The sequence below is a fragment of the Leguminivora glycinivorella genome, chromosome 13 (assembly GCF_023078275.1).
Source record: "Leguminivora glycinivorella isolate SPB_JAAS2020 chromosome 13, LegGlyc_1.1, whole genome shotgun sequence".
Taxonomy (NCBI): Eukaryota; Metazoa; Arthropoda; class Insecta; order Lepidoptera; family Tortricidae; genus Leguminivora; species Leguminivora glycinivorella.
In genome coordinates this window covers 3,100,504-3,677,219 of record NC_062983.1, presented here as the reverse complement: position 1 = coordinate 3,677,219, position 576,716 = coordinate 3,100,504, and the positions used below count along the sequence as shown (strand labels likewise).

The window sequence follows — 576,716 nt, the reverse complement described above, 5'->3', positions numbered from 1 at the left end:
GGGTATATTTTTTTCGATGAAGGAAAACATCGTATAATAATGCCATATGCCAATGCTAATGATGCCAATCTGGCTGGCAGGGGCTAATTAAAAAAAAAGGACATATTACAGTTACCCTTCGCGTTGGAAGGTCAAATGGCAGTCGTTTTTATATTAAAGGAAAAAATGGAAAAATTTTCGCTTCTCAATATAACTTGAGACTCCAGTGCCGTTACAAGATGTAATAGTCTGTCGGTAGATGGCGCTAGACGTCACCCCAAGACGTGTGTACATAAGGAAAGGCATGGAAAGATTTGCGATGTCCGGCGTGGCTTCCGTAGCTCAATTGGTTAAGAGCCTTGCACGGATTGCAAATGATGCGGGTTCAAATCCCGCCGGAAGCGAAAATTTTTCCATTTTTTCCTTTAATATAAAAATGTTTAGAATCGTTAGCAGACGTTTCTGCTTGTTAAAAATAAATGGCAGTCGCTTTCGTAAAACTAGTGTCTACGTCCAATCTTGGGGTTGATTGTCAAGGCCCGTGCTCCCACGAGCTGTGGAGAATGCCGGGTAACGCAAGGAGGATAATGATACAAGTTTATTAAGAAATATAACGCTCGTCTACCCAAAAACCTCTCTTTTTTAGATACTTTTTAAAACACCGGATAAAAATTTCCAATATTCATCGGAAACATTCCTGCATTTAAGTCAAGTTTTTAAGCGAAAATAAATAAAATTAAATCGAATTCCACGAAAAACACCAGCTCTTTAACCAACAGGAAAATCAGGACTTTCCCATGAATTTGTTCTACATGAAGAAACGGGTTTACTCATTAAGCATTATTTCATGGACGGCGTTCAACTCCACCTTAATTTCAACCGTGAAAAAAAGGAAATAATTCACACTTAATTAAACTTAATAAAAATTCGAGTAATTAGTCTTACGCGGACTTAGTAACAAAGATATAGAATTTTACTATAAATAGGACAAAGTGACAACATCGTAGTATCACCCCTTTCAAATCAATATGTGTGAGAAAACGGAACGACATTACGATGTTGCCACTTTTTAATTTCTAGTACTTCTACTCTTTTTGGTCAAACTGTACGCGTGCATCCAGTAAGGGACAGGACTTATTATGGTAACTCCTCTCTCTATCTCTCTTTTGTTATCATTTTCCATTTTTTTGTAGGCCTCCTTAAAGTTTACTCTGTTTACCCCGAGTGACGGGTTAAGAATTTCACCACCCCCTTTCTTTCCGTGACTGTCGTAGAAGTCGATTGTTGGATATGAGCGATGGGCTGGCGACCTGTCACAACAATATTTATATATTATAACAATTTCCTTTCGATCACATAATTTCCAAGAGTGAAACTTAAGCAGTCTCATGTGCTCCGTCTATCCCTTTTAGGAAATAAAGGCGTGATTTTACGAGTATGTATATAAAGTTTAGGCAGGAATGAAATCTTGTGTGGCCTAAGTGGACGCTGGGAGCGGAGCGTTCGGTGGGGCGTGCAGCGGGCGCAAGCGCGGATCCAGCTTCGTGCCCAGGGGGGGTCACGTGGTAAAGGTCCGCGGCCCCAGGGCGGGATCACGTGGTCTATTTGTATGGCCAACTTAGGCCCCCTGGATCCGCGCATGAGCGGGCGAGCGTGCGTCCAGCCTAGGGTTGCAAAAAAATGGTTTTTTTTCTGGCTTGAAAAAAAACATGAAAAAAAACCGTGAAAAAAAACAGTTTTTTTTCTGGAGTATGTTTTTTTTCTAAAGTACGAAATCTCAAAATTTGCAAAGTAGTTAATACTTTTATAAGGTTTTTTAGACTTAATGTTAACTATTAAACGAATTTAAAGAAATAACTTTAATTTCTGGTCTTATAAAAGTAAGTTTTACGAAATTTGTAGTTGGTAGTTATCACTATTTACTGTTGGCAACACCACCGCCTCTCCACGCTACACGCAGCATCGGGGAATCCCAATAAACCTTTTTATACTGAATGTTCATTAAATGTACGTTATTGTTATTGAAACACGTTACAACTCACGAAAAACCGTTATTGTCGTATTATTTGTTCATCTGAAAAAAAACCATATTTAGAAAAAAAACCATGGTGCTCGGTTTTTTTTCATGTTTTTTTTCACAATTCTGACATTTGGTTTTTTTTCTATTTACAACCCTAGTCCAGCCTATACAGCGTCGACTCAGGACCTACTTTTGAGCTTCAATTGTTTGACACGCACGTCGCATGCCCCGCGCTGCTCATACTTCCATATCGATAAGGTTTGATTTAGTATGCGTCGCATCGCCGTCGCGCGACCATCGCGCGACCGTCGCCCACGCAAGCCACGGCGTTATGTACACTTCTCTGAATAATGTTCAACTTATCCAGCGATCCTATATCCTTTGTAAAATGTAAAGTAACTGGATACCTTCCAATTTTTCTCATCAACAACTTTAAGGATGGAGCAATTAGTCGGAGGTTCAATGGCTTTCACCTTAATGGGGCGCTTCAAATAATTAGAATTACTGAGGTCTTTTAGAAACACTGGCTTCCAACACGTCATTAGAGTCCTTCGTAGCAAAAAGAAGTTTCCAAAATTCTAAAAACTCATGGAAAGTTCTAGGTATTGTTCTTACGACATAGTTTAGTTTGTTAGTATGTAAGTCTATATTTATAAAGTACCTATATACCTACTAAAATACAATGCCATAAAGCATTAAGCCATTTGTACACTTTATAAAATGCAAAAAGCTTAAATAAAAAATATTACATACAAACATGAACTCAACACTCTAGTTTTGGGAAGTCGTTTAAAAATTGGATTTTCATATGTGCATAGGCGGATGAGTGAATTTCTGAGAGGCATTTTATACCTTTTCATGAAATGTTCTGTAAATATCACAAGACTCGAACAAGCCAAACAATATTTCACCGAAATGGTTGAAAGAGGACTTATTTTGAATGGGAAATGAAAAACCTGGAGGCATGAAGGCGAGATAATAACGGTTGCTTTACTCACCTACGTATTATTATTTAGAGTCATAAGGAATTGTATTTACGGGTACTATACGGGTTCGGATCCCGGTAAAGGCATTTAATTTAGTAATCAACACAGGTATTTATTTTGTTCCTAAGTCATGGATATTATGGTCACTTGTTTAGTATTTTCAAAAGAAATTTTAGTCCGTTTGACTTGAAATTTGTCTGTTTTAAAGGTAAATAATTGTACGAAACGTATCTCGAGCTTTCAAGTACACCGCTAGATGTCGCTTACCCTACTAGCAAACTAGCTAACGACATGTTTATATAAATTATATTAGGCTCAAAATTGATTTCGATTGTTTGAGAAGGACATTGTGTGGAGAGTTATTAGTAGAATAAATATACGTCTGTTGATTATTTAACACGGTATTTTTTCTTTGCTATTCCCTTCGAGACCAGGGGCCCGTTTCTCAAAAGGACGCTCTCCGTTTCTGTATTACAAGTGCGCGAACTGTCAAATTGTATGGGTTGTCATGGAAACACACTTGTAATACAAGGCTTGTACCTTTCGAGAAACGGGCCACTGGTAGTTTATACAATAATTATATAAAAATAAGATGTTTTAACTAAAACAAGTAAGTGAATAAGTTCAAGCGTTGACCTTGCCGGTGACTGGCTGGCAGTGGCGGCTCGTCGATACAACTCGATTCCCTACGGGTTCCCTAAAATTCTCCAGTATCTGTAGAAGTTCATACAAAACAGATCCCGAAAACCTCTCCGGCTTCATCAACAAAACATTTTCACGCCACGCCACTGCTGGCTGGTAACTTATGTTTTTTTCTTACGCCGTGTCTTGCGTGGGCGACGGTCGCGCGATGGTCGCGCGACGGCGATGCGACGCGCACGAAATCAAACCTTATCGATATGGAAAGCAGACGATGCGATGAGACACGGCGTAAGACTGCATATTTTGATTTTTACGGAGTTATATCGTCTTTGCTTTATTACATAACCTGATTTCCAATTCAATTTGCTAGTAAATTGCACACAATCGGCTCCAAAAGATAAGGCTATCAAGTGTAGAGCCGCAATACACTGCGCGCCGGTTAATTTAAATGTAAAGTCTCAGACCTGTCCGTTCACGGTCCGCAGTCTGCCGTATTTTAATTAAAACCTCTTTGTGCGGGGCTGTATCGCGAACGGTTTTAGGATCGCTAGTGTATTTATTTTTTATAAACCCACATCCCCTAGCGATCCAACACCCAAAAAATGCCAATCAAAGAATCAATGGTACTAGAAAACGGGACTAATTTCTTTTGTTTGAAAATCGAACGAATCAAACAAAACAAAAGAAGCTCAATTCCATTTACGTAAATTCAAATTACGTAGTCCATTTACGTAGTTATTTTGTCCTAGTATTAGGACATTGAACCCCAGGAGGATAAGATGATTGTGACAACCCGCTGCCGCTGCCGTCAATAGAGATACGCACAAGCTGTTAAGTCCTTTAAAATACTTCATGTGAACATTTCTTCAAATAAGATAGACATGGCAAATGACTTTTAAAATTGACAATACATAATATACATGATCAATTTAGATCATATTAAAGTCACTCACAGGTCGAACGCGATTAATAAACGTTATTTTGCCTTCGACCTGTGAGTCACTTTAATCATCCTTTAATGGGAAAATGTGTGTGTCTGTTTGTTTGTCCGTCCACGGCAAAACGGAGCGACAAAATGTTGTGATTTTTTTTTGAGTGATAGTTGAAGGGATGGAGAGTGACATAGGCTACTTTTTGTCTCTTTCTAACGCGAGCGAAGCCGCGGGCAAAAGCTAGTATGTATATAAACCACTAGAACTTAAAGAGTCAAAAATTCAGATCAAATTTAATGATACTTTCAGTAATACGCCTCAGAAGCGTTTACCACGCCCCAACAATTTGAAGTTCAAATTGTTGGGGCGTGGGAAACGCTTGGGAAACCCGGCGCGGGCGAGGAACAAGCTGCGACTTGCACATATTCGCATCTGCAAAACATTCGCATCGTTTGAAGCGAATGCAAATGTCAATGCAAATGTTTAAAAGAATACGAATCTTTCGCATATGCGAATGCGAATGCAAATATTCGTAACATCCCTAATTTGAAGTACCTATTTGGTATCGCTGTCTCCCTCCCGCAAATATTATATCACTCGCCTAGCGGTCCTGTCACACAAACACCGCCGCCGCTCGAGGTTCTTTCACACGTACCTAATTTAATTTGGCTCGATTGTATGGTGCGAATGTATTACCCTAGTTACTATCTTACGTATAGTTAGGGAAAGGGGATGGTTGATTCTTCACACAAAGGTAGACCTCATTTTCCTCTCTGGAAATGAACGTTATGGAAAATATTTTATTCATCAAAATGTATTTTAGCTATGCCTCAATATTAGTTTATTATTATTATTTTGATTACTTTGAGAATTACCTAATTGCCGCTTAAATACGACATTTGCTCGTGTGTTTATATTAATAACGTTTTAGAGTGCCCTTATGCTTAAGCGACACTGTGGAAGCTCTTACTAAAGAACGGCACATTTGTATGATATTTATTTAAACTTTATTGCACAAATTATCAATAAAAAGTACAAATGGCGGACTTAACGCCTTAAGGCATTCTCTACCAGTCAACCATTGGGCAAAATAGAGATAGTTAGTTTGGTGCACAAGATTATAAAGCCAGTATGAGATTGTAACGATATATCAGTTTTTATCAGTTTTTAGCTCTTAATTCTTATAATAATTTAAAATTATAAAAGAAAATAACGTAATGTTTTAATGTTTATTTGGGAACAAACGGTACATGTTTCTTATAACTAGTATATAGAGTAAATACATAATTTATGAACGAATACAGTTGCCACCACTCAATATATCATTAAAGACTAACTAAATACGGAAAAACTAAATTTAAAATTATCAACAAACTATAAACTAACTATTTCTACACACTACTTAAGTACATAATAAAAGTTACAAAGGGTAATTAAGGGTAAACGGTAATTATAGGCATAGTTATCAAAAAATACATTAAATTACAGTCTGTTATAGACATTAATAGCAAATATAAAAATGTAGGCGGATATCTTTATTATCCCATAGAAAATTAGAGTCTATTGACAAGTCTTTCTTTGTCTATCTGTCGTTATCCAAGGAGGAAAACGAGGACATGTTTTGTATGGAAACCCGGTTCCGTTTCCCCTTTAGTCTTAATACTTCTGCACTACTGAAAGATCCCAAGTTAAATTAGATTGCTCATACACACGCTTATTATGTTTAAAATGATACACATGCAAATTTATAAGGCTCTAAATGTAATTAGAATTTTGGTTTAAAACTGTTTTGAAGGTGTTGGATGCAGTTAATTTTGTAGAAACTGTTTTTGTTCGTTTTGGTAGAGGAATGAGTAAGGTCGGATTTAGAGTTTTTTTTTTGTGTTTTGCATATCTGATTAATTTAATCTGAATATTTTAATTTGACCGGTCTGGCTCAGTCGGTAGTGACCCCGCCTGCTAAGCCGTGGTCCTGGTTTCGAATCCCGGTAAGGGCATTTATTGGTATGATGAGCACAGATATTTGTTCCTGAGTCATGGATGTTTTCTATGTATAGTATGCATTTATCTATTTAAGTATGTATATATCGTCACTTAGCTCCCATAGTAGCTTTGCTTAGTTTTGGGCTAAGTTGAAATGTGTAAGGTATCCCCAATATTTATTTATTTATTTATTTTTAGACCATACATACTTAGAATAGATCGTAATCACTGCCATATACAAAGACGCGTGCTTCTACTCGTCAAGCACAGGCTTAGATGGACGGTTGTCTATCATTTGTCACCTTGTCTGTCACGTTCTATCAAGTATGTAAGTGCGAAAGTGATGCATGATATGACAATTGACACAAATACGACCAAGATATGGCCACTAATGTAGGAAGGAAGGAGATCGGGCATACCCTGTGATTTTTATTGAATGCATTTGTAGCAATTTTTTGAGCCTACACACACTTGTCTTGTAGATGGACGCTCTTATTAAAAAAAAAATTAAATTGTTTATTTCTATAAATAATTACAAAATAAAAGGTTTTTTCTTAACTACTAATCTAAACTAATAAAGATTTTTTGAGTTAAGGAGTCCTATCTTTTATGGCTAAGTAATTACTAATGATTGCATGCATTTTTACATAATTTATTGGGCTATTGCGTAATACACGCGTATAATTTCCACTTATTTTTTTTTTTAACTGTATTTTTTTGGATTCAGAATATTAAACATAACGTTCTACGTAACGTCTAGATTTAATAATAGGTTAACAAGAAGAGACCCGTGAGGTGACGGGCTAAGAATTTCACCACCCCCTTTCTTCCTGTGGGTGTCGTAGAAGTCGAATGTGGTATATGGGTTAAATTGTGGCGTAGGCGAGAGCCTGGCATGTCACTGCAATGTCACGATTTGGATTTCACAATTTCGATTTCTTTCAACCCCTTTTTGCCAAGAGTTGCACTGAAACTTAGTATTCATGTGCTCTGCCTACCCCTTTATGGGATACAGGCGTGATTATATGTATGTATGTAGGAAGAGATTTATTTGATATCTAATATTTTTCTATTGGTCCTGGTTTTCTTTAGATACTACACGGTTATATGGCGCAGTCAAAAGGATTCCTAATATTACCTTGCCAGTTGTAATAGTGGATAATGGTAGCCATATTAATATTATAATCCATTCATTAAACTAATCGGTTACGATAAGGAATTCCCTTGAGCGAGATTGTAATGAGATTGGTAACATAATAACTAATGTAATCTAGGTAATTTACATTGTGTGTAGTATCTAAACGCATCGACTGGTCTGACCTACACTGAGAGAAATTTGCATTGTGAATTTAACAAGTTCGACTTGTTGCGGTTTATCCGTTTGAATCAGCCAAATGTATGTTTAAAACAATATGTGTCAGGTTGTTTTTATAAAATCGACTTGTTGATTCAAATATATTGCCGATTCAAATGACAAGTAGCTTGTTGTTTAAACCAAAGAGCACGTAGGCGCTATTTTAACCAAAAAACTTGTTGAACGAACATGAAAACTGTTTGTTTTTTCTCTCAGTGTAGCGCGTAGTCACTACGTCCCGGCCTGCTAAGCCGTGCTTCTGGGTTCGAATTCCGGTGAAAGCATTTATTTGTGTGATTAGCACAAAATTTGTTCCTGAGTCATGTTTTCTATGTATATAAGTATGTATTTATCTATTTAAGTTTGTACATCGTGCTTAGCACCCATAGTACAAGCTTTGCTTAGTTTGGGGCTAAGTTGATCTGTGTAAGGTGTCCCCAAATATTCATTATTTTATTTATTTGTTTATTTGTGTGATGGGCACAGATATCTATTTGTTTCTGAGTCATGGATGTTTTCTATGTATATAAGTATTTGTATATTGTATATATCGTTGTCTGAGTACCCACAACCAAAGCCTTTTTGAGCTTACCGTGGCACTCAGTAAATCTGCGTAAGAAATAATGTCCTATAATATTAAATAAAAAACACATGTAAAAGTGGTCTCAGAGATTTTTTTTTTCAAAATAGTTTTGGATTTTAAAAATTACCTACAAGCCTAAAGCTTCCAAAATCTACGACGACCATGTTACCATCAAGGGCCGTATGCTTATTTATTTGTCACCATGTATCCGGGAATAAATGCCGCGCGATAAATGATAAAACATCTGGCCGTCCCTATCGCACTTACTAATAGTGCGATATGGACGGCCTGATATTTTATCGTCTATCGCGCGACCATGCTTCCCGTGCAGGTATCCATATAAATGTGCGTTTAGTAGAGAAAAATATTTACTTCAGTACTATTGTTAGTTGACCGTCATAATGTTGACTGGTAGAGAATGCCTCATGGCATTAAGTTCGCCTTTTGTACATTAAGTTTGTCTTTTGTGCAATAAAGTTTAAATAAATAAATACATATACATAATTATGTACGTTTCACTGTCGAAAAACTGTCCGTCCAGTCTCCTGCCGCGTCTATCTGTGTGTCTGTTTGTATGTTCGCGATAGATTAAGAAAGTGCTGAAAAGATTTTTGTGTGAATTAATTGAAATGCGAAGATATTTCGATATTTAGGTAGTAAATCAAGTCGAAAAAAACACACTAAGAGAGCTTAAAAGGTAAAATCTGTCCAAACCGTATAAGATATAACAACACAAATTACGGTGAAATTGTCTTCTTTCGTATGTTTACAAAAAACCATCGGCATCGCGCGTGCTCTATTCGACATTCGACAAGTTTACGTGAGTTACCCGATTCTACATGTTTAATTATGTCTACAAAAAGTTCACGGTTGCATACATATCTTTCAAGGGTAACCAGCTATACCCATTTTTGTAGTCGGGGCGGGTCGCTAGTCACCACAAAAAATAGGTAGACTTAATTCACTCAGACTTAAAACAAATCCGAGCAACTGTACGGTTACGCGAACAACCGCCATTATTTATTTGTCAGAGCTTAAAGAGAGCAAGTAAGACATGAATAATTTCTGGAAGTGCATGCTCTTCGCGCCTTGAACAATAGCACAGATTGTGTAGAAAAAGAAAAGGCTGTGAGCCTTTTTGAAAAGTTTCTGTGAATCCGTATCAATAATTGACTCTTTATCACAATCATTATCATCATATTAGCCGTTTATTACCTACTGCTGCGCATAGACATGTCTTCTAGAACGCCACTTGTCCCGGTCCTGAGCTAGTCATTGTGACCTGCAATTTTCTAGATGCCCTCGTTCTAACGTGCTCGTGTTCTTAAATCTGTAAAGTCACTTGCACCATCGAAAATAGACAGTCCACTAACCTTGTGTTAAGCGGGTTGTGCAAGTGGCAATAAATGGCCCCCATTTCATTCAAATTTTAGTCCACCTGTCACTCTGCATAACATTTTAGTTTGGTAATGACAAAACCCAGTTTTGTCTTGGTGTGTTTTGTCAAAAAATAGAATATGTCCAAGATACACGTATTGCATTTCGTTCTCCACCATAACGGTTAGGATTGATTTACAAGAAATGTTCGTCATAACTTTAGTCTTTACTTAACGTCATTGGACATAGGTATTAGGTATTCATCTTAAGACCTATCTTTGACCCTTAATAGGGCAGGGGGCATATATTTACCACCATAGTTTAGACACTTTATTTGACAATTTGACAGAATTCTAATTTTGACTAATTTCCGTAATTCTTCTGCCACATTAAGGGTTACAGAAGCATGGTAAGGATTTCGACCACTGACTATTTCACTACCTACCGCAAACGAATCACTATATTTTTCTCTATATTTTTTATTGTTCTTGCACTGCCTGTTAACTTTTGTTTCTGTTCCGTTTTTCCAGCTACCCTAAGGTTGTCTGGAAGAGATCGCTTGTTAGCGATAAGACCGCCTGTTGTTACCTAGTTATACTCTCACTCAATATTCTGTATATTTATAACATGTAAAATGGTGCAATAAAGAATATTTACTTACTTACTTACTTATATTTGTTTGAGAATTAGGCCTACTTATTTTATACTTAGTAAATATTCGCACCAAAACAGTAATCAGGTACCACGTTTTAAAACAGAAAGATTTGCATTACTTATTGCTTTGACAAACGACATCTTTCTGAAACATAATCTGTTTCGTTAAATCCAGCGTCTTTTGTTTCCCACAATTGAATTAACAGCCGTAGTAATTATTCGTGGTTTTAATTAGTTTCTGCGAAGCGCTGTAAATACAAGGAGTAAATAAGTAAGTGTTCTCAAGTTGTAGCAAGTGTTGTCAGAAACGTGAGAGAACTTAGCCAGTTACCATAAATTCAGAATACGTTTACTAAGATAGCGATAAGGTTTCGTAAAATGTATGGAAAAGCGAACTATATTTCGAAACAGAAGGTATTTCATATTATCATTTAAAATGTATTTCCACCTGTAACAACAAAAGGGTAAGCAGCGCACATGAAACTTGGTCACATGGGCGCCAGTTTTACAACAGTTCTTAACTATGTGCCTTCTGAGTCTGAACAAGGAGTCCGAATTAACTAAAAAAATATTACATACTATTCATACATAAACTCACACCAGTATTCCTAATGGAGGTTGACAGATCACAATAAAATCTCAAGTTCTCAAGTGTTCTCAAGTTGTAGCTAGTATTGTCAGAAACGTGAGAGAACTTAGCTACCACGAGTTCTGAATACGTTTACTAGAAATCGAAAAGGTTTCGAAAAGTTTATGGCGAAAGCGCACAGTTCCCTAAACAGTTATAGGGACAGTCAAGGTATTAAATATAGACGTAAGCAAAGAGCTAAAAGTATGCACAGGACAGGTACACGAGTTTGTTACTTATAGGTTAAGGTCGTGGATACAAATATTTTTGACACTTTGTCCGCATCTATATTTAAAACCTTGACTGTACTGCACAATAATGTAATTACTGCTACGATACTTGCCAGGGTCAAAATTTACATATATTATCCACCATTATCCCTAAAAGGAGTAGGCAGCTTATATGAAATAATAGTCCTACGTTGGGCGCCAGTTTTACAACTGTTACTTAGTGCCTTTTGGGTCTAAGGTAAGGAGAAAGATACTGAGAAATAATACGTACCTACATAGGTACAAAGACTCACCTTTATTCCTAAAAGGGATAGGCAGAATAGAAACTGTCTATGTGCAAGTTTCAGTACCACTATTAGCGATAAAAGGGGAATTGAAAGAAAATCTCAAGTTATCAAGTTTAGTGTTTTCAAGTTGTAGTATTGTCAGAAACGTGGGAGAACTTAGCTACCATGAATTCAGAATATATTTACTAGATCGCGAGAATGTTTCTAAAAATGTAAGAAGGCGAACAGCACTCAAAAAAGATTACTTGCTAGAACCAAAATTTACGTACATTTTTAACCTACATGTACAAAAGGGGTAGGTACCCCGCGCATATAAAAAAATAAAATAAAAATAAAAATCATTTATTCATGTACCAAAAATAGCAGTTATAAACAGGTCATAAATTATATTAACACAAAATAGGCTTCAACATGTCCGTGCCTGAACTAGGGAGATCCTGTATCTTAGGCAGAAATATAACTTAGAAACTAAAACAGGGAAATATTTGTTATCATGTGCATAGGTATTCAACTAAAAAATTATCACTGTGTGTCTTCTAGATCCTAAGGAAAAGAAATACTAAGAAATATTACATACCCACATATACATACCTCATCATCATTATCTTATGCCTGTATGCCTAATAAGGGTTAGCCAGAGCACTGTTCACGTTTCTGTACCACTCTTAGCAATAAGGGGATTGAAAGAAAATGAAATATTTATATTGCAGTGACAGACTAGTCCATCGCCCTCTATTGAAACCTTATCCCAAAGTCGACTTCTACGACACCAACAGGAGGGGGATGCTAAAATGAATAAAGAAATAACTTTATTGTACATAAAAGAACACGGTACACAATAACAGAGAACTATACATGGGATTTGTACAAAGATGTCAGCGTATAGTGGTCAAACTTTAACCCCTAAACTAGATTAGTACCGGATTCGAGTAGCGAATTCTGACATTATTGCAGCTTATTGTTGTTGTCTGAAAGCATGGTGCATTTGACAATCCGAAAGGCATCGTAAGTAACTCAAATCCAAAATTTTCCGATCAAATTAAAGTCCAAACAAGGGTACTTACTATTAGTCGGCAAATGCAAAGTTAGCATTATCTTGAAATCGAGGCGTGTAAGGTTAATGAACTGTAAATAGCCATTAATAACCCGCTGTCTTGAGCAGCTCCTTCGCGCAATTACCTCCGTGTGTGCAAAAACTGGGGCTAATTAGTACAGAGTGAATGTATGAAGCACGATCTAGAGCTGTGTGGATACCTTGGCTACAGAATAAATAATAGAGTCGGCCCAAAATAAGTTGGCAACGATTTTGACAGCCCTTGCTCTGCAAGAGTAATATTTAGTTTCACAATGACATCGAATTTGACGCTTAAAATAATATTAGCATTGGCGAGGTCAATATCAAAACTCAAATTATTGAAATTTAATAACGGGAAGCGAGTATAAAAATTTGATTCGAACATTACTATATAGGCTATACTTTAGTCTCAAGCAGGGTCAGCACATGACTAGGTTATATCGCCGCGACAAATACTACCCGTCTTTATGTCAACACAATTTGTAATCTACGAGTATGTCGTGTATCCATATATGATTGGCGCGACAATATCTCCATATAGTCGCGCCAACCATGTGCTAGCCCTGAAAATGACAAAAAATATACACGCCCTTATTTATGGGAAAAGGGTCGCTATTAAATACCTTGCCGGTACAAACAAACATCGCAACATAAATAAAAACTTTTAAACAACACCAAAACTAAACCGTTACTCACACAAAATCAGAACTAGCCCCCAGTTTGACAAACCTATAATTAAATTTATAAAACGACTAATTAAGGCCGGGTCGGATTAATTGAACTAAATTAATTAAATCCAAGTTCGAGTGGTCACGTCGCCATAATTGATTGTTACGGCCCTTGAATAGTTCAGGGTTTATGGCTCTTGGTTAGATCTCGTAGCCAAATGCCACTTTTACGATAATAAATCGTTATCTAGCTATCTTGAGATAGAGTACCGTCTCCGTCTGCGTACCGTGAGTTGCGATCGGCGTCTAGCGTTAAAGATTGTTATTTCGGCCAGGCTGGCTAAGTACCAAGATAACATTACCTACAATTTCTTCTCTTCCCATCGCTCTTATGTAGTGGCGCGACAGAGCCAGACTGCGTTACGATCGCCACTTAGCGTCTACGATTATCAATTCGGTTAATGCTGCTTAGGCCCTATCATCAGTTTTTGGCGCCCAACGCGGGGCCACGTTTTATGAGCTCTGTCTATACTTTTTGGGAATACGTTCGGAAAATGTATGACTGCTTTACAGTATTATATCGGCTCTTACTGTTATTATCATCTTAAACTTGACCTACCAAATTCAATCGATCAATATACCCCCTAGCCTTTATCAATGAAATATAAAATGGGAAAAAGTACTGCACTTTATGAAATGAAAAACCTACATACCGACCCAATTTACTTACAGAAATGTGAATGCAAGTATCATCAATAATTCAAAATGGTGGCAATCTCACCGCGCAACGCATCGACAACCTCACAAAGTAATATCAAAAATATATCAACTCCTCACACATTTATATTAAAATTTAAACCTTATACGTGTAGAGAAAAGTTTTATATTACCAATGACAAGTTATAAGGATAGGACCTTTTTGTATTAAACTCGTAAACTTTTAATTTTCGTGTTTACGCATAATTGGTCGGTATAATGCGCTTAAAACGCTATAAATCTGCCCGATTCGTTATTTATTCGCATTGTACGTAGCGATAATAGCGCTTGGACTTAAATGTAGCTTAATATATAATGTGATAATATAATGAGCAGCAACAGCAATAATAAAATATAATACAAAACTAAAGATATTTGATTAGATTTTTTTTTTGTGGATAACTCTGTAGATGGTTCAAAACGTCGGGATGTTTTTAACCCGATGCCACTAAAGATCGTGACTTCAAGTCCTGTCAAATGTACGGACTATCTAACATTTTCTTAAAAGAAAAATAGTGAAATACTTCCAAAACTCAAATAGCAAAGCCGTCAAAGTTATTATATTACGCAAAAGGGTTGTGACAAAGGCTGTAACTCAATATTATTCCAGCATTTTCTTATAATCTAGCTTTATTCTCTAGTATGACTAATGTAACAAATATATTTTCTCGGAAAGCGTCAAATTTCGGGCCGCTGTGCTGAACAAATTTGCAGCTTCCCGGCTCTGTCGAACAGAAAAATTATATACAAGCCTTGGGCAGTAAATAAGAAAGTCTCAGATTACATGTTCGTTGACCTCGGCGCATCTAAGACATCTTTTTTTTCTGGCATATGTAAACAATCTCCTATTGATAAAACAAGTAAAGCACAGAGGGACTATTTTGAATGGCTCATTTCTACTCAAATGAAGAGTGGGTCGGCCTTCTAGGCGAGCTCGCTCCATCGTAGGCCATTCTGTGACCATAAAGTAAGCATTATAAGTAGCATACATAGGTACATACAATCACGCCTGTTTCCCAGAGGGGTAGGCAGAGATCACGGATTTCCATTTACTACGATCCTGACAAATCACTTTCGCTTCACACACTTTCATAACGTTTCTCATACACGCTCGTCGGTTTCGAGTACTTCTGACCTGGCCTTTTTGCAATATTTCCCCGATTTGAACAAGAAAAGTTCGCCTAGGTCATTATAAGTAATAAATAAAGAAATTAAAATAAAAAGCCTGTTTATTCCGAACCAAAAACCTTAAAACAAAAAAAAAATACTTAAAAACGAAATTGGTTTGGACCCCTTTCGGGTAAAGGCCTCCTCCAGCTCTAGCCATCTGTCTCTGGTTTTTGCCTCAGTTGGCCAATCGGTAGTTATTTTGCATAGGTCGTCCGACCATCTTGTGTTGGGTCTGCCATCTCTCCTCTTGCCACTAGAGCCCTTCCACATGGTAGCGATTCTTGTCCACCTATCTGCGTGCATCCTGGCTACATGACCCGCCCACTACCATTTTGATTTTAAACTATAACTAAAGCATTATAACTGTGTAAACAAAACTCCGAGTCTGTTCTAAAAGAAGCGTCGAGGAGTGTATGGGGACATAAAATTATACAATATACAATACACATAAGTGACTTCTTTCCGCTCAGACTCTATACATTAATTTCATGTTTATTTACTTGTTTTTACCAAACCTCAGTCTCCACGGCATCCCACCGTTTATTACCTAGTTCGCTCCCCCAAAATCTCGCAAAATAGATAATTTGATTTCAATTACGACAAAAACTCCATTTCCTGTCAAAAAACGTGTAACAAGGAAAATCTTGAACGTGTACGTCTTTGAGCGTGTTTGACCGTATCTTAGATATACAATTCTCAACCTTTTTGTAAAGAAATAAGGTGGAAATTACGCGGATGTTTATGACCTTGACAGTGTACTTATCCGGCAGCCATTATCCGACAAACAACCGACAAAAAATTTAAACATTTTAACAACGCGGTGGTTTAGTGATGGGATGAGGACGAAATATCGGTATTAAAACTAAAGACTACTGACTATCGGTATAAAAAATTAAAACAAACCATTTCCGTCCCTATATAAAAGCAGCAAACTTTAAAAATATTTTCAATGATTCACGGTTAGTTTTGTTAGACTTTTATTGACCGGGATATAGATCGTGCTTACCGTTTTTTGACATTTTTGTCGAGCTCCCGATATTTCGACATAGTTACATGCATCATGATCACGGAAAACTGAAGATGGCGGGTGGATGTCAAAGTTGTGTAGACTGCGCGCGATCTACATTCACTTTAAAAATGTTGATGTGAATGTTTATCATCCCATTTTTCTCGTTTCAAATTTGCTTATAGATTGGGGAATCTCATATCATAATTTCCTATAATTCTTTTATTTAATTAGAAGGAAAAAATCCATTGGCACATGTACTTATATAAAAAACATACAAATTTATTCGTCATTCAATGAATCTTAGGATTAGCTGAAGACTAGTGAAAAAGTCACCATCAGATCTAATCTCTCAGTATCCCGTTATTATATTTTTATTTAGATTATGTAATCATTAATTTCATTGACTTAATTAACTTAATTAAATCATTATTTTAACTGACCTAATTTGGTCAGAGAAGCTGGACCTGGCTCCAGGAGATCATAGGTTCGAGTTCTGCCGGAGGTGTGAATTTCCCATTTTTCCTTTACTTATAAATATAATAGTATCGCTCGCAAAAGTTTCTGCTTGTCAAAAAAATTGTTTATTTATCAGCTCACAAAAGAATTCGGAATTTTAGAATAAAGTTAATAAGTAGGTAAAACAATACGTTAAAAATCCTTTGTGAGAGACTAGTAGGCCTAGCACATGATGGCCGCGAGAGTATGTCGCCGCGAGATAGATGACACGTCTTCTTCTAACTGTATTAATGACATAAGGACGGGTAGTCTATCTCTCGGCGACATAATCTCGCGGCAATCATGTGCTAACCCTGCAGAGTCTGATCTAGATTTAGTAAAATAATTCAGTATACAAACAAACTAAATTTACACATTTTCTGTATGAAAAATATAAGGCACGAAATAATGTTTTCAGTACAGATGTTGTTTTTTTTACGCACTAGTGCGAGAAGTGGTTCATTATATGCCAGGTCCCTTCGGTCGTGTTTTAATCTATCGCCACTCGTTTCGAACTTCCTTTTTTACGCACTTGTATCGTAATGTTACTATTAAACTGCATTAAAACTTCAGTAAAGCACCATCACTTTGATGCGACAATAATGCAATATCCGCCAAATATTGACATTCACTTCAAAGTAAAACTGATCAAAGGAAGGTCAGTTCCTGTACGGAAGAGTGAGCAGCCAATTTCCCATAATTTGCAAAGACATGGCTTCAGAAACACGCTTGACCCATTAAGATTGTTTAAGATGTCCGAAACAGGTTCTGTTTTTGTAATTCGAAATTATGGGCTTCTTGTTTTGATGTCTCATGTGAGCAATGAGATGTTAAAAATCAGGGGCTGGAACAGCAGCAGAAAGTTAGTTGTCAGTAATGTTACTGCTCCAACAAAACAGTCGGCAGAATTAATACTGTATTACATCACTTCGAAACTGTTGCCGATTATCAGAAATGTAAACATCAGATTTTGTTCTTAATACTGACGTCATCTAATTACCATGTCTAAGCAAATAGTTTTTTCTATTTCTATTTCTGCAAACTTTCGAAGAATAATACTGAGTAATAATAAAATAAGTCCAAATATGCTTCCTTGTGGCACCCAAAAAAGGAACTGTATGTGATATGTTATTTTATTGTATTTATAATCATAATCAACCATATTCCTCACGTTTTGTGAGATAAGATTCAGTTAATAATATTCTTTATCGTAACGACTTAGTATGACAAACATAACGGTATGATCTACTTGATCAAATGCCTTACACAGATCAATAGTTAAACGATGTCGATAACACTTTGACTTTAAGTATTCATAGATATGACTTTTCATTTGTTTTATGAAATTTAAAAAGTCACGATTCCCCGCCCTACATGGGAAAGGGAATGCTTAACTGCAGCACTCTTTGATGTAGAGCTGTTTCTTTGTATTCCCTAATGGAGTCACGCGTCGACTTAAATGTCTCGATTACGGCTGATCGCGTTACGTATCGAATCGATGACACGTTCGGAGCTCGATAGCTGTTGACTCTTTGTGTTTCAAGTTTGGGCCATATTGGATTGTGAGGGGTATGTCTTGAGTTTGCCTTTATGGAGCGCTTGTATATTTTATAAATAAGTAGTGATCGGGGATTTGGTTGCAACTCGGGTGAAATTGGTCACCTAAATTTTATTTAACTGTTCTATATTTAATTATGTATAAAATCCGATCACTGGTGATAAACATAGCTACTTATGTAACAACTAGCTTTTGCCCGCGGCTTCACTCGCGTTAGAAAGAGACAAAAAGTAGCCTATGTCACTCGCCAGCACTTCAACTATCTCCACTTAAAAAATCACGTCAATTCGTCGCTCCGTTTTGCCGTGAAAGAGGGACAAACAAACAGACACACACACTTTCCCATTTATAATATTAATATGGATATCTTCCTATCGTTGAGTGCAATGAGTTTTGCCGGTTAAACTTTGATTTTTTTTAATACCACGTCGGTGGTAAACAAGCATACGGTCCGCCTGATGGAAAGCGTAATCATAAGCTATGGACGCCTGCAACTCAAGGGGTGTCACATGCGCGTTGCCGACCCATTAGAAACTTGTGCACTCCTTGACAATAATTACCAAAATTTTGTAAGGAGGCTACTTTGACTTTGGTCTACTGTTAACTTATTTACATATACATTGTATATGTATATTATAGATTTAATTAGATAGTAACAGAAATCGCAGTTAATTTAGTATACATAGATTCTTAGAACAAATCAAATTATTCTCATTTGAAAACCATACCAGCTCGGAACACTTGGAGGCCTTGGTCACTTTTTCTTTGTATATGACATTTATTTAATGTTTATACATAGATTCGTTGGAGTCGCAGACTCGCAGTTACATACTAAAAGTTATAGATCTGATATAAATATGTTTTCAAGGAAGTATGCTGTAGGCCTAGCGTGGGTTCAAGTAATACCCTCTAATTGAATAAGACGACAGAATCTATACTTATACATATTGACAATGTGCGTGACAGTGGCACTGATAGTTACAGCCGATGGAACTAATTTGACAACATACAATTTAATACGGTTAGAGCCGACAGAATGAGGGCAGCACTAGTCGTGCACGTAGCGAATATATCGCCATACAAGGTTTTCATACACTATATAGGCTACTAGACTCATTTCGAATTTGGCACAATATTGACATAAAAAAAAACAATATTTATAGATTTTGGGTATTAAAAGTGTATGATGACTACGTATTTTCGATTAAAAATGTGTGTAATTTTTTTATTTATTTTGGCCACCGAAAACGCTGTCAGCGATGTAGTGACGTCATCGAATTCGAACCTTACTGCTTGTCAAAACAATCACTGAAATATTCAACTTTATGCCTTCATACTTAAAAAGTCAAAAAATTTTGTTTTCGAATAGAATGACCTGATGCATAGATAATTTATAGATTAACATGACTGTGTTGTTTTCGCCTGATTACGTAAAAGTATACTTTAAAAATATTTTTTGCTGTTTAAGTCATAATAAAATTGGTAATATTTTATTTCGGTTGATTGGACAGTAGTGACAGTACTTAATCATATAAGACAGACTTTAAAAAAGGGTCAAGTAGCCTATTAAGATACTTTATGAGAAAGAGTTAAAGGTTCATCATTTCCCAGCATAAACAAGAACCCTTCATAAACCCTGTCATCTAAACTCTCGTTATAAGCACGACAAGGGGAAGATATGCAAAACGTCGAACGATAAATCAAGAGGTACTGACGGCAAAAAAATCAATGATACAGCGGGAGACATAACACGCGCGCATGAGGCGCATGCTAATATGCCTGTGATTGATTAGGTACCGTCGGCAGCGGGTAGAGTTGTGCCTGCTCGTTCACTGAAAAGATCGCTCTCAACTAGTACGATCTACGAAGTGTACTAGTTCGTTCTTTTAGTACCTACATTTAGTCAGCAATTCCCGAAAAGTTTTTACATTTGGATAACCTCCCCGATTTTGATAAAAATTGGTAGGCTGATCAAGATCCACTAGGTTTCCCAAAATGTTCCTTCTTTGTACCGAAAATGTATAGAGATCTGGTAACAAAACGAGAAGGTTTCATACAAACTACCTGGGTCATTTTGCTAGACCTAGTGGATCTTGCTCATCATCATGGACTCTATCAGCCTATCGGAGACGTGATCGAAATGTAAAAACTTTTCGGGAATTGCTCTAGTACCTACACCGAGAGAGCGAGAGACAAATTGGGCATAAGGCGTGCCAGTAACGCTCGATCGTACTAGCCGAGAGCTGATTGACCGTATTCGCGCGCTCTCGGTTCGAGTCAGTCGGTTATAGTTCTGTTGCGGCCAGATCACACGGATTTTGCTGTCATTCTCACTCCTTGGCTCTTCGCTCTTTCGCTCCGATTCTGTTGCGCGTGTGTGAGTGTACTAAATGTACTAAAGAGCAGAATCATTTGGGAATCGTTCGGTTTAGTACAGTGGAGGGAATCGTGTCTTTGTACTATTAGTACATGTACTACACACGTCTAGCAGCGGGATGTTGAATGTTTTATGAGGACGTCTAATAGTTTGCTGGTTGAAAAACGAAATGCTTAGAAATTCAAGGCATTCGTATTCGGAGCACATGAATAGTTTAACCGAAATGTTGTACCTTGAGAACTTAATTATTACTGCACTGCAACAATCATCTGCTAAGATGTCGTGGCCAATGATGATGATGAAACTATAACTGGATTACTACGAAAACTATTACGGGAACTTGGTACTTGGTGCAAGCGCTTAGTTACCGTCGCTTCAAATGCTTTCTTTTACTAGATATACAGTCAATATTCTTAATTTAATCCCAGATTTAATGGAAATACATTTTAAAACATTGCAACAATTTCCAAAGATACCGTAGGAATATTATTTTTATATACATTGCCTAAAATTTCATCACCGAATCAACTTCGTAACCCGTAATGGTGAAAAAGTTCCCTAAACCTAGAAGCACAGCCCACGAATACAAACTTAGTGGGCGCATTAGGCAGTCCAAATGGCATACGCAAAAACTCGTATTTGCCTTGGCACGTTTGCAAAAGCGGTTTTGCATTTTCTGTGGTATCGCTGTGCACGTGACACGCATCCATCCCTTTGTCCAGGCGAGTTTAATATGAATCCAAAACAAATTATGTCACCAGCTAATTTGGAGCTCGGGTAATGAGATTTTGGCTTGCATGCTTCGTTTTTGTAAATTCGCTAGGAATTTGATTAGGTTTAAAATGTGTAAATGCGAGTATGTTTATTGGAATGAAGTTGGAAAAGGGCAATATACAGTCAAAGTCTTGTGCTCTTTATGCGTATGAAGTAGTTTTACGCTTCAATTTAATACAACCTTTGTAATCAACAATTTATATGTTACATTACATAATGTTATATAGATATCATATTGGTTCTTTTCAAGTGTCGATTAAGATTTGAGGTCTCTTCAGAAAACTCAAATTTTCACTTTCGAACGACAGTTTTGGAATGTGTTGAATTTTTTTTGCAAGACTAATAAAATTGTTTAAGGTTAACTATAAGTACTTACAAGAGTTCCGATAACCCTTTCACTCAAAATTTGACTGATTCTTAAAGACTTCGGTTCCTAACTTTACAACCATGTGTTTTGATCACAAATTAACTTAAAACTGTATAGTGTTACCGTTAAACAGGGATTTGTTACCCACAAATAGAACCCTAACATAAGTATTAACAGATTCGCGTAGCTCGTTAGCCGCTACGTGATTAGCTGTGAATGGAAGCGTGGATTATTTTATACACGTATTTTATGAACGAACTAATGATGATGGATTGCGAATAAATTTACTACTAATGACCCTAGTCTTTATAACTTTTATAAGTATTCTCTACGGCTTCTTAACCTCGTCGGTAGTTACTCTATTGACTAACCTAGGTCCGGGGTTCAACATTGGCAAAGGCATTTATATTTATAGTTTAAATATTAACTGCAACCTGTCACTACAATGTCACAATTTCGTTTTCTTTCAACCCCTTATTTGCCAAGAAAGGCACTGAAACTTGAGTAGTTTCATGTGTTCTGCCTACCCCTTCATGGGATACAGGCGTGTTTGTATGTATGTATGTATGTAAATATTAACGGAATGGTGGCCGCTTACAGATGTAAGAAGCGCTTGGCATCCATTAGCTCGTTGGGTGGACGACATCCGCAAAATTGCGGGCCACAACTGGATGAGACTAGCTCAGGAAGGGATACATGGCGTACTAGAAGAGAAGGCTATGTTCAGCAGTGAGCTATAAAGGGCTGACAAGATGATCCCAGGCTCCCAGGAGCAATGGCAAATGTTGGCGTAACGCAAGGAGGATGATGATGACTGAACAATGTTTACTTATATTTAGGACCAAACCACGAAAGCGTGAAATTGCATGATTCATACATTTGATCTCTTTGACCTTGACCTCTCCTATGGGAAATCAAATCTGAATCCTGGAAGCATTTGTTTTGTTTTTGAATTTGGAACCTTTTGTTGCATTGGGGTAATTTCGAAGCACAGAAATGCTTGGGTAATTTCGAAAGGAACTCAATAAAAGTTAAAAAAAATGAATTGTACGACGATTAAGTAGTAGTAGTAATCACTTTATTGTGTAGATTTATATACAGTTTACAGGAATAGAGGTACAAAGGCGAACTTATCCCTATAAGGGATCTCTTCCAACTAACCTCAGATTAGATGAGAGGCCAGGATGATTAAGGAGGCCAGTTAAAGTGATTTTTGTTTTGTCTATCTCGAGATAGTAGCGACGAGTGTGAAATATTTAAATATTTGCCTAAAAATCATTATAAATTATCAGGTGATAAAATAAACACCCTGTATGATTTGGCTACTAAGATCCTTCCTCTCTTCTCTTCCCAAGAGTACCTAAAAATTTCATCGAGCCAAATTGTGGATCCGATTCATATCCAATTACAATTTCCCGCCATTCTTGCGTTTTCAACGACTTTTTTCTGACTAAGAGCCCTGAGCCGCCAGACCTTCTTCATTTTCTCAAGGATGAAACATTGGGATAATATACAGTTCGTATCGACGTTTAATGTCTGCATATTACCTAGTTCGGCCTTTCGGCACTTTTTTCTTGTTAAGTATAAGGTGTGTTAAATTGTGGCGTAGGCGAGAGGCTGGCAACCTGTCACTCCAATGTCACGGTTTCGTTTTCAACCCCTTATTTGCCAAAAGTGGTACTGAAACTTGAGTGGTTCCATGTGCTCTGCCTACCCCTTCGTGGGATACAGGCGTGATTGTATGTTGTTGTATGTTGTATGTTGTATAAGGTTTTTTTTAGACTCTAACTTTTTTTTTACTTTATTGCACAGTAAAAAAAGTACAAATGACGGACTTAACTATCAGTCAACCATATGGCAAAACAGAAATTCGCGAATGTGGGTGCAGTAAGAAAAAATAATTTAGAGAGCATGACAACTAGGTATTTTTGAAAAACTAACCTTCCTTAAATTTTCAAGGCTGATTTCTAATGGCCGGCGGAAATGGTCTGGAAATAATGATCAAATTCCCATCAGTATTTTTAACACATATATAAAAATCAGTCTAGAGAATTTAAGAAAAGTAACTGTTTTAAAAAAAACCTTACACCAAAAAAATGGAAAACGAGCCGAACTAGGTAAAATATGCAGACATTAAACGTCGATACGAACTTTGCATTATGCTAAAGTTTAATAATGAGAAAATGAGGAGGGTTTGGCGGCTCTGGGCTCTCAGTTCATTCGTAGCTTTCATTTTGCAGGCACTTGGCCAGGAAATAATGTTAGTTTTAATTGAGGATTCTATGAGTTTATGGTTTTCCTATTTTTATGTAACTTTTAGGTTTTTTTTTCTTTTTGCTTGGTGAAAAGTTAACTTTAAATTGTAAGGTGGCGTGAGGTGAGGTTTGTACTTTTTTTTTGACTGTAACTGTCATATTTTTGTCATGCAATTTAATACTGTGTTTAATTTATATGATTTTTCTCAATACCTATAAAAATATTTTTATTGATATTTACTCTGATCAATAAAGAGCGGATTTCAGGTACCGATTTAAACATTAATATGGATATGACTCGCATATTTTTTTTTACATGAAAAAAAAATGTATCGTAACATAAAAGTAAAACCACAGAATTAGATTTAGATAGAAGAAACGAGTTCATTTATTTGTATGGCGGCCGAGCGTGTCATATTTTGTACTGAAGTTGTTACTTGCCTGTGATTTTAAATATGTCTCAGGCCCTTGAGTGTTGATAAGTTTTATGTTGTTGCAATTAAATATCATGTAACGAGGCATTTTTAATGTTTTTGTTGACTTCAACTTACAAAAATTGACGCCCGAAAGCTGCAAGCTGCGATTAAAGACGGACAACTCAGTGGATTTCACTGAGTTCATTTCACACGCTAAGTAGATACGTTTGCTTGATCTATGGTTTATATGACATCTGTGAGTAAAATGATGAATATAATAAATAAATAAATGTTTTAATTATTTAAATATTTCTTTTGCGCATTGCACAGTAAAAACTTCTATTACAAACCACATGACATTTAAAAAATTGCACTAGTCATATCCATAATAATATATAAATCGCTACTTGGAATCCGCTCTCTACTGATCAGGCACCGGAATTTATTCACACTTCCCATACTCGGCCTTCTTTAATTGAGACAATGGTGTGCAAGTGAGACAATGGTACTTGTCTGCATATATCTGTCTCTCTCACACCAACACGTGTAGTATAACCAAATGCTTTGTAACATCAACGGGTTGCCTATTAATAATAGGCGTATCGAGAACAAATGTGTATGACATTGTTTGATTGTGCCCCTCCTCTTCTATTGTTATCAATCGATGTGAATTCGTCTTCGATATGGGTTAAGTACGTGTCAGGAAAGAACACGGAACGGTTATAGATGATTTCTGATACTGGGAAGTACATCGTAATTGATTGTAGTATTTATAAATTTATTTGTAAGTAATTATTTGCAGGGTTCATTATTATCTGGCAGAAACTTATTACGCATATATTTGATTCGTATAATAGTTCTTGGCAGAAGTCAAGTTTAGCAGAAACACCTTACGCAGAATATGCTTTGGCACAAATCATTTCGCAGATTTTTGTAATACCGAATCGTCTGTTGTCATAATGTTGATGAGCATAATAGTCTTCTAGTCGAACAATACATTTGCAGATAATATTTGTGCATAATATTTAGGCAGCATAAAGTTGTAATTTGCTATTTTTGATAGCGAGTTGGATGTGTTGGGGATGCAAGATACCTAACACTCCTCCTCGCTTCGCTCGTCGTCGTACCTAACGGCGACTCTGGGGCAGTTTTTCTTTTCTGATAGCGAGTAATAATTCTGCTAATGTAATATTATGCTATAAGATTATTATGGTACATACAATTATGCTAAACCAAAGTCGACCAAAGTAATGTTCTGTAAAACAATATTCTGCCAAATGTATTCTATGCGCGGTAGTAATAATGCCAACTAAGTTTTCTGCAAAGTTACCATTCGGCCGAAAGTGTTTCTGCGAAACATGTTATGCGAAGTGTGTTTCGGACTAAAATTATTCTGCCAGATGAGGGTAACCCTATTTGTCTACATACGTAGATGCAATATACATTTTCTTATGTACATAAAGAAAGTCCATGACAGGAAATATATGTCCTGGGGGCTGATTTTTGAATCTCGGCCATTCGACTTCGTGAAATTCGTTCAATAGTATTTCCACTACTAGCGATTTAAATTCTACTAACAGAATCGAAAAACGAGTGGTCATTACCACTAGTTTTAAAATTAAACTAGCCGTCTTTTTTCAAAAATAGCATTTCGTCGTTTTCCACAGATTTTAGAACGGCGAATTCGTGCGTTCGAAATGAAAAAATCGATCCCCTGATCCAACAAATAAATACCCTAACCGGGATTTGAACCCACGAGTGTGGGTTAGCAGGTAGGGTCACAAACCAATAGGCCAGAATAGTCGTCCCAATGTAGGGTCGAATGTTAATAGTCCCAGTACTTAAATTTGAATTTCGCATCTTTTTTTAGTGACCAAATTTGCTTGACCGTCTATAACTTCCATTTAGGTGTATAACCTAACCAATTTTTAAATATAATAGCAGTCACTACAGCGACAGTTTGAAAGGATTGAAAGGTTAGTATTTTTTGTAATACTTAATAAAACAGTAACAAAAAGAAATATTTTGCGCAATCGTAATTTAATTCTAAATTAAACCACCGAATAATGGCCGCTGACAGGTGTCAGCGACGTGGAACAAAACAACCGACCAAAACAACAGGTGAAATTAACCGAACGAGCAAAAATCATAATTCACTGCAAATTGCAACCTTGGGCGTCGATTTGACGCGTCGTAGGCGTTGTGTCGTAGGCCAGAGGCTGGCAACCTGTGTCATATTTCGTTTTCTTTCAACCCCTTTTTGCCAATGAGTGGCACTGAAAGTTAAGTAGTTCATGAGCTCTGCCTAACCCTTTACAGGCCTTATTTTATGATGTAAAATTTGATTTGAATTTGGCTCCTGTGTGGTGACGGGTTAAGAATTTCACCACCCCCTTTCTTCCCGTGGGTGTCGTAGAAGGCGACTATGGGATATGGGTTAAATTGTGGCGTAGGCGAGAGGCTGGCAACCTGTCACTGCAATGCCACAGTTTGGTTTTCTTTTAACCCCTTATTTGCCAAGAGTGGCCCTGAAACTTAAGTAGTTTCATGTGCTCTGCCTACCCCTTTATGGGATACAGGCGTGATTGTATGTATGTATGTATGTATGTAAAATTTGATTTAGGATTACAGAAAAATCAAACAATTTAAAAAGTGTGAGCACTCTTCAAACAACCTGGTCAAAAAGTATACAAAATTGTACCAAACTTTCCAAAGCTGCATTTAGTACTTAGATACATTCATTGAAAAATGTCATTTGATATTTGCCAGTCGCTTTTCGGTGAAAGAAAATATCGTGACGAATAAGGCCTAGTTATTCTACGGGTTGGAAGGTCAGATGGTAGTCGCTTTCGTAAAAACTAGTTTCTTCGCCTAATCTTGGGAATTGCTTGTCAAAGCGGATCCCAGGCTCACACCAGCCGTGGCAAATGCCGGGATAATGCAAGGAGGATGATGACTTGTATAGTAGTTTACGTATTAGATCCGAAGAATGACGGAAACAAATCAACGAAAGACGCAGATCGAGCGTAGTGTGTAAGTATGTTCCAACCATTTTATTTTCTCGTTTTCGTAACGAGATTCACGAGCCCTGGCGAATGCCGGGATAACGCAAGGAGGAGAATTCTAGAAACACGTGGAAAACGCAACGAAGTGTCTTGATTATTAACCGCCACGTACGTAACGCTGACAGACGCCAGCGAAACAAAATAAAATAACTTTTCAGATGTAATTAGTCGGACGAGCATGAATCATAATTCAATTTGTGGCGACCTTGTGATGTTTCATTAACGCCAGGGTGGCTAGCCGAATGGCACAATCGCTCACGAAACGCTCACGAAACGAAGCGCTAGTAGATATCTATCTCTATCGCGCTTGCGTATTGGCGCGACAGAGCCAGCGGCGTATCGCTTTCGTTTGGCGTCGGAGAAATGCCATTCGGCTACGGGGCCAGGAAAGAAAACGCCACGTGTAACTTGATCGTGTTTGGCCCTAGATGTATAACTTCGGAAATGATTAATAAAGTTTGAGAAAGTACAGTCAACCAATTGGAACCCTAGGCCACTGTAGTTGTAGAACTATGTCGAAATGACAAGCAGTAAGAGACTTCTGACAATCTGATTTATAACGTCACTATGACATAGTTCTACAGTGGCCTAGGGTTCAAATTTGTTGACTGTACCTTGCAGAACAGAAGACATCAAGAAAAAATATGTTCAGATGGCGTCTCGCTTTTGAAACTCGATTGATACTCTGTTAAACGGCAACTAATATATATTTAACAATTTTAATAACAATTTTAACAATATATTTGGTGTTTGCAGTTGCTCATTGTCAAATTGTCAAAATTGAAGTTCTAAAAGTTCTATTCCTGTGTCGAGAGATGACTATACTGCATTATCTTTACTTTATTGTCAATATTGTCATGTCTATCCTCCTTATAACAGGACTGAACTTGCTTCGAATTTTTTTGTGCGTCGAATAAAAAAACGTGGGTAATAATATTTTTTTAGTGGAATGTGTGTGAGTTTCTTTGTATTTCGTCACATATCTGTAACTACTACTAAAAATCAAAGACTATTCAAAAAAGTAAAAAAAGAAACACAAATCAAATCAATTTTAACCACTACTACTGGTAAAAAAATAAAAAACCAAACACGATTGAAAAAAGTAAAAAAATCATAAAAAGAACACCGCTAACCGCATTATACCCGCGACCAATCCGCGGCTCGAAACTCGATAAAATCAAATCTCGGGGCTAATCCGCCGGCAGATCGGGTAATTCTCTCGAATTTTCCAGTCTTCCCGAACTTTCGTCGGCAGTACGGCAATTAGGGACTTTAGCGATTCCGAGATCCGATTTGGCGGGAAAATAATGTTCTGATTTTAAATCTTATGGAAATACGGTGGGGCGTTCTAGGGATTTAATCAGTAATAATGGCGGATATCCAGTGATAATATGAATTTAAAAGTTGTATTCTTTGATTTTTTCTATATTTGTTTTGTTCCGTTCCGGTTTATGAACAACATTTACTTTTATGTGAAAATAGTGGTAAGAGCACGCGACTTTCAATCCGAAGGTCGCGGGTTCGAACCCCAGCTCGTACCAATGAGAGAGGATAATAATAATATACATAACATTCGAAAATGAGTAAAAAATATAAAAAAAAATTTTTCGCTGAATTTCCTCATTTGTATATAACATTTTTTCATTATTTTGACTTCAGAAATGCGTGGGTAAAAATATTCCGGTGCCTCATGGGCACCTTGTATAAATGGCTTCTGAGTTCAGCGAATATTGTTAAACTAAAGCAGTTAAAGTGCGGTTTGTTAGGCGCTCGCCGTCTGGAAGTGCACTCAAGCTGTTTTCAGATTAAGTTTCTTGGAGTCATGTCCTACACAAATCTTATATTTTTACCCCCTTATTCATAAACGTACTCTAAAGTTATCAAGCCGATAAAGTTCGTTTGTCCCTTTCTATTACACCAGTACGTCGGAAAGAGACAAACGAACTTTATCGGCTTGATAACTTTAGAGTACGTTTATGAATAAGGGGGTTAATATATTTTGACCTTTTGTAAGATTGTTGTAGTCGAAGGATTGTCGCAAGCAGGCAATGTTTTGAATCTGTGGAATAAATTCGGTTTAAAATGTTTTTACAAGCTTTTATTTAACTCGTCTTGTTAGTATGTTACAAATACTTTGGGTCAAAACGTAAAAACTAAATTTGACCCACTTCCCGGTTTTTCACTGATCTGAAATTTTTTACACATAAATATAAATTACGTGACAGTGCAATATTATGGTATCACGGAGATGATCTGATGATGGAACAGAAAGGTGGTCATAGGAACTCTATTATGAAACCTCGTATCCACATCGAGTAAGGGGTTTTTAGAAACGCCTCGGAAAGCAGCAGATGACTGTTGAAAGAAAGGTACAGTAAGCGACAAAAGCTTGTTCCAAAAATGAAACTTATTTCTCAATTTATTGTGTCAGATACTCTCTGCGAGCGATAGGTACTCGTACTACGAATGTTTACTTTGAGACAAACATTTAAAAAAAATGTCTTGTTCTATGTTTGGCGTGACGTCTGGTTTGTAACCCCTGACGCAAAAACGACGGGGTGTTATAAGTTTAACGTGTCTGTCTGTCGGTGTGTGTGTGTGTGTGCGTGTGTGCGTGTGTGCGTGTGTGCGTGTGTGCGTGTGTGCGTGTGTGCGTGTGTGCGTGTGTGCGTGTGTGCGTGTGTGCGTGTGTGCGTGTGTGCGTGTGTGCGTGTGTGCGTGTGTGTGTGTGTGTGTGTGTGTGTGTGTGTGTGTGTGTGTGTGTGTGTGTGTGTCGAAAACACGTTCGCAATACTCGTGCGAGTTCTAGTATCATGTAAATGGGCCCTTATTCCTGGCAGCTTCTTCGCATTCCATCATTTTTAGGCAAAATGGACGCTCTGTAGTGTGTGTACCACACCTTACCCACACATGTGCATAGCTTAGTATATATTGGCATGTACTTGTTATTTAAGACACATTAAACGTATACTCCATACGAAGTAGTTATCATTTACGCTCCACATCACATGGCGACCCTGCCAGTGCGGCCTTGCGCCGCACTGGCGGCGCGCTGCGCCAGCCAGTCTAGTAAATAAGTAATACTTTTTTGTGCAATACTTTGACATTTTCGAGCGGTGAAAGTGATTCAATCGACAGGACGATAAATTTTGATTAAAAAGTGATCGATGAAGTTATGGTGAAAACGCGGAACTTTAAAAATAAATGTGCTCCGTCAAACAATGTAAATAGACATTCGCAGTTCCTTACATAAAATATAAAAGTACATGGGAAATAAAGTGCGTACCTAAGTACTGACATTCAGCGGTGAATAAAAACATTATAATTGGTGGACAGTTGTAAGTGACATGTATACAACTTATTAAAAATGGATAATTCTAAATGAATTCTCAAAGTGATGACAATAATATATGTAGTAAGTACTTCAAAGAACTGAAAGGTGTTGTGTCCTTGATACTATGAGGCCTGCGTCATCTACGTGTGTTTGGTTCATGGGGGATCATTCCGGCAGTAAGGAGCAGCAGTTGATAATTCAGTGTTTTCGATTCTTTCCAATATTTCACATTGCGGCTTTTTCGTACATACGAGTATTCCTTGTTTTGTTTTTATTTTTACTGTGTTTTTTGCTACTTCTGTAATGTAAAATAATAAGTAGGTACTAATATTAATTCGTAATAGGTGATAAAAATGTGGAAAATTATTTTGAGAATTGTTATTTTTAAGACTTAATATGCTGCTTGATGACGAAATAGTAGTTACGTAATATGGTTAAAAGCATGGCACATGTTAATTCATTTTTTTACCTCAATAGTAATAATTAATTGTATCATTTAATCTCAACTTTGCATTCTGTAATTCAAATTGTAAACTTAACAACATTATTTCTGCACTTGGATACAACATTCGTCATAAGGTACAGGTGGGCCGCGTCATCCGCGACACGTGTTCACATATAAGGGATCGGTATGTAGCTTCTGTTATTACGTCTCGAATTTCAATTTCAACATAATGCATTATTAATAGTATTGTGCAATCATTTAGATTACTTCAAATTTATCGTATTTAACTTGGCAATTGCATATAATTATAATCTTACCGACTTTTGACCATATTAAACTGAAAATTAGTATTTAGAACTAGATTGTTAAGAAATAATAATGTACTTGAATGTTTCAGATTTTTTTTCTCGGAATCGACTATAATATGTTTTACGGATTTAACAATGTGTGGAAAATAAATATATTTGAGATCTAATAAGAGATAAAAAGTTGGATTATTTTTAAATTGGTGTAAAATGGATATGGAATTTGTTGGTATATGAAATGTTTTTGTTATTTAGGTATAGGAGTGTTCAAGTTTTGTTTTATTTTGCGACGGAGTTATGGCTAGAGGTTTTATTAATGTAAAGGGTGGAATAGAAAAGAATGGTTTGTTTTTTGAAATTAGGTATGTGTGCGAGATTTTGGAAGTCGAGTAAACTGAAGCAGGTATGTTTTTCAAAGAGCGACTGGTCTGATCAACCAAGGGTTGTTGAAATTCTTCTTTGTTGAAGTTTTATGGTGTTGGTTTAATTGTGGTTGGTAATTGAATGTTTTTGGTACTGAATTGTTGGTACTGAATCGATATACTTATAAATATGCCTATCGTATCATCGGCAGCCCGAGAGGGGTCATGAGCGATATGGTATAGCAAGGGTACGCCAGGGTACAAGGCAGGTAGGGAATCCTTGGAGATCTGATCATGATTTGATCGAGCATCAATCGTGAAGACTCCTTGGACACATGGAAGGTTATTATGTAAGGACGTGTTAAAAGAACTGCCTGTGTGAGTAAATATATTGTATGTGTGCGCGCTTAAAAATAAATATCCTTGTATCCTGAGCAAATAAATAAATAAATATATAGTAAGGTCGGCCGACCAGGTAAGTAAATGCGTTGTGTACCCTTGCCATAAAAAAAGAGAAGCACGCTTTAGATGCACAACTATATACAATGTTATTATTATAATAAACAAAATGAAGACGTCTATCAATTAAAAATAATACTTGCAAGTCAGTAAATTATGAAATAAGAAATATGATTGTTCCCAGGTACCCAGGGTTGGAATTATATACTCTTAACGTACGTTGAATTTGGATTTAAAATGTATCGACGGATACTTATTTCACTGTGGATTTTTTTTTTATTTACTTAGTGTAGTTTTAAGTTTTGTGTTAAGTCTTTGATGTTGTTTACATTTTGTATTCTGGTTATTTTTATACAAATATGTATAATTGTTTATTAAACGATTCGTCATCAAAGCAAGCATAGATAACTAAGTGTATAAGTTGTATAATAACCTTTATAAAAATACATGGGTACCCACCCATGGTAATAACTATTGTATGGTGCCCTTAGCGTATAATGGAAATTTGTGTTTATTTTAGACAAATTTTATAAGTAAAACTTATAATTTTCATTTACCTATTGTATAAGTATCTCTTTAAAATTATTTTTTTTTTATTCGTCAAATATTTTTTCTTTGAACTTCAAAGTATTTTTACTGTATGCCTAATACCTATATGTGTAAAAAAAAATGATTTAATTTTGTATAAGATATATATTTCCTGAGAGTTTTTGCTTACAAAAGATACCTTTCCTTACTTTTTTTTAATTTGTGTAATTCTTTTTTTTGATATTTAAAAAAAAATATTCCGCATAGTATAGGACAATATTTTTTTTTTCTCTGAGGGGGAAGGTGTAGTGTGTGTACCACACCTTACCCACACATGTGCATAGCTTAGTATATATTGGCATGTACTTGTTATTTAAGACACATTAAACGTATACTCCATACGAAGTAGTTATCATTTACGCTCCACATCACAGCTCAAGGAAACACATCAAAATGACTATAAGCGTGTGGTAGGCATTTCTATTCCGCAAAATATACTACAGCCAAAGTACTCGGGAAAAGAAATGGCCCATTAAACCTAGCTATACGTCTTCCCTCGAACACCGCTTGTAAAGACCGTTATGAAAATAAAATTATACGCAGACAGAATCGAGTCAATTACATCCCTCGCTGTACAGGCCTCATTACACAGAATATATTCCGACGAATTCAAGTACCCCATTTCGCACTGGAAGCCACTTCACATTTATGTCTCTTTTTATATTTTTAATCTACGAATTTAATATGACGCGCGTAAAAACTGCGGCGCGAATCATACGGTGGGATATAACCGCTATTTATTTGAGGAACACTCATTTTGACTATTTATTTCATTAACCTCCAAACTTGAGTGGCTATAATCAAAATTCTACCATACAAATATTCTATCAAGGCTCAGTTTTGTAACTAAGATATTACGAGATAAGATCTCTTAAAAATACGCGCGTGTTTTAATTTTTGAATGTCGAATGCTGTCAATGGTTAACTCACTTTTTACGCGTGCTAACCATATTCTACATCTTACTTCGTTGCATTAGGTTACATTTTAGAAGTTTACAACGGGAAAGTTTAACGTTTTATTCACGCTGGTGAGTCGACCGTCAAGCGACTGTCATCGCGACGCAACGCCAGCATAAAATGATCTCCAGCCAGTATTTTTATAGGTTATGAGTAAGTTCTGGCAAAACTGGTGTGCGCGGATTATAATTTTTGATCCTGGAAGTGTACTGCACCATATACGGGGCTCATTAGGTCTTGATCTCTGGCTTAACGAGGCGAGTCTAATTGCGGGCAGGCTCCGGCAAAAATGGAGGCGGCAAAATGTATTAACGTAATTCGAAATTTATGTTTCACACTCTTTTAAACTTTTTTGGGAGTTGGATCTCAGGGGGTGGTGAAAAATCGGGGATTGCGAATGCATAAATATACACAGACTTGCCAAGTTGCATTAAAATGGTGTAATTAATTAAATGTTTTTGGGATGGAAATCATTTGTTTGCTCGTTGTGTGGAGTGTTTTGTTTTAGCGAGCACTCGTATTTTAATGGCAGTGAATTAGAGGACAAAACGTATGTTTTTGGAGAATTTGAGGCAACTACTGATAGAGGATCGGAATACGAGTATAATTGAAGTAAATTAATTGAAGTTAAACACGAAAATAAATAGACAAATATTGTAGGACAATGGTGTAATTTGGCTATTAGTTAGGTCTCTCAAACCAATATCAATTCCAGTTATAATACAAATTCTAGGTAACGAACTTTCTGTTTTTTCTCGAGCAGTCATAAAAGTTTAGGCAGGGGTTTTAAATTTCTTCTTTAGTTTTCAATGCCATGGACTGAGGATTATGTCATATTGTCCTTTTGTTGAACATCTGACGATCTCTAGTGAACCACGTTCCGTCACAATAACCAAAGAGGATCGAGTAATATAGAGTTACTGTCAAAGTAAAATGTTTAATCACAGTGCATAGACTGCCATCTCTCGACACAAGCTTAAAACTTTTGAATCTCAATTTTGACGATTTGGCCCATATTCTTAGCTTGATATGTGTTAAAATGTCAAATATTAATATTAGAGCCATCTAGCCCCGCGTTCCCCGAAGGTGTAACGCCATCTAGGCCACCGTATCTTTTTTTCTAGGGTTCTAAAGTACGTTTTTTTCTTAGAGTTAGACTTTATCCGTCTATACGGAGTTACATATGTCTTTGCAATAACGTACTAATTTAAAAGTGCAACAGAGGCAATTTATGTCGAACGGTTTTCGTGGTAGGCCCCCAAGTTTCACGATTTTTTTTAGTCCTCGCTAAGTGTTTGAGCTATTTAAACTAAAGGGCCTGAGATATTATAGTAAATATAATAAAATATAAGTAAATATCTATTTATTACGTTGCCTAATTAATAGAACCTGTTTTAATCGATTTTCGTTAAGTTTATGGGAAGGTTCTTTAGGTCAAATACAATTAAATTCTCTTAAAAACGAGTGTCTTATCTCTGACTCAGAGTGAACCACCACTCGGTCGTGAAACACGAGAAGGGTTGGAATTGCGTTGCCGGCCTTTAAAGCGTCCTCCTTCTTCAGTATCAAGCGTACCTTTTGGCAAAGAACGACACACATGACGTCCAGAATTTTCCATTCTTTCCGCTCTTAAAGCGAATGTAAATTCCTAATTATGTTGTAAAAAGTAAGTACTTTGTTCTGGAGCGCCCGGGGCTAGTAGTTTTATCTAATTTGGAACGGGCACCTGAAATTCAGTGCATAAAGAACTTAAACCTAGTGCAGTATTTGCTTATAAGAAGGCTGTTATCTACTAGAGTGAGGGAATATTTTACTGCTTACATAGTAGTATATTTAGATCTATTGTACTTACTATTACATACCTTCATGGTAGACTTGGTTCGTTAGAAATAAGGAGGCAAAAATAGATTTGAAATAAATATCATATTCGAAAGAAAAACTGATCAATGCCTCTGGGCTCTGGAGGCCTCCTAGACTATGTATACATTGAGCTGGGTTTCCAAGCAAATGCAGAATATGCTGATCTGAATGTGGCCTTGATATGGCCACTGAGCACTGAAAGTTCCAGGGAGAATTTAGGAGTGATATCTATCCAAAAACGGACTCCACAACATCATATGGATTTATAGGCCGAGGCAGGCCTGTGTAGTCGCGTAGCATGTACCTACTATTCTTTTGTATTTTACGTAGTAACTTATTAGATTTAGCTAAATAAGGCGTAGGTATTTGTCCTTTTGCGGGGAAGTGAAGGATCTGTTACGTTAGTAACTTATTAATAATCAGTGGCCGAGGGGATGAAAAACCTCTCCCATACTTTACACCAGTAATCGGTATTACTGGTGTCAAATGCAAACTTTTGAAGAATCCTAAGATGCCTATTTCTATTTTCGTATTTTACATAGCTAATCGTATTTCATTCAACAGAAAACAGTCGATTTCCTGCGTCGGTTTGAGAATGCATCACTGTCACAGCGGCGGTGTGGCGCCTGCAATAGTTCCGCACAATGTACACAGTCCGGGTTCAGGAGGTTAGTTCCGACTGGTTTATTCTGAAGCTATCACACAGTAAGAGAGGTTAGTAGGTAATCCAATCCGATATCGGATGCAGGACCAATTTCCTATATTATGACTATTAAAGGCGCGATCTTGGATTTTTGCCTATGACAATCGATATCGGATGTGAAAACGCTCTCATACAAGATGTACCAGATGTATGTAGTGTGAAATGTTTTTTCTTTGCATTTTACACGAAACTTACAAGATTTCAAGTTTATACAAACAAAATATCATCAGGTTTGGTCCCATAGACGAGAAATTCAATATATATATGTCAGGTTGTACAAAGTTGTTATACCCTTGTTTGCTCTATTTGTCAAATATAGCGTCATAAATCGTATCTTAAACCACATTTTGGTCATTCTCCGACATATATTTTTTATTATAATTGGGCTTACTCTTGACCACAGACTAGCCAAAGGCAAAGTCGTGGCCTACGATGGAGTGAGCTCGCCCAGAAGATGCCTGTTCACCCTTGATTTATTTTGGGTTATATGCGCTCGGAAATATGGCCGCCCGGAAATAGTGTAAATCGACTAAATTAAGGAACGTAGGCTTACTTCTTTACTTGGAACAATCTCATTTTTAGGGTTCCGCACATAAAGGGTAAAACACATAAGGGGCTATTACGACTCCGCTGTCCGTCTGTCTGTCTGTCCGTCTATCTGTCTATCCGTCTGTCTGTCTGTCTTTCTGTTTATCCGTCTGTCTGTCTGTCTGTCCGTCTGTGTGTCTATCCATCTGTCGATCAGTGCGTCGGTCTGTCACAGGGTCGTGAACCGTGGTTGTTAAACATTTGAAATGTCCACAGATGCTGTATTTTTGTTGCTTCTATAACAAAATACTAAAATAAGAATTTTTATGTCATTTTTATAGGTAGTAGTGGTACGGAACCCGACTTGCGCAAATCGCACTTGGGTGTTTTTTTGTGATACTGTTTGTAAACATGTGTTCGAAGTATTTTATTCTTCGACGAAAAGAAATAGAAAGCATCAAAACAAAACGAAATACACTTAATTTAATGTTAATCTTTTGTACGCTAAGGTACTTACATAATTAATTAATTACATAATTTAAAGACGGTTAACCAAAATATTTCGTTGTAAATGTCTTAAAAATTTAAAATTTGTATAAAATATCCTTAAACACATCTTAATGTATTATTTATCTTCGTCTGCTTCTTTGTTAGAGGCTACGTAGTCAGTCAGTCAGTCAATCAGGAGTATCAGGACTTTGCCGTTTATATATATAGAGAGACATATAGATTATTATTAAATTACTACGTTACATACATACATAATGCACAAATATTTCAACTGCTTCTATTTTTAACCCCCGACGCAAAAACGACGGGGTGTTATAAGTTTGACGTATCTGTCTGTTTGTCTGTCTGCCTGCTGTCTGTCTGTCTGTCTCTCTGTCTGTCTGTTTGTCTGTATATGTGTGTGTCTGTCTGTGGCATCGTAGCTCCCGTACGGATGAACCGATTTCGATTTAGTTTTTTTGTTTGAAAGCTGAGTTATTTTATCTTAAATCAGAATACGGTGTCCAGTAATTGACAAGATAGATAGCTCGAAACGTCGAGAGTATAGAGCGTTTGCCACCGACCGCTTCCTTGACTGCTCTATAACAGTTCCCAGTTTCCTGTTCTATGGAAATTGCTTCAAACCGCTTTTCATTGTAAAACCAGGTTCACTATTATCTGGCAGAAACTTTTTACGCATATATTTGATTCGTATAATAGTTCTTGGCAGAAGTCAAGTTTGGCAGAAACACCTTACGCAGAATATGCTTTGGCACAAATCATTTCGCAGATTTTTGTAATACCGAATCGTCTGTTGTCATAATGTTGATGAGCATAATAGTCTTCTAGTCGAACAATACATTTGCAGATAATATTTGTGCATAATATTTAGGCGGCATAAAGTTGTAATTTGCTATTTGATAGCGAATTGGATGTGTTGGGGATGCAAGATACCTAACACTCCTCCTCGCTTCGCTCGTCGTCGTACGTAATGGTGACTCTGGGGCAGTTTTTGTTTTCTGATAGCGAGTAATAACTCTGCTAATGTAATATAATGCTATAAGATTATTATGGTACATACAATTATGCTAAACCAAATTCGACCAAAGTAATGTTCTGTAAAACAATATTCTGCCAAATGTATCTTATGCGTGGTAGTATTAATGCCAACAAAGTTTTCTGCAAAATTACCATTCGACCGAAAGTGTTTCTGCGAAACATGTTATGCGATTTCGGACTAAAATTATTCTGCCAGATGAGGGTAACCCAAGTACTTATTATACGAATTTAAAGATAGATAAATGTATATTTGTGAGTAATTATATGTAAATAATACCTAGCAAATTATCCATACTTAGAATAGAATAGAATAGAAGTGTTTATTTGCTAGAATACGTCACAATATAGGTCTTAAAAAATAGATACAGAATCAGTATTCAGTCGACATATAGCCAACATGCAAAGTGTTTACATTGTATATTACATTCCGTTACATTACTTCCATACTAATATTATAAATGGGAAAGTGTGTGTGTCTGTTTGTTTGTCCGTCTTTCACGGCAAAACAGAGCGACCAATTGAGGTGATTTTTTAAGTGGAGATAGTTGAAGGGATGGAGAGTGACATAGGCTATTTGTCTCTTTCTAACGCGAGCCAAGCGGCTAGAAAAAGCTAGTACCTACTAGATAAAATAATGTTTTGTTTGATTTATAAAAAAATATTTTGGGCTAGAACTTCCAATGCCCCGGTTAAATTAATATGTCTGGACTATAATACAGTAATTTTATAGTGATTGAATGATTGTTTTAAAACATCGGAATCAATCAATCAATCAATAAGGGTACGTAATAGATGGGAAGTACATTTTCGTTTTCAATCTTTACTAACCGACTTCAAAAAAAGGTGTGTACTGTACATATATTCGGACTGATACATATAATATCAATAGGAACCACTAAAAAACAACAAATAAATAAACTTTTTAATAAAAAATAAAACCGCCTTCAAAAATAAGCGCGTTACAAAACACGGAAAACTTAAAAGCAAAAAATAATAAACCTTTGAATTCAGGATTCTTATCGGATTTCAATAATCTAAACATCCAAATTATAAACAAATCAATTATTTTTAGAGTCGGGGCCAGCCTGCGTATAGTTGGGTGGGGCAAACAGGAAATAGCAAGGCGACGAACAGGTCTGGTACCGACCACAAAAATAATTGATTTGTTTAGAATTTGGATGTTTAGATTGTTGCAATCCGATAAGAAATCTGAATTCAAAGGTTTATTATTTTTTTCTTTTTAGTTTTCCGCTTTTTAGTTTTTTTTTTACCATAGTTTGGCGTACAAATATTAAATTATTAAAGCTAATTTAGCTTTTATACACCTCAGAATAATAGCATCTAGGTACAGTATAGTCCAATGACTATACAAGAGAGATGACACAAAACGTTGAAACCTTCCTCATTTTCTCAAGGATGAAACTTTGGAATAATGTCGAGTTCGTATCGACGTTTGTCTGCATATAATTACCAAAGACATATATAACTCCGTATAGACAGATAAAGTCTAAGAAAAAAACGTACCTCAGTACCATACAGAAAAAGGTACGGTGGCCTAGATGGCATTACACCTTTGGGGTACGCTCAGCTAGATGGCGCTAATATTAATATTTGACATTTTAACACAATCAAGCTAAGAATATGGGCCAAATTGTCAAAACTGAGGTTCGAAAGTTTTAAACCTGTGTCAAGAGATGGCAGTCTATGCACTGTGATTACACATTTTACTTCGACAGTAACTCTCTATAATACTCGATCCTCTTTGATATTATCTAGTTCCGCCCGTCGGCCATTTTTTTGCTATGAGGTTTTTTAAACACAAAATTCCTTAAATTCTCAATGCTGATTCTCTCCCAATGGCAGTGTCACAGGCTTACAGCGTTCGTTCTAAGGCAGTCTGTAGCTGCCTTCAGTAACAAACATTAAAAAAACATTACAATTCACCCTCTGCACCCCCTCCCCCTTTCCTACCCCCATGTAAATCCCAAACAGGCGATAATCGCCCGCTAAGCACTTCGCAAGTAAAACAAAGCCTGCAACTAAGTCAAACGTTTTTCTCTTACATTTCTTTGCACTTTGCTGTATTTGCGTAGGGGGTGACAGCCTGTGCACATGTGAAAATTGCTGTAGGCATGGTACTTTAGAATAGGTATGATTTTTTGAATACACTGTGTTTTTTTTTGTTTTCCGTTAAATTCGACACGTCGTTAGGTTCATTATCAGGAACCATTATCACTTTTAGTTAAATTAGAAAAAAATGTTTTGCCAATGAGTGACTTTAAATAAGGTCATCGAATATCATATTGGTTATCTGTATACTTGAATGCTCTTGTGATATAGTTTTAATTAAAAAAACAGTCCGTGTAGTCCCTCCGCGCGAAAGAAGTGAAACTTCATAATTTTAAGAACAAAACGGGACTTAATCGCGTAAACACTTACATTTATATTAGGCCCGACGTTTCGAACATCACATTATGTTCGTGGTCACGGGTAGACTGGCGAGGAATTGCATCAACATCTTCTAGCCGCGCGAGTTTCTCGAACTACCCGCACTTGTTCTTGATTATTCACTTTTGCGCTAGGGTTGTCACTTTGCCTACACACAACACTCACGACATCAGCCGGTGTGTCCCTCGGTGTTTTTTCACGCTTACATTTGCTAATCACTGGATTCCACGAAGAAGAAATTCCCTGTCCCTCATTTTGGTTGAAATTTCGATGCTTCCTAATTTCAATCGCTTCACGTACTTTTCTGCTGTAGAACAGACGTTCCGTTGATAGAATTTTGGGACTATGGAGCTCGATCCAGTGGTTTGGTCCCGACTGTAGCAGATGTTCAGCTACCGCAGACTTATTAATTTGGCGGTTTTTGACAGCCGCGATATGCTCCTTGACCCTTACCGCTATTGTGCGTTTGGTTTCTCCAATATAGGAACTACCACAGCTGCAATCTATCTTGTACACACCTGGTGTCTGATACGGGATAACATCCTTTGCTGACCTAAGTTGCCCTGACACTTTGGACATCGGTAAGTACACGGTACGTATAGAATACTTCCCTAGTACCGTCCCGACCTTGTCCGTCACACCTCTGACGTAGGGCATAAAAGCTGGTCGCCTTGGAACATCTGGATGCTTCCCCCTCGGCTTTCGTCTAGGCTGTCTACTGTGTAATCTGTACCCATTCTCTCTAAGAACCCCCTGAACGTGTGACAACTCACTCTCAAGAAATTCCGGGTCACACAAGTCACGCGCCCTGTTCTTTAAGGAGTTCACGACGGACAGCAGGTGACGGGGGTGGTGATGAGACAGAGCGTTAACATATCTGTCTGTGTGTGTAGGCTTCCTGTAGACAGTGTACGCCAGAGTACCATCCATCCGACCTACCACTAGATATCTGTCTGTGTGTGTAGGAAGCCTACACACACAGACAGATATCTTAACGCTCTGTCTCATCACCACCCCCGTCACCTGCTGTCCGTCGTGAACTCCTTAAAGAACAGGGCGCGTGACTTGTGTGACCCGGAATTTCTTGAGATTGGGTTGTCACACGTTCAGGGGGTTCTTAGAAAGAATGGGTACAGATTACACAGTAGACAGCCTAGACGAAAGCCGAGGGGGAAGCATCCAGATGTTCCAAGGCGACCAGCTTTTATGCCCTACGTCAGAGGTGTGACGGACAAGGTCGGGACGGTACTAGGGAAGTATTCTATACGTACCGTGTACTTACCGATGTCCAAAGTGTCAGGGCAACTAAGAAGTGAACTTCCTAACATAACATCGAAATTTCAACCAAAAACAGGGAATTTTTGTCAGTGATTAGCAAATGTAAGCGTGAAAAAACACCGAGGGACCATCTGACGTGTTTTTAGGCGTTTAGCGCAAAAGTGAATAATCAAGAACAAGTGCGGGTAGTTCGAGTCCATCCTCGCCAGTTTGACCACGAACTGTTTTAAATATTTTACATTACGCGATTATTTGTTCTCAAATTATTTAGTTAAACTTCTTAACGTAACACAAACATAAGTGACTCACGTTTTTGCGTTTTTACGTCATCCTTTTCTGTTTTAAATATTTTACAATATAAATTACACAAACATAAACTCATTCACTCAACACACATTCCAATTCCAAACCATTCTAGGCATTCTGTTCTGTCACTGACAGAGTGAATAAGTGAATGAATGGAATGAGTGAGTCTCGTTGAGACAGAATGTTACGCGCTGAGTGAGCGGCATTTCACGCAAGTAACAATTACTGAGTGTTACGCGCTGTCAGTAGAAGGAAGCGCGGAAGAAGTGAAACTTCCTAACATAACCTCAAAAACATTTCGTCAAGTGACCATCACGTTTAGTACGTCCATCATTAGAAGTTTCACTTCAATAAAAAACCAGTGCATTCTGTGTCCTCCGCGCGAATAAGAAGTGAAACTTCCTAACATAACCTCAAAAACATTTTGTCAAGTGTGAACCATCACGTTTGACTGCGTTTAGTTACGTCCATCTTTTTACTGTTTTAAATATTTTACATTGCTATTTACTTAATATTATATTAAAACAATACTTAAAACTAAATGTCACGCACGTAGGCATCAACTATATAAACTACAACCATTCCAAATAATTTCAAACCATTCTGGAAGCAAGAGCATTCACTCCTGTCACTGACACGAGTGAATAAGTGAATGAATGGAATGAGTGAGTCGTTGTGTTTCGATACTTGGTTCATTACTGCGCTGAGTGAGTATTATTTCACCACTCCTCAATGACTGAGAACGCTCTGAAACGGTATCACCTAGCTACTACGTCGCCCCAGCCGACCATGCGTACCAAGTCACCCCAGCCACGCTAAGCTTCGCCGCTCCAGCAGCCAGCTCCACTGGCCCATGAAGAAGATCAAGTGCCAATCGGTAGCAATGTGCCAGTTCACCGCAGCATCGTCTACCCGCCACTCCGCACCGCAGCACCATGTCGCGCACCGCAGCACAACACAACCCGCCCCAGCCCAGCGCGCAATCAGCTAACCATGGTATAATATAAAACCTATTATTATTTAGCCAGTGTACTATTAACATTAGTGTTTTTTTTCCTTAATATGTTTCTAATCTATTTTTTTAATACTTTAAAGTTCTAAGTAAGTGTCATTTAAGTATATCTAGCTTTTCAGTTACATTTTTTAAAGAAAACTTATTTAATTTTAAAACTCTTTGTGTAATTTCAATGAGATGTGTACATCGGATAAGTCGTTCAATAATTACTATAAATATTACGGAAAATCTTTTTTAAGATAAAATATAGTATTGTTCAGAATTGTTTTAAATTGGAATTTATGTCTTGTTATTTTGTTTAATTGGATGGCATTATATTACTAAACAAAAACATATAGGATTTTAAAGAACGCTTAGCTTGATCAACTTCAAAGTTCTCAAGTTCCTGAAATCTTGTATACTTAAAGATATTTTTGTATTAGGTATTTGTTTGGGAAAGGTAATTATGAAGCAAAATAACTAAAAATAGTTATGTCTATCGCATCTTCAGTAGCACATATGGCATAGCCAGGGTACGCCAGGATACAAGCAGGTATATACGATATCCTTGACGGCTGACCATGATTTAGATCGAGAATCAATCGTGGAGACCCTTGGACACACGAAATAGTGTGATTCGTTTAAAGCAATGCCTGAATTTATGAAATACATATACTAGAGTATATTGTAATCGCCAGCTGTGAGCGATATTTTTTTTCTTGTATCCTGAGCAAATAAATATGATTAGACCATTATGTCACGCACGTAGGCATCAACTATATAAGCCTAACCATCTTCGCATTCATTCTTGTTTCATACTTGGCATTTTGGAAGCAAAGTTTCACTCCTACCGCCGACCATTATAGTGTTAAAAACTTATAAAAAAAAACTTGGAATACTATTATTTGCCTGCAGCAAAGTAGACGTATTTTTCGCAAGACAAGTTTCTGTTACCTTTAATATTTTTCGCACTTTACACTTTATTCCTCCTGAAACGCATTTTCCCTGTATTTATGTTAAGCGCTAGTTTAATTTTCTACTAATTACTTTCTCAATTAATCGCGGAGCCCCGAGTTTTTTTCCAATTCGTTCTTAAGAGTCCTCAGCGCGCTCAAAATCCACCTTCCCATACAAACGTTTCGTTCTCATTTTTAAACTAATAATAAATAAATACTTTATCTACATCCATATCATGACGACCGGTCTGGCCTAGCGAGTAGTGACCCTGCCTGCTAAGCTGCGGTCCTGGGTTCGAATCCCGGTAAGGGCATTTATTTGTGTGATGAGCACGGATGTTTTGTTCCCGAGTCATGGATGTTTTCTCAAAATATTTGTGCTCATCACACATATAAATGCCCTTATTAGGATTTGAACCCGGGACCGCGGCGTAACAGGCAGGGTCACTACGCCCTAGGCCAGACATTTGTATGGTGACCTGAGTTTGCTGCGTACTTTTAAATAGTTTTTTAGTCATTTCGGCGCACTTAGCTTTAAGACGTTTATCTTAATAATGTAGTGGAAATTAAAGTAAACTTAAACGTTTTATAATGATTTTTAAAGTTTTAATTAATAAATATTTTGCTGTAACTGAACAAGATGAAAGTAAGGAATATTTAACTTGGTTTTATTCATTAACGGCCCAGCCACGACATAGGTCTAAGCGCGGCAGCGGTGAGCGGCAGCCATACGTGCGAATGAAAAGTCCCATCGCTGTATCTCGCTCCAATGTATGGCCGCCGCTCACCGCTGTCGCGCTTAGACCAATATCGTGGCTGAGCCGTAAAGTTATCAAGTTATCCTTTGAAATGCTTATTTTTTATAATTTGAAAAATCGTTAAGGGCCGAACTTTTCACAGAATAGTTTGGTAGGTATAAAAATAACGAAAGTTAATGATAATGGGTATAATACTCGTATGTCCCAATAACATAGTGATACTAAGGTGTTATTTGACTAAATATGCTGCATAAGAAAAGGCGTGATTTTCAGAACTGATATTTTTATAGATGCTATAGTATAACATTGTGTGAAAGGGACAGCGCGGTGGCATTGACATTAAGCTGTCCTTTTCACACAGTGTTACAAAAAACATTTGTAACTGTCAATGAGGGCACCAGCAAATGTCCGACACAGGTTATTTCATTATATTAAATAATGCCCTAATCAAAACAGAAGATCATTTCAAATTTCAGTTTCGGTCCAGTTGCGTCTTAACCCATTGTCATAAAATAATTAACTTTGACATATTTTTTTAAAGTCCAACGTCATAGTTAGGCTCCTTATCAAACACAGACGAAGGGAAGTTCGTAGCAGAGTCCGCTCACCATGTTTGCTTGTGCCTTACGGCCCAGCCATAACATTGGTCTAAGCGCGGCAGCGGTGAGCTGTATAATATGTTTATATTTTATTAATATAGTTCTATAAACGTATTAAATAAGGAATTTGTTAAATATCATTGACATGCTTGTGTGTTTGTTACCTCCTCCTCCTAAACGGCTGAACCGATGGGGATGAAATTTTGTGTGCTTATTATAGTTCCTATCAAGTAACAATTTCTGGTCCTATAGTGGTCGAGGACACCAAATTAAATCACAATAAATGGTCCTTTATTATAGTCTTTATTGGTACTGTAGAGCCGATTTGGCGCAATTGTGCAGCCATTTAGTGATATAATAGGCCTATAGCAGTATCATCCGTGACGTTTAAGGTCTATAATGGTGATGTAATGATGACTATTGTGCTAATTTGTTGACATAGAGGACACAGTAACGCTATTATAGTATCAATTTATGCTATAGTAGCATTTGAGATTCCGTTATACAGGTTATTTTGTTCTATAATAGCAGTTGCCGTCCCTTTTAATGCGAAATTTCTAAAATAATTTAATGTGTGTAATATTTAACAAAAACTGTTCTAAACGAGGAACTTAATGAAAAGTGGCGTGTGAACTTGTGAAGTTTAGTGTCAATTAACATAATTTGGATTTCGTATACTTCCATCATTACTGCAAAAAGGTATGCGATGGAAATTTTACCGTTAAAAGAATATTAGTTTAATGGAGTATTTTAAATGCGCCCTCGATTTATACATGTTTTGAATAAAATAAATAAATATAATTTAATACAATAAAATTATTGGCACCACAGTTTCTACTGTGGATCCAAGAAGTAAAACATACGCTTTTATAGTTCGACTATATCACATATCATACGCATTCACTGCCATAAGCCCGCCATCGTGGATTCAATTAGGGTTGCATGAGAATTTAACTATGATCCAGTTTAACTTATAAGTTCTTTATATAGAAAACAATACTTGTTTTCAATGTTTTACTATAGAAAGATCTTTTAAACAGTATTAATAAATGTTGTTTTCTTTTTATTATGACAAATCTAAACTACAATTGGTCGCTATGTGTATTTTTAAAGTTAATTTCTAGAAAAACACTGTGCGGAACCAGATACCGCATCTTTGTCCTGATTTCATAATTACCATGTATAAACACCATAAATCAGCATTTTAAGGTCAAAATTATCATTTAAAAGTAATCGTTTTCTACTCTTATATATCTGATTTGGTTTATAAAACATATAGTAAACTCAGCTATAACGCTATTGTGTTTTAAAAGAGATACCGAACCCATTATTCAACAGGTCTGTGATATAAAAGAGTCTTTGTGGCGTATACGGCGATGAGATATAAAAGGCGTTAGAAAACGACTATAACCTTTTCAAAGCTATATAAACGTATCCTGAAAACTTCATTATACAGCAAAATAGCTCTATAATGGTATTTATATCACTACTACAGTGTTAAATACTATAGCAGTGTTTTCCAAAGCCACTATATCCCAAAATAGTGGTACCTATAGTTAGGTTTTAAATCTGTTAAAACACAACTACTAAAAATACTATAAGCGGCTTGTTGGGAACCTTAATAGCGCAAATTGATAGCATAACAGTGATTCCTAACACTATTATACAATAATATTGTTCTTTAGTAGGTTATTTGATCCTGTTATAGACCAGGCCAATAGCGGCTCTATAAAATGGTGATATAAACGTTTATATCACTTCCTAATAACACCTTTTAGCTGTATAATACAACAACTATAGCGGCTTGTCGGGAACCTTAATAGCGCAAATTGATTGCATAACAGTGATTTCAAACACCATTATACAGTAATATTGTTCTATAATAGTCATATTTGATCCTGTTATAGACCAGGCCTATAGCGGCTCTATAAAATGGTGATATAAATGTTTACATCACTTCCTAATAACACCTTTTAGCTGTATAACTCAACAACTATAGCGGCTTGTCGGGAACCTTAATAGCGCAAATTGATTGCATAGCAGTGATTCCTAACACTATTATACAATAATATAGACCTAAAGTAGTCATATTTGATCCTGTTTATAGACCAGGCCTATAGCGGCTCTATACAATGGTGATATAAACGTTTACATCACTTCCTAATAACACCTTTTAGCGGTATAAGCTTATAGAGCTAAAAGGTGTTACTGGAGGCTTTTATACGACAGGCGGTCACGCCGAAAACCTTTATACGACATCTATAGTAGCTTTTAGCGTCGAAAACAAAAATTATAGCACTAAAATATTACTTGGGACGTTTGTTTGGAAAAGCCTACTATCTAGCCGAAGTCCAGTATCTAGCCGAAGTCACATAGAAGGCATTATTATAGTCCGAATTCAAAGCAAGTGTTAATTAAAATCACACATGGACGTGGCGCTTGTTTAGCTAAGTACAAACTAAAGTATAAGTATCCCATAAATAAAAATAAAAAAAGTAAGTAACTGACCCGTCAAGTGACTTATTGCACCCTTTCAATACGGATGCACCTACCTGGCGTTCTGCAAAGCTGTGACCTCATTGGCTAATGAATTTGCATTTGTCTGTCCACCGTGTTTAAGTTACGTAAGTTATTTGAATACTTAGTGGGCCTAAAACATCTGGGGAATACAACTTTTTAATTGAATGTGGTAAATTACACATGATATATTGGAATATTTGGAATTTCTGTTAACATTTTAATATTAGTTAGTCAAATATATATATTCATTTTAGTAGAAAAATATATTTCAGTCATGTAAATTAAGAATAATCTTTAATTTCATAGATTATTTTTTATACCCGCTCATTTGGGTAGATACGGGTAAATACCGGGTAGATTGGGTAGATATGGGTATTTTCCCGGTATTTACCCGTCAGCGCCCATCTCTACTCACCGCTGTCGCGCTTAGACCAATGTCGTGGCCGGGCCGTTGGGCAGACTTGAGGTCAGTGTATCGTAGCACGTAGCTAAGTGTGCTACGAATTAGCTGTAGCACTTGGAGTCGTAGCTACGAGCTGGCGTAGCTAACGATGCTTGATACGGAGGCATATTCGGGTACGTAGCCGAATGGTACAAACTATATCTATCTCTATCGCACTTGCGTATTAGCGCGACTGAGCCAGTTTTACGGCGTTTCGTTTTCGTTTCGCGTCGCAGAAATCCTGCAACCACGGCACCTGGAGGGCGATTTTTGAATCTCGCAAACGGGATTTTGTCACTAAAATACCGGTTGAAAACGGTGACTTGCTTATTATTTTCAGTGGCAATTTTCTGAATCCGAACGCGTGAGACTCAAAAATCGTTCCGCTGGTTCGAGAAATAAGGTGATTTGCAATTTAAAACCCGGATGTTTTCGCAATATCTTTTAACTGACTTCTAGTAACACCAATATATTTAACTAAAATTTCCAAATTGAAAGAGGGGCTCCTTTCCATTTTATCATTTTCGCTTCTGTTGCCTCTTAATGTACGACTAATATTTAGGTCAAGGTACTGTGTAGATTACAAATTAAACGAGGGTTTACTGGTGACACCCGATATATCGAGATAATTTGTCCTTGAAATAACAACATTGTAGAAATTGCACATAGTTCGAATTTAAAAAAACCAGTTTGCTCAACTTATTGTGTTTCACCCATTGAGGTATATGTACTACGTACTAGAGGCGACGTTGCCAAGCGAAAACTCTGCACATGCTGACAAATGCGCGGGGTGCGGGGAGCGGTTATTTACGCGTAGAGTAGGTCTACCACCAGATGTGACACATTATTATATTCTGCCTAACGGGAATTTTACATTATATGTAGTTGAATAAAATACGGATATTCTAGTCAAACTTATTTATTTATTTACAACTTAAACAATACAAATTAATACAAAATAATTTTGCTGTATTTATCTTCTTCTTTAAAATATTAATACAAAATAATTGTGTTGTATTTATCTTCTTCTTCTAATACACATAATGAACACTTATAGTGGTCAGTTGGTAACCAAGTTTCCTCAGCACGATTTTTTTGGACAAAGCGTATCAATTGTTCCCTTTTTTCATGACCAGGCCGAAGAAAACTGCAAAAAGTGAGCGTGCTAAAAATACAATTTTACTCAAAAACTATTAACTATATATACTCGTATTAAACAAATAAACTTTTTTTATATTTTAGTAACATAATTAATGAAATAGTAAGTAGTTACTTAATAATTTTCCAAATAGAAATATTTATATTTCGCAACTCTATTAGAGGTGAAACACACTAGTAGGAACAGTGTAAATGGCACATCTGCGCGGTTAACTTTTTATAGTCTATAATTGCGTCACCAAAATGGCGGCAGTGTCGCTCCCGCTCGCGAGTTTGTAGAATATTCAATCTTAAAATATTATAGACGAGTTTTTTGTTTAATTTACCGATGAAATGTCACACCTTGGCTTTTATTTGATTTCCTCGAGTGATTAGTACAATTTTTAAGCACACAAGAAGGCATTATTCACGTGGAAAGTATGTGCATCACAGCACGTCACTGCACCGCAAGGACCTGGTAAGGACTGACAACGTTGCGGTCCATTGGACCGCAGTGGGGTGTGTAAAAATTCTCTTAGCAACGTCGCCTCTAGTACGTAGTACATATACCTCAATGGTTTCACCAGTAAACCCTCAATTATCGTCTTTCTCAATTTTGACTCAACTCCGATTTCACTAAAGCTCTGATTTTCTAGGATAGCAGTGCTATCTTATAGCAGCCGTCTCCATACTTTACTAGTACAAACCTAACCGCAAAATCAAAATTCTGAAAAAACCCTCGACCGCGACATAGCAGACCGATTTTCATGAGACATGGCTAAGAACACTCCCGACTAACTCAGCTTTCAGACAAAAAAACTAAATCTAAATCGGTTCATCCGTTCGGGAGCTACGATGCCACAGACAGACACGCACACAGACAGACAGACAAACAGACAGACAGACACGTCAAACTTATAATTTAAATTTAAATAAATTTAAATAATATTTTAAGCGGGTTACTCACGTATTAAGTCGATATAGCGTTCGACATGTTTCGGTTCAATTTTGTCGAGAGCGCGACGCATACTTTAAATATGTACGCGATTTTTAAATATGTATGAGTCTCACGGGAGTGTTAAAATTTAAATAAATTTAAAAAAAATTAGATAAAATTTAAAAAAAATACTTATGGACGAAATACTGTGGTTTCGACGACCGATCTGGCTCAGTCGGTAGTGACCCTGCCTGCTAAGCCGCGGTCCTGAGTTCGAATCCCGGTAAGGGCATTTATTTGTGTGATGAGCACAGATTTTTGTTCCTGAGTCATGGATGTTTTCTATGTATATAAGTTTGTATATCGTCGCTTAGCACCCGTAGTACAAACTTTGCTTAGTTTGGGGCTAAGTTGATCTGTGTAAGATATCCCCAATATACTTATTCATTTTATTGAATCTCATCTTAGGAAACCAAAGCTTTTACGTCATATTTTTTATCGAAATTTGTATTATGAAATATATTTTAATAAAGCTTTATAGGTAAAACTCTTTTTAAATGAACATAAACCGTAATGAAATAATCTCGAAATCCACAAAATCGCGTCAAAGCAATCGTGGCGTTATGAGCGTGACATAAATAAGTATTTAAATCTAAATTCACTTTCATCGTTAAGCTTTTTTGTAAACCCTAAAAGTATTTTTTTTTAAGTTCTTTATTTAAAAATAAATACAATATATCTCTAGCAGACAAAATATAAATGTATTGATTTAGACTAACACGATTTGCACTCATAATTTTAGAACAAAACGGGACTTAATCGCGTAAACACTAACATTTACGAGTATATTAGGCCCGAGGCTTTTTTTTTTAAATTAAAAATATAAATGGTTAAGATGTTGTACAACAAAAAAAAGGGATCCCGTCACTATGCCACGTTCAGTACCTATGCCATAATTACAATGCATACCATAAATTTAGACAGTTTTAAAGTCTATAAAGCTATCAAACAACCCTGTAAAAAAATGTTAGTGGTCTGTTCTAATCCATACTAATATTATAAATGGGAAAGTGTGTGTGTCTGTTTGTTTGTCCGTCCTTCACGGCAAAACGGAACGACGAATTGTCGTGATTTTTTAAATGGAGATAGTTGAAGGGATGGAGAGTGACATAGGCTACTTTTTGTCTCTTTCTAACGCGAGCGAAGCCGCGGGCATAAGCTAGTACTATAAAAAAAATAGACACTTACAAAACACAATAATTAAATTTTACTTTATCAGGCTAGTCGCCCATAAAAGTTCAGGAACTTGCTACAGGCGCATTCAATGGCCTGGTATATCTGTGTCTCTTTTCTATATCTATGGATTTTTTTATAATATACCCTCTCAGAATTATGAGTTTTTTCGGATTTCAGAGAAGAAACGAGTCCCACTATGTTCTGAGAGAGACAGAACTATAATCATCATCCTCCTTGCTTTATCCCGGCATTTGCCACGACTCATGGGAGCCTAGGGTCCGCTTGGGATTAGTTGTCACTAATCCCAAGATTTGGCGCAGGCACTAGTTTTTACGAAAGCGACTGCCATCTGACCTTCCAACCTTAAGGGATCAATATTGGGGCCTTTCCTGTTCCTTATCTACATTAATGACCTGCCATATCTTGTAAAGACCCACCATGATATAGTATTGTTTGCAGATGATACTTCCCTTATTTTCAAAGTCAAACGTCAGCAACAAACTTGTGAAAATGTAAACAATGCTATTTCCGAAGTAGTTAATTGGTTTAGTGTTAATAACTTATTGTTAAATGAGAAAAAGACTAAATGTATTAAGTTTGTAACGAGTAATGCTAAAAATGAACAAGCAAGTGTCGTTGTGAAGGATGAGGAATTGGAACTGGTAGATAGTACAGTTTTTCTTGGCATAACTTTAGATTCTAAACTTCAGTGGGGTCCCCATATTGCTACCCTCTCGAATAGACTGAGCTCTGCAGCATTTGCAGTGAGCAAGATCCGTCAGTTAACAGACGTGGAAACAGCTCGATTAGTTTATTTTAGTTACTTTCACAGCATTATGTCATATGGTATTTTACTATGGGGCAGTGCTTCAGAGATAAATACCATATTTGTTCTGCAGAAGAGGGCTATTCGAGCAATATACAAAATGAACCATAGAGACTCACTTAGAGATAAGTTTAAGGACATTAATATAATGACAGTGCATTGTCAATATATTTATGAGAATATTGTGTATGTACATAAAAACATTTATAAATTTAAGAAAAACTGTGATGTACATAATATAAACACTAGAAATAAGCATAAGCTTGCAGTGCCCTTCACTCGGCTCCATAAAATTAAAAAATCATTCATGGGTAATTGTGTAAGATTTTATAACAAACTTCCTAATGCCATCACTGAACTGTCTTTTAATCGATTTAAACATTATGTAAAGCGTATACTGATCTCTAAAGCCTACTACAGCACACAAGACTACATGAATGATGAAACACCGTGGGATACAAGTATTGTTGAAAACCATTAATTATATAGCTTATTAATGATGATAATTATTGATAATTCAATGTATTTTTATACAATTTTTTTGACATTTAGAATTTATTCTAGAAGTTTTTATACTAGTATTTTTTTATACAATTTAGATTGATATCATTTTATTAAATCAATGTAGTTTTAAAACAATATTGTTTATTGCACCAATAAATTGCTCTGATATTTAGAATAAGATGAATATTGTACACTGTTGACAATTTAAAAGTGCTTATTGTAAGCCTATTTGAATAAAGAATATTTTGATTGATTGATTGATTGATTGATTGTAACTAAGCCTTATTGGAATTAGTCCGGTTTCCTCACGATGTTTTCCTTCACCGAAAAGCGACTGGCAAATATCAAATGACATTTCAAATATAAGTTCAGAAAAACTCATTGGTACGAGCCGGGTTCGAACCCACGACCTCCGGATCGAAAGTTACCGCTCTCTTACCGCTAAGCCACCAGCGCTTAGACACCAGAGACAGAACATATTATTCATAATAGCGATGTACCGATAAGCGATATAGCGATAAGCGTCCCTCACTCATTCTACCTCTCAAAGAATTAAAATATTAATTGAATCAAAAACTGTCTAAGTCAAACAGAAAACTTAAGACGTCGATGGAAAATTGAAAAATGATTTCCGAAGTTAAAGTTACTTATAATATGAACTCAATCTTTAAAAGTTACAGACTACTTCTAATAAACTTCGCATTGTATGTAGAAATTAAAAATATCGCGGTAGTCAATCTTATTCCCCCCGACGACGGTCTCAACAAAATCACCCTTAAACTGATTATTATTGTATTCTTTCTACTGCAGATTTTTTGTATAGATATGTGATGTTCTTCAATTTGTGATGGGAGGCATACAATAAAGTTACGAGCAGCAGTCAAAAATGGAGAATGGTTTATAAACAAATTTTCAAGCCGACTTTCCTGCGATTTTGCCAACGCCAGGACTCGCAAAATTTAGCTCATATGGCGCCAACTGAAGATGAAGAAAGCCCAAAAGCACGACACTAGCGCCAAAGTTTCACCTACACGTCACCACTACTATAAATAACGGGAAATAGATCGCTCACCATCTTTAATTCTAACCACAGGACACATTAAAAGACCTGTACTAATTAAATATTATAAAAACCATTAATATGTTAATTAGAATAATAATAATATTTATTTGTATACCATAGGTGTTAATAGGTACATAGCGAGCCTCTGTTCTACCTATGTGCGAACAAAATGTGCATATCCTAAGCTAACTTAAAACTAGTCAAGGTACCTAAGGTAACGGACCCAATCATGGACAGTTTAAGAAAAAAATTCGCCTGTTTTTGATATTTCACTGATAAATGTAAAAATTCTACCGCTAAGCGTATTAAATCTTGATCATCAACTCTTTTAGCAACATTACTAAGAATTCGTCTTGATATTTTTTTCAGTAAACTGGTGAATTTTACCTTGCCGCCATATCCTTCAGAAATAACCAAATTAATTGAAACTTTAAAATTAAACAGCTCTACAACTCTAGTTTATAGTACATTGCCGTCAGTTTTTAGAAACTAATTTTAGATACTTATTTTTAAGGATTTGTGTTTTTTTGTCCATAATGGCATCACCGTCCATTATAGGGTATTTTACATTACATTTTTTTTTTTTAATTTATTGCTAAGTAAAAACAAAACACTTAAGAGGGCTTTCGTGTTAAAAATAGTGAAATCGCAACCGAGCGCTCGATCATACCGTGTGTGGTATTAAATTAAAGGGCTTTGCGAGTAGTTTATAAATATATATCACATTATAGGACTTTTTCTACTTGGTCTAACAAAATATGAGAAAATGTCCAAAAGTGGTAATAATTGTACCGGTGAAGGCTCGTTTTCAAAAAATTGGCAAAAATCAATAATAGCAATTTATAATGACTAAGGCATAACAGCAATTTAAGTAAACGTTGCAGATTAATTTAGTACAAAACTTACTTCTATGTGATGTAGATTTTCAAAGAAATTGTCACTTAATTTTGGGTAATTTCTGAAAAAAATTGAATTCGCCTTAGGCTAGTTTACTCTTTTTCAAAAACTTAAAATAAAAATCTAGTCTGAAATGATTGTGGTACAGGATATACGAATTATAAATTTACCCGTTTTAATATTCAAAATTGTCCAAATTTTACAAATAAGATCGACTGATTCAGCTCTATACGTGCGTTTTTCTAAACGTGCATTAGAGAAAAATTCATAATTAATTTAGTGAGTTAGTTTTCAAAAATCCAGTCTTATAAAAATCGAGATAATAAGATGCTCTAACTGGAACTTGAATTCAATAAATCTATTGGATAACGGAAAGTGTAGTATTTCACCGACTAAAACTATCAATTTCACATTCTTTTGACGTTTTTTTTGAAAGCAGCCTTAAATCTTACAATAACTTCGCCAAACTGCGGAACAGTTTGTTGGCGAATGAAAAAACATCCGGACTTATATGTACTTACTACTAGCTTATCTAACTTAATTGCTATACAATTTAATTCTTAGTTTAATCTATGTTTTATTCAATAAAAGACAAAATCGTCCTACTTAACACCATTTAAAATTTTATATTTAGCAAATTTGTTAGAGAGCTTACTGTCCTCAAATAGCATTTTATATAATCTCTCTAAAAGAAGGTGATCTATGTTCAAAGTTAAACTCTGAGTCTGTATTAAAGCGTTGTAACTTTTTTATGGAGTCCGGATTTTAATAGGTACTTTGTCTATTGACTTTTTATTTTTAATTTCTAGGTAGAATTGTCCTTTACACAATATAAAAAGTTTTGTAAAAAAAATTCATTGTTGGTCGAAGCTTTTTATATCTTTCCGATAATACCTTATTTAGGAATATTTTAAAATATTCTCAGCATTATTTATAAAGTACTTATAATGTTATTCATGAAAAATTCGAATAATATACGACTTTGTGGAATTAATCAGTCAGTTCTGCATTCCCCTTTTATAGAAAACAAAAGACTATCACCACCATACCGAATTAGTCTGCGTCGGGGTATTCATTGAAAATGCTCCTTGTTACGGAGCGAAACATGTCGAGCGACTTTCGACCACTTACTTGGGTGACCCGTGGGCACAATAGTGACAATTGTCGCCCGACAGTGACAGTTCGCCGTTCATTGCCTGTTCTACAAGGAAATATTGACGCTGAGAAACAATGTTACTTATCAAGCCAGAAATAGGCACATATTTTTTTTTATTGTCAGTGTCAAGTATCAACCTCACTGCGGTGAAATAGGTCACCGGTTTTATATGTTTAATATTTAATGATCTTTATAACAAAGCAGGATATAATAGTTCTAAAATGTTACGTTTAGAAGATATCTTCAATAGCCGCACTTGCCTCACCAGACGCAAACCCCGGTTGACCTTCGATATATTTTCAAAATTTAAATTCGGACCATTGTTCGTGTATCGCTCGGCTGCCAACCTGATGGTATGTAAAAAGTTCGCTAAATTAAAAGACTGCGCAATGCTACCAACCTGTAAGCAGAGATCTAAAAGTAATAAGGACTGTCAATGGTTCTAAACTAATAACGGCGGTCAATATTAAACATTAAATAAATGTCATATACAAAGAAAAAGTGACCAAGGCCTCCAGTGTTCCGAGCTGGAATCGAACCAGCGTAACCGCTAACCGGGCGAATGCCTGAAAACCACTCGGCCATCGGTGCACGAAAGCAAGGGTCGAAATTTCCAAGTATATGACATTCCCGAAGGCTCGTGGCGCCCTCTGCCATCCCTGAGGTAGAACAGTGTGGTTCGACCTCCTAGCTGAATCAACTCAGGTGATTACAAGCTAGCGAAGAGAGATGGCGCTTTTCTTTGTATATGACATTTATTTAATGTTTATAACATAATAGTAGTGTTACTACTTAAAAAATACAAGTTAAAATATTTTCTATGAAAATAATTTAATTTGTTCTTAGAGCGGTCAATATTCATAAGCGACAATTTTCAAGAGAAAAACGAGTAAAAGGTAAAGGGCCCATACATATCGCGCAAACTGGTATTCAATTTTAATTACATTGCAACCTGTTTGAGGTTCAGCCATCCAATGAGGAGGCACACTCAAAGGTTATGACAGATGGCGCCATCCTATTAGTACATTGCACTTGCATTGCACAGATAAAGAATTTCATACGTGAGAGCGAGAAGATGATATCTTTTTTCTCTCTCTCACATATGAATGACAGTGACATGCCTAGACACTTGCACAGGCGCCCCCTGGTTGGATAAAATGTCAGTGTGCCTCCTCATTCAGCCGGCCGATCAAAATTTAGAATCGTAGTGAAACTCGCATACAAGATCTCGTACTGTGTAAACCAGCCCTGGTATTAATAATGAATGGAAGGTGGAAGGTTCTGTCACTGACTGAATGAATAAGTGAATGAATGGAATGAGTATGTCGCGTTCAGCGCAACGACACTGGCAGAATGTTACCCGCTGAGTGAGTCGGCATTTCACGCAACACTGTTACGCGCTGTCAGAAGTCGCATTAGAAGTTTCACTTCAAAAATACATGCAATACAATAAGGTGCTGTTACGGCTCAGCCACGACATTGGTCTAAGCGCGACAGCGGTGAGCGGCGGCTATACATTGGAGCGAGACACAGCGATGGGACTTTTCATTCGCACGTATGGCTGCCGCTCACCGCTGTCGCGCTTAGACCAATAAACTGGCCAGTGATTGACCTGACCAACACGCACCAACTAACTATGGAGCAAACGCGGAAATGGTATATGAATTGCTGGCAATTGTGTTGCCTGTGTAATAGTACCTTTACAATACATATCAATCTATCGCCTTTGGTTCCATTGTATGAAAAATATCGAATACCTACTTTTTCTTAAATAAGTCTATGTCAACTTGTCATCTGTTGACAGCGCCGTCTATGATTACTTTTACATACTAGTCCGAATCCTAGATGGCTTACCTCAAGGATCGCATATTCCCAGTCGATATATGTCATTAAGTAATTAGGTTATGTAGTTCCCAATACCGCCGATAGATGGCGGTATTATCATTAGTAATAACGTCATGCAAATCCCTTAAAACTGTATAACTAGAATAAGTACGTTCACTTTTAATATAGACCTGAACAAAACAGCATCGGTTTTTTCTCTCCTATTACCTGCCCAAGACCCTCCTACCCCCAGACACGTGGCAACAGTCTATATTCAAAACTAGTCTCTGTTGCATCCTAGCGAACATTAACCCTAGTAACTTACAGAAGCTCGTAACAGAGTTCCACCGTTGCTTACTATTTGAACGTTAAAACAAGGATTGCAAGTTTTATAATATCAAAGCAGATTTTGGTTTGGAAAGATTTTATAAGTATTGTGCGATGTTTAAGGTTTTTAATTAAAAAGAGTCCCATTATTTTCGCGTTTACCAGCAGGATTAAGGTGGCATTACAAGGTACAATTGTATAAATAATAAATATTATAGGACATTCTTACACAGATTGACCGAGGCCCACTGTAAGCTCAAGAAGGCTTGTGTTGTGGGTACTCAGGGTATATAACCGATGTTTTGCAAATACTTTATGACACTCTTCATATTTTTTCGTTTTTCCGACCGAGATTTAATATTGTTTGCAAAATGTGACTGCGTATTTTGAGATAACAAAGCATAATAATGTAACCTAGCTTCTAAAAATTGTAGAATTCTCCATAGAAAATTCCACCCCCCCCTATTAGGGAAGTGGGGAATTAGAAAGAGACAAAAAGCAGCCTATGTGACTCTATACTCACTCTATACCTTCAACTGTCTCCACTTAAAAAATCACGCCAATTCGTCGCTTCGTTTTGTCGTGAAAGACGGACAAACAAACAGATACACACACTTTCCCATTTATAATATTAGTATGGATTAGTCGCAGCGTAGAAGTGTAATGTTGTCGGCAAAAAGATCCAGAATTTCAATAATATCGTGAATACTAAGAAGCACAAGTCAGAAATCTCAGATCACATTACAGATTTGACAACAACTTGTTACGTTCACGTAGATTTTTAACCCCCGACGCAAAAACGACGGGGTGTTATGAGTTTGACGTGTTTGTCTGTCTGTCTGTCTGTGTATCGTAGCTCCCGAACCAATGAACTGATTTGGATTTAGTTTTTATTTGTTTGAAAGCTGAATTAGTTTATTAGTTTGATGAAAATTGGACACTTTTTTTTTAATACCACGTCGGTGGCAAACAGGTATACGGTCCCCTTGATGGAAAGCGGTCACCGTAACCTATGGAAGACTGCAACTCAATCAGTGTCACATGCGCGTTGACACCCTATTAGAAACTTGTACATTCCCTTTTGCAGTGTTAAGTACACATCAAAAAGGAGTGTACAAGTTCTAAGGAGGGTCCGGGTTGCCGACGACTCAAAGGACAATAGACGGAACAAGTTAGTTCCGTAAGTCCTCCCGCCATCAGCACACCGCACCCTCGTTGAGCTCTGGCAGCCTTACTCACCGGCAGGAACACCACTATGAGTAGGGTCTAAATTTTGTATCGCGGTGATTGATTCACATAATATATGTCGCACGCGAAACCAAAATCTTTTCTGACCTCGAAAATGCGAAAATTAGTAAGTTTTAATTTAGTTAGGTATAATTTACTGGAAGAAATCGATTGAATTTGTTACTTTTGCTGACTACTTTTGTTACTTTTACATATGCAGGTGGGTAATAGAGAAAAATACGTATGCACTTATTTTCAATAGGCTCATTATTCAACTAAACTGATATACAACTAGACACTATATATAACAGTACAATCACCTATTTTGTACTGCAATAGACGTCAGATAACGAATATACACAACCCCGAATACAACTGAGTCGGTGGTAACTTTATTCCCTTTTACTACAGAGAACGGGCGAATAGTACCTTATAAATATGGCACTATTAAATAATATGTGTGCTTAGGATACATTTTAAAAGTGGAATTGTCTACCTTGGGTAAAACACGAACTCACGGCCTCTGGATCGATACTCCAGCGATCGATACTTCAACCAAGACAGCGAAATTCTCCACCACAGCACAGTATAATAAAGAGTACATACTATCGTACAGTATGGCCACTCCCGCTCCCCGCTGACAGCCCCGCCCACCCGCTCTCGGTTACCTCACAGTTACCGCCTGTCAAACGCGAACAGTCGACCTGTCATATTTCACTCATACACGAGCTTAGACTGTGTGCTAGGAACGCACCTCTTTCATATATTTGATCGCCAGTGTCCGAGGTGTGACCACAGTTCAATGGGACCTGTATAGCGGCATCTACTGTAAGAGTATCAAACATCAGACTTTCCCATTTATAATATTATATTATATGTATGAACAGCAAAACTGGTTTTTGCTCACCATCACTCTCTCGACATCAGAAACAACGCGCTTGTGCAAATTGTACATAAATATACGCGATACTCATCTCTCTGAATTACGAGTTTCTCCGCCGAATGAGAACAGCTCCGAACAATTCAATACGATAGAAGCCGTGAATTCGCATTTATTATTTGTCTGTGCCTCGCTTGGATGTAATGAGGTAAGTGCAATGCAAGTAACTTGATAAAGTACCTTGTCTATTTTAGAAAAAATGAGGATTCAAAAGTAATAATTTAGACAATTTCCTCGATGAATGCTGTCAAAATCAATATGTGGGAGTGTGGGAGAAAGTGGAGAAAACGGGACGATACTACGATGTTGCCACTTTTTAATTTCTAATCTTTGGTCAGACTGCGTCAGGTTCAAACCCGGTAATCATATAAGTTATTCGACAAAATGTGTGACTACCTAAATTATTCGAAACATGCTAACCACAACCATAAATTGTCGCTAAGCACCTATTAACATTGGCAGAATAGTTCTGTCATAATCATCAATAACCACCATACAACCCCAATAAAACTCAATGTACGTACAAGCGATAACCGATATCCATTCAAACTCCATCAGCGCATCAATAAAACTTGAAAAATAGTTCGCAAACATTTGCACGTGCGTTGAACGGGATATCTAGCAATTGTTGCCGCGAAAATGTTTCCCGCGCATAAATCAGGTTGTCAGTGTTGCCGTTATAAATTCGCGGCTCGCCGCCGCGAAACGCACCTGCCGCTGGCAACATTACCTTGATTGCGAGCGGTGCGCTGCATTTGCCTTCGGTCCACGTTTTTGAACGTACTACCTCGCGCAAAACAATACCAACTATAAAAGACCTCACGCGGTCCTAACACGACTAGGTGGAAAAGCTCAAGATCTTTTGGACGCATTCGCCAGTCATACTTCACCGAAGTTTCTTGCTTTAGGTTCTTTATGCCTAGCTCTTTGTTTCACAGTTCGTACAGTAATGAGTCGGAACTTTCTTGAAATTAGACTCGTAGGGAACGCTTTTCGGTGTCGAGACACTCAGAGTTCTAATACGAAAGTTATGATATGAATGTATGAATATATAGGGGTTGTTTGGGGAACTAGTGAAGTCTTAGTGAACCTTTTATATAGTTTGCGCGTTAGTTCTCGTTAAAAGTTGGCCGGGTACCTTGGAGCTAAATTATGTTATTACATAGTTTGGTTTGATGTTCATTGCGTAGTGTATGTTATATTTATAGCTTTGTTTTGCCTACCTATACGAATCTAACTTAAACTATTCGATTTTACAATCAGTAAATTCTGCGAGCGATAATACAAATCATGAAATTAAAGGAAAATTAAAAAAAAATCATACCTCCGACTAGTCACAAGACTCGACCCTATTTTTAGGTCATTCGTCATTGGACCGATGTTCTTAAATAAAATGTCCTGCCGATCAATTAACTATGCGATTATTGTAACCCCTTGATCAATGTTATCAAGGGATGCCACATTTTTGGTTGGACTCTCACGTTCAGGCGATTCTGGAATCGTTCGGCGCATATTGCTGCGTAGCAATTACTAGGGCTGGTAATAACTTGACATCTCTTTGAGTGCGCTACCATTACATTTTTCTTGATAACCCTAATTAGTCACAAATAATAGTTCTATACATTAGAAAAGGACAACACGACTCGACCGTAACTGCTGTCAAACTTCAGTTTTGTAGGAAGCGTCTTTTGGGTATTACCTAAGGCACTGGTCTCACCGCGAGCTAGTGAGCTATCGGCTATAAAAACGAACAAAAGATAATCACTCCCGTGCAAATAAAAGAGACACTGCGATGTTTATAGTTACTCGCCCAGCGGTGAGCTATTAAAATCGCCGTGTCCCTTTTCTTTGCACGGGGCTGCTTATCTTTTGTTCGTTTTTATAGCCGATAGCTCACAGCTTATAGATAGATTCACTAAAGCTGGCACGAATGGATTGAATGAGTGAATGATAATATTTATGTGTGCGTCACAAAATGATTACATACAGGTTGATACAAAAATTGATTATTGAAAACGTATTTGTAGATAAATTATACCGTATGACAGCCCAAATACATCAGTATAAAGAATACTACAAAAACTGAGTACCTACTGTCAAGGAAATTGATTTGTATACCATTTCGTACCTTGTCACAGAGACAATCAATATGAAACCCGGTAGATGTTATACGGTAAGACTTTAGGCAAGCTATGGAGTCGACATTTGCCATAAATCTAAAGCCTTATTCATATGAAGCCTTATTCTTATTCTTATGTTGTCTGAGTACCCACAACACAAGCCTTCTTGAGCTTACCGTGGGGCTCAGTCAATCTGTGTAAGAATGTCCTATAATATTAATATTAATATATATATTATATATATATTCATACTCATTTGTTGATTTTATGTTAAAATGCCTTTATAGCGATAGAGTATGATAAAACAATAAATTTATTTGGACTTAGTTGAAATGAGAACAAAAGCATTATTTCGGCAAAAGATTAATTCGGTTGAAATTTCCATGTGTATGCTGTGTTATGTACATCATCCTTTTCATAATTACAATTAAACAGAAAATTAACAAAGACATTAAGTTACACATTTATAATCTAACATAAAAACAATCTTTATATCATTTTACTATGCTTTTTATCACGACCGCAGAAAAGGCATTTGAAGATATTATTTAGTAAATCAGTATGTATGAATAAGATTTTAGATTTATGGAAAATGGCGACTCTATGGCTTGCCATTAGTCTTATCGTGCGACGGAAGCTCCAATGCCTAGTGATTAGGTCCAAATTGGTACGCAAATCAATTTCCTTAACGGACGACTTGTACGTTTTTGAATCAGGGTCTTAAAAAACGCTAAATCTGGATGTTTTATCTTTATATTTAAGTACAATGCGTTCTTTTTTACATTTTATACAACTAGAGTAAAAATGTTACTCGGACACTTCTTCACTTGAACTGGATGTTGAAGATTCTTCATCCTCGCTGGCATTTATATTAATAATAAAACCATCAGTAAGATCGTCTATCTGGTACTCCATATTTTCATTTTCATTCGTGCGCGGTCGGTCACACGTCACTGTTGATCACTCCCCGTAAATATTGTTAATCAAGCAAAAATGGTGGATATAAACAGTGAAACCTTACAAAACCTAATCGCACACGCACCTGCGCCTAGGAAGCGGCGCGCCTCTGCCGTGCGTACGAAAGAGAGGCTGGCGGCGCAAGCAAAAAAACCGTCGAAATTCAAAAAACTTGACCAGCTAACAACCGAAAACGACCCCTCACCATCTCCACCGCCGACCGCCACGACAGCACAAAAACAAATCGAAACTGTCGACCGCTCAACAAACAAGGTTATTGACAAGAAAAATGTAAACAATGATACCTCAGAAACGAACCACAAGCTGCAAATAAGTACCGCGCACGAAGTAACCGAACGATCGGACGCAGATAACTGGGAGGTTGCAAAAAACCGTAAACATCGCCACCGCAAGCACAACGTCGCTATTATGTCTATAAAAGGTTCCGCCAAAAATACACAAATTAGTGGAGTTGAAATCCGCAAGTACTTGCACGGATGCTATTTTAGTAACGACTCAACACCAGACAGTATAATTCGCCATCTAAACGGCATATGCGACGCGCACGGCTACTTGTATACAGTAGAACAAATCCCATCAAAAAGAAATACCTACAAATCGTTTAAAATAGGTATTCCAATGACCGTATATGATGACTTCCTAAAAACAACGGCCTGGCCAATAAACACCTGCATAACGCAATGGCGGCCCTTTCTGCGACCCAGGGAGACCGGGTCTCCCAACACCAAGTCAGCCAGTACTGTACAGTGAAAATAAGGACATCCAAACCTCCCAAAACCCCGTTAAAATAAGTATAGTACACCAAAACATAAATAGACTTGCGAATAAGACCTATAAAATTGAAGCCGAGCTCCAGCTACGAGACCAGGTTGAAGTGCTTTGCTTGACGGAACACTGGCTACAATCCAACCAGATAGTATCTACCAACATACGAGACTACCAGCTGCGTGCTCACTGCTGCCGATCGTCCCGGGCGGGAGGAGGAAGCTGCATCTACGTGAGGCCGGACATCCCATGCATAGAACGGAAGGAAATAACGGACCTGTCAGTTGAATCCCAGTTCGAGGTATGCGCAATTGAGTGTATAGGACTTGAATTAATCATCGTATGTATATACAGACCGCCCAGCGGCGACATATCGTTATACCTAAATATGTTAAATAATTTGCTTAGTTTAAATTTAATACAAAATTGTAATGTAATAATAATTGGTGACATTAATATTGACCTTATGAATAAATGTAATACAAATAATTCCAAATATTTATTAAACACATTGAAACAGTTTGGTTTTAGACAGTTAGTTAATGGACCTACTAGAATAACGAATAACAGTAAGACTTGTATTGATCACGCCTATTCAAATGTAATCAAATCGAATGTAAAATCTATATCTTGTTATGATATGCATGTCTCTGACCACCTATGTACAAATATTACTGTTGACATTCAAAATAAAGCCTTACTGCAAAAATCCCACATCTTAAAAAGAACTTTTACCGAACAACGGAAGTCTGACTTTGTCGAGTGCTTAGATTCATATCAATGGGATAAAACATTGAATAAAACAACATGTCCAAGCAAAACTATTGAACTAGTTATGAATGTAATCAAACATCACTTTGATATTTATTTTCCCTTAAGGAAACCTCTAGTAAAAAAACCTGTAAGTAAGTGGGTCAACGACACTATACGGAAATTGCGTAAGAAAATAATAACATTAAAACACAAGTTAACGACACATACCGACAGCGTCGAGTCTCGTGCTGACCTGCAACGCCTGGAAACTGACTACTGGGCACAGTTACGGCAGGTGCGTAGCAATTTTATTAACGGCTACATATCAAACTCTAAGGATGATATGAGTCGAAGTGTATGGCGTGTTATTACAGCGGAAACGTGTAAAAGTAGCAAGGGAAACGCCATCGATGTATTAATTAGTAAGTCGGCGGGCGACAGCGTCGGCGCTCGCGCCGCCGCCGCCGCCGCGCTATTAAACCGGTATTACATCGACGCGAACATAAACAACGCTACGCCGTGCACCCGAACCGCATTAGCTTATCTCTCGCAATACCTACAAGATCCGTGTCCGGCTTTTATTTAATAAATGTGTACACTATGGGATTTATCCGGAAGCTTTTAAACAAATAAAAGTGCAGCCTATATACAAGGGGAAGGGTGAAATGCACTTACCCAAGCACTACCGTCCTATTTCACTTATACCGGTTGTATCTAAAATCTTCGAATGTTTACTAAGTTATCGACTAATGAAACACATTACATCAAATGGTCTCCTAAATAGTCAGCAATATGCGTACCAGCCGGGACGGTCCACCGTGGACGCAGCGCGCGACGTCGTGACGCGAGTGATGGCGCACCTCGAGGGCGGGCGGCAGGTCGCCGCCATCTTCTGTGATCTGTCGCGCGCCTTCGAGATGATTGACCACGAGCTTCTCCTTGCTAAACTCTCTCTTTATGGCATTTCGGGAAGTTTCCATGACGTCATCGCCTCCTTCCTGAGTGGCCGCAAACAAAGCACATATGTCCTCGACACTAAGTCTGACCTTGAGCAGATAGGAAGTTGTGCAGTACCGCAGGGCTCGGTAATGGGAAATAACCTATTCTTATTATTGGTAAATGATATTACTACTGCCTGTGTTGACCCTGAGTTTGTGATGTTCGCCGACGACACTTGTCTCATAGTGAACGCGGCTAGTATTGACGCCTTGAAATTGAAGCTAGGGCATGTAATGGGCCAGATTACTAAGTGGTCTTCGACAAATGGGATGCTGCTTAATGTTGAAAAGACTAATATAGTACATTTCAGGTTAAAAAAAAGTAACATTCCACTAAACATAGTAGTAAATAGCTGTACCGTCCCTCAGGTTGACGCAACCAGGTACCTGGGCTTTGTAATCGACGCCGGGCTGACGTGGTCTCCCCACACTGACTACGCGTGCGGCAGGCTGTCCTCGGCGTGCTATGCCCTCTCGAGACTGGCACCAACGTTATCAACTGAAAACTTAAAGAAAGCCTATTTTGGCTATTTTCACTCCATTTTGATACAAGGTGTAGATCTCTGGGCGGCATCCGCTGGCCGGGACAGGCTGTTCATTTTACAAAAAAATAAAGCTTTACGCATTATAGATCGAAAACCAACAGATCACCCGGCTCAGGACCTATTCAGGAAACATAAAGTGCTGACTTTGCCCTGTATCTTTATTCTATCAGCTTGCAAATATGTCCGGTCTAACCTAAATGACTACAAAACATACGGTGAATCAAGTCAAAGATTGTCACGCAGACATAACCTCCTAGTACCACCGCGACGCAGACTAGCAAAGGCCCGCAAGATGCTCGATGTTGTCGGACCTAACCTATATAACTGTGTACCCACTGACATTAAGAATGCTCCGAGTGATGCTATATTTACTAAAAAACTTAAAAACATGCTTATTGAATTAGCATGCTACAATATAAACGAATTTCTGAATAGGGGTCGTTGCACTCACTGAAATCATGTACTAAGTAGTTTGAATATGCCTATATGTACCTGTATGTAAAATATATTTCTGTAAAATAACACGTTTTAGTTATAAGATATCTGACATGTAAACTTTATTGAATGTTTATAAATAAAATATCTGAATCTGAATCTGAATCATACGAACACTCTGTTTCTCGGATTTTTCTCCAAATATCTTCAAATATTTCTTTTTTTACGGCATCAACCTCCTCGATGAATAGTTTTTGAACGTCGTTCATATTAAAAGTTACGTTCCTCGTCCCTACTTTACCTTTTATTATCCCCCACAACATCTCAATCGGGTTGAATTCCGGGTGGTAAGGTGGTAGGCGTAACACAGAATGACCGTGTTCTTGGAGTATTTGATACGTAAGTTGTTTTTCTTGTATCTTTATGTTTTTTTATTATTATGTACAGAACAATTTTCGTATTTTTTTTGGGTATGGTATATTATTTTTATCTAACCAAGCCAACATTTCTTTTTTAATCGTTTTTTTAACTGGAGCCCGATCCACTTGAACGTTATGATAAGAAGCATTATCTACAACAAGGACGCTTCTGGGTTTTAAGTTTGGTAACAAATATTCGTTCACCCATTTCCGATAATTTGCAGCATTCATGTTACTATGGTAATCTCCGGACTTCTGGTTGGATTTGAATGTCAGCAAAGCATTTTTTACGAAACCTTCCTCTGTACATGCGTTCACGCTATCAACCTTTGACCTTTTGATATAGGAACTCTAACACCGCTATTGCTGTTGTCGGCCCATGCGTTTGGTGTGATGTGAGTGCTATGGACGTACGTCTCATCGGTATAAACAATGGGCCGGTTTTCGTTTCTATATTCCTGTAATTTTTGTAAATATATAAACCTTTTGTAACGAATATCGTCTTTTTCAATGAGCCGCATCCTGTTGTTCTGAATCTTCTTCCACCTAAATCCCATTTTATGTACGAGACGAAGTAAAGAAGTTTTACTACCAGGAAAACCTATCGATTCCTTTAAAACGTTGTGTATTTTTTTAATAGTTGGCAACGTTTTGTGTACCAAGTGAAAATTATAAATACACCTTCTACTAACATTTAAATCGAAATTGTCCACATCTGATTTTGGTGACAAACGTGGTCGTTTTTTACCGGGTGTTACAAACACATTTGAAGCCGATGCCGCTGTCGCATTTTTGCAGAAGCTATTCTTGATCCGCTGAACACTCCGTATTGATGTACCAGTTGCCGCAGAAGTCATTTCATACAACTTTTCAATGTTCAGAAAACCACCTTCAGGGTTTTTATTATTTAGTTTTAAATAATTAAATACATTAAAATAAAACAGGACATAAAAAAATCATGTTAACCATGGACTCCTTAGTCTGCCATAGTTTTAGACCTTTTTAGTCATCCGTCACCTATTAATTCTTGACATTAACCCTTTACGGTCGTGAAGACAAGAAGAAAATGTAATAACCTGTGTGCGTCATCTCATACAAAATATCATCAAAATGACGTAAGTGCGATCGGAAAAATTTATTAGGTCAGGCACATAGTATATCGTTTACATGAATGACATGACAAAGCAACATATTAGGCAACTGTCTCACATGTACAAACTCATACGAGACAATTGGATCGAATAGTGTCATCTCACATCCTAATTCTGGTCATACACAGATTGCATGAATATTAATTATTTCGGACATAATATTTTACCTGTTTAGTCTAAATAGGTATTATACCTAATAGCATAATTTTTATTTTTCTTGAATAACAAATCCCATTTTGTTGTTGTTTACAAAATATTAGGAGCCACCTGTATAAGAACGGCACTCACACTAACACTCGAAGTGACAGGTGACATAACTTTCATTCAATCCATTCGTGCTAGCTTTAGTGAATCTATCTATACTACGAGTAGCTCGCGGTTAGACCTGCCTAAGTACTATTATTTTATTCTGTGGTGTGGTGTGTGTGGTTTGTGTGTGCATTATTGATCTGGCATTGCTGACAACGATATTGCATCCAAACTTCACCTAGAATTCACAATATTCTCATTACTAAATTAGGCTCTTCGACAAAATGCAACGTAGCTGTTCGCAATAACACGAACGTAGCGCGAACTCCGTGCACTAAACTTGTGAGGCGTCTCTACCTGGCGTACCGAGCTACGAATATTGGAGATTCCTTGGACTCCTTCCAGAGTCTTTGGTAAATGCAAGGATTATTTATATAGGATTTACATACTTCATACTAAGAATCGTATCTCGATTTTTTAGTGATCGTAACTACACTGATGATGATGCCTACAATTTTTTTTTTCAAAACGTGTATTGACGTGATATCATGATTTTAAAATAAAGAAATATTTCATTTGTTCTTATAATATTTGGGGAAAATATGATTATGGCCACTTTCAGGCTGCGAAACAGCGCCATCTAGTTTTAAGCCATAAAGGCCCATACATTTCAGGGGTACGCTTTTTTGTATGGGCTCTGTCGGTGCAGTATTAAATCATTCTTGGTAGAAGTGATAGAATCTTGTTCATTTACTTATAACTCCTGGAAGATCCGAGCTACTGGTCCACGAAGGAGCTTATGAAATGACACGTTCCACTTTCACAAGCGAAAACTCGTCGACATGTGTATATTGTGTATACTGCCCGTTCTAACCTACGGTCACAGAATACATAATTATGAACATACGGAAAAAAAAAGTTGTTTTTTTTTTCTTTATTAAGGAAAACAAACAGCATTATATAGTACATCTGTAAATCGTACATTTAGGTGGATGATAAGCCAATGAAGTTTTCACTAATAGGTAACACTTATGTATAAAAGTATGCACAAAGTTATACTAGAGTAACATAAGTTACTTAAGTACAAAACGTTACAAAATTATTTTTTTTGATACAAATGCATGCAAAAACTTAATTATAAAGTACTTCTAATCGTGTTTACATAACTAGTATACTTTTGATGAAAGATATCGGTATGGCTATGTATAGCCATACCGATATCTTTTATCAAAAGTACTATAATACTATGTATAGTATTATGGGTTATTATATGGGTAGTATGGGTTATTATAAGTAGGAGTTCTTCGATTGATATATTATAGGCACCTATCGGAGTGAATTCCACAGTGTCTCCAAATTTCGTAGCTCTCGCACCATCGATATCGGTTAATTTGGACCACGGCCCGAGGCCCGACTAAGCTGGAAAGTTCTAGAATGCCATGTAGACGTATACTCGTAGTAAGTACGAGTACTAGGTACTTTGGGTATTATGGAGATGACTTTATTGAATGCCGTAAATCTTCGGTGTTATGGCAGTTATTTTTATTAACCCCCGACGCAAAAACGACGGGGTGTTATAAGTTTGACGTGTCTGTCTGTCTGTTTGTCAGTCTGTCTGTATGTGGCATCGTAGCTCCCGAACGGATGAACCGACTTAGATTTAGATTTTTGTCTGAAAGCTGAGTTAGTCGGGAGTGTTCTTAGCCATGTTTCATGAAAATCGGTCCACTATGTCACGGTCAGGGGTTTTTTCAAATTTTTAATTTTGTGGTTATTAACCAACCGGTCGTGGTGAAAAAAATCTGTTGCAGCCGGCGGCAAAGCTTACGTGTTTTGAAACCATCGCAGCGATCAAGATTCCACATTATAAACCAGTCGCAACGCTTCAATATTGGAATCTTTCGCTTGCTCGGGTATTGGCACGTGCGCTTAAAATAACAACTTCGCCCAGTTTGCTTCCTTGGAAAACAAATAACTACTGTTCTCAGGGTAAAAACTGTAGAGGGAATTCAAATACATATATTATAGTATATTCTTCTAAGTACCAGTTATTTATTGAATATTTGCATTACCATTGAACTGTATTAATAAACCCATACATATCACCGTCAGCGCACTATTGATCCCCGAGCTCTCTATTCATCACTCCAAGTCTCCCCACAATACATATTATACACAAAGGGTTAGTTTGATGAGTTTACCCAATATCCCGGTAGATGGCGCTGTTACAACCGGAGAATATCCTACATCGCGCTAACGTTTGTGCATCGTAGATTCTATAAGATGTTAAACTTAGAATTTGATGAGTTTATAAAGTATCCTGGTAGATGGCGCTGTTACAACCGGAGAATATCCTACATCGCGCTAACGTTTGTGCATCGTAGAAACTATAAGACGTTCAAAATTGTTTTACTTTGATGAGTTTACGCAATTTCCTGGTAGATGGCGCTGTTACAACCGGAGAATATCCTACATCGCGCTAACGTTTGTGCATTGTAGAATCTATATATGATGTTAAAATTGTATTTTAATGGGTTTACCCAATATCCTGGTAGATGGCGCTGTTACAACCGGATAATATCCTACATCGCGCTAACGTTTGTAGATCGTAGAATCTATAAGATATTAAACTTACTTAATTTGATGAGTTTATGAAGTATCCTGTTAGATAGCGCTGTTCGAACTGGAGAATATTCTACATCGCGCTAACGTTTGTGCATCGTAGAAACTATAAGATATTCAAAATTGATTTACTTTGATGAGTTTACCCAATTTCCTGGTAGATGGCGCTGTTACAACCGGAGAATATCCTACATCGCGCTAACGTTTGTGCATCGTAGAATCTATAAGATGTCAAACTTGTTAAAGGAACAAGATCGGATTTGTTAGGACAGCAATTCCCGATAAGTTTGTACATTTGGATCACGTCTTCGATTTGGATAAAAATTGGTAGGCTGATAGAGTCCATGATGCTGAGCAAGATCCACTAGGTTTCCCAAAATGTCCTAGGTTGATTGTATGAAACTTTCCTTTTTTGTTACCGAAAATGTATAGAAATCTGGTAACAAAAAAGGAAGGTTTCATACAAATTACATAGGACATTTTGGGAAACTTAGTGGGTCTTGCTCAGCATCACGAACTCTAATCAGCCTACCAATTTTTACCAAAATCGGAGACGGATCCAAATGTACAAACTTTTCGGGAATTGCACAGGTGTGTTTAGTAAATGTTTGAGTTCTCATGAAGATTGTAGAGTGCAGTAGATAATATTGTATTTTTACGAGCCGACTCCGTTAATTGTTGTATATTTGCATATTGAACCATAATTATAAAGCCATACATATCACCATTAGCACTATCGATCCTGGAGCTCTCTATTCATCACTCCAAGTTTCCGCTCACAATTCATCAACTGCCCGTTCGGTTATGAAATACAAATTAATTAACACTGACTGGCTTGGTGTACGCTTTACTGCTTACGAGACGGGCCCGACACGACCAGACAGTTATTGCCAGGGCACGTAGCCAAATGCACAAACGGTCACGTTAATATCGATTTAGTAGCTGGAGCATTTCCTTTTTTTATGCCAATTTTATTATTTTAATTTTTTTAGGGAATTTTAGGTCAATTGTACTCACGAGTCAATCTCACTGGGAGACAAAAAGTGTCCCAGAATTTCCATACATTTTTGTTACCCCACACGAAATGTATGGAAAATGGGAACAAAATAAGAAAAAATAGTATGGGACAATTTTTTTAACTACTAGGATTGAAAAAGCTAGTGATTCTGAGTAGAAATGGACGTAGTTACGCAATAACGTTCCAATCCATCTGAAATTGTCATTGAAATGAAAGACTTTTGTTTTTCATACAAGGTCTAAAACTTAATGACAATTTCATGTGGATTGGAACGTTATTGCGTAACTACGTCCATTAATAGCATAATTTTTTTCAAAATAATAGCATTTCATAAAAGTGGCAAAAAAAAAAGAAATGCTCAGCTAGCTATCTCTATCGCTCATCTATACTGGCGCGATTCCTTATGAGTTATGATGTTTTCCTGTACCAATAAGCGATTGGAACATAGTCATGATTATGTTTTATAAGAGATGAATAGTTATGATTATGTTTTACAAGAGGGAATAGTACATTGTGCAACAAGGGGAGGAAGTTGAATATTACTAAAGAGAGTAAGTTAAATAGCGACGGCTTGCCGGAGCGATTTAAATACTCGAGTTTGTAATATTCATACTCCTCGAGTTTACACACTCGGAATGTAGTAAATAGATGTAAAAAAAAAGTACGGTACAAGAAATTTCATTATTCCCTTGGGAGAACGATTTTTCTATGACTCACGCTCCGCTTGCGTGCAATAGCACATTTAAAGTGCGGGTGTGATGAAAAAGCTGTTGTTTAACCGCAAGAGCCAATATTTTCAAAACACAAAAGTTAAACAAACTTTGCTATCAAGTCAAACACTTTTTGCGATAGGAAGCAAAATAGGCAGACACAAGATCACTGCCACGCCGCCTGCCACCCGAAACTTCAGAACGGTTAAAGGTCCGTTGCCGGCCTTTAAGGGGCTGACAACACCCAATAGCGTAAAATTGATGTTACTTGCGCAGTTTTTAAGACAAACTATTAGTCTTAGTAAGGCAAGTTAATTATATGTTATTATTCATTATATTTCAAAGAACATAGCCGTACTCGATACACGATTTAATTAAATCGGCTCGATAGAAAAAAATTGCAAAGATTGGTCTCGAGTTCGTCATTAAACGGTTGTGTTGTGTGTCCTTCAATTATTTACCTAGTTGTCTTTAGTTAATATTATAATAACAAATATATACATATCTAAAACACTAACGAAACATTTTGCACAAATAATGCATCTTTCTATTTTATTTTAATATTTTTCTGCACTTTTCGTAGCTATCCCTCTTTTAGTAACATCGCGCTCTCACTTATCGCTCTCATACGATTAGACAGTGTACGCCAGCGTCAAGGCCATTGGGTGCTGTCAGCGTCTTAAGATAGGAGTAGGTGTATTTTCTTTCCTTCAAGGTCGTATCGGTCCACACCAGCCCCTCTAGCACAACTTGGCTTGTCGCGCGCGAGTCAATTGAGGAATACCGCAGGGGGGTGATTTTTGAATCTCGCATACGGGATTTTGTCACTAAAATACCGGTTGAAAACGGTGACTTCCTTATTATTTTTGCAGTGATAATTGTCTGAAATCGAACGCGTGAGACTCAAAAATTGGCCCCCGCGACAGTATATTCCACACATTTTAGTATTTTAGCAATAGACAACCTTCAAAGTCGTACTGTATAAACGCGGTCACAAGTCGGTACAGTGCAATCAATCTTGCCACAGAACCGTCTAAAAACAAAGGCTTTACGTATCGAAGTTTTGTCAGGCTCGACAAAACGATTAGACGACAAAATTATAATGTTAATCGCGATTTGGTTGAGCAATTAGCATGGGCTAGAGTAGAGCAAGTCTTACACAAGTTTGTTGAGAAAAAAATGAGCTGAAATTGTGATATCCATACTTATACTTACTAATATTATAAATGGCAATGTATGTATGTCTGTTTGTTTGTCCGTCTTTCACGGCAAAACGGAGCGACGAATTGACGTGATTTTTTAAGTGGAGATAGTTGAAGGGGTAAAAAGTGACATAGGCTACGTTTTGTCTCTTTCTAACCCCCCACTTCCCTAAAATGGGGAGTGGAAGTTTGTATGGAGCGTCCGCAATTTTCGAATTTAACGCGAGCGAAGCCGCGGGCACAAGCTAGTAGGGTGCATTGGGGTAATTTCTAAGGTCACATAAAATCACCATTATTTCTATCATATAGATTCCCCTTTCGAAATTACCCGAGAAATTCTGTGCTTCGAAATTACCCCAATACACTTACAACAGTATTAAAGCACATGTTGTCGTTAAACATAGGGGTATCGTATCACTTACCTACATTCGCAATATCCAATGGGCGTAATATTATACTGTTGAGTTGAGTTACAGTTCTCCAAATTATAGGTAGGCAAAGGTTTGAGATTTGAACTACGATCGAGTTCGCAGTAGCTCACTTTGATGTTCAAAAAGGCCACCTTTCGTAATTCTTACCCACTTTAACAAACGGACCGCACGCGAGCAGCCAAGTTCTATTGCTCCGCGCGAAAGGGTGTCACCACTGAACGGGCCGCGAATGCGCTGTAGCCGGCATGTATTTGTAGCTCCGCGAAAGAATCGCGGAGCGAGGTCCATCATAGGCCTAGCAAATGATGGCTGCGAGAGTATGTCGCCGATGTCGCCGCGAGATAGGTGACATGTCATTAATACAGTTAGAAGAAAACGTAAGGACGGGTAGTCTATCTCGCGGCAACATACACTCGCGGAAATCATGTGCTAACCCTGCTGTCCATATAAGCATTGTAGTCTACAAAATTTGACTTAAATCTTTCTTGTCAGCTTCTTGTCAGTGTATTTCTAATGTCTTGCCAGTATTGATGAGTATTGAAGACTCATGTCGTCATGTCAGTATTAAAAAGTATGGAGATTAGAGGTACCTCTATTCTCTATGATTAAGGTGCGACCACACCACAAAAAACGGTGACGTGCCCCATACGTAAGCCACTGCGTTTCCGTACCGTCTGCATATTTTGAGCAGCGGTGTGGGGAGCATGCGGTAAAAACGGTACGGATACGATGCGTCACTGCGATTCCGTACCGTCACCGTTTTTAAGCAGCGTTGTGGTCGCACCTTTAAAAACTATTCTGACCAATTCTGACTATGAACGAGTATCTTATTCAAAGAGTTTACCTGCTCTATTTTCCTTCTACATCATAATATTAGCATACAGGGTGTATCGCACTCTTACAACCTCATTATGCTATTGTTATGCTAATGCGCGTAAACTTTATACAGCTTACTTGGATTAGCTACGTTTAATTAAATGTAGTTTAACATTTCGATTATGTTGTTCAAGTGAATTGTCTATTTATTTTAATAATAATAATATAGTGCATACAGGGATAAGCGTCGGTTGGTGTCACATCACCTTTTAGATTAGTAAATTGTCTTAAAGGGCCTCTGCGCTGTTGGTTTCGGCCCCACGCACGCCTTCCAAATGTCCGGGACCCCATGGTCCCGAGATAAACGAAAGACATACAAATAATAATAATAAATCCGTTTATTTCAGACAACATATGGTCCAAACAGTACAATTAATAGTTATTTGTTATACAAGGGGGCAAAGTTGTTTTTTAACACACGAGAAGTAAAATACATTTGCACCCGAGTGTAACACAAAACTTTTCCCCTCACTATAGCGAGGAAACTACAACGCAAAAAATGCGTTTATCACTGATTCCAGTAGTTCCACAGGTGGTAAATCATCTTTATTACTAGATTCACCTACTTTAATCAATTTTAAAGCAGTTAATTTGACTTTATTCAAGGTCAAATTACTTTACCCACTAGTGGATAAAATGCGTTTTTACCCGCTGGTATTAAAGGACAAAACACGTGTTTCCGAGCTAGTGAGGGAAAAAATAAATAAATCACAGTTCAAAAATACATAATTTAGCAGCAATTTCAAAAATTATAATTTATATTTGCGACAATACTGAATTTTTTTTTCTGTTTATCTTCGATCGATTTTAGCTTACCTATTATCATTATTTCGGTTGTCAAAGCGGACCCCAGGATCCCATCAAATGCCGGGATAACGCAAGGAGGATGATGATTGTCATTATTCAGGTTACTTAGACTTACAGCTAGGTGAATCCACGTAAATGTAACGTGAGTCACGACTTCATTGAGTATTTATTTGAACTACAGCTGCAAATGAAAGGAGCTATGCATATATCGGGAAAGTAACACTTATTTAGAGATAGATTATCACTTTAACTTGCATAGTGAATAAATGGAACATGCCATAAAATTGTGACTGATGTCACTCTTGTGGCGTATTGACCCAGCTTGTAGTTTACCCCGTGTGATGACGGGTTAAGAATTTCACCACCCCCTTTCCTCCCGTGGTTGTAGTAGAAGTCGATTGTGGGATATGGTTTCAATTGTGTTAACTATAACACAAGTGTAAGTACTAACTTACAATGGTATAGCAACCAGTCATTATACATCACGTTACCTGTCGATACACATAAGCAGTGCCGGCCCGTGCGCTCGATCAGAGTAGAGCGAGTTTGAGTTTCGGCGCTCTTGGTAAAAGTTTTTCCGTACAGGAAAAAAAATCGCGAGCTCAGCGAGCCCGAATTTTTTTCCTTAGGCAGTAATTTCGGTGTTTTGTCACTGCATGTATGCCCTTCGCTTCGGTTTCCAAGTGCTTTGAAGTTCTCTCATCGTCACGCTTACGCTCCTTTGACTCATACAAATTGCGCCTCTCTTTACGATTTTGGCGCCCCTTTAGGCTTTACCATTTGGCGCCTCGAGCGGCCGCTCCACTCGCTCTACCCTTAATCCGGCCCTGTACATAAGACCACTGAGACCACCTTAAATTTGGCTAAAAGTGGCCTGAAACTTGAGCAGTTTCATGCGCTCTGCCTACCGCTTTGAGGAAAGTAGTATCATACTATCGTAGTAGTATGATATAATACTTATAATTTATAGGAACAGATTCAGATTCAGATCTTTATTCATAAAACACAATATTTTACATGTCAATAATATACATAGCAATTTATAAATTAACTTAGTATTATGTAAGCAAGCGACATACAGTTTGGTATACTTAATGTTATTAATTACATATTATTTTTGTTTAGGTATTATTATACAATACATTTCGTGCACTCGTCACTTTTACATTTAATCTAATTTAAAGTGTTAGGTTTAGGTACCTACACGAGTCGACAAACTCTTCGATTGTATAACAAGCGAGGTTTAATAATAAAGTTTTAAGGCGATTGTTAAAAACAATGTCGCTTTCTATTTGTTTTATCTCCACGGGTAGTGAGTTATACAATCTTGCACCCACGATAGCGAGTGACTTCCGGGTCTTTGCGTATCTGCAACGTGGAACTACTAATAGATCACTTCTACGAGTACTGGAATGAGTGGTGTATGTGCTCAAGTTTGCTCTCACATATTTACAGGCGTTTAGGATATATACACTCGGGAGTGTTAAAATTTTAGAATCCTTAAAAAGTTCTTTAGATGGATAGTCGTATGTCTTTTTCATTATGATTCGAATGGCTCGTTTCTGCATGATGAAGGCCCTGTCCCGATCGGCCGCGGTGGCCCAAAAGTCAACGCCTTGAATTAGTAACGAATGGAAATATCCATAGTATGCTTTTTTAATATTTTGAAACGACAAACTTGGTGCGAGTCTCGATAGTGCGTAGCATGCCGACGATAATTTATCGCATAAGGAATCAATGTGAGGGGACCATGTTAGTCCAGAATCAATAGTGTATCCTAGGTATTTTACCGCGTTAACTTCAGGTACCTTGATGTTATTGAGCATGATGTCGAACTGACTATTATTCTGTCTTAGCTGAAAATGTACTATGTTGGTTTTTTCAGGATTTAACATCATTCCATTCGCGGTGAACCACTGATATATTTGATACATTGAGTTATTTACTTTCGCTTTTAAAGTTTCAAAGTTATCGGCACTTACCAGTAGGCACGTGTCATCCGCAAATGTCACGAATTCTATATCCTGACAGGCAGTCGAGACGTCGTTAACTAAAATTAAAAACAAGCAATTACCCATTGTTGAGCCTTGAGGGACAGAAGAATCGCCTATTTGTTCCAGGTCGCACTTTGAATTTATGATATGCGTACTTTGCTTCCTATTTTTCAAGAATGACCCTATAGTGTCTAGGAAAGGTCCTTTAACACCATACCGAGTCAATTTTTCTAATAGCAGCATGTGGTCGATCATCTCGAAGGCGCGCGACAAGTCGCAGAATATCGCTGCTACCTGTCGCCCGGCCTCGAGGTGCGTCAGCGTTCTCGCCATGACGTCACGCGCCGCGTCAGCTGTTGACCGCCCGGGCTGATAGGCATACTGTTGCTTGTTAAGTAATTTGTTCTTGTTGAAATAATTCATCAACGACGAACACATGAGACTCTCGAATACCTTCGAGATGATAGGTATTAGGGAAATAGGCCGATAACTTTTTCCTGTTCCATGTCGCCTTTGCCTTTATAGATAGGTTGTATTTTAATTAATTTCAGAGCGTCGGGGTATGTACCGTTATATATACATTCATTGAATAAGACAAGAAGGATAGATATAACCACTGGTGGTAGATAATCAAGTAGATAGGTGGACATATCGTTTATATCTTGTGATTGTTTCCTCTTGATCTTTTTCAATGCCTGCATGATGTCGCTAAGGGAGTAGGGTTCAAATTTAAAAGTAGGTATTAGTGAGGGTAAGTACTTGTCTAAATACTCGAGTGCAGTACGAGCGCACGGTTTAACGTTGTTTTTGTTAGCATTTATATAATACCGGTTTAGCCGGCGAGCGGCATCGGCGGCCCGCGCGTCATTGGAATCGCCAGCTGACTTAGAGATAAGAACGTTTATTGCACTATTTTTGTTATTTCGGTTTTTACACGTTTCGGATGCAATCACACGCCATATGCTGCGACACATATCAGTATTTGAGTTTTCTATTTGATTATTTAAGTAGTTGCTACGTGAGTCTCTTAAAGAGTTCCAATATAATGTTTCGTTTTTTAATAATTTTGAACGTGATTCGCTATCGTGAGGGTCGCGTGATATATTTTGTTTGAGTTTACGAATGTTAAATCGTAATTGTCGAATCGTGTCAGTAACCCAAGCACAACTGTTGTTTTTTATCAACGTTTTCCTGAGCGGGAAACAAATATTAAAGTAATGTTTTAATACGTTAATAACTAGTTCTATTTTTTTGCTAGGACATATACATTTATCACAAATGTGATTCCAGTTATATAGTTCAAGGTTATTTACAAAGTTATATATACTAGAATTCGTAAAATTTCTCTTCAAAATATGCTTATTTGATAATCCTTGTTTGAGTATTTTAACGGTAACATTAATGCTTAAGTGGTCAGATAGGTTTAATTCATCAGAAAACACATTTTGAATATTACACATCGATATATTTGTAAATGCGTGATCAATACATGTGCTAGATAGATTATTTATTCTGGTAGGTATTTTGATTAACTGTCTGAATCCAAATTGGGTAATAGTATTATTCAGGTTTTTATTAAGATTACATTTCACCATTAAGTCGATATTTATATCACCAATTAGTAACACATTATAATTTTTGATTGCATGCATACTCAATAATTCGGATAGTTTTGATAAATATAATTGTACATCACCGTTAGGAGGTCTGTATATGCACACTATGATAAGATCTGCACCGATACACTCGATGGCACATAGTTCGATGTTCATTTCCACGGATAGTGCAGATATTTCCTTCCTCTCCATTGTTACCAGGTCAGTTTTGGCGTAGATACAAGTACCTCCTCCTTGTCGCGATGTCCTGCAGTACTGGCCCCGTAGCCGAATGGCATTTCTCCGACGCCAAACGAAAGCGATACGCCGCTGGCTCTGTCGCGCCAATACGCAAGCGCGATAGAGATAGATATCTACTAGCGCTTCGTTTCGTGAGCGTTTCGTGAGCGATTGTGCCATTCGGCTAGCCACCCTGGGCACGTAAACTGTAGTTTTGTATGTTTACAGATGATATTTGATTGTCCTCGAGCCAGTGCTCGGTCAGGCATAGAACATCTACAGCTGGATCACGTAATTGAAGTTCGCACTCAAGTCTGTAGGTTTTATTCTGGAGACGGTTTATGTTTTGGTGCATCACACTTATCTGAGCGTTTGTTGTCATGTCAGGCGCTTTATTGACTGGGGGCCTTGTTTGCCCTAGGTCGTAGAAAGGGCTGCCATTTGGATATTCTGGTGTTAAGTGGCCATACAGACGATTCACTGAACTTGTCAAATACTGTTGTGGGGATACCAATTTTAAATGATTTGTACGACTCATGTTTTGAGGTAATTTGTTCAACACTGTATTCATATTGATCACAGATGGATTTTAGGTGATGTATCAATTTTTCCGGGGTTGTTTCTTTTCAAAATAACAGCCATGTAGAAATTTGAAGGCTTCAACTCCATGAAGGGTCGTGTTAGTGGCGGAACCCTTTATGATACGACTGGATATATTGCTACGACGGCGATGTTTACGACTCTGGGCAGTTTCCCAGTCATTTTTTCCTGACAGGCTCGTATCATTTTCGATATTTGAATCGTTGATGTCAGTATTCGATTGAGGCTGATCACTGGTTGTTTGTTGTTGTTGGTTCATAATTTCCGTTGTCACATCGTTCGTTGATGGTTTTATGTAGTCTTTTGCAGTCGAACACTTTCGAAACCGGGCTCTACGCGGCGCTACGACATTTTCGCTACATACGGGGAAACCCATGTAATCGGCTACGCTTCTACGAGCGGTGTACCCGACAGTCGGGTTCTTGGTAGCGAAAGTGTTAATGGATCATTTTGTAGACTTTGTAGATTTGTCACGGGGGCGGTCGTCTTATTTTTAATTTGAGCGGTGTCATGTTTCGCTGGTTTAAGCGATTGCTTTGTCCTGGCGGCTACAGCTAGCTTCTCTTTCGCGCGCATTGCAGTGGTTCGTTGAGTGCGCACAGGCGCATGCGCTAGAGGGGGATGGCTATTAGGTGTCGACGCGTTGCTCGAGATGCTTCCGATTGGTGTTGACGGAGCGCTTGTGTTCTTACACGTTTCAACCACTTTAGCTTGGCCGTTAACTTTTGGCATCGATATAACGGATTTTATTTGGTTTAATTCAATCATAATTTCGTCTAATTTACGAACAACATCACAAATTTTAATTTCTAATGGCTTTAGCGTACTTGTTAAAAGGGTTTTAACACTGTCACTTTCACTTGAATGCATTTTTGCCACGATTTTTGTATTTTAAATGACGAGTGACCCTCAGTGATGGGAGGCTGCCCGCGCGCGACTTTGGACACTTTGGAACTACCTGCTTTGATTTATTTTATACTAGCACAGAATATATAATAGTACAAGTACAGAAGGCTCACTCCTTTGATGTTCACAAAACGCCGCCATTCTAAATTCTTACCTACATTAACAAACGGACCGCACGCGTGCAGACGACATTGAATTCTATTGCGCCGCGCGAAGGTCGTCGCCAGTGAATGGGCCGCGAACTCGCGGCCGCCGGCATGTACTTGTAGCGCGGTGAAAGGATCGCGGAGTGAGCCGCCCCTGATACTAGCTTTTGCCCGCGGTTTCTCTCGCGTTAGAAAGAGACAAAAAGTAGCCTAGGTATGTCACTCTCCATCCCTTTAACTATCTCCACTTAAAAAATCACGTCAATTCGTCACTCCGTTTTGCCGTGAAAGATGGACAAACAAACAGACACACACGCTTTCCCATTTATAATATTAAGTGTGTATTTATTAGACTACCTACTACTGACGAACAGACAAACAACTGAAACAACCTACTCTATTTTACTGTTGTTTGTTACATATGTAGTACCAAGAACGATTTAATACCTACTGGACTGACAGAGCCCATACACAAAAGCGTACCCCTGAAATGTATGGGCCTTTTAGGCTTAAAACTAGATGGCGCTGTTTCGCAGCCTGAAAGTGACCAGAATTATATTTCCCCCAAATATTTTTGCGTGTTTTAATTTTTTGTAAGAACAAATGACATATTTCTTTATTTTAAAATCATGATATCACGTCAATACACAAAAAAAAAATTAAAAAAATTATAGGCATCATCAGTGTAGTTATGATAGTATTTAATAGATGGCGCTAAACAATCGAGGTACGATTCTTAGTATGAAGTATGTAAATCCTATATAAATAATCCTTGGTAGTACCTACCCACTGAGCATGAAACTTACAATAACTTGCAGTAAGTTTACATACCTCACATTTGTAAGTTTAGAATGTAAGGTCGGAGAAATATGACAACAACATTCAACTTATTGGTAATTTGAAACTTTCAGAAAATTAGTAGTGCTATATTATTGTAACATGACAAATGAAAACTAATATTATAATATTGCAAGGATGTTTTGATTACAAGTTATTTAAATGTTCATTTATTACATTGCTGCAACAAGGTATTAGCTATATTACATATGCAACGTTACAGCAACATTAACTTTTAAACATCAAGTTTTTAATGTTACTTCAATGTCTAAACTTAAAGTTTCCCAAATGTTCAAAATCAATATTACTGCAACTGACCACTTGAAATATTGGTTTTATGCAGTTGCTGCAATATCACAAATTAAGATTTACTTCAATAAAACCTTTTGATATAACCGGTATATTTTTTTTGTAACATTACAGATAATTATAAATACAATGTCACAGCAATTGCTTTTTTTAAAGAATTCATTTCTCAATGTTGCACCAATTTGTAATATTTACGTTTATTGAACATTTCACATCAACATTACAGTCATTGACCGTTTTAAATATACGTTTGATAATTTTGCTGCGATATCACAAAATTAGCACTCTTTCAATGAGTCTATTTATAAGGGCATAACATTACGGTAAATTATAAACAGTGTAAATGTTTAAGCTAGATTTTTTTACATTGTTTTTCTACTCCTCTTTTGGAGATTTCACATTCGGTTATTCTCGAGAAAATTCAAAATTGTTATTTCTTGATTAAACTATAGTCTGTCAAACAAGTCTGTCAATAAATAAGAACAAAGTAAACTATATGCATCCTATTCTTTAGGTGCGGTCGCTAGACGGCGGACGCAGATCTGGACAATGAATATACACTTAACCGTGCAAATTATCGGTCGACGGTCGCAGACGTGGCCTTGAGCGCATGGACGTCCGATCGAAATCTGGCTCGCTGGATGTTTTGGTCAGCCGAAGCCACGTCCCGAAGACCGTGCACACTGATCGGTCGCGGTCGCGGTCGCTCGACGGCGGACGTCCGCGTAGTATGTTCCTAGCTGTAATAGTTTTCTGTTCTGAGATTAAAGCTAGGAACATACTACGCGGACGTCCGTCGTCGCGCGACCGTGGACGCGGATCTGGATAATGAATATACACTTAACCGTGCAAACTATCGGTCGAAGGTCGTGGACGTGGCCTTGAGCGCATGGACGTTCGATCGAAATCGGGCTCGCTGGATGTTTTCATCAGCCGAAGCCACGGCGTGATACTCTGCAGCCGTACCACCTCGCTTTATTGTGCTCAGATTACCATGGTGGAATGTACCTCTGACGTACCTCTTGTACCTCGTCGGAAATTAAATGTACTGTACATGTAGTTTACCAGAAATATGGGTTTAAAAGGGGTCCGACTGGGGAGTACTACTCCCCAACTTGAAGTTAGGTTCTGTAGACCCTGATGAATAGGTCAGATGGAAAAGGCGGTATTCCTAGGCATGGCACACATGTACCCTTGTTTCGCCGATAAACTTTTCATCGACAACAAATCATCGAAAATTTAGTTCGAGTAATTTTGTTTCAACTACTATTTATTTGAAATTTTCTTAGGTATTATTAGGTACCTACGAGTATAACGTGCGCATCCCGTACGTAGCGGCGTGTGCATCAGTGGGGTTCGAGCCAAACCACAGACCACATTAATATTATATATATTGTGGAACTGGTAAAGGGTGTGATGGTGTTCCCTTTACTGAGCGCAGACTATTTAGCTTGAGGTTCCCAATAAGTTGGCACTCTTAAAAGACGGTGAAGGGTTCAGGCCTGGCTAATTAGAACAACAGCAATAGGATTCATTAGTAGGTACTATCTAACACTAATACCGTAAGTGGTATATCTGTACACTGTCTTTGCTTACACTGAACTGCACTTTGACTATGGCCGCGACGGCAGCGGGTGGACTGAAAAGGGTCCGATATCGGAGGCAAGACCGATATCGCATACATTACAGGCGCCATCTTGGATTGTTTTCATCGAAATCCTTCCGACATCCGATATCGGATCGGATAATGTGAAAACGGACTTACTAGGAAAGATACAACGTGTGATCGGAATTGCGACCTTACGCCATAGGTACGCTATTAACTAACTGGATCTTATCTTGGGTAGTTAAGAAGCCTTTCCAAGCAAGCGTAACACACGTTTTTGTATGGGATACAATTCATGTAAAGATGGCAAACAGACAATAAAATTTATCAACGTAGCTACTCATAAACTCATTCAACATTAAGTGACTCATAAACTAAAAGAAAATACTTACCTCATAAACTATTTCAGAAGACGTCGCGTCGCGTCGTTCATAAATGTTGGAGATAAGGTAATATAATAGGTGGAAACTTGAATTCGATCTTTTACTTAGAATACATACGATTATATTTAATTTTACACAATAGGATCTACCGAACTACAGATTATTATAAAAATGCACTGCTTTAAAATGATCACAAAATAAATAATCTAAAATCGGTGCTGCTGCTTTTTTTCCGAATCAGTCTTTACACTGGCTCTAAGACCCCTAACCCTCCATAACTGACTCGAGAAAATTTAAATTTCTTAAACTGTTTTACAGTATTCAACTATGGGACTGACAAGAAACTCGCCATACGTATTTCTTTTACATCTTAACACGTTCGCCCCGGTACTGTTTTACTGAATTGCCTATACTATGCCAGTAAACATTATCTTAATCACACATTACAATACATGCTACTGGTATTCTACGAAATTCATAGTCCTATGCCACTAGCATTAAGGCTGGTTTTAGTGTCACGCGGACGGTCCGCGCGACTAATTTGTATGAAGTTGATGTTGTCGTCCGCGCCACTTTATAATGCTCCCTGAACTTCATACATACATATTACATACATACGTACGAGAACTCGCATACGAGTTTTATTACATTGCTGTATTTGATGGCTGTGCATAATTGTATGTAACATCAACAGCCCGCAATGTGATTAAAATCGCATGCGAGTTCGCACGCCGTCTAAATCAGGCCTAACGATAAACTATTTGTTGCTTATTTGGTTTCTATCACTTTCATCATTCGATATCCGTTATCTTATAATATCCATATTACATATAGATTCTAGGATTATTGTCATAAATAAGTAATGTAGTAACCGAAGACAGTATTATAGAGATTATTTGTTGAATTCATTTAGACACAATAAAACTATGGAAACGGATTATATCGCGTATAATGAATTTACCATTCATCCCGACGTTTCGAACACTTTACAGCATTTGTGGTCAACTGAGGAAAAATTACAATGTGCAAAAGCTACCCACATACAAGAAATATTAATGAAGACACAGTTAATAAAGCTAGTTATACAATATTTAACAAATTTTACATTACTAGGTATGTAAAAACAATTAATTAGTTAATCTACACAAAATTTGCAAAACCAAATGGCGAATGTCCAACACCATACATTCTGGGTAGATACCGCTTCTCCTTAGCAAGAAACAGCTTATCAAACTTTATAGCGTGATTGACTTTATCCATGACATGTTCAGAGACTGCAGACCTTTGCCAACGGTGCTTGACATCCGCTATGTGTTCCTTCACCCATGTGGAAATACTTCGTTTCGTCTGCCCTACATATGACAGGCCGCACTCACAGTCTAACCTGTACCCTCCTGCATTTTGTAGAGGAGTTTGACACTTCATAGACCTCAGGAATTGTGACATCTTCTTCATGGGCTTCAAATAAGTTTTAATGAAAGTCCGTTTCAAGATGTGACTGATCCTATATGTGACCCCTCTAAGAAAAGGCAAAATAGCAAGCTGGCGCTCGACTGTAGGGATCTTCAAACAGGCCTTCTGCTTGACATGCAGTATCTTGAGCTTTTTCGTCAACAGCGCCTGCCTGGCATGTCGAAGCTCCGCGGCCAAATTCTGGTTGTCACATATTCTCTGAGCTCCCTGAAACAAAGATTTGCCCATAGTAGCTAGTTGACAGGGATGGTGGTGAGATTGGCCATTTATGTACCTATCAGTATGAGTAGGTTTTCTATACACAGTGCAACCTAAGCTATTATCAGGATTCCTCAAAATGAGAACATTCATGAAGGGACGAGAACAGTCTTTATCCATAGTAAATTGTATCGTATGACCATTTAAATTCTATCCATAGTGAACTATGAAGAAAGTTGAAACACTACTTTTAGGAAGCATAGTAAAAGTGCCATCTACATATCTTTTGAATATCTTCGGCTGGACGGCAGCCAATGAGAGTGCTGTCTCTTCGAAGTCCTCCATAAAGATGTCGGCAACTACTGAAGACACAGGAGACCCCATTGTCACGCCATCCACTTGAAGGTAGAATTCATCATTCCATAGCAAGTAGCCCATATGTTCTGCTCTCGCACCCTCTTCTTGACAATTTCATTGCAGTCTTTTACATTCTTGGGGCCTTTGGTTTACTTATTTAGTCTTCACTTCTTCAATGTCATAATTTGGATTTCTTTCCACCCCTTTTTGCCAAGAGTGGCACAGAAACTTAGTAGTTCATGTGCTCTGCCTACCTCTTTATGGGATAGAGGCGTGATATCTTTTTCTAAGGCCCATATTTCCCTCTTGTGCCGTCTTCTCTTCTTCAATGGCCCATTGTAGTTATTCAGTACAATATTTTTCTTCTAAAATTTGCTTCTGGACTTTTCCAACCTGCCTTGGTTTATCTATAACAAAGTAATGTTTCAGAATAGAATTGCATAAAAACAATGGGAAAAAAATTGATAGTATATAAAATAAATATTACTAGCTTTTGCCCGAGGCTTCGCATAAGTCACTCTCTGTCTCTTCCACTATTTCCACTTAAAAAATCACATCAATTTGTCACTCCATTTTGCTGTGAAGGACGGACAAACAAACAGATACACACACTTTCCCATTAGTATGGATGGGCCGGACAATGTCTGTCTCATGCACACACAGAGTTGCCACAATGCGACGAGTCAGAGATTGCTCAAGACCGTGACAAATGGAGATCCATGGGTGAGGCCTTTTCCCAGCAGTGGGACACTATGTAGTCTATTAATATAGCCCGAAGCTTTAAGCAGGGTCACTACACTGGCCAGACATGTCATATTAACATATAATAACTTACATAAAGCGGGATTTCGTCTTGTTCACAATGAGGCCGACTTCCTTTGAGACCATATATTATTTTCATCATCTCAGAACTAACTTCCCTCAATTATCCTGTGGACTGCAAAATACTTAGATGTAGTTTATATTATTAGACCTGAAGTTTAGAATTTTTAGCAGTATGTTTATGATTCATAAGTTAAACTAAAATTATTTTCTTTCTTTGACATTTGCATTACGTTTCATCTTCATCCACATAAAATTTCTTAAAAAAGTTGTATCATTGAACAATGTTGTAGGAAGAATATACATTTAAAGTAATCAATATTAAATACATAATCATGTATAAAATCAATAAAATGTGCAAAATTTCAAAAGGCGTTATAATATGGACCACGTATTCCGTAAATCGAAACGTGAGAAACGTCAATATACAATGTTGCCAGCTGTAACTTACAATTAACGTAGTATCTTCTTAGTAGTTTGTGCAATTAACAAATTGACAATTTTTATTTGGTAAAATAATTTATTGATTAGCTATACTTTAGTAAGACATTGTTAAACAGACCCTAAATATTTTTAACATCGTCAAAAGATTTTAACAGTGTATTCCTGACCACTTTTAGAGACTATAATGTTATGTACTTATACTTTTCTGGATATTGCCTAGTTTCAGAGTTATTACCAATTGAAAAAAGATGTTATTGTTAGTCAGTAAAAAGATCCTTTACGGGAGTTGATGCCACTATGGAGATTATGGTCTCATCGCATCGTCTACTTCCATATCGATAAGATTTGATTTCGTATGCGTCGCATCGCCGTCGCGCGACCATCGCCCACGCAAGCCACGGCGTCACTATCCTCATTGATAAATGTCAAAAAGTAAAAAGTAAAATCTTTCAAGAATGAAGTTTTTAGAAAAAAAAAGTTAAAACTCGTTTCAAGTGCTAGTTTTATGAAAAACATTTACTTTTTACGTGAAAATACATTCAGAAACAAAATTCATGTAATATCTTTTTTTTGATTTACACAAAAAATGGGTGGTTAAATAGTATATTTCGGCTTATTCACTCCCACGGTGTATAAAGGGAATTAAGATATACAAGAAGCAAGGCCTTTGACACTGTCTCAGTTACCTTACCATCCTACTCAAAAAGCTAGAACATTGGGGGATTCGGGGGTCGCATTGGATTGGCTTGCTAGCTTACAGGGCGCACACAAATTGGATCACCGATCCTAAAAACCGGCCAAGAGCGTGTCGGGTCACGCTCAGTATAGGGTTCCGTAGTTTCCCGTATATTTTTTTCAAAACCTGTTTAACCTATCAAGTTGAAAATAATTATACTAGAAAGACTTTTTCAAGTTGTTGTTCAAAAGTTAGAGGGGGCACACTTATTTTTTTCTTTTTAGAGCCATTATTTATGAAAATATTAAAAATATTTTTATATTAAAGGAAAAAATGGAAAAATTTACGCTTCCGGCGGGACTTGAACCCGCACCATTAAAAAAAAAAAAAATGTTTAGAATCGTTAGCAGACGTTTCTGCTTAATAAAAATTAATTTAATATTAAAAATGTCAAAAAAAATATTTTTGTAAACCCCTATTCATTTTTAAATACTTATCGAACAATATATCACACGTTAGGATTGAAATGAAAAAAAAAAATTCACTCCCCACTTTACATGTACGGGAGGGTATTCTAATATAATTATATTTTTTTTCACTTTTAATTTTACTACATTGTCGGCGTGATTGATATACATATTGGTACCACATTTCAGGTCTCTACTGATAACTTCTCTCGTCTTTAATTTTTTGAGGCCCAAAAAAGGTGTTTGAGGCAACGTGAAAGTAGAGTTCCTCAGAAGTCGCATAGTATTTATTCTAGATCATTTGGCCGGGTCCTTCACCGTGCCAGAACAGTGCAAAGTGGTAAAAAAATAATCCAAAAAAGGTTCTTGAGGCAATTTGTCATTTTTACCAGTAAAAGATGAGGGTCTAAATAGCCATGGAAAAATAATGCCATGACATGAGGTGGGGTCCATACCCAGCCATTCGATCTTGAAAGTCAATTTTTTAGTTTTCCGTAAATAACTCGTAAACGGTGGCCCACAGCAAAAAAATATGGTAAACAGAAAATATCTACATTAAATTGTCTACAAGAAAGGTTATGTACGTTTTTTCGATAGGAACTATATATTAGTGGATAATTTAGTAAGAAAGTTTTTTTTAATCGATTACATGCTCCGTTTTTCGTCAATACCTCGTAAACGGTGGCACACAGCAAAAAACTTTGTTAAACAGAAAATATCTACATAAAATTTCCTATAAGAAAGGTTATTATAAGGGGTTACCCTCATCTGGCAGAATAATTTTAGTCCGAAACACACTTCGCATAACATGTTTCGCAGTAACACTTTCAGTCGAATTGTTTGTTTGTTACAATACAGTAAAACGGAGCTATTTTGCTCCCCCATGGGTAACTTTGCACCACCTTTAAATATGGTTTGATTGCCTCAAGGATCAAAATGTATGGTTGATTAGATGAATTATTCAAATCCACCCTCATACACATATCATAAAAGGGTTACCCTCATCTGGCAGAATAATTTTGGCCAAAAACACACTTAGCATAACATGTTTCGCAGAAAAAACATTCGGTCGAATGGTAATTTCGCAGAAAACTTAGTTGGCATTATTACTACCACGCATAAGATACATTTGGCAGAATATTGTTTTACAGAACATTACTTTGGTCAAATTTGATTTAGCGTGATTGTATGTACCATAATAATCTTATAGCATAATATTACAATAGCAGAATTATTACACGCTATCAAAAAAGAAAAACTGCCCCAGAGTCACTATTAGGTACGACGACGAGCGAAGCGAGGAGGAGTGTTAGGTATCTTGCATCCCAAACACATCCAACTCGCTATCAAATAGCGAATTGCAACTTTATGCCTCCTACATATTATGCACAAATGTTATCTATTTCATGTAATCTATTTCAAAAAACTTACCTACTAAAACATTGATCCTAGCGAAAAATCTTATAGAACCTTTCTTGTAGGAAATATTATGTTGATTAATTCTGTGTAACATCATTTTTGGCTGTGTGCCACCGTTTTTGAGTTATCAACAAAAAACTGCCCATGTAGTCTATTTAAAAATACTTTCCAACTAAAAAATTGATCCTAGCGAAAAAACTAATATAGGTTCACTATTCTCTGGCAGAAACTTTTTACTCATTTGATTCGTATAATAGTTCTTGGCAGAAGTCACGTTTGGCAGAAACACCTTACGCAGAATATGCTTTGGCATAAATCATTTCGCAGATTTTTGTAATACCGAATTGTTTCTTGTCATAATGTTGATGAGCATAATAGTCTTCTAGTCAAACAATACTTTTGCAGATAACATTTTTTTTTAATGTTTTTATCTCTTTATTTACATGAACATATTTACATAATTATATAAGAAACTAAGACTAAACTTAAAAGCTAGCTAATGTCTAAAATAGGCCCTTGAGGCATTGTACCAAGGATACTGGCGACATTAAATGGGCCGCTTTTTGTTGATCGATTTTGAGATTTGAGTTGAAACTCCTAAATTTGCACTTCAGAAAGAATTATAAGACAAACTTTCCTACTAAAATATTGATCCCAGCGAAAATTCTTATATATCCTTTCTAGTAGGCAATATTATATAGATTATTTCCGGTTATGAGCCACCGTTTTCGAATTATTTACAAAAAGCGGCCCATGTAATCTATTTAAAAATACTTTCCAACTAAAAAATTGATCCTAGCGAAAAAACGTATAGAACCTTTCTTATAGAAAATTTTATTTAAATTTTTTCTCGTGAACATTTTATTTAGCTGTGGGCCACCGTTTACGAGGTATTTACAAAAACGGCCAATGAAATCTATTTAAAAATAATTTCCAACTAATATTGATCCTAGCGAAAACTCTTATAAAACCTTTCTTGTAGGAAATATTATGTAGATTATTTCTGTATACCATTATTTTGGGCTGTGAGCCACCGTTTTTGAGTTATCAACAAAAAACTTCCCATGCAATCTATTTAAAAATACTTTCAACTAAAATATGTGAGTGTGGACGTGAAAACGTCCCACTTTGTCGATTGCTATAAAGCCACTTTGTCAGTTTAAATGCATAAAAGATACAAGTAAATCTCGCCTTAATGGTAACCGACAAACACACTCACACATTGATCCTAGCGAAAAAATGTATAGGACCTTTCTTGTAGGAAATTTTATGAAGATATTTTCTTGTGAACATTTTATTTAGCTGTGAGCCACCGTTTACGAGGTATTTACAAAAAACGGCCCATGAAATCTATTTAAAAATACTTTCTAACTAAAATATTGATCCTAGCGAAAAATGTTATAGAAACTTTCTTGTAGGAAATATTAATAATAATAATAATAACCCCCCAAAGGGATCACCTTGTCGTGGTGGGCGGGCTTACGGGTTGGTGATACTATACACGAGAGGTCTAAACACCTAAGACCACACCCCAGTATGGGAGATACAGACATATGTGCCAATACTAACTAGGCTTACCCTTCCCAAACTAAGATTCCAACTATCCTATCGTTTCTTCTTTTTCCCTCCTTTCCACCTCTCTTCTCCCTACTCTAGGTTAAAAATGCAGTTGAGATCAAGAGCTTTACGTCAGGGGCCGCTACCCGAGGGCAATCGTCGGGGCGCATCTGGAGCCGTTGCTGGATGCCACAGCATGCGATCCAACGGCGATGCGGAGTTGAGCAGGCGGGCTCCCATCGAAAAATTTGTTACAGCCGCAAATGGGTCGCTACCCGAGGGCGATCGTCGGGGCGCACCTGGAGCCGCTGCTGGGTGCCACAGCATGCGAGCCAGCGGCGATGAGGAGCTGAGCAGGCGGGCTTCCATCGCAAATTCTACTACAGCCGATAACTCTGGACGTCTTCCTTCTTCCCGCAAGTATAACCTCCGCCCACGGAGCGGAGATAGCTCTGCAAATAATTTTTCAGATGACGACCAATCCCTTTTTTCGTCGATCCCTTCAACCAGACCCTCATACATGTCTAAGAAATCTCCTTCTTTATCTTCTGCTAGCACGCACGATGGTGTTGTACAAGATGTCATCCCAGACATTGAGCTTGTACCCACCTCGGAAGCTCCAAAATCGCGCAAACGATGGACGAGTGAAATGAATACGTTCATAATGCGCACTTACCTTTATCTTACTGCATTGGATACTGACACCAAAACATATCTCGAACCACTCCACCTCAAATTCATTGAAAAATTTCCAAACATGTCAGTTAGCCGACAAAGAGTCGGCGATCAAAGAAGGGCGATAATCCGTAGTAAGTTGCTACCACAAGAAACACTGGATAGGATTTATGATGAAGTAAAAAATGATCTAAATAGCCTACAATGCACATACACATCAACTAATTTAAATGACCAACGGTTTAATAGCACACAAACACGTTTAAGATGGACAGATGAACAGAATGAATATATCATGCTATCATATTACAGGATTACAGAATTAGAAACAAACAGAACCTCTTACCGAAAACCGTTACATGACGCATTCATAAATAATTTCCCTTCACTTGCACATCTTAGTGAGCAAAGGATAGCTGACCAACGAAGAGCTATAATCAGTAATAAATACTTTAGTGAGACTAAGTTAAATGACTTAAAACAACAGGTAGCTGACGAACTTTCAATAAATATTCAAAATTTAAGCAATAATACAGAAATAACTACAACAGTTGACTTAAACCAACAATACGACCTTGAAACGCCATTTTTACAGAGTATACAGTTGAATATCCCTGAAGACAGAGATAGTGACGACAGCCCACATCACCCTCAAAGAGACCTTTTAATAGATGACACCTTTAGAGAGACATTAGAGCATTTCAAAGATACTGACCCGACATGTAGGTCATACATCCCCAAACAAAAAACATCCAAAAAACTAGCAAACATAGTGTACTACCTTAATAACGTAACACTTCCGGAACATGTTAACAGCGATACAGATTTCAACACCCTTCAAACTGCAATATATTGTGCAGCCTGGACAGCGGCCAAAGTAAATGGGGCAAAAATATCATTGCAAACCACAGGTAACCCTAGATCTCGTCCTGCAAATAAAGACAGAAGACCGCAATGGCAGAGAAGACTAGAGAGAAGATTACAGGATATTCGAACGAAAATAGGCAGACTGACACAATTCATGAGCGGGACTAGAAGCAGAAACATCGAAAAACACGTAAGTGACATAATAGAACAATACAAAATTCATTCTGTCCATGAAGAACCAAATACACAACTCACACACACACTAGATACTCTCAAACAAAAACTTGCACTCATATCAGGACGGTTAAATAGATATAAAACTTGTACTCTACGAAAACAGCAAAACAACCAATTTCATAATAATGAAAAACAGTTTTATAGAAATATTAGACAGTCTACAACAAATACTACAGAAAACATAAGCACTAATATAGGTAGCAGCTCTCCAGACCCGGAAGATTTACAAAATTTTTGGGCAGAAATATGGGAGAAACCAGTTCATCATAACGCTGAAGCAGACTGGATACAAACAGAAACTACTAGAAACAACAATTATACAACAGAAATGACTTTTGAGTATATTCCCCTAGACATATTTAAGAAAGTTCTTAGTAACCTCCATAACTGGAAAGCACCTGGATCAGACTACATACATAACTACTGGTACAAAAAGTTTACAAATATTCAACCCTATTTACACAGTTATCTCAATAAGTTTACTGACGATCCTACCACAATGCCGCCATACATTACCACAGGAACTACATTTATGATACCAAAAGACCAAAGTGACCTCACCAATCCAGCTAAATATAGACCAATCACATGTTTGCAAACCATTTATAAGATTTTGACTTCCTGCATTTCTGAACTAATATACAAACACGTAGATGACAATAACATCTTGGCTGAACAGCAAAAGGGCTGCCGTAAGTTTAGCCAGGGATGTAAGGAACAACTTACCATAGATTCAGTAATTCTTAGACATGTTAATAAAACCAAATCCGACTTATACTCAATGTACATTGATTACAAAAAAGCATACGATTCTGTCCCTCACTCGTGGCTGATTCAAGTCTTAGAAATATATAAAATACACCCCAAGATAATTAACCTTTTAAAGACAACCATGACAACCTGGACAACACGACTCAAACTCAACTCCCCAACGGTAAGTTTAGAAACAAATCCTATTAGAATACAGAGAGGTATATTCCAAGGTGATGCACTGAGCCCACTGTGGTTTTGCTTAGCTTTAAATCCCCTCTCCAAGATATTAAATTCAACTTCAGCCGGATACCCTTTACATTACACAGACAGCGATAAACATACTGAGTACATAAACCACTTATTTTATATGGATGACATAAAACTTTACGCGGACAATGAGACTGACCTATATCTACTGACTAACTTGACAGAACAATTTACAAATGACATAAAAATGGAATTCGGGATTGATAAGTGCAAAATAAACTCAATGAAAGGTGGACAGCTCTACCAACATAATTACTTGTTAGGATCTGGGGACCAAATTGAATCTCTTGACGAACAGGATACCTACAAATATTTAGGATACAATCAATCTCGACAAATACAGTATAAAGACACAAAACAAAAACTAAAACAACAGTTCCGACATAGACTTAATACAATTCTGAAATCACATCTTTATGCACGCAATACAATAAAAGCCATAAACACATTTGCTATACCCGTTCTCACTTATTCTTTCGGAGTAATCAACTGGACTAAATCAGATCTCAAAGATTTACAACGTACCATCCACACCACAATGACTAAATGTCGTAAACACCACCCAAGATCATGCGTTCAGAGGCTGACACTACCGAGAAAAGAAGGTGGGAGAGGACTAATCGACATAACAAACCTACACAACCGACAGATAACAACATTAAGACATTACTTTTTTAATAAAGCAGGACGTTCCACACTACACAAAGCCACAGTAGAGAATGATCGCAAGTTTACACCATTGAACCTACAAGATAGTACAACACAAAAAAATGAAAACCTTACAGACGATAAGACAAAAATCGCCGAGTGGACTAAGAAGTCTCTCCATGGTAGACATCGTCATGACCTTTGCCAACCTAATGTCGACAAGGAGGCGTCGAACGCGTGGCTGAGGCGTGGTGAACTGTTCCCGGAGACTGAAGGGTTCATGTTGGCGATACAAGACCAAGTAATACCAAAAACAACTTGAAAAACCTTGAAAAACTATCAGCGATATATTACAAAAACCCTGACCAACGACACGTGCAGGAAGTGCAATAGCTGCCCAGAAACTATCCAGCATATTACAGGTGCGTGTAAAACAATAGCCCAGACTGACTATAAACACAGACATGACCAAGTGACAAATATTATTCACCAAAAACTCGCACACCAATACAACTTCATTACAGACATAGAACCGTATTATAAGTATAAACCAGACAGTGTACTAGACAACTCCTCAACTAAACTTTACTTTGATAGAACCATCCTCACTGACCGAACTACTCACCATAACAGACCCGACATCACGCTGATAGACAAAACAACTAAAACCGGATTCCTCATTGACATAGCTGTTCCTAATACACACAATCTGCAGAGCACTATCTCTGAAAAACTATCAAAATACATTGAACTGAAAGACGAGATAATGCGTATCTGGCGTTTACAGAAAGTTACAATAGTACCGATTGTCCTATCCACAACAGGCGTGATACCAAAGCAACTCCATCAGTCTTTAAAAACCCTAAAACTACCAGCTCATACATACAACCTCCTCCAAAAAGCAGTTATTCTTAATACATGCAGTTTAGTAAGGAAATTCTTGCAAACTGACCAACCAATCCCTGCCCCTATGGCACCACCTGCACAGGCCATCTCACGCCCAACCACACATGAAACTTCAAATACTTTTACTACTGCACAACCAGCTACACAACGTATAAATGAAGATGTAACATAAAGTTACCTGAAATGCACTTGGCTTCGGCCCGTGCATAGCAGTACGCCGGTGAAAACCGAGAAAAAAAAAAAAGAAATAAATAATAATAATAATAATATAAAAGGTTAAAGGTACGGTCGACATTTGTCGGGCATGCCGCCGTCCCGGAGAGTCACTCAGGCATATTATTTCCGGTTGTTCTCATCTTGCTAACGGCGAGTACTTGCACAGACATAATCTCGTAGCCAGGATTATTCACCAGCAACTTGCTCTTCAATACGGCCTTGTGGACTGCGAAGTACCGTACTACAAGTACTTACCTGCGCCAGTTCTCGAAAATGGTCGTGCCACGCTCTATTGGGATCGATCTATTATCACTGACAGGACTATTGTAGCCAATAAACCTGACATTGTGATAGTAGATCGACTGCAACGCCGGGCAGTGCTCGTTGACATCACCATCCCCCATGATGAGAATCTCGTGAAAGCCGAGAAGGACAAGTCCAGTAAGTACCTAGACTTGGCTCACGAGATAACCGCCATGTGGGATGTTGAATCAACGATCATTGTTCCGATAGTCGTTTCAGCGAACGGTCTCATAGCGAAGAGTCTCGACCAACATCTTAAGAGACTCCCGCTAGGTGGCTGGATCAAGGGCCAGATGCAGAAGGCGGTGATCTTGGACACAGCACGGATAGTTCGACGGTTCCTCTCTCTGCAGCCCTAACCACCGGCAGCTTGGGCCCTGCCCCGCTGCTGGCGGCACCCTAGGTTAGGTTTTTTATAATGTGTTTATATGTGTTTTATATTGTTTTGTATGTGTTTTTGTATTTTACTTTTATATTCATATTATAAACAGCCTAGCCTAAGAAAGAAAATAAATAAAGAGAATAATAATATATACTTTATTGTGCACCACTTATTAAAAGGAGATTACATTAATAAAACGATTAAAACTAGGTAACAACAGGCGGTCTTATCGCTTAAAAGCGATATATAGAATATTATGAAGATTAATTATGTATAACATTATTTTTGGCTGTGAGCCTCCGATTTCGAGTTATTAACAAAAAACGTCCTACGTAAGCTATTTAAAAATACTTTCCAACTAAAATTAATCTATTTAAAAAAACTTACCTACTAAAATATTGATCCTAGCGAAAAATCTTATAGAACCTTTCTTGTAGGAAATATTATGTAGATTAATTCCGTGTAACATTATTTTTTTTTAGCTGTGAGCCACCGTTTTTAAGTTATCAACAAAAAACGGCCCATGTAATCTATTTAAAAATACATTCCAACTAAAAAAATGATCCTAGCGAAAAATCTTATATAACCTTTTTTATAGGAAATTTTATGTAGATATTTTCTGTTTAACATAGTTATTTGCTGTGGGCCACCGTTTACGAGGTATGGACGAAAAACGGAGCATTTAATCGATTAAAAAAACTTTCTTACTAAATTATCCTTTTCTATATTGATCCTATCGAAAAAATGTATATAACCTTTCTTGTAGAAAATTTTATGTACATATTTTCTGTTTGACATATTTTTTTGCTGTGGGCTACCGTTTACGAGTTATTTACGAAAAACTAAAAAAAATACTTTCAAGATCGAATGGCAGGGTACAGACCCCACCTCATGTCATGGCATTATTTTTCGATGGCTATTTAGACCCTCATATTTTACTGGTAAAAATGACAGATTGCCGCAAGAACCTTTTTTGGAATTCTTTTTTTACCACTTTGCACTGTTCTGGCTCGGTGAAGGACCCGGCCAAATGATCTGGCATAAATACTATGCGACATCTGAGGAACTCTACTTTCACTTTTTAATAATTCCAGGTTGCCTCAAACACCTTTTATGGGCCCCAAAAAATTAAATCTTTAATAATTCATAGCTCGATAAAGCCCCACTCCCCAGCTGCCAGACTTGCAGACCTGATGTTGGTTAGAGTCTGGCTAATGAAAGTTGAACCCAGTATTTTTTTAAAACAGCAACTCTGGATGTCATATCATCGATTGTCATCTGTCAGTGTGACTGTCACTTTAACGAATTTCGGTAAAAGTTAACAGCGAAATCTATAAATAATAATGAATAACACCATAAAAATGAGTAAAGTAAGTGCTGTAAATTAATTAGATTTAATAAAAAAGAAACCATGTTATCAATGTGTTGCCAGCTCCAATTTTTTTGAAATTGCCACGTTTTTTCGGGCTCAACTTTCATTAGCCAGACTCTATGATCAGAGAAGCATCTGAGCACCTTTACAGGTTGCCTCAAGTACCTACTCCAAAATCCTGCCAGCTCTTGGAAGTCTTGGACCATTAATTGATCATTTCACGTAAATTAATATTTTCTTCTTTAAATACTTATAAATTATATGCCAGAGACTAATTACTAAGAGGGGCCGTTTCTTATCAAATACAACTTATTATACTGTTCGCCCGTATTAGGTTTACACCCTGTATATACCCGTCCTAGCGAAATCACGATATGCATTTTCGCCACTGACGGTAACGGAACTAAATAATATTAAATATAATTTTCCCTCGGTTTCTGAACACGGTTTTAGAGTTGGCAACCCCGGACCGCGACGCGACGCCATCTTTTATTTATTCTATCGTGGTGCGCGTCCTTCTGTGAGTTAGCTGACGGAAATATGGTGAGATTTGCTATTTAATTACCAATTTACAGCCTATGTGGCAGTTAACTGTTAGATAGTTTATTGTGGGACTAGGTTGGTTTGTGTAATATATCATATTACAGAAAAACGGCTCGTCACGTCGCGGGTAGCGCTTACGCCGCCTTCGCGCCCCACTTGAATCGACGACCTACATGTCGCATCCGCGAATTATTTTTAACATTATAAATCAATATATTTTTATACTGTGTTCAGGTTCAGGGTTGTTTTTGCCCATGCCCCATCATCTGCCGCGATCCTGGACAGAGTTGGCGATCAACAACAGGATCCGGCCTGCGTGCAATGGCCAGTGAAGTCTATCCCAGTGCCTGTATTATTATCAAGTCATCACGCTGTCGTCGTCGGACTCGTCGGTTACAAATGACGCGGCAGATCTCTCTTAAGCTTAGAAAGGTATGTAGTTGCGCGTTCCATTTATACGTCTACTTTGATTTCCTTTTTGACTTGTGAATATTGTCGTGAGTTCGTGGCATAATAATTAGTGTTACTTAGTATTATCAAAGCTTGTAAAATCGTAAGTGACATACAGTTAATCTAGTACAGTTGTCGGTACGTAATTGCAAAGGTTGTATTTGGTTCTAATTTATCAACACAGAGTTGTTTTCAAGTTTCCAAGTAACTTGTTATTTACATGCATATAAATTTAAAGATAAACTGAATGTTTATGAAAAAAAAATAGTGTTTCTTTGTTCAGTGTCTGCTACTTTATAAAGTTGTAGTTATCCACCTACGTAAATACGTACAGATACAGAATCAGATTTATCGAATCTTTAGTGCCTCCGTCAGACATTTAGGGCCCAGTTAAGCATAAATTCATTTAGGGCCACTTGTACCAACTGCTTAACTCAAGGTTAGTGGGCTATCAACTGTCAAATTCCATATGAAATGGTGGGTTAGCCTCGGGTCAACCCTCCATTTTCGGTGGTGCAAGTGACCCTTAGGTATGTAGTCAGTTGTGATTGCCTGATATTACAACTTGACAATATAAAGCCGTCGAGGGTACAATATTTGTATCTTGTCTACAACATTTATTTTGTGTTTCATTGTGTACCAAGTATAAAAACGTCACGTCACGTAAATAGTCCCACATGACCCTTTGATAGTCCAAGCTCAGTTTAATTGACCCAAGAGATTTGTGTAAATTAAGCATTTGGGTTCATTTAATTGCTAATTATTTGTGTGTGTTCATAAATATTCCTGGGTTTTCTTATTAACTGTTTCTGCACCTCATTAACTAACACTGCATATTTGCTTCTCCCTGTTATTTTCACTTGCTTAGCTCACGCACCGGACATTTCAGATGGTTGTGGCGCAGTGCTCTGCTACTTCGTGCCACAGGCCATTCTCCAACTGCAGATCTACGTGTCAGCGCGACAGTGCACTCACTCACCTTGTTTGGCCCGGTGGAATTTGGTTAGCTTGCACATTTTACCCTTCTCTTCATTAATTTATTTCTGTATTTTCATTCAGTAAATACAAAATGTCAACAATGACAGTAGTGATAACAAGAGCGAGGATATTGACGAAGCAAAACTTAAATAGAAATTTCCTTTAAAAATAATCTGCCATATTTTTAAACCCAATTTCTATTTAAATCTCATTGAAATTTATAATGATCATAGGAGTTGACCGTGACGTCAGTCGACACGTTTTCGTTTAATTTCCATATCAGCAAATCATTCAAATTCGTTTTGAGAGTTCTTAAAAAGAAACTGATTTTACTAGAAGGAAAGTAGCCTATAATAAAAATGTATTGATAAATAATCATCTCAATCTCACATCATTTTTAGAATTCTATAGTCAACTAGCAACCCTTATAGTTTCGCCATGTCTGTCTGTCTGTCTGTCTGTCTGTCTGTCCGTCCGTCCGTCCGTCCGTCCGTCCGCGGATAATCTCAGTAACCGTTAGCACTAGAAAGCTGAAATTTGGTGCCAATATGTAATTATGTATATCAATTACGCCGACAAAGTGGTAAAATAAGAAGCGGAAAAAAATGTTTTGTTAGGGTAAAGTGGGGACTGATTTTTTTCATTCCAATCCCAACATGTGATATATTGTTGGATAGGTATTTAAAAATCAATACGGGTTTACTAAAATCGTTTTCTGATAATATCAATATTTTCGGAAATAATCGCTCCTAAAGGAAAAAAAGTGTGTCCCCTCTAACTTTTGAACCATATGTTTAAAAAAAAAAATACAAATGTAGAACTTCACTCTAAGACCAAATTCAATTATTTCATAGGAAATATAGAATGCCTTGGTCATTTTTTCTTTGTATATGACATTTATTTCAGTTTATAATGTAGAACTTTATAAAGACTTTCTAGGAAAATTGTTTTGAAGTTGATAGGTTCAGTTGTTTTTAATAAAAAATACGGAAAACTACGGAACCCTACACTGAGCGTGGCCCGACACGCTCTAGGCCGGTTATTTTTACACTTTACTATGAATAACAAATCTCATAAGTCGATTAAATTTATTGTAGACTAGGGTGGTCCAAAAAAAAATGTTTTTTATTGTTTGAGCTCCACATGGTTATTTCTACACGAAAACCTATTAAAATCATGTCAACCAATTTTGAGAACAATCAGACTTTATTTAGAGGTCGCTCAAAATAAAGCAATAATGCCATACTGAAATGTATGAAATGAACTTGACTAAAGAAAAAATCTTACATGGAGGTATTTTAATGGTTTAATTATATTTTTCCCTATTTCATTAGAGCTAAATAAAACATGAACCGGGCAGTTTGCAATGTTTTAATTATTTCGGTTTTTATTTTATTATAGGAGATATCCAATTTTAAATGTATCTTGAGCGACCTGTAAATAATGAGCAAATGGGTTAAAATTTGGTACATAAACTACTAATTCATAATAGAACAAAGGGAACCATGTGGAGAAAGGATTAGTCATATTTATTTTTCTTCCATACAAATGTGGACCACCCTATTGTAGACCATGTTTCAACAAATTTGAGAGCCTTGAATTCGCTTAGGGAACGCACTGACCTGTGGGTCACTCTTATAATATATATAGTTGTCCAAAAACTGGACAGTGTAACTAACGCCGTGTCTTGCGTGGGCGATGCGACGTATACGAAATCAAACCTTATCGATATGGAAGTGTGAGACGCGACGGCGACCGTCGCCCTCGCAAGACACGGCGTCACTAGCAATACTAGCATTAAGTGGAAAGAATAGTCTACTTTCCTTTTAGTCAATTCAGCGTGTGCTACTCTGCGGCGCGGCGGCGGCGGCGGCGCCTTCATAATGAACTTCAACTAACTATATGGTAAAATGATGTACGTAATTACGGATAACGTACAATATGTACGTATGATGTTTATGACTGCACCTATAGGGAGAAACGAAATAATGGGCTTTGATTGTATCAGTACTCATAGATAGAATCTACATTATTTACTTTTTTCTTATGGAAATTGATGTACAAATGTCGTTTATTATGTACGTATTGAAAAAATCATTACTTTCAGTAATTCCGCATTACACCTGAACCTTATGAGCTATTATGCCAGGTGTACAGGTAAGTGAGACGCAGATTTGTTCCTTCCACGCTCAAAGCCCATTATTTCGTTTCCCCCTATACTTAGGAGGCCTAAGCCGAAAAGCGCTATCTCAAACGAAAATCCATAATTAACTTATAAAGTATCTATAGGTATCTGTGGAATAGGTATCGAGACAAACCTTATTGGTTTAACGATACTGGGTCAAACAGATTTTAATGTATGGGTAATTGGTTATATCTCTCCTGTGGACATTACAAAAGTTAAGAAAATCTAGTGCTAATTTTTAGACGACATTCTAATGACGGGAAACATTTTTTTAGTTCTTGACACTCAAATAGGAAAAACGGGATACGAATGTACCAGAGTCGTTAACTTTTATAATATTGTTCACAGAAGTGACGTTTTTACTAAATCTTTTTGACCCTACTATGTAAATTAATTAGAGATTTATGTTTGTGATTACCTAAATAAATAATAATATCACTGACGTTTACGTTTCCAAAATCATTTGGTTTTGAGACAGCGCCACTCGGCTTAGCAGGGCAGTATAGGTATAGTCATAAACATCATACGTACATATGCCGCCGCCGCAGAGTAGCACACAAATCAGCTTCTTTTTAAGTTTGCTAATTATGGAAATAGTACGACTTTCGTGTTTAGTGACGTCAACTCATTTAGGGTGCGTTGGGGCAATTTCGAACCACAGAAATGCTCTGGTAATTTCGAAAGGGGAACATTGATATGATGGAAATAATGGTGATTTTTCTGTGACTTTCGAAATTACCCCAATGTACGCTATCAGACATATTCAATAGAAATTTGATTTAAAAATAACTTTTGCCAATGTGTTTCTTATAATTATCTAATGCTTCATTTGTAATTTTGTATGGTATAAAATATTTTAAGTACAGGAAAATTCCATGTACAAAACCACACTGCAAAGTCTCCTCTTGAAGACTTATCAGTTTCTAAGAAATCGTGCAGACGTATTGGAGACTGTGCAGGATGAGAGCAGGCAAATAATAATAATTGGCTAGTCACCGCCTGCCTATTTTTTCATGTTTTTATAACATAATATGATCAAGGCAGGTGCCATAGCCTCCCATAGTACCGGTTACAAGTCCACCAGCAATTCAACCTAATAGCCCGGTTTCTTTTATTTACCTTTTTCTATCAATAGTTCTACACTAACCGGCGCTTGTCCTTGGGTGCATTACTATAGTGCGGACAGGGATAATCGCCGGGTAGTGTCACATTACATTTAGAGTAAATTGTCTAGAAAGCACAGCCGAAGCCAACAGCACAGAGGCCGTGCTGTTGGCTTCGGCCCCACACATGCCTCCCAAATGTCCGGGACCCCATGGTCCCGAGTACTGGAAAGGACAAACAAATAATCAATAAGTTAAATCATACAAAATAATTATCATAAATCCTTCAGCGGCAAACTCATGTTTCATGTGTACAATCAGAATTATAGATTGAATGAATTTATTTTTTTGCAGGTATGTCACTTGAGGCGAGGAGGACTTGAGAAGGTGCGTCTGCGAACGGCCTTAGTGACGCCTCTTCAGCGCGACGGGTGGTCTCCTCAAATATGAGAAGGAGCTCGGGTCCTGCGGGCTCTTAACCGTCGTAGTATTCACGCAGTGTTTTAAAATAGTGTTTGTGTGTATTATGATAACATTTATGTTCAATTCAAATGTCTAACTCTACATAAGTATTCATATCATTTTTCATTAGTATGGTGCTGTTTTTGCGGTCTGAAGAAAAAACTTTAAATAAAATAATTATGTTGTCTGTATATCCATGTTTTTGTTTTACAATCAATGATTTTTGTGTGAGGTATTTTTTAAGTTTGACTTTTTCGTTTATAGTTATTTTGATCATACATAATCATTAAAATTATGCTGGGTAGTATCTGTAAGCTGCGCACGGATCCGAACCTGTCGAGCGTACTCGCGCGCTAGCCTTTGGCTGTCGGCTTTTGGAGAGAATCTAGCTTGTTTCAATAGAATCGCGATCGAATCAAGCGAGTTCTCTTTGAACCGGCAGCTGGCAGCCGCACGAGGCTCGCTCAGGCTCACGCAGCTTGCAGAGCACCTTGCGGGCAGTTATATTTGTGACGTCCTACCAACCACAAAAATCACGTTCCCTGAAATATCCCTATGAAATATTGTGTGAACGGTTCACAAGTAACTTTCACAAAAGTTACCAGTGATTTGTTGACACAACATACCAAATATAATCATTTCCAGAAGTTTCAAATGAAACATTATGAGAGCTACTTTTAGGTACATTACATGCGTAACTTGCAAGGAACTTCATTAGAGTTATTAAAGCAATGTTATATTTGTAACGCATTGAAAGGTATCGGTGAAAAGTCAATACAATATACAACATCAAACTTTTTGGTGTATTATGAATGTAACATTGCCGCAATGAATAGCATGTATGTTACGGACAAGTTGCATAATGTGCTATTGATGCAATGTACAAAAATGAACTTCTTAAAAGTTTTCGTCATAACTTTCTAGTAAGTTTATATTTCAATGTATCAGCAACATTGCTATTCAAAGTTATAGAAAGTTGTAAAAATCCGATCTGGGAAACTTACAGGGTTTATCTACAGCGCGGCCGAAAGCGTTTAACATCAATATGGCTCAAACGTTGCTCAAACGTTTCAAGCTTGCAATTGTAAGTTTCAAGCTCCCAGATGTAGCATTGAGCAATGTTACCGCAAGTTCTGCTTGCTTAACGGGTACAGTCTGTTCGGAAGGAGTTGTAGATTGTATGGGGCCCCATACTTTCTGACACTTTCTCTTGACATTGACACCGACCGCAATATAAACCATCCTGTATGATTAATAGACATAGACATAGACAAATAGACATAGACATAATTTATTGGTCTACATATCTTCACAGAATTATAATAACCAGAATGAGTTGTTGGCCAAAAAGTGTGTCCACATGAGAGGTTAAAGTTGGGGCTGGTGTCCCTCTCGCACTTATTACCACTATCAAAATCATTTGAATGACGTCATCACTGTCATCATTTGGGGATACCAGTCAATATTCAAAGTTACTAATACCAAATCTACTAATACCCAATTAAAGGTTTTTAATAATTGCGCAATTTTTTGGTTTTATGGCTTCATAATAATGACTTACCAATTCGTTACAAGGTATTAATACCCTTGCCTCGATATAATACGAAAATAATTGAGGAAGTTTATAAACTTAGTTATCATACAGGTAAAAATACTACTACTATAGTAATTTTTTAACACTGGTCACACGTGCGAGAGGGACACCAGCCCCAACTTTGACCCTCTCATGTGGACACACTTTTGCTAGTCTGTCAAGAACGCCTTTATGCGCAGGTGATAAGGTTCAATTTAGTATGGCAAAAAAAGTGTGAGCTCAGTCCCTATTGTAGGTCGATGCATATCTTAAACTTAATAAACTTGGCTGCTGCACGAAGATCCCATATAAACTTTAGTTGTTTGTGGTCCAATGAGTGAAATACAGAAGATTATACAAAAATGACACTGACGTATTGTTTATAGAACACCAGAAAATTCTGTTGCTCAGATAACAATAAATAAGCAAAGCTTTCGCGATCCTCCGAAAATCTTTCTTTTTCCCAATACTCTAATAAAGAAACGTCTTGTTGGGATTGGGACTATACAAAGAATATTTTGAAACGTATTAGCAGGAAATGTACGGTAAGTAGGTTTTAAACTCTTCTTTGGAATGCCGGGCGATTTGTATTGAATATCCGCTTGAAGTTCTTGAACTCACTCACACACACACACACACACACTCGTGTCGCTCCTATTGAGCTAGCGCCATACACGCAATTGTGCTTACTGTGAACGACGCACGCACACAACAACATGCTTTGTTTTTTTTTTTTGAATATTTATGACCACCTTTAAGCCAACATGCTCTGAGCTAACAACTGCGACAGAGTTGTGCCTGCTCGTTCACTGAAAAGATCGCTCTCAACTAGTACGATCTCCGAAGTGTACAAGTTCGTTTCTTTAGGACATTTAGTACAGTAGTACACCGAGAGAGCGAGAGACAAATTGTGCATATGGCGTACAGTAACGCTCGCTCGCACTAGCCGAGAGCTGATCGGCCGTTTCCGCGCGCTGTCGGTCCTAGTTCGGTTGCGGTTGGATCACTCGCTTTGCTGTCATTGTCACTTCTCGGCTCTTCGCTCCCATTCTGTTGCGCGCGTGTGTGTGTACTAAATGTACTAAAGAGCAGAATCATTTGGGAGTAGTTCGGTCTAGTACAGTGCAGGGAATCGTGTCTTTTGTACTATTAGTACATGATACATGTAGGTACATACTACACAAGCCTACTCTACTGCGACACGCCCTGTCCGCCGGCGCCGGTGGCTTGTCCGCTCTCTTGTATTATATACTCTTATGTTCTGAGGTAGGTTAGATTCATAACACTTACCTAGTTCATCCCTTAATGTTTAGTTCTTCTTCCCACATCCTTGTCACTTTTCCAGTTTAAGTACAAAATCAGGAAACTCGTATTCAGTTATATGGAGTTTTTCACGATGTTTCAGATGGAACCTCCGTGGTGGGCCTACAGCATAATGAGCGTTTTTGGCTTTGTGGGCCTCATTATTTTGAACTTGATCGTGAACAAAATAAATGGTATGAATTCAATACCTATATACCTACCAATTTAAGCTCTAGATTTTTTTTCGAATTAAGGCCCTTAGCCCTTATTAGTGCGTTTTCATATTATCCGATCCGATATCGGATGTCGGACCGATATCCCATACATTACAGACATCCGATATCATGTAGGTATTATGTAGGTTGATATTGTGGCGATGTGTGAGAACAATTAAACCGCCGTTTGCTTATTTCCAGCGGCTCGAATCGAAGAAAGATTTGAAATTATGATGGCAAAGGCAGGTAAGCCTAATATAAATATACCTACTTCGCTATTTTCTATGTATGTATGTACCTATCTATAAGCTTTATTGTACATAAAGGAAACAAAAGAGACACAGTTACAGAGTCAGTAATATACAATGTAGGCGGACTTATCCCTAGACTTTTCTCTGTAACGGTGTTTAACTGACTCAAAAAATACTCGTGGCGTCTTTATTAACAATTTTCGGCTTCGCCTCAAATTGTTACTCACGCCACTCGTCTTTTTTGACCTCACTTAAACGCCAGTTGCATTAAATACTATTATATAGGAGTTTTTCTAACCTACTAATACTTCCCTTCAAAGGTACCAACTATCCCGATCAAGACAAAGACAAAAATCCACCCCGCACAGACAAGCTCAAAGCCATAGACAGCACATCGTCCAATGACTTCGCTGTCAGCGGACCTAGTGAAGTCAACGAGTACAAAACTATAGATGGGACTAAAGTCAACGTGACTGTGATGAATGAGGAGTCTAAGGAGATATCTATCATTGGTAGAAATGTTAACCTGGAGAGTGGGACTACGGATTGTAGAACTTTGGATTGTGGTAAAGTTGAGGGCTGTAGCGTAGAGGGTAATAGAAGCACGGGTAATGTGGTACCTGGGACACATGGGAAAAATATGGAGACGCAAAACAAATGACTGTCTTCTAACTCAAAGAGATGCTGTAAAAGTATTCTTGAAGTTGGTTTATAGACTGGACTCTGTTATAATGATGTTGGTCATGTTAAATGATAAGTAAAGTCGCCGTCAATAGAATTTGTGAACAATGTAATCAAACGTAGTCAAAATGTCTTTAATTTCCATTCTAACTCATCAGATACTGGCTAAATCCATGTGTTTAATCAATTCATATCGCATTATGATCTCTAACCTTTAATATAATAAAATTGTGCAAGAATATTGATGTTTTATAGGATGGTTTGTTTACATTGTTGACAGTTTCTATTGTCGGCGACTTTACCTAAAGTCTGCTTCTTTTGTTGTTATTTGTTATGATTAAATGTTACTTTTGTTTATTTCTGTTTATTTGTATAATCAATGCAAAATATGCTCTTAACCTTAACCAGTCTAAGAAATAAGACAGATCTTCGTGCAACTGCGTACAGGCTGTGACACAAGCGCGCTTGATGAAAAATTCCAAGTGGTAGTTAGGTACGCCACGCGATATTACGACCACAGAACTTAATTTAGATAGAAGAAACAAATTCATATATTTGTATAGGGGCCGAGCGTGTCAAATTTTGTACTGAAGTTGATTCTGGCCTGTAATTTTAAATGTCTCAGGCTCTTGATTGTTCATAATTTTTGTGTTGTTGCAATTGAATATCACGTAACGAGGCATTTTTTATGTTTTGGTTGACTTCAACTTACAAAAATTGACGCCCGAAAGCTGCAAGCAGACGGGCAACTCAGTGGATTTCACTGAGTTCATTTGACACGCTAAGTAGATACGTTTGCTTGATCTATGGTATAATATAACATCTGTGATTACGACCAAGGACCATCCCTGCACGGGAAGCATGGTCGCGCGATAGACGATAAAATAGCAGGCCGTCCCTATCGCACTATTTGTAAGTGCGATAGGGACGGCCTGATATTTTATCGTCTATCGCGCGACCATGCTTCCCGTGCTGGTGTAAAAATAAAAAGACGAATTGAGAACCTTCTCCTTTTATTGAAGTAATTAGGTTCAAAATGAGTTGGTACCTAGGTACTTTATTTCCTCTTTACTTTGCCTTCAGAGTGTTAACCCTTCGTATGTGTTTGATAAGGATCCTAGCATAAGGCGTTGGATTTAAAAAAATGTACCAAAATTAATTGTTTTATGACAATTTTTTGACAGACAGACGAAGGGTTAAGGGAATAAATTAAACATTTAAAATTAAACAATTTATTCTTAACCAATATTAAATTTCTCACAGTTACACGATAGCGAACTGTTCGTACAACAGCTCCCGTACTTTATAATACTCTTCTGAAAGAACACCCTCCAGTGCCACGCGGCCGTTCTCCAACTGAAAATAAATAGGACAATGTTATGTGTGTAATCATAAATTAAATATAACAAGATCATACCATCCCATACATTAAAATGCGACCGCCTACGAACGCGCTTACACTCCACCACACATAGATGGCGTAACAAAAAAATGCCTTGTTGCCACCGATTATTTGTAGATTGGCTTCAAGTGTCAATTCCGAGCCGTAAATCTATGTCAAAAGTGACACTTAACGCCATCTACAAGTATAAATGAAAGCTACAAGACATTTTTTTTGTGTCGCCATCTATGTGTGGTGGAGTGTAAGCGAGGTCTTAGGCGGTCGCATTTTAATGTATGGGATGGTATGATCTTGTTATATTTAATTTATGGTGTAATACAAGACCAAAAGCGAGTAATCAGTAAGCTATGATGGTTATAAAAATTAAAATTTTGAAAAAACCCCTGACCGTGACATAGTAGACCGATTTTCATGAAACTTGGCTAAGAACACTCCCGACTAACTCAGCTTTCAGACAAAAAAACTAAATCTAAATCTGTTCATCTGTTCGGGAGCTACGATGCCACAGACAGACAGACAGACACGTCAAACTTATAACACCCCGTCGTTTTTGCGTCGGGGGTTAAAAACGAACAAATGACAGTCGCTTCCGTGTGAATAAGAGACGCGATGATAGCGCGGGCGAGTTACGGCTCAGTCACGACATTGGTCGAAGCGCGACAGCGGTGAGCGGCGGCCATATATTGGAGCGAGACACAGTGATGGGACTTTTTCATTCGTACGTATGGCTGCCGCTCACCGCTGTCGCGCTTAGACCAATGTCGTGGCTGGGCCGTTATAGTTTGACGCCGAGCTATGAACTACAAATCGCTCGCTCTCTCTTTTATTTACACGGGACCAGAACCTTAGGCGAGACAGTCAAGCAAATATATTGCACAAATAATATAGGTATCTATCTCATTGTATAAATTTGTTTCAAGTTAAAAATACAGCCCTCGCCCCGTTGAAGGTTTTGCCTTATGATATTTTTCCTGTGTATTTTCCTCTGAAATGTGATTAAAACATTGTGTCACTCAAAATGTAAGGATATTGAAAACTGTCTATAATTTACTCCAGCCGGCGGCTGTCGCGAATTATAACACTCATTATCAATATCCCTCTTACCTCCCTTGTTGCACATGTATTTTTTTTTCAAGGTCACCTACCCGTCTGATAGCTAGTCCCATTACAACACTCCAACGCTCCGTGAGAGAACTCAGCAGCTAACCCTATCCTAGCTAAAGCAGCACGCAGCTTGGACAAACGGACGGCGACTTCATTATTATCATCTTCTATAACACACTTACCTTGGATCTTTAAGAGCAATATCTACTGTATCTATATACTATTTTACCGACCCAAATCTGGTCTGTCACTTTTTTTTTATTTCAAGGTCACTCACCCTTCTTATAGCGAGTGTCCCATTACAACACTCCGTGAGAGAACTCAGCGGCCCTTTCCTAGCTAAAGCTTTGATGTAGCCAGGCGGACGGTGTTGATGTAGGCGGCACAGTACACCGTATCCTAGAGATGCTGTATCACAAGTCATCCCTAACAGCATTACTATTCTCTTTTCGCATGTGGCGCGACACAAATCAAGTTTCTCATTGCTTTTTTCTCCAAGGTCACCATTTAGACACATTTTTCACTCACCCTCCTTATAGCGAGTGTGCCATTACAACACTCCAAAGCTCCGTGAGAGAACTCAGCGGCTAATCCTCTCCTAGCTAAAGCAGCGCGCAGTTCTGACAGACGCACAGCGTTGATGTAGGCCGCGCAGTGCGCCGCGCCTTCGCCGCCGGGCTCGAGAGACATCACTACGTCCTGTGATGGTTCTTCTTCTGTAAAAATGAATTAAAACAATCAGGCAGGCAAGCACGGTCGCGTCATAAATGATATAACGTCAGGCCGTCCTTTTCGCACTAATTGTAAGTGCGATAGGGACGCACCGATGCGATGTTTATCCCACTAGTGTGCTACGCCCGCAGGTAACATTTCAAATCATCATATTTACGAAACCGAGTGGCAGTGGCGCCCCTATTTTTTTTTATACTACGTCAGTGGCAAACAAGCGTACGGCCCGCCTGATGGAAAGCGGTCACCGTAACCTATGGACGCCTGCAACTCAAAGAGTGTGCATACACGTACATGCGCGTTGCCACCCCATTAGAAACTTGTACATTCCCTTTTGCTGTGTTAAATACACAGTAAAAAGGAGTGTAAAAGTTCCAAGGAGGGTTCGTGTTGCCGACGACTCAAAGGACAATAGACGGAATAAGTCAGTTCCGTAAGTCCTCCCGTCATCAGCACACCGCACCCTCAGATTGCAGATGACTGTATGATGTTATGATTAATGATCTCTGCCTACCCCTCTGTGAAACAGGCGTGAGTAATATGTATGTATGTTGAAAGTTACCGGGCGCTCCAGGTTCCCTCGGTCGAGCGCGCGGCTGTAACACGCCAGACAGCCACGCTAACTCTGCACCTCCAGCTTGCTTCCATGACAATGAGCTCATCACAGCGTCTGTTAGTTTAACCTGCAAAAATAACCATAATTTTTATATCACCAACCTCTCCATTTCAACCTGGGCAAAAATACCTTCGCATGTCCGCGAGAAATCTCAATCTTAGCTAATTTTCGTGTAATTTTGTGAATACAACACATTAAAAAAAATCCCGTGTGGTGACGGGTTAAGAATTTCACCACCCCCTTTCTTCCCGTGGGTGTCGTAGAAGTCGACTGTGGGATATGGGTTAAATTGTGGCGTAGGCGAGAGGCTGGCAACCTGTCACTGCAATGTCACAATTTGGATTTCTTTCAACCCCTTTTTGCCAAGAGTGGCACTGAAACTTAGTAGTTCATGTGCTCTGCCTACCCCTTCATGGGATACTTCAGGCGTGATTATATGTTATGTTATGTTTATTAAACAAAATCAGTCGAGAACCAAGTTTTCCAAATTCAAAGATCTTGTCAACTAGTTTAATCTAGCTTTTGAAAATCTTTAAAAATTGCGGTGCTAAGTATCGACTCTTTAATAATTTTGCTTTTTATATCTCAGATATCGGCACTACTTTGAAAAAAAAAAAACTTGTATTTTTTTTGTAAATGAAGAGAAAAATGTATTATGTATGTATGGAATGCATTATGTATTTTAACATCTAGATGTGTTGTATTTATCTGTCTTATATTTGTCCAAACTGATGTTAAATAAAAAATATTCTATTCTATTCTATTCTATATAGACTTACCTACTACGTTTTGTCTTTGAGGAGCAGTGTGAGATACGAGATTTTTCAAAGTAGTGACGATATGTAATAGCGTACCTGGTAGATATGAGACTCTGTGGTGGCGTCAACAGTTTCGCCGCGTTCCGGTGTGAATATTTTCTCTATGCCTTCAGTTTCGCAATATTTCCTGCAAAATTATAAAATAAAGAAATAAATAAATATTGGGGGACACCTTACACACATATCAACTTAGCCCCAAACTAAGCAAAGGTTATGGGTGCTAAGCGACGATATACATATTTAAATAGATAAATACATACTAATATACATAGAAAACATCCATGACTCAGGAACAAATATCTGTGCTCATCACACAAATAAATGCCCTTACTGGGATTCTAACCAAGGACCGCGGCTCAGCAGGCAGTGTCACTACTGGGCGTTTCTCAAACTACAATTGACAAGTACTTGTTTCTAAGCTTCAATTATTTTCACACCTCCATCTCACTCGACCAGGCTCTCAGAAGTCAAAGGAGTCAAAGCTAATCAAGTGATACATCACGCCCGCAAGTACCAGGCACTGTGACTGAGCCAGACCGGTCGTAATTATCAATTAAATTTGCTTCGGTGGCTGCCTCATCCCACCATTCATAGCCGCTGCACGACACCATCGCGAGCGCAGACTTCTGTGGCCCGTTTCTCGAATAGAACAAGCCTTGTATTACAAGTGTGTTTCCATGACAACCCATACGATTTGACAGTTCGCGCACAAGGCCTGTACCTTTCGAGAAACGGGGCCCTGGCCGAAGGGTGTAGTCTTTCGGCGGTTCCGGGGCAACCTACCGAATTCTACGCCCGGACAGACGACGCAACGAAGCCTCGACGTTACGTTGTCACCTAAATCTAGTTAATTTGTGTTGTATTTATTCTTTCTTACTTTTGTATTTTTATGCTTTTGTGTATTTTTGGTTACACGTTGCTTTGGTTTTTACTGTCGTGCTGTGTGTAAGGTATTTAAAATAAATTTATAAATAAAATGTATGAACTCTACATGTATAATATAAAAACAAGTGACAATAACAACTAATAGTATTTTATGCAACAGATGTTTAAAGGAGGCCAAAAAAGACGAGTGGCGTGGGTAACAATTTGAGGCGAAGCCGAAAATTGTTATTAAGACGCTACGAGTATTTTTTTACTCAGTTAAACACTGTTGCATACAATACTTTTTCTACGCATATTACAAATACATGCACTTAGGGCCGGTTGCATCAAACCGTGTGTCACCGTAAAAGCGTTCGTTAAATTTTATTGCATGGGAAGTTCCATAGACGTCTGCTGCGTGACGATGATGTGTCTGTCAAATGTGGTTGATGCAACTGGTCCTTAGTTTTTAATGGTTTTCTTGTATAACTTTCGTAAAATTCACACTGTTTCCTGAATTTTGACGCAAAGGTTTGCACTGTCAGCTCAGCTGCTCAAAGCCTTCCCGCGCGCGCGCGCAGTATCGTTATAACAAAGCGTTGCCATGGTTACAGAGCCAAACAATGCGTTTTCAGTTTTTTCGATACTGCGCGCATGCGCGAAAAGCCGGCGGAGGCTGGCTTTGGGGAATAGACTTTATGTAGGGTTTTAAAGATCTATGCACGACCCTGTAAATGACGAATAACAGTTTGGGAGTAGAAAAAATACTATAATTATAGTGGTTACCTAAGAGTTTGTAGAGCAGTGTGGTTAGCCCGTAAACCTACTATAGCCCGCGGCTTCGCCTGTGCCACTACTCGGAGTAGCGATTCGCCGTCGCACCGGCCTTCTAGCTCTATGTATTGGATGGACGCCTTTATAGGAACTTGCCGGACTGTCGTTAGGCATTTGCTGGGGATTTCCATTTCTTCTTCTGTAAAATAATATTATAATTAATTATAAAGGTTGGTTGGTACGGTAAGGTACGGTGGCCTAGATGGCGTTACACCTTTGGGGAACGCTCGGCTAGATGGCGCTAATATTAAAATTAGTCATTTTAACACTATCAAGCTAACAATATGGGCCAAATTGTCTAAACTGAGGTTCAAAAGTTTTGAGCGTGTGTCGAGAGATGGCAGTCTATGCACTGTGATTACAAATTTTACTTTGACAGTAACTCTCTCCCCCCGTGCCCGTGTGGTGACTGGTTAAGAATTTCACCACTCCCTTTCTTCCCGTGGGTGTCGTAGAAGGCGACTGAGGGATATGGGTTAAATTGTGGCGTAGGCGAGAGGCTGGCAACCTGTCACTTTAATGTCACAGTTTCATTTTCTTTCAACCCCTTATTTGCCAAAAGTGGCACTGAAACTTGAGTAGTTTCATGTGCTCTGCCTACCCCTTCATGGGATAAAGGCGTGATTGTATGTATGTATGTATGTATGTAGTAACTCTCTATAATACTAGATCCTCTTTGATTCAAAGTAAAATGTGTAACCACAGTGCATCTCTCGACACAGGCTTTTGTATCTCATTTTTGACAATTTGGCCAATATTATAATTAATCGCGTTCGACCTGTGTGTGACTTTAAATATGTGTACAAAGCGCGAGAACTTAAAGTGTTAAATCTTTTCATGTAACTTTTTTGATTTCATTTTCCTAACAAAAAAATTAATTATAATTTCGTATAAAAAAATCATCATGTGCATTATCACATGTCACAATAACACTGTCTGTCATGTCAACAATTGTTTGTTGTAAATGTCGTAAAGGTTCGGCGGGAAAACTGCACATGTCATTGAAGTGGCCAGTTACAGTTAAGTGGTACGTAAAAGAGGTACTAGAATCTGTTCAATGAGTTTTCACTTAATAATCACATAAACAGGGTGTTTTTACGTAGCAAATTTGTTTTTCCGTTTTCTCCAAAAAAACATTGTAAAAGCTATAATTTTTCACGGTTTAATATACTCCAGAGACCGAGTACTATCAGCTGTAAAAATATCTGCATCTAATAAATTAGGACCTTATATACATAGACATGTGTCACAGCTGATCGCCGGTCAGTGACCCAGCGGGTAGGTTAAGATTTTTATAAACATGTTTATTGTCAATTTGGAGGTAGTTGTAGATTTAATTTCGAAATACATCTTAATTACAAACGGACGTGCGTTTGCCTTTTTAACCCCCGACGCAAAAACGACGGGGTGTTATAAGTTTGACGTGTCTGTCTGTCTGTCTGTGTGTGTGTCTGTCTGTGGCACCGTAGCTCCCGAACGGATGAACCGATTTAGATTTTTTTGTCTGAAAGCTGAGTTAGTCGGGAGTGTTCTTAGCCATGTTTCATCAAAATCGGTCTACTATGTCGCGGACGGGGTTTTTTTTTAAATTTTAATTTTGTGGTTAGGTTATTAATTAGATATCCTAGTGTTCCTCGTCATATACTTCACATTCGTGCAGATTCGCGCGTGGTCCTTAAGGTATAAAATGGTATACCTTCTGGTTCTTGCAGCGGCGGCGGCTGCGGCGCCACATCGCGTACTTCTCCCTCTGCGTCCACCACTTCTGCTAGCCGGTAGTCTTCGGGCTGCAGACCAAAACAGTATCACGTTTAATTAAACATCATCAAAAACTAAGGTAAAATCTAGGAATTTTTGGGCTTATGATACTTTACAGCGTTTTCGATCTGATAAGACTTTTAAAAAGAAGTCCCATAATGACGTTCCAATCAATGAATCAATCAATCAATCAAGTTCCATTGCCTACAGTCAACCAATTAGAATCCTAGGCCACTCTAGAACCGTGTCGTATTGACACCGTGCTCTATTTGCTATAGAAGTCAGTTTGACTTTTACTGTGTAAGGGTTATACAGTGGCCTAGGATTCTGACTGGTTGACTACATGACGATTTAGCAAGAAAAATACTTGTACCAAAGACATATGTAACTCCGTATAGACAGATAAAGTCTAAGAAAAAACGTAACTCAAAACCATACTGAAAAAGGTACGGCGAGCTAGATGGCGATACACCTTTGGGGTACGCTCGGCTAGATGGCGCTAATATTAATATTTGACATTTTAACACATATCAAGCTAAGAATATGGTCCAAATTGTCAAAACTGAGGTTCAAAAGTTTTATGTCTGTGTCGAGAGATGGCAGTCTATGCACTGTGATTACACATTTTACTTTGACAGTCTATAATACTCGATCCTCTTTGCTTGTACCTACTCGTAACTTAATAGGTAATGGAAACTAAAATGTCCATACAGAGCTATTTGTAGAATGATGCCTTATGTTACTCTTGGAGCAGCCTTTCAACGATTGTCGTGCGGGAACAGCTTGTAATTATCTACGACCGGTCGAGACCCACATTTCTCTTCACATCATCATCCTCCTTGCGTTATCCCGGCATTCGCCACGGCTCATGGGAGCCTGGGGTCCGCTTTGACAACTGATCCCAAGATTTAGCATAAGCACTAGTTTTACGAAAGCGACTGCCACCTGACCTTCCAACCCGAAGGGTAACTAGGCCTTATTAGAATTAGTCCGGTTTCCTCACGATGTTTTCCTTAACCGAAAAGCGACTGGAAAATATCAAATGACATTTTGCACATAAGTTCCGAAAAACTCATCGGTACGAGCCGGGGTTCGAACTCGCTACCTCCGGATTGAAAGTCTTACCGCTGGGCCACCAGGTGTAGGAACTATGTTGTCTCGTGGTCTTACCGAAGTCGTGTCAGACCTCTGTCGTGTCAGATACATACCCGTATAACTTCTCCATAGTCATCCGCCCTTGCCCTATCTTCATGACACGGATACATAGCATGGTGTCGCTTATTACTCTTGAGACTGAGCTTCGTGCAGGACCGGGAAAAGTTTTTCGCGATTTGTGACTTTTCTAGCCGGAATTTTTTTTTGGTCCCATACAAGCTTTTGATCCTTGATAGGGACCGATTCGCATAAAAAAAAAGTTTGTCAAAAATGCCCTTTTTCTCGCATCCTGTATGTTTTTTCCAAAATCTGTATGCCATTTTTCATTTGAAATCGATGGATGGTCCCCTTAGACCATTTTCACGTAGGACTACGGCATCTCATAGTTGCCCTGACTGACCCTCTATCAAAATACACCCTGTATGTATTGTACTCACCCGTATAACTTCTCCATAGTCATCAGCCCGTGCTCTATCTTCATGACACGGATACATAGCATGGTGGCGCTTGTTACTCTTGAAACAGCCGGTCGTCCGAGCTTCGTGCCGGACCGGGATGTCGTGTCGCCCGGTCACGACCCACATTTCTAGGTCGCCATCGGAATCGGAGTCTGATGATATGCCGGCTACTTCTTCTCTGTTGACATAGACAAGCTTATGAATTATGATAAAATAATGTATACCGTATGTAAACTAACGAAAACCATTTACTGTAACCCGTAAATGTCCAGGTGATACTGAGAAACTTTTACTATGGGATCAACCCCGAAATCACGAAAATATCTTCTGACAGTTTCATAGGTAGTTTTATTTTATAGTAAGTATTTCCTATGGGAGAGTACATTTTTATTTCGCGTTTTGGGTGTTGGTCCCATAGTAAAAGTTGCTCTGTGTAACTTAAATATTAACAGGCTTCAGTAAATGGTTTTCGTTGGTTTACATACTGTATAAATTAGCCGTGCCGCCGGTCACGAGTGCAAGGCCCATTCAGTGATGACAACCTTAGTGCGGCGCATCAGAACTCAATGGCGGCTGCTCACGTGCGGTCCGTTTGTTAATGTAGGTAACAATTTAGAATAGGCTGCTTGACCCCTTTTTTAATCCCCGACGCAAAAACGACGGGGTGTTATAAGTTTGACGTGTCTGTCTGTCTGTGCTTTTAAATGATACCAATACTGACAGGGTATAATACATACGATAAGAGCTATATTCGATTGAAACAAAAATCCAAGGGTGTGCGATTTCCGTGACGCCGAGTGTAGTTGTTCGGGTTGCCACTATAACCAAAAAAATCTTCCGGTTGGGATGTCACTTGAGTTTTACTGTGACACTTATCACGCGTGATACTCTGCAGCCGGACCACCACGCTTTATTGTGCTCAGATTACCATGGTGGAATGTACCTCTGACATACCCCTTGTAACCTCGTCGGAAATTGCATGTACCTCAGTAGTTTGCCAGAAATATGCATTTAAAAGGGGTCCGGCTGGGGAGTAGTACTCCCCAGCCGGACCACGGCTGTACCCGCTCATATCACTGACTTCAAGATATAATTTAACTATCACAAGAATGTACCTGTTACATACCCGTGAATAAGTTGTTTATTCCTTTTAAAAAGTGGCCTTATACATTATTTTTCACACATTACAATTTTTGGTTATCGCGGTTAGTACGCGATTTCGTTAGCGCCTGAAATATGTGAATAGCAATGTTTTGCGTTTATATGAAATTGCGGAAAAATCTCATAAGGTATTACATCGACTTAAATTCAATTGTATATTTAGTATACATAATATATGTAATATTTATTACAGTATAATCTTTGTGTTATAACTTTCACATCATAAATATGTATATTATAATTCCGAAAAACTCATCGGTACGAGCCGGGGTTTGAACCCGAGACCTCCGTATTGAAAGCCTATGGCTGCATTTTGTGAACATTAAAGGAGGGGAAATTATATCTTCTGCGAACTTACTTGACAGAGTTGTTGACTTTGGCGCGCTGTTGCATGAATTCTTCTAACTCCGCGCCTTCGAGCCTGACTCTTCGTCGCACTACTAACTCTAACGTTCTGTCTCCGCCGTTGTCTATGAGATCTCGGGCTAAAGTTCCCGGCGAGGATCTGGAAAAAATAATCTTTTCTCAAACATGCAATGAAATATTGTCTTTACGTTCCTTAAAATGGGCTGTGAAATATCGCTTTTTGGGCGCAACAACTCGAGAAGTCTGTAAAGGGATTTCATATTATTTTTTAGGCCTAGGCCTGCAAAGTAACTTTTTTTTTATAAAATATTGTCCTTTAGAGCATTTTTTTTTATTTCATTGTATGTTTGAGAAAAGCACTATACATGCCTCGGCATGAAAACGGATTCCCGGCCTCGTATCCCTATCCGGCCTCGCTCGCACGCTCGCTCGGCCGTATATACCCACTTGGCCGGAAATCCTCATTTTCCCGGCCTCTGATGTAATGTACTATTACTTAACCACATCATACAAGGTGCCATGAGGAAAGGGAAATAATTAAACCACGCATTCCTGGGGCCAAAAGAATTCCAAATGACCATTCCAAAATGACGGAAGCATCGACCGTGACGTGAAAAATGGAATGGATGGATGAAATGGCGACAGGTCTCAGGGACAACATGCGATCGACGGATGCCCCTTAAACTTAAGGGGAAAATCTACAAAACGATTGTGAGGCCTGTTGTATTGTATGGATCTGAATGCTGGGCGACAAAGGTGGAGGATGGAAGGAGAGTGCACGTAGCGGAAATGAGAATGTTGAGATGGATGTGTGGACTGTGGAGTGACCAGAATGGATCGGATCAAGAATGAGTATATTAGGGGAAATTTGATAGTTGGCTATAACGGAAAAGATGAGGAGTGGCAGGTTGGCGTGGTACGGTCATGTAATGAGGAGGGATGAATGTTGGAGGGGAAGGTTGATGGATGGAGAGGGAGGGGTAAACCCAAACAACGAGGGATGGATTGTGTGAAAGAGGATATGAGAAACAAAGAAGTGAGTGTTGAGATTACGAAAGATAGAGGAGAATGGAAGAGGAAGACGTGTTGTACCGACCCCACGTAACGTGGGATAAGGGTAGGAGGAAGAAGACGTATTTGAAATAAAATAAAATCTCTTGGGTGAATCCACGTTAAAGTAACGTGAGTCACTTCATTGATTGTTTATTTGGACTACAGCTGCAAATGAAAGGATCTATGCATATATCGGAAAAGTAACACCTATTTAGAGATAGATTATCACTTGAACTTGCATAGTGAATAAATGGAACATGCCATAAAATCGTAACTCATGTTGCTATTGCCGCGGATTGACCCTTTTGTTCATTTTTGAACTTCTCCTTTAGTGGTATAACAGTTGTTGCATGTCCTAAGGCACCCCATAGGTGCATAGGGCCTCCACAAGATCCTTCCACGCCTTTCTATCTTGAGCCACCGCCTTGGCCTCGTTCCAGCTCAGTCCATATTCCCTCAGCTCGTTCTCAACGCTCCGCCTCCAGGTGTGTACGGGGCGTTTGCGGGCCCTCTTTCCTCCTTGAGGCCGCCACTCAAACGCGATACTGGCGCTGTTGGTAGCTCCTCTTCGAAGGGTATAACAGTGCCTGTGTAAAAATTAAATCATACCTGTGTGTGAGTATGATGGAGTTCTGAGGGTTGGGAGCCCACTGCAGGAACAGGTCTCTGGCGAAACCGCACTCCAGGTCGGGGAAGGAAGCCAGCACCACTTTCGGCCCTGGAGTTCGGGTCACCTGAAGAGATTCAATAATATTGAAACAGTAATTTCATGTTTCAATACAATTCGTCAATTAAAATACATGTACCTACCTAGCCGCAGTTTAAAAGTGAAACGAGGAGGTAATAGAGAGGCAGATAAACAGAGTTACTTTCATAAACTAGAACAATCCTTTGCCAATCCGCGAATAGATAACGTGAAAGTCAATCAGTGCCAAACTTGTTTTTTTTTATCATACAGAAACGTCTGCGAGCGATATTACATATTTTTAAATTAAAGGAAAAATGGAAAAATTCACACCTCCGGCAGGACGAACCTGCGACATTTGGCCTTGCCGAATTGAGGGAAGGCATGGATAAATTCGCACACATCCAGCAGGCCTCCGTGGCGCAGTTGGGAGTTAACCGTTATACTTACTTACGTATTTTATACATGCAATTAATTTTCCCACCCTCCCATCGCAAAAATAAATACAACACAGAGTTACTTTGGCATTACCGTAGACTGTACTGTTCTTGAAAAGTCTTCTAGAAATCGATTTTCGCTCATGTTGTTTTAGAGTTGGTAACGTAGTTTTCTTTATACTGCTGATTTTATGACGTCACAGCTCCTTTTTTTTTTAGAGGGGAAATGCATTACGCATACCACCCTGGCGCGGGGACAGGCCTGGGATGGTTATGTGGGACTCTCTAGGCTGATGAGACCTGGTTTACCCACTAATAGTACGTTGCTTCTGGAAAGTTATGTATGAAAATATTGGCATAATTAATGGAAGATTTTTTTTGGTTGGGATATGTACATTATAGGCCGAAGTTATTTTTTATCAACCCTCCCCATCTCTCCCCCCTCTGCGTCACCCCTCTTTCCCCCCTTAAATAGCCGAAAATGTGGTTTTTCGCGATTTCTGACAAAACCGTTGAAGATACAGAAAAAGCGTGTAGGAACAAAGTAGGTAATCCTTAACACTTTCGCTACCAAGAACCCGACTGTCGGGTACACCGCTCGTAGAAGCGTAGCCGATTACATGGGTTTCCCCGTATGTAGCGAAAATGTCGTAGCGCCGCGTAGAGCCCGGTTTCGAAAGTGTTAATAAATTTACTACAAATCATTCATTAACACTTTGGTTCTAGCACTTATAGCTTTCGCGTGGTCCATCACGAAAGTTGGTCCTTTGCTGCAATTTTCTTTAGTGAATGTTAAGTTTTCTCCCAAATTGCTTACGAAATCTGTTTGATATTACTAAAATATTATAAACTGAAAATGAATTTCAGGGGGAAAAATCACTACATGGGTGGAACTTGAACTCACGGCTTCTGGATTGAAACTCTAGGGTTCTACCAACAGCTACCAAAAGCTCATCCCCAGTCATCGATATACTATATGGATCAATGGTACTCCTAGCGACTACTACCGTGAAAATATTACGTCTTAAATAGTTACTGGAATTCCAAGACATATTGGAAATTCCACCCATGGTAGTGATTTTTCTCCCTTAATTTGATTTTAGTCATGGGTTACAATTTTTTAGTCATATCAGACGAATTTCGACGATTTCGTAAGCATTTTGGGCGAAAACTTAACATTCATTAAAGAAAATTGCAGCAAAGGACCAACTTTCGTGACGGATCACGCGAAGACTATAAGTGCTAGAACCAAAGTGTTAATGAATGATTTGTAGTAAATTTATTAAGGATTACTTCGTTCCTACGCGCTTTTTCTGTATCTTCAACGGTTTTGTCAGAAATCGAGAAAAACCGCATTTTCGGCACTTTAAGGGAGAGTAGAGGTGACGCAGAGGGGGGAGGAGTGGGGAGGGTTGATGAAAAATAACTTCAGTCTATAACGTACATATTTCAATTAAAAAAAACCTTCCATTAATTATGCCGTAATTTTAGCTAATTTCCCCCTACTATAAAACCCCTCTGTCGCGCCGTCGCCTTGCTATACGGCGAGGTCCCAGGCACTCCGAAGTACTTGTCCGCAACCCAGCTCCTACCCCAACCATTTTCGAACTAGTTATCTCATACTGAATGTATTGATAATATTTACATTAATACTAGCTTTAGCCCGCGGCTTCGCTCGCTATAAATTCGAAAATTGCGGAATGCACCATACACATTTCACGTCAATTCGTCGCTCCATTTTGCCATGAAAGACGGACAAACAAACTGACACACACACTTTCCCATTTATAATATTAGTATGGATATCCAAAATGACATGAATGGAGAACAGAAAGTAACCTAAAATTTGTTTTTACGACCCACTATTATAAGTAAAAGAACAAAGACAGTGTTTTATACCTCAATCACAGAATGGCAGAGTTGCAGATGACGAAGAAGGAATGGGTTGCTCCGCGCCCCTTCGAAGGCGCGAGTCAGTTTGTCGCTCATCCATTCTATCTGTAAGCAAAATATATTTTCATTAAGAGAAACAGACTTTACTCAAAGTGATCTTAGTTCATCAAATCATCATTTGCGATTCAATTTATCAAAATTTTTTCGCCTTTTCAGAATCTTCAGACCCTAGTTTTTTTTTTGTAATTTACTTGTTTTAGTAGTAACTTACGTATTTCGGTAAGCGTCCACAGGCCCTCACACCGCACGCATCAAACGCATCGCATTTAGCATTCTTTTTTTATACATAGAAAACTGAACAGCAACAGAGTCCAACATTAGTTCTGTAACAGAACTAATGTTGGATAGCAATTGGGTGTCTCAACTTTTCTTTGCCAGCAAAATTTCGCATACTTCGACTACATGTGGTCAGAAAATTTAATTGGGATTTAGTCTAATTAATGTATACTTATTATATTAAAGACAAATATACTAGCTACGCAATACAACATGTTATTATAGGATTTCCTATTTTATAACTTTGTTTCGAGCAGTGACCCAGTGGACATAGCTGTCCCTCACTTTTGTATGAAAAAAGTGTATCTTCCACTGGGTCACATATTGTTTTAATTAAAAATGAATCGTTTTTAAATTTTTCCCTAATTGGTATACGTGAAATAAGGATCTTTATTCACGATGGTAAGGTTAAAAATCACAAAAGTAGACCTAATAATAAGTAAGGGTAATTCTTGCAAAAAGCAAGAAAAAGTTGATTCACCCAATTAGCAATGGCAACCAATCCGGAGTCCTTATTTTGCCACAGCTGGTCTAACATAATATACCATCCATTTTATTAACCCCCGACGCAAAAACGACGGGGTGTTACAAGTTTGACGTGTCTGTCTGTCTGTCCGTCTGCCTGTCTGTTTGTCTGTCTGTGTGTCTGTCTGTGGCACCGTAACTCCCGAACGGATGAACCGATTTAGATTTAGTTTTTTTTTTTTTATCTGAAAGCTGAGTTAGTCGGGAGTGTTCTTAGCCATGATTCATGAAAATCGGTCTACTATGTCGCGGTCGGGGATTTTTTCAAAATGTTAATTTTGTGGTTAGGTTAGGTTTTTCTTAAAATATTATTCAGAACAGAACCAAAAATATAATGATTTACAACTGACCTGAGACTTAGCAAACTCCACAACGTTATAACTAACATTGGAGAGTAGTAGTAAAGTGTATGCAACCAATCCGGAGTCCTTATTTCGCCACAGCAGATCTAGCATATGAGCCAGTTTTATAAAGAGTAGAGTAAAGCTGTGACGTGGCTAAGATTGACGCTTTTGAGATGTGGTGCTGGCGAAGACTGCTACGTATACCTTGGACAGCTAGAAGAACGAACATCTCTATTTTGGAAGAACTTAATATCACCACACGCCTCTCCAAAATATGCCAGGAGCGAACCCTTAGATTTTTCGGTCACATCATGAGATCACCAATGCATAATATGGAGAAGTGTATCATCTTGGGGCGAATGAATGGTAAACGCGCTTGGGGTGGGGCTCGTAAGAGATGGTCTGACTGTGTGAAGAAGTCGACTGGCGGCAGCCTACATCGTGCAGTCCACATGGCTTATGACCGCGTTCAATGGAGACACGCTACTTGTGGTCGCGATCCTCAGCATTGAGGGAACGAGGAAGAAGAAGATAAAGAGTACACCCCATTATAGGACAGAACGGAACAAAAAATATCATAAAGAACTTACCTGTGACTTAGCAAACTCAACAACGTTGTAACTGACGTTGGAGCGCAGTAGTAAAGTGTATGCGACCAATCCGGAGTCCTTATTTCGCCACAGCAGATCTATCATATAAAGCCTATAAAGCCTGTTAAGCTGGAAGCCGATTTCGGAACGCATCATGTTAGCGCGTTTTGACTCTAGAGCCCGTAAGATCAGCGTCGTACAGTGTTACGCTCCAACGAATGAAGCCACAGACGAGTCAAAAACCGCCTTCTATGACCAACTTGAGACCACACTCAGAAGTGTTCGCAAGCGGGACATCGTGATCTTGATGGGCGACTTCAACGCGAAGTTAGGCAGCGACAATGATGGCAGAGAACATTACATGGGTATACATGGAGCCACCGGAAACATGAACGAGAACGGAGAACTTTTCGGCGAGTTGTGTTCCGCTAGAAGCCTCGTAGTGGGTGGTACACTATTTAAACACAAGGAGTGCCATAAGACTACTTGGAATTCCCCCAACGGTGTAACGCGTAACCAAATTGACCATGTTGCGATCAGCCGTACCTGGAGGTCCTCATTACTGGACGTGCGGAACCGGCGTGGAGCCGATGTGGACAGCGATCACCATCTTGTTGTTGCTGAAGTGCGGCTAAAATTGGCGGTCCCCCGCCGCAAGTCCGAGAAGATCTCTAGAAGTTTCGATGTACGCAAACTCCGGAACCCTGAATCGCGGGAGAAATTTCGCCTATGTCTCAGGAATCAGTACGAACTTCTAGAGGAACTTGAAGATGAGCAGTTGGACGAAACTTGGAGCCGCATCCGCACCGCCTATACGAGAGCCGGTGAAGAGGTGCTCGGGTACACGAAGCCGATCAGGGAGAGCTGGATGTCAGCAGATCTATGGCAGCTTATAGAAGATAGGCACCAAATTAATCTCCTGCTGCAATCTTCTACAGAGCCAGAAACGTCCAGTCTCCGAGAACGGTACAGCGCCCTCCGTTCGAGGATCAGGAAATTCGCGCGCAGAGACCGCCGCCGAGCCGCAGACGAGCTGGCAGAGCGCGCAAATACCGCCGCACGCCGCAGCGACATGCGCGAGCTGTACGACGTAACGCGCCGCCTCAGCGGCCGTCGGGCACGTACAGCAAAGAAACCGCTGAAAGGTAAAGACGGCAGTCTCCTGTGCACCTCAAGCGAGCAGCTGCAAAGGTGGACCGAACACTTCTCGAGCCTGCTGGAGCAAGCCCAATCCCCTGACACCCAGCATACCAGTAATGATCTCCCAGACGAGCTACTGGGTGTGCCAACGGCTCCACCGTCCTTTGCAGAAGTTTTGGTGGCGGTGAAGTCCCTGAAACCGGGGAGAGCGCCGGGCATTGATAGCATCCACGTGGACATGTTGAAGGTCGATCCTGGGACATCTGCAACTCTACTGTATCCTCTACTGACCCGTATCTGGGAAGCTGGACGAGTACCCGATGAGTGGAAGCAGGGACTCTTGGTGAAAGTCCCAAAGAAGGGTGATCTATCGCAATGCGACAACTGGCGCGGCATAACACTCCTGCCCACAGCCGCAAAAGTTTTAGCAAAGATACTGCTCAATCGCATTGCTCCAAGAGTGGCAGAGACGCTGAGGGACGAGCAAGCAGGTTTTCGCCCTGGTCGCTCCTGCACAGACCACACCAATACTCTACGCATCCTGATCGAACAGAGTGTCGAATGGCAGTCGGAGTTGTTCCTCGCCTTTGTGGACTTTGAAAAAGCCTTCGATACCGTGAAGTGGAGCGCGCTGTGGTCCAGCCTTCGTCGCAGGGGCATACCCGAGTGTGTCATCCGCATCATCCGCTCCTTGTACGAGGGGAGCACATGTAGGGTGATACACGAAAAGGAAATGGGAGCGCCTATACAAATAAGTGCCGGTGTGAAGCAGGGATGCCTCCTGTCTCCACTGCTATTTATAATTCTGCTCGACGACGTCATGAGAAGATGTAACATGTCAGAAACTTGCTTCCATGTTTCATCATATGCAAGCATAATAATTATATTTTTTGTTTAGTTGATTAAATTCCTGTTTCGGTCTCACGATAATTAAAATTTTGTTTGTCTCAAGTAGATCGTATTTTAGAAATACGAGATGGAGAGCTTGGAGATTTATAGTGAACCAAAATATTTAGATGCTTATTTGTAGCCCAATTTGAGTCTTGTTTCAAAGTCATAAAGGTTTTGCAGTAGGGATTTTAAGAAATGCTGCCTGGTCAAATTCAAATCAACAAGAAGATGTGTCAAATTTCAAACTGTACAATTAAATGATACTAGCCAATAAAAACAAATTTGAGCCATATTGAACCATATTACAAAGGGCGTTGATTGAGACAATTTTTAAAGCATGTGCAAATGGAAAAAAGTCTAGTGGGCCAATCCTGTGTCCAAACATGTGGAAAAAAACTTAGTTCGGCCACGCCCTATGAGTAGATCAAATTGGACCTTATTCTGATCAAGAGATAAAGCATGTTTTGTTTAAATATTGTATGAAATTATGAATTTCAGCGTTGGTTGAGAAATACCAATCAGGAGTGAGGAAGTGGGAGCTAGTGGGGATTTCGGAGTCTTGGAAGGGATGTTTGAAATGGGATGCAAGGCATTGCATGGGATTCATTCATTGGCATTCGGGGATTAGAGAGCCTTCCGCTCGACCATCAGACTGGTTCTATTTAGGTTTATTTGGGTAAATCTAGATTACCTATATTATGCCCTAGCCTAGATTTTGCTAGTATTTCATGATACTGGTATAGTTTGGGTTGGAGGATAATATAGAGTTTTGTGTTAAAAGCGTATATTTCAGTGTTTAATTGGTGTAAATTTAAGTGTTCTAATTGTTATTGTTTTGGAGCTCGATCACTGCTAGTATTATAAAGTGTACTAGTAGAGTTTAGAGTTGTAGAACAATAGTATTGCTAAAGTTTTAAAGTTTTGTTACATTTGTGAGTGATTCTTATTAGTTAAAGAGTTAATTGTGTTTTAATGTGTGAAATGTTTTAGCTTGGATTGTTTTAGTGTTATTTTACGCTAGAATAATCTTTGTTGAAGGATTTCATATATTATTTAGTTTGTTAGTTAATTAATTATTTTCTGTGAATAATAATTGGGGTAGATTATTTTAGTAGGATGAACTGGTCTGATATTTTGCAGTTCTTTGGAGGGATAGGGCGGGTAACCTAACGGTGTTCAACTACAGCCCTAGTCAACCAAGGGACATTTCTTGGGTTATTTTAGTAGAGTCCAAGTGAGCTCTTGGCAGTTTCCTGCGTTTATTAAGACAGGATTTTGCTCCTGGAATCTGGACGATTTGAGTTGTTATCTAAACTTCTTAAATTTACCAGGTTCTTGTCCAACTTTCCTATTTTATTTTACCCGTCTGGCTGACTTCTTGCTGTCCCAATCCCTAGTGTGAGAACCAGCCCACGTGAAGAAATAGGGTGTCAGTGTCAGCTCTAAGGGTTATTCTTCGCCCGTCTTAGTTAGCTTTAGCTAGAGATTTTCCATTGCACTTTCGGAAAATCACGCGAGTAAATTAAATGTGCGATTCGGATCGCTAGTTTGCTAATATGTCGGTAGAGTAGATGGTTAGTTTAGCTGTTAGGGCTAGGATTTTGTTTGGTATAGGAAATATTAGAATTAAAATTGTTTTCTCCTTTTCAAGTCTTTATTCATTTTCTAGAAAGTTCAATTATACATTTTTAACACGGGATTTGGTTACTTAATATGTTAGACTTTAACTGTGTGAGTGAATTTATAAATAAATAAATAAATGAATGTTGTACATTTGTACATAGATTGAGTGAATCCCATGGTAGGTTCAGGAAGGCTTACATTTAATGATATTCAATTATTGAATTGGGATTAGTAGGGTTTATAGGAATTTTTTAATACTATGTTTATTTATGACAAAATGACAAACTTGACATATACATTTATGACTTTATATATATTTTTGATCCCTTGTATACCTACTGGTAGTAAATAAATGTATTGTGAGGAAATTAAAATAAATAGCTCACAATATAATGTAAGATTGTAAATTCATTTTGTTTTTAAAATAAAAATGTTTATTTTTAATTAGCTTGTCCCTCAGCAGTTTGCCTGTCTATTCTGTTATCTATGAGTTTGTAATTTTTACATACCTAATGGCTTTCAAATATAAAGTCATATTATTCCAAATACTTATCATAAGTGAATTGTCTAGACTGGATCGAGGCAGAAAGTTGCAAGATCGTGGTTTATTTTGGTCCGAAAGGTGATACAAAATGACTACATTAACAGTTTGGATAATATTATTTTGATAAATACCTACAAAAAACAATGATGTACAAAATTACAGAATTCTGGAGAATTGGAGTGGTCAGATACACTGCTCTACTACCAGTATTTGATATTTTAAAGTGTCCTTTTGAAAATCCTCTCTGTGGTGATGAAAGTGTCACAACATAATGGCTCGGGCAAATGAAAGTAGTCCTGTCATTATGAAAAGATGTCCCTTCAGGACCACAAAATAGTTCCTTCAGAACTGGGGCAGGGGTCTGACCCGTAACTGGATGATGGCCATGGACTGTCGCGGAGGCGGAGCGACATCTATAACCCCAAAAATAAAATATTTTAAAATATATTATATTTACTATTGACTTTCTTTATTATAATATGGTGACATTTTAGATTATTTACTGACAAACATTAGTTATTTTAATTTTGACATAATTATGCTCATTTGTTTATTTGTTTTATTTAACTAAAACATTCTGATTGTATTTGATTAAACCCCATCTTTTAATTACAATTTATTATTCACTGTGATTTATGCTGTGGACTTAATCCATGTATTTTGGTTATTGACATTTTAGGGTTATTAGGCGTAATAGGGCATTACTGTTTCATAATATGCGAAAAGGACTGGTTACTATTTGCGGTTACAACAATGGGTTCTACATAGACACTAAACGATCACTAGGTCAAAATACTGATCCAATATAAGGTATTAACTTAATTGATTGATTTCGTTTCATGGTAATTAATTTTATTTAATAAATTTTAGAGTTTCCATTTTTGTATGGTTATATAGGTTAACTAAATAGGTGATTGATGTTAGTTAGGTATTTATAGGGTCAGAATATTACAATTGGTGTGCGTGACCAGGATATATATGTATATATATATTTTATTTACTGTCGTGACTCGGGATGTACATAATAGTACAATTGGCGCTAGCGTGCCAGGAAATACATATATATATTTTATTTGGTACCATAGGAAATCAGGATGTACATATAGTATATTTGACGCCAGCGTGACTACGATAAATAGATTTTGATTAAAATGGTTAGTCTTTTATAATTAATTAAATATATAAATCTTAGATTTCATTTACATTGGTATTCATTATTTATAATTTTTTATTTTGGGTTTTATAGTACTGAGTTATATATCTTGTATTGGATCAAAGCTGTTGTTATAGTTGATTCGTGCAGTCGATTTATTATAGCAACACAATTGTTGTTGTGAAGACGGATAGCATATTATGAAATAGGTACTTAATTTTATTATTGTAAATTTTATTCATACGTCTATTTAGTAGGTATACCGTCAATTGTAATTCATTCATACTCATATTGTAATTTGTATCAGATATTGTTCAAGTTTAAGTAAAGTTTCCTACATGGGGAGGCGTACATAGAATTGTTTTAAATAGTTTATTACGTTACGTTCATACTAGGGTATGCAAACCGGTTAACCGGTTAACCGAAAAACCGGTTAACCGAGACTTTTTAGCCTCGGTTAAAAACCGGTTTTCATGGTCTCTAACCGGTTAATAACCGAAACTATATTTATGTCCCAAAATTACCAAATTAGGCATAAAAAAGGGTCAAAAGTACGTAATTATTCAATGTTTTGTAACAATAAAGATTTATTTATCACTTTTCATTGACAACATTACGCACCTGCACTGAATTTCTTAAAGAAGTCACAGTATAATCATGATTTTATAATCTAACTAAACGTGAAGATTAAACAATAGTCCCGAGTCCATTCAAATATACATTTTATACAGTAGAGTCTGGTTAGTATTACGACTCAGCATATACCTAACGTCCAACCGCTTACAATAACCGACTAACGGAAGCACAGGTATTTTTTTGGTTTTCATATGTGATATTATGAAAGTACATCCGTTAATTACGACTCCGGTTTTAACGACCAACCGCATTTTACGACGTAATTTTACGCAAAATCCGTCCGTCAAGTCCGGTTACAACGACGAGTGACAACGTTTTTACTAGTAAATTGAGGAAACAAAGCTATTTCCGCCCCAAGCATGGCCCCCTGTCTTGCCTACAAGTAGCGAGATGTGATTGTGGCCATGTGACAATTGGTTCGCCTCGGGTCTAATCTATAAGCTAAACAGAACCCACTTTTTATTTTTCGATTGCGTATAAACTATAGTTTTACTTAATAAAAAAATCGATTGTCATATTAATTACGTAAATCTAGGTTCAAGGAATGCGACTATTTATTATTACGATATACGACAGTAATTTGCCGGTGATGAACAAGCACGCATACTAAAAAATTACATATCTTTAAACCGAAATGAAACTCGTTTTGTACGGCGTCCAGTTAGTACGACCAAAGACATATGAAACTCCGTATAGACGGATAAAGTCTAAGAAAAAACCGTACCTCAAAGCCCTAGAGAAAAAGGTACGGTGGCCTAGATGGCGTTACACCTTTGGGGAACGCTCGGCTAGATAGTGCTAATATTAATATTTGACATTTTAACCAGGGACCGGCCCGCTATCCCTTATACGGGGTTTTGTATGGGTATTTCGTTAGGCTTAACTTACCCTACCCTTTTGACGCGATACCCTTTCATTTTGCTTTTAAAGCCCTAACGAAAGCGCTTACCTAAAATAGCCCAATACCCTTTCAAAACCCTTATCATCGGCTCAGCCTAACGCCATAAGGGTAAGCCTTATACTGGGTTTTATTTGCTTTCCCTTATAGCATATCGTGCGAGTTTAAATCCTGTACCTCGCTCATAAAGCACACATTACTCCGAACGAAATAACATACGATCGTAACCTACGGTGGCACTGTGTGTGATATTTGCGCGTTTCTGTTTGATGGAAACGGCTGTAGATAAAATAAGGTTCAATTTTCAATACCAAATACTTATAGTTATGATAGGCTCCTTCTTTGCTCAGGTGTAACACAGGCAAACGCTGCTTTTTAGGGTTCCGTAGTCAATTAGGAACCCTTATAGTTTCGCCATGTCTGTCTGTCCGTCCGTCCGTAGAACTTTGTAAAGACTTTCTAGGAAAATTGTTTTGAACTTGATAGGTTCAGTAGTTTTTGAGAAACATATGGAAAACTTCGGAACCCTACACTGAGCGTGGCCCGACACGCTCTTGGCCGGTTTTTTTTATCGGACTTGTCTTGATGAGTACCCGATGTCTAGCTGATGCTGAACCCTGGCTGCACCTAGGGGAACTCGGGTTTAGTGTAATACAGGCAAACGCTGATTTCGTCATCGGACTTGTCTTGATGAGTACTCGAGTGAGCAGTACCCGAAGTCCAGCTGATGCTGAACCCTGGCTGTACCTAGGGGAACTCGGGTTTAGTGTAACACAGGTAAACGCTGGTTTCGACATCGGACTTGTCTTGATGAGTACTCGAGTGAGCAGTACCCGAAGTCCAGCTGATGCTGAACCCTGGCTGCACCTAGGGGAACTCGGGTTTAGTGTAACACAGGCAAACGCTGTTTTCGTCATCGGACTTGTCTTGATGAGTACTCGAGTGAGCAGTACCCGAAGTCCAGCTGATGCTGAACCTTGGCTGCACCTAGGGGAACTCGGGTTTAGTGAAACACAGGCAAACGCTGTTTTCGTCATCGGACTTGTCTTGATGAGTACTCGAGTGAGCAGTACCCGAAGTCCAGCTGATGCTGAACCCTGGCTGCATCTAGGGGAACTCGGGTTTAGTGTAACACAGGCAAACGCTGTTTTCGTCATCGGACTTGTCTTGATGAGTACTCGAGTGAGCAGTACCCGAAGTCCAGCTGATGCTGAACCCTGGCTGCATCTAGGGGAACTCGGGTTTAGTGTAACACAGGCAAACGCTGTTTTCGTCATCGGACTTGTCTTGATGAGTACTCGAGTGAGCAGTACCCGAAGTCCAGCTGCTGCTGAACCCTGGCTGCATCTAGGGGAACTCGGGTTTAGTGTAACACAGGCAAACGCTGTTTTCGTCATCGGACTTGTCTTGATGAGTACTCGAGTGAGCAGTACCCGAAGTCCAGCTGATGCTGAACCCTGGCTGCATCGAGGGGAACTCGGGTTTAGTGTAACACAGGCAAACGCTGTTTTCGTCATCGGACTTGTCTTGATGAGTACTCGAGTGAGCAGTACCCAAAGTCCAGCTGATGCTGAACCCTGGCTGCACCTATGGGAACTCGGGTTTAGTGTAACGCAGGCAAACGCTGTTTTCGTCATCGGACTTGTCTTGATGAGTACTCGAGTGAGCAGTACCCGAAGTCCAGTTGATGCTGAACCCTGGCTGCATCTAGGGGAACTCGGGTTTAGTGTAACACAGGCAAACGCTGTTTTCGTCATCGGACTTGTCTTGATGAGTACTCGAGTGAGCAGTACCCGAAGTCCAGCTGATGCTGAACCCTGGCTGCATCGAGGGGAACTCGGGTTTAGTGTAACACAGGCAAACGCTGTTTTCGTCATCGGACTTGTCTTGATGAGTACTCGAGTGAGCAGTACCCAAAGTCCAGCTGATGCTGAACCCTGGCTGCACCTATGGGAACTCGGGTTTAGTGTAACGCAGGCAAACGCTGTTTTCGTCATCGGACTTGTCTTGATGAGTACTCGAGTGAGCAGTACCCGAAGTCCAGTTGATGCTGAACCCTGGCTGCACCTAGGGGAAATCGGGTTTAGTGTAACACAGGCAAACGCTGTTTTCGTCATCGGACTTGTCTTGATCAGTACTCGAGTGAGCAATACCCAAAGTCCAGCTGATGCAGAACCCTGGCTGCACCTAGGGGAACTCGGGTTTAGTGTAACACAGGCAAACGCTGTTTTCGTCATCGGACTTGTCTTGATGACTACTCAAGTGAGCAATACCCAAAGTCCAGCTGATGCTGAACCCTGGCTGCACCTAGGGGAACTCGGGTTTAGTGTAACACAGGCAAACGCTGTTTTCGTCATCGGACTTGTCTTGATGAGTACTTGAGTGAGCAGTACCCGAAGTGTAGCTGATGCTGAACTCTGTTTGCACCTAGGGGAACTCGGGTTTAGTGTAACACAGGCAAACGCTGTTTTCGTCATTGGACTTGTCTTAATGAGTATTTGGGTGAGCTGTACCCGAGATAGAGCTGATGCTGAAACCTGGCTGTACCTAGGGGAACTCGGGTTTGGTGTAACATAGGCAAACTCTGTTTGCGTCATCGGACTTGTCTTGACGAGGACTTGGGTGCGCAATAGCCAAGACAGCGTTGTAGCTGAGCCCTGGCGGTATCTAGGGCAACTCTGGTTTCGGTGCATTATAATATAGAAATATTTCATGCAATGTCAAGTTAGGCATAAAACATAATATTAACTGAACAAAAATCCTACCAGAAGTGAATATTAACATCAAGTAGTTAGAACAAATTTATTAATTTGCCATACATAAAACACTTTATTTATGTCTAAAAAAATACGTATGTATATCCATTTGAATATCAAAATTAAGTACAATCGATTTCACTAATAGTAACACAGGGAATAAAGAGAATACTGGAGTTCCAAGCGTCCATAGACTGCGGTAACTATTTACTATCAGACGGGCTGTATGCTTGATTGCCACCAGAAAAGTATTTCTGTTTCAAACGATCTTCATAGAATTCACAACAATCAACAGAAATAGTTTGACAGATTCTATGGTACTACTCAACTCAACCAAGTACCAGTCATAAAGACGAGTCTAAGATATTTCACACGAAACATACTATGAACAGAAAACAGCGTTTATTTATATTGCACCGGTACCACCAGGTCTCAGCTACAGCACTGGCTTGGGTACTGCGCACCCAAGTCCTCATAAAGGCAGGGCCTATAACGGAAACCGGGTTTGTCTATGTTGCACCAAACCTAAGTTCCCCTAGGTACAGCCAGAGTTCAATATCAGCTTTACCAGTACTCATCAAGACAAGTCCGCTGACAAAAACAGCGTTTACCTATGTTGCACGAAACCCGAGTTCCCCTAGGAATAGCCAGGGTTCAGCATCAGCTCTACCTTGGTTACTGCTGACTCAAGTACTCATCAAGACAAATCCGATGACGAAAACAGCGTTTGCCTATGTTGCACGAAACCCGAGTTCCCCTAGGAATAGCCAGGGTTCAGCATCAGCTCTACCCTGGTTACTGCTCACTCAAGTACTCATCAAAACAAGTCCGATGACGAAAACAGCGCTTGCCTATGTTACACCAAACCCGCGTTCCCCTGGGAAAAGCCAGGGTTCAGCATCAGCTCTACCTTGGTTACTGCTCACTCAAGTACTCATCAAGACCAGTCCGATGACGAAAACAGCGTTTGCCTATGTTGCACGAAACCCGAGTTCCCTTAGGAATAGCCAGGGTTCAGCATCAGCTCTACCTTGGTTACTGCTCACTCAAGTACTCATCAAGACAAGTTCGATGACGAAAACAGCGCTTGCCTATGTTACTCCAAACCCGCGTTCCCCTGGGAAAAGCCAGGGTTCAGCATCAGCTCTACCTTGGTTACTGCTCACTCAAGTACTCACCAAGACAAGTCCGGTGAAGAAAACAGCGCTTGCCTATGTTACTCCAAACCCGCGTTCCCCTGGGAAAAGCCAGGGTTCAGCATCAGCTCTACCTTGGTTACTGCTCACTCAAGTACTCATCGATACAAGTCCGATGAAGAAAACAGCGTTTGCCTATGTTGCACGAAACCCGAGTTCCCTTAGGAGTAGCCAGGGTTCAGCATCAGCTCTACCTTGGTTACTGCTCACACAAGTAGTCATCAAAACAAGTCCGATGACGAAAACAGCGCTTGCCTATGTTACACCAAACCCGCGTTCCCCTGGGAAAAGCCAGGGTTCAGCATCAGCTCTACCTTGGTTACTGCTCACTCAAGTACTCATCAAGACCAGTCCGATGTCGAAAACAGCGTTTGCCTATGTTGCACGAAACCCGAGTTCCCTTAGGAATAGCCAGGGTTCAGCATCAGCTCTACCTTGGTTACTGCTCACTCAAGTACTCATCAAGACAAGTTCGATGACGAAAACAGCGCTTGCCTATGTTACTCCAAACCCGCGTTCCCCTAGGAATAGCCAGGGTTCAGCATCAGCTCTACCTTGGTTACTGCTCACACAAGTACTCACCAAGACAAGTCCAGTGAAGAAAACAGCGCTTGCCTATGTTACTCCAAACCCGCGTTCCCCTGGGAAAAGCCAGGGTTCAGCATCAGCTCTACCTTGGTTACTGCTCACTCAAGTACTCACCAAGACAAGTCCGGTGAAGAAAACAGCGCTTGCCTATGTTACTCCAAACCCGCGTTCCCCTGGGAAAAGCCAGGGTTCAGCATCAGCTCTACCTTGGTTACTGCTCACTCAAGTACTCATCAATACAAGTCCGATGAAGAAAACAGCGTTTGCTATGTTGCACGAAACCCGAGTTCCCTTAGGAGTAGCCAGGGTTCAGCATCAGCTCTACCTTGGTTACTGCTCACACAAGTACTCATCAAGACAAGTCCGATGACGAAAACAGCGCTTGCCTATGTTACTCCAAACCCGCGTTCCCCTAGGAATAGCCAGGGTTCAGCATCAGCTCTACCTTGGTTACTGCTCACTCAAGTACTCATCAAAACAAGTCCGATGACGAAAACAGCGCTTGCCTATGTTAAACCAAACCCGCGTTCCCCTGGGAAAAGCCAGGGTTCAGCATCAGCTCTATCTTAGGAACTGCTCACCCAATTAACTCATCAAGGCGAGTTGGATGACGAAAACGGCTTGTTTTTATGTTGGCAATTAACGTTTTCAATGTGTAATGTTAATGGTTAATTGTATTGATTTTCGCCCAACACTGTATATTTACATGCATACTGTATATTTACATAATTATATTCATACATACATACCTACATACATTCATACATACCTACATTCATACGTACGAACGTACATACTGATCTATGGGCGACGATGATCATTTACCATCAGGCGATCCATCACTTCCTTGTCTCCCAGTTCATTAAAAATAATTTCTAGCCGTGTTCTACTTTTATCCAACGAAAACATGTTTCGTTGCAAAATTAAAAATGGGGCGCATAGTGCGGAGTGGCAACAGCGCATTTTCCTTCCTGTTCTTACAATAGCTTAGATTCATAATCCTGTCTCTTTTACGCAAGGCTCGACTACGCTTTAACAAAAGGGAAAGCCTTATAAATAGCGCTTAAAAGCCGTATCGGATAGCGCTAAGCCAATGCACAGGGCTAGCTTTATTGTTTTGCTTAGTTTTTTGTAAGGGCTAGTCAAATGAATGGGCTTGCAGTTCGAAAGGGAGAGTCTCTCGATTGGGTCGTCCTTACGTTAGGGATTCCCAATGAAAGGCTTGTAGCGCGGAAGGGGTTGTCCGGTCCCTGATTTTAACACATATCAAGCTAACAATATGGGCCAAATTGTCAAAACTGAGGTTCAAAAGTTTTAAGCTTGGGTCCATTATCTGTGATTACACATTTTACTTTGACAGTAACTCTCTATAATACTCGATCCTCTTTGGTACGATGTAATATCAGCGGTCCCTTGGGCGTCGTTATAACCGGACTCTACTGTATATTTCAAATTATATATTTAAAATAAAGGGAAAATGAAGATCTTGGTTTTCTTACGTTAATTCCTTGTATTACTAGTGTCTCTGGGAGCTATAGACCTCCGCGACATGCTTAGAAAACGCAGTACAACAAACACAGTAAAGTCACGACAGTTTTAAGCGCCATATACACTATTGGCACTCAAGTCCTTTATGGCAACTTCTGCATTTTACAAAATTTCCAAAAACTGGATAAAAACGATCTTCAATATCTTCATCGTGCAAGTAATACCTGCTACGATATCATAAACAACAGAATTCTTGAAGGTAATGGTAATATTATTGCGTAGTACGGTAATTTACTAAAAATCCGCAAAACCGGTTAAAAACCGGTTAACCGGTTTTGAAGGTATAGGTTCGGTTATTAACCGGTTTTTAAAGTTAACCGGTTTTTGCAAACCCTAGTTCATACATAGAAGTGTTTTAATAGTTTATTACATTTCGTTCGTACATAAAAGTGTTTTAAATAGTTTATTACGTTATGGACGTACTTACATTGAAGCGGTTTAAATAGGATACTACGCGACGTATATTTTAGTATATTTGCGTGTGAAATTATCATTTTGAAGTAGTCTAAAATGAAAGTTACCATTCTGAATTGTTATTTATGGCATCTTTGTTGGCGTCACTTAAATTCTTGAGAACACTTAAAGTTCGACTAGACGTGTTACAATCTAAGTCCCTTTGTTTTTGTAATCTAACAAAAAGTTGTCGCGCCAACCACTTGACCATTTGTCGACGATAGAACAAGTGTTAATTATGGGTTTTGCATAAAAACGTTAGCGTTTGTTAGTTAGCTTGATTATTTTCGAGTAGGGAATATTATTTTTTATGTTTTATAGTTGTTCTTACATGTTTAAATTTCGTTATACCTATTGATTACTTTGTAGATACTCAATATATAACTAAATTCAGTATGTTATTTTGGACAGCGGGATACCAATTTTTAATATAGTATTTTTTAGGGTTCCGTAGCCAACTGGGAGCCCTTATAGTTTCGCCATGTCTATCTGTCCGTCTGTTCGTCCGTCCGTCCGTCCGTCCGTCCGTCCGTCCGTCCGTCCGTCCGTCCGTCCGCGGATGATCTCGGTGACCGTGGGCACTGGAGGGCTGAAGTTTGGTGCCAATATGTATATCAATCACGCCGACAAGGTGGCCGGTTTTTTTATATACTACGTCTGTGGCAAGCAAGCATACGGTCCGCCTGTTTTATGTTGAAAGAAAATAATTGTAATAATAGTTGCAGTTATAGTAATAATAGTAGTTGCGTTTAGTTTAAACGAATGTTTTATTTCAGTTTCTGAAGTAAAGATAAAGGGAAGGTTATATTTAGTTGATTAGTAACACTTTGTGTTTCATGTAATGAAGTAAATATGCTCGATTACATAATTTACAGTACCTAAAGATATAAAACAATTGAAAACATTTTAGGCTCATGAACTTTTATCGACGGTTTATAATTAGTTGTAGTAGGAAATATATATAATTCAATACTTATATTATTTGAATTATTAACAAAAAAAATGATTTTTGGAATTAGGGTAGTATTCAACAGCATGCATTTTACGAAGTAAAAGTTAAATTTATTAACGTAATACAATTACATCACCCTGATTTTAGTAAAGAATTTTATTTGCAAACTGACAGTTCTGCTATAGGTTTAGCTAGGGGTTTGTACCAATTAGACGACCAGGGGGAATTTAAAATATTAGATTTTTATAGCTAAGCATTGGGTGACTCAAGTGTAGTTTTGATAATTATATATTATATTTCAAGCCAGATAAATCACAAGAAAATGTCATCTATTTTTCAGAAGTTTTAGTAATAGATTTATTGAGCAGATACATAAAATAATGAGTCACCAAGGCATGTACAAAGTTATTAAGTATATAAGAGATCGTTTTTACTGGAAAGGTATAACACCATTTTAGTAAAACGAGTTATCCTTGCGTGTCATGACTGTCAGTTAGTTAAAAGCGACGTCGATTAAAAAAAAAAGTAGGATCTTGCCAATCTATAGTTAGGTACTCATATATTGAAAATATGGTAATAGTAGATTTATAAGGATCTTTGCTTACTGGTCAATTTGGTACTAGTGGTACAGTATTCGTATAGTAAATTTGTTAAATTTTATGAATTAAGGAAAGCTACTTATTCGGGTTAGAAGTTCATAATTGTGACCATAAAACATATACGTTTTATGTAAATAGATTTTGTTTCTTTAAATCATATATACTTTTGTAAATGTCCTTTGCTATTTGAGGTAGTTAAAATGCTATTGTTTTGTGCAAGGTCCTTTGCTTATGTGGGTTATACATAATATATTAACGTTTATTTTTAATTGAGAAAGTTATTCAAGAACTCTATATTCAATAGTGTGTATTAACTGTTTTTGGAGGGGTTGTGAGGCGGCTTAATTCTATCTTTAAATTCAATTATATTTTAAGTTATTAAGATATAATATATCAAAAATAAATACACATATTCATAACTGAGTTTTAATGCTAATACATAATTAGTAATGAATTTATTATACAGATTGTATGGCAGCACATTATTTCTTCAACACGCAGATTATTAAAATATTTATTTTATTTAAAAACAGTATGTTAAAAATATTAATATTCAAATTAGACAAAACACATTCCTAATTAAAAAAAAACTGTTTTACTATTTTAAAAATAATTTAAACGAAAAAATATATTTCTCTGAATTTTTAAACTATATTTAGCAATTTCTTTTACAAAGGTTTATTGCTATTGAACTGGGCTCTCCATATTTTTTTTTTCTTCCTTCTTCTTCTTGATTTTAAATAGATCTTTTTGGGGAACATTTTCCAATAGATATGGAAAAAAAAATAGTTGTTTTTTTTTTAGTATATCTCTATTATAAATATATTAGGTATATGTTTGCTAATGGTAGATTTTCTTAATAATAAAATAATTGTAATTTTTATTTTAGTTTCAATTCTTTAAAAGGGAAAAGTTTTGGTACATTTTCGGGGATGCGTGAAAATGAGAATGTAGATGAATGAATGAGATGGTTGTCAGAAAACATGTTAAATTGCATGAAAAAAAAAATGATTTTATTTATGCAGGGCCCTGAAATAATAACAAAACTAAACAACGATATTTCTTTTGATATTCTGACCGGAACACACACACACACATACACAAAAGAGGTAATACGGTAGTTTGGAGTTAGGTTAGGCTCGCTAAAAAAAAAAAGAGCATATTAGCAGGTTTAAGCTGCCGCCGTGTTATCTCTATACTACACACAACATCAGAACAGGAAACACTACACACCCATCAGTAACGAGATGTTTAGTACTCTCTCATATGGAAAAGCATAATCATGAAGTGAGCTTAGTATTTTCTTATAATATTCAGTAATTTAGCTCGTTTCGAAAGATTCGATTTGCAATCTAGTTGTGCTTTTTTATTGGTTAGTACTATTATTTGTTTAGTAGTTGTATAACAAAATGCTTATTTATCGATTTATTTGTCATTTCATTTGGAAATCAAAAGTTTAAGCATAGCATAGCTTAAACTTTTATAATTGACATCCCGTTATTGATGAACATGCTCCAGACTAGGAAAGGCTTTTTGGGGAAATAAGTCATCAGACACGGTGTTGGAATTAAATCTTTTAAAGATAGTAACCCCTCGAGTGGCATAGAATGCTCCTTGGTAAAAGGTTCAATTTTGTCTTAAAAAGAGATACCGTTTGATTCCTTTCTTGGTCGCTAAAATATAGACTCAAGTCGGAAACTCTCGTATGTATCAGTCGGATCGGTAGAAGGGTAGGCCATTGGCATACACAGCACAACTTCTATTCTTTTGTTGAGGCAAAATTAACTGGCTGCATTTTTAATTGTTTATTTCTAACATGAATGGCCCTGTAAACTTATTCCTTCAGAAATGTTCATTCTTCAGTTTGGTATAAACACACACTACACACACACAGCCGCAACAAAAAAAAAAGGCTTACACGAAGGGAAGAATGTTAAAAGAGATTTTTATTAATAGTTTTACTTGCAGTAATTTATCATTTTTGTTCAGAATTTTGTATACTTTTGTTCGAAAATTTACTTCTGCAAATATATATCCTTAATATATTTAAGCTACAGTAAATTTTGGGAGGCGATTGTAACATGTCAGAAACTTGCTTCCATGTTTCATCATATGCAAGCATAATAATTATATTTTTTGTTTAGTTGATTAAATTCCTGTTTCGGTCTCACGATAATTAAAATTTTGTTTGTCTCAAGTAGATCGTATTTTAGAAATACGAGATGGAGAGCTTGGAGATTTATAGTGAACCAAAATATTTAGATGCTTATTTGTAGCCCAATTTGAGTCTTGTTTCAAAGTCATAAAGGTTTTGCAGTAGGGATTTTAAGAAATGCTGCCTGGTCAAATTCAAATCAACAAGAAGATGTGTCAAATTTCAAACTGTACAATTAAATGATACTAGCCAATAAAAACAAATTTGAGCCATATTGAACCATATTACAAAGGGCGTTGATTGAGACAATTTTTAAAGCATGTGCAAATGGAAAAAAGTCTAGTGGGCCAATCCTGTGTCCAAACATGTGGAAAAAAACTTAGTTCGGCCACGCCCTATGAGTAGATCAAATTGGACCTTATTCTGATCAAGAGATAAAGCATGTTTTGTTTAAATATTGTATGAAATTATGAATTTCAGCGTTGGTTGAGAAATACCAATCAGGAGTGAGGAAGTGGGAGCTAGTGGGGATTTCGGAGTCTTGGAAGGGATGTTTGAAATGGGATGCAAGGCATTGCATGGGATTCATTCATTGGCATTCGGGGATTAGAGAGCCTTCCGCTCGACCATCAGACTGGTTCTATTTAGGTTTATTTGGGTAAATCTAGATTACCTATATTATGCCCTAGCCTAGATTTTGCTAGTATTTCATGATACTGGTATAGTTTGGGTTGGAGGATAATATAGAGTTTTGTGTTAAAAGCGTATATTTCAGTGTTTAATTGGTGTAAATTTAAGTGTTCTAATTGTTATTGTTTTGGAGCTCGATCACTGCTAGTATTATAAAGTGTACTAGTAGAGTTTAGAGTTGTAGAACAATAGTATTGCTAAAGTTTTAAAGTTTTGTTACATTTGTGAGTGATTCTTATTAGTTAAAGAGTTAATTGTGTTTTAATGTGTGAAATGTTTTAGCTTGGATTGTTTTAGTGTTATTTTACGCTAGAATAATCTTTGTTGAAGGATTTCATATATTATTTAGTTTGTTAGTTAATTAATTATTTTCTGTGAATAATAATTGGGGTAGATTATTTTAGTAGGATGAACTGGTCTGATATTTTGCAGTTCTTTGGAGGGATAGGGCGGGTAACCTAACGGTGTTCAACTACAGCCCTAGTCAACCAAGGGACATTTCTTGGGTTATTTTAGTAGAGTCCAAGTGAGCTCTTGGCAGTTTCCTGCGTTTATTAAGACAGGATTTTGCTCCTGGAATCTGGACGATTTGAGTTGTTATCTAAACTTCTTAAATTTACCAGGTTCTTGTCCAACTTTCCTATTTTATTTTACCCGTCTGGCTGACTTCTTGCTGTCCCAATCCCTAGTGTGAGAACCAGCCCACGTGAAGAAATAGGGTGTCAGTGTCAGCTCTAAGGGTTATTCTTCGCCCGTCTTAGTTAGCTTTAGCTAGAGATTTTCCATTGCACTTTCGGAAAATCACGCGAGTAAATTAAATGTGCGATTCGGATCGCTAGTTTGCTAATATGTCGGTAGAGTAGATGGTTAGTTTAGCTGTTAGGGCTAGGATTTTGTTTGGTATAGGAAATATTAGAATTAAAATTGTTTTCTCCTTTTCAAGTCTTTATTCATTTTCTAGAAAGTTCAATTATACATTTTTAACACGGGATTTGGTTACTTAATATGTTAGACTTTAACTGTGTGAGTGAATTTATAAATAAATAAATAAATGAATGTTGTACATTTGTACATAGATTGAGTGAATCCCATGGTAGGTTCAGGAAGGCTTACATTTAATGATATTCAATTATTGAATTGGGATTAGTAGGGTTTATAGGAATTTTTTAATACTATGTTTATTTATGACAAAATGACAAACTTGACATATACATTTATGACTTTATATATATTTTTGATCCCTTGTATACCTACTGGTAGTAAATACAAATACAAATACAAATAATTTATTAATAAAAACATAATTGTACAGTGATTGTTCTTAAAGACTAAGAATTGTTATACATATAAGAGATGTTTTATACAAATGCCTGAGCTAGGATAGTTCCTGTGTTTCAGGCAGAGGAAGGACTAAATTAGTGATTTATTTTTAATTATTCACTAAAATAAAACTTATAAGAAAATAAACACAAGACTTATTTTCGTAGATTCCGAACTATTACATTACATATATATTCATTGTATATTCAATAGGTAATTATTTTACAACCATAAGTAACTTTTCTGTATCATCGTACGTCATATTTTGCAGGCCTCGTCGTAGAGCACTTTTACAACAAACATAGCTAAGTGGATATAAGTCTAATTTTGCATTTAACCTGTTGTACAGAAATGGCCCCAGAAAGACGAAATAAATGTATTGTGAGGAAATTAAAATAAATAGCTCACAATATAATGTAAGATTGTAAATTCATTTTGTTTTTAAAATAAAAATGTTTATTTTTAATTAGCTTGTCCCTCAGCAGTTTGCCTGTCTATTCTGTTATCTATGAGTTTGTAATTTTTACATACCTAATGGCTTTCAAATATAAAGTCATATTATTCCAAATACTTATCATAAGTGAATTGTCTAGACTGGATCGAGGCAGAAAGTTGCAAGATCGTGGTTTATTTTGGTCCGAAAGGTGATACAAAATGACTACATTAACAGTTTGGATAATATTATTTTGATAAATACCTACAAAAAACAATGATGTACAAAATTACAGAATTCTGGAGAATTGGAGTGGTCAGATACACTGCTCTACTACCAGTATTTGATATTTTAAAGTGTCCTTTTGAAAATCCTCTCTGTGGTGATGAAAGTGTCACAACATAATGGCTCGGGCAAATGAAAGTAGTCCTGTCATTATGAAAAGATGTCCCTTCAGGACCACAAAATAGTTCCTTCAGAACTGGGGCAGGGGTCTGACCCGTAACTGGATGATGGCCATGGACTGTCGCGGAGGCGGAGCGACATCTATAACCCCAAAAATAAAATATTTTAAAATATATTATATTTACTATTGACTTTCTTTATTATAATATGGTGACATTTTAGATTATTTACTGACAAACATTAGTTATTTTAATTTTGACATAATTATGCTCATTTGTTTATTTGTTTTATTTAACTAAAACATTCTGATTGTATTTGATTAAACCCCATCTTTTAATTACAATTTATTATTCACTGTGATTTATGCTGTGGACTTAATCCATGTATTTTGGTTATTGACATTTTAGGGTTATTAGGCGTAATAGGGCATTACTGTTTCATAATATGCGAAAAGGACTGGTTACTATTTGCGGTTACAACAATGGGTTCTACATAGACACTAAACGATCACTAGGTCAAAATACTGATCCAATATAAGGTATTAACTTAATTGATTGATTTCGTTTCATGGTAATTAATTTTATTTAATAAATTTTAGAGTTTCAATTTTTGTATGGTTATATAGGTTAACTAAATAGGTGATTGATGTTAGTTAGGTATTTATAGGGTCAGAATATTACAAAGAGTGGTCAAAACGCCAAGAGGCATTTCCTGGCATACAAAGGTACTGGAAGATCTTGATTACGCCGATGACATCGTGCTGATTTCGGCATCTTTAGCCCATCTAAAAGCAAAACTTGAGAGTCTTCAAGAGGAAGCTGAAGCCATGGGCCTGCGAATCAACCGACGGAAGGCTGTCCATATGCGAGTACAATCAGCTTGTAAGGAACCTTTGTTGCTCAAAAACGACCGCCTTGAATCAGTCTCCAAGTTTGTGTACCTCGGCAGTACACTGTCGTGTCAGGGAGGTGCAGACGATGACGTCGAGAGCAGAATTAAGAAGGCAAAAGCTGCATTTGCTCAACTCAAGCCTGTTTGGGATTCAAACTTGCTTACTCGCCGCGTGAAAATCTCCCTCTTCGAATCCATTGTCAAGACCGTGCTTCTCTTCGGCTGTGAGACATGGAGAGTGACAAAGGGGCTGACCCACAAACTTCAAGTGTTTGTCAATAAGTCCCTCCGGTCGATCCTCCGTATCTTCTGGCCGAAAACTATAAGAAATGAGGATCTGTGGAGTATGTGCCGACAACCTCCGATTGCCCAGGAAGTGGCTCTGCGGAAATGGAGATGGATCGGTCATACCCTTCGAAGAGGAGCTACCAACAGCGCCAGTATCGCGTTTGAGTGGCGGCCTCAAGGAGGAAAGAGGGCCCGCAAACGCCCCGTACACACCTGGAGACGGAGCGTTGAGAACGAGCTGAGGGAATATGGGCTGAGCTGGAACGAGGCCAAGGTGGTGGCTCAAGATAGAAAAGCGTGGAAGGATCTTGTGGAGGCCCTATGCACCTATGGGGTGCCTTAGGACATACTACAACAGATCTATCATATGAACTAGTTTTACACCCTATTATACGACAGAACGGAATAAAAAGTATCATAAAGAACTTACCTGTGACTTAGCAAACTCAACAACGTTGTAACTGACGTTGGAGCGCAGTAGTGAAGTGTAAGCGACCAATCCGGAGTCCTTATTTTGCCATAGCAGATCTAGCATATGAACTAGTTTTACACCCTATTATAGGACAGAACGGAATAAAAAGTATCATAAAGAACTTACCTGTGACTTAGCAAACTCAACAACGTTGTAACTGACGTTGGAGCGCAGTAGTAAAGTGTATGCGACCAATCCGGAGTCCTTATTTCGCCACAGCAGATCTAGCATATGAACTAGTTTTACACCCCATTATAGGACAGAACGGAATAAAAAGTATCATAAAGAACTCACCTGTGACTTAGCAAACTCAACAACATTGTAACTGACGTTGGAGCGCACTAGTAAAGCGTATGCGACCAATCCGGAGTCCTTATTTTGCCACAGCAGATCTAGCATATGAGCTAGTTTTATAAAGATACACCCCATTATAGGACAGAACGGAACAAAAAGTATCATAAAGAACTTACCTGTGACTTAGCAAACTCAACAACGTTGTAACTGACGTTGGAAAGTAGTAGTAAAGTGTATGCGACCAATCCGGAGTCCTTATTTCGCCAGAGCTGGTCTAGCATGTGAGCTAGTTCGAGCACTCTGCCCGCTGTGTCTGTGCAGACTAGCACGCTGCCGCCGCCGCGGAGGGTGCTTAAAATTGTTGCTGTATTGAAAAAAAGTTATATAAGGTACAGCGGGCCAATAGGGAACTTGACTGTAGTAAAAATAAAATATTTTATACCATGCACGAAATAAAGCATCAGATAATTATAAGAAAAACTTGGACAGAAGTTATTTTTAAATCCAATTTCTATTTAATAAGTCAGGTAGAAATATATAAAGTAACTGAATTGACCGTGACGTCACTCAATTCGATTTCATATAAATTCCATATTAACAAGTCGTTTAAATTCGTTTTGACAGTTCTTAAAAAGAAGCTGATTTGACTAGAAGGCAAGTAGCCTATATCAACTGGGGGGCAACTGCAACTGATCCATTTTTTCATGTTTTACAATGTTTGCATTATTAAAGACTGTATCGTTAAGTATGAGGACAACTTTGAGTAGCCGTATTTATTTGCTATTATATTTTTTTCTTAAAACAAGTCATAGGCTTAATAAGGCACATAATAAGGTTCACATTTTGTCCTAGAAACTCGACGTAAAGCAAGTGGTTTAGACAGTATTGACTTAATCCTCCCGAGTAACAATTACGATTCCGGACAAATGCTACTAGAAAATTCACAAAGTGCGTAAAAAACGATACGATTGCGAAAAAAAATTGTACTGTGTGAACCTCAACGACATATGATCCACAAAGCAGAATATCTGGACATAGTCCAGCCATAGTTATTTTTAAGAAATAAAGTTCAGGATCTGTGTGTATGGCGGCCATTTAGAGAATGTGGCATGGTGCTTCCTCTAACTCCGACTTTAATGTCGAATTTAACTATCATACACTGTTTATATCGATTTGGTTTAGGCACTGTTCAAACACCGTGAATGTCAGTTAGACCTTGGCCTATGGCAAATTTTTTTATCTGTTTCTCTCATCCTGCTTGCATCAAAAATTTACGACAATCCGGAACGTTGCTCAAAATAGCGTTTTTTTTAATTATATAAATTCACCGCATTTATTCTGCAAGTACCCAATTGAAAAACCATGAAGAGGACTCTTAAAGAATATATTTTGGCAGCATATTAACCTTTGTTTGTTGAAATCGTACAAACAGTCATTGAAATATTCTCAAATTAAGCCAGATAGGGGTTGTCCGAAATTTATTTGCTAGACCTTAATGAAAGTACCATAAAGTCTCTAAAATAAAAAAAAATTAGACCTTATATTAAATAGTGCTTACCAATACCTTCAGATCATACTCTCGGAACATAATAATATAAAATTATGCACATGTCAACATTTAGACGAGGTTTGTTTTGTCCTTATACTTATCGATACAGTCCTTAAATAGAGTGTCCACCGGTTATATACGGCACGCGTGTTTAGTGGATACATGTGGAGCTCAACTTAATAGTGTTATAATGGAAAATATGGATCAGTTACAATTGCCTGCTGTACCTTACAGAAAATGTTGTAACCCCCTGGGTTTTATTGAATCAAAGGTTTTATGAGAATTTATAAAAAGAGTTATAACTACATATTAGGATTCTAATGCAAGACAATAACCGTTTTGAACTAATAGTGAAAATCAGCAGTTATAGTTAGACTCTTAGAACCCCCTGTACACTTCTTATGCTCTAGAACAAAATGCACTTGACTGAAGAGACTGGGGTTGGTAAAGCAGTTTTAACTTCTAGTACAAAAACACAAAGACTACTACTCATAGTGTTGTGTTCCTGTCGGTGAGTAAGGTTGCCAGAGCTCAACGAGGGTGCGGTGTGCTGATGACGGGAGGTCTTACGGAACTAACTTGTTCCGTTTATTGTCCTTTGAGTCGTCGGCAACCCGAACCCTCCTTGGAACTTGTACACTCCTTTTTGCTGTGTACTTAACACAACATACAACAACAACAAGTTTCAAGTGTGTACAAGTTTCTAATGGGGTGGCAACGCGCATGTGACACTGTTTGAGTTGCAGGCGTCCATAGGTTACGGTGACCGCTTTACATCAGGCGGGCCGTATACTTGTTTGCCACCGACGTAGTATTAAAAAAAAAAAAAATTAGAATGAATTATTAAATGAAATGCACTATTTTCTTTATTCCTCAATGTTCAGTAAAAACAAAATTGTAGGCTGCTCTAAGAAAACTTACTCATGAGCTTCTCATCTCTTAGCCTCCGTCTCGGTTGCACATAGTCCGCATTCATAGCCCCGAGCAACAGTAACGAAGGTCGCATAATCCTCTCTATCTCACACCCGTTGAGATGCCGCTCCTTCTTGTGGTTGAAATCTGGAGCGTACACTATGTCTTCTTCGCCAGGGGCAGCTATGCGCCAGATTGTGCCACCGAGGGAATGACCGGCTGGTAGGGGCGTGATGCGAAGACCTAAACCTTTGCCTGAAAGTACAATACATAATTACATACATCATCCTCCTTGAGTTATCCCGTCATTTGCCACGACTCATGGGGACCTGGGGTCCGCTGTGATAACTAATCCCAAGATGTGGCGTAGGCACTAGGTTTTACGAAAGCGACTGCCATCTGACCTTCCAACCTTAATAAACTAGACCTTATTGGAATTAGTCCAGTTTCCTCGCAATATTTTCCTTCAACGAAAAGCGACTAGCAAATATCAAATAACATTTCACACATAAATTTCGAAAAACTCATTGGTGCTAGCCGGGGTTCGAACCCGCGACCTCCAGATATGTGTTACAATAAAAAATTTAGAGACAAGAGCACTAACCTTTCATATCAACACTCTGATTATACTTCAACTGCACAATACTATCAAACGCAGCATCCACATCGTCAAGCGTAAACAAATCAAAGTCCGACACATTCTTGTGTGCCTGGAACAGGTCGTACATGAACATCTGCCCCATCTTGTACACCGGCAGTGTGGCGTAGATGGGGCAGTTCAGACCCAGTTTACCCACTGCGTATGGTAGGGCTCCGAGGTGCAGTGGGTCGGAATGTGAAAGGAGGACTGCGTCTATGTTATTTATGTGTCTGAAATGATAATAACAAAGTTTAGAACATATTCTTCTTCTTCTTGGTTAGGCTTCATAACGCCTTATGTATCACTGCAACCATTTCTGATCTATTGTGATCGCCACCTACTACAACTCTCCATCAAGTCCTAGAAATCTGAAGATTGGTAGTATCTTTTTGGGGATATGCCATAATCATGTTACGTGTACGCATTAGAGAGGGACACTGCCAGGATGTGCAGGATGTGTGGTTCACATCTGGAAAGGGCCCTTGTTCCTTGTAGATAACCAAGTTTGGTTTTGTATGAGGAAAAATAATTCTTCCTAGCTAACTGGGTTATGAAATAATTTTTTTTTTTCTTTGTAGAAAACCATTATTTTTTGCAGTTTTGTATGAAGAATTTTTTTTCTTCTTTGCTTACCCTGTTATGAAATGGGATTTTTTTTCCTTGTAGAAAACCATTTTTCGCAATTTTCTTTGAAGATTTTTTTTCTTCTTGGCTTACCCGGTTTTGAAATGGGATTTCCTCAAAGGAAACCATTATTTTATGCATTTTTCTATGAAGATTTCTTTTTCTTGAAGATTTTTTTTTCTTCTAAGTTTACCCGGTTATGAAGTGGGTTTGTTATCAAACTTAGTTATCTACGAGGAAGAAGGGGGAAAGGGAGTGATGTTGCCAAAAAGAACAAGGGCAAAATGTCTGCAGAGAGAGACTGGAAGTAATAATTATAATTCACTCAACTGCTGTTTCTGTAAAGTACTGTGTCAAACTTAAGGCAAAACCTGATTTAAAGGCACTAATGAAAAAATTACCATTTTTTTCCACACCTATCATGTTGATTCTTTATCTCAATATATTTTTAGACTATTGTGCTCCCCTCTTTCCATCAGAAAGAGGTCTCTCTTACTTGATTAACTTCCGATAGTTTAGGAAATAATGGTGGCTTATCAAACTACCTTGCTCATTCATCAATAATAAGCAATACGTTTCTGGCATTTTTTAAATAGTTAAGGAACGGAAAGTCGTTAGCATCACATCATCACAAGGTCTTGATTATTAGTATAACTTTTATATTAGGTCACAGGTATCTGTGATGGGCTTTGTCTTCCAACTAAAATGTATTCTCAATCCGTCTAGTATAAATCAAGGGATGATGAAGGGTAACTAGTACTGAATACGAAGACTGAGAAAATTATGAAATTTAAAAGGTTTTCAGTCGAATAAACGTACAAAAACATAACCTCAAACTTACCTCTTGAGCTCTTTTATGAACTCCATATCGAACTTCTCGTCCCATCCACAGTCCAGCAGAAACTTGAACTCATCAACCTGAAGTACATAGCACGGCGGAGTCTCATCTCCATCTCCGGAGAGGCAGTGTAACTTGATGATTGAAGTCATGACGCCGGCAGAATTAACACCGAATAGGTATACAGAGCTTCTACTTTTATATCATAATTTTACGATAAGAATGTAAGTCGGCTATTTGAGAAAATGTAAAACAATTCAATGGAATCCGATAATATCTTACTTTCTATTTATTTTCAACAAGGTAAGCAGCGGCAAACACTCTTGCTTGTCTTGTATTTTTTTTTTAAGTTTGGCACAAATGGCACAGACCACTGCACAGACTGCACAATAGTTCTGTTCTAACGCTAGGAACATACTACGCCGACGTCCGTCGTCGGACGCGGACGCGGATCTGGACAATGAATATACACTTAGGCTCCCCACAGACAGTCTTAAAAATTCATAATCTTAAAAAAAACTTGTATGCAATCTGACAGTTCAGATCTGTCAGTGTCTTGTCAGTGTCAGTTTGAACTGTCAGATTGCATACAAGTTTTTTTTAAGATTATGAATTTTTAAGACTGTCTGTGGGGAGCCTTAACCGTGCAAGCTATCGATCGACGGTCGTGGACGTGGGCTTGAGTGCATGGACGTCCGATTGAAATCTGGCTCGCTGGATGTTTTGGTCATCCGAAGCCTCGTCCCGAAGACCATGCATACTGATCGGTCGCGGTCGCGGATGAAGCTAGGAACATACTACGCGGACGTCCGTCGTAAAACGACCGCGACCGCGACCTATCAGTGTGCACGGAACAAAACATCCAGAGAGCCAGATTTCGATCGGACGTCCGTGCGCTCAAGGCCACGTCCACGTCCGTCGACCGATAGTTTGCACGGTTATGTGTAATTTCATTGTCCAGATTCCCGTCCGCGGTCGATTTACGACGGACGTCCGCGTAGTGTGTTCCTAGCTTGAGTCGCGGTCGCTCGACAGCGGACGTCCGCGTAGTATGTTCCTAGCTTAAGCCGTTCTGAAACTTTTAATTCGTTTTATTACATTTCATTTAAATTTAACTTATATAACAAGAAAAATAAATATTATTTCAGATATTTATCAGAGTCATTTACTCATCTTAAAGGAAGTCTATTTATAAATGTTTCAAATTCATAAAACTTTACTTGATTTCTCAGACACAATTTGGTAACTTACAAATATTATAGTTGTAGAACGTACCAGACATACAAAAAAAAGTTTGTGTCAATTTGTCAAAATTGTCAAACACCAACGGTCCCTGATTTGGAGGGATTTTGTGTTTTGTATGCTTTTCTCATAATTGTAAAACATTACGCTGAATTTCGTGCAACGCATAGTTCAATGTATGTAATATTAGCAAGATGTACATCAAATCTATCGTGCTGGATGGATTTAAGTCCTACGGGAACCGTGTTGAGATCACCGGGTTTGACCCTGAATTCAACGCTATCACGGGCCTAAATGGTACCGGGAAATCAAATATCTTAGATTCTATTTGTTTTGTGCTCGGAATAACTAATTTATCCAATGTAAGTAAGCATTCTGACACGATTTTGATAATTTACTTTGTGTTTGTATTGGGAACTCCCGCCATCTGCGTTCTTTTTAGCTATAACAAAAGATTGTTGTGTTTTTGGTAAATATTTAAAGAGCGTAACATTAAACTGTAATGACCTTATTAAAATTAAATTCTTAACATCTGTCGATTCACTCCACATTCATATTCATATTCTTTATTTGTATTAATCATACATTGTCATGGTTTCATACATTCATAGTACTTAGGTATTAAATAAACAATAATAATTAGTATAAGTACCAAACAAAATAAATTTAAATACAAATTTTTGCATACTTTTCTCACTTTTATGGTGCTTAGGTGCGTGCTGGAAGTCTTCAAGAGTTGATCTACAAGCATGGACAAGCAGGCATCACCAAGGCCACTGTTAGCATCACATTTGACAACCGAGACAGGAACCAGTGCCCCATTGGCTATGAGAACCATGATGAAATTACTGTTACTCGGCAGGTTAGTACTGTTTTTCTTTTGGCTGTTTCAAAACATAAAGTAACTGTTGTAGGAGTTCAATATTGCATTTGGTTTCTCATTATTAAATTTGATTAACAACCACATTCAATACCACACAGGGCATATCTAAAGTTGATTTTAATATTCACATTTATCAGTATTATGATTTCTAGATGTAGAGTCAATACAAGTTTCCTCAACTTATCGGGTTACCACCAACTCCTCACAATATCAGGCCTGTCCCACTCGCGCGTGTAGGTATTGAACTGTATTACCCCTCGTGAGGGGCAAATTAGTAGGCCCTCACGGGCGGGCGGTGCGCACGCGTGAGAGTTGTTTGTCGCATACCTACGTACTGACTCAACCGCTGTCACAGAATTTATATTTTATTTATCTTTATTTAGTGATTGTACTATTCGAAACCTCATTTTATATTATATTATATTATTTGATACACTAGCAGCTGATAGCTGATGTGTGTATATCACTGCACTTGTTGTTCTATAGTTAATGTTTATATTTTAGTTTTAAATGTTTATCAAGTCTGTTTTTGAAACTGTTCACTGAGGGAGCACTTATCACTGTTTCTGGTAGTTTATTCCACTCGCGTACGACACGGTTTGATAGGAAGTGCTTCCTAGGATTTGTTTACAAAAATAACTAATTTTTACAAGGCCTTTGAGTAGGTAATATCATGCCTGTTTTAAGTAAGGTACTTACTTATTTATTTAATTAACTTTATTGCACAAATTATCACTAAAAAGTACAAATGGCGGACTTAACGCCTTAAGGTATTCTCTACCAGTCAACCATTGGGCAAGTCATAGATAGTTAGTTTGGTGCACAAGATTATAAAGCCAGTATGAGATTGAAATGATTAAATACAAGTCGATGCCTACTATTATATAATAAACATCCACAAATACAATTAATAAACCTACATACATATTAGAACCTATATACATACTTATCTAAGTACGCCTTCGTTACACGCGAATTTATTAGAATTAAACCTACAGAAGAGAACCTAAGACATATATTAGGGTTTTTCGAGCTAAAGTAGAGCAATATAAAAAGGTAATTAAATGTTAAAATTGTATTGTTTTTTAAAAGGAGACAACCCTATATCGTCCGAAAAGGTACGAGTTACGCGATAGAAGGAGAGCGCACTTCTACTTTAATATAATTGTAGGCATTTAGCGTTGCGCGGTCGGAATTTGAACTTAATAGTATCGTGGCATGAGTCGTCATTTCTTTAAGAGGGCTTTCGTGTAAAAAACAGTGAAATCGCAACCGAGCGCTTGATAATACCGTGTGTGGTATCAAATTAAAGGGCTTTGCGAGTAGTTTACAAATATATATCACATTATAGGACTTTTTCTACTTGGTCTAACAAAATATGAGAAAATGTCCAAAAGTGGTAATAATTGTACCGGTGAAGGCTCGTTTTCAAAAAATTGCCAAAAATAAATAATAGCAATTTATAATCACTAAGGCATAATAGCAATTAAAGTAAACGTTGCAGATTAATTAACTATAAAAATTATTTCGATGTGATGTAGATTTTCAAAGAAATTGTCACTTAATTTTAGGTAATTTCTGAAAAAAAATGATTTCGTCTTAGCCTCGTTTACTCTTTTTTAAAACCTTATAATAAAAATGTAGTCTGAGAAGTTTGTAGTACAGGGTATACGAATTATAAATTTACCTGTTTTAGTATTCAAAATTGTCCAAATTTTACAAATAAGATCGACTAATTCAGGTCTATACGTGAGTTTTTATAAACGTGCATTAGAGAAAAATTCATAATTAATTTAGTGACTTGGTTTTCAAAAATCCAGTCTTATAAAAATCAAGATAATAAGATGCTCTAACTGAAATTTGAATTAAATAAATCTATTGGATAACGGAAAGTGTAGTATTTCACCGACTAAAACTATCAATTTTACATTATTTTGACGTTTTTTTTGAAAGCAGCCTTAAACAGGTTTTTGGAGAGGGCTTTCTGTACTTGTACTAATATGTATTCTGTGGCAATATATAGTATGGATGTGTAATCTTGTAAAAACTTGTTCCCTTCCAGGTTGTCATGGGCGGCAAGAATAAGTACCTGATAAACGGCATCAACGTTCAGAACAAGCGAGTCAGTGACCTCTTCTGCTCCGTGCAGCTCAATGTGAACAACCCGCACTTCCTGATCATGCAGGGCCGCATCACTAAAGTGCTCAACATGAAACCTCCTGAGGTATAACCCTAACTTTTTAATGGAGACATTGCATAGTTACAGATTACACATAAATTATGCTGGTTCTCAATTTTACGACTACTTTTTTTACTACAAAAATGGTAAATAGGCGGGTCCACAAAGAGAGCGAAGTAAGTCGCGAGGCAATGTGCTTGCGTGACCAATATTTAATGTACAGTTGCCTCGAGCAAGGCAGCACCCACTTTTTTTTTTTATTCTTAGGCTAGGTTTTTTTATAATATGATTATAAAAGTAAAATACAAAACCACATACAAAACAATACAAAATATATAAACACATTATAAAAAACCTAACCTAGGGTGCCGCCAGCAGCGGGGCAGGGCCCAAGCTGCCGGTGGTTAGGACTCCAGAGAGAGGAACCGTCGGACTATCCGCGCCGTGTCCAAGATCACCGCCTTCTGCATCTGACCCTTGATCCAACCACCTAGCGAGAGTCTCGAGATGTTGGTCGAGACTCTTTGCTATATGAGACCGTTTGCTGAAACGACTATCGGGACAATGATCGTCGAATCAACATCCCACATGGCGGTTATCTTGTAAGCCAAGTCTAGGTACTTACTGGACTTGTCCTCGGCTTTCACGAGATTCTCATCACGGGGGATGGTGATGTCGACGAGCACGACCCGGCGTTGCGACCGATCTATTATGACAATGTCAGGCTTATTGGCTACAATAGTCCTGTCAGTGATAATAGATCGATCCCAATAGAGCGTGGCACGACCATTTTCGAGAACTGGCGCAGGTATGTACTTGTAGTACGGTACAGTCAAGTGCAAAAATACGTATCGATTTTATCCGCTCAAAAATATGTACCGAGACCTTATTCCGCCGACATAAAGTGCTATGGGACATATTTTTGATAAGTTGTACGCACCCATATTTTTACACTTGACTGTACTTCGCGGTCCACAAGGCCGTATTATTATTATAAATGGGCTTACTCTTGGCCAAGACGTGGCCTACGATGGAGCGAGCTCGCCCAGAAGTTGCCTGTTCACTCTTGATTTGAAGGTTGCCAGGTTATATGAGCTCGGAAATATAGCCGCCGGCAAGGAATTCCACTCCTTGGCAGTGCGCATAAGAAAAGAAGAAGCAAAGCGCTTCGTCCGAATTCGCGGAATATCTACCAAGTATGGATGGGAACCGGCCGTGCGTCTAAGAGACCGAGAGAGAGTTGCTCGGCCTACCAATCTGAATCAGCTATCATTTCTGTATTGAACATTTGCCGCTCAAGTACATTTCCTCGCCCTGTGTGGACCGGCTAATAATGTACAAATTACATCCTTCCTGTTAGATTTATGCAGATTTAGGGACCCTTGCTCTAGTACGATCAAACCCACTCCAAGGCTGATAATTCTGGACTTTATTTCTATTTTTAACCTCCGACGCAAAAACGACGGGGTGTTATAAGTTTGACGTGTTGTCTGTCTGTCTGTGCGTGTGTGTGTATCTGTCTGAGGCATCGTAGCTCCCGAACGGATGAACCGATTTTGGTTTAATTTTTAGGGTTCCGTACCTCAAAAGGAAAAAACGGAACCCTTATAGGATCACTTTGTTGTCCGTCTGTCCGTCCGTCTGTCAAGACCCTTTTTCTCAGGAACGCGTGGAGGTATGAAGCTGAAATTTATATCAATTACTCAGGTCTACTGTCCCTTGAAGCTGTGAAAAAATCAAACTTCTAAGCCAACGCAATCAAAAGATACAGCCGTTTATGCCGCAAATTTTCGACACTTGCAAGGGAATCAAAACCTACAGGGTGCTTCCCGTGAACTCAGAATCTTGAAATTTGGTACGAAGCAACGTCTTATAGCATAGATAAAGGAAAAATTACGAAAACCATAAATTTTTAGTTACATCACATAATATATTTTTTTTTAATAATTGTAAACCTTGCAGGTTTGTACGGAACCCTCGGTGCGCGAGTCCGACTCGCACTTGGCCGGTTTTTTGTTGGAAAGCTGAATTAGTTGGGAATGTTCTTAGCCATGTTTCATAAAAATAGGTCCACTGTGGGGGGTTCTTTCAAAATTTTAATTTTGTGGTTAGGTTATGACTTTATTTCTATATTTAGTTTAGTTTTGTTTGTATATTTACAGATCCTATCGATGGTCGAGGAAGCAGCCGGCACTCGCATGTATGAAGCCAAGAAGCAAGCCGCCCAGAAGACCATTGAGAAGAAGGATGCTAAACTAAGGGAGCTCAATGATGTAAGTACATTTTCAAAGATTAACCTAACCCCCTTATTCATAAATGCTCAAAGGTTAACTGGAAGAGATTCCTTAAAGGGATAAGTTCGCCTTTGTACCGAAACTCGGCACTTTTTATTTGTTTTATGTGTTGTATTCTTTCTTGTACAATAAAGTGTTTATTTAGGTACTTACGTTCACTAAAGTTATCAAGCCGGTAATACTTATTTGTTATACAAGGTACTGGGGACGCTATTGCACAACACCCTGCATTTTATGATTAAGCACTGAGACTTGGCACAGGTTGTTCCTTGGGTGGCCCTGAGTAGATAAAGATCGGGAGGCATTGAGAGCCCCCCTTAATTTAGGAGGGAAGAGGGGGAAGGCTGGCGCCGCCGCGCTTCCTTTGAAACCATATTTCTCTAAAACTATACAAAATAGGACATGCGATATATCATTTTCGGATAAATGAAGGACGAGGAATTCATTTTTGGAACAAAAAAAATGTATTTTAGAACAAAAATACAAAATAAAATGGGAAAATCTGAAAACGAGATTTTTTTTTATACATATTATTGCACATTTTATGAAAACTGTAATGGTTTTTTCTAAATAAAAAATATTATTTAATAGCTACATTTATCTAGTTTTAGAAAATGTATAATTTGTTATAGAAATATATTATAGGACGAGTGATAAAAAATAATTTACATTGCCCGATAGGGTGATTTGAATGCTCATTTCAATAAGTTTTGTCAATGATTTCAAGTATAATCACTATTTTTAACACACGAAAGCCGTAATCATTGTAGTTTATGGCTATTTTAGTGATTAATGTACTTAAAAAAAAAAAAATACAAAATTTTTAAAAAATATTAAAAATGTGATATTTTTTTTTAACATTATCCTATTTTGTTCTTTCTACACAATATATATCTAAAAGCAATAAATATCAATAAAAAGCCACATTTATACAGTTTATAAAAATATATAGTTTGTTATATAAATATATTACGAAACGCGAGATAAAAAATAATGAAAATGAAAATTTTAATGTACATCTTACGTTGCATTATTCGATGAGGTGAGGTAAAGGTACTACCCGCTATGCAGTGGAGTTCGTCTAGTAATACAGAAATATACTTATTCTAATAACGTTTACACATGTAGGTATATCACGACCCAGTACAGAAAATTGTAAAAGTCCTATAATATAGTTTATTTTGATTGTAAAATAAAATTGCATGTGACTTATATTGCAAAAAAATGTCTTAATCACGTTCTCCTCTCCTAAAGCAGTTCTGCATGCATAGGCTTGAAGATTTTTTAGTTTACTAGCAGAATTTAGTTACTTCCTTTGGGCCCCCTTAAATCGGTTTTACCCATCCATAAAAGATAAAATAAAAATCGTCATATTCTTCCTTTCAGTATCAATGATAGTTAGTTATTGCGCAATAGTGCCATAAAAAATAAACTAGATTCGTATTAGCATTAAACATTAATGATTTTTGAACTAAGACATTGCTTTTGTACAAAGGAGAACCTCAAAAAATGGTCTGACTAGACAAAAACATGTGTATCGGGGCTAGTACTCAAGGCTCTCAAAAAGTGTAGCTATTTTGAGTAATTCAAATAAAACAACATGAATAGTCTGAATTTAATTATGTATATATCACAACATCCACTGCATAAGCACATCAGCTCCGAACATTTAATTTAAAAAGTATTTTTTTACGGTTGCACCTTACGCGGCACTGTTTTTTATTACACCTGCATCCGACAATTTCGAGGCATGTTTCTGCAGCAACAGGCAACGTTGCGGGCAAATCCCAATCCCAATTGTTACAGACTTTCGTCCAGCCACAAGTAGAAAATAATGGCAAATTTTGAATTGGGTTTAGTTGACCCCATACATGGACACCTTGATATACCTATAACTATAACCCTTACAAAAATGGTGCAAGGCAGCTTTTGTCGGTGAAATGCTGTTAATTTGGCGGTCTTTTTTGGTTAATAACTATTTTCGGCACTCGTTAACCAAAGTACAGGACGCAGATCTGGAATAATAAATATGTCAAGTAAGAATTATCCATAAATTATGCAAATCATATAGATAACTACTATTTCACAAGATGTATGTATTAGGATCAGATGTATATATCTGACCTATCATATCAATCGATCATTTCATGTAATATAAATAGTTAAATTCAGACTATATAGGAGTATGTTGTTTAATTTGAAGTACTCTAAATAACTACACTTTTTGAGAGCTTTGAGTACCTTTACCTCACCTCATCGAATCATACAAGCTGACCCGTACCGTACATCAAGATCGCCCTGCCACGTCACTTTCATTATTTTTTATCTCGCGTTTCGTAATATATTTATATAACAAACTATATATTTTTATAAACTGTATAAATGTGGCTTTTTATTGATATTTATTGCTTTTAGATATATATTGTGTAGAAAGAACAAAATAGGATAATGTTAAAAAAAATTATCACATTTTTAATATTTTTTAAAATTTTTGTATTTTTTTTTATTTTAAGTACATTAATCACTAAAATAGCCATAAACTACAATAATTACGGCTTTCGTGTGTTAAAAATAGTGATTATACCTGAAATCATTGACAAAACTTATTGAAATGAGAATTCAAATCACCCTATCGGGCGATGTAAATTATTTTTTATCACTCATCCTATAATATATTTCTATAACAAATTATACATTTTCTAAAACTAGATAAATGTAGCTATTAAATAATATTTTTTATTTAGAAAAAACCATTACAGTTTTCATAAAATGTGCAATAATATGTATAAAAAAAAATCTCGTTTTCAGATTTTTCCAGTTTATTTAGTATTTTTGTTCTAAAATACATTTTTTTTGTTCCAAAAATGAATTCCTCGTCCTTCATTTATCCGAAAATGATATATTGCATGCCATATTTTGTATAGTTTTAGAGAAATATGGTTTCAAAGGAAGCGCGGAGGCGCCAGCCTTCCCCCCCTCCTCCCTCCTAAATTAAGGGGGGCTCTCGATGCCTCCCGATCTTTATCTACTCAGGGCCACCCAATGAACAACTGTGCCAAGTCTCAGTGCTTAATCATAAAATGCAGGGTTCCCATACAAGACATAGCAATAGCGTCCCCAGTAAGGGGGCAAAGTTGTATTTTAACGCCGAGTGTGGAATTGAAAAACGAGCAAGTAAGGAGTCTATAGTTGAACCACGAGCTAAGCGAGTGGTTCGAGAATAGAATCCTGAACTTGCGTGTTTTTTAACACACGAGAAGTAAAATACATTTGCAGCCGAGTGTATAACACAAAACTTTTCCCCTCACTATAGCGAGGAAACTACAACGCAAAAAATGCGTTTATCACTGCTTCCAGTAGTTCCACAGGTGGTAAATCATCTTTATTACTAGATTCACCTACTTTTATCAATTTTAAAGCAGTTAATTTGACTTTATTCAAGGTCAAGTTACTTTAACCACTAGTGGATAAAATGCGTTTTTACCCACTGGTATTAAAGGACAAAACACGTGTTTCCGAGCTAGTGAGGGGAAGAGTTAGTTTGTCCCTTTCCGACGTATTGGCGTGATAGTAAGGGACAAACGAACTATATCGGCTTGATAACTTTAGTGGACGTGTTTGAATAAGGGGGTAAATCTATAATCTCTCGCTTTTGGCCACGGCTTCTCTCGTGTTAAATTCGAAAATTTTAGAAGCTCCCCATTTTAGTAAAGTTGGGGGTGACAATGAGACAAAAAGTAGCCCTCCATCACTCTCCATCCCTTCAGCTATACTCCTCTTAAAAAAAACACGTCAATTCATCTCTCCGTTTGGCCGTAAAAGACGGACAAACAAACATACACAAACTTTCCCATTTATAATATGGATAGTTTGGGACTTGGGACCCTATGCTAGATCTATAAGACAATTAATACTGTATTTAATTTGTCTTCTTCCTCAGATCATCCGAGAAGACATCGCGCCTAAGCTTCAAAAGCTACAGGACGAGCGTTCGCAGTTCCAAGAATACCAGAAAGTCGTTAGAGAACTGGAAAACGTTAGCAGGCTCTATGTTGCTTACAGGTCTGTTAAATAGCGCATAACCACGATTTTTTAAATTTAAATTTTGAAAAAAAAAAAACCCCTACTATTTTCATCAAGCATGGCTGAGAACACTCAACTAATTCAGCTTTCAAACAAAAAAATCGAAATCAGTTCATCTGTTCGAAAGCTAAATAGGTATCTCATAGGTAAGCATGCTCCACCTTTGACCGCATCATCACTTACCTTCAGGGGCCCATCTCTCGATTCTCTCGAAACTACAAGTTACAATTTACAAGAGGTAGTCAATGGGGTCTATTTATGACAAGTTGGAAAGGTGAGATCAAGGTGTGATGAAACGTCTACCTATTCAAACTTCAAAAAAAAGCTACGATGCCACAAACAGATACACACATAGACAGACAGACAGACACGTTAAACTTAACTTTCTTCTTATCACTATATCAGCCTGTAAGCCCTTTTTTCCCGGCATCTCACGTAAGGCACTGGTCCCACCACGAGCTAGTAAACTATGAGCTATCGGCTATAAAAACGAACAAAATATAATCACTCCCGTGTAAATAAAAGAGACACGGCGATGTTTATAGTTACTCGCCCAGCGGTGAGCTATCAATATCGCCGGGTCCCTTTTATTTGCACGGGAGTGCTTATCTTTTGTTCGTTTTTATAGCCGATAGCTCATAGTCTCTCCCCATGGTCGCCATTCAAGTAGTCTTTTTTATTACAAAACGAGTCTTGGAATAAAATACTACTTGAATGGCGACCATGGGGAGAAGAGCGTCGTCAAAAAAGACCGCAGATGCGTTGGGCGGACGATATCAAAAGGACTCCTGGGAGGAAGTGGCTCCAGATCGCACACAACCGTGACGAGTGGCGCATGTTGAAGGAGGCCTACACCCGAAGGGTAGAATCAGGCTAAAGAGAGAGAGAATTCATAGTTTACTAGCTCGCAGTGGGACCAGTGCCTAATGTACTATTATATTTCCAGATACGTAACAGCGGAAAAGAATCTCAAGGAAGCTCAGGACAAAGTGACGGAAGTGCAAGACGAAATACAAGCCAAGAAAGATGAGATCGCTGGCAATAAGGAAACAGCCAAGGATCTGGAGAAACAGATGAACGAGTTGCATAAGAAACTGGAAGATGTAAGTTTCTACAAGCTTTTATTCAACTTTCCTTGTTAGTATGTTAGTGTGCATCAAAACGTAGAATAGCTTCCCAAATTTGACCCACTTCCTGGTTTCCGATTAAGCTGAAATTTTGCACACATGTGTAAATCACGTGACAATACCATATGAATGTACAAGTTTCTAATGGGGTGGCAACGCGCATGTGACACTGTTTGCGTTGCATGCGTTCATAGGTTACGGTGACCGCTTTCCATCAGGCGGACCGTATGCTTGTTTGCCACCGACGTAGTATAAAAAAAAAAAAATATATTATGGTATCATGGAGCTGATCTGATGATGGGGCAGAAACGTGGTCATAGGAACTCTGTCATGAAACGTCGTATCCCCATCGAGTAAGGGGTTGTTAGAAAAGTCTCGGAGAGCACTAGATGACTGTTGAAAAGAAGGTAGAGTCGGTGATAAAAAATACATTTTTGCAAAAAACTTATTAAACTTTTTACTTTACTTCAAGTTGATAAATTATACTACACTGAAATTATACCATAAATTAAGATTTGATATTTATACAAGTTTTTAGAAAAGCCTAGAGTTTAAATGTCAGTTGCATCAACCACATTCGACAGACACGTCATCGTCACGCAGCAGACGTCTATGGAACTTCCTATACAATAAAATTTAACGGACGCTTTAACGGTGACTAACGGTTTGATGCAACCGGCCCTTAGATGAAAAACTGATGGGTTATAACTGGGCATAAATGGGTTATAACCATGACATGATAAATGATATTTCATGGTTATAATTAAGGCTATTAAAATGTATTAGAATTGAAATTCATATCCATAAAATTGAGTCTTTCTTAAATATTTATAGTTGTATACACATGACTACAGGTCTAGGTCTATATTAATTTCATGATTATTCTTGATTTCACGCTGCTTGGAATCAAGTATTTCAATGTAGGTAATGCTTATTGGTAAAGTACAAACAATGATTACGCATTTGATTAATATTCATGTAGTTTATTAACGTTTTATATTAAATTCTATAGCAAACTGGCAACAACCTGAAAGCCCTAGAAAAAGAGTTGGCAGGCGTGGAGAAGACTGAAGCCAGCGCGTCAGCGGCTCATAAGGCTGCCAAAGAAGCGGTCAGCACACAGACCAAACAGGCTAGGATCATGGAACGGTCGTTGAAGGATGATGAGAAGGCACTTAATGACAAAAGGAAGATATTAAGCGAGGTATGTGTTGATATATTCATATGGAGATCTAGTCTAGTTACTAAAGATTCAAGGCAAGCGGCGTTTGGTCCAAATATGTCAAGACTGAAGCCACATAACCTACTTCTATACATAAGTATACGCACATAAGCGTCAGCACACATGCCAAACAGTCTAGGATCATGGAACGGTCTTGGAAGGATGATGAGAAAGCACTTAATGATAAAGGGAAGATATTGAATGAGGTAAGTACTGACATTTATACACTTTTTACACAGTCTATCTGAGTTTAGGATTGCCTAGTTAATAAAGAAGCTGATAGTATATAGATCAAACAGGGTAAGACTGAAGCCAGCGCGTCAGCAGCATATTAGGCTGCCAAAGAAGCGGTCAGCACACAGACCAAACAGGCTAGGATCATGGAACAGTCATTGAAGGATGATGAGAAAGCTCTTAACCCATTAACGGCTGATTTTTTTTCATGTCGCCGATTTTGATAATTTTTAAATATATTACTATATTTCTCTCCAGGATCAGAGACCGAAAGTTAAAATTTAAATCGGACCAATAGTTTTGGAGAAAAATACTGATGCCATATGGCACCTCTAGCCTTGTACCGTGTCAACAATTACAAGTTGTTATTTTTTAAATATTTATGTAACTTGTAAGTTTTACGTACATTAAGGATAAAGGCCTAAATCGTACTGGCAACTACGTTATCTGGATTGTTTTTTACACTATTATAAGACCCATCTAGGAGGTACACCCTCAGCGCATGGTACCAGAAAATGACTGATTGTTTAGGTAGATTCCAGACATAGCCAACTGCTTTATATTGATCTCACTAATTTTGTTCTAAACCGTTTGTGAAACAGTCTGAATATATCTGTATATTATTAGTAACCACTAAGTGACCAAAATCTTCATCACAATGTAGCATTGACATCCTAATTGTTCTATAATGGCTAAAAACGAGGTATATGAAGCTCCGGTGTAAGGTTATACTATATGAAGCTTTTAATTAAATTGATACAGGTATTGAGATTTCTTAGCTGTAAAAAGCATCATCCTACCACGCCATCTATCTTAATCTCAACCAGTGTTGTTAGAAATTAATTTATAACCAAGTGGGTTAAACCTTGATATACTGTATGAGAAAGAGGACCAACATAGATGTTATAACTCAAAACCTTACTTTTCTTGAAGCAATTTCACTAGATATGTTGAAATAGGACAATAATAGTCTAAAACTAATCAAAACGCTAAAACATAAGAGGAATTAAAACATAATACACGTAATATTATATCATTTGAAAAGACAACATACTCGGCTACTGATGCCGTACGGCATCGGCAAATTTTGCCGTGCTATACACGGAAAGTGAAATTAAAATTTAATAGTTTTTGAGTACCATCGGATCAATAATATATACCAAAATAGAATAAAATGCATTTAATTTATACTTTACTAGAAATAAAACCATTTTTGACCATTTTCCTCAGACCGAACATGAAGAATTTGCCCATTTTTAGATACTATATTTTTGGGTACTCGAAATTAGTAGATATAATCCAAATTGCTACAACATACATATGTTGTAGCAATTTGGATTATATCTACTAATTTCGAGTACCCAAAAATATAGTATCTAAAAATGGTTATAGTGATAACTGGTACCCTTAGGTATTTAATTCATCAAAAATCTGTTTAGTTTTTCAATAATTGTAACCTTAGACAGCGAAATACTAAGCACAGGAAAAGCGATGCCGTATGGCACCGCTAGCCGTTAATGGGTTAATGATAAAAGGAAGATATTGAGTGAGGTAGGTGTTATGTTCTAGTGTCTAAAGAAGCAGTCAGCACACAGTTATTAGTTTATTTATTTTATTTATTTTATTTATTTAAGGGATAACAAACAATTGTACAAGGGATATTACAACAACTGTTACATTAAGTGTTATTATATGTACAATCAACAACATTATCCACAAAGTACTATGCAACTGTTGAAGGTTGTCAGACACGAGACTGATGTCACTGATGTTCATAATAACTTAAATAACAAAAAAAAAAAAAGTATGTAAGTATAGTAGTTTGTTATTAGCTTGGTTTTTGAGGTAAGTATTAAGGAGCGCATAGTTTTCGTGCTATATATCTGAGAACTCTAGTTGCTGAATGGGCCAGCAGCATTTGAGCCCAGACTACAGCAACATGGCTGCCAAAAAAGCGGTCAGCACACAGACCAAACAAGCTCGGAGAATGGAACGGACTTTGATAAGATTAATATATTTAGGTAGGTAAATATTATATTACATTAGTTAGGGTAGGTATGGACTAGTTTACTACTTGTGATCTCGACGAAACCTGTATCAAAACGTTGGTAGATCAATTTATTCACTTGCAAACACTAATCCCCTTATTCATAAACGTTAAAGTTATCAAGCCGATAAAATTCGTTTGTCCCTTTTCGACGTATTGGCGTGATAGAAAAGGACAAACGAACTTTATCGGCTTGATAACTTTAGAGTACGCTAATGAATAAGGGGGTAATAATGGACTCAAAACACGAAAAATTTGAATGTTACGTGACTAACATTGTGTTCTCACTTATATACAAGGTGCTCGCGAGGAACCCATATAACTTTAACGGCATATTCTTGGTCACATTTTAAGACTAAAATGTCATATAAACTTTTCTAGATTTCGTCTAGTTTCAGAGTTCTTGCCAATTAAAAAAAACATTTCCGTATTGTTACTCAGTAGAAAAGGTCTTCTTAACGGCGCTGTTTTCAGGCGTCGTCAACCTTCGAAGGCCTACGAGCCGCGAGCGAATCAGCAGAGGCAGCGTTAGCGGCCGCACAAGCAACGTTCATATCGGTCAGCACGGGCAATGAGGGGGCTTCTGAGTCTCTACAGGACCAACTCATGGGTCAGTGTACATAATAGTAGTTAGATTTCTAAGAGTCAGTTGCACCAAACCATTCATTACCGACTTTAGCGTTCGCTACATTTTTTGTATGGGAATTTCCAGACTTCTGCTGCGTGACGTTGATGTTGTTCACTATGGTTTATGCAAAGGGGAGATGTAGAACATCCCTAATTGACACTTAAAATTGTTCTACTGCGATGAGTTTATCCAATATCCTGGTAGATGGCGCTGTTACAAACTGAGAATATCCTACATCGCGCTAACGTTTGTGCATCGTAGAATCTATAAGATGTAAAAATTGGTGTACTTTGATGAGTTTACCCAATACCCTGGTAGATGGCGCTGTTACAACCGGAGAATATCCTACATCGCGCTAACGTTTGTGCATAGTAGAATCTATAAGACGTTATAATTATTGTTGTACTTTGATGAGTTTACCCAATATCCTGGTAGATGGCGCTGTTACAAACTGAGAATATCCTACATCGCGCTAACGTTTGCATCGTAGAATCTATAAAATGTTAAAATTGTTGTACTTTGATGAGTTTACCCAATACCCTGGTAGATGGCGCTGTTACAACCTGAGAATATCCTACATCGCGCTAACTTTTGGGGGCCGTAGAATCTATAGGATTTTAAACTTGTACTTTGATGAGTTTATAAAATATCCTGATAGATGGCGCTGTTACAACCGGAGAGTATCCTACATCGCGCTAATGTTTGTGCATCGTATAGTATATAAAGTAAGTTATGTTCTTTAGTTTTACTTGGCTCTCTCCTGTAGGTGACAGGTCGACTGTTCGCGTTTTTGACAGGCGGTAACTGAGAGGATGGGCGGCACTTTCAGCCAGGAGCGGGAGTGGCCATACTGTACTACTAATAAAGATAATATTATACTGTGACATCATGGCCGTTCGGAGAACTGAACGTAAAAAGAATTCCAACAGTGGTCTATCGGGGAAATGGTCGGTCGAGGAAACGGCCGAACAAAGAAATGGCCCATATAGGAATTTGCATGGTGTTCGTTCGGGGAAGTGACCGTAGGTGACCGGATCCCACATCATCCATAATGACCAGTTCTACTTAATCTCCATTCAACTCTCCAATTTCATCACATCTCAAGACGACCTTGCCAGGATATTGTCTAATGGTGACTGTATAGTCAACCAATTGGAACCCTAGGCCACTCTAAAACCATGTCAAAGTGACAAGCAGTAAGAGATTTCTTACAATCTGATTTATGACGTCACTATGACATAGTTCTAGAGTGGCCTAGGGTTTGAATTGCTTGACTATACTAAGATATTTTTCAAGCATGTGTAATCAAATTTACATTTCTACTTCACAGCGGCCAAGGCTGAGGCTTCTGAAGCATCAACATCCATGTCCCAAGCTCAAATGGAGAAGAGACATGCAGAAGACAGACTCAAGACTTTGGAGAAAGAGTTCAAAGCGAGCAGCGCACAGTTTACTAAAGACCAGGATAACATAGGGAGGCAGCAGGCTCAGTTGGATAAACTACAGGTAATACTATCTATCTATTAAGCCCCTCTTTTCTGAATTAGAGAATGTCTCTTAGTTCAGTGTGCCGCTTGGCAAAGGCCTCCTCTAGCTCTTTCCATTGACGTCTATCCTGGGCCACTCTTCTCCACTTCGAGCCTACTGTAAGCTTCAGTTCGTCCTCCCATCTCATTCGGGGTTTTTTCTGGCCCCTAGTACAACCTCTAGGGTACCAATTTGTTATGATTTGGCTCCATTTCTCCTGCTTGTCTCGGAGCATATAGCCGGTCCATCTCCACTTCTAATAATACTACCACTTCTTTAATTCCTGTTACCCTCTGCTGCGGTGTAGGGCTCAAATCATATTCCTCCATTGACTCCGATCTTGGGCAGCTTAGGTAATGATTTGTTAGGTTCACGAAACCTCACACTCGTTTTTCTAAACTATTTGTTCTGTTTTCTTGCAACTACCTTTATTCATCACTCTGCAAAACTAAATGATTAGTTAGGATATGATCTCATTTAGATTTTGAAAAATATTTTTTATATATTTATTTATTTCCAATATAGGTATGCAAAATATACACTCAGGTCCGTCAGGTTTTCCCTATAACTAAAACAACTGTTATTACTTACTAATAACTACTACACTTATTACTAATACACTAATGCCTATTTATTCTAAAGTTACTCCTTCTTATAGTCTTAGTCCTTCAAATAGTCTGACACATTATAGTGAGATCTTAATAAAAATACTAGTAAAATCGTAATAAAAAGACTTTTTACAAGCTACTTAAGTAAAGAACGTTTTATTCACAGGCCGAACTCTCAAGCATGAACTTCAGCGAAGCTCGCAACACAGAGCTAAAGGGTCTCATTCGGCAGATTCAATCAGAAACAGTCGGCAAGAGAGACTCGCTAGACCGGCTCAGCTCGCGGTTGCAACGTTGCCAGTTTCAATATCAAGCGCCAACGAGGGATTTCGATCATTCTAAAGTACATGGTAAGAAATTTCAGCAGAAACGGTAACAGAGATGCGTTAGACCACGGTCTCAGCAATCTTTTTTGTCTGCGTTCTGTCTGTCTAAGTGCATTCTCGCATTATGCGATCCGATATCGGATGAATGTGAAGGCAGATATTAAAGATGGCGCTTTTAATACATAGGATACCGGTCCTAAATCCGATATCGGATCGATAATAGACGCTCTAACGGCCCACCTTAGACCGTCTCAGTACTTGACTCCATCCCCAATGGTCGTTAAATTAATCTTGTTAACTTTTTGTAGTTTTTGTATGTGCAAGCGACCAAAAATTGTGAGTCCTACCCTCGATCGTGTCAAGCGAAGCTCAAAATTCTAATTATGTCATATTAGAATTTTGAGATTTTAATTATGTCACCCGGAGTGTGATTTGTTCGCTAGTGCAATTGGACGATTGATGATGGAATGTAAGAAGGTGATTGAGAGAGATGCCTGTAAGTAGTATCACTATTAATTAAGCGCACTTTGTAAAATATACTTTTATACATGATGTATAAGTATTATCGATACCAATTTGTGCCGCTGTGGCCTTAGCTGTTAAGGTACAATTGTAAACTGGGAATAAATAAATAAATAAATGTCACTCATACACTCGTCTGTACGTGAGGTGAGATTTCAACTTCTATCGTTGCTAGTTCCTGTCTTACAACCCACTTATTCCCTTCATAATGAATGATCTGATATTGTCTAGGTATCGTGGCGAGACTGATAAACGTCAGTGATCCAGTGTACTGTACTGCGCTAGAAACTGCTGCGGGCGGCAAAGTAAGTATTTCAAGTTTATATAATTTGAAGCAATAAGTAAATAAACAAGCAAGTAAACATGCATATAATATATTTGTAAGCTTAACCACGAAATTTAAATTGTGAAAAAAAAAGAACACTGACATAGTGGACCGATTTCTATCAAACATATGGCTAAGAACACTCCTGACTAATTCAACCTTCAAACAAAAAAAATCTAAATCGGTCCATCCGTTCGTTAGCTACGACGCCACAGACAGACACACACACATAGAAAAACAGGCAGACACGTCAAACTAATAAAATCGATCGGTCACCATTATCAATTATTATATTCCACAGCTATATAACGTAGTGGTGGACACAGACGCTACAGTGGACCTGCTTCTCAAGAAGGGCAACATACAGACTCGAACCACCATGATACCGCTCAACAAAATCACCGCCTACACAATCGATGATCAAACGCTAAGGCTGGCGCAGCAAATCGTGAGTCATTTTACATTTATTAGCATACTAAGCTTTTGCCCGCGGCTTTGCTCGCGTTAGAAAGAGACAAAAAGTAGCCTATGTCACTCTCCATCCCTTCAACTATCTCCACTTAAAAAATCACGTCAATCATCGCTCCGTTTTGCCGTGAAAGACGGACGACATACAAACGGGCGTTTATAACGTCCGGTTTTTGACGTAGTACGCCATTTTTTGTCTGGTGTCACAACCCTAGTTATTCTTCCTGCCCTCGATATTGGAACTATAGTACCATTTCCATGGTCAAAATTATCACTATAGTTTCACTCAGGAAACCAGCGAACATAATTTTTACAATATCAAATGATTGTATTAATTGCAAATTTAAATAAAACAATGAAAATAAATTATTTCCTTATAAGAAACGCTTTTCCACGTCCAGAGTTTTCCATTATTTTTCTCCCCTTCCTTTGTTCTTCCAATATTCAAATTCCCCACCATAGAGGTAACTAGCCAGAAAGATCTTAATAAGCTAGGTGAACAAAGCCTGAAATAGACTGAAAGTATAGGAATTAAATTTTGTTAATTTAACTATAATTTATTTATTAGAAAAATTAAATAAATCATAAAAGTACATAATCACTACATAGTATAAAACAAAGTCGCTTTCTCTGTCCCTATGTCCCTGTGTATGCTTAAATCTTTAAAACTACGTAACGGATTTTGATGCGGTTTTTTTTAAAAGATAGAGTGATTCTAGAGGAAGGTTTACATGTAGGTATAGTACCCGTGCGACGCCGGGGCGGGTCGCTAGTAAATCATAAAAGTACATAAATATATACCACGTAGTAACACTGATACTCACTAGGTGTCGCTACGTTACACTGGTGGTGAATGTGTATTATTTAGCTAATAATTCATATAATATTTCCTCAGGGCGGCGGTCCACAGAACGTGCAACGCGCCGTCGACCTCATCTCCTTCCCACCGGCGCTCCGGCCAGCCATGGGCTTCGTCTTCGGCGGGACCTTCGTCTGCAAAGACGCCGACACCGCCAACAAAGTCACTTTCCACCCGCAGATTAGGAAGCGATGCGTTACTGTGGAGGGGGACGTGTATGACCCGGCGGGCACGTTGTCAGGAGGAGCTAGAGTTAAGGTAACTTAATACTATAGGAGGCGCTATTGGCCTTAATACCTCGGGATATGAGCTCCGTTTTCGGCGAGACTTTCGTCTGAAAATACGCTGATATGGACAGAAAAGTGACATTCCACATGTGTATGACCCGGCGGGCACGTTGTCAGGAGGCGCTAGAGTTAAGGTAACTTATAATATTATGGGAAGCGCTATTGGCCTTAATACCTTAGGATATGGGTCCGGCGAGACTTAGGCCTGATTTAGACGGCGTACGAACTCGCATGCGATTTTAGTTACATTGCGGGCTGTTGAGGTCACATACAAGGCAGCCCAGCCATCAAATACCGCAATGTAATAAAACTCGAATGCGAGTTCTCGTACCGTCTAAATGGGCCCTTACGTCTGAAAATACGCTTATATGGACAGAAAAGTGACCTTTCACCCGCAGATTAGGAAGCATGCATGGGTCATTGACCTTGATACCTCGGGATAAAATTTTCGACTACAGACGCTGATAGGGCCAGAAAGTGATGCGGATCAGGAAGCGATGCGTTACTGTAGAAGGGGATGTCTATGAACCGGCTGGGACTTTGTCAGGAGGCGCTACAGTTAGGCCGTTTTCACATTATCCGATCCGATATCGGGTGTCGGACCGACATCCTACACCCGATAAACGCTTCCGATAATGTCGGATGTCGGTCCGATAAAACGCATTGTTCCAAATCAATGAAGTATGATTTTGTATCAAAAAATACTTTTAAAAAGTTTTATATTTAATAATTATAAGCACTATATTTCAAATATTTTATTGTAAAATTAAAATAACGAGCATAAAAATACTCAAGTGTGTGCAGGTAAAATAAATAATTTTACATTTAACTATATCTACTAAAACATGAAAAAATTAGTATCCGCAATTCGGACCGATGAATTACAATATTTTTTTCTCAACAGAAATTCATCATTAACAGCTGTTTAATAGACGCCATTTTTGTCACGCACACTACTACAAACGTATACCTACATTATATACGCACACATACAAATATTACCGGCCGACAGCTGGCGGGGGGTCCGGCATGCCAAAAATGTCGGAAGCGTCCTGCCGATATCGGCAGTTCGATGGTGCCTCGGACAAAAACTGCATTAAATCCGCAAGTTTTGCGTTTTATATAGTTTTTTAGTAATAATGATCTATCAAATACATAAAGAACTGGAAGCGCATAAATATTACATTTTACATCCTTCCTACATCCGATATCGGATCGGATAATGTGAAAACGGCCTTAAGGTATCTATTTATAATGCTACATTATTGAAGTTTAAAAGCTACCTACCGTTAATACTTTGGTCTATGGGCAGTATGAACCGGAAATTTCGTCTACTAAGAATCTGGTAAGGCCAGACACTGTATATTTCTGTGTAAATTTGACATACTTTCTTTCTTGCAGGGAGGTTCCGTGCTAGTACAAATCCAGCAACTCAAGCAGTTGGAGCAGGAGTTGGGCCAAGCTGATATGCAGTTACAGCAGTACCAGTCAGAGCTAAATGCCATGCAGGCGGCCGCGGAGGCGTACAGCAGTAAACAACAAAGGTAAGAAAATACAGCAGTTGCAGAAGTTGACAACTGCAGCAGTGCAAGAGCTCTTGGACTCCAGCAGTTGCTATGCAGGCAATAAACAACAAAGCTAAGGTTTATAGAACATCGTCTACGTTTAACTACGTCTCTGCCGCGTCGTGTAGTCGCATCCAATGGGTAAATTGCTGTTGTCCAATATAACTTGTCACTATAGTAATTGAACATTCAATTCAATTCAATTCAAAATATCTTTATTCATGTAGGCCTAGTTACAAGCTCTTATGAATAGTTCATTACATATATATTATGATCTTAATCTAACCTAATTATCAGAGCAATTTATTGTTGTAATTATTGTTCATAATAATATTGAGTCTATAATATACAATTTCATATAAAAATAATCGTTAAACAAAAAATATATAATTAGGTATATGTATATATAAAAATACATGTCTAGAATATTTCTAGGAAAAATCCAATGTCCAAAAAAATACAATATTAATTTCATCAACAATAATAATAATAATAAACGTAAAAATAAGAAACCATTTCGAATAACAATTAATCCCACGTTGTTTTATCATTCATGTAGTCTTGTGTTGTATAATAAGCTTTGGAAATGAGTACACGCTTTACATGATTCTTAAATTTATTAATTGACAAGTCAGTAATATGATTCGGAAGTTTATTATAAAATCGAACACAATTACCCATGAATGATTTTTTAATTTTACAGAGCCGTGTGAAGGGCACCGCGAGTTTATGTTTATTTCTAGTATTTATATTATGTACATCACAGTTTTTCTTAAAATTACAAATGTTTTTATGTACATACATAATATTCTCATAAATATATTGACAATGCACTGTCATTATATTAATGTCCTTAAATTTATCTCTAAGTGAGTCTCTATGGTTCATTTTATATATTGCTCGAATAGCCCTCTTCTGCAGAATAAATATGGTATTTATCTCTGAAGCACTGCCCCAAAGTAAAATACCATATGACATAATGCTGTGAAAGTAACTAAAATAAACTAATCGAGCTGTTTTCACGTCTGTTAACTGACGGATCTTGCTCACTGCAAAAGCTGCAGAACTAAGTCTATTCGAGAGGTTAACAATATGGGGACCCCACTGAAGTTTAGAATCTAAAGTTACACCAAGAAAAACTGTACTATCTACCAGTTCTAATTCCTCATCCTTCACAACGACACTTGTTTGCTCATTCCTTACGTTACTATTAGTGACAAACTTAATACATTTAGTCTTTTTTTCATTTAATAATAAATTATTAGCATTGAACCAGTTCACTACTTTAGAGATAGCATTGTTTACATCACTGTGAGCTTGTTGCTGTCGTTTGAGTTTGAAAATAAGTGAGGTGTCGTCTGCAAACAATACTATATCATGGTGGGTCTTTACAAGGAATGGCAAGTCATTTATGTAGATAAGGAACAGGAAAGGCCCCAATATTGATCCCTGTGGTACACCCATAGAGACCAATGACCCAGTTGATCTCTGTCCATTGACATCTACCCTTTGTATTCTACCATTTAAGTAGGACTTGAGTAAATCTAGTGCTGATCCTCTGACTCCATAATAATGTAGTTTCCTGATCAATGTTTCATGACAAACACAGTCGAAGGCCTTAGATAAATCACAAAAGATACCTAAAGCATCTTGTGACTCCTCCCAGGCATCGAAAATATGCTTAATTAGCTCAACACCAGCATCGGTTGTCGAGCGACCCCGTGTGAAGCCAAATTGCTTATTATGCATTAAATTATTAACGTTAAAATGTCGTACTAATTGAGAAAGAACTAATTTTTCAAATATTTTACTGAAAGTTGGCAGCACAGATATTGGTCTAAAGTTAGTGGGGTCAGAGTGGCTGCCGGATTTAAATAAAGGAGTTATTTTGCTATGTTTCATTAGATCAGGAAACTCGCCGCAGTCAACACTGTTGTTGAATATAACTGCTAAGTCAGGCGCTACAATCTCAACTAAGGATTTTACGGCATGGACGGAGACCCCCCAGAGGTCACTAGTTTTTTTGACATTAATTGATTTAAATGCCTTTACTATATCTGAGGTACAAACATGTTCAAAATAAAGGTCTCTACAACACTCAGGAACGTTTTCCTCTAATAATGTGACGGCAGATAAGGGTGATGAATTTAAATCCTTAGTTGTGAATGCTGGTATCTCAGTGAAAAATTTTTCGAACTCTGTTGCTACTTCAAAATTGGAATCTATAATTTTGTTAATTTTGACCATTTATGACCAAGGAGGTTTTTATCATACGAAACAATGAAGAATATTTATATAAAATATTTTAGTAAATATCAAAAAATATCTTATTTGAATCTATACTGATAAAAAGCATTAAGTTCTTTGTAATATGAGTAGGAACCAAGGCTCGGAACCGGTTTATTTTTTACCGGTTAAAACCGGTTTATTTCGATTTTACTCCGAACTTTCTAAAGAACGCGAACGTTATGGGAACTTTATTTTAACCGAAATAAACCGGTTTATTCGACGAGCGGCAAGACGCACCGGCGCCGCTTAAATACCTACGTTCACGCAGCGACTTTTTTTGTTTGGTTAGAACAGTATTACCTATCATACTGCGGAATAAACCGGTTTATTTTGTTCTAAACCGGTTAATCGAACGAAACCTTTATGAAAGCGTTCCCTTAAAAACCCGTTTAATAAAAATAGCGGTTTTTCAGCGAAAAGGAAATTAAGGTTTTGCCGCAAGTACACGATAACGGTTTGACAATTTAACCGGTATCCGAGCCCTGGTAGGAACACTAGGAACGTTAAACAATTGGCCTATATTAAGAAATCTGTGCATTTTAATTTATACTTTACGATATCGGCAACAGACACATTACATTTACATTATAGATTATCTGTTATAGAAAAATAATCATATGTGCGATGATGGAATTCATCGACCAGTCATTTGTTTCGTTTCAAACTGTTTCTTCAATGCAGTATGAGTCTTCATGATTTACAATTTCGCTGTATATTCGCACACATCAACCACATACCCATCAGCAGAGGGCGGAATTGCTCATGGCAAAAATCAAACGTCAATCGAGTTGGAACGTTAAATTTTATCGACTATCGATTGAACTGAAATTATCAGTATATTGAGTTGTTTTCGTGGTAAGTAAGACGAGGATACTTCTTTATCCATTTGTTGACTGTTTTTCGTTTTAGATTAACCATTTTTTTTCAAACGTTTTTGCAAGAGGACTAGTGACAAAAATGGTAATCAAATGTTATACAATTTACTTTTAATCTAGTCAAAGAGGTCAAAATCAAATGGTCGAATAGCTAATCAGAGGTCAAATAAAGGCAGAAATTTAAAAGGTGACTGTTTTTATCGAAAGCTGAAAATGTCGATAAAATTTATCGTTCCAACTCTATTGACGTTTGATTTTTGCCATGAGCAATTCCGCCCTCTGCCCATCAGCATTAAAATAACACCAAACCATTATTCCAGATTTGACATGATGTCCCACGAGCTAGAAGTGGTGAAGGCTCGCCTCGCGACAACCTCGCACGCGCAAACACACGCTGAGATAGAATCACTACGTGCGAGAGTGACAGAGCTAGTGAAACAGCTGGAAGAAAATAAAGCGAGACAACAGGCTGCTGCGGCGAGAGCTAAGGAGTTGGAGGCCAAGGTCAAGGACATTAAAGGTCATAGAGAAAGGTGAGGTTACGAATGTAGAAACAAACTTAAGTATATACACCCCCTTATTCATAATCGTACTCTAAAGTTATTCAGCCGATAAAGTTCGTTTCTCCTTTTCTATCACACCAATACGTCGGAAAGGGACAGACGAACTTTATCGGCTTGATAACTTTAGAATACGTTTATGAATAAGGGGGATAGAATCTCTGTGTTAGAGAGACACTAGTAGAATGAGATAAGACAATATAGAACTAGAGGTAATGTCAAGGTCATTGAAGGTCACAAAAAAGTGTATTGTAATGTTGGTAACTCGATGTCAATAAGTACAAACTCAAGTAAAGATAGAATCATTACGTGCGAGAGTGACAGAGCTAGTGAAACAGTTGGAAGAAAATAAAGTGAGGCAGCAGGCTACTGCGGCACGGGCTAAAGAGTTAGAGGCCAAGGTCAAGGACATTAAAGGTCATAGAGAAAGGTAAGGATATGTAGAAACAAACATATGTAAATATAGAATCTTATATGCGACTGTTTGAGGAGATTAAAGCTATAAAGGGCTAAAGTTACACAACCTTAATATACTGTTGTACTTGCGTTATTATATCGCGACTGTTGCGACACGTTTCGGGTCGTTTAGGAGACTCGTCTTCAGGTATATATACTCTATCAAACAAGTCTGTCAGTAAATAAGAACAAAGAAAACTATATGCATCCTTTTCTTTAGGGTGCTAGAGAAAAGGATACCTATAGTTTACTTTGTTCTTATTTACTGACAGACTTGTTTGACAGAGATTAGGAGTGCTCTCGGCGGCTACACTCCGTTACATACATTTCTGTGTAGGGCTTTATTTGACGCTCATAAGCTCGTTCTAATATACCTATGTGAAATATCTATCTTTGATTTTCAACAGGGAGTTCAAAAAGGCGGAAGAAGCTCTCAAAAAGGCTAAGAAAGAAGCAGAACATCACAGCAGCAACTGGAAACAACGAGAGCAGGAATTCTCCACTTTACAACTAGAGGTATTTATCTATTACTCTTATTCTTCATAATTGTTTACAATTATATGTACATATATTGACATCGAATGAATATAATTATATGCTTCTTCATAAAATACTATGGGCACTAGGCGCTGATACATATAAAGATAATAACTCATATCTAGCTAAGCATATAGGCCAAATTGTCAAAACTGAGGTTCAAAAGTTTTAAGCCTGTGTCGAGAGATGGCAGCCTATGCACTGTCATTACACATTTTACTTTGACAGTAACTCTCTATGATACTTGATCCTCTTTGACTCTCACTCAACATCCTGTATAATTTTACATGTAAAATGGTGCGATATTTACTTACATAAAAGACTAAGAAATAAATAAAAGTGATCATCATATGAATAAAATGCCCTTACCGGGATTTGAACCCAGGACCGCCGCTTAGCAGGCATGGTATCAACTATTTAGGTCAGACTGGTCATACTCTAAAACTTTTTTTTCATTTCAGGTAGCGGAATTAGAAAAGGGTGTGACCACAAGCACGACGCAATTAGCGGAGACAAAGGCGGCAGCGGAAAGACTAGCGGAGGCGCTACAGACGGCTAAAGACGAACATACCGCTGCTGAGGTTAGTGACAAATTCTTAAATTAAGACTCTACAGGAGCGAAAATGGAAAAAGATTTTTTCGCAGTATCTTTTAGCTGAGTTGTTCCGAATGGACAATTTTTTTCGATAAATATACACATATAGTTTTTTTTTTCGATAAATCTAGTTTATAACACTAGTATATTTAACTTTCTTTTCTTTTTAAAGTTCTTTATTTCAACATAAATACAAAATATACATGGTAAGATGCTGTACAATAAAACCAGACATTTACAAAACACAATAATTAAATTTTACTTTATCAGGCTAGTAGCCCATAAAAGTTTATGGCATATATATATTTTAATATACTTTTCTAACATGAGGTATTGATACAAAATAACTATCTTCAATATTAACGGCATGAACTCATTAGTAGTAAGTTCATTTATAGCATTACTAACTATTAATAAAGGATTTATGCAAGATAAAGCAATACAATAATCATTCTAAAATTCACTGACGGTTAGCGAACAAAAATGCACGTTCCATTCGACCGAACTAATATAAAATGAGCTCCCTCAAGTACCGTGGTCCTTGGCACACAGCCGCTGAGAGAGGGGTCTTATTGCACTGGACGTTGCCCGCCAACCGCATCACCACCGCAGTCGTTATCAGGTGGGAAGAGAGAATAGTGATGGGGCAATCGGTAAGTACCATACCTATCGACATACGGCAAATCAGTAACACGTGACATCCCAATACCCGAAATTAAGCGGTTTCGGTGTTTATTATGTTTCGGGCTTCTAAAAAACTTTAAAGCCAACCTAATTATATAAGGACGAATGGGAAATAATCCTATATCGACATGTAATTTATGCAAATTGGTCCGAAATGGTGTGTTAAAAGCAATTTTGACTGCCTTGTTTTGAATAGTTTGCAGGACTTTATAGTTACTTAGGCATGTGCTATTCCATGCTGGACATGCATAAGTGAGACTTATTAATTAATTTGGTCACAGGGCTAAGCTTGCATTTTCTATTCATAACAGGATGTAAGGCCCCTAGCGCTTGGGCGCCTTTAACACGAAGGTTCATTATGTGTTTTGTCCAGTTGATTTTGCTATCAATAGTAACACCAAGATAACGCACAGACTTACTCCAAGGTATTGCATGGCCGGCAATATTGAGAAGTCTATGTGGTAATTTACGTTTACGCGTAAATAAGATAGCCTCAGTTTTGGCTTCATTGAGCTTGAGTTTCCATTTTGTAAAGAATTCGTGTAAGCATTCTATTGATAGTTGTAATCTACTTATAATGAGATCAATATCATCAGATGATGTAAACGATGCTGTGTCATCTGCAAAACATGCCAAGCTTGTACGTGTTTGTATTGGAATATCGTTTACGTATAGAAGGAACAGCAAGGGGCCTAAAATCGATCCTTGGGGGACACCAGCCAGAACTGGGTGAAGAGCAGATTTAGACTCTCCTATATGAACAGCAAACCATCTCTCACTCAAATAAGACTTTATAATTTTAACTAAGTGTAATGGTATTCCCAAAATCATTAGTTTGTGAATGAGCCCATCATGCCAGACTGAATCAAATGCTTTCTCTATGTCAAGTAAGAACATGCCAGTTGATTGGTTTAAGTTTAGGTTATGGGCTATATGCTCGGTTAGTCTAGTTAACTGTAAACTTGTTGAGTGTTGTGAACGAAATCCAAATTGTTCATTTATGATTTTGTCATTAGTAAATAAATGCAGACGAGAAGCTAAGATTCGCTCAAATAATTTACCAAGCGCTGATAATAAGCTAATCGGTCGATAACTCACAGGTACAGTGGCATCTTTGCCTGGTTTTTTGAGAGCAATGACCTTGGCAGTTTTCCAGGCCCTAGGAAAATATCCAATATAAAGACAGCCGTTAAATATTTTGGTGATATAGACAATAGCTTTTTGTGAGAGATTTTTAAGCACAATGTTTAGTAGTCCATCATCTCCTGGGGCCTTCCGTGGTTTCATTTTTCTTAGGGCCTTACAAACTTCATGTGGTCGTACCGGATTAAATAGTTTTGGGATCTGATATTTATTTAATTCCAGTACAGACTTATTTACCACATCTTCTAGAGACAAATTTTTCCAATGCAAAGTAAGGCTCATGTTTGCCTCAAAAGCCTTTGCCAAGGCCTCGCACTGTTCAGATGTATTATTAGTTAAGGCACCATCGTCTCGTTTTAATTGAGGAATATGGATATTAGTCCGCTTTAAGGATTTAACTACGCGCCAGATATCATTTGTTGGGTTGTCAACTTTAGCTAGTTTGTGGTTCCATATCGATTCTAGATACTTTTGTGTAGCTGTATGGATAATTTTTTGGAGTTTGTTTATTTGGGCACGAATTTCTTTTTTGGCACTACCGCCATGCAATTTTTGATCTTGGCGGCGGAGTTGATTTCTTTGGCGAATTAACTTTTTAATGTTTCTTGGTAGTTTAAACATCGGCGTTTTGGATGTAGCCATTGGGATATTGCGATTTCTAGCTTTAATGATGCAGTTTTGTAAGTTTTCGACAGCTGCATCTATTTGAGTTTCATCATTGAAAACTTGCCTACTCAGGGTTAAATCGGAATTTAAAGATGAACGAAATTCTTGCCAATTTGCTGATTTAAATTTATAAACTGTAGGTGCAATATGACACTCAATTTTACCCTGGATTTCAAAGGTGAGTGGTAGATGATTTGAAGATAGTGCTGGTAGCGCTTCAAGGTTGTCCAAGCCCGGTACGTTATTGACGATAATCAAATCGGGGTTTGTAGCTTTTAGCTCATGACGATAATTTATTTGAGTAGGAACGGTTGAGGAGTAGATCACAATTTCGTGTTCCAGCATATAACGAAAGAGAGTCCTACCGCGGGTGTTAGTGTAGGTACTATGCCAGAAGGGGTGATTTGCATTAAAATCTCCCATAATGAGCACGTGTCTACCAAGTTTTAATAGTATATCAAGGTCATTACGGTCTAACGGTAAGTTAGGAGACTGATAAACAGACAAAATCACGTACTCCGTATCAGAAACATCAATGCTCACACCAACGGCTTCAATATTTTTAGTAAGAGGAATTTTTAGCAAGTTATGCGGAATGTTATTTCTAATTAGGAGCGCAACTCCCTGTCCTCTCCCTGTGTGATGTTTATCCTGACGATAGCAAGAAAAACCGGCTGTGGGCATAGTAACTTTGTCCGTAAGTCTGGTCTCACACAAGCCAATAATGTCGATAGGATGGTCACTTACCGCAAGGTCGAGAAGTTCATGTATCTTGTTACGCACCCCGTCGGAGTTCCATGATAATAAACGAATCTTATGGTCCTTAGACGTACTGACCTAGATGCGTAATTACAAGTACAACTTTGTCAAGCATTGACGAGCATGTCAGGAATTCATGTTTTAAGTTTTTAATGACACTAAGTATCTGGAGCATCTCTTCGATTGGTGACTCCAATTGAACGGCTGGCGATATATTTTCGCAAGGTAAGACTGCCTCAACATTATTTCTTTCGGGGCCTACCCAGGCGCCAGATGATTTTGCAGCAGCAGACGTTATAGGTGCAGCTACTTCGTTCTCTGGCTCTTCAGTATATTTAACTAAAATTCCCAAATTGAAAGGGGGAAAAGATACTGCGAAAAAATCTTTAAAATCGAGATTCCGTTCTCGACTGTTTCCTCCTTCGAAACTTAATCAATCGTAACGAAATTTGAGACTCTGAATAACAATGAAATTTTCTGTGTCGGACTGTTTAGTTTTTTTGGCTAATTGTTACCAATTTTGGATACCGCACCTTTTTTTTTGCGCCATAATCAAGAATGCCGTTTTTGGAAATTTTTGATGGGCTCTAGCGTCTTTAAAAATAAGAATATAAAAAAACGGTCCTACACAGATAATAATATTAATCTGTGGTAGGTGCTCTATCTTTAACAACCTTTCATGTGGACCGTTTTTGCTAGTCTGGCACGGACGCCTTTCTGGCCCGTTTAATAATAATATGGCAAAAAAAGTGTGAACTCAGTCCCTATTAAAAGTCTATTGTCTAAGGGTCCCTCCCACGTCTAGCGTCTCGCGAGCGTAGGGTCGAGCCAACTGTATGGCAAAGCCTGTCTTTTTTCATACAGTTGGCCCGACGCTACGCTAGCGAGACGCTAGATGTGGGGGGACCCTAAATTTGACAACTTCTAATCATGAAATAAAACTATTGAAACGGATTAAATCTCGTATAATGAATTTAAAATACATCCCGACGTTTCGAACTCTTTACTGCGTTCGTGGTCAACGCGTGACTGAGGAAAAATTACAATGTGCAAAAGCTACCCACATACAAGAAATATTAACGAACCATGACCACAAACAATATAGATTTCTAAGGCAGGATCACACACTATTAATAAAGCTAGTTATACAATATTCAAAAAATTTACCATTACTATGTTAAAAAAATATTAAGGCTGCTTTCAAAAAAAAACGTCAAAAGAATGTAAAATTGATAGTTTTAGTCGGTGAAATACTACACTTTCCGTTATCCAATAGATTTATTTAATTCAAGTTCCAGTTAGAGCATCTTATTATCTTGATTTTTATAAGACTGGATTTTTGAAAACTAACTCACTAAATTAATTATAAATTTTTCTCTAATGCACGTTTAGAAAAACGCACGTATAGAGCTGAATCAGTCGATCTTATTTGTAAAATTTGGACAATTTTGAATATTAAAACGGGTAAATTTATAATTCGTATATCCTGTACCACAATCATTTCAGACTAGATTTTTATTTTAAGTTTTTGAAAAAGAGTAAACTAGCCTAAGGCGAATTCAATTTTTTTCAGAAATTACCTAAAATTAAGTGACAATTTCTTTGAAAATCTACATCACATCGAAGTAAGTTTTGTACTAAATTAATCTGTAACGTTTACTTAAATTGCTGTTATACCTTAGTGATTATAAATTGCTATTATTGATTTTTGCCAATTTTTTGAAAACGAGCCTTCACCGGTACAATTATTACCACTTTTGGACATTTTCTCATATTTTGTTAGACCAAGTAGAAAAACTCCTATAATGTGATATATATTTATAAACTACTCGCAAAGCCCTTTAATTTGATACTACACACGGTATGATCAAGCGCTCGGTTGCGATTTCACTATTTTTAACACGAAAGCCCTCTTAACCAATTAATCTACACAAAATTGACAAAGAAGAAACAGCAAATGTCCAACACCATACAACACAAATGCCTCACAGCCTTCGTCGTGCTTGTTCCATTATCAGATGTACTAACCGAAGACAATATTAACTTCTAATCACTTTTCTACTATTATTCTTCACAGAACGCAGTAAAAGAGATCCAAGGCCGCATAAAAGCGATGAAAGCCGAAATCGCCTCGCGCAGCACAGAGATCTCTCGCCTGTCGCAGCAAAGAGAAAAACTGGACGCCAAGAACAACGATATCAACCTGAAGATTAAAGAGTTGGAGTTCAAGATTAAAGAACTTGAGACTGAATCTACTGAGTGTGGTAAAAAGGTGAGATGGACTTTCATATTTGCACATTTTGAGGTTATATCATGAAACAAAACTGCGCAAAAGCGCTGGTAGCCTAGCGGTAAGTACGTGCGACTTTCGTTCCGGAGGTCGCGGGTTCGAACCCCGTTAACAAAAATTAACTCACTGTCAGTTTTGTGACGGTAATTAAATATGAAATGTTAATAAAAATATGGTTTTCAGTACAGGTGGGGTTTTTTTACGCACTAGTGCGAGAAATGGTTTATTATATGCCAGGTCGAAACTTGGGAGGCTCACCTGTACGGAAAAACGTCGTACGATACACGTGCGAAAAGGAAATTCGTAACTCGTGTCGATTTAAAACACTCCCACTCGTTTCGAACTTCCTTTTTTACGCACTTGTATCGTAATGTACTATTTTATGTTAATTACATAAACTTTAAGCGATAATCTTCATTCAGAATGTGAAAAAAGTAATTTTTTAGACAGATTTTTTGCTTAATTGTCGTCATAAAACTGACGGCGAGTTAATTTTTGTTAACTTTCGCTAATTGGGGGAGCGCAAAATTCTGAAAATGCCCTCATGGGTGATATCTGTATAGCCATAATTTGTAATGGCAAAAGCTGAGTATTGTCAGTGAGAGACCAATATAGAGTACTACCATTTTAACTGGTTACACCTTTCATTTCTCAGATCACCGCCCTCGAGAAAGAGCACACATGGATTCCCGCCGAGAAGCAATACTTCGGGGCCGCGGGCGGCTTGTACGACTTCCAGGCGCGACAAGCTCACGCGGCCGGCGCCCGGCTTAACCAACTCAAGGAGAGGAAGGATAAACTCGCGAGGGGACTTAATGCTAGAGCTCATACGTTGCTTGGAAAGGAGGAAGAACAGGTCAGTATAATATTATAGTCAAGTTATGTAACATAAGTAATTAAGAAGCACCGCTTCGCTCGCTTCTAAGTGAATGCGAAGTTACACTTCGGTGGTGACTTAGACTTCCAGGCGCGACAAGCCCACGCGGCCGGCGCCCGGCTCAACCAACTCAAGGAGAGGAAGGACAAACTCGCGAGGGGACTTAATGCTAGAGCTCATACGTTGCTTGGCAAAGAGGAGGAACAGGTTAGTTCAGTCAGTGTAAATAAAGGCGAAGCATTACTTCGGTGCTTTTAAGACACAAAGCTCAAGCAATTCTTTCGCCGAGCTACAAGTATATGCCGGCGGCCGCGAATTCGCGGCCCACTCACTGGTAAAGACCTTAGAGCCGCGCATTTAAAACTCAATGTCGGCTGCTGGGGTGCGGTCCGTTTGTTAAGTAGGTAAGAATTTAGAATGGCGGCATTTTGTAGACGTCTAAGGAGTGAGCCTTCTGTACTTGTGCTATGTATTATATATTCTGTGGTTGAAGTCGATTGTGTAAGAGGATCGAGTATTATAGAGAGTCACTGTCAAAGTAAAATGTGCAATCACAGTGCATAGACTACCATCTCGTGACACAGGCTTAAAACTTTTCTTGAAAAAGCCGAGCGTTCTCCAAAGGTGTAACGCCATCTTGGCCACAGTACCTTTTTCTTTATGGTCTTGAGGTACGTTTGTTTCATAGACTTTATCTGTTTTTACGGAGTTACATATCGTCACTACTTTGAAAAATCTTGTATCTTCTTCTGTCAATGAAAAGAAAAATGTAATAAGTATGTATGCAATGCATATAGACTTACTGCGTTTTAATTTTGAGGAGCAGTGTGAGATGCGAGATTTTTTCAAAGTAGTGACGATATGACTGTGGTAAGTAGCAGTGGCGGGCTGGCGGCTGGTGAAAATTTCTGCTAGGCAACACTGAGCAAAAAAAAACCTACCTTAACAATACAATAAAATACAATAATTTATTAATAATGTTACATGTCAACATCTTATAGTAGTACATTGTGTAACCATACTTAATTGTAGGTAAAACATTAAATTACATTTTACATTTCGCACAATTCACTCATTGGATAGTAAGTATAACCACAGAATATATAATAGTACAAGTACAGAAGGCTCACTCCTTTGATGTTCACAAAATGCCGCCATTCTAAATTCTTACCTACATTAACAAACGGACCGCACGCGAGCAGCCAACATTGAATTCTATTGCGCCGCGCGAAGGTCGTCACCAGTGAATGAGCCGCGAACTCGCGGCCGCTGGCATGTACTTGTAGCGCGGCGATAGAATTGCGGAGTGCGCCGCCCCTGGTATAACAATGAAATATTTTTTTAAATTAATTCCATATTGCACAGTGCACACGCAATTTATCGTCACGTAACATTAGGTACTTCACTAGTAATCAATTTTAGGCAAGCCGGTGGGAATCGGCTTATATGGACCAGCCGCTGCTGGTAAGTAGTAACTTGTTGCTGCAACATCAGAAATTATTTTTCCCTTTTAATTTGATAGGACTGGCAGTGAAACGTGAACAGTTTCATGTACTATACCTGCCCCCAGATTAAAGGCGTGAGTTTATGTATCTAAGAATGACATAAAAGAACCTAGTATATTAACAATATTCTTTTTTTTTCGCAGTACCAAGACGTCCTCCGCAAGAAAGCCATAGTAGAAGCAGATCGCGCGAAACTCGTCCAAGTTATGGCTGAACTGGACGAAAAGAAGAAACGCACGCTCGTCACAGCTTGCGAACAAGTGAACAGAGACTTTGGCTCCATATTCAGCACCTTGCTACCGGGAGCTCAGGCGAAATTACGGCCGCCTGAGGGGTTAACTGTGCTGGATGGATTAGAGGTAAGTGACCATACAGTATGTTGAAAATAAGAAAGTGGACATAATATACTGGCAATATCTAAGCGGGTTGCGAAGAGTAGTAGGTAGGTAGGTAGATTCCTACCCTTATTTAAAGTCACATACAGGTCGATTAATTAACATTATTTTTACCTTTTTTCTCAACGTTGCTTTCGATTATACTTGTAGATGGCGTTAAGTGTCACTTTTGACATAGATTTACGGCTCGGAATTGACACTTAATGCCAATCTACAAATAATCGGTGGCAACAAGGCATTTTTTGTGGCGCCATCTATGTGTGGTGGAGTGTAAGCGCGTTCGTAGGCGGTCGCATTTTAGTTAAAGCCAGTGATAGGGACATCTATGCAGACGGTTGCCATTTTATATTCGCATTTTAACCTGAACTGCTTTTTCTAGGTTAAAGTCGGCTTCAACAACACGTGGAAGGACTCCCTCGGCGAGCTGTCAGGCGGGCAGAGGTCGCTGGTGGCGCTGTCGCTCGTGCTCGCCATGTTGCTGTTCAAACCCGCCCCGCTCTACATCCTGGACGAGGTGGACGCGGCGCTCGACTTGTCGCACACGCAGAACATCGGACACATGCTCAAGGAGCACTTTAGGCACTCGCAGGTGAGGCTGGAATACATTTAGTTTATGTCTTTTCTATGACCAAAAGTGACACTAATGTACACATTTTTGGCGCAAACCAAGACAGTTCAAGGAGAAATTTGTGATATTAAATAAAGCCATTCTATGTCTATGTCTATGTCTATGTCTAAATTTGGCTCATGAATCATGGAACAGAAAAAACACGTTTTTTTCTGTTGGATTGGAGGTAAGAAACTTGTTACATACTGTGAAAACTGACTGGTAGAGAATGCTGTTGGATATTAAGTCCGCGTTTTGTACTGTAAGTTTTTCTTTCTCTGTGTACGATAAATATTTAAAAAAGAAACTGGTCACAAATTGCGAACAGTCTTCTACTCGACATGACATTTTAGTTTGACACATCGCTCTTCTTATACAAAGACACTCAATTAGGGTTTAAGTCTGCTTAAAGAGTGCTTTAGACATTTTGATAGACGAGACGTCTTACATACACACACACACACACTAACACAAAACACAGAGACACACTTTTAAGTGTGCCACAAATCCCACCTGTAAAGAGTCCCTCGCGCTCGCTATTGGGCGGGCAGAGGTCGCTGGTGGCGCTGTCGCTCGTGCTCGCCATGTTGCTGTTCAAACCCGCCCCGCTCTACATCCTGGACGAGGTGGACGCGGCGCTCGACTTGTCGCACACGCAGAACATCGGACACATGCTCAAGGAGCACTTTAGGCACTCGCAGGTGAGACTGGAATGCATTTAGTTTATTATGTCTTTTCTATGACCAAAAGTGAAACAAATGTACGCATTTTTGGCGCAAACCAAGACAGTTCAAGGAGAAATTTGGCTCATGAATCATGGAACAGAAAAAACACGTTTTTTTCTGTTGGATTGGAGGTAAGAAACTTGTTACATACTGTGAAAACTGACTGGTAGAGAATGCTGTTGGATATTAAGTCCGCGTTTTGTACTGTAAGTTTTTCTTTCTCTGTGTACGATAAATATTTAAAAAGGAAACTGGTCACAAATTACGAACAATCTACTCGACATGACATTTTAGTTTGACACATCGCTCTTCTTATACAAAGACACTCAATTACGGTCTAAGTCTGCTTAAAGAGTGCTTTAGACATTTGATAGACGAGACGTCTAACATACACACACACTAACACAAAACACAGAGACACACTTCTAAGTGTGCCACAAATCCCACTTGTAAAGAGTCCCTCGGCCTCGCTGTCAGGCGGGCAGAGGTCGCTGGTGGCGCTGTCGCTCGTGCTCGCCATGTTGCTGTTCAAACCCGCCCCGCTCTACATCCTGGACGAGGTGGACGCGGCGCTCGACTTGTCGCACACGCAGAACATCGGACACATGCTCAAGGAGCACTTTAGGCACTCGCAGGTGAGGCTGGAATACATTTAGTTTTCTATGACCAAAAGTGACACTAATGTACACATTTTTGGCGCAAACCAAGACTGTTCAACGAGAAATTTGGCTCATGAATCACAACGTTTTTTTCTGTTTTTCTGTTGGATTGGAGGTAAGAAACTTGTTACATACTGTGAAAACTGACTGATAAAGAATGCTGTTTGGCATTAAGTCCGCCTTTTGTACTGTAAGTATTTCTTTTTTTACGTTCTATCAGCTGCAAAAGTGCTTGGCGATTTTATCAATGAATTTGTTAATAATTTCTACATACAATTTTGCAGCTGATAGTATAATAAAGATTTAAAAAAACTTATCACAAATTTCGAACAATCTTCTTCTCGACATGACACATAAAGAATGACATTTTAGTATGACGCATCGCTCTTCTTATACAAACTCACCCAAATGCGGTTTGTCTGCTTAAAGAGTGCTTCAGACGTTTATTAGCGAGAATCCAAACACACACACTAACACAAAACACAGAGACACTCTTCTAAGTGTGCCACCTGTAAAGAGTCCCTCGGGCTCGCTATCAGGCGGGCAGAGGTCGCTAGTGGCGCTGTCGCTCGTGCTCGCCATGTTGCTGTTCAAACCCGCCCCGCTCTACATCCTGGACGAGGTGGACGCGGCGCTCGACTTGTCGCACACGCAGAACATCGGACACGTGCTCAAGGAGCACTTTAGGCATTCGCAGGTGAGACTGTAATAGATTTAGTTTATTATGCCTTTTCTATGACCAAAAGTGACACTAATATACACATTTTTGGCGCAAACAAAGACAGTTCAAGGAGAAATTTGGCTCATGAATCATGGAACAGAAAAAATAAACTTTTTAACAAAAAATAAAACCGCCTTCAAAAATAAGCGCGTTACAAAACACGGAGAAACTAAAAAGCCAAAAATAATAAACCTTTCAATTCAGATTTCTTATCGTATTGCAATAAGCTAAACATCCAAATTATAAACAAATCAATTATTTTTGTAGTCGGTACCAGACCTGTTCGTCGCCTTGCTATTGCCTGTTTGCCTGCCCCACCCAACCATACACAGGCTGGTACCGACTCCAAAAATAATTGATTTGTTTATAATTTGGATGTTTAGCTTATTGCAATACGATAAGAAATCTGAATTGAAAGGTTTATTATTTTTGGCTTTTTAGTTTCTCCGTGTTTTGTAACGCGCTTATTTTTGAAGGCGGTTTTATTTTTTGTTAAAAAGTTTATTTATTTGTTGATTTTTAGTGGTTCCTAGTGATATTATATGTATCAGTCCGAATACATGTACAGTAGTGAAAGAATTATCCTTTAACTCCTAACCATTGAGGAGTTGACCTTCCATCATCAGCTCAGTTGATTTTTAGTGGTTCCTAGTGATATTATATGTATCAGTCCGAATACATGTACAGTAGTGAAAGAATTATCCTTAAACTCCTAACCATTGAGGAGTTGACCTTCCATCATCAGCTCAGTCACATAAAATTATTACCATCAGACGTAAATACTGGTGTACCTTTGAAAAATAGACTAAAAACATTACATGTGCCTATAACATTTGAAGAGTTCCCTCGATTTCTCCAGGATCCCATCATCAGACCCTGACTTGGTGCCAATGGGACCATCTCGGGGTTATACCGGTTCGATCAAAAAAAAAATTTTGAAAATCGGTCCACGATTCTCGGAGATATCGAGTAACATACATACAAAAAAAAAAAAAAAAAAATTCAGTCGAATTGAGAACCTCCTCCTTTTTTGAAGTCGGTTAAAAACACGTTTTTTTCTGTTGGATTGGAGGTAAGAAACTTGTTACATACTGTGAAAACTGACTGGTAGAGAATGCTGTTTGGCATTAAGTCCGCCTTTTTGTACTGTAAGTTTTTCTTTTTTTTTATGTACTATCAGCTGCAAAAGTGCATCAATGAATTCATTAATCATTTCTACATACACTTTTGCAGCTGATAGTATAATAAAGATTTAAAAAAAACTGATCACAAATTTTCAACAGTCTTCTACTCGACATGATATTTTAGTATGACACATCGCTCTTATACAAAAACACCCAAATACGGTCTAAGTCTGCTTTAAAGAGTTCTTTAGACGTTTATCAGCGAGAATCCAAACACACACACACAGACACACTTCTAATTGTCGCACACGCAGAACATCGGACACATGCTCAAGGAGCACTTTAGGCACTCGCAGGTGAGACTAGAATAGGATCGTACAGAGATATAGTTTGGTAATGTGTCTTTTCTGTAACCAAAAGTTACACAAAACTACACATTTTTGGCACAAACCTAGACGGTTCAACGAGAAATTTGGCTCATAAATCATGGAACAGAAAAAACACCCTTTTTATGTTAGATATAGAAGATACTTGTTACATACTGTGAACTGACTGGTAGAGAATGCTGTTTGGCATTAAGTCCGCCTTTTGTACTATAAGTTTTTCTTTCTTTGTGTACGATAAATATTTAAAAAAGAAACTGGTCACAAATTGCGAACAGTCTTCTACTCGACATGACACAAAGAATGACATTTTAGTATGACGCATCGCTCTTATACAAAAACACCCAAATACAGTCTAAGTCTGCTTAAAGAGTGCTTCAGACGTTTATTAGCTAGAAACCAAACACACACACACACACACACACACACCAACACATATACATCACAACATAGACACACTTCTCTAAGTGTGACACAAATAACTCTTAGAAAGAGTCCCTCGGTGAACTATCAGGGGGCGGTCAAACACTTTATGATTATGTTTTTTGTTGCATGGATCACACAAGCTAACCTCTGAATATTTTGTTTCAGTTTATCATCGTGTCCCTGAAAGACGGCATGTTCAACAACGCCAACGTCCTCTTCCGGACGCGATTCGTGGACGGCATGTCCGCCGTACAACGCACCGTCAACCGGCGATGAACACACTGCTTTACACTTTATCAATTTTACATGTCAATCAACAAGAGCAATTTTATCACTTATCCACGTGGATAAGACATCCGTCACTCTCACACTGACATACTTGCTAAAGCGTGACGGATGATTTATCCACGTGGATAAGTGACAAAATTGGCAGCATGATACGCCGGCTGGAACGAATAACTGAATGAAAATACACATGTGTAACAGATTATCCAATAAAATGGTTGTATGTTAAGTAATTTTATGTTATGAAATAAAATGAAAAAATACTTTTAAATTATAGTTTTTTAATCACATTTAATATACCTACCGTATACCTGTTTGCCACCGACGTGGTATATAAAAAAAAATGTAACTCTTATTCGATTCGACTCTTACCACATGCATTAAAAATCACGTTTTATTTTAACTTCAATAGCTAACAATAGAGTTAAATATATATGGCTTCGTATGCAGTAAAGGGTTAAAGACCAAAATTAGAAGGTTTCACGGTACCCACGTTATTGTTCCCAAGTTATGAGATACAGTTATCCGGCTAAACTAACCGAAACTCCCGTCTAGGTTATCCTCAAGTCTGAGTTATTGCACGGTCAAGACGGGCCGGACTCAGGTGTGCGCTGTTGTGACCACACGAGACGTTTCTTCGGGATATCATTTACGGATTTTTTTAATAAAATAGGCAGCAAACGAGCAGACGGGCCGCCTGATGGAAAGCAGCCATCGCCGCATCAGTAGGCCTAGCACATGATTGCAGCGAGAGTATGTCGCCGCGAGATAGATCACATGTCTTCTTCTAACTGTATCAATGACATAAGGACGGATAGTCTATCTCGCGGCGACATACTACCGCGGCAATCCTGTGCTAACCCTGCAGGTACGTCGTACGTTCTGTACACCGGATGCCCACCAAATCTCTTGAGACTTATATAATCTTTTCACGAGGGTATGCAGGGAGCAGTGGTGTTTGACGGCGAGGTGTCTGACCCGTTCTCTGTGCGTCGAGGTATTCGGCAAGGCTGTGTCCTTGCACCTAACCCTGTTTGGTATATCCTTCTCGTTGCTGCTCAAAATTGCTTTCGGCGACAACTACTTAACAGAGTATCCATCTGCAATATCTGCATACAAATGCTGACGGTGAACTGTACAACGTTCCCTTGCTAAAATCTAATCGAAAGCGAGATGACTTACGGAATATTACGGATAAGTTTTCTCGTGCCTGTGCCCCGTTCTCTATGTCCATCAATCCCCGGAAAACTGTTGTGCTGGCTCAAGGGTGCGCGGAAACACCGATGATAATGTTGGATGGCGCTCCGCTGGAGTCAGTCGACATGTTTTGTTACCTCGGGTCCACAGTAGCTAATAACCTTTCTCCGGATGTAGAAATCGACGTTCGTACAAGAGTATGGCAAAATAAACACCTAACAAGGAAAACCAAGACAAATAGTCTATCAAACCTGCATCCTGAGCAGTGAGCATACTCGTGTATGGGGCTGAGACGGACATCGTACGCCAAGCTCGAGCGCCGACTCAACGCATTCCACATGCGCTGTATCCGGAACATTTTGGGCATAGGCACATTGGAAATACAAGGTCACGAACGAGAGGGTGCTTGAGATTGCTCAGCCTCTTTGCGCTGCTAAAGCTGAGATGCTTGCGCGCTGGCTGAGCAATGTGCATTGAATGCAACCTAGTCGTTTGCCACGGCGTGTCATGCTTGGTGCCATAGCTGATATCAAAAGAAGAATGTTACTATATAAAGATTGGACCAAAGAGGATCGAGTATTATAGAGAATGACTGTCAAAGTAAAATGTGTAATCACAGTGCATAGACTGCCATCTTTCGACACAAGCTTAAAACTTTTGAACCTCAGTTTTGACAATTTGGCCCATATTCTTAGCTTGATATGTTTTAAAATGTCAAATATTAATATTAGCGCCATCTAGCCGAGCGTACCCCAAAGGTGTATCGCCATCTAGCTCACCGTACCTTTTTCTGTGTGGTTTTGGGGTAGGTACGTTTTTTTCTTAGACTTTATCGGTCTTTACGAAGTTATATAGGTCTTTGATTGGACCAAACGTGACATGCACGCCTTCAAAATCCCGGCCCACACATGGGAAGAGCTTGCCGAAGACAGGGACAAATGGCGCAAACTGTTTTATTTTTAATTTATTGAAAACAAAGATTACAGTTATACAGCTTCTAGTTTTTTCGCCAAACTTACGTTTAACGGCGAAATTAACGGTTTACGTTTAACGGCGGTGTTCAACGGACGCAAAATTCACGACAATGCTTGGTTCTCCCAAGTAAGCGCGCCAAGCGTCACCAGCGCGATATGTGTTCGCCGAGTGCACACTTCACCTGCCCGAGATGTGGTCGTGTTTGTCGCTCCCGTACCTATTTGCTTACATAGCCATAAAAAACGCTGTCGCCCTGCTTGTATAGTCTATTAATTCTATTATAGACCGAGGCCAATGATTACCTGGTTAAATGTCGTTCCATTATTACATAGATTTGTTTGAAATGTACGTGTTGCAATTTACGAATTTGCCGAGAATGTCCCGTTGTTTCCAAACGGGTGGTCACCTTATCGGTTATCAAGAGAGGGTCCAACTTCATACAGGCGGCGAGTTTAAAACGACTGCACTTTGGCTTCGGGTTACTAATATTACCTTATACTATTAACTATGTATTTAAAGCAGAATGGATTTACTTACCCAAGTTTAAGCGACACGACTTGCTTTACCTAGATACTTTAGTCTGACCACAAGTTTGACCCCGATATGTAAGTGTGTACGTAAATTATAGTATTTAAGATTTAAGAATAAGAAAAATGTATTGCCTTATACATACAGTTACAAGAAAATACATGCAATTATTAATAGTTATTTGTTACACAAGGGTGCAAAGTTGTATTTTAACGGTGTGGAATTGAAAAACGAGCAAGTGAAAGGATTCTATAGTTGAACCACGAGCGAAACGAGTGGTTCGAGAATAGAATCCTGAACTTGCGAGTTTTTTAACACACGAGAAGTAAAATGCATTTGCACCCGAGTGTAACACAAAACTTTTCCCCTCACGAGGAAACTGCAACGCAAAAAATGCGTTTGTCACTGCTTCCAGTAGTTCCACAGGTGGTAAATTATCTTTATTACTAGATTCACCTACTTTTATCAATTTTAAAGCAGTTAATTTGACTTTATTCAAGGTAAAATTACTTTACCCGCTGGTATTAAAGGACAAAAAACCCGTGTTTCCGAGCTAGTGAGGGGAAAACAACTATTACAACCTATGCAGATTAGGTAGGTAGGTACCTATATTGTGAAACATTCACTTGTAGAACTTCTGAATTGCTCCACGCCCCCTTGAGACAGGAATCATGCGCTCGAGCCAAGTCGAATGAAGTTCGCGTCAAAACGGACAAGTTTTATTTCCCCGAGGTGGCGCTGTGGAACGGCGTTTACCAGTTTGTGACGAAGTAAGTTTGTGAAAAATATTAACTGCCGAGCTACGTCTAAATAGTACTGTAACATACCTATGTGTATTCCTTGTCCTAACTATACCTCAAAAAGTTACCTACATTTTATCTTGTGGTAGCTCTTTCGGTCCCGTGTGGTGACGGGTTAAGAATTTCACCACCCCCTTTCATCCCGTGGGTGTCGTAGAAGGCGACTGTGGGATATGGGTTAAATTGTGGCGTAGGCGAGAGGCTGGCAACCTGTCACTGCAATGTCACAGTTTCGTTTTCTTTCATCCCCTTATTTGCCAAGAGTGGCACTGAAACTTGAGTAGTTTCATGTGCTCTGCCTACCCCTTCATGGGATACAGGCGTGATTGTATGTATGTATGTAGCTCTTTCGCGCTACTACATAAGAGCGTATGCTTAGGAAGCCGATCCAGCCTTTTGCTTACACTTCCGATTATGATCAGCGAGGAAGACCAGACCATGGAACACATAATCCAGCGCTGCCCCCTTCGTCAATATCGAGGGCTGCCAGAAGACTTGTTGCATCTCACACCCGATGCAGCTGACTGGCTAAGGTCCCTGAATATTGACATTTAAAATGTAGAAATAATTGCCTATTTTTGAATTGATGCCATACGACTAAATAAATAAATTATGATCAGTTTCTCCAAGTCTCCATCACCTCTACGCCTCTCCGCATAATAAAATATTAATAAATAGCGATTATTACTTACGTATATCCTTAATAAGGTACAGCGGGACCAATCTGTACTGGGAGGCAATTGTAACTAATCCATTTTTTCCATTATTACACTATGTGATGTTGAGTTCTACATGTATCCACTGAACACGCCTACCGTATATAACCGGTTGACACTCTATTTAATAATGCAAACATTACATGGAAAAAATGGACCAGTTACATTTGCCCCCCAGTCGAGATTTGCCCCGCTGTATCTTATTATAGTTCAAATAGACAATAAACCACGCAGACATGTGTTCCAATCAAAGCAGACAATTTTTCAAATCCAGTTTTCCGCCAATTCATACGCAGGTCGCGTCGCATAAAATGGTTTATAGGTAGTGTTGTCCGGAATATTGAGGCGTCACAGTTTATGGCCAGTGTTATTTATAGCTAATATTCAGGCCTACCTACATCCTGTAAAGACTAACCTAGCCACAAAATTAAAATTTTGAAAAAAACCCCCGATGGACGTAGTGGACCGATTTTCATAAAACATGGCTAAGAACACTTCCGACTAACTCAGCTTTCAAACAACAAAAACTAAATCTAAATCGGTTCATCCGTTCAGGAGCTACGATGCCACAGACACACACACACACACACACAGAGACAGACAGACAAACAGACAGATAGACACGTCAAACTTATAACACCCCGTCGTTTTTCCGCAATTTTCGAATTTAAGGCTTCGCTTATTCGAATTTAAGGCTTCGCTTCGAAAATTGCGGAATGCTTCATACAAACTTCCACCCCCCCCCCCCCGTTTAAGAAAATGGGGGGTTAGGAAGAGACAAAAAGTAGCCTATGTCACTCTCCATCCCTTCAACTATCTCCACTTAAAAAAATCACGTCAATACGTGACTCCGTTTTGCCATGAAAGACGGACAAACAAACAGACACACACTTTCCCATTTATAATATTAGTATGGATTTCACGAGAATTATTGGTCTTAAATTCGAGTATAAGATAACATAGTAGCGGTTCATATTATGGCGGCCTCTCTATACTTCATTACTAGTACCTTGCTAGTACCATGAAGTACCTATATAAAACACAGCTATCCTAGGAAATCTGAACTTTAAGAGGATACGGTAGCGAAAATGCTAAAATGGAAAGGAGCCCCCCTTTCGACTTGGAAATTTTAGTTAAATATACAAGTGTTATTAATTAGATTTATCAAAAAAAAATTGTCCATTAAGAACAACTCAGTCAAAAGATATTTCAAATAAATCTTTAAAATCGGTTCCGCTCTCGACTCTTTCCTCCTTCAAAACTTAATCAATCGGAACGAAATTTAAGAATCTGAATAACAATGAAATAATCTATGTCGGACCGTTTAGCTTTTTTGGTTAATTGTTACCAATCTTGAGTATCACACCTGTTTTTGCGCCACAATGAAAAAGGCCGTTTTTGGAAATTTTTGATTCGCTCTAGAGTCTTTACAAAGCAGAATATCAAAAAAATCAAAACGGTCCGACACAGATAAAAATAATAAAAATCTGTGTTGAAAAAATAATTTCTCTATCTTAAAAAAACCAGGGAGGAAATAGTCGAGAGCGTTTGTATGGAGAATTGACCCATACCGTATCGTCTTAATTCTTAAGTTGCCAATTCAAAGTAAGGTAGGCACAGAAAGTACAGAGACAACGGGACAAATGAAAGTAAATAAAAGCTGCGTGAATAATCAGCTATGAACCCTCATCATCCTCCTTGCGTTATCCTGGTATTTGCCACGGCTCAAATAAAACTATGGAAACGGATTAAATCGCGTATAATGAATTTAAAATACATCCCGACGTTTCGAACTCTTTACAGCGTTCGTGGTCAACGGGTGACTGAGGAAAAATTTAAATGTGCAAAAGCTACCCACTTACAAGAAATATTAACGAACCATAAGAGAGAGTTCGAAACGTCGGGATGTATTTTAAATTCATTATACGCGATTTAATCCGTTTCCATAGTTTTATTTCATGAGTAACTATCGCGGTAACCGAAGACAATATTAACTAATCCCAAGTTTTGGCGTAGGCACTAGTTTTACGAAAGCGACTGCTACCTGACCTTCCAACCCGAAGGGTAACTAGGCCTCATTGGAATTAATCCGGTTTCCTCACGATGTTTTCCTTCACCGAAAAGCGACTGGCAAATATCAAACGACATTTCACACATATGTTCCGAAAAACTCATTGGTACGAGCCGGGGTTCGAACCCGCGACTTCCGTATCGAAAGTCGCACGCTCTTACCAATAGGCTACCAGAGCTTCCATCAGCTATGAACCCTGTACGGGAGAAAAGAAAGAAATGTCGTGAAATAGAATATGATCCATGACAACTCATCTCTTTTCGCACCAAACTATATCTATCCCTCTTTATCACTCACACCCCACAGTTACAAGATGGCCGATATTTTGGGAAATCTGACAACTATGTCCACATATCCCTGCCTATTCAATTGATTTCCCGTATCCTATCACCGTGGTCCAACACAGCCCTTTATAAATATTAAATCGTTTTATTTATTGGTTAGACCTTAAACCCTATTCCAATACAGAAAATTGTGTAGGTTTTGATCTCAGAGCATAATAATTAGCACAATATAATAAAGGTCGTTTCACCACACCAACTGGTAAAGGATTACTTTGCTATTCGAAAACAGATAGCGAAATTGCATTTTATCCACAAGCTATGTCCACAAGAGTGCAAAGTAATTTCATACAAATTTTAACTTGATGTATTAAGCTGGCTGGTAGAATTTACCTATAAAATGATGATTTTGAATCATAAATACCTATTGAATAGATTGATGGATTTGATTTAGTTTGATATTTTTTTATAGTCAGTATTTTGTCCGTGATTGTGTTTCACTCGGCGGCAAAGTTTGTTAACCTTCGTGCCTTGAAACCGTCGCAGTTACCTCATGAAGTTCCAGTTCATATCTTCCGGCTCCATCATCAGATCAGTTCGACAGTACCATATTATTGTATTATCATCAGGATTATATAAAGTTACCAATTATCATTACGCTTCGATCCTTAGAAGATGGTTAAATTAGTTGCCTTAGATACCATTACATGGTTACCAGTGGCGTAGCGTCGATACAACTCGATTCCCCACGGGTTCCCTAAAATTGTCCAGTTTCTTTAGAAGTCTATACAAAACAGTTCCCAAAAACCCCTCCGGCTTTTCACACGAAATTTTTCACGCCACGCCACTGATAGTTACATACAGATTGACCTAATAAAAACGTGTGAAAAAGGAGTTAAACTTGGTAGTTATCATCCATCAACAATCAGTTTCCATAAACTTAAAGTTACTGACACACCTCGGACACTTGCGACCAAATATACGAAAGAAACTCGTCCCTACGCACACAGTCTAATTAAAGCTCCTGTAGGTAAGGCGAAGGCATACCATGTTTGTGTGAGTGAGATAGGACAGATCGATTAATCGTGTTCTTGATAGGCGGTAACAGTAAGGTAACCAAACTGGGAGTGGCCATACTGTACGATAGTAGTCTTTATTTATTTTCATTTTTAGGCTAGGTATTTTACAATATGAATATAAAAATCCATACTATTTTTAATATTATAAATGGGAAAGTGTATGTGTCTGTTTGTTTGTCCGTCTTTCACGGCAAAACGGAGCGACGAATTGACGTGATTTTTTAAGTGGAGGTAGTTGAAGGGATGGAGAGTGGCATAGGCAAAAGCTAGTGTAATATAAAAACACTTACAAAACAATATAAAAACCGCCAGCAGCGGGGCAGGGCCCAAGCTGCCGGTGGTTAGGGCTGCAGAGGGGAACCGTCGCTGCATCACCATGATCAATGATCATGTACTCTTTTATTAGGGTTCCGTAGTTAACTAGGAACCCTTATAGTTTCGCCATGTCTGTCTGTCCGTCCGTCCGTCCGTCCGCGGATAATCTCAGTAACCGTAAGCACTAGAAAGCTGAAATTTGGTACCAATATGTATATCAATCACGCCAACAAAGTGCAAAAATAAAAAATGGAAAAAAATGTTTTATTAGGGTACCCCCCCTACATGTAAAGTGGGGGCTGATATTTTTTTTCATTCCAACCCCAACGTGTGATATATTGTTGGATAGGTATTTAAAAATGAATAAGGGTTTACTAAGATCGTTTTTTGATAATATTAATATTTTCGGAAATAATCGCTCCTAAAGGAATAAAAAGTGCGTCCCCCCCCCTCTAACTTTTGAACCATATGTTTAAAAAATATGAAAAAAATCACAAAAGTAGAACTTTATAAAAACTTTCTAGGAAAATTGTTTTGAACTTGATAGGTTCAGTAGTTTTTGAGAAAAATACGGAAAACTACGGAACCCTACTACACTGAGCGTGGCCCGACACGCTCTTGGCCGGTTTTTATTACGTGTGGTTACGGTATATGTCACTTCAAAACAGGAACGGACTCATTTAAATTTTATATTTACAGAATCGGAACCCATTCAGGAACAGTGTCAATAAATTCAAACTTGATGCGACTCGTAGGAAATATAAATTTGGCCGTCTATACCAAATGGGTATGTTACTAACCATTCTGGGGTAACTTTGTGGATATCTAAATTATAGAAGACATTTCGGTTTGCACAGACTGATTCTACAGTAGTAAATATTATAGGATATTATTAGGGTGCCTTTCCACTCGAGATGAGCTAATATGTGGATGCGTATCCACCAATCATGTTCGTTATTCCACGAGCGTAGCGCAGCACATCTCTGGTGGAAATGCACCCTTACACAGGTTGACTAACTCTGTTGATGTTATCCGATTCAATATCCGAGGTCCTACATTCGATATCGGATCGGATAATGTGAAAACACTGAAAACGTACTTGTTGGCGACTGGCTGGTGCGCGACCTCCTTCATAGTTTAAAATTATGTCACTTTCAAAAACTGTCCTCATGTTATGAAATAGAATCAATCGGTGGTCAGTCTGCCTTCTGTCACGAAACTAAGCTTGTGTTTGTTTACCAATAATTAAAATTAGTGCATTTATTACATGTTTTCATCATTTCACGTCAATAATAACAGTCCACAACCCCGCTAGCTATCAGTACTTACATTTCATTAAAATTTAAAAAGGGACTCTACGCGTTGGCTTCGGCTCCGAGCACGCCTCCCAAAGGTCCGGAAAAAACTAAAACAAAACATCTAAATGTATTTATGATTACTATCTGTCATTTTCATCTAAATTTTTATCCAAACATGTTCATTTTCAAATCTGGTAGTACTACGTAGTAGACGAGCCATGAATAAAATGAAATTATATTAGAGTCTTAAATACTTACTTTAGGCTACACGCGTTCAAAGGACTTATTTTTCCTGTACCGGAAATATTACAATACAATAGACGATGAAAAAAATGGCTTAAACGATGATCAATATTACCAATACAACACAACGCCACTCAAGAAAACACATCGCAAATCCAATTTACTAGCAACAAGATATTTTCATCAGGCTAACATCAGCGGTTTCATAATATTTCAGCCCTTTCGCTGATATATGTATGCAAGCTTCTTCTTAAACAGAGTCGCTATAATCTTAAACAACTTTCACAAAATGTTCAACATCCATCGCTGCTTGGTTCCCTAAAACGTGCCAAACACACCGTCGAAAATCGTCAATGGTTGTAAGAGAATTCGTGCCTACAAATGATTCGTTTAATGTTCACCGTTCATTGGTAAGTCCAGGTTTTGGTATTGTCTTGGAACGTTATACGTAACACGGGTGGAAAATTAAGTTTCAAAATATTATTTACTCAAGGATATTGCTTATACAAATTGCTTTTCTGTTTCTTACTGTTGTGTCTAGAGAACACAAAGTCTAAACAATGTAGAAGATTTAGTTGCTTTCGGAACGGAAATTGAATATATATTTTTTTAACCCCCGACGCAAAAACGACGGGGTGCTATGAGTTTGACGTGTCTGTCTGTCTGTGTGTGCCTGTTTGTGGCATCGTAGCTCCCGAACCGATTTAGATTTTTTTTTGTCTGAAAGCTGAGTTAGTCGAGAGTGTTCTTAGCTATGCTTCATGAAAATCGGTTCGCTACGTCGCGGTCGGGGGTTTTTTTTTATCATATCGTTTAATACTATACCTACGATACGAGTAATATAACGTTGTTCACTTTATTGTTCTGAATAGTAATTACCAATAATCCAAAATTAAGTTAATTATGGACAAAATATCAATGATATATATTGTATTAATTGGAATGCACTGCCTCGGCCTTTAATTAATTGAACACATATATATTTAAAAAAATTAGCCAAAATGAAGATTAAATAAAAAAAATATGGAAGAAAACATTATGCAGAAAAATGGGTATGTCACATAGACATTATTTTGGACAGGTACAGGAGCTAGGTTCGAACCAGTGTCCTTTTACCGGACGGATGCCTAAACTGCTCGACCATCTGGTCACGATGGCAAAGGAATAAAATTTCAAGTATATGACAATTTTCTATTGACATTTTTTGACTCAGAATTATTTAAAATACTAACGTTATATCTATAGGGTCAGGGCCTCAGGGGGTATATGTGGTAGGGTCGGGATAAAGGTATTGTAAATTCATTACATGCGATCGCATGCGATATTAGTTATTTGTTTGACAAGGGGGCAAAGTAGTTGTTTAACCGCACGTGCCAATATTGATACCTGAGCAAGCGAAAGATTCGAAAATTGGCCTACGAGCGTAGCGAGTGGTTCAAAAAGTGGGGTCTTGAGCGTTGCGAGGGTTTCAGGGCACGAAGGTTAAACAATGTTTGCCACCGAGTGGAACACAACATTTTTCACCACACCAACATGCAGTAACAAAATACTGACTATAAAACGTCAAACTAAATCAAATCTATCCATCTATTCAATATTTATGATTCAAAATCATCATTTATAGGTAAAATCTATCAGTCAGCTTAAGACATCAAGTTAAAATTTGTGTGAAATGACTTTGCACTCTTGTGGATAAAATGCAATTTTGCTATTTTCGAATAGCAAAGAGAGCCTTTACCAGTTGGTGTGGTGAAAAATCCGTTTCCCTAGTTTTATATTATAATATATTTAATAATATATCATATTTTATCTATTTATAACTGAATATTTGATATCACGTTATATAGAAAGCTCTCATATAAATGGATAATGAAATTATTTTATATTTCAACGAAAGTTATTGTTCAAATTGTAACATATGTGGATTAACCACATATGTTACACCGCGCGACGAGTCGAAAATGAAACATATTTCATGATTTAAATTATTGCGAAACGAAACTTTTCAGAATGTTATGCTGCCGATATTTATTCATATTCATATCTATTTATTGCATCCTTGGAGGTGTTATAAGACGTTACAAAGTAGGTATACGTGCTCATGGACCCTATTAGGGCGTGGCAACATATTTATATGCTATAACTACATATACATTAAACACTAACACTAACACTTTAGGAGCTAAAAGCTGTCCATTGTAATTCAACGCGGAAACGCTGCGAGCGTCATGGGCACTTGCACCGGGAACGACAGGGAATAGTTTATTTTGATAGTTCTAAGTTTTTATTGTTATTAGTGTTTAGTTATCTGTTTATTTTGAGTGGATTAAAATTTATAATTAAACAAAAATAAATAAATACTTTAGGAGGGATCAAAAAAGTAAATGACATAATATATTTAACATAATATGTACATAATATACACGCAGTAGGTACGTTTTAGGTGGCAAAAATATACTGAGTGTTTATGCATACAAATGCGATTTCAGGATATAAACAATAAACAATTGTCTTAGTGTCTAAAGGGTGCTCTTCGCTAAAATGATGTAAAATTAATAGTTTTAGTTCGTGAACTTCTGACACTTTCCGTTATCTAATAGTTATATTTAATTCATGTTTCAATTAGAACATCTTATTATCATGATTCTTATCTGACAAGATTTTTGAAAACGAACTCACTATAGTTATTTGTTTTACAAGGGGGCAAAGTAGTTGTTTAACCGCACGTAATATTTGATACCCGAGCAAGCGAAAAATGAATATTCAGTGCTAAACGCGGGTTTTCCTAAACGTGCATCAGAGAAAAAATCATAATTAATTTTTCACCACACCAACTCTTACTTTGCTATTCGAAAACAGATAGCAAAATTGCATTTTATCCACAAGAGTGCAAAATAATTTCATACGAATTTTAACTTGATGTCTTAAGCTGGGTGGTAGAATTTACCAATGAATGATGATTTTGAATCATAGATATTGAACAAATTAATAGATTTGATTTAATTTGATCTTTTATAGTTAGTATTTTGTTCGTGTTGGTGCGGTGAAAAATTTTGGGTTTCACTCGGTGGCAAAGTTTGTTTAACCTTGAAACCCTCGCAACGCTTAAGATTCCACTTTTTGAACCACTCGCTACGCTCGCGGTTCAATATTGGAATATTTTGCTTGCTTGTTAAACAACAACTCTGCCCCCTTGTAAAACAAATAACTATTTCTCTCAGTGTAGTGTCCAACATAATACAAAATGGCCAAAGTACGGCACTGGCACTTTACAATATTGAATAAACAATTCCAAATTCAAACAAAAAACCACTGATGCGTTGATTTTCCAAATTTCGAACGTTGGTTCTTCCCTCCTATTGGTTTTCCATCACTTCCATCAGTGCGCCGCAAGGCCTGGCCGAGTACGCACGGTTTGCGACGCGTCGAATCAAAAATATTCGTTATGCGTGCCGGTACGATGTGCTTGTGACTGTGAAAAAAATATTATCGATAAATATGCAATTATAAGTTCATAAATTAGTGCAAAAATATTGAGATATTTTTTTAAAATTAAATTAACAGTAAATTCAGTTAAAATTTTCAAATAAATCAAAGTGTTAACTTGACAGAAAGTGATTGATCGTTGCGGTTTTTTGGTTTCGGTGAACGATAAATAAATTCCATTTGTTATGCGTTTTTTATACTAAAATAAAAAAAGGAAATATTATTAAATTTGTGTTTTCTGGGAATGTCATATAGTGGATTAAATGTGTCATATAAAAGTGTTTTTGACGAGAAGGTGGTGTTTACCACTCTTCTTTTTTGTTACATTTGTGTCAAGAGTGCTAGGATATGTGGAAACCGAGGAGTTTATCAGTGACCTTGACAAGCCAGGTAAGCAATGTTTGTGCTACTAATCTAAAATGTCAAAAACCGGAAACTGTGCCCTGTTTCACCACAGTGACACTTCGCCGTTCATTGCCTGTTCAACAAGAAAAAATTGATGCTGAAGCGCTGGTAGCCTATCGGTAAGTACGTGCGACTTTCGTTCCGGAGGTCGCGGGTTCAAACCCGGCTCGCACCAATAACTTTTTAGGAATTTATATGCGAAATGTCATTTGATATTTGCCAGTCGCTTTTCGGTGAAGGAAAACATCGTGAGGAAACCGGACTAATTCCAATACGTCTAGTTTACCCTTCGGGTCAGGTCAGATGGCAGTCGCTTTCGTAAAAACTAGTGCCTACGCCAAATCTTGGGATTAGTTGTCAAAGCGGACCACAGGCTCCCATGAGCCGTGGCAAATGCCGGGATAACGCAAGGAGGATGATGAGTAAGGGCCCATTTAGACGGTACGAGAACTCGCATACGAGTTTTATTACATTTCGGTGTTTGATGGCTGTGCAAAACTGTATATAACCTCAACAGCCCGCAATGTAACTAAAATCGCATGCGAGTTCGCACGCCGTCTAAATCAGGCCTAATAATGTATCAAATCAACCCAGAAATAGGCACAGAATTGTCAATGTCAGTGTGGTAAATAGGCCACTCGATAAGACCATTTTGTGTAACTTTAAAATAATATCCATAAGGTAACGGACCCAATCATGGACAGTTTAAGATAAAATTTTGCCTATTTTTGAAATTTCACTGATACGTGTAAAAATTCTACCGCTAAGCGTGTTGAAAACTTGAATGTCTTATCCTTCTTTTACATTTCAAGCGTATTGCAGAATAGATACTCCTATTGGTTTCTTCATAGTTAACAAATTAAAACTAGGTGTTTTTTCTCCAATAATGGACGGCAGTTCTCCAGTAATGGATCCCCCATTATGGACAGTGAAATAAGTTTAAAATTTTACTTTTAAACCTAACTGATACTCAATGTGTCAATTTTATATACCCCAAATAAAATTAGTTTGGGTTATTTTAACGTATAGGATTGTTTCTTGTAAATTTTGGTTTCGTAAATTGTTCCTTGTCCATCATGGGAGGTACGCAGTTTTCCGGTTCCAGTAATGGACACTCGCAAAATAACACTATTTCTTTACATCTTTGGAGCAACAAACTAGTATGTTTTATACCTTACTGCATTAACCATGAGAACATGGTTAATGCAGTAAATAAAACTCATTCAAGTTTACACCGAGTACCTATTATTTTTTTATTATTTTATACATGAACTCAACTCTCTTAGCAACATTACTAAGAATTCGTCTTGATATCTTTTTCAGTAAACTGATAACTTTTATCTTGCCGCCAAATCCTTCAGAAATAACCGAATTAAATGAAACTTCAAAATTAAACAGCTCTATGACTTTAGTTTCTGGTACATTGCCGTCAGTTTTTAGAAACTAATTTTAGATAAGTACTTATTTTTAAGGATTTGCATCACCGTCCATTATAGGGTATTTTACATTACTAATATCATAAATGGGAAAGTGTGTGTCTGTTTGTTTGTCCGCCTTTCACGGCAAAATGGAGCGATGAATTGTCGTGATTTTTTAAATGGAGATAGTTGAAGGGATGGAGAGTGACATAAGTAGGCTACTTTTTGTCTATTTCTAACGAAAGCGAAGCCGCGGGAAAAAGCTAGTAATATATATTATAATGTGGAAAATCGTTTTCTTTTTACAACGACGTTAATTAAGTAATTTGAAGGACTTATTCATATTGGATTCATCATATTGGACCAACTAATTAAAATTTTGTATTGAGAATTTGTCGCGAATTCTATGAAAGCTTAATTTCGTTAATTGAATTTAGATACCTCCGTCCATCAAGAGAATTTATGAACTATGAAATGAAAATGAAAATGAAATGAAAATGAAATATTTATTTTTCAAGTAGGCATATTACAATGTATGACATTAGCGCTCAAACTTTGTATTATTATTATAATTAATATTTATTTGAAGAGAAAAATTATTAATTGAAATCTAAATGATATGAAAGAAGATACTGACTGACTATAGAATAGAATAGAAAATATTTATCACCACACCAACTGTTAAAGGCTTACTTTGCTATTCGAAAACAGATAGCAAAATTGCATTTTATCCACAAGAGTTCAAAGTAATTTCATACAATTTTTAACTTGATGTCTTAAGCTGGCTGGTAGAATTTACCTATAAATGATGATTTTGAATCATAAATATTGAATAAATTGAAGGATTTGATTTAATTTGATGTTTTATAATTAGTATTTTGACCGTGTTGGTGTGGTAAAAAATTTTGTGTTTCACTCGGTGGCAAAGTTTGTTTAACCTTCGTGCCTTGAAACCCTCGCAACGCTCAAGATTCCACTCGCTACGCTCGCGGTTCAATATTGGAATCTTTCGCTTACTCGGGTATCAGTATTGGCACGTGCGGTTAAACATTTACTCTGCCCTCTTGTAAAACAAATAACTATTTCTCTCAGTGTAGTGTCTAACATAAAATATTGAATATAAATATTGGGGACACCTTACACAGATCAACTTAGCCCCAAAATAAGCAAAGCTTGTACGACGATATACATACTTAAATAGATAAATACATACTTATATACATAGAAAACATCCATGACTCAGGAGCAAATATCTGTGCTCATCACACAAATAAATGCCCTTACCGGGATTCGAACCCAGGACCGCGGCTCAGCAGGCAGGGTCACTACCGACTGAGCCAGACCGGTCGTCAAAGTACGTCAACATAATACAAAATGGCCAAAGTACGGCACTGGCACTTTACAATATTGAATAAACAATTCCAAATTCAAACAAAAAACCGCTTTTGCGTTGATTTTCCAAATTTCGCCCGTTGGTTCTTCCCTCCTATTATTTGGCATAGAGAAACATAATACTCGTAAATATAACAAGTAATTAATACCTAGTACACCAAATAGGATGCCACTCAGCGTACACAGTGTCTAATAGACGCGGCACTGGTTTTCAGGGCACCCAGAAAATTAATAACTAAGACTTACGCCGTGGCTTGCGTGGGCGACGGTCGCGCGATTGTCGCGCGACGGCGATGCGACGCATACGAAATCAAACCTTATCGATATGGAAGTATGAGACGCGACGGCGACGGTCGCGCGACCGTCGCCCACGCAAGAAACGGCGTTATAGATACGAGGGTCATGCCAAAAGAAGTTAGATACTCCATGGTCATTTGATTGATACTGGCCAGTTATACACCAATGTAAAGGTAGGTTATCTGCTTATAAATTTATAAATGGAACACTTGGAAATTCTTAGGATTCCTTTTTTAATTATTTTTTTTCTAATTATTTTTGGCGGGAATTTTCCGCAACAATGGAGCTTACTCGACGTGATTTTCGTGTTATGATATATTATGACTTTAAAAAAGGTTTAACACCTCAAGAGTGTTTTGAACTTTTAGTCTCGACTTTTGGAGAGTCTGCGTGTTCACGTGCAACTGTTTTCAATTGGTTTGCTGAATTTAAAAGAGGACGGGAGAGCTTTGAAGATGAGGCGAAGACCGGACGGCCGCCAACCGCAGTCACTGAAGAAAATGTAAAGACTGTGGAAAAAAATATTCGTGCGAACCGACGAATTACATATGTAGAGCTCGAGCGTGAACTGGGCATTGGATCAGCAGCATTGCAAACTATAATTCATAGTAAACTGTCTCTTCATAAGCGTTGTTCAAGATGGGTGCCGCACAAGCTCACCGATTTACAGAAAGACCGTCGCGTGGATTGGTGCAAATTTATGATAGATAAATTCGACGCAGGCGAGAACAAAAACGTATATGATATACTTACAGGTGACGAAACATGGCTATATAACTACGATCCCGAAACAAAGCGACAGTCCACAGTATGGTGTTTTGAAGATGAGCCGACGCCAACAAAATGTCGCCGAACCCGAAGCACACAAAAACAAATGGTTGCCTCATTTTTCTGCAAGACGGGACATATTGCTACAATAGTGCTAGAAGATCGAAAGACAGTTAATTCAGAATGGTATGTGACAGTTTGTGCCCCAAGAGTACTGTCAGCTTGGTTTGACAAGCGGCCGAAGTCAGGAACCCGGCACCTGCTCTGGCACCACGACAACGCTGCCCCGCACACTTCCGCTAGAACACTTGACTATTTCAGCTCAAAAAACGTGACTATTCTGCCCCACCCCCCATATTCCCCTGACCTAGCCCCCTGTGATTTTTATCTTTTTCCTAAAATTAAAGAAAAATTAAAAGGAAGGCTATTTGAGAACAAAGAAGATGCGTTGGCTGCGTATAATTACGAAATTTCTGAGGTGTCTAAGAAGAGTGGTCATCGGTATTTTCTAAGTGGTTTAGACGGATGAAAACGTGTATACGTGTTCACGGTGAATACTTCGAAAAATAGATAGCTGTAATAAAGAATAAAGTATGTAAATTTTGAGTATCTAATTTCTTTTGGCATGATCCTCGTAGACAGAACGTAAGATCACTTATTACAGATAAAAATATAAAATTTGAAACGTAAAAATTTTCGAATATACGATATACGTATATTTTGATCGTTTAAGAGGGCTTTCATGTGAAAAATAGTGAAATCGCAACCGAGCACTTAATCATACCGTGTTTCATATTAAAGAGCTTTCTGAGTAGTTTACAAATATATAACATATTATAGGACTTTTTCTACTTGGTCTAACAAAATATGAGAAAATGTCCAGAAGTGGCAATAATTGTGACGGGGAAGGCTCGTTTTCAAAAAATTGCTAAAAATATATAATAGACATTTATAATCACAAAGGCATAAGAGCAATTTTAGTAAACGTTGCAGATTAATTTTGTACTAAAATAACTCCGATGTGATGTAGATTTTCAAAGAAATTGTTACATAATTTTAGGTAATTTCTGAAAAAAATTTAATTCAACTTAGCCTTGTTTACTCTTTTTAAAAACCTTACAATAAAAATGTAGTCTGAGAAGTTTGTAGCACAGGATATACGTATTATAAATTTACCAGTTTCAGTATTCGAAATTGTCCAAATTTTACAAATAAGATCGACTAATCCAGCACTATACGCGGGTTTTCCTAAACGTGCATCAGAGAAAAATTCATAATTAATTTAATGAGTTAGTTTTCTAAAATCCAGTCTAATAAGTATCAAGATAATAAGATGCTCTAATTGAAAATTGAATTAAATACATCTATTAGATAACGGAAAGTGTAGTACTTCACCGACTAAAACTAACAATTTTACATTATTTTGACGTTTTTCTCGAAAGCACCCTTAACGTTTTAAAAATAATGTCTTTACTTTGTTGTGATACAAAATAACATGTTAAAGAAAATATGTTTCATCAAAGACACGAACAGGAGAAGCGAAGTTAATTAAACAGCAAGGGAAGTAAATAAAGGATATCTCACGTTACTGTTGTTTGTCACGAGGGCAAAGACAAATGAGAGGTATAATAATTTCTACCTTGTTTTTATAAGGTACAGTTGAGTTCATAAATATATGAGCAAATCCAAGGCTTCAAAAATAAATGCGCATAGAAAGGTACATTTTTATCTGAACAGATTAATCATTCAAAAATATGTGCACAAATCATCTGTTATATTAAACTGAGCAACTCTCACAAATATATGTAAGCATCTAAAAACTCATAAATATATGTACTAATATTTTTCAAAATTATTTAAGCCAGAGAAAATACACAAATACCTACACACCAGTTTTTTCATATATTTCTTAGCATTAGCATGTATTGCCACAATAATATCTGTACTAACGTTTTACAATTTTATGTGAAGTTCATAAATATCGCCTTCAAATTTGACCCTTATACCTATGTGTATAAGTATATATGGCATAACATATAAATATAAAAAACAAACGTATGCCGCCGATAAATAACGTCTAAAGTTAACTAAAAAATGTACATGTTTATTTTAGGTATGCGATTTGACAATAATCGAAAAGAGTACAGACTTGTCATCACATACATCTATCTCACGTCTTTCTCTTCAACCATTTTGACAGGTCTCCGTCATCTTGTGAATGTAGGAAAAAATTTAGAATATTTGAAGCAACGCTTGACACATAAGGCTCAAAAGCTATGCAAAGCCTAATTTTGAACCACATGTCACGGTCTGGTATAGCCGGCAACAATCGGTTCACTTACAAGTCTGAGGTCACAGGTTCAAACCCCCGTCGTCACATGTAGATATTACAGCGTTATTTATTTTATTTATTTTTTATTGCTTATTATTTTCTCTCGCTTTGGAGGTCTTAAAAACTCTGAATATACTGCCGGAATTACTCCTATTTCTCGATAGTAGATCATGAATAAAACGGGATTAATGAGAAATCCTTCAATTAAAACATGAATCCAGAAAATAAAATAAATTTCAAACGCATGCTGCACCAGCATCTGCTGAGTGCGGCACAAGTTAATTAGTTCTCCTTCGCCCATATGCATAATGTTTATAATATATTATTTGTATGTATATTTGTATTTATATTTGTGTATAAGTATACGTGTAATGATATGAATGTATTATTTATGTATTATATTGATTGTATGTAAATAATATTGCTATACTTGTCAATAGTTGTCATGCTTTCTAAATTTATTTTTCTCACTGCACCCACATTCGCGAATTTCTGTTTGGCCCTATGGTTGACTGGTAGAGAATGCCTCAAGGCATTAAGTCCGCCATTTGTACTTTTTTTTTCCAATTGTGCAATAAAGTTTAAATAAATAAATAAATAATAAATAAATATAACAGTTTTCAGAAAAATACATTTTTTTGTTATAAAGTATTTATTTGATCTTGTTTGTGCTTGAATATTTCCCAATCTCTCCTGTGGAAATATTGAACTATAAACAAGAACATAATTTTTGTATGTACATTAATCATTCTAACCCTTGTTTCAACAACTATAAGTTTTATTTTAGGCTCGACATTGCTTATAAATATTTTATAGGTTGCAAAAAGATGAATGCGTTTTGTTAGACATATTAGCATAAGTACTCTGAAAATATGTTTATCTTCATATTTTAATTCAACCAAAAATCAAGTAATATCTTTTTTTTAGAATATGTATTTTAAGTATTTTGATAGTTGTTTATTATTAAGGGGCTACTAAAGGAGCGACTGACAGCTCATAGGCCACGCTTGTCAATTACCTCAGCCCCCGCAAGCACGCACACATAGAAGCGCCGAAATGCGTTCCGCGGAGCAATAGCCCAGCTAAAGCTCCATCTAGCTTCATAAATGTAAACTACAACTATCGGCAGTCAGCCAAAGAAAAATATTTTGGCAAAATGACATTGACAATTTCACGCTTCACAGATGGCGTTGTAACTAATATTGTATTCAATTCATTCGCCCAATGTCAAATAACAAAACGAATGGTTCTTAATGTTTCTATCAAAGCTACTATACGTTACTATAGCTTATGGAGTTTTTTCTACACTCCATATTATGCGCCTTAGGAGATTTATAGAGACAGCTATAATATCTATATTAACGAATTATTCTTGGGTATAGGTTTAAGTAGTTTATTTAACCCCTCTTACAAATATGTAACATTTCCTTGCTACCTAGGTATCTAAATCGCGTTGTATTTTTTTTATTGTTTTGCAATACTTACTTTACTTACCCTTTGGAATATACCATACGTTCTGCAACACTGCTAGCCCCGTGATGTAGGTAAGTGCGTTTTCACATTATCCTATCCGATATCACATGTAGGACCGATATCCCATATATTTACGCCGTCATCTTTAAATTTTTCCTTGTACTTCTTTCCTATATCCGATGTCAGATTGGATAATGTGAAAACGCACTACGTACCTACAGCGAGTCACTAGCCCCGCAATTCCCGTTTAGTTTGTACATTTGGATCACGTCTCTGATTTGGATAAAAATTGGTAGGCCGATAGTCCATGATGCTGAGCAAGATTCACTAGGTTTCCCAAAATGTCCTAGATTGATTGTTTGAAACTTTCCTTTTTTGTTACCGAAAATGCATAGAAATCTGGTAACAACAAAGGAAGGTTCTTGCTCAGCATCATGGACTCTATCAGCCTACCAATTTTTATCCAAATCGGAGACGTGATCCAACTGTACAAACTTAATGGGAATTGCACAGCCGGCCTCTTCACCATTTTTTAGTTCTATTTTTCACACCCGTGGCGCAGCAGCTACCAGATCTTGCTATGCCACTATGCGAATACAGGTGATGCTATACGGAAACGGTCTAAGGAAACCTCTAGATTTGAAATTAATGAAAATTGGCGTAATTTACAGATTTTGCAAGAAAAAAACACTTCATTTTAATAACTGTCAAAATTAATTTTCTGAACTTTTTGCTGATACGGAATTAATATGAAATTGAGTCTCACTCAATTGTTCTAAAATGATCAATGGACTCTATTGTCAAATTAAAGGTGACAGCTAGTAACTAGAGTTGCCAAAAGCAACTGAGTAGCATCTGACGCCACGGCCAACTCATTTATTTACTTTACGTATTTTTATCAGACTTAATAAAATTTTAATTCAAAATGTTCATGTTTCTCGAACAGTTGTCCCTTATGTTTTATTTCTGAATGGTACATAGTACCTACATTACGATACAAGTGCAGAAACTCGTGTCGAATTTTTGACAGCTTGTTTAGGATTTCCTCTTCGCACGTGTATCGTACGATGTTTTTCAGTGCCTACCCTACATATGACCCTTTGAAATTTCGACCTGACAGAAATAGCCTGGTATGCGAACTTGTTCTGAAAAACACCATACATGTAAGAACTGAAATAGTAGGTACATTATTAACATTTGGCATTTTCGCGAGAATAATCACCAAAAATATTTTTTCTAAGGTAGGTAAAATTTATGGTTTTCCTACTCAGAATCACGAGCCCTTTCGATCTGGGGCAAAAAAACAAGAGATAAAAAAATGGTCCCGAAATTTTCTATTATTTCGCATACTTTTCACTTTGTAACCGCAGCACAAAATGTTTGAAAAATGGTAACGAAGGGGGAAAAATTAAGTTTTTTTTGCAAATTCAACAAGCTGCAAATTCCACTTCATGCCCATTGAAATTTAAGAAAATTCATCTTTAGGTATACAAATTCGTCATTTTAACACAACATGCTGCAAATACTTTTTTTTTTGCAAATGCAACATTTCAGAAATTCTACTTCTGGCTGGACACCACCTCAACTCACTGGCACCTCAGATACTACGCGAAGACCAATCAACATAGACTTACATTAGATTATAATTATATTGTCTTCCGTTAGGACGATAGTTATTTTTTAATACAGTTGCTCAAAAAGTGCCCGTTTTTTGGCTGTTTAGCGTGCGAGAAGTTGTATTTTACGAACTAGTGCGTAAAAAGTATATACGTTCCATTTTACGACTACTTACCGAGCTGTTTTCATATTAGTCTAGTTTACTAAGACAGAATAAAACTATAAACATACTATTAAGTGATTAATATTTAAAACGTTAATATTTCATATGTAATTGTTTACTTTTAGTCATACTAAACATAATTTATAAAATGGTTTATACTTTGAAACATCGGTCATAATGAGTCGTGTAAACAGAACATGATTGGAACGAAACGCGTCTTCTACTGTCAAAGTAGAGGCGTCTACCATGTTTTAACTTAATGCACGTTCAAAAAACCTCAATATGTTACGCGATTTGTCATAATTATTTTACGTTATTTGCAATACGTCGGGGCATAAATGGATCGATTAAATTAAAATGTAGTTGTACATTAAACAATCGTCCCAAATCGTAAATGTTTATGTTTTTATGGCACCCAATGAAATAAATTATGTTAGATGAATAGCAAACTCGAAAATATGCACGCAAGTTTAAAAGCTTCAAAAATACGCCTTTGGATTGTCAAATAATCCGTCAATGTCCATGGGAAAATTGATAGTTCGGATTGTTTTATTTCGTTGTAAGTAAGTAGTAGTGTTTTTTCGCAACTGTATTAAAAAACGTCGTTCGTCACACGTGCGAGAATGTCATTCCAGTAATGACATACTTCTCGCACTTATAACGAAATGTACTATATTACTCATGAAATAAAACTAGCTTTTAATGTCGTCGTCGGAAAACATCAGGATATATTTATAAGTAAATTAATTATACGCGATTTAATCTCTTTTCATTCTTAGAAAGAACGTTGAGTTTGCGGTCCCTTCATTGTTACACGGATCCAAATTAGGGTCCATGTAATGAACGTCCGTGTACCCGTGTTACGTCGTATGTCCAAATTCATGGAATTTAATTTTGAAATGAATATTGCTAATCACAACAATAAATTGCTGTAATATTAAAAAAAAAGATGATAATTGCTTATTATTAACAATAAATATGGCAGGGATGGAACTTGGCAGGAAGAAGAAGTAATAGCTTGTATAATTAATTAATTATGCAAGCGCTTATTGTTATGATTTTTTAATGTAAGATACAGCGGGGCAAATCTCGACTGGGGGCAAATGTAACTGGTCCATTTTTTTCATGTTTTACAATGCTTGAATTATTAATTAGAGTGTCCACTGGGGGCGATACGGGATTTTGTCACTAAAATACCGGTTGAAAATAAGAATTTTCTGAATTCGAACGCGTGAGACTCAAAAGCTGGCCCGCTTATATATGGTAGGCGTGTGCAGTGGATCTATGTAGAACTCATCATCATGTATGTAATAAATAAACGTTTCTTAGAAATAAACAGATTTTTTTTTATCATAATATAAAATGGATCAGTTACAATTTCCCCCCAGTCAAGATTTGCCTCTCTGTACCTTACCTGGTACTATGATTATAACAGATATACCCATTTTAGACTAGCGGTCCCGTATGGTATCACTTAAATTCATTTGATTGAATTGATTGAAGTTTGTGTGTCTTGTAATTCGATAAAAGCTACTAACATTACGTACACTTTGTTTTATTGTAAATTATTAATTTTCTGTATTTACATTACAATTAGGGAACAAATCAAATTATTTTATTGAATATTTTTCGATTTTTTTTTTTTCAAGTAGTCACACTAGTTCACACTACTATATATAAATTATAAATTTAAATAGATATCATACACGAAAGAAAAAACGACAGGGCCCACCAGGGGCCACTGGTGGCTGAGCCGGGAATCGAACCCGGGTCTTCAGCTTACGCGGCTAACGTCCTTACCACTAGACCACTCGCCCGCCCCCGGGTGGCGCCCCCGGCTATATTTAAATTTTATTTAAATTTATAATTTCTTTATTTACATTAATTATCGCCTAGCCAACTTACTCCGAAGATGAGGTAGGTTAACTAAGAGTCTGGAGTTTAGAAAATCGAATAGATACGTGTTATAATTGCAAATAAATAGTTGCGTCAAAAATAAAGGGTTTAGAGACCCGAATAGTTCTTCTATCTGTAACAACAATAATTTTCATTAAATTGATTCAAACATCAAATATATATGAGCTGAAGCCAAAAGTTAGTCAACTATCCCCGGTCTCCCCTAACCTACTTTTTAGGGTTCCGTAGTCAACTAGGAACCCTTATAGTTTCGCCATGTCTGTCTGTCCGTCCGTCCGTCCGTCCGCGGATAATCTCAGTAACCGTTAGCACTAGAAAGCTGAAATTTGGTACCAATATATATTTGGTATATCAATCACGCCAACAAAGTGCAAAAATAAAAAATGGAAAAAAAATGTTTTATTAGGGGTACCCCTACATGTAAAGTGGGGGCTGATATTTTTTTTCATTCCAACCCCAACGTGTGATATATTGTTGGATAGGTATTTAAAAATAAATTAGGGTTTACAAAGATCGTTTTTTGATAATATTAATATTTTCGGAAATAATCGCTCCTAAAGGAAAAAAAAGTGCGCCCCCCCCCCTCTAACTTTTGAACCATATGTTTAAAAAATATGAAAAAAATCACAAAAGTACAACTTTATAAAGACTTTCTAGGAAAATTATTTTGAACTTGATAGGTTCAGTAGTTTTTGAGAAAAATATGAAAAACTACGGAACCCTACACTGAGCGTGGCCCGACACGCTCTTGGCCGGTTTTTATTAAATGTAGTCTAACATGTCTACCTATTACATAATATTATGTTGAAAAGGTCTGTTTGTTAATAAATAATTATAACAGATTTTTATAGTATTTTCTTACTTTTACCAGGGGCGGCTCACTCCGCGCTTTTATCGCCACGCTACAAGTACATGTCGGCGGCCGCGAATTCGCGGCCCATTCAGTGGTGACGACTTTCGCGCCGCGCAATAAAATTCAATGTCGCCTGCTCGCGTGCGGTCCGTTTGTTAATGTAGGTAAAAAATTAGAATGGCGGCATTTTGTGGACATCAAAGGAGTGAGCCTTCTGTACTTGTACTATTATACATTCTGTGCTTTTACCTCTGTGCGAGGCTAGCGGTCTCATATGGTACCAGCAATCATTCCAAAAACCGAAGGTCACACATTTTTTTACTCAAATATTGTTACCTTTAGTCAAATAAACCATAGATATATTTAAAGAACTACAAACATTGGATTTAACAAAAAACACTCACTCAATGGGGCTAAGTATCTTGATTGTGTACACTTATGAGGACACCGTGAATCAATATACATTTTAAATAAAGAATAACGATTAAATGGCGGTATGGTCTCAGTCGTTGGAGGTATACATACAGTACCTGTACAAGATAAAATATACTACTGTGTATAATGTATAATACAAACTATGCCAAGCATAACCAAATAAGGATATAATTCTGAAAATAAGTGATTGAAATAAACAATTTGGTAGTTATGTTGTTTTATTTTATATGTGCAAATTTCTTTTTTGATGATTTTTAATTGCAAGAATCCATTTGACCTCAATGGTCTGGAATCCAATTAAAATCGTAGGCAAGCTCGGGTGCCAAGTAAATGATATTATAAGATTAGGAATAATAGGAATGCATCCTTATAATTAACGTAACTAAGAAAACACCGTGTAGAATATTCATATGTCTTAAGAGAATCTGTATCTCTCTCAGTTTTTCTCACTCAGAAGGTGGATCTTCAACACGCCTCGGGTAGTCCGGCGGTTCCTCTTTCTGCAGCCAAGATGAAAGCGAAACCTTGTCCTGATTGTTGACATTTAACTGAAAGTTTAAAGAAATTTAGTAGGTAGTAAAATCACGTTTTTAAAACAAAGATGTCAAATCAGGTAAACAGCTGAACATAAAAAAAATCTCTTTAATCGAACTGAAAGAGAGAGAGGCTTTATAACAACAAAAATAGGGTGTGAAATTATTGAGGAATTCGATACGACTGGACGATAATTTCAAGAACAGAGGATTGAGGCCCAAATTAATAAGTAGTTATGACTTATGAATGCTAATTGTTACCAGAACTGATTTCAGACAATACGTATGTTGTCCCATAAATATAGTAAAAAATCTAGGTATTAGGAACCCTTTTACTCAAAAACTGTCCGTAGTTGAAGCTGTAGACAGATCCTTAGTCATTAACATATTATCTTCATCAATTTTCACAGCTAGGTAGTACCTATCTAGTACGTATAGAGTACCTATCTCTGCTGACATTAGAATCCCCTTAGTCAAAGTCCAATCCATCAGAAAGGTATTAATTTTATTTATTATTTTAAGCCAAGCTCAGTTTAGTCAAGACTAATTTAAAACTGTAAATTAAACATAAACGCACTGGCTAGCTCAAACTAACGTATAAGGTAAATCAACTGATGATTATTTTATTTTACATTTTGTCAGAGTTTCGTTTCCTTTCAACCCCTTATTTGCCAAGTCTGGCATAGAAACATGAGTAGTTTCATGCGCTCTGCCTACCTCTTTATGGGATACAGGCTGATTGTATGTATATTTGTAAATATTATTTTATGTAAACTTTATTGCACAATTCATTAAAAAAGTACAAAATTCGAACTTATTTACTGACAAGTTTTATGTGATAGATCAGTAAAAAACCTGAAGCTGTAAAAACAACCTAACAAAACCATCATATTTAGAATAAAACTGATGTAATATAAAACAAAATTAAAGTTTTTGAAATATAGAACGTTAACTAAGGTTTTTTTAGCAAAGTAATTTTTTAATCTTTAGTATAGTATGATTTAGGGGAGTGTACAAGTTTGTAATGGGGTGGCAACGCGCATGTGACACTCTTTGAGTTGCAGGCGTCCATAGGTTACGGTAACCGCTTTCCATCAGGCGGACCGTATGCTTGTTTGCCACCGACATAGTATTAAAAAAAAAACTAAATTATTTAGTTAAATTGATAACCAAGGTACAAATTTTGTTTAGTTTTTTTTTTATATTGTGAGATGTGTATCATAACCTAGAGGAACTACACTGTTCAGTTTTATAAATAGTGGCTAAAAATTAGTGGAAATTAATATATGAAATAAAAGTTTATCATAATACAGACTTAGGTATATACCTACGCTTAGTTTGTACCTTATGCTCGTTTAGCATGTCGTGTACTGGATATAATGAACTAATAAATATTATGCATTGTTTGTATAAAATCCTTTAACTGATGGTATCTGAAATAAAAACTAAGTTACACAGTAAATATAGACTAACTTAAAAATAACCAAATAATCCACCAAAATGAATTCCCACGGGAAGTACGAGTAATTAGTCAACTATGCCTATTACATCAATATTACTCGCTAAATTCTTTGGCCAAGGAATGGACCAAGCCTAGGGTTTCCTAGTACTATCGAAGAGGACCTTCTTTATATATTATCTGAAGTAACTCTCTAACTTCACCATACCAGTCCAGTCTACTACATATTAGTAATGATCAATCCTTCTAAGTAGTACTAGTACCTATCAAATACCAGAAGCGATGTTATGCCTTATCGTATACTCCTTATGCTAAGAAATGATGATGGTTACACGTCGTCCTGTAGAAACAAACCCATTCGTTGTTTGTGAAATTTCTTAAAAATATTTATTAACATGTAAATATTTGTCTCTTAACTATTTAAAAACGCACTATAGAATAAATAGCTTTTTGGTTTTTCACCGGGCAAGTTGCCCAGAGATTCCTCGTACTTACTTACTTACTTTTACAGACATGATTTATGTTTTAGTTATGAAGATGACGGTTAATGCAGTACAAGGATATTTTCCATACCATCTTCGATTCCTATTTCTATATACCTCTATATAGAAAAAAATGGAGTAGGTATATATAATTGGTCGCTTATCTACCTAACAAATAAATAAAAAGTGGTAACGGTTCGGGAATCAGCAGATATCACATACGTCAGTATACCACAGGTCGATATTCAAGTCTCTACACTTTTTATTGCATTTTTCTAAACACTCTCTCATCCGTCACTATCCGATGACATCACGGCGCTTTTTAGTGGCAAGGACGAACCTGTTTAGTCGGACCTGATTACAGTCTTCTAATCACATGTAAAAGCTACCACATAGTACCATTCTTTAACACATGAGCTTCTTCTACTCCATGCTTTTAACATTGTGCTTAAAACTATAAACTTAAAACTATACATACATACATACAACATACATACAATCACGCCTGTATCCCATGAAGGGGTAGGCAGAGCACATAAAACTACTCAACTCCTCTACTTAAAACTATGTGTATATTAAAAGACGTAGTACCTTGAAGTTTCTGGGCCTTATAGTATTGTTCGAAAATAAATGAATATTCTATTTCGGAACACCTGAACCTTGCAAAAAAAATTTACCGGATTATCAAATGAAAGTAAGAAAACTAATTAACGTTTGCCTCCTAGATACCAAGACCTGTTCTCTGTCAAAAGAAAAAGGTACCCGTTCTAAATGTCTGCTTGTGTATTCGTGTAGTCCCGGCAGTGCTAAGTTGCCGAGGTACCGAACCCGTCCTTTACAGAATGATTTACATTCCTCACTGTTATAAAATTAAAAACGCATCCATTCTACTGTACGTAGAAAGCAAACTGGACTGTACTTAGAATCCGTGAATCCGGACATATTAAACTTGGGTACCCGGACCTTGATAACACGGACCTAGCCACAAATCCGGATTTATATAACACTACATAAAAGCGAGCCAGGCACCTCATACACGAAACGCACATGCGACTGCGATCGATACTGAAGAAATAATAAACTTTAATGTTTAGAGACACATGAAATGATGACGACCGGTCTGGCCTAGCGCGTAGTGACCCTGCTACGCCGCGGTCCCGGGTTCGAATCCCGATAAGGGCATTTATTTGTGTAATGAACACAGATATTTGTTCCTGAGTCATGGATGTTTTCTATGTATATATTTATATAATTAAGTATATCGTCGTCGCCTAGCACCCATAGTACAAGCTTTGCTTAGTTTGGGGCCAGGTTGATCTGTGTAAGGTATCCCCCAATATTTATTATTTATTTATTTATTTACATACACACAAACGCATAAATGAGCAAATCCCTAACATGAGCTATGTGTCACTGAAGGGCTCCTAATCGGATCATCATCAGCAGTTCTTTCATCAATCTCTTAACACGAGCTATGCGTTTTTGAGGAGTTCCGTTCTGATCATCATCAGTTCCACTTCGTCAAATGTAAGTCCTTGTCCTTATTCATAATCCAAAACATTAGAGAGACTTTGGTGATAATACAAAAGTCACTACAAGTGTGCCGTTCAAATTTGAGAAGTTTCCTTGATCTTTCATGGATTGGTATCCAAAAGAGATCACCAAAACTCCAGCATGATCGAAATCTGACTTGAAACCTCAAAGTGCTTAAAAAACTTAACTCGTTAAATTCGTCGTTGAAGAGTTCCGCTCTGATCATCATAAACTGTTCCACTTCACCATATGTGACTGTTTTGAATGGAAATGCATGATGTTCTAATAAAACACAAAAATCACTATATATTATGCGCCTTTCAGACTTTAGGAGTTTTCTCGATTTCTCCAGAATCCAATTATCAGAACTGGCTTTCAATAATATGTACATACACTAAAAAAAATCGAAACCTGTCTACTTAGTAACAAACATCAAACATTACACACGAATTGATAAATGATAACCTCCTCGAAATTTGGAAGTTGGTTAAAAACACAAGTTTTTAAAATTGATAATTAAAACTAGGTACCTTATATTATTTAAATTACCTTTTACAATTTTTTTTATACCACGTCGGCGGCAGGTAAGAGGAAAAGAGGTCACCGGAAACTATGGACACCTGCAACTCAAGGGGTGTCACATGCGCGTTGCCGACCCATTAGAAACTAAGTACACTCCTTTTTTGAAGAATCCATACTGTAGTTCATCGGAAATACCAAAACTATGCTTTATTTCGTGCTACCCTAATAAAGAATTCTGGTAGTGATCGCATATACATCGATAAGACCGCCTGTTGCTGCCTTTATTTTCAATGTAATTCTGTTATTAAATTTGTAAACCTGTTATCTTTGTGGGGCAATAAAGAAGATTAACTTATTTACTTACTTAAAAAGTAAAGTAGTGTGTAAGTGCGTTTTCACATTATCCGATCCGATATCGGATGTAGGAAAGATTTCAAAATAAAAAAATCAAAGATGGTGGCGTAAATATACGGGACATGGGCCATCCCATCGGACCCATGTCCGACATCCGATATCGGAACGGATGATGTGAAAACGCACTAAGAGAAACTATGTAAGAGACATAGAGTCATCGAGTATTTTGCCGAACACGCAGAAAATAGACGGGCCGAACCGCACCAGAAAGGTTCCTTTTGTGCCTATGTTTGGTATGAAACCCTAAAAAAGAGAAAGCCAATTCTTAGGTTTATTTTACAGTTCTGGATTAAGCTTGAGTTTAGCTATATATAAACAATAATAATAACATTTGTCGGACACTATCCCGGCGAGTCACTCGGGCACATTGCACAGACATGACCTCATAACTAGGATAATTCACCAGCAGTTAGTATTTTCCATACAATCTTGTGGACCGCGAAGTACCGTACTACAAGTAGGTACTTACCTGCGCCAGTTCTCGAAAATGGTCGAGATACTTGGTTGATTCGACGATCATCGTCGTTTCGGCGAACGATCTCATAGGCAAAAGTGAGCGACACTCGCTAGGGGTGAGATGCAGAAGGCGGTACTCCTGTACACGGCGCGTAGGTCGGTCACCTTGGGCCCTGCCTGCCCCGCTGCTGGATGTATTTAAAAAATAACCATGTACCTGGAGTCTGTCTTTTCCCTTTCTTATACCATTGTTTTTGTATCTTTTGTATTTTTAGCATAAGCTACAGAAAATATTTTGACATACCAACGTCAACGAGTTTTAATCACAGACAACCGCAGAACAGAAAGATCACTGCACAGACCATACAGGTTGTTTGATAGCGAAGTACGTACTAAGTAGAAAATATCAAAGAATTATAGCAGAGAACGACATAATTACTTATGTTTTAATAGCCAAGCCGAAACGGCAGATTTAACATTTTAAAATTGTACTGAAACACATCCAACTTATCAGTACGTATAAAACCAAGAGTCGTTTATGTAAATGGCCTTGGAGATGATGAAATGAGAAAATGAGCCAAATAAATATCTGTAAGTACTCCTCACACTAATAAATACCCTTGGCGGGATTCGAACAAGGGACATCAGCTTTAGCAGGCCGGCAGGGCCAGTCCAATCCAATATGTACAAGGATTTCACTCCAGAGTTGTGGGTTCAAATCCCGTTGCGTGGCCAACCAACTTAAACATTGTATTTTTTTTTATTGCAATATCTATTCTTATTTTTCAATGAATGTATTTTTTTATTTTTGTTTTATTTTATTTCACTTATAATTGTGTAAATTATGTACAACACACAAAACAACATTGTATACATTAGGTTAGGCTCCCTCAGAAAAGGTTTTCTTCTTTTGAAGATGAATTAATATTAATTTCTTTATTTTATAATTTATTTGGTATAATAAGAAAGAAAAAAAAAAAACAAAAAGTAGAAATTTCGAAATAAAATGGAAAAAAATCACCTAGAAGTTAGCATATTTAGCTGATGGCTGGTACCACAGGGCCACGGACACATTATCATTCCTGTCGAAATTTCATAGCATCTTGTAACTCAAATAGTATAGAGTTTGACGTAGCTTTGGCAATACGCACACATGCGTATATATAATAAATATACAAAATGAACGTAGTTTATGGAAAAGGATCTAACCCACAAACATTGCCAATAGAATTTAAACTTTCTGACAATAACAATAGTCATTCATTTCAATGGCAATTTTATGGAGATAAATCCTTTTCGCTAAACTACGTCCAAATTTTCGTAATTATAAATTGTCAAAAACGCTGCGCGATTTGACATAGGTCTTGCCTCCTCGAGGCCCGCCGGCCGTCTGACATTTTTGACAATAAGGACACATGTATACGATTGACGTATGAAAGAAAGAGAAACGAAACCGCATAAAATGGCCGTTTTCTGTTGAATTCATGATATCGTAAATGATGATAAATCTTTGTATATACGATAATAAAAAATATTTCCTTCTACGAGAGACTAGATAATTTGGAAACCTTCACTTTAAAGTAGGTTAGACTGATTAAAGTTGCATATTTTTTTCACAATGTTAGTTAAACGAAAAATTAAGGCCTTACTTTGGATTAAATTTCTATCGAGAAAATTGTAAGCATTCGTGTTTCGAGCTGTACAAAAATTTCAATCATATAGTCAAGATATACATATCCAAAAATCAGATCTCTAGGTTTCCGGGGCTAAGCACACCAGTGAATCTAAAATCCTAATATTTATCGATGCATGGCCTTAATAGATGGGAGTAATGGATTTAGTTTTAAAATGAATTGTCCCCCAAAATTTAGTCCCTTCAAACTTCCACACTCTCGATAGCGTTTGAATTTCTAAAGTTCTAAAAACGAGTACAATTGCCGTGTTATACCAGAGTTTCTAACAATTCTCAAACTCGGTTCTCAGTTCTAAAATCAAGATGGCGTAATATAACTGAAATGTAGGAAATAGTTCATATAGTCAGGAAACTGCAAGACTGACTGACCATTACCGCAAAACTGACAGCCAGTTCAGTGTTTTCTACGTAGGGTTGCCATAATTATACTCTGTATTTTTAGATATTGTATAAATAAACGTAAATATTTTGATAGTAAACGACGGATTTATAATGTACCAGCTTTTGCCCGCGACATCGCTCGCGTTAAATTCTAAAATTGCGGATGCTCCATACAAATGTCCACCCCCATTTTAGGGAAGTGGGGGTTAGAAAGAGACAAAAAGTGGCCTATGTCACTCTCCGTTCCTTCAACTATCTCCACTTGAAAAATTACGTCAATTCGTCACTCCGTTTTGCCGTGAAAGACGGACAAACACACAGACACACACTTTCCCATTTTTAATATTAGTATGGATATTGGATAGGTACCTACCAACGTAAATTATTGACAAAAAAGGAAACTAGGGAACAAGCCCGTAGATTCTTAAGTTTCTACTGCTGGACAAACGCCTAACCTCAATTTTAAAGTCACTGACATTGTAATTTTTCTACCACTTGGAAGAATACTTCAAAGTAGAGTTCCTTCTTCATCTCAGCTTGCACCGTTTGTTCCTACTAATTACAATAATAAAATACATTTTTCCCCTCACTAGCTTGGAAACACTTGTTTTGTTCTTTAATAGCAGCGGGTAAAAACGCATTTTATCCAGTAGTGGGTAAAGCTTGAAAGTCAAATTAAATTGCTTCACAATTGATAAAAGTAGGTGAATCTAGTAATAAAGATGATTTACCACCTGTGGAACTACTGGAAGCAGTGATAAACGCATTTTTTGCGTTGTAGTTTCCTCGCTATAGTGAGGGGAAAAGTTTTGTGTTTCACTCGGGTGCAAATGTATTTTACAACTTTGCCCCTTGTATAACAAATTGCGGATTTATTTAAAATACAACTTTGCCCCGTTGTATAACAAATAACTATTAAACTGAACTTTTTCAGTGACCGAAACCGATATCGAACCAGAATCCACAGTTAACAAGCAATCTTATTGAAATGCGTGAATAAATGTATGTTTATCCTATGTTTATTGTTTACTTTTGGAAAGAGTTTCAATTTTTCACTTTGTAACACCTGCGGTTTATGATTATGTTTTTTTTTTATTTCCGCTACCCAATGGTTGTACCCAATTTGAAGACATCGCTCTTCAGCGATAAGACCGCTTGTTGTCTGCCTCTATTTATAATCATTTGTTTTGTTTTCCCTGTATTATTGGCACACATAAAGAGTATTCTATTCTATACATATAGGTATATACAGGATGATTCATGAGTCGTGAGCCTGTTCACTCCTGAGTGAACAGGGTACTGGGGAGGGTCACGCTGAGCAACTTTCATAATGGGGCAACACTGAATTGTGATTATTTTTCTTAACTAAGACTTAATTGATAAGTACTTAATTGATAGCTAATTATCAATTACGTTCTAATCATGACTTAATTGATGATTAACTATCAATTAAGTCATAGTTAAGAAAAAAAAAAATCACAATTTAGTGTTGCCCCATTATGAAAGTTGCTCAGTGTGACCCTCCCCAGTACCCTGTTCTCTCCTGCTCACGACTCATGAATCACCCTGTATATATATCTTAAACAATGTAGGAATTTAAAACTTTATATATAATCAATATATAAATAAACTAGAATTTTCACATATCAAAGAAGACATTTCCTAAATTCCGATCATTTTTCCGATCGCAGCACAAAATAATAAAATTTCTTCCTTCTCAATTTCTGACATCTGGTAACCCTATCCAAGATTGAAAACAAAGTCTTGGCAAACGTAGCGTAAGGTGCCCTTACGCTTGAAAGCTAAGGCAGGGATAGATACCATTAATATCTGAACACAACTCTATATTCAAGACACTAGAGTGTGTAGTTCTCTAGTATTTTTGTATTGTTTACATTTTATACAAATAAGCTCAAAATGCATAGGTTGGGGATACAAGATGTTGTTGGTTATAACAAACATAAGCATAATATGGCTGGTTACCAACATTTTTCAAGTAATTCATGGAATCATGCGTTTCTTTGCGGAAATGCTTAGCAATAATAGCAATCAAAAGAAATAGTTATTTGTTATACAAGGGGGCAAAGTTTTTGTTTAATCGAACGTGCCAATATTGATACCCGAGCAAGCGAGATTCCAATATTGAACCGCGAGCATAGCGAGTGGTTCAAACACTGGAATCTTGAGCGTTGCGAGGGTTTCAAGGCACGTAGGTTAAACAAATCTTGCCACCGAGTGAAACATCACAAACTTTTTCACCACCACCAACACGAACAAAATACTGACTATAAAACATCAAACTAAATCAAATCCAGCAATCTATTCAATATTTAAGATTCAAAATAATTATTTGTAGGTAAATTCTACCAGCCAGCTCAAGGCATCAAGTTAAAATTTGTATGAAATTTCTTTGCACTCTTGTGGATAAAATGCAATTTTGCTATCCGTTTTCGAATAGCAAAATTGATCTTTAACAGTTGGTGTGGTGAAAAAATAATGAATTACCTATGTTTGTATTTATTTAATTATTTGTCTTTCTGGTACCTTGTTGTACAGTCAGTCAAAAAAGTGGTTTACTACTTTTCGACCTTATGTGTTTAAAATAGAGTCGAAGAGTGGTAAACCACTTTCTTGGCTGACTGTACATGTTGCTGCATTTATCACCCTCATCTCTTTTCTTCCTCTCATTCGCTCAAACGTTAACTGGAAGAAATCCCTCAAAGTTCGCCTTAGTACTGTTCTTTACTGTAATTACTGTGATTTTCGTTATTAATTGTACAATAAAGAGTTTACTACTTACAGAATTTTCAAATTTTAATTTTGGCAACATAAAAGTCGAATTTTGCAAGGTAAGCTTTAATTTATTTTATTAAAATTAATAATTCTCTCTTCTGATAATCCAATTCTGATCATTTAATCCGATTAAAATCCAGAGGTAGTTTTTATATTTATAACAAGTAACAACGGTGGTAACAGACAACAATATTAAATGTTCGCTAAAAAGAACGAATTCACCCGGATACAATGTTAAGACGATACGGTATGGGTCAATTCTCCATACAAACGCTCTCGACTATTTCCTCCCTGGTTTTTGAAGATAGAGAAATGATTTTTTCAACACAGATTTTTATTATTTTTATCTGTGTCGGACCGTTTTGATTTTTTTGATATTCTGCTTTGTAAAGACTCTAGAGCGAATCAAAAATTTCCAAAAACGGTCTTTTTCATTGTGGCGCAAAAAAAGGTGTGATACTCAAGATTGGTAACAATTAACCAAAAAAGCTAAACGGTCCGACATAGGTTCCGCTCTCGACTGTTTCCTCCTTCAAAACTTAATCAATCGGAACGAAATTTAAGAATCTGAATAACAATGAAATAATCTGTGTCGGACCGTTTAGTTTTTTTGGCTAATTTTTACCAATCTTGAGTATCACACCTTTTTTGCGCCATAATGAAAAAGGCCGTTTTCGGAAATTTTTGATTGGCTCTAAAAAATCAAAACGGTCCGACACAGATAAAAATAATAATAATCTGTATATGCCTGAAGAGGGGCCTCCGAATCGGCCCGAAACATGTCGCAGCAATAGCGATATAATAACGTGAGTACAACCGTATTTAAATTAATTATTTGAATATGTCTTACGAAAGTTTAACGTAATCTGTGTTGAAAAAAACATTGCACTATCTTCAAAAACTTGAAAGAAAATAGTCCGAGAGCGTTTGTATGGAGAATTGACCCCTACTGTATCGTCTTATCTGACTCTAGAAACCTAACCCGAGGAGTGCCTCAAGGCTCTATACTCGGCCCTTTACTGTATATTATATACGCTGCTGATATCACCAAAAGCATCAAAAACTGCAATTATCACCTATACGCAGATGACGTTCAACTATATTATGCAGCCCGTCCAAGTCAGTTCGATGAGGCACTACAAAAAATAAGTACAGACCTGGAAAATATCTCCACTTGGGCAGATAATAACGGATTACTGTTGAACCCACTTAAATCAAAGTTTATGATACTCGGATCCAAAGTACAACTCTCTAGGATTTTATGTAATGAACCTAAAATTTTTATAAGGGGTTCACTGATCGAACGCGTAGACAAGGCTAGAAACTTGGGATTAGTCATTGACAACCAGCTGAGGTTTGAGAAGCATATAGGAGAATTAGTGAAGTCGTGTTTTTTTCGTCTTAAGGTCTTATACCAAGTACGATACCTCTTAAATGAGGAAATTCGTAAGTTGTTGTGCGAATCGCTGGTACTCTCTAAGTTAAATTATGCAGACATTGTGTACGGGCCACGACTATTGGAAAAAACTCGTCGTCTTATCCAAAGAGTCCAAAATGCCTGTTTCCGTTTTTGTAGCTCAATACCACCGAGAACACACATTACACCATACCTTAACAAAGCATCCATATTAAACATGTCCTCACGGAGGCACTTACATCTAGCTAGTCTCTTATTTGGCGTTTTGAATGACAAAAAGCCCCATTACTTATTCTCTAAAATACGCATATCCTCTTTCCATGAACGACATGGTACACGGTCTACCAGGCGATGTCTCCTAGAAGCTCACCCTCACAAAACTGTTGCTTTTACAGGCTGTTTCCGGTATCTCGCAACCAGGTGCTGGAACAATATCCCGCCCCCGATTCGTCAAATTAAAACTAAATTTACTTTTAAACGTCATTTTAAAAAATATCTTTTAGAAAAACAAAGTTTGGGTATCCCTTATGGCTACCTGGTTGCAGATTACCGGATTTAGCTTCAGGTTTAGCTCTAGCTGTAGCAATTATTTTACTATCTATCGATCTAACAGATCAAACACACATTTCTTTTCATCATAGCATTCATCTCACTCGTTTCATAGGCAATTATTTATAGATATTTTAGGTATATAATTTCATCTCTTTACAATATTTCTTATTCAATCAATTATGTGTTATCGTGATCTGATCCGGTTCCGGCAGAATATCAGTGCTGCTGCCTCAGGGCGTAGCGTAATACTGAGCCGTGACCCTTTTGTCTTGTTGCGACGCGCACAGTATCATAGTACGCTATTGTAAAAATCTGTGTAATTTCCTGTTTTCCAATTTGCTTATTATGTATTCTAATTCTTTTTTGTAACTTATTTCTTTTGTGTATTCTGTGTGTATTGTGACAAACAAATAAACGTATATCTATCTATCTATCTATCTATCTTAATTGAGGTTATAAAACTGTATAATTATGGAAATTATTCTCTTAGTATCTACCAAATTACAAACTGTTTCTACAGCCCGGAAAAAAAGTTAGAGTAGAAAATAATAGGGGCTGGGGCCGTCAATGGAAACCGTTTTGCATGTGGCAATAATTGAGCCACTTTTGTTTGAGAACACCAATTGTTTCTATGATAAAAAAAAATAGTTAAATTTTTACTCTTTGACTACTGTTCATACCTCAACCACACCTCGGACACTGGCGACAAAATATAAAAGAGGCGCGTTCCTAGCGAAATATGAAGTGAAATATGTTAGCTTAATTTATTAATAGTGTATAATTGATCAGATTGTATATAATTTATTCAGAGTAAGTCACTTGATTATCCCTCGGTAAACCAAGAAGTCATTAGTACAGTTGCTATTTGACTACCGCCCGACGGCGCCCTCTAGAACTTGTTTCAACGGTTACCAAGCGATAACAAAGAGGCGAGTCTGTGGGTATTACCTTGACAGCTGTCGATTAATATAGACGTTTAGCTAAGCACTGAATTGTAAAAGAAGTGAAAGAAGTGAATACAATCCTTATTGTGCATTCTGTGGATTTTATTTCGTTTTTAGGAAAACACCCCAATAAATTTCAGAAGAGGGGATAAGAAAAATCTAAACAGATTTTTTTTTCTTCACCACGCCACACTAACGTAAGTACGATTTTTTCGGTTTATCGGTCAAATTTAACAACACCTCGATGTTCTTACAAACTACAGTATTGAATAAACTGTATTTTATACCATTGCGGAAGTTGATGTGGTTAAATACGCATGATTATCTTGCCGCATTACTCCAGGATATATATGAAAAGAACACATGTATAGATTTTTCTTTTTTTCGGCTACGTAACAGTAATTATTCAATCCATGTAAATAATTCATATTCATATCATTTATTGCATTCATGTTCATTACATATACAGGTGGTAAAGATACAATAAGTCGGTACATGATACCCTGTTAGGGCGTTGCAATTACCTTAAAAACTAATTGTAGCTGTTACAAATTGACGCGGTTTTCGAAAATATGATGCAATGCCAATTCGTAACTGTCTGGATCGAGCATAAATATGTATACTCGCCGGTAACAAACGATACTAATTGAGAAACCTGGCCAACAAGGATATCATGCACTGGACTAACCTTCAGTTGCAATATGGCTCCTCAGCGTGGCTGGTTCTTTCACGTTCACCCCTTCTCCTTCACACACCGGCCGGTGGTACGATAAACAGTCTCAGGCCTTGTCACGCACAATAATCACGATATAAACACACAAATATGGAGATTGACCGATTAAAACATAATATTTCGATTTTCTTCAATGGCGGTCGATGTGATCGCTCGCGGCGTCGCGGGGTTCTCCCAGTCGCCGACAGAGGCGCTGCAGACGGTATCCACGCGCATGCGCCTAAGTACAGTTTAGGCGATCCTCATTGGCTAGCATTTCAAAATTCGCATCCCTGCGAACTACGGTTTGGCAGTGCATCGATAAATGGTTGGAAGCGCGCGGAATATGAATTATTATTGTAAAACTAAACGTTAAGAACGAAACATTCCGCCCACCAAAATACCAATGGGATTTTCCGGAATAAAAAAGGGACGTTACATAACTATTAGTCTACGATTTACTAAGCTAATCTTAAAACTAGGAGCGTTGTTGGGAGTGATTATTCGGATGGAAGAGGACATAGTTTGACCAGGGGCCTTTTAACTAAGTTATCCTTCGCGGTTCTAACGGTAGCCACCCGAACTACTCCGTCAGGTCCGTTATGGAGAGACACAACTCGTCCCAACGGCCAATGAAGAGGAGGTCGGTTGTCGTCTTTAATAAGTACGAGTGAGTTTACGGTTAACGGTGTCGAGTCTTTGGTCAATTTTGCCCGCTGAGTTAAAGCATGTAGGTACTCATTTTTCCATCGTTTCCAGAATTGCTGCAGGACCAAGTAGTGAGTCGTATTTAAACCCGGATGGAAGCATTTCCGATGCACCGATTCGATTACGCGTGTCGTAAGTACACATTTTCTAGGCAATAGAGCGGGATGCTTGTGCTCAAATTCTGATCCGGAGCGCGCAAGTCGTCCGCCCACCCTGAGTATACCTTGGTCGTCGAGAAACGGATTCAGTTTGCGAAGACTACGAGGTAACTGTTTCCGCAATTTAAGTTTCGATATCTCATCGGAAAAATGACGATTTTGGAAATGCTTAACGATTTCGAGTAGCGCCCGATGGCGCTCGGTGTCTGTTATGAACAGGCTTTCAGATCGAGAAGCGTTGCCACGCGCGTTGGTGCAAAACCTACGAACGTAAGCCAGAATGCGACAGACTTTGTCCAAGGACGAGTACCTCTCTAACAGCTGATCGATGATTGACGGTTGCTTGATAGGTTCGGTTTGGCTTGTTACCAGAGTTACCCGACGCTGCTCGGAAAGTACAACGTTGTCGTTGTTACGATCCTTCGATAGATCTGTTGGCCATTCAGACGGTGATTGGGAAAGCCACTCTGGACCCGCCCACCATAGCGTATTGGTCAAAAGTTCATGTGGCAGCTGCCCACGTGAACAGATATCTGCGGGATTCGTTCCAGAGGGAACGTGTCTCCAGCAGGCGGTAGGAACGATGTCCTGCACGTGGCTAACACGATTGGCGACGAATGTCACCCAACGCGAGGACGGAGCACGCAACCAAGCCAAGGTAACGGTTGAATCACACCAAAGGTAAGTTTCGTCAATAGGCAACCGTAGCGTGTCCTTGACGAACTTGATGAGGTCAGCAAGCAGCACTGCTGCGCACAGTTCCAACCGAGGCAAAGATTGTTTACGGAGTGGACAAACCTTCGCCTTTGCGCACACGAGATAGACGTGAACGGAACCGTCCGAATCGGTGACACGGAGATATATGACGGCGCCATACGCTACCTCCGAACTGTCGCAAAACCCGTGCAGCTGATACGTTTGAGCACCTTTTATGGTGAGCTTGCGAGGAATTTTCAGGTCCCTAATTTGAGGGAGCTGCTGGGAGAAGTTGTTCCACTGGGAGACAATTTCCGGAGGTGGAGTTTCATCCCATGATGTGCCAAGAATCCAAAGTTTTTGGATTAAGGCTTTGGCTTGGATTGTCAGAGGAGACAAGAAACCCAAAGGGTCAAAGATTCTGGCGACCTCGCTTAGAATCGTTCGTTTGGTACACGGTTGATTGGAAGGTTGAACGTTAAAAACGAACGAATCTGAAGCGGGTTCCCATTTAAGGCCAAGAACCTTAACGGTAGTGTCTTCGGCTTCGGTAAATACGACGGCCTCCGAAAGACACATTTCTGAGGGCAAGTCCCTTAGAAGTTCGGGTTGGTTGCTTACCCATTTTCGAAGCTCAAAACAGCCGAGCTTGAAAAGGTCGATAACTTGTGACTTGATGTCACGAGCATCATCCAGCGAAGAACTTCCGGTAACAACGTCGTCGACATAAATATCGGAAGCTAGAACGGTTTTGGCCTTTGGGTACTTGTGCCCTTCATCGTTGGCCAATTGCTGGATCGTTCGGCAAGCAAGAAACGGAGCCGAGGAGACCCCGTACGTTACGGTGTTTAAAATATATTCCTGAAGAGGCTCATCTGGGTGAGCTCGCCAGAGAATACGCTGGTAATCCCGGTGTTGCGGAGCAACGTTAATTTGACGGTACATTTGGCGCACGTCAGCCATAAAGACCACTTCGTGCTCCCGGTAATGAAGAAGAATCTCCGCAATGTTGGATTGTAACTTTGGACCTGTTAATTGCGTGTCGTTCAGGGATTTGGAATGCGCATCTTTAGCTGACGCGTCAAAAACGACGCGCAGCTTCGTTGTGGCGCTCTCAGGGCGCAAAATGCAATGATGCGGCACGTAATACTTCCCTTGACCCATGTGCTTAGCAGGCACCAAAGTCATGTGACCACTTTCGATGTAGTCGGTCATGAAATCAACATATTGTTGTTTCAAGTCTGGATCACGAGACAGGCGCTTTTCGATAGCATGGAAGCGTCGTAACGCTATCTCCCGAGAGCCTTCAAACAAAGGCTCAGCGTTATCTTTGAAAGGGAGAGAGACGACGTACCTACCAGTCTCGTCACGGTAATGCTCATTTGTGAAGCTGTCTTCACAGAGCCGTTCATCTGGGGTTAATCGGGAAGAATGTGGAACGGTATCGATTTCCCAGAAGCGTTGAACGATATTGTTCAGGTTTTCATCCATATTGGGTGGTAGCACACTTAATAAGGATGACGAAGCTAGTCGGGTTCTTCCGACAATCAGCCATCCGAAGACTGAGTTGAGAGCACGCGGTTTATTGACGCAGCGTTTCACACGTTGGTCGAGAAGTGCCTCAGCAAAGACGTCGGCAGCGAGCAAGACATCAATTGGACCAGGAATGTCAAAACCAGGATCTGCTAACGGTAATGTTTTGACGTTGCCCAATCCACTCGTATTGAGTCTTCCAATTGGCTGATCTGCACAAATGTGCGGTGCGACAAACATATCCAGACGGAAATGTACGGTGTCCTTGGAGCCTATATCACAGGTGACCTGGCCAGTCACCGATGCGGGTGCTCCACCAAGGACGCTTGGCCCCTCACTAGTCACGGTAGGCTCCAGCTGTAGCCGTTGAGCTGCGTGCGTAGTAAGGAAATTGTTTTGACTTCCGGTATCGAATAACGCCCGGAAGGTATGAAACTTGCCCGAAGCATCACGAATTTGGACAAGCGCGGTTGCCAGTAGCACGGTCGTGTTTAAAAGTGAGTTCGACGAAGTCCGCGGTTCCTTAGCCAGTAACACGACTGGGCTAGGTTTTCCACCCGAAGGTTCAAGATGGCTGGCAACTTCCTCTCGGTGTAACAGAGTGTGGTGCTTCCGCTTGCATTTCTGACAAGAGAAAATCGATGTGCACTGTCTGACTGAATGAGATGCGTTAAGACAGTTGTAGCACCACTTTCTCTCTGTAGTGACAGCCATGCGTTCATCTACCGATTTAGCTAAAAAAGCCTTACAGGCTGATATGTGATGATCCTCATCACAGAAGGAACATTTTCGGACAACTTTCGGAGTTCCCGAAACTTTCGGTTTCACCTCTTGTTTCTCACCCTTCGCATGGGGGGTTGCATTAACGGTAGGTGAGAGCAGGGTATGCGTGACGTTATGTCGCTTCGGTTTCTGAACGGTTCCCGTTGCCTCTTTAGAAGAACATGCGGTTTTAGAAGTAACGGCGGTAAAATGCGTATCGCGCAACATAGCTTCGCATTTCGAGTGTAAAAATGCCCTTATTTGTTTATATTGAGGCATTTCCACGTCGGCGTGTTTTTCCTCAAACTCGCGTCGCAACTTAGTATCTAACTTCGCAAGAATGTTATAACATAGGACAAAGTCCCAATGTTCCGTCGGTAATTTCAACTGTTTTAAAATAGTTAGATTTTCATCGATAGTATCTAGCGCGTGTCGAAAATCTTGAGCGTTACCTATTTTAAAACTGACATCTAAAATGTCCCGCCAACACGTAAAAGCTAAGTCGCGTTTATCCTCATAACGAGCTTTAAGCGCATTGTATGCACTCAAATAATGTTCATTTGAAACCGGAAACGTCTTAATTAACGATAAAGCGTCACCGCGTAAAACGGACACTAAATAATGAAATTTCTCAATTTCACTCAAAAGAGTAGATTCATGAATAAGCGCATTATAAGTGGCGATAAACTCGGGCCACTCCTTAATAGTACCCGAAAAGGTCGGTAGCGAAATCTTTGGTAGTCGCATGTTACTACTATGCGAACCCGTTGTTGTGTCCTGCCTCGAAATATCCGGTTGTTGAGACGAGCACGGTAAAAATTTACGCTGCATGGCAACCACCTTAAAGTACGCTTCATCAAAACGTTCTTGAATCTCATTCTCACCTTCGTCGGCATCATCCCCCAATAGATCCGAAATGATAAGGTGAGATTCTTGAAAACTGTCAGAAATATTTTTTATTTCCTGACAATACGAAAGAAATAACTCGACTTGTGAATCGTCGGTATTGGCTAAAATACCTATCTCTAAAGCCTTCGCTATACGATTATACGCCATAGTTCGTTTACGCCGCAAACTTGGTAAGTTTTTAACAGTGTAAGTCTCATCAGTACATTTTTTACCTACGTTCGATTTTGATTTACGCCTTGTTAGGTAAGACATTGTTAAAGTTATAAAACAATGTTTACTAATACGTAAGTAATGCCTACTTGAACAACAAGCTTGTATTTAAAAACACTATACGTTAAAAGTGATAGCACAAATAAAACCAACTTCGATGTTTTTATAACGCGGCAACTATTAAAATGGGCACCCCAAGTTCGCGGAATTAATGTGGTGAAATATATCAACTTAGTCAATTTATACAAAATAGAACTCAAGTAGCACTCGATACGGTCAGGGATATTCGGAATAGTCAATAGAAAATAAAATGAAGGAAGGTTCAGTATAAAATTTAACTTTAATACCACGGTAATTAATTCGAACGATTTGAATTTTCTAAAATTAAAGAATTGAAAGGTTCTATTTATTCCGATTCGAAATAGGTATACGATGGCGTAAGGTTTGCAAATTATAAAATAATGACAATTTTTTAATACGATAAGTCGAGCGGTCAAAATAAATGAACGAGTTACAAATGTTATGCCTACGTGAACACCTGCGTATAGGAAAACGCGAATATGACCCGTGCCGCCGTACACTATTCAGCGGGCGAGGGATCAGCTTACGTGGTTACCTCGAACAGCTGTGCGAAGTACCCGTTGCAACTTGTAGGTTTTTAAGAAATATGGTTCGATTTCTTAGAAATTCAGTTATTTATAATAAAAACGGTAACTAATTTTGTCAAATGGATTGAAACGAATAGGTATTATTTCGGTAAAGTTTGAATGAATGAATTTGCGAATATAATATTATCTATCGGTACGGTATGCGGTAGGTCGAGACAAAGATGGCACAAAGACTCTGATTTTAACTTCGTAATTACGCGCGATAAATTGACGTTGCAATTCGTTTACACGGTAGAAAAGGATATTAAACGAGGATTAACGACAATGGAAGAAATATTACGAAGTAAAATTGGTAGTTGGTTGGACGATTGTGAATGAGGATCAAAGGGCGTTCCCTGGTTGTTTCGGCACCAAAAAGATGTTACAAATTGACGCGGTTTTCGAAAATATGATGCAATGCCAATTCGTAACTGTCTGGATCGAGCATAAATATGTATACTCGCCGGTAACAAACGATACTAATTGAGAAACCTGGCCAACAAGGATATCATGCACTGGACTAACCTTCAGTTGCAATATGGCTCCTCAGCGTGGCTGGTTCTTTCACGTTCACCCCTTCTCCTTCACACACCGGCCGGTGGTACGATAAACAGTCTCAGGCCTTGTCACGCACAATAATCACGATATAAACACACAAATATGGAGATTGACCGATTAAAACATAATATTTCGATTTTCTTCAATGGCGGTCGATGTGATCGCTCGCGGCGTCGCGGGGTTCTCCCAGTCGCCGACAGAGGCGCTGCAGACGGTATCCACGCGCATGCGCCTAAGTACAGTTTAGGCGATCCTCATTGGCTAGCATTTCAAAATTCGCATCCCTGCGAACTACGGTTTGGCAGTGCATCGATAAATGGTTGGAAGCGCGCGGAATATGAATTATTATTGTAAAACTAAACGTTAAGAACGAAACAGTAGCTATTTACAAGTTATAAACAGAACTACATTATAAGCAAAATATGTGATAATAAAAATAAGAACATGTCAGTCAATAATTATCTTCGTCATCATAAAAGCTCAACTATTAAATAATTATATTAAGTTAAATTAAATATGATAAAAAAAGATATTAAGAAAAAAATAAAAAGAGTTAAATTACATTGGTTATTTATTTATTTATTTATTCTAGTGTACTATCTGATTAAAATTCCTCTATTGTATAATATGCCTTTCGTATTAACAATGATCTAAGTTTGTTTATAAATGGGTGTATTTTTTTTTGTTCACTTGTTATGGTTTTTGGTAAGTGATTGTAAATTATCACAGATCTATAGTGGGGGCTATCTCGATAATAATATGAGCCATACCTACTTTAAAAATAAATACGAATGTTTGATGTGACATCACTAAAAAAAAATAGCTCTAAATTTATCTAATCGCCGGTATTTTCAATCGTGTTTGATATTATCACAGTATGTCTATATTCTCCGATATATAATATGTAGAGTCGATGTGTAGAGTCGATGTGTAGAGTCGAAATGTTATGTAGAGTTGATATGTAGAGTCGATATGTAGAGTCGATATGTAGAGTCGATATGTAGAGTCGATATGTAGAGTCGATATGTACAGTCGATATGTAGAGTCGATATGTAGAGTCGATATGTAGAGTCGATATGTAGAGTCGATATGTAGAGTCGATATGTAGAGTCGATATGTAGAGTCGATATGTAGAGTCGATATGTAGAGTCGATATGTAGAGTCGATATGTAGAGTCGATATGTAGAGTCGATATGTAGAGTCGATATGTAGAGTCGATATGTAGAGTCGATATGTAGAGTCGATATGTAGAGTCGATATGTAGAGTCGATATGTAGAGTCGATGTGTAGAGTCGATGTGTAGAGTCGATATGTAGAGTCGATATGTAGAGTCGATATGTAGAGTCGATATCTAGAGTCGATATGTAGAGTCGAAATGTAGAGTCGATATGTGAGTCGGTTTGTAGAGCCGTTATGTAGACACAATTGCTCTTAAGTTTCAGACATGGAGGTGGACGATGACCCGGGGACGCCCAAGACACGAAGCCGGGAATCGTTATACGACAACCCTGAAGCATCCGGGTCAAGGAACCGAGGTCCATATCACAACAGCCAGAGAGAGTATTACAACAGCGCAGGATCGCCCAGTTCCCACGGTCAGGGTTCGTATTACGACAGCCTAGCAGCGCCCAGGTCACAGGGCCGACGGTCACGTTACGACAGCCTAGCAGCGTCCAGGTCACAGGGCCGGCGGGCACGTTACGACAGCCCAGCAGCGCCCAGGTCACAGGGCCGGCGGTCAGGTTACGACAGCCCAGCAGCGCCCAGGTCACAGGGTCAGCGGTCAGGTTACGACGGCCCAGCAGCGCCCAGGTCACAGGGCCGGCGGTCAGGTTACGACAGCCCAGCAGCGCCCAGGTCACAGGGCCAGCGGTCACGTTACGACAGCCCAGCAGCGCCCAGGTCACAGGGCCGGCGATCGCGTTACGACAGCCCAGAAGCGCCCAGGTCACAGGGCCGGTGGTCAGGTTACGACAGCCCAGCAACGCCCAGGTCACAGGGCCGGCGGTCAGGTTGCGACAGCCCAGCAGCGCCCAGGTCACAGGGCCGAGGCTCATGTCACGTCAGCCCAACAGCGCCCAGGTCACAGGGCTGGGTAATGTACGATTCCTTCCCACCTTCACCCAGGTCACAAAGCCAGCCGCTGTATCATAATGACCCAGGAGCGAACAGGTCGCATGGATACGATTACGAGCATGATACTCGTAACTACACCTACAACACGCGTAGAAGCAGTCGTAGATGTGGACGCAGCCCGTCAGTGAGAGGCCGCCGTAAACATCGACGCAGCCTGTCCAAAGAATCTGGTGAGCACGACCGCGGTGATATAAAAAGGTCGAGGTTCTCAAATTCCAGGGAAAGACAACGCGACTCTGCTATCCTAGATAAATTTATTGATGTTCTGAAACAATTTAAGCACTCCGACAAACCTAAACTATCTTTTAACACCAATGTCATACCCGAGTTCGACCCTATGTCCAAGGTACAGACTATATTAGATTGGATTACGAAGGTCGAAGAATGCGCTAGAATATATCAATGGGACGACAGGGAATTGATTCACTATGCCCTCCCCAAACTCACGGGCGTTGCAAAAACTTGGTACCAAGGGCTATCCAGCGTCTTATTTACATGGCCTGAGTGGAAGAGGAAACTCATCGAGTCATTTCCCTGCCGCGAGGATTACGCAGAGCTTCTAACAGAAATGCTCTCAAAAAGAGCCAAATATGGAGAATCACTGGAACAGTACTTTTATGCAAAGGTAAATCTCCTTAACAGATGCAAGATATATGGACGACAAGCGGTTGATTGTATTCTCTACGGCATCGATGATCGCGCAGTAAAGGTAGGCGCCCAAGCAGCCCAATTCTCTGAACCTGAACAAGTCCTGAAGTATTTTAGGACAGTAAAGGTGCCTCAAATTAGAGATAAAGATGTGGATTCCTCTCGTAAGTTCCGCCAAAACGACTACAGGAATAAATCAGCCCGGCCTCCAACATCAAAGGAACCATCAAAAGACAGCCCTAACAACAGAGATGTCTGTTTTAATTGCAATGAATCTGGACACCGCGCTATCAGGTGTAAGAAACCTGCTTCCAAATGTACGTACTGCGAGAAGAGAAATCACTTAGCAGAGCACTGTTATCGACGACTACGCGAGTCTAACGACGTAAAAGTGGAAGAAGCACAAGGTAAAGAGCGCAAGGAAAAGCAAGTTGCCGCAGTAAATATGAATAACACGAATAATAAATATAAAATGGACATCGAAGTCAATCATTCTACCATTGAATGTTTTGTAGATCTTGGCAGCGAATGCTCACTTATTACAATTAGTGCCGCCAACCAGTTGAATCTGAACATTGACACAGGCGAGGAGCTTCCAGTACTGAATACAGTAGGAGCTAATTTGGTAACTCCTGTGGGTTTGGTAACGACCAGTGTTGAAGTTCAGGGCATAAAGGATGTGATCGATTTATATGTCGTCGAAAACCATGTGATTAAACGGCCAGTTTTGCTTGGCCATAATTTCACAGAAAAACCGGACATTACAATTGTTAAGACCTCCAAGGAGCTTATCTTCCTGCAGACCCCAAATGGCAAGTTACATCTGAAGGTCAGTAGACAAGTATCTCTGCCATGCAACATATTGACACCAGTTGCTGTGGAATCGACGTCCCGCGTTACTGGAACTGTTCTCATTAACGGCTCACTAAGAGGGGCAGAGGGAAAGAAATATTACTTGCTTCCAGGAAAATACGATATTAACTCCGGTAGCAGTACGTTACTCCTTATGAATGCGTCAACTGAGGTAATTACTTTAGACAGCAATTTACTTTTGACACGTGCTGAGTTCAAACCAACCGACGAAACTGAATACGACTGTTGCGGTATCGCTTTCAACGAAAAGGAAGTTGATGATTCTGTTAACTGTGGCCCAGATATGAACAAAGAAGAACGTCTCAAGCTCCAACAGCTACTGTCCAAATACGGTGACTGCTTCTCGAAAGGCCTCGACGATCTAGGATTCACAAAGGTATCAGAAATGGTTATCGAACTTGAGGAATCAACACCAGTTGTTTATCGCCCGTACCGCATGTCATACGCCGAAAGAACACTGGTAAGAAATATGGTTCAAGAGATGCTCGATTGTGGAATCGTAAGGAGTCTTCTTCGCCGTATGCGAGCCCTATAGTTTTGGTCCAAAAAAAGACCGGAGAGAAGAGACTGTGCGTGGACTATAGGGCTCTTAACCGCAAAACCAAGAAGGACCATTACCCACTCCCCAGAGTTGAAGATCAGCTAGACCAGCTTGCGGGAAATACGCTATTCACTTCTCTGGATTTGGCATCGGGATACTACCAGATCCCCATTTCTGAGGAGTCGAAGCACAAAACAGCTTTTGTCACGCCCGACGGACAATATGAATATAACCGAATGCCGTTCGGACTAGTTAATGCGCCCTCAGTCTTCCAAAGGACAATCAATAAGATCTTGTCGGAAGCCAAAGTTAAGTACGCCATTGTTTATATGGACGACATCTTAATCCCTTCAAAAGATATTGACGAGGGATTAAAAAGGCTGGAAGAAGTCCTCAACTTACTCAAGGAAGGAGGCCTAACGCTAAAATTAAGTAAGTGCAATTTCTTCCAAAATCAGGTCGACTTCCTAGGTTTTGAGGTCAGCGCTGAAGGCATACGTCCTGGATCTAGAAAAACCGACGCCGTTTCAAACTTTCCTACACCGAAGAACCAGCACGAGGTGAGACAGTTTCTTGGACTGTCAGGATTTTTCCGGCGTTTCATGAAGGGTTATGCTCTCATAACATCGCCATTGACAGATCTACTCCGAAAGGGGTCCTCTTGGGTATGGGGGGAACAACAAAGGAAAGCTTTTGATGATATCAAAGCTCTCCTAACTCAGCGACCGCTTCTAGCTCTGTACGACCCCAAGGCCGATACCCAGCTCCACACGGATGCTAGCAAAGATGGCGTTGCTGGGATATTACTTCAAGCTAATACGAATGGGATTTACCAACCAGTCTCTTATTTTAGTCGCAAGACTACTCCCGAGGAACGCAAGCTACACTCGTATGAACAAGAGACTCTGGCGGTAATAGCATCACTGAATCGGTTCAGGGTGTATCTGGTGGGTATACCATTTAAAATCTTTACTGATTGTAATGCCCTCAGATATACGCTCACCAAACGCGACGTTATTCCACGAGTTGCTAGATGGTGGGTACAGATACAAGAATTCGATTGTTCTATCGAATATCGTCCCGGTGCACGCATGCTACATGCAGATGCCCTTAGTCGCCACCCTGTCGACGACGGCGTGCAAGAGTCTCACGTTCTCGACGTACTTCTTACTACGGAAGTAAATGAAGAAGACTGGATCGCGACTGTTCAAAGTGCAGATGAGGAGATCAAAAAGATAAAGGAAACCCTCAATGACCCGAACTCTGAACAAATTATTGACTACCTTAGCAACTATAAAGTAAAAAATGACCGTGTTTACCGCGTCGTTGCTGGTGAATTAAAATGGGTAGTACCCAAAAGTGTTCGCTGGCAAATACTTCAAAAAAACCACGACGATGTTGGACATTGTGGTTTTGATAAAACACTCCAGCGGATACAGAAACACTACTGGTTTGCCAAAATGAGACGGTTTGTCAAAAAGTATGTCGCATCATGTCTAGAGTGTGCGCACCACAAAAAGCCAGGTGGTAAACGCGAAGGTGAGCTACATCCCATAGAAAAGATCAGTATTCCTTTTCACACCATTCACGCCGACCACCTAGGGCCTTTTGAAAAGAGCAAGAAAGGAAACTGTTATCTTCTGGTAATAATAGATGCATTCACAAAGTATGCAAACATAACCCCTGTGAAAAACACAAAGTCGGCTACGTCTATCAAAGTCATTAAAGAACACATAAGCTATTTTGGAGTACCATCGCGTCTCATTACAGATAAAGGGACTAGCTTTACAAGTAAAACGTTCAAGGAATTTGTCTCAGCACATGGTATTAAACATATCGAAAATGCCGTGGCTACTCCCCGTGCCAACGGCCAAGTAGAGAGATTTAATAGGACGATTCTTAACGCTTTATCTACCTCTACACATGGCAAAGATGAGAAGAATTGGGACGAATACGTCGCTGAGATCCAGGTAGGTTTGAACACCACAACGCATAAGACGACTCAGAAAACCCCATCGGAACTTCTATTCGGGTTCAACGTAACGAGTAATTCGCAAGGAATATTGAATTCCGTTATAAGTGACACAATAAATGTTGTAAGTACTGACGATTTACATGACGTGAGAGAGCAAGCTAAGAAAAAAATAACTGAACAGCAAAAAAAAGACGCTGAAAGGTTTAATAAAACTCGAAAACCTGGTACTACTTACAAAGAAGGCGAGTTGGTCCGCGTAGAGCGACAAGTACCACATGATGGGAAGTCACAAAAACTTGTAAATAAGTACCAAGGACCATACCGTATTCTGAAAATACTCCCTAATGATAGATACCTTATAGGAGACACGCCTTTAACAAAAAAAAGGGGGCGTAAATATGAAAATGTGGTATCACTTGATAAAATTCAACCTTGGCTAAATTTTGGTAGAGAGCTCGACAGTGATATTGAGTCTGAATGTTCTAGTAGTGATCTAGAACAATAAGTTATCCAATATAATCGTGATTTAATGTAATAAGATGTCATATACTTGATTTTTACTTGATTGTATAAATTTCTGATTTGTTTGCTTTAATCATTGATAAATTACATGTTCATACTTATAAACACTCATGTAAGAGACTAGGTACATATGGTATTCGTGAGTAATAAGTAATTTCACTGTTCATATTGTTTAATAAGATGTAATAAGCATGTAGTAGCTTCTATGTATTATCCTGTCTGTATCAATTTGCAACATAATGATTGATGAGCTAAAAACCGTTAAAGGTATGTATTATGATTTGCATACTTTATCTTATTTTTTTTTCTTTTCTCTCAATGTAGCAATGGGACTTGCTACAAACAGGATGGCCGAACTGTTAGCTTAATTTATTAATAGTGTATAATTGATCAGATTGTATATAATTTATTCAGAGTAAGTCACTTGATTATCCCTCGGTAAACCAAGAAGTCATTAGTACAGTTGCTATTTGACTACCGCCCGACGGCGCCCTCTAGAACTTGTTTCAACGGTTACCAAGCGATAACAAAGAGGCGAGTCTGTGGGTATTACCTTGACAGCTGTCGATTAATATAGACGTTTAGCTAAGCACTGAATTGTAAAAGAAGTGAAAGAAGTGAATACAATCCTTATTGTGCATTCTGTGGATTTTATTTCGTTTTTAGGAAAACACCCCAATAAATATGACAGGTCGACTGTTCGCGTTTTTGACAGACGCAGTGCGTGTCACATTTGAGATTTTTTTTAATACTACGTAGATGGCAAACAAGCATACGGCCCGCCTGATGTAAAGCAGATTGTTACCTATTTAAATAAATAAATAAATATTGGGGACACCTTACACAGATCAACTTAGCCCCAAACTAAGCAAAGCTTGTACTATGGGTGCTAAGCGACGATATACATACTTAAATAGATAAATACATACTTATATACTCGTACATAGAAAACATCCATGACTCCGGAACAAATATCTGTGCTCATCACACAAATAAATCCTACCCTTATCAGGATTCGAACCCAGGACCGCGGCTAAGCAGGCAGGGTCACTACTGACTGAGCCAGACCAGTCGTCGAACTTACATGGGATTCATGATTTTGGACACCCGAAGCACTAGTTTTACGAGAGTGACTGCCATCTGACCTTCCAACTTCCAACCCGGAGGGTAACTAAGCCTCTTATAAGTCCGGTTTCCTCACGATGTTTTCCTTCACTGAAAAGCGACTGGCAAATATCAAATCAGTCATGTCATTTCGCACATAAATTCCGAAAATCTCATTGGTACGAACCGGGGTTCGAACCCGCGAACTCCGGATTGAAATTCGCACGCTATTACCACTGGGCCACCAGCGCTTCTTCCCTGCTGGCTTTAGTAAGAGTTCCTTTAATTTAGAAGTTTAATTTAAGTCCGTTCGTTGTTGAACTTTGCAAGTATTAGCATATTAGGAGTATAATAATCTACAGAGTGTTCGCAAAAGAATGAAAATAAATTATAAACTTAAATAGGTACGGGGCGATATAAAATTGACGTAAGTAAAAGTTTGTTTATGTTTTCTCCAGAAATATTTTTTAATTGCTAAGAGGAAGTATATTATTTCGGTTACTCTGTTGAAGTTAAACTTCTAATGTTTAGAAGTGAGACTTCTAATGTCTTGAAGTGAAACTTCGAATTTCTCACTTGGTTGCCCTGAAAACAAGCGCCATGGCTAACTTAGTCATCGTCATATGCTGAGTCCATTTTGGTGTATATACTTACTAAGTTTTACAGACTAAGGGCCGGTTGCGTCAAACCGTCTGTCACGTTTAAAGCGTTCGTTAAATTTTATTGTGTGGGAAGTTCCATAGACGTCGGCTTGACGAAGATCTGTCTGTCAAATATGGTTGATGCAACTGCCACTAAGATGTAATAGGTTAAGTTTTAATGCACCAAATAAACGTTTTCTTTCTTACTTTCTAGCGTGAATTCCAACAGACAGCGTTGAACGTTTAACGCTTACTGACAGCGTTAAACGTTTAACGCTCAGTGTTGCCAACTAGAATTTTGAAATATCCTTCATATCTTCATTTCCACATTACGAAGTTTAACTTCTTCCGCGCGGTTGGACTCCAATTTTGTTGTAACTGTAGAAATTCTTTATCTTTTGATTCTTATTTTCCGTATTATCTTTTGATTCTTATTTTCCGTATTTTATGCTGTCTGCAAAATTAAATAGAAACAAACAAAAATGTTGACAGTTCTCTCTTGGAATAAATATTAGTTTTGACTTCTGGAAGCGTGGCAGCAATATTAACCCAGTCCCAAAAGAGTGCCTTGAGTTTTCCTCATATCTGGTAGAAAACCGCAAATTCTACTTAAATTTAATAAATTCCACATGTAACTCTGAAGGAATTCTACTAATAATGTTGCCACTGAAGTATACACCGCATAGAAGGCAGGTTGAAGTCAAAGAAATGCCAATTTCTACATACACCGTGGCTTTTTGTTTTCCGTTAAATTTGACACGTCGTTAGGTTCATTGTCAGGAATCACCCTGTGTATCACTTTTAGATAAATTCGCAAAAAAAGATTTTTCATAATTTTCATACATAATAAATTAATTAATCAGTGTGAGAGATCCTTAAGAATAACATTCAAGTGATTGACGGCACATGTCAAAACAAATAATATTAGGAAGTGGTAAAGGATGCAAGACATGTATGCAGTAATTATTTTTATTTTTTTAATAACTCGATAACCGTTAGAGTTAACCCTTAAATGCATGACCTTGACAAAGATGTATTCAAATTTTAATTTTGACACGCTCTCAATAGAGTCAAAAATGCATGATGCATATATACATCACTATTATTTATTTAAGGGTTAAGATGACAGTTTCTTAGAGAAATTAATAGTATTTGATCTAAAGAATCTTCCCTTAAAGTTAACGGAGTTCAGTAAAAACACGGTGTATAACGACCACATAGAAATATCAATAACTAAAAATAATCATTTAGCCTCGAAAACAGCCTATAGCCTATCTAATTCGTAAGTTTTCGCACGTGTATCGTACGACGTTTTTCAGTACAGTTCCATCTATACTGAAAAATATATTTTATTATTACTGAAAATAAAGATAAAATAACAACTAAGTTCAAAGCTTTCACGATCGCCTAGAGACCTCAATATCTTTGAAGAAAAAACAAGCTGGAATTCTAAGAGTAATCAAAAACATGTCCTAAGTACATAGATGTGTTATTATACAAATATACAGGGCGTCCCAAAACTATCTGTCATGAAGACATGAAGCCATTTGCTTCTTCTTTTCTTATGCGCACAGCCAAGGGGTGGAATTCCTTGCCGGCGGCTATATTTCCGAGCTCATATAACCCAGCAATCTTCAAATCAAGGGTGAACAGGCATCTTCTGGGCGAGCTCACTCCATCGTAGGCCACGTCTTTGTCTTTGGCTAGTCTGTGGCCAAAGGTAAGCCCATTTATAATAAAAAAAAAACAGAACAAGCAACGTGAAAATGAATCATTTTAATCAATTTAAAAACATATTTAAAAATATTTTAAGCGGGTTACTCACGTATTAAGTCGATATAGCGTTCGACATGTTTCGGTTCAATTTCGAGAACCTTTCTCAAGAGTAGCGACACCCCGCCTTTACATGTCGAGAGCGCGACGCATCAGTATGTGTCGAACGCTATATCGACTTAATACGTGAGTAACCCGCTTAAAATATTTTTAAATATGTATGAGTCTCACGGGAGTTTTATAGTTAAAATATATGAGACTGCTGTAGTTTCATTTCCTAAAATAGTTTTTAACCGCCGACGCAAAAACGACGGTGTGTGGGGGAGCCATGTTTCATGAAAATCGGTCTACTATGTCGCGGTCGGGGTTTTTTTCAAAATTTTAATTTTTATTAATACATAACATAGTCTCCCTGCCTGCAGCAGCCTGCTGCTGCAGTTGCCTGTGTGGTGACGGGTTAAGAATTTCACCACCCCCTTTCTTCCCGTGGGTGTCGTAGAAGACGACTATGGGATACGGGTTAAATTGTGGCGTAGGCGAGAGGCTGGCAACCTGTCACTGCAATGCCACAGTTTCGTTTTCTTTTAACCCCTTATTTGCCAAGAGTGGCCCTGAAGCTTTAGTAGTTTCATGTGCTCTGCCTACCCCTTTATGGGATACAGGCGTGATTGTATGTATGTATGTATGTAACATAGTCTCCTTTCAGCAAAATATCCCATCTACGATATTCAAAGTAGGTACTTTACTTTTGTGCGTCATATTCTTCGGACAGCCTGTATAGTAACCAAAGAGGATCGAGTACTATAGAGAGTTACTGTCAAAGTAAAATGTGTAATCACAGTGCATAGACTGCCATCTCTCGACACCAACTTAAAACTTTTGAAACTCAGTTTTGACAATTTGGCCCATATTCTTAGCTTGACATGTGTTAAAATGTCAAATATTAATATTAGCGCCATCTAGCCGAGCGTTCCCCAAAGGTGTAAAACCATCTAGGCCACCGCACCTTTTTCTCTAAGGCTTTGAGGTACGTTTTTGTCTTAGACTTTATCCGTCTATACGGAGTTACATATGTCTTTGATAGTAACATATATGTTTGATCCCTGAATTAAATAACGCTGCCTCCGTTACGTAACCATAAGGTTTCGCTGTTACCATCCGATTCAGAACCTTAATCTAAATATCAAAGAGTGTAGTTTCCAGAGCTTTCAGTTTTTCTTTACAGTCGCCATCAAACATCAAATACACCGTGTTTTTTTGTTTTCCGTTAAATTCGACACGCAGTTAGGTTCATCATCAGGAAGCTGTATATCGCTTTATGTTAAATTCGAAAAAAAAATCGTTTCCACACATAATAATTGGAGCCAAAGGCAAAGACGTGGCCTACGATGGAGTGAGCTCGCCCAGAAGATGCCTGTTCACTCTTGATTTGAAGGTATATATATTTATTAATATATTTCTGCGACGCCAAACGCCGTATAAATGTTCCTAGTCTGGCTCTGTCGCGCCAATACGTAAGAGCGATAGAGATAGATAGCTACGAAAGAGATATTATTATTATCGTGAGAGTTTCGTTTGTGCATTCGCAGGCAAGGTGCTCACAAAATGTCGCCTTATAGCCTTGACAATAGAGGCTGACGTGTTCAGATATTTTTGCGTGCCACGGCCGCTTAGATATACACGGTGAAATGAAAAGGACTTCAAACTTTGCATAATGAATTTTGAGGTCATAATAAACGAGATTTCTCAAAAGAAGGAAATCTCTAAAAAAACTTGGCTGTTTCATACATTTCGACTGTCATTATGCCGCTCATTTCTATGGTACACACAATTTTTTTTTCCGCATTGGTCCCATAATTGACGACCGGTCTGGCTCAGTCGGTAGTGACCCTGCCTGCTGAGCCGCGGTCCCAGGTTCGAATCCCGGTAAGAGCATTTATTTGTATGATGAGCACAGATATTTGTTCCTGAGTCATGGATGTTTTCTATGTATATAAGTATGTATTTATCTATTTAAGTATGTATATCGACGCTTAGCACCCATAGTATAGTATGAATTTTTTGAAACGAACGTTTCTAAACAAAGGTATTGTTCCTTTTGTGTTGAGCGGGAGCTTCTGTATTTGCACGCGCTAAGACAACAAGAAGCGACTGTATCCTCATAATTGTAAGGTTCAAATCTGTACAGCAGCAAATTTGAGATAGATTATTTTGGAAATGTGAAGCGATAGACCACACCGCTATAGGTGCGAAAATACAGCGCTTCTAATACTTTGATACTTGGTGGTGGTGCTGTAAGTAATGAAACACGTATATTATCACTGTTATTTTTTATTAATGATTTTGTTAACAATCACCAATTGTATATAGCAATATATAAATAGTAATTACATAAATATTAGGTACAAGTCTTGATATATAAAATAACATAAATAACTAAACAAACCGTAAACCGTATTTATAACAAAACATAACAATGGCGGTCAGATTGAAAAACCTTATCAGTGTTTATTGTCACTTTGCGATGACACCTTAAGGTGCCAGGTGCTTATCAACCTTTTAATCTGGCAGTTTCGCTGTTTAAACGTGTTATTTTTATTATACAGACTGACATATTACCGATGATTATTATAACTATATGTACTATACGTACACCATCAAGTATCAAAGTATTAGAAGCGCTGTATTTTCGCACCTATAGCGGTGTGGTCTATCGCTTCGCATTTCCAAAATAATCTATCTCAAATTTGCTGCTGTACAGATTTGAACCTTACAATTATCAGGATACAGTTGCTTCTTGTTGTCTTAGCGCGTGCAAATACAGAAGCTCCCGCTCAACACAAAAGGAACAATACCTTTGTTTAGAAACGTTCGTTTCAAAAAATTCATACTATACAAGGTTTGCTTAATTTGGGGCTAAGTTGATCTGTGTAAGGTGTCTCCCAATATTTATTTATGTATTTATTATTTATAAGAAAAGTTGTTCCTTATGACCTCTAATCAAAATTCACTAATGCAAAGTTAAGTTTGAACGGTCCTTCGGTTTTATTGTACCGTGCCGGCGTATTATGCTTCCAATTTTATCATTTATCCACGTGGATAAAGCATCCGTCACGCTTTGGCAAGTATGTCAGTGTGAGAGTGACAGACGCCTTATCAACGTGCATAAATGATAAAATTTGAAGCATGATACGCCGGCTGTATATAACGTTGACTACATTGCGCCCACAAAGTACGATGTCGAGAATGTCGAGATATGAGACAATCTCGGCCCTATAAAACCTTAATGGTTGAAGTTTTATAAGTAACTGGAGTCTTAAGACGCAACTGGAGCGAACATGCTAAAATGGAAAGCCCCCTTTCAGTTTGGTAATTTTAGTTATAATATTCTCGTGTTATTAACTAGATTTATCGAAAAGAAATTGTCCATTAAGAACATCTCAGGCCCCGTAGTCGAATGGCATGTCAACGACGCGAAACGAAAACGAAACGCCGCGAAAGGTAGTCTGACTTGTCGCGCCATCAATCTGAACAAAATTTTAGAATCGGAATAACAAGTAAGTAATCTGTCAGATTTCCGATTCAGAAATGTATTTGCTGAAACATGGTATTTACAGTAAGGGCTTAATATAATACTAGGTATAACAGTTGTCACAACGGACCCCAGGCTTCCATGAGCTGCGGCAAATGCCGGGATAACGCAAGGAGGGTGATGACTAGGTATAACAAGTTCTACATGTTTGGTCATAGAGACATGCTAATATTTTGTAATGTAATGTGTGTCGCATGCATTAATTTAATGTCTACTTACTTATTAACTATACAATCTTATAGCATTATCATTATTATCAATATGTGTCATTCAGAATCTTTTATGTAGGACCGTTTAGTTTTTTGGCTATTTTTTTTTTATTTTCGTTAAATTTATTAAAACCTTCAATTTGCGTGGAATTTCAACTGGGTGTGCGATCCCAGAACGCATTGTCAGTCAATACTGTACACTTTTAAACAATAAAATATAGTACTTTATAATAAATTTACTTATTTTAACTTAGGTACATGTTAAAATCTAAAATTATATAAAAATGTTGATTAGTCATTATCTTAATTACTTTTAATCAATTAACAACTGTAATTGTAACACACGGTGGGCTGCAAGATACAGGCCTAGCCTAGTTTGCAGTCCACCGGATAATACCTGCGTGTAAAACTTTGTGTTTTTATTTAATTAATAAATTTACTTTACTTTACTTTATATAATAAACAATTAGCCAATTGTTACTTATTTTGAATAATTATCACACCTTTATTTTGCGCCATAATGAAAAAAGCTGTTTTTGGAGAATTTTGATAGGCAGCTCTTTAAAAATCAAAATATCAAAAAAATCAAAACGGTCCGACACAGATAAAAATAATAATAAGAGCGTTTGTATGGAAAATTTACCTCTCCTGTTGCGCCTTAACGTGACAGGTCTTAGTTTGTGTGCCAAATAACTTTGTCTTGAGTTAAGATAGTATTATCTATAGCCTAAATAAATGTACCTATTAGTACCATGGAACTGTGTACCATAAAAGTGTGTGTGTTTTTTTTTTAATTATCCTCACAGATTTGATCCTACCCCTGTATTGGTACTTTAAACACAGGATGAAATTAAAATCAACGCTACACGCATGCCAAAAGCCAAACGTGGCCAAGAGTATCCCATTATTCGGTAAATCGCATTCTATAAATATACGAGACATTATGAAAACGATCGGTTTCCAATCGGTATAAAAAACTACTCCCAGTTCTTTCATATCTACGATCGGATAATAAAATGAAGTTGTGCACTCACTAGGGTAACTAGCCAACGTTCGCTCGCTTACGCTTGGTTTTGAAATGTTTTAAAAAGTAGGGTTTAGAACCGTTTCGTAACTAAAAATTTATTTATTATCGTATGGCGATACATTACATACATAATATTATTTACATTTAAACTAAAAATTGGTAACCAGCTTCGAAATGAAAAAAAAAAAAAAACAATTCGTAACTGGCTTCAAATTGGGACTTTCCCATTACCATTTCATAACCACGTTTGGTAATGCAAAACCTTTTTTTGCGAATTTAACTAATAGTACATTACATCAGAGGCCGGGAAAATAAGGATTTCCGGCCAAGTGGGTATATACGGCCGAGCGAGCGTGCGAGCGAGGCCGGATAGGGATACGAGGCCGGGAATCCGTTTTCACGCCGAGGCATGTATAGTGCTTTTCTCAAACATACAATGAAATAAAAAAAAAATTTTTTTTTACTTTTTTTTTTTGCGTTTAGAGCGTTTTAGAGCATTTAATGCTCTAAAGGACAATATTTTATAAAAAAAGTTACTTTGCAGGCCTAGGCCTGAAAAATAATATGAAATCCCTTTACAGTCCTCTCAAGTTGTTGCGCCCAAAAAGCGATACTTCCCAGCCCATTTTAAGGAACGTAAAGACAATATTTCATTGCATGTTTGAGAAAAAGTGATATACAGGGTGGTTCCTGATAACGAACCTAACGACATGACGAATTTAACGGAAAACAAAAAAAACACGGTGTATGCTCTGAGGTTTTGTTTTTGATCGTCACGTAGCAAAGATTGTCAATTTGGCTAGGCCGGTAGCGCAGTCAAAGTTGACAACAAACTTCATAGTTTAGAACAAGTTTAATGAGTTCTTATGAAATGTATATTTGCAAGTTTTCGCAGTTATTCTGCACTTTCTGCAGTGATGAAAGTAGGTAGATATGATTATGATAACTCCTAAAAATAATTCTTCATATTACTGGTGCGTACTTAATGCCTAATTAGCTGCACGTTATAAAACCAGTACCTATAATTCTTCTAACAAATTTTGTGCCGCTCGATTTGTCCTTGAGCAGCGCTCGCACGCAGCGAAGTGCAGCGAGTACACGTGTAACCGGAGATTAACTGCCTCTTAACTGCTGATGTAGTGCGAAAAAGGTTGCCATCGTATTTTTACAGAAAAGTTCGTACTTGTCATGCTAGTTCAGTCAATATCAGTACATCTTGTACTGAGACTGACTGAGATAGCATGACAAGTTCGTACGTTTCCGTAGAAATACGAAGGCAAATCTTCTTACATTCTGTACTGAGTCTTCCTTATGCTGTACAATTTTTGAGTATTACCACAGAATATACAGAGTGGGGCCTGTAACAAAGGCGAAGAATTGAACTCTAGGCTATTCTCCTTATACTGATCAACATTTGTTCGGCGACTTTTGAAAATAACATGTATTTTGATTTTTATCACCTTTGAAAGTTTTTTCTAAGAGGTAATGTATTGCGAATTCTGTTAAGTCTAAAGTGTGACAGACAACGTCAATGACAACAATAATGGCGTACATTGAAGCTAATATTTATTTTGTATGAAAAATTAAAAATTTAAAGATTTCATGATTTTTAAAAGTCACTGAACAAATGTTGATCAGTATAAGGAGAATAGGTGGAGAATAGCCTACAGTTCAATTCTTCGCCTTTGTTACAGGCCCCACTCTGTATAATAGTACAAGTACAGAAGGCCCACTGCTTTGATGTTCACAAAATGCCGCCTTTTAAATACCTACAAAATTCTAACAAAGAAACGAGCCGCACGTGCGCAGTGTCGGACCATAGGGTTGCCTATGGATTAAAACGAATTAATACTCAGATAAAATGTTATACTATTATCTATTATATTCAAGTCTTAGTTGCTTTCTAGGTATACGTATACATATATATATCCATACAGTATTTATATATTTTTGTTTAAGTCTCAACATCACAAGCCTAGTTGAACTTTTCCGTGGGACTTAATCAATATTAGATCTGTGTAAGATTGTCCTATTCTATTCATGATGTCTATTTAACTAAACATTATTTGCCATTCACACGCGGACATCACATATGAACCTAAAAAAAAACTCTCGAAGTAAAGTAACAATGGAAAGTGCGAACGTGCGTTCCGTGAGAACGCGCGCCACCCCTGATTAGTGCGTTTTCACATTATCCGATCCGATATCGGATATCGGACCGATAATCCATACATTACAGGCGCCATCTTGGATTGTTTCTATTGAAATCCTTCCGACATCCGATATCGGATCGGATAATGTGAGAACGGTCTTAGGCCGCGAACTCGCGGCCGCCGGCATGTACTTGTAGCGCGGCGATAGAATCGCGGAGTGAGCCGCCCCTGGTATTACTGAATGTTTCCCGTGCGTAATAATTGTATATTAAATAGCCACACAATTTGTATTTGAACGTTGTGACCCGGGACCGACATTCTTAATTAATTGTGCCTTCGATTGGATCAAAGGAACAAATGTCAAAGGGTCTCGGTCGAACGCTTTGTCGCCATCTTTAGAGGTTAAACAGACCTCTATTACTAGATGGCGCAAAGAACTGCCGTCTTAATGAAATAAATAAATATCGTTCCTGGTCCCTTAGCCATGTTTCATGAAAATCGGTCCACAATGTCGGGGTTTTTCTTCAAAATTTTAATTTGGTTATATCTTTTTCATGCGTTTTTCTTCGCGCGCCATCTCGTGTGCAGTAGTTGTACTGTTAAGACAGAATTCTTTCGGTCGATGTAAGTACTATTTATTGCAAACACTAGATGGCGACACAGGTCAAGGCTAAAACGAATAGAAAAATACAGTATTTGAGTTTTTGTGGCGAAATGCGCGCCATCTCGTGTGGAGTAGTTGTGTTGTTAAGGCTGAGAATTCTTTCGCTCGATGTAGGTACTATTCATTTCTGAACTAGATGGCGACACATGTCAAGGATACGAAACAGAACCGAGCGAAGCTCGGTTGCCCAGATTTCATACTTATACTCAACTGTCACCTCATACATCAGGATACCAGCGCCCTCTTGACTGTAGTCATATATTTCTGGTCAATAAGGTAAACAGAATAATAAAGGCCAAGTTCGAGCCATGGGCTTATGTGCTAAAAATTTTTACTCAAAATGGTAGCTCCGATTGTGACTTGCGGAAGTTTACTTGTCGAATAACTTTACTTTTACCCAGTTAAAAAAGCACAGAGAAGTGTGCACAGTAGATATATTATGTAGTGACAAAGATTGAGATGGGTGGTTCGAGCATGTAGAGAGGATGGATGAGAGTAGATACGAATAAAGTATATGAAAAAAACCGGCCAAGAGCGTGTCGGGCCATGCTCAGTGTAGGGTTCCGTAGTTTTCCGTATTTTTCTCAAAAACTACTGAACCTATCAAGTTCAAAACAATTTTCCTAGAAAGTCTTTATAAAGTTCTACATTTGTGATTTTTTTCATATTTTTTAAACATATGGTTCAAAAGTTAGAGGGGGGGGACGCCCTTTTTTTTCTTTTAGAAGCGATTATTTCAGAAAATATTAATATTATCAAAAAACGATCTTAGGAAACCCTTATTCATATTTCAATACCTATCCAACAATATATCACACGTGGGGGTTAAAATGAAAAAAAAAAAAAATCAGCCCCCACTTTACATGTAGGGGGGGTACCCTAATAAAACATTATTTTCTATTTTTTATTTTTGCACTTTGTCGGCGTGATTGATATACATATTGGTACCAAATTTCAGCTTTCTAGTGCTAACGGTTACTGAGATTATCCGCGGACGGACGGAAGGACAGACAGACATGGCGAAACTATAAGGGTTCCTAGTTGACTACGGAACCCTAAAAAGCACAGAGAAGTGTGCACAGTAGATATGTATATTATGTAGTGACAAAGATTGAGATGGGTATGTTAAGGGTGCTTCGAGCATGTAGAGAGGATGGATCAGAGGAGATACGAATAAAGTATATGAAAAATGAGTGAAAAGTTCAGTTGGAGTGGAGTAGGGACATCGAAATAAGTTTGATCAAAAAGGTGACGTGTATACTAATAACTTGACAACAAAATTTAAATTGTGAAAATAACCCCTGTCATAGTGGGCCGATTTCAAACATGGTTAATCGATTTAAAAAATGGTAGTTTTTTGCGTCGGGGGTTAAAAAGAACATAACATAAAAGCACATTACTTCCCTCGTGTATCAATAAAATAACCACAAAATTATTAAAAAAAAAAACCCCCGACCGCGACATAGTGGACCGATTTTTATGAAACATAGTTAAGAACACTCCCGACTAACTCAGCTTTCAGACAAAAAAAAACTAAATCTAAACCGGTTCATCCGTTCGGGAGCTACGATGCCACAGACTGACACGTCAAACTTATAAACAATCCGTCGTTTTTGCGTCGGGGGTTAAAAAGTATATAACTTAGAAGCACATTACTTCCCTCGTCTATCAATAAAACAAACAGCTAGTAACTAAGCTAAATAAAATATTGCTGAAGTCATAGCCAAACTTTTGCGTCGCCGGCAATATGTCGCTATAAAAATGTGCACAAAACAGAATCAACGACCATTGTGAGTAATTTGCCTGCCGATAAACTTTTCTGCCACAGTCAAAAAATATTAAATGTAAGTACAAAATACTCGGAAAGCTTACACCATTCACGAAATTTTGCTCAGAGTATTAAGCGGTCTTTTTCGTCTACCTAAATCTACCTAAAGGTTATTGTTTCTATTTTTAACCCCTGACGCAAAAACAACGGGGTGTTATAAGTTTGACGTGTCTGTCTGTTTGTCTGTCCGAACGGATGGACCGATGATCTGGATTTAGTTTTTTTTTTGTTTGAAAGCTGAATTAGTCGGGAGTGTTCTTAGCCATGTTTCATGAAAATCGGTTCACTATGTCGGGGCCCGGGGGTGATTTCAAAATTTTAATTTTGTAGTTAGGTTATTAATGTTAATCTGTTCATGAAAACTTCACCTGAGCTTCTATGAAATTATGACGTTTCATTATTTTCGTGACACTATGAATAACGAATAACAGACCGGAGTAGAAAAGAAAATACAGAAAAATTAAAAAATAATAATATATATAGGTACAAAGATACGGAGCATCAAAGTTCCGGAGTTGCGGCTTGTGATGTCACTTTATGTGTTGTTGCGGCGTGTTACGTGACGCATGTCGGACCGCCATCTTGGATTTTTTCTATGGAAATCCTTCCGGCATCCGATATCGGATAATGAGAAAACGGCGTAACACTCACTAAACTTCAGCAATATACTTACGCGTGATCCAATTTTAACCCGCAGTTTTTCTGTGCACTGCAATATAACAGTAGCAATCGCGTAGGGGCGTGTAGGTCAGCCTTATTTATATACCCTTTCTGCCCTAGTTGGAGAAAAGATACTTCTGTAGGAAAATACAGCCAGTTACTGCTTGAAAAGAGGTCAGTTGTAAAGCTTGGTTTTTCTTACTATCCGTACTTTTTTTATACTACGTCGGTGGCAAACAAGCATACGGTCCGCCTGATGGAAAGCGGTCACCGTAACCTATGGACGCCTGCAACTCAAGGAGTGTCACATGCGCGTTGCCAATCCATTAGAAACTTGTACACTCCCTTTTTCTGTGTTAAGTACACAGCAAAATGAGTGTACAAGTTATAAGGAGGTTTCGGGTTGCCGACAACTCAAAGGACAATAGACGGAACAAATTAGTTCCATAGTCCCTTCCGTCACCAACACACCGCGCCCTCGTTGAGCTCTGGCAGCCTTACTCACCGGCAGGAACACAACACTATGATTAGGGTCTAGTGCTATTTGGCGCAGCCTTCACTCTTCTGTAAGGCGGAGGTACTGTTCACGTGCTCTGTTCTTTGGTAAAAAAAAAAATTGTGACACGTTATCGAGTAAGGTATTGTAAAACGTGAAAATTCTTAGTAGGTAAAGGTATAGACACAGACAGATATGTTTAAAATATGTGACCATAGACTCGGTTGCATGTTTGAGCCGTTCGGAGCACACTCTGTTTTCAAGGAGCTGGCGAAGCGCCTCATCTATGCTACGGATGACCAGAGGGCTGGTGCTTTTCTTGCACAGCAGATAAACATTGCGATCTAGCGCGGCAATGCTACCAGCCTTCTGGGCACCCTACCATCCGGCGCCGAGCTTGCTCCTGTCTTTTATTTGGAAATATTTTTATCTATACATTGAAGTGAAACTTCTAATGCGACTTCCAACTGACAGCACGTTACACTTCAGTCATTGTTACTTTGCGTGAAGTGCCGCTCACTCAGCGCGTAACATTCTGTCTCAACGCGACTCACATTCCAGTCATTCACTTATTCACTCTGTCAGTGACAGAACAGAATGCCCAGAATGATTTTGAATGGTAGAATGGTTGGTTGGAATGTGTGTGTTTTATACTTAGATCGAGTGCAAAATCAGTTTATGTTTATTTTTTAAATAGCAATGTAAAATATTTAAAACAGTAAAAGATGGACGTAACTAAACGCAAAAACTTGATGGTCACTTGACAAAATGTTTTTGAGGTTAGGAAGTTTCACTTCGTCCGCGCGGAAGGATTCCATGTACAGGGTGGCTAGCCGAATGGCACAATCGCTCACGAAACGCTCACGAAACGAAGCGCTAGTAGATATCTATCTCTATCGCGCTTGCGTATTGGCGCGACAGAGCCAGCGGCGTATCGCTTTCGTTTGGCGTCGGAGAAATGCCATTCGGCTACGGGGCCTGGCGTTTCGTGAGCGATTGTGCCATTCGGCTAGTCACCCTGTTTTTAACCCCGACGCAAAAACGAAGGGGTGTTATTTACAGTGTTAGATTAAGTTTAGTATTTTCAGTTCTTTATATGTTTTTATACAGATGTGCTGTGTTTTATCGTAAAATTATCCGGTATCCAATTTTATAAACCCTGCGTAGGAATAAAAAGGGTTTTTCCTACCGCCCTGTCGGGGTAAGATAAAGGTACTAAGAGCGCTTAACCTTTTAATTTGTACTAAAATGGGTTTTAATTAATTGAGCAACCTACTCAAACCCTTCCTGTGAAAATAATTAGAGAGAAGCCAAAACGACAACTCAGATCAGAGATCTTAAAAGCGTTGAAAAATAGGACTTATTTTAATCGAGTATTTATGATAAGCTACAATAGGGTTTATCTTGATTAAATGTGGATTTCTCCAAACAACATCGTTCCAAAAATGTACCTGTAAAATAGTAAACTCACTGAAAAAAAAAAACAATACATAAAACAGAAAGAACTCACACATATACATACCTAATATTAAAATTTATCTAAATACTATTAAGACAGTAAAAACATAATAAATAGCAAATATATCAAATAAAGTAACAAGAATAAATTTAAAAGTGGAAAATGTCTGCCTTGGGTGAGACTTGAACTCACGGCCTCTGGATCAATATTCCAGCGCTCTGCCAACTGAGCCACCAAGACTTCAACCAAGCCAGCGAAATTTTCCACTACTAAGGTCAATGGGACCCGTAGCGACATCTACCGGTAAGAGTGTTAAACTTCTTAAACGGCAACCGGAGTTCCAAGTCATATTGGAAAATTTCGCTGGCTTGGTTGAAGTCTTGGTGGCTCAGTTGGCAGAGCGCTGGAATATTGATCCAGAGGCCGTGAGTTCAAGTCTCACCCAAGGCAGACATTTTCCACTTTTAAATTTATTCTAAGCCTAGTGGCATCGTTTGCAGACGTTTCTGCTAATCAGAAGTTAAAAAGTAACAAGAGTTATCGGCCGCTCGTACTGAAAGCGATGTCCGAAAAATAGACATAAAAAAATGTGGATTTCTGATGGAGAATATTAGTTATCTACATCCATATCATAAGTTATGTATTACATACATATCATCCATATCATAATTGGACGTAGTTACGCAGAAACGTTCCAATCCATCTGAAATTGTCATTGAAATAAAAGACTTTTGTTTTTCATACAAGGTCTAAAACTTAATGACAATTTCAAGGTTATAAATGGTAGGCGTGTTCAGTGGATACATTTAGAACTCAACATCATAAAATGGATCAGTTACAATTGTCCCCCAGTCGAGTGACAATTTCAAGGTTATAAATGGTAGGCGTGTTCAGTGGATACATTTAGAACTCAACATCATAAAATGGATCAGTTACAATTGTCCCCCAGTCGAGATTTGTCCCGCTATAGCTTATTATCTTATTATGAAACATGCCTTTCGGCTCGTGTTTTAATGCATCAGGTGGCGTAGCCGAAGGGCATTTCTCCGACGCGAAACGAAAACGAAACGCCGCGAAAGGTAGTCTGGCTCTGTCGCGCCAATACGCAAGAGCGATAGAGATAGATATCTACGAGCGTTTCGTTTCGTGAGCGTTTGTGCCATTCGGCTACGCACCCAGGTCTCATTGTGCACCAGTCACATAAATAACTGAGCATTTCTTTTTTTCTTGGCACTTTTATGAAATGTGATATTTTTGAAATAAAAATGCTATTTCTACTCAAAATTACTAGCTTTTTCAATCCTAGTATAGTTAAAAAAATTTTCCGAACATAAGTAGCAAAACTTTTTAACAAAAAATAAAACCGCCTTCAAAAATAAGCGCGTTACAAAACACGGAGAAACTAAAAAGCCAAAAATAATAAACCTTTCAATTCAGATTTCTTATCGTATTGCAAAAAGCTAAACATCCAAATTATAAACAAATCAATTATTTTTGTAGTCGGTACCAGACCTGTTCGTCGCCTTGCTATTGCCTGTTTGCCCCACCCAACCATACACAGGCTGGTACCGACTCCAAAAATAATTGATTTGTTTATAATTTGGATGTTTAGCTTATTGCAATACGATAAGAAATCTGAATTGAAAGGTTTATTATTTTTGGCTTTTTAGTTTCTCCGTGTTTTGTAACGCGCTTATTTTTGAAGGCGGTTTTATTTTTTGTTAAAAAGTTTATTTATTTGTTGATTTTTAGTGGTTCCTAGTGATATTATATGTATCAGTCCGAATACATGTACAGTAGTGAAAGAATTATCCTTTAACTCCTAACCATTGAGGAGTTGACCTTCCATCATCAGGTCAGCCACATAAAATTATTACCATCAGACGTAAATACTGGTGTACCTTTGAAAAATAGACTAAAAACATTACATGTGCCTATAACATTTGAAGAGTTCCCTCGATTTCTCCAGGATCCCATCATCAGACCCTGACTTGGTGCCAATGGGACCATCTCGGAGTTATACCGGTTCGATCAAAAAAAAATTTTTGAAAATCGGTCCACGATTCTCGGAGATATCGAGTAACATACATACAAAAAAAAATAAAAAAAAAAAACATTCAGTCGAATTGAGAACCTCCTCCTTTTTTGAAGTCGGTTAAAAAGAGGAAAATAACAAAAATGTGTGGAAATTCTGGGACACTTTTGTCTCCCAGTGAGATTGAAAGTACTCGTGATTCTGAGTACAATTGACCTGAAATTCCCTAAAACAATGAAAATAAAAAAATGGCAAAAAAAATAAATGCTTCACTAGTTAGACTCAAAGTTCACTAAGGTTGCTATATTGTGAAACTAGCACACTAGTTCGCGCTCCTGAGCTTCCTGAATATTAAGCAGTGTAAGTTACTTTTTGAAGAAAACTAGCAAAGCAACATCAAAGTTTTTGCTTTGACTACGGATAAAATTTACGTTACTTCAGTTTACCATCCGTATAAGGAAAACGCTGAAAGTTTTTTAGAACATCAAGGAACAAACGGAACTCTTAATAGGACCCGTTTGTTGTCCACCCTTCTGTTTTATGTCTTTCTGTCAATTTGTCTGTCTGTAGCACAGATGTCATATATACCATAGATCAAGCAAACGTATCTACTTAGCGTGTCAAATGAACTCGGTGAAATCCACTGAGTTGTCCGTCTTTACTCGCAGCTTGCAGCTTTCGGGCGTCAATTTTTGTAAGTTGAAGTCAACCAAAACATAAAAAATGCCTCGTTACGTGATATTCAATTGCAACAACACAAAAATTATGAACAATCAAGAGCCTGAGACATATTTAAAATTACAGGCAAGAATCAACTTCAGTACAAAATTTGACACGCTCGGCCCCTATACAAATATATGAATTTGTTTCTTCTATCTAAATTAAGTTCTGTGGTCTGTAGGTTTGTCGAGAACCTTTATCTCGGTAACAAGTTTTTAGAACATCAAGGAACAAACGAAACTCTTTAAAGGACCAGTTTGTTGTCCACCCTTCTGTTTAATGTCTGTCTGTCAATTTGTCTGTCTGTAGGTTTGTCAAGAACTTTTATGTCGGTAACAAGTTTTTAGAATATCAACGCACAAACGGAACTCTTTATAGGACCAGTTTGTTGTCCATCATACATACATACATACTAAGATTTGCTGCGTTTTAAAGATGTAAAAAAATGCGAAACAAACGTAAAAAAAGATGGCTCGAAAAAAAACAACTATGTGCCCAATTTACATTGACGACGACCGGTCTGGCCTAGCGTGTAGTGACCCTGCCTGCTAAGCCGCGGTCCCGGGTTCGAAACCCGGTAAGGGCATTTATTTGTGTGATGAACACAGATATTTGTTCCTGAGTCATAGATGTTTTCTATGTATATAAGTATTTGTATATTATATATATCGTTGTCTGAGTACCCACAACACAAGCCTTCTTGAGCTTACCGTGGGACTTGGTTAATCGGTGTAAGAACGTCCTATAATATTTATTTATTTATTACATAATTATTTGTACAATATTTAAAGTCACACACAGGTCGAACGCGATTAATTAACATTATTTTTACCTTTTTTCCCAACGTTTCGGCCAGGTTGCACTGGCCGTGGTCGCGGACTGGGCGTGGTCTTCCGCGACCACGGCCAGTGCAACCTGGCCGAAACGTTGGGAAAAAAGGTAAAAATAATGTTAATTAATCGCGTTCGACCTGTGTGTGACTTTAAATATGTGTACAAAGCGCGAGAACTTAAAGTGTTATATTTGTACAATAACAAAAATAGTACCAAGAAAACATTACCTGTAAAGTAAGAAATGTCTCAGATCATATGTAATTGACGGCCGACGCGCAGACGGAGCCATCAGGCCCCGTAGCCGAATGGCATTTCTCCGACGCCAAACGAAAGCGATACGCCGCTGGCTCTGTCGCGCCAATACGCAAGCGCGATAGAGATAGATATCTACTAGCGCTTCGTTTCGTGAGCGTTTCGTGAGCGATTGTGCCATTCGGCTAGCCACCCAGGTCGACGAACAAATAAATAACTAACCTAACCACAAAATTAAAATTTTGAAAAAACCCCCGACCGCGACATAGTGGACCGATTTTCATAAAACATAGCTAAGAACACTCCCGACTTACTCAGCTTTCAGACAAAAAAACTTAATCCAAATCGGTTCATCCGTTCGGGAGCTACGATGCCACAGACAGACACACACACAGACAGACAGACAAACAGACAGACAGACAGACACACACACAGACAGACACGTCAAACTTATAACACCTCGTCGTTTTTGCGTCGGGGGTTAAAAAAATAAACAAATAAACTTATATTGACCGGGATATAGACCGTGATTAACTTTTCGACGCGCGCGAAGGAGGGTAGATCGCGCGCTGTCTATACAACTTTAACATCCACCCGCCTTCGTCAGTTTTTCCGTGATCATGATGCATGCAACTGCGTCGAAATATCGGGAGCTCGACAAAAATCAAAAAGGTAATCACGGTCTATATCCCGGTCAATATAAGTCTAATGAAAATAACCGTGAATCATTCAAGACTCTTAATAAACAAATAAATAAATAATTTCAGGCAGTTTATTTTCTTACTTGCCAACATATGTAATACTATTTTTCTGTTGGACGGTGCCGGGAAGTGGTCACTTCGTTTAGCACGGCGGCTTGACAGAAAACATATTTCAATATTTATATCATAAAGTACCGTCTAATATTAACTCAGTAACTATGAAAATTAAATTATAATAAAACACAAAATTAGAAGTCTAATTGAAATACAGATAATTAACATTAGTTCTAGTTTCATATTCAAAATTTCAGTCCCAATTTAATAATAATTATTACTAAACTTATGGACGTTATTCCCTAAAACTTATAGATACATAGTTTATTATCAAAAGGGCTTATGTTCGTATAGTTTCAACGTCACATACATCCTTTTAGAAGACGCTGTTCTAGCTTTCAGTTTAGTACCGTAAATTGCTAAAACACTATTAATTATTCCAATATAGCGATATATTCCCAAATAGACTTTGAATAACTAAATATAACCAGAAGAGAGCAGTTATTTTTCAACCCAATTTCTATTTAATAAGTAGGAAAGATATGACCACGATACAAATTTATACAGGGTGTAACAAAAATGGTGGTGATCCGTTTAAGGGCGTATTCAGTATGGTATTCTCATGAGGAAAAAGTAGGATAAAAAAAATTTTTCGCAAAAATTTTTTTATCTTTGTATGGAGATTCGACCGATTCGCGCGGCCCGGCTCATACAAAAGTGAAAAAAATCCCGACATAGTATTTACACTGGACTAGAATGCACTCGGTGGTGGCCACCTACGCCTATAACTGAGTGTGTAAGTGGCTATTACCAAAGCACTCAGCTTTTTGTCTAGTACTTACATATGTTAATTTTTAAGATTAACTTAATTATTGTCCCGGATTTGTAAGTTCACATTTTTGACACATTTGTTTTGAAGTATGTTGCGATGTGGCTAAGACGCATCGTTTGCTAAATCTAACGATTAATTTCGAATTGGTTGAATCGATTAGGCCCTATTATGTACAAGGAGGCGCTTATACAAATATACGAATTCTATCAACTTACTGAAATGACATTTGAATCGAAATGACAGACTGCCACAGCACTAATTTAAAAATAAAACCGGCCAAGAGCGTGTCGGGCCACGCTCAGTGTAGGGTTCCGTAGTTTTCCGTATTTTTCTCAAAAACTACTGAACCTATCAAGTTCAAAACAATTTTCCTAGAAAGTCTTTATAAAGTTCTACTTTTGTGATTTTTTTCATATTTTTTAAACATATGGTTCAAAAGTTAGAGGGGGGGGGACGCACTTTTTTTCCTTTAGGAGCGATTATTTCCGAAAATATTAATATTATCAAAAAATGATCTTAGCAAACCCTTATTCATTTTTAAATACCTATCCAACAATATATCACACGTTGGGGTTGGAATGAAAAAATATCAGCCCCCACTTTACATGTAGGGGGGGTACCCTAATAAAACATTTTTTTCCATTTTTTATTTTTGCACTTTGTTGGCGTGATTGATATACATATTGGTACCAAATTTCAGCTTTCTAGCGCTAACGGTTACTGAGATTATCCGCGGACGGACGGACGGACGGACGGACGGACAGACAGACAGACATGGCGAAACTATAAGGGTTCCTAGTTGACTACGGAACCCTAAAAATGAATGATAAATGACATAATAAGCAAATCCTGCGTGATAAATTAATATCGTTAAATACTCACTAACGAAGATCCGCAAAAATGTAACATGTGCTAGATTATGTTTAAAGTAAGCGAAATATTGTTTTTAAGTACTTGATTTTTTTAAATATTATTACAGGATTTTATTTAAAATTTCATTAGGTTGCGTGAGTTTACGTATTGTGGATACTGTCATGTGTCAAAAAGAGGTTCTTACAAATCTGGGACAATAGAATAAGATTTTAAAGTGTAATGCTCACTGTATGGACTTTGGTCTGAAATAAAGATATTTTATTTTCATTTTATTTTTTATTTTTATTTATAGTGGACCGATTTCCATTAGACATGACAACACCCGACTAATTCAGCTTTCAAACAAAAATAATCTATATCGGTTCATCCGTTCGAAAGCTACGATGCCACACACAGACACATACAGACAGACATACACGTCAAACTTGTCAACACCCGGTATTTTTTGCGTCAGGGGTTATCAAAGTAAATGTGACTCGTATTCATATTAATTCCATATAAAGTACTCACATCAAATCGTTCAAACTCGTTTTGACAGATTTTGAAAATAAGCTGATTTTACTAGACGGAAAGTAGGTACCTACCTAACCTAGCAGTAGCGGCTGGTCCATACAAGCCGATTCCCACCGGCGTGCCTAAAATTGATTACTAGTAAAGTGCCTAATGTTAAGGTAGGTTTCTTTTTGCTCAGTGTTGCCTAACAGAAATTTTCACCATCCGCCACTGGTACCTTGCCTATTGTTTTTGCCCTTTTTCTTATTACCTACTTGTTTTGTATTTAGCTGATTTTGTAATTAGTTTTTTTGTTTGAAAGCTGAGTTAGTCGGGAGTGTTCTTAGCCATGTTTCATTAAAATCGGTCCACTATGTGAGGCTATATTCAAAATTTGTGGTTATTTAACTTTAACTGAAAGCTATTTTATCAAATTAATGATACATTTCATTACACCCATCACCTTCTACGCTAAGTAAAGCTTTCAGGGGAGATGAATCGTGGGAGTAGACTAATAAGATTTCCAATTATTACTTACATATATTGCTGAAGAACATATTTCTAAATGGCATACTTTAATAATAAATACTTGTGTGACTAAAACATACAAGGTATGCTTTCTAACCGGCAAAACTTGAGGAGGTAATCAATGATGATAAAGATCAGAATAAGAGGCTTAAATTATACATAACACAAACGTGGGGGTCTTTCATCTTTAACTATCGGGTGCTTTATTTCGTGGATGTTATAAAATAATTTATTTTAAGGAATAAGAGTTATGACACATGTCATAAAGATTTTTTTATCGAGAATTTGATAAAATTACATAATGTTGTATAAAAACAAGTTCAAAAAATATTTATACAAACGAAAAAACTAGAATGTTGTTGGACTTCCCATAAAGGTGTACCGAAAATATATTGGAAGATATTCGGAAGAATCTGGACAGTCAGTACTAGAAACACATTAGCAACATTGAGAGTCAAGGTGAGGCATTGGCAGTTAGCCTAGATATAGCGAAGGCATTTGATCGGGTCTGGCATAGGGGCCTTTTGTCGAAGTTACGATCTTATGGACTGCCCGAGGGATTATGCAAATGGATTGCCAGCTTTTTGTCCGGCAGACGCATACGAGCCGTAGTAGACGGTAGCTGCTCCGATAGCATGGACATAAACGCTGGCGTCCCGCAAGGTTCTGTGCTATCCCCAACGCTGTTCTTGCTGCATATCAATGACATGTTGTCTATCGGCGACATCCATTGCTATGCGGATGACAGTACTGGGGATACATTTTACACGGGCCGTGCTAATATCCCTCGTTCAATGGTGCTAGAAAGTCGTGAAAAGCTTGTGTCGGACATCGAGAGGATTCTGTCCGGAGTCTCGGTGTGGGGTCGGGACAACCTAGTCTGTTTCAATCCCACTAAGACACAGGTGTGTGCGTTCACCGCTAAGAAAACCCCATTTACTGTGGTTCCACAGTTTCAAGGCACAGCCCTTACCTTGTCAGGAAGTATTGGGATCCTCGGAGTCGACATTTCGAGTAGCGTCCAATTCCGTTGTCACTTGGAAGGGAAAGCTGCGTTGGCATCCAAAAAGCTCGGTGTGCTCAACAGAGCGAGGGGATACTTTACTCCGGGGCAAAGACTGCTCTTGTACAAGTCGCAAGTTAGACCCCACATGGAGTACTGCTGTCACCTTTGGGCAGGAGCACCTGGATACCAGCTTGGACCCTTTGACTCGATCCAGAGACGCGCTGTACGAATTGTCGACGATCCCAAACTCACAGGCGGTATTGAACCCTTAAGTCTAAGGAGCCCCACCTGTGTGGTGACGGGTTAAGAATTTCACCACCCCCTTTCTTCCCGTGGGTGTCGTAGAAGGCGACTATGGGATATGGGTTAAATTGTGGCGTAGGCGAGAGGCTGGCAACCTGTCACTGCAATGTCACAGTTTCGTTTTCTTTCAACCCCTTATTTGCCAAGAGTGGCACTGAAGCTTTAGTAGTTTCATGTGTTCTGCCTACCCCTTTATGGGATACAGGCGTGATTGTATGTATGTATGTATGTATGTAAGTCTAAGGAGGGACTTCGCCTCCTTATGTGTGTTCTATCGCCTGTACAATGGGTTGTGTTCTGAAGAACTGTTTGACATGATGCCAACGGCCACTTTTCATCATCGCACCGCTCGCCATCGACAGGGCGCTCATCCACACACCTTGCAACCTAAATGGTCGCGCACCGTGCGGTTTCAGAGGAATTTCCTCCCACGAACGCTCCGGCTGTGGAATGAGCTCCCTGTCGAGGTATTCCCGATGAACTACAGTATGGGGTTCTTCAAAAAAGGAGTGTACAAGTTTCTAATGGGTCGGCAACGCGCACGTGACACCCCTTGAGTTGCGGGCGTCCATAGGTTACGGTGACCGCTTTCCATCAGGCGGGCCGTATACCTGTTTGCCACCGACGTGGTATAAAAAAAAAAAAAAAAAAAATAGGGTACAATTGAGGAGTGTCTTTTCAAAAGGACTTGGATATTTCTATAAGTCAACAGAGGTTATTTTTATCTATGTCTTCCTAGAGAAATAAACCTTGTTGACTTATAGAAATAAGTCCTTTTGAAAAGACACTCCTCAAATAATAGTTATTTGTTTTACAAGGGGGCAAAGTTGTTGTTTAACCGCACGTACCAACATTGATTGCAATAGCGAGCAAGCGAGAGATTGCAATATTCAAAAAGTGGAATCTTGAGCGTTGCGAGGGTTTCAAGGCAAATACTGACTACAAAACATCAAACTAAATGAAATCCAGCAATCTATTCAATATTTATGATTCTAAATATTTATTTACAGGTGTAAATTATACCCGCCAGCTCAAGGCATCAGGTTTAAATTTGTATGAAATAACTTTGCACTCTTGTGGATAAAATGCAATTTTGCTATCCGTTTTCAAATAGAAAAATTGACCTTTACCAGTTGGTGTGGTGAAAACTAATTTAGGTCCTCCTGGCGAATCTTTCCAGGCCAGTAGTTAGAGACAACTAACAATTTCATCCCGATTTTTTCATTTGAAATTTACAGTTTTTTTTTTGATACACCCTTTAAAAGCAGCATGGTTTTAAATTGAAAATACCCTATTTTTAAATTCATAAGGAGAATATAATAGCCTCTGTAATCTGACTAAAGCTTTGAAACATGAACCCGTATAAACTTGAATTGTATTTATAAGCGTTCTTTAGCAACTGACACCGCTCTTCAACCGTAACGGGTTATAAGGTAAAACTGGGATAGGTGCCCTTTACACTTGTGCGAATTCAATGCCTGTAATTCATTTTTCACCACATCAAATGGTAAAAGATCTCTTTACTTCAGAACCAAATGACAATGTTCCATTTTACCACAGAATATATAATAGTACAAGTACAGAAGGCCCACTGGTTTGATGTTCACGAAATGCCGCCTTTTTAAATGCCTACAAAATTCTAACAAAGAAACGACCCGCACGTGCGCAGCGGAGCGTCGGACGATAGGGTTGCTGCTTATGGATTAAAACGAATTAATACTCAGATAAAATTTAATAATTACCATTAAATATATTCAAGTCTTGGGTACTCTATATACAGTATTATATATTTTTATTGAACTTTTCCGTGGGACTGAGATATGTGTAAGATTACATACATACATACATACATACAATCACGCCTGTTTCCCAGAGGGGTAGGCAGAGATCACGGATTTCCATTTACTACGATCCTGACAAACCACTTTCGCTTCACACACTTTCATAACATTTCTCATACACGCTCGTCGGTTTCGAGTACTTCTGACCTGGCCTCTTTGCAATATTTCCCCGATTTGATCAAGAAAAGTTCGCCTAGGTCTTCCACTACCAACTGACCCTTCCACTCCTTTTTCATATACTTTCTTCGTTAATCTCCTCTCATCCATCCTCTCTACAGATGTGTAAGATTATCCTATTTTATTCATGATGTCTATTTAACTAGGCATTATTAGCCATTTCACACGCGGACATCGCATATGAACCTTAAAAAAACTCGCGACGTAAAGTAACAAAAGAAAGTGCGAACGTGCGTTCCGTGAGAACGCGTGCCACCCCTGATTAGGCCGCGAACTCGCGGCCGCCAGCATGTACTTGTAGCGCGGCGATAGAATCGCGGAGTGAGCCGCCCCTGATTTTACCCACAAGAGTGCAAACTAACTACTAAAATTTTGAAAAAAACCCCGACCGCGACAGTAGACCGATTTTCATGAAACATACATAATAAGAACACTCCCGACTTACTCAGCTTTCAGACAAACAAAAAAATTCAAATCATTTCATCCGTTAGGGAGACGTTATTTATTATATTTTATAAATACAATATTTTTTTGGAGTTAAATCTCTTTTTGTAATGTAACGTAAACCTGTTAAAAAGTGATTTCGGATGCATAGATCGAATCTCAGGTTCGCTTTCAAACCTGTTAATTTTTAGGGTTCCGTAGTCAACTAGGAACCCTTATAGTTTCGCCATGTCTGTCTGTCCGTCCGTCCGTCCGTCCGTCCGTCCGTCCGTCCGTCCGCGGATAATCTCAGTAACCGTTAGCACTAGAAAGCTGAAATTTGGTACCAATATGTATATCAATCACGCCAACAAAGTGCAAAAATAAAAAATGGAAAAAAATGTTTTATTAGGGTACCCCCCCTACATGTAAAGTGGGGGCTGATATTTTTTTTCATTCCAACCCCAACGTGTGATATATTGTTGGATAGGTATTTAAAAATGAATAAAGGTTTACTCAGATCGTTTTTTGATAATATGAATAGTTTTGGAAATAATCGCTCCTAAAGGAAAAAAAAGTGCGTCTCCCCCCCTCTAACTTTTGAACCATAAGTTTAAAAAATATGAAAAAAATCACAAAAGTAGAACTTTATAAAGACTTTCTAGGAAAATTGTTTTGAACTTGATAGGTTCAGTAGTTTTTGAGAAAAATACGGAAAACTACGGAACCCTACACTGAGCGTGGCCCGACACGCTCTTGGCCGGTTTTTTATTTGCTTTGCAAGGTTTTTAGCAACTGTGTCATCCGATCTATGAAAATGAATATCGAATTTATTAGTTTCTCCGTGTTTTCTAACGCGCTTATTTTTTTAAAGTATCTTCTTCTTCTTTACAACCTGTTACCCTCTGCTGGGGTGTAGGGCTCGAATCATATTTCTCCATTTACTCCGGTCTTGGTCAGTTTGGGTAACCTCCTCCCACTCCATGCCTAGCACCCTGAGCTCCTGAACCGAACGACGCCAGGTTTTTAAGTATATTGCTAAAAAGATTACAATTTTTATTTTTAAATTATGAATGGGCTTACTCTTGACCACAGACTAGCCATAGGCAAAGACGTTTTTTTGGCCTCATAAACTAATGGTTAAAGTTATGCGGGTTCCTCGCGAGCACTCTGTATTTATATTTTTTTAAAGTTTTAAGAAGACTAATACATGATATCATTAATGATATAAAAGTTTTCACTTTTCTTGCAAAGATAAGAATAAAATTATCATTCGCATACAAAATTTATATTTTATCTTTCAGAAATTTCAACTAACTCTAAAACTACCATTTAAAAAAATCTCTCTACAGTGGACGTTCAACCCTCTGTATCCGTCCTAAGAAAATATGAGCCTTTTAAATAAGAACTTCTAAAACCCGCGGCTAAACACTTTCACTTTTGTTTGGAAGAAAAATGGACCCAGTAATACACTTTTGTAGTATCTTTGTTTTAGGGACTGACTTTTACTTCACCTCCATTCAACCCTCCAACTTCATCATATCTCACTTACACCGAGGCGAGTTTTGCCATATTTTAAGGACTAACGGTGCTGTTACTTGGGCAATACAATTGCCAGCAATCTACATACAATTGCCGAGTTTGTTCAATACGCACCAACTACTATGGAGCAAACGCGGCAACGGTATGTAAATTGCTTAGAATTGTGTTGCCCCTGTTGCCCTATATAAATATGTGTACATATTCTGAAAAACGTATTAGGACGTGGATAAAGTTATGTATGTAACTGTACATTTCTTCTTCTTCTTAGTCGTATACTCTTGTCAGAGAGTAGTCATGGTCATTGGGGTCATTGTGCTGTCTTTTTAATGGTTTCCCGCCATATTGCTCTATTTGCAGCGTTCCGCGCGCAGAGATTTAAGAGTGACCCGGTGAGAGCCCTCACTTGGTCTGTCCATCGCATTGAGGGGCGCAGTCTGGGTCTTGTACCGCCCACTCTTCCCTGAACAACAAGTCTCTCTATAGCGGATTCTTCCCTACGTGTAACGTGACCGAAATAGCTAAGGGTGCGAGAGTAAACGACGTCTGACAGTCTTTGTTTGATTTTGAGCTCCTGAAAAATAGACACATTAGTGCGACGCTGAGTCCACGATATCCGGAGCATTCTTCTAACTAACTGTACATAACTTGACATTAAAACACTCGTATTACTCGCCCTTGGCTCGTTTCATAAAACTACGTCTTCCTTCAATTAAATATTAAAGAAGCAATATTCTTACTAAGAAACTATAATCTTGCAAAAGAGATTCCGCTACCACAACTCATGTCGTCTCATGAATGCAAAAGTACGATACACAACAAACCCATTTGCGTTTAAACTTAAAGCAGGAAACTTGAGACAAACCATAGATTAAATAAGAAGATTATACCATCCCATACATTAAAATGCGACCGCCTAAAGACGTGCTAAATGTAGATGACGCCACTAGTTAAACATGCCTTGTTGCCATCGCTTACTTGTAGATTGGCGTTAAGTGTCACTTTCGAGCTATAAATTTATGACGAAAGTGACACAACGCCTGTTCTCTTTCTCTCTCTCTCTCTCTCTCTCTACAGAAGAGGTAATATCGTGAGCGTTTATGCATTTCACTTCTGGACTAAAAGCCCAGAGCCGCCAGACGTTCCTCAAATTCTCAAGGATGAAACTTTGGGACAATTTAGAGTTCGTATCGACGTTTAATGTCTGCATAGTACCTAGTTCGGCCCGCGGCCATTTTTTTGCTATAAGGTTTTTTTTAAAACACTAATTTTCCTTGAACTCTCAAGGCTGATTTTTATATATGTAATAGAAAAGACTGTAAGAATTGGATAATCATCATTTCCAGACCATTTTCGCCGGCCGTAATTTTTACCAGACGCTTGAAAGTCAGTCTAACTTACCCTTATTTCTCAAGCTACGGCCGGCGCAAATGGTAAGGAAATGATGATTATCAATTTCTAACAGTATTTTCTAACACATATTATTTATAAAAATTAGCCTTGAGAATATAAGGAAAGTAAGTGTATTTAAAAAAAAACTTATTAGAAATAATTTTTACGAAAAAAAAACCGTCGCCTTTCGGGTTCTGGTGAAAGCTACTTGCGAATGTTGGATTATGTAGAAAGGCTTTATGCGTATCGGTGCAGTAACGACGGAGATATCGAGGAACAAACATAAAAAAAAAAACATACAGACGACTTGATAACCGTCCTTCTTGAGAGATATGAGGCGACGGTTAAAAAATGACAGACTGGCCGAACCGTAATATGCAGACATTACACGTCGATACGAACTCTACATTGTCCCAACGTTTCATCCTTAAGAATTTGAGGAAGGTCTGGCGGCCCTGGGCTCTTAGTCCATCGGTTGAAAACAAGTCAACACGGTGTAACACCGTTCTTGAAGTAGAAATGCAAAATGTCAGATGGCTTTAAACCTCCAGCGATTTCTCTTAATTCAAGGAAGTTTTGATGATTTGCAAGTCTTGATAACTTTGTTAGATTCGGCCCTGGATTATAATTCAGCTCTGCGGGCAAAAAATCAAGAAAAAATAATTTTAAAAAGTTTTAATTTTGATTTAGGGTTGAGGACTAAATAAGTTTTTTCGCAAAAAAAAACATTGTTGGCGCAAGCATTTATCGCAGACTGTACTTTTCTTTCCACAGTCATCTGCCTACTGCTCTCCGAGACGTTTCTAAAAACCCCTTACTCGACGAGGATACGCTGGATACGACATTTCATTACAGATTTCCTATGGCCACCATTCTGCTCCTTCACCAGACCAGCTTCTTAGTACCATAATATATATTGCATTGTCACGTAATTTACATATGTGCAAAATTTTAGCTCAATCGGTTAAAGATATCTGATTGAAAATTGAGTTGCAAGATTTCACCCGAACATACATACATTGCTAGTTAAATAAAAGCTTTTTCACCACACCAACTGGTAAAGGCTTTCTTTGTTATTCGAAAACAGATAGCAAAATTGTATTTTATCCACAAGGGGGCAAAGTAATTTCATACAAATTTTAACTCGATGTCTTAATCTGGCTGCTAGATTTTGCTTATAAATGATGATTTTGAATCAATAAATTGATGGATTTGATTTATTCTGATGTTTTGTAGTCAGTATTTTGTTCGTGTTGGTGTGGTGAAAAATGTTGTGTTTCACTCGGTGGCAAAGTTTGTTTAACCTTCGTGCCTTGATACCCTCGCAACGCTCAAGATTCCACTTTTTGAACCACTCGCTACGCTCGCGGTTCAATATTGGAATCTTTCGCTTGCTCAGGTATCAATATTGGCACGTGCGGTTAAACAACTACTTTGCCCCCTTGTAAAACAAATAACTATTAACAAGCTTCATACATTCAAAATTCACTCGCCGTCTATTAATAATCACCACCGTATCACTACAATTGATAAAATAAAGTCCCCGTGTCTGTCTATGTGTCTGTGTGTTCGCGACTTCGCGTAAAACTCAAAAACTACTGAACGGATTTTATTGCGGTTTCTATTTAAGAATAGAGTGATCGTGAGGAAATTCAATGATTCCGTCAAGTAACGTGTTCCGAACTGAAAAAAAAGTAAAATAAGTTTTTAGAGAAAAATCGTGAACAGGTTTTCATAAGCTGTTGCCTTCTTTGGACCAGAGTCGCCTTCATTGGACCACAAAGTCGCCATCAATGGACTTAGGAAATTTAGACCAATGGTCCAATAAAGGAAACTTATATGTAAATCGAGAAAAAAAATTTTTTTAATGAATTTTTTTTTTTCAAATTTTGCAATTAAAATATATATATATATATATATTATTTTCATATAATACCTCTATATAGTTTTTTTCTTACATATTGTCTATTTGCGTACGGGTGAAGTATTAAAAATTCTAAAAAAAGTTGCCATGATTGAACCGGTCCGATGATAGAACCCACAGTTCATCATAAATAAAAATATTACAAAACAGAGAAAAAAATGGCTGAAAACAGTTATTTTAAATTTGCTCATTAATAAAATGTTTAAGCATTAGGATGGTATACGTCAACACACAAATTCAAATGCGAATGTATTTATACTTTTTTTGTGATTTTATTCCTTCGCGTAATTTAACTTCAACAGCGCTCGAAACACACTTGGACGCGTCACTCTTTTCCGGGAAGCGAGGCGCGACTGAGATTACAGGGTGGCCCAAGGTCACCTTGTACCTTAATGGATGCCGTCTAGCACGATTGGATTTTGAAATATTTAAGTGGTCCAATCAAAGCGGCGGTCCAATGATCGCAACCTTCCCCTAAGGTAGGTAATGTCCATTTATATGTCTGCGATATTAATATTACGAGTAGGTATAATATTAGGAAACAAGTACCTATAACTAGAATCATATTTTTCAGCAATTTTTCTATTTCTAAGCTTGTTTCTCTCATATTAACGTCTACTTTAGCTTGATATATCCGATAAACTTTAGTACTCGCCCGAGACCCTCGTCCAAGCAATTTCCGCCCAATCTCTCGTACATGACAGATATAATTAAGAACTAAACAGTATTGTTGAAACTTGCGGGTCACATATCAATAATGGTAAGAGTTATGTCAGTTGTTATTATTGTACTAATATTATAAGGGTCGACATTGGACAAGTTGTCTAAACTATGTTGTGACAAGTATTCCGCCACTTTCAAAGTTAATATTATTTGATGTTTTGTACACCAGTATCTTTACTAGAGTTTTTTTGGGTGTTGCAATACATTTCTGCCGGCATAACCAAAATGACAATCGTTCACGACTTGTTGACGCCAGACGCCGATCAGGCGAAACCCTGTAATCGACTGTTCACCCAGCTCAGATCACCTGGCTGAATTAGGTAAACTATAATAGTTATTTGTTATACAAGGGGGCAAAATTGTATTTATAACAAATAACTATTATTTACCTTAATGTAATTGTCAAATTCGAGCTAATGTTTTCGTTTAATCTGTTCACCTAATGATAACTATGACCAAATGCAGGTGATCTGAGTTTACTGAAAATATATTTGATATGCTTATGACCGCTCTGTCGCGCCAATACGGAAAAGCGGTAGGATAGCTACTTAGCTACAATAACGATATTATCTATAGCGTTTGTGCATTTGGCTTCGTACTTCCGAATGAAAGCGAAACATGATCACAAATCAGCTTCCTTTTAAGAACTGTCAAGACGAATTTGAACGACTCGTTACTGTGAAATTTATATGAAATCGAATTGAGTGACGTCGCGGTCAACTTAGTTACTTTATATATTTCTACCTGACTTATTAAATATAAATTAGAGTTCAAAATAACTTCTGTCCATGTTTTTCTTATAATTATCTGATGCTTTATTTCGTGCATGGTATAAAATATTTTATTTTAACTACAGTCAAGTCCCTTATATAGGTATGTATAGTCAACCAATTGGAACTAGGCCACTCTGCAACCATGTCAAAATGACAAGCAGTAAGTGATTTCTTACAACCTGATTTATAACGTCACTATGACATAGTTCTACAGTGGCCTAGGGTTCCAATTCCAACTGGTTGACTGTACCTATGAATTTCAACGTTCAAATCTGCCCTAACCTAATACAGAAGTGACGCTGTTAGCTGTTTAACCCTGTAGCTTTCAACTGACCTACTCCATAAATTGACATAAGCCAAACCAGCCAAAACGGGCTCTAAAAGCTAGATATAGGGTTGAATCTGTGGTAGTTAGAACCTAAATATTCGGCAGCCATTAAAATTATTTACAGAACCAGAGAGTGCAGGACAGAGCGGACGAGTACCTATTCATGATAATGCCGCGAGTGAGGGCGATTTGCGTTTTTTAACGAAAGAAGTGTAAAATCGAAAGCGCTGTATAATAAAGAGTAGGTACTATCGTACGTATGGGCACTCCTGCTCCCCGCTGAAAGTGCCGCTCTCGATTACGCCATACATACCGCCTGTCAAGAACGCGACTATCGACATGTTATCCTATCCCTACCTCACTCATACAGTCTATCTATCTCACTCATACAGCAATCATGTAGGTTGGCGTTAAGTGTCACTTTCGAGCCATAAATCTATGTCAAATGTGACTCTTAACGCCATCTACAAGTAAAAATCGAAAGCTACAAGACATTTTTTTTGTGGCGCCATCTATGTGTGGTGTAGTGTACGCGCGTTCTAAGGCGGTCGTATTTTAAAGTGATGGTATGATCTTTTTATATTTAATCTATGGTATGGCTGAGGCTAAACCAATACGCTGGGAGAAATTTGCATTGTGAGTTTAACAAGTTCAACTTGTTGCAGGTTTATCCATTTGAAACAAAAGTATTACTAAATGGAATAGGTCGAAATAGGCAAGTCAAATTTGTTCGAACAACAAGGTCAAACTTGTTAAAGGATATTTGATTGAATCAGCCAAACGTATGTTTAAAACAATATGTGTCATGTTGCTTTTATACAAGCGACTTGTTGATTCAAATGACCACAAATGCATATTATTCGCTGATGACACTACAATATTGATAAAGGGAGATAATATTCATGAATACGAGACACAGACCAACCCCTATAGACATCTATTACAAGACGACTCGCGGTTGCCAGCCTTCCTAGTATTTGCACTGATATAAGCGCGGGCGCTCGCCGTGCCCGATCAGTATCGACCAAGTAACAGACCCGAAAGCAGCGCGTGTTTTTCGCACAAAAAAATTGGAAAAGGGTATTTTGATGCCTTAAAGATGTCCACCTGTAGTGTGAAATGGTGTGGAAAGGTAACAAGAAGCTCAAATTTAAAAACAGACGGCATTACATTCCACAAATAAGTCATATTTATAATTTATTCAGAGCCGGCATAGGTCAACTTACATTGGCCACTTACGCGTCAGTAGAGGGACAGTCATACTTCTGTCCCTTTTCATCTGGCGCGACTGCCCGCCGTCCTTGAAACGGCCAATCACAGCGCGCTTAACACATTCCCCGCCCGCTCCTCGCACCCCAAACACTGGTGACTCGTATCGCGAACCAAATATACAAGACTGCCACTCTATAGGAGGTTCTCTGTGATACGAGAATAATATATTATAAATGATACATTAGCTGACATAAATAATTGCACAATCTGTAATAATTTAAATTTAAATATAGAAAAGACATTTTTTATTCAATTTCATTCATATAAGAAAGAAAGAAAGAAGAAAGAAAATACGTTTATTACGACCAGAAGGTTACTTATATACTAGAGTACATAAACACAACATGTAAATACATAATGTTTGATATAGTGGTCGCAAAAGGACACCACTCAGCATATGCTCAGGCACAGATGGTGCCACAGCGCTGGTCTTCCGTGGGGCCCAGGGTCGGTCGATAGTGTAACACAATAAGTGAGGGTACAGTACAGTAAGATAACATTTAGAGATATTCACACTAAAACCATAACAAAAAGTCAATAGAAAAATATATTTGTACTATTAAAACGAGACAAAAAATATAGCAGGAGTAGCGAGGGGAAGAAAATGAGATAAAATGAAATATGGGGGGGGGAAGAGCGGAGTGGGGGGGGGGGGGGGGTAAAACGATACATAAACATACAACATAAACTAACAAACACCACGATCCGTAACACTCACACGGCTCACACTTCGTAGAGATCACGACAGCTGCAGGGTTAAAAGATGTTTTTTTAGTTTACGCTTAAATGAGCTAAGACCATTGGAGTTGCGTATATTATTCCAGCACTTCGTAGCAGAATATCGAAAACTGCTACGAAATGCTGCTGAGCTGCCGTGTCTCGGACAAACTATAACAGTAATCCATTGCAATTAAATATTAATTATAATAGCCATTGTATATCAAATTGTGAACATATTAAGTTTTTGGGATTATATATTGACCAGCACCTTAATTGGAAAAAACATATCGATTATGTCTGCAGCAGAATAGATAGATTCGTATTTGCTCTGAGAAAACTTAAAGATACTGTGAATACTGCAGCGGCGCTCACAGCCTAACATGGCTATGTGTCCTCGGTGCTCAATTATGGTTTGCTACTTTGGGGTAATTCTGTTGATGCCGAAAGAGCCCTACTGCAACAAAAAAAACGCATCCGTGCAATACTTGGCGCATGGGTAATCTTAGACAGTTGCCGACCACTTTTTAAGGAATTAAAAATATTGCCATTAACTAGTATGTATATTTTAAAAGCATGCCTATTTGTAAGAGATCGGCCAGACATATTTAAAATGAGATCAGAGTTCTTCTCAGGAACGCAGAGATCTCAATATCAAAACCTGATATATCAGCCAAGATGCAACACGGCTATATACAAAAATAATGCATATAATATGTGTATTCTACTGTATAATAATGCTCCCAATGATATAAGATGTTTAAAAACAACTGATTTTCGGAAGAAAATGAGAAGTTTTCTGTTAGAACAATGCTTTTATAGTGTAAAGGAATATATTGAACATAATAATATTAATAAGTAGGTAATCAATGTCTAATTCAAGTTAAATTATATTCAATGTACCGTAATAAATAATAATGATAATTTTCTAATGTAATCCTAATGTTATGTATTAGTAGCTTTTTTGTTTTTTTTAATATTTGCACATCGTTTAACCACGATAGAATACTGTGACTGAAAATTCTTACAAGAACAACCTGTAACTACAATTAAGTATTCTTGCAAATAAATGATTGATTGATTGATTGACGAGTAACTTTTAGAATGCACTATAGTTACACTTAACAAAATCTAACTTGTTGTTTGAACACTTTGAACCAAAGAGCACGTAGGCGCTATTTTAACCAAAAAACTTGTTGAACGAACATGAAAACTGTTTGTTTTTTCTCTCAGTGTAAAAATATGTATTACTCCTATGTTAGGTTAGCGATAGTAATGACGTTAGCTAGTGCGTGGATGTGCAATGCAAACGTATTGCAGCGTACACTGACGAGCAAATTAATTAGGTCGGCTTGTTGGCTTGATGGCTAAATTATCTACTCATAAGTATTACCTACTATATACTTTTATAGTACACTAGCTTTTGCCGCGGCTTCGCTCGCGTTAGAAAGAGACAAAAAGTAGCCTATGTCACTCTCCATCCCTTCAACTATCTCCACTTAAAAAATCACGTCAATTTGTCGCTCCGTTTTGCCGTGAAAGACGGACAAACAAACAGACACACTCTTTCCCATTAATAGTATAGGTATATATTGGGGACACCTTACACAGATCAACCTAGCCCCAAACTAAGAAAAGCGTACTATGGGTGCTAAGTGACGATATACATACTTAAATATATATTGATATATGTATTGATATGATATGCTATGTATTATATAATACTTTTTGTCTCTTTCTAACGCGAGCAAGTTTAATCTGGGGCAGTACTTTTCCACTTTTAAATTAAGAATAAGATCAAAATGAACTTTAGAGGTACTTCCCTTTGTTATAATTTGAGGATGCCATTTAAGACGATACGGTAGGGGTCAATTCTCCATACAAACGCTCTCGACTATTTCCTCCCTGGTTTTTGAAGATAGAGCAATGATTTTTTCAACACAGATTGTTATTATTTTTATCTGTGTCGGACCGTTTCGATTTTTTTGATATTCTGCTTTTTAAAGACTCTAGAGCCAATCAAAAATTTTCAAAAACGGCCTTTTTCGTTGTGGCGCAAAAAAAGGTGTGATACTCAAGATTAGTAACAATTAACCAAATATTTAAAAAAAAAACCGCCTACCTTTGGGGTTCTGGTGATAAATACTTTCAAATGTTGGATTATGTTATCAATTCGTCTGCATATTTTTTAATGTTTGTTATTCGATATCTCCGTCATTTCTGAACCAATTTTGAAATTTGGATGATTCTGAAGTACTTACAGATGAGAATGAAATACCAAATTCACTATAAGTGTGCCGTTCAGATTTGAGGAGTTCCGTTCTGACCATCATCAGCAGTTCCACTGCACCAAATGTCACTGTTCTGGACGTAAGTGCATGCTGTTCTTATAAAAATACCAAAGTCACTATAAGTGTGCCGTTCAGATTTGAGGAGTTCCATTCTGACCATCATCAGGAGTTCCACTGCACCAAATGTCACTGTTCCGTACGTAAATGCATGCTGTTTCTTTAAAAACACAAAAATCACCATATACCTTTCAGATTTGAGGAGTTCCCTCGATTTCTCCAGGATCCCACCACCAAAACTGGGTTCTGAGAAAAATGGGACCAATCTGTATGCATATACATTCAATCAAAAATTTTTTTTCAAAATCGGTCCAGTAACGACGGAGATATCGAGGAACAAACATTAAAAAAAAAAATACAGATAATTGAGAACCCCTTCCCTTGAGATTTGGAAGGCGGTTAAAAAGCTAAACGGTCCGACATAGATTATTTCATTGTTATTCAGATTCTCAAATTTCGTTCCGACTGATTAAGTTGTGAAGGAGGAAAGAGTCGAGAGCGGAACCTCGATTTTAAAGATTTTTTTTAAATATCTTTTGACTCAGTTGTTCTTAATGGACACTTTTTTTTCAATAAATGTAGTTAATAACACTTGTATATTTAACTAAAATTCCCAAGTTGAAAGGGTCCTTTCCATTTTAGCATTTTCGCTACCGTATCCTCTTAAGTATAGAACTGAAAGCTTTAGATTAAACGTCTTCTATTGCGAAGTAGAAAAGCCATTAATGGTCGTTTAAATTAAAGTTGCAGAAACTAGAGACCAGTAAAGTAGAAAGTTCATGTCCATTCAATGATTTGGCGGGCGGGTGGTCTAGTGGTAAGGACGTTAGCCGCGTAAGCTGAAGACCTGGGTTCGATTCCCGGCTCGGCCACCAGTGGGGATTGTCGTTTTTTCTTTCGTGTATGATATCTGTTTCAGATTATGATTTATACAACCTGTTTTTATTGAATTCCGTTAACTTTAAGGGAAGGTTCTTTAGATCAAATGCAATTAATTTCTCTAAGAAATTAGCGTCTTAAGTCTTACGGTTATCGAGTTATTAAAAAAATAAAGATAATTACTGAACACGTGTGTGACAACCTTTAGCAATTCCTAATGTTATTTGTTTTGACATGTGCCGTCAATAACTTAGACACTAACTTGAATGTTATTCTTAAGGGTCTCTCACACTAATAATTAATAGGAGGTAGGGCATAGCGAATGATATTCCGCTTTGTGTGGTAGGGCACAGCACAGCGGATATTGTCTCGCTCGAATCTAGAGCAGAGCCCAACTGGGGTAGTACCTCCGCCTTACAGAAGACCGCAGCCAAATAGCACTAGACCCTACTCATAGTGTTGTGTTCCTGTCGGTGAGTAAGGCTGCCAGAGCTCAACGAGGGTGCGGTGTGCTGATGACGGGAGGACTTACGGAACTAACTTGTTCCGTTTATTGTCCTTTGAGTCGTCGGCAACCCGAACCCTCCTTAGAACTTGTACACTCCTTTTTACTGTGTACTTAACACAGCAAAAGGGAATGTACAAGTTTCTAATGGGGTGGCAACGCGCATGTGACACTGTTTGAGTTGCAGGCGTCCATAGGTTACGGTGACCGCTTTACATCAGGCGGGCCGTATACTTGTTTGCCACCGACGTAGTATAAAAAAAAAATATTATTATGTATGAAAATGTAATGATGAAAAATATTTTTTTGCGAATTTAACAAAAAGTGATATACAGGTTGGTTCCTGATAATGAAGCTAGCTATGTGTTGAATTTAACGGAAAACAAAAAAACACGGTGTATTATAGTATTGTGACTGCTTGAAGAACAACAAATCAAAAAATATTTAATTAATAATTTGATTTCTTCCCTAGTTGTAATTTTCATTGAGTCAATATTAATTTCCAATAGAGATAGTGTTATTTTTACGCGCTAGTGCGAGAAGTTTCTTATCAGTAGGCCTAGTACATGATGGCCGCGAGAGTATGTCGATGTCGCCGCGAGATAGACTACCCGTCCTTATGTCATTAATACAGTAGGCCTAGCACATGATGGCCGCGAGAGTATGTCGCCGCGAGATAGATGCCACGTCTTCTTCTAACTGTATTAATGACATAAGGACGGGTAGTCTATCTCGCGGCGACATACTCCCGCGGCCATCATGTGCTAGGCCTACTGTTATAAGAAGAGGTGTCATCTATCTCGCAGCGACATACTCTCGCGGCCATCATATGCTTGGCCTACAGGAGGGCGATTTATGAATCTCGCATACGGGATTTTGTTACTAAATACCGGTTGAAAACTACTGCCTACTACTGGTGACTTGCCTATTATTTTCAGTGACAATTTTCTGAATTCGAACGCGTGAGACTCAAAAATCGTCCCGTAAGTCGAAGCTTCGGAGGGCCATCTGTAATGAAAAACATCGTACGATACTCGTACTCGTGCTTTTCTTATAGATGACTTATTATTATTTGGCTCGCCACTCAATGGGCTCTAGTAGCACCATTTTCACTTAGAAAGTTTATTTTGTAAGTTACAATGCGTTATTATTTCTAGTGACTGTGCACATTGACGCACGATATTTGATATTGCCATGGAAACACAGGGAAAACAGAGGCCCTCAGCGTACGAGGTGTAATCTCTAAGGCCTGAGCCTGAGTGCACGCTTATATTGGGCGTTTAGCGGGGCGGGGCGTGCGGCGTGCATGTCAAACAATTGAAGCTCATACAAGTGTCCTGAGTCGACGCTTAAAATATTTTTTAAGAAAAAAAAACCGCCGCTTTTGAGGTTCTGGTAAAAGGTACTTGTTTGCGAATGTTGGATTATGTAGAAATGTGTAGGTATTTTTTAATGTAAATCTGATTATTTGATGGAAATACATTTGTGGTCGTTTTACTATAAAGACATTACGAGTTAAAGGCTTTTTGCAGATGTGGTCGTTTTGCGATCAAGTCTTTATGTGGTTCTGGTCGTTTTGAGAATCCAGTCGTTTTGATACCGACCCATGAATATACGTATACGTTAAGGTTTGAGGAGTTTTCTCAATTTCTCATGAATCCAATATCCGATTATACGAAATCGAGCTTGAAAAAAGTTGACTTGAAAACTCAAGATGCTTAACAAAGAGAACAAATCTACTAACAAATAAATTTCAATGTTCTGAACTTAAATGCACGCTGATATTATAAAAATACCAAAGTCACTATAATCGTGCCGTTCAGATTTGAGGACTTCCGTCCTGATCATCATCAGAAGTTCCACTGCACCAAATGTCACTGTTCTGAACGTAAATGCAAGCTGCTCTTATAAAAATACCAAAGTCATTATAAGCGTGCCGTTCAGATTTAAGGAGTTCCGTTCTGATCTTCATCAGCAGTTCCATTGCACCAAATGTCACTGTTCTGGACTAAAGTGCATGCTGTTCTTATAAAAATACCAAACTCACTATAAGTGTGCCGTTCAGATTTGAGGAGTTCCGTTATGACCATCATCAGCAGTTCCACTGCACCAAATGTCACTGTTCCGTATGTAAATGCATGTTGTTCCTTATAAAACACAATAATCACCATATGTATGCCTTTCCGGTTAGAGGAGTTCCCTCGATTTCTCCAGGATCCCATCATCAGAACTGGGTTCTAATAAAAATGGGTCCAATCTGTATGCAGATACATTCAATAAAAATAAAAAAAAAATTCAAAATCGGTCCAGTAACGACGGAGATATCGTGGAACAAACATTAAAAAAAATAAAAAACATACAGACGAATTGAAAAGCACCTTCCTTGAGAGATTTGAGGCGGCGGTTAAAAAATACAGACGAATTGAGAACCCCCTTCCTTGAGATTTGGGGCGGCGGCGGTTAAAGACGCGTTTTTGGGGAATGGACTTATCTTGACATCTTTTATGTAGGCTTTTAAAGATCTAGAATCGACCCTGTAAATGACGAATAACTTACGGGAGTAGAAATACAAAGTAATGTACTCCACCTAAACTGGCTTTCAAATGTTTTGTGTTGTATTCACACGTGATTTGACAGACACATTATAATATAAATGTCTCGATTAAGAACATATTGATGTTGGTAAACAGCATTTATGAATAACGCCATAATTATATTCCACGCATAATAACATTCATATTAATTCTCTTTTGATCGTATTTTTACTACGCGGCGCAGACGTAACATTTATAAATAAATTGATGTGTTTTTATATTTAATTTGCCAACATACATTGGCATACATTTTTTTCTGCTTTGAAAGCCAAACTATATCACTCGCATTTTCCCACCAGTTTTTTTCCTTCCGTCGGTGTTTTTGCCAAAATCTGTAAACGCTAATTTTCATAAATTATAAATCGAATGAAGGTCTCCTAAGACCACTGATCTGCTATCAAAATACACCCTGTATTTACGTGATTAAGTCCCGTTTACAATATTAGGCATTTTTCATGACGTTTAGTCTATATAGTACTGTTTTCTAAAACGTCGAAAACACATGGTAGGGACTCAGGGAACAGATTATCTACGCTCTTCAGCTCTCTTCTTCTACGCTGCTTGGCATTCTAAAAGCAGGAAGCTAGGACCGCGGTCTTGGCGCATTTCCACGTTTCCTCAGGATATTCATTTAACCACTTTTAATAACTTATTTCTCACGAAGCATAAGTGTAAGGCAGCAAAATATAACATCACTTTTGACAGAAAAGAACATGAAGGAATTTTCCAAATATTTTGCAGCACTTCTCAGTTGAGCTATTTTTGACATTAAATTATCATAAAATAAGGACAACACACTTGGCAACCAAAATTCACCTTAAATATGAAATAGTATTTTATACAATCGTGATATTAATACACAGCTTTTCAGTCGAGTACCATGTTACTCAGCAAGCTTCGTGGCCTAATAGTACGGTACGAGAGTGAAAAGCTTAATTATATCACTATTGTATACAATACTTTTTCTACGAGTCATATCTTCATCATCAATGGACGGAAATATCATCATTCAAGTTAAAATTAATGTCAATAGCTTCGTTCACCGTTGTGTCAACATCGAATTACCTACCTAGCAACCAATTGTTTGTAATAGTCGTCTCTGATTGGTCGATAACGCGACAGATAAAAAAAAAATGTGTTTCATATGCAGAAAAATTGGCCAGGTACCTATCGCAAATTAGTATAGAAATTGTATGAAGTTCTATTTTTGAAATTATTACAGTTAACTAAAGTCAACTATAATGAGATATTATAGTTAAGTTGGAACTGCCATAGAGTATCCAACACTGAAAACTTAGCACTTATAGTTTAGTCTGTGGTGTCCTAATTGACAGATTACAGACGACGAGTAGAAAAACAATATTATACCTACCATTGTTTTTCTCTTCTGTTAATTAAATCCGATCTGGAAGCTACGAGATATCATATTCCTAAACAAATCGTATATTCTTAATTGAAAGAAAAGCTCATTTGTTTACATAACTTTTTTAGCTGATTTAGACTTTACTCATAGGAATTTAGGAGCAAGGTTGTTTAATGGAAAGAACAAAGAAACTAAATATTGTTGTTAGCAGCCAATGCTAATGAAAGGACACACAATTCCACGAAATGTACAGTCTGCCAAAAAAATAAAATTAATACTCTTCGGTTAAATATACTAGGATTATTAACTAGATTTATAAAAAAAAAGAATGTCCACTCAGAACAACTCAGTTAAAAGATACTGCGAATTTTTTTTACATCGAGGTTACGCTCTCGACTGTTTCTTCCTTTAAAATTTAATCAATCGTAACGAAATTTGAGAATCTGAATAACAATGTAATAATTTGTGTCGGATCGTTTAGTTTTTTTGGCTAATTGTTACCAATTTTGAATACCACACCTTTTTTTGCGCGGACGGGCGAAAAAGTTTAAAACGGTCCGACAAAGATAAAAATAATAAGAATCTGTGTCAAGACAAAAAAAACATTGCTCTATCTTCAAAAACCAGGGAGGAGGAAATATAGAGCGTCCATCTACAACTGTGTGTAGCTTCAATAATATGCGACAAGCGAGACTGACAATTTTATTTTATACATGGTTATTCCTTAGAACTTGTACACTCCTTTTTACTGTGTACTTAACACAGCAAAAGGGAATGTACAAGTTTCTAATGGGGTGGCAACGCGCATGTGACACTGTTTGAGTTGCAGGCGTCCATAGGTTACGGTGACCGCTTTACATCAGGCGGGCCGTATACTTGTTTGCCACCGACGTAGTATTAATTTTTTTATTATTATTCCATAGCGGTAAGAGCGTGCGACTTTCGATCTGGAGGTCGCGGGTTCTAACCCCGGCTCGTACCAATGAGTTTTTCGGAACATATGTGGGAAATGTCATTTGATATTTGCCAGTCGCTTTTCGGTGAAGGAAAACATCGTGAGGAAACTGGACTAACCGGAAACCGGAAGCCGGAAAACATGGTAGCCGTTCGCGCAGGACTAGCGCCCGCAGTATGCGCCACGCTCTCTACATGTAGAGGCGGGGTCGCTACTCTTGAAAAAGCTCCTCGGAAACGGAGCGAGACATGTCGAGCGTTATATCGACTTAATACCCGCTTAAAATATTTTTAAACATGGTTATTCGGCCACAATTTCGCTCATTCAAATTTGTTTTTGCACTCAAAAAGTCTATTTTTGTCAGTTACGCCTTAGGCGCGTAGGCGTAACTCACAAAAATAGACTACGCACCTACGCTACCGTAATAAGCAATTATAAAGACATCACAAAATTGACAGGCAACGACCTCAAATTTGGCTAGTATTTTGGCAACCCTATTTTCGCTCCTGAGCACTTAGTTGGATGAAATTGCACGAAAACAACTCAGTGCCGTTTACGTAGCCAAATGCATAAACGCTCACGATAATATTTGTTTCGTAGCTATATCTATCGCTCTTGCGCATTGGCGCGACTGAGCCAGACTGCATTTCTGGCGGCACCCTGGCGTCGACAAATGCCATTCGGCAACGCCGGCTGATTTGGTGTTTGTGCTCTAACTTGTGACATAGTGATGTAGAGTTTTTACTGCACTCGTTTTAAAAGGAAATTAATTTTATGGTAAAAGTGTGCGCGAGCTGTTGCAAACGCTTGGATAAGAGAAAAATGCAGACCTCTTTTCAAGAAATTTAACATCAAAAAAAAAATCAAAATTGTTTATTTGGCAATATAAATTTAGTGTACATTATACTGACCTCCACACTAGGCGTAGCCTGTATCGTGGAGGAGAATGTAAGATTAACAGAAATATTTGCGGCATTTAGTAACATCATTAATCTAGGAAACTATTTAAAAAAAATTACATTTAGTTACTTGGGATTTTAAATAAAGAGAATAGGCTTAAGTTATGGCTTACGATCCAAGTACATAGGTAGGTAAGTAACATGCAAACGAAATCCTAAATAGTATTTATACAATGAAATAACAACATGCACAAGCGCGCGCGTGTGTGTGTGTGTGTGTGTGTATGTGTATGTGTATGTGTGTGCGTGTCTCTGTGTGTGTGCAGGTATGTAGATGTATTTCAGTGTCTGAAAGTTGGGTCTGATTATGACGTAATCTTCGTTAGATTTTCCGTATCTACATAAGAGAGATTTATCATGCTTTGATGTGTTCAGCGTTAACAAGTTCTGCTTCAACCACCCTGCCACTAACGTCATACCTCGCTCGACTTGAACATAGACGTCCTTCCATGAACTCCCGTGAAAAATTAAAGCCGTGTCGTCGGCGTAACATAATATCTCCGCATTTTGTAATGGTATGAGTGAGATGTCGTTCATGTACACCAGAAATAGCGTAGGACCCAGGATACTTCCTTGGGGCACACCAAAAGACACTGGTCTCAGGTCACTCACATGCTCACCTATCTTTACACATTGATTTCTTTCAGTCAGTTAGCTTTCGAACCATTTCAGAGTATTTCCTCGGAACCCGTGCGCTTCTAGCTTTCTTAATAATACCGGAACAGACACTGTCGAATGCCTTTGCTAGGTCCAGGAAGACTCCGACACAAGCCCGGATTCGTCCATATGGGTCGAGACTATTTTTGTTACATGCTGCCACTAGCACACATGTAAGGTACAGTCGACTGTACATCAAGAAAGTTTGCTTGTTTGTCAAATCTCACATGGAGTATTTTAAATTACGGTCAGACGTTTTCAGAGGGAACTTAAGACGATACGGTAGGGGTCAATTCTCCATGCAAACGCTCTCGACTATTTCCTCCCTGGTTTTTGAAGATAGAGCAATGATTTTATCAACACAGATTGTTATTATTTTTATCTGTGTTGGACCGTTTTGATTTTTTTTAATTCTGCTTTTTAAAGACTCTAGAGCCAATCAAACATTTCCAAAAACGGCCTTTTTCATTGTGGCGCAAAAAAAGGTTTGATACTCAAGATTGGTAACAATTAACCAAAAAAGCTAAACGGTCCGACATAGATTATTTCATTGTTATTCAGATTTCAAATTTCGTTCCGATTGATTAAGTTTTGAAGGAGGAAAGAGTCGAGAGCGGAACCTCGATTTTAAAGATTTTTTTTTAAATATTTTTGACTGAGTTGTTCTTAATGGACAATTTTTTTCGATAAATCTAGTTAATAAAATAACACTTGTATATTTACCTAAAATTCCCAAGTTGAAAGGGGGGGCTCCTTTCCATTTCAGCATTTTCGCTACCGTATCCTCTTAAGAACCTAATATCAAAACCTCCATCAGCCTCGTTGCCGTGCTGATATCTATAAGCGGAACGTATGTTATAAAAGCATTGAAATTTATAATAAGCTTCCTAACTGTATTAAATTATTGCATGATTTAGAGTTTAAGACAAAATTAATGAAATAGCTTCAGGAGCATTCCTTCATCCGATATGGGATCGGATAGTGTGAAAACACACTAACGGATCATAAAACGTCGTAAACTCGTGGTAAATAGGTTCAGGGGGCGTAGCCGAATGGCGACGCGAAATGCAGTCTGGCTCTGTCGCGCCAATACGCAAGAGCGATAGAGATAGATAGCTACGAAAGAGATATTATCGTGAGCGTTTGAGCCTTCGGCTACACTGGTCCGTTTTCCGTGAAATTAGTACAGTAATCAGTCGGAAATGTAATGACATTACTGGATTAACGGTTTGCTTCATTAGTGCGGGTATTAAGATCTGAGGGATTAGGGGCATGGATCAATAATATCTGGACTGGCGTTAATATTACAATTACTCATTTTCGGTAGGAGGAAGGGCATAGCCAAAGACATAATATTATGTAACTCCGTATAGACGGATAAAGTCTAAGAAAAAAATGCATCAAAGCCCTAGAGAAAAAGGTACGGTGGCCTAGATGACGTTACACCTTTTGGGAACGCTCGGCTAGAAGGCGCTAATATTAATATTTTTCATTTTAACACCTATCAAGCTAACAATATGGGCCAAATTGTCAAAACTGAGGATCAAAAGTTTTAAGTTTGTGTCGAGAGATGGCAGTCTATGCACTGTGATTACACATTTTACTTTGACAGTAACTCTCTATAATACTCGATCCTCTTTGGCATAGCTAATGATATTCCGCTTTGTGTGGTAGGGCACAGTAGATATCATCTCGCTCGAATCTAGAGCAGAGCCCAACTGGGGAAGTACTTCCGCCTTACAGAAAACCGCAGCTAATACCTACTCATATAAGTGTTGTGTTACTGCCGGTGAGGAAGGCTGCCAGAGCTCAACGAGGGTGAGGTTGGAAGGACCTAATTTGTTCCGTCTATTGTCCTTTGAGTCGTCGGCATCCTGAACCCTCCTTAGAGCTTGTACACTCCTTTTGGCTGTGTACTTAACGTAGCAAAAAGCAGTGTACAAGTTTCTAAAGGGTTGGCAACGCGCATGTGACACTCCTTGAGTTGCAGGCGTGCATAGGTTACGGTGACCGCTTTCCATCAGGCGAACCGTATGCTTGTTTGCCACCGACGTATTATATTTATATACAGGGTGACTGGTAATTCGATCTATTCCTACAAAGAGGTTATTCTATAGGTTATTTGCAATGTTTTTGGCCCAGTCAACTGGTGATCGAATATCAGTAGTTTTTGAGTTATGCGAGTTTTTAGTTTTTTTCGAAAAAAATCTACCTCTCGGCCTATGAATGCAAATTATAATAAATAAGTAAGTGGGGTAGTAATTTTTTATTTTGTTTTAAAAAAAAAACTCACACAAACACGAGGTTATGAAAAACGTCTAAATTACGTACCCGTAACCACCTAAACAATTACCCGACTGCCCAAGACTTTTTCCACCCAACTGACCCCAGTTTTTGTTCAATATCGCTGAGTACTTCAATCCAGCCGGTCCTAAGGGAATGATGTGTATCCATTAACGTTTGCCCACATTTCGCTGCTTTTGTGTCCCGGAGGAAAATAACCCACAAAACCTAAGAGGTCTTGATAAATAGCCATTTCAAAGGATTTATTTTTAACAAGCAGAAACGTCTGCTAACGATTCTAAACATTTTTATATTAAAGGAAAAAATGGAAAAAAAAAAAATGGAAAAATCCACACCGACGACACCCCAAGACGTGTGTACATAAGGAAAGGCATGGAAAGATTTGCGATGTCCGGCGTGGCTTCCGTAGCTCAATTGGTTAAGAGCCTTGCACGGATTGCAAATGATGCGGGTTCAAGTCCCGCCGGAAGCGTAAATTTTTCCATTTTTTCCTTTAATATAAAAACATTTCAAAGGAATTTAAGACTATAATAAGCTTAATAGCCTAATGGTCATAAAACCTTCGTCCTTCTTGGAAATTATACGCCATCTTGAGTTCGGTACTCAAATATTTAACTGACGAAGTTTCGACTAAAAGCCACTAAAATTAGACCACGTAAATTAATGAAAAGTGGTTCACAGTTCACACTTAACTCCTAGCAGCAAACCGCGTCGAGTAGAAGGACAGCTTTCTAAGAGGTCGTGAAACCTATGGTCCTGGTTTCAAAACTTAGCCCGAAAATGGGCTTTAAGGCACAGTGAGAATCGCACTCGTGCGGACCCTCATTTTAGTTTTATTTGTAACAGATGTGATAGATCATGCCGATCACGAATCGGGTACAAGAGGCGCTGCCGCTCGATCACAGACGCTGCTTAAATCATCTGTAAATATGTACAAGCCGCTTAGCTTAAATCATCTGTAAATATCGATACCTCTGGGTTCAATTGGCGTAAAGGACATTTTGGCGAAAATGAGTTATATATACAGTTTTGTTCAGAATTTCAAGCGCTATCGATCTGTGTAGTTAAAATTTCGATATCTCTTAAAAAGTTGCCTTTACGACCAAGATTTTCTACTATGGACTTGCAAAAATAGCTTTTCTGAAGGGGCGTAAATATCAAGTCATTAATTATAAATTATTATTTGTGTCGTAAAGGAAATCTACAAATAAAAATATAGTCGTAAGTCACCTTGTTATATATTGTTGCCCTATAAGCCCTTACTTTCTAAGGATCACTTTCTATATTAGTGTGATAAAGTTAGGCGTAAAGGACAAGTTTTTTTGTTCTTCGTCCTTTACGACCAGCACTAAAAATATTTTATCCGCAACTGTAATCGATATCTTTGGGTTCAATTGTCGTAAAGGACATGTAATGCAGGTTTCCAAGAGAAAGATAAACCCACTTTTTTGTTTTTTGACCTATATTTGTGACGTGTATAAGAAAAATATGCATATTACGAGTATCTTTAACCTAGTGTAGCAACCGTAGTGATAAACTAAACGATTTAGAAGATAGATGGTTGTAAAGGACACGTCAAAATGTTATAACGTCCTTTACACCCATGATTTGATAGGGTCGTAAATGACAGTCTTAGATGATTTTTATACAAAGTCGGGGCGTAATTGTAACCGAAATGGTACAAATTTTGTTCTAAGTTTACAATTAAAAACTGGAAAAATGTATCAAAACGTACTTAATATGGCATAGAATAGCTCTACATCAGTTTAATGCAGTGTATTATTTATCTAAGCTATCTTAGCAACAAAAAAGAACAAGACTAATATTTTATATCCAGTTTTGTAATAAAGAAACAATATTTGCTTAAAAACTATCTAATACTTTGGCAACAAATTCAAAGTTATTTTTTTAGTATTCGCCGCTGTCTGAATAGTCAGTAGGTTACGCATTCAATCTTTAATTCTAGCAGGGAAACGCTTTCGTAGTCTTATTATACTGCGGCGAGATGTAGGTAATTTAAAAAAACATTATGGTAATCAGGGTAGGTACGTACCCAGATGCACAAACGCTCACGATAATATCTATTTCGTAGCTATATATCTTTATCGCTCTTGCGTATTGCACCAGACTGCATTTTTGTCGGCGTCTGTCGTCGACGATTGCCATTCAGCTACGCCGGCAGTAAACTTTAACAGTATACTATACTAACATTTAGTGCGACAATAACAGGTGCGTTTCGCTAACGAATGAGCGTTAGCGTTTGGTGACTTGGCTATGTACCCAGGTACTTAAAGCATTGACTATAATATTTCTAGGATTGAACTCATAATTAAGATTATTCTTATTTAACAGGTTTAAGACTAAATAACAATCTTCTGTTTTAAAATTATCAAAAATATGAATCCACATAGTAGGTAACTAGTCTTGACTACAGTTTGTATACGCGTCCTAACTTGCGTTTATAAATAAGTACTTAACTCTTAGTTCTTCTTAAAACTTCTTTCTACTTTAGCCTCCTGAGTCCCCGCGTACTTGTACAAGTACAAATTAAATTCGAGTTTTGAACTCTTAAACAAATAAAAGAAAGTTCCAAATTCAAAATCGGAAAAATTGGCCCGGGACTCAGGAGGTTAAACTTAAAATTACTGTCGTATTAATATAGTCTACTATTCACAGTTGCTGATTAAAGTTTACGTGATTACAATTAGTGTTTTACTTAAACTACGAAAGCGTTTCCCTACTAGAATTAAATACTGAATGCGTAACTTATTGAGACAGCCGAGCGGCGAGTACTAAAATAATAACTTTCCAAAATATTAGATAGTTTTTAAGCAAATGTTGTTTCTTTATTGCAAAACTGGATATAAAATAGTCTTGTTCTTTGTCTCTGCTAAATATTTAGATAAATATACACTGTAACACTAATGTGGCTATTCTATGCCATATTAACTACGTTTTGATACATTTTTCAAGTTTCTCAATTGTAAACTAAGCTAAAAACAGTTGCCATTTGTACCATTCCGGTTACATTTACGCCCCAAATTTGTATAAAAATCATCCAAGACCGTCATTTACGACCCTATCAACTCTAATTGTTCAAAAAAGTCGTGGGTGTAAAGGACGTCCATAGCATTTTGACGTGTCCTTTACAACCATCTAACTTCTAAACCGTTTAGTTTATCACTACGGTTGCTACACTAGGTGAAGGATACTAAAAATCTACATATTTTTCTATATACGTCACAAATATAGGTCAAAAAACAAAAAAGATATAAACATTTTTCTAAAAAAAAAGTTGTTTTTTGCTTCTCCTGAAAACCTGCATTTTGTCCTTTACGCCAATTGAACCCAAAGGTATCGATATGTATCCCGTGTGGTGACGGGTTAAGAATTTCACCACCCCCTTTCTTCCCGTGGGTGTCGTAGAAGGCGACTGTGGGATATGGGGTTAATTGTGGCGTAGGCGAGAGGCTGGCAACCTGTCACTGCAATGTCACAGTTTCGTTTTCTTTCAACCCCTTATTTGCCAAGAGTGGCACTGTAACTTTAGCAGTTTCATGTGCTCTGCCTACCCCTATATGGGAAACAGGCGTGATTGTATGTATGTATGTAAATATGTACAAGCCCTAATGATAATGGTTGACACTATAATGTGTACACGGGACGCTACGACAGCTAAGATCCCACGCTGCTAAGCAAAAACAATCTAGAGCTGTGTACAGATTTTTTTTTTAATTTTCAGATATTAATAAATAAGTAGTGTTAAACATTAGTATTTCCACCAAAAACATATCTGTTAAAAAGGGGGCCAAGTTCCTATCGGCTAATTGAACAATAAAGGCCTAAAAAAGGGATTGAAATCCAATCCAATGCCAAGTTTATATGTAACTTAAAATATGCATATGGCTAGAGGCACAGAATCCATACTATTACTATTACATTATTAAATGGGAAAGTGTGTGTGTCTGTTTGTTAGTCCGTCTTTCACGACAAAACGGAGCGACGTATTGACGTGATTTTTTAAGGGAGATAGTTGGAGTGACATAGAATGTAATTTGATATTTGCCAGTCACTTTTCGGTGAAGGAAAACATCGCGAGGAAACCGGACTAATTCCAATAAGGCCTAGTTACCTGATAGCTGGCGGGGTTGTGGACTGTAATGACTAATGTAAAATGATGAAGGCACGTATTAAAAACACTTATTTTAATTAAGTAATTTAAATTGATATTGGTAAACAAACATATTTATAGTTCCGTGACAGAAGGCAGACTGATTGCTAATCAAATCATATTTCAAATAATATAAAAGTGACATTTTTTTTTTTTTTTTTTTGGGATAGGAGGCAAACGAGCAGCCAGGTCGCCTGATGGTAAGCGATCACCGCCGCCCATGGACACCCGAAACACCAGAGGTGTTGGAGGTGCATTGCCGGCCTTTAAGATGGGTGTACGCTCTTTTCTTGAAGATTTGAAGGTCGTATCGGTCCGGAAATACCGCAGGCGAACGTTTAAGGAGGTCGCGCTACAACAGTGAAGGTCAGATGGCACTCGCTTTCGTAAAACCAGTGCCTACGCCAAATCTTGGAATTAGTTGTCAGAGCGGACCCCAGGCTTCCATGAGCCGTGGCAAATGCCTGGATAACGCAAGGACGACGATGATGATGAGTTGGAGTGACATAGACTACTTTTTGTCTCTTTCTAACCCCCCCACTTCCCTAAAATGGAGGATGGAAATTTGTATGAAGCATTCTGCACTTTTAGAATTTAATGCAAGCGAAGCCGCGGGCAAATGCTAGTATATAATAGTCTAGAAGCCCTGTGTGGTATCAAGTTCATCGCTTCATTATGACAAGCTCTAAGCTAAATATTATCCCGCCAGCTTGGCCGTTGCTTTTCATAGCATAATATAATATTAATTACGCTTGAAACTATCTCGAACTAGTTTAACTTCGAAGTTTCCGTTTGTTTATTTTGCTTCAAAGTTATTTTACCTATTTTATAGTTTATTGTATGACATTTGGTTTATTAACCAAACGGTGTTTTAAATCGACACGAGTTTCTTTTCCACACTACGATAGTACTCTTTATTAACCGACTTCGAAAAAAGGAGGAGGTTCTCAATTCGACTGAATGTTTCTTTTTGTATGTATGTTACTCGATATCTCCGAGAATTATGGACCGATTTTCAAAATTTTTTTTTATTTTGAATTTTACAAAAATAATTGATTTGTTTATAATTTGAATGTTTAGATTATTGCAATCCGATAAGAAATCTGAATTCAAAGGTTTATTATTTTTTTGCTTTTTGGTTTCTCCGTGTTTTGTAACGCGCTTATTTTTGAAGGCGGTTTTATTTTTTGTTAAAAAGTGTATTTTTATACTGTGCTTGTAGCGTAATGTAATAAATAATAAGCATATGCAAGCACAAGCGGCACCCTTATCTAAAGATAAGGACTTCAAAGTTCTTATTCACGAATTTCACGAATTTCACGAAGCGGCTATATTTCCGAGCTCATCCGAGGCATCTTCTGGGCGAGCTCACTCCGTCGTAGGCCACGTCTATGCCTTTGGTTAGTCTGTGGTCAAGAGTAAGCCAAAAAAGTAATAAAAAAAGTTGCTCTTTTTATGTGAGGAGGCAAACGAGTAGACAGACTGCTGGTAAGCGATCACTGCCGCCCATGGACACCCGAAACCCGTGTTGGAGGTGCGTTGCCGGCCTTTAAGATGGGTGTACGCTCTTTTCTTGAAGGTTTGAAGGTCGTATCGTGTATGTACCATACATATATTTTAGGTAACATACGTATTGTCTTGTCTGTCGGCCTTTTATATACTTTTACATATGAAACCGACCACTTACACGTGAAGTGCGTCTAGCCACGGTGAAGTTTAGTGACTGTCGTTGGTACTACGTGGCGCTAGAAACGCAGTCTGGCTCTGTCGCGCCACTACAGAAGAGCGATACGCTTTACGAAGCGTAAACTATTGTGATGTTGGGTTACCCTGTATTTTACACACATTTAGTCCCAATTTTTGAAGTGAAACTTCTAATGCGACTTCCAACTGACAGCGCGTAACACTCAGTCATTGTTACTTTGCGTGGAATGCCGCTCACTCAGCGCGTAACATTCTGTCTCAACGCGACTCACTCATTCCATTCATTCACTTATTCACTCAGTCAGTGACAGAACAGAATGCCCAGAATGGTTTTGAATGGTGGAATGTGTGTGTTTTATATTTAGATCTAGTGCAAAATGAGTTTATGTTTATTTTTCAATAATTTGAGCAAATAGCAATGTAAAATATTTAAAACAGTAAAAAGATGGACGTAACTAAACGCAAAAACGTGATGGTCACTTGACAAAATGTTTTTGAGGTTATGTTAGGAAGTGTCACTTCTTCCGCGTGAAGGGACTCCACGCACTGTTTTTTTATCAATTTTAAAAAGCACATTTTATGAACTTATCTAGCTGGTTTTACTTATTTTCCATTATTTCATGGACCAATTCATTTGCAATAAAAAAAATGCCGTAGCTCCATATTAAATCCACGAATGTATTTGAAAGAAAGAAAGAAAGAAACGTTTTTTTGGTGTATAAAAAAAATGAAAACTTAACCTATTACATCTTATTCTAATAACACTTTATACACCAAAATGGTTGCCACTCAGCATATGCCGATGACTAACTAAGTTAGCCATGGCGCTGGTTTTCAGGGCAACCAAATAAATAAGTTTTATGAATAGAAACAAAAATATTAAGCACAAGCCTTCTTGAGCTTACCGTGGGCCTCAGTCAATCTGTGTAAGAATGTCCTATAATATTTATTTATTTATTTATAATATGAGGGAGAGGAGGTGGAGGAGATTTGTGTTTGACTTTACATTGCATCCTAGAAATTGCCGAGCCTGAAAATGAAGATTTAATGAAATTTTTACTTTTATTACAGGTAATTTCGTGTTCTACATACAAAACGCACCGGCGGACGGTAAATATTACGTGTGACATGGTGAAATAAAAAGGACCGTTCAAACTTTGCATAGTGACTTTTGGGGTCAAACATAATGAACAAAATTTATTATGGGACCAATGCTGAAATCGCAATAGTATTTTATACAATTGTGATATACTACAAAGCTTTTCAGTAGAGTATCATGTTTAGGCCACGAAACTTGCTGAGTGGCCTTATAGTACGGTTCGAGAGTGAAAAGCTTAATTATATCACTATTGTATACAATACTTTTTCTATGAGTCATCATCTTCATCATCCATTGACGAAAATATCATCATTCAAGATAAAATTAATGTTAATAGCATCGTTCACCGTTATATCAACATCCAATTACCTGGCAACCAATTGTTCGTAATAACCGTCTCGGATTGGTCGATAACCCGATAGATAAAAAAAAATTGTTCCAGATGCAGAAAAATTTGCCAGGTATCGCAAATTAGTATAATAGAACTGGTATGAAGTTCTATTTTTGAATTTTTTTCAGTTAACTAAAGTGAAGCGTAATGAAATATTTTAGTTGACTAAGTGTCAAAGACTATCCAACACTGAAAAGTCAGCACATATAGTTTAGTCTGTGGTATTCTAATTGACAAATTGAAGTCGACGAGTAGAAAAAAAAGTATTTGTTTGCTTCATACATTTCAACCGTCATGATGGCGCTCATTTCTATGCATGGAACAGCCATAGATAATTTTTTTTTGCCATGGGTGGCAGTGATCGGTTAACTATTAGCTCTTTCCAGCTTACTGTCCGGAGAAAAGGGTGGACAAACGGCGCTGTGGTGTTTTAATGTTCACTATTTACTACAATAAGTATTGTACATATGATTGAGGTAAGTAATAAGTGGAACGTTATTATTTCAATATATAATTTTTTTATGAAACATGGAAGGAAATCAAAGTGAGTGACTTATCTACAAATAACTTTGACACGCAGCCAATTTATTACAATTTGTACCCTGTCTACTTGTAATATCGCGCCAGTAATGGATCTTTCATTCGATGTCAGGGGTCAGCCAGAGTTCATTTGTCATACTTACCTTAGGAATTTTTAGAAATTGCTTGATAGTCTAAAAATAAGCCAAACTCTTGGGAATTTTGGGAATCTAAAATTTGTGCAACCAATCTATTGAAATTTATTAACAAATTCAAAAGTGAAAATTTCTACCCTGGATGAGACTTGCTCTCACTGACTTTCTTGTCTCAGTAGCTCCAGAGCGCTGGAGTATCGGTCCAAAGGCTCTGAGTTCAAGCCTCACCCAGGATAGTAATTTTCCACTTTTAAATTGCTTCTTAGCATTGATTGCACTGCCAAGGAGTGCAATTCCTTGCCGGCGGCTATATTTTAGAGCACATTATATAACCCGGCAACCTTCAAATCTAGGGTGAACAGGATCTTCTGGGCGAGCTCACTCCATCGTAGGCAACGTCTTTGCCTTTGGCTAGTCTGTGCTGTGGCAAAGAGTAAGGCCATTTATAATAATAAAAAAAAAGATTGAAGAAGTTTCTGACAATCAAAAAAGTTTAAAAATCTATACTAACAGTAGCTAATCATGTAGAAAACAGCTGGACCCTATTCGTAGAGAATTGCAATAAAAATCTATTACACAAACGAGTAATCCCCTAAGTAGAGCCCAGACATTTTTCCGCGATCCCACACGTTCCTTATCGCTTTAATTTATTGGAACAGTCCCCTTTTACTTCTACAGCTTGCCTATTAACTTCTATAAACCAGCCTAAGTTGACTTTGAGCTCTTAAAATATTATTAGAAGCTGGAGTCCTCACTTATGCTGGACATCATCGTCGGCAATGGGAAACGCATTGATCCCTCCACATGAGACCTCACACGGTTCACACAACTCTAAAAAGTCTTAAAACTTAAGTAATTTGAAGGTTTATGGGATATTTTAGAGTGCATTTGCAAAATTGTTAGCTTTCCTGTCTTTTTGAAAAGGGATGTAATATTGGATGCTTTTGAACGTTAAAATCCCTTAAAGGCGTCGTAAGTTGTGACTATAGAACGCCGAGATTGCTTTGTAACAAATGTAGAAGTATTATTTCATATGTATACCAAGTACCTATGCTAATTGTATTGTATTGTATTCGTTTATTTCAGACATAACAGTCCATATTGTTACATTACGTTACACTTGTATTTAAAATTAAAGCTATAGAATTCAATTATTAATTTAAAATGAAAACCACAATTAAAACAAAATAGATACGAATTAAATTAAATTAAATCAAACTAAATTAAATTATATCAAATTAAATTAAATTCAAAATTTCAAATTTCAAATTAAATTAAATTAAAATTAATATAGTATAAAATAATTTGTGAATATTAATGATATATAATAAATTAAATATTAAATTAAATTCATTCAATAAAATAAAGTAAATAAAAAGAAATGTCCGACGTGTGCCTGAAATTTGAAATTTTAAACATCAACACAAATGTTGGCACTTAACTAACATGAACTATTAATTAAAAAGTTATTTAATTTATACAGTCCGCAAGCTCTGTGGTCTAACATGTAGGTCGAGAAGCGCTTTAGTGAGTGGGCAGTCTAAACGATTTGCTAATGCGTTGAGGATACTATTGGAGCTGGTCCGCGACCTGTGCGCCAACGAGGCCACCCGTTTGCGCAGAATGGCTTGAAAGCCGTCCGTGCGCGCCTCCGCAAACATGCCTGATGCGCTACAGTAACGCGACAGCCCCAACAGCATCCTGAACGCATTGTTGTATTGGACTCGTAGGGCATTGATGGTACGTTGCGCATAATTGACCCATAGGCTACAGGTGTAGAATGATTGGCAGTAAGCACGAAATAACGTTATCTTTACTTCTTTCGTACACCTCGCAAACCTACGTGCCAACATATTGCTCCGGACCGCCAATGCCCTACGTTCTCTCTCCACGTCAGCGTTGTCCGACATGTCATCGGTCACCCAGTGACCCAGGTACTTGAACTTTGTCACCCGCGTTAGTTGCATTCCGTTCAGTCTAACAGGCGGTACTGTGTTGAGTTTACTACCGCGCGGATTGAACACTAACAGTTCGCTCTTTTTTGAATTATACCTGAGTCCATGGGCCCCCGCATAGTCCTCGCACACACTGACCAGTCTCCTAAGCGCACCAATCGATGGGGTCAGCAGCACCATATCGTCCGCGTAGCTGATATTGTTTACACAGCTTCCATCGATGGAACATCCGATTTCGGTACTGCTGAGCTCAACGATTAGGCTATTTATATATAAATTAAACAATTTTGGTGATGTCAGCCCCCCCTGCCTCACCCCACATTCCAACCGGAACAAGTCCGAGCGCGAGTCCGCCCACCTGACGAAGTTCATTTGATTGTTATACCAGTACTTAAACATATCAATCACATCGCCAGGCAAGTCAGTTTCGCGCTCCAACTTGCTCCACAGGACGTCGTATGCAACCAAATCGAAAGCTTTCGATAAGTCTAGAAAGCACGCATACACTGGGGTCTTTCTATCAGTGTAGTACTGCACAGTTTGCTTGAGACACAACACCGCGGATTCTGTAGACAAACCAGCTTTGAAACCAAACTGTGCGTCTTGCAACTTGAGGTGCTTCGTAAGTATCTTATCAAACAAACTGTCCAGTACCTTAGCTACAATGGTTGCCAACGAGATAGGCCTATAGTTGGAACTATCGGCTACGTCACCAGTTTTGTTCTTCACGAGGGGAACAACGATTGTTTTGGTCAGGTCGTCAGGCAAGTAAGAGTGCCTCATACACAACGTGAAAAACATAGCCAGTATTCTGGGCAGGTGAGGCCCCGCGTGTTGCAGGTGCTCGATACTCAAACCGTCGTGACCTGGTGACTTCCCTCTAACCATGTTTTTTAACACTTCTTGTACTTCTCTGGCTGTAAAGCTGGTTATTGGTTGTCGATCACGACTGCTTGCATCAAACACCCGCCCCTTCGCGTGCCTCTGTGGGGGTTCGACTCTGAAAATATTTTTAAAATGGTTTGCAATCGCACTCGGTTCGTTTAGACCATCAACATTCACTGACCGACCCGGCTCAGGCGAAAGTTTCTTTGTACATTTCCAGAACTTACTAAAATTTTTATTGAGGTGGTGAGTTGATAGCATGTCCATCTTGATTTGCTCCTGGTGATTTTGGCACCACTTTAACTTAAGTTTGAAGTCCCTTCTGGATTCCACCATCTTAGTATAAAGAGGACCTTGAGATGGCTTACCATGTAAAGACCACTCTTGGAAACTGAGCCGAGCCCGTTCATGCACTTTCTTTACGTACCTATTCCAACCTACAACACGTTTAAATTTCTTTTTATTATGTTTGTCAGGTAAATTACAACTCAACTCCGCAGACTCACACAGTTTACTAATAATATCCTTATACATACAATCTAATATTAATTTATGTCCAGAGTCATTACACAACTTATCGCAACAGGCTGTCAGCTCAGTCGGAAAATCAATATTTTTTAACTTCATGTTACATAATAAAGTATATTTTTCTATTTGCGACGGCTGCCTGTCGCCCCAGATTATTTTGTTTGTACATTTATTTGTCGCAACGGCCCGCGGCCTGAGTACACTAATGTTACAAGTTATTTCTACTGGGAAGTGATCTGACCAGTAAATATCGTACAGTATTTTTATATCTGAGATTGTGTACCACGAGGACTCCGTCACCAGAACATGGTCAAGCCAACGACGGCTCCCATGCGCCTCACTAACAAAGGTGTAGGTATCTGAGTCCGCATTCAGTATATCCACATCTGCACATCTCCATTGCTGTTCGCTACAAAAGTCAAATAATTCCCGATAAAATAGCTCACCCGGATGAGCATTATAGTCACCTAACATAAAAACGCTATCAATACCACTGTTGTCTATTATCGCACTAATTTCACCCAAGCACTGCGTAAACTCCACGAGGTTATCTACAGAGTCAGTTGGCATATAAGTAGAAAAAACTATGAATGAACGCTCACCCGTAGTAATCCTTATCGCGGCAAGGCGCACACTATCACAACTGATAACAGATACAGACTGAAATGCGCCCCTACGCCAGAGCAGCGCAACGCCTCCATGCGGCCTTCCACGCATAGGTCCCGTCGAGGTGTCCACGGCAGATGTCCCAATGTAGGCGAAATCCGGGTGTATGGTACCCAAGAAATGTAGGTCACAAGGATATAGCCACGTCTCCTGAAGGGCAATTATGTCAGCCTTAGTACACAAATTCCTTATGCAGTCAACTGAGCGCTTCACAGACTTACAGTTATAACTTATGAAACGGGCGACTTTACTAGAATTATTATTATTATTATTATAAGTACTTCTCATTTTCGATTGTTTACTATTTTTACATTTGTTTATTTACACTTTTGAACTCGATGTAACGTCGAAAAGATATTCCCTCGGGCCACATATTATCATCCAAAAATTGCTCTAATTTGTGGTTAGGAACAAAGATTTTATAAGCGTTATACATCTTCTCAGCTTTTACATAAACCTGTTCTGCTGTGACTTTTATTCGTGTTTTCTTATGCACATAATCTTCGATGTCGCGCGATGACACACTCTTGTCAACATTATAAACAAACACCGGCACCCGAATATCGGCCGCTCTGAACTTACAGTTAGGGTCTGGTTTCGCTGTACCCTGTTTACCTATGATTCTATTTCTTAGTCTATATTCCTGTCTCTGTATCCATGCTTTGTCCGTAATAGAAGTACTAGAAAATTTATTCCCTTCATTTTTATGACGTAAAACGGTCGAGTAAGTCTCCTTGACCCCTGATCCAGCGCAGGTGTCTATCGCACATTCCTTCACATTAGTCGGGCCGTCCGCCAGAACAGAAGTACTCGCGTTATCATCTTGTTGTTTCGGCGCGAGCGCGGCCGCACGGTTAATAAGCGCGGTGCATCCCTGCCGATTCATTCTGGGCATCTCGGCATGAGCAAGTGAGAGCGAGGTAGTGATTTCTTTCGCGGCGGAGAGTGACGACCGCGTCACTCTCCGCGTAATGGTGAAAGTTGGCAAATATAAAAACTTAACGCCCTAGTCGCACTATTTGCCAAATGGTGGTATAAAAGTGAATGTTTCACAGTATATAACGTACTTGTTGTTTCCCAACAACTTCTACTGTGTTCATATTATTATTGTCTATAAGTACTATAAGTATATTTATAATTTTATCCACCACTGTATACTGCACCTATTTACAAATAAACACTTTGAACTTGAACTTGAACTAGATACAAGTTTAAATTCCTTTTCTTAGAATACGCTAAAGATTTGATTAAATTGTGTCTTTTTTGTCATTAAGATGACACCATCAGTTTCTTTCAGGGATATACGCCTTTTTGCTTCCATAACGAGCAATATCAATAAATCTTATAAAGTCCATACTTGGCATGAATATTGCATAATACGAATCGAAACTTCGCGCCTACCGCCATCAGTATGCATTTAAACCTCAATTTCATTTGCTTTTACATCGAAAAGCTTATTTTAAAGTCGAACACAAATCTCGGGATCTCGGAACACAATCACATTGCCATTGAAGAAATGTGGCCCTAGTATCCCTCCCTGGGGTACTCCGGGACATTCAGCAGAACTGCGAGGCTCCTTATAATTAACTTGGCTTCAAACGGAGACTTTTAATTATACGATTAATTTAGATTTGATTGAAAAATATTTGAGTGCTTCGTTAGAAGCCTCTGAGCCACTTACCTATTTAAATTATTGACGGTTGCTTTTATTGCGACGTAATTTTAGGAAATGTGTTTTCAAACGAGCGGTGTTTTGTTTTATGCATATATTTTTTTGCTTATTTGACGTCAAAATTCTATACTTATGGCTAAAAAAATAGAGTACAATTACAATATGCAGATTCCCGATTGGCTTTGCCTATATTAAAATAGTATTTTATACAATCGTGATATAATACAAAGCTTTTCAGTCGAGTACCATGGTTAGGCCACGAAGCTTGCTGAGTGGCCTAATAGTAAGGTACGAGAGTGAAAAGCTTAATTATATCACTATTGTATACAATACTTTTTCTACGAGTCATCATCTTCATCATCTATGGACAGAAATATCATCATTCATGCAAGTTAAAATTAATGTTAATAGCGTCGTTCACCGTTGTATCAACATCGAATTACCTAGCAACCAATTGTTTGTAATAACCGTCTCTGATTGGCCGATAATGCGACAGATAAAAAAAATGTGTTTCAAATGCAGAAAAATTTGCCAGGTATCGCAAATTAGTACAGAAATTGTATGAAGTTCTATTTTTGAAATTATTACAGTTAACTAAAAGTCAACTATAATGAGATTATTATAGTTGAGTTGGAACTGCCATAGAGCATCTAACACTGAAAAGTTAGCACTTATAGTTTAGTCTGTGGTGTCCTAATTGACAGTTTACAGTCGACGAGTAGAAAATAGTACATTACGATACAAGTGCGTAAAAAGGAAGTTCGAAAAGAGTGGCGATAAATCGATACGAGTTACGAATTTTCTTCCTCCCTTCGGTCGTGTTTTAATCTTTTCTCGCCACTAGTCTGGAACTTTTTTTTTATGGAATAGGAGGCAAACGAGTAGACAGGTCTCCTGATGGTAAGCGATCCCTGCCGCCCATGGACACCCGAAACACCAGAGTTTTGGAGGTGTGTTGCCTACACTTAAGATGGGCATACGCTCTTTTCTTGAAGGTTTGAAGGTGGTATCCTCTTTTTCCCACTTGTAGCGTAATGTACTATTTTTAACCCCCGACGCAAAAACGACGGGGTGTTATAAATTTGACGTGTCTGTCTGTTTGTCTGTCTGTCTGTCTGTCTATCTGTTTGTCTGTTTGTTTGTCTGTATGTCTGTGTGTGTCTGTCTGTGGCATCGTAGCTCCCGAACGGATGGACCAATTTCGATTTAGTTTTTTTTGTTTGAAAGCTGTTAGTTAGTCGGGAGTGTTCTTAGCCATGTTTCATGAAAATCGGTCTACTATGTCGCGGTCGGGGGTTTTTTCAAAATTTTAAATTTGTGGTTAGGTTATTTGGATATTTTCTTTACCTCTTCTTAGTTTTTTGACAAGCGTCTTGCCGTCAATATCAAACCAACGTTTCATACAATATCTTTTTACACCTCCTGGATTTTTTTTACCAAAAGGATGTAAATAAAGCCCTCAAACAATGTTATATATCTGAATAAAATTCTTCCTTCTCGCCATCTTGATATGTTATATGTATTTGATATAGTATCTCTGTGGGATAATATACGGAGCGTTGAAAGGACGCGCACCGTTTCGTTATGCGATCGACCGTTACTAATGAAGCGGTATACAAATATGTACTGCGACCTGGGGGGTTACCATGAAGTGCTAAAGCCGTTCAGTTTAGGTTGAGAGAAAGGGACGAAGCTATAGCAGCTCCATAGCTCCGTCCCTCTCTCTCAACCTAAACTGAACGGCTTTAGCACTTCATGGTAGCCCCCCTGATTTTTTTTATATTGGGACACCTTACACAGATCAACCTAGGTCCAAACTAAGCAAAGCTTGCACTATGGGTATATTATATAGATAAATACATACTTATATACATAGAAAACATCCATGACTCAGTAAGAAATATCTGTGTTCATCGCATAAATAAATGCCCTTCCCGAGATTCGAACCCAGGACCGCGGTTTAGCAGGCAGGGTCACTACGGACTACGCCAAACCGGTCATCGATGGCAAAACCCGGACCACCTGCAGGGTTAGCACATGATTGAAGCGAGAGTATGTCGTCGCGAGATATAAGTAGACTACCCGTCCTTATACAGTTAGAATAGAATAAGTCGTATGATCGCTCTTTAGCGATAAGACCGCCTCTTGTTTTACCTCTTAAGTTGTTGTTTATACTTGCTATGTTGTTTCGTGTATTGAGGTGTGCAATATTAGTTATTTGTTATACAAGGGGGCAAAGTTGTATTTTAACGCCGAGTGTGGAATTGAAAAACGAGCAAGTGAAAGGATTCTATAGTTGAACCACGAGCGAAGCGAGTGGTTCGAGAATAGAATCCTGAACTTGCGAGTTTTTTAAAACACGAGAAGTAAAATACATTTGCACCCAAGTGTAACACAAAACTTTTCTCCTCACTGTAGCGAGGAAACTACAACGAAAAAAATGCGTTTATCACTGCTTTCAGTAGTTCCACAGGTGGTAAATCATCTTTATTACTAGATTCACATACTTTTATCAACTTTAAAGCAGTTAATTTGACTTTATTCAAGGTCAAATTACTTTACCTACTAGTGGATAAAATGCGTTTTTACCCGCTGGTATTAAAGGACAAAACACGTGTTTCCGAGCTAGTGAGGGGAAAAGAGTATTTGTATTGTATTGTTTTGGATGATGTTATCATGTGCTAGACCTACTGATAGAAACCATCCACAGCCTATAAACGCTAGCAACTTCAGAAATGTTACATGCACGTTGCTGACCTTTCGGAAACTTGTACATGTACACTCCTTTTTAAAAGAACCCAATTCTAGTCACTCGGGAAAAGCTCGACAGAGTGCGCATTCCACGGCCGGAGCGCCCGCTCTCTGGAGGAAATTCCGCTTAAACAAAGACACAAACTACCAATATTTAGATGTCCATTTTATTTTGAAGTTTGCCGGTAGTGTGCTAGTGTTACCTGCAGATCCTTATAGCATCGCAAGCGTTGTTTGAAGGATGTAGGTAATAGGGATGACGACTACATCAAAAATATGGCATTCTGTTTAGTCCGTTAGTTAGGTCGTCCAAAAATACTGAAACACATTTTTCGCTTTTTCTAATTATAAAAAAAAAAACAAAGATACAGAATATCAAAGTTCCGGAGTGGAGGCTTGTGACGTCACTTTTAAGTAAAAATTGTACCTAGGCGTGCGTCACGCGAAACTTCAACGCACTGTACGGTCGTCATTTTTCGTTTACGAGAAAAAATAAAAAATATGTGTCCAATATTTTTTGATAATCTAACTGATTATCTTATTATCTAGTTTTTTTTTTAAGTCGTCTCGCCTATTGCGACGACTATCAGGTACTAGTAACATTACTTATTATAAAAACATATACAATTCGGAAATTGGATAATTAATGGCATTTCCAACATTTTTTATTGCAAATAGCATGCGGTTTTGGCTTAGTCCAACTCTATCTATATTCATAGAAAAAATGCAAATCGGTCGACCCGCAGAGTGAACGGAAGGGTGGAAAAAAGTCAGATTTGGTAACTAAAGAAGATATACTTACAATATACAATTAGTCATATCATTTATAAAATTTATTATATTTATTTACCTACATGAGCAATTGAGCATAATTTACATAGACTAAACTTAAAACCTAGCTAATATCTAAAATAGGTCCTTGAGGCATTGTACTAGGGATGCTGGCAACATTTCCTCGCTGTATCACAATGCTGATACGTTGTGCTAGGAAATCGGTCACCAATTATGTAGTCCGGGTTAGATAACATGATTTAAATGGACCATTTTTTTTCAATGTCCCCCCCACTTTTTTTGGATTTGTATATTTTTACGTGGTTTCCACTCAGAATCGCGAGCTCTTTCATTCCTAATAGGAGAAAAAAAGTGTCCCAAGGTTTTTTCCCATTCCGTTATGATTTTTTCATACATTTTGTATGGCGGCAACAGAAAGAAAGGTTTGAAAAATATATGATAATCTTGGGACATTTATTTTCTCCTATCAGGATGGAAAGACTTCGCGATTCTGAGTATGAATCGCGTAAAAAATACCCGTGTTACAAAAAAGTGGGGTGGACAAGGTTTAAAAAAAAAACCAACCAAATACATATACTTAAACCGTTCCATAAACAACACAATTTCGTCGAAGTGTCATGTTTAAAATTACATCAGCACCGACGAGGCTATCGAAATTGTTGCCAACTTCATTTGACTGTGTCAAAATACAAATGAATGCATCAATATTCTTTTGTTTATGTCATAAAGAACAGCCATTGGGTTGTCGCTGACCAAGCAATATGCGTTATGTCGCAGTAAACCATTGTGGTACTGCTAAACACGGAAAGTGGCTAATATGCCATTACAAATGAACATAAATAGAAACCGCCAGCGTGTATGAAAAATGTTATGAAAGGGAAAGAAGCAAAAAAGGTGAAAATAAATAAATAAATAAATAAATATTGGGGACACCTTACACAGATCGACTTAGCCCCAAACTAAGCAAAGCTTGTACTATGGGTGCTAAGCGACGATATACATACTTAAATAGATAAATACATACTTATATACATAGAAACATTGAGGTATATGTACTACGTACTAGAGGCGACGTTGCGAAGAAAAAATGTTACACACCCCACTGCGGTCCATGGACCGCAGCGTTGCCAGTCCTCGCCTGGTCCTTGCAGTGCAGTGACGTGCCGTGATCCATTTACTTTCCACATGAATAATGCCTTCTTGTGTGCTTAAAAATTGTTCTAATCACTCGAAAAAATCAAATAAAAGTCAAGGTGTGACATTTCATCAGTAAATTAAACAAAAAACTCGTCTATAATAGTTTAAGATTGAATATTCTACAAATACGCGAGCGGGAGCGGGCCTGCCGCCATTTTGGTGACGCAATCATAGACTAACCGCGCAGATGTGCCATTTACATTGTTCCTACTAATTTGTTTCACCTGTAATATATTTGCGAAATATATATATTTCTATTTGGAAAATTATTAGGTAACTAATTACTACTTCATGAATTATGTTACTATAATATAAAAAAAGTTTAATTGTTTATTGATTGTCAATATTTTTTGAGTGAAATTGTATTTTTAGCACGCTCACTTTTTGCAGTTTTCTTTGGCCTGGTCATGAAAAAAGGGAACAATGGATACGCTTTGTCCAAAAATTGAGCTAAGGAAACATGGTTACCAACTGACCACACATATAAATGTTCATTCATTGTATTTTAAAGAAGAAGATAAGTACAGCACAATTATATTAATTTGTATTGTTTAAGTTGTAAATAAATAAATCATTTTGACTAGAATAGCCGTATTTTAAAATGTTAAATTTCCGTTAGGCAGAATATAATAATAATGTGTCACATCTGATGGTGGACCTACTCTATGCGTAAATGGCCGCTCCCCCCAACCCGCGCATTTGTCAGCATGTGCAGTGTTTTCGCTTGGCAACGTCGCCTCTAGTACGTAGTACATATACCTCAATGCATAGAAAACATCCATGACTCAGGAACAAATATCTATTGTCATCACACAAATAAATGCCCTTACCGGTATTCGAACCCAGGACCGCGGCTTAGTAGGCAGGGTCACTACCGACTGAGCCCGATCGGTCTACTGGCTAATATTATTCTTATAAATAAATTTCTGACGTCTAAAATGGTTTTACAAATAAATGAGTAGTATATCCCTAATTAACACTTTAACAGTAACTTAACGTTACTGTCTGCAACATACATGTGACACACGTATGTGAATAAAATAGCATGTAAGCAATAATTTACTATATAAAGTATGTTTAGTTTTACTTGTCTCTCTTCTGTATTGATTATTGACAATACAACACACATCATCCATAATGACCAGTTTTACTTAACCTCCATTCAACCCTCCAACTTCATCATATCTCATGGCGACCCATACCAGTAGAACCAAGGAAACGGATTTCACCACGGAGCGCAATAATGAAGACAGAAAACCAATTCAAGATTGAAGATTCAAGATTACCCTAACGAAGATATCACCATTATGAAGATCGGCACTGAAGATACAAGATTACTTTTATGAAGATCAGCATTGAAGAAATCATTTTTAAGAAGAAAGAAGCCTCTCAGCAAACTAAAGAAGAAAAGAAGAAAGAAAATATGTTCTATATATAAATAAGCCTACGAAGAAAGAAGAGCGTTGTCCAGGGTTTCCCGGCTCGCGAATCAAGAGGTGTCCAGGGTTATCCCGGCCCATCATCAAGAGGTGTCCAGGGTTATCCCGGCCCAGCTCGAGGGAGTCCAGGGTTATCCCGGCCCGCATCATCTTCAGAGCATCGGTCACGTGCACATGGAAGACTCACGTTGCCAGCCAGCGTCACGCGACAGCCCGACCGCCCGCCCGTGCCAGCGCGGAATGCAGCGTCAACAATTCAACATGACCTACTAAGCGAAGTACATTGCCGCTATCTATGTAAGTTAGTTATATTATTTTGTCATGTTATTTAGCAATTTATAGGGATCCTTTTTGCAGCATTTTTTTTTTGTATATTGATTAATTGAGGTGACAAATTTATTATGTTATTAGAATTACAGTCTTTACGCGATAAACTAAATAAGTTGAAAGAGGATATTTCTAAGTTAGGTCCAGAGAGGCGACGGAAAGAAATAGGTAGAAGGAAATTAGAGGAATCAAATGAATTATATAACCATTTTGCGGATATTGTGTCTCAGTTAAAGAAAAAGCAGGATGAATTTAGTTCTTCAGAAATAGAATTAGGTAATAGACTTATAGGCGAAGTCAAAGACACTTACGAGAGGATTAAGTTATCGTTACTATTCTTTGATACAGATTCCCAAACAGACGAAAAAATGGCTAAACCTAGTTTTGATGTTAAAACGGCCATCGCCTTGTTGCCCGTCATGACAGGGCAAGAGGATGCAACTAAACAGTTAATAGATGGTATTCTTATGTACAGTACGATTATTAATACCGAATCTCAGCAGACATTGATAGAATTTGTTTTAAAAACAAGACTTTCGTCTAGCGCTAAGCTCAGGTTAAAGACGTCATACGTTAGCGTAGAATCTCTCGTTTCGGATATGCGTACATTTTTGCTTCCTAAAAAATCGTCCGAATCAATTCAGGCTCAGCTGTACAGAGCAAGACAAGGTAGGAGAACAATAGAAGCTTTCGGAGCTGAAATTGAGGATCTTTTTGTCAATTTGACTATTTCTCAGGCCGACGGTAACGACAGTAGGTACGACGTACTGCGGCCACTGAACGAAAAGTCAGCTATTAAGCGCTTTGCAGATGGTCTTTCAGACCCAAAATTAAGCACAATAATATCTTCTAGGCAATTTACATCCTTGCCTGAAGCTATTAGGACAGCCATTGATGAGTATAGCTCGTCACCACGCGACGATCAGATCCTACATTACAGACGGGGACGTTCTCGTAATAATTATCATAATAACGGGAACCGAAATAATTATTCAAATCGTTACGATAGGGGTAAGAGTTATAATACAGACAGAAATACATTTAGAACACGGTATTATTCTAATAATAGCCGTAATGCAAGTATTTCGCAACACTTCCCGACAAATAGAGCTACGCGGCCACAGCCTTTTGCTGACCGCGCATCCAGCGTTCGCCGACCTGCGCGCGCGACCCCGCCGCGGCCCGCGCCCGCGCACTCACGTGCTCAACACATACGATCGACAAATGAGGACGTAAACCAAATAAGCAGTTTTTTCGTGACTAACATGAATAGTGCGATATTTAACTATAACAAAAATAATTATAGTACGGTAAATTGTATTGTAGGTAATGGACATAAATTAAAACTTTTGGCCGACAGTGGAGCAGGCCTATGTGCTATTAGGTATGAATATTTGCAAGACAAACCCGATCTCCTTAAACGATTACAAGGAGATAGCATTACTATTACTGGAGTTTGTGGAGATTTAATTTCAGACGGATACATTTATTTAGATTTAGACTTTAACGGTTTTATTTGCAAAGGAAAGTTTCATGTTTTTAAGAATTTGCAATGCTCAGCTGAAGCTATTTTAGGTGAAAAATTTTTCTTACGTTACAATGCAGACATAAGTTATAAACATAATGCATTATTTTTAGAGGACAAAGGTCAAACTGTCTCAATACCTATGAACGTGTATTCTAAAAGTAGTTTTATTCAAAACATACCACCTCGCTGCGAAATTATGACTCACATCGCGTCACAGCTGACCGATGATTGTGTAGTACTATCGGAAGAAATGCAAGAAGGCGTTTTTGTAGCAGGTGTCATTTCAAGACCAGAGAAAGGTAAAATACCAGTACGAATATTAAATACGACAGATAAGCCAGTCAGTTTAGATTTATCAAGTTTGAATGTACACAGATTATGTCATTTTGATATTTGCAATTTTGATTCAAGGAAAATTAGTGTTGATAGAGTAAAAACATTATTGGATCTTTTAAATTTAGAAACTTATTTAAATAAAGAGGAACAATTAAGCATAGAACAAATTTGCGCAAAATACGCAGATGTTTTTCATCTGCCCGGCGACAAGCTAACTACAACTAACTTGCTACAACACAAAATTAAGTTAAAAGATAATGCAAGTCCGGTATACGTAAAGCCATACAGAATACCACATGCTTTACGTAATGAACTTCAAACTCAGATTAAAAATATGTTAGATAACGATATAATAGAGGAGACCACTTCAGAATGGTCCAGCCCAGTTTTGCTAGTTCCCAAAAAATGTGATAAGTTAGGAGAAAAGAAGTGGAGGTTAGTTGTTGATTATAGGCAGCTTAACAATAAGATACAGGATGATAAGTTCCCACTACCCAATATAACAGAAATATTAGATTCCCTTGCAGGTAGTATATATTTTTCAAAACTTGATCTTTCTCAAGGTTATTACCAACTAGCTTTAGACAAAGAATCTAGAAAGTATACAGCGTTTACGACCGATAAGATGTATCAAATGAAGCGATGTCCCATGGGACTGCGAACAAGCCCTAGTGTTTTCTCTAGACTTATGACTATTGCCATGTCCGGATTAAATTACAAACAATGTTTCATATATTTAGACGATTGCATTGTCATAGGAAACTCCATGACGTCACACAACCATAATCTTATTCGAGTGTTAGAACGATTGAGAAGTACAAATCTTAAGCTAAATCCATTAAAGTGTGAATTTTTGCGAAAAGACATAATGTATTTAGGCCATAAAATTACTTCAAATGGAGTAGAACCCGATCCAGCAAAAGTAGAAGCATTAAATAAATATCCAAGACCAACAAATACAGATGAGGTTAAAAGATTCGTAGCATTTGCCAATTATTACAGACGGTTTATTCAAAATTTTGCGAATATCGCTTATCCATTAAATCAACTTTCTAAGAAAAATGCAGTTTTCAACTGGACCCCAGAGTGTGAAACAGCCTTTATAAAATTGAAAGAAATACTTACAGGTCCACAAGTTCTAGATTACCCTGATTTTTCTGAAAATAATGTGTTTACCTTACATACAGATGCTTCAAAGATAGGCTTAGGAGCAGTTTTGTCTAATTCTAATGGCAAAGTAGTCGCGTATGCAAGTCGAAACCTTAAGCCAGCTGAAACGCGATACCCAATAATAGATTTGGAATTGCTAGCTATAGTTTGGGCGACAAGACATTTTAGACCATATCTCTATGGGAAAAAGTTTAAAATTGTCACAGACCATAAACCTTTAATTTATCTTTTCGGAATGACTGATCCTTCGAGCAGATTAACCAAATATAGATTATATTTGGAGGAATTTAATTTTGACATTGAATACATTCCGGGACGAAACAATGCAGCTGCAGACGCATTGAGTCGTTTACCGATGAATAGTGATGATTTAAAAAATATTAGGACAAACGTTGTATCAGTCATAACGAGAGCTCAATCACGGAAGTTACGCGCGCAGCAAGAACAACAACAAACGTGTGATCAAGGTAGCTTAGTGACAGATGATCCCGCACACGATAGGCTTGATCAACCTAGAGTGGTGGAAATCATCAAAGCACCAAAAAATTATATTGAATTAATACTAAACTCTAACTACAAGACATGTCGAAATGGAATAATGAGTAGTAAAGGAAATTTTTGGTACGTACCAAGCAAATCGTGCATGTATCTAACATCCCGATCGTTATCTACCGTAGGCGTGTTAGCGAGGGAATTAGAACAATTTTGCAAGGAGCAAAACATAAGCGAAGTTATAATTATAAAGAATAATCGAAATGCACATAAAGTAAATGAATTTTTAGCTAGCTATAAATGTGATATTCCTAGGATCTTAGTAACAAGAGGTGTTACAAAAGTATACGATAAAGACGAAATACGAGTTATTTTAAACGATTTCCATCTATTACCCACCAGTGGACACGCGGGGGTTAATAGAATGCTTAATAATATAAAGCAACACTACTTCTGGCCTAGAATGAGCCACGATGTATACGAGTACGTTAAGAAATGTGCACATTGTCAATACAACAAGCACACTAATAAGTACATTAAGGAACCAATGGTGATCACTTCGACACCAAGCTCATCTTTTGAAAGAATTTCTTTAGATATACTTGGACCTTTAGAAATAGATAATTATAACTATAAGTACGTATTAACAATTCAGTGTGAACTGACTAAGTTCGTAGAAGCATACCCGTTAGAAAGAAAAGACACTGAATCTGTAAGTAAAGCTTTTGTAAATAATTTCGTTTTAAGATATGGCATTCCAAGCGACATTATAACGGATCAAGGTACCGAATTTATGTCTAGTGTATTTAGCGATATTTGTAAATTATTAGGTGTTAATAAGCTACACTCGACTGCTTATCACCACGAAACCATAGGAGCGCTTGAAAACACACACAAAAATCTAGGTGCGTATCTTAGGATTCAATGTAGTAACAACCGCACCGATTGGAGCACTTGGTTAAGTTATTGGTGTTTCTCATATAACACCACCGTGCATACCGAGACACAATATACGCCATTCGAATTAGTTTTCGGCAAACACTGTCGTTTGCCCAATAATTTAATTTCTTCTGTCGACCCTCTCTATAATTATGATAGTTATCCTAAAGAATTTAAGTATAGGTTACAAAGAGCTCAATCAGAAGCTAGAAATAATTTAATGTCTAGTAAATTTAGTAGAAAATTAATGTATGATAAGAAAATGAATTCTGTTCAATATAAACCAGGAGACTTAGTACTTTTGAAAAATCAAGTAGGCAATAAATTAGATTCTATTTATAATGGACCTTATGAGGTTATAGAAGATATGTCACCTAATGTTAAGATTTCCAAAAATGATCAGATATATATAACTCATAAGAATAACACTAAGATGTATTTGAAATAAAAATAAGTTTATGTTATTTGAAAATAAATAAGTTAAAAAAAAATGTAAATTCATACACGTATGTCACTTTTTTTTTTTCTCTTCCTTTGTGGGGGTGAAGAGTAACTTTACGGGGAGATGTAGTATATCCCTAATTAACACTTTAACAGTAACTTAACGTTACTGTCTGCAACATACATGTGACACACGTTTGTGAATAAAATAGCATGTAAGCAATAATTTACTATATAAAGTATGTTTAGTTTTACTTGTCCTCTTCTGTATTGATTATTGACAATACAACACACATCATCTATAATGACCAGTTTTACTTAACCTCCATTCAACCCTCCAACTTCATCATATCTCATTTTTAAAAATTCATTATGGGGTGAAAATTAAGAGTAACTCAAAAACACCTCTTAATTAATGATAACAATATTGAATTATATGCCTGGTTTCATTTATCGCCCTTATTAGGTTTACACGCTGTATAAATAATCCTTGATTTGAATCAAATCAAGCGTAGCATGGTGTTTTACCACTCCACGATTCGAATATTGATTTCATATTGACATATCCATCTGTCTCGTGCTGGGGATGTTTTATTATGGTGATCATATGTTAATGGAAGGAGCGACGTAGTGTAAACTAAATCCACCCAAAGGTTTGACAGCCGTAATAGATTCCGTGACGTAATAGGAAGCGCATATACACGGTGTAACATGAGGAAACCGAATAATTTTAACAGCGTATTCCTCATTATTAAAGCGTCGTAATAGTTATAGGGTAGGTATATAATATGTATATATGCATAGTATATGTAAGTATATTTATGTAAATTTGTAAGTAGGTATACTCGTATTATGTAGTTTTATTTTTATAAACGTTTGTATGATGTATAACAATATGTACGTAACCATTTAGGTTTATTAAGTAGATATTCAATTTCTCGTCTTGTTATATTTCTTGCACCTATTAGCTCTTATTGATCTCTGAATTACGTGACGTAGAGAATGCCTTTTGGTATTAAGTTCGCCTTTTGTTCATTTTTTTACTTTGCAATAAAGTTTAAATAAATAAATATTAATATTATCTTCTAATGAAGAGTAAAATGTTGTATAAACTTTCAGAGTTATAAGCATAAAAAAAACAATTACTTTTATTTCTCTAAACAAAACGCTGTTTTGATGGCGATGATGCCGTTATCGGACATAATCTAACTATCCTCGTTGATAGATATCAAAAAGTAACTAGTGACTCGTAGCAAAAAACATTTTTTTAGAAAAAAAAATGTAAATTTTTATTTTAAACGCTGATTTTAAGAATACCATTTACATTTTATGTGAAAATACATCTAAAAAAACCTAAAGATAAAAGACATTTATTCGTGACATTCACAACACGTACATACAAGTACAAGCAACTAGAAAACAAGAAACAGAGAACAGAACATTAAGTGTGCATCACGAAATGGACCCAACAGCAGCATATTGCTAGCTGAAAGCCAGCGCTGGTCTTCCGTAGGGCCCTTTCGGTGATGCCACGACAGATAACACACACAGAACAATAAAGAGAAGAGATCGAGAAGAAGAAAAAACACACATAAAACATACTATTTACACTACAAAACAAACATATTTAAATTACAAAAGGAGAAAAAAATAGCATTTTAAGAAGTAAAATAAAAATAAAGAAGTAAAATAAAATAAAACTAATTCTACACTTCAAGAAATCGGCTTTCTAAAAACTAATTCTAATAACATTCTAAAAACGTATTGTATTTGTTACATTACACTATCATTCTCCTGGCGTTAACCCGGTATTTACCACGGCTCATGAGAGCCTGGGGTCCGCTTTGACAACTAATCCCAAGATTTGGCGTAGACACTAGTTTTACGAAAGCGACTGCCATCTGACCTTTCAACCCGAAGGGAAACTAGGCCTTATTGAAATTAGTCCGGTTTCCTCACGATGTTTTCCTTCACCGAAAAGCGACTAATAAGCGGCAAATATCAAACGACATTTCGCACATAAGTTCCGAAAAACTCATTGGTATGAGCCGGGGTTCGAACCCGCGACCTCCGGATTGAAAGTCAGCGCTTTGTTACATTTACACTAGAACTATAAAAACCTACTGCCGTCTTATATTTTCTTACAAAAGCGCCCCTCCCTAAATCGTCTTTCGTAGGGAATCAATAGCGCCTGTGCAGATAGAAAAACAGTCTAAAAAAGAAATAACAAAATCAATACACTAGAACTGATAAAGAATATTAATGACAACAAAATAAATGTTGATGAACAGAATAATAATGTCAAGAAATACAGAATCCCTTTCCTTTCCCGATATTTTTTACTCCAAGTTTAATCCAATTACGCCCACCTCACCTAAAGATACGACCAGTTCAATTTTTCCAGGCAAACAGTATTTCTATTTAAGCAAGATAGAATCGGATCAGAATTGTAGAGTTGGCCGGCAAACATAATTATTTTCATGTCAATATCAACATTGAAATTGTCTGTTCACAAGTCCAATAATGTATTCCCGAGCGCCGAGGCGGGTCACCGCATGTATAAACAAGGGTGGTCTAAGGATATAAAAAGAGCGAGTTATTTTGATAACAATAAGGATTTACATTTTCATGTGTCAAAAGGGTGGGCTTCTGCTCCGCGCGCGCATCCCAAAGGTCCAGAACATTTGTTCCGTGATGGGAAAGACATACAAAATAGATTTAGGTTAGGTTATTTTAACGACCAGTCTGGTGCAGTGAATTAAATAGTGATTATTGACCTACTAATAGTGCTCATCAAACAAATCAAGTGTTCTTACCGGTATTCGATCCCAGTATAAATGTATTCAAATCTTTGTATCAATGTTTTGTTCTTGAGTCATGGATGTTTTCTTTAAATTCATTAACGTTACTATATTAGGTACCCATCCACAATCAGCTTAAACCTATTTCAATCAATTGATATGTACCTAGACTACAGATTGCCTTTAACTCTTAACAGTTATTCGACAAAATCTGATGTCATATCCATAAGAAGTGCATAAAAATAAATAATAAACTAAAGTAACCTAAACTAAATTGTATTCTTCAAAATAGCAACCACAAAAAATTAAAACATTTAAAACAAAAACACATTGTTGTTTGTTCTCTTGTGTTGTGATTTTGTTCTCTCCGTTTCTTTCTTAGACCACAAACCAACTGATATTAATTCTTATGAACCACAGTTCGGCCTCTGTTTACTTCGATCCAAGCTGACCCCGGGAACCTGTAATTGGTTCCCTCATCTATAGTTACCACTTCAGCTTTCTAATTTTGGTCGATGACTTTATTACTTCGTGGAAGAAACTTCAAAGCGTCAGTTCCTTGTACTGTAAGATGAAATGAAACTTTTGGGGCTTCTTACCGGCTTGACGTGTGGGTAGAAATAATTACCAGGCTTAGACGGGTTATAATATGTTGCCAGGCAGAATGGACCAAAATGTTGCTAGATTGACTTTCGGGTGAAAAAAGTGCCTGATGTCTGTTGGCTCATTGCGTGTATGATATTCGTAAAATCGTGGGCACTCTGGATGAGATTAGCCCACGATGGGATAAGTGACTTTCACAAAGCGAAGCTTGAGCTATATGTACCGTCAACCATTTAGGCAACTGTACTGGATACTCCATGGTCATTTGATCGATACTGGCCAGTTATACACAATTGTAAAGGTAGGTTATTTGCTTATAAATTTAAAAATGGAACACTTGGAAATTCTTAGGATTCTTTTTTTAATTATTTTTTTTCTAAATAATTTTGGCGGGAATTTTCCGCAACAATGGAGCTTACTGGACGTGATTTTCGTGTTATGATATATTATGACTTTAAAAAAGGTTTAAAACCTCAAGAGTGTTTTGAACTTTTAGTCTCGACTTTTGGAGAGTCTGCGTGTTCACGTGCAACTGTTTTTAATTGGTTTGCTGAATTTAAAAGAGGACGGGAGAGCTTTAAAGATGAGGCGAAGACCGGACGGCCGCCAACCGCAGTCACTGAAGAAAATGTACAGGCTGTGGAAAAAAATATTCGTGCGAACCGACGAATTACATATGTAGAGCTCGAACGTGAACTGGGCTTTGGATCAGCAGCATTGCAAACTATAATTCATAGTAAACTGTCTCTTCATAAGCGTTTTTCAAGATGGGTGCCGCACAAGCTCACCGATTTATAGAAACCCCGTCGCATGGATTGGTGCAAATTTATGATAGATAAATTCGACGCAGGCGAGAAAAAAAACGTATATGATATACTTACAGGTGACGAAACATGGCTATATAACTACGATCCCGAAACAAAGTGACAGTCCACAGTATGGTGTTTTGTAGATGAACCGACGCCAACAAAATGTCGCCGAACCCGAAGTACACAAAAACAAATGGTTGCCTCATTTTTCTGCAAGACGGGACATATTGCTACAATAGTGCTAGAAGATCAAAAGACAGTTAATTCAGAATGGTATGTGACAGTTTGTGCCCCAAGAGTACTGTCAGCTTGGTGTGACAAGCGGCCGAAATCAGGAACCCGGCACCTGCTCTGGCACCACGACAACGCTGCTCCGCACACTTCCGCTAGAACACTTGACTATTTCAGCTCAAAAAACGTAACTATTCTGCCCCACCCCCCATATTCCCCTGACCTAGCCCCCTGTGATTTTTACCTTTTTCCTAAAATTAAAGAAAAATTAAAAGGAAAGAGATTTGAGAACAAAGAAGACGCCCTGGCTGCGTATAATTATGAAATTTCTGAGGTGTCTAAAGAAGAGTGGTCATCGGTATTTTCTAAGTGGTTTAGACGGATGTAAAAGTGTATACGTGTTCACGGTGAATACTTCGAAAAAATAGATAGCTATAATAAAGAATAAAGTATGTAAATTTTGAGTATCTAATTTCTTTTGGCATGACCCTCGTAGAACTATGTCATAGTCTGTGAAGACCGGTCTGTTTAAGCTTACTGGGGCTGTTATAACTTAGTAACTTTAATTCTAATTTTTATTAAATTAGGGCACTTTGTTCGGTTGTCGTTTGTTTCCTTTCTTTTAGTGAATATTTTAAATATATGATTTTGACTCTTGGAGACCATATACATCTCTAAGGAGAATTATATTAAGTATACATTTTATCTTTAGTTGTGACATTTAGAGTCATTTGCACCTCTAAAGTAATTTTAGACTTTTTTTTTTGTATTTGTACTTTTTATATTTAGTGTAGTTCTTGGTTGTAATTCGACATTTAGAGACCTTCTACATCTCTAATTAATTGTATAGAGTTAACTTTAGTTAGAACTTAGAATTAGTATATAATAGTAACAATTGTAATTTCAATTCAATTTTAAATATTTTCTAAATATGTACCTACATGTGACGGGTAAAAGTGCCCCTGTGGCCTATTTTCGATCGATTTTGATTTTTTGATAGTGACGTTATTGTAAGAAATCTCTTACTGCTTGTCATTTTGACATGGTTGTAGCTTAGGGTTCCAATTGGTTTACTGTACAATGGCCAACTAGACTAAAATAATGATGATGAAGAATCGACTTGATGGAATAGGTACATTGATGGTGCGGAATGTATACCCAGTGGCAGTCGATAAAATCACATTCAAGTCCTCAAAGCCGTGAATCTGTTTCTGTAATGATTTATATAACATCCTTATTTAACTAAATAACGTTTCATTAAACAGGTCTTGGTCTTGATAACTAAGAAAGGTTAATCCTAAATAGTATTCATAGAACCCGAGTATTTTTGGGACAAATATTCGAAATCCTTTTTTCAATTTACGTAACTGTGAAAAGGGACGTGAGGTGGGACGAGGTGACGTAATTAAAATTAAACGTGGGTAGCGCGTCTAAGTAGGTGTTTAGTTTACTAACGCTAACTTCAAGAAACTGAGTTCAGACTTGTTCTAAGTGTACATTATGTTGAACTTGAAAGTACAGCTGCCGATGCCGAAGCCTAGCCGAAGTGACAATCGCTGACGCTACGTGGCGCTGGCGACAGCAACGCAGTTTGGCCAAAGTACAAGGCTGGTTTTAGTGTCACGCGGACCGACCGCGCGGAGCGATCCGCACTGGACTAATGTCACGCCACGCTGTGTCCGACCGGACTATTGCAGGTTCGATCGCCACATCTATTATTATTATTGTCAAATGTTTATATTTTTTATAACTTCTTTATGCTGTATGTTTCGTTATTTTTGTATTTCATTCTTTAATGCCTCGTGTTTCTTTAGTTTTTTCTGTTGCCTTCCCTGATTTTTCTCACTTAAAGGTCTCACCGGAAGACCAGCGCTGGAAGTCGCCAGCAATATGCTGAGGTGAGGCCATTTCGTGGCACTTTATTCTCCTATGTCATTCATAAATATTGTTTATTGGCTGTGTGTTTACGAATAAAACTTTTCTATTCTATTCTAATATGTATTAACTTCAGGGAGTGTTTTAGAGTGGCGCTGACGGCTCCGCGTGGACGAGAACATCAACTTCATACAAATTCCGAGCGGGCAGCCTCAGGGCAGTGTGCTTAGGAACGCGCCTCTCATATATTGATCGCTATTGTCCGAGGTGTGGTCTGGCTCTGTAGCTCTACAGAAGAGCGATAGGGACAGCTAGCTACAAATACGCTTACGAAACGTAAGCGATTGTGAGGTTTGCCAAAGACCACTGGAGTTAGTTAGAGCAGCTTTAGCTCTCCTCAAGTTTGAAAGTTTTACCAAAGAACAATGCTTATATACGTGGTGTCCTAGTCTCTGGGCTAACAATGTTGCAAGTTCATAAGACTGAGTTGATATAAATGTATGTAGTTGTGCATTGATCTCGTTTTTTGCATTACGTCGGTGGCAAATATCCATACTAATATTATAAATGGGAAAGTGTGTGTGTCTGTTTGTTTGTCCATCCTTCACGGCAAAACGGAGCGACGAATTGTCGTGATTTTTTAAGTGGAGATAGTTGAGGGGATGGAGAGTGACATAGGCTACTTTTTGTCTCTTTCTAACGCGAGCGAAGCTCGGGCAAAAGCTAGTTATTATATAATTATGGCCTCTTGATGGGGAGCATCGGTCATTGCACGTCAGCTGAAACTGTCAGTCCATAATCTATTATCTACATATTTAATGTATGTTGTAAGCGAATTGCCAACTATGATTTTTAATTATATTTGTTGTTGTTTGTTGTTGTATGTCCTAAGGCACCCCATAGGTGCATAGGGCCTCCACAAGATCCTTCCACGCCTTTCTATCTTGAGCCACCGCCTTGGCCTCGTTCCAGCTCAGTCCATATTCCCTCAGCTCGTTCTCAACGCTCCGCCTCCAGGTGTGTACGGGGCGTTTGCGGGCCCTCTTTCCTCCTTGAGGCCGCCACTCAAACGCGATACTGGCGCTGTTGGTAGCTCCTCTTCGAAGGGTATGACCGATCCATCTCCATTTCCGCTGAGCCACTTCCTGGGCGATCGGAGGTTGTCGGCACATACTCCACAGATTCTCATTCCTTATAGTTTTCGGCCAGAAGATACGGAGGATCGACCGGAGGGACTTATTGACAAACACTTGAAGTTTGTGCGTCAGCCCCTTTGTCACTCTCCATGTCTCACAGCCGAAGAGAAGCACGGTCTTGACAGTAGATTCGAAGAGGGAGATTTTCACGCGGCGAGTAAGCACGTTTGAATCCCAAACAGGCTTGAGTTGAGCAAATGCAGCTTTTGCCTTCTTAATTCTGCTCTCGACGTCACCGTCTGCACCTCCCTGACACGACAGTGTACTGCCGAGGTACACAAACTTGGAGATTGATTCGAGGCGGTCGTTTTTGAGCAACAAAGGTTCCTTACAAGCTGATTGTACTCGCATATTGACAGTCTTCCGTCGGTTGATTCGCAGGCCCATGGCTTCAGCTTCCTCTTGAAGACTCTCAAGTTTCGCTTTTAGGTGGGCTAAAGATGGCGAAATCAGCACGATGTCATCGGCGTAATCAAGATCTTCCAGTACCTTTGTATGCCAGGAAATGCCTCTTGGCGTTTTGACCACTCTTCTCATGACGTCGTCGAGCAGAATTATTATAGAGCAAATAAATTATATTTGTATTAAGTTATAAATATATTAAGTAAGGTACAGCGGGGCAAATCTCGACTAGGGGGCCAATGTAACTGGTCCATTTTTTCCATGTTTTACAATGTTTGCATTATTGAATAGAGTGTCCACCGGTAATATATGGTAGGCGTGTTCAGTGAATACATGTAGAACTCAACATCATATTTATAATTGCGCCCCAGACGAGACTGTACCTTATACCGTTGTCTAAGTACCCACAATACAAGCATTCTTGAGCTTACCGTGGGACTCAGTCAATCTATGAAAGAATAATTTTAGAAAAAAACGGGACTTAATCGCGTAAACACCTACATTTATATTTGGCCCGACGTTTCGAACATCACATTATGTTCGAGGTCACGGGTAGACTCAACCCGGGTAGTGTCTACCCGTGACCCGTGACCACGAACATAATGTGTGTGTGTGTGTGTGTGTGTGTGAACGTAATGTGTGTGTGTGTGTGTGTGTGTGTGTGTGTGATGTGTTCGAAACGTCGGGCCAAATATAAATGTAAGTGTTTACGCGATTAAGTCCCGTTTTGTTCTAAAATTATGAGTGCAAATCGTGTTAGTCTAAATCAATATATGAAAGAATGTCATATAACATTATCATCTTCCTTGCGTTATCCCGGCATTTGCCACGGCTCATGGTAGCTTGGGGTCCGCTTTGACAACTAATCCCAAGATTTGGCGTAGGCACTAATTTTACGAAGGCGACTGAATGTCATATAACATTTAAAATTTAAATAAATCTTTTCTTGAGTGACATCCTGTATAAATGGGTAGACGTAATGGCCCAGTTACGAACCTTGTCTAAATCAGACAAAGCCATTTAAGATAAGATTTACATCCGACCAGTAAGCACGTTTCGGATTTATCGGCGCACATCGTGAATGATTACGGATACGATGTTTTTAACGCAGTGAAAACAGCTTGTTTTACATAACGCTGTACGCTTTAATAGTTATTTGTTATACAAGGGGGCAAAGTTGTATTTTAACGCCGAGTTTGGAATTGAAAAACGAGCAAGTGAAAGGATTCTATAGTTGAACCACGAGCGAAGCGAGTGGTTCGAGAATAGAATCCTGAACTTGCGAGTTTTTTAACACACGAGAAGTAAAATACATTTGCACCCGAGTGTAACACAAAACTTTTCCCTTCACTATAGCGAGGAAACTACAACGCAAAAAATGCGTTTATCACTGCTTTCAGTAGTTCCACAGGTGGTAAATCATCTTTATTACTAGATTCACCTACTTTTATCAATTTTAAAGCAGTTAATTAGACTTTCTTCAAGGTCAAATTACTTTACCCACTAGTGGATAAAATGCGTTTTTACCCGCTGGTATTAAAGGACAAAACACGTGTTTCCGAGCTAGTGAGGGGAAAAATAAATTGTGTTTTCAAGTTTTTACAAAAGTGATGTTTGACAACCGGTCTGGCCTAGCGCGTAGTGACCCTGCCTGCTAAGTCCGTTTTCACATTATCCGATCCGATATCGGATGTAGGACCGATATCCCATACTTTACAGGCGTTATCTTCGATTTGTTCCATTGAAATCCTTCCGACATCCGGCATCGGATCGGATAATGTGAAAACGGACTAAGCGGTCCCGGGTTCGAATTCGAATCCCGGTAAGGGCATTTATATTCTTAGGAAATAACTACTTACTAGAAATCTTACTAAATATTATTAACAGCTGCCTAACAGAGGGTATATTTCCACAATGTCTCAAAATAGGGAAAGTAATTCCACTTCATAAGAAAGGAGCAACAGAGGACCCTAACAATTATAGACCTGTTTGCATACTTCCAGCTGTGTCTAAAATATTAGAGTCTATAATTAAAAATAAAATAACCGAGTATTTCGATAGTTACAGTCTGTTTAATTCGAACCAATATGGGTTCCAAAAGGAAAAATCAACAGGAATGGTGTTGCGGAAAGTTATAGATTTCGTGCTTTCAGCCTTGGACAGATCACAAAAATGCTGTAGTATTTTCTGTGATCTGTCTAAAGCGTTTGACTGTATCCGCCATGATGTTCTATTAATGAAATTGGATTACTATGGATTTAAACACCAAGAACTTAATTTGATAAAAAGCTACCTAAATAACAGAAGTCAAAAAGTAAATATCAATGGCACATCTTCAAAAAAAATAGTCGTAAATGTTGGTGTACCACAAGGATCTATCTTGGGCCCAATTTTATTTTTAATATATGTTAATGATTTACCGGAATGCATACCCAATTACGCTATGGTTACCCTATTTGCAGATGACACACATGTGGGCTTAAAAGAGACTAACCTAGACAAACTGGAACAGAATATCAAAAATATCATGAAAACGCTTGGAGAATGGTTCAATGCTAACGGAATCATTTTAAACTCTAACAAAACTACATTATTGACATACCATAATAAAAATATAATTGATAGTATAAATATTAGTGAGATAGGATTAGTAAACGTAACTAACACAATATTTTTAGGATATCATATTGACAATAAGTTAAGTCACTCATTTCACATTGACAAAATTTGTAACAAAATAGCTTCAGGAAATTATGCACTATTAAAACTAAGACCCTTAATCAATCGTAAAACACTTATATCGGCTTACTATGCTCTAGTTCACGCTCATCTAAATTATGCTGTAACTACTTGGGGCAACGCAGTTGGAATAAAAAGAATTCTTATATCTCAAAAACATTCAGTGAGAATTGTATACAATCTACGCAAAGGCACTTCCGTTAGAGAATTCTTTATAAAAAGTCGAATCATGACAGTAATTTCATTGTACATATTTAACTGCCTATTAGAAATCCACAAAAGTAAGAATGATTTTAAAACGCGAAAGGACATTCATACATATAACACACGAAATAAGTATAAGCTATGCGTTCCTGCAACAAAGTTAGTCAAAACATTTAAACAAGGTATCTCCTTAAAAGTTACTCTTTATAATTTACTGCCTGTAAACGTAATAAATTTAACATGTACGGAATTTAAAAATAAACTGAAACGTTTCTTTCAATGTAATCCGTTCTATTCAATCAATGAATTTACTGAGAAAATGAAAAATAATGTACATCTTATATGAATTATATCTTTGTTTTATATAAGCTATTTTAAGACATTGCATGATTAGTTTTAGCAATGACCTGTAATTGACTTGCTAGATGTAACGTGTTTTGTTACTTGGCCAAATAAAGAAACTTGAAACTTGAAACTATTTTCTATGTATATAAGTAGGATGTATTTATCTATATAAGTATGTATATCGTTGCCTAGCACCCATAGTACAAGCTATGCATAGTTTGGGGCTAGGTTGATCTGTGTAAGGTGCCCCCAATATTTATTTAATAAGAATTAGCCAGTAACTATTTTAAGGTGATGTAATACGTAGTATTTCTAAGAGAAAACTTTGTTATAAAATTAGTATAGTAGGTAATATCCATTCAGTGATGTGCTATGGTATGGTATTCTGGGGCGCAGCTGCGAATGACAGCGTGTTTTCATTTTGCAAAAATGTGCAGTGGCAATTATATCCCCTTTCCCGTAGTTAGGCTAGGGATACACCTCGGACAATGGCGGTCAAATATATGAAAGAGGCCCATTCCTACGCACACAGTCTGAGCTCGTGTAGGTGAACGCGTACCATGCTTGTATGAGTGAGATATGACAGGTCGACCGGTCGCGTTTTTGACAGACGGTAACTGTGAGGTAAACGAGAGCGGGTGGGCGGCACTTTTAGCGGGGAGCGTGAGTGGCCATACTGTAGGCTAGTACTTTTTATTTTATTATACTATGCTAGGCCGCAATGAGGTCTCCGTGGGGGGGTGAGGGTCGTTCCGTTGGTAAAAAGCTGGAGTATCGAGTCAGTTACCGTGAGTTAAAGTTTTACCCAAGGTACCTAATAAATTTTCTAGTTTTAACATTACATTTGTGTTTACAGATAAAACAAAAAAAACTAAATTGTACACAGCAAATTCCTCTCCTAAACTCCTAGTTTCATAAAACACTCTGGCCCATGAAAAATCTTTATGCACCTTTTATTTCTTAAAGTTTGACTGAGATTGTGAACGCGCATCCTTTACATTTTCACTTTGAATGCTGCAGAGAAAGTCATAAAATATAATAAATTTTGGCACTGTTCTGTTCTCAAAAGATTTCGTCCAGTTTTCTCTTTGTTCTTTGAGTAAGCGTGACGTTAAATTGTGCATTTTGATCTGAGTGTATCTTTCAGTTATTCATTTTCTGAATATACTTTGAGCTGTTTCGAGTGTCCATGGTTGGCGATGATCGCTTGACATCAAACGACCTGTTTGCTAGTTTGCCTCCTACTTATATGATTTAAAAAAATCCTCCCGCGGACGCTCCGGTTGTGGAAAGAGATGCTGAAGTATTTCCGATGAACTACAGTAGGTAGATATGGAGCTCTTCAAAAATGGAGTGTACAAGTTTCTAATGGGTCGGCAACGCGCATGTGACACCCCCTGAGTTGCAGGCGTCTATAGGTTAGGCCCTCCCCACATCTTAGCGTCTCGCGAGCGTAGCGTCGGGCCAACTATGCGAGCGAGATGCTAGATGTGGGGGGGGCCTTACGGTGACCGCTTTCCGTCAGGCGGATCGTAGCCTGTTTGTCACCGTTATGAAAAAACAAACAGTTTTTCCACGAGAATCTTTTTTTAATGCATAATGTTATACTTTCATAACATGTGCGAGCATTTTATTCACGACTCGTATTCATTTCAACGTTTCTCGCCTGTTGTGTTTTAATTTATCACCACTCGTTGCAATTTCATTACATTTTGCACTTGTTACTTTAATAAACTTATATTATTTCACTGTATACAACTACAAAAGGAAGACTTATTGCAGCATGACATTCTCTACAAGTCAACGTTTGGGCAAACAGCGAATAAAAATCAATTTGGCTTTTTCATACATTCGACTGACGTGATGACGTTTATTTCTATGGAACAGCCAAAATTTTTTTCGCGATTTCAGCATTGGTCCCATAATAAAAGTTGTTCATTATGACTTAAAAAGTTACTTTTCTCAAACATGCAATGAAATATTGTCTTTACGTTCCTTAAAATGGGCTGGGAAGTATCGCTTTTTGGGCGCAACAACTCGAGAGGACTGTAAAGGGATTTCATATTATTTTTTTGGCCTGCAAAGTAACTTTTTTTTATAAAATATTGTCCTTTAGAGCATTTTTTTTTATTTCATTGTATATTTGAGAAAAGCACTATACATGCCTCGGCGTGAAAACGGATTCCCGGCCTCGTATCCCTATCCGTATATACCCACTTGGCCGGAAATCCTCATTTTCCCGGCCTCTGATGTAATGTACTAATGCAGTGCAAATAACTAGTCTTCCTGTAATATTATTGTCTCAAGTATCTCTTCAGACAAGTACCAAGTACTTTGCATGATTTATTCTAAATAACTACCTCGTTTCACTCAAGTAGGAAATACCAATTTATATTTACCAAACGCTTTTTGATGAAAATATCCTGTGTAAATGTTTACTTAGAAAGTTTTCCTCTATCGAATACTAGCATTTGCTCGCGGCTTCGGAATTCAAAAATTATAGTATGTTCCATACAAACTTCCACCCCTTACATTAGGGAAGTGGGGGTCCGAAAGAGACAAAAAGTTGCCTATGTCACTCTCCATCTCTTCAACTGTCTCCACTTAAAAAATCATGTTAATTCGTCGCTCCGTTTTGCCGAGAAAGATGGACAAACAAACATACACACATACTTTGCCATTTATAAGATTAGTTTGGATATAAAAGTAATAGACGAGTCTTTATTATGTTTATTGAATATTTAAATAAATGTAGCAACCCAAATAAGGTTTATTCCTAGCGATGGGAAATCGACACGAGTTACGAATTATCCTTTTGCACGTGTATCAATCGGATCTACATAGTATACAATATACTTACTTACTTATTTCACTGGCTCAGCGACCCAAAAAAGATCTTGGCCTCCGACACAAGAGAGCGCCACTGCCCTATTCTGCCTCACTTCACGCAGCCGACAGTTATTGAAGTGAAACTTCTAATGCGACTTCCAACTGACAGAAATGAAATGAAATGAAATGAAATGAAATATTTATTTTCCAAGTAGGCATATTACAATGCGCTTATGAACGTCAAATAAAACTACGCCGGCTCTAACCCTACGCCTCAGCCTCGAGAAGATTTCAGTCCCCCCTCAGTTGGAGGGGGGTATCCACTATGGGACCGGCTCGGCGGGCCACTTCTTTTCAAAACATTACATCTTATAATTAACATGCATTAAAAACAAGATACAATTTAATAAGCAAAAATATTCATTAAAAAAAAAATTACACTCTATGGAAATTAATTTCAAGAAATTATATAAAGTACAAAGCTACTAGAAAAAAAAACGAACTGATACAAATAAAAGCTAACTAAAATAACTTTAGAGTTGTAAAAGACTCTAAGATGTCTCAATTAAAGAAAAAAAAAATGTATATACTTAATACAGCGCGTAACACTCAGTCATTGTTACTTTGCGTGGAATGCCGCTCACTCAGCGCGTAACATTCTGTCTCAACGAGACTCACTCATTCCATTCATTCACTTATTCACTCAGTCAGTGACAGAACAGAATGTCGTGAATGGTTTTGATTGGTGGAATGTGTGTGTTTTATATTTAGATCAAGTGCAAAATGAGTATATTATTATGTTTATTTTTTCAATAATTTGAGCAAATATTTAGCAATGAAAAATATTTGAAACTGTAAAAAAGATGTAGGTACGTAACTAAACGCAAAAACGTGATGGTCACTTGACAACATGTTTTTGAGTTTATGTTAGGAAGTTTCACTTCTTTTTTCCGCGCGGAGGGACTCCAGGGGGCCGATTTTTGAAACTCACGCGTTCGAATTCAGAAAATGGTCACTGAAAATAATAATCAAGTCACAGTAGTTTTAGTGACAAAATCCCGTATGCGAGATTCAAAAATATTCTCCCAGGTACTGTTTTTTTAGGGTTCCGTAGTCAACTAGGAACCCTTATAGTTTCGCCATGTCTGTCTGTCCGTCCGTCCGTCCGTCCGTCCGTCCGTCCGTCCGTCCGTCCGCGGATAATCTCAGTAACCGTTAGCACTAGAAAGCTGAAATTTAGTACCAATATGTATATCAATCACGCCAAGAAAGAATATTAGGGTACCCCCCCCCCCCCCGGCCCCCTACATGTAAAAGGGGTGCTGATATTTTTTTCCATTCCAACCCCAACGTGTGATATATTGTTGGATAGGTACGGAAAACTACGGAACCCAACACTGAGCGTGGCCCGACACGCTCTTGCCCGGTTTTTTGCTTTTATTACAGGCCACACCCGGTATTTTTTTTTCTTAGACTTATGAGTAATTGACGAGGATACCGATATAGAGAGATGTACTGCGAAAATATTTGCCTTCTCATTTTAACGGATTTACCTATTTCAGATGGACCTATATCTCAGTCAGTCTCATTACAAGATGTACTGACATTGATTGAACTAGCAGAACTAGCACAAATACGAACGTTTCCGGAAAAACACGAAGGAAACCCTTTTTGCACTACATCTGTACTTGTTTTGTTTCCGACCAGACATTCCGGATCTCCGTACAAACAGCTCCCCCGGGTAACGATTTATTTACCTAACCGAGTGTTATCCTTGGCCTCCCTAATGTTATCTCTGCGTCCGTCAGTCTGTACGTAATTATAACGTAAACAAAGCCGGGGCATTGACTAATTTACAGTATTCTATAGAGAGCATGGGTGGGCGAGATTATTTGCCTCTAAATTGTGTCAAATTATGTTTTGCCTTAGGCCGTTTTCACATTATCCGATCCGATATCGTTGTATGGGATATCGGTCGGACATCCGATATTGGATCGGATAATGTGAAAACGCACTTAGCGTCTATTTCAGACGATTTATGGTGCAATGTCCGAGAGACGCTTTTGATGACTAAAGAGACCTATGCGAGAGCGACATATTTTGCCACATAGCTGACAAGGGGAGCTTGCAACCAATTGCGACGTTTCGCTATGGTTTATGATTTTAGATATTTATTTCTCTTAAGATTTACAACAAATCACTTACAGAGAAAACAATGTTTTTATATACCTAAATCTAGGTAAGAGAGGGTAGCATGAAATAACAGTGATATAAGTACCAATTTGTTTGAATAACAAAATATCCCGTGAGTATGAAAACCATCTTAATGTTAAGAAGTGTGTTCAATGTCGTTTAGCTTATCAGTCGCTTTAACACCGTTTACTTTACTTTATTGATCCCAAACAAGACCTTTCCCAGTATATTAGTCATTGGCTTTGTTTATACTAACCGCCAGATGGAACAAAGCCGTTTCGAAGTCTTTAGTATTGTTTAAAGATAGATTGAAGAGCACAAACGCTGATATTATCGAGATCGTTATCGTAGCTAGCTATCTCTATCGCTCTTCCTATTGGCGCGACAGAGCCAGACTGCATTTCGATCGGCGTCGAGCGTCAACGATTGTCATTTCGGCTAGGGTTAACCTACCATACATACATACAATCACGCCTGTATCCCATAAAGGGCTAGGCAGAGCACACGAACTACTCAAGTTTCAGTGCCACTCTTGGCAAAAAGGTTGAAATAAAACGAAATTGTGACATTGCAGTGACAGGGTTGCCAGCCTCTCGCCTACGCCACAATTTAACCCATATCCCACAGTCAACTTCTACGACACCCACGGGAAGAAAGGGGGTAGTGAAATTCTTAACCCGTCACCACACGGGCAACCCACCATTTTATATGGAATTTGACAGATGACAGTCCACTAACCCTGAGTTAAGTGGTTGGTGCAAGTGGGCCTAACGCCGTGTCTTGCGTGGGCGACGGTCGCACGACCGTCGCGCGACCGTCGCCGTCGGGTCTCATACTTCCATATCGATAAGGTTTGATTTTGTATGCGTCGCATCGCCGTCGCGCGATCATCGCGCTACCGTCGCCCACGCAAGCCACGGCGTAAGTGTTCGTGTGCCGTGGCCAACGAGGTGGTGGACTACGTTCGTCGGAGGACTGACTGCACACTGAGGGTGCAACAGCTGCAGTCGCGTCACTACGTGCACTTCAGCTCGTTTGTGGTGTGCGTGCCGCGGCCGCTGCAGGACACCATCGCGAGCGCAGACTTCTGGCCGAAAGGTGTGGTTTTTCAGCTGTCCCGGGGCAACCTTCCAAATCGCTTACCGGGGCAAACGACGCAACGGAGCCACGCTGTGACGTCATCGCCCAAATAAAATAATTTTTTTTTATTGTTCTCTCTTTTTTGTCTTTTGTTTTTATCTAAGTTTCGTGACGCATTGGTTATACTGTAGGTAACATGTTTTAGTAATAAATAAATAAATTTTGTATTGTTGAAAATAAACACGAATTGAGGCATTTTTAATGTTTTCCTTAACTTCAACGCTCGTGTGCTTCAACCTACAAAAATTGTCGAGCGAAAGCTGTAAAATGTGTGTAAGTATTATAAATACATATTATAATGGGACTGGGCCGGCCACGTCTATCGCATGCATCCGGATAGGTGGGCTAACATAGCCACCAAGTGGATGCCGACGAAGAAGCGAGGGCCGGGCAGGCCCAGGCAAAGATGGCGAAACGATCTTGACGCCTTTTTGAAGAACTGGCCGGAGGAAACAGAGAACAGGGAGTCATGGAGAGCCAGGGGAGAGGCCTTTGCCCAGCAGTGGGACACTCAAATAGGCTAACAAAAAAAAAATAATAAAGACGGCCTACCCAGTCGCTTTGACTGAGTTCGTTTGGCACCTATTATAAGTACCGGTCCCCACTGTTATAAGGCCATGTTTTATTTATAAGCATACAAAACTTTAGTATTTATTTTCAGAGATTTGCCAACAATTCTGCCCCTCTCTCTTTGTGCTTGAAAAACGTATTGTAATAGAATGAACATCGCCCCGCTCAGCCTGCTCGAAGTCCCCCTAGTTAGCCTGCCCCGCATTACCGCTGATCCATCTATTTAATCTTTATTCCGGTTTAGTAAAGAGCCAACTAAACCGAGTTTGAAGGGTCGGTAATCTTGGTAAGGTTTAGCTTGCAGTTTAAGGAAGTTATTCCCGCCGCTTAAGAAAACTGTTCCAGCACAGAGATATTTTGAACGTGTATATTCAAGAGCCTATGTTTTAACACTTTTAACGCAAAAACGCCCCATCGTTTGACGTGACGTGTCTGTCTGTTTGTCTGTGTGTGTGTGTGTGTGTGTGTGTGTGTCTGTATGTGGCTTCGTTAATTAATCGTGTAATTCTATTTCTCATGTCATATTTGACATGAGAAATATAATTAGATAACTTTTACTCACGTGTGAAAGTCAACACTACGGTAACAGCAAGCCAACACTTACATTGGCAAATTCACCCTGTGCAATTGGCAGGGAGTAAAAGCCAAAGCAAAAAAAAAAAACTTTTACTTAAAATTAAAATATATTTTTATCCATACAAAATAATTTGGCCCGCAATGTGACAAACACACTCGCGTTAAATCTCGTTGATAGTTCTCATTGGCTGTCATCGCAACCACGTACATTGCTCATTACGCAGTACATTGCTGCTGGTAAATTTTCAAAAATTCATTACGGGGTGAAAATTAAGAGTAACTTTTTTTTTTACACAAAAGACAATGTACACAAGCAAATTAATAAAGTTTAGCCAAACTGTAAAGTAAAACAGTTTGTTGACGATGGGCTCCATCTTATCTAAAAATAACAATCTACCCACTAGATACACTACCTACCTACAGACAGTACATCTGTTCCCAATAATGAACCCTATTTCGACGCCACACGGGTAATTATGGCGGTAAATACATTCGTAACTGTCGATCTGTTAAATTAAGTATTATCCTGCAAGATAACGTGCAATACGTGCATATTATTGGGCGTAAGCATTTTGGTACCTATAGCAATCAAAATAGGGTCAATTATTGGACCCAATTTTACATGACTTTGTCTTTACCGGTAACTCAAAAACACCTCTTGAGCATTTCTTTTTGCCATTCTTTTAATTTAGATTTTTTAGGGAATTTTAGGTCAACTGTACTCAGAATCACGAGTACTTTCAATCTCACTGGGAGACAAAAAGTGTTCCAGAATTTCCATACATTTTTGTTACTTTCCTCTTTTGCTACCCCACACAACATGTACGGAAAAAAAAATTAACAAAATAAGAATAAATCGTATGGGACATTTTTTTTAACTACTAGGATTGAAAAAGCTAGTGATTCTGAGTAGAATTAGCATATTTTTTTTAAATATCACATTTCATAAAAGTGGCGAAAAAAATTAATAAATGCTCTCTTAATTAATTATAACAGTAATGAATTATATGCCTGGTTTCATTTATCGCCCGTATTACGTTTACACGCTGTACAGTAGAAAACAATAATATATTGAGCCAATTTTGATATGAGTCTATAGACCATTGTCGTGGCTAGGCCGTTAGTAGCCCATTTGATTGGTGGGTACAGTTACCGGCATAAATATGTGATGATTTCTATACCTTGTCACATTAAGTGCATTAACGTCTTGTTTGAAATGTCACACGAAATTGTCAAACGATTAAAAGCGACAGGGTACAGAAATCATCACTTATTTATGCCAGTGACTGTACTATGTACTTGCATTTTTTTGGGATTTCTGTTGGGTTTGTTGAAAACTCTAGGTCTTTCGCCAGATTTCAATAAGTAGGTACCTAGTAGAGATGGGCCGAATACGGACTTTGCCGAATAAGAATATTCGGCCGAACATTCGGTTCAGCTGTTACGGAACCGAACATTCGGCCGAATATTCATTGAGCCCTATTTTAAATCCGTAGAGTTTCATTGATTGGTAATGGGTACAATGTACATATTTATTTTATTTGTTCTTATAATTTAGTGAATAATAAAATTTTCGTTTTTGTTTATTAAAAAAACGCTATTTTGCCTTTTCTACAAAATGATTGTATTTTATATTTTAACGCATTTTTAACTCCCTTTGCTTAGTTCCTTAGATTGCTGAAATCGGACGTCATTATCCGATGAATTACGAAACAACTTACGCTATTTATTTACTTATTCGGTAAATATTCGGCAATGTAACCGAACTATTCGGCCGAATACGAACATTGAAAAACTTGCCGAATGAGCCGAATACCAAATATTTACCGAATATTCGGCCAGTCTCTAGTACGTTAGGAATAACGCTCTGTTCAGTTTTATTATGTGAGGGTCGCAAGTTTACTTTCAGGATTTAAGGGAGGATAATTATATAAATGTTTGCAGTAAGTTTGTTTATCTCTCTTATTCAGCCGGGTAATACACGGTATTATACAGGGTAAAAAGAAAACCGGGGATAAGGATAAAGCTGCGACCCTCATTGGCTTATACGCGGCTTGTATCAACATTATGGAAATGTGAATACTAACGATGTTCTATTAACATACTTAAAATTAAAAAAAAAAAAATGAACCCTCATTTGCACAGTGGATAATGATACTTACATACATACATAAACTCACGTCTGTATTCCCAAAAGGGATAGGTAGAGAACATAAAACAAATAAATACACAGATTAATCTAGCCCCAAACTAAGCATAGCTTGTATATGGGTGCTAGACGACGATATACATACTTATATAGATAAATACATACTTATATACATAGAAAACATCTATGACAGGAACAAATATCTGTGCTCAACACACAAATAAATGCCCTTGCCGGGATTCGAACCCGGGACCGCGGCTTAGCAGGCAGGGAGACAAATCGTCACTACTTTTAAAAAATCTCGCATCTCACGCTGCTCCTCAAAGTTAAAATGAAGTAAGTCTATATGCATTCCATACATACTTACTACAATTGTCTTTTCCTTGACAGACGAAGATACAAGTTTTTTTTAAAAGTAGTGACGAAATGAGAATATTGGTGTTGAAGAATGCCAACTTGCCAACTACCTAGAATCTAGACAATGGATTAAAATGTGACGTTATATGGTTAAAGGGACCTTCGATGGCGATTAGGGCGTTATGAGTGATGTTTGTATACAAATACGACACCACCACGGGATGTACGCACCTTGGACAATAAGGTCCCTTTACCCAGATATTTGACGTCTCAATAGATATTTCTTAGTTTTTTGTATTCCGGATTCTTAAGTAGCAGCCCGCGTAATATCACAATGACGAAAATCAACACTCACACTCACGTCTTCATTTCAAAAACTACTGTATTCAAATAGCTTCAGAGTTCAATTTTAAAGTAAAATTACCCTATTGATGAATTCTCCATGTGTTCACATATGGCTTGTGTTTATAACAATTGATTCCTGGGACTGATGTATTCTTATCTTAGGGCGTCCGCGCAATGCTGCTTGGAGCGGGATGCGGGTTAAAATTGCCCACTAGACCGTACGTGGTGCAGCGACATCTAGCGAAAAATTTGGTCATCAAAAAATACTAATATATTTTACGACAGCAAGTCATTAGCCAGTTTGCGGGGGTAACAGTGACATCTAGCGAACAACTTGCACTACGGCATATAATTGTTTTTCACGCCCTCTATCGTTGAGTTTCCTACACATATCCTAATACGTCGGATTTACTATTTCCTTTGACTGAAAACACCGTGGTGCTGGATACACTTCTAGCACGGTCATGGTATGGTACGGTCTAGTGCGCAAAGACTTTAACAAATGAAAACACGGACGTCGCGGGTGGTGTGGTGACAGGTGGTGACGAGTTAATATGCAATTTTAGCACCCTCTTTTCTCCCGTGGGTGCCGTAAAAGTCGACTGTGGGGTATGGGTTCCAATCGGGTACGTTAAGTTTTTTGAAGATAGGCAAATAATATTCTTTTGTTTTGTGTGAAAATTTTTGTTCAAAAGGTGATTCTTTTATTTTTTATTTCGTATTATTCATTAATTATCTTTTTAAGTGACCGAATTGACGTTTGTTAAATTTAATGGCAGAAAAATTATATCAACTGTCAGTGTCAATTAGCTGTCATTGGTGTTTTTTTTCTAATTTCATACATTCAGAACGCGCAAAGGTAATTGTCACATCATCCGCCATTATATTTCACAAAAACGTCATTTCGGTCACTTAAAAAAGGATAATAAATAATGCGAAATAAAAATAAACCTTTCAGCGATCGTTAGAAAGTATTATATCAGACAAATATACTATTTGCCTGTCTTAAAAAAACTTTACCTACACAATTGGGGTGCAGGCGTTACGTCACGTCTTTCCCTTTTGGCTAGTCTGTGGCCAAGAGTAAGCCCATTTATAACAAAAAAAAAGCTAACTATATGAACCTGTAAAATTTTTATTAAAACATCTGGCTCACAAATATCCAATAGTAACTAGTCATCATTTATTTTTACAACTTTCTAAAAATTTTATAATATCAAAATATAGTTGCCGAATATTTCAAACAAGTATTATATTTTAATCAAAACTAGAAAAATAAAATGCTTTAGTCTAGCTTAAATTTCGTAGAAAATATATTTCTAGCAACTTGATTAAAACATCTTAATTAAGTTCTGTAAGATCTCTATTTTATTTGTCAAGTTGGTTTTATCTAAGGAGTGTTTTTTTAATTTCTGAAGTCAGCGGAGGAGTCCGATCTGAATGACGGTAAATTGAATTTCTAGGGAATTTTATAGAATGTAGCAAGACCTGCTTGAGTAAGCGCCTGGATAAAATGTAATAGCAATAGTTCAATTTGAGCATTATGCGTTATTGCTCAAATCAATTACCAGGCATTTTATAATATTAATCGGATGTTTTCCTTGCCCGTGTCATGAGACGTACGCATTTGTTTCTAAGTCACGTTGTTAATACAGTCATGTCATAACTTTCTAACGATGTCTGTAAACTCAATCGTATAATAAACAACTCTGATTTCGATACCAAGTGAAGTGAACAGGGAACGTGATACAAAAGGAATTGAAAACGCCAGTTAAACACCTGACATCGAGTATTTGTTGACTTCTCCGTTTACGTGTTCAGGGCGGAATCTCTCTTTGTAGCTTGTTAACTGAAATAACGATAATTGTGTTATGTTGAAATAACGTCGAGAAAAACATGCTTGATAGACTTTAACGATTAATTATGATTTTAGATACGATGTATCGGATTACGGACTACAACATTAAAATTTTGAAAAAAACCCCGATATAGTGCACAGATTTTCATAAAACATGGCTAAGAACACTCCGGACTAATTCAGCTTTCAAACAAAAAGGCCTATTGAGATGAAAATGACTTACTGATTGAAATTCTGAAAAGTTGGTCGACTATGCACTCTTACGGTACATTTTTCGGTCACATCTTATTGTTTGTCAAAAAATAAAATACTCCCATAGTGCCAGAAAATTTTACCCTTCGGTTTGGAAGGTCAGATGGCGCTTTCGAAATACTAGTGCCTACGCCAAATCTTGGGATTAGTTAATTTGTCAAAGCGGACCCTAGGCTCCCTTGAGCCGTGGTGGCAGATGCCATCATAATGGGAGAATGATGATGACCAGAAAATCTTCCTAATTTTTTTTTTGTATATACATATTATATCAGATATATAAGAGCGCCCGAGGTGGTCAAAATATCTGAACACATTTCTAACGCTTAGGCATAGAGCCGCGTTCAGATATTTGCTCTTATAGCGACTGTATTGAATATAAATCACGGTCTAATTATAGTATGAATTTTCTGAGATGCATTTTTCGGTTTTGCCCTAATCTACAAAGGCCATTGTTTCTATTATTCGCCGCGGTTAGCTCCCGTTTCCACAGCACGTTCTAAAGTCCATAAAAAGGCCTTTCGGAGATAACACGTTTTGTCATCTTCCAAAAAAGTTACCTGTACACTGCAAACTGTTTAATAAATTTGAACCTTATTGCTATCATGATAGTTGCTTTTTAACTACACTGAGACTTTAGCACGTGCTGTGGAAACGGGAGCTAACCGCGGCGAATAATAGAAACAATGGCCTTCGTTTAGCAGATTAGGGCAAAACCGAAAAGTTCATCTCAGAAAATTCATACTATACAGCCTTCAAAGCCTGCGTGAATTTAGTAATTTGGGAGACGCCTGAGAAAAAGTAAAAGGCAATAATTCAATTGAGCAAATTGTTCACAACAATTAACAGACGTTGCTAAATTACACTACACGGTCACACACGGTTGCAATAGGCTAGTTTCCTACTAGTCAAATCAGCTTCTTTTTATGAACTGTCAAAACGATTTGCTTATATGGAATTACTATGAAATACTGAGGAGTGGCGTCACGATCAATTCATTTACTTTATATCTTTCTCTTTGGCTCTTTAAATAGAAATAATGTTTAAAATAACTACAGTCCATATTTTTTTTCTAATTACCTATGTGGTGCTTTATTTCGTGCACTGCATAAAATATTTTATTTTAAGTATAGGAAACTAGCCTATTACTCGGTCGACATAATTCTAGTCAACCGTGAATCATTTAAAACTCGTAACGATAAACAATTTCAAAGCCAAAATTCCGAACGGCATTCGACAAACTATTCCAACCGAACAAACAGAATGAAAACAATCGATTTTATTTTCGCTGAGAAGGAAATCGCAGGATCTTGCAACTGAGGACCATCCAGAACAGACGCTTAAAATCGAGTGCTTGAGACAACGGCTCGCAGTATACAGAATATTATTGGAAAATTGTTGAAGCGAAAATACAGAACGGAAAACCCGAAACCTTTCAAATCGCAGTAAGGAACCTTAGACTTGGCACGACTCGACTTTATATAGATTTCATTACTTTTTAGTGATAAACGAGCAGCTCCATCGAGACTTGGCTAGTTTTAACATAATGTTTTTTGTGGGATTTATTCTTTTTGTAGAAACGTGGGCATGAAATGAAGCGGCCCACCAAGTTGAATATTTTTTGTAAAGGCGGTATGTCATCTCTAATAGTTTGGTTGTGCTCTTGTGTTTCCTATTCAGGGTCACCAGGTAGGTACTCCAGATCTTCAATTATCCTAGTTTTTGTAGATTCCACTTTATGTAGCCATTAAACCCTCTGTACCAAATTTCAGGTCGTGAGTTTATGGGAAGTACTATTTCTATTCTGATGATCATGGGTGTGTGTGTCATAAATGCGAAACTTTGCTTTCGCTTAACTTCGGAACTAAATGACCTACAGACTTGAAATTTTGGATTTTAAGTACATAAGTATATGATTATAGATTATTGAATGATGAAAATTTCTGCGTTCTGGTCTTCCAGAGGTTCTCAAATAGGAGCCTGAAAATGCGGCGAAATGGTTACTGTAAAGGATGGTACGTCAGTGTTTGCTTCGCGCTAGACTTGGTGAGGGCAGTGCCGTGCCCCCCAATATAAAAAATAGATCAGTTACAATTGCCTTTTAGTCGGGATTTGCCTCGCTGTAACTTATGTTTAATATATATGTATAAGGGATTTTACACCGTATTGGTGGAATCTTGAAACTAGATTCAGTATATCAAATATTGCAAAAAAATTACAGAAGGTACCTTAGATGTTAAACGTATGGCAATCTAAGAATGTCACGCTTTATAAAGAATAGCTTAGCTACCTGCAAAATGAAGTAGGTCCAGTCTCGAAAATCACCAAATACAAACGTACGCCGCGTAACGAAAAACTTGAAATAAAATTCATAAGTAACTACACTTATATTATTAATGCGAAAGCGTGGTGTCTGACTAATTCAATTGAAATTTGAGTATTATTGACATTATATTATTGTATCTTTGCATGCCAAATTATTATATTTGACGATATCATAATGTAAATTCATATAGGTTAACGTAGAATAATTTATACTGTAATTTACCGTTATGAAATAAATAAACTAAATTGAAATTTGGTACAGAGATAACTTGAGTTCTGAGGTAGGATACACACCAGATACCATCCTTTGCGAGGGTAAGAAGCACTTCGGCCTTGAAATTGAGATAATTTAGCAACGCCTGTTAATTGATGTGAACAATTTGTTCAAATTGAATTATTGCCTTTAACTTTTTATCAGGCGTCATCCAAATTACTATTTTTCTCGCAGGCTTTGAAGGCTAACTAGTAAAAACTCACCAATTCTGTATACTGTAGCGCAAACACCACTGAGAAAGACCCGCTGTGTCAACACAGAATGAGAGTAGCGAAGGATTCAAACGAGTTCATTAATGCCAGCCTGCTTGAAGCGATCTGTGATTATTGAAGTACTGCTTTATCTATTATAGAAAACTGCGAATACTTTAAAAGTATTTAAATAAACTCCCGTTTTAAATTCCTGACAGATTTTTTTTACATGGAGCAGAAATTGTGGTGTATATTAATTTTATTTAGCATAATATAAGAATAAGAATAATTTATTGAAAAAAACCTTATTGCTAATGTAACATTTTGTGCCTTTACTCATATCACTTGCAGTCTTACGCGCAGTGCATTGTTATATGAACATGAACTTACAAACTAATACTTATTTTAATTGAGAAACGCTTAGGAATAAAATAAATACTTACTAATTTTAAAATCTAAGCCACATTTTGTCAAATGAACATAACAAAAAAATATACTATAGTAAATAAGAAAGTATGTAGTTCTAAAAAAACGACATAATTTTACTGAGGTAACTGGTGACCGGAAAGCTGGCGACTTCCTCGCACAACGTATCAGCATTGCGATACAGCGACGAATTGTCGCCAGTATCCTTGATAAAATGCCTCAAGGGCCTATTTTAGACATTAACTAGCTTTTAAGCTTAGTCTTAGTTTCTTATATAATTATGTAAATATGTTAATGTAAATAAAGAATTTTACTATAAGTATTTTTACCTATCAAGAATATAAATTAGTTAAAGTTTGTGCCCGTTTCTCTGCAATGTTATACGATATATTATTGCAATACCTACTTTGCAAGAGCTAAATCCGATTAATAACAAAAAGATACAAAGTTGAGATCAATTTGTGAAGTTCTAACGTCGCTCCCTACTTCGAAAGTTTCAAGTATCAAATGACCCGCGCTCATTCGCCGTCCTTCGGTTCTGCTCCAATGACGACACAGCTCATTTGTTTAAAATATTCAATTACACAAAAACGCCGTGTTTAATGTCAGATCAAGTTCAGTTGGCAAGAATTTTTGATAGCATTAATTCTAGGATTAAGAAAATGTCATCACTAGTGCATACGCTAAATCTTAGGATTATGGTTGTCAAAGCGGTCCCCATGCTAATGCCGGGATAACGCCTGATGTTTTATCATTTATCGCGCGATCATGCTTGCCTGCCTGATCTACAGCTCTCGGTCAAGTCCTACAAATTCAAAGACTTGTTATATCTTTTTGAACTCGAGATACCTTAAATAAGCCTTACATAAGTGCGACCTTAAAGTTTAGAATGCTTTACGGATAATCTTATTTTTTGTAAACGTTTCAATAAACGTTCCAAAAAAGTGGTTTACCACTTTTCGATCAATAGAGTCGAAAAGTGGTAAACCACTTTCTTGGCTGACCGTACAGCAAATAGATCAGTTACAATGGCCCCCCAGTCGAGAATTGCCCCGCTTTACCTTAATCGAAGTAATCGCGGACAGATGTACCTACAAAGAAACCTACGGATCCAAATGAAAATCTTATTTTTTGTAAACGTTTCAATAAACGTTCCAAAAAAGTGGTTTACCACTTTTCGATCAATAGAGTCGAAAAGTGGTAAACCACTTTCTTGGCTGACCGTACAGCAAATAGATCAGTTACAATGGCCCCCCAGTCGAGAATTGCCCCGCTTTACCTTAATCGAAGTAATCACGGACAGATGTACCTACAAAGAAACCTACGGATCCAAATGAAAATCTTATTTTTTGTAAACGTTTCAATAAGAATACTTTTATTACGCGGGCGAAGCCGCGGGTAAAAGCTATAAATAAATAAATAAAAAATGTAAGTTATAATTTATTATTATCTTGATTCCGTTTCCTGCGCTGTTTGTATACTGTATGCCTATCATCTCCAATTCTCCTTCAATTACACAAAGATTAACTGGAAGAGATCCCTTAAAGGGATAAGTTCGCCTCTGTACTAGTGATAATCTCTTTTTCTTGTGTGTTGTATTACTTTCTGGTACAATAAAGTGTTTTACTACTACTACCAACTACTATTAATACTACAAGAGAGAAAAAAACACGCCCCAGGGGATGTTTTTTTTACAAAGTGTCCGCATTGAAAAACTAAGCTTTATTAATAGGTACAATGTTTTCAAAGGTTCTACAACGTCAAGGGTGAAAGTTCAACGCGAACAGAACGACCTTCTGGTTCTAAACACTTCTTAAACCGTTTTCGGTAAGAGTTGGAAAAAGTTTCTTCTGCTTGTGTCCGATTCTCGTCTTACGATTTGATTTTTTGAAAATTATATATGGGCTTAGGGTAAAATCGCCTCATTACGGGGTCAAAGGAATTTAGGCCAAGATGGGACGCTGACAACACTGATTGTCGCATGTGTGGCGGAGAGGAAGAGACCGTCAGACATGTAATGTGTGAATGTCACGCCCTCGCCAGACAAAGAATGAAGTAAAGGACTTCAGAGAGCTACCCATGAGCCTCATCATCCGATACGTGGAGATGGTCGAGAAGCTCCTGAATAGCTGAAGGATCTTAGGATCGTAGGGGGTAATTACACAAAAGATCCCGATGGGTCGAAGTGTATCCGTAAGGGCCCTGCAGATTTAAGATAAGATAAGATAAACTCGCCTCATTCGGTGACACGCCTAATTCGGTGACACGCCTAATTCGGTGATACAAGCCTTGAAGCACCATTCCGTAAGACGATTTTTGGTTGTTTCACCGAATTAGGCGTGTAACCGAATGAGGCGAGATTACCTTACTCTTGGCCCTTGGCTTGGAGTGAACTCGCCCAGAAGATGCCTGATGTTCACTCTTGATTTGAAGCTTGCCGAGTTATATGAGCTTAGAAATATAGCCGCCAGCAAGGCATTCCATTGATACCTTGGTTTATATGTTATTTCGATGCAACCTTTAGAATAAGTAAAGAAAGAAAGGAATTATTTTCGCTAAATTAAAAAAAGTATAAGCCTAAGTTGACACATAATTATGACTGCATCTGATCTGAGTAATCTACTGTTAATTATTAATTCTAGTAAGAGCCACATGAAGCTGGCCGCTGTTCACTTTCTCCGAACGATAATAGTACATTACCACAGTATAATAAAGAGTACTATCGTACAGTAAGGCCACTCCCGCTCCCCGCTGAAAGTGCCGCCTGCTCCCTCTCGGTTACCTTTCAGTTACCGCCTATCAAAAAACGCGAACAGTCGACCAGTGATATCTCACTCATACAAGCATGGTACGCGTTCACCTACACGAGCTTAGAATGTGTGCTAGGAACGCGCCTCTTTCATATATTTGATCGCCAGTGGCCGAGACGTGACATGACGATACAAGTGCGTAAAAAAGGAAGTTCGAAACGAGTGGTGATTTAAATCGACACGAGTTACGAATTTCCTTTTCCCACGTGTATCGTACGACGTTTTTCAGTACAGATGGCCCTCCGAAGTTTCGACCTGACATATAATGGAGCACTTCTCGCACTAGTGCGTAAAAAAACACCATCTGTACTGAAATAGTACATTTCGATACAAATGCGAAAAAGAGGAAGTTCGAATTGAGTGGCGATAAATTAAAACACGACCGAAGGGAGTGTTTTAAATCGACACGAGTTACGAATTTCCTTTTCGCACGTGTATCGAACGACGTTTTTCAGTACAGATGACTCTCCGAAGTTTCGACCTGGCATATAATGAACCACTTCTCGCACTAGTGCGTAAAAAAAACACCATATGTACTGAAAATGACATTTTCTGTCAGTTTACGTTACCGAGTGACGTATTCTAAAACTCATGAGAGATAACTTAACCACAAAATCAAAATTCTGAAAAAGAAAAAAACCCCGACCGTGACATAGTGGATCGATTCTCATGAAACATGGCTAAGAACACTCCTGACTAACTCAGCTTTCAAACAAAAAAAAAACTAAATCTAAATCGGTTCATCCGTTCGGGAGCTACGATGTCACAGACAGACACACATACAGACAGACAGACAGACAGACAGACACGTCAAACTTATAACACCCCGTCGTTTTTGCATCGGGGGTTAACAAACACACACACTTTCCCGATTCGTTGTATCAAAATTTTCAAATTGGCAAAGCAGAATTGGATCTCACATAATAGGGTTGATTCAACTTCCTTGTTTGTTCTAAATTAGATTGGGAAGTGTACAGTCAGCCTCCCAAGGGGTGTGTAATGATTGGTATAACTTTTTTTGGTATAGTAACATTTGTTATAACAACATTTGGTATATATCTAGAGGGTATAATCACTCATTGGTATAACTACATAATATTTAATTTTATTTTGTATAATCATTATTTCGTATAACACTTATTTGTAATAGCCGTGGTATGGTATAACAATCTATTGATATACGACTGGTATAATATAACTAGCAAACAGTATAAAACATTTCATGAATTAATTTTATTCTTTTTTGAAGGGATCACAGTTCTAACCTAACCTAACCTACTTTTCTGATAGCAGTACGTATGTTTAAGGGTCACAGTTCTAACCTAACTTAACCTGGTTGTCTGGTAGCAGCGCGTTGTGTGTAAGGGTCACAGTTCTAACCTAATCTACTTTTCTGGTAAATGATGGATCTAATTTATTGTGCAATTCTAACTGGGCTTTAGAAAGAATTAAATATGTGTTATACAATTTATTTATTATAGGAAATAAGCATTATATTCAAAGTATGTTATAATAAATGTTATTCGAAAAAATGATCATTATATTAAATAAGAATTATAAAATTTGTCAGTATATAATTTGTTGTTATATGATTCAATAATTATATCAAATGATCATTATAACGAATAAAAATATATCAAAAAAAGTTATACTGATCGATACGCACCCCCTCCCTAGTCCCTGGGCACAAAGTTATTTCATATTAGTCTCACGTTAAAGGAAAACGGAGGCCTATGGCGAAATTTCGTTACTTGCTGCCAAGATGATTTAATTTAAACTCAATTGGGTACTTAGGATATCTATATAAGAGAAATAGATCTAAAAACGGAACTGTTTCGGAAAAATGTATATGGGCATATTTTTATTTTGTTGTAGATTTCATTTTTTTTTCTGGAAATGTTTGCACTTTTTCTCCTCAGAATCATGAGGTCTTAGTAGTGGACGGAATTCGGAAACATGGCTAAGAACACTCCCGACAGTCCCGTCCCGACTAACTTTGCTTTCAAATTAAAAAAAACTAAATCTTAATCGGTTCATCCGTTCGGGAGCTACGATGCCACAGAGAGATAGACACACAGAAAGACAGACAAGCAGACAAACAGACAGACAGAAAGACAGACAGACACATCAAACATAACACCCAGTCGTTTTTGCGGCGAGGATTTTTTAAAATGCAGCACTTTGAACCAAAATTTACATAAGTACATTTCCCGGCACATTTAAGCCATAGAGCGAAAAAATATTCTAAAACATCATACATTCATACATAACCCATGTCACTCGTATCGGAGGCTAAAGTATTTTAGGTAATACTGATTGTCGGGAAAATACAATTAATTTGATTTGTTCACAAAGTCTTAATTAATAACTCACTAAGTATACAAATTGTTAAGTAACTACAACGTGATCAGAAATAACAAGGTAACGCAGTTTCAAACCGGAAGGCGTGTGGTAGAAGTTTCGAAACTACGTAACTACCGAGTTTCGAAACTTATGCCTGTTAATATAAACTATCTATTGTTTGACATGTGTAATTCTAAATAAGACTAGGGCTGCCATCCGTCCGGGTTTCCCCGGATTTGTCCTAGTTTGGAGGTCGTCCGGGGGCCGTCCGGGCGGGGAGTCAAGAAGTGTCCGGGGAAAACCCGAACACTTTTCACGAAAGGAAGCACCACATTGAATTTAAGTAGTATGAGCGAATTTGAGTTGACTGATTAACTAATATCTGTTTACATAATAAACAACCGGCCAAGTGCGACTCGGACTCGCCCACCGAGGGTTCCGTATTCGTACAAACTTTCAATGGTTAAAAAAATCTCATCTCATCATGTTTTTTAAAAATAAATTCTGACTCGTCCGGGGAAAAAATGCGATTTACGCCAAATGTCCGGGTTTTTTGTATCTTTGTCCGGGTTTGGCTAAATTCGAAGTGGCAGCCCTAAATAAGACACTATATGTGCGAAGACTGCTTCGTCTGCAAATTTACTTCGGCAGCTTCTTTGCATGATGATGATTATATCCTGTTGTCCCTCATCAGGGGCATATGGCTCTTAGGAAGGATTTCCACTGTTCCCGGTCCGACGCGGCCACAGACCAACCCCTATAGGACATCCATTACAAGAGGACTCGCGGTCACCAGCCTTACTTGTATTTGCCATGATATAAGCGCGGGCGCTCGCCGTGCCCGATCAGTAACGACCAAGTAACCGACCCGAAAGCAGCTCGTGTTTTTCGCAATAAAAAAATTGAAAAAGGGTATTTTGATGCCTTAAAGATGTCCACCTGTAGTGTGAAATGGTGTGGAAAGGTAACAAGACGATCAAATTTAAAAACAGACGGTATTACATTCCACAAATAAGTCATATTTATAATTTATTCAGAGCCGGCATAGGTCAACTTACACTGGCTACTTACGCGACTCCCTTTTCATCTGGCGCGACTGCCTGCCGTCCTTGAAACGACCAATCGCAGCGCGCTAAACACATTCCCCTCCCGCTCCTCGCGCCCCAAGCACTGGTGATTTGTAGCGCGCACAAATTTTACAATATTGGCACTCTATAGGAGGTTCTCTGTGAACGCGGCCTCCTCCAGGCGCGCCCAGCCGAGGCCCACTGAGCCAGCCTCCTTTTCCACCGTGCGCCTCCAGGTAGTTCGCGTCTCTCGCTCTTCTTGTAGGTCGCTTCTTTGTATACATAACTTTAAATCATCATCATCCTCCTTGCGTTATCCCGGCATTTGCCACGGCTCATGGGAGCCTGGGGAGCAAGATTTGGCGAAGGCACTAGTTTTACGAAAGCGACTGCCATCTGACCTTCCAACCCGAAGGGTAACTAGACCTTATTGGAATTAGCCCGATTTCCTCACGATGTTTTCCTTCACCGAAAAGCGACTGGCAAATATCAAATGACATTTTGCACATAAGTTCCGAAAAACTCATTGGTGCGAGCCGGGGTTCGAAGTTCGAACCCGCGACCTCCGGAACGAAAGTCGCGCGCACTTACCGCTAGGCTACCAGCGCTTTAAAATACATAACTTTAAACACATCCATATAACAAGTTTCCTACAATATGTACGGTAAGGTTAATACGGAAAAGTGTGTCTGACCTTCACATTTCGCAAGTTTAAACAATAATAAATAAATAATAATAAATATTGGGGACACCTTACACAGATCAACTTAGCCCCAAACTAAGCTTGTACACTATGGGTGCTAAAAGACGATATAAGTACCTTAATAGATAAATACATACTTATATACATAGAAAACATCCATGACTCGGGAACAAATATCTGTGTTCATCACACAAATAAATGCTCTTACCGAGGTTCGAATCTCGGTAAGGGTATTTATTTGTATGATGAGCACAGATATTTGTTTCTGAGTCATGGATGATTTCTATGTATATAAGTATTTATGTATTATATATATCGTAGTCTGAGTACCTGCAACACAAGCTTTCTTGAGCTTACCGTGGGCCTCAGTCAATCTGAGTAAGAATGTCCTATAATATTTATATCACTACATAGTATAAAACAAAGTCGCTTTCTCTGTCCCTATGTCCCTATGTATGCATAAATCTTTAAAACTACCCAATGGATTTTGATGCGGTTTTTTTAATAGATAGAGTGATTCTAGAAGAAGGTTTACATGTAGGTATAGTACCCGTGCGAAGCCGGGGCGGGTCGCTAGTTTATTTATATTTTAATCCGCATGCGGAACCGAGGCGGGCCACTAGTTCTAATTATCTTATGATTTGGTGTTATGTTACACATTCTCATCAGTGCAAGCAACAAAAACAGTGGAATGAAACTGACACCCTGCCCACTCCCACCCAGTGGAGCTTGACGTGACAATTAAGTGTCATGTGTCATGAATGTGAAGCGTGACGCGATCCAGTAACACCTGTCAGTGACACGGTGTTATGGACTAAGGCGGTTGACACACTGGCGACGCGTCTCGTTGCGAGACGCGGAGCAACGGACGATAGAAAAAAAATGGCCGACAGTACGAACTAGATATATAAAGTTTCATATTTGAGAAAATGAGGAAGGTTTGAGAAAATGAGAAAGATTTGATATTGCTTTTGATTTATTTCAATGTTTATCAGATACATTTTTTTATAAGAAGAGCTGGCAGTCTAGCAGTAAGGGTGTGCGGATTTTTAATCCGGAGGTCGCCGGTGCCAACCCCGGCTCGTACCGATAAGTTTTTTGGAACTTATGTGCGAAATAAAAATAATATTTGCCAGTCGCTTTTCAGTGAAGGAAAGCATTGTGAGGAAACCGGACTAATCCCAATAAGGCCTTGTTTATACTCTTCGGGTTGGAAGGTCAGATGGCTTTCGCAAAAACTGGCGCCTACGCCAAAACTTAGAATAGCACTCTCGAGTACGCTTGCGCGGTCAAACATAACACAGCGCGCATTGTGAGCGGACTTGTCTGAACATGGATGAAATGTTAACCATTTAGCTAATTGTTTTATTCCAAAATGTTGTTTTGATTTCTTATGTTATGTGTCATTCAATAGGTACTTATTAGAAGTTTACAGTTGTAAAATATAGGCTTACAAGTTACCACATGCAGAATGCGCGCGCTTTGAAAACGCTCACAATCTGCTCCGTTCGGCGCAACGTCATCATTGCGCTCCGCTAACGCTGCGCTCTCAAAACGCGCTAGTGTGGTTGAGCTTTTAATTGGTATCAAAAAGTGAAACAAATATTTATAGGTATAGGGAGACACCTTATTTACTAAAAACATTTTTATTTCGAAACACGGTTTCTAAACAATGTTTCGTAATGAATTCCATTTTTTTTGAAAAACAATGTTTATATACCCTAGTTGTTTCGAAACAAAAATATTTACAGTGAATTCGCACCTTTACACCACAAACTATGTATAGTATGTATGTATATATTCTGATGTGGTGGCAGTTCTGTATATTATGTATGAAGAATATGAAGATAATCTAACCACAAAATTAAGATTTTGAAAAAAAAAAACCCCGACATAGTTCATTAAACATGGCTAATCAACACTCCTGACTAATTCAGCTTTCAAACAAAAAAAAAACTAAATCTAAATCGGTCCATTCGTTCGGGAGCTGCGATGCCACAGACAGACACACATACAGATAGACAGACAAACAGACAGACAGACTGACAGACAGGCAGACACGTCAAACTTATAAAACCCCGTCGTTTTTGCGTCGGGGGTTAAAGATAGTTCGAATAAAAATTCGAAACATAGCGCGTAGTCATAGGTATATTTCTGTGTACGTAGCCAAAATACCCAAACGCTTCACGATTCGCTCAGGAATCGTGAGCGTTTCGTGAAGCGTTTGTGCATTTGGCTACGCACATGGTCAGGCCAATAGGAAATAGGGTTAGAACAAAATAATATGCTGTAACAAAACTTCATTGAGCGGTGTAACTAATCACACATCTGTATCTCAGTAAGAACGTTTATTAAAGCTTTGTCTGCACGTCAGCTCGTTAGGAACGATGTTTGCTCCACAAACGAGCTATCGCAACGCAATGCGAACATGATTTGTCAAAGGCTAGGCTAGTTAGTGTCTGCGACGCTTGTGGTTTAGGTACCTTAAGGACTGATGAAACTTATTTGATAGGTACCTACGACGGGTGTTCTATTTTTTAACTGACTTCAAAATGAAGTCGGTTAATGAGAACCTCCTCCTTTTTTTGAAGTCGGTTAAAAAGGAGGAGGTTCTCAATTCGACTGAATGTTTTTTTTTGTATGTATGTTACTCGATATCTCCGAGAATCGGGAACCGATTTTCAAAATTTTTTTTTAATCGAACGAGTATAACCCCGAGATGGTCCTATTGGCACCAAGTCGGGGTCTGATGGTGGAATCTTGGAGAAATCGAGGGAACTCTTCAAATGTTATAGGCACATGTAATGTTTTTATTAGTGTATTTTTCAAAGGTACACTAGTATTTACGCCTGATGGACTAATGGTAATAATTTTATATGGCTGAGCTGATGATGGAAGGTCAACTCCTCAATGGTTAGTAGTTATAGCATAATTCTTTCACTACTGTACGCATATTCGGAGTTCGGACTGATACTTCTAATATCAATAGGAACCACTAAAAATCAATAAATAAATAAACGTTTTGAAAAAAAAATATTTTTTGAAGTCGGTACCAGCCCCGTTCTTCGCCTTGCTATTGCCTGTTTGCCCCACCCAACCATACGCAAGCTGGCCCCGACTCCAAAAATAATTGATTGGTTTATAATTTGGATGTTTAGATTATTGCAATCCGACAAGAAATCTGAATTCAAAGGTTTATAATTTTTTGATTTTTAGTTTTTCCGTGTTTTCTAACGCGCTTATTTTTAAGGCGGTTTTATTTTTCTATGTATATGTCAAATTAATAACAACGACGACTTTTGGAATTTAAAGATGAACTTTACGTTACTATGACAAAAAAATAATAAAAAAAACACGCTTTTGCTGTGATACAATACAATGTTCCATCATGAAGTTCTACTTCATGTCTTCAGGCCTCATTTTCAGATCAGTTCGACTCGACAGTACCATACTAAGTATTGTCATAGGAACTACATACAGCTGCCAATTTTCATTACGCTACGATCCTTGGAAGATGGTTACCTTAGATTTACAATACACAATTTCGTTTTCATTCACCTCCTTATTTGCCCAGAGTGGCACTGAAACTTAGTAGTTCATATGCTCTGCCTATACCTTTATGGGATACAGGCGTGACATATAATGTATGTATCTTTAGTGCAAAATTAGGAGTTTCAGTGTGAAAAATCGATGAAAATCGTGTGGAGCCCGTTAAGACGATACGGTAGGGGTCAATTCTCCATACAAAAGCTCTCGACTATTTCCTCCCTGGTTTTTGAAGATAGAGCAATGATTTTTTCAACACAGATTGTTATTATTTTTATCTGTGTCGGACCGTTTCGATTTTTTTGATATTCTGCTTTTTAAAGATTCTAGAGCCAATCAAAAATTTCCAAAAATGGCCTTTTTCATTGTGGCGCAAAAAAAGGTGTGATACTCAATATTGATAACAATTAACCAAAAAATCTAAACGGTCCGACATAGATTATTTCATTATTATTTACATTCTCAAATTTCGTTCCGATTGATTAAGTTTTGAAGGAGGAAAGAGTCGAGAGCGGAACCTCGATTTTAAAGATTTTTTTGAAATATCTTTTGACTGAGTTGTTCTTAATGTACAATTTTTTTTCGATAAATCTAGTTAATAACACTTGTATATGTAACTAAAATTTCGAAGTTGAAAGGGGGGCTCCTTTCCATTTTAGCATTTTCGCTACCGTATCCTCTTAACCCTTCTCTTCTCTTGTTACAGTACCAACTGCGAACGTCCAAGGAGTTCTGGGGAAGAAAGCATCACTACCCTGTGACATCCAACCCCTTGCTGCAGGAGACCAAGTCTCCATGGTGCTGTGGTTTAAAGAGAGCGACGGGGAACCACTTTACAGGTACCTTATATTCGTACCTTATAGGCGTTGATCGTCGGACCAGTGAAGGGCCATCGTAAAAGAGCCGGATTACCCACGCGCTGGTTCAGCACAATAATGAAGGTCACACGCGTTGGGCTCCAGGGGTCCTTTAGGAAGGCAAAAGATCGGCCTGCGTGGAGAGCACTGCAACGTACAGCGACTTATGGTGGTCACGACCCTCAGTCATGAGGTTTCGACGAAGAAGAAGGAGAGACCTTATATTCTTTATAGTCTCTAAAGTATCTAGTAACTTTTAGTAGTTGATGTTGTCGTCCGCGCCATAGATTAAATATAGAAAAGATGCGTGTGTCAGAAAAGCATCTGCCAGGGAGTACTGGCGTAGAATCGTTTGTCATTCAACGTGACTACGACTGCTATAGTGCTATTTCTTTATTATACAGTCATTAGGGAAGGTAAAGGGATAATAATATACATATTATTCATCACTAAATCACTGCAAAACTTTAGTTTTTTTGTAAGTTATTTCTTTTTGGTTTTCTTGGTTTTCGTTTACACGGTGAAATTTAAAGGGCCGTTTAAACTTTGCAGCGACTTTTGAGATCAGAATGAACAAGTTTCATTATGGGACCAATGCTGAAATCGCAAAAAAATTGGATGTTTCATACATTTCGACGGTCATGATGTCGGTCATTTCTATGGAACACCAAAATTTTTTTTTTTCGCGAATTCAGCATCGGCCCCATAATAAAAGTTGTTCATTATGACCTCAAAACACACTATGCAAAGTTTGAACGGCCCTTTCTATTTCAGCCTGTATAAATAAAATAAGAACAAAATACTATTTTTCATAACAAATATCGTTAGGTACTCAAAAATATCTGATCTTTGAAGCAGATTTGTCAGACAATATTACTTCGTTTTATCCCAGACAGTGAGAAACCTCAAATATATTACTAGAGGTCATTTAGGGAATGAATTGCCTACTTTTGTTGAATTCACACGAAATTCTTATTTCATGTCAATATTAATAAAATAATTATGCGATTCAGGTATTAATAATAAGTTATTTACTTTACTTCTTCGTATTCAATAAAGCTGTCAAATTTTAATAAATGAATATCATTATAAGAATCATGATTTAATATTCGAATACACGATTTTTGGAACTCATTAAAGTTTGTAAATAATACTATATTATTATATAAAATCGTGTGTCCCTTTCTATCACACTGTACGTTGGAAAGCGACAATCGATAAATCTTAGTAAATTTTTAAAGGCATTTAATTTATTTGTCTTCTACATAAAGGTAAACTAATTACAATAAGAAATTAGATATCCTAAATATAGACAAAAGGATAATGCTTGATCAAGCAGAAGCTTAATTTACCTACTCTTAGAAATAATGAGTTTCACGACTTCTTTGACATTTCTAAGAATATATTATTAGGTACGTTAGTATAATACTCTGTAACTGTATCTCTTTTGTTTCCTTCGATCGCGATAAATTTGAAAATTGCTGAATGTTCCATACTTCCACCCCATTTTAGAGAACGTAGGGTTAAAAAGAGACAAAAAGTAGCCTATGTCACTCTCCATCCCTTGAACTATCTATATGTTATGGACCAAGTGATTAATAAGGGCATTATGTATAATGCCCGGGCATTATGAATAATGCCTGGCTGTATTGGGCAAAGTGATTAATCATTGTCTAAATGCCATTTTTTATCACATTGCCCGGTCATTATGATACTGCTACGTGATTGTTGGGCAATTTGATAATAAGTTTAACAAGTTTGCATGAACGCCATTTTTATCATATTGCCCGGGCATTATGATACTGCAGTGCTACGTGATTGTTGGGCAATTTGATAATAAGTTTAATAAGTATACTGGGTGTTTCCTAACAAATAATGAAATGTAAATTGCGCTTTCTTGAATAAGCATACTTTTTAATCGCCGCCCTTAAGAGCCTGTTCACACTAGCGATTCTTTTCGGCGATTTTTAGGCGATGCGAGATCGCGGCGTGCACGCAGCGAGCTCGCCGCGGGTCGTCGCGGCATCGCGGCGATTATTTTATCGCATAATATCGCCGCGAGCACGCGGCGAGCAAGCTGCGATATCGCCGCGATTGTTTATGAGGTAGACAATCTAATCTACCCACTTTATGCTACCATTCAAGTCAAAGACGCATTTGCATCCCGTTACGCGAAAATGGCATCAGAAATTGATAATTAATTGTTTATAGAAGAAATACGCAAGCGTCCAGCACAGTCACTCGTCCCGAGATTTGCCACTCGCGTGCCGCTCGTGGCAAAATGTCTCGGGACTCGTGAAGTAATGAGATACTTCTCGCACTTATAACGAAATGTACTATTTTGGGTTACATTCAACACGCTTGCGAAAGAGCACAAAATATTATGATCACTTTCTGCTAGGCGGTAGTCCCATGCGGGATCCTTCCAAAATTTACGGTTTGATTTTCGTTTTCGATTTAATCGCCTTCTGAGCAACACAGCTAAAAGTATCTCCTCGTCAGAGTCCATTTTGTGAATAATGAAAGCCCGTAAAGATAACAACAGCGAAATCGCGGCGAGCTTGCCGCGAGTACGCGGCGTTACAATCGCGATAAAAAATTGCTGCGATGCCGCGACGACCCGCGGCGAGCTCGTTGCGTGCTCGCCGCGATCTCGCATCGCCCAAAAATCGCCGAAAAGAATCGCTAGTGTGAACAGGCCCAATCTCAAGAAAGGGGGTTCTTAATTCGTCTGTATTTTTTTATGTTTGTTCCACGATATCTCCGCCGTTACTGGACCGATTTAGATTTTTTTTTATTGAATGTATGTGCATACAGATTGGTCTCATTTTTATCAGAACCCAGTTCTGATGATGGATCCTGGAGAAATCGAGGGAAGTCCTCAAATCTGAAAGGCATACAGATAGTGATATTTATGTTTTTAAAGGAACAGCATGCATTTACGTAGGCATTCTGCAGAGGTAGTTCATCATCTAAGTTAATTAACAATTGCTTTTTGACACCTAAAGTGCTATTTTATCCCTCTCCTAGCGAGAAAGGGACACTTGGTCATACCTACTAAACAAACTAGGCGTTTCACCATCTTTGCCATGCGTGAAAGTACACTTTTATGATAGCGCTTACCGGTAGCTCTGCCTTATGGTTCTCGCCCTCCCCCGACATCATCTATGTCGCACTAAGGCTCGAAGCGAAGCGAGAAGAGAAACTGCATACAGTCTCTTGAACAGATCGGCACGAAAGTCTGCTGAAGCTGCGCCAATCCATCTATTAGCTTTGCTACATGTTTTATTATTACTCTGCCCAACAGAAGACGGGCATTATGTATAATTCCCGGGCGAAATTGAGCTATTTGATATGTTATTATCACTTTGCCCAACAGAGGATCGGCATTATGTATAAAGCCCGGGCAAAATTCAGCTATTTGGTGTGTCTTTTGCATATCTCTGGATCGTGGACATGCGTGGACCTTTGAGAGGCATGAGTGGGGCCAAAGGTAACAGCACAGAGGCATTTTAAGACATTTTAATCTAAAGGCAAGGGATACACGTGGCGGATACCACCCCGAGCGCACAATATGATATAATACAACCGTAGAAGGTCCCCGCCAGGTGCAAAGACTATTGCAGTGCAGCACTTTTGTGCTACGATGGGAGCTAAAGTCATGGGTTATTGTTTTATAAGTTGGATGAACTGGATAGAGGGCTATGGGAGAAAACTATCGGGCACCTGACAATAAGTCTCACAATTGTAAAAGACAGGCGGTGACTTGCCAACTCATTGAGTGGGCCCTGCAAAACGGCCGCACACACGGTGCGACAACTGAGCAACACTTAGAGTGGCTGAAAGGTTGTCGAGAGGTGAGACTGCGGTAGCCAGATTCCGGTGATCCATTCAGCAGGCCGCCGACGTTATGACACTTTCCCATTTATAATAGGTATTAGGTATGGATTCTCATACTGTGTAAATAAAATAAAAAATCTCTATTCTTGGGCAAAATTCAGTTATTTGGTGTGTTATGATTACTTTGCCCAACAGACGATGGGCACTATGTATAATGCCCGGGCAAAATTCAGCTATTCGGTATGTTATTATCACTTTGCCCAACAGAGGATGGGCATTATGTATAATGCCCGGGCAAGATTCAGCTATTCGGTGTGGTATTATTACTTTGCCCAACAGAGGACGGGCATTATGTATGATTCCCGGGCAAAATTCAACTATTCGATATGTTATTATCGCTTTGCCCAACAGAGAATGGGCATTATGTATAATGCCCGGGAAAAATTCAGCTATTCGATGTGTTATTATTACTTTGCCCAACAGAGGATGGGCATTATATATAATGCCCGGGCAATTTAATTATTTGAATAGTTATTATCAAACTGCCCACTCACAATGGGCATTATTCATAATGCCCGGGCATTATGTATAGTGCCCGATTTATCACTTGGTCCATAACATATACATAGAAAATCACGTCAATTCGTCGCTCCGTTTAGCCGTGAAAGACGGACAAACAAACAGACACACACACTTTCCCATTTATAATACAACTAGCTTTTGCCCGCAGCTTCGCTCGCGTTCAATTCCAAAATTGCGGAATGCTCCATACAAACATCCAACCCCCATTTTAGGGAAGTGGGGGGTTAGAAAGAGACAAAAAGTAGCCTATGTCACTCTCTATCGCTTCAACTATCTCCACTTAAAAAATTTCGTCAATTCGTCGCTCCGTTTTGATGTGAAAGACGGACAAACAGACACACACACTTTCCCATTTATAATATTAGTATGGATGAAGCTTATACATACATAACTATTATGCCGTCTGTGTTAACTTCACTTCTTAAAAAGAAAATCTCAACTGAAGTAACGGGAGTCACGAAATTCGCTCGAGGCGGAAATTCGTTTCGTTTTTCCTTTATTTCAAATATTGTCATTTCATTAGCCGGCAGTCCATTTAATTAACATTTAGTTCGTATTTGCCTTCTCTTTATGAAAAGTTGAATGCAAACAAGAATGCTACTCCCGGATTGTAATAGTCACTGTATTCTAAAAACGCTTGCAATTCCAGAGAAATGTTACGAGCGCGTTGACAACCTTAACATACCATAATATCTCATAACAATCTCAAAACACAACGTGACGTCATGATACACTTGACGTCTGTAAGTGGGAGCGAGACAGAGTCATTCTTTTCTCGCTCCCAATCGTGTCTACGGTGCTACGGTGCTGACGTCAGATTCTGCTTGATCGAGCGCGCCAAAATGGCCGCGTTTAAATTGTCCGTAAATTGTAGTGGGTTTATAAAAAAATCTAGTATCTTAGTTTATATTTTGGATGTGTTATATTTATTTTTTAACCCCCGACGCAAAAACGACGGGGTGTTATAAGTTTGACGTATCTGTCTGTCTGTCTGTCCGTCTGTCTGTCTGTCTGTTTTTCTGCCTGTCTCTGGCATCGTAGCTCCCGAACGGATAAACCGATTTAGATTTAGTTTTTTTTTTTGTCTGAAAGCTGAGTTAGTCGGGAGTGTTCTTAGCCATGTTTTATGAAAATCGGTCTACTATGTCGCGGTCGGGCGTTTTTTTTTTAAATTTTAATTTTGTGTTAGGTTATTTATTAATGTAATAACTAGTAGAAACGTATAAAAAAATAAAAAATCATGCATATTCAGTATTCCCATGCACTCTAGATTGATATCATTTTATTAAATCAATGTAGTTTTAAAACAATATTGTTTATTGCACCAATAAATTGCTCTGATATTTAGAATGAATGGATATTGTACACTGTTGACAATTTAAAAGTGCTTATTGTAAGCCTATTTGAATAAAGAATATTTTGATTGATTTGATTGATTGATTGATCTGTTCATGAAACTCTTTCGTCCGCAGCTACGACGTGCGCGGTCGCCTGGCCTCGCAGCCGAAACTCTGGTCTTCGCCGGCCGGCTTCGGGTCTCGAGCGTACTTCCGAGCGGGCTCGACGGCCGTGCTTCTAGTCGAGGCCGTGGCGGCTTCGGACGCGGGCCTGTACCGCTGCAGGGTGGACTTCAAGAACTCGCCCACAAGAAACATGAGGCTCAATTTTACAGTCATCAGTAAGTGCTAACACCATAATTATGATTTCACTAGAGGTGTCATACCGAGATTCGTCATCGCTCCAAGATGCAAGACGTATAGTTGCGTTATTACCAAACTGAAATAGAGTTGGGTGGGACATGTTGGTAGGCAGAGTGATGGCAGGTGGACTAAAATGTTAAGGATGGTGACGCTAACAAATGTATTGAAGTGCCTGGCATCCGTTGGCTCGGCAAATTGCGAGTCACAACTGGACGAAACTAGCAGCAGACCGAGAGAAGTGGCGCACTAGAACAGAGGTCTATGCTCAGCAGTGGGCGATCACGACCTGATATAAAAAAAAAATAATAACAATAAAATATCATTTATTTCAGACCTTGAGCCCATATTAAAATACAACACATAACACAAATTAAACTAATATGAAATGTAAAATTAAAATTAAATTAAATTAGATGTAAAATTAAATTACTAGAAAAATGAAAACAAAGTAATGCCGGCTTCTGACACATTGGAAGGATCGTTCAGTGTCTAACGTGTCGGCTGCCAGCTTTAAAGCCATAGTAAAATAATATTAATCCATAAAAAAATCCTGCTTTGCACAGATAAACTGTACCTTCGAAAACTCTAACAAAACCCTCAAGAAAGGTCGTGCGTACAAAGGCATAAAAGGCTGCCAATGCATCTACAACGCTTCTGTTGTTTCGGGTGTCCATGTTCGGTAGTGCTCGCTTACCATAAGGCGAGTTGTCTGCTCATTTGATTCCAAAAAAAAGGTTACATGCACCCTGTTTTTATTGAATTCCGTTAACTTTAAGGGAAAGTTCTTTAGATCAAATACAATTAATTTTTCTAAAAAACTATCGTCTTAACTCTTACGGTTACCGAGTTATTAAAAAAATAAAAATAATTACTGAATACGTGTGTGACAGCCTTTATCACTCCCTAATGTTATTTGTTTTGACATGTGCCGTCAATCACTTGACACTAACTTGAATGTTATTCTTAAGGGTCTCACACACTGATTAATTCATTTATTATGTATGAAAACGATGAAAACAATTTTTTTGCGAATTTAACTAAAAGTGATATACAGGGTGGGTCCTGATAATGAACATAACAACGTGTCGAATTTAACGGAAAACAAAAAAAAACTCGGTGTATATTGAAAACCAGCTCAGGAATTCAAAATATTTTATCACACAGGTTAATAATCCCCTTTTCAACAAAGGTATGTTGACGACGATTGACGCAATACCTTCGTAACTTTGTCAAAAGTTTTGAACAGAAGTTCTAATGAAGAGTAATTGGATACTTACATGTTAACTTACTTGATATCCGCTTAGATTCGAACTTCGAACTTATCAACGCCTGTTTATCTCAAGTTTTTACTCAATGATTATGTTAGGTGTACATACCCAATGTAGATTCTATGATTTCTGCTAGTCTATATAACAGGCCTTTGCATCTATAACAGATGATTCAAGCAGCATCCTTGTGACACTTACGTTCGTGGCTGTAGAGGTATAGCCCAATTCGAGAGAGGATCCCTCGTCCGCACACACGGCTGGTGTATGCTCCCCCAAATGGGCGGGGCTTAGAGGCCTGCTCGTGACGCCTCATGCGTTTATCATCTAAGCAGGAGAACCAGGCGTTATCGTGCTTGAATTGACCGTCATGGACAACACGGCGCCACGTGGGTCGGTTTTCGGCCAGTCGCTGCCATTGGTTGCATGGAATATCAAATGTGACCATGTCACGCTTCCCGCAATCTTTAAAGCACAGCATTGGCTGTCCGACCGGTCTCTTTGCATCTGCAACCTCTCCCAGCAGGATTTGACGTGGCAAACGAGTCCGCTCCATTAGATACACTGCTAGTCTAGTGCTAGAATTAACAAATTATATTGTTATGATAATCCTAACTACTTGGTACAGATGTAGTGCGTAAATATTAAGTACTACAAATTACAAGACACTAATAGTGATTCACAAAGCTAAAATTTCCAATGAGGAATGCGAGCAACCTGTTAGCAGGAATTTTTTTATTGGTTTACCGTACTCTGAATCCTGTTTAATTCTGACAGCGGAGCCAAATAGCAAACTTTTATCATCCTCCTCCTTGCGTTATCCCGGCATTTGCCACGGCTCATGGGAGCCTGGGGTCCGCTTTGACAACTAATCCCAAGATTTGGCGTAGGCACTAGTTTTTACGAAAGCGACCGCCATCTGACCTTCCAACCCGAAGGGTAAACTAGACTCCTGGCAAATATCAAATGACATTTCGCACATAAATTCCGGAAAAGTCAATGGTGCGAGCCGGGGTTCGAACCGGCGACCTCCGGAATGAAAGTCGCACGTACTTACCGCTAGGCTACCATCGCTTTACGTGTAAGCCAATCATGTTATGGTTAATAACCTTTCAAATCAAGACCGTGTTATATTATTGAATAAACCTCGAATGTTTTCCAATTAAGTCAATTAAATCCCGACTTTAAAGTTACTAAGAACTATTATCACAAAATGATAACACAATTTTAACTATAAATCTCCAGTGGAATTCGAACTTATTAAAAATCTTTGCGGGTTACTCGCAAAAACGTTCAATCCTAGAAAATGGACCGAAATATGTCGAGCGTTTCCAATTCCAACTAATGCTAATAAACTATTTTATCCTCAAAGCAATGCCGATGTATTTATTATTTCTAATATTTTATTATTCGCCCATTTTCTCGTCCCGGTCCGGAAGCACGGAGATTACTTGACGTCCAGTAGAAGGAAAACAATGAATTATGTCGCATATAGGTTAAGTTATGTCTCTATTTTTATTCTTTGTCGTGTTTTATTTGCTTTTGTGTTGTATTTTTGTGCCTGTTGTATTGTCTTTTGTGTGTCTTAGCATGTACTAATAAAACTACCCTTGCATGCTACTAATTTTAATAATATAGAATAAGTTAATCATAAAAACTAACACTGTATCATGATTGGTTATTTGGATTAATAAATACATTCGCGATGTGTAGCGCGCGAAGTGAAAGGGGCGGAGCTACACGGCATGGAGGGGCGCGCTGTTACATAAGCACCCACGCCGCCTCCGCTCCCTCATTCCGCTCACTACGCTCACGAGCATAACATCTTAACATGTCTTTACCTTACTAACCCTGGTAGCCTTGGTATTGGTAGCATGGTAATTGGTACGAGGTTCCTGTCAGCGCGTCTACAAGCTTCTACGCCGGTCAACGAGCGCAGTCCTGCACTCCACAAATTATTTATCTGTGGCAGTAATGATTTTGGTAGACCGTTATTCTTTTAGGTTACATTTAACATTTTTTCGTTTTGAATCTCGGTAAAGCCATTTGTTTCTAGGATGATCACATATTAATTTTTCAGTAGGTACAGATGGTGTTTTTTTTATGCACTAGTGCGAGAAGTGGTTCCTTCATTTCTTGTCAGGTCGAGACTTCGGATGGCCATATGTACTGAAAAACGACATACGAGACACGTGCACTAGCACGAAGTGGTTCATTATATGCCAGGTCGAAACTTCGGAGGGTCATCTGTACTCAAAAACGTCGTACGATACACGTGCGAAAAGGAAATTTGTAACTCGTGTCGATTTAAAACACTTCCTTCGGTCGTGTTTTAATTTATCGCCACTCGTTTCAAACTTCCTTTTTTTCGCACTTGTATCGTAATGTACCATTTCAGCTGTACAGATGGTGCTTTTTTTATGCACTAGTGCGAGAAGTGGTTCCTTCATTTCTTGTCAGGTCGAGACTTCGGATGGCCATATGTACTGAAAAACGACGTACGAGACACGTGCGAAAAGGAAATTTTAATTTATCGCCACTCGTTTCGAACTTCCTTTTTTCGCACTTGTATCGTAATGTACTATTTTACTGCTGTGTAAGGGCTTATTTGAATTTCTTATTTGTATAATTTTTAAACGTACATGGACGTCTTAGTACCCACCATACTAAATTAGCATTTACAATACTTCGAAAAATCAAAAGGGCCCCTGCAATATCACATTCAACTTCATAACTGCTGAGAGCCACTGATGAAACTGCCTCAGTTTGATATGTTCTGCCTACCCCTTTAGGAAATATAAGCTTGAGTTTATGTATATTTGCATATTGTGTGACAGCATTGAATGGCTGTTCTGGTAAAAACATAGAACATTCATTTTACTAGACTAGATTTTATCAGCCCAAGTAGTTTTTACACAAAGCTTTAGATCCGCGCTTGCCTCTCAAATATCCGGAATCCAATCGTGCTCCGTTTTATTTAAAAAAGTAAATTAAATAGAATCTCGTTACGAAAACGAGAAAATAAACAACGGTCGGAACCGTTTCGCACAACGTTCGTCATAGCCGTAGAAGTATAAATTTAGTGGGCCATTTTATTCAAAGTTGTCCACCCCACTTTTTTTGTAACATGGGTATTTTTTACGCGATTAATACTCAAAATCGCGAGCTCTTTCGATCCTGATAGGAGAAAAAAAATGTCCCAAGATTTCCATAAATTTTTTCGAACCTTCCATTCCGTTACCGCCATACAAAATGTATGAAAAAATGGTAACGGAATGGGAAAAAAATCTTGGGACACTTTTTTTCTCCTATTAGAATTGAAAGAGCTCGCGATTCTGAGTGGAAACCACATAAAATTTTCTAAATCCAAAAAAAAAGTGGGGTGGACAACTTTGAAAAAAATGGCCCTAGTATTTGTGCTTATATGGTTAGTGGTACTTACACACTACATCCGATCTCCGTCTTTCGTCGATTTCTTTCAGTCATTCTTCGGATCTAATACGTAAACTACTATATTATGTCATGGGAGTCTGAGATCCGCTTCGACAACTAATCCCAAGATTTATTGAAAGCGACTGCCATCTGATCTTCCAACCCGAGGGGTAAACTAGACCTTATTGGAATTAGCCCGGTTTCCTCATGATGTTTTCCTTCACCGAAAAGCTGGCAAAAAATATCAAATGACATTTCGCACATAAATTCCGAAAATCTTATTGGTGCGAGCCGGGGTTCGAACCCGTGACGCACGTACTATACAAATATATATATATCTATCTATCTATCTGCCTGGACCTTATCCCATTTACTTGGGGTCGGCCTTCCCTGTCCTTTTTTTCCACTCAGCACGGTTCAGTGCCATGTTCAATATATATATATATATATATATATATATATATATATATATATATATTTTATTGAGAAGTTCAACAGCGTTTACAATAAAAAAAAGTATAATTAGATATATACTTATAAGTATAGCCAATAACAGAACTCCCTAGAATTTATACAAAAATATCATCTGAGGGTAGACGTGTGACTTGAGCTGTCCACATTTACATTTCTACGGCTCTTCTTTTCATGGATTCGAATCAGACGTACCTAGTACGAAACCGCTCTTAGGACAGGAAAACTGCAGTAAAGCATCGCTTTTAAATAAAACCCTTAGAGAGTTGGACATACGCCCTTTGAACGGAAACTAGAGGTCAAACTTCAAACTCGACAAACTAACAAAAAATGTCCCCAAACTTGTCAAAACTAGTTTTAAATGAGACCCTCCTTACAGTCCGCTGGGAACTTTGACGCGATAACGCGATACCACAGATTATAAACTATCAAGATAGAAGGAAAAAGTATAATATATTATGTAGGTACTTCGCGTGGCAATAACCTAACCACAAAATTAAAAATTTGAAAAACCCCCGACCGCGACATAGTAGACCGATTTTCATGAAACATGGCTAAGAACACTCCCGACTAACTCAGCTTTCAGACAAAAAAAACTAAATCTAAATCGGTTCATCCGTTCGGGAGCTACGATGCCACAGACAGACACACACACAGACAGACAGACAAATAGACAGACAGACAGACACGTCAAACTTATAACACCTTAAAAAAAAACTAAATCAAAATCGGTTCATCCGTTCGGGAGCTACGATGCCACAGACAGACACACACACAGACAGACAGACAGACAGACAGGCAGACAGACAGACAGACACGTCAAACTTATAACACCCCTTCGTTTTTGCGTCGGGGGTTAAAAAAGAAGTCTCAACGACTTACCGGTTCTTAATATAGACCATGATTACCTTTTTAATTTTTGTCGAGCTTGATAGATTATATTTGCAATAGCTTTCTATCTAATATAATACAATACAATACAAACACCTACACATACTTACAGATTTATAAAACCTCATTATGTTTAAAGATTGTGTCATAGTAACATTTCAGAATTGTAAACTACCCTCATTATTAGTATCACAATTTGGTTACTTGGACGTTGATGTTTCAGTTTAGTGTTTATTATTCCTATCTATAATTTAATTGTATTTTACTGTAATGTAATCTAAGAAAACAAATATCTTATGTGATTTGAAGTTTCGTAAAGATGATAATTGTGATCATAATGTATTGTCCATCAATTTAAAAGATGGTTAACTGATAACAGTGATAACTGGTCATACTAGCATGGTTGCTCCTTGTTCTAAAGGCTTTAAAAGGCCAGGTAGCTCGGTTCTCGGGCAGAGTTTGTTCTGGTTAAGCGACAAGACAACAAGAGGTACGATCATGCTTCATTTTATTGTTTTCTATATTATTTGTTATTATTTGTAAAGCAGGCAGGCAGTTGTAGTAACTGATAAAGCCTGTATCCAGTTGTCGGTAGAGGTTTCAGGTGTTATGTGGAATTAGCACTGTGCTTGTCTAACTTATTCTTGAATTCGTTTACACTTTGGGCCGATATTACATCCTCCGGGAGCTGATTCCAAGCTTTTACCACTCTATTACTAAAGAAATGTCTATGAGGATTGTTGTATGACCTGCGAGAGACCAGTTTATACTGATGACCTCTCAGACGGGTGTTGTTATTACGTTCTAGCATTTTATGAAAATCTTTGAGGTCATAATGTTGGGTTAGTATTTTGTATGTCTCGATCAGGTCTCCACGCTCTCTACGCTCCTTCAGGCTTGTAAGCTTTAGGAACTCCAATCTTTCCTCATAGGACATTTTTTTAAGTTTCTTCGGTATTTTGGTGAAGCTGCGTTGAACCTTCTCCAACAAATCGATGTCCTTGATAAAATAAGGGCTCCACACTTGAAACGCGTATTCTAATATAGGCCTAACATAGGTTTTGTGAATTTTGAGCATCATATCTGGCGTCAGATTCCCGAAAGCTTTTCTTATGAGGTAGATGAGACTCTTTGCTCTCTTAACGATCGATGTTATGTGTTCTTCCCATTTTAGATCCTCTGTGATTTTGACGCCCAGATCGGTTTGTGTCTTGACAGCTTTTAGGGGAGCATTGTCTAAATTATAAACATAACGAGGGTTATTTTTGCCTATGTGCAGAACAGTACATTTTGAAATGTTAAGGTTTATGAGCCATCTTTTTGACCAGTTCCATACTTTGTTCAGGTCGTCTTGTAGCAAATCAAAGTCAAGCAATGGGTTGGCGAATAGTTTAGTGTCATCTGCAAAAGTACTGATGCTGCAGTTTAAGCAGTGAGGCAAGTCAAAAGTGTATATAATGTACAGAACAGGGCCCAACACTGAACCTTGTGGAACTCCGCTGTGAATATCTCGTTGCAATGACATCGAATCACCCACTCTCACTTTGAGTGTTCTATGACGCAGAAACGCCTCAATCCACTTTAATAGCTTCCCTCTAATGCCCAGGTGCTCCAGCTTAAAAAGAAGTCTTGTTGTGGGGACTTTATCGAAAGCTTTTTCATAATCTAAGTAGATTACGTCGGTAGGCTCCCTTACATTGAAACTATTTGTCCATGAGGAAAGGCAGGATAGTAAATTGGACACAGTCGAGCGGTGGGGGCAGAAGCCATGTTGTTGGTCACCTATAATAGTGTGCTGGGTAAGGAATCCTCTAATGTGTTTCACTATTAATTTTTCCATGACCTTGCAAACTACACTGGTTAGGCTTATTGGTCGATAATTTGCTGGCTCCAACTTGCTTCCTTTCTTGAAAATCGGGGTCACGTTAGCGGTTTTCCATTGCTCCGGCAAGATACCAGTGTCATACGATAGCTGCATCATTATTGATAATGGACTAGAAACTGCGTCACATTTCTGCAAAAGTATGACAGGGACGCCGTCTGGGCCTGGTGATGAGTCGTGTTTCATTTCTTTGATTGCTCGTTGAATTTTATCTGCCGAGAATGTTATGTCCGAAATACAGTCGTTAATTCTACAGGTTTGTTCTAGGCATGGCAATTGACCCTGTGGCTCTACTTGGTAGATACTCGCAAACTGGTCAGCGAAAGCTTCGGCTATTTCAGGCGGGCTGGTTACCGCGTTTCCTTGTCCATTGTTTAGAACCGTGGGTATACTGACCTTTGAACTTAATTGCTGACGTATATAAGAATAAAACTTTTTCGGCCCAGTTGCTAGTAAATTAGTTTCATAACTCATACGGGCTGCTCTAATACAATTTGTTATTCTGTTATTTATTTTCCGGTATTCTTTGTAAGAATTTTCCAACCCAGTTAACTGATACTTGTCCCAAAGCGCTGCTTTTTGTTTTATTAAGTCCTTTATCTGTTTGGTAATCCATGGCTTATCATTAGTAATTGGTTTAGGTTTTATTCGAGGTACAAACTGGGAAACAGCTTCATTCATCGCGGTAAGGAACATGTTATATTGTTCTTCGATGCTTACCACACCAGTAATCTTTTGAAGTAGAGTTAATTTTAAATGCTCATTAATTTTGTCATAGTCGGCTTTCTTATAGTTGTATCTAAGTTCTCTTTTCATGCAAGGCTTTTTAAATTGTAGTTGAATGGTAGCTTCCAAACAGACGTGATCGCTTTTGCCAATTGGTGCCTGATGATCAATGCTAGCTATTAAAAGCTCGTCACTTGTCAGAACAAGATCCAAGTATGATGGCTGATTCCCTTGACGAAATCTAGTAGGTTTGTCTATTAGTTGATAGAGGTTACCATTTTTGTACCACTGTATAAAGTTATCTTCCTTTGGCGTTACATAACCAGAGTTTTCGAGAGGCCATTTCACTCCACCATAGTTGAAGTCTCCCATAATAATGACTGAATTCATTTCTGAAGCCTCACTCATTTTGTCGAGCAATATGTTGTCTTGATCTAGCGACGAGTCGTGACCTCTGTACACACCACATAATATGAATTTGCAACTGCCAATTTCCACATCCAAAAAGAGGCATTCAGATGAGGTATGTTTCGTGTTATAATTGCTGTTTAATTTTGCCGTGACATGTTCAGTTTTAGTAACATATATAGCCACTCCACCACTTCGTTTTTCCACTCGATCATCTCTATATAGGTCGTAGCCAGGAATCTTAATCAAGGAATCAGGTATGTTTGGTTTGAGCCAGGTTTCTGTGATCACAATTATAGTTGGTTTGAGGACATTAACTTTTGCAGTGAGGAGATCTATCTTAGGAGAAACAGATTGGATGTTTGTGTAAAGTATGGTGACTGTAAATATTGCTGGCAGAGATGGTCTTCCAACGGCGACACCAATGTCATTTTTCAGGGCCGCGGCTTGAACACTTGTAAGGCAGTTGTTTGTTAGATCTAATGGTTTTTTGTCGGTGTAGCCTCCACTATGGTTGGGTGGCCACGAACATATTTTATGGTGATGCCTGTTTCGCCCTCGCTGATGCGCTTATTAAGCTCTTCTCTCAAATGTTGAAGATATTCCCTTTGAAGGGGTGTAAGGTCAGCTTTGACAGATGAGAGATATATTGCTGTGATTTAATGAAATTATTTTTATAGTAGATATTGATTTGCTATTTATTCATGTATTGGTTTATTGCTTAGTAAAGAAAATAATAATATTCAAATATTGCTTAGTATTAATATAATTCTGCTTATTGAGACATTTTATAAATTAAGGTGTATAAACATGGTTTTTGTTATATCCTCTTTCCATCAGACTATTTTAAAGAATATTCATATATTTACTTTGTTTACGTTATTTTGATTTGTGTTGAACCAGGTGTAGGTATACATGTTTGACATGTTGTTAATAGTGATAATGTTTTTATGTACAAAGGTGGTACAAATACAGTTATACGAATTTAAAAACATACCCATATGTTTATTTTCAATAAAACCACAATAATAATCATTTTATTTTTATTTATCATTTAACATATTTCAATATTTTATACCTTATAGCTTATTATTTTTACTATAACTAACATCAGAAGTGCTGGAAACATGAACCCATTTGCTAATACATTTGGAAACGAGTTTCAGGATGGAATCTGCCGAATTAAAAGAAGTATCGCGGATGCTGTGTCCAAACGCCGCCCAGACGACGACGTGGCGCTACTACCCGTCTTCGACCCGGCCACAAGCGACAACGGTGCAGAGACGTGGTACAACAACATCGCCGAGCTTACCAAGGAGTTCTGGTGGAGCAGCCTTGCAACCGTTGCAGAAGCCGGTGAGGCCCTGAAGGGCAATACTTTAACGTGGTTAAAGCGACAAAAATTTTACATCTAGCGAAATTCAAGCCCTTTTTTAAAGTGCCTCAGTGTAAACTTAGTTCAGTCCTTGCTTGTTTAAATACAGATGCAAATAATTTATTAATAAAAATATAATTTGTATAGTGATTGTTCTTTAAGACTAAGAATTGTTATATGGAGACCATAATCTCTAAGAAGAAGAAAAATAAGTTAATTTATTATTTAGAGTCTTTTACACAGTTATTTTAGTTAGTTTTTTATTTGTATCAGTTTGTATTTATTTTATCACGTATATTTTTTTAGATTTACTTGGACATTTAGAAACTCTACATCTCTTATCAATTATAGTAACTTTTTACTGAGTTGAATCCATCATATTATCTATTGTAATGTTGACATGTAAATGTGCCCCTGTGGCCTACTTGCTGAATAAATATTTTTGATTTTTGAAAGATTTACATGTTGAGCACCACAGTAACAGATATGCTCAGTAGTATTTGAAATAATTTGTCAGATTGGCCGAACGAATTGTGGAAAGTTTCATTTTTTTTTATTACGAAAAAGATCTCTGGAATTGAGAGATCTGTCCACAATATACCTGCGATGCAATGTATGTTAATCTATGTATATTTACCTGTATTGAATTGTATTATATTGATCGGCCTAAATTATAAATTACATTACTGAGAAGTGACTGATTGGTCAAATTTTATGTATATGTATATATGAAACACTCCGCTGGTCGGCCATTTGTTTGGTGTTTGTCTTTCTCATAAGCAGCGGGTGAATGGGACAAACATGTCTAGATACTTGGCAAGTGGTCAAAACTTATATATTCAATACAATCAATCACTATCAGAAGATTTTTATTTTATTGGGTACTTCGAGAACGAAGTACTTGTCAGTATGGCCGTGATAGATTATATTTGCAATAGCTTTCTATCTAATATAATACAATACAATACAAACACCTACACATACTTACAGATTTATAAAACCTCATTATGTTTAAAGATTGTGTCATAGTAACATTTCAGAATTGTAAACTACCCTCATTATTAGTATCACAATTTGGTTACTTGGACGTTGATGTTTCAGTTTAGTGTTTATTATTCCTATCTATAATTTAATTGTATTTTACTGTAATGTAATCTAAGAAAACAAATATCTTATGTGATTTGAAGTTTCGTAAAGATGATAATTGTGATCATAATGTATTGTCCATCAATTTAAAAGATGGTTAACTGATAACAGTGATAACTGGTCATACTAGCATGGTTGCTCCTTGTTCTAAAGGCTTTAAAAGGCCAGGTAGCTCGGTTCTCGGGCAGAGTTTGTTCTGGTTAAGCGACAAGACAACAAGAGGTACGATCATGCTTCATTTTATTGTTTTCTATATTGCTGTGATTTAATGAAATTATTTTTATAGTAGATATTGATTTGCTATTTATTCATGTATTGGTTTATTGCTTAGTAAAGAAAATAATAATATTCAAATATTGCTTAGTATTAATATAATTCTGCTTATTGAGACATTTTATAAATTAAGGTGTATAAACATGGTTTTTGTTATATCCTCTTTCCATCAGACTATTTTAAAGAATATTCATATATTTACTTTGTTTACGTTATTTTGATTTGTGTTGAACCAGGTGTAGGTATACATGTTTGACATGTTGTTAATAGTGATAATGTTTTTATGTACAAAGGTGGTACAAATACAGTTATACGAATTTAAAAACATACCCATATGTTTATTTTAAATAAAACCACAATAATAATCATTTTATTTTTATTTATCATTTAACATATTTCAATATTTTATACCTTATAGCTTATTATTTTTACTATAACTAACAAGCTCGATATTTCGACGCAGTTGCATGCATCATGAAACTGAAGAAAGCAGGTGGATATCAAAGTTCCGTAGACTAAAAATTGTTGTTCGCTGGTTCGATATATCTTCGGGTAAACGCCAGAAGATCACCGGCATTCTGTGAATCAACAAATTGGCGCCCAACGTGGGACAACCAGACATAAAAAGAAAGAAAACGTTTATTTGATTTATTCAAACACCTATTACATCTTAGTGACTAAGTGGCGTGAGTCCATGGCGCTGGTTTTCATGGCAACCAAGTGAGATTCTCTAAATAAAATTAAACCATGCAAAAATAGGTCTATATGTATCACGAGGGAGAGGAAGTAACAGGTAAGACTGAGATATAATATAAGAAAACAACTAACATTTTCAAAATCATATTTCTTTCGAAGTTTTCTTCATACTTCTTTCAGTATTTTCTTCAGGCAATGTCGCTTTAAACGGACCCTCAGTTAGTAAATAAATAATTCCTACGTCAAACTTTCCCTCTTACCTTGAAATAATTTATTACTTCTGTAATAAAATATTTTTTAATAAAGACAAAAAATTACAATACAAAACATCAATGTCTTCAATCCCAATGAAGGGCCGAAAAAGTTGCTAAGTATTAAATATTTTTATACCTTTATATTTTTTATACTTTACGCAATACTGTCTGTAAACCCTATCAAAAGTTAATTAAGAAAGGCAGAGTATTTGATTTTAAATACAAAAAACAGAGAGTTGATTGGACGGCACGCTACAATGCCCTTTTGGGTGGGCGTTTAATGAAAATTTGATTTCTACCTTTTGCAGTTTTGGGAGAAATTTTCAAGCTGTAATGAATTGAGAAGGAGGATAAGTAAGATGAATGGAGAGCTTGATAATTTTGTGAAAGAAGGAAATGAAAAAGATGTTGCATTTGCTTAATATAAATTTTAAATTTTAGATTTATTTTTGCGAAATTCGAGATTTGGCAAAGGGCGTCCGCCCTGGGCCAAGGCGGATGAAAACACTGATGGCCTAGAGGTAGGAGCGTGCGACTTTCAATCAGGAAATCGCGGGTTCGAACCCTAGCTCGTACCAATGAGATTTTCGGAGCTTATTGTGCGAGATGTCATTTGATTTTGCCAGTCGCTTTTCGGTGAAGGAAAACATCGTGAGGAAACCGGACTAATTCCAATAAGGCCTAGTTACCCTTCGGGTTGGAAGGTCATCGGCAGTCGCTTTCATAAAACTAGTGTCTACGCCAAATCTTGGATTTAGTTGCCAAAAGCGGACCCCAGGCCCCCATGAGCTATGGCAATTGCCGTGATGACGCAAGGAGGATCAGGATCCAAGGGAGGGGTCATGGATAATTTTTCATTTGTTTCAGACAAATCTTTGGGTTAAAAATTCTATCATGCCCATTTAAATGAATAAACCTCGTCTTGATTAAAACGCTCCGTGTCAATTTTAATTTAAAATGGTACGAAGGCAATTCAATTCCCGAAAAGGTTTATTTGGTTATAATTAAGTTTATAAGTCTTTGGTGTGTGATCTAATTAATGGAGTTAATGAATAATGCCACGTGTAGGATGAGTTTTACGTAATCACAAGGAAAACCCCGTTATACACCGTGTTTTGATTAATTTTGGTTTATTTTAAGGGAAGATTCTTTAGAAGTACTAAAGAACCAAATAAATATTAAGTGATTGACTGGTTTTCCCTATATTCTTAAAGTTTCACTCGGGTCGATCGCAATAAAATAACATTATTTGTTTTTTTTTCTGACGTTTTGGCCAGATGAGATGAGTACGTTAAGGTGGTTCGGGCATGTAGAGAGGATGGAAGAGAGGAAATTAACGAAGAAAGTATATGAAAAAAGAGTGGAAGGATCAGTGGAAGACCTAGGCGAACTTTTCTTGATCAAATCGGGGAAATATTGCAAAAAGGCCAGGTCAGAAGAACTCGAAACCGACGAGCGTGTATGAGAAACGTTATGAAAGTGTGTGAAGCGAAAGTGGTTTGTCAGGATCGTAGTAAATGGAAATCCGTGATCTCTGCCTACCCCTCTGGGAAACAGGCGTGATTGTATGTATATATGTATGTTTTGGCTAGAATGCACTGACCGTGGTCGGTCACGGAAGACTGATGTCCCAGAAAAGTATCGACCTTGAACCCTGCTAAACAGTCCTAAGTTCCAATCCCGGTGAGGTAATTTTTTTGAGTGAATTATTTATATAAGTTTATTACAAAAAAGCAAAAATTTACAAATGGTGGACTTAAAGCCTAATGTCATTCTCTACTAGTCAATCATCGGGCCAAACAGAATCAAGTAAAAATGGTGCACGGAGAATGAGTAATAACAATGATTCGATTTTTTCAAAAACAACTGACCCTTTAGCACAGCTTGTCTTGTCGCACGCGAGTCCATACATCAAGCGCGACTTCAAGTATGGACTCGCGTGCGACAAGGCAAGTTGTGCTAGAGGGTCTGATCTACTATATAAATTAATTTGTGGTATAATCATATTTGTTACTGAGTCATGGTTGTTTCCATGCGCGGATCCAGGGGGGGGGGGGGATCATGGGGTTCATGACCCCCCCCCCCAACGGGGCCTAGGTAGGTATGCCTTTGCCTGGGCCTTTACCACGTGACCCCCCCCCCACTCCTCCCTGGGCACGCAGCTGGATCCGCGCGTGGTTGTGTCTGATTATATGTATCGTCGCCTATCATCATAATCTATTAAATAATAACCCAGACTTATCCTTGTGTTGCGACAACCACTCTTCTATTGATAATATACTCAGAATTATCCCTTTCGGAAATCACTTTGAATTCCGAGGTTAACCCAGAACAAAGCTCAAAGATATTCATTTCAACGAAGTCCAAGCAATTCTGAATAATTTCCGTATAATTAAGAATATCAAAGCAAAATTCGAGAATAATTTTAGAGCATTTTGACAGGTTCCATAATTTCTAATTGATTGTTTTCAAAGCGTGTAGCGGCGTTTAATTGGTGAGGCTACTTACATTTGTCCAGAGGCGCTTGTGGGGCCACGTGGAAACACTTTGGGAAAATCCTCACACTAAAACGATTGTCACATATAAACGGAAGCTTAGGTCACTGGTCGGAATATCACTTAAAATGTCAATTTTCACGTTTATGTCGCGCCGGTGCACCGATAACTATTTTTTAATTCGTATTAACGGGAGCGCAGATCATGGCGCTCGCACGGTCGAAGAGAGAGTTTTTTTATATATCCGCCAGGTGGCGTGGTGGGGCACCGGAAAGTCGCTTTGGGACTTCTGTAATTGCCAGCTCCAAAAAACTGTGCTACATATACATGGAAACAAGTATTCTTTCAAAATTGTGTTGCCTTGTATGTATGAAAATGAAATAACTATTTAACTATATCAAGAAAAGAAATTAAAACTAAAAATCTCTGTTCCTCGACGGAACATGCCGCTCACCTTAAAAGACACGGAGTGACTTTTAAAAGAAAATAAAAAAAAGAAACCATACGAAAGTATACCAAAATATTTTATGAAACTTATATTTAACTTAACATTAAGAGTCGTAACGATTGTATAAGTTTATTCTAAAGGTAAGGGACAGACCTTCACAACAGGTCGTTTGAACAACGTGTTCCCGCTTTTCAATGTTACGACGCGAATAACTTGATCGCTGCCCGGATGGACAGCCTGAACGCGCGCGAGTTTCCACTGCAGCGGCGGCAGGTGGTCGTCGCATACCACAACAACAGTACCTTCACGAACGGCGGGACCGCGGTCTTGCAGCCACTTTGTACTTTGTTGCAGTTGATGGAGATATTCACGACTCCATCGACGCCAGAAATGCTGGACAGCTTGCTGTATCCAGCGCCAACGTGTAAGACGATTAGGGTTCTCGTCTATCAGAGAAACGTCCGGTAGGGCCGTTAAGGGCTCACCGATTAAGAAATGGGCCGGCGTAAGAGGTAAAGGATCCGCGGAGTCCGAACTTAGAACGCAGAGCGGACGACTGTTTAATACAGCTTCGATTTGACACGTCAAAGTGTGCATACAATCATATGTTTGCGTTTGTGTACCTATTACGCGATGTAAATGAGTTTTGAAACTCTTAACAGCTGCTTCAAATAATCCACCGAAATGACTAGCATAAGGTGGTTGAAAATGCCAAGTTAATCCTTGTTTTAAAGTTTGTTGATTAAGGGCACTCATGACCGAATCATTACGTAAAAAAATATATAACTCTTGAAGGTAATTATTACAACCAACAAAGTTACGTCCGCAATCGGTATATATATCCGTACAATATCCTCGACGGGACGTGAAACGTCGCAACGCAGCTAAAAAACCTTCCGTGGAAAGTTCGGAAACTAACTCAAGATGTACAGCTTTAACGCTCATACATACGAAAACTGCAACGTAACATTTTATTATTTTTGCATTACGAACCTTATTAGCGCGTACGTAGAATGGCCCACAAAAGTCACAAGACGTTTTACTAAACACACGTGCGGGGCGTAGCCGAACCGAGGGTAACATTCCTATGCGCGGCTGGCAGCGAGTCGGTCGAGCGCGGAAGCATTTGATACAACGATGTACGCGGAGGCGAACAATATCACGACCAGAGATAATCCAGTATCGCTGTAAGAGCGAGTTTTGCACGCACTGCGAACCGGCATGTAGTTCCTTTATATGCGCATCGTCAATGATAAGATTTGTAAGAGGATGTCTTTTAGGTAAAATCAATTGATGTTTTGATTCAAAAGGTAAAAGTGATTTGTGAATACGTCCGCCGACGCGTAACAAACCATCCCTATCTATAATGGGCGTGAGACGCCGCAAACGAATTGACGGAAGTTTATTTGACGAAATCCTCTTAATGTCGTCCTCGAACACTTTTTGTTGTGTAATCAATATTAGTCGATTTAATGCAAAATTGTACTCTGGTACGGTGACGTACTTTGGGAATGTTTGTTTATGTTTCCTGCATTTATTATAGAAACGAAATATGACTGCCGTGACGCGAACTAATTTACCTAGCGACGAAAATCGCGTTATAAGAGTGTCGTCGTCCGGGGAAGGAGGCAATGTGGACACACATGCATAACTAAGACTTGCCGAGTCATGTGTATTGCGTTTTTCCTCGTTCGTGTTTACCACCGGTTTTGGTATAGGCCAGGAGTCGTGACTTTGTTGGAGCCATGTAGGACCATGGAACCACAAGTCATTTTGTACGAGCGCGGCGGGGAGCAGACCGCGAGACGCCGGGTCAGCGCTGTTATCAGCTGACGGGACGTGACGCCAACAGCGCGCCGGGACACGGGACAAAATCTCACTAGTGCGGTTCGAGACAAACGTTTTCCATTCGTGCGGGGGTGACTGAAGCCACGCGAGCACGACGGAACTGTCAGACCATGCGTACACTTGATCGGGGTGAATGTGACCACCGTAAAGATGCATAACTCTTTCAATTAATTTTGATAGGATTACACAACCCATCAATTCCATTCTAGGTATAGTAAGGCATACCCGAAGAGGTGCAACGCGACTTTTAGCCATGACTAAATAGGTTTGAACTCGCCCGGTGTTGTCCGTCAGACGTATATAAACACATGCTGCGTATGCAATTTTGCTTGCGTCGGCAAATCCGTGAATTTCGATTGAATCGAAGTCGTCAGTATTGAAAATATGACGAGGAAAAGAAATTTGCGATAGGAGCGGTAGCTCGTTAATAAAACTCGTCCATGAGTTAATAATATCGATAGGGGTTCTGAGTCCCAGGAAATTTTGGCTAACCATAGCAATTGAATTAAATGTTTGGCAAACAATGTCACCGGAGATAATAACCCGAGGGGGTCGTAAATTTTTGCAATTTCGGAAAGAATCGCCCGCTTTGTACAGGCCTGCGAAGAACTTTGAACCTTGAAACTAAATGCGTCAGATCTTGGATTCCATTGAAGTCCAAGGACCTTGACCCCTTTGTCATTTTCCATTTCGGCAAAATGAACATTTTCGCGCCGCTCACCATGAAACTCTGTCGGTCGCGTGGCAGCGAGAATGGCTGGCGAGTTACTTTGCCACTTTCGCAATTCGAACCCGGCCGTGGCACAAATACCTATCAGCTCCTGCTGCAGATTGAGGGCTTCGGCTAAGGTATCTGCGCCGGTCACCACATCGTCGACGAACACGTCATTTAGGAGGACTGGCGAGGCGAGCGGGAAACGCTCGGCTTCGTCATGCGCGAGCTGTTTAATTGTGCGCAAGGCGAGATAAGGGGAACTACTGATACCAAAAGTAACGGTACGCAGCCTATAATCGCGCAGAGGTTCCTCTGGCGACTTGCGCCACAGGATGCGCTGAAAGTCCCTATCACTCTCACGAACAAGAATATTCCGATACATTTGTTTAATATCAGAACAAAATGCAACTTTATGTACTCGAAATTTTAGAAGTACATCTACTATGTCTAAGTGTAACTTAGGCCCTTTTAGCAACGCATCATTGAGCGCGTAGCCACTCGTTGTGCGACAACCAGCATCATAGACAACACGAGTTCGGGTAGTGTCGGAAATCTTCGACACCGAGTGGTGCGGGATGTAATAACTCGCGCCAGCGGGGGTTATCGTCCGCGAGCTCCATGTGGTTAAGATCCACATACTCCTGGAGGCACGCGTGATACTCCGCCTTCAGCTGGGGGTTTCGTTCTAGACGGTATTCCAGTTTGTGGAAACGTGCTAGAGCAATTTGCCGAGACTCGCCGAGGGGCGGTGCATCGGGCTTGAATGGCAGAGCAACTATGTATCGCCCTGTCTCATCGCGCGTATGCGTCTTTTGGAAAAAGGATTCGCATAGCTTTTCTTCGGGAGTGTAACTCCGCATCTCTGGAACTGACTCCAGCTCCCAAAACTTCTCGAGATTGTCGTTGTCGAACGACGTAAAACAAGTATGGCGTGGAGTCGAAATATTAGAAGTAAAGTTGACTTTACCCCTAGTAAATAACCAAATACACTATTGATTGCTGTGGGTGTGCCAGGTTTACCCCTGACTATACCCTCGCGAATGACATCCATGAAAATGTCCTCGCCAAGTATCATGTCAACCGGCTGAGGTTTATGAAATTCAGGGTCGGCTAGAGCGAGCCCTTGCAAATGAGGCCATTCCCCGTACGGTGCTAGTGGTACACTAGGCATTTGACGGGTTAATTTTGACAAAATAGTAGCCTCCAAAGGAATACTTGGACTTTGTTTGCCCTTGGGCGAAATTGAGCACACGAAGGTACCCCTAGGGTTGAGCGGTAAATCACCGACACCTACCAACGGCTCGCTGACATTTCGTCGCGGTAAATTTAATCGTTGCATACACGATTCAGTAATAAGAGCTGCTTGTGAGCCCCCGTCTAACATACAACGAATTGTAGCAATTTTATTACCTTCGTAATAAAGGTCAACCAACGCAGTTGACAGTAACACCGTATGAGGCTCAATACCTAAACCTAGATTATTTTGATTCACGCCGTGAACAGCTGATGGGCTCGGGACAGCGCCCGCGCCGGGCTGCGACTGCTCCGTTAGAGCGAGCGAGACGGCAACTAGTTCCGCGGCTTCATTGTTCGCCGGGAAGGGTCGCGTACGCGTAAGGTCCGAATCTAAATGAATTAAGGTGTGGTGCTTCTTATTGCACTTACGACACTTAAAACTTGATTTACAATTACGTAAGTCATGTCTGGAACATAAACAATTACAACAAATGTTATTTGTTTGAACAAATGTGAATCTATCTTTAGTAGACAAATTTAAAAACTCCAAACATTTGTGAAGGGCATGCGAGCCTTTGCACTTCACGCAAGATCGAACCTTATTCGTATCGACATACGGTCGAGTTTGGTCTGACGTATTCGTAATTAAAACCCGTTTAGGTGTAATTTGATTTGAAATTAAATTATTTTTATTTGTTGTACTTAAGGAATTATTTTTTGTGGACTGTATATGGGAAACTGTAATCATCTGTTCCGCCGTAAGTTCGCGCTCTAAGAATGTTATTAAGGTTTGGACTTTAGGTATTTCACTTGGGTTGGTTAAAGAACGTTCATATTCTTTTCGCGTATTAACGGGAATTTTACGTAATAATAAATTTAACAGAACGAAGTCCCATTCTTTAACCGGAAACTCCAAAACTTCAAGTGCTTTAATATTTTCGTGGTAAACATTAAGCAAATTTCGCATAGCAACAACTGATGAGCGCGCGGAACAAGAATCGATATCGAATAATTTATCTAGATGTTGTGACGCAATAATGCGTTTGTTGTCATAACGGGATTTTAGAACATCGATCGCAATTGAATAATTACTTTCCGTTATGGGAATTGATTTAATTAAATTAAATGGTTCGTTTTTAACCGAAAGTAGTAAATACCTAAACTTTTCCGCGTCAGTGTAGGCATTGTTGTTGTGGACCAACGATTGAAATAAGTCGAAAAAGGCGGGCCAGCCCGTAGGTTCACCGTGAAATTCAGGAAGCGACAATTTAGGCAAGTTTCGACGGTCGTTCATAAACGTGTCGTGTTGGCTAGGCACAGGAATGCGGCTCGCTCGCCGCTTTTCTACATCTACCTCCTTTAGGTTATTTAAATGCGTAACTATCGCGTAATATAAATCGTTGAAATCATTTCGAATCTTAATGTTGGCTTCTTTGTTGAAGCTATTAGACTTAATTAATGCCTTTTCGATCTTAGTTTGAATTTTGGTAAACTTTCGCTGGTGCGCTGTTAAATCGGAAGTTCTTGAACGAAATTGTTCTATATTCGTTGCTGCGAACTGTAATGTTCGTTTTAATTCGTCGAGAATTAGATCTCGCTCGAATAAATCTTGTGTCATACACGATGTGTCGGTTTCGACACCGTCTGTAGGATTCGGTACCATTTTGCCGTGAGCAAAGATGGCGGAAATTACAATGAAAAATTGAACTACAAACGTATGTAATTGGAATGATGGGTACGTAATACCGCAAAATACACGGGCAACACAACGTGAGAAAGAAAAATCCGGATCGAACGGATCAAAAAACTATATGTAGCGGCGTTTAATTGGTGAGGCTACTTACATTTGTCCAGAGGCGCTTGTGGGGCCACGTGGAAACACTTTGGGAAAATCCTCACACTAAAACGATTGTCACATATAAACGGAAGCTTAGGTCACTGGTCGGAATATCACTTAAAATGTCAATTTTCACGTTTATGTCGCGCCGGTGCACCGATAACTATTTTTTAATTCGTATTAACGGGAGCGCAGATCATGGCGCTCGCACGGTCGAAGAGAGAGTTTTTTTTATATATCCGCCAGGTGGCGTGGTGGGGCACCGGAAAGTCGCTTTGGGACTTCTGTAATTGCCAGCTCCAAAAAACTGTGCTACATATACATGGAAACAAGTATTCTTTCAAAATTGTGTTGCCTTGTATGTATGAAAATGAAATAACTATTTAACTATATCAAGAAAAGAAATTAAAACTAAAAATCTCTGTTCCTCGACGGAACAAAGCGTTTTGTAGAATTTAGCGTATTATTCCTGGGAGTTAATGCTTTGAGATCAAACGGTGAAATATTCTTAACATCTAACCAGAGACAAGCAGAAAGGTGTCCAGTTTCATTATAGGTAATTAGAATTTGGGAATTGAATGTGTGATGACGGTTTTAGACAATTCTAAATGATGATTACATCAACCCCTTTCCTCTCGCCGCACTGAGAGAAAAAGCAACCAGTTTTCATGTTCGTTCAACAAGTTTTGCACATGAGAAAGTCCTGCCCGTATCCTTCGCGTGGTCCTTAAGGGCTCATGACTTCATGAGACCGCCAGCAAAAAAAAAGACTTATTGTCATGTAAAATTTTATTGATTTTTATGCATCAGGGTGTTTGGTACATGAATTGACACAATTTTATGGGGGGTTTGTGATGTCATTTCCTTCCATTTCGTCCTTGGAACCTTGGTCGTAGAGGCCACGGTTCTGGACATAAGATTCTTTTTATTTTTCTTCCTAAATCATTTAAAATGTGATAGCTAACCACATATTTTTTTTTTGTGTGTTAAATGCGCACCGCAATTTGTTTGATAGTCTTATAAATTATAGCATAAAACAAACACATGGGTCTTTTTTATTACAAATAAACTGAATTGAAATTTAACCTTACTTTAATTTAGAGATAAGGCAGGGGCGGCTCACTCCGCCATTCTATCGCCGCGCTACAAGTACATCCTGGCGGCCGCGAGTTCGCGGCCTACTCAGGGGTGGCGCGCGTTCTCACGGAATGCACGTTCGCACTTTCTTTTGTCACTTTACGCCGCGAGGTTTTTTTAAGCGATGTCCGCGTGTGGGATGGCTAATAATACTTAGTTAAATAGACATATTTAATAAAATAAATACCATAAGACATTCTTACTTAGATCTACTACTGATTAAGTCCCACGGAAAAGTTCAATAAGGCTTGTGATGTTGGAACTTGAACAAAAATATATAAATACAGTATATATACCTAGGAAGTACCCGAGACTTGAATATAATAGTATAACATTTTATGTGAGTATTAATTCGTTTGGATCCATTGGTAACCCTATCACCGGACGCCGCGCACGTGCAGCTCGTTTCTTTGTAAGAATTTTGTAGGTATTTAAAAAGGCGGCATTTCGTGAACATCAAAGCAGTGGGCCTTCTGTACTTGTACTATTATATATTCTGTGGATAAGGCAAAAAATTAAAAATCGTACATATTTCCAGAACCGTCAATGACATTACAAACTCCCCAAAAATGTTGTCGATTCATGTGCCAAACAACCTGTATATTATTTTTCACCACATCAACTGTTAAAGGCTTATTTTGCAATTCGAAAACATATAGCAAAATTGCATTTTACCCACAAGAGTGCAAAGTAATTTCATACAAATTTTAACTTGATGTCTTAAGCTGGCTGGTAGAATTTACCTATAAATGATGATTTTTTTAATCATAAATATTGAATAAATTGATGGGTTTGATTTAATTTGATGTTTTATAGTCAGTATTTTGTTCGTGTTTGTGTGGTGAAAAATTTTGTGTTTCACTCGGTGGCAAAGTTTGTTTAACCTTCGTGGCTTGAAACCCTTGCAACGCTCAAGATTCCACTTTTTTGAATATATATTTTTACCCTGTGTGGTGACGGGTTAAGAATTTCACCACCCCCTTTCTTCCCGTGGGTGTTGTAGAAGGCGACTATGGGATATGGGTTAAATTGTGGCGCAGGCGAGAGGCTGGCAACCTGTCACTGCAATGTCACAGTTCCGTTTTCTTTCAACCCCTTATTTGCCAAGCGTGGCACTGAAGCTTTAGTAGTTTCATGTGTTCTGCCTACCCCTTTATGGGATACAGGCGTGATTGTATGTATGTATGTATGTATATTTTTGGAATCTTTCGCTTGCTCAGGTATTAACATTGGCACGTGCGGTTAAACAACTACTTTGCCCCCTTGTGAAACAAAGAATTATTAATATAATAATCTTTTTTTTGTCACCAGCGCCCCCAAACCGACCAGCGATAGTTGACACGAAGACCAAAGACCAGACGCGCCTCCTGCAACCATACAATGAGGGCGAGACGTTGGAACTTAGCTGCGAAACCTATGGAGGTAAGCATTCATTTTAATCAAATTCAAATAACCTAACCACAAAATTAAAATTTTGAAAAATCCCCCGACCGATTTTCATGAAACATGGCTAAGAACACTCCCTACTAACTCAGCTTTCAGACAAAATAAAATAAAATCTAAATCGGTTCATCCGTTCGGGAGCTACAATGCCACAGACAGACACAGGCAGACAGACAGACACGTCTTATACTTAAACTTATAACAACCCGTCGTTTTTGCGTCGGGGGTTAAAACGAAATATGACCAATATCAGATAATATGGAAGAGATAAAAAATTTGAAGAGCTGAAAAATATCTAAACACAGTGAATAGTCACTCTAAAGCCTGAAAAAAATACAATAGAGAGTAAAAAAATTACATGTTCAGATTAGATATCAAGAAATCTGACACATGCTGTCATACTTGTTAACCCTTTACTGTATACTAAGACATTTATGACTGATATGATATTGAACTCTATTTAATTAAGAATTAGTAGTAGTAGTAGTAGTAGTAAACACTTTACTGCACAAAAAAAAAAGTATAGCGGATAATTTTAATAATGGTTATGTACAAAGGCGAGCTTATTTCTTTAACTATAATAGTTTGTTAACATAAATATTTGTTGAAACTATAATAATTATAGTTTCAACAAATATTTTTTCCCCTCACTAGCTCGGAAACACGTGTTTTGTCCTTTAATGCCAGCGGGTAAAAACGTATTTTATCCACTAGTGGATAAAGTAATTTGACCTTGAATAAAGTCAAATTTTCTGCTTTAAAACTGTTAAAAGTGGATGTATTTAGTGATGAAGATGATTTACCACCTGTTCCATAATAATAATAATATTTAGCGAGTGATGCTGTATTTCTAGCAAATAGATGCTAATATGGCACAAAATAATAGTGGTGTGTTTGCGGCAATTCAGCAACCAGAACCGTTACAGGAAGAAGGTAACACAGTGGTAAACTGGAGGGAGTGGAAATCGGCCTTCGATTATTTTTTAGTCGCATCGGGGCGCGACGCGGCTTCCTCCAAAGAGAAATGCGCGAATGACAAGTCCGATTATGACAAGCTAGTAAAGGCTTTTATAGAACGCTTTGACCCAAAGAAGAACGTTAACTTTGAACGGCACACGTTTTTTGAGACTTATCAAATAAACGATTCCTTTGATAAATACTTGAGCGATTTAAAAATTAAAAGTAAAAGTTGCGAATTTAGTACTCTCAAAGATAGCCTAATTTTAACGCAGATAATAAGAGGCCTAAAGGACAGCCACATGCGTGAAAAATTACTGTCTAAGTCTTCATTAAATCTGGAACAGGCCATAGTATATTGTCGCGCGGCTGAGCGAGCCAGCATGCAAGCAGCAGCGTGTCGGAGTACAAACACAGAACCTCCCCTGCATTAGAAGAACTGGCGCGTGGACGCGGCGCTCCGGGAGGTAGAGGCTACGGCTTCGGGACGAGAATGCGTGGTGGTGGAACGAGAGGACGCGGAGGTCACGGCGGATTCACGCGCGCTACGTCTGCCGGCCGAGGCCGTCGCGAATCTGTGTGGCAAGTGCGGGGGATGGCACGCCGCTAATGACACATGTCCAGCATATAATGTTACGTGTTTCAGGTGTGAGCGAGTTGGACATTTTGCTAAGACTTGCCGCGAGAGGTTGATAAAAGAGGTTGCGATTGATGGAAAAGACGGTGAGGAATATTCAAATAACGAGGGTGAGTTTTTACTACACATTAACTACACTACATTAACGTGATGGACAGTGATGATTTACCATGGTTCGAAAACATTTTAATTAATAATGTGCCAGTAAAGTTTAAATTAGATTGCGGTGCTGACGCATCTGTAATGTCATTGAAGTGTTTTAAACAGGCGGGCTTTGACACACGTATAATGCGTAAAAATAATTCAGTGCTTAGAGAAATCAGTCATAACCGTCTGCCTGTTGTAGGATATTTTATGGCAGATATGAAATGCAAACTATATACCTGTGTGCATAAGGTGTATGTTCTAGACATGGAGTGTAATAATCTTTTGGGGCGGAAGGCATGCACTGACCTGCAACTCATTAAAAGAGTTGAAGAATTGCATATAGATGACTCAATTTATGATGGTATAGGCTGCCCGCCTTCCGTTGTCAAAATTTCTATTGACGAAACAGTACCACCTGTCATTTCGGCTTCCAGGAGAATACAGTTGTGTCTACAACCTCGTCTGAAAAAAGAACTGGACGAAATGGTAAAGTTGAATATTATAAAACGTGAAGAGGATTGGGTATCGCCTATAGTTATTGTGGAGAAACCAGACAAGAAGTTACGTATTTGCCTTGATCCTTTGCATTTGAATAAAACTGTACGCAGAAGCCACTTTCAACTGCCAACACTGGATGAGGTCGCGAGTGAAATGGATGGTGCCAAATACTTTTCTAAGCTTGATGCAAAAAATGAACACGATGCGACGCTCCCTGACCAGACCTAAAGCGAGTTAAAGCAATTAGTGACATGCCTTCACCTTTAAACAGAAAAGAGCTAGAACGATTCTTGGGCGTAACAAATTACTTATCTCGTACTCGTACGTACCAAATTATTCAAACGTCGCTGCTCCACTACGTGATTTATTGAAAAAAGATTGTGAGTTCCAGTGGAGTTCGGAACATAAACGAATTTTCGATGAGTTGAAGAATAAAATTTGCTCTGCACCGGTACTCAGATTTTATTCTCCAGGCGAAGAAGTGACAGTCTTAGTTGATGCGAGTTCGCGTGGTCTGGGGGCTGTTTTATTACAACAAGGGCGGCCTGTAGCCTACGCAGCGCGAACACTCACGCCAGCCGAATCGCGTTGGGCTCAGATTGAGAAGGAACTTCTGGCGATTGTGTTCGGGTGCACACGTTTTCGTCAGTACATTTACGGCCATAATAATGTTAGTATTGAGACAGACCACAAACCCCTAGAGTCAATATTTAAAAAACCACTGAACAGTATCCCGGTTAGACTGCAGCGCATGCTAATGAAACTTCACGGCTATGATTTCCAAATTCATTACAAGCCCGGAAAGCTTTTGTACTTAGCGGATACGTTGTCTCGTGCTCCGTCAGAACGGGGTTCGAATGAAGACGTGCATGCAGATGTCACAATACACGTGAACAATTTAATTGAGTGTCTTAATGTGTCAAAAGATAAGATTAGTAAAATCAGAGAAGCGACTAACAAAGATGAAGTTTTGCAGCGCTTAAAAGATTATTACTTCAATGGGTGGCCAAATAATAAAAATAAAACTAATGTTATCTCTGGGCCATATTGGACTTTTCAGAATGAGGTTCACGCCATTGATGGAATAGTATTTCGGAATCAGCAAATCGTTATTCCCGAAATACTACGGAAAAAAATACTTTCCATCATACATGAAGGACATTTGGGAATAGAAAAGTGCAAACAGCGTGCTAAAGAGTTAGTTTGGTGGCCGGGCATGGGCGCTGACATAGAGCAGATGGTACAGCGCTGTGAGCCTTGCCAGCGACATCGTGCGGCACAGCCTCGTGAACCGTTGTGCCCCCATTCCATGCCGAGTTTGCCATGGCAAGTGGTCGCTGCTGACCTTTTCGAGTTCCAACAAAAACATTATTTACTGGTCGTAGACTATTACTCGAAATTTATCGAAGTGGCGCCCTTGAATAGCTTAACAAGTGGAACTATAATTAATCAGCTGAAAAACTTTTTTGGGCGGTTTGGAATACCACAGAATCTGATACCACAGTGTCTGATAATGGACCCCAATTTTCAGCGCAAGAATTTAGTAACTTTGCTGGACACTATGGATTCGAACATGTGACGAGTTCGCCGCTGTATGCTAGGTCTAACGGATTGGTTGAACGCAACGTACAAACGGTAAAAAACTGTTTACCAAGGCACAAGAGGATCACACTGATTGGCAGTTGGCGTTGCTTAATTTCAGAAACACTCCAATATCTGGAGAGCAGTATTTGCCAGCACAACTGTTGATAGGTCGCAGGCTCAGAACACGACTTCCAGGTACAGACGACAGCTTAAAACTGGAAACAGCGGACCATGCTACAATTAAAAAAATACGGCAAGAAAAAACTACTAAAATCAAGGAATATTACGATCGTGGTACCAGGAGCCTTCCCCAGCTCAGACCAGATGAGTCCGTGCGCATGCGTGACAACAAAGTCAGGTTCCCGCCAAAGTCGTAGGAGTTGCTCGCGGAGACCGTTCTTACTGGCTTACCACAGAAAACGGTCGAACATATCGGAGAAAACGAGCTCAAATCTTACAGCGGAACGAAGGTGCGTCTACAGCAACTCCGATGGTCTGCACTCAAAGGTATAGTGATCTAGATTTTGTTCTTACAGACTCAGATGAGGCGTACGAAGACGCAACACCTAATCTAAGTCCAGTTCCTAGATCACCCCAGGGTGAACGCGAACCAGGTGGTAGTGGTATCGTCACTAGAAGTGGAAGACAAGTTCGTCCGCCACAAAGATTTAGTTTTGACTAATTTTCGATATTCATTGTTAATTATTTTTACTGACAGGAGATAAGTATATTAATGTTATGTTGTATTTTGTATTTTACTAAGTATCAAGGAAGATGTTATGTTATATTTTTTATAATGTTTGTATTTTCTTGTTTAATATTGTTCTTGTACTTGTTACTACAGAATACAGAATTTATTGATAAAATAAAAGTACATTTTACAAGTCAAAAATAATATACAAAATTTACAATAATTTACACAATTAAAATTTAAATATCATTAATATAACACAATTATTTGCTCGTTTTTTTCTTAACTTAATTCGTTATAAGAAGGAAGATGTAGTAGTATTGAACCTATTTGAATTACGACGCTTTTGACGTACGACATGACAGGTAAAGGGTTCATTATTTGTGTATTAGGCTGCGGTATACATATAAACGTAAAGACAATAATCTCTTTGAAAACGTGGATGTGATCACAAAACGTGTTTCGAATTTCGATTCTAAATATACCAAATCTTCCTGTTTCTCATCTGCAAGTGACACCTTCCTTATCTCTTTACTTACTCTTGACAAAACACGTGTAATAAATATCTACACGGTGATATTACAAGGACTTTCATACTTTGGATTGTGACTTTTGAGGTCATGTTTTTTTTTTAGTATGAATAGGTAGACGTTTGACCACGATCATACCTGATGGTAAGTGATGATGCGGTCTACGATGAGATACCTATTTACTCTTGCTTTAGACAGATGATGTAGGTCGTAAGGCGCTGGTGGCCTAGCGCTAAGAACGTGCGACTTTCAATCCGGAGGTCGCGGGTTCGAACCGCGGCTCGTACCAATGAGTTTTTCGGAACTTATGTGCGAAATGTCATTTGATATTTGCCAGTCGCTTTTCGGTGAAGGACAACATCGTGAGGAAACCGGACTAATTCCAATAAGGCCTAGTTACCCTTTGGGTTTGAAGATCAGACTAGTGCCTACGCCAAATCTTGGGATTCGTTGTCAAAGCGGACCCCAGGCTCCCATGAGCCGTGGCAAATGCCGGGATGACGCAAGGAGGATGATGATGATGTTGTAGTCCTAAGGCACCCCAGAGGTGCAAAGGGCCTTCACAAGCTCGCGCCATGCCTTCCTATCTTCAGCGACCCTCGTGGCCTCGCTCCAGCTCAAACCAGCCGCTCGTAGCTCATTTTCGATGGACCGCTTCCATGAGTGCACAGGGCGCCCGGGGCCACGGCTTGCATTCTGCGGTTTCCAGTCGAGAGCAATGCTTGCGTTATTTGAGGTCATAATGAACAAGATTTATTGTGGGACAAATGCTGAACAAGCAAAAAAAATGTCCATTTCATATATTTCGACTGTCATGTTGCCGCTCATTTCTATAGAACAGCTAATTTTTTTTCCCGATTTCAGCATTGGTCTCATAATAAAAATTGTTCATTACGACCTCAAAAGTTACTATACCTCTAGAAAGTTTGAACGGTCTTTTTTTGTTTCATCCAGTATTTTAATATTCTCTTTATTCGGTTATTATCTCTAGTTGAGCATTTCTACAAAATGAAATTTAAATGCGAACAAAATACTCGCCATGTATTTAATTTTTAAAAAGGTAAAACGTGTAAGAATAATCCTGATTAAAATTTATTAGTGGAATAATTCTTTATATTGATTCTTTAAAGTTACATGTCCATGTACTTACTAATAGTTACAGTGCGTATTTACATTCTAAAATGTATTACAATATTTCAAACCATTGGTTTCACAATATCCATACTAATATTATAAATGGGAATGTGTGTGTGTCTGTTTGTTTGTCCGCGTTTCACGGCAAAACGGAGCGACGAATTGTCGTGATTTTTTAAGTGGAGATAGTTGAAGGGATGGAGAGTGACATAGGCTACTTTTTGTCTCTTTCTAACGCGAGCGAAGCCGCGGGCAAAAGCTAGTATTCAATAATTAAATGTTTGAGCGAGAGTGAACTCACGGTCACTATTATTCATAATTAATTTATTATGGGTACTCCATTGTAACTGGTGAATTCCCAATATGAATTGGGAACTCTGGTAGCCGTTTAAGAAGTGTAATGTAATTGCGTTTTCACATTATCCGATCCGATATCGGATGTCGGAAGGTATTCAAAGGAAAAAATCAAAGCCCTACCCTAATAAAACATTTTGTTCCACTTTATTTTACAACTTTGTCGGCGTGATTGATATACATATTAGTACCAAATTTTAACTTTCTAGTGCTAACGGTCACTGAGATTATCCGCGGGCGGACGGACGGACGGACAGACATGGCGAAACTATAAGGGTTCCTAGTTGACTACGGAACCCTAAAAAATGCCCTGGATTCATGTTTCACTCCAGATATTTTTTTTAGTTTTGAAAGTTTAGTATTCTAAGCACCTTTTTAGGCTTGCCGCAACCGGACGCGGTTAGCCGTTTAGTGCGTACTAGCCCTTAAGTTTGCACTAAAGCTAACATGAACTCATTAATCACTGCGTTATACAAATACGTATAGCAATTTAAAACCATGATGAAATGGCGGATTTTCATGCGCGCGTCCGAATCGCTCAACGCTCACGCTTAAATAAACACAGTTTAGAATAAACACGAGCCTGTGGTTCAAAGCATTTTTACTTACGTCCAAACACTTTAAATGATTTTTCCCCTCACTAGCTCGGAAACACGTGTTTTGTCCTTTAATACCAGCGGGTAAAAACGCATTTTAACCACTAGTGGGTAAAGTAATTTGACCTTGAATAAAGTAAAATTAACTGCTATAAAATTGATAAATGTAGGTGAATCTAGTAATAAGGATGATTTACCACCTGTGGAACTACTGGTAGCAGTGATAAACGCATTTTTTGCGTTGTATTTTCCTCGCTGTAGTGAGGGGAAAAGTATTGTGTTATACTCGGGTGCAAATGTATTTTACTTCTCGTGTGTTAAAAAACTCACAAGTTTAGGATTCTATTCTCGAACCACTCGCTTCGCTCGTGGTTCAACTATAGAATCCTTTCACTTGCTCGTTTTTCAATTCCACACTCGGTGTTAAAATACAACTTTGCCCCCTTGTATAACAAATAACTATTGTCACCACACCAAATAATAAGGCATTTTATGCTATTCGAAAAATTGCATTTTATCTAAAAGAGTGCTAATTAATTTCACACAGATTTTAACTTGTCTTAAGCGGGCAGGTAGATTTTAGCTATAAATGATGATTTTGAATAATAAACATTGAATAAATTAATGGATTAGATTTATTTTCATGTTTTATAGTCAGTAAGTTTTGTGTTTCACTCGGTGGCAAAGTTTGTTTAACCTACGTGCCTTGAAACCCTCGCAACGCTCAAGAATCGACATTCAGAACCACTCGCTATGCTCGCGGTTCAATATTCAGGCGGGCCGTACGCTTGTTTGCCACCGATGTAGTATAAAAAAAACAGTAAAAGTGAAGATACTAGTTTCTTAGAGAAGTAAATTGTAATTCACTTAAAGAAACTTCCCTTATAGTTAACAGAGATCAATAGAAACGCGGTGTATGTCAGCAGCTACATATTCAAGGAAATCTCGACGGAGTTCGTTACACAGCTGGAGAGTTTACGGAGGAAATTTCTTTGAAAATCTAAAATGTCGACACTATTTATGTCACACGTCGTGAGAATAAACGGATTCTGTAGAAAGTTGGTGTAAGGTTCAGCGGGGCAAATGTAATTGGTCGATTTTTTCCATGTTTTACAATGTTTACAATGTTTGCATTATTAAATAGAGTGTCCACCGGTTATATATGGTAGGCGTGTTCAGTGGATACATGTAGAAATACAGTGCATAATGTGGATATGGTTATGTTATGGTTATGGTTATGGGCTCCGGTTTCCGCACTTAGCCTCAAAGGTAGAGGCCATTGTGCGTGCTGTATTTGCCAGCTAGGGGTCTAGCCAGCCTAACTCCGCCCAGAAGCGCAGGATCCTCCTGGTGTCTCCACAGGCTTCTCGGAGTGACCTCGTCGTTTTGAGGATTTGAGCCCGTTGTGTGTTCACTCCCTGGCATTCCAGGATGACGTGGGCGACCGTTTCTTCGGCCGACAGGCATCCTCGGCATAGAGGGCTGTCGGTCTTACCTATAACATGTAAATGTTTGTTAAGTGGGCAGTGTCCAGTAATGTTGCCTACGATTATTCGTAGCGATGCTCTATTCAGAGTTAGTAGGCGCTTTGTTAAGCGCGCATCCGGGTGTGGCACTACTTCCCGGGAATGTCTACAGGTACTGGTGTTTGTAGTAGTAGTAGTAGTAAAACACTTTATTGTACCAGAAAATAATACAACACACAGGAAAAAGAGCTTATTATAAGTACAAAGGCGAACTTATCCCTTTAAGGGATCTCTTCCAGTTAACCTTTGAGCAATTGAGGGAGAATTGGAGATGGTAGGCATACAGTACAAACGGCGCAGGAAACGGATTCTAGGTAATAATAAATTATAACTTACACTAACATGCAATATATACGAATAAATACATAATATACAACCCCCATTTGCCCATTGCTCCGCTGAGCGAGCGAGCTGTTGTGTTCTGGTTTTTTGACGCATCCATGACCTGAATGTGGATAGTGTACCCAATAATGGAAAAAAATGGATCAGTAACATTTGCTCCCCAGTCGATATTTGCCCCGCTGTATAAGCCTTAGTACAAAATTCTGAAATAGTGAACTTACAAACTCGTACATAACATACATAAACCCACGCCTGTATTCCCAGAAGGGGTACGCAGAGCTTATAAAACTGCTCAAGTTCCAGTGCTAGTTTTAGCAATTATTTAAGCTGCTCAAAGATAACTTGGGAACTTATGGGTTTATAAATATACAAACCCAGCCCTGCTGAATAAAAAAATGCAGTTTAAATAATCGATAATTATTTATAAGTCGGAGAAAGACCAAAATGTGGTTTAAGATAGTAAAACGTATCTTTACCGCTACGCTATTGGCTACGTGCACGACAATTACGCCCACTACCATGTGAACCTGAAGTGGAAAATGTCAAAAACTGACATGTAAACAAACATTATATTTTAACGATTTTTCGTTAATTTTAAATACATCGAATAACAAGAGCTACTATTTCAAGTGTAATTTAGGTAGATAGATTATAAAGACATGGATAATAATACCAAAAATCAGTTTCCAAAGCCATTACTCACGGTATAAACTTCCAACCCCAGACTACAGAAAGAGTCAATAAATTGGTGCTGGCAGGGCATACAAGGAATCTTGAAGAACATAGGAGTAATGGTACAAGTTCTTCGAGCCTAGTGATATGGTATTCGCTAAACCTCCGTCCCGTTAATGCCATATAAAACAAATCTAAACGTAAGTACCTAGTCATGTCCGCGGCCGCAGAAATATTCGACACGGGCCTATTCCCAGGCTAGGCCTGAATCTTTAAGCATAATCTTTTACGGTAGGAAAAATACTAACAGCGTATTGAACAATATTAGGTAAACAAATCTTAAATACAATTTATTATAATGTTTTGTTTTGACATGTCACTTACGTTTTCTTTTCACCGTAGCTATCCATTTAGTTCTTTGATCCAATTTCCAGTGTGCTCTAAGAAACGCATAGAACGTGCAACGACTATTTTATGCCATTATTTTTACAATTAACAACGTAACAACATTGATACCCCATATCAAACATTACACCACATTGTATTATATTTTATGAGTTTTGATAGATGACAACCACAATCAGTGTCGATTTTGACCACCGCAAGCACTGCGATCGCTTTGCTTACCCCCTCCATGCACTTCGCACGAAGCCAATAATTAAGAAATAGAGCAAACAAGGGTTTTACAACTTCGTACAACCTGGATGGTATTCGACTGAGTTCTGCCAAAACGTCAAAGAGGACGCTGCTGTCTAAAAGAACAGAATCGAATAACCTAACCACAAAATTAAAATTTTGAAAAAACCCCCGACCGCGACCTAGTGGACCGATTTTCATGAAAGATGGCTAAGAACACTCCCGACTAACTCAGCTTTGAGACAAAAAAAAACTAAATCAAAATCGGTTCATCCGTTCGAGAGCTAGGATGCCACAGACAGACACACACACAGACAGACAGACAGACAGACATACAGACATACACACAGACAGACACGTCAAACTTATAACACCCCTTTGTTTTTGCATCGGGGGTTAAAAACAGATGATTGTAGGCTCTCAATGGCTCTGCAGGAGAAATAGTTGGGGAGTCCTGGCGTTGTTGGAGATTCATCGGTCTAATTCGACGGTTTGCTCGAAATAACAGGCGTTATGTATTCTATGATGTGTAATAAGTTTTGTGCAGTAAATTCTGTGATATTAACATGGTATTTCATTGAAAGCCCTCATCAGCAACTACTGAAGGTCCTGACGACGGGTCTGGTATGATACGCCCACGATCCGACAGTATAATAGTAGTTTATTTAAACTTCCTTAATTTAATAACAATAAAAGTAGTGAAACATAGATTAAGAACTCTTAGAAAGTAACATCAGCCCCATTCGGATGTAACTAACCTAACCACAAAATTAAAATTTTGAAAAAACCCCCGACCGCGACATAGTGGACCGAATTCATGAAACATGGCTAAGAACACTCCCGACTAACTCAGCTTTCAGACAAAAAAAAAGTCTAAATCGGTTCATCCGTTCGGGAGCTACGATGCCACAGACAGACACACACACAGACAGCCAGACAAACAGACAGACAAACACACAGACAGACACGTCAAACTTATAACATCCCTTCGTTTTTGCGTCGAGGGTTAAAAACAAAGTAAGATAATAAATTCACGAATACCAAAGCCACTAGTCCGGCGCGGGTAGACACTAAAATGTCCATTAACTACTCCTTGTCACACCTTTTTCGGGCACGAAGTGGCAAAAGTGACTTGTTTATTTCCCATGGGCAACTTCGCATTCAAACCACGCTAACTTTCTGCATTTCCCGACAGATGGCGTTGACAGGTTGAAACATTTTTCTGCATCGCGCTATCGAAATTTTTATAGACACGTATAAAACCCCGACGGGATGTTTCGTTTGAATGCGGATGCTGTAGTTGGTGTACCTGTCAAATAGAACGCTGGACAGTTTGCTCGTACGTTGGTTTGCGATATTGAACAAATAGACACATGGTCGTGCGGGCTGTAATACCTTACAGTAAATATTTTCCGATGCCTATTTTCTACAGTGAAATATTTTTTTATGTGCCTAACTAAGCGGAAAAGGGCAAGAAAATGGATACATATTGATATCTTATTTGTTTGATGATGAAAGATCGATGGCTATTTTTAAAATGGCTCTTATTTGGAACTCCACGTGTTATACAAAAAAGTATGTCCAAATAAATGAAAATAAATGAGAGACAAACGTTCTACGTTTATTTAAATTATTTTGTTTAGATAACATGAAAGATGTGTTTCTTAGCTCTTAAGTATTAATTATTGTTAATTGTATTTTGTATTATTATGTAATTTTGTATATTTAGTATGAGCTAGTATTATAAATTGTAAATTTTATAAGTATTCAGTGCAATAATATTTTATGAAACATGAAAAATATGTACTTGTCCTTCAACATTATTAATTTGCTTTATTTAAGGGTCACTTGCACCACCGAAAATGGCGAGCTAACCCGAGGTTAACCACCCACTATTTATATACCTCCACAAAATTTCCACAAAAAACAAAACTTTTGTTGAAAACTCACTAAGATTGAGTCGACTTCAAAGAGTAATAATGTGACTTGACTCTATGTCAATAAACTCGTGGTAAGCTGCAGAACCTTTTCAAAGTAAATGGAAATATTGCATTAGGTTCCAAAGTGAGTGATTGATCAGTCCCAGGATTAAATAACTTACTCGTGTATATTTGTGGGTAAGTTTTATTTTTACTCGTTCACTGTAGGGTGTCCCTTATTTGTGACATTATCTGGGTTATGAGTAAAGGGACCTTATTCTCGATATCCACAAAAAAAGTGGATAGACGATATCTCCGCTGTTGCAGGAAAAGATTGGCTCCGGAAAGCCCAAGACAGGGATGAGTGGAGGAAAAACGAGGAGGCTTTTACCCAGCAGATGGGATCTACAGTCAGTCTAAAAAGAAAGAAAAAATAACACACAACCAGACTGTAGAAGAAACGACTGTAAAAAAAAAAAAGATGGCGCTGACGGCGTTACGAGCGATGTTCGTGTACAAATACGACACCGCGGGACGTAAGCGCCATCAACAATAAGGTCCCTTTATCTAGATAACGTCACATTTTATGTTTTCCCGGCCCAGCGTCCGCTTTTATGCTCAGTCTGTCTCCACTTTGTCCGGTCTTTGGCATCCTCAGGTGTTAGATTGTTCTTTTGAATGTCCGCTGTCACGACGTCCAGCCATGAGCTTTAGGCCTACTATAGGTCTATTTATGGCAGGAAAAGTAAACATTTTCGCTTTTGGCAAGACTTTAATGCTCAATCTCAGCCCATTTTTTACCAACACATTTTTTATTTTTATTTTATCATTTATTGATTATACAAAACTTATTGTAAAAAATTAAATGAAAAAAAAATCGATTAAGTTTTCCAGTTTTAGCCACTCATAGACGTATCATATTTGATCAATGTCTCGAATAATAATAATTATTATGTATCATATTTAATACAATGCCTCGCCGAAAAGAAAATGTTTTAATGAGAATAAAATAAAGTGAATGTTTCGTCATCTCGTGGCATCTAGTTTCTTGGCTTAACTTTGCCAATAATCTTGTACCTTAAATTGCAAAATAGTAGACACCCTAGTCTACAGCAAAACCCTGAGGAGTGAACATTTTAGCCCGCGCATAGGTACTAGGTGCTTTACTTTAGAAAAAAAAAACAGTTTGCCAGTTTCAGACAATCATAGATGTATCATAATTATATGATACAATGTCTCGTAGTTAGAAGGAAATGTGTGTTTAAAAAAATTAAATATGCAGTTTCAGAAACTTTAAAAGTAAAAAAATCTTGTACCTTAAATCGCTAAATAGCAGACACCCTATTCTACTGCAATACCCAGAGGTGAAAGGAGTGAACATTTTAGCCTGTGCGTGGGTGGAAGTAAATTTAAGTTACTAAACTGATTATGATAGATGATCTAGCAGTGAAATACGCCCTATAATTTTTTTTATATTATTGAATAAGTCCTTATTTCAGAAATTGGGAACCAAAATTAGTGACAGTTGTTAACAAAAATAAACTTTTGTGACAACAATTAAGAATAAAATTTGTCTAAAAACCAACTTTTTTCATGTTTTAAATGTAGATTAGGTATTGCTTACAGTTTAAGTAATTAACTCAAAAGCAATATTTTTATTGAAATTTCATGCTTAATTGCTGTCACAAAACTGACATCGAGTTCATTTTTGTTAAAACTTTCACTAATTCAGGGTCCCAATTTTTTGAAAATGGCCTACTCATTGTAAGGTATCAACAGTAGTTTATATTTAGGAAACAACAAAACCTAATTTATTTCTAGATTGAGAACTTTTTTTAGCAAAACAGTAAGAAAATATAAGTAGCCTGTCTGGTCCAGGAGTGGCATTCCTTGCCGGCATCAATATTTCCTAAGTCATTTCTTTCCATACCTCGGGACCATAGGGTCCCGGATCTTTGGGAGGCGGCGGCCGAAGCCAACAGCACAGAGGCCCTTTCAAACACTTTAATCTAAAATCAAGGGATACACGTGGCGGATACCATCCCTGAGCCCACAATATGATATGTAGCTACATCCAGAGATGGTCTCCGCCAGGTGCAAAGACTATTGCAGTGTAGCACTTTTGTGCTGCGATGGGAGCTAAGGCACAGTATAATAAATAGTACCTACTATCGTACATACAGTATGGCCACTCCCGCTCCCCGCTGAAAGTACCGCTGTCGATCCCACTCATACAAGCATGGTACGCGTTCACCTACACAAACTTAGAATGCGTGGTAGGAACGCGCCTCTTTCATAATATATATTTGATCGCCAGTGTCTGAGAGGCTTCCAAGCACGCGAAGACCGCAGGCCGAGCTGCGGACAGACAGTGCTCCCATGCAGAACAATAATTAAAAGTGGCTAAGGTCATAATAAAGGCGAGCTCGCTCCATCGTAGGCGATGTCTACGTCATGAGTAAGCTCTCTTATCTCTCTCGGCCTAGCTTTATCCCATTATTTGTTTTTTTTTTTAATTTATTTTTTAATTATAAATGGGCTTACTCTTGGCCACAGACTAGCCAAAGGCAAAGACGTGGCCTACGATGCAGTGAGATCGCCCATAAGATGCCTGTTCACTCCTGCTTCAAAGAGACCGAGGTTATATTTTTCTTATTTTTTTTGAAAAATATATGCCATATATGAACGTTTTATTTGCATCCATATTGGTAAGCAATCAAAACATCGTTTTAGATTCGCAATACACGGATATTGATATTTTAATATTATTCGCAAGCAGTTGGGTTTGTTTATTCAAATACATAAAGGTACTGAGTAGGGTAAAGGTAGGGTATAGTGCTTTTGAAATTTTCATATTGTAGCGGGGGTGCGTGCGGGGAGAGAGAAGGGAAAACTAAGTATCGTGAGAGGTGTATAATTATGTACAGTAACACGTACAGTACAAGTGTAAGACTCAGAACGAAGACGTATTCCCCAGCCGGTTAGAGAGAGAGAGAACTGGAGCGGAAGCACGTTGGGGATAGTCCTTAATAATAACTCGTAGATTCCAGAGGGAAGCAGGGGGCTATTACATCGGAATTAGTATCCCTAAGATTCGGTACATAGCAACTTTCAAGCGGCGAGCCTAAGCGATCTACAGATTCTATGGGAGCTTGACAGCGACATCTAGCGGGTTTTTTGGTAACTAAACCGGTGTCGCCGCTCGGCGTATTGGACGCTATGGTTGGGGCGCTGCTGTCGTCATGTTTATCGTTTTGTCTTGGTTTTCATTTGGTACAATATATTATTATTTTTCGAATTACGATTCAGGATTTTTTTCTTAGGGTTGAAGGGAGTGTTAGTAGTGTTAGTACTTATAGCCTGAGTGGACATTCGGTCGGCTTGGTGTTCAGCGGGGCGGGCGAGCGTGCGTCCACCCTATGCAGCGTCGACTCAGGACACTTGTATGAGCTTCAATTGTTTGACATGCACGACGCACGCCCCGCCCCGCTAAACGCTTAATATGAGCGTGCACTCAGGATTTACGGCCCGGCCACGACATTGGTCTAAGCGCGACAGCGGTGAGCGGCAGCCACACGTGCGAATGAAAAGTCCCATCGCTGTGTCTCGCTCCAATGTACGGCCGTCGCTCACCGCTGTCGCGCTTAGACCAATGTCGTGGCTGAGCCGCTAGGGTCGGCAACGGCCATGTTAAACCTGTATATTAAAATTTGAGGCATACTTAGCCTCCAAAGACTGCTTACCACCAACCATGTAGGTCAGTTTGCTAGCTTGCCACTGACGCAGTAAAAATCAAAATAAAAAATCATCGTTTGACTCCTTGAAGTGTAACGCCGTGTCTTGCGTGAGCGACGGTCGCGCGACCGTCGCCATCGCATCGTCTACTTCCATATCGATAAGGTTTGATTTCGTATGCGTCGCATCGCCGTTGCGCGACCATCGCGCGACCGTCGCCCACGCAAGCCACGGAGTAAGAAGGAAAATTAAGGCTATATTTTCCATGTAGAGTGCACTGGGGTGATTCCGAAAGTCGTCTCATTTCGAAAGTCACATAAAACTCCATTATTTCCATTAAGATTAGCTTTTCGTAATTACTCGAGCATTTCTGTGCTTCGAAATGCACCCCAATGCATCCTACTAAGACAAAAAATAACTCATTACATAGTTACATAGGCACATACATGTTTTCGTTGCTTGTGAACTTTGATCTCGTGTCTACAAAATTTACATTTAATAATTATTTTCTTAGAATAGAATAGAATAGAATAGAATTTATTTCCTTAAATATGGTACATTAAGTCGGACAGAATATAAATCAGCAGTCGGTATCACATATTTAGCCAAGGGCGGCATGCAAATATTAATCTTAAATCTAACTATTTACATTATATACATTTTTCATTACAAATTAATATACATTTATAAATTAATTTCAATATTTCCAAATTCAATAATCAATTAACAATTGCAAATTATATATTATTTACATAATTCTATCCTATTTAATTTAATTTAATACATTATTCCTCCAAAGTTCTTTGATATTGTAGTATTGTTTATTAATTAGCCATTTTTTTAACTTATTCATAAATAGTGTGCCTTGTAGCTTACGTAGTTCTTCTGGTAATTTATTATATACAATGATGCTCATGCCGTAACAGTTGTTTTTAAATAGAGCAGAAGAACATGATGTCATTACCAATTTACTCTCGTCTATTTGCATCAGACGTTGATTGCGATTGACAGTAGTATATGAGGAGAGTCTTTGACAACACAAGCCTGCTGAGCTTACCGTGGGCCTCAGTCAATCTGTGTGAGAATGTCCTATTAATATTTATTTATTTATTTAACCCTTACGATAAACAGTTTCGTTCAAATGAAACAGAAAAGATCACAGAACTAGATAGAAGAAACAAGTTCATCTATTTGTATGGCGGCCGAGCGTGTCAGATTTTGTACTGAAGTTGTTACTTGCCTGTGTTTTTAAATATGTCTCAGGCCTCTGAGTGTTCATAATTTTTGTGTTGTTGTAATTAAATATCACGTAACGAGGCATTTTTAATGTTTTTGTTGACTTCAACTTACAAAATCTGACGCACGAAAGCTGCAAGCTGCGATTAAAGACGGACAACTCAGTGGATTTCACTGAGTTCATTTGACACGCTAAGTAGATACGTTTGCTTGATCTATGGTATATATGACATCTGTGGAAAAGATAATATTAACTTTGTTTATATTTGAGTAAGATTAATCTTTCATGTGGGAAAATACCTATTTAGAATGTGTTTTTGTCGGCTGTGGGTTCACCATTGTGGTGTAGGCGATAAGCCAACGTGTCACCAAATATTAATACACATTGTTTCAAGTTTTAAGCCTGTGTCGATAGATGGAGTTTATGTACTGTGACTACGGAGAGATAAGTAACAAGGGATAAGTTCGCCTTTGTCACACCTCGGACACTGGCGATCACATATATGAAAGAGGCGCGTTCCTAGCACACAGTCTAAGCTCGTGTAGGTGAACGCGTACTATGCTTGTATGAGTGAAATATGTCAGGTCGACTGTTCGTGTTTTTGAGAGGCGGTAACTGTGAGGTAACCGAGAGGGGGTGGGCGGCACTTTCAGCGGGGAGCGGGAGTGGCCATACTGTACGATAGTACTCTTTATTATGCTGTACCTTCGTACTAGGTAATAAACTCTTTTTTTGTGTGTTGTATTATTTTCTGGTACATTAAAGTGTTTTACTACTACTACTAATATTACTTTGGCAGTTATTCTCTACTAGCTTTTGCCCGCGGCTTCGCTCGCGCTAAATTAGAAAATTGCGGAATGCTCCAAATTAACTTTCACCCCTTATTTTAGGGAAGTGGAGGGTTATAAACAGAGAAAAAGTAGCATGAATGTCACTCTCCGTCGTCGCTTCGCTCCGTTTTGCCGTGAATGACGGACAAACAAAATAGACACATACACTTTCTAATTTATAATTTAGTACGGATATCGGTACTCGATCCTCATTGCACAAACTAAACAAACATGTATGAAAACGTGGCGCCAAACTTTAAAGATTAACTTAAAGACGAACTTTTTTCCTAATTTGTAGTAAAACCCAAAAGTGCCCAAAATAAGTTACGGGGGTAAGAAAAATCACGGAACCTCGCTTTTGGAATCTTACATTTTCATTGTTGATTCTAGTTGACAATAAAGAGAGAAATCTCTTTTTATCATATTTCAAATAAGCCTGTAATAAAAATGTCTACCCCAATCTTGCGCAGACCTACCTAATTATAGTAAAACGAGATGCCTGGAAAGGATTTGCGTATCTCCTAAAGTTTCACCGAAATGTCACTCCCAGTACTTTACCGATGTTATCTGGGTTTTACGAAGAAATTTGTTTTTTTGGCTTATTGCTGTAGCTTTTTTCGTTCTTTGTGTAAAACGGGGAAAGGTTAATTAGCTGATTTGCTGTATTACTTAAAGATCAAAGACATAACTCCGTATTGACACGTCGACTATTGTCGGTGTCGACATAGACCATTGTCATGTTCAGCTAGTCTTACTCTACTTTTTCGTTTTACCCGCAGGTGACCCTCGCCCCCGCCTCACCTGGTACCTCGAGAACACAGTCATCGACGACTCCTACGAGCAGCGAGGCGATGGCGTGACCGTCAACACACTGACGTTCCCCAACGTCGGTCGACAGCATCTGAACGCTCGCTTGGTCTGCCAGGCCGCTAACACCAATTTAGCTCCACCGCAGACTAAGATGCTCATATTGGATATCAACTGTGAGTATTCCTTTTAATTATTTATCAATTTAATTTACCTTTAGTGACTTTTAGTAGGTACTTAGACAACAAAGTACCTACTCAAGTGGAATGGCGTGACCGTCAAAACACTGACGTTTCGGAATGTCGACCGTCAGAATCTGAACGCTCGTTTAGTCTGTCAGGCTGCTAACACTAACTAAGCTCCACCGCAGGCTAAGATGCTCATATTGAATATCAACTGTGAGTATTCTTTTTAATTAGGTATTTATCAGTATCAGACAGTGGAGATGGGCTGGGCACATTGCCAGGATGGACCATAGTCGCTGGGCGAGACGAACTATGGTGTGGAAGCCCGCTAACACCCGCGGTCGCGGCAAGCCCCCCCCCCTTAGATGGAGAGACGACATCTGCCAACTAGCTGGCGATAACTGGATGCGGATGGCAATAGACCGACAAGCGTGGAGGAATGGAGAGGAGGCCTATGTCCAAAGACGGGCGCTTTAAAGGCTGCTATAGATAGATAGAGATAGATTTATCAGTTTAAGTCCTTTGTTGTTGTTTTTGAATGCCCTAAAGCACCCTATAGGTACATAGGGCCTCCACAAGATGCTTCCACGCCTTTCTATCTTGAGCCACCGCCTTGGCCTCGTTCCAGCTCAGTCCAAATTCGTTTTGCTACGCTCCGCCTCCAAAGGTGTATGGGGCGTTTGCGTCCTGAGTCCTTTAGTGACTTTTAGTACTTAGACAACAAAGTACTCAAGGACTCTTATGGTGGAATGACGTGACCGTCAAAACACTGACGTTTCTGAAAATCGACCGTCAGCATCTTAACGCTCGTTTAATCTGTCAGGCTGCTAACACTAAGTACTATGTTAGTGTTAGCAACCTGACAAACCCACCACCAGCACCACGCCACCTCAGACTAAAAGTCAGTAGCATATATACGCTTGCTACTCCAGAAATGTTACATGCAATATGCTGACCCTTTAAAATCATTTAAACTGATTTTTGAACAATCTAATACTATTGTCTCGGGAAATCCATGAAAAGAACACTGCAGAGAGCTGTAATTCCTCAGGAGATATTAATAATTGTTGCTTGGCCCATATTTTTTTGTATCAGATTTCTAATTATGATTGATTCGGTCAAGTTGTGTTCGAATGTATGGGAAATTAAAAAAAAAATCCAGCTAAACTTTGATGTAGTATGGTACCTTCGGGTATGGTGCTTTGCGCACACTAGCGTCCCCTACCGCCCCCCTGCCGCAACATCCCCTTGTAGCACGAAATAGGTCCCGGTTTACAGTTTTTCTTTTTCTTCAGGCGACCTGTCTGCTCGTTTGCCTCCTATCCCATAAAAAAAAAATCATTCTTATTAAATTTTAACCAAAAAATATTATAAATGCATTTTTTTTGTAACACTTACCATATTCGTGCATTAACTTGTTGAAGCTTGATATAACTCAGTGCTTAATGAAATAGTAATATGTTTATCAGTGGTATAATTTCTAAATTTTGTCAAAATTAATCAAGCTACTAATTTTTGCCCTTCTGAACTACCTTTGTAAGGGGCTGTCCCCGGGGCCACCTATGCAAAGGGCTATGTTATGGGGGGCGGGGGATACCTATGTAAAGTAGTACAAAGTACATAGAGTGTATGATGGGGACTAAGAGCCCAGAGTCGCCAGACCTTCCTCAAATTCTCAACGATGAACTTTGGGATAATGTAGAGTTCGTATCGACGTTTGGCGTAAATGGCGTAGCGGGCAGGTTCACTACGCCACAGTATAATAAAGAGTACAATATGGCCACTCCCGCTCCCCGCTGAAAGTGCCGCCTACCCCCTCTCGGTTACCTCACAGTTACCGCCTGTCAAAAACACGAACAGTCGACTAGTCATATTTCACTTACACAAGCATACTAAGCATAGTACGCGTTCACATACACGAGCTAAGACTGTGTGCTAGGAATTCGCCACTTTTGAATATATTTGATCGCCAGTGTCCGAGGTGTGACTAGTAATGTAGAAATTGCAGAACATTCCCAAAATTGCAAAACATTCTTGAGAATGTTCGCAGAACATTCCCGCAACATGCAATTTATTATTTAAACAAGAGAATATACTTGAACTAATGTTTAAATGGGCATAATATAAAACTATATGTTATTATAGGTATAATATTGTCTATTACAGTTAGCTATTTTGTTGATAAGTGATAAGTTACCTAAATTCTCACTATAAGTTGCTTAAATTCTCACTATACCTCAGGGAACATTTCGACTTTCAGACTTCACAGTTTTAGTCCTGACTTTTTTAAATTAGGTACCGAACTATTATTTCTTGATGCCTGTATTTGGTCATGCCAATATATGTATATACAAAAAAAACAAACAAAATAAAAACAAAAAGATCGCTGTCAGGATCGAACCTGAGAACATCGGCATACGAAGCCAGCGCACTACCACGGGACTACGTCTTGACTTGCTGAGTTCGACGAAATTATGGTATAAACTACGAAGTTACTAAGTATTCTGATAAATTCTCGTTCTCGAGAACATTCTCAGAAGTTACCGAAAATTCTCATGAGGAATGTTCTGCAACTTTAGAAACTTCTCGACCGTGCATTGCTAGGTGTGACTAAGCGCTAGACCGGTCGTCAAAATTCGTTTCAATTATAACTTCTCCCAGCTCTCTCCCACTACAATCTACATTTCAATATCCGTAATCATGTGTCAAATACCTCACAAAGGCGCTTTCCGCACTAGGGCCGTAATTACTGCTTTTCCGTGACACCGTCCACGGGCCATAATTTAATTTCGCGTTGTCTGAACCTCCTTAATTAACTGCGAGTAACGAGCAGACGCAAACAATTCGGTGCATCTCCGTCACATGGTGCAGTTAAATGAGGACACAGTATTTTGTTCGATGACGTTCACACCTTTAACGTAACATCGGTGAGGAGGTAGGGCATAGCAAATGATATTCCGCTTTGTGTGGCACAGCACAGCGGATATCATCTCGCTCGAATCTAGAGCAGAGCCCAACTGGGGAAGTACCTCCACTTTACAAAAGACCGCAGCCAAATAGCACTAGACCCTACTCATAGTGTTGTGTTCCTGCCAGGCTGCCAGAGCTCAACGAGGGTGTGGTGTGCTAGTGACGGAAGGATCCACGGAATTAATTTGTTCCGTCTATTGTCCTTTGAGTCGTCGGCAACCCGAACCCTCCTTGGAACTTGTACATTCTTTTTACAAGATTCTAATGGGTTGGCAACGCGCATGTAACACGCCAGTTGAGTTGCAGGCGTTCATAGGTTACGGTGACCGCTTTCCATCAGGCGGACCGTATGCTTGTTTGCCACCGACGTAGTATTTAAAAAAAAAACATCATCTCCCTGCTTGCTAAACGCAACGCTGCATGCCTTCAAAACTTAATCAATCGGAACGAAATTTGAGAATCTGAATAACAATGAAATAATCTGTGTCGGACCGTTTAGCTTTTTTGGCTAATTGTTACCAATCTTGAGTATCACACCTTTTATTGCGCCATAATGAAAAAGGCCGTTTTTGGAAATTTTTGATTGGTTCAATTTTATTCATCAAAATATCAAAAAAAATCAACAATACGACGAAAAAATCATTGCTCTATCTTCAAAAACCAGGGAGGAAATAGTCGAGAGCGTTTGTATCGTCTTAAGGTGAATTGAAAACAGTGGTTTTGAGTAGCTACTGAAACCGTGGTTTGATTGGTATACAGTTACCCCAGGCAGGCAAGTAGGCACTATTAGTAAGTGCGATAGGGACGGCCTGATGTTTTTTTTTTATCATTTATCGCGCGACCATGCTACCCGTGCAGCACGGGAAGCATGGTCGCGCGATAGACGATAAAATAGCAGGCCGTCCCTATCGCACTATTTGTAAGTGGAGTAGTTACTTATTGACAGGGTTTAAGTTCCCGTGGTTTCTATGTTTACTTGATACAAACTACGTGTACGTGAAACGTGACTGTGGTTGGCACAAGTTGCCTCGATTCTTAAATAGGCGGATAACGTGAAGCTATATTTGAAGCAAATTGTGTGTTCTGTTCGAGATAAACTCAAAAACTACTGAACGAATTTTGATGCAGGTTTCTCTTATTATTAATACTTTCTCTAAGTAATCTATAATATAGATAGAGTTGTTTTTGAGGAAAGATTAGGTGACCTTAACACCTTTTTTTTTTTGTAATCGCTTATAATATGGACACTAGCCACTTGTATTGAAAAAAAAAAAAAAATAGGCATTTTGAGGCCGTGAAATTTTGCTATTCCGGTATTCTATTTAGATTTACGCTTTTTTTAGAATTTAGCCCTAATATCTCATTCGGTATTTGAATTTTTAGGCATTTCGGGAAATGGTATTTTTACGAAAAAGTAATTTTTTGTCATTTTAACAGTGAGAGATATTGTTATTAAGGATTTATAACACCATGGCTATTTAAAATTTTGGCGAATTAGAGAATTAGGCATTAAGCAATTTAGGTAGAATGACACCAAAGGCTCAAAGTACTGGCGAAAATTTGTTATTTACCATGTTTTCCGTTCAGGCTAGGTCATTCAGTATATTCAGCTTTATACCCCGTGCTGTCTTCTGAAACGCTGTCGACGTTTAATGTGCCGCGAACATATGAGGAAATTATTCTGACAGTTATTACGTTTTAATGGCAAAACCGCTCAGAATACAGTATACTTTATCAAAAACAATACCATATGTTTAATTTATAGCCTTTACGAGAATGACTTATGATCATAGCTGGGCATTAACTCGTTAATCCGTTAATCGTTAATTAACGAAGTTAACATTTCGATTAACGGATTAACTTTTAAGTTAACTTTAAAAAATGTTAACGGACTCGTTAACTTCCGTTAAATTTCATAGAGTCCGTTAATCGTTAATCCAGCACCCCAAGCGGCTCGCTGCGCCGCGAAAACCACGTTCTTACTGCTACTGTAAAAGCCCGTAGTACGGCAAAACCTAGGTTTTATCGGTAAAAGCAGATCCGTCGGTTATAAACAGTCTAAAGACCAATTGGCGACTTTGGATCACTTATTCGAGATCTTCTAAATCTTATTAGGCGTGCTAGATCGATTACTAACCTGGGAATAGAGTGCAATCATCAGGCATGACAGACATATCGCGCAACCGACGCATTGACGAGTTAGAGTCCGGCGCGGGCCTTAGATTACTCTACCAAGTTATCGTGGTTACTCTACCAAGGCATCGAGTTGTCATCTCAAATTTCAATCTGAAGAACCGACGCACCACGATCGCGACCGCATGAATGACCCAATAATTACCAATCCGAAGTAAAACCTAGGATTTAGCCAACCAACGGCGGTACACGCCCGAAGAGACCGAAATTATTACATTTCGGTTTTTTACCGATTGGCGTCACAGGTTTTAATGGTTTTTGGTGGATACTTAGTAAATAGAAATACATAATACCTACAGTGGAGTCCTATTTTTATGACGTGTTAACGGATTATCGATTAACTTTAACTTCCGTTAAATCTACCGAAATGTATCGCTTTAACGATTAACGAAGTTAACTTTTTAAGTAACGGATTAACTATTATCGAAGTTAACTATTTGATTAACGGTGCCCAGCTATGCTTATGATAACGGTTAAAATAAATGAATATTATATTTAACGTTTTGAAAACGTTTCTTTTTTTTGTTTTTTAGGATTCCGTACCAAAAAGGTACAAAAGGAACCCTTATGGCGACGTTCTGTCCGTCTGTCTGTCTGTCTGTCTGTCACATTTCTAAATATCTCGAGAACTACTTATGCTATCGATTTGAAATTTGGAACAGTTATAAACATTTTGAACCTCTACAAGCTGATAGTATTATTTAAAAAAATATATTAATTATAGAAAAAGGCCAAAATGGAAGGGGGGGCAAACTGTAAATGTCAAGTTACTAGGTCAAGTGGGGTATCTTTAGAAAGAGCTAAAATTGTTGTAGATATCAAAACTATTTTTTATATTTTTTTGTTGTGGAAATAAAAAGAATTATGAAGGAAAATGTAATAAAATACCGTCCCCCCTTTATCTCCGGAGTTCACCAACAAAAAATTATGATTCTTTTATGAAATATTGCTTTTATGCTAAATTTTACAGGAATAATAAAATCGTGTATGTACCATGGAAACTTTTTTTTAATTCGCAAAAAACTTTTCAGATGTTAACTTTCAATTTAACCACCCTTGCGGATTATATCGAACTTCAAATTATACGAGATTATACTTAAAAAAAATCTCTTTTAAATAAAGAAAAAACTGTCCAAATCGGTAGAAATTATAAAGAATTATCTCTGAAAAACTAACATACTAAACAGGTCGCGCAGATTAGTTAGCGAAATCACCGAGAGATGGCGCTGTAGGTACTTATGGGACCTATAGGTAATAGTCAAATCTTTAAAATTATACATATGAGATACATCAGATTATTTTAACTTTTGTAAGTTTGTACGGATACGGAACCCTCGGTGGGCGAGTCCGACTCGCACTTGGCCGGTTTTTTTTTCTTTTCATTATTCTTCTTTATGGTCGGTAAATTCAAAAATACCGCAAGCTATAAGTTTTAAAGTTTAGCCGTTTCACATGATAGTTGACAATAATCATTGATGTCATAGGTATACACCGTGTTTCACTTAACACTAAAAACCTGAAAACTGTTTGTTCAGAATCGAGAGTAGAATCGATTGAGCTATATCTTGATGGGGGTAATATTTTTTGTTTTAATTTGTATTATTAGTTATTGTTTACGTGCCCATTCTACAAATTCGTAATACAACATTGTGCATATCATATTGTTAGAGGTTGTATACCTTTTTCAGTATTTAAGGGTATTAATACTGGCTGGTTACTTGGACGATTATTTTTTCCGCTACGAGATAAACGTTGTGCGTCAGTTTAATTTTAAAGTTTATCATAAGTCATAACAAATTGAACTCGTACCTAATTACAACCTTGTCATTTTGAATGTTAGGTTTAAATTTGCTTACTGCGTCACCTGTCCAATTTGAAGTTTACTGTGACACAGGTTAAAGTGGTTTACAGTGACATAGCTGTCTATTGGTAAACCTTATGTCGTTGCAGTAACATACACAATTAAACAGTTTGAAGGTTTATGATGGTAGCTAGCAATTATTTTATTGAGTGTAGAGTTAAAAGCAGAGTAGAGCTGCACAGAAAATTAAAAATTCAATTAAAAAAAAAAATAATCATCAGATTAAAAATGAACATTGTAGATACGTTTAAAAAATAAAAATCAGTTGGGGTGTCTGAGGTTTTGAGTGATACCGGAAACACGGTGTATATGTTATGGACCAAGTGATTAATAAGGGCAGCATTATGTATAATGCCCGGACATTATGAATAATGCCTAGCTGTATTGGTATATACCATAGATCAAGCAAACGTATCTACTTAGCGTGTCAAATGAACTCAGTAAAATCCACTGAGTTGTCCGTCTTTACTCGCAGCGTGCAGCTTTCGGACGTCAATTTTTGTAAGTTGAAGTCAACAAAAACATTAAAAACCGGCCAAGAGCGTGTCGGGCCACGCTCAGTGTAGGGTTCCGTAGTTTTTCGTATTTTTCTCAAAAACTACTGAACCTATCAAGTTCAAAACAATTTTCCTAGAAAGTCTTTATAAAGTTCTACTTTTGTGATTTTTTTCATATTTTTTAAACATATGGTTCAAAAGTTAGAGGGGGGGGACGCACTTTTTTTCCTTTAGGAGCGATTATTTCCGAAAATATTAATATTATCAAAAAACGATCTTAGTAAACCCTTATTTATTTTTAAATACCTATCCAACAATATATCACACGTTGGGGTTGGAATGAAAAAAAAATATCAGCCCCCACTTTACATGTAGGGGGGGTACCCTAATAAAACATTTTTTTCCATTTTATATTTTTGCACTTTGTTGGCGTGATTGATATACATATTAGTACCAAATTTCAGCTTTCTAGTGCTTACGGTTACGGAGATTATCCGCGGACGGACGGACGGACGGACGGACAGACAGACATGGCGAAACTATAAGGGTTCCTAGTTGACTACGGAACCCTAAAAATGCCTCGATACGTGATATTTAATTGCAACAACACAAATATTATGAACATTCAAGGGCCTGATATTTAAAATCACGGGCAAGTAACAACTTCAGTACAAAAACTGACACGCTCGGTCCCTATACAAATAAATGAACTAGTTTCTTCTATCTAAATCTAGTTCTGTCTTAATTTTCGATTTTTGCATTTAAACCAAAACACTTCCTGGATACTATACTAAAATAGTATATCACGATACAAGTGCGGAAAAGGAATGCGATACGAGTGGCGATAAATCGATACAACTTACGAATTCATCCTCGCACGTGTATTGTTTGATGTTTTAGTATAAATGTATACTTTGAAGTGTGGACTTTGAAGATTCGACACAGGCACATAAAATACTACTTTGCGCACCAGTGCGAGAAAGTAGCATGTGAGGTAAAAATATTTAGAAATTACACGGACAGTGTTTTTTTAATATTATATAAAGGACTTGGGAAATTTACTCGTACTTCGTTTTCCTTTTATGAATATTTTTAATTATAAACATTTGCCAAGACACCGAAAAACGTTTTAAGGTATTTTTATTAAGCGTGGTTTTATTTTATGTATTCAAGCTCCGTTTTCTTGGACTATTTCAATTAACCAAAGGCCCATTTTCCGCAGAAATATCTTTTTCTCAAACATGCAATGAAATATTGTCTTTACGTTCCTTAAAATGGGCTGGGAAGTATCGCTTTTTGGGCGCAACAACTCGAGAGGACTGTAAAGGGATTTCATATTATTTTTCAGGCCTAGGCCTGCAAAGTAACTTTTTTTTATAAAATATTGTCCTTTAGAGCATTTTTTTTTTAATTTCATAGTATGTTTGAGAAAAGCACTATACATGCCTCGGCGTGAAAACGGATTCCCGGCCTCGTATCCCTATCCCCACTTGGCTTGGTATATACCCACTTGGCCGGAAATCCTCATTTTCCCGGCCTCTGATGTAATGTACTATTTATTTTTACCCTGTTCAGGAAATGGAATGTCTATTCAAAATTATGGATATTACAGAAATCGAAAATATAAATAAATGTAATGTTTATTCATAATTTGCTACGAAATATTGTACATATCCTGCAGTAGATGTCTAATGTTGAAGGGACTTCTGAACTGTGTCGGTGTGTTTCTTTATTTTGGTGAGAGAGGGACATCAATATTGATGATGATGATTTAAAGCTCGGCCACACATGCGCGTTTTGAGAGCGTAGACGGAGCGTAGGCGGAGCGTTAGCGGAGCGCAATGATAGCGGTGCGCCGGACGGACGCTGGCGTTGCGAACTAACGAGCGCGGATTGCGAGCGGATTGCGCGCGGATTCCGAGCGGAATGCTACGCTATCAAATCGCTTTATGTGTGGCGGAGGCTTTAAGCAGTTTCTCTGATCGAGTGATATCGCCGCTTGTGGCTATAAACCCGATTCGTGATCGGTATATCTACCATATCTGTCACAAATAAAACTAAAATTAGAGTCCGCACGAGTGCAATCCTCATTGTGCCTTATTGCCCGTTATCAGCCACATACTGAATAAATACATAATTATATGGCCCTTTTCGAAACCCCATTATCCCTAAATGCTGATTATTAAACAAGAAAAAACTAAACAATAACTCCATCCTAACCACACCAGTTGGTTCCAGTGCGTCCCCTTACGGCGGTCATCCTGAACAAAAGCGGTCAGCTCCGGGCTGACCGGCCTCAAGAAGTGGAATGTCATTCGACGGGCTCCAGACCTGAGGCTGTGCTGACGTGGTGGAAGGGAGGACGGCAGATCAAGAGGGGAGTTAAAAACGTAAGTGCCTTTAACTACCTTAATACTTTAGTATTTAATAAGTAGCGTTCATCATTTGTATATTTTATTCAAGGCGACCATAATGTTTAAAACCTAACCACAAACTATTTTTTTATTAAAAAAACCCCAATATTGTGGACCGATTTTCAGGAAACATGGCTAACAACACTCCCAACTAATTCAGATTTCAAACAAAAAAAAAATATAAGTCAGTTCATCAGTTCGGAAGCTACGATGCCATAGACATACACACACACAAACAGACAAAACGACGGACAGACACATCAAACTTATAACACCCCGTCGTTTTTGCGTCGGGGGTTAAAAATCGGTCAATACATAACATGTGTCCTGTCACGGTCGCCATGTACGGACCGCGCTGAAAGTATTTATATCAAACAAATGTTAGGTTCGAATGGAACTGTAGTGGATAATACCCGATTATAAAGTTGTATATATACTTGAATATTATAGTAAACGAGTACGATTACTTACCACTGAATATGCTAAACAGACATGAATAATGCGCATATTGTTATTAAACTTGTCAAAAAACTGTAATTAAAATGTGACCTTGATGTAACTAAGTTATGATTTGCCTAACAATAGATAATGCTCCGCTTCGGGGCTAGCCACAGACAAAACAATAACTGATAACCTAACCTAACCACAAAATTAAAATTTTGAAAAAACCCCCGACCGCGACCTAGTGGACCGATTTTCATGAAACATGGCTAAGAATACTCCTGACTAACTCAGCTTTCAGACAAAAAAAAACTAAATCAAAATCATGTTCATCCGTTCGAGAGCTACGATGCCACAGACAGACACACACAGACAGACAGACAGACAAACAGACAGACAAACAGACATACACACAGACAGACACGTCAAACTTATAACACCCCTTCGTTTTTGCGTCGGGTGTTAAAAATGACATAGGATGTCATTCTTATATCATCAGTGTACTGACGAATAAGGCTGATATATATAGGTTTTACATTTACTGCATACAAAGTTTCATTCGCTTAAACCTTTTAGTAGTTTGTTTCAAATTATCCTACTGGGCGAACTTACTGAATATACATATTATGTTGATTTTAGCGAAGTTGAGACACGATGTTATGTTGATATTTGCCCCGTAGAGGTTGTATAATGAAATAGTTGTTTGTATATAATGGTTCTATTATTCCGTAGAAACCGGAAACTTTTGGTAGATACTTTAGGTAACGAGCATGTTTGTGAAAAATAATATTTTCACAAACATAAGAAAGAGAGGGAAGCCTTTACCTAGCTGAAGGACACAACAGGCTAACAAATAACAAATAAATATTATTTTCCTCGCCATTGCGATGTATAGAGGGAACTACAGAAACGTTGTGTTTTAGGCATAGTCTGTCAATCTGATTATGATTCGGTCAAACTGTGTTTTTTGAAAAAAAAAAAATCCAAATAAAAATAAATGCAGTTTGATACCTTAGGGCAGCAATTCTCAAAGTGTGCTCCGCGGATCCCTAGGGCTCCGCAAAGCCTCTCTGGGGGCTCCGTGTGAATTTTGGTTACCTGATATGCAACTACAACTCTCTTCCGTAAAACCAAATATTTACCAATTGTTAAAAAAAAAAGTTTCATGTAATACCTCACTGTACTATTATGATTAACTGCAATAAACTATTTTTTTTAACCCCCGACTCAAAAACGACGGGGTGTTATAAGTTTGACGTGTCTGTCTGTGTGTGTGTCTGTCTGTTTGTCTGTCTGTCTGTCTGTGTGTGTCTGTCTGTGGCGTCGTAGCTCCCGAACGGATGAACCAATTTGGATTTAAGTTTTTTTTTGTCTGAAAGCTGAGTAAGTCGGGAGTGTTCTTAGCCATGTTTCATGAAAATCGGTCCACTATATCACGGTCGGGGGTTTTTTCAAAATTTTTATTTTGTGGTTAGGTTATTTATTTATTTAATTTAAGGGCTCCATCAGATATTTTGCTTTCTAAAAAGGTTCCATGGGAAAATAAGTTTGAGAACCGCTGCCTTAGGGTAAGGTGTTTTGCGCACACTGGCGTCCAAATTCAGGCATAGTATCAAAAAATCCCAGGACTAAGTAGTCGTCTCTTACGTTGTAAGTTAAAATGGTGCTGTCAAATACCCCCACTAAAAGCCTTTTGCCGAGTAGTTCCAAGTATTTGCACACACTGCGTAACTGGCTCCCACATGTGTTTCATGATTCATGGATAAAACTTTTAAGTTAACTTAACTTGAAAGCAAGTCTCGCTATTTCGTGTAGTTTTGACTGAGTTTTAAATACTTTCGATAGCGCAAACGACACAGAAAATGACAATTAGTTTAGGCATGGAAGAGGGGAAGAGACCTTAATAAACGGTTATAACGGGTGGGCCCTGTAACAAAAGCAAAAAAATTAAAATGACTTTTAAAAATTACTTGTATTTTGATTTTTGTCACCCTTCAAAGTTTTTCCCAACGCCGTGGCTTGCGTGGGCGACGGTCGCGCGATGGTCGCGCGACGGCGATGCGACGCATACGAAATCTAACCTTATCGATATGGAAGTATGAGACGCGACGGCGATGGTCACGCGACGGTCGCTCCGTCCGTCCGTCCGTCCGTCCGTCCGCGGATAATCTCAGTAACCGTTAGCACTAGAAAGCTGAAAGTTGGTACCAATATGTATATCAATCACGCCAACAAAGTGCAAAAATAAAAAATGGAAAAAAATGTTTTATTAGGGTACCCCCCCTACATATAAAGTGGGGGTTGATTTTTTTTTTCATTCTGACCCCAACGTGTGATATATCGTTGGATAGGTATTCATAAATGAATAAGGGTTTCGTAAGATCGTTTTTTGATATTATTAATATTTTCGGAAATAATCGCTCCTAAAGGAAAAAAAAGTGCGTCCCCCCCCCTCTAACTTTTGAACCATATGATTAAAAAATATGAAAAAAATCACAAATGTAGAACTTTATAAAGAATTTCTAGGAACATATTTTGAACTTGATAGGTTCAGCAGTTTTTGAGAAAAATACGGAAAACTACGGAACCCTACACTGAGCGTGGCCCGACACGCTCTTGGCCGGTTTTTTTTTTATTCTACTGATGTACCATCTATTTTTGTGTTTTTCTTTGTGTAACTGGTTTTAGGTGTAATCAGTATCTAGTGCCTTAAATGTTTAGAGAGTAAGTTTTTCTTGTCACGTAGGTTAAGGCGCCATATGTAGAATGGTTTATACAATAAATGATTTTTATCTTTATTTATTTATTTAAACTTTATTGCACAATACAAAAAAGTACAAATGGCGGACTTAATGCCGGATGGCATTCTCTACCAGTCAACCATGGGCTAAACCGAAAGACTAAGTAGGTGCAGGGTCCAAGTATAGTTAGCGTGTAATCTTTATCTTTTATCTTTATGAAAATAACCGCGAATCATTCAAAACGCTCATTAGATAAGTATATTGTTTCACAATAGGATATACAATTTGTCATTTATATTAAAAAAATACAAAAAGATGTAAAATAGTCCACCGATGGCCGGGTGGTCTAGTAGTAAGGACGATAGCCGCGCAAGCCATATTCGATTCCCGGGTCCGGTCATCGGTATTCACTTTTCACTTCTCCTGAAGTTTTTGATTGAAAATTTCGGTCTACAATTTTTTTTCTAGCCATTTTTGTGTCCCACTGCGGACAAAGGCCTCCTCTTTTTTCCGCCACCCAACACGATTCGTATTCCATCCATCAGTCTATGATTAACATTATTTATTTCCATTATTACTTTAATAGAATATTCCAGGAATGAATACTTAATTAATTCCAATAAAAGCTATGTGTTATTCTGTTCTGTATCAAACTAATTTAATTAATGTTATGTAAAACTCGATCGCCCTAGTTTAAACTGAACTGAAAAATATCCAGTTAGTAATTGAACGAAGAGCGAATAATCAAATTCGTTAGTTTTATAGGTCTCACTCAGGTGTATGTGAGTTTTATTAATATAATTTTTAAGAAAAAAAAACCGTCGCCTTTCGGGTTCTGGTGAAAGTTACTTGCGAATGTTGGATTATGTAGAAATGTGTAGGTATTTTTTAAAACTGCTTTTAATGCTTTAATTATTAGATGGCAACACAAATGAATATACGTATAACGTTAAGGTTTGAGGAGTTTCCTCAATTCCTCATGAATCCGATTATATTATAAGAAATCGAAGCTTGACAAACTTTGACTTGAAAACTCAATATGCTTAACAAACATAACTAAATAAATGTCACTGTTCTGAACTTAAATGCATACTTTTCTTACAAAAATACCAAAGTCACTTATGAGTGTGCTGTTCAGATTTGAGGAGTACGGTTCTGACTATCATCAGCAGTTCCACTGCACCAAATGTCACTGTTCTGGACGTAAGTGCATGCTGTTCTTATAAAAATACCAAAGTCACTATAAGCGTGCCGTTCAGATTTGAGGAGTTCGGTTCTGACCATCATCAGCAGTTCCACTGTACCAAATGTCACTGTTCTAGACGTAAGCGCATGCTGTTCTTATAAAAATGGCAAAGTCACTATAAGCGTGCCGTTCAGATTTGAGCAGTTTGGTTCTGGCCATCATCAGCAGTTCCACTGCACCCAATGTCACTGTTCTGGACGAAAGTGCATGCTGTTCTTATAAAAATACCAAAGTCACTATAAGCGTACCGTTCAGATTTGAGGAGTTCGGTTCTGACCATCATCAGCAATTCCACTGCACCAAATGTCACTGTTCTGGATGAAAGTGCATGCTGTTGTTATAAAAATACCAAAGTCACTATAAGCGTGCCGTTCAGATTTGAAGAGTTCCGTTCTGGCCATCATCAGCAGTTCCACTGCACTAAATGTCACTGTTCCGTACCTAAATGCATGCTGTTCTTTTAAAAACACAAAAATCACCATATGTATGCCTTTCAGATTCTAGGAGTTCCCTCGATTTCTCCAGGATCCCATCATCAGAACTGGGTTCTGAGAAAAATGGGACCAATCTGTAGGCATATCAAAAAAATTAATTATCAAATACATTCAATCAAAAAAATATTTTCAAAATCGGTCCAGTAACGACGGAGATATCGAGGAACAAACATAAAAAAAAAAAACATACAGACGACTTGATAACCGTCCTTCTTGAGAGATATGAGGCGACGGTTAAGAATAACGGCCCGCCCCGGCTACGCACGAGGATTGTATTTTTATAAACCCCCGACACGTTGGACACACGCACGCACACACACACACACACACACACACACACACACACACACACACACACACACACACGCACACGCGCACGCGCACGCGCACGCGCACGCGCACGCGCACGCGCACGCGCACGCGCACGCGCACGCACACGCACACGCACACGCACACGCACACGCACACGCACACGCACACGCACACGCACACGCACACGCACACGCACACGCACACGCACACGCACACGCACACACACACACACACACACACACACACACACACACACACACACACACACACACACACACACAGAGAGAGAGAGACTCGCCGGTGACTTCATCCATACCGTTCAATGTTTAGCGGTAATGTACCGTGTTGTAGTTGGCAGTAAAATCAAATAATTTTTCCCAATCTCTGATGAATAAGAATAATGTAAAACGTCAGAAACACAATCAGAAAAGCTATAAATCAGATTATTGCGATCGTATCGCTACTAGCTAGAAACACAAACTTTCGTAGGGTTTCCACGGAATCCAAATCTCGTAAGGGTTTCCACGGAAGACCAGCGTCGATATCCTTAAGTGGTATTTTGACATTAAGCTGAGTGGAGACCCTTTCAGTGACGCTAGTAGCTATATATTGGGAGTTCTGGCCCACTCCTAATGCTCCAGCTTCGCTTCGCTCGCTGTCGCAGTCGTGGTCCAGACACTCCCAATATATAGCTACGTGCGTGGTTCAGAAACTCTCAGTATATAACCATCATTTGCAACGTTGGGATAAAATATATACTCTAAAGCTTATTAAAATATACTACTGGCATATTGTCTTTCAAGTTAGTTGCACGTGTCTATTGATAATATGAAGTTTGTAAAACAGTCTCAGAAATTGCAGTTGGATGCTGTTTGTTCTTTGTCCAAGAAACGCTATTTTCGACATGGCTCACTTTTACCTGACACCATACGCTGTATAATATGCGGTCCATCCAACTGTGGAAAAACAAATTTAATTGTTGGTTTGCTGCTACATGAACAAGGTCTACGCTTTGAAAATGTTTATGTATACTCTAAAACCTTATTTCAACCAATGTACCAATTTCTTGAGCAAGTTTTAAAACTAGTTCCATCAGTTTCATTTAAAAAATATAGTGTAAATGATGAAATCTTAAGTCCTCATATAGCAAACATGAATTCCATTATAATATTTGATGATGTTGCGTGTGAAAATCAAAATAATATACGAGATTACTTCGCAATGGGAAGACATAAAAATATAGATAGCTTTTATCTGAATCAAACGTATAGTAAAATACCTAAACAATTAATAAGAGATAATGCTAACTTAATCATTCTTTTTAAACAGGATGATATTAATTTAAAGCATGTTTATGATGAACATGTAGGAAGTGATATGTCATGGTCTCAATTTCGTGAAATGTGTGCACAAGTATGGAAGATACCGTTTGATTACTTAGTCATAAATAAAGATTGTAATAGAAATTCAGGATGTTATAGAAAAGGATTTGATACATTTATAATTCTAGATTAACTTGATATATAAAGGATAGTATTACATTAAAAACTTATTGTTGAAAATGAAACCATCCAGTTCAGACATGGAACATAAAATTAACGAAGAAAAAATATTTAAACATAAAGTACTCAAATCTGCTGAAGCAGTAAGAAAAAAAGTTAAACGCATTCGTGATGTTAAAACAAACGATAATATGATGTTGGAAGCAATGTTAAAACCAATCACAGACCCACTTGGTGAAATGGTAAAAAAACATAGTAGTAATGATAATAATCTTAATATTAGTGCCTCAGATTTCGATAACGATAGGTTTAAATGGAATAAGTCGGTAAAAACTTTGAAATATAGTCCTTCAGAAGATGGGATGAAAGAAAGTTTGGATAATAAAACAATGCTGAGAAAGTCATTTGAATCTGAACCAAATTATAGTGAAAATGAATTAAATGATAGTGAATATAGTGATTCTTCATCTCAAAGAAGTGGGAACCAAAGTGATTCTGATACAACAAATAATGTATCATTTAGAACGTCAGACTCGTTTTATTCTCCTCGCGATGATCCTGCTTGGCAAAAACAATATTTTATCATGAATATTCCATTCGGTGTACGAAATGAGCGCGGAAAGCTAATGCTTGGATCTTACCCAATTTCTGTTAATGATGACAAACTCGTAATAGGTGGAGAAAGCTATTTTTTAACACGAGGCTTAAATGATTTGTTGTTTAAGAAAGTACCTGACTTAAAACTAGTAACTGAAGATGATAAACGATTGTATAAAACATTGTTATTGAAAACGAATGCACATAGACGTGACTTTGATCCAAATAAACCCATAAAAAGCAACAAGGGTATGAAATATTTAAACGTTATAAAACCCCTTTTCAAATTATCCAAACAACGCACAGTAAGTGAAGAATTATGTGTATCCGGTGAAGGTTTACCATCAATGAAAAAAGTAAAAAGAGATATTTCATATGTATATTGGGATGATCCAAACGAATTAGTAGACAGATTAAAACTGCTTATGGCATCGCGAGACGCTGGTAATACTGGGTTAGATAACGAAATCATATCCATAATTGAAGAATTACGTGAAGCAGGCTTGATAAATAATATATAAGTGAATACTCTTACCTTTCTAATCAGTCGAAGTTTGACTTTCAAGTAAAAAATGAATATAGACAAATTCGGACACCATGTTCATAAACGTTTGCGTACTGATGAAATCTCTGAGCTCAAGTACAAAGCTTTGCTTCGAACAGAAGCAGGAAATTTTGATCTAAAAACTGTTAGATTAAAAGGAGTTGTTAAACCATTATCTTCCGATGATGCAGTTAACAAACAGTACGTTGATGAATACATTCAAAACATGTACGAAAAGAAGTATATAGACTCTTTGTTTAACACAATAAATAATCAAATTCACCAACTCGTAACTCAGTTAAAACTGAACTTTTACACGAAGAAGGAGGTAGATGATATTTTAAAAAAAATAAATAATGGCAAAACAACAAATAGTGAACGAGATCCACCGGTCAGCGCGAAGAAATTTTAAGCGACGATCGGTTGTACTAAAAGAAATTGATGATTTATGGCAAGCTGATTTGATAGATTTACAAAAGCTTCATACTGTTAACAGAGGATATAAATATATTTTAGTCGTTATTGACACATTTTCAAAGTATGCATGGTGTACACCTATTAAGTCTAAAACTAAAACAGAAGTCAAAGATGCATTCGAACTAATAATCAAAACATCTAAACGGAGACCTAATAACTTACAAACTGATCTAGGAAAAGAATTCTACAATCATGAATTTGATTTCTATTTAAAATCATTAAACGTAAATCATTACTCAACTTATTCAATTAAAAAGGCATCTATCGTTGAAAGGCTGATAAAGACCATTAAGTTTAAACTCTACAAACATTTCAGTTTAGTTGGTAACTATAAATGGGTTGGTAAGCCATTAGACGATGTAGTAAAATCGTATAATCAGACCGTACATCGCACAACAAAAATGAAACCTATTGATGTAAATGTTGATAATGAAATGCAAGTATTAAAAAATATTAAAAGATCACAAGCCACTTTGTCTTATAAATTGAACAAATTTAATAAAGGAGATTGTGTACGCATTAGTAAGTATAAAAATGCCTTTCACAAAGGTTACACACCTAATTGGTCAACAGAACTTTTCACTATTACTCATGTGAATCGCACTCAACCTGTTACGTATCACGTTCAAGACCAGCATAAAAACACTATACTCGGTACATTTTACGAAGAAGAACTTCTGAAAACCAACCATCCAAACGTTTACCTTGTAGAAAAGGTTATTAAAAAAAGGGTAGAAAGTTGTATGTTAAATGGTTAGGCCTTGATGATAGCGAAAACAGTTGGATTGATAAAAGTGCCATTGTTTAATGTTATTTATATAATATCCTTTTAATGATAGTGTTATTATCTTACGGGATATGAAAGGGAGAGGACTCTTAAACAGCGCTATTAATAATTTGCCCTTCGAATTACACTTACCTGGTTATAACTATTGTGGTCCGGGAACGAAATTGCGCAAAAGGTTACAAAGAGGTGATAAAGGAATTAATGCGCTAGATAATGCGTGTATGAAACACGACATAGCATATGATAATTATTCTGATTTAGCTGGTAGACATCGTGCTGATTTAGAACTATACGAAATGGCGAAACAAAGAAGAAAGTCGAAAGATGCAGGGAGAGGAGAAAAAATTGCTTCATGGTTAGTTAGCAAAGTGATGAAATCGAAAATAAAGGCCGGTGCGGGTATAAAACCTTTTAAACGTTTTGTGTCCAAGATACGCACTGAATTAAAAAAGAAACCAAAAACAAAACGTAATATAATTGATCGAGCTCTTATTGCTGCGACAAAAATTTTCAATACCAATTCCAAGGTACGGGTACCTCGTATTATACCAATTCCAAAAACTGGAGGCTTCTTACCGCTGATACCTATTTTTGCCGGTCTGTCTGCGCTGGGATCATTAGCAGGAGGAGCTGCCGGAATTGCTAAAGCTGTAGGTGATTACAAAGCCGCCAGAAAAAATTAGCGGAATCAGAGCGACATAACAAGATGATGGAATCTATTGCATTAGGAAAAGGCTTACACATTAAACCATATAAAAATGGCAAAGGATTATGTTTGAAAATTTCAAAAAACTAAATGAGAGGTTACCCAGGCGCGCTCTTTCAAATATTGATATTTTAAAACACTCATCTGATATTCCATATTTTCGAGGAGTTTATATGAGAGACAGTTTACCAAAGAGTCCTAAAAAAGTAGAATGTGGAATTGTTAATTTGGACAGTTCTAAAAACAATGGTACACACTGGGTAGCCTATGTAAAAGATAATAATTATTGTGAATATTTTAATAGTTATGGAGACCTTCCACCTCCGCTAGAATTAAAGAGGTATTTAAAAAAATATGATATTTACTATAATTATGACACGTACCAAAAGTTTAACACTGTCAATTGTGGTCATTTATGTCTAAAATACTTAAAACAATATTGGTATAACCGTTTAAATATCATCGCACAATAAACAGTTTATCATTCTCACAATGTCTTTCACTTTGTCTATAACTGGAACATCTTCCACTCTGTTAACAAACTATTCACCAGCTCTTCAACTGGATGGTGAATATGAGTGTGGGCTATTGTATATTTCAACTTTTAATTCTATACCCAACATAGACAACAGAAATAATAAGTTATATTATGGTAAAAACAAAGTAATTAAAATTCCTGAAGGATCATATGAACTTCAAGATATTGACGATTACCTTAAAGAACATATTGAAGGATGCTCTTTTGCATTAACATGCAATAATAATACCTTAAAAACATCTATTTTATGCTCTGAAAATATTCATTTCAACAAAGAAGGCTCTATCGGTAATTTACTTGGCTTCGGTTCAGAATCCATTCAAGCTAATATATTAACCGAATCCCCTTATCCTGTTTCCATTCTGTCGACAACTATAGTACGCATTGAATGTGACATAGTGAGCGGTTCATTTGTTAACGGAAAACCTAGTCATATAATTCACGAGTTTGTACCAAATGTGGCACCTGGTTATCGGATTATAGAAACACCAAAAAACGTTATTTATTTCCCTGTAACCCAAAACAGCTTAAATACAATTACGATAAGAATTTTAGACGTTAAAAATAATCTAGTTAATTTACGAGGTGAAGAAATTCAGATATACTTACATCTAAGGAAAAAATGATAGACTTCAATAAAACTTCAATCTCTCTTAAAAAAACTATCAGTACTCATCCTGCAATCATAAAAAGAAGACCTAAAGTGAAACTTACGAAACAAAATAAGCAATTCCTCCAAAGCTTACGGCTATTAAAATGAGTATATTAAACTTAACAGAACCTTTTGTCTTTGATAATTCTATCGAGAGCTTTGAATATCATTCATATAAGCCGTACGTAACAAGTTTTAATTTCAACGATGAAATACGTATACCTATAAACCAACAAGATCTTTATGTACTACCATCAGCAAGTTCTTTATACATAGAAGGTACTATAACCGCATTCAATAGAGAAACAAAAGCCGAGGTAAAAAGTGTTCTTTTTACAAACAACCCCATACTTCATCTATTTCAAGATATTCGATATGAATTAAATGGAATCGAAATTGACAAAATTAAAAACGCAGGAGTTACAACAACTATGAAATCTCTTGTATCTATGAATGAACTGGAAGCATCTATGTCTAAGTTATGGGGATTTGATGTCAAAGGCATAAAAAACACGCAAGGTTCATTTTCCGTGTCTGTACCCTTAAACAAGATTCTCGGGTTTGCTGAGGATTACAACAAAATCATAATTAATTGCAAGCATGAACTCATTATTTTAAGATCCAATACTAATTTGAATAGCGTTAAACTAAATGCGAATGAATATATAGACAATATTACTATATCTAAAATAGTATGGCGCATGCCTCATGTTAAAGTGTCTGATCGAGAAAGATTAAACTTACTCAAATGTTTGGAAAGTGATCGTGCCATTCAGATAGCATTTAGGACTTGGGATTTATATGAATATCCGCTCTTGCCTGAGACGTCAAAACATTCTTGGTCTATCAAAACTTCATCTCAAATTGAAAAGCCGCGTTATATTATAATTGGTTTGAAAACGGGACGAAAAAATGACGCTAATAAAGACATAACACATTTTGATCACTGTAATTTGAGAGATGTTAAAGTTTTTTTGAATTCAGTCTACTTTCCGTACGAAAGTTTTGATGTTAGTTTTTCGGGTGGAAAGTTTGCTATATTATACGAGCAGTATGCGAAATTTCAGCAGTCTTATTATAACCGTCTACAAGCGCCGTTGTTAAGTCCTCAAGACTTTAAAGATATAGCTCCTTTATTTGTTATCAACTGTTCTCGTCAAAACGAAACCTTAAAAACCGGATCGGTAGATGTGAGAGTTGAATTGGATTGTGAATCTGATATACCAAAGAACACTGCAGCTTACTGTCTGATTTTAAATGATAGTATATTTGAATATAAGCCCTTAAGTAATATTACGAAAAAAGTATCGTAATGCAGCATATATTTGTAGACCTTCAAGGATTTAAAACAAAAGAAAATGAATTTATTGTCAAAGAATTTGCATACAGCACGCTAGAATACACTCAAGTTTTCTTAATAAAACCCCCTTTTCGTTTTTCTAAATTGGCGGAAAGTGAAAAGAGGCAGACAAGATGGATTGAAAAACATTTAGGTATTTTATGGCACGAAGGTTATGTTGATTATAGAGAATTTAGAAGACTTATTGATAACCATATAAAAGATAAGACAATCTACGTTAAAGGTTTGGAAAAAGTTCAATGGATTAAAGATTTATATCCAAAATGCACTATTTTAGATTTGGGTGAAAAAGATGTGCCTAATTTAAAAGAACTGTATAAAAAATATTGTACTAATGAATGTATTTTTAACTGTGTGTATCATAAAAAATCTTGTGCATTAAAAAATGTTTTATGTATAAAAAAATGGTATTTAGACAATCGACAAATCTAATTTTAATTTGTATTCAAAATGTGTTTCTTAAAATAAATGTTTGTTATTAATTATATTAGTTTTTTTATACCATTCTATATAACTACTGATAACTACCTAATAAGTTTTTTATAGTAAATGTTATATTTTTAATTTTTAGCTTAGATTTTACATAATTTGCATAAGAAAAACTTATTAGTTAGTATGGATATAAATAAAACGACAACTTACTCATATAATATTTATTACTTATATAATATTTAAAATACAACTTTAATAACTAGTACTGTATCCACAAATTTTTTTTGAAATTTTATTTATTAAAGCCTCTGTGCTGTCAATAATTTCATCAAAATTATCGCCTGCAACATACTGCGCGCTCAGTAATACATTTTCGTTCTGTTCATCGTTTTGATCCCTTACATCCTCTGTTATGTTGATTATTTGAATTTTGATCAGTTTATTGCCTTTGATCTCATGATTATTTATCACAAAAGATGGTGGGTGTCCTTGAGTCCTTTTCACTACTTTATTATGAATGTTAACTTTATTACGTTTCTTGGCTTTAGGGTTTTCGATGTTCTTTTTAATTTTTTTATATAAGTCGCTATCGTCAAATTCTTGTGGTAGCTCAAACTCTTGTGCATATTGCGAAAATGGAATTGGGATGTCTTCGCTGTCTGCCATTTTTTGAAAACCTAAGACAAAACGAAAAATTATATAATATTGATAAATCAGATTACACAACGAACAAAAATGTATATAACCACAAATAAATTAATTTTAATGTTTATTTGATTTGTAAAATATAATATATAATTTTAATATATATATAATATATATATATATAATTTTAATAAGTAGTTAGTTAAAAAACAACTTACCAGGTCTATGTCTGCGAGTGGATAATAAAGACGCGTTGATGCTATTCGAATGTAACCAATTAAAAATTACTTTGCGCTTATAAAGGTTAGCTATTGTTTGTTCAGCAAAATATAAATGCGCAATCCTGTTATATGATAGCTTTAACTTTACACGTGTGTATGTCTTTACCTAAACAAGTCACAACTTGTTTTATGAACACGTTTATGAATAAACTATCTATAGAAATGTTTAAGGTAAATTAAAATGAAAACAAGAAAATAATAAGATAATATATTTATTTATCATAAGACATCACTGAATAATATTGTTAAAATAAAAACACAATAAGTATAATAAGTAGAAGAAAGATTTATTTTTAGGACATATAATTGAATTAGTTATTATCTTCAACTTATATTTATAGTTTTTAATAGATTTATAAAATTAATATCAAAATGTTGTTTCAATTATATGTGCTATTCAATTTACTAATGACCTCTGACTGCATATAGTACAATTTATTTTATACAAAACATGACAATTGATTACAAATTAAACATTAAGTATTGAGGTATGCCCCAAGCTTTCGTCACTATTTGGTTGTCAGATATCATACGCTTATCATCATTAGCTGAAAGGGCGACTTTATTTACACTTTGGGTAAATATATTGTGCTTAATCGACTTAAATAATATGTTTCTTCTTTTTATTTCATCTCCTTGAAATAATGATTTCACGTAATGAGAAAACTCAAATTTGCATACTACAGGTTCTCTCACACCCTTAGCTTTTTTAATAATTTTATCAACTGTTTTGATAGAATACACTTTAGAACGAAGTCCAACATACTCTTTAATCATTTTTCCTTTCATTTCATCCTTAAAAAGTCCTGGCACTTTTTTATTTTGAACAGGTAATAAAAATTTATTATCAATATCGTAACAACTAGTATCGAAATATGTTAAAAAATGCATTCTTAAATCTTTAAAAAAGTCTTTTGTTTGTATATAATAAACAAAACTATCTGTATCCGTGTAACACATTTGTAGACGAGTATCATAAAAACGTTTAAATACTGAATAATGAAAATCATACATATGACTTTTAGATAACTCTAGTACAGCGAAACCAATGTAGATCGGTTTATCTAAAATTATTAGATCTGGTTTCAATTGAACTGCCACCAAATTTTCAGTAAAAACTGATACACTGTGAAAATTTGGCCTTGCAATTAATCTGTCAGCGGTGATTTTCTTTTTTGTTGTGTTATCATTGTCTGTCCACTGATTAACTAAGCGCACATCAACCCTTTTCTCAGTATTTTCTAAAGTTTTACCAAATATACTGTTATTCATCAATTTACAAAAATCTTGTTCAAAGACAGACGTTGCCTCTTGACGTAGCCTTGTATTCATATCAATATATTGTTTTAAGTAAGGGGACTGTTTGAACGTAATTACTCTATGTACTTTTTTTAATTTTAAACCATGTTTAAGACACGTTTTCAAATGTACATAATGAATCACATACAAATATTTGTCATATAGATTAGGTACCAGTTTATAATGCGTCCCACCTGGTGGAACACATTTTTCGGGACAAAATGGTAAATCATTATGTTTATCATGTAAATCATTGGGGTAAATAATATCAACTTCTAGAATGAAACCATAATCCGAGTCATCAGGGATTTGAGTGATATTTAAAGCACTTATTTCATTGGTTTCTAGAAACCTAAAGTCTGATAGGGGCATATACTGACACATGCTGTAACCATATAAATTATTACAGTCGATATAAATTAGGTATGAGTCTATCTGGGATGAGTCATAGTGAGGTAAGTATATGTTATTAGCCTTTGCATATCGTAGAGAGGTCATACAGACTCCCCTCTTATTCCAGATTGGATCATCTTAAGCATGTTAAAGTCATCTATAAGCTCTAATTCAATACCAGTTTTCAGAAGCATGGCATCAAATGATAAGCTAGGTGTAGTTAAATAAAAAGCAGGATCCAAGTCATAGTGTTGTTTGCAAGTAGCGCGAAACTTTTCAAAAATATCGGTTAGCAGAAGAACATCCGTTTGCAAATATAGGTCTGTATATTCACCTAAATTTTGAATTTTAAACTGTTGCCATACTTTTTGCGCATGATTATAATCTTTTACAGAAATGTTCTCATCAGTGAGCGAATTATGAAAACAGTCAATACTTGGCAGGTATTTTTCTTCAAAACATTGCCATTTATTCATATACTCATAGGGAAACACACCTTTTCGTGTAAGTAATTCAAACTCCTCATCATTACAAAAATATTTATGTAAATGAACAAAGTCAGATTTCTGCATAGTTGTAGTTAGTTTTTCTAAACTTGTATCTAAAAATTTGAAAGAATCTACAAAACGAAGCTGAAAATACTCATTCTCGATAGGGATAAATTTAGTAAAAGAAATATAGTTTTCTTTGGTTTTAGGTATAACTTTGACGTTTCCAGGTGCCTCCCCCAATTTTTTGATAAATAGATGGCAATCATAACCAGACAGATTGTGAAAAAAATAGGTACGAAACAAGGACGTTTATATTGTAAGTTACATATATTATGTGCTGCTCCCCGATATCTTCCTGTAATGTGACAGTGATCTCGAACCCGATCAGAAAATAGAAAATGGTTACAAATATGACAACGTTTAGCGTTCAAAAAGTTTTGGTCGTCATTCTCATTACATATTATTGGGGTATTTTTGTTCACAATTTTATAAATTTTAGCAACATCTTTGTAGATTGCCTCAATAAATTTATCGACGCAATCAGTACCGCGATAAGAGAAATAACGATTATGACTCGGATCTGCGTTACAAACAATATGATACCCAAAGGCAGCTGGTATATGATGATGCAAAGTTGTAGTGTTAGGGGTAAGACTATCACTAGTATCAGTATCAGAGTCACTAGTTTCAGTTGGTTGTAGTAACGATTCAAAATCTGCATATATAACGAATGGAACATTCTGTTTACGATCGAAATGTTTAAATTTAATTACTGTCCCCTTTTCTGGTAAAACGGTAACTATTCCAGTACACAAGTGATTTGCGAGTTCTTCCTGCGTGAGAAAAAATAACAGACAGGTTTCGCAAAAGTATATCTTACTATTATGCTTTGTTACTTGTCTGCGCACAAGACGACTCAAGTCTTTAATTAGAACATAATGTGGTGGGTGACTACCATCGTCTATTAAAAGTAGGTTTATATTTTTTCTACATTTCTGATTACTAGATACTTTAGACTTGTAAAGGGGGCCCACAACAATTTTATTATTTTTCAAACCAAAAATCGTCAATGAAATCATAGGGTTATTTTTTTCGAATATTCTTATGTCATCAAATGTGACTGGAAAAGAAATTTGAGAAATATTCAAAACGTCTCGAAAATTAGGATAAGATGATACTCTTTCAGGGTGTTTTGTAGAAGGATGCAAAGCCGCTGTTACACACCATAAAAAACAGCATTGATCGTTGTTTTGTATATTTATACATGCTTTTTTGTTTTTTATGAACTTTGGCAGGTCAACATAGCTTGAACCTCGTAATGGTTGATACTTGTTAATGTTGATCTCTAAATGAGAGTTACTAACAAAAGCCCATCCACTATCACGGTCTTGAAATTCCTCAAATTTTTTCTTTAGACAGTTAACAACTTCGCAAAACAGTGACTCAAAATCATAACTTAAGTATAAAATTTTATTTTTAGTTCCAAATGATTTTATTGATTGACTATTATCTTTGAACATTAAAAACAATCCAAAGAGCTCGAAATTTACTTTTACGCACGTATGTTTCGTAAGTGAATTATCTAAAAGCCGTTTTATTTTGTTTCGAATAGAGTTCATAAACGCATCGACAGACGCCAGACTTTGGTCGTTGGTTGCTGATATACGATAAGTGGCAATGCGCATCCGAAATGCAGACTCTACTACTTCAACACCATCATTAAGTAATTTGTTAGAACATACAGTTGTTTTATGTGCAGTGCTTCGAAGATGACCTGTCCATTTATTTTTGTCTACAGATGAACTACACGGTACACAGAAAGGCATAATGAATTATGTTAATGCAAAAGATGTAGCTAAACTCACTAGGCTATTTTGAAACCGTAATTTGTCAAACACTAATTTAATACATCTATTTACTATTAGCATACGTTGTATTAATCAAAACAGTTGACTCGACTGACTTCTCATTAAGAATGCAATGAATTGTTAACACTATGCAAAGTATGGTAGTATAAGTCTATAAATATAAATCAAATAAAGTCGCAGTATTAAATTATCGCATTCGAAAATATTCTTTAAATTTAACAGAAAGTAACCTTTTATCTTACAAAAATTAATTTCTGTATTTATTCATTAAAACTTTTTCGCACATAAAATATTGAAAACCTATAATATTTAAGTATCTATTTTTGTACACAAACTATTTATATAAGCGTACGATAATATCGTACGCTATACGAATATATTATATTCTTAATGCAAAAACCATATTCGAGATTTAGTTATAGACGTAGGTATCTACCTTTGCTATTAACTATAACTTGATTTTGTCAACAACTTTGAATAAAAAATAACAAAATTTTGTTTAAATAGAATTCTCTTACTGTGGGAGATTTGAAAATATTCAACTAATTTTTTTTATAATTATTATAATAAACAGGTTCACATTCTCCAAAAATATTAAAGGCTTGACCTAAGAACGTTTGTATTTGATTCCACTCGGAGGAATTCTCTTGACATTGCAATTTAACCGACGCTAATGCTTTTTTATAACGTTCTTCAGGCTCAGATTTTTGGTAATCATTAATGTTATACACTTTTAAATCAATGAAAAAATTACCGTCTGTTATCGTAGTGCGTCGACTAGAACCTGTCGATACGCGGCTGGTAAACGATGATGTTGTCTTGACGGTTTTCGAACTGCCCTCGCTGGTGATCTTCTCTTCTTCTCTTATGATTTTGAAGATATCGGTTTCAGGCGATTTTTTGGAAGAACTGAAAAAATAAAACAGAATTACAATATTTCAAGCAAATACATTATGTTATAGTTGCACAATCACAATAAAGTAATTTAATTTTAAAAACAACTAAAAATAAGTAGTACCTAGAGCCAACATTCTTATTTTCACTGGTTGACGTTCGTGCTTTTTTGGTTGTTTTTTTCTTTTGCGCGCAAGGTGTTGGTGAGGATGAATGTAGTACCCGTCGATTTTCTGTTTCAACTTCGGACCTTAAATAAGAAAAACAATATTAAATATATGTCAATTAATAATAATTATGTTGACACAAAACTAAACCAAGTTCATAGTTATGACTGACAACGTTATAAATAGATGAGAATAAGATAACTGAGAAATAAATTAACGTGATAAACACACAGATATGCCTTACCAGGATTAAATCCTGTAACCTCAAGCTTAGAAAACAGAGTCACTAACGACTAGACTAGCAGGAACTGTTAAATATAACTCTAAGGATTATTTTAATTAATATAAAATAAATGAATTACCTTGCGGCTGAGGATGATTTCCTTTTCTTGATATTCTTTGTAGCAATCTTCTTCGGTTCAGGTGAGGGCGTGCGCGTGTATACTGAACATTCGGAGTCAGACCTTCAAAAAAGAATAAAAATATACCAACAATACTTAAATCAAAGTTTTAAAGAGATTCGATATATAGGGTTATAAATACTTACTAACATTTTAAATGAAGTTGAAAGTTGCAGATTCCTCACTTAACAAAAATAACGAGCAGCTTCACGTCGCAATACAGAATAGTAAAGAAATTGTTGCATAAAAACGCATTATTTTATAGTGAAATATTTGATGAGTTGATATTAAATCGAAACATAAATATATGGCTAAAGAACCAAGTTCTGACATTCAACTTTAGATCTAAATATTATAAATTTAAATAAATATTATCGTTTTTATAAATTGAAGCACATAATTTATATTCAAAGTATATTACCACTTGTATTTCACAAAGCGCCGACAAAGTATCGAATTAACAAATAATACCGCAAGTCTTGCAACACGTGTAAATATGACCGCTACCACGAGTACTTACCGATTAAGTTCAAAATGTTTTTTATTTTTTATTTCAGTATATATATATATATATATATATATATTGTCCTCCTTTCGGCCGTTGTTGATCAGGCTGAAATCCGCATCAATTGTTGATCTGCCTTTACGGGCCTGTTACTAAGGAAGTGTTGATTTTATCGTGCTAATATTGCTATATATTAATTCTCCTTCTTGCAACGCTGTGCCTAAGTGTGCCACAAAGCCTCTAACTCGTCACAAACTGGCACGGCGATTGTTGATCTTTTAACCGCCTTTTTTTTTACACATAATAATACTTTGTTGATCAACGTAAACATTTCTTGATCAACATTTACTGCGGAATCTAGTATTTTGAAAACGGCGCGGCGCAACGGCAACGTCGCAAAAATGAAACGGAAGTATATTAAAGTGCGATAGGCCTACGTACGCAAGTTTACTGCGCTTGCTGACTTTGTCAGTCATTAGTCTATTTTCGTGCAGTGGACATGTTTTGCAGTTGGATAAAGTGTTTTACGGTGTTTTGTTTGAAAAATGGAAGACACAACAAGTAAGTAACTCTAATTTGAACTTACTATTTATACAAACGTATTTTTACAAGCTTTTATTTATTTTCTCCTGTCTCGTTGTATGTCTGTCTGTAAGTAATCAAATCTTGCAATTTAAATTTGATACACTTCGAAATTTGACTGAACTTTGAAATTTTGTATGCATGTATAACTAGGATGACAATGCAACATTATTATGACATAGAGCTGATCTGATGATGGAGCTGGAAGGTGACCATAGGAACTCTGTGATGAAACAACCAAACACCGTCGTGTTTGGGTTTTTTAGAATTGCCTCAATGATTATAAGTTGACCATGGGAAGGAAAGTACAGTCAGCCAAAAACCTTGTGTGTGCAAAAATTAAATTCCTGTTAAAAAGGTTACTCGTGGTATGAAATGTCTAATTTTTAACCCCCGACGCAAAAACGACGGTTTGTTATAAGTTTGACGTGTCTGTCTGTTTGTCTGTCTGTCTGTCTGTCTGTCTGTCTGTCTGTCTGTCTGTCTGTGTCTGTGTCTGTCTGTGTGTCTGTGTGTCTGTGTGTCTGTGTGTCTGTGTGTCTGTGTGTCTGTGTGTCTGTGTGTCTGTGTGTCTGTGTGTGTGTGTGTGTGTGTCTGTGTGTGTGTGTGTGTGTGTGTGTGTGTGTGTGTGTGTGTGTGTGTGTGTGTGTGTGTGTGTGTCTGTGTGTGTGTGTGTGTGTGTGTGTGTGTGTGTGTGTGTGTGTGTGTGTGTGTGTGTGTGTGTGTGTCGGTCTGTGGCATCGTAGCTCCTGAACGGATGAACCGATTTAGATTTCGTTTTTTTTTTGTTTGAAAGCTGACTTAGTCGGGAGTATTTTTAGCCATGTTTCATGAAAATCGGTCCACTATGTCGCGGTCGGGGTGTTTTTTCAATTTTTTAATTTTGTGGTTATAATCGCTGTTGCTTTATTCTCTTCTGTACACTGCCTATTTGCAATTAAACAGACTAAAACCATTCACTTTTTCTAGGTGCCTGTTCAAACACCAGGATTATGTCACCAATATTAGACCCTGATTCACTATCTGAAACATCTTCGATAGTGCCAATTGCGAAGGAAATTAAAATAAGTAATACAGATATACTACGTGATGACGCAATGATTCGGGATTCTGAATCTGAAACTGATGTCGATATGCAGGTGGGTACTACCTATTTATGCTAACTAACCTCTTAAAAATGGGCACAATGCTATGTACAGTTAGTTTGTCACTTGAATAAGAATATTTTATTTGCATAAGTAAATGTAGTAAACAAGTGTAGGTATAGATATTTTGGTGCTACCATAGGTACCATCACATGACAAAAATTTACTTTCCATGTTTTTACATATGTATTTTTGTTCGATCCATATGTATTATAACCAGGGTGCGTAGCCGAATGGCACAAACGTTCACGAAACGCTCACGAAACGAAACGCTAGTAGATATCTATCTCTATCGCTCTTGGATATTGGCGCGATAAAGCCGGACTAACTGACGCGGCGTTTCGTTTTCGTTTGGCGTCGAAGAAATGCCATTCGGCTACGGGGCCTGACATCGTTGAAATAATTATAATAGCTTTTTCAGTACAGATGGTCGTTTTTTTACGCACTAGTTCGAGAAGTGGTTCATTATATGCCTGGTCGAAACTTCGGAGGCTCATCTGTACTGAAAAACGTCGTACGATACACGTGCGAAAAGGAAATTTGTAACTCGTGTCGATTTAAAACATTCCCTTCGGTCGTGTTTTAATTTATCGCCTCTCGTTTCGAACTTCCTTTTTTACGCACTTGTATCGTAATGTACTATTTCGGTACAGTGCGGCCGCGGCCGTGTTGTGTTAACAGAATATAATACATTACGATACAAGTGCGTACACATTTTGTACTTCTGTTGCTGTTAAAACAACTACTAAACAGATAATAAAATCAATATTTAAGGAGGTTCCATACAAAAAACATTAGTTTTTTTCGCTGTTTTTTATAGATAATCGTATGGTACCCTTTGCGCGATTTCGACTCGCACTTAGCGAGTTTTTATTAGGGTTCCGTACCAAAAGGGTAAAATGGGACTTTATTACTAAGACTTCGCTGTCTGTCCGCCTGTCCGTCCGTCCGTCCGTCCGTCCGTCCGTCCGTCCGTCCGTCCGTCCGTCCGTCCGTCCGTCCGTCCGTCCGTCCGACCGTCTGTCACCAGGTGTAGGTATCTCATGAACCGTGATAGCTAGACAGTTGAAATTTTCACAGATGATGTACCTATTTCTGTTGCTGCTATAACAACAAATACTGAAAACATAAGAAAATTTATATTTAAAGGGGTCTTCCATACAACAAACATAATTTTATTGCCGTTTTTGTAGATAATGGCACGCAACTCTTCGTGCGCGAGTCCGACTCGCACTTGGCCGGTTTTATTTTTATTATTTTATTTCTATTCTATTTCTATTCTATTCTATTCTATTCTATTATTGTGGCGCAGAAATACGAAGCTATATCTTTAGGCTTTAGGCTTAAAGATATAGCTTCGTATTTCTGCGCCACAATAATACGAGTAAAAATAAAACCGGCCAAGTGCGAGTCGGACTCGCTAGCGAAGGCTAGGCAGCCTTTTTAGGCAACCCTAGGCACGCCACGTAAATATTAACATAATGATCGATTTCGGTTCGATTCGGATTCGAACAGAGAAGCTTCAGCTTCATAGGCAGCGTCACTACTAAGCTAACCGGTCGTCTAAACCCAATTGTTCTTTACTCGTCTCTCTCTGTCGGTTCATACTTAAAATCCAGCGGGAGAACAACAATTTTAATGTAGTTTCTTTTACAGACAAATTCGCAAAATGAGAGCAACGTAAATATAATCTCTAATATAGAGATTTCAGGATTATCATCATTTCTAAATTTAGGCGAAGTTTCTGACAATGAAGTAGTCTCCATATCAGATTTAAATTCAATCGACCCTGTGCGCCTTGACCAGGTAAAAAATATTGTATTATTAGGTATTACCTATCCTCCCTATCTATTTAGGTATTGCCTGTGTGGTGACGGGTTAAAAATTTCACCACCCCCTTTCTTCCCGTGGGTGTCGTAGAAGGCGACTATGGGATATGGGTTAAATTGTGGTGTAGGCGAGAGGCTGGCAACCTGTCACTGCAACGTCACAGTTTCGTTTTCTTTCAACCCCTTACTTGCCAAGAGTGGCACTGAAGCTTTAGTAGTTTCATGTGCTCTACCTACCCCTTTATGGGATACAGGCGTGATTCTATGTATGTATATATATATGTACCTATCCTAGACAACATGGCAGAGCAATAAAAAGTCTAGTTATTTAAAAGTGTACTAATATAATACCTACATAGTAATAAATGGTAATTTTTATTTTCAGGAGACAGAGAATTATCCGGAATTATTAAACAAAGAGAAGAAACCAAGAAAAAAGCGAAGAAGGGCATGTCGCACTTTAACTTCAACCCAAAAACTCGATTCCGAAACTGATACACAGGATTTTTCTCCCAGTGATGGCTCAGATTTTGACCCGGATTCAGCCAGTCGATTTAGTGATGACTCAATGAACCTTGTATATTTATCTGATGTAATATTCTCAATATTATCTATAGATACGAATTACTACTTAACTTACGCAATTGTACTACAAAATCTGTCATGATTTTTTTTTTAGGTACGAAATCATCCGGACAACAAAAAATTCTGGAAAAAGTCTCTGTTGGAAAGACAGGGCTCTAAATTAGACACAAGTCAGAATACGAGTAATGATAAGGTAAATTAATTCTGTTTTCTTAACCAACATTCTTTTAAATTATGGCCCTGAAGGTGGTTTTCCACCGGCAGGGCGTGAATGGGCAGAGCGGGGAGGGAATTGAAATCGCCCGGACCCTTTTCCACTAAAAATTGCCATTAATAGCCATCGCGGGCCTGCGCGAGCCCGCGCGTGCCTGCGCGTGCCTGCCGCAGATTGTAGGTTTCATACGATACTCTATGTCGAAAGCAATACGGTACATTTTTACACTAATAAATATCTCAATTCAAGTCTCGCACATCCTCTTCAATCCGCGCCTCGCCATGTCTCGTCGCGCTCTGCCGGTAGAATACCACCTTCGAGTTAATTTATACTCTAAACAGAAAGCAATACGGTTAATTTTTACACTAACTAATATTTCAATTCACGTCTCGCACATCCACGTCAATCCACTCCTCTCCACGCTAAGCCACTTTTCGTCTCGCTCTGCCGGCGGCAAACTAACATCAGAGTTAATTTATACTTTAAGTCGGAAGCAATACAGCAGGGTTAGCACATGATTTCCGCGAGAGTATGTCGCCGCGAGATAGACTACCCGTCCTTATGTCATTAATACAGTTAGAAGAAGACGTGTCCTCTATCTCGCGGCGACATACTCTCGCGGCAATCATGTGCTAGGCCTACAGTTCATTTTTACACTAACAAATAACTCAATTAAAGTCCCGCACATCCAAGTCAATCTTTACTATTTTCACCAAAGATGCGCTGGGCGAGAATTTAAAATTCGCCATACAAATTTCAATTCCCTCTCCGCTCTGCCCATTCACGCTCTCCCGCTGGAAAACCACCTTTAGACATCCATATAGAAATATCAAATAGTGAGTATGAATGGAGTTTTTGGAGCTGAAAATGCTCTATAAAACAGCCTCCGATTAGAGCGTATGTCTTTCGATCCGGAGAATCCGGCTTCGGAAGGTAGGTATGTAAAGCCGTTGGTCTGGGCATATACTAAGTATACAGTCTTTGGCGACTCAATAACTCTGACACCAGGGTTTGTAAGGTCGATCAATTTTACAACCCACACGTTAAGAAGAAGTCAATTATGCAGCTGAAGTTACACTTCCTAATGTGACCGGGAAACTAATATAAGCCTGATACCTCACACCTATTACCTTCATCATATGAAAAGCCTGCCATTTATCGCTAAATATATTATAGGTAAGGCTTTGTTTACGAAACAAAGTAGCTACCAAAAACTAAGTCTTCTCTGTCTCCCTGTAGGTCTAGGTAGATCAAACCGCAATTAGATTGCCAACTGAGTATTCTTGATATGTGAGAATCTAAAGCTCCATACCTTACAATGTGAAATCGTAAATAATTGCTTGTTAAGTTAGTTAGCTCCTTGTTGACTACGGCACCCTAAAAATGAATAGCAACGGATATAAATATCCACAATAGCACTCAAAACGAAAGGTCAAGAATACTCTTTTATTTAATTAAAATCTTTAAAGAATATCTTTCCGTTTTGAAGACCTTAATTATACAGTCAGCAGCAGAAGTTCCGAAGCGGGCAAGGTGTTCACAATGATCCTAACACGTTCTTATTAATAGTACTAAAAATAAGGTCGTGCCAAGTTCATTTTGGACACCTTGTTCGTTTCGGAACTTTTGCTGCTGACTGTACAACAGCTGCTGTTTTTTCGTGGTCAATTAAACCTATTATTAATTGACCACCTCCGGCCGGCAAGCGCCACTTTACGCAAAACTAAATTGCCGCCTGCCGGCTCCGTCGGGCAGAAAAATAGTATACAAACTTCGGCCGGTAATGGGAAAGCCTCGGATCACATGTTATAGTCCACCTCGGCTTCGCCTCGGGCGACAATAACAACACGTCATCCGTGAGATTTCCCACTTAAACAGCCTAGGTATAGTATGAATTTTCTGAGATGCACTTTTCGCTTTTGCCCTAATCTGTTAAACAAAGGCCTTTGTTTCTATTATTCGCTGCGGTTAGCTCCCGTTTAAACGGCACGTGCTATAGTCTCAGTGTAGTTAAAAAGCAACTATCATGATAGCAATAAGGTTCAAATCCATAAAAAGCCCTTTCGGAGATAACACGTTTTGTCATCTTCAAAAAAAGTTACCTGCACACTGCAAACTGTTTAATAAATTTGAACCTTATTGCTATCATGATAGTTGCTTTTTAACCACACTGAGACTTTAGCACGTGCTGTGGAAACGGGAGCTAACCACCGCGAATAATAGAAACAAAGGCCTTTGTTTAACAGATTAGGGCAAAACCGAAAAGTTCATCTCAGAAAATTCATACTATATGTAATCTACTATTTAACTGTTGACAAAATAGAACCTTGATGATACCTACATCATAGACCCACTTTAAATTAACGTAGGTAAGTATTGCAACAAACATAGTTGTTATTATCTTAATTATAACCTAACTTTGGTTTTTACCGTTATTACAAGTAACCTAAGTACGTCCAGGATGTTCAGCTACCTTTCATACAAAATGTTATCAAAATGGCCCAGCCGTTTGAGCGTGAATAAGTAACAAACATACTCGTACACCACACTCACAAACTTTCGTCTTTATAATATTACTAGAGCGATTAACGTGATATGAGTAAGTGTTATTAGTTATTATTCTGTTGATCTTGTTTCAGATGTCAGAAGAAAATTTTACAGATTTTGAATTAAACTGTACACAAAATCTGCCAGGAAATAAACGTATAGTGACAAACAATCAAAAATTGGATGGCGCAATTGATCAGGATGTCCCATCCCCTATAATTATCATTAAAGACATGGCGTATGATAAGGTGAATAACAATTTATCTATACATTATGATTAAGCTGAATTGAGACGAAAATCTGTACATGAAAAATATTTGAATAAAAGTTAGCTGGGATTACTTAGAATCGATAAGAAACATATTCTTAACAGTTTTTAGAATATTTGACTTTATCTTTGTAAGCCTCCAAATAATTAAAATAAAAAATAAGCTTAAGAGGGCAGTAAACCACTCATTTCTTCATACAAACGCTCTGGCCTGTTTCCTCCGTGATTCCTGAACACAGGATAAAGATTTGATAAGTATTCACAAATACTGTGCCGGTATGTTTTGCTTTTTTGTATATTTTTGTTTGTACAGGGTGTAAGTAATAAAATGCTGGTGATCCGTTTAAGGGGGTATTCAGTAGCGTGGTCTGATTGGGGGTTCTAATTTTTTCCCAATCAGACCACGATATTGAATGCCCCCTTAAACGGATCACCAGCATTATTGTTACACTCTGTATGTGTATTACAGCACTTTAAAAATGCCAAAACGGGCGTTTTATAAACGCCGCATTTAAACGCTTGATACACAAATCTGTCAACAATTTTCACGAAAAGCAAAACAGCAGCACAACTTCTTTTCTTTAAGTATTTTAAACATCTGAAAACTAATTAAGTTTTGGAAGAGGAAATAGGCGAGAGTGGGACATCGATTTGCCGCCAAAAACTGTTGTCATCCTTATCTCATTGTGGCAAACATGGATGGAGACAGCATTACTACTTTTTGAATGGTTTACTGCCCTCCTAACAACTAAAATAGTAGATCTAGTTAGCAGTTTCCTAACATAATTGTGCGCATAGGGTTACAACACGGTTACAAGCATGATGACTAAATAGATCAGTGGTGTGCGAAGTACGCAGACCGCGAGCCGGAGATGGCCCGCGGGCCGTATAGAAAGGAAATCCTTTCCATCCGGCCCGCAGCCCGTGATGATGATTAAAGTGCACTTTTGCTGCAAATATGGCCCTCAAAAAAGTTTGCCCACCCCTGATTTAGATGCAGCCGGTATCACTCAGTTAAACTTATTTGTTCACGGCTTAAACTAACTTTACTCGGATTTCAGGCTAGAAATGTAATAAATTTCATCAAATCGACTATAGATAGATCGCTTAACTGATTCCTCGCCTGTGCGGTACGGGGGTGCCGGGGTAGGACGACTGAGGGGTCGGGAGGGAGGTGTGTGCGTATTTGACCGCCACCCGCTCCTTTGTCACTTCCCTAAGTCGTCCTTCCGCGGCCGCCCCCGTACCGCGCAGGAGGACTCATTTAAGCGGTCGGTCTATAAACTTGGTAATGACTATCCATTTTATGAAATTGACTATAGTCGGCTCAACCCAGTTTAGCTGTGGAGAGATAAATTAATCGTAGGTTGGACTAACTTAGATTCAGTTGCACTTCGGGCTTTCGAAATGTATACATACATTAATATGATTCTTTTTTATAGTCTGAGGACGATTCGGAAGAGTCAAATTCGGAGTTGGAAAACAAACAACCTGAACAACCAATAGCAAAAGAACAAAAGAAGAAACGAAAATGGGTTCGAAAAAATGCTTGTATTTTTTGCGAAAATCTCGTCACTAATTTTACGCGTCATTTATTGAAACATCACCAAAATGAATCGGAAGTATTACAGTATATGGCAATCAATGATCTCGATCCAAAAGTACAAAAACAAAGAAAAAGACAAATAACTGATGACCTTCGTAACAGAGGAAATTTCCTACATAATTCTAAAGTTATTTTTGAAAAAGAAGGTGAACTAATACCAAAAAAAGGGACGTGCCCATTATCAAGCCCTTCTACTTTTACCACGTGTAAAAATTGTCTTGCAACTTTCAAAAGAAAATATTTTTATAAACATTTTAAAAGTTGTGGCTCAGGACTCCTAGACATGGAAAATTTACCTAAATCCTATAGAAAACGAGTGCTAGCAAACCATAGCATCAGTATAATTCCCCATTTGTCAGCAGCATCTCAGGAAGTTAAAAACCATATTTTGCCAAGATTGCGGAATGACGAGATTTCCGTATTAATTAAAACGGATCCGCTAATTTTGGCATATGGCTCACGATTAATGAAAAAGAAGAAAGAAGCACGCAGTAGAAAAGCGATATGTTCTAAGCTACGCGACTTAGGAAACTTATTGTTGCATTTAAAGACTGAAGATCCTTCTATACAAAAACTTAGCGATTTATTCAAACCACAACATTACACAACATTTATAAAATGTGTTAAAAAGATGTGCGGCTTCAACGAAGACACCGGGTTCGTCGAAACCATAAGCATACCATCTAGACTGAGACCCAGTATACTAGGCTGCATTGAAGTTTTATACACAGAAATGATAATGGGCACCGGAAGTCAGGCTTATAAAGAATCTGTAAAAAAACAATTAGATGAATTTAAATTATTGATAGAAATAAACTGGGAATGGGAAATTTCTTCCAATGCTGAAAAAACTCGCAAACGCAACTTAATGACAAAAGAAACAGTAATGCCTCTGGACGAAGACATACGTATACTAACAGAAAAAGTCCACGAACTTGAAAAAAAATATTCAAAACAGCTAAAAAACGATGTCACTGTTTTGAATTACGAAAATTTGTGTGAAGTCACAATTGCACATATAATAGTGATGGATAAAAAAAGGGCTGGAGATGTAGCTGAAGCTGAACTTTGTTTTTATCTAAACAGAAAGGAAGAAGAAACACCCGCCAAAGTTTTAGAGCTATTATCACACGAACAAAAAGAAACCATTAAACAGTTAGACGTTTTTATGATCCCTGGAAAACGGACTCGCTCAGTTCCCGTGCTGCTAACAAAACAGATGCGCAGAAATATAGACCTAATTGTTGCCAGTCGCAAATTGGTTGGAGTTTCTGAAGGTAATCCATTACTTTTTGGTAGACCTCTTACCTCTCGCCCATTTGATGGTGGCAAATGCCTTAACAGAATTAAAAAAATGTGTACATTACGAAATCCAAAAATGCTTACATCTACTGGTGTAAGGCACCACATAGCCACAATGTCTCAATTGCACGCAAAGAAAAATGATCAATACACCGAACATTTGGCAGGTTTTTTGGGTCATGATTTAGCAGTTCACTCAAGTAACTACAGATTACCCTTACAAGTGATCCAGAAGGCGGTAATTGGCTCCTCTGTAATGGAGTTTGAAAAAAAAAAAAGTGAAACTATAACATCGAAATCTATGGATATGAAAAAAGATCTAGATAAATCAATAGAACTACATAACGATGATTTGATAAAACAGACACAACAACATGAAGTAATGGATCCGATAGATATAGCTGTAATAGAAAGAAGTCAAAGTCAAAATAAACAATCCCTCCAAGAAAACGAGAAAATGTTACAAATTTACCATGCTGAAAGAGGGATTCATGAAAAAAATGATTTGGAAGAAACAGGTCGAATCGGAGAAAACGAAGAAAACGAGAAAATGTTAGCAAATTACCGTGCTGGAAGAGGGATTCATGAAAATAATTTTGAAGAAACAGATGGACTTGGAGAATATGCAAAAAATTTAATACAAGCAGAACATACTAATGACATAGTAGTTGAAGATGAACCGTATGAAATGAGACCGAGAGAAAATCCGAATACGGCACAAGAATTTTGTGAACTTCGTGAACTGAATGGGAAATATAAGGCAAAGGAGAATGTGAGAAGTGTTAAAGGGCAGTTTCAAGGTCGTCTGTATACTAACAAACAGGAAACGTGTTCTAAGAAAACCCCTTTGCAGAACGCTGAAAGTAATAGTGACGAAGAAGAAGAAATGACATCTATAAAGAAGTTATACTGCCCAAAATCACTCAAATCATCAAGTGAAAGCAGTGATGACAAAGAAATCGACCTAGAGATGGAAGGACCCATACTAAGAAAAAAACGCAAAGCTCAAAATATTTCAGATGAATCGCCACCTAGTTTAGAATCACAAAATGTGGTAGAGACGCGTAGGCGAAAGAAAACTCATACTCGATGGACAAATGAAGAATTAAAGGCAGTAAAAACTTATTTTAAAGACAACATCAAAAAAAGGACTAACCCTGGAAAAGCAAAATGCCTTGAAGTATTGCAGAAAGTCCCTGTTCTATCTAGAAGGACCTGGATGCAGATAAATACGCAAGTCAATAATATTTATAAAAAAAAATAATTCAATACGTATCGCAACTAAAAAAACGCGTATAATTTATCGTAATACTCTGTTTTTATTTTATTATTTTTGTGATGTTTCATATGTTTTCATCACACTTGCACACTAAATGTGCTATTGCACCCAGGCGGAGCGTGAGTTATAGGGAGTTAAGAAATTTCTGGTACTGTATTCAACTGTTTTTTTACCTTTTGCATATTTTTTATAATGCAAGTGTGATGAAAAACATTGCGTGTAACTCGGGAAGTATGAATATTACTAACTCGAGTCTTTAAATCGCTCCGGCAGCCGTCGCGATTTAACTTACTCTCGTTGGTAATATTCAACTTCCTTCCCTTGTTGCACAATGTACTATTGTTATGTTTTCAACATATAAAATAGCTGTACTGACACAACATTTTTTTTTATAGTAAATATCTAGCGGCTGGGCGTCAGAGCGTGTGGTAATATTTGAAACTTTGTCAGTAACACTATTTTTGATACTGACAGTACCTATTTAAATAAAAGATTAGGTTGGGACAGTCACTAGCAATAGATCTCACGACTGACACGCCCTTAGTTACAGAGACAAAGAAGCGTGTCATATATATCTCTGCTGCCTTCGTTGTGTAAGATTGCTGGTGACTGTACCAATATTTATTCTGTGACTGTACTGTCGAGCTAACGGAACCCTGACCGACCATAGAACCGTGTCAAACTAATCTGAAAAGTAAAACTGTAAGATGTGTTTTATGTAATCTTACTTTGATATAATTCTATGGTGGGTCAGGGTTCCATTGGGCTGATAGTACACATAAATAAAGATGTCAGTTTTTAGGAGATTATTTTTGTATTTTTGTTAATATTTTATGTTATGAAACTTTATAAATCGTGTAAAGCACTGATAACGATACCCATTTAAATAAAAGATTAGGTTGGTACAGTCACTAAGAATAGTACCTATAGATCTGACTTGATGAAGGCCGCAAAAATATCTGAGACACCCTTAGTTAGGGACCATCCACACTCATGAGACGCATGTCTTGCGGCGCGCAACGGACGTCTCCGCCACGCCGCCAGAATGTAATTCAAAAAACGTCTCCTCAGTACATTTTGTATAGGAAGGACGTAAGACGCGAGCGTGGAGGCGCGGCGCGCGCCACGACTCCGCCGCGCCTCCTGGGGGCACGTCTTACGTCCTTCCTATACAAAATGTACTGAGGAGACGTTTTTTGAATTACATTCAGGCGGCGTGGCGGAGACGTCCGTTGCGCGCCGCAAGACATGCGTCTCATGAGTGTGGATGGTCCCTTACAGAGACATAAAAGCGTGTCATATATCTCTGCTGCCTTCGTTCTGTAAGATTGCTGGTGACTGTACCAATATTTATTCTGTGACTGTACTGTCAAGCCAACGGAACCCTGACCGACCATAGAACCGTGTCAAACTAACCTGAAAATTAAACTGTCAGATGTGTCTTATGTAATTTTACTTTGATATAGTTCTATGGTGGGTCAGGGTTCCATTGGGCTGATGGTATACTTAAATAACGATGTAAGTTTTTAGGAGATTTATTTTTGTTAATATTTTATGTTATGGAACTTTTTAAATCGTGTAAAGGACTGAAAACGATACTTATACTTTAATGTCGTTGCAACTTTTTAGGAGATTTATTTTAATGCTATTAAAACTATCGTGAGATATCGTGTGATAATAATTAAAAACGGTACCTATAGGTAAACTCGCGTAAAAATTGTTGATGATTATTATGTAGATTTATTTTTGTTAATATCTTATGTTATGACATTTTTAAATACAATTCCGCCATACACAGCATACGGCAAACAGGAACTGTATGTATCACGATGGCAGATGACACTACTTAGCAATATGCATTTGAGATATGAGAACAACTCCTCGAACTGCTGCATGGCACTTGCAGTCGAGGGTACCTTGCAAATGAATACTGTTGAGTGACACTGTCTGCCGTTGCCGCCTGCCGCTGCCATCTGCTGTCTTAAGTGTTTAAACGAGTTATGCTTAAGTCCATGTAACTACCACTATCCACCGCCCTACACGGCTGTCAATGTTGGTATAATAAGACCTCAGATTACGATAAAGTTTTATTCTTGCATGTCACTCAGAATGCGTTAGCAGTGGACTAAAGCAAAACACTTAAACATCTACAATGGTAACGTTATGGCGGGTAAAAACACTATTTTTACAGTTTCTTACATTTTTCTGTGAAAACGGTGTCTTATTCATCTACATAGTGAAATAATAAAAAGCACTTTTAAAATTGTGTCGCTAACTTCAAACTCGGGTAAATCCATTCTGCTTTAAGGCTGATTATGTATAAAAATATTTATATAGGTACCTAATCTGAAAAATAATCAATCTTATAGCAGAATGGATTTACCAAAGTTTGAAGTTAAGCGACACAATTTCCATCCATTCCCTACTAGTATAAATAATACATCTCTGAATATTGGGTTATACTTACGTTTGTAATCAATAAAATTGTCTCGGTTGAATTGAAATTCTAACAAATTAATAAACAATAACTAACAAAATTTGTTTTATTAACCAAGGGCCCCTTTCTCGAAGCTACAAGTTACAATTTACAAGCGGTTCTCAATGTCTTATATGACAAGTTGGAAAGAGATCCGACTTCCGCTTGTAACGTGTTACTTTTTGTTTTGAGAAATGGGCCCCAGTGGTCTTCATGTCTAGGTATCTTAACTGTAGACTAAGGGCCAGTCACAGATTAATGTAATATGGCGGGGTAGCTCTCACTCCTAAGAGAACAGTCAAAACCATCTATACGATGAATTTAACTATGATGTAAGTTACAATTACAGACGGTTTGGTGCAACGTACCCTTAAGGTGAGTAGCACCAAACTGTGAAAACTTCTCATACACGAATGAAAAGTTTTGACAGTTATATACGGGACGACAGCTGCCGCGCCATATTTGACATTGATCAGTGTGTTAAAGTGTGTTGGTACAACTCGCCCTTATTGAGCCATCGTCCGTCATTCCGCCGCCGATTTCGTTGCTCGTTGTTGGGCTATCCGTCGTTATAGCAGGCTCGTTGCTCGGCGAAGAGATCGGCCTTTTGCTGGGCTAGCTTGGAATGAGAATGCGCATAGTCGGTCGCCCTGTTGTCCGGGCGGGCTCGACGCAGGGCGGCGGTTGCTCAGTTTCCTGGGTGGGCTCGTTGAACAATTCAATGATTTTAGGGTTTCGTAGCCAGAATGGCAAAAACGGAAACCTTATAGTTTTGTCATGATCCGTCCGTCTGTCCGTATTTCACAGCCACTTTACTCAGTAACCATAAACCCTACGTTGATGAATTTTTACACGAAGGTGTGTTTTGAGTGCCGCTACTAGGATTTGTATATAAATAATGAAAAATAATTAGGGGAGATGGGGCACTTCATACGTAACTAAGTAAATTTTTTTTGGCAAATATCCTAGTCTGGTAGGTACATTATTAAATAATCGCTCTTTTTTATGCCAAAACTCAAATTACGATGACAATAATTTAGTTTATTTTTTAGTAATGATCAATTGATCATTCATTCAACCTATAAAGGTTCAATGACCTCGCCGAGAAATATTAATCCTGTCAACAAATGTTCATCAGGTAATGGTTGATCCGTTGGCAATAGTTAATATGAACAGTTTTTGTTGATCTGATGTATGACTGACTCTGCATACAGATGATGCTTGATCAGATCTGATATCTGATCAACAATAGTTGTCCGTTCTGGTTAGGTTACGTCAAGTCCAAATAAATAAGATTCACCCTTTTAACACGTATCACGTGTCTTTTTATTTTAAATAGTATTTTTTACAGTTTAAAATCCTAGCTCCCGTTGCCCGTGTGGTGACGGGTTAAGAATTTCACCACCCCCTTTCTTCCCGTGGGTGTCGTAGAAGGCGACTGTGGGATATGGGTTAAATTGTGACGTAGGCGAGAGGCTGGCAACCTGTCACAGCAATGTCACAGTTTCGGTTTCTTTCAACCCCTTATTTGCCAAGAGTGGCACTGAAACGAGTAGTTTCATGTGCTCTGCCTACCCCTTCATGGGACACAGGCGTGATTATATGTATGTATGTAAAATCCTAGCTACAAAGTTTTACTGTAAATATGACAAATAACATTTAATCACAAAGTAGGCTTCGTCAGGCGGAAACGAAAACAATTAGCCACAGACTTCCTTAAACCAAAGATTTAGGGCCAGTTGCATCAACCACATTTGACAGTCACATCATCGCATCGCAAAAGGCTTCGTCATTGCTTATCTTTAATGAAAAGTAGGCAAAGGGAGGGATGCACCGAATTTTAGCTGGCTCAAACGCCCCCTTCACGAAGTGCCAGTTCAGACACAGCGGAAACCGTTTCGATTTTTAGTCACTTTTATTGTTGTTTTGCGTGAGAGCACTGCTGTCCGGAACTCGGCCTGCGGCCTCGCGTGCTTGGGAGCCTCTCAGAGACGCTCCAGGCCTTCGGCCCTATGCGGAGCTCGGCTTTCGGCCCTCGCTGGGTTTCGAAGCTCAGCGTTGGGCCTCCGGCCCGCCGCTTCGCTTTTTAGACACTTTTATTGTTATTCTGCATGGGAGCACTGTCTGTCCGGAGCTCGGTCTGCGGCCTCACGTGCTTGGGAGCCTCTCAGAGACGCTCCGGGCCTTCGGCCCTACGCGGAGCTCGACCTTCGGCCTTCGCTGGATTTCGAAGCTCAGCGTTTGGCCTCCGGCCCGCCGCTTCGCTTTTCAGTTTTCAGACACTTTTATTATTGTTCTGAGTGGGAGCACTTGTAGTTGTCCGCCCGGAGCTCGGCCTGCGGCCTCGCGTGCTTGGGAGGCTTGATGTATCGTTGGCTAGGTATTTAAAAAGGAATAGGGGTTTACCGAAATCATTTTTTTTTATATTGGTAATATTTTCGGATATAATTGCTCCAAAAGTAAAAAAAGGGTGTCTCCCCGCTAAGACTAATATGTATTCTGTGGTTCCATTTATAATTTACGGTTGTGTAGAATCTCTGCTACAACTATTGCTTTTTAGGGTTCCGTAGCCAAGATGGCAAAAACGGAACCTTTATAGTTTCGCCATGTCTATCTGTCTCTCTATCTGTTTGTCTGCCCGATGGTAATTTCAGAGACCGTTTGCACTAGAAAGCTGTTATTTGGCATGAATATACAAAATTACAAATGTAAGTGTATTTTAGTAAAACGTCCCACTTTGTCGTTTACCATTAAGGCGAGATTTACTTGTATTTTTATATGAATAAACTGACCAAGCGGCTTTATAGCAATCGACAAAGAGGGACGTTTTGCTGTGCACACTCACAAATAGTTATTAGTTATTACGTATGTGACTTACATAATAAAGGGCATTCACACACGAGTGCGGTTTTATGAAACGAGCCGTATTAGGTGAGTTTCATAATAAGATCACATTTAATACCTAATTACGTGCATTATACAATTGTATACATAACTTTATCCATATAAATATTATAATATCTAAAAATATATAGGCTCCATTTATTTGTTTACGGTCTCTCAAATAATCACAAAATAAAAATTTTTAAAAAACCCCCGACCGCGACCTAGTGGACCGATTTTCATGAAACATGGCTAATAACACTCCCGACTAACACAGCTTTCAAATAAAAAAAACTAAATCGAAATCGGTACATCCGTTCGGGAGCTACGATGCCACAGACAGACACACACACAGACAGACAAACAGACAGACAGACGGACAGACAGACAGACACGTCAAACTTATAACACCCCGTCGTTTTTGCGTCGGGGGTTAAAAACGGGCTTATCACTGCTTCCAGTATAGTTCCACAGGTGGTAAAACAACGATGGTAAATTAAAATTTTGAAAAAACCCCCGACCGCGACATAGTGGACCGATTTTCATGACACATGGCTAAGAACACTCCCGACTAACTCAGCTTTCAGACAAAAAAAACTAAATCAAAATCGGTTCATCCGTTCGGGAGCTACGATGCCACAGACAGACACACACACAGACAGACAGACAAACAGACAGACAGACAGACAGACAGACATACAGACAGACAGACAGACACGTCAAACTTATAACACCCCTTCGTTTTTGCGTCGGGGGTTAAAAAATGACTGGCGCGCCTGTACTGAGGCGCGCACGGCCTCCGTACTTAAGGGTAAAACGGGACCCTACCACTAAGTCTTCGCTGTCCGTCTGTCTGTCACCAGGCTGTATCTCATAAACTGTGATAGTTAGACAATTGAATTCTTTACAGATAATGTATTTCTGTTGTTATAACAACAAATACTAAAAACATAATAAAGTGAATATCAAAACGGATAATGGTACGGAACCCTGCGTGCGCGAGTCCGACTCGCACTTGGCCGGTTTTATTACTTTAAGATATCGGCACAGAATAAGTAATAGTACTACATAATATGGGCATCGGTTGCTGATAGCGTGATAGTATAGATTACATATCTAGGCCGTTTAAGTGGGAAATGGTTCGGATACCATGTAATTGTCGGCTGAGGCGAAGCCGAGGTGGACTAGCATATGATTCGAAGCTTTCCCATTTACTGGCCGAGGTTTGTATAGGTACTATTTTTCTGTAAATCCGCCGAACGGTGCGGGCTGTAAAGAATACCTACTCGATCAGCTGGTCGTAAAAACCGGCTCCATATTGGAGTGATAGGCCTAGGCCGGGAAAGTTGTACGAAATTCCATTACATATCCTCTTCTGTTGCCACGCTCTAAATGGGTACTTCCGAGCCTATTTTTAGGCACGTAATGACAACATTTCTCTGCATACTTGAGAATAAGTTATTTTCCCCTCACTAGCTCGGAAACACGTGTTTTGTCCTTTAATACCAGCGGGTAAAAACGCATTTTATCCACTAGTGGATAAAGTAATTTGACCTTGAATAGAGGCAAATTTTCTGCTTTAAAATTGATAAAAGTGGGTTAATCTAGTTATGAAGATGTTTTACCACCTGTGGAACTACTGGAAGCAGTAATAAACGCGTTTTTTGCGTTGTACTTTCCTCGCTATAGTGAGGGAAAAAGTTTTTCCCCTCACTAGCTTGGAAACACGTGTTTTGTCCTTTAATACCAGCGGGTAAAAACGCATTTTATCCATTAGTGGGTACCTAAAGTAATTTGGCATTGAATAAAGTCAAATTAACTGCTTTGAAATTGATAAAAGTAGGTAAATCTAGTAATAAAGATGATTTACCACCTGTGGAACTACTGCAGGAAGCAGTGATAAACGCATTTTTTTGCTTTGTAGTTTCCTCGCTATAGTGAGGGGAAAAGTTTTGTGTTACACTCGGGTGCAAATGTATTTTACTTCTCGTGTAAAATGTATTTTAATTCCACGCTCGGCGTTAAAATACAACTTTGCACTCTTGTATTATTAAATAACTATTTCACCACCCCAACTGGTAAAGGCTTTCTTTGCTATTCGAAAACAGATAGCAAATTTCATTTTATCCACAAGAGTGCAAAGTAATTTCATACAAATTTTAACTTCATGCCTTAAGCGGGCTGGTAGATTTTACTTATAAATGATGATTTTGAATCATAAATATTGAATTATTCAATGGATTTGATTTAATTTCATGTTTTATAGTTAGTATTTTGTTCGTGTTGGTGTGGTGAAAAAGTTTGTGTTTCACTCGGTGGCAAAGTTTGTTTAACCTCCGTAACCTTTAAATCCTCGCAACGCTCAAGATTCCACTTTTTGAACCACTCGCTACGCTCGCGGTTCAATATTGGAATCTTTCGCTTGCTAATATTGGCACGTGCGGTTAAACAACTACTTTGCCCCCTTGTAAAACAAATAGCTATTGTACGTAAATTCTATCAGCAACATTAAGATATTAAGTTAAAATTTGTATGAAATTACCTACTTTGCACTCTTGTGGATAAAATGTAATTTTGCTATATGTTTTCGAACAGCAATGTGAGCCTTTACCAGTTGGTGTGGTGAAAATAACTATTTTGGTTGTTGCCACTGTCGACTACATTGAACTCTGCGTAATCTAGAATTTAATAGATTTTTTTATGGCTACGATTCTAACTACATATTAGAAGGTTACTTTGTACAATAGAAGGATATTGATTGCAGAGAACAGTGGCAACAGCGCACAATAGCAAACAACCAATCGTGGAGAAGGTGTTCCCTGATTGGTCCATTTGAATCAGATCAACAATTGACGGAGCGGATTTGTATAAAAAATGCTATGAATAGTTCGTAATTTTGCCGGCAGATGGACAGCAGTTGTTGATCCGGTCGGAGCCACATTTGTATGCAGAGTCATACATTAGATCAACAAAAACTGTTGTGATCAACAATTGCCAACAGATCAACAATTAACTGATGCCAAAACCCGTCTGATCAACATTTACCGAGTGGAGATATCTATATATATATATATATATATATGACAAATACCATCAACACTATCGTTTTTCGTTAGTTCGGGTGCTACCTACGTAAGTATTAAACATTTTTGAAAGAAGAAAGAAAGTAAGAAAATAAAGACATTAATTGCAGCCAAATAAAATATACAATATGAGGCTTACATACTAAACAGTACAAAATCAGTTACATTGGGTTTGGTTTGTGGTTGCAAAAGGACACCACTCGACATATGCTCTGACACTGATGGTGGCACAGCGCTGGTCTTCCGTGGAGCCTTGGGTCGGGCGATAGTGCAATACAATAATTATTATACAATTAAAGGCACAGAGTAATTAAGAAAGTCAGTGACACACTATACAAGGACAAGACTACTTATAATATTTTTGAACATTTATGGAAAACAACTTAAAAACAAACCTTCTTCAATGCATATAATATGTATTAACATATTATATGCATTAATTATTTACACTAAATTATTATAAAATCATTAAAGAACAACAATGTTTCATACAATAAAACACAACTCACCTTTATAGAATGTTGGTTAAATAATATCATGGTATAGGACAATAAACACAGCGTCATCATTTTCAGTAAGTAACATGCAATTCTCATATCAGCGACATTGTTGATTGAAATAAAATACCTCGACACATTGTGATTAACACAACAGAAGCGTCATTTCGAATAATAGTTGTTGATATGCAGAAAAAAATTATTACTATTATATATATATATAAATGTAATTAACTTAAATTCAATACACTATTCTTTTCAATAGACTTATTTGTCAAAATAATTTGAATTTGCGATAGTGAAAAGCAAAAAGGTTCGCGTCTTTCCTGTAGATCATTTCAAAAATAAGGGTTTAAATCCTATCTTTTATTTAATCAGTCTGTATTACCATTACTTTTCATTCATTAAGCTTATCAGTATTATGTTCATAAACTTAGATGCGTATATGACTTAGGTAGAAACAGTAACCAATCTCTTATTTTATTCTTTAATCGGATTATTACATATCAACATATCGGACTCGACTACCTGTTATCGCATGTTCCGTCACTTGTTTATTTATATATTATATCCAAAGTATGACAAAGACAAAGCATAGCAGGTTCGACTATTTACGTTTCATAAACAATTTAGAGTATTAATACATACGTACTTTGTTAGTCTTACGATCATATGTATGTATGTAACTATAGACTTAAATAAAAATTATGCTTTATTTTCAGTGGATAACATTGTTTTTTGATTTAACCTTACTTTAAGTTTTGTTGGTTTTACATTATGAACTAAGTTTACATGAAGATAAAATTACATAAATGTATTTTGAACTTGAATCATACTTGAATACGATCGGACTATGGTTGAAATCGGTACTAGTAAAGGCAAATTACGTTAAATCTCGTAACACCAACGTCACATTTAACAACCAATCACATTGTCAGGTCTACATCGCGCTATTGAAGTTTTTTGTATTCGTTTGTATATATACAATTTACAATGAAAGGCATGTCGGAGTGACTGTGGCTATACCGACCGATAGTCTCAGGTACTCTTACCTCTTCGATGTTGCGAGGCATGGCCAACCTTGTGACATTGACTTGGTAACGCGGTGGCGTGTGCAACATACTTGGTTCTAATAACCCTACCTTGGGCAGGGTATGTATGCATGACACACTACAACGTGATGACGGTTAAACACATACGTGATGACGTATACAGCGATAAATTCCTGTCTCATGGTAGGTGCTGTATTACACGGGTGATCCATGTTGCTAGACGGTCGTAGTAACGTTGGAGATCCCATCCATACTCTAACATTACAGTCTCTGGCCAAGTCTGTGTTGTGAGAGTGTGAAAAACACCGTAATAAACCTAGCCCGGCAAACCTCTACCCGATGCAAATCTGGGCTATGATGGTGCGTTACGAGATCTGGTTCTCAAATAGAACAAGATCTGGTGGGTGCAATGCTAGCAGTACCCGTTGTGTTAAGCCTTTTGCATTTTTTTATCGTAACATAAAATCAACCCTCACTTAACATAATATTTTGGATTTAGCTGAATACAACGTTAACGGCTACGTATCGAGAAAATCCAAATGCATCTCGGTGTTCTACCCCAATGATACGACTACGTATAGGGAAACGGGTTCTACCCCACTGATACGAGCTATATATTGGGGGTTTCTGGACCACGACTGCGACAGCGAGCGAAGCGAAGCTGGAGCATTAGGAGTGGGGCAGAACTCCCAATATATAGCTACTGACGCTTAATAAATTAGTCGTACTGTCTATGTAATTCCTAAATTTAAGCGTTTTCTGAATAAATTTCATCTTTCTTTCTTTCTTTCTTTCTTTCTTTCTTTCTTTCTTTCTTTCTTTCTTTCTTTCTTTCTTTCTTTCTTTCTTTCTTTCTTTCTTTCTTTCTTTCTTTCTTTCTTTCTTTCTTTCTTTCTTTCTTTCTTTCTTTCTTTCCTTCTTTCTTTCTTTCTTTCTTTCTTTCTTTCTTTCTTTCTTTCTTCTTTCTAGTTGGGGAGTGAAATTTACTAGTCAAATCGAGTTAACTTATGGAAGTATTTTGATTACTTTATACTATTAGAGGGTCTGACAAACCTAATACCGCCTGTCAAGAATGCGACGACCTGTCTTATCTCACTCGCACAAGCGTGGTACGCGTTCGCCTACACGAGCTTAGACTGTGTGCGTAAGAACGCGTTTCTTTCATATATTTGACCGCCATTGTCCGAGGTAAGTATGACCTAATACAGAAAAGTATGAAAATATGTAAATAAATAAATAATAAATAAATAAATATTGGGGACACCTTACACAGATCAACTTAGCCCCAAACTAAGCAAAGCTTGTACCTACTATGGGTGCTAAGCGATGATATACATACTTAAATAGATAAATACATACATACTTATATGCATAGAAAACATCCATGACTCAGGAACAAATATACTCGTATCTATGCTCATTACATGAATAAATGTCCTTACCGGGATTCGAACCCAGGACCCAGGGTCACTACCGACTGAGCCAGATCGGTCACCCTTCGGTAATGTAACCCTTCTAAGTTGCAAGGTACCTTACACTGTGCTAGTTTCAATTCAGAAGTGGGACGCACGAATTTCTAATTAAATTCACATTATCGGGCGACGGAATATTGTTAGAAACCTCAAATGGCGATCAAAATTATATGATAAGGATTTACATATTCATTGTTAGTATAATAACCTTACTTCAGAAAGATACAATGTAATATAATAATATACTTACACCGAGGCAAGTTTCTGTCGTCTATTAAGGACTCTAAGCCTTTAAGTATGAGTTTTTTCTCAATCATGGTATGAAATATTGATGTTATGTGCCTTATAATTGGCAGCGAAGTATGACGTTGCAGGTGCGGCTAGGACGATTGATAGATAATGGAATTTCATACAAACCTTGCAGGCCAAGGCCGGCAAAGTCCTCTTTTTAGGGTTCCGTAGTCAACTAGGAACCCTTATAGTTTCGCCATGTCTGTCTGTCCGTCCGTCCGTCCGTCCGTCCGTCCGTCCGTCCGTCCGTCCGTCCGTCCGTCCGTCCGTCCGTCCGTCCGTCCGTCCGTCCGTCCGTCCGCGGATAATCTCAGTAACCGTAAGCACTAGAAAGTTGAAATTTGGTACCAATATGTATATCAATCACGCCAACAAAGTGCAAAAATAAAAAATGGAAAAAAATGTTTTCTTAGGGTACCCCTCCTACATGTAAAGTGGGGGCTGATTTTTTTTTCATTCCAACCCCAACGTGTGATATATTGTTGGATAGGTATTTAAAAATGAATAAGGGTTTACTAAGATCGTTTTTTGATAATATGAATATTTTCGGAAATAATCGCTCCTAAAGGAAAAAAAAGTGCGTCCCCCCCCTCTAACTTTTGAACCATAAGTTTAAAAAACCGGCCAAGAGCGTGTCGGGCCACGCTCAGTGTAGGGTTCCGTAGTTTTCCGTATTTTTCTCAAAAACTACTGAACCTATCAAGTTCAAAACAATTTTCCTAGAAAGTGTTTATAAAGTTCTACTTTTGTGATTTTTTTTATATTTTTTAAACATATGGTTCAAAAGTTAGAGGGGGGGGGGACGCACTTTTTTTTCCTTTAGGAGCGATTATTTCCGAAAATATTAATATTATCAAAAAACGATCTTAGTAAACCCTTATTCATTTTTAAATACCTATCCAACAATATATCACACGTTGGGTTTGAAATGAAAAAAAAATATCAGCCCCCACTTTACATGTAGGGGGGGTACCCTAATCAAACATTTTTTTCCATTTTTTATTTTTGCACTTTGTTGGCGTGATTGATATACATATTGGTACCAAATTTCAGCTTTCTAGTGCTAACGGTTACTGAGATTATCCGCGGACGGACGGACGGACGGACGGACGGACAGACAGACATGGCGAAACTATAAGGGTTCCTAGTTGACTACGGAACCCTAAAAATATGAAAAAAATCACAAAAGTAGAACTTTATAAAGACTTTCTAGGAAAATTGTTTTGAACTTGATAGGTTCAGTAGTTTTTGAGAAAATTACGGAAAACTACGGAACCCTACACTGAGCGTGGCCCGACATGCTCTTGGCCGGTTTTTTAATTTCCAAACACAGATAATTGTGACATAACATCCAGGTATTTAGCCAATAAAAAAAAAACTATAAGGGGCTTTATAGACGTGCCGACTGCAACTGGTACGGGCCCTAGACAATATTTGATTTTGGGTGCGTTTTCATACAAAAAAAAAATTTTTTTCGTTTTTTTTTTAATTTTTTTTTAACTTTTTGTTTTTTATAAGCGTATACGGGGTATCAAAGGGGAACGAAAATTCGATTATTTTTGCGCTACGACGCACCGTTTAGGAGATACAGCCATCCAAAGTTACTATTTTCAGTAGACTTTATTTATTTCATACCATGTTTGAGAAAAGCACTATACATACCTCGGCGGGAAATGGGGTTGCCCTTAGTCCCGGCCTCTGTAGTAATGTACTATTAGGGTTTGAAAGGGATGATACTACAATGTTGCTACTTTTCAATTTCTACTCTTTTTGTTCAAACTATAATATATGTCCATAGGTAAATACTTTACTAAGAATTCATTAACTAGAAACATCGATCGATCTGCCTAATCAATCATACAACAGATATCCATTAACTGAGTTTGCCGAATTCCCATTTCTAAATAGGTTACCAGCACGGGTAGCATGGTCGCGCGATAGACGATAAAATATCAGGCCGTCCCTATCGCACTATTATTAAGTGTGATAGGGACGGCCAGATGTTTTATCATTTCACGCGCGACCATAATTGCCTGCCTGGAATCGATACCAAATAATTAAATAAACAAGACACCCTAAGAGCCTACTCAATTGTCGCAAAATCTACTCAAAAACATAAGGTAGTATCTACCAAATAATTTCACAGACATGCGCCCTTTTAGCTTCAAAAGGGTCTAGTGATAAGCCTTAGGTTGGGAGAAGATATGAATAATTAATTTTGTCTCAATATACAGGATAATAGTTTGAGCCTGTGAGTATATGATGAACTATTCGAAGCTTAGTGGTTATACGCGCCAGTTGACGGTACTGTCAGAATCCCAGGAACCCATAAATAACTCACATACGTTTGTTGTTAACCATAGTCTTTAATGCACTGATTTTCACGTGTTGAATAAATAATCTGGGTCGCGCGAGTGCGCATATTTGCGTAAAGACATTGCTAAAGTACATGCTATACCTACGCTGTACGATAGCTAGATCGTACAGTGGTTGTCATGCATGTTTGGATGAAGATTAGACTAGAATTGACTTAAGAAATATTTACATACAAAATAATCAAAATATCAATGCATCAAGGGATACATATATTATAAGGTGTTAACAAAGTAGTCACGGATATTTTTACGGCTGATAGTACTCCGTTCCTGGAGTATATTTATGTATGAAATATCATAGGTTATGGTTATGTTTTTTTGGAGAAAACTAGGAAACCAGTTTGCTACGTTAAAACATCCTGTTAGTGTAATCATTTAATGGAAAGTCATTGAACAGGTTTTAGTATCTCTTGACTGTAACTGGCCAGTTTTTCCGCTGAACCATAATCTTATAGTTACTATTAAACGAGCAATTCTTGTATATTTATTTATTTATTTATATATACCGACGATCTCGGAAACGGCTCTAACGATTTCGCTGAAATTTGTTATGTGGGGGTTTTCGGGGGTGAAAAATCGATCTAGCGTAGCCTTAGATCCCGGAAAACGCGAATTTTCGAGTTTTCATGAGTTTTTCTTTCGCGTTTGTAAACGTAAAATATGGTCCTTAATTTCGCCGCGCGCGCATCGATTCCGCTTAGCTCAGTCGTACGAGGTCGGTCTAATGTACGCAGATAGATCGTAGGTGTCAGGGTTTCGAATCCCGGCCAGAAATTAAGTTTTTGTTTTTTGTCTTTTTTTTGTTTTTGTATTTATAAGAGTTTTTTTTATCTAAAGACGTGATATATTAAAATAGAACCGAGCGAAGCTCGGTCGCCCAGATATTGACATTTAATACATACAATTATTGACTCGAGTGACATGACAGCTAGTGATAAACGTCTTGTCAGGTTAAATGTACATGGTGATTATTTTTAGATAAAAATGACAATACATTTTCTGTTCGGTAAATGAAAACAAAAAATCATATGAAAAGTTTTTTAATTTCTAGTGGAAGTTAATTGTTTTAATGTTAATTAACGTCCCTTAAAATATCCGTGACTAATATGTTAACACCTTATGTATAATATGTAAGTGTTGACGAATGACATCGTCGATATCGAAATGACAATCGCCACCAATTTCAAACACCGCCTGGATCTGTCGCGCCGGATACGGAACGGAAGCGCGATAGGAGCGATATATATTATTTATTTACACAATACTTTAATTACACAATGTTGATGTAGGGGAACAAATCAGCCTAGCCTTCAGAGATAACATACGTACACTAGAGAAATTTCAACCGGTACCTCGGCGGTCGGGGTGGTGTAGCGGTTTATCACGTCAGCCGCGTTAGCTGGAGACCCGGATTCGATTCCCGGCTTCGCCACCAGTGGGCTTGATCGCTTATTCTTTAGTGTATGGTATTTATTTCAGTATACACAATGTTCTTCTTTCTAATCCGTGTATAATATCATCAATTGTAATAAGCGTCATGCCGCCCAGTAATCCGTCCATTAAAACCTTTTAATATTAAATCGGACATAAAACATTTAATATTGTTAATGGATTGTTTACTATATGTAAATCACACAAATACAAACTACCTATCACCATTTCTAATCCAAAATCAACCTTATTTTATAAAACTAATATACAAATTTGAAAGAGAAATACAAAAAGTTACAACGTTTTAAACATACATCGTGTTGAAAACGAAATAACAATCTACCAAAATAATTCATCGTATTGACGCGTTTTTAAAATGTACATTGAAATGTTTATATTAACCACCTGTTTTCAACGCTTCTGGTGATCTAGTTAGAGTAATTTATTATTTTATCTCGACAGTATAATAGATATTTTCAGAACAGGTGGTGTTACGCACTACTGTGAGAAGTGGTTCATTATATGCCAGGTCGAAACTTCGGACGACCATCTGTACTGAAAAACGTCGTACGATACACGTGCGAAAAGGAAATTCGTAACTCGTGTCGATTTAAAACACTCCCTTCGGTCGTGACCCCCATGACCACCCCCTGGATCCGCGCATGTCACTTATGTGCTTGACGTTGTGGATATTACAATTCCCTTACCATTTTTTCATCAAAGTTGAATGCTATACTAAACTCAAGGGGCCTAAAAATATCAGGTTTTAGCCTCCATTTTAATAAAAGCTCAGAAACTATTTAATATCCGTGTGAAAATTTTCGGTACTAGAGTCGGTAAAGGCGCGTCAAGTTGAGATTAATGCTAAGATTGCCAAGCATCAGTGCCACTCTGCGCCACGACGTCGCTTTGAAATGTCCGAGACGACTGTAGATCACTTCCTACTAGACTGTGTAAGGTCGATGACGAGGCAAGCATAAAATACTTGCAAGGTGTAAGTTTAAAAATCGGACTGAGCTCTTTTCAAGCGAAAATCGCAAAAAAATTATTTACTCTTCTATATAAATTATTGATTACGTTTCGTTACATTCAAATTTTATAATACTATATTCTTGTAATGTCGCAATGTTAAAATGGATTAGTAGTAAAATGTCTAAAATCACAAAAAAACAATTTTAATTTATTTTTTTATTTATAAAATGACACTTTCACTGAATACCTAAAACTTTATTTACAGTATGAATTATTCCTTGCACTATGTTTTATTATTATGGTCCAAGAGCTGGCAGGATTTTGGAGTAGGTCCTTGAGGCAACCTGGAAAGGTGCTCAGATGCTTCTCTGATCATAGCCAACATCAGGTCTGCAAGTCTGGCAGCTGGGGAGCGGGGCTTTATCGAGCTATGAATTTTTAAAGATTTAATTTTTTGAGGCCCAAAAAAGGTGTTTGAGGCAATCTGGAATTATTAAAAAGTGAAATTAGAGTTCCTCAGAAGTCGCATAGTATTTATGCCAGATCATTTGGCCGGGTCCTTCACCGTGCCAGAACGGTACAAAGTGGTAAAAAAAATAATTCCAAAAAAGGTTCTTGAGGCAGTCTGTCATTTTTACCAGTGAAAGATGAGGGTCTAAATAGCCATGTAAAAATAATGCCATGACATGAGGTGGGGTCCGTACCCTGCCATTCGATCTTGAAAGTCAATTTTTTAGTTTTTCGTAAATAACTCGTAAACGGTGGCCCACAGCAAAAAAATATGTTAAACAGAAAATATCTACATAAAATTTCCTACAAGAAAGGTTATGTACGTTTTTTCGATAGGATCAATATATAAATGGATAATTTAGTAAGAAAGTTTTTTTTAATCGATTACATGCTCCGTTTTTCGTCAATACCTCGTAAACGGTGGCCCACAGCAAAAAAATATGTTTAACAGAAAATATCTACATAAAATTTCCTATAAGAAAGGTCATATAACTTTTTTCGCTAGGATCAATTTTTTAGTTGGAAAGTATTTTTAAATAGATATTTGGGCCGTTTTTTTGTTGATAACTCAAAAACGGTGGCTCACAGCCAAAAATAATGTTAGACAGAATTAATCTACATAATATTTCCTACAAGAAAGGTTCCATACGTTTTTTCGCTAGAATCAATATTTTAGTTGAAAAGTATTTTTAAATACATTTCATGGGCAGTTTTTTGTTAATAACTCGAAATCGGTGGCCCACAGCCAAAAATAATGTTATACAGAATTAATCTACATAATATTTCCCACAAGAAAGGTTCTATAACATTTTCGCTAGAATCAACATTTTAGTTGGAAAGTATTTTTAAATAGATTACATGGGCCGTTTTTTGTTAATAACTCGAAATCGGTGGCTCACAGCCAAAACTAATGTTACACAAAATTAATCTACATAATATTTCATACAAGAAGGGTTCTATAACATTTTTCGCTAGAATCAATATTTTAGTTGGAAATTATTTTTAAATAAATTTCATGGGCCGTTTTTTGTTAATAACTCGAAATCGGTGGCTCACAGCCAAAACTAATGTTACACAAAATTAATCTACATAATATTTCATACAAGAAAGGTTCTATAATATTTTTCGCTAGGATCAATATTTTAGTTGGGAAGTATTTTTAAATAGATTTCATGGGCCGTTTTTTATAAATACCTCGTAAAAGGTGGCCTACAGCTAAATAAAATGTTCACGAGAAAAAAATCTACATAAGATTTCCTACAAGAAAGGTTCTAAGTATACGTTTTTTCGCTAGAATCAATATTTTAGTTGGAAAGTATTTTAAAATGGGCCGCTTTTTGTTGATAACTCAAAAACGGTGGCTCACAGCAAAAAATAACGATATACAGAATTAATCGTCATAATATTTCCTACTAGAAAGGTTCTATAACATTTTTCGCTAGGATCAATATTTTAGTTGAAAAATATTTTTAAATAGATTTCATTAGTCGTTTTTTGTAAATACCTCGTAAACGGTGGCCCACAGCTAAATAAAATGTTCACGAGAATAAAATCTACATAAAATTTCCTTTAAGAAAGGTTCTATACGTTTTTTCGCTAGGATCAATATTTTAGTTGGAAAGTACATATTTTGAAATAGATTACATGGGCCGCTTTTTGTTAATAACATCAAAAACGGTGCCCCATTACCAGAAATAATATTAAACAGAAATAATCTATATAATATTTGCTACAAGAAACGTTATGTAAGATTTTTCGTTAGGATCAATATTTTAGTAGGACAGTATTTTAAATAGATTACACGAGCCGTTTTTTGCAAATAACTCGAAAACGGTGGTCCATAGCTAAATCAATCTTCAACGGGAATAACAAACATAAAATTTTCTACAATAAAAGTTTTGTACGTTTTTTCGCTAGGATCAATAATATTTAAATAGATTTATTTATTTATTTATTTACACAATGAAAATTACACAGTATGACAGTATACAAAACTAAAGCACCGTGAATTTTAAATAAACATTACAACAAGTAACACAAAATAAAATATTACATAAACAGCAAAATCAAAACATGACGCTCGTATAGCCCGGTCTACTGCCACGAACCATATCTGTTTTTTTGATTACATGTTGGAAAAGATGGACTCGCAACCAAGTAGATGCGATATACTTCGATTTCAAAAAGGCATTCGACTTGGTCGACAATGACGTACTACTGCAGAAATTTGCAGCACTCGGTTTCACCCCAAAGCTCTTGTCGTTTTTTGCTAATTACTTGAAAGATGGTAGCCAATACGTGCAAATGTCGAACTTCCGGTCTAGAGAATATTATACGCGTTCGGGAGTTAGCCAGGGGAGCAACTTGGGTCCGACACAGTTTCTTATTATGGTAAACGACCTTTGCAGTAGTATTGTTGGGGCGCATTTTCTCTTTGCTGACGATCTCAAGTTAATGTTGCCAATAGATAGTTCCTTGGACTGCGACTTTCTCCAGCAGATGGTGGATACAGTGTTACGGTGGAGCGCTAAGAACAAGCTGGAGCTTAACGCTAAGAAATGTAAAGCCATCACATTTACTAGGTCAAAAAACCCGATCACAGCGAGCTACCATCTTTCTGGCGTTCCGCTGGAGCACGTTTCCGCCATCCAAGATCTTGGTATTGGGTTGGATACTAAGCTCAACATGCACGATCACATCATAAGCATTTGCAAGAAGGCTAACAAGACGTTAGATTTTATCATGAGAACAGCCGCACAATTCAGTGACGTGAAAATTGCCCTACTATTGTATAATGCGTATGTCAGAAGCAAATTAGAGTATAATGCGATATAAACGCGTATAAACGCCCATCTGCTCGCAAGAATATCAACATTAGGTGCCACGTCTAAAAACTCATTCACTATTTGCAGTGCACGAACTAGCGGTTACTTGCGGCAAAACACGGTTCGAGCGGCCGGCACCGCCAGTAGGGGTGCCTACATTCACGAAAAGCATATTTCGTCACAGAGAAAACAAATAGACGGACCAGTTGGGATACTAAAACCGGGCAATCTGACTCCCCCTTCAAAATACCACATCACAGAGAACCTCCTATAGATAGAGTAGCAATCTTGTATATTTTGTTCGCGATACGAGTCACCAGTGTTTGGGGTGCGAGGAGCGGGCGGGGAATGTGTTAAGCGCGCTGTGTGGCCGTTTCAAGGACGGCGGGCAGTCGCGCCAGATGAAAAGGGACAGAAGTATGACTGTCCCTCTACTGACGCGTAAGTGGCTAATGTAAGTTGACCTATGCCGGCTCTGAATAAATTATAAATATGATTTATTTGTGGAATGTAATGCCGTCTGTTTTTAAATTTGAGCTTCTTGTTACCTTTCCACACCATTTCACACTACAGGTGGACATCTTTAAGGCATCAAAATACCCTTTTCCAATTTTTTAGTGCGAAAAACACGCGCTGCTTTCGGGTCTGTTACTTGGTCGATACTGATATTACTGATCGGGCACGGCGAGCGCCCGCGCTTATATCAGTGCAAATACTAGGAAGGCTGGCGACCGCGAGTCGTCTTGTAATGGATGTCTATAGGGGTTGGTCTGTGTACCACATGCAACAGACATCAGCACGACATTACGCCTAACTTCTAACGAGAAGAAACCCAACGTCCCCAAAAGGAATTTTGTTGGGTACAAGAATCGGTAATACCCGTACATTTTTTTATAAAAGAAACGCAAAAATGTTTTTTGGACCTTTTCGACCAGCAGGATGTAGGGCGCTTCATGGGGATTCCAAACGGCTGAGGCTGTCTCAAGCTTACTTCTCACCAGGGCAGTATAAAGAAGCTTTATGTCCCTGGGATTGTCAAATTCTTTGGCGTTGCGGACAACAAACCCAAGCCTGCGGTAACAGTCTGCAGCAAGCATTGTCATGTGCTCATGAAAGTTAAGGTGGGAATCTAAAACATAACCGCACAGTTGTCAACATTGAACTGAAGTTTCAGAAGTTTGTTTACAAGACTCAATTCATAAACCCGATCAATATCACTTTGTAAAGATTGTAAGTCAGAATCTTCCTGGATCCTGTAAATTAGTTTCAGGTCGTCAGCATAGAGTAGGCATTGCGCATGCTTAGGCACCAAGGCCAGATCATTGACCATAACACCAAAGAGCAGAGGACCCAGAATAGAGCCCTGACTGACCCCGGAACGGGTGGGGTAGGCACTCGACACAAAGTATCCGTGCTGCACATATTGCCGTCTATCACGTAGATAACTAGCAAAAAGGCAAAGCAGTTTAGGCGAGAAACCAATGCTGCATAATTTGCTTAAGAGTACGTCGTTATCTACGCGATCAAAGGCTTTTTTGAAATCATAGTACAGCACGTCCACCTGCATCCCTCTATCTAAGTAGCGCGAAACGGAATCAACCAAGGTTAAGAGGCCTTATTCCTAAAGAAGAGCGTTTTTTGCAAAATGTAACATTTTTCATTCAAAACTATAATGAAACTATACTTAAGTGATTATTAAAAAACTGATAATGTTTCTAAAAGAACATATCTTAAGCTAGTTAATCATAATATAATATTTTAAAATATGTCTTTTTATACTTAAAACAAATCAGTGTTTTCGGTAGACGTTTTCAAATTTCGTAGTGGGATCACTCGTTTAGAATCGTGATTGTGCTGTTAAATATGTTATTTGGGGTAATAAATGATCACAAATCACAATCCTATTTGTTATATCCAGCACGGGAAGCATGGTCGCGCGATAGACGAAAAAATAACAGGCCGTCCGGATATCGCACTTACAAATAGTGCGATGGACGGGGTGCCCGATTGATATTCCGAAATAAAATACGCCGATTTTCGGTACGCCGACAACGATTCGCCGACGTCTTCTTTGGCCGAATAACGATTGGAAGAATTTCATTACGCATAATATTCATTCGTACACTGATTCAGTAAGCAGAAAATTTATCCGCCGATTTACTTTTCGTCGAATAATCATTTAGTAATTGTAAAAATTGGCCGACAATAAATTGGCCGAAACACAATAGGTCGAGTGATCGTTTGATATTTTTTTTAGGTGAACACAGCACCCTTTTCGCATGGGTGAGGTGAAAAACCACTGAAAAACTAATTCCTGCCTGCATGCTTGATGTCCGTTCTGTCCGATCCGTAAGTGACTTTAAATATGGGTAAGGTTCAGCGGGGCAATTACGACTGGGGGACAATTTACTCGATTTATTTCCGAGTTTTACATTATTTGCACTATTAAATAGTTTCCACTGGCTGTTCTGTGGACATACTAGATTATAGGTCAAATAATAGTGTATAATATGAAAAAACTTGGACCGGTTGAAAATTGCCGTCGCAATTGTCTTCCTGTAAGTACCTTAAAATGTGGTACCGTGTAAGATATTCTTAAAATATTTATTTATTTATGTTTCTACAGTCAACAAAACTGTCACTTTATTCGAAAATATTTTAACGGTGTATAAAATGTAAAACGTTATTCGACTAAACGTGGCCTAAACGAAAATATCACTCGGCCAAATGAAAATTGTCCAATAATAGTTCGGATAATTTGCACAGAAGCGAACTGAACTGTATGCGAACCAAGATTCTACGTAACGTTAGTCGACCAAAAGTGACAGCGATAGTTTGATTATTCTGCGAAATGGAATTCGGCGAATCGTTGTCGGCGAATCAATAATCGGCTAAAAATTTCTCGGAGAATCATTAGGTAGCCGATGGACGGCCTGCTATTTTATCGTCTATCGCACGACCATGCTCCCCGTGCTGTACGAGGTAATCATAGTTTGACATTTTAAGATTTATTTGAAATGGTGGATAAATAACCTTCCGTATCTTCCCCATTTTTTCGATAAAAAGAGGTTTACATTATGTATTTTTCCTGCGATTCCTGCATTTATTGTAACTCTTAAATAATATTATCCTAAACTTGAACTTCTTGTTGACATATAAGAAAAAAATTATACATATAGGATATACCTTTCTGTCGACAGATTTTTTTTTAAAGCACCTAAAATTTGAATAAAATACACTGTTGATACGGGCCCGCTCAGTCTGCGCCGAGCGCTCGTAGACAACGGACTTGCGTTCGATCGTCCGGCGCTCCTTGCTTTCGTAAGTAGCTAGATAGTTCCGAGAAATGCTGTATACTGCGACTTAACAAATCTTGATCCCGTGGGTGGCAAACAGGCATACGGTCTTATATATAGCTGCAACCCCACTGACTTCTAACCTCTCCCTATATCTGGAGAACGGCTAAACCGATTTCGACGATCGAAGTGTTTTTGTATAGAGGGAGCGGGGAGACGTGTGGGAAAAATATGGAATCTGGTCTGCAAATCTTGGGTCAAAAAATATTGGACGGCCTGGCTAAACGGGGGGAGATATTGGGGGGGTGCTCGACCAAATGTCATAGAGGACCCTGGGTAGTTTTTGAAGCCGCCATTATTTTTTTCAAAATGGCCGACTTTTTTTTTGTTGATTTTTCAAATTTATCCTAGAGTGCTCAGATTTTGGTCATAGAATCTCTCTAGGGTCTAGATTAAAATGATATAAATTTTTTTTGAAAAATGCTACAAATGTGAAAAAAATTTCCACTTTTTTTGTATGGCAACTTTTAAACCGTAAGAGATAGCCGGGGGGTGCTCGATCAAATGTCATACAGGAGCCCAAGTAGAAAAAAGTTGCATCAAAAAAATTCAAAATGGCCGACTTTTTTTTTTCAAGTTGGTCCGAGCGCGCTGAAATTTTGCATGCGAAGAGGTATGGGCCCCTTGAATACAAATGTCAAAAATTTTTTATCGAAAATCCAAGATGGCCGCCGTTATGGCAAAATAAAATTTTCTAGTATTTTCGCGAGCCCGAAGGGCGAGCTTCAGGGTGGGAGGCCGAAGGCCGACCCCGCGGAGGGCCGCAGGAACGGAGCTCACCTTTAGGCTCCCACCCGGGCCAAATCCAAGTAATTTCACTGCGGGCATAAAGTGCTCCCATACAATTTCCTTACAAAAGTGTCTTAAATTAAACAAGCGTAACCGGCGGGCCGAAGGCCCGACGGTGGAGCTTCGGAGCCGAGCGAAGGCCGAAGGCCGAGCTCCGCGTAGGGCCTAAGGCCCGGAGCGTCCCTGATCGACTCGCCGGCGGTCCGGGAAGTTGGAAAAATACTTTCCAACTAAAATATTGATCCTAGCGAAAAATATTATAGAATCTTTCTTGTAGGAAATATTATGAAGATTAATTCTGTGAAACATTGGTTTTGGCTGTAAGCCACCGATTTCGAGTTATTAACAAAAAACGGCCCATGAAATCTATTCAAAAATACTTTCCAACTAAAATATTGATCCTAGCGAAAAATCTTATAGAACCTTTCTTGTAGAAAATATTATGTAGATTAATTCTGTCTAACATTATTTTTGACTGTGAGCCAAAGTTTTTAAGTTATCAACAAAAAACGGCTCAAATATTTATTTAAAAATACTTTCCAACTAAAAAATTTATCCTAACGAAAAAAGTTATATAACCTTTCTTATAGGAAATTTTATGTAGATATTTTCTGTTTTACATATTTTTTTGCTGTGGGCCACCGTTTACGAGGTATTGACGAAAAACGGAGCATGTAATCGATTAAAAAAAACTTTCTTACTAAATTATCCGTTTATATATTGATCCTATCGAAAAAACGTACATAACCTTTCTTGTAGGAAATTTTATGTAAATATTTTCTGTTTAACATATTTTTTTGGTGTGGGCCACCGTTTACGAGTTATTTACGAAAAACTAAAAAAATGACTTTCAAGATCGAATGGCAGGGTACGGACCCCACCTCATGTCATGGCATTATTTTTTCATGGCTAATTAGACCCTCATCTTTCACTGGTAAAAATGACAGACTGCCTCAAGAACCTTTTTTGGAATTATTTTTTTTACCACTTTGTACCGTTCTGGCACGGTGAAGGACCCGGCCAAATGATCTGGCATAAATACTATGCGACTTCTGAGGAACTCTATTTTCACTTTTTAATAATTCCAGGTTGCCTCAAACACCTTTTTTGGGCCTCAAAAAATTAAATCTTTAAAAATTCATAGCTCGATAAAGCCCCGCTCCCCAGCTGCCAGACTTGCAGACCTGATGTTGGCTATGATCAGAGAAGCATCTGAGCACCTTTCCAGGTTGCCTCAAGGACCTACTCCAAAATCCTGCCAGCTCTCCGTCTATTAGCTTTAGTATCCGTTTAGTTGATTAATGCTAACTATTTATGAAAAACTTTAAAAATACTGTTTTCATGGATACTGCATTTTAGGCATTTTGAGAAAGTGAAGTTTTGGTTTTAAGTTATTTTGACTTTTAGACATTTTGGGAATACGGTAATTTGAGAAGTAGGTTTAAGTAATTTCAAGTTTTAGACATTATGAGACTAATCTCTTCTGGCATTGCAACGTTTTAGGAATATGGTATTATAACATTAACGTTGTAAACGGTTCGTTCATATTATTTGAGTCAGACAATCCGAAATTGGAAAAGGCCAGTCACGTTTTAATAAGAAGATCTCTTTTACATGTGTGCTTGACATTTTTAAGTTCGAAGTTGTATTTGCTAGTATTTCTGAGCTCAAAGGGCCTAAAAATATCTTATCTCAATTTAAGTAAAAACCAGAAACTATTTACTTAATATGCGTGAGGTCGACGCGCGTCAAGTTGAGATTAATCCCAAGCATCTCAGTGGCACTCTGCGCCTCAACGTCGTCGCTTTGAAATGTGCGAGACGACAGCTGTAGATCACTTCCTACTAGATTGCGTAAGGTCAATGAAGAAGATGGGCCACTTCCAATATTTTCGTTCAGAATTCAATGTAGGTACTCCCTTTCTGTAATAATGTAATTTTAGTCCTAAATAAAGTAATAACCATTTTCCTTTTTATAGTTGCGCGAAATGATCGTTGCTGATATTTTATTTAGTATAGTATGTGGTTTTTGGTATCACATTATTCACGTTTGAGACATTGTGCCTACCAAGAATGCTGGGATGCTTTCAATATTTGCTTATTTTATTGGCAATTTTTACTGTTACGTTGTGCGAAAAAGTCGCTAGCTCTTCGGATAACGTTCAGATACATAAACCAGACGCTTTGCGATTTAAAAAATAAATATTGCGTGGAGTCCCTCCGCGCGGATGAAGTGAAACATCGAAATGTGTTGTTTTTCAAAATTCTAGTTGGCAACACTGGGCGTTAAACGTTTATCGCCTTAACAACTCAGCGTTATCAGCTGTCAATTGGAAGTCACATTAGTAGTTTCACTTCAAAAAAATGTTGGGCAATTAAAATGTTTAGTGCACCATCTAGTTGTCAAAGTCTCTGACCGTCCTTCCGTTTGTACATTTATTTATGTTTAAACTGGCGGAATTTAAATTTTCTCATTTTAACATTCTAGATTTCTTAATTCGCAAATTGCAAATCGGAAATGTCATTTTGTCGGTGAAGGATCCTGAAGCACGATTCTGATGTTAATAGTATTTTATACAATCGTGATATAATACAAAGCTTTTCAGTCGAGTACCATGTTTAGGCCACGAAGTCCAGTGGCCTAATAGTACGGTACGAGAGTGAAAAGCTTAATTATATCACTATTGTATACAATACTTTTTCTACGAGTCATCATCATCATCAATGGATGAAAAATATCATCATTCAAGTTAAAATTAATGTTAATAGCGTCGTTCACCGTTGTATCAACATCGAATTACCTGGCAACCAATTGTTTCTAATAACCGTCTCTGATTGGTCGATAACGCGATAAATAAAAAAGAAACGTGTTTCAAATGCAGAAAAATTTGCCAGGTATCGCAAATTAGTAAAGAACTTGTATGAAGTTCTATTTTTGAAATTATTACAGTTAAGTAAAAGTGAACTGTAATGAAATATTATAGTGACATATGTATAAAACATTAATGTTATGTATACACCCAAATTCAAGTCTATCCCTAAACGGGATAGGCACAGCACATGAAACTACTCAAGATCCAATGCCACAGCAATAATTAATGACATAATTATAATAATTAATGACATATTATAATGTAAGTTATCGATGAACTAAATGTCGGAAGGAAGTCACTAGTGTCACTTCGTTCGTTCTAGAAAAATATCTACGTATAGTAATGAGATAAAGTGATGATATTTTTAGTTCTAGTAGTAGTATATAGTTGCAAATTATAAATGCAGACATCAATCGCAATGAAAAAATCAACAATGATCGACTCTGGCCAACGTGGGACTCGAACCCATATCCTTGTATTGCCGGTCCAATGCGTTACCAATTGCGCCAGCCGACCATCCGTCCATGACTGCGAATTTAACCATTGCGACTGTGATGCACGACTAAAAAATGAAAAATCTATATGTTTATATTTAAAAAAAAACATATGGATTATTAACAACAGTATATAGTAGTATTTTTAGTTCTAGTTTTTTTTAGTAGTATTTTTAGTTTTATGATGGTGAAGTGCACAGGTCAAAGACCCCGCCAAAGATATAGCGAGCCTTGTTTATCTGCATATCAGTTGGCTATAATAAGTGGATGCCTTTTTATTATGTAAAAAACCCACTGACTAAATTTAGTACTATTATTGTAAAATTGTGATCTTATATTGTTTACTATTTGCATGTCGTGTTTTCGACTGAATACTGAAACCTATAAAACTTGTTGTCATCCTTTACCAAATAGTCTGAAATAAATGCATTTTTTTTTTACCATACGTATTCTGGCAAATAAAGAAATTCTATTCTATTCTATCAGTTTTTCCCGTGGCCTGAGTGGACGCGGGGAGCGGAGGGTTTGGCGGGGCGTTCAGCGGGATTCAGGACACTTGTAAGAGCTTCAATTGTTTGGATATGTAAGCCGCACACCCCGCCCCGCTGCGCACGCTCAATATAGAATAGAATAGAATAGAATAGAATAGAATAGAATAGAATAGAATAGAATAGAATAGAATAGAATAGAATAGAATAGAATAGAATAGAATAGAATAGAATAGAATAGAATAGAATAGAATAGAATAGAATAGAATAGAATAGAATAGAATAGAATAGAATAGAATAGAATAGAATAGAATAGAATAGAATAGAATAGAATAGAATAGAATAGAATAGAATAGAATAGAATAGAATAGAATAGAATAGAATAGAATAGAATAGAATAGAAATATTTATATGAGCGTGCACTCAGGACTTTCATTAGTACACTGTGTTTTTTTTTTCGTTAAATTCGACACGCAGGTAGGCGCTTCTTTCCAAGCTTCCCTCGTACGGGCTCCCAGAAGGGCTTTGCACGTGGGTCGCTAGCTTTCTATCTGGGCGGAGCATTTCAGTTGTCATCGACGGTCAATGCTCGGACCTCCGGCCCATTAACGCTGGTGTACCCCAAGGATCTGTCCTATCGCCGACCCTATTCATCCTTCATATCAATGATATGCTACTAGCTAGCAATATCCATTGTTATGCGGATGACAGCACTGGTGATAGCCAATACACAGGTCGTGCAAATGCCTCTCGTGAGCAGGTTTCGGAATGCAGAATGCAACTTGTGTCTGAAATCGAGGCCTCTCTTCAGCAGGTATCCGAGTGGGGTAAACGTAACCTCGTTGAGTTTAACCCCAGTAAGACACAAGTTTGCGCGTTTTCCGCAAAGAAAACCCCATTCGACATAGCGCCTAAATTCCAGAACATTCCTCTTACTATCTCTAAGAGTATCGGGATACTCGGTGTCGACATTACGAAGGAGGTCCAGTTTCGGGGTCATTTGGAACTCAAGGCCAAACTGGCCTCTAAGAAGCTCGGGGTGCTCAACAGAGCGAAACAGTGCTTCACATCGGGTCACCGGCTTTTGCTATACAAAGCACAGGTTCGACCGCATGTGGAGTACTGTTCTCATCTCTGGTCTGGAGCACCGAAATACCAACTTCTTCCACTTGACTCTATCCAACGTCGGGCAATTCGTATTGTTGGCGATCTCGATCTCACAGCCGGTTTAGATCCTCTTAGCCTTCGGAGAGATGTTGGCTCTCTGTGCTTGTTCTACCGTCTGTACAACGGGGAATGTTCTGATGAACTCTTTGACTTGGTGCCACCGTCGCGCTTTTATCACCGCACCTCCCGCCAAAGAAACAAAGTTCATCCTCACTTTCTCGACACGTGGCAAACCAAGAACAAACGGGCCTCCCGCTCGTTTTTGCCCAGAACGTGCAAGTTGTGGAATGAGCTACCTTCTGAGGTGTTTCCCTTGCGCTATGACATGGGGTTCTTCAAGAAGCAGGTATTTAGGGTTCTCAAAGGTCGGCAACGCATAAGTGGCTCCCCTGATGTTGCTTATGTCCATGGGCGGCGATGACTGCTTACCATCAGGCGGCTCGTCTGCTCGTTTGCTGCCTATTTCATAAAAAAAAAAAAAAAAAAAAAGGTTCATTATGAGGAACATCCTGTATACTGCTTTTTGTTAAAATCGAAAAAAAAAAAATTTTTTCGTTTCCATACATAGGTAATAAATGGATTAGTTAGTGTGAGAGGACCTTAATCATAACGCTAACGTCATTGTCAAGTGTTTGACGGCACATGTCAAAACAAATCACATTAAGGAAGTGGTAAGGGATGCCACACAAGTCTTCAGTAATTAAATTTATTTATTTAATAATTCGATAACCGTGAGAGTTGAGAAGCTAGTGTCTTAAAGAAATTGATTGTATTTGAATTAAATAATCTTCCCTTAAAGTTAACGGAATTCAATAAAACCGGCCAAGAGCGTCTCGGGCCACGCTCAGTGTAGGGTTCCGTAGTTTTCCGTATTTTTCTCAAAAACTACTAAACCTATCAAGTTCAAAACAATTTTCCTAGAAAGTCTTTATAAAGTTCTACTTTTGTGATTTTTTTCATATTTTTTAAACATATGGTTCAAAAGTTAGAGGGGGGGACGCACTTTTTTTTCCTTTAGGAGCGATTATTTACGAAAATATTAATATTATCAAAAAACGGTCTTAGTAAACCCTTATTCATTTTTTAATACCTATACAACAATATATCACACGTTGGGGTTGAAATGAAAAAAAATATCAGCCCCCACTTTACATGTAGGGGGGGTACCCTAATAAAACATTTTTTTCCATTTTTTATTTTTGCACTTTGTTGGTGTGATTAATATACATATTGGTACCAAATTTCAGCTTTCTAGTGCTAACGGTTACTGAGATTATCCGCGGACGGACGGACGGACGGACGGACGGACGGACGGACGGACGGACGGACGGACGGACAGACAGACATGGCGAAACTATAAGGGTTCCTAGTTGACTACGGAACCCTAAAAACAGGGTGTATGATACCCATGGGACGAATGCCAATCTTTACTGATGCCCATTAAGCATGATCCTATTAGTAAACAAAATTCAATGAAAATTATTTCATAACTCTGAAACCTGTGCCTTATTTCAATTTGCGGTTGTCCTAAAATAACACGCTTTAGATCCGAAAGTTCATTAAATGTATGAAACCATAATTGAATAATGATCATAATTATTAAGCCGTATGTGGTTTAATGTTTGCATAAGTATGCACAACACCAGCTTACTAATTATATTAGTATTAACTTTTGCCTGCGGCTTCACTCGCGGTAAATTCGAAATGCTCCATATAAACGTTCACACCCCATTTTAGGGAAGTGGGCAGTTAGAAAGAGACAAAAAAAACCCATTTCACCGTCTATCCTTTCAACTATCACCACTTAAAATATCAAGTCAATCCGTCGCTCCGATTTGCCGTGAAAGATGGACAAACATACACACACACTTTCCCATTTATAATATTAAGTATGGATTCGTTTTCCCTTATTCAAATGTATTTCTAGCAAACCGTAAATAACTATTTATTAGACATCAATGATATCATATAAGTTACACAAAAGCATTGTTCACGCCAACCCACACATTTACAACCGGTTTCATTTTACATGCTCCCAACATATTTGCTTATTTTTACAAGACCACTTCAGGGATGATCCCTCGGGTTTCACAAATACATAATAAGGGGCTTCTACCTGTTACTGCCCGTGTATTTGTATTCAGAACAGGCTTTTATTGCCATTGGTTAAGCGAGCATTAGTGAGTCGAGTTCTTAAATATTATGTGACCCTTAGTTTTTTAACCGACTTTTTTAGCGAAAGTTTGTGGTCAGGAAGAACTTGGAGGTGGAAGAGCTAGTGGGCGAGCCCAACGTCATCGGCGAGAGCAAGGCTGAGAAGACGAGAGTCTGCGATGGCTCGGCCATGTGGAGAGGATAGGAGAGGATCGTGTGGCCAAAAGAGCTCACTTGTAGCGATCTACTGAAAAACGGCCAGTCGGAAGGCCCAGGTACCGATGGATCGATGAGGTCCAGAAAGACCTGTGTGACCTTCAAGTGACTGAGTGGCATCAGATCGCACAAGATAGGAGCGAATGGCGGAATATTGTGTCGGAGGCCAAGATCCACTTCGGGTCGCTGAGCCATCGCAGTAAGCAGTAAGTAATGAAGAAGGGGGTTAGATATTCGGGATCATTTTATGTATGTTACCTGATTACTCCGAGACCCGTGGTCCGATTTTAATTATTTTTTTTGTTTGCAAGGAGGTACCTCCAAAGTAGTCCCATATTAATCTGGAGCTGTTCTGATGATGGGATCCATGAGGAGTTGAGGGAACTCCTCAATTTTTAAAGGCACATGTGTGGTGATTTCGGTGTTTTCTTAAGTAGCTCGAGAAGTTTCTCTCGAAAACTAGCACTTTCATAAAGTTAACCTCATGATGATGATTGTTCTTTTTGAAGTCGGTTGTATTTTTTTGAAAAAAGGTTTTATGTTATTTAACATACACTGCAATACAATGTCGTCAAACACCTAAGTCATAGTAGTGTGAACGTCCCCTGTAGGGCTTGAACTTGCGCGTTGCTAGCACTGAAAACCTGTGCTTCTTTTGAAATTTTGGCTTAGGAAATCTTGGCAGAAAGCTCATTCCACAGCCGGAGCATCCGTGGCAGGAAATTCCTTTTAAAACCCGACAGTGCGCAACAATTTGGTTTCCAGGTATGAGGGCGCACACCATTCTAACGAACGACATGTTGATAAAAAGCAGCCGTTTATTTTGCACTACGTCTAATATTTCTTCAGAGCACAGCCTTTTGCTGATCACGAGAAGTAGGTATGACACGGGGTTTTTTTTTATACTGGTCGATTGAAGCTATCAAATTGCTAACTGAGAACTTCCAGGTGTGTCAAGGGTTTTAGTTATCCCTCCAAAACTATAAAGCCGTAAGTTCCATTACACTTGTTAGACATAAACCGTTTTGATGACGGTTTGCATACGCGAAGAATATTTTAAGTGGTTTTATTTACTACCTTACAAGTTTCTTGTTTTAATGAACATTAGTCATTTTGGTCACGTGGTTTATTAAGACACGTTTATGAAGTGTCGCTTTTACCAGTCCCACGTTGGGCGCCAACTCTAGCAAAACAAACCATACGATTGAGATATAAGAACAAAGCAACACTGACGGATTCATTTTACTGTAACATTTTGTTCATCTCACATTGTGACTTAATCAAATAATTAATTTTAAATTATATATTATAAGATGTAGATGAAATTCATAATAAAAAACCTGACGTCTTTATCTTTTCTTTTTCTAACGATGAACGGGCAGATATTAATTTCAGTTTTCAGAAAATATAATTGTACAAAACATAAAAATAAAACACCGCCAAGGGTAGTTAGGCACACCAGTAATACCTTTCCTAGCATATTAGCCTATATCCGCTGCAATTCAGAGTGCATTAGGGAATTAGGTACTAGGTAATCATGCATAACTAAACACTAGGTAGGCATCCAAATCATTAGTCCGTTTATGTACCTACTGCGCAGGTGTGTGGTTATTCATGATTAAATGGTAAACGTATAGGTAATAGATATTTGTGTAAAAAAGCTGGCCAAGTGCGAGTTGTACTCGCGTTGCAATGCTCGCGCTCGCGCGCTGTCACTGCAATGTCACAATTTCGTTTTCTTTCAACCCCTTTTTGCCAAGAGTGGCACTGAAACTTGAGTACTTCATGTGCTCTGCCTACCCCTTTATGGGATAGAGGCGTGATTGTATGTATGTATGTATGTACATAGTTTAAATATGGATTATTTGCAAAAATTACTTAAGTGCCTTCACACTAACCTAACCACAAAATTAAAATTTTGAAAAAACCCCCGACCGCGACATAGTAGACCGATTTTCATGAAACATGGCTAAGAACACTCCTGACTAACCCAGCTTTCAGAAAAAAAAACTAAATCTAAATCGGTTCATCCGTTCGGGAGCTACGATGCCACAGACAGACACACACAGAGACAGACAGACACGCCAAACTTATAACACTCCGTCGTTTTTGCGTCGGGGGTTAAAAAGGAGGCGCTTAAGCCCTTCTTTTAGTGTACGGAACCACTGCAACGCGAGTAACAACTCGCACTTGGCCGGTTTGCTTGATAGTTCCTAGGTACAAATACAAATACAAATAATTTATTAATAAAAACATAATTGTACAGTGATTGTTCTTAAAGGCTAAGAATTGTTATACATATAAGAGATGTTTTATACAAATGCCTGAGCTAGGATAGTTCCTGTGTTTCAGGCAGAGGAAGGACTAAATTAGTGATTTATTTTTAATTATTCACTAAAATAAAACTTATAAGAAAATAAACACAAGACTTATTTTCGTAGGTTCCGAACTATTACATTACATATATATTCATTGTATATTCAATAGGTAATTATTTTACGACCATAAGTAACTTTTCTGTATCATCGTACGTTTTTAGGGTTCCGTAGTCAACTAGGAACCCTTATAGTTTCGCCATGTCTGTCTGTCCGTCCGTCCGTCCGTCCGTCCGTCCGTCCGTCCGTCCGTCCGCGGATAATCTCAGTAACCGTTAGCACTAGAAAGCTGAAATTTGGTACCAATATGTATATCAATCACGCCAACAAAGTGCAAAAATAAAAAGTGGAAAAAAATGTTTCGTTAGGGCACCCCCCCTACATGTAAAGTGGGGGCTGATATTTTTTTTCATTCCAACCCCAACGTGTGATATATAGTTGGATAGGTATTAAAAAATGAATAAGGGTTTACTAATATCGTTTTTTGATAATATTAATAGTTTCGGAAATAATCGCTCCTAAAGGAAAAAAAAGTGCGTCCCCCCCCCTCTAACTTTTGAACCATATGTTTAAAAAATATGAAAAAAATCACAAAAGTAGAACTTTATGAATATTTTCTAGGAAAATTGTTTTGAACTTGATAGGTTCAGTAGTTTTTGAGAAAAATACGGAAAACTACGGAACCCTACACTGAGCGTGGCCCGACACGCTCTTGGCCGGTTTTTTTCTTAGACTTTATCTGTCTATACGGAGTTATAAATATCTGTCTTTGGTTCGCATTATTTACTATCATATGTATAAGCAAAGAGGATCGAGTATTATAGAGAGTTACTGTCGAAGTAAAATGTGTAATCACAGTGCATAGACTGCCATCTCTTGACAAAGGCTTAAAACTTTTGAACCTCAGTTTTGACAATTTGGCCCATATTCTTAGCTTGATATGTGTTAAAATGTCAAATATTAATATTAGCGCTATCTAGCCGAGCGTCCCCCAAGGGTGTAACGCCATCTATGTCACCGTACCTTTTTCTGTATGTTACTGAGGTACGTTTTTTTTAGACTTTATCTGTCTAGATGGAGTTATATGTCTTTGGTATAAGTACTCGTTTAGCCTTTGCTGTGTATTGGCATAATCCTTGCTTACATAGTTACTAACGTAGTCAGCTTTCCCGACTATATTAACTGCCAACAACACCCCAGGATATTCAGAACTAGTTGAGTTTGTTCTTCTTTCAGTTCGTTTAGAAACTGGAGTTTGCACCGAGTGGGCAACTTTTTGTTTGTTTGTGAAGTATCCGTTACGAATGAACAAGAATTTTGTACCATATGACGGTTTAGTTTCTGAGTATTTTTATGAAGCATCTATTTATGTCACTGCATCGTAAGCCACATCTTTACGAGGCCTATCTATTAAGGGTCATTTCTCAAAATTTTGCCACCCCCACCTGTCAGTTCGTTTATGTTAGAACTTTTTTTTTAGTATACAATATCTTCATAAATAAATTATCAATACATATTAAAAGACAGTTTTTACATAGAGGCCTGATGCTTTGAAATCGATTAATTTTATATTAATGAAATAAATAATAATTATAACTAAGTTTTGTCGTTCACCTTCCGTGTCCCAACGCGGAGTACTCATGTTTCGAGTTGTTAAAAGTACACAAATTATTAACATTACTTACCTTTATTGCTGTATTTTATTTGCATATATCCTTAACTTTTAAAACTAGACTATCTGATAATAATATTACACTTATGTTCCAAGTTATTTGGCTTTAAAGTTTGTCCACGGCCGTTTTTGTCGTTGACCTGTCGAGACAAACTCGCAAGCACTGTGCGATCCCTACTCCACCTCTGCCACCCCACCCCGCATGAATCGCAGCCGCCAGTATCGGCCATCACCTGCAAGCAACGGCACGTGCTCACTACGCCTTGATTAGAAAATAGAAAATTTTAATTACCTCGAACGGGAGTTTGTAACGGGTAAGTAGTCGTTATTCTGTCAATCATAATTTCGTTATTGTTTGAGATACTGCATTAACTGTCACATATGTTTCGTATTTTGTAGCTCAGTTTTAGGCATCTAAATATTTAGTTCGTTCGGCAAATACTTTTTGAGTTTTGGCGAAATAACTGGCATTTTGTCGGTCACCTGTGCATCGTTCACCTGGCTAAAATAGGCAAGTGAACGACATTTTTGGACAGGGTGACGACAATAATGATAAATTTACCAATCGTAATAATACTTTTTTACACCTTCAATATTTGTTTTGTGCGTTAAATGAGAAAAGTATTACTGTTATATCGGTTTAAGCTGCATTTCTCAAAGGATTGTTGCTTTTTTGCGGTGTGTGTCCTTCACCTGTGCGATAAAGCCAGGTGAACGACTCAGTGACAGGAAACCGACACGTCGATCACTTGTCATTAAGCCAGATGAACCATTACGAGGGGCGATCAATCGGATCAATAAGTAATGATAATGGGTATTAAAACATAATCTAGAATATGAGTATCCTTATATTTTTATAATTAAAAGTAACTCTTCTGTGATTTATTTACATATTTTAATTTTTTCATTTGTTTTTGCCCCCTTTAAAAAATGAAATCTTAATTATAGTCTAAATACCATGTCAGTAAGCAAGTGCTTGCTTGAAGTGAAGTCACTTCATTATACTTCAGAGTAGCTATTATATTACAATTTTATTTAAAGGTCGGGTATAAAATATTAATGGCCCTTATATTGCCTTCAATATGAGGTATGTCACTTGTAGCTTTAAATACACCAATTAAGCAGCACCCTCGGCAATTTGAGGGTTCGGCCAATTTTTATTTGATTATTTTAACTAATCAATTTTTTTATAAAAAAAATTATATTCTTCTTTAATACTAACGTAATTTTGTTTCCAATATATATCCTCAATTTTCGTGATAATCTGTAAAAATGGTAAAATAAAAAAAAATTAAAATGTATAAAAAAATAAAAATCATTATATAGCCTATATAGCCTATATAGTATAGCCTTTAAGATTTGAGGAGATTTCCCTTTTCAGAAGCCCATCAGAACTGGGTTCTGATAAAAATGGGACCAATCTGTATATATATACATGTGGGCCTGAATAGTCGATATATATATATATATATATATAGTTATGGTGTTTTTTTTTGACGTGCATAATAAATATTAATTTTTATAAATATAAAATATACATTCAATAAAAACAAAATATTCAAAATCGGTCCAGTAACGACGGAGATATCGAGTAACAAACATAAAAAATAATAATAATAAAATACTGACGAATTGAGAACCCCCTTCCTTGAGATTTGGGAAACTATTATAATTCTGATGGGCAGGTGAATGACGTCCATATCAGGTGAATGACCACCTAACTACAGGTGATCGACTACGGACGCAGTAATTGTAATAATTATTTTTAAAATCGGGACTTAATCGCGTATGACTACATATTAAACTGACCTCCAACGTTTCAGGGACGGCGTTTTCCCCGTGGTCTCGAAGAAGACTGGCTTGAAATGACATCGACACCTTCTGACAGCCGCACTCGGTTTTCATTATCAACTTGAACTGTTTGTGCACTAGGGATGTTACTCTGTCGACACACAACACTGACGATATTCGATTTAACGACTGTAGATATTATTTTCCGCTTACACTTATTTATGACAGGATTCCATGTAGTTTAATATGTAGTCATACGCGATATTAAGTCCTGATTTTAAAAATAATTATGTGCATAGGCATAATCAAGTGACATCTAGCGACAATGACGCGTCGATCACGAGTCAAATAGCGTGAATTATCAGTACCACTACTCGATACTAGGTGGCAACAGCATCTCGTGATCCAAAAAATTTATATTAGAACTGTTTACAACTTGTATTCGAGCAGAAGGAATTGAAAACATAATAATTAGTACTATTGTAATATTAGCTAAAAATTGGTGAGAATTAGTACGGACGGAGAGTGTTCGTCGCGACATCTATTGACAAGTAGCAGTACTGATAATTTACGCTAGTTGACGCGTGATTGTCACTAGATGTCACTTAACTATGCCTATACAAATAACCCGCATTTACTGATGTATGGAGTTACAACTGCTTTTTGTGCTTTTATTTAATTAATAAATTTACTTTACTTTACTTTACAACTCTTCCCTTACTTATTCATCTACGATTACGATGGAGTGAGCTGACGTGTGGTGACGGGTTAAGAATTTTACCACCCCCTTTCTTCCCGTGGGTGTCGTAGAAGGCGACTGTGGGATATGGGTTAAATTGTGGCGTAGGCGAGAGGCTGGCAACCTGCCACTGCAATGTAACAGTTTCATTTTCTGTCAACCCCTTATTTGCCAAAAGTGGCACTGAAACTTGAGTAGTTTCATGTGCAGTGGCAGGTTGCCAGCCTCTCGCCTACGCCACAATTTAACCCATATCCCACAGTCGCCTTCTACGACACCCACGGGAAGAAAGGCAAAGCAAAGAGCACATGCTCTGCCTACCCCTCCATGGGATACAGGCGTGATTGTGTGTGTGTGTGTGTGTGTGTGAGCTCGCCCAGAAGAAGCCGTTCACTCTTGACTTGAAGGTTGGCGAGAACATTGTGTCAGACATAATGTAAAGGTGACTTGTATCCAATATTCCCGGAAACGATATCAATCTCACAGAGCTATTAGCTAGTCATTATTTCCGAGAAATCAATTTCACCACGTTTCACATAGTTCGGCTTGAACATTCTAATAAAGTGGCTCGAGTTTATGCATTATGAATAAACGTAAGGTACAGTAGGCAATCTCGAATCGAATATAATATTTTACACTAGATTTTGCCCACGGCTTCGCTCGAGTTAGAAGGAGACAAAAAGTAGCCTATGTCACTCTCCATCCCTTCAACTATCTCCACTTAAAAAATCACGTCAATTCGTCGCTCCGTTTTGCCGTGAAAGACGGACAAAAAAACAGACACACACACTTTCCCATTTATAATATTAGTATGGATGAATAATTACTTTTAAACGTAAGCTACAGAATATAAATTTTACATTATTAATAATATAACGATTAAATTTATTCATAAAGGTGACATAGAATAACATAACATTAAATTAACACAAAATGTGTGACACAAACACGTGTTTCCTAGCTAGTGAGGGAAAAAAATAGTTTCTTGTAGTGAGTAGTTTCCGGGTGTCATTTCACTCCATTAGAATTCCCTGGAAGTCGTTTTATTTAACTTATTCGTCCCGGACTGTTTGAATCCTGATCTAATTGGACCCTGTCGGGTGACGGGAAAGAGACGTCACGTTTTAAATATAACGAAAAGCTTCTACCATGTAATATGTAGTACCATCACAGGCCGGGAATGGACCATTTTTTTCAAAGTTGTCCACCCCACTTTTTTTGGATTTGGACATTTTTATGTGGTTTCCACGAGAATCGCGAGCTTTCAATCCAAATAGGAGAAAAAAAGTGTCCCGTTTTTTTCCCATTCCGTTACCATTTTTTGATACATTTTGTATGGCGGTAACGGAATGGAAGGTTTGAAAAATGTATCGAAATCTTGGGACATCTTTTTTCTCCTATCAGGATCGAAAGACCTCGCGATTCTGAGTATGAATCGCGTAAAAAATACCCATGTTACAAAAAAGTGGGGTGGACAACTTTGAAAATAATGACCCGAATATGAGGATTTCAGAGGAGGCAAATACGGATACGAGGATCAGATAGGCATACGAGGCTGGGAATTAGTTTTCACGCCGAAGCATGTACATAGTGTTTTCAAACATGGTATGAAATATTTATGTTATGTTCCTTACCTCCTTCCTATATATTAATATTATATATATTTATTTTATATTTATGTTCGTTTCGAAGGCTACAAGAGGTTCTCGAGATATTTAACAATGTGACAGACGGACAGAGCGGCGCCATAAACCCTTATTGGTACCTTTTTGGTACGGAACCCTAAAAAATGACATACATATACCGAGCTATCGACTATTTCGATAGCCTCAAATACTCATGGAGAAGGCGTAGAAACTCATTATTGGTATGAAGCACCGAGAATATGCTGCCTACGCAAATTTCGCGTATCAAGGTCAAATCCACAACACGCGCGTCAAGTTTACACGTGTGTAAACGTGCGTGTGGAAACTCGATATCTCCGATTATTATCTTCTTATTTGAACTGCGACTTTGTCACGCTGTGAAATTAAGACGATACAGGAGGGGTCAATTCTCCATACAAACGCTCTCGACTATTTCCTCCCTGGTTTTTGAAGATAGAGCACTGATTTTTTCAACACAGATTATTCTCTTTATTTCTTTCAAATCTTAGGCTAGGCTGTTTATAATATGAATATAAAAGTAAAATACAAAACCACTTACAAAACAATATAAAACACATATAAACACATTATAAAAAACCTAACCTAGGGTGCCGCCAGCAGCGGGGCAGGGCCCAAGCTGCCGATGGTTAGGGCCGCAGAGAGAGGAACCGTCGGACTATCCGCGCTGTGTCCAAGATCACCGCCTTCTGCATCTGGCCCTTGATCCAGCCACCTAGCGAGAGTCTCTTAAGATGTTGGTCGAGACTCTTCGCTATGAGACCGTTCGCTGAAACGACTATCGGAACAATGATCGTTGATTCAACATCCCACATGGCGGTTATCTCGTGAGCCAAGTCTAGGTACTTACACACACACTTACACACAGATTATTATTATTATTATCTGTGTCGGTCCGTTTTGATTTTTTTGATATTATTATTTTTAAAAGACGTTAGAGCCCATCAAAAATTTCCAAAAACGGATTGATTATGGCGCAAAAAAAGGTGTGGTATTCAAAATTTGTAACAATTAGCCAAAAAAACTAAACGGTCCGACACAGACTATTTAATTGTTATTCAGATTCTCAAGTTTCGCTACGATTGATTAAATTCGGAGCGGGGAAATTTAGGAGGGGGGGGGGGAGGATATCCTATAGGGGAGTTACGTACTCAAGTGTTGAGGCAATGCATCGATAAATATTAGGAGTTTAGATTCACTGGTGTGCTTAGTCAATATAACGTTCAACATGTTTCGATCCATTTCCGAGGATCTTTTTCAAGAGTAGCTACCCCGCCTTTACATGTCGAGAGCGCGACGCATATCTACAGAGCAAGCGCCCGCAGTATGCGTCGTTATATTGACTTAACACGTGAATAACCCGCCTAACATATTTTTAAAACATGCATATTGAATACGCTTTAAAAGTTTACATTAGACTGATTAAACAATTTATCTTTGACTAAACTTTAGGCTCGGTTTATAAATATTTACAAGCGCGTCTCAGAAATTTGAATGTTTACTAAATAGACTAAAGTTAAAACATTTGCATAGATATCTAATTCAAGTTCTAAGCCCTAAAAAAGATACACAAACTATGAAAGTAGTTAAAGTGTGTTTTATATAAGGTTGGTTTTAGTTTTTACATAAATACCAAAGAGGATCGAGTATTATAGAGAGATATGGTCAAAGAGAAATGTGTAATCACAGTCCACAGACTGCCATCTCTCGACACAAGCTTACAACTTTTGAACCTCAGTTTTGACAATTTGGCTCATATTCTTAGCGCCATCTAGCCGAGCGTTCCCCAAAGGTGTAACACCATCTTGGCCACCGTACTTTTTCTCTATGGCTTTGAGGTACGTTTTTTTCTTAGATTTTATCCGTCTATACGGAGTTACATATGTCTTTGTAAATACATACTCTAGCCTCTTTCGCAAAGAGGTAGGCAGAAAATCACGGATTTTTATTTGTTCCCGGTCCTGGTAAACCATTTTCATTTCACTCACTTTCATAAAATCCTCGTACAATTTAGTTTATTTTAGCAATAAGTTCATTTTGCTAATTGTGGAATCTGTGTAACAGTTGGTAACAGTGATTAATTATGTACTTGTTATTAAGCGTGTATCCGTGTATCAAGGTAGGCGTTTCATTACAAATCCTTTGTGGTGAACACTGCACATATCACATCCAGATCATATTAATTTAGATAGGTACGGCTGTGGCTTCGGGCTTGCGTCGGATAATACGTTTCCCTATGACGGGTGATCTGTCATAATACTCATAATCATAATCATGTGCATCACGTGATGCTTTCTAGAGGCTTACAAAACCAGGCTACCTGATTTCTGGCTGATAGATAGAAAAAAAAAACAAAAACGAATACTTAGACATCTTTTATTGGGCAGTCGTGTAACAATTCGAGTATTTATCATATATTTTATACCTTTCAATGAGCAATTCTTGTATATTTATTTATTTATATATAGGGGCGATCTAGGAAACCGCTCTAGGCCATTATCAGAATTTGGGACCCCCCCAATTAGCGTAAGTTGTTAACAAAAATTAACTCACTGTCAGTTTTGTGATGAAATTTCTATAAAAATAATTATAGTATATATTCTAGAATATGAAAAAAGTCAATTTTCAGACAGATTTTATGCTTAATTGTCGTCACAAAACTGACATCTAGTTAATTTTTGTTAACAACTTACGCTATTGGGGGGTCCCAAATTCTGAAAATGCCCTCTAACGATTTGGCTTGAAGATTTTTATAAATGACAGGAACTCGTGCTCTAACTTTTTATACAAAATGATGTGAGACAGAAGAATTATAACCAAAACAGCCACGTCCATCCTCTCAAACAAGCTCTCAATTGTGTTTACAAGCATTTACTTTCGCCTGACCCGTTGTCTGTCTGTAATCAAATCTTGCAACTTAAATTTGATCCCTTTCCCGGTTTCAGATGAGCTCAAATTATGCACACGTAAATCACTTGAAAATTCAATATTATCGGATCATGGAGGTGATCTGATGATGGAGCAGAAAGGTGGCCATAGGAACTCTGTAATGAACTAATGAAATGTATCTCCATCGAGTAAGGGGTTTTTTAGAAACGTCTCTGAGAGCCGTAGATGACTGTTAAAAGAAAAAACTTTGGACTGAAATTATTTATTTTCTTACAGTTCTCAGAATCCAACGCGACCACCAGCATCCTCCACTTCGTGCCAGAAGCGGAAGACCACAAAGCGACGCTGGTCTGCCGGGCGGAGAACCCCAGGATACCTGACGCTGTAGCCGAAGACAGGTGGACGCTCAATGTGCACTGTAAGTGTCTAATGTTTCCTCCAGTTATCAGAATAATTACCCCTATCAAATGCTACAAGCATTAGCTACAAGCACCTGTTGTGTTTACACTAGTTTAAAATCCTTTCCTGTGTCATGCTACATCAAATATTCACCATTTCATCCTAGAGCCAAAAGATCACAAAGCAATGCTAAATCTGTGCACAAAATTCTCAGATATCTGAAGTGAAGACAGGGTGAACATCGGGCATTGAGAGCACTGTAACCCATTCATGAACGTTCACTAAAGTTATCAAGCCGATAAAGTTCGTTTATCCCATTCTATCACACCAAAGAAAGGCACAAACAAACTTTATGGGCTTAGACAGATGGACACTCAATGGGCACTGTAAGTGTCTATAATATTCTGCTTTCTCGACTTATGTTTTATATTACATACTTATTAGGTATTAAAAAGTTGTGTTGAATAAATTGTTGGATTTGATTTAGTTTGATGTTGTATAGTGAGCATTTTGTTCATGTTGGCGTGGTGAAAAATGTTGTGTTTGACTCGGTGGCAAAGTTTGTTTAACCTTCGTGCCTTGAAACCCTCGCAACGCTCAAGATTCTACTTTTTGAACCACTCGCAACGCTCGCGGTTGAATATTGCGGTTGAATAGTAGTTGTTTGACGACCGGTCTGGCGCAGTCGGTAGTGAGCCTGCCTGCTACGCCGCGGTCCCGGGTTCGAATCCCGGTAAGGGCATTTATTTGTGTGATGAGCACAGATATATATTTATTCCTGAGTCATGGATCTTCTCTATGTTATCGTTTTCTGAGTACCCACAACACAAGCCTTCTTGAGCTTACCGTGGGCCTCAGTCAATCTGTGTAAGAATGTCCTATAATATTTATTTATTTATTTTATATTGGAATCATTTGTTTGCTCGGGTATCAATATTGGTACGTGCGGTTAAACAACAACTTTGCCCCCTTGTAAAGCAAATAACTATTGTATTACCTGTGAAGAAGAAAAGAAAGCATCAGATAATTATAAGAAGTTATTTTTCCATACTCAGCGTTAAAATACAACTTTGCCCCCTTGTATAACAAATAACTATTTCTATACGTAAGGCTCTTCATTAGCAAGACAAGATAAAAAATAGATTAAGACCATCGTAACGGATTTTACGCGGAAAATACCCAAGTTAAAGGTAAGTGATAAATAAAATATTTGAAATTTATTTACAGACTGCCTTACATAATGAAACTTCTAATGAACACAAGTTAAATTATAATCTATTGAAAATATTTCAACTTGTGCTGTCTTAAAGTAGTCACACTACTATGTATATAAATTAAAACCGAAATAAATTACACATATGAAAGAAAAAGTGACCAAGTCCTCTGGCCTGCTGTGACCTGGGTGGCCAAGCGGATAAAGAGGCATCTCCCGCGATTGGAGAGTACGCTGGTTCGTTTCCAGCCTCAGGCACCAGAGGACTTGGTCACTTTTTCTTTCATATGTGTAATTTATTTAGGTTTTAATAATGAAACTTCTATTCTAAAATTCTAATCCAATAATCAGCTCGTCTTTCACGCTTCACAGACAGCAATTATCTTACAAATTACGGGGATAAAAACAGGAAAAACATAAAAATCGATAAGACTCTAATCCAATCGGATTTCCATCCCTTCCGGAGTAATAATAAAACTTTGAGGAAAATAAATTATTATTTATTTGGTATTCTTCAAGGTAAATTGATTCTGATTTACGATGGTGATTGCCATCTTTGTTTCCCCACTGTTGAGGGTTTACTGGTGAAACCCGATAAATCGAGATAATTTGTTCTTGAAATAACAACATTGTGGAATTTAAGTTTCTAATAGGGTGGCAACGCGCTTGTGACACTGTTTGAGTTGCAGGCGTCCATAGGTTACGGTGACCGCTTTACATCAGGCGGGCCGTATGCTTGTTTGCCACCGACGTAGTATTAAAAAAAAAAAAAAAATATACATATTTCGAATTTCAAAAACCAGTTTGCTCAACTTATCGGATTTCACCAGTAAACCTTCGCAGTGTATGTAACTGAACGAAAAGAAAGCACTTAAACCCGGTAATCGCAACTTTTAATATTTGACCAACCCCGAAAAGGTAAAAAGCTGAAATTTTCTTTGGGAGCTTATATTTTTCTCCTGCGATTTATGTTGAGTCCCATTGTAAAACTTGCTCAGTGTGACGTAAGCATTAACGGGTTTGAGTATTTATTTTGCATTTCGTTCAGTTAGATACTAAGGTAGATATCAGAAATTAGATACTTTCCACCTCAAAAGTCTAAGATCTATTCTACGTATTAAGTGGCAGGATCGAATTCCAAATACCGGCTTGCAACGTATAGAAGCGCTCATAATGAAACATCAGCTTAGATGAAGTAGCCACGTCTCACGCATGGACGGCAGTAGGTTACCGAAGGCAGTAATTTATTCCCAACTACTAGGCGGAAAACGCAAGCAAGGCGGACAATACCTACGCTTTAAAGACGACGTGCTAAAACGTAACCTCAACGCGTGTAATATACCCACAGATAAGTGGGAGGAGCGTGCTTCTCTAAGCCAGGAATGGCGTCGTACGGTTCACAAAAGTGTTGGCTTTTTTGAGACACTGCGTTTAGAAAACCTTGACGCAAAACGCCATTTCCGGAAGACCAAAGCTGTCCTACACTTACACATATAACACAGCTGGCCAGCTATATTCTGCTCCGTGTAATCGCACGTTTAAAACCAAGTTCGGTTTTGCGAGTCATTTAAGAGCCCACCAAAACCAAACCTCAGACCACTAGATTAACAAGGCTATAGCTTTGGATGACGATGAAAACTTGCTCAGTGTGACCTAAGTATTAGGGGTTTGAGTATTAAATGTTCCTCTTCGTTCAGTTAGATACTGTATCTATACTGTACAGGGGCACTGTGTTCTTATGTATTAGAGTCTGACCAAAAAGAGTAGAAATTAAAAAGTAGTAACATTGTACTGTCATCTCTTTCAAATCAATGTGTGAGAAAACGGGACGACACAACGATGTTACCACTTTTTAGGGATCCGTAGTCAACTAGGAACCCTTATAGTTTCGCCGTGTCTATACGTCCGTGCGTCCGTCCGTGGATAATCTCAGTGACCGTTAGCACTAGAAAGCTTTCCGGTTCACTTGAACCTAAACTCAAATTACCCTATTGCACAGTACAACATAAGGTCAAAAACACATATAGGTACTCGTTAACACCTAAATTCAAAATAAACTAACACCAAAATACCTTAGTCCCAAAACACCCTAAAAACAAAACGAACTTATCTTGATTATGTACTACTCCCACATCACCTAAATGTCATAAGAGTTAAAACTCGGATCAAACTAATCCCATAATAGACTAATCCTAAAATACAGCATAATCTAAAATAAAACAGTCTTAAAACACGCTAGTATCAAAACACCCTAAATTTTTAAAGCTCACTCCTAATTCTAGAACACTTAGTACAGTCAGTAGTTGAAGTTGACACACTCTTATTTATTTACAATAAAGTCGCGTCTAGATTGTTTTCATCATTAGGATATTTTAGGGTATTTTGGGACTAGCTTGTTTTGAAACTATTGTATTTTGAAAATCGTGTAGAACATGAATCGTGTCTTACTGGAATAGCTTGTTTGGGCCTTCTGCTTTTATGAAAGTAGGCGAGCGTAGTTCGTTTTGAATTAAGATCTTTAGAGTGTTTTGGGACTTGGGTATTTCCGTGTTAGGCTATTTTGAATTTATGTTTATATGAGAATATGTGTTTTTGACTTTATGTTGTACTGTGCAATAGGGTAATTTGAGTTTAGGTTCAAATGACCCGGAAACGAAATTTGGTATCAATATGTATATCAATCACGCCGACAAAGTGGTAAAATAAAAAGTGGATTTTTTAATTGTAAATACGCCAAGAAGCTGAAGTTTCACTGCAAAGTACAAATTGCCAAATTTCAACACGCTTTTTATTTCCAGATGTCCCAGTAGTGACCCTCAGGATGGGTTCCAGTCTGAACCCTGGCCACATCAAGGAGGGCGATGACGTGTATTTCGAGTGCAACGTCAAGGCCAACCCGAGGAGCTATCGACTCACTTGGTATAAAGGGGTATGTTGTATTTTTAACCGACTTCTTTACTGAAAATAAAGAAGAAGGAGGTTATATAACCTCCTCAACACGAACAAATTAAATATTTTCCATGAAAATAATTTAATTTGTTCTTAGAGTACTAACGATGTTTTTTTTAGGACAAAGAAATCACCCACAACGCGAGCGCCGGCATCATCCTCAGTGACCAGAGTTTGGTGCTGCAGAGTGTGAACAGGACAGCTGCTGGCGACTATAGCTGTTTCGCTTCCAACAGAGAGGGTGGCGCTGCCAGCAACCCTGTATCACTACAAGTCAGATGTGAGTATAATCGTCCACCATATAATCACAGAGCGCTATCACATTTCACGCAAGTGGCGAGCAACGCGAGCGAGGTTAGCGAGCAGCGAGTTCGCCGTGAGCGCACAGCTACACCCCAACCTGCCGGCGTATCATGCTTCTAATTTTATCACTTATCCACGTGGATAAGACATCTGTCACGCTTTAGCAAGTATGTCAGTGTGAGAGTGGCAGATGTCTTATCCACGTGGATAAGTGATAAAATTGGAAGCATGGTACGCCGGCTGCCCGAGGTAAGGCTCCTTGCTGGTCGTTGCTTGCCTGACGCTCCTTGAGAAACATATTAGCACTACAAAATTATGCATTTTCAAGGACAAATTATACTGTTTGATGATACTATTCCAATAATATTACTATTAGTGCGTTTTCACATCATTCATTCCGAATATGTATGGGATATTGGATCGGATAATGTAAAAACGAACTTAGTAGAGTGTATTTTTGTCGGAAAGTTTTCTAAAAATCGATGTCATTCCGAATGTGAAATGAACAAAAGTTAACCTAAAATGTTCTTGCGGCTTACTACAATACGGTGTACTAACTTTTACAAATTATAACATTAACTTTGGAGTCTTTTACAGTTTTGATAATGCATCCTCGACACCTCAAAAGTTCATTTTTAACCCCCGACGCAAAAACGACGGGGTGTTATAAGTTTGACGTGTCTGTCTGTGTGTCTGTCTGTCTGTTTGTCTGTCTTTCTGCCGGTGTGTGTGTCTGTCTGTGGCGTTGACGGATGAACTGATTTAGATTTCGTTTTTTTTTGTCTGAAAGCTGTTAGTCGGGAGTCGGGAGTGTTCTTAATAGCTATGTTTTATGAAAATCGGTCTACTATGGCGCGGTCGGGGGTTTTTTCAAAGTTCTAATTTTGTGGTTAGGTTATTGAAACGTACACTATGGACTATGCTATTCGTTAATTAGTCCCGTGTGATAAATATTAGGAGACTGTGTTCAAGAAAAGATAAATCAGTAATAGTGAGACTTAAAGTGCACAAATTCCTAAATTCTACGACTTACAAATTCTAAATCAGTGGTTTATTTATATCGACAAAAGGGCAAAGAAATACTCCATGCAATAAACAAGAATCTTTCGATATACCTACTAAATTATTCATTCGATCTCGATAAGGTTTCATTCGAACTTCTTCTATCTATTCATGTTTTATCTCGCTCTGATTATTATCTCGTTTACGTGAAATGTATTATGTATATTATATATTTTTTGCAAATAAGTTATTTTTTGTAAAAAAATTTCATTTTTGGCACAAGATTTTATCGCCAACTGTACATACCTTTCTTTCAACAGTCATCTACTGCGCTCCAAGACAAAATCAAATCAAAATCAAAATAATTTATTCAGCAAATAGGCCACAGGGGCACTTTTACACGTCACATGTACATAGGTATTTAAAAAAATATTTAAAATTGAGTTGAAATTACAATTGATACTATTATATACTAATTCTAAGTTCTAACTAAAGTTAACTCTATACAATTAATTAGAGATGTAGAAGGTCTCTAAATGTCGAATTACAACCAAGAACTACACTAAATTTTAATATAAAAAGTACAAATACAAAAAAAAAAAAGTCTAAAATTACTTTAGAGGTGCAAATGACTCTAAATGTCACAACTAAAAATAAAATGTATATCTACTTAATCTAATTCTCCTTAGAGATGTATATGGTCTCCATGAGTCAAAATCATATATTTAAAATATTCACTAAAAGAAAGGAAACAAACGACAACCGAACAAAGTGTCCTAATTTAATAAAAATTAGAATTAAAGTTACTAAGTTATAACAGCCCCAGTAAGCTTAAACAGACCGGTCTTCACAGACGGCACCCGTTCACGAGTATGACGCGTATCTCAGCCATCGCCTCCCTCAACCTTTATTCGGGAAGGTGGCTGGAAGGTGGCGGGAAGACTTTTCTAAAAACCCCTAACTCGATGGGGATACGACGTTTCATAACAGAGTTCCTATGACCATCTTTCTGCTCCATCATCAGATCAGCTCCATGATACATAATATTGCACTGTCACGTGATTTACATATGTGTGCCAAATTTCAGCTCAATCGAAAACCGGAAAGTGGGTCAAATTTAGCTTCTACGTTTTGACGCACACTAACATACTACTAAGGCAAGTTGAATAAAAGCTTGTAATAATAAAAACATATCAAATCGAGATAAAAATATACTTACAGTTCGAATGCCACTTCAGAATTTGCAGATCAAACTGAAAATACGGAGATGCATCTAGATGAAACTCTAGTGCTCTGATATAAATCATTGTTTGTCAGTTTTTTGGCCGATGCTGCATAAGAATCGCGAGTAAAACTTTCGGTAAAATTGCACGATCAAACTATTCTTTCACTTTGAATTTTTATCTGACTAAAACAAACGATTGGAGGATCCAAAAGAATGCCAGAATAGGGATGACGACTACATAAAAAAATGGCATTCTGTTTAGTCCGTCAGTTAGATCGTCCAAAAATACTGAACACATATTTTTCGCTTTTTCTAATTAATGAAAAAATACAACGATATAGAGCATCAAAGTTCCGGAGTGGGGGCTTGTGACGTCACTTCTAAGTAAAAATTGTACCTATTAGGAGTGACGCGTGACGTCACGCGAAACTTCAACGCACTGTACCGTCGTCATTTTTCGTTTACGACCAAAAAAGAAAATAACGTGTCTAAAAATCTTTGATAATCTAACTGACGGACTAATTAGTTTTTTTTTTCGTCTCGCCTATTGAGGAGCTAGTAGCCGAGCCAAATATAATAGGTGAGACCAAAGCGCATCGTTTCCGTTGGCTAGGTCACCTTGAAAGGATGAGTGAAGATTGAGCAGTCAAAAGAGCCTACTTGGGAAGACCGAATGGACGCCGTCCTGCTGGTCACCCAAAATATCGTTGGGCGGACAGAGTGGAGGTTGACCTCCGTGAGCTCAGCGTCGGCGAAAGCTGGCGCGACACCGCTCAAGACCGAGCAAAGTGGTGTGCTCTTGTGTTGGAGGCCAAAACTCATTTTGTGTTATCGCGCCAGCCGAGTAAGTAAGTAAAACAAACGGATGGACGCCGAACAAAAGTTTTTAAGAGTTGCTAATGGATATACATTTATATACCTACATTTGTAACTATTTAGTGTCAATCTGATCTATGTATCATCATCATCCTCCTTGCGTTATCCCTTTTTGGCTTAGGCACTAGTTTTCCGAAAGCGACTGCCATCTGACCTTCCAACCCAAAGGGTAACTGAGCAGTTCCCGAATACTTTGTACATAGCCACGTCAGCAAATTTTAATTGATCCTATTTTGTTACCAACATTTAGTAATATAAGTCGACTTTCGTAAGATATATACAGGATAATTGGTATAATTAAGAAAATATAGATACTAGAGAATCTTAATTACGAAATAAACCTTAATAAAATCTCAATTCATCAAAAAAAATTTGGTAACAAAATAGGAATAATAAAAACAAATTTAACTTTTTCCTTAATTTTTGTACAAACTTTTCGAGAACTGCTGCACTACTTAACTAGGCCTTATTGGAATTAGTCCGGTTTCCTCACGATGTATATTTTAATTGTAATAGTGTTTCCAGTATAAATGCTTTGGCTCCGGCTGTAAGTTTATATTATATATCATATAATAAGTAATTTGAATATAAATTCTGGCAATTAGAGTAGCATTTTTATTGTAATAATTATTTTATAAAATAACAAAGTCTTTGATCTACTCAAATAAACCTTATTTGAATAAGGAAGGGACCTTATTTAAAGATCAATTACAGATTTGGGTTTAACATATTATAATGTATTATTATTATATGAGAAAAAGTCATATATTCACATACCTACTTTTGTTAGACATGAATGAGTTGGTAAGATCAAGGAATTTGTTGTTTCTTTGATCTTGTTTGAATGTATTATATTTATAAAAAAAAGGAAAGGCTTTTTATTATTTTTGGGTAGATCAATTGAAACATACCCTCGTCTTACTATTTTACCTTTGTCAATCAATCAAGTAGGTATGAGTTAGGTTGCAACGAAAAGGTTGACTTATTCATAGGCAAAAATAAAATGACAATGTCCTATACCTCCTCATGCATGAGAGGGCTCGGGCTATAGTCCCCACGCTAGCGCAGTGCGGATTGGGACTTGACATACACTTTAGAATTCTTTCGCAGATGAATTCAGGTTTCCTCACGATGTCGGAAAAGCTAGTGGTAAAAAATTATATTTCGTACCTTACGTTATGAAGAACTCATTGGTACAACCAGGATTTGAACCGCTCAACGGCGGTACAATTCTAAAACAACTATTCTATTTTCTTTCCCCTCCATTTCAATGCGGCAAATGACTACTTTTCGTTTGAAAATCATCAAGAAGCATTCAAAATTGTTATGCGATAAAATTTCCTTAAAATCATCTTTCAAAACTTAAAAACAATGTGCAATATCGGACATTTAAGCCGCCATCTTTGATTTTTGCCATTAGAATCCTTCCTACATCTGATATCGGATCGGATAATGTGAAAACGCACTTAGGGCCGACTACGTACAGTATATAATCGTTCTTGATAACTCCTCTCTTCACACCTAAAATTCTTGTAACTTCTTACAGATGCCCCAGTCTGCAAAATAGTAGAAGATGGCGAGGTCTATGGAGCCTTAAAGCAAGAAACGGTCCAGTTGCTCTGCTCTGTGGACTCCAACCCTGCTCCAGTCAGCTTCACATGGACCTTTAACAGTTCTGGAGAGCAAACACTGATACCAGCTGGGTAAGACTTCAATAAACTTTCCAAAAGACATGTCCAATGTCCATGGACTGTCTTTACTCGTTTGATCAAGATGTTCAAGTTGGTGCTACTGAGCTAAGACAGGAACGGTTCAGCTGCTATGCTCTGTAGACTTCACATGGACCTTCAGCAGTTCTGGAGAGCAGACTCAAGTATGTATTATTTTGGGCTCTTTGGAGGCATAAAATGTTTGATTTTTTTTTTTATACTACGTCGGTGGCAAACAAGTATACGGCCCGCCTGATGTAAAGCGGTCACCGTAACCTATGGACGCATGCAACTCAAACAGTGTCACATGCGCGTTGCCACCCCATTAGAAACTTGTACATTCCCTTTTGCTGTGTTAAGTACACCAGTAGACCATATCTAGGTCCAGATTGGTTTGAAAACTGAGCAATTTACTCTAATTTGTTACTCAGAGACAATGCAGATTGCCTTCCAAGTAGCCATAATGGGTTCCTAAATCTATTGTTGACATCTCCACGTTTGTGTTTTATGTGACCCTTCCATATCTATTTATTTATTTTTATTTATTTGGCTCACAAAACAAGTTACAGACAATAGAAAAATACATTACAATTTTACTAAAGTACTGAGCTGGCCTATAACTCTAAACATGTGTGCACAGAATTTAATTTAAGTAAACAATGTGCGCTAGGGAGGTGAGATATCATATCATTCAATTAATATGACCAAAGTAAGAATTTTGAATGATTCGCGATATTTTGACCGGGATGTAGACATTCCGTGATTACCTTTTACATTTTTGTCGAGCTTTCGATATTTTAACGTAGTTATTTATACATTATATGCATGACCTGTATATTTTCCCGGAATACGACTCCACACGAAAACTTTTATAGATGTCATATTTTACATGTATATTGAGTGTTGGTTATGTTTCATAAAAATACTGCGAGTTCTATATATTAGTAATTTCAGAGGATACGCCATATCTTTGGCTGTAAAGTTCAGTTTATCGTCCAGATCCACTAAGTTAGTAGTTTCCGAACTAGAACGTACTAAATTTTAAGACCGGTAGGTACCGAACGTGCCATACGCCATGACGAGCAGCACGGGAAGCATGGTCGCGCGATAAATGATAAAACATTTATTATTAATAAATGTTGTAAAAAAAATTATCGAACTTAGGTAACAGTACCATTGCTTGACCCGCTCTTAGATGATGTTACACTTCTGTCTCATTAACAATAATCTTACAATAATAGTTATTTGTTTTACAAGAAGGCAAAATTGTTGTTTAACCGCACGTGCCAATATTGATACCCGAGCAAGTGAAATATTCCAATATTCAACCGCGAGCGTAGCGAGAGGTTCAAAAAGTGGAATCTAGAGCGTTGCAAGTGTTTCAAGGCACGAAGGTTAAAAACAAAATTTGGCACCGAGTGAAACACAACATTTTTCACCACATCAACACGAACAAAATACTGACTATAAAATATCAAACTAAATTAAATCCATCAATCTATTCAATATTTATGACTTAAAATCATCATTTATAGGTAAAATATCTGAGCAACCGAGCTTCGCTCGGTTCTGTTTCGTATCCTTGACATGTGTCGCCATCTAGTTCAAAAATGAATAGTACCTACATCGAGCGAAAGAATTCTCAGCCTTAACAACACAACTACTCCACACGAGATGGCGCGCATTTCGCCACAAAAACTCAAATAGTGTATTTTCTATTCGTTTTAGCCTTGACCTGTGTCGCCATCTAGTGTTTGCAATAAATAGTACTTACATCGACCGAAAGAATTCTGTCTTAACAGTACAACTACTGCACACGAGATGGCGCGCGAAGAAAAACGCATGAAAACTCGAAAATTCGCGTTTTCCGGGACCTAAGGATAAGTTAGACCGATTTTTCACCCCCAAAAACCCCCACATAACAAATTTCTGCGAAATCGTTAGAGCGGTTTCCGAGATCGTCAGTGTAAATAAATATATATATAAATAAATAAATAAATATACAAGAATTGCTCGTTTAAAAGTATAAGATTTTTCACCCCCAAAAACCCCCACATAACAAATTTCTGCGAAATCGTTAGAGCGGTTTCCGAGATCGTCAGTGTAAATAAATATATATATAAATAAATAAATAAATAAATATACAAGAATTGCTCGTTTAAAAGTATAAGATTCTACCAGCCAGCTTAAGGCATCAAGTTGAAATTTGTATGAAATTACTTTGCACCCTTGTGTATAAAATGCAATTTTGCTATCTGTTTTCGAATAGCAAAGTAAGCCTTTACCTGTTGGTGTGGTGAGCAATCTTGAAACTGATATTTACTGGGTCACAGGCAGGCCAGCATAGGCGTCATCCATATATTACGTCACAGTGTAAGGGGGGGGCGGTCATACTAAATGTGACAATCCCTGTTAAAGGGATACAAAAAAGCGTGACATAGGGGGGGGGGGGGGAGGGGTCCAAAAACCTGAAATTTGGTGTGACGTAATATGTGGATGATCCCCTGAATGTTACTTTTACCAAGTTAACACGTCCCTGTCACAGACTGGCGCGTTGTTATAATAACAGAAATATGAACGTACTCGTTATCCTAAAACCCATTTTGCTAATGAATTTCTCATCAAATAATAGATTCGTCTGAGTCACCCCTAATAGAAAAGCCTATATCACCATGACAAACGGTAAATGAATAAATTATTTGTGGTAAACTTACACCGAAATTAATTAATCCCTCTGTCTGCGAGCTCCCGAAGCCCGAAGTAATGAATATTTTTGCGGCTGCCATTGGACGAGTGCCTTTCCAAAAGGGCCGATTTCTCTGCGAACTTTATACAAAATAAAGCCCCTTTGGAAAAAAACTGTTTTATCTATCTGAAATTAGTAATATTATGATATTTTTTGATGAATTAAAATATTCATTAGTTTGATGAATTCAAAATTATTATCCTTTGTGATAGTAAATAAATATTGGGAGACATCTTACATAAGCGCTGGTAGCCTAGCGGTAAGCACGCGCGACTTTGGTTCCGGAGGTTGCGGGTTCGAACCCCGGCACCAATGAGTTTTTCGGAATTTATGTGCGAAATGTCATTTGATATCTGCCAGTCGCTTTTCGGTGAAGGAAAACATCTTGAGGAACCGAACTAATTCCAAAAAGGTCTAGTTTACCCTTCGGTTTGGAAGGTCAGATGGCAGTCGCTTTCATAAAAACTAGTGCCTACGCCAAATCTTGGGATTAGTTGTCAAAGCGGACCCCAGGCTCCCATGAGCCGTGGCAAATTTAATGCCGGAATAACGCAAGGGGGATGATGATGATCTTATACTATAAGAAATCGTCACTACTTTTAAAAAATCTCGTATCTCACGCTGTTCCTCAAAGTTAAAACGCAGTAAGTCTATATGCATTCCATACATACTTACTACAATTTTCTTTTCATTGACAGACGAAGATACAAGTTTTTAGGGTTCCGTAGTCAACTAGGAACCCTTATAGTTTTGCCATGTCTGTCTGTCCGTCCGTCCGTCCGTCCGTCCGTCCGTCCGTCCGTCCGTCCGTCCGTCCGTCCGTCCGTCCGTCCGTCCGTCCGTCCGCGGATAATCTCAGTAACCGTTAGCACTAGAAAGCTGAAATTTGGTACCAATATGTACATCAATCACGCCAACAAAATGCAAAAATAAAAAACTTAAAAAAATGTTTTATTAGGGTACCCCCCCTACATGTAAAGTGGGGGCTGATATTTTTTTTCATTCTTACCCCTACGAGTGATATATTGTTGGATAGGTATTTAAAAATGAATAAGGGTTTACTAAGATCGTTTTTTGGTAATATTAATATTTTCGGAAATAATCGCTCCTAAAGGAAAAAAAAGTGCGTCCCCCCCCTCTAACTTTTGAACCATATGTTTAAAAAATATGAAAAAAATCACAAAAGTAGAACTTTATAAAGACTTTCTAGGAAAATTGTTTTGAACTTGATAGGTTTAGTAGTTTTTGAGAAAAATACGGAAAACTACGGAACCCTACACTGAGCGTGGCCCGACACGCTCTTGGCCGGTTTTTTTAAAGTAGTGACGAAATGAAGATTTGTGGAAATGGAGATGGATCGGTCATACCCTTCAAAGAGGAGCTACCAACAGCGCCAGTATCGCGTTTGAGTGGCGGCCTCAAGGAGGGAAGCAAGCCCGCAAATGCCCCGTACACACCTGGAGGTGGAGCGTAGAGAACGAGCTACGGGAGTTCGGACTGAGTTGGAACGGGGCCAAGGCGGTGGCTCAAGATAGGCGTGGAAGGATCTTGTGGAGGCCCTATACACCTATGGGGTGCCCTAGGACAATCAACAACAACAACATCTTACCTAGACATCTTCTTCTCAGAATGTTTGCGTCCACTACTGAACATAATAGGCTACTTGACCCTTTTTAAAAGTCTATTTTATACTGTCCAATTACCTGAAAAAAATACTACCATAGTTTATTACTTGAAAACTTGAAAACCACAAAAAACGTTTATAAATTAAAAATCGAAATAAGATGTCACTGACGTCATAGAACCTAACTGACACGTCTGACAGCGTTCTCGGTGGCCAAAGTTAAAAAAATATTACACACTTTTTTAATCGAAAATACGTAGCCACACACTACACTACCACTACACTTTTAATACCCAAAATCTATAAAAATAGGTTTCTTATGTCAAATACTACATGAAACAATCATTTCTTGTGCCAAATTCGATAAGAGTCTAGTAGCCTACTATATTTTGCCTCTTTCATGGATTTCCATTCCGTTCTATATGCGGCGGTTCTGTGCCAGGTCGGCCCTGCCGTATTTTTGATGTCGTCCGACCATTGGCTCGTGTTTTCTCGTCACCTCGTCTTACACTAGCCCAAAACTAAGTAGTAAGCATAGTCCGTAGTGTATGGGGAAATAAACTATCAGACACATAAATAGACATAAACTATCCATAAACTAGATAATATGGGCACAGTATAATAAAGAGTACTATCGTACAGTATGGCCACTCCCGCTCCCCGCTGAAAGTGCCGCCTACACGCTCTCGGCTACCTCACAGTTACTGCCTGTCAAAAACGCGAACAGTCGATCTGTCATATCTCACTCACACAAGCATCCTACACGAGCTTAGACTGTGTGCTAGGAACGCGCCTCTTTCATATATTTGATCGCCAGTGTTCGAGATGTGATATGGGGATCGAGATGAAAAAAAGGAGGTAGGGTAACTATGTAAGATTTGTCACATATGTATTATTCCGTCACAAAATTTGACGGCGTGGCATATTTTTTATTTATTACATACTAGATTTTGCCTGCGGCTTCGCTCGCGTAAAATTCGAATATTGCGGAATGCTTCATACAAACTTCCAGACCCCATTTCAGGGAAGTAGGGTATTGGAAAGAGACAAAATGTAGCCATCCCTTCAACTATCTCCACTTGAAAAATCACTTCAATACGTTGCTCCGTCTTGCCGTGAAAAACGGACAAACAAAACACGCACTTTCCCATTAAATAGTAGTATTGATTTCTTTAAATTCCTGTGTATTGTATTTAAGCTCTCTTAGTGCTTAGGCAAATTTCCAGGATTTGTCGAATCGTCAACATTTTTTCTCAGAACTTATTTACGAAATATTTTCGATTTAGTTTTCGTGGAATGGAAACGCAAGGATTTTCCGCAATAAAGCTTCGGCGTTTGTGCTAACCGATGGAGACGTCGCTAAGTGGTGGTTACACGTGTAACAACAATTTTTAGGGTTCCGTAGTCAACTAGGAACCCTTATAGTTTCGCCATGTCTGTCTGTCCGTCCGTCCGTCCGCGGATAATCTCAGTGACCGTTAACACTAGGAAGCTGAAATTTGATGCCAATAAGTATGTATATGTATAACCTCCTACTTACCTACATTAATTGCTGCGCCCATCAGGGCTTCATGTGTCATTTGTGTACCTACCTATACTTTTAAGTACTTGTAAAACCTGTAATGTACATGTGAATTGCAATAGATAAATACAATACAATACAATACATTTATTAATTACCAGGTCATACACAAAATCGGGGTTCACTTCAACGCTCCGCTACACTCCAACTACGGACATGGACTTTGGCACCATATCGTGTACAGCCACCAACACTGTGGGACGACAGGCGGCGCCTTGTGTATACAAAGTTGTAGCTGCTGGTATGTAAAGTATAATAAAAGTAACGCTCCGCTACACTCTATAGATATGGTCTTTAGCACCATATCATGTACAGCCACCAACACTGTGGGACGACAGGCGGCGCCTTGTGTATACAAAGTTGTAGCTGCTGGTATGTAAAGTATAATAAAAGTAACGCTCCGCTACACTCTATAGATATGGTCTTTAGCACCATATCATGTACAGCCACCAACACTGTGGGACGACAGGCGGCGCCTTGTGTATACAAAGTTGTAGCTGCTGGTATGTAAAGTATAATAAAAGTAACGTTCCGCTACACTCTATAGATATGGTCTTTAGCACCATATCATGTACAGCCACCAACACTGTGGGACGACAGGCGGCGCCTTGTGTATACAAAGTTGTAGCTGCTGGTATGTAAAGTATAATAAAAGTAACGCTCCGCTACACTCTATAGATATGGTCTTTAGCACCATATCATGTACAGCCACCAACACTGTGGGACGACAGGCGGCGCCTTGTGTATACAAAGTTGTAGCTGCTGGTATGTAAAGTATAATAAAAGTAACGCTCCGCTACACTCTATAGATATGGTCTTTAGCACCATATCATGTACAGCCACCTACACTGTGGGACGACAGGCGGCGCCTTGTGTATACAAAGTTGTAGCTGCTGGTATGTAAAGTAGAATAAAAGTAACGCTCCGCTACACTCTATAGATATGGACTTTAGCACCATATCGTGTACAGCCACCAACACTGTGGGACTACAGGAGGCGCCTTGTGTATACAAAGTTGTAGCTGCTGGTAAGTTAAGTAGAATAAAGTAAAGTAACGCTCCGCTACATTATAGACATGGACTTTAGCACCATATCGTGTACAGCCACCAACACTGTGGGACGACAGGAGGCGCCTTGTGTATACAAAGTTGTAGTTGCTGGTACGTAAAGTAGAATAAAGTAAAGTTACTTTACTGCGTTACTTTTAACGCTCCGCTGTTAAAGGCTTACTTTGTTATTCGAAAACAGATAGCAAAATTTCATTTTATCCACAAGAGTGCAAATTAAAATCATACATAATATTCACTTGATATCTTGAGCTGGCTGGTAGAATTTACCTATAAATAATGATTTTGAATAATAAATATTGAATAAATTGATAGATTTGATTTAATTCGATGTTTTATAATCATTATTTTGTTGATGAATATTGGAATCTTTCGCTTGCTCGGGTATCAATATTGGCACGTGCGGTTAAACAACAACTTTGCCCCCTTGTAAAATAAATAACTATTAAATATTTGTACAGGCAAGCCGATGCCACTACAGAACTGCTCAGTGACCAACCAAAGCGCTGTCGGTCTACAAGTGGAGTGTTTGGAGGGGTTCGACGGGGGACTCCCGCAGGTGTTCTATATGGAGGTGCTGGAACTACCTTCCTCGCTGGTGAGCTTTACTTTTTAACTAGCTTTTATTAGGCCGACCTGTATGTATGTAACCAAAGAAGATCAGAGTTATTGTCAAAGTAAAATGTGTAATCACAGTGCAGAGACTGCCATCTCTCGACACAAGATTAAAACTTTTGAACCTCAGTATTGATAATTTGGCCCATATTCTTAGCTTGATATATGTATAAGTTAAACTGTCAAATATTAATATTAACGCCATCTAGCCGAGCGTTCCCCTAAGGTGTATCGCCATCTAGGTCACCGTACCTTTTTCTGTACGGTTTTGAGGTACGTTTTTTTCTTAGACTTTAAATATCTGTCTCTACGGAGTTACATATGTCTTTGGTAGATGGGCGAATCAACTTTTTGACCGACATTTTTGTTGTCTCTGGCGTTACTCAAAATGTCTCTGGAGTTACCAAGAAATCGAACTTCTAATGAACAAAGTTTCAGTTTATTGGATTTAACAGTTAAGGTTATGTTTTAGTATACAGGGTAAAGTGAAAAATACCAATAAAGTTCATTATTTAAAGGTGAAATTTCACAACTATGTTAAGAATGTGCGGACAGATTTGAGTCGGTCAAAAAGTTGATTCGCCCAGATGACAGCAGTGCCTACTTTTGCGCCGTCAAGGTTAATCAAAGACGCCTAGTCCTACTAAGAGTGCATATAGTTAAGACGATACGGTAGGGGTCAATTCTCCATACAAACGCTCTCGACTATTTCCTCCCTGGTTTTGAAGATAGAGCAATGATTTTTTCAACACAGATTGTTATTATTTTTATTTATGTTGGACCGTTTTGATTTTTTTGATATTCTGCTTTTTAAAGACTCTAGAGCCAATCAAAAATTTCCAAGAATGGCCTTTTTCATTGTGGCGCAAAAAAAGGTGTGATAAGGTAACGGCGGCTATCAACGCGGGTATCGAAATCGACGTCCATTACCGCCGCATTTGCAAATACGCATTTTGTAGGCAAACCGACCAATTTCCTAAATAAAGTTACTCACACAAAGGAAGCCTGTTTAGTTGACTAACGCACATATAGGCGCTAGAGAGTGTGAAGGAAAGAAGACACTCGCTATTTGACAGTTTTTGCCACGGGGCCGCAAGAAGAGGTTGTGTCATACTGACGCGTGACGCTAAACCTAAGTGAACTCCAATCTCATTTAGTAGTTTACGTAATAATTGTGGCAAATAGGTGAAAGTTATGCATTTTAAATTATTGTTAATAGTTTTCTACATGACTTCTGAGTACTTTTTACTTATTGTTTAGCCTGGAAATGTGTTTAAAGTGGAAATTAAAAGACAGCGGTGAAAGGCGCCATTTCGTGAGTAGATTCTATTACTGTGGTATACCACAGTAATGGTTAAAGTAGTGATATTAGTTCTTTATGCTTTATTTTAAGTATATGTGATCAGTTATATAATGTCTTACAGTTGTTTCAATCTTGATCTATTCACGCTATCAAAGAACTATTTACGTGGTATGAAAAATATTCAACAAAACCTTAATTTTTAGCAAAAACTTCATTACTGATTTCGTAGTTTCTATGAAAACCGTTAATTTGTCAATTTTTTAAACATTAAGATAAAGTCTGATGTTTACTTACCTGTTATGTAAACTTGGTTTTAATATAAAGTTGCAATATTTTATTTTGATTTGTAATGAAAATACATCTGTATGACATTGTTTTTATTGGTCGGAATTAGATTTTATTATACTCCAATTTATGCCTATCACCGATGGTACGATCGGATAACCCTCGGTAATGGAATATATAAGAATCTATTACCGATCCATGCAATATTTGTTTGGGTCGGTAATAGGTTCCTAAAGAAGTATCTATTACCGAGCGACATATTAGTCTTGTATCAAAATATGACATTTAGAGTACCGTAAGTACAGATTTCTTAGATGAAACTGAGTTTTCTGTGGGTATTCATAAAGGAAGATAGTATAGGTATATGTATTTGTCATAATTTGTATATTCAACCATCGGTATTAAGCTCCGAATTTTGAGATGGGTTTTTATTTACCGATGGCAGAAAAACACTGTCATTCATACCCTCGGTAATGAAATCTCAATTCGCGTTAATAGAACCGCAGCCTGTTCATTACCACGGTAATAGAAAATTTAGGTATGCTGGCTTCAATAATTATTTTATGACATATAATAAACTAAAATGATCCAAAAACTCTTCAAAACTAATAGTTCAATAAATACTCTTCCATAAAAAAAATATTTGTGGTCGTTAACGAGCTTTGATACCCTTAATTTTTTGGAATCTTTTGAAATCTTCCTGAAGTACCACGTTAATAGGCGCCATTACCTTACTCAAGATTGGTAACAATCAACCAAAAAAGCTAAACGGTCCGACATAGATTATTTCATTGTTATTCAGATACTCAAATTTCGTTCCGATTGATTAAGTTTTGAAGGAGGAAAGAGTCGAGAGCGGAACCTCGATTTTAAAGATTTTTTTTGAAATATCTTTTGACTGAGTTGTTCTTAAGGAACAATTCTTTTTTCGATAAATCTAGTTAATAACACTTGTATATTTAACTAAAATTTTCAAGTTGAAAGGGGGGCTCCTTTCCATTTTAGCATTTTCGCTACCGTATCCTCTTAAGAAATTGGAACGGGTCCCGACTAAGTGGGGAGACACGGGAGCTCAAGGATTAAAACGCCTTACGGATTGCTGAACAAGAACAAACTGACGCACAGAATATACACCCTGTTTTTATTGAATTCCGTCAACTTTAAGGGAAGGTTCTTTAGATCAAATGCAATTAATTTCTCTAAGAAAGTGTCTTAACTCGTACAGTTATCGAGTTATTAAAAAAATAATGATAATTACTGAAGACGTGTGTGACAGCCTTTGCCAATTCCTAACATGACATTGACATGTGCCGTCAAACACTTGACACTAATTCTTAAGGGTCTGTCACACTAATAAATTCATTTAATCTGTACGAAAATGATGTTTTTTTGCGTATTTAACTAAAAGTGATATATAGGGTGGTTCCTGATAATGAACCTAACAAAGTATCGAATTTAACGGAAAACAAAAAAAAACACTGTTAATATTACAAGTCTGGTGTTAACCACTGGAGGTTTTCGTCACGTTTTCTTTAATATAAGTCAAATACAAAATAGCAAATATGCGAACCTGGGACCAGTGTACGAATTCGTACCGGTTGCCATCAAAACGGCTGGACCTTGGTGTGCCGAGGCCAAGAAGCTGGTTGCTGAGATCGGGCGCCGGTTGAGGAACATCAGAGGGGGTGACCCCCGGACTGGATCTTATCTGGTCCAACAAATATCCTTTGCCATTCAGTGTGGCAACGTAGCTGGCACATTAGGGACTTTTGGGCCAAGTAGGAAACAACTCGGGGGTAGTCATTTAAGTTTACGTACTTATTTCGTTTTTTAATTATTTATTTATTTTATTTATTATATTTTAGAAACATACAGTCGTTTACAAACAGTACTTATACAATATTGTTAAAGTATATAGACCTAGAGTTTCATTAATTTGTTACATAAAATCACAGTCTGTTTTTTTTTTTAAATGTTACTTAACCAAAACTAAACATTTGAGAGCGTAAGAAAAGGAAAAGGTACATTATTACCTAAACAAAGGCACGTTTTAAAGTATTGATGGAACAAGTGAATATATCTATGTTAGAAAGCTTGGCATTTTCGTTAAATAGTTTGCAGGCACGTCTTATGAACATATTTTGTGCATAACACGTTCTACTGTTGGGAATCGAGAATAATCTTTTCTTCTGACAGTGGCGCTGACGTCTACGGGGAACTCTGAGCTGTATTTGGTGTAGTAGTGAGGGGACATCTAATACATTGCGCATAATTTTATAGAGTAAGACGGAATCTGCGATATCTCGACGGTTACTGAGTGTTTGAAATTTATGGTGGATTAGAGATTCGCTATAACTAACTAATTAGTTTATTTTAAGATACTAGTAGTTCTGATAATCAATGTATTTTTCCTGTGGCACCACAAAATCTTAGTTGTCAAACATTCAGTTTCTCTGTTCAGGTGCAAGCCAACGTAACTTCAAACAGTTCCACTTTCGAAGTGGAGCTGGATGGGAGGGCGAGCTATAAGCTCAAGCTATACGCCGCGAACGCCAAAGGCCGCAGCGACGCGGTGTCTCTATACACAGTAGCTTTAAGATCGCCCGACAAGTTTACTGGTAAGTTTATATGCACTGTGTAACATGAGAAACCCGAAAGATTAACTACGCATTTCTAAGGGGAAAATAAAGATAAAATGTTATATGACGTCAAGCAAATTTCGTCAAAAAAAAAAATTTTTTTTTTGATGTATTTTAACATAAAAAGTAAATGTTATTCGCAAAACTGGCACTTAAAAAAAATTACAATGTTTTTTTTCTAAAAAAAAAATACAATATCATTACCTACCCTCTTACAAAAATGATGTTGAATAGTTTTTCATTTTACAGGGCCAAGTACAACGCTACCATTGTCACCAATGCTAGCGTCTTTAGTAGCGCTCTCAGCGTTACTATGTGCCGCCGTGTGTGGCGTCATCACAGCGTTATACCGACGGCATATGACGCGCCGACATCATATGGACAAACAACCACCGTCGGCGTAAGTTTATTCTTTCTTCAACTTTTAACCCTCGACGCAAAAACGAAGGGGTGTTATAAGTTTGACGTGTCTGTCTGTGTGTATGTCTGTCTATCTGTCTGTCTGTCTGTCTGTCTGTCTGTCTGTCTGTCTGTCTGTCTGTCTGTCTGTCTGTCTGTCTGTCTGTTTGTCTGTCTGTCTGTCTGTCTGTCTGTCTGTCTGTCTGTCTGTCTGTCTGTGTGTGTGTCTGTCTGTGGCATCGTAGCTCTCGAACGATGAACCGATTTTGATTTAAAGTTTTTTTTGTCTGAAAGCTGAGTTAGTCGGGAGTGTTCTTAGACATGTTTTATGAAAATCGATCCACTAGAGCGGTCGGGGGTTTTTTTTAAATTTTAATTTTGCGGTTAGCTTATTATCGAAATGTGTAGCTTAAATATAACCGGAGCTAAACGGTACTATTGTCACCAATGAGCGTCTTTAGTAGCGCTCTCAGTGTTACTATGCGACGCCGTGTGTGGCGTCATCACAGATTTATACCTACGACATATGACGTACGTTTCACGTCAAAAGTATTGTATAAACTAGTGATATAATTAAGTGTATCACTTCAAGCTTCGTAGCCTAAACACGGTACCCGACTGAAAAGCTCTGTATATATCACGATTGTATAATAGTATTTTATACAATTGTGATATAATACAAAGCTTTTCAGTCGAGTACCATGTTTAGGCCACGAAGCTTGCTGAGTGGCCTAATAGTACGGTACGAGAATGAAAAGCTTAATTATATCACTATATTGTATACAATACTTTTTCTATGAGTCATCATCTTCATCATAAATGTACGAAAAATATCATCATTCAAGTCAAAATTAATGTTAATAGCGTCGTTCACCGTTGTATCAACATCGAATTACCTGGCAACCAATTGTTTGTAATAACCGTCTCTGATTGGTCGACAAAGCGATAGATAAAAAAAAATGTGTTTCAGATGCAGAAAAATTTGCCAAGTATCGCAAATTCGAATAGAACTTGTCTGAAGTTCTATTTTTGAAATTTTTTCAGTTAACTAAAGTGAAGTGTAATTAAATATTATAGTTGACTAAGCGTCAAAGACTATCTAACTCTGAAAAGTCAGCACGTATAGTTTAGTCTGTGGTGTCCTAATTGACAGATTAAAGTCGACGAGTAGAAAAAATATTTTTCGGGTTATGTAGACCCACGTTGTATTTGTATTAGTGGAGCAAGATGCATAGCGGCTGATATCATTTCATGCCACAATGTGACTTAGAATTAGCCTCATGAATTAGCATCATAGATAAGAGTATTACACAAACTTCCGCTGTTACACCAAACTTGTAACTCGACTTGATTATGCAATTTAGAGAGTTAATTTCTTAACTATGTCACCAACTTTAGCCGACTTGTATAATTGTTTAAATTGACCGAGCGAAAGTCTCTGTTTCAACTTTGACAAAAATGTCATTATACACCGTGTTTTTTTGTTTTCCGTTAAATTCGCCACGTCGTTAGGTTCATTGTCAGGAACCACCCTGTATATCACTTTTGGTGAAATACGCAAAAAATTCATTATTTTCATACATAATAAGTGGATTTATTAGTATATTTAAGTTAATGTCAAGTGATTGACGGCACATGTCAAAACAAATAACATTAGGAATTGGTAAAGGCTGTCACACACGTGTTCAGTAATTATCTTTATTTTTTTAATAACTCGATAACTGTAACGCCGTGGCTTGCGTGGGCAACGGTCGCGCGATGATCGCGCGACGGCGATGCGACGCATACGAAATCAAACCTTATCGATATGGAAGTATGAGACGCGAAAGCGACGGTCGCGCGACCGTCGCCCACGCAAGACACGGTGTAAGAGTTGAGACACCAGTTTCTTAGGTAAATTAATTATAATATCTGGGCAACCGAGCTTCGCTCGGTTCTGTTTCGTATCCTTGACATGTGTCGCCATCTAGTTCAAAAATGAATAGTACCTACATCGAGCGAAAGAATTCACAGCCTTAACAACACAACTACTCCACACGAGATGGCGCGCATTTCGCCACAAAAACTCAAATAGTGTATTTTCTATTCGTTTTAGCCTTGACCTGTGTCGCCATCTAGTGTTTGCAATAAATAGTACTTACATCGACCGAAAGAATTCTGTCTTAACAGTACAACTACTGCACACGAGATGGCGCGCGAAGAAAAACGCATGAAAACTCGAAAATTCGCGTTTTCCGGGACCTAAGGATAAGTTAGACCGATTTTTCACCCCCAAAAACCCCCACATAACAAATTTCTGCGAAATCGTTAGAGCGGTTTCCGAGATCGTCAGTGTAAATAAATAAATATATAAATAAATAAATAAATAAATAAATAAATATACAAGAATTGCTCGTTTAAAAGTATAAGATTTAACCTAAAGAACCTTCCCTTAATGTTAACGGAATTCAATAAAAACAGGGTGTACATGAAATATCGTTATCTGAGTACCGAAAACACAAGCCTTCTTGAGCTTACCGTAGGACTCAGTCAACCTGTGTAAGAATGTCCTATAATATTCATTTATTTATTATTTATTTATGAATGTGTGTTTTCTTTCTCAGAAGCACCCTCTACATGCAACGAAGCCTGGACTCCTTCTCCAAGCCTGACAGCTTAAACACATACACTGCGACGCCCAAGCTCGACTACTCAAGTCAATACGAGCTCAAGGATGAAGAAGCAGATCCTGACATCATCCCGTGTCACTATGGTGAGTGAGAGAGATAGACGTAGACGCTCAAGCTCGACTTCTCTAGAGAGAGATAGATACAACGTGGTCAATATGAATGAGAGAGGCAGAAGTTATGGGAAGTTATATGAAATCTTCTGCCATATACACCGTGTTTTTTTTGTTTTCCGTTAAATTCAACACAGGTTTATCATCTAGGAACCAGCCTGTATATGTATCACTTTTTGTTAAATTAAAAAAAAACTCAATCCTCTTTGCCGTAGAAGTAAAATGTGTAATCATATTGCATAGATTGCCATCTCTCGACACAGGCTTAAAACTTTTGAACTTCAGTTTGGCCCATATTCTTAGCTTGATAGGTGTTAAAATGTCACATATTTTTATTAGCGCCATCTAGGCCACCGTACCTTTTTGATTATGGGTTTGAGTACGTGTTTTTCTTAGACTTTTTCTGTCTATACGGAGATACATACGTCTTTGTTTCAACCTAACTAAACATATCTGTACATAGAATCATAAGTACAAATATTGTTCGTAGATAAGCTTTATCCGTGTAAATCCGCAATATCTTTCGTCTCGATACAAAATCGCTTTACTCGTAGGCTTTCTCATTTCCTGAGCGACAAAGATACGAGGAGTATCAACTTTCGGAAAAAAAATGACATGATTCATATCTTTTCCCCTCACTAGCTCGGAAACATGTGTTTTGTCCTTTAATACCAGCGGGTAAAAACGCATTTTATCAACTAGTGGGTAAAGTAATTTCACCTTGAATAAAGTCAAATTTTAAAACTGATAAAAGTAGGTAAATCTAGTAATAAAGATTATTTACCACCTGTGAAACTACTGGAAGCAGTGATAAACGCATTTTTTGCGTTGTAGTTTCCTCGCTATAGTGAGGGGAAAAGTTTTGTGTTACACTCGGGTGCAAATGTATTTTACTTCTCGTGTGTGTGTATTTTAATTCCACACTCGGCGTTAAAATACAAGTTTGCCCCCTTGTATAACAAATAACTATTCTCACGGCTTTTACCTATCAAGTCGGAAATAGGAATGATAGTTATTTGTTTTAAAGGGGGGCAAAGTTGTTGTTTAACCGCACGTGCCAATATTGATAAACGAACAAGCGAAAGATTTTAATATTGAACTGCGAGCGGCGCGAGCGGTTCAAAAAGTGGAATTTTGAGCGTTGCGAGGGCTTCAAGGCACGAAGGTTAAACAAACTTTGCCACCGAGTGAAGCACAAAATTGTTCACCACACCAACACGAAAAAAATACTGACATCAAATTAAATCTAATCCATCAATCTATTCAATGTTTATGATTCAAAATCATCATTTATAGTTAAATTCTACAAGCCAGCAAGCCTTCAAGTCAAAATCAAGCCAAGCTTCAAGTTCAAATTTGTATGAAATCACTTTGCATTCTTGTAAATAAAACGCAATTTTGCTATCTGTTTTTGAATAGCAAAGTACGCCTTGACCAGTCGGTGTGGTGAAAAATAATAATATTACTAGTTTTTTCCCGTGGTTTCGCTCCGCGTACTAATCTAATATTGTTTTCCCATACAAACTTTGAACCCCCATTTTACCCGTTTATGAGGTGAATTTTGGAAATTCCTTTCTTAGTGCTCCTCTAAACTTTATAAGGAACCTACGTGCCAAATTTAAAATCTCTAGGACCAGCGGTTTCGGCTGTGCGTTGATATGTCAGTCAGTTAGTTTCTTCTTTTATATATTTCGGCTGTGCGTTGACTTGATATGTCAGTCAGTCAGTCAGTCAGTCAGTTTCTTCGTTTATATATTTCGGCTGTGTGTTGATATGTCAAAGAAACTGACTGACTGACTGACTGACATAATTATCAACGCACAGCCGAAATATATAAAAGAAGAAACTGACTGACTGACATATCAGACAATACGCTTAATTTAAATATATGCAACACCGGGGGTACGTTAAAATGCAATATTTATGCGTATAAATAATTAAATATTCTTACGCGCACTTAAATGCATTTTAAAGAGTTAATTATGGTATACACTCCCCGAAGTGCAACCTGTAAAACACCGAGATTTGATTAAAGACAGACAACGGAACAGGTAAAAGTAAATAAAATCTTGTAAAATGTGATGAAAAGACTACCGTTATGACTTCTGTTCGCTTCTTTTTAAAGCGTCAGCTAATTGGAACAATTTCGCGGAACGGGTGAGCATGGAAAATAGAGAAAATCCACAGGACAAGGGGTTAGAACGTTTTCTAGAAATAAAATTTAAACCTAATTTTAACAACTGTGGACTTTTTGAGCACATTCTCTCGCTACACAAATAATTTCACATTTGGCATTAAGTTTAGTTTAAACCAAGAACATAATTATATTATGTAACTCTGTATAGACAGATAAAGTGTAAGAAAAAAACGTACCTCAAAACCATACAGAAAAACGTATGGTGGCCTAGATGGCGCTACACCTTTGGGGGACGCTCGGCTAGACGGCGCTAATATTAATATTTGTCATTTTAACATATATCAAGCTAAGAATATGGGCCAAAATGTCAAAACTGAGGTTCAAAAGTTTTAAGCCTGTGTCGAGAGATGACAGTCTTTGCTTTTGTTTGAAAGCTGAATTAGTCGGGAGTGTTCTTAGCCATGTTTCATAAAAATCAGTCCACTATGTCGCGGTCGGGGGTATTTCAAAATTTTAATTTCTTGATCGTTCTGAAGTACTTTTTTTTCATGGACTGTATCTGTCTACACGTTATATGTCTTTTCAAGTCTCGCTTTCACTTCGTTCCCATATTATGTTTAACATTTTCGCGTAACAAGGCACATGTCACTCAAATTGATAGACACGGTATGGTAGGATTGGTAAGAGGATTTCATTGGATCAACAGTGGCTTGTTTGTACGTAATTTAAGTGAAACGATAAGGAAACTTACTGAGTTTGTCAAGTTCATATGGATATATGGATAATCCAAGCAAATGAGATTTCGTAGGAAAATAAACTAAGCTTATTAAATGAAAATACCTATATTGAGATTAGCAAAACAAGCGAATGTTTAAAATTTTGTAGTAGCTGTAATACTTGTAAATACTAGCATGTGACGTCACTCAACTCGATTTCATATTAATTCCATATTAGCAGGGGCCAGGGGCGGCTCACTCCGCGTTTCTTTCATACATTCCGGCGGCCGCGAGTTCGCGGCCCATAAAGTTTGACGACCTTATCGCTGCGCAATAGAACTCAATGTCGTATGCAGCCCGTTGACAGGTTGTTGACAGTGAGCCTTCTGTACTTGTACTTTTATATATTCTGTGATATTAGCAATACTTACATAGAAAACATTCATGACTTAGGAACAAACTGTGATAGGCCTACACGATAGGCATGATAGGTCGCGCGTTAAGTACCTACCCGCTAGCGGTTGCCTCGCCTGCGTAGTCGCGCGGCACGTACCTACTATTTTTATGAGTTTTCGTTGTAACTTATTAGTATTAGTTAAATAGGCGTAGGTATGTGTCATTTTGAGGGCAAGTGAAGGATCTGTTACGTTACTAACTTATTGATAATCTGTGCCCATGACCGCCACTAACTAGAAAGTTTACATGAGGGACACAAAACCTCAAGAGGTTTAGAGGCTTAGATGCCAAGGCATGAGCCACTGAAAATACTGTCCATATTTTTCTTCTAATTATTTGATGCTTTATTTCGTGGACCACATAAAATATTTTATTTTAAGTATTGTCAGCAAGTAGTTATGACAGTTCTTAAAAAGAAGCTGATTTGACTAGGAGGTGGCTTCGTGCGAAGTGCATGAAGGGGGTAAGCAAAGCGATCGCAGTGCTTGCGGTGGTCAAAATCGACACTGATTGTGGTTGTCATCTATCAAAACTCATAAAATATAATACAATGTGTAATGTTTGATATGGGGCATCAATGTTGTTTCGTTGTTAATTGTAAAAATAATGGCATAAATTGTCGTTGCACGTTCTATGCGTTTGTTGTATAGAATTTATGATTAAAAATTTTCGACTAAATGATTATTATGAACAGTGATAGTAGTACTATTGATAATAATGAAACAAAATTATGATAAGTAAAATTATGAGAAATTGTCATTCGGAACACAAATCGGTATAAACAATAATTTTATAATAAATAATTTTATATGAGCCAATATGGACCCGTTTCTTAGAGCACACTGGAAATTGGATCAAAGAACTAAATGGATAGCTACGGTGAAAAGAAAACGTAAGTGACATGTCAAAACAAAACATTATAATAAATTATATTTAAGCTTTGTTTACATAATATTGTTCAATACGCTGTTAGTATTTTTCCTACTGTAAAAGATTATGCTTAAAGATTCAGGCCTAGCCTGGGAATAGGCCCGTGTCGGATATTTCTGCGGCCGCGGACATAACTAGGTACTTACGTTTAGATTTGTTTTATATGGCATTAACGGGACGGAGGTTTAGCGAATACCATATCACTAGCTCGAAGAACTTGTACCATTACTCCTATGTTCTTCAAGATTCCTTATATGCCCTGCCAGCACCAATTTATTGACTCTTTCTGTAGTCTGGGGTTGGAAGTTTATACCGTGAGTAATGCTTTGGAAACTGATTTTTGGTATTATATACATGTCTTTATAATCTATCTACCTAAATTACATTTGAAATAGTAGCTCTTGTTATTCGATTTATTTAAAATTAACGAAAAATCGTTAAAATATAATGTTTGTTTACATGTCATTTTTTGACATTTCCCACTTCAAATTCACATAGTAGGGGGCGTAATTGTCGTGCACGTAGCCAATACCTACGCAGTGAAATTTAATCGGTAATATGCTTATTATTTCAGCTTTCCTTATTTTAATTATTTTTAATGCGTAGCTAAAAGTGTGGGCGATTATTAAAGGATATAAATAAACTTTTTAATTAATCTGAATAATTATTTGCTTTCTATACCAGAATGAGTAATATTATAAGTGCAAATGAACTGTCTCCAAAATCTTTGTTTTTTTTCATGGAACTATAAAATAGTACATTTACGATACAAGTGCGGAAAAAAGGAAGTTCGTAAGTTACGAATTTCCTTTTCGTACGTGTATCGTACGACGTTTTTCAGTACAGATGGCCCTCCGAAGTTTCGACCTGACAAAAATGAACCACTTCGCGCTAGAGTGCGTAATAGAAGCGCCATGTAACTAAAAATAACTGTTAAGAGTATTTTAATTATTACTGTTATTACTAAGTTATGTTTTGAGACATGTAACTTTTAAATCTTGAATCCTTATTACCACGAGTTTGCCAAAATTTCTACTTTCTATAAATTCTTTCTCATATTTAAAAATATTTTAAGCGGGTTACTCACGTATTAAGTCGATATAGCGTTCGACATGTTTCGGTTCAATTTCGAGAACCTTTCTCACTATAAACGCTATATCGACTTAATACGTGAGTAACCCGCTTAAAATATTTTTAAATATGTATGAGTCTCACGGGAGTTTTATAGTTAAAATTCTTTCTCACTATAAAACCACTAAGAACAAGATGTATAGTCCAGTCCCCGCCACCGTCATATGAAGATGATGATTTATGTGCCTTGTCGTTTGAAAAATTCGTATGACATTTCAAACAAGACGTTAAGAGGACACGGTAGCGAAAATGCTAAAATGGAAGAGAGCCCCCCTTTCAACGTGGGAATTTTAGTTAAATATACAAGTATTATTAACTAAATTGTGGCGTAGGCGAGAGACTGGCAACCTGTCACTGCAATGTCACAGTTTCGTTTTCTTTCAACCCCTTATTTGCCAAGAGTGGCACTGAAGCTTTAGTAGTTTCATGTGTTCTGTCTACCCTTTTATGGGATACAGGCGTGATTGTATATATATATATTATTAACTAGATTTATCAAAAAAAAATTGTCCATTAAGAACAACTCAGACAAAAGATATTTCAAAAAAATCTTTAAAATCGAGGTTCCGCTCTCGACTCTTTCCTCCTTCAAAACTTCAATCAATCGGAACAAAATTTGAGAATCTGAATAACAATTAAATAATCTATGTCGGACCGTTTAGCTTTTTTGGTTAATTGTAACCAATCTTCAGTATCACACCTTTTTTTGCGCCACAATGAAAAAGGCCGTTTTTTGAAATTTTTGATTGGCTCTAGAGTCTTTAAAAAGCAGAATATCAAAAAAATCAAAACGGTCCGACTTAGATAAAAATAATAAGAATCTGTGTTGAAAAAATCATTGCTCTATCTTCAAAAACCAGGGAGGAAATAGTCGAGAGCGTTTGTATGGAGAATTGACCCCTACCGTATCGTCTTAATATGACAAGGTTTAGAAATCATCACTTATTTATGCCCGTGACTGTACTTAGAGGTCGTACTCATGAGTCCAAGTCTCACCCAAGGCAGAATTTTTCCACTTTTGCTTTTTTTCTAGCTATTGCAGCCGTTTCTGCTTATCAAAGAAGTTAAGTAAGTTTAACTAGTAGTTAATATTGATTATTGATTCTAATATCTTATACTTTTAATAAACGAGAAATTCTTGTATATTTATTTATTTATTTATTTATATATATATTTATTTACACTGACGATCTCGGAAACCGCTCTAACGATTTCGCAGAAATTTGTTATGTAGGGGTTTTTGGGGGTGAAAAATCGGTCTAACCTATCCTTAGGTCCCGGAAAACGCGAATTTTCGAGTTTTCATGCGTTTTTCTTCGCGCGCCATCTCGTGTGCAGTAGTTGTACTGTTAAGACAGAATTCTTTCGGTCGATGTAAGTACTATTTATTGCAAACACTAGATGGCGACACAGGTCAAGGCTAAAACGAATAGAAAATACACTATTTGAGTTTTTGTGGCGAAATGCGCGCCATCTCGTGTGGAGTAGTTGTGTTGTTAAGGCTGAGAATTCTTTCGCTCGATGTAGGTACTATTCATTTTTGAACTAGATGGCGACACATGTCAAGGATACGAAACAGAACCGAGCGAAGCTCGGTAGCCCAGATATTTAAACCCTAAATGACATCGTGGTATCGGTTAATTTAGTTCAAATTGAACTGGTTTTAGTACCTATGAGGTTACCTGCACTGAATTTGACCGCAAATTATCAAAGCAATTAACTTCCTACTGTGTTTGCTAATTACATTTCAGACAATAGACTCTAGCTGTTTTGTGTTTGACATAATTTTGTACCTACATAGGTGTGTTTGAAGCGCTGGTAGCCTAGCGGTAAGTGTGTGCGACTTTCGTTCTGGAGGTCGCGGGTTCGAACCCCGGCTCGCACCAATGAGTTTTTCGGGACTTATGTGCGAAATGTCATTTGATATTTGCCAGTCGCTTTTCGGTGAAGGAAAACATCGTGAGGAAACCGGACTCATTCCAATAAGGTCTAGTTACCCTTCGGGTTGGAAGGTCAGATGGCAGTCGCTTTCGTAAAACTAGTGCCTACGCCAAATCTTGGGATTAGTTGTCAAAGCGGACCTCAGGCTCCCATGAGCCGTGGGAAATGCAGGAATAACGCAAGAAGGATGATGATAGGTGTGTTTGAAAATAATTTTGAATCATAGGCCAATTTAGAAACCTGTAACAGTAAACGTTAAAGCAAAGACGTATGTCTTTTTTTGTGACCGTGTTTTTTTTTTGTTTTCCGTTAAATTCGACACGTAGCTAGGTTCATTATCAGGAACCACCCTGTATTGTATATCACTTTTAGTTAAATTCGTAAAAAAAATCATCATTTTCATACATAATAAATGAATTTATTAGTGTGAGAGACCCTTAAGAATCAGGCCGTTTTCACATTATCCGATCCAATATCGGATGTCGGAAGTAAGATTGAATACTTACACTGGTTTCTTAGAGAATCTTGTAGGTATTTTACCTTACAAACCTTCCTTTCAAGTCAACGTAAAATCAATAAAAACAGGTTTTATTTCAGGGGGCATTTCTGCGTTGCGAAACGCCACCGAAGGGTCGCAGAAAATATAGTCTGGCTCTGTCGCGCCAATGCGCAAGAGCAATAGAGATAGATAGCTACGAAAGAGATATTATAGTGGACCGATTTTCATGAAACATGGCTGAGAACACTGCCGACTTACTCGGCTTTCAAACAAAAAACTCAATCGAAATCGGTTCATCCGTTCGGGAGCTATGATGCCACAGACAGACACACACACAGACAGACAGACAGACAGACAGACAGACAGACGTGTCGTGACGTGACGTATAGTTTTGCGTCGGGGTTTCAAATCAGGGATCAAATTAATTATACTCTGGTTGGCCGAAACATATCCGCTTAGAAATCTTCACGAACAGAGTACAGTCAGCAACAAAGCTATGACAGCCAAAGTGCCAAAAATAATACAGAACTTTATTGCCTGGATAAAGGAGAGAGCTTGATTGCTGACTGTACCCGTGGAATCCAATATGGCGAGATTTTGTCCTATTTTTGCAGTCGCTATTCTTGTTTCGTGTCAAATTAAAATGATTGACGCGCCTCTATGCGCTGAATGTTTGATGTAATAAAAGGAGGCAAGAAAGTATCGATTTGATTAGCAACAGGGATATTATAGGGTAAACTCGCCTCATTCGGTGACACGCCTAATTCGGTGAAACAACCAAAAATTTTCGGAATAGTGCTTCAAAGCTTGTTTCGCCGAATAAGGGCCCATTTAGACGGTACGAGAACTCGCATACGAGTTTTATTACATTGCGGTATTTGATAGCTGTCCAAAATTGTATGTACCCTCAACAGGCCGCAATGTAACTAAAATCGCATGCGAGTTCGCACGCCGTCTAAATCAGGTCTTAGGCATGTCTCCGAATGAGGCGAGTTTACCCTAATATCGTCTACGGTTACCGCGATAGTTACTCATGAAATAAAACTATGGAAACGGATTATATCGCGTATAATGAATTTAAAATTCATCCCGACGTTTCGAACACTTTACAGCATTCGTGGTCAACGGGTGACTGAGGAAAAATTACAATGTGCAAAAGCTACCCACATACAAGAAATATTAATGAGCCATGACCATAAATAATATTTATACCTTACTAGCTTTTGCCCGCTGCTTCGCTCGCGTTAAAAAGAGACAAAATGTAGCCTATGTCACTTTCCATCCCTCCATCGTCGCTCCGTTTTGCTTGAAAAACGGACAAACAAACAGACACACACACTTTCCCATTTATAATATTAGTATGGATACGCGATATAATCCGTTTGGGATACCCCCATTTGCCAGAATTTCATTTGCCATAATTTTATTTGCCATCCTATTCAACAATCATAATATTGTTTCTCATAACATCTTATGCCATAATCATTGTTTACTATATTAATCTAGTGCCAGAAACTTTGTTTCCCATAAAGTCAGTTTCCATAATGTCATTTGTCAGAATCATCGAAATCCGTAATTACCACATTCCATACCATCATTTGTCATACAAATTAGCGTCCAGAAAAGTCAATTTCCATAATGTGCTTTGGCAGAATCGAAAACTACTATAATAGGTACTAGAAGGACTAGAGAATGAAACTGCTATCAGAAAGTAGGTTAGGTTAGGTTAGAACTGTGACCCCTGGAAAATGAAACTGCTATCAGAAAGTAGGTTAGGTTAGGTTAGAACTGTGAACCTCTGGAAAAGGAAACTGCTTGAAAAGTAGGTTAGGTTAGGTTAGAACTGTGACCCCCGGAAAATGAAAATACTATCAGACAGTAGGTTAGGTTAGGTTAGAACTGCGACCCCCTGGAAAATGAAACTGCTATCAGAAAGTAGGTTAGGTTAGAACTGTGACCCCCTGGAGAATGAAACTGCTGGAAAAGTAGGTTAGGTTAGGTTAGAACTGTGACCCCCGGAAAATGAAAATACTATCAGACAGTAGGTTAGGTTAGGTTAGAACTGCGACCCCCTGGAAAATGAAACTGCTATCAGAAAGTAGGTTAGGTTAGAACTGTGACCCCCTGGAGAATGAAACTGCTATCAGAAAGTAGGTTAGGTTAGGTAATAATATGGGCAACAATTAATATGGCAATAATTGCTTATGGCGTTTGAATATTCTATGAAACCATATTATTGCACTTAATAATATGGCTAACAAATAGTATGGCATTGTATGATTATGGAAGGTAATATTCGGATAAACAACGAGTATGTCATATGATTTTTATGGTAAACAAATCATTCGGGCAAATGAAATTCAGGCAAGTTAGATTCGGGCAAATGAATATTATGTTAAATGACTGTCGGGCAAACAATAGACAACCAATCCGTTTTCATAGTTTTATTTCATAATGAAATACATTTTATCAAATGGTGAGGAAAATAGGGAATTTTCTAATGATTCGGTTCTATTTATAAGACAGGAGAGAAAAGGACCTCGGGGAAAAAGGAAACCAAGCGCGGATCCAGCTTCGTGCCCAGGGGGGGGTCACGTGGTAAAGGCCCAGGCCTCAGGGGGGGGTCACGTGGTCTATTTGTATGGCCAACCTAGGCTCCAGGGTCCCCCTGGATCCGCGTATGAAGGAAACTGCGTAGTAATGCAAAGCGGAGTTGCTATTAAACAGAAAAAAATATTTACCTACTTTAGCTAGAAAATAGAAAACCTTAGATGAGCAGTTCCCGTCAACTTTTTACATACATAGCCACGTCAGCAAATTTTAATTGATCCTATTTTGTCACCAACATTTAGTAATATAAGTCGACTTTCGTAAGACATATACAGGATAATTGTTATAATTAAGAAAATATAGATACTAGAGAACCTTAATGACGAACTAAAACTTACTAAAATCTCAATTCATCAAAAAAATCTTGGTAAACAATATAGGAATAATAAAAACAAATTTAACTTTTTCCTTAATTTTTGTACAAACTTTTCGAGAACTGCTGAGATTAATTACATCGATAGTATGAGCAAAGTGAAGTCACCATATTCAAGAATAATTTCGATAATTTAAAAATATCGGGGGTAATAATATTGCAGCGAGTATTTAAATGAGTACCTATTTATTAAAAAAAAAAAACAATTTTAATGTAAAACTGGGCTGCCAGTCTCGACTGGGTCGGAAAAAGAAAATAATTAGAACGAATCGTGTTTGACCCGTGAGTGACAAGCTGGTTTTAATCCTCCGCCACACATGAGCATTTTGAGAGCGTGGCTTTTGTCACGCGGACCGTCCGCACGACACAACAATCACGGTAAAGCCTGACCAGAAATATATGACTGAACGCCATGTTGCGGAATTTTATTAGAACTATTTTCTTCATACTGAAGTGAACTGTGACCCCATACATCAGAATAACAGCGCCCTCCTGACAATAGTCAATATAATCCTAAGGTAATTTCGACGGAACGCCACTACATACCGAGATTGGTAAGAGAAGGCATGGAGATTCACAAATATAAAAATTTCAATCGTAAATAATATTGCAGCGAGTATTTAAATGAGTACCTATTTATTAAAAAAAAAAAACAATTTTAATGTAAAACTGGGCTGCCAGTCTCGACTGGGTCGGAAAAAGAAAATAATTAGAACGAATCGTGTTTGACCCGTGAGTGACAAGCTGGTTTTAATCCTCCGCCACACATGAGCATTTTGAGAGCGTGGCTTTTGTCACGCGGACCGTCCGCACGACACAACAATCACGGTAAAGCCTGACCAGAAATATATGACTGAACGCCATGTTGCGGAATTTTATTAGAACTATTTTCTTCATACTGAAGTGAACTGTGACCCCATACATCAGAATAACAGCGCCCTCCTGACAATAGTCAATATAATCCTAAGGTAATTTCGACGGAACGCCACTACATACCGAGATTGGTAAGAGAAGGCATGGAGATTCACAAATATAAAAATTTCAATCGTGAAGATGGCTTCAAACTATCAAATGTATGGAATCCAGTGATTTGTTTGTGTAAAAAAAAACCGGCCAAGAGCGTGTCGGGCCACGCTCAGTGTAGGGTTCCGTAGTTTTCCGTATTTTTGTCAAAAACTACTGAACCTATCAAGTTCAAAATAATTTTTCTAGAAAGTCTTTATAAAGTCCTACTTTTGTGATTTTTTTCATATTCTTTAAACATATGGTTCAAAAGTTAGAGGGGGGGACGCACTTTTTTTTCATTTAGGAGCGATTATTTCCGAAAATATTAATATTATCAAAAAACGATCTTAGTAAACCCTTATTCATTTTTAAATACCTATCCAACAATATATCACACGTTGGGGTTGGAATGAAAAAAAATATCAGCCCCCACTTTACATGTAGAGTAGGGTACCCCCTCTACATGTAAAGTGGGGGCTGATATTTTTTTTCATTTTTTATTTTTGCACTTTGTTGGCGTGATTGATATACATATTGGTACCAAATTTCAGCTTTCTAGTGCTAACGGTTACTGAGATTATCCGCGGACGGACGGACGGACGGACGGACGGACAGGCAGACATGGCGAAACTATAAGGGTTCCTAGTTGACTACGGAACCCTAAAAAACCGGTGAAGTCGGAATTGAACAAACGTAGGTACACTGTGAGTGTAGTGTGTTTGGACAGACCATTGAGTGTGAACGCGACCAGTGGTAACGCTGACAGTGAACGCAGCCGACATGCGCGAAGGAGGGTAGATCGCGCGCTGTCTACGCAACTTTGACATCCACCCGCCTTCGTCAGTTTTCCGTGATCATGTTGCATGCAACTGCGTCGAAATATCGGTAGCTCGACAAAGATAAAATAAATAAACACAAAATTAAAATTTTGAAAAAACCCCTGACCGCGACATAGTGGACCGATTTTCATGGAACATGTCTAAGAACACTCCCGACTAACTCAGCTTTCAAACAAAAAAAAACTAAATCGAAATTGGTTCATCCGTTCGGGAGCTACGATGCCACAGACAAACACACACACCGACAGACAGACAAACAGACAGACAGACAGACAGACATACAGACAGACAGACAGACAGACGGACAGACAGACAGACAGACACGTCAAACTTATAACACCCCGTCGTTTTTGCGTCGGGGGTTAAAAAACTAAAAAGTAATCACCGTCTATATCCCGATCACTATATTATGTCTAATAGTCATTTATTTCTGGCCAGGCTTTATTCGGTTTTTCAACTTGCGATATTGTTTTGGATATTTTGTTTGTGTCGGAGGTCAGTGTTAAAAGTTCAGCCTTAAAATGTTCTCTATTTCCACAGATAAGAAATGCAGCGACTACTGTAAGCAACCGCTGCCTCAGTCGGAAAGTGACCCTCTGCGGCTGTACTGTGATCAACCTTTACCTCATAGTATGGTAAGTTAAACTATACCTGCCTAAAAAGTTAACTATTAACCTCCCAAGACAAAGGCTTCAGTTTTGCACTGTTTAATTTGGAACAATAACTAATTCAAGGTACAGCTATTATAATGTGTCCCTTAATTTCAAACCTGGTAAATCTATAAAATAAAATATATAATATTGATTTTGGCTAATTGTTACCAATTTTGAATCCCATACCGTTTTTGAGCCATAATCAATAAAGCCGTTTTTGGAAATTTTTTGATGGGCTCTATCGTCGTTAAAAATAAGAATATAAAAAAATCTAAATGGTCCGACACACAGATAAAAATAATAATAATCTGTGTTGAACATTTTTTTGCTCTATCTTCAAAAACCAGGGAGGAAATAGTCGAGAGCGTTTGTATGGAGAATTAACCACTCTTGTATCTTCTTAATCCTACTCATCAACATAATTTTACACTGAGAGAAATTTTCATTGTGAATTTAACAAGTTCGACTTGTTGCGGTTAATCCGTTTGAATCAGCCAAACGTATATTTAACACGTTCACTGCGGAGCCGGATTTTGTGAACTCGCTCTCAGTGCGTTACAACCCATGAGAGTCCCGTATTGAGCTTTCTCTCTGTGCGGTACAAGTCAATTACAGCTTGTAAGGAGGGTTTCATATTTTACCTAAAATACCTTTACCAGATACACATTTATTCAATTTTATTGAAACAATGTTTAGTCTAATAACTAATCTACACAATACTGTCTTCGCCGAAGTTGATGACTGTTCGTTTAGATTTTATAGTCGAATTAATTAACAGGTAAAAATTGACTTGTACCGCACAGCCAGAACGGGCACAGGTAAAAATGTCGATGATTTAGTAGTGATGAGGAAAATAAACGAACTAATATATCGATCCAATTCTTACTTTCTTTACCTTTAATGTAACCAGATTTTTATATACAACCAAAACTTTTAACTTTGCTCTTAACATTATTTAAAAAAAGATTTAGTAAATATTTTGCATCAAGCAATTTAAACTTCTTACAATATATTTTTACGTAATAATATTTAGCAAAATTGTAAGCGTTTTGCGTATAAAAGCGTTATATTTTAGTTAACGAATTTCATTTAAAACAATCAAAACACATTTCTTCACCACAAAATAACGTGTGGATTGGTAATATGGTAACAACACTAATGCATTTTGCACTTTGCTCCAGTGCTATACAAGGTCGTGCGTAACAGGTCATTATAGGCCCTGTTCCGCACTCAATAACAAAAGTTTAAGACTGGTGCGAACAGGACATATGTGACCTGTTTATTAATTTATATGCTGTCAAATAGAGTGTAAAATGACAAATATAAACGTATACTTGACTATATAAAAATAATAAAATATCACAATGATATGGGCTTCGCACTAGGGTAAAGTTGCGCATTTCTGTCGCCGCACCAGGGGGAAGTCCAGAACAGGGTCAGTATGACCTGTTTCGCAGTGAACGTGTTAAAACAATATACATGTGTCAGGTTGTTTTTATAAAATCGACTTGTTGATTCAAATATATTGCCGATTCAAATGACAAGTAGCTTGTTGTTTGAACCAAAGAGCACGTAGGCGCTATTTTAACCAAAAAACTTGTTGAACGAACCAGTTTTCATACTGGTTGTATTTTTTCTCAGTGTAAACTCCGGTGAGCCAGTTGAAATAAATTTCATGGGAAATGTGTTTTAAATCAGAAAATGGCACCAGGTACCCATTAGGTAAATAAGGTAACATGTGAAACTAATTCCGACTAAAAACGTGGGTGACATACCGTTAATACATTTAATTAGTCAGCTTAAATCTCGTATTAGGGTTTTCAAACTGGCGATTTTAAATCCGACCTGGCTTGGTCGGATACGTTGAACCAGACCCGGTTTTGTGATATGGGATTTAATTTAATTTAATTTGTCAACTTAAATCTCGTATTAGGGATTGCAAACTGGCGATTCTCAATCCGACCAGGCTTGGCCGGATCCGTCCAAACCAGACCCGGTTTTGTGATATGAAATATTTTTGAATTTTTCTCACACGCAAAGCTACAGGTCTTTGTGCTGTTGAGATATAATAAGGTGAATGACAGGTCCGTCCGTCCGTCTGTCCGTCTGTCTGTGTCTCTGTCTGTCTGTCTAGATAGACAGAGACACAGACGTGTGTGTGTGTGTCTGTCTGTGGCATCGTAGCTCCCGAACGGATGAACCGATTTAGATTTAATTTGTTTTCGTCTGAAAGCTGAGTTAGTCGGGAGTGTTCTTGTTAGCCATGTTTCATAAAATCGGTCTACTATGTCGCAGTCGGGGGTTTTTCAAAATTTTAATTTAACATCAATATAGCTCATTGAAAGTGCCAGATCCGACCGGATTACCGTATCCGTATTGCATCCCTATCTCGTATGCAGTTGCATTTTCCCGTGCTTGCAGCGGCGCTAGCCACTAAACTCATTGCCCTTATTTCGTTACCTGTAACAGACTGTTTCGAAATGTATTTGGCCTTAATGTTGGTCCGATGTTGGATTTGCTGAATTTTCACTTAAAATGTGTCGAACCATTATTTTTAAAATCGGGACTTAATCGCGTATAACTACATATTAAACTGACCTCCAACGTTTCAAGGACGGCGTTGTCCCCGTGGTCTCGGAGAAGACTGGCTTGAAATGACATCAACACCTTCTGTATGTCGACAGAGTAACATCCCTAGTGCGCAAACAGTTCAAGTTGATAATCAAAACCAAGTGCGGGTAGTTCGAAAAACTCGCGCGGCTGTCAGAAGGTGTTGATGTCATTTCAAGCCAGTCTTCTCCGAGACCACGGGGACAACGCCGTCCTTGAAACGTTGGAGGTCAGTTTAATATGTAGTTATACGCGATTAAGTCCCGATTTTAAAAATAATGATGTGTAATAATCGTGAAAGTTTAAATCAGTGAAATGTGTCGAATTTTCGAAAATGAGGCAAGTAATCACCTCTTTCAATGGCTTTTATAGAGAATATACACGTGTTTTTAACCCCCGACGCAAAAACGACGGGGTGTTATAAGTTTGACGTATCTATCTGTCTGTCTGTCTGTTTGTCTGTCTGTGTGTGTGTCTGTCTGTGGCATCGTAGCTCCCGAACGGATGAACCGATTTAGATTTCGTTTTTTTGTCTGAAAGCTGATTTAGTCGGGAGTGTTCTTAGCCATGTTTCATGAAAATCGGTCTACTATGTCGCGGTCGGGGGTTTTTTCAAAATTTTAATTTCGTGGTTATGTTATAATTTATAAGCCATCAACTACTCAATGTTAATAGTCTAATGTTTAATTATAAACATATATTATAGATTTTGCGTCAAAAACACAATCGACTTCTCCAGTATCACACCCCGGATACTGACGAAATATATGAAAGAAGCATACAGTCTTAGCTCGTTTTTTTTTTATACTACGTCGGTGGCAAACAAGCATACGGCCCGCCTGATGTAAAGCGGTCACCGTAACCTATGGACGCATGCAACTCAAATAGTGTCACATGCGCGTTGCCACCCCATTAGAAACTTGTACACTCCCTTTTGCTGTGTTAAGTACACAGCAAAAAGGAGTGTACAAGTTCTAAGGAGGGTTCGGGTTGCCGACGGACGACGGACAATAGACGGAACAAGTTAGTTCCATAAGTCCTCCCGTCATCAGCACACCGCACCCTCGTTGAGCTCCGGCAGCCTTACTCACCGGCAGGAACACAACACTATGAGTAGGGTAAACGCACAGAACTAAATCAAGATAGAAGGAAAAAGTGTATCTACTTCGCGTGCGGAAAAGTTAAATAGCGAGCAACATTGTTCGCCGCGCAAGTCAGTCTGCTCCCGACCGCTGCCCGCGAGTGACATACAGTGAAAAATACAAAATGGGTCGGTATTCGATAATTAACTGTTCAAACACCACCAATAAAAGCAAGGGTGTTAAACAAAGTGTTTCCTATCATCGGTAAGTACCATTTGTCCTAAAATATTTTTTATTAAATAAAAAACACGATTTTCCTATTTTTATCATCAAAACATTAGCTGACGTACGGCCGTCAAACTAGTTTTCCATTGCGGCTTTAATTTGACGAGTCCGACTTGGCGTGCGTTTAAAACAAGCGATATAAAAATAGGCTATTCAAACTGTCGAGACAAAGTGAAGGTAGATTTGTTATTTTGTCCGTCGAACTCACGCCGAACTTAAGAATAGTGGTGCACCACGGAACTATATCGTCATGTATGCTGCGATTTCTTTATTCGATTTAAATCGATTTTGCGAAGCAGTGGAAATTATAATTATGTTTTTATATTGTTATGAAACTATACATATAAAGTACGAGTGAAAAGTAAATTTAACTTTAAAATAGGTTACAGTTACGGTATTAACGTTGAATTTGTGGTCGGCAGAAAAACAAATACAAACATAATACGCTCTACATTTATTATGAATAAAAATAAATCTAAAAATGTGTTAATTAATTAACCATAATTATATTTATATATTACTACAAGTTGTAACAAATAACATGAGGATAATGAAGTGAGTACATGGTCGATTTTCTTAAAAATATTACGAAATATTAACTAGTATTAATACCTACCTACTAAAATCTTTGTTCCTGGCCTTAGGCAAATTATATACCTACTAGTGAATTGTTTGTCTCAGGTATATACTTACTTCATTTCACAACGAAGATGAACATCCGATATTTTTAACTTCGGCGGGCATCCCGCACGCAACCTCCACAATCGATCGAATGGGTTACGCGGCGACAACGTTCCCATCACTAAAGTACACTCGTGACGTCATAGGCTCGACACAAAACGTTACACGCTCGGTTTCGCTGTTAATCGCCGAGCATTTTCCTTCTATCTTGATTTAGTTCTGTGGGTAAACGCGAACCATGCTTGTATGAGTGAGATATGACAGGTCGACTGTTAGCGTTTTGGACAGGCGGTAACTGTGACGTAACCGAGAGGGGGTGGGCGGCACTTTCAGCGGGGAGCGGGAGTGGCTATACTGGTCGATAGTACTCTTTATTACGATACCCACGTGAGGAAACGAGTGGTGCAAATATATAATTGCTAATAAGGTAATTAACATATCGATAACGATATCATACCTAGGTAGGTACAGTCAACCAATTTGAATCCTAGGCCACTCTAGAACCCTGTCTCATTTAAACAGTGTTCTATTTACCATAAGAAGTCACGTTAAGAGGGCTTTCGTGTTAAAAATAGTGAAATCGCAACCGAGCGCTCGATCATACCGTGTGTGGTATCAAATTAAAGGGCTTTGCGAGTAGTTTATAAATATATATCACATTATAGGACTTTTTCTACTTAGTCTAACAAAATATGAGAAAATGTCCAAAAGTGGTAATAATTGTACCGGTGAAGGCTCGTTTTCAAAAAATTGGCAAAAATCAATAATAGCAATTTATAATCACTAAGGCATAACAGCAATTTAAGTAAACGTTGCAGATTAATTTAGTACAAAACTTACTTCGATGTGATGTAGATTTTCAAAGAAATTGTCACTTAATTTTAGGTAATTTCTGAAAAAATTGAATTCGCCTTAGGCTAGTTTACTCTTTTTCAAAAACTTAAAATAAAAATCTAGTCTGAAATGATTGTGGTACAGGATATACGAATTATAAATTTACCCGTTTTAATATTCAAAATTGTCCAAATTTTACAAATAAGATCGACTGATTCAGCTCTATACGTGCGTTTTTCTAAACGTGCATTAGAGAAAAATTCATAATTAATTTAGTGAGTTAGTTTTCAAAAATCCAGTCTTATAAAAATCAAGATAATAAGGTGCTCTAACTGGAACTTGAATTAAATAAATCTATTGGATAACGGAAAGTGTAGTATTTCACCGACTAAAACTATCAATTTTACATTCTTTTGACGTTTTTTTTGAAAGCAGCCTTAACGTTTATTGTGCAAAGGTTCTACAGTGGCCTATGATTCAAATTGGTTGACTATACTTATGCTCAATTCAGAGTGCTATTATAGAGACCTGAAATGCCATCATCGAAGTACATTAACAGACTATGAGTTCACGAAATCACAAGCTACTATCGCTGCTATAAAATCATATAATAAAGATACCTGATATCTCCTTTGACAATCCAGTGTCCATAGCCGAACTCACAAACGTTCACGAAACGCTCACGATCATATCTCTTTCGTATATTCTATCGCTCTTGCGTATTGGCGCGACAGAGCCAGACTACATTTCTGCGGATTCGGTGGCGTTTTGCGTCGCAGAAATGCCATTCGGCTCCGGGGCCAGGCATTGTGATTATACGATTCGCAGTATCTACAGGGTAATTCTAATTAACAATATAATTAGGACATAGCCTAGTCGATGTGACAGTCTTCGACGCTACGATCGAAACTCAACTGGCTCCGTCGCGTCATCGACGATAGGCGCTGTGCTGTGCCCTACCACACAAAGCGGAATATCGTTCGCTATGCCCTACCTCCTACAAATGACATGTGGCTTAATGTCAAAGTTTATTTATTTTATTTATTTATTAAACTTTATTGCACAGTAAAAATATATAGTTACAAAAGGCGAACATAATGCTACATGGCAAAGTTCCACGAATATTTTTCAAAAAATCCATATTGATTATCGCCCAGCCCCACTAGTATGAGTTGCATAAATTATGACACTTCGCCCATTCACTACATAGTTTCGCGCGATGGAGAATAGCTCCCGTTTTGCCGCGACGTTGAGAAATGGAGGCGTCCTGACGCATGACAGTGAAAGGGGGGTTTATAATGGAGCTGGGTACGAGCCCAATGGCAGAAACGCTCACGAAACGAAACGCTCGTTGAAATCTATCTGTATCGCTCTTGCGTGTTGGCGCGACAGAGCCAGACTATCTTTCGCGGCGTTTCGTTTTCGTTTCGCGACGCAGGAATGCCATTCGGCTACGGCACCTGTGATAGTTCTAAGTTATCTGGGCTATGTATTTAAAAAAAAATCTATATCCATGTCATGAGTCTATAATATGCTTACGATCGAAAAACAAAATACAATAACGCCTTCACAACTAGGAAAAAAACCAAATTATTTTATTATTATTTTTTATTTGTAGGTACCGCGGCGGGCGGGTGGTCTAGTGGTAATGACGTTAGCCGCGTAAGCTGAAGACCCGGGTTTGATTCCCGGGTCGGCCACCAGTGCTGTGGGCCTTGTCGTTTTTTTCTTTCGTGTATATCTATTTCAATTTACAACAACGCCTGATAAACATTAATAGTAACAACTTAAGTTGAGCAAAATGCTCACATACATTAACAGGAGATGTGGTCAGCGTAAAAGTGATATTAATATCCTCTTTAGGGAATATTTCCAGGGCGTAACTATCTTTTGTTATTCCCTGAGATTCAAAATTATCTAGCTTTGGACTAAAACGGCTCAGTACAATACAATAGGCACTTAGTTATTACTTACACAGGTCTGGTTATGCTGGCATTTCCTTAGGCTTGATAGCGAGGCGCTAAATTTGAATATATTTGCATAAGAAAGGCTTTCTTCACGGGTTTACGCGGTTGTGAATGAAACAACACTTTAAATTGGACAGGTGTTTCCAAATGTTGCTTTGTTTTGCATTTTTGAATGACGGAAATGAAAATATGCCGCGACAAATTATGCGTAACTATTCTAATCCATAACAGTTATGCGAAAAGTTAATTATGTCAATATATATTATGCGAAAAAGAATTCTGAACTGTAAAATTACGCCAAAACAAGCGGAACCCTGGCAAGATTCCCTCTATAAAGGTTTATTGTCCGAGACTTCGCATAATCGGTTTTCAATGAATGTTATTTTGGCAAAAAACTAATTTGTCATGATCTAAAATAATACGAATATTACTTTGTCCGAAAATAAGTTTACGCCGATTGTGTTTATGAATAAAATTGGTGAGCATAATTATTGTACTTCTCATATTTCTTAAACTCAGAAAACCCACACTTACTAAATGCCGTCAAAAGAGCCGGTTAGGTTAGGTTAGAACTGCAACCTTAACAAATACATAATTTTGTCAAGAATGTCGGTTGGGTTAGGTTAGAACTGCAACATCAATATAGTAGTATTAACTATAGTAAAAATTCTGCATGGTAAATTTCGAATAAACAATATTATGAACTTATAATTTATGCATAAAAACCATTCGGCTAATAACCTTTATGCACGAAATATATTCGGACAAACGAAAACAAATATACCATAATATAGCATACCTAAACAAATTATGCGTAACTATACTAATCCGTAACAAATTATGCGGAAGGTTAATTATGCCAATATAGATTATGCCAAAAATAATTTTGGACTGTAAAATTATGCCAAAACAAGCGGACCCCGGGTGGCAATGTTACCGTCGTTCGTAGATGATCGAAACATCAGAAGGACTTTATAAGTATAGGCTACTTGACCCTTTTTAGGGTTCCGTAGTCAACTAGGAACCCTTATAGTTTCGCCATGTCTGTCTGTCCGTCCGTCCGTCCGTCCGTCCGTCCGTCCGTCCGTCCGTCCGTCCGTCCGCGGATAATCTCAGTAACCGTTAGCACTAGAAAGCTGAAATTTGGTACCAATATGTATATCAATCACGCCAACAAAGTGCAAAAATAAAAAATGAAAAAAAAAAATGTTTTATTAGGGTACCCCCTACATGTAAAGTGGGGGCTGATATTTTTTTTCATTCTAACCCCAACGTGTGATACATTGTTGGATAGGTATTAAAATATGAATAAGGGTTTTCTAAGATCGTTTTTTGCTAATATTAATATTTTCGGAAATAATCGCTCCTAAAGGAAAAAAAAGTGCGTCCCCCCCCTCTAACTTTTGAACCATATATTTAAAAAATATGAAAAAAATCACAAAAGTAGAACTTTATAAAGACTTTCTAGGAAAATTGTTTTGAATTTGATGGGTTTAGTAGTTTTTGAGAAAAATACGAAAAACTACGGAACCCTACACTGAGCGTGGCCCGACACGCTCTTGGCCGGTTTTAAAGTCTATCTTATATAATTAATTACTGTCTAATTAACCGAAAAAAAAACTCTACAATTTTTTATTACGACTTGAAAACCGCAAAAACATTTATAAAGTACACTTTCACTTAATCAGGCAAAAACAACATTAATGTTAATCTATAGGTTGTCTGTGCATAACGTAAATCGAATTGAAGACAAAATTTTCTGACATTTAAGTATGAGGCATAAAGTTCATCATGTCAGTGATTAACTCGACATGTAGTTAAGTTAGGTTCTATGACGTCACTACATGTCTGACAGCGTTTTCGGTGGCCGAAGTTAAAAAAAATATTACACACATTTTTAATGACAAGATTAAACGAACTTACCTGAAGTGAAGTTCAATCTTGATTATATGAAGTATTTTGTCCTGGATATAATAACATTGTAGTTATCCCGCGCCAGCGCTACAAACCTCGCGAATCGTTTATAGATGCCAAAAAGAAAAGAATTGACACGAACTGTCACCCTGACGTTTCATATAGTTTAGAGTAATCACGCACTAAATGGGAAGTGACCATGGACTCATGGTTACTCGAGGAGGGTGGGACTATCCCCTATCCAGGACAAAATACTTCATATAATCAAGATTGAACTTCACTTCAGGTAAGTTCGTTTAATCTTGTCATTATATTTGTATTTTGTCCTGGATATAATAACATTGTAGATGTTTAGAGGTAATGAAATAATTTACAAAACAATTTATCTTAGAAATCCACTCAAAAAGCCCTACAATCTTGTATTCCTGACAGGCATTATGGTTGTATATAATATATATACATATATCATGGATCAAATTGTATCGAAAGTAAACTAAAAAGCAATAGCATTACTTGCTATGTGAAATATTTCAGGTAGAATTGACTCGAGGAAAACAGTCTGCAGGGTCTATCCTGCTATTGTAATAGGTCCTTACTAGGAGCAACCTGTGTGTACAACCCATCTACTGAGTTAAATATCTTAACCTGTATAACAAATATTGATATCTAATATAATATATTGGTAAATTCCAGTTATCTGAAGCATCCCATGCGTTACCAAACCTTTTATTCACTGTTAAGCAGTGTCTTCATGACTTTTACCTTAGGTGTTTAATGTGAGACATGATAATTATAATTTGTAAAATGAAAAGACATAATAGAGATAAATTAATACCTAATCATTTAGTATTAAATAGTCTATAAAACATACATAAAAAGAAAACACGGGCATTGTGTGCTTGTTACCCTTGTCAATTATTTAATATGTTCGACATAAATGATATATATGAAGTCATAGTTATACCTTGTGTATTTATATTCCATACAAACATAGCCTCTGGGTATCACCCATTGACCTAAGAATATGAAAGGTTTTATTATTACTCTTTACATATAAACTTCAGAGGATATCACTGTCCTCAATAAACTTATTTTACCCTACCTACCTACCTATACCTACTAGCCATATATATATGAATAAATAAATAAATATTATAGGACATATAATAATAATTCGAGACTATAAGTTTCAAAGTCTTGATTTAATTGTCAATAAGTAGACTGACCTTGTATCTGCTGTATGCAGGTACTAATCGTTGATTGTATATAATATTAATATTCTAAGATGGGAGCAAAAATATTTTCCCAGTCCTGGTGCATCCTGAGGCATGTTTGGAGCTGAAAGTCCATTACCTAAACCTCTATTTAAAACCTTTGTCGCTATACGGTGACTTGAGTATTTAGACCAGATAGCCTCTGTTTGGTTTTAAAAAGCATTATTTAAAAGTCGTTAATTAATCACTTAACCAAGCAAAATAGTCCCTTACTTACAAACTATACCAAGTAGTTAGTCCGTTACTTCCCAATTAATCAATTAACTTGCTAGCTTGCTACCCTAGCTAAACCTAATTCCATTGTGTTGTATTTTAATAATTTATGTAATGTTTATATGTATAGGTATATTTAAAAATATGACGTTTTAGGTATTAATCACTATTTTACTTATTTGTTCTAGTATTTCTCACAAAAAAGAAATTTATAACACAATACTAAACGAGGTGGTAATCACTAGCAGGACAGCATTATATATAGAACATATAATGTAATTATTTAGGGGCTGTGATAACTTTAACCACACTCTTATGTTGATGTTTTATGCTTATGTCTGCAGTAAGATTAATAAAGATCATAATTAGACAACAAAATGTGCATAAGCTCCTTGAGATTAGCAAATCCTATACAGATATTGTGGAAAACAGCAAATGACAATTCTCATTAAAATTAATAATTACAACTGTATACAATCCCTTCTGTTTCCAATATATTGTCATGTCTGTAAATATGTTCTACTTGAACAGACTAATAAGCTTAGGTTGGACCTTTAATCGATGACTAATAGAAAAGTATCTTAATTAGATAAACAAAATGATCCCTTATGGATCTTATTAGGTCTAAAATTCAATTATTATTGAGATATAATAATAAGATAATTAAATTGATTGAAGTAATCAATAAATGAAAGTAGTATATAACAATATATTGCTCATTATGACAAAAACATTTATAGGTATTAACAAAATCATATCCTCTTTCCTGGTCTACTATAGATAATTGGGTGGTCACTGGTCACCTCACCCAAGAACTGATCTCGCCCGACAATGCTATTTTGTGATAATCCACGTGCAGTGGGTGTTATCTTATCATCATATCAACTTTATCCCCCAACCGTTTAAAGTCGGTATGGTATGGAGTAGTTTCTAAAATAAATTTTGAAGTACATACCAGTTACAGTGCTATTTATTCAAAGACCTCAGGATAGTTAAGACTCTAATAATTAAAATCTAATGATTTCTGCTATATTTGGAAAACAAGTCTGTGTTTGAACCAAGATCTCAATATATATACCTATTTCATACCAACTCAATAGAGTTGACTTAGCTAAATCTTTCTAATTATCAACCTACATACTTTACTTGATCCATTGACCCATTTCTAACTTTATATGACAGCTGAATACAAAATGGTCACTATTGGCATGAGCTTGTGCTGAATCGCACCCTATGATAGCTAAAAAACATTGTGATAGGGCTCTAAACCATTGCAGGGTAGATTGTACCCTTGCCATATGAAGACATACAAGTCTAACATTTAAATGAGAGTTTGAAGCCTTGGGATTGCTAGGTATTTATAATAATTAAATATAATTTTGTATTAATATGAACATCTCACTTAACCAATTTTTGTATGCTTATTCCAATGACTGATTCTGGTTGATCCCAATTCCAGTGTACCTTCTTTACCTATCCTTTTATATTTAAAACAACATCTTGAATAATAATTCAAAATTTGAAAACAATAATAAAGTTTTAATCACATTTTATTGACACTTTTTTTTTTTTTTTTTTTCTTTTGAAGTAAAAATAAATAAATTAGTAACATTTCATTAACTTCACCAAAGCCAGTTGAGCTATAAGATCATAAAATTCCAATGGTCAACTGAGTCATCCATTCTAACAATTTTTATCAAAAATTGACATTTAAATATGAATCATGATACATATACTTATGTTAAAGTTAAAATATATGGAGCGAGCAGCTCCTAAGCATATTATGGGGTTAAGTTATGATTGTGACATTTATACTCTTTATGAGGGTGCCAAAATGATTTTGCAGCACTTAGAGAATTTATTTTACCTTATGACATAACACTAACAGTGTATGTCCTCATATAAATATATATCAATTTGTCAAATTGTACAAAGGGATAAATATGAATAATCATCATTGTAATATGTTATGAACTAGAACAGAATTTTCCAGAAATTACCTTTTTACGGTAGTATTTTATTCATTTTATTGTATTACGAAACGAAATTTTGGTTGTAGAGGAGTTATAAAAATTACCTATACTTATAGTAAATAATTTTCTGACTTAACTGAGCCCAATCTATACATAGATTATAGATGTTCAACATAGACCTTACTGCAGAGACCATTTTAATTGCAACTAGAATACTGTTTTATATGTAAACAGTAAGTATATGAGTATGTACTTAATTAGAATACAATAATGTTTAATGTAGCATGCTTGCCTGAGGACAAAATCTTGATCAGATTGTGCTCTAGTCTAGACATCTATAGATCTAGTACATGTTCTACCTGTACATGTAAAAAAATTCTGCAATTAAACATCACTGGCTATAAGAAATTCGTTAGGTATAACTATACCATAACTGTCAGTCATCCCACGGATGAGGACCATTTCTTGTTCCTTATTATTAGATTTCATTATTGAAAAGTTGGCACACTTGTTTGCCGAACGGGAAAGGCTACACTTGCTAAAACATTTATCCCGTGAATGAGAGTTTACATTTGCTAGCCCCACGGGCTAACAGGAACATTCTTAACTACTCATCGGTAGACTTTATGCCCTTGTAATAAGGATTACAAATGATCAGTTAACAGTCGCCAATAGTACTCTTGCAGCATTGTTGAATATTTGGTAGGCACAGCAGTAGCATGCCTAATACATTCAGTAGCCTCACAGGCATTAGCCTCACAGGCATTAGCATGTCTTAACACATTCATCCCACGGATGAGAATTTATTATTGAATATTTAGCATATCTGTTTGCCCCACGGGCTAAAGTTACAATAAGAATTTTATTGGGATCCAAATATCTTCATTCCACGAATGAAGCACAATCCGCACGCGAATTGTGATGTCAGATGCGTATACAGAACTCCTTTATTATATTTGTCCAACGACAATTGACGATGAATGTATAAAAAACCCCTTACCAAATCTCCGTAGAGGTTAGAATGTGAGGTTAAATATAGGTACTAATTAATATATTATACCTCTATGTTTCCCCACGGGAACACTTTTAGTGAATTTGATAAGTTCATAATTCATAACTAAGGAATGTTCTAGTTAAAAATCCAATTGACAAATGTTGTAACTTACGTTCATCACTCACATTCCAATATTTATTACATTTCGGTTGCCATGTAAACACCGTACACCACACACATGCTGCACCGTATTTTGCACTGAATAATACCGTTTTAAACATAATTGTATTTATTAAAACTACGAAAAACTTAATAAAAACTAGAAAGCTATTAGTTTGCATCCATCCGCGTGGAGCGCGCGCGAAAATATGAAACGTCAGGGTGACAGTTCGTGTCAATTCTTTTCTTTTTGGCATCTATAAACGATTCGCGAGGTTTGTAGCGCTGGCGCGGGATAACTACAATGTTATTATATCCAGGACAAAATACAAATATAATCAAATATACGTAGCCACCATACACTTTTAATACCCAAAATCTATAGACATTGGTTTCTTATGTCAGATACTACAGGAAACAATCATTTCTTGTGCCAAATTTGATAAGAGTCTAGTAGCCTATTGTGATAGAGCTATTGATTATTGTATTAGTTATTGCCACTGACGTTTATTTATAACTTTTTAACTATTAATATAAGGAAATCTAGTACTTTTAACTTTTACCAGCTCATCTGAAATGAGAACTAATTTGGAGCGCCTGATGAAATCTTAAGACGCTTCAGGGGCGAAAATGCTAAAATGGAAAGGAGCCCCCCTTTCAATTTGGGAATTTTAGTTAAATATACTATATTTAAATATACTAAATAGATTTGTCGAAAAAAAATGTCCATTAAGAACAACTCAGATAAAAGATATTGCGAAAAAATCTTTAAAATCGAGGTTCCGCTCTCGACTGTTTCTTCCTTCAAAACTTAATCAATCGGAACGAAATTTGAGAATCTGAATAACAATGAAATAATCTGTGTCGGGCCATTTAGTTTTTTTGCCTATTTGTTACCAATGTCTTGAGTATCACACCTTTTTTTGCGCCATAATGAAAAAGGCCATTTTCGGATATTTTCGTCTGGCTCTAGCGTCTTTAAAAATAAAAATATCAAAACGGTCCGACACAGATAAAAATAATAACAATCTGTGTTGAAAAAATCATTGCTCTATCATCAAAAACCAGGGAGGAAATTGTCGAGAGCGTTTGTATGGAGAATTGACCCCTTCTGTATCGTCTGAAGGCACTCTGAAGGCAAAGGCATTGAGAATAGGTAGGTAATCAAATAACAGGCGCGGTCTCAAACTATCTCACTTTCGGAGTGGAAGTAAGGTATTTCTTTCCTGTAATAAATTATTTACAGGATAAAATATTCTTTGTCCTTCTCTGAGACAGCCTATCCCTGTACCAAATTTAAATTAAATCGGTTCAGCGATGTAAGCGTGAAGAGATGACAAACATACATACTTTTGAATTTAGGATATTATAATGGATTTATATGACACCCACGGGAAGAAAGGGAACGGTGAAATTCATAACCAGTATCCACACAACCATCCTAATTTGTTTTTTTATACTACGTCGGTGGCAAACAAGCATACGGTCCGCCTGATGGAAAGCGGTCATCGTAACCTGGATGCCTAATTTTCGTTTTCCTGTAACCCTTTATTTGCCAAGAGTGGCACTGAAACTTAAGTAGTTTTATATGCTCTGCCTACCCCTTTATGAAATAAAGGCGGAATTGTGTAAAATGAATTTAAATTTAATTACAGCTTGTAGCATTATGCACATTTAAATTCAAGCGCTAGAAATCTAAAATGATTTTTGTGCGCCGCTGAAATGCATGCGTGGAATTTCGTACGTCGCGGATTCTCGTAGAAATTGTTTAAACTGTTTTGTCGGGCACAATGCGAGGCGTCTGTTGAAAATTCCGATGGTTTTTATCATTTCAGTGGTCCTAAATTTCATTTGGAAATGTTACATTTCGTTTTCGGATGACGTTGTTTCTGATAAGCTGTGTTTCGGCACACCTTGCGAACACTGGCGATCAAATATATGAAAGAGGCGCATTCCTAGCACACAGTCTAAGCTCGTGTAGGTGAACGCGTACTATGTTTGTATGAGTGAAATATGACAGGTCGACTGGTCGCGTTTTTGACAGGCGGTAACTGTGAGGTAACCGAGAGGGGGTGGGCGGCACTTTCATCGAGGAGCGGGAGTGGCCATACTGTACGATAGTACTCTTTATTATACTGTGTGTTTATTTCGGAAAGGATCCGCTTGGAGTGCTGTTCAAAATCATGTACGAAATGAATAAAAACAAACTATAAGCAAGAACCATATAATGGTGGGCGAGTCCGACTCGCACTTAGCAGGTTTTTTTAATTTGCATTTGAAACTTATTTAATTTTTTTTATTTAATCCGCATTTAAAAACACAATAATCGGGATCTAATTGGGACAGCCAAATGAAACAGCTTTCGCGATGTTATGTTTTTCTTTGTCTTGAGCTTTAATAGTTCCTGTACAGTCAAGAGCACAAGTAACTATACTTAACTTTAATAATATTAGTACGGACAAGATTGGGCAACCGTATGGCCTTCACATTAGGGCCTATTTACTCAATAGACACATTTATTAAAGTACGGAGGGACAATTTCGACTGCCGGGTAATTTATACTAAGGTATAGCGGGGAAATCTCGACTGGGGGACAAATGTAACTGGTCCATTTTTTCCATGTTTACATTATTAAATAGAGTGTCCACCGGTTATAAATACCTAGGCCATTTTTTTCAAAGTTTTCCACCCCACTTTTTTGTAAGATAGGTATTTTTTACGCGATTCATACTCATAAGTCGCGAGGTCTTTCGATCCCGATAGAAAAAAAAATGTCCCAATTCCGTTATCGCCATACAAAATGTATGAAAAAATGGTAACAGAATGGGAAAAAATCATCAAAATACTTGGGATACTTTTTTTCTCCTATAAGGATTAAAAAGAGCTCGCGATTATGAGCGGAAACCACGGGCCCCCCCCCCCCCCCCCCCAGTCGAGATTTGCTCCGCTGAACCTTACCTAATAAACCTGTCTTTTTTTTCTATGTTTTACTCAATTAACTTGAATGCCATATATATGTCCACTGATCTGGCATGCCGTATAGTGTATATGTCACCGTAAAATTGTAAAAGCCGTTAGTTTATAATTTCACTAGCGAGATTATGAAGTAACGAAATATTGTGAACCGTAACGTACAGTTCACAATTTGACGGATTATTTTTACGTTAGATTATAATCTAACGAAACCGTCAAATCGTAAACTGTCATGGCGTCGGAACGAAGCTAGCGCTCTGATTGGTCGGTTTTATAGTAGATCGTTCTGTGGCCATAGAGTGACTGACACAAATAGACACTGCAATCACAGATGTCAGTCAAAAACCTCATTAAACTTTTATTATCAAAATTCGATGTATGTTTAAGGAAACGGTCGAAGTTGCCAGAGAAACAAAATTGTCAGTTACTTTGCTTGTTATGTGGCGGCTTAATTCGTATATTTCTTGTGATTTAATATTCAGTTTTCGATAAAAAAAAACCGTTAGTTTATAATCTTACTAGTGAGATTATGAACTGACGAGTTATGGTGAACCGTAAAGTTCACAATTTAACGGATTATTTTTCGTTAGATTATAATCTAACGGAGAGAAACCGATAAATTGTAAATCATCATATGCGCCAGAAGCTAGTGCTCTGAATGGTTAGTTTTTTGTTAGATCGTTCTAGGCCCATAGAGTAACTTTCTCTCCGTTAGATTATAATCTAACGAAATATAATCCGTTAAATTGTGAACGTTACGGTTCACCATAACTCGTCAGTCCATAATTTCACTAGTAAGATTATAAACTAACGGTTTTTTTTTCGAAAACTGAACATTAAATCACAAGAAATATACGAATTAAGCCGCCACATAACAAGCAAAGTAACTGACAATTTTGTTTCTTTGGCAAGTTCGACCATTTCCTTAAACAATATTTCGAATTTTGATGATAAAAGTTTAATAAGGTTTTTGATTGACATCTGTGATTGCAGTGTCTATTTATGTCACTCTATGGCCACAGAACGAACTACTATAAAACCGACCAATCAGAGCGCTAGCTTCGTTCCGACGCCATGACAGTTTACAATTTGACGGTTTCGCTTCGTTAGATTATAATCTAACGTAAAAATAATCCGTCATATTGTGAACTGTACGTTACGGTTCACAATATTTCGTTAGTTCATAATCTCGCTAGTGAAATTATAAACTAACGGTTTTTACAATTTTACGGTGACATATACTTATGTATATGCCCAGAGAGCACGTTATTTACTAATGTAAAATTGACAAACATGGAAAAATGTTGATCAGTTGAAGCCATGAGCTCTTTCGATTCTGCAGGAAAAAAAATGTCTCATAATTTTTTTCCCACTGAGTTACAATTTTTCATACAACTTGTTTGATCGTAACTCAAAGGAAGACAAAAAAATATATGGAAATTATGGAACATTTTTTGTCTCCTAGTAGAATCGAAAGTGCTCATGATGTGAATGAAAGTGAAATCGACAACAAAATAAAAATATGCCCATATATTCAATTTTCATAAAAAATCACATTAAAACGTTTTGGTAGCAAAAAATGTTTCTCAACGGAACGATTTTTTTAATCCTCCAAGTGCTACCTATATCGAAGATTCAACACATTTAGTAATAGTACTAGTTCAAAAATTTGCACAAATAATTTCATGTTTTGTTGGTAAGCTCCTGTCTCCATCTAGCGCTGACTGTACAGTGCTATGTTCTTACAATTTTCCTGTCGAGAGAACCCTCATTTGTTTTGCAATATCACCATCGTTTATCATACCCCCTCCCTTTATGCTAGGAAATAAGTAGTGTTTTACGATAATTTACGAATGAAATTGAAAGGGAAATAATTTATACGGCATTAAGACGCTACAGGAGCAAAAATGCTAAAATAAATAAATATTATAGGACATTCTTATACAGATTGACTGAGTCCCACGGTAAGCTCAAGAAGGCTTTTGTTGTGGGTACTGACGCGTGATTGACGCGTGAATATCGCTAGATGTCACTGTGCTTATACAAATAACCCTCATTTACTGATGTGTGGAGTTACAACTTACAACTCTTCCCTTATTTATTCCTCTATCCCAAACTAACATACCTACTAACAAGGCAAGTTGAATAAAAGCTTTTAAGAACGTCAAAAACTCCTGGTAGACGTTCTAAACCTTAAATAAATCCTACTGTCATGATATTATAACGAAACTGTCAAAAAAAGTGAAATTTCTCTTTAATCGCTTCCGCGGTTATCAAGGACGAAGGGAAGGGACAAAAAAGATAAGATGGCTTTCTGCAAAAGAAAGGAGCTTTCAGACTTTCCTATTTGAGGTGCAGGTACCACAGACCACCTCAAATTAGACGAAGCATTCGTCAAATGTCACCACTTGTACTAATTTATGCGGCACTCGCAAGTAAGCGCCAAGTGTCATCAGCGCGATACCTGTTCGCCGCAGGCACACTACACCTGCCAGAGTTGTGTATGTGATTGTCGCTCCCGTATTGGATTACACAGACATGAAAATCGTTGTCGCCCCAAGTCATATACTTAACTTGTTTTATTTGGTGATACCGTTGCAGCGTCAATAATGAGAAATTGATAACTTTTTGACCGGCTTTCACAACTTACTGCAGAAAAATTATGCAAGTTTTGTTAAAAATAATAACTGATATCTTAAATATAATATTTTCTTAAATACACTGTCCAATTTTTATACAAATCTAGGCAGTTTTATTATTTAAAAACGAATTACAAACGGAAAACCAATTTATACGTGTCCGCGCGGTGCCGAAATGAGGTTTCGCGCGAGAAAGCAAATATTAACTATCTCGCTCTGTCTAGTTGACCCACAGGAATGCCATCGGAATTATAGCTTAATTAATAGGCCGTAATTCACTTTGTTTCTTCGGAATCATGATTCAAAGTTTATATCACCAAATTAGGCGAGTCACCGAATGAGGCGAGCTTACCCTACCTTAGTATAGGAACGCAACCGCTCTTGTTCCAGTTTTGTTAACGTTTACAACCATTACTGAGCATTTCTTTTTTTTTCACCACTTTTATGAAATATGATATTAAAAAAAATATGATATTTCTACTCAGAATCACTAGTTTTTCAATCCTAGTAGTTAAAAAAATTGTCCCATACGATTTTTTCTTATTTTGTTACCATTTTCCGTACATGTTGTGTGGGGTAAGAAAAATGTATGGAAATACTGGGACACTTTTTGTCTCCCAGTGAGATTGAAAGTACTCGTGATTCTGAGTACAATTGACCTGAAATTCCCTAAAAAACTCAAAATAAAAAAAATGGCAAAAAAAAGTAATGATCTACTCGCCTAATTATGGAATATTTATAAAAAGATAGTATTGTAGAACCTGCGTTGTTACTAGGACATGGTGTAAAATGAAATTCAGTTACGCTACTCAAATCGTGGTATGTTACTATTAAAGTTTCCTATTCTGTTGTCTGGTGATCATGCGCTCTTTGTAAATGCTTCATAAGTGTAAGTGTAAGGACTGAGTAGACGCTCAGAGCGGGGCGTTCAGCGGGGCGTGCAGCGGATCCGGCGAGCATGTGTCCACCTTCCGCAGCGTCGACTCAGGAAACTTGTTTGAGCTTCAATTGTTTGACATGCACGCCGCACGCTCCGGCCCACTCATTCTAGCCTCAAGATTTAACACTAAGTGCAAGACTTAACACTAAGTGCAAGGCTGCTTCACGCACTACTGCGGCTGGGGCGGGGCGTGCATGTCAAACAATGGAAGCTCATGCCGCTCATCCGCTCACCGCTGACGCGCTTAGACCATCGTGGCTGGGCCGTTACACTAATGCGGCGTCTACGCGTGTGTAGTCTGTGGTAGGTAGGGTAGGTAGGAACGAGGTGAAAAAGAATAAAAGTTCCTTGAATGAATTAAAGAGAGGTTTTAATTAGCTCGTTAAAAGGTTGGGATTTTAGTGTAATATTTTTATTACTGAAAATTTAAGTAATATGGCAGTTTAAGTAATCGCCACGGAAGTTGTATATAATTTATAACTATAATACAATAAATATTTCTGATTCCTGATTTATGGTTCTAGTGGGGAACCATTTGGGGACACTGCTCACCTTCCCCGTACAATGAATTAGACGTGCGCAAAATGTGTCACCAAAAACGTAAAAGTGATATATATCTTTCATACACTGTGAAGTAAATCACTCTTTTCTTTTAGTTCACTAGTTCACTAGCTTAGAATATCCATCAGTAGATATCAAAAGTAGGTATTGGTTCGTATTGGTTTCAGTTCTCTAAGGCTCACGAAACTAACGAAACGAAACGCTCGTAGATATCTATCTCTATCGCTCTTGCGTATTGGCTCGAGAGAGCCAAACTACCTCTTGCGGCGTTTGTTTTGCGTCGCAGAAATGCCATTCGGTTAAGGCACCTGTTATCTTATTCCCGTTAATTACTCGCGCCGTGTCGTTCTAAAAGTCATTATTACCATTAATGAGCTCCCTAAGGTAAGCTATTAAGGCCACCCGGTTACAGCGTGTGTATTTTATGATGTTAAGCTTATTTGATACTGTCTTGGAGGGTTATAACCAATTATGTTTAGCTCATTCTATGCTTATAAACTAATTCAAATATACGTCGATATTGGAACGATATTTGAAAGATGTATTTGTGTAAAGTGAGAAGGAGGTAGGCATAGCACTGCACACAGGCCTTACAGCTACGGGCAAGAAGCGAAATTCACGATATCTAAACTATTAATTATTGTGCCATTATGTATCCACTAGGTCACATATGGCACGCCTAGGGAATGCAAACTCGTTCTCGCGAGATCTCTTTTGTACGAGATCTCGGTCATTTTTAGCGAGATTGATCTCGGCCGAAAAATCGACGAGATCTCGCGAGATCAACGAGATTGAACTCAAGCATAAAACGTCTTATTCGAAGCTCGCGAAATGACTAGACATGTTTCGTTCGCAAGTTGTAAGTGATTTATATGAACTATATCATTTAACTGAACTCGCCAACTCGTTAATTCAGTAGAGATCTAGAGATTCAACTCGCTTATTTCGCTCAATAATTTACCTATCTCAGTTCGGAATGACGAATAACAGATTCAGACCGTTTCGATATAATTCGAAGAGTGTCAGCCAGGGCTTGATTCGCCATTATGGTATTAATTTAAACTTACAGCTCTGTGTATATAACCATTTATTTTACGAATTTCCGTGCACAGAGTTTTGTTGGATGTCGAGAGAGCAGAAGCCTACAACAACTTTACTACGGCTGTCGTTTGTTAGGCAACCAATAACAATTTCTATTTTACACTCAAAAAATCAAATTATTGCATTATATATATATTTATTTCTTTTTTAAATATTCCCACTACTATATAAGTATTATATTTTTGAATATGTTATTATTATATTTTTGACGACCGGTCTTGCCTAGCCCAGCGGGTAGTGACAGTGACCCTAACTGCTACGCCGCAGTCTCGAATTCGAATCCCGGTAAGGGCATGTATTTGTGTGATGAACACAGATATTTGTTCCTGAGTCATGAATGTTCTCTATGTATCTAAGTACTTGTATATTATGTATGCCGTTGTCTGAGTACCCACAACACAAGCTTTCTTGAGCTTACCGTGGGACTCAGCCAATCTGTAGTGTAATCAACTAGTCATAATTAATTGAGTACAGCTAATGTTTCTTATGTGGGTCTATTTAATGATGGTAGGGATAACCTTGACTTTTATAATGTTAAATTTTTATCCTTTCATCAATTTAAGTAGTCTCTACTGTGTGTGTTGGCTTGGAAATGAATACGAATTTGGCACGCTTTTACTCCTTCATGAATAATTTTATTTTATTTTGTGATATGATAATCTATACTTCAAAGTTTAAAAACATATATTGCGAGTGGTGAGGTACGTAATTTATGTTAAACAATGTAAAATACATAAAAAATATATGAAAAAATAGTCAAGATAAATATTTGTTTCATAATAGCAATCATTCTTCTTATTGTTATCCTTATTCATTGCTATATCACATCTCGGACACTGGTGATCAAATATATGAAAGAGGCGCGTTGTTAGCACACATTCTAAGCTCGTGTAGGTGTTCACCTACCAAGCTTGCGCGTTCGCGTACCAAGCTTGTACTCGTATGAGTGAGATATGACAGTCTCGACGGTCCCAAGTAACACTGTCGGATCTACAAAATCGTCATTTTCATTTTATTGCATTAATGATCTTAAAACATCCAAATTTATAATATGACATTTTCAGAATTTTACATTTCTCTCTATTTTCCGAAATAATATGTCACAAGAACGTCGTATCTTACACAGCGTCTAGTTTACAATGTCGGATGTCGCGTTGTAACAATGTTAGCGGGAGCGCGGGTAGGGCGACGCGGTCGTTTGTGCCACTACCCACAATATTGTATGGATAACCGCCGACTTCGCGAGCTCACACACTCTAAACACAAACCACAACATCTAGCTGTCGTATTTCACCACTATAGAAGAAAATGCACAACACAGGTAATTTAGTCGTAAATGACACATGCAACCCATATTATTACCTATTGTCCAATAAAAAAAGGCGTTAGTGACACATACGACCATTTTATATGAACCATGTCCAAACAAAAAAGTAGTATGTGACACATTCGACAAAATCGTTTAATAATCTCCTGGCAAGAATGTCGGTTGTACTATTTCTGAGGTTTCCTCAAGTATTTTCTTATTTTTACTTATGCACATCTTAAGAGTATCTAAAAATATTAACTATTCCTAAATTTCATAACTTAATATCATAATTTGACAATTTTATAGAGCAAAAACCTGTTTGCAAAACTTTGATTGGCTCTACTGGAAAGTAGTCATTTCGCAAATCCGACAGTGTTACTTGGGACCGGCGGTCTGACTGTTCGCATTTTTGACAGGCGGTAACTGTGAGGTAACCAAGAGGGGGTGGGCGGCGCTTTCAGCGGGGAGCGGAAGTGGCCATATTGTACGATAGTACTCTTTATTATACTGTGGCTATATTGTGATTATTTACGAGAATAAACCCACAAACCGGCCAATCTCGCCAATTTCGAGATCTCGCGAGATTGGTTTCATGAATTCCCGAGATCTCGCCTGGGCCCCAATCTCGTCGAGATTGCATTCCCTAGGCACGCCTGTCCTATGGGCATAATAAATATATCATCCATCCTAGCAAATCCTACCTAGTTTAAAAGTGTAAAAATATTTAGTTTCATTACAATTGCCCCCCTAGTTGACATTGCTGCGGTGCAATGAAATTGATTCTTTAACAGTTATTGGTAAGGGTCCCCCCACATCTAGCGTCTCCCGAGCGTCGCGTCGGGCCAACTGTATGGAAAAAGACGTCGCGTCGACGCGACGTCGACGCGGCGTTAGGCTTTGCCCATACAGTTGGCCCGACGCGACGCTCGCGAGACGCTAGATGTGGGGGGACCCTAAGTGTCAACCAAAATGTACACGAACCGCAAATTGTTAAATAATCAATTTTCTCGACTATAATAGGGATCACTATTAGGCTGTAAACGTGAAAATTTAAAATTAAGAGGCCTTATTCCCTAGAATACTGCTCATGAATTTAGTACTTTTTCAGTGTATAAATCATAATATTTTTTCCCTGTTACTTGCTTTAATAGGGCAATTGTTATCTAATTTAAATAACACTTTTTAACCCCTTTTTTCAACTCTGCATAAAATAGGTATTATTGATTTAAATATACCTAAGGGCCACTTGCAGCAACGAAAATGGAGGATTAACCCACAATTTTATATGGATTTGACGGATGACAGTCCACTAACCCTGAGTTAAGTGATTGGTGCAAGTGGGCCTTAAAGTTTTTTTATCATTTAAAAACCTTACATTCAGAATCAGAATCAGAATCAGAATCTCTTTATTTGTGAAAACATAGGTACATTTTTTAGGTGGTAACAGTACATGTTGTTTCTCTATGTTTTACCCGCGAGTGCAGGTATACAAACTTTTTGATTGCATGCAGCGTGCAGCTTAACTACTTATAGAGTAGCAATTTATATACAGCATAAATCACACCCAGTTAACAGTGCTGATAACATAATTATAAAATTATTAAACCAAATAATCACATAATTTTCATAACTATACAAATTGATAAACTATTACACACAAAGTATTACACTTAGTATTTTCACTGCAAAAAAAAATGACAAATAATTATTGAAAATTTAATTCAATTACAGATGTCGACTTTAAGTGCAATTAATATAAGAAATGAATAAATGTAAATGATGTGACATTAGGGCATTTTCAGAATTTGGTACCCCCCAATTAGCGAAAGTTGTTCACAAAAATTAACTCACGTTAATTCGTTATTCGTGTTAATTCGTCGTATTCGTTCGTTATTAGTTTTGTGACGATAATTAAGCATTAAATTTCAATAAAAATATTGTTTTTGTATTAATTACATAAACTTTGAGATTGATAATCTACATTCAGAATGTGAAAAAAGTAAATTTTTACACCAATTTTATGCTTAACTGTCGTCACAAAACTGACAGCGAGTTAATTTTTGTTAACAACTTTTGCTGATTGGGGGGACCCAAACTCTGAAAATGCTCATTATTAACAAATTTGCAGTCTTCACAGAGCATATCGGTGATGAATCGCGGTGTGACCGCGCGCAGTGCTGACATCGCGTCAGCGCGGTTCCGGCCCGAAGTTGTCACCACCAGCAGAAAGGTCAAGGAGAGTTGCATCTAGGGTGTAAGTCCGTCCGTAAGGTTGCGATGAGAGAATGGGGCCGTTTTCCAAAATAAAACTCGAAAACCGAAGTTCACCAGATCTGGACGTGTCTGAATCAGGAGCTCATTCGATCCCGACGATAAAAAAATGTGTCCCTAATTTTTCATACAAAATTCGAGTTTTCAATACGTCACGCACGTAGTAAGTTCATACTAAAATCATGACGTAATATGATTCTAAGAATGAGCCGGACACGTCCAGATCTGGTGAAATTCGATTTTCAAGATTTATCGTGGAAAACGCTCATGAGCGTAACTTGGCCAATTTTTATTTTGTTGTCGGTTTTACTTTTTTTTTCAAATGTGTGAATTTATGTACTTTTTCTGCTCATAATCATGAGCTCTTTCGAATCCACATGAGAAAAAAATGTCTTACTTTTTTTCCACTGAGTTACAATATCTCATAGAACTTGTTTAATCGTAACTCAGAGGAAAGCAGAAAATTTTATAAAAAAATTGGGTCATTTTTTGTCTCCTATTAGAATCGAAAGAGCTCGTGATTCTGAGTGGAAAAAGTGTGATCCAAAAATAAAAAAAAGTGAAATCGACAACAAAATAAAAAAATATGCCCAACTAGTATTAATTACGAAACAAATGTTACTTGTTACTAAGAGAGTGAAAAGCCGTAAGGGTACAAATATACTGAATGAATATGGTTGTCATTCCGTGTAAGTTGTAGGTGAAAAATTACTATTTTATGTGAGCGGCTTTTTAGATACCTATATCATGAAATACACGATTTTTTTCTTTACTGTGTGTGTTCTTATCTTTGTACAATAAAGTGTATTACTACTACTACTACTACTACGATAATATAATTTTACTAGTCCTAGCGCATACAGCCTTTATATTATCATTAGAGCGTTTTCACATTGTCTGGCCCGACGTCGGATGTAGGAAGGATGTCAAAGGCGGATATTAACGTATAGGATATTGCTATTGGTCTTACATCCGATATCGGATCGGATAATTTGAAAAGAGACAGGTTCATTTGATTTTGACATCCCGATTCGTACTTAAACTTCATGTACTATCAGCTGCAAAAGTACACGGCAAATTTGTCAATTCAAAATTATTCCATGCACTTTTGCAGCTGATAGTACAGTCAAATGCAAAAATATGTATCTGAACTATGCTCTTATGAAGCCAGGTCAATATGCTATGGGACCTATTTTTGAATAACATGTGTAATACCTATGTTTACACTTCACTGTTCCTTTGATTCTGGTGAAACGGTAACATACCTACATCAATGGTGTTAAATCACTCAAAATGTTCAATTATTTGTTAAATTATACAGTTATTTATCAAGTACTTTGAGTAACAAATTGTTGACATTTTAATAAATTTGTAAGCACGTAAAATTAACAATAAGAAATGTACAAAATATTGAAATTGAGTAATTGTTGTTAGCTATAAGGAAACGTAAATCACATTTCAATCAGATTTTTTTTGTATGCATCATTAAATGGTAAACACGTACCAAATCTAAAAGACCATCGCATAAAAAAAGGCCTCATAAATATACCACGCTGTTATGACTCTTGAAATAATATTGCGTCAGATAATTTTGTGGCTTTTTTGTGCGATATTATTGCCCTTGACTGTACCTAGATAGAAAATAAGTAAGATTTTTTGAGCACATTTTAGCTATTGTTTTATGTAGTTAATATTTTGTATCAATTTTTACATACCTACCTAATTGGTTGTAACATGGCATAAATTATCAAAAGAAGTATTTATATCTACTAATTTACTTAAAAACAACTTAAAATTTATACGGAATATTCAATTAAACGATTGAATATCATCCAAATAAATTCCAAGTCCATTTATCCACAAATGGATGAAAATTTGATGAATTAGACCTACGCTTAGTCGCTTACACTGCACTTTCACATAATGTTTACACTGTGGTGTAAACAAGTTTATGTTTACATTATAGTGTAGATAAGCTTTATGTTTACATCGTGGTGTAAACCAGTTCAGTGTAATCTACTATGAGTTTATAATACGTTACTCCACTGTTTTAATGAATGGAAAATTACATTAATTTTATGGTGAAATGAAACAACGCCCCCAATCTGTTACTGAAACCGATTTTAATACGAGAAAATTACAAAATTTAGCTTGAGAACGTCACAGATTATGTGCTTTACTTACAAACATGGAAAGTGCAAAATTGTACAAGATATAAATTAAGAATAATGTCCAATTAGGGTTCCATTTCGTGTGGTATATCACAATTTCATCTCCAAGTTATATCTAAATTTCAACCCAAAGAAAATGTTAAGAAGATTGTATTTCAAGCAGTTTAAAGCAAACATATTTTAATATCATTAGAATGGCTGTAATACCAAGGCTTTTGTAACAGAAGATGTTTGTACGATAAATAGGTATTCATTTATTTGTCTGGAGGTTAATGAACGACATTTGAACAAATAGAATATCATTTTATAATTCAGATGGGCTTTTCCATGTTTTATGTTGTTAATATAATTATGGGGCTTGAATTGTTTTACGTTTTTAAAAAGGAGTGTACAAGTTTCTAATGGGTCGGCAACGCGCACGTGACACTCCTAGAGTTGCAGGCGTCCATAGGTTACGGTGACCGCTTTCCATCAGGCGGGCCGTATACCTGTTTGCCACCGACGTGGTATAAAAAAAAACTTCTACGATTAGGCAACGTCACAGTCACTTTCGCTTCATAGGCAATCGTAGCCATCTCTCCCTGTCGCTCTTCTAGCACTAGAACCTTATTGCTATCATGATAGTTGCTTTTTAACTACACTGAGACTTTCGCACGTGCTGTGGAAACGGGAGCTAACCGCGGCGAATAATAGAAACAAAGGCCTTTGTTTAACAGATTAGGGCAAAACCGAAAAGTGCATCTCAGAAAATTCATACTATACTAGGTACCCTGTTTGGCAAATGAGACGACTCGTGGAATGTCCGAATAGAAATTTTCTATTCCCATACATTTCATGACTCCCTAAGGAAAACGACTTTTAAAGTCGTTTTCCTTAGAGAGTCATGAAATTTAAGTTTTTTTTTACATATATTTTACACTAATTGCAAGTGGGATGAAAAACATTGTGTGTAACTAGGGGCGTAAAAATATTGCAAAGTCTTTAAATTGCTCCGGCAAGCCATCGCAAATTAATTTACTCTCGTCTGCAATATTCAACTTATGTGTTTTCTTAAATTGAAAACAATTAAGCGAATAAAATTGAAGTGATTGAAGATAGGCAACAATTTAAATAAAATTTCCTGCGGATTTCTGTTGTTTTTGTAAAATTAACTGCCGGTCAGAAACTCAGAAATATTTACGAAAAGTATAATGTTAAAATAGCAATCATTTTATTTAAAATATTTTTTTACGATAAAATGTTTTTTTTTTTTTGATGTAACTACCTGCTCCACGTTATTATAAGTTGTACTTTTTTCAGATTTGTGAATATTTATTTGTCCATAATTCCTTCTGTGACCACCCGTAATAACTCATTATCACAAATTTCTAAAAGGTTTAACTATAGTTTATTCCACTAAAAAAATCTTTTGAATAATGTTTCGACAGTTTTATTCCTTCTTCACTTAATAATTTGTCTTTCATCATTGTAATAATTAAAAAAAAACGCTTTTTAATAAAAAAAAACTTTTTTTCAATATAATGTGTGATAACTTTGTTTTAATTTCTTCTATAATGAAAATGAAAATAAAAAGGCTTTGTTTGTTATTGATTTATCAAACGAAATTTACCAACATCGTAAATTAATGTAACTTAAGTAGCATAGATAGTTGTAATTTACAAAATTATAAATAAATGTTAAAAAAATCTTGTTGTATTTAAGTGAAGGTACTGTAAAGCTTAAGAAACGACTGACTGTATTTTAGTGATATTAAGTCATTGTGATTGTTTAAATAAAATTATTGATATGTGATCACTTTTATTCTCTTCTTTGTTTTTATCCATACTAACATTATAAATGGGAAAGTGTGCGTGTCTGTTTGTTTGTCCGTCCTTCACGGCAAAACGGAGCGACGAATTGACGTAATTTTTTAAGTGAAGATAGTTGAAGAGATGAAGAGTGACATAGGCTACTTTTTGTCTCTTTCTAACGCGAGCGAAGCCGCGGGCAATAGCTAGTTATTTTATAACACCTGTATTTCACCATATTTCTTGTGAATAAACATTCATTCATTCATTCAAAATTATTCACCTTTATAATTATTGTAATTTGAATTACGAATACCATAGAAAAACAAAAGACGCGCGTTTCTATTAATCATTGTGAATAAGAGTTTGCACGGGTGTATAATGTCTAAAAAGCCCTTTTAAGTCTTCAAGTTTCATATTACATTAAACAAGAACAAAAGTGTTTTGATTCTGGAAACCTTTAATCTTAACCCTTTGTCTGTTTAGTTAATAAGAATTATTTATTATTGGAGTGACATGTAAAATCTTATACTTTTAAACGAGCAATTCTTGTATATTTATTTATATATATATTTATTTACACTGACGATCTCGGAAACCGCTCTAACGATTTCGCAGAAATTTGTTATGTGGGGGTTTTTGGGGGTGAAAAATCGGTCTAACTTATCCTTAGGTCCCGGAAAACGCGAATTTTCGAGTTTTCATGCGTTTTTCTTCGCGCGCCATCTCGTGTGCAGTAGTTGTACTGTTAAGACAGAATTCTTTCGGTCGATGTAAGTACTATTTATTGCAAACACTAGATGGCGACACAGGTCAAGGCTAAAACGAATAGAAAATACACTATTTGAGTTTTTGTGGCGAAATGCGCGCCATCTCGTGTGGAGTAGTTGTGTTGTTAAGGCTGAGAATTCTTTCGCTCGATGTAGGTACTATTCATTTTTGAACTAGATGGCGACACATGTCAAGGATACGAAACAGAACCGAGCGAAGCTCGGTTGCCCAGATATTTACTTATAATTTTATCAATAAAAATCTCATTTCTCATTTCTCTCACAGCAAAAGAAACTCACTTTTCCCATTTAAAATGTAACCTGCGTTAGCATTTCAATAGGGTTAAGTATGGCGAGAGTTGTAGACGTGGCTGTGGGCCGTGGGAGCTTTTTTCTTTTGACTTAACAATGGAAAATGTTATGATTTGATTGTATGTATTTTTTCCCCTCACTAGCTCGGAAACACGACGTGTTTTGTCCTTTAACACCAGCGGGTAAAAACGCATTTTATCCACTAGTGGGTAAAGTAATTTGCCCTTGAATAAAGTCAAATTAACTGTTTTAAATTGATAAAAGTAGGTGAATCTGGTAATAAAGATGATTTATCACCTGTGGAACTACTGGAAGCAGTGATAAACGCATTTTTTGCGTTGTAGTTTCCTCGCTATAGTGAGGGGAAAAGTTTTGTGTTACACTCGGGTGCAAATGTATTTTACTTCTCGCGTGTTATAATTTCACACTCTGCGTTAAAATACAACTTTGCCCCCTTGTATAACAAATAACTATTTATTTGACCATAAATTAAATATAACAAGATCATACCATCCCATACATTAAAATGCGACCGCCTACGAACGCGCTTACACTCCACCACACATAGATGGCGCCACAGAAAATGCCTTGTCGCCACCGATTATTTGTAGTTTGGCATTAAGTGTCAATTCCGAGCCGTAAATCTATGTCAAAAGTAGGGCTCCCGGTCGTGACCGTGTATCGTGAACACGTAGCCGTACGCACGTTGCCGTGATACACGGCAACGGATTTCTGGTTCGTTCGTCACGTGAAAATAAATCACGTGAAATTAGGGTACGTACGTTCGTAGATCCGTCCGTACGTACGTACGAATTCACGTGACACGCCCGTTCGGTCCGCCAGCGGCGTTTCATGAGAGAAGATAAGATCGGATGCAGTCTCTATAAGTTATGAATAAAAATGTAGGTATCGTGAGGTTATATCTTAATTACTTTTGAATTAAAATTTATATTCAATACTGCGGTTTTTCAAATATTAATATGTAAGTAATAAATAAATATAACCAAATAAACGATCCGGGGTTTCCGATAGGCTTAATTTAGAAGTGGTTATAAAAATACCAACGATATGGGTAGGTAACCTTTTGTAAGGGTAACTGCTAGATTTGGTAACCGTTTCAGATAAAGTTTCCTTCCAGTCATTTGAGTTTTTTACTCTATCCAAAGGTTTTCAACAGTTATAATTCTAAATTCGACTTATTATTAAATAACCACTGTTAGCATTGTCTCTACGCTACAACCGACGCTTCGAGTACAAATTCAAAAAATGCTTATACTTTCACTAAAATATTACTTTTATGTTTATTAAAATGGCACTATACCATGACTATACCTTATCCTTTGTTAAGCTTATCTGTTGAGTGGTTGTGGTTGAAAAATACCATGCGTTAACGTGGTAATATGGGCTTAACCGTGCACCGTGATACCCTTGAATCTGCTTATTATGTGTCTGCAATGTTCGTTGACAAAAACTCTCTAGTTACCCTCTGATTAATAAGATTTAATAGGAAGATAAGTATTCACGGTACGATTCAATTATTGATGCAAGGAGTAAGACATTTGTCAATTTAGTATAAAAATTAAGAATGTGACGATAGGATGACATCCACGGAAACGTAATTTTAACACATACCTAGTTAATAATTATGTTATACATTTTACGCGAACTTACTTAACTGTTATAGCCACTATTTAATTAGGTAATTAGTGTAATTACGTTATATAGTAATAAGATTGATGGTAGTAAAAAAAGTCTACTTTAAGAGGGTTCAAGGCGCAGGATTATCATTTTATTAAGATGTAAACACTGTTTTATGACTGATATATTGTTTCAAAAATAATAAATAGGCACTGCTTAATAAAGTGAGCTTCGTTATACTATTTACATGCAATAACTTTAAAATTATTTTTTCATGGTATTTAAACTTAGACCTTTGCTGCTTTCATTTACTTATTATGGATTACACCTATTTAAAAAATTGACTTACTCGTTTGATGTCGTAACAGTAACAGCAGATTTCAAATGAACTGACGTCAAATGCCTCGCGATAGATCCTGTAGTACCATGACGACACGGAAACTCATTGTTTGTCCGATCCTTGCAGAGACTACATAAAGTTGAATCTCCGACTCTGGTGGCATATCTCCACATCAAAATTTTCTTCGTTGTTAAGAGTTTCAAACATTAACAGTAACAATACAAAAAATTAACAAAACAACAAGACAATAACTTTTAAATTCACCGCTAAAGTAAAATGTCAAGGCCTTCAAGTGTTGATCAACTGGGATCTTACAAGTGACTAATTGAAATAAACTAAAATTCTAAACTGCCTCATCCAGATTAAATAAAAAATCCTAAAATGTAAAAGTAACACATCGCTCACTTCACTCAGCTTCACGTACAAAAGGCTGCTCGTAAATTTTACTGTCTTTATTACCACGTGGTGGAACTGCGCTTATTATTTGCAAAATACCACCACAGTAAGATAGCTGAGCTCGTTCGTCAAACAATACAGTGCTATAAAGGAATATACTATCTAAAAGTATTATTTAATGTACCGAAACTGATAAGAACTGCAGCTGTCATTTTTTTTGTCTTAGCCGTGACCCCGCGCACATGTGTGCATATTTTTTGCCTGGAGTATAATAGTCATCATAAACTTGCTCTTTTGTTCACCTACACTCCTGTTTGTCTTGTTTACATTTAAGATTACGTTATATGCTTACATAAGAGCAAGCTTAAATATTAATTAATTAAAGCCACTTGGTAGGTTTTCATTTTCATACATAATAAATGAAAGAATAAATGTGAAAACCTTAAGAATAACATAATAATGCTTGACCAGAAATATATGGCTAAGCGTCGTGTTGCTGAATTTCATCAGAACTATTGTCCCGGATCCGTAAGTTCACATTTTTGACACATTTGTTTTGAAGTACATATGTTGCGATGTGGCTAAGGCGTATCGTTTGCCAAATCTAACGATTAATTTCGAATTGGTTGAATCGATTAGGCCCTATGGACAAGGAGGCGCTTAAACAAATATACGATTTCTATCAACTTACTGAAATGTCATTTGAATCTAAATTACACTCTGCCACAGCACTAGTTTAAAAATAAAAATTAATGATAAATGGTTTAATAAGTAAATCTTGCGTTATAAATTAATATCGTAAAATACTTACTAACGAAGATCCGCAAAAATGTAACATGTTTTAGATTATGTTTAAAGTAAGGTGACGGACCCAATCATGGACAGTTTAAGAAAAAAATTCGCCTGTTTTTGATATTTCCAAGGGCGGCTCACTCCGCGATTCTATCGCCGCGCTACAAGTACATGCCGGCGGCCGCGAGTTCGCGGCCTACTCAGGGGTGGCGCGCGTTCTCACGGAACGCACGTTCGCACTTTCTAATGTTACTTTACATCGCACAGTGGATCGAAATGAATAAAAAATGGACATTCGCATTTTTTTCCAAAAATCCTATTTTAAAAAATGCTCTTCGGTTGAAAATTATATGAGAATGAGGAAGAAAATGAGGCTTATTTTAAGCAGAAAAAAATAAAATGTGTTTTATTTGTATGAAACTGAAAAATAGGTATCTTATTGTAAGAAAACCGTAACCGATCCCGCTTTCAAACCTTTACAGTGTCATTGTCCTACTTTATAACAGTAGAAAATAGTAAAAACCTTATCTGAGTAGGTACCCGTTATTTTTTTGTAGTCCAATCAAAAGTCAGTAAATACAACATTTTTCTTAGTGCTTCATTTTTTTATTTTCATAAAAAAAACGGTATGTTCATGACAATTTAGTATAAAAATAAAATATATATGACATTTTTAATACAGATAAATACAAGTTTTTACAAGGAAATGGTTAAAAATTACATTGAAATCGAAACATTTATTGCGATGTTTTTAGTAACTAAGATAGTAACAAAAAGTTAAAATTTACTTGAAATCAACAATAACAATATAAGTTATAAAAAAAAATACATTGTATAGATCTATTTTATTCACCACCTTCTTCTACACTTTCAAACATTTCTATATTTTCAGTGTCATCAGTGCTTATGTTTTCTATTATTAATAATTCCAAAGCTTTAGAAGAGAGGGTCTTTTAGTCGCTTTACTTAGCGGTGGCCTCAAAAAAGACAATCTTGGATTAGATGACACCAAAAAATTGTTATTGTTGATTTCAAGTATATTTTAGCTATTTGTTTACTATCAATAAAAACACCGCAATAATTGTTTCTATTTCAATGCAATTTTCTTGTAAAAAATTGTATTTATCCTTAATAAAATGTCATATATATTTTGTTTTTATACTAAATTGTCATGAATACACCGTTTTTTTAATATAAATAAAAAAATAAAGCACTAAGAAAAATGTTGTATTTACTGACTTTTGATTGGACTACAAAAAAAAACGGGCACCTACTCAGATAAGGTTTTTACTATTTTCTACTGTTCTAAAGTAGGACAATGACATTGTAAAGGTTTGAAAGCGGGATCGGTTACGGTTTTCTTACAATAAGATACCTATTTTTCAGTTTCATACAAAAAAACACATTTTATTTTTTTCTGCTTAAAATAAGCCTCATTTTGAAAAATGTTATATAACATTTTTTATTTCTCATATCATTTTCAACCAAAGAGCATTTTTTTAAATAGGATTTTTGGAAAAAAATGCGAATGTCCATTTTTTATTCATTTCGATCCACTGTGCATCGCGAGTTTTTTTTAAGGTTCATATGCGATGTCCGCGTGTGGAATGGCTAATAATGCTTAGTTAAATAGATATCATGAATAAAATAAATACCATGGGACATGTTTACACAGATCTACTATTGATTAAGGCCCCGAAAAGATTCAATAAGGCTTGTGATATTGGAACTTAAACAAAAATTTATAAATACTATATATTTATACCTAGAAAGTACCCACGACTTGAATATAATAGTATAACATTTTATCTGAGTATTAAATCGTTTTAATCCGTAGGGAACCCTATCGCCGTGCGTCGCGCACGTGCGGCTCGTTTCTTTGTTAGAATTTTGTAGGCATTTAAAAAGGCGGCATGTCGTGAACATCAAAGCAGTGGGCCTTCTGTACTTGTACTATTATATATTCTGTGATATTTCACTGATAAATGTAAAAATTCTACCGCCAAGCGTGTTAAATCTTGAATGGCCTATCCTTCTTCTACATTTCAAGCGTATTGCAGAATACCCAACAAACAAAATATCCTTATAAAATCAATCTATAAGGGCTAAACACTCATAGTAGTTTTAAAATAGCATTCATTATGCCAGAGTTCCTTATAGCGGCTCATTATAAGAGAATTTGGCCTAATAGTACATTTACTCTTATAATTTGGCCATGTACACGTTAATAAGTCAAATTTATATGACTGCAATAAGGGTTTAAAAATATTTACTCTTATAGTAGCTCATTATAAGAGGATTTGGCCAATAGTACATTTACTCTTATAACTTGGCCATGTACACGTTAATAAGTCCAATTTATATGACTGCAATAAGGGTTTAAAAATATTTACTCTTATAGTAGCTCATTATAAGAGGATTTGGCCAATAGTACATTTACTCTTATAACTTGGCCATGTACACGTTAATAAGTCCAATTTATATGACTGCAATAAGGGTTTAAAAATATGTATTCTTATAGAAGCCATTTAAAATGCCTTTTCGCTGTATAATATTCAAAGCACTATAAAAGCTTTTGTTATGGCCAATTATTCTTATAAAAGTAATGCATAAGATAACTATGATGCTTTATGCCTCATAGGAGCATATAATAAAACGTCTATCCAGCAAACAAATTATAGCATTTTATAAAGTGTTTTAAAGAATTAAAGCAATACATTTTCTCTTATACAATAATTATAAAGGCATTATTCTTGAAAGTGTCGTATTAAAAGTTTTTATAAAACTTGATTCGTCATTTTGAAAATCCAGCGAATGTGAACAATCTGATCCCAACTTATCGATTAGTGGTTCCGTAGAGGATGCCATTATGGAATAATTATAAGAATATGCAGGCAAGCAGCAGTGACAGTAATACAGGTATATCGTTAAATGATGAATTGAGTTTAATTTAGCTTAATAATTATATTTTTTGTTCTTATTTAAGGTGTCTGTAGCTCTGCAGTGAAAAATGTTAAGGTATCGAGGGTTTACTGGTGAAACCCGATAAATCGAGATAATTTGTCCTTGAAATAACAACATAGTGGAAATTTGCACATAGTCCGAATTTCAAAAACCAGTTTGCTCAACTTATCGGGTTTCACCAGTAAACCCTCGGTATATACAGCGGGGCCGCGGGGCAGATCTCGACTGGAGGGCAAATGTAACTGGTCCATTGTTTCCATGTTTTACAATGTTTACATTATTAAATAGAGTGTCCACCGGTTATACCAGACTAGCATGCACTCGGAGGTGGCTAATTATACATAACTGAGCTTATAAGAGACTATTACCAAGGCACTCAGTTTTTTTATCCATCAGTACCTACTAATATTAATTTTTAAGATTAACTTTATTAGAATAAGTTCCAAAAGTGTATTCCTTACTTTATGGACTTTGGTCTGAAATTAAAAAAAATCTTTTATTGCGGGTTATCATTGTGAATGTTGGACGATCTGAATAAGTGAATACAATGTTCGGCTATTTTAAGAAGAAACCGATTTTATATGTAGTCCTTTTGGGACTAAGACAGATTAAAATTGAGGACAAATAAAGACAAACTCACTGTTTTTAAGATATTTATTTATGTGCAACGAAACCAAACCGATACAAGTAACTTTATAAGATTAATATTTTCAGTTCTATTGCTCACGATGTTGCTGTTTCAATGAGTCTACATACTTCAAAATATTAATATATTCTTCAGAGCGCCTACACGGTGGTAGAAATTGTAATTAACCTATCAGTAAATTTCCAAAATAATAAGTAGTTTCTTTTATCGGGGTCTTCATCAAATTCACAAAAGATATATTGATTTTCGTTTTCTTGTTTTGAATTATCAGCGCCATCTTTGCTTGGTGTGATTTTCTTACAACCTAAACTATTTCCTGCGTCCTCTTCCATTTTGCATGTTTTTTGATCCATCACTCCTGGCTTATTTTTGGGTGTAAGTAATGATTGTGACTGATTTTCTCCATCAGAATATGTGCCGTTTTGTAGTTCATCTGTAATAAAAAAAAAAATATTTATTGAAGTCTTAGGCTAGGCTGTTTATAGTTATCGACACAAAGTCCATTGTGATGGCGGTACTGAAATCGTCTGTGGTTTTCAATAGCACTTACTTACTAAGAGGAGGAGAAGAGTTTGTCATCTTCACGTCACTAAAAACGGCTGACTATATATCTCATCCACAGATTCTGTAACAATAACCATAATAATAAATATCAAATAGAGTATTTGACTCAGCATTTACAATAAATCAATAGGAAGTAATAAAATAAGGCACCAGAAGATTAAATATTCCGAAGCACAAGTTTGTTTTAAATTGAAAATTCTAGGTATAACTTCCTAATGAAATATTGAAAATATCAGTACATATTACCTGACATGCTGCGGACTACACGGTTTTATTTTGTTCTATGCCGGTTAATCGAACCAAACCTTTATCAAAGCGTTCCCCAAAATACCGGTTTAAAAAGAACGGTCTTTCGAACAAAAATGCAATTTTTAAAGTTTTGCGCCAAGTACATGATAACTAGACAGCGGATTTCAGGTAGCGATTTAAATATTAATATGGATATGACTAGTGCAATTTTTTAAATACATGTCATGTGGTTTATAATCTATTATTATTACCTACATCGCACACCACAAACTTCACTGAATAATTAGATTAAATTAATGTTATTTTTTATTTTATAAATTTTTTTTTTTTTATATAGCCTATATTGTTTCCCACTGCTGGGCAAAGGCCTCCCCTGTTTTCCGCCACTCGTCACGGTTCTTTATAAATTAAAGTATTTTATTCTAAATAATGGACTTTCAATTTAAATATATATAAGAAGCGAATTATTTTCATTTTTATATTCTTTGAGCCATAATATAAGTTTTTACTGTGCAATGCGCAGAAGAAATATTAAAGAAATAAGTATAAATAAATATTTTTTTTATTTTTATTTATTATCATTATAATTTTTGCCCAATATTCACAAAAGCATCCAAAAAGGGTTTTACTTTTATGTTCCCATACATTTTTTCGTGTGTAGAAAAAATAATAAAATGTATGCGAGTCATATTCATATTAATATTTAAATCGCTACCTGAAATCTGCTCTCTAACGATAACGTTATGAATTTTTAACTGGTATCCGTTACAAATATTTAACTAGATGGTAAGGTTTGGGATTTCACTAATTGTGAGAAGGAACCCTAAAGATATATAAAATGGCGAATCATAAGTAACACCGGTGGCTATTATAAAGTGTTTACTCTTATAGAGTATTTGTAAATGATGTGCTTACTGCTTTTACTCTTATAACAGCCTTACTCAAGACATGTCAAAATTAATTAACCGCATTTTTAGTACAAAACCGTTGAAATACAAGGGCGCATTAATAATACAACACATTTTATATCACATTTCACCATGAAATTGGATTCCCACACAGTTTTCATAATAAATAAGCAAATAATTGTAATATGTAAAAGTTAACTTACCGTTTACTAACTTGCAAAATGGATGACTTGATGATGATGTACACATAAATCACTACGAAAAGCACAATAAACTTTTAAAACAGCATCCTGTTTCGCCGTTATGAGTTTTACTCCCTTATATCTGATGATCACAAAACGTGTACAAGAGCTATTGCCCTTATTAAAGCTTTGAATATGATTCTTACAAGTATAATTGCCTTTATTAAAGCTTTAAATATGATTCTTATTAGTACATTAGCCTTTTAAAAGCACTTTTCTTGCCATTATAAGGTTAACTTTCTTATTGCATGCCATAATAAAACACGTACAAGATAAGAAAGCTAATAATATAGCAACTACAAGGGGGATATAAGGTTTTTGGCCTTATAAGGTGTGCCCAAATGCCCTCTTGTAAAGGGTTTACAAGGTTATTATAAGAGTACTATTTTTGGCATTATAAGCCACTATAAGACTAATTTTTGTTAGTTGGGTAGATACTCCTATTGGTTTCTTCATAGTTAACAAATTAAAACTAGGTGTTTTTTCTCCAATTATGGACGGCAGTTCTCCAGTAATGGATCCCCCATTATGGACAGTGAAATAAGTTTAAAATTTTACTTTTAAAGCCAACTGATACGCTATTAGTCAATTTTATACACCATAAATACAATTAGTTTGGGTTATTTTAACATAGGATTGTTTCTTGTAAATTTTGGTTTTGTACATTGTTCCTCGTCCATAATAGGAGGTAGGCAGTTTTTCGGGTCCAGTAATGGACACTCGCAAAATAACGTCATTTCTTTATATCTTTGGAGCAACAAACTAGTATGTTTTATACCTTATCTCATGCTTAATGCAGTAAGTAAAACGCATTCAAGATTACACCGTGCGTTATTTCTTTATTATTTTATACATGAACTCATCTCTCTTAGCAACATTACTAAGAATTCGTCTTGATATTTTTTTCAGTAAACTAGTGAATTTTATCTTGTCTCCAAATCCTTCATAAATAACCGAATTAATTGAAACTTCAAAATTAAACAGCTCTACAACTCTAGTTTATGGTACATAGCCGTCAGTTTTTAGAAACTTATTTTAGATACTTATTTTTAAGGATTTGTGTTTTTTTGTCCATAATGGCATCACCGTCCATTATGGGGTATTTTACCTTAAGGGAAATATTATTTTTCTACTCGTCGATTGTAATCTGTCAATTAGGACACCACAGACTAAACTATAAGTGCTAACTTTTCAGTGTTGGATACTCTATGGCAGTTCCGACTCAACTATAATAATATATGTACTTAATCTCATTATAGTTGACTTTAAGTTAACTGTAATAATTTCAAAAATAGAACATCATACAACTTATATACTAATTTGCGATACCTGGCAAATTTTTCTGCATCTGAAATACATTTTTTTTATTTGTGGCGTTATCGGCCAATCAGAGACGGTTGTTACAAATAATTGGTTACTAGGTAATTCGATGTTGATACAACGGTGAACGACGCTATTAACATTAATTTAAACTTGCATGAATGATGATATTTCCGTCCATTGATGATGAAGATGATGACTCGTAGAAAAAGTATTGTATACAATAGTGATATAATTAAGTTTTTCACTCTCGTACCGTACTGTTAGGCCACTCAGCAAAGCTTCGTGGCCTAAACATGGTACTCGACTGAAAAGCTTTGTATTATATCGCGATTGTATAAAATACTATTTTAAGTACTTGATTTTTTTAACCATTATTACAGGATTTTACGTTTTGTGGACGCTGTCATGTGTGAAAAAGAGGTTCTTACACTTCTTACAGCTCTGGGACAATAGTTACTGCATACTATACTAAACTGTCACCACATACAGTTTTAAGTTAGTGTCAAGTATTTGAGGATTCTGACGGCACATGTCAAAAAATAAACAATATTAAGACGTAACGTAACACAGGTTGACATTTACCATACAGGTATATAGATAGTGTAAGGCATCGGACAGTTTGCTAGTTTTAATTTCAATAAAATCGGAAACAGAATAACGCCGTAAATCACTTAATCTTCTCTTATAAAATAAACTCCCGGGGAGCCGCGTCTGTCTGTGTGTTCGTGATAAACTCAAAAACTGAACGGGTTTTCATATGGTTTTCACTTATGAATAGAGTAATTCTTGAGGAAAGTTCAGGTATATAATTTGTTAAAGTTTTGTTTGAATTGGTTGAAATATGACGATATTTTCTAATCGAGTTGGACAAAATCCCGCTGGCTGAGAGCTTTAATCGAAAACGCTGCCGAAACCGTTTGAGCTATATCAAAATAATGTATTGGAAAATTGTGTCTCTCTAATAGGTCTACAAAAAAGTCCGCAATGGCATATGTCTATCTTTTACGGATAACTTATTATAACAATTTTTATCATAATCCCCGTGCGTAGCCGGGGAGGGCCGCTAGTTATATGTATTGTATAAAAATCGAAGCAAAACATAAATATAAGTTTAATTCATATGTAAAAAAAATTTCGTCCAGTATTAAGTATAGGTATTAAGTGATAATTCAATAATAGTCATGATTTGGTTTTCTCCCGGGCGAGTTAAATCTACAAAACGTACGATAAGTACTCTGCACACGAACTTAGTTCGGGCGGCGGCGTGTCACGGCCCGCGGCGTGTCACGTGAATCCGGGCGCTAAGGCAAGTACGTACGTACGTGCGTACGAGGTACGTACCTTGCCGTGTTCGTGAAATTCGTGATCTTAGTACCGCCGGTGTTAAGATCACGTAGCTACGGTTCGGCGTGAATCACGTGTATCCAGAGCCCTAGTCAAAAGTGACACTTAACGCCATCTACAGGTATAATCAAAAGCTACAAGACATTTTTTTTGTGGCGCCATCTATGTGTGGTGAAGTGTAAGCGCGGTCTTAGGCGGTCGCATTTTAATGTATGGGATGGTATGATCTTGTTATATTTAATTTATGATTTGACACACATAGAGGGTACAGGAGCAGACTAGTCGCCTGTTGGTAAGTAAATACCGTCCATGAATACCTGCAACACCGGAGTCGATTAATGTGCGTCGCTTGGCTGAATGAAAATGAATTTCAAATGGTAGGTAAATCTTGAAGGTCAATTAGATTTAGAATACATGAATCTATGCACTTAAGTATTTACAAAGAGGATCAAGTATTAGTCAAAGTAAAATGTAATCACAGTGCATAGACTGCCATCTCTCGACACAAGCTTAAAACTTTAAAACCTCAGTTTTGACAATTTGGCCCATATTCTTAGCTTGATATGTGTTAAAATGTCAAATAATAAATTAGCGCCATCTAGCCGAGCGTCCCCCAAAGGTTAACGCCATCTAGGCCACCGTACCTATTTCTATATGGTTCTGAGGTACGAGTTTTTCTTAGACTGTAGCTGTCTATACGGAGTTACATATGTCTTTGGTATTTACAAGTGACGAGGAAAACCAAAAAAAAACCTTTGAGAATAACCGTCTGCACACAGCTCTTTGCACTGCATAACGCAAGAATGCCAAATGCGAGGCAAATTACCGCTTGCGAATTTTTCAAACTATGATTTTTTGCTTACTATTTATAAAATAATGACAATTTATTTGTTACTTAAGTTTATTACCTTAATAAAATGCAAATATTACAAAAAAAAGACATTAACAATTTTTATTCTAATAAGTAATTATGCGTGTACCTATATGATATTGTCTTCAGTTACCGCGATAGTTACTCATGAAATAAAACTATGGAAATGGATTAAATCGCGTATAATGAATTTAAAAACAGTTTCCATAATTTTATTTCATATGCATGTATATTCTTTTAAATGACATTGTATTGACATTCTATTGATTGATGAGCAAGAAATAAAAGGCTTTTTTATTTTTATTTATTATTTATTATATAACTATTGAAACTGCCACTTTCATGAAAAATATTTACTTTTTATGTGAAAATACATTCGAAAATAGAAAAAAAAATACAAAAAAAAATCGCAAAATTTCTTTTTCGAACACTTTACAGCATTCGTGGTCAACGGGTGACTGAGGAAAAATTACACTGTGCAAAAGATACCCACATACAAGAAATATTAACGAACCATGGCCATAAATAATATAGATTTTTTCTACTCGTCGACTGTAATCTGTCAATTAGGACACCACAGACTAAACTATAAGTGCTGAACTAAACTATAAGTATTGAAGTTTAGATCTGTTTAGTTAAAATTTAATTATCTATACGCACCTATACATACCTGTATCGATGTATGTACCGATGATGAGCCGACCCGCCGCTGCATTTTTAGTTGCAATAAATAGTCATAAGCGTATGGACCTGTTTTAATTTCTTCTAACACCTTCACTCCAAAATGAACCCTAACAACCCGAACATATGGTCCATCGACCGGGATATCAGTTACGGTGACCTATCTCGCGGAGTGAATTTAATGTAATTTGGAGATAAATATGGACAAAAAAGTGGACAATTAAACGGATAAAAATGTGTTAAAGTGATTTAAAGCGGAAAGAACGATAAGGACTGGTAATTTTAGAAGTTACAACAAAATATTTCTACAACCGTTTATTGTTCGAAGTAAAATGAACTGAGTAATTTGGCATGTTTTAAAGGACAGTAAAATAGTGTATTTATACATTCATAGCGGCAAAATAAGTTAACAGTGGACATTCAGTGGTTACATGCAGCGCGAACTTACCTACGGACTTATACGCTTACCTACATGGTAAAAAGTGAGTGCCGCGTTGGAACATTCTAGAACTTTGTGATTTCGGTATTTAATTAGCTATTTTTTGGCAGTGAAATTACACAATGGAGCAAACAGAAAAGCGTATATTACTTCAGAAAGATACGTATGAAAAGATAGAAAAGGCGTATAGCAATTACAAAAAGTCGCCTAAAGAGAGGATAACTATTGGATATGTACAAGGGAGAATGGATACTCTGGATACCTATTGGAAGGAATTTAAGGTAGTCCACGAGAAAATACTTTTATCGATTTCAATTGAAGATAGACAATTACTTCCGTACTTCGCTGAAGATATGTTTGACAAGTTTGAGGAATTATTTTATACATACAAAGGGGAGTTGAAGACGGAGTTATTGAAGTTTAGATCTGAAATCAGCGAGGTAGATACTGTCAATCGAAACACTGTGAGTATCTCAAGTACATGCAATAGTGAAGTCCGTTTGCCTAGAATTTCCATACCTACTTTTAATGGGAACTATACAGAGTGGCAATCATTTCACGATCTTTTTCTAGCGTTAATTCACAACAACTCGTCATTAGAGAATGTACAGAAATTACACTACCTGAAAAGTAGTTTGACGGGTGATGCTGAAGTATTATTACGTCAATTCTCAATCACTGGAGAAAATTATGCCGAGGCATGGGCGATTCTGAAAAAGAGATATAACAACAAGAGATATATCGCGAATACAGTTTTTAAGAAGTTTTTTGGGCAACGCGCGTTATCTCAAGAATCAGCTTCTGCCATTAAACAGCTGTTAGATACTACAGTTGAATGTATAAATGCGCTGAAGAATTTGGGTTTGCCTACTGACCAGTGGGATGCAATCGTCGTGTTTGTTGTCATATCTAAGCTGGATGTCAGCAGTCATAAACAATGGGAAGAGACAATCAGTGAAGATAGCTCCGATGACTTACCTGGGTTTGAGAGATTGAAGCACTTTTTGGAAACACGGTTTCGCACGTTAGAGATGGTAGAACCTGCAAATAGAAGTTACAAACAACCACCGAGTGTTAAACCGAAGTCATTTCACACAACGGCCAGTAACGACGATCTGCAATGTACCTACTGCAAAGAAAACCACTACATCTATCAATGTAAGCAGTTCAGCAAGTTGTCTATTGAAGAGAGATACAGCTTTGTCCAAGACAACAACCTGTGCTTCAATTGTCTTGTACCTAATCACACCGTGTTTAAATGCAAACAACGAACGACATGTCAAATCTGCAAGAGAAAACACCACTCCTTGTTACATAGAGAAAAGAAGAATATAAGTGAAGATAAACAACAACAGGTTACAACTACAACAAAAGAGAAACCGCCTGCGCACACAAACGGAGAAAGCTTCGTTACCAAGGTTGCAGCACATGTGGCAAGCGGGAAACAGCCTGGTGAGAATATATGGTTGGCTACAGCACTGGTAGACGTCACATCGAGTTCAGGTCAGTCACACGTCTTCCGTGCTCTCATCGATCCAGGTTCAGAGGCGTCACTAGTAACATCAAGAGTCGTCGATTTGTTAGGTCTAAAGAAGAATGAGATCAGCGGCGTCATGTTTGGTGTTGGTGAAGGTAATCGCACATCTCTTAAGCATTTAGTAGATTTAAAGATTACGTCTAGATATGATACAAATTTCTCATTTAATGTGAACAATGCATATGTATTGAGGTCTATAACGCGTTTGTTACCAGAAAGGGAAATTAAAGGCTACTCTTGGCCACAGCTTAAGGATATACAACTGGCTGACCCCACCTTCAACGTACCAGGTAAGATAGATATTCTACTCAGTGCGAAAATCTATGCGAAGATAATAGATAATGGTTTGATTCGGGGGCCAGGTGACGTAATCGCGCAGCACACCCGTCTAGGGTGGATCTTGTCCGGTGATATTGAGGTCAAGGCAAACAGGTCTCATAAGGTCAGGAGTTTTCACATCACACGGCAGGTCGAGGAAGATAACAATCTACTAAGAAAATTCTGGGAATTAGAAACCGAACTTTACACAACCAAGAAGGCTTGGTCAAAGGAGGAAGAAATTTGTGAAGAAATCTACAAAAACACAACGGTAAGAGATGAAACAGGTAGATATGAAGTACATCTTCCTTTGAAACAAACAAAAGAAGAAACAATAAAGCACTGTGGTGAAACTAAGCAACAAGCAATTGCTAGGTTTCAACAACTAGAAAGAAAGTTTCAGAGAGACGACAAACTGAAAGAAGAATACACGAAGGTCATCACTGAATATTTGACTTTAGGCCATGTAGTGGTAAGACATATATTCATTGTATACTCAACCTTATGTACTCTATATAACCATGCCTTGTACCCAATACAGTTCAGTTAGAGCCTAATGTTTGTTTGATTCACATCCTTCCCAACGTCCTCCGTACATGGCGACTGTGACAGGTTGTCGACCCTCTCGGATCCACGCGTCGTGCCTAATACGGATATGAGACCGTTCTCTATCTATAGGCGGATACATAGATCACTTACGAAGTAACGATGATTCAAATTCAGTTTTGTGATCTTAAAGTGACAGACGTGTGTGTGCATTCGATAAATATACCAGCAAAATGGGAAAGCAGCAATCCAAGTCCGAAGAAACAATAGTGGTGCAGAACGCCGCGGGAGGCAATAACAACGCTTCCGTTGAAGAACTTAAATTTCACATTACAACAACTAACATATTGTTGTCTATAATAGTGTTATCCATAATTTTGGGTCTACTCTACTCCATTATCAAGCTGTATCGGAAGTGCCACGTGGGATGGATAACGCGAGAAATTCATCGCAATACCTTACGGAGATCAGTATTTCGCCGTGCACCAGCGGACCCGCAGGCAGTGACGGCGTTCAGCCAAAACTATATCCAAGAGTGCCAGGGTATAATACGGTGATTAATGTGATTCTAAGAAGTGAATAAGAATGTTGGAATCTAAATTTCAAATTTGAAACATTTTACAAGTCTACATCTTTTGATAGGGATGGAGCATTGAACTTGCAATTACGAAAGTAGGTACAGTGCACGCGCCACCGCCGCCATACGACACCACTCGTGCCCGATGTTTGCCGCGCGTCCGTAAATGGTCACCGAATGATTCATTGAGTGCTCAACGTTTGATGAACTTTAATTTGATCCGGGAGTTAAGTGAACTTAATTGCATTCCATTTTCATAAAGTGAAGTGATAGTGCTAAATGGTAAATATGAAAGTGCAACATAGAAACTGTAAGTAGATTAGAAAGTTACTTATAACTCACCCCGATGGGAATATATAGCACTGTAATGTTAAATTTCTTTCAATTAAAGACGTTCGATTGATTAGTATTATATCGATCATATATTTATGGCAAGTATCTTAGAATTACTGTTTAATGAGTTGAGGGACGTAAGGACGTACCTAATTAAAATAGGCCCATCCAGAAGGACAGGTCAAATCTTACAAAAAAAAAGTAACGAAGCGCACGCGATATATGAGCGATATACTACGAGTTTATTAGATATTGACGCTCAAATTACTTCAGGGATTATAAGCGGGAAAGATTTACCCGTTTTGGAGAAATTTAACGAGAAAATAATATCATTATATGACGAGATAGTAAATTTATGTAAGGATATTCCAGTGAACGGA

At 37.7% G+C, this 576,716-nt stretch overlaps 6 protein-coding genes, 1 long non-coding RNA gene and 2 other non-coding genes across 13 annotated transcripts; 5 read left to right on the top strand and 4 right to left on the bottom strand.

Moving 5' to 3' along the window:
• Positions 1-79,647: 79,647 nt before the first annotated feature.
• Positions 79,648-81,633, bottom strand: LOC125232679. Its single transcript, XM_048138433.1, has 2 exons — positions 81,206-81,633; positions 79,648-81,048 (listed from the first exon to the last, which is right to left on the bottom strand). Exons 1-2 carry the CDS (start codon positions 81,581-81,583, stop codon positions 79,648-79,650), a joined length of 1,779 nt encoding a protein of 592 aa, XP_047994390.1. The 5' UTR covers positions 81,584-81,633.
• A 27,228-nt stretch (positions 81,634-108,861) lies between these two features.
• Positions 108,862-109,561, top strand: LOC125232677. Its single transcript, XM_048138430.1, has 2 exons — positions 108,862-108,895; positions 109,221-109,561. The coding sequence occupies exons 1-2, from the start codon at positions 108,880-108,882 to the stop codon at positions 109,559-109,561; spliced, it is 357 nt and encodes a 118-aa protein (XP_047994387.1). The 5' UTR covers positions 108,862-108,879.
• A 1,016-nt stretch (positions 109,562-110,577) lies between these two features.
• Positions 110,578-153,463, bottom strand: LOC125232680 (probable cleavage and polyadenylation specificity factor subunit 2). The gene is made up of 14 exons (XM_048138434.1): positions 153,201-153,463; positions 151,700-151,965; positions 151,105-151,350; positions 148,811-148,998; positions 124,921-125,019; positions 122,509-122,633; positions 120,839-120,985; positions 119,299-119,497; positions 117,645-117,735; positions 115,901-116,087; positions 114,287-114,377; positions 113,379-113,499; positions 112,616-112,803; positions 110,578-110,937 (listed from the first exon to the last, which is right to left on the bottom strand). The coding sequence occupies exons 1-14, from the start codon at positions 153,347-153,349 to the stop codon at positions 110,845-110,847; spliced, it is 2,190 nt and encodes a 729-aa protein (XP_047994391.1). The 5' UTR covers positions 153,350-153,463; the 3' UTR covers positions 110,578-110,844.
• Positions 153,464-154,521: 1,058 nt separating this feature from the next.
• On the top strand, positions 154,522-194,310 carry LOC125232821 (structural maintenance of chromosomes protein 2). The gene is made up of 22 exons (XM_048138609.1): positions 154,522-154,801; positions 155,152-155,301; positions 157,385-157,546; positions 159,664-159,774; positions 163,736-163,857; positions 164,825-164,981; positions 166,018-166,209; positions 168,983-169,118; positions 170,467-170,642; positions 171,438-171,621; positions 172,351-172,424; positions 172,746-172,892; positions 173,808-174,029; positions 175,460-175,602; positions 179,108-179,320; positions 180,211-180,319; positions 180,802-180,921; positions 186,265-186,459; positions 187,133-187,333; positions 189,003-189,218; positions 189,634-189,843; positions 194,065-194,310. Exons 1-22 carry the CDS (start codon positions 154,634-154,636, stop codon positions 194,173-194,175), a joined length of 3,519 nt encoding a protein of 1,172 aa, XP_047994566.1. The 5' UTR covers positions 154,522-154,633; the 3' UTR covers positions 194,176-194,310.
• A 13,142-nt stretch (positions 194,311-207,452) lies between these two features.
• LOC125232674 (neural cell adhesion molecule 2-like) lies at positions 207,453-554,568 on the top strand. The gene is made up of 17 exons (XM_048138427.1): positions 207,453-207,563; positions 357,938-358,070; positions 363,983-364,188; positions 388,057-388,167; positions 406,993-407,196; positions 416,965-417,116; positions 491,080-491,221; positions 495,214-495,344; positions 495,485-495,644; positions 500,317-500,473; positions 506,533-506,672; positions 507,960-508,096; positions 512,163-512,319; positions 512,590-512,740; positions 515,343-515,491; positions 528,696-528,790; positions 554,446-554,568. The coding sequence occupies exons 2-17, from the start codon at positions 358,027-358,029 to the stop codon at positions 554,566-554,568; spliced, it is 2,259 nt and encodes a 752-aa protein (XP_047994384.1). The 5' UTR covers positions 207,453-207,563; positions 357,938-358,026.
• Trnan-auu lies at positions 262,784-262,856 on the bottom strand. Its single transcript has one exon. It is a non-coding gene; the product is annotated as a tRNA-Asn (tRNA).
• Trnan-auu lies at positions 262,994-263,066 on the top strand. Its single transcript has one exon. It is a non-coding gene; the product is annotated as a tRNA-Asn (tRNA).
• LOC125232462 lies at positions 430,182-458,028 on the bottom strand. Of its 5 annotated transcripts, XM_048138141.1 has the most exons (5): positions 436,559-436,701; positions 436,370-436,471; positions 435,965-436,090; positions 435,701-435,855; positions 430,182-430,646 (listed from the first exon to the last, which is right to left on the bottom strand). In XM_048138141.1, coding segments are annotated over exons 1-5 (810 nt in total). In that variant the 5' UTR covers positions 436,561-436,701; the 3' UTR covers positions 430,182-430,221. The 5 variants fall into 5 exon arrangements, with proteins under 5 accessions (XP_047994098.1, XP_047994097.1, XP_047994096.1 ...); XM_048138140.1 differs by lacking the exons at positions 430,182-430,646; positions 436,559-436,701 and adding an exon at positions 457,222-458,028 and having other exon boundaries at positions 432,706-435,855; XM_048138139.1 differs by lacking the exons at positions 430,182-430,646; positions 436,559-436,701 and adding an exon at positions 436,830-436,847 and having other exon boundaries at positions 432,706-435,855.
• On the top strand, positions 441,170-445,679 carry LOC125232463. Its single transcript, XR_007177744.1, has 3 exons — positions 441,170-441,247; positions 443,908-444,063; positions 445,526-445,679. It is a non-coding gene; the product is annotated as an uncharacterized LOC125232463 (long non-coding RNA).
• Positions 554,569-576,716: the final 22,148 nt, after the last annotated feature.

What these genes read in the sequence shown, in the direction of transcription:
- LOC125232679 (XM_048138433.1), bottom strand. Translation starts at nt 81,583, where the DNA reads ATGAATACAGTGTTGAACAAATTACCTCAAAACATGAGTCGTACAAAT. An exon ending in ACTACAGTTTACGTGCCCAG is followed by an intron (nt 81,049 to 81,205) that starts GGTGGCTAGCCG and finishes CTACGGGGCCAG; the next exon opens with TACTGCAGGACATCGCGACA.
- LOC125232680 (XM_048138434.1), bottom strand. Translation starts at nt 153,349, where the DNA reads ATGACTTCAATCATCAAGTTACACTGCCTCTCCGGAGATGGAGATGAG. An exon ending in TCAGAGTGTTGATATGAAAG is followed by an intron (nt 151,351 to 151,699) that starts GTTAGTGCTCTT and finishes TTGTACTTTCAG; the next exon opens with GCAAAGGTTTAGGTCTTCGC. An exon ending in GCACACTCGCTATAAGGAGG is followed by an intron (nt 110,938 to 112,615) that starts GTGAGTGAAAAA and finishes ATTTATTTTCAG; the next exon opens with TTGGAGAACGGCCGCGTGGC.
- LOC125232821 (XM_048138609.1), top strand. Translation starts at nt 154,634, where the DNA reads ATGTACATCAAATCTATCGTGCTGGATGGATTTAAGTCCTACGGGAAC. An exon ending in TACAGCAGTAAACAACAAAG is followed by an intron (nt 175,603 to 179,107) that starts GTAAGAAAATAC and finishes CCATTATTCCAG; the next exon opens with ATTTGACATGATGTCCCACG. An exon ending in ACGAACATACCGCTGCTGAG is followed by an intron (nt 180,922 to 186,264) that starts GTTAGTGACAAA and finishes TATTCTTCACAG; the next exon opens with AACGCAGTAAAAGAGATCCA.
- LOC125232674 (XM_048138427.1), top strand. Translation starts at nt 358,027, where the DNA reads ATGGTGCTGTGGTTTAAAGAGAGCGACGGGGAACCACTTTACAG. An exon ending in ATACAAAGTTGTAGCTGCTG is followed by an intron (nt 506,673 to 507,959) that starts GTATGTAAAGTA and finishes ATATTTGTACAG; the next exon opens with GCAAGCCGATGCCACTACAG. An exon ending in TGGAACTACCTTCCTCGCTG is followed by an intron (nt 508,097 to 512,162) that starts GTGAGCTTTACT and finishes TTCTCTGTTCAG; the next exon opens with GTGCAAGCCAACGTAACTTC.
- LOC125232462 (XM_048138140.1), bottom strand. Translation starts at nt 434,904, where the DNA reads ATGCCTTTCTGTGTACCGTGTAGTTCATCTGTAGACAAAAATAAATGG.